The sequence below is a fragment of the Diabrotica virgifera genome, chromosome 1 (genome assembly GCF_917563875.1).
Source record: "Diabrotica virgifera virgifera chromosome 1, PGI_DIABVI_V3a".
Lineage (NCBI taxonomy): Eukaryota > Metazoa > Arthropoda > Insecta > Coleoptera > Chrysomelidae > Diabrotica > Diabrotica virgifera.
The window spans coordinates 227,726,987-228,158,188 of record NC_065443.1 but is presented as its reverse complement, the minus strand read 5'-3'; the positions used below and the strand labels follow the sequence as shown (position 1 = coordinate 228,158,188).

Genomic DNA, 431,202 nt, shown 5'->3' with positions numbered 1-431,202 from the left:
GGCTTCAAACTTTTTGGATGTGTACTCTTTCCAAGCTATTTCGTTTGTTGTGTTTTCCATCGTCATCTTTATCATCCTGACAATTTTACTTGGTATCCCCAATTCTTTCATCAGTTCGTACATCTGCTGTCTATTTACTGTGTCGTAAGCCTGCTTAAAGTCTATGAACAAAGCATATAGTACTGTTTTATGTTCGTAACAGGTAGTCTGTATTTCTTTTAAGGCAAATATTTGGTCAGTCGTTGATCTGTTGTTTCTAAAACCTGCCTGGTATTCTCCCAGTATTTTTTCCGAATATTCACTTAGCCTTTTTCTTATACTTTGTGCCAAGATTTTGTAAACTATTTCTAATAGTGCGATGCCTCTGTAGTTTTCGCATAGCATGCTATCACCTTTTTTATGTATAGGGCATATCCTTGCTATGGTCCACTCTTCTGGCATTTTTTCTACTTCCCATATTCTTTTTATCAGGTCATATATCTCTATCTGTAATCTTTTCCCTCCTGATTTTATCATTTCGGCCGATATTTCTGTTATTCTTGGGCTTTTGTTATTTTTCAAGCTCTTTATTTCGTTCTTTATTTCTTGTTCTGTGGGTATTTCTATTGCTATATGAGCATCTTCAATTTCATGGTTTGTTTCCTTTTGTACTTCGCTCTTATTTAGCAGTTCTGTGAAATAGTTTTGCCAGTTTTCCATTATTTTTTCCGGCTCATTTAGCAACAGCCCTTTATCATCTCTCATATATGGGTTGTTTTTTTGATATCCTCTTTCCATTTTTTTTGCTTCCTGGTAGAATGATCTTATTCCTTTTTTTTGAAATTTTTCTTCTATTTCTTTCAGTTTGTTCTTGTTGTATTTTCTCTTTTTGCTTCTACATTTTCTTTTCATGATTTTTCTCAATTCTCGGTATTCTTCTCTAGTGCTTTCTTCGTCATTTGTGAGATTTTTGAGTCTTACCTTTCTTATTGCTTCTGCTACTTCTTGACATTCTTCATCATACCAATCTTTTGTTTTGTGTCTTCTTTTGGGTTTCGCTAGGATTGCTTTACTTGTGTTCAAGATTGCTTCTTTGATATTTTCCCATTGCTTGTCTGTGTTTGACGTTTCTTGTTCCCTGATTAGTCTGTTGGTTATTCCCTTTTCATACTTCTTCTATGTGGGTTTCTTATCTTTAGTTTTTTATATTTTCCTCCATCACTTTTCGTCATCATAAACGTTTTATTTTGATCTGAAGCTATTTTCTTGTGACATCTTAATGCAATTCACTATTTTTGTTGGGAATAAGTCACGATAATAATAATTGTACTTTAAAATTAAGTTTATTTGAGGTTCAAATAAACAAATTCTGTTTTTGTTACTCGGTAAAAAATTCTTTACCAAATAATTTACCAAAGACAAAATTTAATTTTGTCTGACGGTTCAGATAAATATATAGTATACATTTTAAAGTATGTACTTTAAAATAATATTACCAATATTTTATGACTGTGTTACTCTCTCTTCTAACGGTCTTAATATACTTTCCTGTCTTTTTAGTTTAGCTCTAGGTTTTGTTGGAATTTCCTTGTTCTTGTGAGCCAAAGTTTTTATTTTGTCTTTTTTGGATTGCAAAATACGTTCAGGTTTTTTAAAAGCATCTTTCGTATGGCCAGGACCATTTTGTGCTCTCCTAGGGTTACCATACGTCCGGATTTCGTCCGGGCAGTCCGGATTTAAAAGACATGTCCGGATTGGCGTCCGTATATGAGAAATGTCCGGATTTTTTTCTTTACTAAAAAATGGTAAAAACTAGGCCCAAAGGTGGGAAATTTCATTCTGCGATAAATCAAATTGTTAAGGCTACAAGGTAATCCTACCTGGAAAGAGATGGAAGAGAGCGCTTTAACTATAGTCAGCGTTGTACCGAATTCTGTCAATGTGGATGAATTATTTGATGAGCGTTTGTCACTTCTCCAAGATATAAAAAAGCTGAAACATAAATGGATTTTACTACCTAAAGAAGAAACCCTAAACACTTATGACAAATGGCAAGAAATATTTAAAGCATTTTCTAAAAGTAACGTTTCCTTTACGAATATTTTTAAAATAGTAGAATTCATCTTTTGTGTGCTTGGTACTTCGGCTCCTACTGAACGTATCTTTTCGATGATGAATTTTATGTGGACGGCTGAAAGAGGAAGATTATCTCTGCCTGTTGTAAAGGAGCTTCTCAATATTAAAGCAAATTCTGTAATGTCATGTTCCGAATTCCATGACAAAATAAAAAATGACAAGCCACTTTTGAGAAAAATTATGTCTTCTGAAAAGTATGAAAGAAGAACAGATGAAGAACATCCTATCCCTAGGCCCAGTACAGACTAAGTATTTCGCATATATGTACAATGTAGAGGTAGCAACACAGTCAAATTCACATTTTACATTTTCTACAACCCCTTGGACTACCCCTGTCCGGATTTGGCCTTAATAAATTATGGTAACCCTTATAGCTTTCCTGTAATGTATTACCGAGATCACCAAGTGCTGCTCTTGTCAGTGGTTCTAATGGTGGATTTACGTTTGTTGAAACCAAAATAAGACCGGGATTAACATTTTCTTGGTCTGCTTGGTTTACGGTCTGCCTGGCTTTTCCCGGCCCGGCCATGATTCAAACTGTCTTTAGATAGGCTCTCGATGAAATAGTTATTAAACTTTTTTTTCAATCTATTGAATATTTCTCCTTAGGACTACCAATTATTCTTTCGTGCGACCTATTAATCTTTGGTCTCAGATCTTGTAGTGTATTTTTATATTCTGTCTCTTTTTAAGTATTAACAACTTTTTTTTATAATGTGAATACAATCCCCTTCCTGAATTTTTGCTACATATACGTATATTATTTCAACCGTCTGTCCATGTATTTATTTCTTTTAGTTTTGTTGGTGTTGTTTTCTTTTTTAATTTTTTTTATATATAATTTAAAAAGATATAATTTTTTATTTTTGTATCTATAGACTACATAATTTTAATTATTTTAGAAAATATATTGTTATGTGAGTTCTAGTCGTAGTAATGTCAGGTTTACAAAAATTTAACTTTTTCTATTCAGAGGACCAAATATTTTATTTTAAAAGTGTAGTTGTAGAGTCAGTTCAATTTGTCAACCCTTTTGCCGCAGCATTATTTTTTTTCTTCTAAGGATCATTAAAAATAAATAACAAGTAAGTCAGAAAAATAGGATAAATAGTAATAAAAAACATACGACATTATGTTAATCTTCTTTTCATGAGCATTTTTCAGTGCGTCACAAATGATAGAAAAAATGGTAAGTCCGTGATAATATACATTTTAGTGACATGACATTTTTGTTAAATCTGACAGTGGCATACAAACAAATCGATTGTGTTTATTGCATTTATGAAATGGTATTTTCTTTGATTTGTATAGTCTTATAAATTGTACAGATTATATTCGTAGATATATTATATAATTCGTAAATATTTCGTTTTTTTTTCGATTATAGCGCCATCTATTGACAACTAGAATAAATGTTATAAATGTCACCGATGAAATGTAATCACTGACGTGCGTTTTTTCTGTCACATATAATTTAATGCGTTAGAATGAAATCGAAAAACTGTGACGCACTGAAAGATGCTCATGAGAAAAAGCATAGAATTAACATTCCACAATATTTTGTTGTTCTTCCATGACCTCCAGTATTTTTGTGTTTGCATTAATATTACTGTTATGTTCAAATTACTTGTAACACATTGCTAGTTAAAAAACAATAATTTTATCCCTTCCACAACAATTTACAATATGTATGGTTTATACAGTATAAATACCGTTGCACGTCATTATCTACGTCAGAGATCTAAATTGAGACATTGGTACCAAATTACAAAAAAGTTCCTAATTCATGTTAAATCAAATATATTACCTAATAATTATCGCAGAAGCGGATTATACAACATAATAAATTAATATTCAATGTAAATAAATAAAAACATTAGAAATAGAAAACAAGAATTAAGTAATAATGGTACGTTACAGTAAATAATAAAAACAATAAATACATATAATAAAACAAAATACTTAGAGTAAGTAATAAAAACAAATCTGAATGGTGAACATCGCAACTGTCAAATAAGTGTTACCAGTTAAAGTGTGATCCGGACAAGTGTGCTTCATAAAAACGCTTTATAACCCATTTATACAAATTAACACTAGAAAGCCGGAGGGGCCAATTTGGACCCTGTTGCGAATTGAAGTTATTGTAGTTTTCCTATTTGAGGCAATAATAATTTCATATTTTATGACTTTTATTATTTTGATACAAAGCCTTGTTTAACACAAAAAAAATTGTTTACTGAATTTATTAAATGGCTTTTCTAACAAGTCTACTGTAGAAGTCTGAAGGGGCCAAATTGGCCCTATATAAGTTATTAGCATTTTTTCGGAAATTCGACAAGTCTTCTGTCAAATTCCTGTCGGATAGGTAACATTATATTTATGTGTGTTTGTTGTTTGTTTATTGTAATTGATTACCTTTATACTGGTACTGATAATCTACGAAATAAAGAATGTACAATTGTTGGTGAACAAGTTGTTTTGCGGATAATGGAAAATCAACTGGGGAAAGGGCAAAAATGTTACGACAGATAACTACTTCACTTCGTTGAAATTGGCCAAGGCATTATAAAAGAAATCAGCAAGTCTTGTTGTGGGTACTTTGAATCGCAACAGAAAGGAAGATTTTCTAAGCGTAAAGTGTGAAAATAGAAAAGTGTCTACCCTTATATTCCAGAGCGAAGAAGAAATAACACTTACTGAATACTCAGGAAAGAGTGGCAAAACCATGATTTTGTTGAGCATGTTACATCAATCAGTGGATGTTGCTGTCTATGGAAAAAAACTTCCTGAAACAGTACATTTTTATAAACAAACCAAATACAGGATTGGTATAGAGGACCAAATGGCGTGTCTTTATACTATAAAAGTTGCTTCAAGACGATGGCCTATGTACGTGTTTTATGCTCTTGACTTAGGAGCAATAAATTCATGGATTATTTATAAAGAAGTAGCTGGAAGTCGACTCAGTCTTCATAATTTTATTCGTCAGCTCTGTGAAGAATTATGGGCTACATGCCCATAGCCTCCTGAAATCTGGTACTACACCCAGCTACACAGGTTCTAACAACAACTATCAACCAACGTTACTATCCAAAAACGAAAAAAAAATTCAGTTGAAAATATTTTGTAAAGGAAATCATACTTCCAATTAGTGCCATGGCTGTAACAAGGCAATGTGTGGTAAATGTCAAAAACTTCAAACTATATGGTGTTCTAAGTGTTTTTGATAGGCAGCGAATGTGTTACACAATGAAACTAAAAAATAAAATCAGAGTCTATCGTCTATAATTGATAAAATTTCTTTAATGAGTTTTTATTGATTTAAGAACTGGGGGCCAAAATGATCCCTTCGGACTTTCTAGGTAGGTATGCTAAGCCAGACTTTCTAGTGTTAAATGAAACAAGTTATGGTTTATTTCTTTAAGTTTACATTAATATTAATCTTAAAATATTACTTCTACGCGCGTTTAATAAAATATGTCAAATGGCTGTAATTCCAGTGTACTTGGCTGAATGGTTCTAAAAAGGAAGAGACCTACGACGTAAATTTTTTGTGTTGGTGTCATGGGACGTCACTTGCTATGACGCGGATGACGTGTAATGGTATTTATACTGTACTAACCATAGTTGCTTTGTACGATATTATGCCTTCCGTTACATTCAACAGCCCTCTTTATAACCACAACTTTATGCGATATGTTTTTGTTTTACTTTTAGTGTTCATTTTTTCATGATTTTTCTATCTCATGCAGCGAAAGGGTTGAAAATAGATGGAATTCGAACAAAACTAGTTTCAGACTTTCCCAAAACTGACAATAATTACTGGAGTTCGGGCAGTTACTTGTTGGAATATTCTTAAAGGAGAATCTCGTCTATGAGATCTAAATTGATGTTATATGTTTGGCAAAAAAAGTTATAAATGTTTCTCAGACAATTCTCGTCTAAAAACAATTTAGTTTTGGTTTGTATCTTACCAGATCCTTATAAAATATCACCAAATGCAGGATATCCCAAACAATTAATTAATATATCATAAAATGTGGTAAACTTGGTGAAAGTAATGAACATCATGGTCAAAGAGATTTAACACACGTGCACACGGTACCTACTCAGTGATGAAGCAATCTGTAAAAACGGGATGTAGCACTCAAAGAGTGACCAAGGATCGGAAGCATAACTTTCTTATCGTCTTTGCACGAAGCGATGGTTTTTAATTTAATTTATTTTATTAAGAAGTACGCATAGGCCTGCGTTTATAATCCACGTAGTGTGTGGTCGCGCGATCTTTCGTAACATTATGTTTAATTCCGTTTCTTTTGTTTTTATATTTTCACATCTCTACGCGACCCATTGCACCGATCAGTGCATAGAGAAACATGCTGTGGTCGGTCAAGCGATACGTAGAACAGGGGTTACTGAGAGGGTATCAAAGTTGCTTTCCTACGAAGGTAATTAAATCCATTTACTAAGGCTGAAAATCAGTACACACATTCTAAATTAAATATAAATAAAAGTTATTATAGTCGGTCAGCTGTATGACGGGACAGAGCCGGTCGGTCGGCCCCAGTGAATGTACAGGGTTATTCACTATATTTTGACCCCCTTGTAAACTGCTTTATTTACAGAATTAAAAAATAATGTAAAATACAAAAGTTATTCGATTTTTTAATTATGATTTTTGACATATATATCGTACTAGTGACGTCATCCGTTTGGGCGTGATGACGTAATCGACTATTTATTTAAATGAGAATAGGGGTCGTGTGCTAGCTCATTTGAAAGGTTATTCAATTCTCTATGCAGTACTATAAACATTAAGATCATTATTTATACAGGGTGTCCAAAAAACATTTTTGAATTATTAATTAAACAATTTAATTTAAAAAAATGTTGGATTAATTAATTAATATTAACGTATAATTAATCATGTTAATGTTTATATTACTGAATAGGGAATTGAATAACCTTTCAAATGAGCTAGAACTCGACCCCTATTCCCATTTAAAAAAATAGTCGATTACGTCATCACGCCCAAATGGATGACGTCACTAGTACGATGTATATGTCAGAAAATCATAATTAAAAAATCTAATAACTTTTGTATTTTACATTTTTTCTAATTCTGTAAATAAAGCAGTTTACAAGGAGGTCAAAATATAGTGAATAACTCTGTACATTCACTGGGGCCGACCGACCGGCTCTGTCCCGTCATACAGCTGACCGACTATAATAACTTTTATTTATATTTAACACTTTAACTGCCATGTGTACCATATATGGACACAGGCAATTTTAGTTCTCTGCCATGTGTACATATATTGGACACAGGTTTTATCATCGTTTCAGCCATGTGTCCGTGGTGGTATACATTTACCGTGTATTTAAATGGGAATATTATTGAGTCTGGCGTAGAACTATAACGTTTAAAAATATCCCGGGATTTTTTAATTTTTAAAGGTATAAGGGATAATAAAATGAAAATTAACTATACACTAACTTTTTTTTTATTTTTATGACAGTACAGCATACTATAATAAAAAGTAAATAATGTAGTATTCTTTTACCAGAAAATTAGATACTGAGAGTCAATTTTATTGTACCTACATGTTTTAGTTATTTTTTTGTGAAAACATGGTTGGCAAAGAAACATTCTAAGCACATAAAAGGGCTGTCTTCACATCCATTGCATACCCGTGTTATTCATTTTGTGTTTTTTATAGCATAATTTCGACCATGGAGTTCAGAGTTTTTTTTGTAACAAATCGTGCATCTGCCTCTTTTGTTCAAAGCATTTTGAGTAAGTTCATGTTTGGCTTGAACCTGTACAGGGAGAAGTAGATTACTACTTTAAAGAAGTTGCATTCACACATTTCCTTTGAATTTTGTAACTGACATTTTGCTTTGGTTGATGTTATTGAAAATAATTAGAGTATTCACCAGTGAAGTACCAGTAATTATTTCAAATGGCACTTTTCTGTACCATTTGACAGACTTTCGTAAGCAGTTTGAGTAAGCTGTCTTTTGATCTGACGTGTTCACAAATGCTTTTGCGTTATTGTACTCGACAATGGATGCAGATTTTCTTTTAGGACCTTCCCTAAGATAACGGACTAATTGACCTTAAGTGTCCATCTATGGTACTCATGGCCTGCAACTAGACATTAGGAACAATTTCACAATCGCAGGCCGCGTGCACCAAATGAGGACACAGCAATTTCTACGAAAATACCCAAAAAACAAATCTGATTTTATGATTTTTGCTAAAAACAAACACAAATAGAGTAATTAACATGAAAAAAATATTTTGGCCCAGAAGACCCGGTACAAAATTTACTCTGAATTTACCTGGCAGTTAAAGTGTTAATTTAGAATGTGTGTACTGATTTTAAGCCTTACTAAATGGATTTAATTACCTTCGTAGAAAATCAACTTTGATACCCTCTCAGTAACCCCTGTTCTACGTTTCGCTTGACCGACCGCAGTATATTGCTTTACAAAATCACAGTAATCAACTGTGAAAAATCTAGCTTTAGTAAATTCAAAGAGATTTTTCAGCGCTGCCTCTTGGACTATTCCGTAGACGTAAAAACTGACAATGATTGGTAATAATTAAAGTTTAATTTCCATATAATATCGTAAAATTTCTCTCCTGAGGAGGTCGCTGCATAGAGAACCATGCCAAGTTAACGATATTCTTAATATGCTATACCGAATTTTTGAACGTAAGCAGCTCCTCTGCATATCTATGTTGTGCATATTAAGTGTTAACAAATATACGGAATCTACAGTTTAACGTCGATTTTGAACGACTTAGTATAGAAACGCTGTAGTAGACAGATTACTATAGATTAGTTTGTTGGGCCTTCTAAGCGACGACAGCAATACTCTTATGTTTGGCAAAAAGGGCTTAAGTCAAAATTGCACATCGATAATGTTTTGATGATCTCTGGACCAGAAAAAATGTATGTACCAATAAAAAGAGCCGATTTTTCTGGTCCAGAGATCATCAAAACATTATCGATGAGCAATTCTGACTTAAGCCCTTTTTGCCAAACATCAGAGTAAATACTTTTTGATATTGTATTGAGAATCTAACCCACATCGTTCAGAGACGGATACACTCATCTTCATTTTTGAGCTACATAGGCTGCTAAGTGACGATGTTCTGTGGAAAATAAAAAAGAGTATTTTTTTTATGTTTTGTCATATAATTGAAAAACAGTAACTTAAAATTAAAACATTAATGCTGATCAACGAGGTTACACCATGAATGAAACTCTCAAAAATACCACTTAGTACCTTACAATAACTTAGGTGTAAATATATCGGTTAGATGAGTAAAATGGATAAGATCGATAAATTCGTAATATAGAGTAAAGAAACGTCTAATAGACTAACCACCAAAAATGAACAAACATTCCTAATCGGATAAAATCGTCATTAAAGGAGAGGAACAAGATATGGTGTTTATAAAAGTATAAGCAAAGATAAAAAAGTATTAATAATCATAACAATTGTATACCGTTCCAAAGTTGTTTAAACGTAACTAGCTCCTAAAACTATATTATTATATAGTAACATAATTATCGATGAAAATTAAATAATACCAAATCTGGATAACAAGTCGGACCGAGAGCCTGGTTTTTCAAGGTGCAGTGTGCTTACCTTTATTTGGGAAATCCTGTATCTATCATCGCTAACCCTAATTTCTTCCTCGTTTGCTTCCAGCTATTAATCATCAAAAGCTTATGAATGTTTTAAATGTATCTGCAAAGTTCATACATATACAGAGTGAGTTTTATGTATGGAAACCCTCAATTATCTCAAAAACGGCTTGCACGATTTTTATAGTTTTTGGTGGGTAAGGGTTTTCTAATGCGGCCGATATTTTTCGCGATGAAAAACAAAGAAATTTATTCCACCTCTGGTGGAATAAATTTAAACTACTATAAGTGGTATAAACAAACCAGAAAATTGTTGATTTGAATGGAATTTGGTCACTATTAAGAGATTTTTAGTAAATTTCAGCATTATGAGTACATTAAAATATTTTAAATCAAATCGGTATTGTTCTATTCCTCAATTGAATGTTTGTTTATACTGCCCTCTATATTCCGTTTCAATCGCGAATAGTGGTAATTACATTATTGTCAGATCTTGCGTTTTTCTGGAAATCTAATGAACTTTCTTATTTCAAATAGAACACCCTTGATTTTTTTTGCGTTTTGAAGTCCTTAAGAAACACTGATTATTTTTATGTCATATTCCCTATACCTAAATGCCATAATTTCGGAGTTTTTGCTTCTTCTTAACGTGCCCTATCAAGTCCCCTTGACGTTGGCGATTAACATGGCGAAAATATCTCTGTCTCGAGCTATTCTAAATAGGTGTTCTGCTTTCTTTATTCCTGTCCACTCCCGGATATTCTTCAACCAAGAGGCCTGCTTTCTACCAATTCCTCTGCGTCCTTCGATTTTACCCATCATAATAAGTTGAAGAATATTATACCGGTCTCCCCTTACTACGTGTCCAAAATAGGCCATCTTTCTATATTTGATGTTATCAAGTAGCTCGCGGGTAGCATTTGCTCTCTTAAGGACTGCCACATTTGTCAGCATAGCCGTCCATGGTATTTTTAGAATACGTCTGTGCAGCCACATTTCAAAGGCCTCCAAACGGTTAATGGTGGATATTTTTAATGTCCCTGCTTCGACACCATACAAGAGGACTGACCAAATGTAGCATTTAATCATGCGCTTTCGAAGTTGAAGTTGCAAGGTATCATTACAGAAGAATGACCTCATTTTTAAAAATGTCGTGCGGGCTATCTCGATTCTACATTTTATCTCTTTATCTGGATCTAGTTGTTCAGTAATATGGCAACCAAGATATTTAAAACTGGGTACTCTTTGAATTATATGACCATCAACATATAACCGTGAATCTTGATGGGCCAAACGGCTAAATACCATGTATTTTGTTTTTGAACAGTTTATATTTAGGCCAAACTCTCTTCCCACTCTGTCAATGGCATTTAAAAGGTGTTGTAATCCATTCATATCATCACTTAAAATAACTGTATCGTCTGCATATATGGAGTTATTGCTACATTTATTTAAAAAAAAATTTAAACAAATTATAAAAATCGATCTCTTTGGCCCGTGTTGAAAATATTTTAGATTCTTTGAATCTTAAGAAGAAAAAATTATTGTGTAATTTTTCTCTAAAGTTTATCATTTTCGTATTATAAACAATTTAAAACTGAAACAAATGAAAAATGACGATTTTCAAGGTTCAAAAACACAAGTAAAAAATATAATTTTTTAAATTAAGAAGTATTAAATTCAAGGTCAAACCTTCTTCTATCAGCTCCCCGTAGGAATGTTTGACGCGTTTTATTCTAAAACATTGTCTTTTAATTTGTTAATGAAGCGCATATTATGAGAGGACGGGCCATCATTAACAACTAAAAAACAATGTTTTAAAATGAAACAAGCCCAAATTACTTATCAATAACTGCTAAAATAAGGTTTGAACTTGAATTTAGGCACTTAGTAGTTTCAAAAATAATATTTTTTACTTGTGTTTTTGAAACTTGAAAATCGTCATTTTTCGTTTTTTTTTTTTGTTTCAAATTATTGTTTATAACTCGAAAACTATTAACTTTAGAGAAAAATTACAAAAGACCTTTTTTATTCCAAATGATCCAAAGAACCTAAGATAATGTCTGCCGGGCCGAAAAAACTGATTTTTATAATTTGTTTAAAAATTTTCAATGAAAACTTTTCGTTTATAAATTTGCAAAAGTCTGTGTGTTATTGCGTTGCCGCTCCTGCAATACTTAGAGCAGATGTATCGATGGATTCTTATGTAGTTTTGTCTTCTGAATCCAAATCTGAAAACGGCATTTCGATATCTCTAACCGTCTTCGAGATAATCGACCTCAAAATCTAAAATGTGACGTCACAATCCGGTTATTTCCTACCACGCACTAAACGTCAGCTGAAACCTTTGATTAGGAAGTAGGCTACTTTTTTAATCTGAATTTGTTAAGCAAAGCAAATGTTATTATTTACATTTGAGTTTGACACTTCGTGAATGTCAAACTAAATTTTAAATTATTTAGCTATTAATAAAATATAAATGACATTTTATAGTGAATTTAATTATTATATAAAATAATATGTGTAATAAATGTATAAAAATACAATTTGAGTATATTTTGAAAGCAATAATACATATTATACTATATTAATAATGAATCAGTAGAAACGATTATATTTAAATTTGGTAAATTATAACTCCACTCGACCAGCGCATGACCACACAACTCGAAACACAAGTACGCAAATACGGTTGCGTGAAGCGTGGCGCAAAGCCGTGGAATTTACGAGACTCGCTCGGTCTGTAGATCCAAGTAAAGTTCATCAGTAAAAAGTATCTTTATCATGTATGTATTATTTATTTTACAATATTGGAAAATTGTTATTTAAAATGTGGTTTGGAATAAAAAAGTATGTTCTGATATATGAAATTACATCCTTCTAATGGAAAAAAATATTTGACGAATTTTCTCAAATTATGGATACCAACATCATTTTCATTTATAACTCTTGTATTTTTGATTTGACGAAGAAAAGTTATTCTTCATAAAAATCTCTTCTTGGTCTAAGATTTATGATGAATTAAATTTTATTAATTTTATACGAGGTATGTAAAAAAATATGAATTTCGAGTAAAGTATATTTATAGTTCACAACATTTAAATTAGAATGATATACTTGCACATTAAACATAATTTTTAATACTTGCACATTAAAACATAATTTTTAATTCTAAACAGCTTTTCGTAATAGCAATTTTCTATATTATGAATTTAAATACGTATATAAACAAAGTTTTCGTTATGATAATGCTCGCATTTTCAGCTTGTTTAAATAAATTTAGCAATAACTCCGAAATGATGGCATTTAGGGATAGGGAATATAACATAAAAAATAATCAGTATTTCTTAAGGACTTCAAAACGCAAAAAATATATAGGGTGTTCCATTTGAAATAAGAAAGTTCATTAGTTTTCCAGAAAAACGGAAAATCTGACAACAATGTAATTACCAGTATCATGTCGGCCGCAATAGAAAACCCTTGCTCACCAAAATCTATAAAAATCGTACAAGCCGTTTCCGAGATGATTGAGAGTTTTCACACATAAAACTCACTCTGTATACCGGGTGGTGAATTGGAAAACGGGCAATAGGAAACTCAATTTAAAATTCTAAACTGTTGAATTCCTGCTTCCCTAATTATTTTACATCAAAAGACATGAGAAACTATTTGTAGAGGATTGAAATCTGTATTGAAAACAACTGTTAAAATTGTTCTACGAATTAAACATATTCCAAAATTTTATAAAAATATATTTCATTTTTCAGAGTATCACGCCAAAGTTAGGCCACACACAGTGCAATAATGTGGGTAACGGTTGCGTTCGGTCATAATGAAGTTATTATACAGTATTTCTCATGATCATCTTTCAGTGCGTCACAGTTTTTCGATTTCTTTCTAACGCATTAAATTGTATGTGACAGAAGAAAAGGCACGTCGGTGATTACATTTCGTCGGTGACATTTTTATAACATTTATTCTAGTTATTCTAGTTGTCGATAGATGGCGCCATAATAAAAAATATTTTTTTTTAATTAGATAATAATATTACAAATATAATCTGTATAATTTATAAGACTATACAAATCAAAGAAAATACCATTTTATAAATGCAAGAATCACATTTGATTTGTTTTTATTACAAATTGAAAATAAAATGTGACAACTGTCAGATTTAACTAAAATGTCATGTTAGAATAAATGTCATAAATGTGTATTATCACGGACTTACCCTTTTTCATATCATTTGTTACGCACTGAAAAATGATCATGAAAAGGACAATATTAGCCGTATTTTTAAACTGTCATTATTTTTATTTGATCATTTATTGTTTAAAACAATAAAGTGAAAAGATATCCTCAGTTGAGGTTTGAGGAGAAAGTATTAACTTTGGTATTAATGATAAAGACGTTTTATTCAGCCAATAGTGTGCGCACGGTAGTTAAATAGTAACATATTGTCTAAGTTTTATTGATTTTATACACATACCAACTGTGGCAAACGTATTATATTTTTCAAAATTTTGGAATGTGTTTAAATCGTAGAACAATAATTTTAACTTTTGTTTTTTGTACAGATTGCAATCCTCTACAAATAATATTTTCTCATGACTTTTGATGTAAAATAATTTGGGAAGCAGGAATTCAACAGTTTGGAATTTTACATTGAGTTTCCTATTTTGAGTTTTACGATTTCACCACCCGGTATGCCAAATGTTATTGGGAAGTTGGTATGACGTTATAAATGGTTGTTTTAAATGGTGATATATAAAGTATTCTCGAAAATAAGGTGTAGAACTGTGTGACTTATTGATTAGACAATTTTTTAACGATGCTATTCAATTTTGTATCCGGTTTTATTTTAGACACTTACTAAATACAAATTCCGTTAAGAACCTTGTATATCACATGTGTGTTTCATCAATGGTCAAAGCCATAAAAACTAAGTTTAGTTAGAATATACAGGGTGTTCCAAAACTAACGCCCGTACCTTCCAAATATGAAACGACGGACGTAAACTTTATTAAAAGATGAATACTTGCTATGAAACAAGAAATTAATTAATAAAAAGGGTGTTCAAACAAATCGGCTCTAACCAGTATAAAAAATCTAAAGAATTTAGATCTGCAGATCTAGGGGGCCATAATACGGGTCCAACTCTTACAATCCAAAAGTCAGGGAATTTTTAATTTATTAGATTTCTCATAGATTTTCTAGTTCTCGCAAGTAAGGCACTGTAACAGGTTCCAAGACATTATGAACGTCATCATGGGTGTGCATGGATCTTTCCAGAAATACTCATGTATTTTTCCATACTTCCATATATTGTAGCACTCACCATAATCCCCTTCCAGTTCATTATCATAAATTTGTAAGGATATATTCATATGTACTGAGTATTTCATTTTCAATGTCAGATAGTATATTTTGCACTAATCAGCCTTAACCAGTTAGGATCTTCATAGGAAAGCTATACTTTCGAATCCGCTTATTAGAGTACCGGTTATAGTAATATCCAGGTTTATGGAATATAAATTCGAGGTCCCGAAACGTTTCCATTTACCCTTTAATAAATGTATCCGTTTACTGGAATATGGTTCAGTAACCTAATACCGCTTCTTAGAATAATTTTTTCAGGTCAACAAATAAATTTTTACGTACAATTTCCTAAAAATTTTAAATTTGCCTGATATAATGGTTTGTCGGTAAGAGCTTCGAAAGCCTGCTGTTTTGTATATTATTACGGTTTGTCAGGTACCTAATAAACACTTTATTACTGTGTTATGAGTAAACGCTCCTTTCCCACAGAAAATTCAATCGTATGCCGACAAGGTCATAAAATAATTTCATTTGTCTACAAATTTCTATAGGTACATTGCCGCACACTTGGCTGTTTTTAAAAACAGCATTTTTCTATAAGATTATTTATTACCAATAGTTAATCGTTTGTTCGGAAGCCTTTTCTAAAACCCAATTCCAATTTATTTTCTAATCGTTTCGTAATTATTTTTGTAAATACATAGATTATAAATTTTTATTGACATAAAAAGACCTAAAACCATATGCATATACATACTGACATAGTATGTACTATTATAACGTATATTCGGTACACTTATTTCAGCTAGCCACCGATGATCGGTTATTAGAATATACCGCTTATAAGAATATTTTTGCTTGGCACGAAGACTATTCCAATAAGCGGGTTCGACTGTATTCTTGTATTGCTGCTATCGTGTCACGCCTCGATCAGCAATCTGTATATCGTTTGTAAATGTTTCTATTTTCCAATTTTACATATGATATGTTACTTTTCATTTCTTGAAATAATTCACACAGTACTGTATAATGTATAATAAATGTGATAAATACTATTATCTGAAAAAAATCAGTATTCAAAACAAGCAATTAGAACGAACAAAGAAAAAAACTTTGAAAAAAATTGTATGTTTTTTATATTATTGTGTTATTTATAATACCAAAAATAAATCATTGTTGGCATGTACTACTGTACACAGGTACAGTACAAAAAAATTCTTTATTTTTTTATTCCAACTTCCAATAACACCAAATCTCATTCTACAGTACTTAGAAATAGTTTGCACTCTCATAAAAAATATGATTGCTGGATGACTTTTACGTCAACAAAGTAGTTTTATTTGTTTAAAGATGAAGAGGTGTGTAACAAGTAGCATTTTATAAACTAAGATCCATACTACTGTGATGATGAGATAATGATTTACAAATAAGCTTTAAAAGATCACAACGAGCAATGGATGATTAAGAACAGACGAAAGACAGGAGAACAAGATGTCGTCAGAACCATGAGATTGAAGTAGAACTTGACAGGCTACTTAGCGAGTGTCTAAGCTTGTTGGTGACCTAGGAAAACTGTGTAAAGACTCTCTACAAAAGAAACTACAGAAGTCAATCGACCTAATAAACCGATGACTTAATAAGAATGAGATTACAAGCAGCCTAGAGTACAGAAACTTGAAAGCAATGAAAACATTGAAAGAGGCTAGATGAAATTAAAATATAAATATATAAAATATGCAAATTAGTTGTTCATAATTCGGGTTTCTAGGTTGCGAAGAGAAATATAGTTAATCCGCAGAATGTAAATGTAATGTAATCAGGAGAACGTAAGTGAAAAGAATGTAAATTCTGTGAAGATATTCCTGTTATTATTACCAATGTTTATATATTATTACCAATAATATTATAAAGGGTAATACGAAAATGGCCAAACGATAGTTCGAATTGTTCAATATCAATATTAGGATAAAATTGATTCATATTGGATGGATGAAAGGCAACCCTGATTGGGGTACAAGACTATGATGAGCCCTCTGTCTGTGTGATATACAGAAGAACACCATTTATTAGCTTTTGCGAATCTGCAAATGAATAGAATATACCTTAAAGTGTAAAATTCTTTCTATGGCAATCATATCATCTTCACTGTTAACTGTGATACATTTTTGCTAAAATTGGTAATGCTTTTTATTATTGTAAAAGGTATTATCAAAATATACCATGTGTCTGATAGAATTTCGTCATTTTAATGACGGGAAAATCTTTTAAATAATACAATCTGTTATTGAATAATAATAGTAATAAATAGGAACAATGGTTTTCAGGTAACAAAAGTCTAATGGTTTTCAGGTAACAAAAGGACTTAAGCAAGGTTGTTGTTTATCTCCCATACTGTTCAACATATATATCGATGAAGCACTCAGGCACTGGAAGAAGAAGTGTAAAGGGATGGGGCTATCTATTGGGGATGAAACGTTATATACGTTGCACTATGCAGATGACCAGGTAGTTATTGCCCAAGACAAAGAAGACCTGGAGTATATGGCTAGAAAACTAATGGAAGAGTACAAAAAATGGGGCCTCGAAGTAAATGTCCAAAAAACACAATATCTTTGCGTAGGAGGAGAAAATAATCCAGATGACCTCGACTTAGAAGATGAAACTATTAAGAAATGTGACCAATGTACATATTTGGGGGTAAAACTGACAAAGACAGGACGAAGTGATGAAGCCATAAAAGACAGAATAACCAAAGGAAAACAAGTTATAGGTGCGTTGAATTCAGTATTATGGCAAAAAAATATAAGACCGGAAACGAAAAAACGAATATATAATACCATATTAAAACCAGTAATCGTCTATGGCTCAGAAGTGTGGCAGTTATCACAAAAACTTAAAGGTAACCTATTGGCAGTTGAAATGGATTTTTGGAGGAGAGCAGCGGGAAAGTCTAGATTAGAACATGTGAAAAATGAGGACATCAGGAGACAAATGAAAGTACAAAGATCAATTATAGAAGACATCGAAAAACAACAACTAATATGGTACGGACATGTTAGACGTATGGGGGAAGAAAGACTACCCAAAAAGATATTAGAATGGGTACCACCAGAGAAAAGAAAACGAGGACGACCACCAACAACATGGATCCAAGGAATCTCAAAAGCAATGTCAGCAAGAAATCTATCTGAAGAAGACTGGCAGAATAGACAGGCTTGGCGAACGGGAACCCAAAGGCGTATTACGCTGTGAACGGGATTTATATATATATAAATAGGAACAATATAATATATTTTTAATATATTATTTAACGGCCCATTATATTGTGAGTTTATTGGCCGTTGTTAACATTTTTAATTTCAAAGCCTTGCCTAATATCTTTCAATGATGGCTTTAAATTAAAAACATGTGACAGCTGTAACCATTAGCACGAGTTACACTTCAATATGTACATATTATACATATAATTAGCAGAGAAATAAAAGAAAAAAAGCTTAAATTAATAGTATTATAAACACACACCTTAGAAATGGGACATGTTTGATGTCTCAAATTTCCTAAACCTGTTGTCCGATTTGAGTGAATTCTTTTAGTATGTTATAGCCTTATTATTTAAGAATATTGGTGTATTAATATTGTTGCTAGACAGATAAATGTCAATTTATACCGGGTGTAACAATCATACTGTGTTTTTTTCTTAAAGTTCGGAACACCCTGTGGAATATTCCAGCATATATAAAGTATTGAAATTAAAACTCAATTATAGCCTCAGGCTTTCTTAACATTTTCTTTTTTGATTCATTTGCTTATTTTGGAAAATAAAAAAGTTATGTGCTTTAACAACTAGCCATGTTTTTCATCAATAAATCCTCATAGTAGGGGAGGAAAGTATGCTAAATTTGCAGTTAGTCAAGCGTTATGGGGACCTATTGGATTGTGAAGAGTGGGTGCTAAAACCAAAAAAAGTTTAGTTAAGTTTTCCATAAAATGTGGGACTCTCCATTTTTAATTTAATTTTCCATTTCTACCAATCGTTTTTTCCGATTATGGCGCCATCTATCCATAATTGGAAAAAACGTTGCGAATAAAAGTTGCTTATTTTTACGTCAAGAATCAATATCTGCAATAAAAATTGGGGGCTATTTAAGATTTTTAGTAAATTTTGCAGTTTTACGATCTGATGTTCATTTCGCGAAATATCGCAGGGTTCGTATTTAAAAATTTTAATTCACCCACCCTTCTCCGTGGGGTGTCGTGTTTAGTATTATTCGATAGATTTTTGAAAAATATTGAACACGTATTTTTTAGTTTTTCCATCTGACGTTTATTTCGCGAAATATTCGCTTTATTTTTGTGAAACTTTGTGACTCACCCATTTTCTTACGCCCCGCTCAAATCGTCAGATTTTTGAAATTTACACTGTTTTGCATGTACTTAACTTACCTTATCTTAAGCTGACGATTTCGAGTTTTTCTAAGAACAGATTTTTTTTTCGGCCCCTCCTTAATGAATTCCCCGGTGTTAAGAACCTTATTCTTCTTAAAGTGGCGTCTCCTCAATGGAGGTTGGCTACTACAATTGCAAACTCTTCTCTGTCTTCAGCTGTTTTATTAGCTGTTAAAAATTTAGCCCTGTCCGTTGTCGGATGCTTCTGAGCCACGATAGTCTTTTTCTTCCTAGTCCTCTCCTTTCCTCGATCTTTCCTTTCACTATAAGTTGAGCATATTGGTACTTATTATTTCTCAGTATGTGGCCTAGGTATATAGTCTGGGCTGATTATCGGAGAATAATTTTTGGGAAAAGTTAGTTACCAGCAACTTTATTGCTGGAATCGAAGCTTATGATTATATATATTCATAATATAGGTATGCAAAGTCCGCAGATAGTGTGCTACTTTTTTTATAAACAAAATGCCGCCCGAAAATCGTGTTTTTTTCAATTATTGCTCTATAACTCCGACGATTTTAACTTTACAACAAAAATACTCAAACAAAAATTCACCGCAATTAAATTCTGCATAGAGATGTTTTTCCGATCTCCTCCGACGAAAATTTTCCTCGGAAAATCCAGGTTTTCCCAACAAAATCTTTAATTTTCAAATAAAGTTTTAGATAAGTAATTATCTACCAATAATTAAATAATTTGGTGACTTAAAAGCCTTCTTGGTTTGGATTATAGTTCCAGAAGCTGGTGAAAATTGAACGAATATTTTAGCAACAATTCAATTGTTAATTAATAATTTACGGTCGCAATAATAACCAAAATAATTATGATACACTGATCAAACTTTGAAATCTTATAAAGATGAGATGCCTATTTAACATTTTGTCGACAAAATATAAATTTTTTATTTTTTTGCATAAACTTTAAATGTTTAAAAAATAGTTATAAACAAATTAACGTTTATCAGAAAGTTTTTATTATATTCTAATTTAAAAAAATAGTTAAAATGCGTATTTCAAATATTTTGAAAATGAATGTTTTAAAACTTTTTTACAACCATTTGCAAAAAAGTTATGAAACAGCGAAGTAAACATACGATTACTGCGTTGTTTATAATTTTTTTTAATTCTTTCAAAGCGTAAAAGTGAGTTTAAAGTACAAGCTAATTACTTACAAAAAATATCGATTAGTAGTTTAATGGTTATATTTTAATTAAAGATTATAAATATTTTTCTTGTAATTTACACGCGTGAAAGTAGAATAATACAGTACCGTAGCTATGTATTATGTATTATACCCGTCCACAAGGGGATCCGTTGTCATCACTGCTATTTAATGTAGTATTGGAAATGATAATAAAAGAGGCTAATATTAACAGATCAGGACATATATATCATAAAAAACATCAATGTTTGGCATTCGCGGATGATGTAGTAATTCTATCCAGAAGCAAGGAACAATTAAAAGAGGTAGTAGCACGACTAGAAAAGGCAGCTCGAGAAAAAGGACTTTATATAAATGAAACAAAAACTAAGTACATGGAATGGACCGACAAAAAATTTGAACAAGGGCAATATTTAATGATAACAACGAATGAAGGAACAATGTATAAATTTGAAAAGGTAGAGAGATTTGAATATTTAGGGACCTTATTTTCTAGTAAACCAAATATCCGGGATGAAATACACAAAAGACTAATGTCAGGGAATCGTTGCATGTATGCACTCAATAGAATACTCAGAAGCAAAAATATATCCAAAGCAGCTAAATTAAGAACGTATAAAACTGTGATACGACCAATTTACGTATGCCTCAGAAACCTGGACTATGACAAAAACCGAGCAATCAATGTTACAAGTATGGGAAAGAAAAATACTTAAAAGGATATTTGGGGGAAAAATAATCAACAATCAGTGGACACGAAGAACAAACAAGGAGTTAGAAGAATTGTATAAGGAGCCTAATATAATTGCAATTGTAAGATCACAAAGACTTAGATGGTGAGGACATGTCCAAAGAATGGCCTAAGTTAGAATGCCTAAAATCATGTTAAGCGCTACAATAGGTGGTAAAAAGAGAAAAGGAAGACCTAGGACCAGATGGAGCCATGAAGTTAATGATGACCTGAGGTATCTCAATGCAACCAATTGGAAAGAAAAAGCGAAGAACAAGCAAGAATGGAGGAAGATTGTAAACCAAGCCATGAGCCTGCTTGGCTCTAAGTGCTAATGTATATATATATATATATATATATATATATATATATATATATATATATATATAACAGGTATATAATCTTTGCTGAACAGTTAGGAAACAAGGTTGAAATATTGGGGTAGCAGCAAATTGCTGCTACCCCAATATTTCAACCTTGTTTTATATATATATATATATATATATATATATATATATATATACAGAACTGGATTCGAAATCCGATGTATTTATCGACCGTGCAAGTATATTCTATAACACTATAAAACAGTGTTGAAATTATCGGGAAATGCGGTCTGTGGCTTAGATTGAAACTACATTTAATTCTGTTGAATTCGATATTTCGATGAGTATTTATTAATTTTTCATCTTCATCAGGAACAAACTACAAAATTAACTAACAGTTAGGTACAAACATAATATTACAATGATATAACTTACGAATTGTTGTAGGTATGTTATATAAAGCAATTTAACTTAAAGCTATGCATGTCGTTTCACGAGAACGTCGAGGGCGGCACTGAATCAGGTATCTTTTCTCACATGTGTTAAGGGCCAAAAGTTCCAAATCGAGCCATCTGTTTAATATTCTGCTATTTTTAGAATTTTAAAACATTGCAGTAAATTTCGCTTAATCTACTTGTGTCTGATTTGTAATTAATTGAACGTTTATTACTGTTTATGTGGTACATCTCGAGGAACAATCTTTTCTTATAATTGCTTTCTGAATCTAGGATCTTGATATCTGACAAATTAAATTGGTGTCCTGTTGTTATGGAATGGTGTGCTGCTGCACAAGTATTTTTGTGTGTTTTGCAATCACTTTTGTGCTGCGTTATTCTTTGTTTCAACCATTGCGATGTTTGTCCTATATACTGCCCATCACATTCGAGACAAGAAAGTTGATAGATGATATGACTCTGATTTAGAAGCGGTGTCTGGTCTTTAAGCTTCGAGAATAAGCTATAGTTGGATATGCTATTGTATTTCGCAATTTTGATTTTCGGAATTCCGTTCAGCAGCTTGATTATATTGTTGGTTAAGCCATTTATGAAGGGCAACTTTTTGTAAATCACGGGATCTGATGGTCTGTTGTCACGTTGCCCGTCGTATAAGTCTGAGTTATATATCAGTTGCTTAAGAATTTTACTTGGATAGCCGTTGTTCAAGAATATGTTATAGAGTATTTTTAAATTCTTTTGTGTGAACAGGTCATTGCTGATGTGTAAAATTCTGTTTTTCATTGCCACAACAGTGTTGTGTTTTTGGCTTTTAGAGTGCTGAGAGAAATAATTTATATATCTTCCAGAGTCAGTTGGTTTCTGATACCAATCCAAAATTATCTTGTTCTCTGTGGTTCTTATCACCTTAGTGTCTAAAAAGGGCACACTTTGTTCTTTCTCCTCCTCAACGGTAAATTGTAGGTGTTTGTTAAATCCATTGAAGAGGTCCAGTGTAGTTTGAATAGAGTCTAATGTTTGTACCTAACTGTTAGTTAATTTTGTAGTTTGTTCCTGATGAAGATGAAAAATTAATAAATACTCATCGAAATATCGAATTCAACAGAATTAAATGTAGTTTCAATCTAAGCCACAGACCGCATTTCCCGATAATTTCAACACTGTTTTATAGTGTTATAGAATATACTTGCACGGTCGATAAATACATCGGATTTCGAATCCAGTTCTGTATAAATGATGGGTTTCTATCAACAAATATCAAACACCTATGGCTATACAACAACAAAATTAATGAAGCAATGGTCAAGCATCAACATCAAGCTAGCAAGTGTCACCAACAGAAGAATTTTCTTATTGAGGTGTAGAACATCAAACACGTTTCCACGACACGTTCAAGATGGCACCAAAAATCTACATTACTTATTGACAACAGGTAACAATTTTAGCATGACTAATAGGATTAACAGTTTTATGTCGAGCACTAACAAAAAAACATTATCATTAGAAATAAAAATTACTTGCAATAACATCTCGAGATATAATCGACTTATATGTAACATCAAATCTGAACTTTCTGAGATTCTTCCAACTGATATGATACGTGAATACGAAAATCGTCTGAAAAGAAAATTTAGATCTGAATTTGAGAAAATAAAACTTACGAATATCAACAAATTTGAACGACTATACAGCAATAACGAAAAACACAACCGTGTATTTAAAGACAACAGCAAATGGTTTAAAAATATCTCTAGCATAACCATACCGGAAGAAGTCGCAAATTTCTTATCATTGGGACCTAAATTTAGTGTGCCCTGTGTTGGTAAAGATGTCAGACTAGATAGGTTTGTTGCAGACTTAGAAAATATAGTGGATGATATTCCAGATGAATCAAAGGATGTCGTACGAGCTAGAGCAACCAATATCATAACTAATTATGTGAACCACACTACAACAAACAAACCAAACCACTTCAACAGGATGTTTGAAAAAACACGCAAGTTTTTGAAATCAAATCCAGATCTATACATTTTGCAATCAGACAAAGGTGGGTGTACGGTTGCCATGGATAAATCAGAATATATGGATAAAACTGAGATAATGCTACAGGATTCTTCCACGTACACCAAATTAAACACTGATCCAACGGTGAAAATACAAACCAAATACAACAATATTTAGTTCAGAGAAATAAGGAAAAAAAATATCGTGTTGGTGACACATCCCCCTCCAGGCTGAAACTAAATTTTTCGAGTAATATGGTCATCTACAATAATAACCTATATGTTTCCTGCAGCCGATTTTGATGATATACATAGTTATAAACAAATGAAGATCAAAAAACGGTAAATTTTCGCTTTTTTCGTCTCTTACTAAAAAATTGGGCATTTTAAACAAATTTGAGAGTAATAAACTCATAAACCGTATAAAAAACTTCAATAAGGCGTTCACTGAATATGTCTATCCTTATTGGTTACTTAGAAAATTGCCAAATAAATCATAAATTTTGAGTTTTTATAAATATTCATAACTTATGTAAAAATTAACTTAGAACCTTCTTATTACATGGAATGCTGAGACTTATGGTGCTTAAATTACACCCTAAATTCCAAAGCAATTGGTCAAATAGTTTAAAAGTTATTTAATTTGTTTTTCCAAAATTAATTTTTTTTGCAACACTGTAAGTCAGAAAATGATGAAGTTACAGTAATATTTTGGATAGTTTATGAAAGAAGAAAATTTACAGTATTAATTTAATTTAAAAAAAAATGACAAAAAATAATTATAGATATTGCAAAATAATTTTGCAAAAACATGTTAATTGAAAAAATGGGGGGGCTAACTTTGTCCCTAAATGTCCTAGAACAGTTGTTTTTCTTTCTAAATGTGTATAAAAATTCAGTCTTTCTAAATATGAAAAAATAATTTTTCTACGGGTAACGGTTAAAAAGTTATTCTAATTGTTTATAAGTAAGCAAAAAATGGACATGTTTTTGCAAAATAATTTTACACTGTTTAAAATTATTTTTTGTCATTCATTTTTAATTAAGGTAATAGTATAAATGTTCTTCTTTCATAAACTGTCCGAAGTATTATTGTAACCTCATAATTTTCTGACTTATAGTGTTGCAAAAAAATGAATTTGGGAAAAATAAATTAAATAACTTTTAAACTATTTGACCAATTGCTTTGAAATTTAAAATATAATTTAAGTACAAGAAGTCTCGGCATTCCGCGTAATAAGAAGATTCTAAGTTAATTTTTACCTAAGTTACGAATATTTATAAAAACTCAATATTTATGATTTATTTTGCAATTTTCTAAGCAACCAATAAGGTTGGACATATTCAGCGAATGCCATATTGAAGTTTTTTATACGATTTATGAGTTTCTTACTCTCAAATTTGTTTAAAGTGCTTAACTTTTTGGTAATAGACGAAAAAAGCGATAATTTACCGTTTTTCGATCTTCATTTGTTTATAACTATGTATATCATCAAAATCGGCTGCAGGAAACATATAGGTTAATAATATAGATGTACATACTACTCAAAAAATTTGGTTTCGGCCTGGAGGGGGATGTGTCACGAGAAAAACCTTATTTCTCTGGACTAATTATTAAGAACCTGAAATCCATAGGTGAGATAGACGCTAATGCTGCAAAACAACTAATGATCTACAACTCGATGTTTCCAAAGTTATACTGTCTACCAAAAATTCACAAAAGCAATGTTCCTCTTCGCCCTATCATCAGCTCAATCAACTCCACCACATACAACATCTCGAAATACTTGGCAAACATTCTAACTGCCACTTTTGAATATCAAACTAATTATAATGTGAAAGATACATTTACGTTTGTAGAACTAATTAAGAATGTTACAATTCCTCAAACCTATGTACTTATATCCTTAGATGCGGTATCGCTTTTCACGAATATTCCTCTCAACTTGATCATTGAAATTTTAGAGCAAAATTGGCACTTAATTGAACCCAACACCACACTAAGTAAGAATAACTTCTTCAAACTAATCGATTTTATTTTTTCTAATGTTTACTTTTCTTTCGGGGGAACTTTTTACTCACAGATTTTTGGCACTCCCATGGGCTCTCCTATCAGCCCCATTCTAGCCACCATAGTTTTAGATCATCTATTTGATAGAGTAATTCCACGACTACCGTTCAAGTTACCGTTCATATACAAATATGTGGATGATGTGATAAGTGCGATCCCCGAGGACTCTATTCAAACTACACTGGACCTCTTCAATGGATTTAACAAACACCTACAATTTACCGTTGAGGAGGAGAAAGAACAAAGTGTGCCCTTTTTAGACACTAAGGTGATAAGAACCACAGAGAACAAGATAATTTTGGATTGGTATCAGAAACCAACTGACTCTGGAAGATATATAAATTATTTCTCTCAGCACTCTAAAAGCCAAAAACACAACACTGTTGTGGCAATGAAAAACAGAATTTTACACATCAGCAATGACCTGTTCACACAAAAGAATTTAAAAATACTCTATAACATATTCTTGAACAACGGCTATCCAAGTAAAATTCTTAAGCAACTGATATATAACTCAGACTTATACGACGGGCAACGTGACAACAGACCATCAGATCCCGTGATTTACAAAAAGTTGCCCTTCATAAATGGCTTAACCAACAATATAATCAAGCTGCTGAACGGAATTCCGAAAATCAAAATTGCGAAATACAATAGCATATCCAACTATAGCTTATTCTCGAAGCTTAAAGACCAGACACCGCTTCTAAATCAGAGTCATATCATCTATCAACTTTCTTGTCTCGAATGTGATGGGCAGTATATAGGACAAACATCGCAATGGTTGAAACAAAGAATAACGCAGCACAAAAGTGATTGCAAAACACACAAAAATACTTGTGCAGCAGCACACCATTCCATAACAACAGGACACCAATTTAATTTGTCAGATATCAAGATCCTAGATTCAGAAAGCAATTATAAGAAAAGATTGTTCCTCGAGATGTACCACATAAACAGTAATAAACGTTCAATTAATTACAAATCAGACACAAGTAGATTAAGCGAAATTTACTGCAATGTTTTAAAATTCTAAAAATAGCAGAATATTAAACAGATGGCTCGATATTGGAACTTTTGGCCCTTAACACATGTGAGAAAAGATACCTGATTCAGTGCCGCCCTCGACGTTCTCGTGAAACGACATGCATAGCTTTAAGTTAAATTGCTTTATATAACATACCTACAACAATTCGTAAGTTATATCATTGTAATATTATGTTTGTACCTAACTGTTAGTTAATTTTGTAGTTTGTTCCTGATGAAGATGAAAAATTAATAAATACTCATCGAAATATCGAATTCAACAGAATTAAATGTAGTTTCAATCTAAGCCACAGACCGCATTTCCCGATAATTTCAACACTGTTTTATAGTGTTATAGAATATATATATATATATATATATATATATATATATATATATATATATATATATATATATATATATATATATATATATATATATATATTATACCCGTCCACATACACAACTCGCGCGAGTTTAAAGCGTGTCAGTCGCTTCGAGTGAACATCTCCGGCTCTGTATCAAGCCTACTTTCGCGCTAAAAATTACAAAAAAAAGTATTTTTAATCTTTGATTAAAATATAACCATTGAACTAATATTTGATATTCTGTGTGAGTAATTAGATTGTACCACAGACTCACTTTTAAGCTTTGAAACAACTAAAACAAATTATAATCAACGGTGCTATCGTATATTTACTTTGCTGTTTCATAACTTATTTACAAATTGTTGGAAATAGCTATTTGTATAACAAGGGAGGAAAGTGCTACTTTTCCTCCCGAGAATGAAGTTTACTGCCCGACGCGTAGCGGAGGGCAGTAATCATTCAAGGGAGGAAAAGACACTTTACTCCCATGTTATACATATGGTTTTTCCACCTTCCTCAAATAACAAATCATTTTTTCATCTTTACTTAATTTATTTATGTAACTAACCAACAAAATTTATTAAAACTAAAACTAACAAGTAGGTACCATATAACTGTCAACTGTCAAATATAAGTCAAATTGTTAATGTAAACATTGTTAAATCAAAATAACAATTTACTGTTTTTTACCATTCTGCAAAATACAGGGTGTTTTATAAATAAACCTTAAAATGTATAGATACTTACGTAATAGAAAATAGATATTGTACAGGGCGTCAATAAGTTATATTTCATGAATGAAATAACATGACGTCACTTTTTACTTTTCCTCCCTAGGGAGGAAAAATATTTTCCTCCCTAGGGAGGAAAACTACAACTTTGCTCCCTACAATCAGGTCCGGAAAAGTATACTTTCGGTAGAGGTAGGTGGAAAAAAATTTTAAAGCATTCATTTTTAAGACCTTTGAAATACGCATTTTAAGTATTTTTTAAAATTAGAATATAATAAACAATTTCTGAGAAATGTTAATTTGTTTATAACTATTTTTTTTAACATTTAAAGATTATGTAAAAAAATGAAAAATTTTCTATGCAGAATTTAATTGCGGTGAATTTTTATTTGGGTGTTTTTGTTGTAATGTTAAAATCTTTGGAGTTATAGAGCAATAATTGAAAAAAAATACGATTTGTCGGCGCCATTTTGTTTATAAAAAAAGTAGCACACTATCTGCGGACTTTGCATACCTATATTATTAATATCTTATAATTCGATTCCAGCAATAAAATTGCTGGTAAATAACTTTTCCATGAATTTTGCTAATTAGCCCAGAGTAATAATGTTTTTCTAACTTTCACTGTGTTGAAAAGTTCTCTTGCTTTGTCTATTCTATGCAGCACTTCTTCGTTTAAGGTATGCGATGTACACGAAATTTTGAGAATTCTCCGGTAGATCCACATTTCAAAGGCCTCCAACTTATTTATGGTTGATGTTTTAAGGGTCCATGCCTCAACTGCATAGAGAAAAGTCGACCAATTAAGATTGTTAAGAACCAATATATGGTATAGGTACAGTTACAGGGTACAAGGTTTCTCCCCATATGTCAACGGCGTAACCAGGATGATCCTAAGGGGGGGTTACAACTTCAAAATGGCTTGATTTGCCAACAACACATAATGGTGTTAAGCGTATAGAGCTCAAAGTAGACCCCAATTGGGGGTGGTTATAACCTCCCAAACCCCCCTCTGGTTACGCCTATGCCCCATGTTATAATCTGACGCTCGAGTAACTGCCAAAATACCCGCTTGGGTTCCCCTACCATCATTATCTGTTTAGTTTAATAAACAAGCCTAAAGTAATTCAATAGATGTATTAAATAAATAAAATACTATGCGATGTCACAATGACGATCTCACGTGAATTTCAGCTGAACTAGCTTCGAGGGGGGTTTTAACGTCAAACGCTGAGCAATTAAAAATTTTAAATACGAACCCTGCGATATTTCGCGAAATGAACATCAGATCGAAAAACTGCAAAATACACGTATTCAATATTTTTGAAAAATCTATCGAATGGTACCAAACACGAGACTCCACGGAGGTGGGGTGGGGGATTTCATTTAAAATCTTAAATAGGAGCCCCCAATGTTTATTGCAGATTTGGATTGTTTACGTAAAAATAAGCAAATTTTATTCGACACATTTTTTCGAATTATGGATAGATAGCGCTATAATCGAAAAAAAAACCGATTGTTTCAAATGGAAAATTAAGTTAAAAAATGAAAAATCCCCCCACTTTATGAAAAACTTAACCTTTTTCTGGTTTTAGCACATACTCTTCACAATCCAATAGGTCCCCATAACGCTCGAGTAACTGCAAATTTCCTCCCCTACTATGAGGATTTATTGATGAAAAACATGGATAGTTGTTAACGCAAATAACTTTTTTATTATCCGGCATAAGTAAATGAATCAAAAAGGAAAATGTTAAGAACGCCTAAGTCTACAATCGAGTTGTAATTTCAATATTTTATATACGCTAGAATATTCCACAGGGTGTTCCAAACTTTAAGAAAAAAACACAGTATTGGTACACCCGGTATAAAATTATATTTACCTGTCTAGCAACAATATCATTATGATATTCTTAAATAATAAGGCTAGAACATACTAAATGAATCACTCAAATCGGACCACGGGTTTAGGAAATTGGAGACATCAAACATGTCCCATTTTTAAGGTGTTCGGCTAATTTTTCCGGTGTGTATATTTATAAGTATTTGGTACTGAACTATTAGGTACAAGATCTAAATCATAACAAAATAACGGAATATCTTGTTCAAAAAAGTTTGGGGTTTTTTTCTAGAAAATTAATCACAGTCCTGATTTGATCTGTGCTGTTTAGAAGTTGTTGATGGTACTAATGTCGAGCTATTGGTGCATCTTAGCCTAAAATGGTTATTTGGGTTACATTACTGGATGGAGAGTTTACATTGAGAGATAGAGTGAGAAACAGATGGAGGCGCAGACACAACTACACCATAATTTTCGATTCTTACCTTACTATCAATTATATCTATTATTATATTATAATACGCTTATTATATTATATTAATTCTTATCTTATTCTCGTCTTAAGCTTAAGATCTGTTGGTGCAACCAGGCATAAGTCTTTCTTAGGAAACCAAAATGTAGTAAGATATAAAGGCCAATAGACTAAGATGGGCAGGACAACTAATACGCAGTATATAGTGGCAAGTCAAGAATAGAAGAAAATAGTAAACGCGGAAAAGACTCATAAAGAGTTTTAACTGCATTGATGATGATGATGAGTTACATTACTGGTAATTCGATTGTGCAGATGATATTATCAGATAGCCATGTGTTAGACGGGTACGGTTAGATAGACGAATCGGTTAAGCTTTTTCAATTTAGGTTTTACATAATTGCAGATTTGTATATTAATAATGGTGTTCATTACCCACGAAGCCCCTTAAATTCATTTTTCAATCACTAGAGGAATACCCCAGTACCTCCTGCACGATTACATATACAGGCAAGATAGTACAAACAAAAATAGCAAACACACACAACAACTTAAACAAATATATTAAGAACAACACGAGCTAAAAGAAAAAGGAGTTACACAGTGGTATATACAAATTTACATGTCGTGACTACTCAATAACTTTCATTGGTCAAACTGGTAAACTTTAACAAGCGTAAAATAGAACACAAAAGGGTTTTCAGTAATAGAAAAACAGATTCCAGTTACGCACTTCACCTTGTATATCATAATTATTCTTTTAGTGACCAATTTAAAATTCTCCATATTCAAACCAAAGACCTTCAGCTATCTTTATTAGAATCTATGGAAATTAGGCTGGAGCAAATTTTAACAAAAATTTGCTCGACTTTGTTTTATGGAATGGAAGCTTGGACCTTGAATGCCGCATCAATGAAAAAACTGGAATCATTCGAGCTGTGGGTGTACAGAATCCTGAGAAAGTCGTGGACAAAATACGTCACAAGAGGTTCTGAGAAAGATGAATAAAGAAATGGAAATCTAAAACATCATCAAACCAAGAAAATTTGAACATCTCGGACATATTACACGTGGAGAGATATACTTCTTCCTCTTCAGGTTCCTTCCCCTATCGGAGGTTGGAAATCATCATCGCTATTTTAATTTTATTGGCCGCACTTCTGAATAATTCTAATGAGCTGCAACCGAACCACTCTCTCAAATTTCTTAGCCAGGATATTTTGCGTCGTCCTGGGTTTCTCTTCCCTTGCATAATTAACCTAAGTAATACGTACTTCTCGCCCCTCATATATGACCCAGATATTGAATCTTTCTAATTTTAACAGTTTTTATGACTTCACATTCTTTCTTCATTCTTTGTAACACCTCTATATTAGTTACTTTTTCAGTCCACGATATTTTGTGGATTCTCCTGTAGCACCACATCTCAAAGGAGTTTAATTTTTTGATTTCAGACTGTTTTATTGTCCACGCTTTCATGCCGTATAGTAAAGCAGAAAAAACGTAACAACGTAGCATTCTTGTGCGGATCTCTAGATTAAGGTTACGGTTGCAAAGTAAGTTCTTCAATTTTATGAACGTGTTTCTTGCCATTTCTATTCTAGATCTGATTTCTTTTGTTTTATCTCCATCTTTGGTTAGCCACGTTCCTAAATATTTATATGTTGTTACTCTTTCGATCGTTGTATTATTGATGATCAGGTTATCTACATTTTGTGGTTTTTTTGAGAATATCATTGATTTCGTTTTCTTGAGATGCATTTGCAGTCCGTACCTTTCACATGCATGGTATACATGTTGTATTATGTACTGTAAATCTTCCATGTCACTTGCAAATATCACCGTATCGTCCGCATATGTAATATTATTAATGCTATTTCCGTTGACCAAAATACCTTCCACAATATCCAATAAAGCTTCTTGAAATATCACTTCACTGTAGACGTTGAATAAGAGTGGTGAAAAGTATGCACCCTTGTCGAACTCCTCTAAGTATACTTACTTCCTCTGTCAGTTATCCTTCGACTCTTACTCTTGCTTTCTATTTTTGATACAGATTCGATATAATTTGTAGATCTCTACTATCTATGTTTTTGGTCTTAAGAATACTTAAAAGCTTTTCATGTTGAACTCTGTCAAAAGCTTTTTTAAAATCTATAAAGCAAGCATATAAGTCCTGATCCATATCCAGACATCGTTGTGTCAAAACATTGACTCCGAATAATGCTTCTCTAGTTCCTAGACCCTTTCTAAAACCCATCTGTGAATAACTTATTTCTTGTTCTAATTTCACATGGATTCTGTTATGTATGATTTTAAGGAAGGTTTTCAATGTGTGGCTCATTAATGCAATTGTCCGATAGTCATTGCAATCTTTAGCATTTGTGATTTTTGGAATCGTTACAAAAGTTGAGAGAAGCCATTCTTTGGGTATGTGTCCCATCTTGTATATGGAGTTAAAAAGGTCTACCAAGACATCAATATTATCTTCATCAATTATCTTCAATAGTTCAATTGGTATTTCATCGGGTCCTGGAGCTTTTCTATCTTTTGTGTGTTTTATAGCATAAATAACTTCCTCTTTCATTATTTCTGGTCCCGTGGTTTCTCCGTCAACTTCTAATTGTTCTACTATTTGGCCATAAAATAGGTGTTCAATGTATTCTTTCCATCTACGTAATTTGTCTTGCGTTTCAGTTATAGTGGTACCATCTGCATTTGTTAATATCCCGATTGGTTTGTTACGATTTCCGGAAATCATTTCAGGTTTTCGATTGGAGAGAGATACAACTTGATCCAATTGATTATGCAGGGAAGGATTTAAGGAACAAGAACCATAGGGAGACGTAGAATATCGTGGCTGCGCAACCTGAGAGAATGGTATGGATGTACAGTCGCGGCCATTGAATCGTTTACACCCTTACGTAGTGGCCGATTTTTAAAAGTATTACCTCGTTTAATCGCACCTTTTACGTCAAAGTGACGTTACCAGTGGCGGACCCCGAATAAGTTGATTAAAATTAAAAAAAAAAAAAAATAATAGTCTCCCGTTTTATACCGCTAACGCGGCGTTGGGATTATAGCAAGGAAGGTAGTCTCTAGGGCCTACTGCCTACGGTATACAAGGAAGGTAACAGGGCCAGTACTACGCTTCATCCGCCTATTAAATTAAAAAATCAAAATAAAATAAATCTATTTTACAAAAGGTAAACTATAGAAAGAAGTTTTTTGAATAAAACAATTAAAATTATCGAGTTTGGTAATTGCTCTTGTTTTTTGAGCGTTATTGAAATAATGTATTCTATGTAGGCATTTTGGACGCGTTGAATACTTTTTGTTTTGTTTTTCAACACGCGTAAAATTTTTGACATTTAGTACATCCGTAAGACACTGCGATTTTACAGTATGTATTTCAATATCAAAATGAAGGTGTAAACTATTCAGTGGCCGCGACTGTACATGTACATCACATAAACTCTTCAGAGCAGCCGTCTCTAAAATCCGAATAGCTATGACGATTGCCTAAAGAAGAAATAAAGAAGAAGATGGAAATTAATAAATTAAAAAATACAGATATAGTTTTGGATTACCAACCTTGAGACCTTGAGGAAGTCCCAACTGGAAGGAGACCCGCGGACGCCCTCGACTCCGGTGGCGAGATAATAGGGAGTTTTTGTGCACACAAATACGTAAACGTAACGCATCTTTTTGACATATACGCTTGCGCATTAATGGTTGAACTCCCGTATCGCGATACGTATTACCTAAGGTTACGGGCTGGTACGTTAGGTTCATACGCATCCCTATCGAGCCGAAAGTCACCGAATGCACACGAGGATCTTGCCCGATTACCTACCAAATGAACATTTCATCAGCGTACTACCGGTTTATAAACATTTTAAGGTTATATTGGTTATTGGTTTTGTCTATTTGAGTAAAACCATTTTGTGTTTGTAATTGGAAATTGGAACTTCATAATAGATTTAAAATTTTATTGTTTTTAAGTTGTCTATTAATAAAGCAAAACAAACAAATCTTGTATTAATTTAAGAAATACAGTGATCACCACAATTAATAACTAGATTAACAAATGACCTAGTTTCAGTAAAATTTTCAAATAAATATTACCACACTATTTACATTATACCTACTGGAATTCTGATGTAGGTATACAATAATTTACAACTAAAAAGTAGGTATAAACAAAAATAAAAAAATTTTAACCTAAGGAAAAATAATATTTTTATATTTAAATAGAAGCAATTAAAACCATACAATTTCATCATTCATTTATCTTTTTTTACATTTGTATATTAATTGTATATTGTGTGAACATTGTTTTATTTTTTTAAATGTCAACGGAATTTAAAAATGACTTTACGATTTGCTTTACGTTACGTTAAGGCAGTTACAAAAACTACCTATTTTAACATTCATCCTCTACGACACGTTAGTTGCTTTACGTATACGGAGATTAACTCCCTAACAGTGGAGGCATGTTGTCGAGTCGGCTAAAATCCACGAAGGGTTGTAACGCCACGGAGTAAGTAACCTTGAGACAAACAGCTCTCCCCTCCTTAACTTACTCAGTTAAAGACAGTAAAGTGTAGAACATAGTAAATAAAAATACATCACTTCTTTGCCAAAATAGCTGTAATGATAATAAACTGTACCTAATACATTTTGTGGAAGTGTAGAACACTGTAGTTTTCAGTGGTGTTTTTCATATATTGCTAGATAGGTTTTAATTATTTATTTATAGTCCGTCCTTTAACGGTAAAATATTGCAAAACCTCTAAATTTTAAAGAACCGCTTGGATTGACATGAAATTTGGCATACACATAGCTAACAAGTCAAAGAAAAAAAGTGATATTGTGCCGATATGTGCTTTTGCCTTGGGGGTGGTTTTCACCCCCTCTTGGTGGTGAAAAAATATTCGTCTAAAGTAAGTCCGGACATGGATAAGCTGACTAATTTTAAGTAACTTGTTCTATAGAGTTTTTTCACTAAGTCAATATTTTTCTAGTTATTTGTAAGTGAATATGTTAATTTTTTCAACAAAATAACCACGCTTTTAGACGGTTTTTCGCAAATAACTCAAATATTGAGTATTTTGTCGAAAAAACATTCTATCAAAAATATAGCCTGTAAAATTTTTAAAAAAATGGTGTATATATCACGTCTCTATACCTAGTAGAAGCAGAGTTATAGCTAATTAAAAATAGCTTCATATTCGTCAAATTCCAAATGGAATACTTTAACGTGAAATAACCAAAAATGAAGCACATTTCGAGGAAAACTCATTACGATTTATTTAAAGTATTTAAAAAAAGCTTCACTTTTGTTTTATAAAAAAAATTTCTAGCATCAAAAGTAAACAAGTTACGCTCAAAATAAAGTTAGTCCCTTTTTTTTTGGTAAAAAAATCGGGAAAATCACCCCCTAATTAGTATCTTACATGAAGTTAATCGTTACGACTTCACAAGTTTCTTGACTTGTGTATGTATTTGTTTATATGATATATTTATTTTTGAAAGGGCTGTAGTTAAAATGGGTTGAACGAGTCACTGATCACGAATGTATGCAAAGGACATCGCACACATCTTATGGAAAATATAATGTCACTCAAATTCAATAAAATTTATACGATTAGATTCGTTTTAAATTAACGATCAATTCTTATCATTGCGCCAACTCTTAATTATGATTAATTACGGCGCAAACTGCAATTAAAGTTTATCGAAATCACATTTTTGGAGTCCATAAAATGTTAGTTACAATCATTATTGCTCTGAGTGCTATTCATAACAGCTTAAATCCCGCTGAGTACCGAAAATCTGGGTATTTTAAAATATTTTTTCTCTCTCTAACTTATGTACCTACCCATTTGATTTCAGATTTATTTATATCAATTTCTGCTCTTATTTTTGAAAATAGAGAGTTGGCGCAATGATAAGATTTGATCGTTAATTTAAAACGAATCTATTGGTATAAATTTTATTGAATTTGAGTGACATCATATTTTCCATAAGATGTGTGCGATGTCCTTTAGAAACACCAAATCTTAATAAATTTTTGTCTAACAGAAAAACAAAAAAATACATGATATTCAGAAAAGCAATGCTGACTTTTTTTGTTTTTGGAGATTTTTGGTATCTCTAACAATTTTTAAGTTATTTTGAAAAAAAGAACATATTTTTCAAAATTAAAATTTAAAAAATTTTTACTTTAAACCAAATTTTTCAAAAATAAGCACTTTGAATCGATGAAACTTACAGATCATATAAGCACAACGTAAGTAAAATAATTTGTGGAGCGGTAACGATTAATTTCATTTAAGTTTCTAATTAGGGGATGGTCTTCCCGATTTTTTTTTACCAAAACAAAAGGGGCCAACTTTATTTTGAGCGTAACTTGCTTAAATTTAATGCTAGAATCTTTTTATAAAAACAGAGATAAAGCTTTTTTTAAACACTTAAAAGTTATAATGGGTTTTCCCCAAAAAGTGCTTAATTTTTTGGATATTTCACTTCGAAATATTCTATTTGAAATTTGGTGAATATGAATCTATTTTTCATTGACTATAACTCTGGTTCTACGAGGTCCAGAGACCTAACGCGTACACCATTTTTTTACTTTTTACAGGCTATATTTTTGCTAAGAACGTTTTTTTCGACAAAATACTTACTTTTTGAGTTATTTGCGAAAAACCGTCTAAAAATGTAATTATTTTGTTGAAAAATGAACATATTCACTCGCAAATAACTCGAAAAGTGTTGAATTGGCGAAAAAGATCTATAGAACAAAAGTTCCCTAAAATTGGTCAGTTTATCCATTTCCTGACTTATTTTGGACATATATTTTTTCACCCCCAAAAGGGGGTGAAAGTCACCTCCAGGGCAAAAGCACACATCGGCACAATATCACTTTTTCTCTTTGTCATGTAAGCTATGCGTATGCCAAATTTCATGTCAATTTAAGCGGTTCTTTAAAATTTAGAGCAAAAACCGTGAAAGAATGTACTATTACTCAACTACTATAGGTATATAGATCAAAAACTTCTGTATCATTTTTCGTTTCTTTTATTCTTCAAAACTAAATTCTGAATTTTTCTAAACTAAAAATTTCACGAACAAAAATAACCTCTTAAAATGAAGAAAAAGATCAGACACCAGGTACCTTAAATTTCGTGTTTACGCAAAGCATATGCTTTTAAAGATACTATTTTTTAAAAGTAATTACGAAATATAATCATTTCATTCAATTATTTGTATATCTGTTTGTGTAAGAATATGCGCCGTTACCTTCGATGTATACAGATATTGTTATTAACATATAAATGTTTTGAAATTAAAATTACAGAAATCCTTGTTAATTTATTTCCCATTCATATTTAGTCGCATTTTTAATACTTTTCAGATTGTAATCAAAGAGTTTCAACCTTAAGGCCCGTTTTCACGGTACATTTTGGATGATCATCCCGGATGAATCATCCAAAGTGATTACGACGATGAAAGTAATTATCGTTTACACGGATCACCAAGACTGAACTAGTCTGTGTACTTACAAATGGCGCCGACTGAAGTTGTACGTGCTGGAATTGGCATAATAAGTGAATATCTTTTAAATGAACTTAGACATGTACTTAAAAAACAGAAGATTAGAAAAAAACGACGTTGGTGGGTAAGGCCGTGGATAATTCGACGCTACAAAATGGGGGGCGTCAATGTGTTTATTAAAGGAATGGTCTACAAAAGATCAAGCCATGTTAAAAAACCATCTAAGAACAAAACACAACGTACAAACACAACAATTACCCACTGTAAATGCGACAATAAACAACCACGTGGACCTGTTTCCGCCGTTCACTAGTCACTGCCGATGAATCACAGCAACAAATGCATGTTTACATGGTTCACTTTGGATGATTCATCCGCGATGTATCCCCTAAAGTGAACAAAAGTAGAACACGGTTCAACTTCGTTCAATATTCATTTTGGATAATCATTTTCGATGATTAATAGTTTACACGATTCATTTATGTTTCACTTTGGATGATTCATCCGGGATGATCATCCAAAGTGTACCGTGAAAACGCGCCTTTAAAAAGAAAACAGCCCAGGATATAAGTATATACAGTGTGTCTGCGTAACTTGGAACCATATGGGAAACTTTTTTAAAATCAATTTTACGAAAAAACTCTCAGTGCTCTGCATAGTCTAAAACCTAACGTGCAATCATCAGATATCAAATTTTATCAATAATATACGAGGTATGTCCAAAAATATAAATCTCGCTCAAGAGTCACGTGCCTTTATATTTCACAATATCAAAATTGTTATTAAATTGTTGTCTGTAATTAAAAATTATGTTATAATATGCATTTACACTCTTCTAATTGAATTTTTTTTTAAATTTCCTCAAATTACGGGTTTCTAACATCAATTTTATTGAAGATAACTCCCTTATTATTAATTTTGCGAAAAAAATTATTCTTTATAAAAATGTCCGAATAGTCAAAAAACTAAGATGCAATAATAAGATATCATTTTTTTTCAATTTTAGACGAGGTATGTCAAAAAATATGAATTCCGCTCAAGAGTAAAATACCTTTATAGTTCACAGTATTTCAACTAGAAGGATGCAATTGCACATTGAAACATAGTTTTTAATTCTGAACAACTTTTTATAATAATAAATTTCAATATTATGAAAAATAAAGGTACTTTACTCTTCAGCGAAATTCATATTTTTTGAAATACCTCGTATAAATTTGACAAAATTGAATATCTTATACATAATTGTATCTTGGTTGTTATACTATGTAGAACTTTTTATAAAGAATAACTTTATTTCGTCAAATTAATAATAACGGAGCTATCATAATTAAAAATGAGGTTGGGTGTCCGTGTTTTGAGAAACATTTTCAAAAAAAAATTTTCAATTAGAAGAGTTTAAATGCAGATTATAACATAATTTTTAATTACAAACAATTTTTCTCAATAACAATTTTCAATATTGTGAAATATAAAGGCACTTCACTCTTGAGCGAAATTCATATTTGTTGACATACCTCGTATACTGTTGATAAAATTTGATATCTGATGATTGCGTCTGAGGTTTTAGACTATGCACAGCACTTTATAAAGAATGACTTTTTTTCGTAAAATTGATATTAAAAAAGTTTCCCATATGGTTCTGAGTTACGCAGACACACTGTACAACACGATGCCCCAAATACAGATGCATTGTTTAAAAAAAATGTTAAAATTAGAAAGTGCCAGAAAAAATTTGAGGGAGTCAGAAAAAAATAGTCAGAAAAAATTGAGGAAATCAGAAAAAACTGAAGGGTGTTAGAAGAAATTGAAGGGTGACAGAAAAATAGGAAGGACCCAGCAAAAAATAGGATGGGTCAGAAAAAATTGGAGGTTGATACGATAAAATAAGACGAGGTAAAAAAATAGTTCAGTGACTGCATTTAGGGGGCAATTGATTGTATCCCCCGTCGCATCGCATGGCGATGGGTAAAATCACTAGTCTATTATGAAACGAATAATATAAAATGAATTATAAGACTTAGAATCACTCTTATATCACTCTATAGTGATACTGTCTTTTCACCAACTAAAGTGGCAAATACCCTAATTTAATGCATCGATCATGTTTTTTCCTTCTTGGATTAGAGATCTTGGTAATTGCTGTCATCTATCCTGACAGTGCCCCATCTATGTATCTATAGTCCAGCCAATTCCAAGCGAGGTACTCATTTTTAATATCGTGATTTACTCTAATTTGGTTTCTACTGCGTGCGCAGTGCTCTTGTCCAGGTTAGTGTTTTTATCTTTTGTATGTTTATTTCGGTTCAAGTAGTACTGATTTGTTTGTTACAAGATTTGATGTTTTGACATTCCTGAATATGTCATAAGATGAAAAGATGAACGTTGGGAGTAAATGAAATGTAGACCCTATAAACATTGTATTTTATTTTTAAAAAATCTAAAGACAGCAATATAAAAAGTACAATATAATATACAGTCTCACCAATAACAATCTTCTCGCCACATATCATTTCTCTCCAGAGATATATGATTTTCCAGTAATCTTCACTTTTGAATATCAACAGGACCAGTCACTAAAGTTACGATAAAACTATTGGATGTTGCAGTCTATGTGCTTTGAGACAGTCTATCGAACAGAATAGATTCTGTAAGTATTCAAAAGGTACTTTTCCAGCTATATCTGCGCCACATAAAAAGCATCTTTTGGTGACCACGCCCTTTTGGTTGAGTATCCGCCTTTCGGCCGCTAGCGCCCTCTACAAAAGGTAAACAATATTCTTTACTCATTAGTTCTAAATATGATTATACTTAAAAATATATATTTTCAAGACACATTTGTTAAGAAACAATAAAAAATAGATCTTAAATTTAAAAGTGGTGAGATTTAATAAGATTTTTTAATAATTTCTTACAGCATTCCTTACAACTTATGTCACATTAAATTAAGTAACCAACACTCGTCTGACTTCAAAAATCGTTACTTAAATCATCAACATATTTCGCTCCAACCATCGATGTGCGGAAAAGTATATTCCCCATAACTCTTGGCCTAATTAAGCTTACCAATGACCACGTTCTTTGTAACGTCATCGATTAAATAACCTTATCGGGGACCTGATGATGGGCAGAAACTTTTTGTGCTCGAAACCGGTCGTCTACGTTACCAATAAACTGATAGTATTTTCTTTTCTTTCTATTCGTCACGTTAGTTATCACAAATTAAGAGATAGTTTTATTAAGACAAATAAACCACATAGTTGTTAAGAGCTATTAGCGGGGCACATATAGATCGTCCCAAACCATTTTTTCAGTGCGTCACAGATTACAGTTGGAAGTGACAGAAAAAAACGTATGTGTTTATTACACCACCTCTGTGATTATTACACGTTGAACTTAGAAAATTATGTATTCCTTGACGTATATGGAATTATGTATTCCATTAAAACGAACTTATATTTATAGATGTATAATCAAATCAATGATGTGAATAAAGATAATTTGACACAAAAGTAATCGATTCTGACAATATTTTCACAAAATCATATGGTGAAATGACAATTGTAATTTCTAGGTTAGTATTTTTCAGCGTATTATTATTATGTCATTGGTATATTCGGACATTGTATAGTGAAATTGGATTTTGTATTTATTTATTTTTATATTAAAATATTTTAAATATTAATATTCTGGCAAATATTTGTATAAATATTAATATTTGTATAAATATTAATGTTTACATAAATATAAATATTCTGACAACTGTCAGATTTGACTAAAATGCCATGTAATGATTTGTGACATTCTTAAAATCCTATATTACGTCAAAATTAATGACGCACTGAAAAAATGGTTTGGGATCCACTATATCAAGACAATAATGCACAATTTTACAACATGAATCGAACTGTAAGAATATAACAACTACTGATTAATATGAGAAGTTAGAACATTTTTTTAATTGTCACAAAGGAAGCTTATTATTCTCTGTCTGTGCTATAATGAAGAATAGATAATGTTTTTCATTGATAATTGTATATTGCGGTATTAACATACGTGCAATTTGTTTGAATGTATATTTATGTGTAAATAAAGTGTGTCCAATTCGACTATTCGGAGAAAGTTTAAGACACCTTGATTCCTTTGGTTAGGTATTTTACTTTTTCTTATCCCTATCCAAACGTTTAAGTTTCTTCGCCCAGTAACAAGCAATGGCATTGTTACTAGTCTTGGATGGTGCATCTACCAGGGTATCGTCTCACTTTAGTAGGTGTTACATGTTCTTAACTTCATGACATTCGCATAGTGAGTTCTGTGCTTCGATCCTACCCCACCTGATTTTATTTCTCTTGAGAGGGGCAACACCTGTTTTGTTTAGTGACTTCTCCAGTCTATTAGACGTGTGCCGCCAGGATTATCTTGGTGTCAGCCAGATTCCGTATACGGTACCGTACTGGTGGAACGAGGAGGTACAAGCAACTAGAATTAACTGTTTCAGACTAAGACGCATCGCACAGAGGGACAGAACCCTGCAATCCAGGGACACATACAAACGAGCCAAAAAGGACCTCACCAAGGTCATCAGGAGGTCCAAACGTATGTGCTGGATGAACCTGTGCGATGCGCTCGAGGACGACATATGGGGCGAGGCCTACAGGATTGCCACTAAGGCCCTGAGTGTCGAAGCCCCATATAGACTCACCGAGAGTAGAACGAGAGGCATTGCGGACATCCTCTTTCCCAGGAAGCCTGATTTGTTCTTCGTGCCCGCCACATGTGAGCGCCCTAAAGCGGTCACTTCCATAGAACTCACCAGCAGCGCAGCCTGAGTTGGTCAGATCGGTACTGACCCAGCTCCTCACGGCTCAAATTTTCCCTGACGTTTTGAAGAGGGCACGCCTCACCCTAATTCCGAAGCCCGGTAAAAATCCGGAGGAGGCCAGCTCCTACCGACCGATCTGTCTCCTTGATAGACTAGGCAAACTCTACGAAAACGTAGTTAAGAACCGCCTACAAGCGGAATTGGATGCTATAAACGCCATCTCTGATAGGCAATTCGGATTCAGGAAAGCCAGATCGGCGGTAGATGCTGACTCATTGGTTCATTACAGACCGCGTTAAAGCCACGGCGAGGAGGTGGGCAGTAGTGATCATGTTCGATGTTAAAAATGCATTTAACTCGGCAAATTGGGGACATATAGTCCGCAGGATGGAGGCCCTCAACGTGTCGAGTTATCTGACAAACGTGATCAAAAGCTACCTAACTAATAGGCACGTGTCTACAGGTAACGACGATATTAAACTTACGGCAGTTGTTCCACAAGGGTCCGTCTTAGGCCCGACGCTGTGGAACATCCCCTACGACGACGTTTTAAATATACGATACGGTCGGGACTGCATCGCGGTTGCATACGCTGACGACCTGACCATTCTCGTAACCAGCGATCTATATTGGGAGGTGGTTAGTACGGCCGAGATGTGTTTCAGACGGGTGAATGCCTGGATGAACGAGAACGACCTTGAACTCGCAGGCGGTAAGACAGAGGTGGTTATCCTAAAGGGACCTAGGGAGAGACCGGAACTGTTGTTCCATTTTGGAAACAGCGAGGTCAAGTCGAGCCTCTGTGCCAAATATCCTGGACCTCGACAAAGGGCTGGGATTCACCAAACACCTCGCAAGGGTGGTGAGGAAGGCCGAGGCACAAACTGCAGCTCTCCGAAAAAAAACACCAAATATCGGAGTGCCAAGTAGTGCCCGGAGAAGACTGTACCTACACATCGTACAGTCTACCCTTCTCTACGGGGTCCCGGTCTGGGTTGAGGTTCTACGTCACAAGAAATACAGAGATATAATAAACAAGGCACAGAGAAAGCCTCTGTTGAATGTAGTAAGCTCATACAAGACTGCATCAACGGTGGCTCTACAGGTGATCGCGGGCGCCCCTCCCATACATCTGCTAGCTAAGGAACGCTAGTTCCTATATGAGCACCGCTACGGCCACTTACCCGAGGTAAGATCGGCCGCACGACAACAACTCCTGGCGGACTGGCAGCTGGAATGAGCGGCGGAATCTACCAAAGCCCAGTGGACCAAAAGGCTGATCCCGAACGTAGAGTCGTGGTACGCCTACAAGTTCAAGAGAGTAAATTTTTACTTTACGCAATTTTTGACCGGTCATGGATCATTCAGGGCATTCACCCACAGAATCGGGAAGTAGGACGACGACCTATGCCGGACCTGTCGCGTGAGGGAAGACGCAGAACAATGCGTTTTCCGGTGCAGCGTCTTTGCTCACGAGCAGGTCAGGCTTCGTAGTAGGTTTGACGACATCGGTCCTAACAATATTATTAATTTTGCGATCGGAAACAAGACAGATTTCGAGGCAATAATTGACATTATAACCGGTATAATTAAGAGAAAATCCGAGTTAGAACGACTGGAGCAGAATGGGTGAGGCGGGTCTACACAATAGTTATAAAATAAAAAAAATATATAAAAAATAAAAAAAGCAAAATAAGAAATAATAAAAAAAATTAAATAAAAAAAATCCGCGTCAGAGAAATATGACCCTAATTCTTCTAGCGCTCATTCTATCCGCCACACTACAGAACAGTCACCCAAGCCCTGCCGTTTTCAGGCGCCCACCTTCCTCCGTGTAGGAATCAGACTTTTCTCTATTTAGTCCTACCGTCTTTAGGCTGGAAAATAGACCCTTAAATGACCCAATGCTTCTGGTTACTTTCTTTCAGACAGCTCGGGATATCCCCATGCATCGCTCCCTAAGGAGCACGTCCAGGAATATTCCGGGTCGGAAGAGGGGGTGGTTTTAATTGGTAGAGGGCTGGTCATGGAGGGCATGCAGGACGCATGGGCCATACTGTGGTTGGTGCGCCCTAGCGTGTTCTCCTTTCCTGTCCGAGTCCAACAGTACTAGGGACTCCTTCCCTAGTCTGCTAAGAGCGTTCCACCTCAGTCCAAAAAAAAAAGGATTATCTTGGCGTAGTGGGTAGTAGTCAGGTGACTGATTTTAGTCTAAACTGTTCGTGTAGTAGTGCTTGTATAGTGGGTATGTATTGTGCTGTTGTATTGAGAACGTTAGTGGTTGCGCTCAACGATTACCGGCAAGTTTTCTAAGATATTTTGGACTGAAATATGTGTTCCAGCGTCATTTTCTTCCACGATACTTTCAGCTGCTGATTTGCTTCCTTATTTCTGAGGCGAAAAGCGCAAATCTGAGTTTTATTTGAGTTGGCTTTTAGTGAATTCTTGTCATAGAATTCGGATATAAGGACAGTACTGCTTCTAGCTTAGCCTCTACTTCACAGAAGGTCTCTTATCACTTATTAATTCAAATAGACCGTGAATAGAATACTATGATTGTCCTATGTTCCCATAAGTTTCCGTGGTGACTTTCGAGGATGTATTGATTGATCTATCAATAGTACGTTAGAAAGCAGAATCAAATATTGGGTCATTTAAGTAAGAAAGATATCACAAGGATATCTTAAAGGTGTTCTTTGAAGACGTATGCCTTCTGATTTAAGGATATGGTTGTTTAACAGAAGGCGATAGACGAGAATAGAAACAAGCTTATCAAACAAAAATGATACCCAACCGCCGATGTCCTGACTCAAAAACAACTCCAACTCCAACATACCAAAAAGAGGCAAGCACAATACTTTTATCAACAGAGACACTAAAACAAATAGATATAAATGGACTAGCCAACAAAATAAAAGTACCCGTAACAACATCGGTTAAGAAAATATGTCCAAATACGAAAACAATCACGTAAAAACTCAACAACCAACTCTAAATTTCAACGTTATACAATTAAACTACACCAAAAAATGCGAGAAAGAACAGATGGAACTTCGGACAGCTTCCAAAGTTTAAACAAGACCGAAAAAAGAAATTGGGAACGATCATACAAGCTATACCTACTAACAATCTTATAATAAAGAATATTAATACAAGATAACTGCAATATGAAAGCACTGAATGCAAAAAACTTGCTTTGGCCGTATTCATAGTATTATATTTTTTAAATGAGAATTTATTTAAATGAGAGTGTTTAAATAGGGTACTGTCAATCTTTGTATCTTTTAGTAGGTCCATTACTTTTATGGTTTCGCAATACCTTACTGACAATTCTGATTTTTGAAACTTCTGCCGACAAGTTCACTACTTGACGTCTACTTCACTTTTTTATTTTACATTTATTAAATATATAACTACTAACCTTTTCCCTGTCACTTAATTTCAAAAACCTTTCCTTCTGTTCTTCTTCCTTTCTTTTGATGTCGTTCTCCTTTTTCTTTTCTTTTTCTTTCTCCCTCTTCACTTTACGCATGGCCTTTTTCTTATCTGCCAATTCCTCATTAGTTAGGGCGTTAACAGGAATCTGTGCCTAAAACATTGCAGATATGAAAGAATTATTCTATCCTCGGATAATTTATCGAAAAAAACAGGAAAATAGATGTAATCTAGAAAAAAAAATGGTTTGGTTGTCAATAACACGGTTATAGAAAGGGTATCCTCCTATAAATACCTTGGAGCTTGCCTGGATCATACAGGCGATCAAACAAAAGAAATAAGAGCAAGAATAGAAATAGCTAGATCAGCATTTAACAAGATAAAAATATTTCTCTGTAGTCGTGACATAAATCTTGATCTGAGAGTGCGTATGCTGCGGTGTTATATCTTCTCCACTTTATTATACGGAGTTGAGTCATGGACCATCAAGATGGGCAGCGTTAAAAACATTGAAGCTTTTGAGATGTGGTGTTACCGTAGAATGCTACGTGTATCTTGGGTGGACCACGTGACGAATGCCGAAATTTTACGTCGGATCGGAAAAGGATGTGAAGTTGTACTTACTGTTAAAAGAAGAAAGCTTGAATACTTTGGCCATGTTATGAGAGGTGACAAATACTCGCTGCTGAGACTGATCATTCAGGGTAAAATCAGGGGTAAGAGAAGTATCGGTAGGCGCAGAATATCTTGGTTAAGAAATCTGAGGGAATGGTTCGGCTGCAGTTCCATCGACCTATTTAGGGCAGCCGCCAGTAAAATAAGAATAGCTGTGATGATTTCCAACCTCCGATAGGAGACGGACTTGAAGAAGAAGAAGAAGAGAAAAAAAATCAAGACCATGAAGTACTGCGAAAATAATAGGTCAGTTCATTTATTTACTAGTGTAGCACTTTCGAGTGTAGTTGAATGTAGGCTAACTGGCTAGTGGCAAACGGAAATCATGGGTGTACCACTAAACAAAGGAACGTTCTAGTGTAGTTAACCTTTGAGTTAAGATTATAACAAGTCAGGTTATTTGGTTAGGCTAGAAACAACAAAATAAAAAATTAAATCAAATTAAGTTTCTAGATTTAAATTAAACTAAAAAGAAAAAGATATTTTGTTGTAAACAAACACATCTGACAGCTAAACAGTTGTCAAACTCTCAAACTCCAGTTGGATGATACTGCGCCAGATGAGCGTAGCGAGTGTAGTTAGTCACCCTTCACCCTGTCAGAAGTAGGTGTACATTTACATCAGTGTTACACTTTTTTTGCTACACTTTTCAAAGGAACTACTTAGTGTACCGCTGTACCTAACAAAGAAACGACTTAGTGTAGCACTTCTACACTTTTTCACAACTAGTGTTACCCCTAAAAACAAAGGAACAGACCTATTATAGTGTTTTCCAGGTTTATAGTCGGTGCTCTGGAATTGTTTTTCCCTGATGATGTCTGTAAGTGAGGATATTATCAAAGGCGATGTTTTAACAGTAGCAACTCTCTATTAGATTTAATAGAGCTTCTCAAATATTGCCCTATTTCTGACCTTCAGGCTCTGCTTGAATGTGACGTTCTTCTCGGATCGAAATCGGTATTGTAACTTTCGGTACATCTGGAGAGAGGTTTCGTAGTCGTGAGATCCACGTCCTGAGATCTATTTAGATACACATCCCCCTTCTTTGCTATTAAGGTACGATTCCGACAACGACTGCAGACGGCAGTTACAGTTGTTATCATGACATACGTATTTACTTTGCACTATTAATTTGTATAATTATTAGCAACCGACGTTCTGCCGGACAGCCATTGCAGTAAGATGTCGGAATCAGTCTCATACAAATTAATAGTGCAAAGTAGTGACGTCTGTCACGGCGACAACTGCCGTCTGCAGTTGCCGTCTGCCGCCTGCAGTCGATGTCGGAATCGTACCTTTACATTTAACCCTTAATCGGTAATTATGTGTAAAAAAATATTACACAATCAGTAAGGTACAGTCTGGCAGACTACCATATGAGTCATAAAATCCAAATTATTCAAGAAAGTTTTTATATCATATACTAGCTGTGTAGTAACAATACCGTTGTCATCGTATCGTATGACAAATTCAGCACACATATGCATTTCGGCATGCAGTGTGTTGAATTATGGGATAAAAACACAAATCAGAGATCATAAATCACTTTACTTATATACAGGGTGAGTCACCTCTAACGGGACGGAAGATTACAGGGAAATGGTAAAAGATTTGAAATTTTTTTTAAATTAGTAGTGTGTAAGTTGATAAAATCTACATTTTAAAATTATTTTGAAATATACAGGGTGTCTTAATAAATGACGGCGTATCAAAGTTTTATTTTTTCTTATGGAACACCCTATATTTTATTGCATTTTTTAATTGTCCGCAAAAAATAAGGTATAGTTTCATGAGGCTTCCCTATACCTATGTACAGAGTGTTCTGAGTTATGGTGACTTTTCTTAAAATGTAAAGTTTTAAAAGAAGGCTTATTCTCAAGTTATTTAAGAAGTTATGAAAAAAATACTTTTACATCTATATAGTTGGATATTGGTTGAATGTATTCCATAATTAATTAATACACAATTATTTACAGGGTGTTCAAAATTTACAGTTTCATTATTGGATTATTCAATGTGTCATATGATGCTTATTTTAAATGGAACACCATGTATGTTAATACACCATTATACTAAACGGAGTCACCTCTTTCGAATGGTATATGGATGTCCTATACCTAGGTCTAATAGTTTTTGCGTAATTTACAATTATTTAAATTCTTAATCTGTAAATTGAGTTTAAAACAAAAGATGTATCTCATTGTATGACATCGTCATTTTATGACAGTACGGTCTGGTAATTATCAAAAATATAAACATCCGTGTATGAAATTCAAATTTAATTGTTCCTAAAAATGAATAATCTACGAAAAAGTAGACATGGTACTTACTTTGCATTGGGGAGTGTTTGCAAAATTGTATCTTACCTTCTTAAGTTTACGCTCAAAAGTATCCTGATAGAAGAAACCCAAAAAGGACGTTTTTGAGAGATTTCAATGGATTCCGTGCTACTGGTAATGTTGCATACGGAAAGTTAAATAAAAATAAACCAGTTATTTGTGATGACGTCAAGGAGCTTGATGTCCTGCTTTATGTTACGGAAAACCCAAATACTAGTAAAGAAAAAATTTCGGGTGAATTGTAAATCAGTCAAACGACTGTTAGAATACTTAAGAGAAACCATTATTATCCGTATAAAACTCAACTACACCGGTATTAGACCAAACAGGATTATGATAAATATTTAACTTATCGTTTATGGACTTTAGACTTTATAGAAGATCCTGATTTTTTTAATGTATTGTATACAGACCAATATACCTACTTTTCATAATAATGGTCTAGTAAATAGACCTAATTTTCATTTCATTATGATACAGTAAACAAACATTTATTTCGTACTGTTTAAAAATCGAGAGTGACTATTAATATTATTTTTAAAATCAATTTACCGTTTAAGAAAATTGTAAATTACGCAAAAACTATGACTCCTAGTTACAGAATATCCCTATACCATTCGAAAGAGGAACCTGTGCTTAGTACAATAATTTATTAATATACATGGTGTTTTATTTAAAATAAGCATCATGACACATTAAATAATCCAATAATGAAACTGTAAATTTTGAACACCCTGTAAATAAATGTGTAATAATCAATCACGGAATACATTAATTATAAAATAAAAACCAGACCATACTGTCATAAATACTGTTTTGTTTTAAAATCGATTTACAGATTAAGAATTTAAATAATTGTAAATTACGCAAAAACTATGACACCTAGGTATAGGACATCCATATACCATTCGAAAGAGGTAAAATTGTTTAGTATATTTATTTATTAATATACATGGTGTTCCATTTAAAATAAGAATCATATGACACATTGAATAATCTAATAATGAAACTGTAAATTTTGAACACCCTGTAAATAAATGTGTAATAATTAATCATGAAATACATTCAACCAATATCCAAATACTTGAATATAAAAGTAATTTTTTTATAATTTCTTAAATAACTTGAGAATAAGCCTTCTTTTAAAACTTTACATTTTAAGAAAAGTCAACAGAACTCAGAACACTCCGTACATAGGTATAGGGAAGCCTTATGAAACTATACCTTATTTTTTGCGGACAATTAAAAAATGCAATAAAATATAGGGTGTTCCATAAGAAAAAATATAACTTTGATACGCCGCCATTTATTGGGACACCCTGTATATTTCAAAATAATTTTAAAATGTAGATTTTATCAAATTACAAACGACTAATTTAAAAATGTTTTCAAATCTTTTACCATTTCGCTGTAATCTTCCGTCCCGTTAGTGGTGACTCACCCTGTATAGTAAGAAAGCTTTGTCCTTTGTTTTAAGTTAATCGGTATTGACTTTGACTCTTTTTGGATGTATAGATTGTTTCAATTTCAATTCTTCTTCTAGTGCCGACTCCACTAATTAAGGTTGGCTAAAACCATTGCTACCCAATGCATTGTTGGTGCTACGTTTTCTCGACTCTGTTTTACGGAATGGAAGCTTGGACTTTGAATGTGGCATCAATGAAAAAACTGGAATCATTCGAGTTGTGGGTATATAGAAGAATTCTGAAAATATCATGGACACAACACGCCACAAACAAAGAGGTTCTGAGAAAGAGGAATAAAGAAATGGAAGCCTTAAATTCAATCAAAACCAGAAAATTGGAATATCTCGGATATATGACACGTGGAGAGAGATACAACTTGCTTTAACTCATTATGCAGGGAAAGATTCAAGGAAAAAGGAGCATAGGGAGACGCAGAATATCGTGGCTGCGCAACCTGAGAGAATGGTACGGATGTACAGCTGGTTCCTAAAAAAACTGATACGACTCTTAGTAAGATTTGATTATTTTGAGCAGTGTATGATTAATCTGACATTATATTATATTTATTATGACAGACAAATAATAAAATAAACAAACAAACAGCCATTTTTTGAGGTTGAAGTTATCTGACAGATTTTAAGATTTGGCAGTGACAGTGACAGTATGTAAATAATAAGTATTTATCCATCAAGATATAATAAATTAAATATAATTAAACTCTTATTCATTATATCACACCTCATCAAAAGCTTTTTACAAGAACATAGTCAGCGATTTTGATATGGCTTAGAGCCAGACTACATCAAGATCGTCTATAAATCGTGCTGGTAATTGCCTTGCAGCGAGACCAAAAACAAAAAGAAGAAAGTACACTGCTCAATTTTCTACAAAATACGCTTTAAGAGTCGTATCAGTTTTTTTAGGAACCAGCTGTACATCAAACGAACTTTTCGTCTCCAAAGTTCGAATAGCTATGATGATTGACGACCTCTGTCACGGAGATGGCACTTGAAGAAGAAGATAACCATTGCAAATTCGTCTCTATCTTCTGAAAAGCGTCTGTGTGTTTAAACCGGCCTAGTCGCGAATGTTTTTCAGCAAGGATATTTGTTGTCTACCAGGACACCTTTTTCCTTCGATTTTATCCTTCATAATCAGCTGTAATAACTCGTACCTATTTATTATTTCTAATTATGTGGCCCAAATATGCTGTTTTTCTCTTTTTAATGGTGATTAAAAGTTCGCTGTCTCTTCCTATTCTGTGCAACACCATTTCGTTCATAATATGATCGGTCAACGGTATTTTCAAAATTCTCCTAAAAAGCGACATCTCAAAAGCTTCCAGCTTTTTCATTAAGTCAACATTAATAGTCCAAGCTTCGATACCATATAACATTTTACCAGCGACCTCGGATTTGCAGATGTCCAGTTCCACCAACACATAAACGATTGATTTCTTGATTTGGATTGACCGTTTATTTTAAAATATAATAATTGTCAAAAAACTGTCAATTAAAAACAGAAATTTTAATGATTCTTCCGCGAAATATTAAATTTTTTACCATCAAATATAATAACACTAAGAGGACACTTTTCTTTTCTTTCCAAAGAGGTTAAAATTTAATATTTTTTGGGAGAATCGTTAAAATTTCTGTTTTTAACTTTACAGTTTTTTGACAATTATATTTTAAAATAAACGGGTAATCCAAATAAATCGTTTATTTGTTGGTGCAACTGGACATGAGTCTTTTACTCAGAAATTTCCTCATCTTCAAAGAGGCTCTGCACTTGATTGCTCTATTCTTGATCGAATTTCTGATTTCGGATTTAGATCTTCTGTAATCCAGACTCCTAAGTATTTCATTTTGTCCACTTGTTCGATATCTTCATTTTTTATCTGGACCCTTGTTACGACTTTACCCTCTTACTTATCACCATGGTTTTTGTTTTCTTTTTGTTTATTGTTAAACCAAACTGTTCCCCAGTATCACAAATTGTGTTTGGTAGCGTCTGCAAGTCTTTCTCACTTTCATCGATGATGACTGTATCGTCGGCATAACGGATGTTGTTTATATTTTTACCATTTATCTCGATAGGTACCCAAATCCTTTGATAATTCAAACGAAACGTCATAAAGGAATAGTTCCAGACCACAACATATCAACCAGTAAACTAATGTATCATTACAAAACACCTATAGTCTGTCCCACCTTGACTTTACAGTGCACGAACATACGGCAATACAATCCTTATGGGAGTTTTTAGCGCGGCGATGCCGATTTTCTTCAAAAGAATTTTCAATCGGACATTACCAAGGTCCTAAAAATGTAGGTCTCTAAAAATGTCAAATTAAAACTAACCCGTTACAGTCAAATAAAACAATATTTTTCATTGTTTTTTTTTTTGTGAGTGATAGTCATTTTCGAAAAGTAATCAGCAATTTTATAATCGATATGCGTAATAACTTTTTTTGGTTAAGAATTTTAGAATATTCAACATTAAAAGTGGATGTTGTTCTATGGTTGTTAATTTATGTATTGACAGTATAGACAGTTCTGAAGTAATGTCAAGAAAAATATAAAATATATTGTCAGTCAAGTTTAAGTAAAGTTTTATATTGTCCTACCAGGTCCTACAGTTGAGAATAAATAAAGTATAATTGTTGATGGTCAGTTCACCTAAATTAAATTATAACAAAGGGTATTAAATAAGCCTAAAATTATTACTGATAACATTGTATTGAGTAGGTAACTCAATTTATTGTTATTCTTAATGACTGATTTCCAAGATGAAATTAATGTCATTTTAATGTGCTTACAGCCTACGACAGTGGCAGTGAAAGTGAGGAAGACGGGATTATAGAAAGAAGCTAAAATATATAGTTTAAATGTATTTTAATTCTTTCTGTAGGTACATACGTATTTATTAAGGTTTAACATATGTATGCGCTTAAATACATTGTTGTATAAATGTTTTATACAAAATTATTTTTATTTTGTTCACATAAAGGTATTTTCCGAAAAAAAAAATGTTTTAGAACCCCGACGGCTACAAAATGTCAATAATCTTAATCCCTAAGTTATTAACAGTTATCCTATAGAAAAAAGTATGTTTGCTTAAGTCCTGTTTCTGATAAAATTTGGCATCACTGTTGGTCATAAGAACCTGTACTGTAAAGTCAAGGTGGGGCGCACAATAGGTACCATGAAAGCCTACAATCCTTGATATTTTAAAGATTACTGATAACTTAAATAAAATACTTCTATGACTAATGACTATAAACTTACTTTATTGTAGTTGTATTTATCAGGGTTGTCTCTTGAAAACTGCCTCAAACATTCCCTCACTTCTTTGCTCTGAGTGCAAGTATAAGCCGTAAGTTGAGCTTTGTTTTTCAAACAAGGATTTGCGTCATTATTTAACAAGAAATTCACCATATCTATTTGTTCCTTTTGAGCAGCCACATGTAATAAAGTATTTTGACTTTCGTCCACTACTTTGTTGATAAAATCTTGACTATTTTTTTCAACTTCAGGTTCTTCTGATATTTGCAAATAATTATCTAACAAGATTTTTAATTTTTCTACTTGTCCATTGGATATAACACTAATCAGTTCCTTCTTATTACTGTCTTCCAGCTCTTTCAACTTTTTACTTTTACTTTTCTTCGGTTTTTTCTTCTTTGCAAGCTTTTTTCTTTGTTCGGGTGTTAGCGAATCCTCAAATTCTTTCAAACTATGGAAAGATATTTCTTGATCATTGGTAGATAAATAAATTTGATCGGTTTCTGATTCACTGTCACTGGAAAGGTGCTCAGTGGGTAGAGGTCTTTCTACGGTCTCTCTAGACTTGGCTCTATTGATACAGGAAGTCCGAACTTTGTTTCTTTTAGCATCAACATCGGGAGCTACTTGTTTGGAAAAATTTTTAGTTGCAGTTTCCAGAGAATCTACAAAAAAAGTTAAAAACCTTAGATTTCCTCACATCATTAAGCCAATTTTCAATACAAGCCCTTTTATACATCGATTGTTTTAAGTGACTATTTCTTTTTGGTAGGTATACCTGTAGGTTTTTGTACGAGCCCGAATCAGAAAACAGAAACGGAAAGGTTTATCGAATTTTGTCAAAACAATAATTTTGTTATAGCGAATACTTTGTTTAAACTGCCAAAGAGAAAACTATACACATGGAAGTCACCAGCAGATCAAGAAAAGCGCATTGTAAGAAAACAAATAGAGTATGCGTTAGTTAGACAAAGATACAGGAATCCAATTATATCGGCAAAAACATATTCGAGTGCCGACATAGGATCAGATCACAACCCAGTACTGACCAAAATTAGGCTCAAAATGAAAATAATAAAACGAAGAACAACAGATACACAAATCGATACAAGAAAATTAAGGAACTCTATCATAAGATAACGCCTACGAGATCAAACCAATGATCGATTAATCTTAAAAAATACATTATGTAAAATACTCAAACGTATACAAAATCGTTATTAATAAAGACAAATATAAATATAATAAAGACAAAAATAAATTCTGACAAACCAGATACAAAAAGAAACGATGGATGATGGAGGAAATTTTAAATTTAATAGAAGAAAGACGTCAACATAAAAGTAACGATACGATATGTCAAAGTATGTCAAGTAACGATATGTCAAAAATGTGGATAAAAAGATGAAATACAACAAAAGAAGAATCGTTAAAAAAACAACGTGCAGATATAGAAGAACACCAGAACACACAGGATAGTTTTAACACACAAAAACAATAATGAATTGACTCACAACAATAGAAAAAGAATGAAAAATTATAATGAGAAGGACAGAATACATCAATGAGTGTTTGGAAGACAATAGAACAAAACAGATAGAAATAGAAGATGGTGTGGTAATGAAGATATTAAAAGATAAAATTAAAAGGGTATTAAAAATAGCAAAAATGGCAAAGCATTAGGTCCAGACCAAATGCCAGTAGAAAGCTTAAATGTATAATTGATGAAAACTTGACATTTAGGCAAAAAAGTGACAACCAGTGCCATCAAGTGACAACCTTTAAATAATATGTAAGTTTACAAAAAAATCTTATGATACGATTATTTGTTATAGTTTTTGTTTTTAAATTGGTTTACTCATAGACTAATTATTACTTGTTTAGCCAAACATCAGTGACACTGAAAACGGGAATTACAGAAGTAATTACTTTTTGTTCTAAATTCTATAAAATCGATGTACCAAGTAGTTTGGATAAAAAATTTAAGAAGAGTATAAACAATATGCCGAATAGATCACAATTCCTTTTTTCTGGATAAATTAATAAACTGATCACACTTACCGTAAACATTTACTGTCGTTAATAACTGATGCACCCTTTTCAGTTCCGTAAAAGTGGCTCTTCTGGTCGAAAATGGAATGGTTCTTAATTTAGGATTGGTTCTATCTAGCAAAGGTGTACTTCCCCCAAATAAAACACCTCTGTTATAGGGTCCAGCGGCTCGATACATAATTAAAGAGCTGTTTTCTATTTCTGTTTTCCACGTCTCCACGATAGATTTGACATGCTAAAACATAATACATATAGTTATTGCCCCATTCTATTGTAAGTCGATACACAACAGATGCGAATAATTAGTGAAATATATCTATACAACTTTCGTTAGTGAATATCCTAATCATATACCATTTTGACTTAAACAGAAGCATTTAATATTCTAACACACTTCAGAAGCTTCAATATCGTAGAATCAGTTTTTCAATGCCAGTGTTATAGTGTTTTACCGCTTAACGTCTGAGCCAGGATACCATTGCATCTTTGAGCCCTTCGTCGTTTCCAAACTCCTTTCCACACAAGCATTTCTTCAGTTTCGTGAACATATGACAATTTGAAGGCGCAATGTCTGGACTGAAGGGACGGAGGGTGCTCAAAATTTTTCCATCGTAGACGTTGAAGTTCTTGCTGAGTTCTTGCCGATGCATGGGGCAGGGCATTTTTGTGAATTGGAAACACCTTCCTCGACAACATGCCATGTCATTTATTGTTTCACCCCTAGGCTTTCTGCCTACGTAGATTTTTCCCTTACGCTCCCAAACAACAGTTGCCATCAGTTTTCTTATGTTCAGATTCGTTTTTAGTATTCGATTGACTGTCGGAAGAGAAGCACGTGAATGTGACTCTGTTCTGTAGTGAAACGAAATCAGTATAAAAGCGGTAAGCCGTTCTTTTATTTGAATATAATTTATTAGTATCTGCAATTAGTATACAATAGAAAAACAATAACAACAAAAGTTGAGAGCAGGTCTTGTCTCCGCAAAGTGGGACTGGACAGGCCTGCTATCGCTATGTATGTTTTTATCGTTTTTATCGCATGTGTTATAAATAAAAATAAAATAGGCCAGTCCTTCAAACAATAATTATTAAATTAGTCAAATTGTTTATTTATATGAATTATTGTAAATATGGCTTACAACCAGCAGCCTGTGCTTGACACACAGGAACCAATGGCAGAAGCCAACCAAAATATGATTATGCAAGTGAACCAGGCGCTTTTTGAAGAAAATTATAAAAGGTCGCAAAACGAACAGACTCTATTTAATGCTTGGAAAGCTGCCGAGAGCCACAAAACCAAATTGTGTGATACAGTAAGCATACTTGAAAGAGAACTAGCACAGTTAAAATCTCAATATACAGAGTTGGCAACAAAAGTTAATTTAACTGAAAAAGAAAATGAAATAGAATATTTAACAGATGAAGAAGAGCTCGCTAAGGAGACAGAGTGGATTAGGGTTCAATCAAGAGCCAGTAAGAAACGTAAGATGGATACTTCACCATACATCTCACCACAAAAACATAGCTCCAAAGAAACTGCAGTTAGGAAAGCCAAAATGCCTCCACCTGTGGTAGTGGAAGGCTTCAAAGAATATGAAGTCCTATATAACTTCCTTAAATCGAAGATAACAAACTTTACTACTAAACTGGTGAATAGTGAAGTGATAAAAGTTAATGTACAAGACGGTGAAGAGTACAGAAAATTAATAAAAGCTTTAAGAGAGGAAAATATCCAATATCACTCATACGAAAACAAACAAGAAAGGCCGATAAAAGTTATAGTAAAGAGATTACATCACACTTGCTCGTCCCAAAAAATTGTTGAAGATCTGCAAAAAAGAGGCTATAAAGCCATAGACGCAGTTAAAAAGCTAAAGTGGCAAACCAAACAGCCATTAGACATGTTTATGTTAACCTTCAAACCAGACGAAGATATCAACAAAATATATGGGATAACGGACATCCTAGGAACAAAAGTTGAAATTCAGCCTTTTAAAAATTCCAAACTAATACCGCAATGCAAACGATGTCAAGCATATGGTCACACATGGAAGTTCTGTGCTAGAGGGCCAAGGTGTGTTAAATGCACAAAGAAACATCTTACTAAAGATTGCGACAAACCTGAAAATGTTAAACCAAAATGTGTCCATTGTGGCGAAAACCATCCTGCCAACTACCGAGGATGTATCGTCGCAAAGGAAATGCAGAAAATAAAAAACAGAGGTCTGAAAAAGACGAATTTGCCACACCCTCCAGACAGAAGGTCAACTGAAACCAAGTCAAATGCTGGTGAAAGAAAACAAGCACAGAAAGTTACTAGTAATAAGACATATAGTGCGGTAACAAAAGGTCACAATGAAAATTATCAGAATGATAAATACCAAAAAACAACAGAGATTGAAAAAGAAATAGAACAAACCCTACAAATGATATTACAGGAGTTGAAAAAATTAAATGAAAGGGTCACTTCCCTGGAATATAGAGCTCAAGGTGCTATTCCAAAGGTAAGAAATGGCTAATGATCTTAGAATTGTCGCATGGAATGCCAACGGGTTGCTTAATCATCAACAAGAACTACAAGCAATCCTTGACATCGAAAAAATTGATTTGTTTCTTGTCTCTGAAACGCATTTCACAAATCAATCCTACATCAAATTTAAAGGATATAAGGTATATCATACAATACACCCTGACAATGCGGCCAAAGGAGGCAGTGCAATCATCATAAAGGATAATATATGTCATCATGAAGAGTTGGAATATAAAACTGAACATATTCAAGCCACTACAGTACACATAAAAACTAAAACTTTTAAAATAAATATAAGTTCAATATACTGCCCACCTAAACATTCCATTAAAAAAGAGCAGTATAATGAATTCTTGAAAAGCTTAGGGGAAAGGTTCATTATTGGAGGTGACTTCAATGCAAAGAACACAAACTGGGGCTCTAGAATCACTACTACTAAGGGAAAGGAGCTTTTGTTAGCCATTAAATAACAGAGGTGTCAAGCACTATCAACTGGTAGACCAACCTACTGGCCTACGGATAGAAACAAGACCCCTGATTTAATAGACTTCTTTATTATTAAGAATATTTCAACTAATTTCATAGACATTGATGACTGTTGGGACTTAAATTCTGATCATTCCCCTATAGTACTAACCATGAGTGACAGGATTATTAAAAAACAAAGTAACGCCACATTAACAAATAAATGGACGGATTGGGATAGTTTTAAGCTAAGCCTTGAAGAGAGAATAAATCTAAGTGTACCAATACAAAACGCAGAGCAATTAGATAAAGAAGCAGAATTGTTGGTGAACAATATCCAGCAAGCAGCATGGGAAAACACTCCTACGCTGAAACCTAGGCTAAAAGGAAATAATTATCCAAAGGAAATAAGGAACATGATAATTGAAAAAAGAAAACTGAGAAGAATCTGGCAACAAACAAGGTCTCCTCAAGATAAGACTAAACTAAATCGTGCAAGTCAACAACTCAAAAGAACTATCCTACAATTAAAGAATGACTCGATTAATTCTTACTTACAGGAGCTAACAGATGACGGTAGTACAGATTATTCCTTATGGAAAGCTACTAAAAGACAGAAAAGACCTATTATGCACTCTCCTCCTATTAAACTAGAAAATGGTAACTGGGCCAGAAGTAGTGCACAAAAAGCAGAGCTATTTGCCATACATCTTGAAAATACATTCAAACCAAATGAACCTCAAGGGGATGAAGAAAGATGGGAGGAACCTGTTCAATTAGAGGAAGAAATTAGGGTAACTACACCAAAAGAAGTACTTGAAGAAATAAGGGAAAATATTAATCCGAAGAAAGCTCCGGGCTATGATCTAATTACGGGTGAGCTGTTGAAAAATCTTCCCCGAAGAGCTATCGTAAAATTAACAAACCTCTTTAACGGTGCATTCAGATTAAAATATGTACCAACGATATGGAAGATGGCGGAAGTCATTATGATTCCTAAACCAGGAAAACCAGCACATGAGGTTTCGTCATACAGACCGATATCTATGCTTCCTGTAATATCGAAGCTGTTTGAGAAACTGCTCCTTAAGCGAATAAAACCAATTATTGAAGCAAGGAATTTGATACCGACACATCAATTCGGATTTAGAAATAAGCATTCAACAATTGACCAGGTGCACAGAATCACAAATGTTATCGAAAGATCCCTAGAAGAAAAGAAAGTCTGTTCAACTGTATTTCTTGATGCTGCACAGGCTTTTGATAAAGTCTGGCATGAAGGTTTAACATACAAACTAAAATGTTTTTTACCTATACAGTACTCAAAACTTTTACAGTCATACATAAAAGGACGACATTTTAGAATTAAGCAAGAAGACTGTTTTTCAGACTTAAAAGAAATTAGAGCAGGTGTTCCACAAGGCAGTGTGTTGGGTCCGGTCCTATACCTACTATACACGTGTGATATACCTGTAATGGAAAACAACACAGTTGCCACCTTTGCTGATGATACAGCTATTCAAGCAGTAGGGACGACAAGTGAAGAGGCGACCAACAAGGTCCAAATAGCAGTTAACCAAATCTATAAGTGGACACAAAAATGGAGAATCAGGCTAAATGAAGCTAAATCTGTCCATGTTAATTTCACCAACAAAAAAATACAATATATACCAGTTATAATCAGCAATATCCAAGTACCATATGCAGATACTGCTAAGTATTTGGGTATAACATTAGATGCAAAACTACGCTGGAAGGTGCACGTTAAGAAAAAAAGGGAAGAACTAAATATAAGATATAAAAAAATGTATTGGCTAATTGGAAGAAACTCCACACTGTCGATGCATAATAAGTTACTAATTTACAAACAAATATTGAGACCTGTATGGACTTATGGATGCCCACTATGGGGGTGTACTAGACCAAGTAATATAACAGTAATACAAAGATTCCAGAACAAAATACTAAGAAATATTGTAGATGCTCCTTGGTATGTTACAAACAGTGATCTCCATAAGGACCTAGGAATGGAAACTGTGGAAATAATCATCAAGAAGATGGCAGGAAGTCACGAGCAACGACTTCACATGCACGAGAATATTGAGGCAATCCAGCTCCTCGATACTACTGGGCAAGTTAGAAGACTGAAGAGGACAAAACCTTATGAACTAGTTTAAGTGATAGGTGATAGTGAAAAGCAGAGCATAGTGCTTGTGCGCGTTAGTGTGTATGCTAGAATAGTGCACTATTTTGTTAGGTTAGATAAGAGACGCTATGGGGCAAGCTCTTAATTTTAAGGAACAGTAATAATTTAGGTTAGATTAAAATTGCTCATTGGTCAAGTATGACCAGATTGTAATTGTAATAATCATCATCGTAGTGATGATTATGGAAAAAAAAAAAAAAAGATTCGTTTTTCTGTCTTTTTTGGATTTTTCTTTTCTAGGTTTTGAGGGAGAGTTTGCATGATACCACTCAACGGATATGGAAACCCAAGTTTCTTCTCCCGTTACAATGTGGTCGAGAAATTTGTCACTATCGCTAACAGATCGGACCAAGAAATCAAGGGTTGCTCTCATTCGTTTTGTCTTATGGACTTCTGTCAGGACCTTTGCCCAGTCTAGGGTGCTTAAGGTGCTCAGTCTATTACAAGAGGGATCGAGAATTTTGTGGAAGAGACATGCAATGTGGTTAGAGTAAATCACCGGTTTTTCTGAATTTCGTCATTACCTTTTGCCTTAAACTCCTCCATCACAAGAGATGGCGTTCCACTCCGTTCTTCATCGTGCATCCTTGTTCTTTCTTGGTTTAACAAAAACGCGTAATCACAACGAGATTTGGTTCACACGGATGCGACAGACAGAGGACAGAGGTATAGTACGCTCTGAAATCGGCTAGAAAATTTAAACCGAATATACCTAACAAAATTCAGATTGGCAACATTGTGTGAAGTTCCCTAACTTCACTTACTGCATAACACTTGTGCGTAACTGTGTGTAACACTTACTGTCTGGTTTTGATAAAGATGTGGTATAATCTTTAGATCTTTACTGCCTGTTATTTTTCTTAAGAATACTTACAGTTTACCATGCTGTATCCTTTCAAACGAAAAGCACTATCTTACACAGTGCTTCCGTTTCTAAAACCCGTCTCTTAATCACTTATGTCTACTTTCAGTGTAAGTTTTCAGTGTAAGTAGGTGTATGTTCAGTGTATGTAAGTTTTGTAATCTTTGGAATTTGTCGTTTTGGAAACCGTTAAGAAAGTTAAGAGAAGCCTGTCTTGGGCGCATGCCCTATCTTTAGCGCCGGACTCCACTTGCGATTTTCTCGTCGCGCGATTGTTTTGTCGCGAAGATTGAATACATTGTGTCAAATACAAGTCAATCCACGATTATTTAGTCGCAAATGGATTGACTTGTATTTGAAACAATGTGTTCAATCTTCGCGACAAAACAATCGCGCGACTACAAATCGCAAGTGGAGTCCGGCGCTTAGGGGTGTAGTGGAGCCGAGACACCCCGGAACGCCGTTCCGATACTGATTTTTTGCGTTTTTTTAAATTGTGGCTAAATGATTACTAAAATCTAAAATGTTACTGAAACCGCATTGAAACAAAATTCCTCAAACCAAATTACAGCAGATTACAAACAGTGCAGTACAAACGTTTTTGACTGTTTCCGTTAGCTCTCCCAGTCTCAGTCGAAGTTCCGTCACCTCTTTTCCTACGTCCACTGCCCCTTCCCTGTCCATAGATAAATCTTTTATATATTTATAATAATAGTCTCCCGTTTTATACCGCTCACGTGGCTTTGGGAGTATAGCAGGGTAGTCTGCTATATCTAGGGCCTACGGTATACAAGGAAGGTAGCAGGGCCAGTGCTACGCTTCAACCGCCCATTATTACCCCTGGTTTTACCCAAGGTACTCATTTTATTCAGGCTGAGTCGACCTGGGGCCTATAAACATTTTAAAAATGTCTAGTTGTTCTTGCCGGCGGTAGGATTTGAACTCCAGACCACCGGCACGCTAGCCTAGCACACTACCACTCGGCTACGCCGGCCCAGTTTTATATATTTAAAAACAAAAAAAAAGAAACGTTTCAATTAAAATTTAAAAAGTGTGCTGATTTTCATATTTCTCACTCTTGATGTTCCCCATTCTTTATCCCCACCACTTCAGAGATTCTAGGGAACTGACCCGCGGAAAATTGACCACTGCACTGACAAGTAATATCACAAAGTCATACCGTCATAGGGACTCCTTAATTTGCGACTACACCCCTGCCTATCTTATATATGGTGTTATCAACAAATCTACTAAAGCATCTTTTTTAAATCGTTTTATAGGACAGTCAATGAGGGTATGTGGCTCCGAATTCCATCCTACTATATCGATTTACGTGATATTTTCACAGTAAGTAGGGAATAGCCCAAGAAACAAAGTCTACCCTATGCCGATGTGTGCTTTTGTCTTGGGGGCGGTTCCCATCCCTTCTCAGGGGTGGAAAATTTTTTGCTTAAATAACTACAGAACTTGCTAGAGAACGTAATACTAAGCAAAAACTGTTCATATTTTTTTTTTTTCGAAAACTCATACTTTTTGAGTTATTCCTGGTTGAAAATTGGCCATTTTCATTGAAACATACCACCTTTCCAAACGGTTTTTTGCGAATACCTTAAAAACTATACATCTAACTAAAAAAACGATATAGAACATTTTTGTAGCTTATAAAATAACAAAGAGATTATTTCCTTTATCAATCTTCTAGTTATAACACAAAAAGAGATATGGTAAGTGAAAAAAACTTGTTTTCTTAGTGCATGCTCAAATCAGTGTATTTAACTTGAAATAACAGAGAAACGGTCGATTTTAGGTGTATAATGCTACCAATAACTTTTGTTGTGCTTGAAAAGACCTTTAAAATAAGCAATATTAAATGTCGATTACATTCAAACTATGCGAGACAAACTGTAAAAAATTTGATGACTAACGTATTTTAAGAAAAAAAATGAGAAGTATATTTAATCCCTCATCCACAAGAATTTAAATGCATCGTTTTCCTTCTACAATACATTTTACTATTATGTTCAAAAAGTTAAGCGGGTTTAAAATGAATGGTTTTTGAAAAAAATAAGATCAAATTATTGAGCGCATTTTTAAATTTTCTTAAAAATCTTCCTATTTCTCCATGTAACTCGAAAATGATAAGAGATGCCAAAAAAAAGATGCCACACAAAAATGTAGGTTTCTTCTAGATAAACATTTTGATTTCATTTTTTATAAGAGTATCTCTTATCATTTTTAAGTTACATAGAGAAAAAGGAAGATTTTTAAGAAAATTCCACACCTGTAATTTTGAACCAATCAAAATACGTTATTTTGACAGATCACCATGGCAACGGGGTATTTTATCGGAAATTTTTTGCTCGTGGGGTACCCAACAGCGAATTATAGTGGAAATTTTTTGACGTTTACAATAACAGAACATTTTTGACAGACTGGTTTTTATTTGTTTACATAATTTAGTTTTGATTCATTTTAGTTACAAAGCTAAGATGTTTTCTATATTCTTCGGACACCTCCTCTCTTCTTAATGGCGAAAATGCAGGACTTTGAATGTTTTCAATTAAGTTTCTATGTCTAATAAAATATATATAATATTTAGACACTAATTTATTTACCTTTTTCCCATTCAGTACTTTCAATTTTGCGTAGTTTAGACAAATACGCCAAAAAATAATGTTCTATCACTTGTAGTTACTCAAAACTTATGTAAAATTGAAGAATATACTATTTTCTATCTTGAAATGGTATTCCCATGCAACTACAATGAGTAGAAATTACGAATTTGAAAGCCTAAATAATTGCTGACAAAGCTATGGCGCGCTATTAATCTGTTCATGCAGCTTTGGATTTTCAAATGCAAATTTGGTGTGGAATTTTCTTACCGAATACCACGCGAAGTCAAATTAATATCCGGAAATTTTTTTTTGATCATGAATATTTTTAGAAAATTTCCCTCGTCTGCGACTCGGGAAATTTTCAAAATATTCATGATCTCAAAAAAGTTTCCGGAAATAATTTGACCTCTAGTGGTATTACTAGTGAAAATTTAAATATGCGCTCTATAACTTGATCTTATTTTTTTTTTCAAAAACCATTCATTTTAAACCCGCTCAACTTTTTGAACATAAAAATAACACTGTAGTAAAATGTATTGTAGAAGGAAAACGATGCATTTAAATTCTTGTCGATGAGAGGTTAAATATACTTCTCAATTTTTTTCTTAAAATTCGTTAGTCATCAATTTTTTGCAGCATATCTCGCTTAATTTGAATGTAATGGACATTTAATATTGCTTATTTGAAAGGACTTTTCAAGCACAATAAAAGGTATTGGTAGTATTATACACCTAAAATCGACCGTTTCTCTGTTATTTCAAGTTGAATACACTGATTTGTGCATGCACAAAAAAAAACAAACTCTTTTTACCTACCATATCTCTTTTAGTGTTATAACTAGAAGATTGAAGAAGGAACGAATCTTTTATGAGCTACAAAAATGTTTTATATAATTTTTTTAGTTAGATGTATTGTTTTTAAGGTATTCGCAAAAAACCGTTTGAAAAGGTTATATTTTAATGAAAATGGCCAATTTTCAACCACGAATAACTCAAAAAGTATTGAGTTTTCGAAAAAAAAATTATAGAACAGTTTTTGCTTAGAATTAGGTTCTCTAGCAACTTCCGTAGTTGTTTAACCAAAAAATTTTCCACCCCCCGAGAAGGGGTGGGAACCGCCCCCAAGACAAAAGCACACATCGGCATAGGGTAGACTTTGAATAAGGAGATATTTTCAGGCTATTCCTAAAATTTCATTAAAATCCATGCAGTAGGATAGATTTCGGAGGTAATAACCTGTTCTTGCTCTCATTGACTGCCCTATTAACAGTTTTATTGGTATTTTATTCCACAGACTTTGAATAAGGAGATATTTTCAGGCTATTTCTAAAATTTCATTAAAATCCATGCAGTAGGATAGATTTCGGAGGTAATAACCTGTTCTTGCTCTCATTGACTGCCCTATTAAGAGTTTTATTGGTATTTTATTCCACCTATATGTTTTGTGGCAAATCACTTACATAATATTATCTTACTATTTCTCACTAAACTCTAAGTGCAAGGACACTAATGCCTTTACACTTACTACCTCATCCATCCGTAGCCCTTAGCCAGTAAGTCACGGATTACTTATACTGACAATGACTTGGTGTCTGGATTCTGGATTTATTTACCTATATAAATATGATACAGTCAATAGATTTTACCTCAGTTAAACCGTCCCTCGGGTTTAAGAAAAAGAAGTATAATATTAAATGTACGTAGTTTATGTACCTATACATCGAAGTCTGTCAAGTAATATTTGAGTAACAGTTTGAGTTTAGTGCTTGTTTAAGTATAGTGAAATCATGAGTTGACAAAAGCAAAAAAGAACAGATGGTAACTATTAAAATCTATTACATTTAGATAGACAAAACAATTAAAAAGTAAAAAGAAAAAACGGAAAATTGGTTTTATTTGAACAAGACTTAGTTAAATGAAAGTCATACTGTATCAAATGTATGAGCTCTTGTGGGACACTCATCTCATGATTATTTTTAGTCATTTAATCAGGATATCGAATGATTATAACTAAGACGCAAAATTATTAGAAGTGAAAGCGATTCTGTCTATGGTGGATTAATAAATTTTCACAAAAAGGAATTCTTACCAATTGTTCATTCACATTCAAATAATTGTTAATACCTGCACTAGAGCTGTTTCGTTATATCTTCTCAAAGATGCACCAGCGCTCTTAGGTTGAGATCCACCCGACTTGTTATCCCTAGCACCCTGTGAACCACCCTGGCCGGCTCTGACGGTGTAACAATGAAACGTCTTGTGTAAAATGGGTTCGTTACCTTTGAAGACAGCCCCAGCAAAGTGTCCCCCTCCAAGCATGAGTATGGTCCATTGCTGGTTGGTTACACAGTTTTTCAAACGGTTTAAGATGACACTTTCTGAGATTTCTTCCTGAAAAAGTAACCAAAACTACTCAAAAAAAGGATATGGCGAAATGTAAGTAGTTAAATCAATTTTTTTTATTTAGCTTAAGGCCTCGACAACTTATGGCCATTGGCATGGTACAGTGGATTTATGCAATCGGGTACCTAGTGTAATGTGTAGTGTGTGTGTTGAGTAAATGGCTTGTTACTTAGCAAAGTCGACGTCATTATCTTTGCAAAGAGACGCTAATTGTATCCAAACGTCTGCGGTCCCTCCGGTGAGTACCGATCCCACAAGGATAGAAACTATTTTCATTTATTAATTTTTAATAAATGCAAAATTCTCCACCCAGGTGAGATGCGAACTCACGACCTTTAGGTCCAAAGGTAGGCGCTCTTACCATAAATCAAATTGATGAGTTAGATAGGCATTCATTAGAATAAATCATAAAATGTTAATTTATCATTGGAGGATATCTTCAAAAGTTTTATTGGGAGGTATGAAAATAAATTCTTCTTTAAGTGTCGTCTCCCGTTCGGAGGTTGGATTTCATAATCCCTGTCTTTACTCTATCTACCGATGCTCTATTGAACAGTTCTACTGAACTGCATTTAAACCAGTTCCTTAAATTCTTCAACCATGCCACTCTCCTTCTTCCTACACTCCTTCCACCTCTTATCTTTCCCTATATTATCAGTCTTAACATTTTATATCGTTGTCCCCTCATTACGTGTCCCAGATATTGTAACTTTTTTATTGTGTTTATTATTTCGTGTTATTTGCTTATGTCTCGCAATACTTCCGTGTTCGTTTTCTTCTATGTCCATGCTACTCTAAGCATCCTTCTGTAACACCACATTTCAAGTGACTGTAGCTTATTTATGTGTTCTTGCTTCAATGTCCACCTTTTAAGTTCATACTATAGTATCAAAAACACGTAGCATTTCAGAGCTCTAACTATTTGTTATAATCTAAGGTCTTTGTTACAGGGAATTGTTCTTATTTTCACAAACGCATTTCTTACTGTTTATATCCTCCAGCGGGACTCTGTGCATTATAGTAAACTGCTGTAGAAAAGTTTCTATCGCTTTGGCCTTTGGCGTGATTCGGCACTCCGTACATCAAAATTGTCGCATGAATGCGATCATTTCGTTTCTATCGAATTCTCAAGGGCAAGTTGAGTTGGCAGCAAATTTATTTATTTTAGTTTTGGATATTTAAAATTTTTAAGGTTTAATTAAGGTTATATCATGTCGTTTGTGTACATTCTAATAACAGTTTTTGGTTTTTACGTAGGAGTGTAGTAAATTTTATTTTTCTGAGATTGTGGAAATACTGTAGGCATGTCACCTATTAATATAATAAACATGATAGCAGAATTCAGTGATAAATTTATTATAATTGTCTCCACAACTGTTTCAAAAGTTGCACGTTGCACACAGCTACAATTTTTAGAAACTAAAATTTCGACTTTATTTTGTTTGTAGCAATAAGAATAATGATAAAAGATTAACTGTAGTTTAAATTTAAAAATGTTAATTTGTTGATAATACAACTAAATTAACAAATTTTCACATAGTGGCGAAAATAACAAAATATAACTTTGTATTTTGAAATATAATATATAAATATGGGAAAAGTCTCTATATTTACAGGGAAAATTAAGGACAACTTAAGTGGGAATTTTAAAATCAATCTTTAATAACATCACATTTTATTTACGTATATGTATTACCATTGATAGGTGTACTAACAACAAACTATTATTTACTCAATACGCATTTTTTTAAATCTCGACCATTATGTTTAAAAGACGAAGCTCTTCAAATAACAGCATGCAACGCATAAACCGAATTTTTTTTGTCTATATGGCATGGCATAACATAATAAACAAGACAATAAAGAATAATTTATTCTGAATAAACAAACTAAAATCCGCAAGGTGCGACTGTGAAACTATCAACCCAAACAATTAAAAACTCTAGAACAGTTCTTTCTTTCTTTAAAATGTGTTACAAACATAGATAACACACAACAAATACGATATTTGGGTATAGGTAAACCAAGATCGGAACATACCGAATCAAAACGATATACGCACGGTGTGCCGATTTTCGTTACTATCGCCTTTGCCGATAAAATACGATAATAGAATACTACAATAGAATACTATATTGCACAGAGTCCCGATGCAGGCCCTTATTTCTGTTGTTTGATCATTATTGTCTGAAATAAGTTACATATTTTGAATTCTAAAATTTTTGTTTTTTTTTTCTATCGCACAATTAAATCAGCAAGTCTCGTATGGACAAACAACTAAATTAGGAGCATAACAATACTTTGTAAGAAAGTTGCACCTTCTGTTGGTGTTCTGGGAAGAATACCAAAATACTTAATTGCCTTTCATAGGAAAAGTATGTAAATCATTTCAAATACCTAACAATGATGGACTGTAAGATTTCAATACGTTTAACCACGATTTTATTCCTTCGGCCTCTTTTTGTGCGTTGAAAACGTCATATGAAATAACCAAGAAAAGTAAATTTAGAGTTGAACCATGATGCGTTTTCCTCAAAAATCGAATTATTCTTATTTTCAGCAACTTTTCCAAGGTAAAATTTTTAGTTTTCACAACCTGCAGGTACTTGCCTTTTGTGCAGGTTCCTTATCGTGAAAACTAACAAACTTTCAAATAGCATAAAGGAGAAAATCACGGACACTGATCTATTAACATTACGTATTAATTAACATCCTTAGGGCAGCAGTAGCTTTTATGCCCTTTTTAATTATATGATAAATTTTTAAAAATTGAATCAATACTCCTCTATCGATCAGTAAAATAGCATAAGGGAGAAAATCGTCGTAGCACATCCGATTTTCTTTAAAAAAGAGAATTTAATTTTCATAGGGTAATTCCTTAGGAAACCCCACAGTTTTCACATATTTTACTCCCCTTGATTTCATCTTTCAGTACTCTCAAAGGCATAAGAATCGTGGTTGAACTTTGTCGGAAATCCGACGACCTATGATATGAGCTCAGACAATACCGATGAAACAAAAAAAAACTTTTTTAGAATCGGGCGATAAAAAATATGTAAATGCCTTTTACTCTTCTTTTACTGAGAACTTATATGTGCCTGATAACATTTGAGTGCAATCAAATATTCGATTCGCAAAAATTTCAGTGGAGGTTTATCCAGATAAACTTCTCGATAACTGGTGAAACGGGTCTAAGAAGAAAATCTAATGTTTTATACAAAAATTAAAACAACTCAGATATTCAAATCATTTTAATAGGAAATTGTAACAATCTTTTTCTCTTTCATGTGTATAAGTTATGACTTATGAGTTATGATCAAGTTAATATACACTTAACGCAATACGCAACGACTATAACATCAAAATTAACGCAACACTTTAAAATGGGACATTTTTGATGTCTCGTATTTCCTAAACCTGTTGTCCGATTTTAGTGATTTTTAATATGTTATAGCTTTATTCTTCAAGAATATCGGTGTAATAATATTGTTGCTAAACAGGTAAGTGTCATTGGATACCGGGTGTAACACTGATAGTGTGTTTTTTCCTCAAAGTTTGGAACAACCTGTGGAATATTCTAGCGAATATAAAATATTGAAATTAAAACTTAACTGTAGCCTTCGTCTTTCTTAACATTTTGCTTTATGATTCATTCGCTTATGTTGGATGATAAAAAAGTTAGGTACTTTAACAACTAGCAACGTTCTTCATCAATACATGGTGCTTCTAAAATAAGTGCGACAAACTTTAAGGGGTAATTCTGCATGAAAAAATAATGTCCGTTTGCTTTATAAACATATGTCCGCAAATGCTCCATTTCCGAGATACGGGATGTTGAATTTTTTCTTACAAACTGACGATGTATTTATTGCTCTAAAACCGGTTATATATATGAAATATACAGTATGTCCCTGTAAGTTGTATCCATATGGAAAACTTTTTTATTATTAATTTTACGAAAAAAAGTTATTCTTTATAAAAAGCTCTGCATGGTCCAAAACCTAAGGTTTAACCATTAAATATCAAATTTTTTGAATATTATACGAGGTATGTCAAAAAGTTTGAATTTCACTCAAGAGTAAAGTAGCTTTATTTTTCACAATATTGAAAAATGCTATTATAAAAAGTTGTTTGGAATTAAAAACTGTATTCTAGTATGCAATTACATCCTTCTAATTGAAATTTTTTTTTGAAAAATTATGGATAACTTAACATTATTTTCAGTTATTTTAATTCAGATAACTCTTTTATTATTAATTTTACGAAAAAAAGTGATTCTTAATAAAAAGTTTTGCATGGTCTAAAATCTAAAATACAACCATCTTTTGTCAAATTTTATCAATTTTATACGAGGTATGTCAAAAAATATGAATTTCGCTCAAGAGTAAAATACGTTTATTTTTCACAATATCGAAAATTGTTATTATGAAAAGTTATTTAGAACTAAAAACTATGTTTCAGTATGTAATTACATCCTTCTAATTGAAATATTCTGAACTATAAAGGTACTTTAGTTTTGATCTAAATTTATCTTTTTTGACATACCTCGTATAAAATTGATAAAATTTGATATAAGATGGTTGTATTTTAAGTTTTAGACCATCCAGAACTTTTTATTAAGAATCACTTTTTTTTCGTAAAATTAATAATAAAAGAGTGATCAGAATTGAAATAACTGAAAAAATAATGATAGTTATCCATAATTTCTCAAAAAATTTTTTTTTTCAATTAGAACGGTGTAATTGCATATTAGAATACAGTTTTTAATTCCAAACAACTTTTCATAATAGCAGTTTCCAATATTACGAAAAATAAAGCTACTTTACTCTTGAGTGAAATTCAAACTTTTTCACATACCTCGTATAATATTCAAAAAATTTGATATTTGATGGTTAAATCTTAAGTTTTGGAAAATGCAGAGCTTTTTATAAAGAATAATTTTTTTTCGTAAAATTAATAATAAAAAAGTTTTCCATATGGATACAACTTACAGGGACATACTGTATATGCAAATATATATTTGCATATATAATATGCATATGCCGGAGATATATACAAATGAAATTTAGTAGGTTTTAAGAGGTAGTTATTGCGCACTTTTTGACATACAATTAAGTATTTTATGAAAGATGAATTTATTCTATATAATATATGATGATTTATTTTATTTTTAAGAATTTTATATTCACCATTGGCGTGCATACGGGTAATATGACCCGTATGCACGCCAATGGTGAATATAAAATTCTTAATTGTATGTCAAAAAATGGGCAATAACTACCTCTTAAAACCTACTAAATTTCATTTGCATATATCTTAACCGGTTTTAGAGCAATAAATAAATCGTCAGTTTGTAAGAAAAAATTCAATATCCCGTATCTCAGAAACGAAGCAATTGCGGACATATGTTTATAAAGCAAACGGTCATTAGTTTTTCATGCAGAATTATCCCTTAAAGTTTGTCGCACTTATTTAGAAACACCCTGCATTGATGAAGAACATGTCTAGTTGTTAAAGTACTTACTTAACTTTTTTATTATCCAACTTAAGCGAATGAATCAAAAAACAGAACGTTAGGAAAACCTGGGGCTATAGTTGGGTTTTAATTTCAGTATTTTATAAATGCTAGAATATTCCACAGGGTAATGCGAACTTTGAGAAAACAAACATATTATCATTGTTACACCCGGTATACAATGACTATCATAACTTTTTTATTATTGAAGGTTTTAAGCAAGGTTCATGTAGCTCACAGTTTAGGTCTGTAATATTGTGTTTTAAACGAACATAATGTACATTATCAAAGAATATCCCTAATTTTGAAGAAAGAAAAAGAAAATCTGTTGAAAATGTCTTACCTTTCTGTCTAACATTAAGCATTTGTACAATGAGATAACTTGGTTGCTTTTGTTTTTCAAAAATATTTTTCCTTGGGCAGTGGCGTATGTGTCGAGCGTGTCTTCTTTTTCAGAGTCTGATCCTGATATACTGGATAAATCATCTGTAACAACACAGTATTTAAAGCAACGTTTTTCTTCCCATCTTCAAACATCAACACTTTATCCAATTTCTTTGGTTGTGGTTGTTTAACGATAAAATTAGATAAATGTTTAACGTATGTATAATATACTCTGGGTAAATTAGGAAAAAACAAGTAAAAGTTATTTACCAGCTATACGCTCTGAGCTTTGCTGGTGGCGCTCCTAGCGGATTACTAATTCAACTTTCACCGGTAATTTTTAAATTTATTATTTAATTGTTATCGCTTAATATTTACAACGCAAAAAAGTAATTAAATTGTAATCAATTTTTTTAAAATTTTGCTAATCATTTTGACGTTCTATTGATAAAATATGAATTTCTTACTTCGGATACTTTCACAATTATCGTGTAGATGGCGCTAAGATTAATTTATAATTACATATTACGGAACATTAAAAAAACTTAAATTCAGTATTTAAAACGTAAGTATATTTAAGGTAAAAATATATACCACAGCTTTGACCAACTACATGGCAATAATGAAAAGTCACATTCTAATGTTTTGACATTTCTATTACGTCAAAAATTTTGACCTACGTAATATCGCTTTTGTAGTAAAAATACTATATTATATTGTTGGAATCAAATCTTAAGATTCCGTACTAGGTATGCAAAGTCCGCAGAAAGTGTGCTATTTTATTTATAAACAAATTAGCGCTTCAAAATCTCCTTTTTTCCTTTTTCAGTTATTGCTTTGTAACTCCGAAGATTTTAACTTTAAACCAAAAACTTTCAAATAAAATTGACCGTAATTCAATTCTACAAAGAGATATTTTTTTTCGATTTCCTTCGACGAAAATTTTCCTCGGAAAATCCGGGTTTTCAACAAAATCTTTAATTCTCAACTAAAATTTTAGGGAAGTAATTATCATCAATAATTAAATAGCTTGGGGACATGAAAGCTTTTTGTAGTAGATTATATTTCCGGAAGTCGTCGACAATCTAACAAATAGTTTAGCAACAATTTAATTACAAATTTACGGTCGCAATAATAACCAGAATTATTATGTGATTCACCAGAATAACTATGACTTTCGTATAAAAAGGCACTATACATATTATCTAAAGTACTTTACAGAATTCAAATTAGACTATTTGAGCGGCCTTACGAATGTTTTAAAGTTATAAACAATTTATTGGCTTATAGACAGATACAGTCCGTCTAATTTACTTACCGTTGCACGTCATTATTTACGTTAGAGATCTAAGTTGACATTGTTGCCCAATTACAAAAAACTGAATTCATTTTAAATCAAATACATCACACAGTTTTTCGGAAGTGGATTATACAGCAAAACAAATTAATATTCAATGTAAATAAATAAAAACTTTAGAAATAGAAAACAAGAATTAATTTATAATCTTACGTTAAAGTACATAATAAAAACATTAAATATAATGAAACAAATACTTATAGTAAAGAATATAAACAAATATGAAGTGTCATCACCGCAACTGTCAAATAAATGTTACCAATTTATGGCAAAATATCACCTTCGTTCGATTATAGTTACAGTGTATTCCGAACAAATGTGCTTCATAAAAACGCTTTATAATCCATTTATACAAATTAAATGAAACATATTATTGTTTATTTCTTTAAGTTAACATTAATAGAAATCTTTAAATATTATTTCTACGCGTAGGTATATAATAAAATATGCGTAGTGGATGTAACGCCAGTGTACTGGGCAAAGTGATTCTAAAAAAGAACACAAATACCGCCTAAATATTTCGTGTTGGTATCATGTGACGTCTCGGGCTATGACGCGGATGACGTGCAACGGTAAGTAAATTAGATGGAGTATAGAGTATCTCGGCACCTATTGGATTAAATTTAATTAAGAAAGGGGGTTTGAAAAGAACGCAGCAGGACGCTTATTTTAAAAGAAAAAAAGTTGAATTGTGAGGAGTGATTCCTGACAGGGCCGGCGATAACGGGCCTGCAAGGGATGCACTGCAGGCGGGCGCCCCTGTTTGGGGGGCGCCAAAATGAGCTTTTTTTCGGCTGGTGTTATGCAAAATACTAAGATAAAAAAAATCATTTTTAAATGTGGTTTAAATTCGTCATTATACCCTAATCTGTGTTTGTAAATTGTGCATATCACTATCACACATGTAAAATATACAAAAATATGCAATGCCGCATAGAAATAGTCTTTCCATGTAGTAGGTAATATAATTTATTGGTCAAAGACATCATATTTCAACCAAACAACTTTGCTCTTAATGGGAATGCTTTGTTTATTTTCTCCAAATTTCTTGCAAGTTGTTAGTTTTGTATCAGCAGTTATGAGAGGAAATGAATGATTTCTAGTAAAACAAACAAGATTGTGATACTGCGTTCTTGCGGTTTGTCTAATTTAATATTATGTATTTTACCTATTAATTTAGGTATCAAGTTAAGGATTAATTCCATAAAAAAATATTTAACATAAACATTTTAGTATTATTTCATGTGAATATAATACAGAATAGTTTGGCAGTTGTATACTCTGCATCTGCAGTTAAAGAATCCAGTGTTGCATTCAATTAATATAAAATTATATTTGTTAAGTACTCATTACTATTATTAAATTACAGTTTCACATTACTTTTTTCATAATCTTAAGGTTTTAAAGTTATTATTTTTATGTAGGTAAATAAAAATGGATTCAAAAAAAATTATCAAAAAGCCGAAAAAGAAGAAATGACAAAAAAAACATCTTAGTTCTCTTAGCCAATTTCTTAAAAGAGTTAAAGTGATGTTGTTTTGTCAGATGATGGGTCCAATAAAACTGTACCGAACTTTATTTACCGGGGACATTTGCGGATAGCGGGACACCGACTTAGTCGGTGCCCGGAACACACATTTTTAGGACACAATTCTAAAATCAAGCATTAATAAGGCGAAAAGCTCTTCCAGCTACCTACCCCTAAAATCAGGTGGTTTAACCATATAAAGTAAACCGAGGTAAACAGAGGCCCAGGGCATCCAAGGTAATGTTTAGTACAAAGCCTCCGCATTCGTTATATACTGCGACCGCGACGGGAGGGGGATGGTTGTATAGCTTGGGGGTCAGATAGATATCACTCCAGGTTATGGGCCGTCAGATAGGTACAACTCCAGGTTACGCAGTGTGACCGGTTTGATCTTCGGACATGTGGGTCTCACTGTTCCATTAGAACCCACATACCCACATAATGTCCCCGAGGCTGGGGCTGTACGAGTATCTGTGTGTATGTGGGGGGGGGGGGGCGCCTTTGCTAGTTTTGCAGGCGGGCACCTTATACCCTAGCGCCGGCACTGATTCCTGAGATACAACCGGTCAAAGTTGACCGGCATTTGCGATGAAGTTATAAACAATAGTATGGTAATCTTCGAACCATTATATTTTTATTTCGGTCGATTCGGTCCTCTTTCTGCATACAACTGAAGAGACTTATAACTTATAGTAATAAAAACGATCGGTATTACGCGTGAAAAATACCAAAAATAAGAAAAGCCCAATCAAACAAAACAAAACTAATGCCAAAAATGCCAAAGATGCTTAGTTTTGTTATAATAAATTTATTTATTTATAACACAATAACACTACATAATTTTTCCTGTTGTAGACTTTTTTTAGAAAAACTTACCAGACGTGTACCTTTTAACGTTCAAATACAAATATTCTCATTTGAAAGCTTTTTTTTGTAAGCATTTATTAACAATCAGAATTACATATTCTATAAGCTAATTTGATAACAAGTACAATAACATATATCAATGTATTATTGTACACTAAAATGGCGTTATGAGGTACATCACCCAGCGGTTTCACCTCAGACATTTGAAAGCTGTATAATTATTTAAACAATATTTATTTAAACAAATTAAAAATGTTTGTCATAATAAATTATATAAGCAAAACAGCACACTTTCTGAGGACTTTGCAAGCCAATATGTGTTACTAATATATGCAATTCTATTCTATTATTCTATTACAATTATTCCATTCTATATAATATTATTCTATATCTATTACAATTCTATTCTATACAATCTTAAGATTCGATTCCAGCAATAAAATAGCTGGTAAATAACTTTTCCCGAAAAAGGCCATTTTTCGATAATCTGACCAGACTAATAACAATCTACAACGAATTAGGAAAAACTTTTCTTTTCTTGCGTTGTCGTTTGAGAATAATAGTATATTGTACAACAAGTGAAAAAAAAGACATATTTCTCACGAGCGCAGAAGTTTGTTGGCACGCGCCGAGGCACGAGGCGAGGGTCGCAAATCAAGCGAGGGAGAAATATGTCATTTTCTCATGTGTTGTACACTGTACTTTTTCTATGGATGCGGTTTTGTCAAGAGTTCAAATTTCAAAATTAAATAATTTAAGTGCTAACTTAGCACTATATTATATTATATGCATAAATTGAAATAAAATACATATACATGTAGGTATTTAACATTCTTAAAATGTACATACCTTAGTTTTTAAAAATCTAATTAACAGTTATTTTTGAATTGTTTTGATAGGTTTTTGCTGGTAAGTTTTGCTTTAACACATTTATTTGACAACATTAATTGTGTTTGTATTGTGCATGTTACCATGGAAACGGCGATCATAGTATGGAAGACAGTAGGAGAACCCGTGAGAAAATAATTTCCCACTGCAATGGCCGACTTTTCTCAATGCATGAGGAATTGTTCGTTTTGAATGTATGTAAGTAGTGAGAGAAGTTGCATATTGTATAGCATCCATAGAAAAACCTACAATATATTGTTATATTCCTATTTGATAGGAGAATTAAAATTTATAATTATAAGCAAAATTCAAATTAATATAAAAGATTTTCAATTTTCTCAGCCACGGGCATGTAAATTTAGAACAACCTGTATACAACAAATTATTATATTTAGTTTTTAAGAAAGTGATTCGAAGAAGCGGACGAAACTCGGTAACAATGCGCCAAGACAAACAAGTTTGAGTGACGCGGACCATTATAGTGTTCTCGGAAGATTCGATCATTAGCCTACGCTAAATAAGACTCAGTGAAATAGATAATAGGTCATTAAGTTTTGTAAAAAGTAGAAAGTAAGTTTAAATTGGGAAATGATTATTTTTTCTTGAAATCCATTAAACATATTTAGAAAGATTAAAAGTTGGTATTGAGGAATACGGCGAATTATAATTTGTGGTGGAATGTTGATTTTTGAATCTGGAAGGGATATTTAGAAAGTAGGGAAAGAATGAGGATGAGAGAGCAGAATGTTTTGAGCGGTCGAGAGGTGAAGTCCAGTGGTAGACGGTAGTGTACGAAGAGTGAAAAAGCCGGTATAATTCCGTGAGTGTTGAGTACCCATCGGAACGAGAGGTAGGCCGAGTCGAGAGAAAAGAATCTCCTTGAGCAAAGAGTGTCCCGGTAGCTGATTGAAGTGGTTCGAAAAAGGTAGAACACGGCATCACGAAAAAAGCAGGAACGAGAGCGATACGAGGTAGTTTTCAAAGGAGAACATTACTGGAGGCCAGGACGAGTTTTTCATCGCAACCAAGGGTAGGAGGAAACGGGTCTTGTGTGAGGACATTCGCAGTTCACCAGATAAAGGTCAGTCTCATTTGTCAGGACATGAATGTATGGTTTTTTGTATTAAATACCACATTAAAAATTGAAGAACATAATCGCTAGTATCAGAAGATTTTCATCAAACTTGAATCAATTTGTTGCTAATAAATCCTAATAGTTCATTATTAATAAAAATTTCAAATTGGAAACCAAAAGGAAATAAGATTCCCATTTTTAAATGTTTGTATTAAATAAATATAAGATCTAACAAATATTAAGCAGTAATTGCCATTTATATAAAATAAACAAAATTTTGATTTATAATTGTAATCCATATGTGTGTATTATTTAATTTTTTTATCCCGATTAGGAACCACTGAGAAATACTTAGAAGTCACGAAAATAAGTAAGTAATTTTATAATTCGCCCTGAGATTTAAAACATATTGATATGTGATCTGAATGATTAATTAGATTATCACTAATGCATTAATTAAATTAAATTACATATAAGAATATCATCACATATAAATAAATAAGAGTTCAACAATATGTATAAAAATCAATTATGAGGCTACTCACCATTTCCAGTTTTGACACTAAAATCTTCTTCCGTGATTGGTGGTCTGGAAAACAGGGACTGTTTCAAATTGTACCGATGCCAGTCTAGTTTGTAATGTTCTCTTTGAAGCTGGCTATCGGGAAATTCAATGCGACAATAAGAACATGACTTTTTGTCGTTTGATGAAGACCATTCGTCAGCTGGAGATGAATCTAAAAAAAAAGAAAGAAACAAATTTATTTGTGAAACATAGATGGAAAAAATAATTTTTATACTTTGTAGAAAACTAAGAAAGGAGAAGCATGTATAATAACGAAAATATTATGAGAAACTGGAATGTTATTATGAATTAAGTAGGGAAATATTACGTAAGAAAGCCTTTTTAGAACACAGAACACAACAGACATACAACGACTATAATTAAATCAGAAAAGAAACGAATACTTTATTCAGACAAATAAAAAGGGAACACTGGCAGAGCTTCTCAAAACAGATAAAACACTACTTCTATGGGACAGAAAAAGAGATGAACGAATTAATAAAAACGAAACTCCTACTGAAGGAAACGTGGGCAGACTACTTTCGATCTCTATTTTTATATCAAACATCCTTATATCTCTCTTCAAAAAGGGATGCAAATCCGACCCGAAGAATTAATTTATTAAACATACCATTAAAATTTACAAAGTGACAACAAACAAACTGAATGAAATTATAACATTAGCAGAACAACAAGGTTTTAGGTCGGGAAGATGACGCATCAACGCTATATTTATAATGAGGTAAGTTCAAGAGAAATCACTAGAATACAATAGACCGACATATTTATGTTTCATGGACCTTAAGAAGGCATTTGACAGTTCTGAGTTGGCCAAATCTATGTGTATAAGATCTTTGATGCCAATACGGCTATTTTCTGCAATTTATATTTACCGCTGTCATGAATCGTTGTCAATAGGGCTTTTCATTTAGTCATTTGTTTCGAGCTTCTGTCATGTGTGGTCTAATATTAATATATCTACGTTATACGTTATTGGTATTTCAAATGATACAAGCCAAAGACGTACGACGTAGATATATTAATATTATGTGACACATGACCGAAGCTCGAAACAAATGACAATCGATAAAAAGCCCTATTATATTTATTTTATAAGTGCATTGACAAATCTCCAGAATAACTTTAACCAATAAACTTTTTGAACTATCCTGTATATAAATATTTAAAGTGTCATCTTATGTAACATAAAACAACTTTATTAAAACAACAATTTCAATTTTTTTCATTATTTCTAAATTTCTGAATCACCCTATATATTATATTCCTAGAAAATTATTTAGCATCACCTTGTGCAATAAAATTAAAGTAAAATTAAATTTTTAAAAACACTCACCTCTTTTAATTTCCTTCTCGTTTCCTTCTAACTGTACTGTCGTAACAACATCACCAATAATATTTTTAAAAGCCTCCGAAAACACACTGGTAGTCTCCATGTTCAAAATATTTGGTAGACCCTGAAACAGACGGTAATGTTTAACTACCGCGAGTACGAAATTCTGTTCGCAACTGAATTAATTTAATACAACAGAAAAACGTAGCACGTGTATGTGGGGGAAACGGTAAAACCGTGAAATATTGCACAATTGATCGAAACAAAGTTATTGAAATTTTGTTTTCGTGTTTTGAGTAGCTAAATACAGTATTTTGGTAAATAAAATTATTGTAAGTATTAAACTGTGGCCTAAAAATTATGTTTTACCATAATGTATTTTATTAAAAAGGGTAAAAAAATTTATGACGGTAATTGATTTTTCTGTTTATAATGTTTATCAATGCATATTATTAAACATTATCTATTATCTATACTTAAACGTGACATAAATCATTTTGGTCCAAGAGCTGTGAGACATTTTTGAGTAGGTATTTTAGGCAACCTGAAAATTTTTCAGGTGACTCTTCCATGATAGCCTAATACAAAAATGCCGGTCTGGCTGGAGGGTAGCGGTTATTTTCCCCAAAAATCCCCCCCAAAGTTAAAAAAAGGGATAAAAATTGTTATTACAAAAAATATCATTGACGTGACTTTAAAGTAAATTTAAATATTCAAATATAAAGAAAATAAACAGGCCAGGCGATTTGAGGGCGATTTTAACTCTGCAAGATACTTGCATGGGCGCCCCAGGATTATTTTCAGGGGATGCATCTGAACTTCAGAAGATTTCATCTGAATCTGTACATACTATTAACGAGTATAAAATATGCAACTTTACATGCAAATCTATGTACATTCCTTCCGGACAGGGAAGTACAATTATTATTTTAACAGGGTATTTTTTAATATTAAAAATAAATATTCTAAAAAAGACAGGTTTTTTTTTGGTGAAATTTTCCAACTGCCATGTGATCGAACAAATTACGCGTACATATAAATGAAAAGCGCTATAGGTAAGCAGCAGTGTGAGAAAGAGCTTATACCGATAGCTGTTTGCGTCCTCTGTTGTACCTGAGCGAGTCCGTTCGCTCGAGAAAAATCACGTGACCTGGCGATCCCATGTTGTTGTGCCTCGAAACTTTAGAGTAATTATTATATATTATAGTTTTTTAAGTAACTTTTTCTTAATCAAAGGAAAATAATACGTACTATACAATAGATTTTGCAAATATGATAGAAAAAGACAGATTTATTATTATAAATATATAGGTAGAAAAGTATAAAAGTATAAACTAAATTAATTCTGTGTCCGAATCTTGTACTTCATCTTCAAACTCCTCATCTGAGCTTAAATATTCACTGTCTTCTTCTTCGTCAGACTCCCCTCGAGACTCAGATTCCTCTTCTACATGATCTGTAAATAGTTGTAATATGTATTTATAATTAATTAAAAATTAATTAACGACAATTTAATTAAATTACTACGTATTCTCTGTCCTTTTATACGGAGTCGAAGCCTGGACAATCACGGGCGCATCTGAAGAAAGACTTGCCATTGTTAAGATGTGCTGTTATTGAATAATGTAAAAAATATCATGAACACAACACGTAACAAACACGGAAACATTAAGAAAGATGAAAAAGGCAAAAGAAATACTCAACACTATAAAGGAAAGAAAAATGAGCCAAAATAAATATTCATTCTCTTCTTCTTCGTTCGTCTCCCCTCGAGACTCAGATTCCTCTTCTACCTGATCTGTAAATAGTTGTAAATATGTATTTAGAATTAATTAAAAATTAATTAGTGATTAATTAATTGAGTTGCTACGTATTCTTACTTATATAACTAATACTTAATACTTTTCCTTATATTATAAAGTAGCTCATTTTTCTTTCTTTCATAGTGTTGAGTGTTTGTTTTGCCTTTTTTTATCTTTCTTAATGTTTCCGTGTTTGTTACGTGTTGCGTCCATGATATTTTTTTACATTATTCGATAACACCACATCTCAACAATGGCAAGTCTATCTTCAGATGCGCCCGTGATTGTCCAGGCTTCGACTTCGTATAAAAGGACAGAGAATACGTAGCAACTCAATTAATTAATCAGTAATTAATTTTTAATTAATTATAAATACATATTACAACTATTTACAGATCATGTAGAAGAGGAATCTGAGTTTCGAGGGGAGTTTGACGAAGAAGAAGACAGTGAATATTTAAGCTCAGATGAGGAGTTTGAAGAAGAAGTACAAGATTCGCACACAGAATTAATTTAGTTTATACTTTTATACTTTTCTACCTATATCTTTATAATAATATATCTGTCTTTTTCTATCATATTTGCAAAATCTATTGTATAGTACCTATTATTTTCCTTTAATTAAGAAAAAGTTACTTAAAAAACTATAATATATAATAGTTACTCTGACGTTTCGAGGCACAACAACATGGGATCGCCAGGTCACGTGATTTTTCTCGAGTGAACGGACTCGCTCAGGTACAACAGAGGACGCAAACAGCTATCGGTATACGCTCTTTCTCACACTCCTGCTTACCTATAGCGCTTTTCATTTATATGCACGCGTAATTTGTTCGATCACATGGCAGTTGGAAAATTTCACCAAAAAAATCTGTCTTTTTAGAATAATTATTTTTAATATTAAAAAATACCCTGTCAAAATAATAATTGTACTTCCCTGTCCGGAAGCAATGTACATAGCTTTTCATGTATAGTTGTATATTTTATACTCGTTAATAGTATGTACAGATTCAGATGAAATCTTCTGAAGTTCAGATGCATCCCCTGAAAATAATCCTGGGGCGCCCATGCAAGTATCTTGCAGAGTTAAAAATCGCCCTCAAATCGCCTGGCCTGTTTATTTTCTTTATATTTGAATATTTAAATTTACTTTAAAGTCACGTCAATGACATTTTTTGTAATAACAATTTTTACCCTTTTTTTAACTTTGGGGGGATTTTTGGGGAAAATAACCGCTACCCTCCAGCCAGACCGGCATTTTTGTATTAGGCTATCATGGAAGAGTCACCTAAAAAATTTTCAGGTTGCCTAAAATACCTACTCAAAAATGTCTCACAGCTCTTATACTATTTGTAAAGAGTACCTAAATAGTAGATTAAATTTATTTTTATTACTTGACTTATTTTCTAATATAGGGCAGTCAATGAGAGTATTTGGCTCCGAATTCCATCCTACTACATCGATTTACTTGATATTTTCACAGTAAGCCCGACCGCACATCAAAGAAACATGAAACGTAAATTACGTTTCATGGAAATAAACCACTGCTAAACAAATATACGTCCGGCCATTTATGAAACTCTCCGAAAATAAAAATGTGTCATGAGCATGAATCACACTCGTTTCATTGGTAGGCGGTCTTTCAGATTTGTTTAGCATTATTTTAGTTTCATGAAACATGTTTTTCGTTTCATGTTTCATGTTTTTCGTTTCATGTTTCTTTGGTGTGCGGCTTGGCTAAGTAGGGAATAGCTCAAGAAACAAAGTCTACCCTATGCCGAGGTGCGCTTTTATCTTGGGGTGGTTCCCACCCCTTCTCGGGGGTGAAAAATGTTTTGGTTAAAATAGCCACGGAAGAGGCTATAGAACCTAATTTTAAGCAAAAACTGTTCTATAATTATTTTTTGAAAACTCAATACTTTTTGAGTTATTCGTGGTTGAAAATTGGCTATTTTCATTGAAAAATCACACCTTTTCGGACGGATTTTTGGGAATACCTTAAAAATTATGCATCTAACAAAAAAACTATATAAAATATTTCTGTAGGTTATTAAAAAACCAAGAGATTCGTTCCTTCATAAATCTTCTAGTTAAAATACAAAGAGGGATATGGTAGGTAAGAAAAGTTTGTTTTTTTTTGCTGCATGCTCAAATCGGTGTATTCAACTTGAAATAACAGATAAAAACTGTCGATATTAGGTGTATAATGATACTAATAACTTTTGTACTGCTTGAAAAGACCTTTAAAATGAGCAATACTAAATGTCGATTACATTCAAAGTAAGCGAGATATTCTGCAAAAAAGTTGATGACTAATGTATTTTAAGAAGAAATGAGAAGTATATTTAACCCCTCATCCATCAGAATTTAAATACATCGTTTTCCTTCTACAATATTTTTTATTATAGTGTTTTTGAAAAAATAAGATCAAATTATAGAGCGCATTTTTAAATTTTCTTAAAAATCTTCCTTTTCCTCCATGTAACTCGAAAAAGATAAGAGATACGAAAAAAGATACCACACAAAAATGTAGGGCATTTTCAGATAAAAATGTCCTTTTTATTTTTCATTACTGTATCTTTAATCATTTTCAAGTTTCATGGAGAAAAAGGAAGATTTTTAAGAAAATTAGAAACGCTCTCTATAATTTGATCTTTTTTTTTTTCAAAAACCATTCATTTTAAACCCGTCCAACTTTTTGAACACAGAAATAACACTATAATAAAAGGTATTGTGGAAGGAAAACGACGCATTTACATTTTGGTGGACGGGGGTTAAAATTACTTCTCGTTTTTTCTTAAAATACATTAGTTATCAATTTTGTTTACAGCATATCTCGCTTAGTTTTAATGTAATGGACCTTTAATATAGCTCATTTTAAAGGTCTTTTCAAGCACTACAAAAGGTATTAGTAGCATTATACACCTAAAATCTACCGTTTCTCTGTTATTTCAGTTGAATACGCCAATTGAGAATGTACCAAAAAAAACAAACTATTTTCACCTACCATATCTCTTTTTGTATTATAACTAGAAGCAGGGCCGCGCCAAGGCTTTCAAGCGTCCCGGGGCAAGTAATTTTAGGCGCCCCTTTCCTCCTCCCCTTGTAAGTAGTTTTTTGCAACTTAGTGAATAAGTCCATTTACTCACGGTTTTTGCTCCGGATTTTAAAGCACCGCTTGTATTGAAAAGAAATTTGGTATAAGCGTAGCTAACATGTCAAAGAAAAAAACTGATATTGTGCCGATGTGTGCTTTTGCTCTGAGGGTGAGTTTTACCCCTTCTCGGGGGTGAAAAATTATACGTTGAAAATAAGTACGGAAATGGATAAACTGACTAATTCTAAGCCACTTTTGTTCTATAGAGTTTTTGCACTAAGTCAATACTTTTCGATTATTTGCGAGTGAATATGTCCATTTTTCAACAAAAAAAACACGTTTTTCTTTCGCAAATCACTCAAAAAGTATTTTATCGAAAAAACATTCTTAGCAAAAATATAGTTTATAAAAAAGTGAAAAAAAATGGTGTATGCATGAAATCAGTAGAGCCAGATGAAGCAGAATTGTAGCTAATGAAAACTAGGTTCTTATTCGTCAAATTCCAAATCAAATACCTATTTCAACGAGAAATAAACAAAAAAAGAAGCACTTTTCGGGGTAAACTCATTACAACTAAGCTTCATCGGTTCAAAGTGCTTTTAAAAAAAAAGTGGTTTTAAAGTATTTTTTTTTTTAATTTTGAAAAAATTACATTTTTTTCAAAAAAACTTGAAAATCATTAGTGATACCAAAAATCTCAAAGAGTAAAAAAATGTACGTTTTGTTTTTTTGAATATTTTGGATTTTTTGTTTTTCTGTAAGACAAAAATTGGTTAATCAGCGTTAAAAAAATGTAAAACCGTGGAATTTTGAGAATCAACACCGATTTTAATGAAAATTTGGATTTAAGCTCGGTTGATCCTCTTCTTCAAAATCTACCCTATGCCGAACCGGGCTTCTGCCCTGGGGGTGAAAACAACCCCATCTAGGGAATGAAAATGTTTCAATCAAAATAACTATGGAAGTCGTTAGATTGACCAATTCTGAGTAAATTTTGTTCTATAAATTATTTTTGCAAATTTGATATTTTCCAAGTTATTAGCGATTGAAACTATGCATTTTTCATTGAAAAAACTCACGTTTTATGACCGTTTTTCATTAATAACTTATATTTTTTTAATGATCTATGAAAGATGTCTCTTGTTTTCCCAAAAAAATTTCACCACATTCGAGATATTTGAGATTGAAGGTTCTCATAATTCGGTTCTAATAACTTTCAAAGTATCAACTTTCCAAAAAAATTTTATAGAATAAAATTTACTCAGAATTGATCAATATATCGACTTCCATACTTATTTTGATTAAAAATATTTTCAACCCCTCGACGGGGTTGTTTTCACCCCCAGGGCAAAAGCCCGCTTTGGCGTAGGGTAGATTTTGACAGGTTAAAATCTACCCTACCCTGAAATCGACCTTGATTCTCAAAATTCCACGAGAAAATTTTGATTGGACAGATTGGACTATAAGATATGGCTGTTCAAAATTTGCATACTCTCGTGATTAGAGACTCGTTCAAGCCATTTCAACTACAGACAGCACTTTCAAAAATAAGCACTTTGAACGGACGAAACTTACAGATAATAGAAATAATACATAAGTAAAGTAACTTGTGAATCGGTAACGGTTAATTTCATTTAGGATGCTAGTTAGGGGGTGATTTTCACGATTTTTTTTACCAAAAAAAGGGACCAACTTTATTTTGAGTGTAACTTGCTTACTTTTAATGGTAGAAACTTTTTTAAAAAACAAAAATAAACAAGTTATGATGAGTTTTCCCCGAAAAGTGCTTTTCGTGGGTTTCTAAACGTATTTTTGTTTGTTGAAAAATGGACATAATATGCACTCGCAAGTAACTCGAAAAGTATTGACTTAGTGAAAAAACTCTATACAACAAAAGTTGCTTAGAATTTGTCAATTTATTAATTTCCGGAATTGTTTTAAACGTATACTTTTTCACACCCGAGAAGGGGTGAAACTCACCCCTAGGGCAAAAGCACATATCAGCATATCACCTTTTTATTTGGCAGGTTAGCTATGTGTATGCCAAACTTGATGTCAAGCGAAGCGGTTCTTTAAAATTCGAAAGTTTTGCAATATTTTATTGTGAGTGAATGGAATAGAATCGGTATTCGGTATTCGATCCGTGCGTGACCATGGTGGGGGTACCTAGAAACGATGTCAGCGTGAGTAGTGGAGAGAAAATGACATTTTTTGAGCTATCTTTGTAATGTCATTGGCATTGTTGGTATAACAAATTTTATAAAAAATGGTAAGTAAATGTTATTTATTTATCATATGCTTAACGTCAATTTGTGAGACCCTAAAAAGGTCAGGACCTCGATTTTTGACCCTTCGCTTCGTTATTTGCTTCGTATTAGAAAATAATTTGCTTCCTATCTGCTTAGTGTACAGATAGCGAATGATCGATAACGAAGCGAAGGGTCAAAAATCGAGGTCCTGGTGAAGCTAGGTGTTGCGTTAGTCATGCACGGAGCGAATACCTACAAACTATTTGTTATGTGTTTAGGAAAGTAATATACATACCGATAAATTATTATGAATAGTATAAATATTTACAAAAAAACAACGATTACACCATCAGAGAACAAGTATGGTTCAGTTTAATAAGAGAAATAAGGGTTCGTACAATTATGGGATCAAAGTAATACTTACTGCCATTTTTATACCTACCTACGATTAATAAATTTTAAATTTTACAAGATAATAAAATATTACTAATATTTCTGGTAATTTCGGTATTGTAAAAATTTTTTTTCGGCTCCTACTGGCGCCTTTTGAATACGGCGCCGGGGGGCTCCGCCCCCCTTCGCCCTTATGGACGGCACGGGCCTGACTAGAAGATTTATGAAGGCAAGTGTCTCTTTGTTTTTTTATAACCTACAAAAATGTTTAATATAGTTTTTTTAGTTAGATGCATAGTTTTTAAGGTATTCGCAAAAAACCGTTCGAAAAGGTATTATGTTTCAATGAAAATGGCCAATTTTCAACCACAAATATCTCAAAAAGTATTGAGTTTTCAAAAAAAAATTATAGAACAGTTTTTGTTTAGAATTAGGTTCTCTAGCGAATTCCGTGGTAATTTTAACCAAAAAATGTTCGATCCCTAAGAAGGGGTGGGAACCAACCCAAGATAAAAGCACACATCGGCACAGGGTAGACTTTGAATTAGGAGATAAGTAGAGGCTAGGTCCAAAATTTCAATAAACCCATGCGGTAGGATATAATTCGGAGGTAATATCCTATTCTTGCTCCCATTGACTGGCGTAATAATAATGTACCTATGCTTCTTTTCATGAGCATTTTTCAGTGCGTCACAAATGATAGAAAAAAAGGTAAGTCCTTGATAATATCCAGTATGTCCCTGTAAGTTGTATCCATATGGAAAACTTTTTTATTATTAATTTTACGAAAAAAAGTTATTCTTCATAAAAAGCTCTGCTTGGTCCAAAACCTAAAATTTAACCATCAAATATCAAATTTTTTGAATAATATACGAGGTATGTCAAAAAGTTTGAATTTCACTCAAGAGTAAAGTAGCTTTATTTTCACAATATTGAAAATTGCTATTATGAAAAGATGTTTGGAATTAAAAACTGTATTCTAGTATGCAATTATATCCTTCTAATTGATTTTTTTTTATTTGGATACCTAACATTATTTTCAGTTATTTCAATTCAGATAACTCTTTTATTATTAATTATACGAAAAAAAGTGATTCTTAATAAAAAGTTCTGTCTGGTCTAAAACCTAAAATACAACCATATTATGTCAAATTTTATCAATTTTATACGAGGTATGTCAAAAAATATGAATTTCGCTCAAGAGTAAAATACGTTTTCTTAATGTTGTTCTGAAGCTATTTCCTTGTGGCATTTTTTATGATTAATTATTTATATGGGAAATAAGCCACAATTAAAATGAAAAAAAAAAATGAAAAAAAAATGAAAAAAAAAAAATAATTTTATTAACGTTTCGACGCCCAAATCGGGTGCCGTTGTCAAAATACAAAATATTACTAAAATAAACTAAAGTGTTGTTGCTAAGCAAAAAAATTCTTCTAATAATTTATTTAATCTCACTCATTTATATTGGCAATTCAGACATATATTATACATTTTAAAGTAGAAGACTTTAAAATGATATTGCCAATATTTATGAGTTGCGTTCCTGGGACGACTTATTGAAAGATAGTTCATTCGATTACATGAAATTAACCCCAACTCAAGAATATCCGTCATAAAAAATTATAGCATGTGATATGTCTTTAAAAAGACAACCAAATGCAACGACAGTAAAATTCTCGCGTTAGAGACTTCATAGTAAATCACAAGGGAAAACCAGGAAAAACCCTGTGATACTATCCCGACATCGTAAGTATTTGGTCTTACATTAATTTACTCTCAAAAAATAATACCAAATTCTGACTTGTAACATGTTTAAATTATAAATAATATTAATAATACTAGATATATAAGTAATACTAAAATATAAAATATGTACTAGCTCGATATTATTGACTTACTAATCTTGGTATTTTCTTTCTATTGACTTCCTCTTTCAGTATGGGTAACCACATCCTACTGCATTCTACCGAGGAATTTGCGACACAATTGGTTTCATTTAGCATAATTAGAGCCGCTTCTTTGATTTTTCTCTTTTTACTATCTGATTCTTTCAGGACTATACTTGAATCTCTCCACTGAACTCTATGTTCATTATCCCATGCGTGTTGACATATTTGAGATCTCTCAAATTCTCTATTTTTAATATAAGATTGATGTTCACTTATTCTAACGTCTAATGGTCTTGATGTCTCACCTAAATAAAATTGTTCGCATTCACAAGGTATTTTATAAATGCAATTCTTTGTTCTTTCTTGATCATTGTTAGGTTTAGTTTTAGATAGAATAGATCTCAATGTGTTTGTTGTTTTGAATGTTGTTGAAATGTTGAATTTATTTCCTATTGTTTTAAGTTTCTCGGATAGTCCTTTTATATATGGTATTGATATTTTCCTCGTATTATTTCTGGTGAATGTTGTAGGATCCCGTTCTAAGTTGTTCTGTTCCATTCGATCCAATCTTGACAATTCCTTATTTATAAACGATAAAGGATAATCATTTTTTAATAAAACAGATGTTAACAATTGTTTTTCTGCTAAAAAATCTATCCGAGAAACTTAAAACAATAGGAAATAAATTCAACATTTCAACAACATTCAAAACAACAAACACATTGAGATCTATTCTATCTAAAACTAAACCTAACAATGATCAAGAAAGAACAAAGAATTGCATTTATAAAATACCTTGTGAATGCGAACAATTTTATTTAGGTGAGACATCAAGACCATTAGACGTTAGAATAAGTGAACATCAATCTTATATTAAAAATAGAGAATTTGAGAGATCTCAAATATGTCAACACGCATGGGATAATGAACATAGAGTTCAGTGGAGAGATTCAAGTATAGTCCTGAAAGAATCAGATAGTAAAAAGAGAAAAATCAAAGAAGCGGCTCTAATTATGCTAAATGAAACCAATTGTGTCGCAAATTCCTCGGTAGAATGCAGTAGGATGTGGTTACCCATACTGAAAGAGGAAGTCAATAGAAAGAAAATACCAAGATTAGTAAGTCAATAATATCGAGCTAGTACATATTTTATATTTTAGTATTACTTATATATCTAGTATTATTAATATTATTTATAATTTAAACATGTTACAAGTCAGAATTTGGTATTATTTTTTGAGAGTAAATTAATGTAAGACCAAATACTTACGATGTCGGGATAGTATCACAGGGTTTTTCCTGGTTTTCCCTTGTGATTTACTATGAAGTCTCTAACGCGAGAATTTTACTGTCGTTGCATTTGGTTGTCTTTTTAAAGACATATCACATGCTATAATTTTTTATGACGGATATTCTTGAGTTGGGGTAATTTCATGTAATCGAATGAACTATCTTTCAATAAGTCGTCCCAGGAACGCAACTCATAAATATTGGCAATATCATTTTAAAGTCTTCTACTTTAAAATGTATAATATATGTCTGAATTGCCAATATAAATGAGTGAGATTAAATAAATTATTAGAAGAATTTTTTTGCTTAGCAACAACACTTTAGTTTATTTTAGTAATATTTTGTATTTTGACAACGGCACCCGATTTGGGCGTCGAAACGTTAATAAAATGATTTTTTTCATTTTAATTGTGGCTTATTTCCCATATAAATAATTAATCATAAAATACGTTTATTTTTCACAATATCGAAAATTGTTATTATGAAAAGTTATTTAGAATTAAAAACTATGTTTCAGTATGTAATTACATCCTTTTAATTGAAATATTCTAAACTATTTATAAAGGTACTTTACTTTTAATCTAAATTTATCTTTTTTGACATACCTCGTATAAAATTTATAAGATTTGATATAAGATAGTTGTATTTTAGGTTTTAGATCATCCAGAACTTTTTATTAAGAATCACTTTTTTTCGTAAAATTAATAATAAAAGAGTTATCAGAATTGAAATAACTGATAATAATGTTAGTTATCCATAATTTTTCAAAAAAAAAATTTTTAATTAGAAGGATGTAATTGCACATTAGAACATAGTTTTTAATTCCAAACAACTTTTCATAATAGCAATTTTCAATATTGTGAAAAATAAAACCACTTTACTCTTGAGTGAAATTCAAACTTTTTGACATACCTCGTATATTTAAAAAAAATTGATATTTTATGATTAAATCTTAGGTTTTGGACCATGCAGAGCTTTTTATGAAGAATAACTTTTTTCCGTAAAATTAATAATAAAAAAGTTTTCCATATGGATACAACTTACAGGGACATACTGTATATTTTAGTGACATGACATTTTAGTTAAATCTGACAGTTGTCAAATTTTATTTGCAATTTGGCATAAAAACAAATCAATTTTGTTTATTGCATTTATAAAATGGTATTTTCTTTGATTTGTATAGTCTTTTAAATTATTCAGATTATATTCGTAGATATATTATATAATTCGCAAATTATTTTATTTTCGACTATAGCGACATCTATTGACACTAGAATAAATGTTATAAATGTCACCGACGAAATGTAATCACCGACGTGCGTTTTTTTCTGTCACATACAATTTAATGCGTTAGAAAGAAATCGAAAAACTGTGACGCACTGAAAGATCCTCATGAGAAAAAGCATACCTACACTGTAGATGCAAATTATGACGCAGTAATTCCCTCTTGCGAGTCTTGTGCTATGTGCACCTTCAATGAAGTCTTGATTTTTTAATACCTAGTTGCGTTTTTGTTTTTACCCAATTTTGAAAAAACGTGAAAACGTTGAATTATCCATGTCCTTCTTCTTCTTAGGGTGCCTGTCCGTTCCGAACGTTGGCGATCATTCTGGCTATGATAATTTTGTTGGTTGCTATACGGAATAGTTGTGCATGTTAAGGTTTTTCTATACCATGCTCTCAGGTTAACAAGCCAGGATATTCTTCTTCGTTCTGGGGACCTTTTATTACCCATGTCCGTCTGCCCGTAAACATAACTCATCCATCATTATACTAGGTAGAATGACAAATGAGGTGTCGAATGAAAGCTGATCACGTGATAACCCAAGGATGGTACTAAAGGTGAGAAATTTGATCTCAGACTTTCGGTTTTACAGTTGTAACCGGAAGTATTGTTTTAAAGTCGCCGAAATATTACAAGCGATATATTATTCGACGCGTCTTAGCAAGACAAGAACAAATATATACTTCCAGTTTCATGCCTGTCTGTCCGTCCGTCAGTAAACACAACTCCTCCGTCATTTTACCAGATGTAATGACAAATGAGGGGTCGAATAAAAGCTTATAACCCAAGGATGATGTTAATGATGAGAAATTTGACCTCGGACTTCCGATTTTAGAGTTGTAACCGGAAGTACTGTTAGTCGCCGAAATAGTACAAGCGATATATTATTTGACACGGCTTAGCAAAACGAGAACAAATATTTACTTCCGGTTTCATGCCTCTCTGTTCGCCCGTCTGTAAACACAACTCCTCCGTCATTATACCAGATGTAATGACAAATGAGGGGTCGAACGAAAGCTTATAACCCATGGCTTATATTAAAGATGAGAAATATGACCTCGGACTTCCGGTATAGAGTTGTAACCGGAAGTAGTTTTTTAAAGTCGTCAAAATAGTACAAGCGATATATTATTTGACGCGCCTTGGCAAAACGAGAACAAATATATACTTCTGGTTGCATGCCTGTCTGTCCTCTTTCCGCGAATATAACTCCTCCGTTCTTAAAACAGATAGAATGACAAATGAGGGATCGAATGAAAACTTTTACCCAGGGATGGTATTAAAGATGATAAATTTGACCTGGGACTTCCGGTTTTAGAGTTGCGACCGGAAGTACTATTTTAAAGTCACCGAAATGGTACGAGCGATATATTACTCGATGCGCCTTAACAAGACGAGAAAAAATATAGTTTGGACGTCTTTGCTGAACATCTTACAAGTGTATTTCAAACCGAGTCACCAGACTCTGATGAAGAAGTGGAAGAACTAATTAGCGCAGCATGTCAAATGTCCCTTCCAATCAAAAGTTTTACTCCTATAGAAGTCAAGAAAGAAATAACCAAACTCAACTCACGAAAGACTCCAGGTTATGACTTAATCTCGGCACAGGTACTAAAACAACTTCCTCGTAGGGCCATTATTATGCTCACAGTAAAATTTAATCGCATGCTAAGTTTATCATACTTTCCAAAAATATGGAAATTTGCCGAAATCATAATGATCCTTAACCCAGGCAAAGCGCCCAATGAAGTGTCACGGTCCCAGGCCGGCTCTGTCCACAACAGAAGCTGTCGCGACGAACTGTCTGCGGGTGAGAGAAGCGTGTCTACCTAATTTGATTTATGATGTTCCATCCTTTTCTGGTATATTCCATTTCAACATAACAATTGCTTTCCAACTAATGTTTACCTTTTTTTGATGTTTCTGGAACTCAGTAGAAATTGTATGTAACTATATAAACAGACATTTTTAGAATTAGGAGTCAGTTAATATATTCGACGCGATATATTGTTTTATTGTTTGATCGGGTTGCTGAAATGTATGTATTTTTAAAGTAGATAAGTCGTATTTGTAAATAAATTAAATGTTAGAAAGTGTAAAATAAATTAGATATTGTTGTTAAATAAGTGTTAATTGTAAGTGTTATAAATAAACAATTTCAAGTAAGTCTTTTATTTATTTAATAATAATTAAAAGTCAATTCGCGTAATATTTCCTAAAAACGTAACAAAATGGTGCAGAAGTGGGATACTTCAAATACATAAATTTAACGTAAATTTTCGGTTTAAATAGAGTGTGGAACTTTTAAAAATAAATAAAATATAAATCGTAATAAATAAAGTGTGTGACAATGTCTTCACAACATAAGAAAATCACTGAATTGATCGTTAAGGAGCTCCGCAACCAGTTAGAAGAGAGAGACATGGACACTACTGGGAAAAAGGCTGATCTAGTCGAACGTCTAAAGAACGCTCTTCAAGAAGAGGGTCAAGATCCAGAAACCTATTTGTTTGAAGACAAGCATGCTGCTGTGATCTCGTCGATTTCGAAGGTTTCGACAGACATTACATCGTTAGAGAACAAAGTATTGACAGACATTACATCGCTAGAGAACAAAGTCTCGACAGACATTACATCGTTAGAACATAGAGTTTCTAGTGATATTCTGAAAGTTTCGGGTGATATTTCATCCCTTGAAAGCAAGATGACTGACAAGATCTCTAAAGTCACTTCGGATTTTGACGACAAGATATCGTCCATAAAATCTACTTTTGAAGAAAAGATCAAGGAAATAGAAAAGAAAATGGAGGAAACGGAAAAAGTAGACAAAGGTATGGAACCCATCTTAACAGACATTAAAAATGATGAAACCAAATACAAATTGGAGCCACGGTCGATAGTTGAAGGGAGTGTAGGTCATGCTCGTGTTAAAGTGCCAAATTTCGACGGAAAGTCATCATGGAACAACTACATGAAACAGTTCGAATCGGCGGCCAGAGCGAACGGATGGTCCGAAAAAGAAAAAGCTGTAAACCTCACTATTGCTCTTCGAGGCGACGCTTTGGATGTCCTCCAGACCATAGCCGTAGAGGAGACAGATGACTTCGAGCAGCTAAAAAAGAGACTGAATATGCGATACGGGCACGAACATTTAGAGCATGTCTATCAGTCGCAGTTTAAAAATCGAAGACAAAAGAAAGATGAAGCTCTTCAAGAATACGAGGTCGATATTGCCAGGTTGGTACGATATGCATATCCAACAGCTCCCGAAGACATGATGGAAAAGTTGGCTGTTCAAACATTCATTGATGGCCTTCGTGATCATGAAATGCAAAGAACACTGCGATTAGCTCGTCACAAGACGCTGGTCGATGTCTTGTCTGCCGCCCTCGAATACGAATCAGCTACCCAGGCCTCTGGCGGGTACAGTAAAGTTAGGACTGTGAAAGAGGAAGAGGATGAAGACAAATTGGACCAGATTGTCAATATGATAAAGGGCATTTCATACAAGAAAACAAAGACCATAAGGTGCTGGAATTGTGGGGAAATGGGACACGTACGGAGTTCATGTAAGTACCCTAGGTACAATAACAGTCAAGAGACTCACCAGCAGGAAAACTAGAACGGGTCGGCCTTAGGGGGGCAGCTTCGACCCGCAACTTTTCCAAAGACCCTCTCATACTAATAGCTTCTTTGAAATGTCGTGAAGATAGTGTATATGTGGATGGAGAAATAAATGGTAAAAAGTATACATTGTTGGTGGATACCGGAGCGACCAGGACCATTATACGACCGTCAGTTTTAAACAGCCGTAAGAAACTCTTACCAACGAGGTTGCGACTGCGGACTGCCACAGGTGAAAACGCCAACACCCATGGAGAAATCCAGATACAATTAGGGATTGGAGCAGAAAAGTTCGTCCATACTGTCATAGTTGCAGACATCGAAGAAGATGTTATATTAGGAATGGACGTAATGAATTTGCATGGATTTCAATTGGATTTTAAGAATAGGGTAATCAAAGTTGGCAACGAGGAGGTATTTCTTCATCCACATGATGACAGCACTATGCTAGCAGCTATTAGAGAAGATACAGTTGTGAAAGACAGGAAGAACGACAGTTGTCAAACATAAAATTGACACTGGTACCGCTAGGCCAATTCGTCAAACAGCTCGACGATTACCACAGGCGAAGAGAGAGGAAGCTGAAAGGATTGTTCAAGAAATGAAGAAAGACGGGGTGATAGAAACTTCTACGAGCCCATGGGTCTCTCCGGTGGTCCTGGTCAAGAAGAAAGATGGAACTACGAGGTTCTGTGTGGACTACCGTTTGTTGAACAATGTTACCAAGAAAGATAGTTATCCTCTGCCTCGGATCGACGACACGTTGGACACATTGGCTGGAAGTAAATTGTTTTCTACGTTGGACTTGAAGTCTGGATATTGGCAGGTAGAAATGGATCCAGTGGACAAAGAGAAGACGGCCTTTACGACAGGATCTGGATTATGGGAATTCAACGTTATGCCGTTTGGACTCTGTAACGCTCCTGCGACATTTGAGAGGCTTATGGAAAATGTGTTGAGAGGGTTATCTTGGAAAACGTGCCTGGTGTATTTAGACGACATAATCGTTTTGGGAGAGACGTTTGAAGACCACCTGAAGAATTTAGAAGACGTCTTTAATCGACTTAAAGCTGCCCAGTTAATGTTAAATCCCAAGAAATGCCAGTTATTTCAAAGAAAAGTCAATTATTTAGGTCATATAGTCAGCAAAGGAGTGGCCGTGGATAAAGGAAAAATCGATTCCATTAAGGAATGGCCTGAACCAACTGATAAACATCAAGTGAGAAGTTTTCTGGGACTATGTACTTACTACCGGAGGTTCATTAAGAAGTTTGCAGATATCGCTAAGCCATTAACGCGACTTACAGAGGAAGCAAGAGATTATTGCTGGGATGGAGACTGCCAAACGGCCTTTGAAACTTTGAAGAGGCATTTAATTACAGCGCCAATATTAGGGTATCCACTACCAGAAGGAGAGTTCATCTTAGATACGGATGCAAGTAATGTGGGAATTGGAGGAGTGCTGTCTCAGATCCAAGGAGGACAGGAACGAGTCCTTGGATATTTTAGTAAAGTGCTTTCAAAACCTGAACGAAATTATTGCGTCACGAGAAGAGAACTTCTAGCAGTAGTAAAATCAGTGGAACACTTCTATCAATACCTCTACGGAAGGAAGTTTCTAATCCGAACCGACCATGCCGCCCTTAAATGGTTAATGCAGTTTAAGAATCCAGAGGGTCAGATAGCCAGATGGATTGAACGACTTCAAGAATATGATTTCAAGATCGAGCATCGGGCCGGAGTTAGCCACAGAAACGCTGATTCTCTATCTAGAAGACCGTGTCCAGCAGAATGTTCCCATTGCAACAAAACAGAGTCAAAGGAAGCAGCAGTACTAAGAACAACAGTGGTCAACGACGAGTGGACGCCTACCAAGATCAAGGAAGAACAAGAAAAAGATCCAGTTTTACAGAAGATTCGAAAATGGAAAGAAGAAAATCGTCGACCATCTTGGCAAGAAATATCAAGCCTAGGCTCAGCAGTTAAGACGTATTGGGCCCAGTGGGACTCATTTATCTTGGAAGACAGCTTGCTTAAACGAGTAATAGAAAATGATGATGGTTCGGTGAGGAGAACACAGTTGGTGATTCCAAAGAGCAGAGTAGCCGAAGTACTTCGTCAGTTACACGACAGCCCATCAGGAGGGCATTTTGGTGTAAAGAAGACCCTTCAGAGAATTCGGGAACGATTTTATTGGATGAAGAGTTCCGACGATGTGAAGGACTGGTGTAAGAAATGTACTACCTGTGCTACAAGTAACGGGCCCTACCGGAAAAGAAAGGCTCCTATGAGACAGTACAATGTTGGAAGTCCGTTTGAAAGAATAGCTTTGGATATTGCCGGGCCATTTCCAGAAAGTGACAATGGATGCAAATACATGTTGGTGGTAATGGATTACTTCACGAAGTGGGTGGAGATCTTCGCAATTCCAGACCAGAAGGCCGCCACTATTGCAGATGTGTTAATCAAAGACTGCATCAGCCGATTTGGAGTACCTCTGGAGATCCATAGTGACCAAGGAAGGAACTTTGAGAGCGATCTATTTCAAGGAATCTGTGATAAACTAGGCATGAAGAAGACAAGAACCACGGCCTATCACCCGCAATCGGATGGAATGGTGGAGCGTATGAATAGGACAGTTGGCAAGTATTTGACAAAGATGGTGTCCAATCATCAACGAGACTGGGACCAGTACCTTCCGTTCTTCGCAATGGCCTATAGATCTGCTGTTAATGAATCAACTGGCCAAACACCAGCAAAAGTCCTATTTGGACGTGAGATGCGTCTACCCTGTGATCTAGAGTTTGGATGTCGACCTGGAGAAGATGTTGCTGGTGAGGATTACGTGAATGAATTGCGAAGAAGAATGGACGATATACATGAGTTGGTCAGTTCTAATCTTCAGATCGCTAGCGACCGAATGAAGAAACGATACGATACCCAAGCCGAGAGGGGATGTTTCAAGGAGAACGACAAAGTCTGGCTTTATAATCCAAAGAAGCGAACAGGTTGCTCTCCCAAGTTGCAGCAGTTCTGGGAAGGTCCGTACCTCATTGTCAAGAAAATCAATGACGTTATCTACCGAATAAGCAAAATTCCTAGGGGAAACCCGATGATAGTCCACCATAACCGGTTGGCGCCGTACGAGGGAGACCACGACGTAGATGAAGAAGTGGAAGTCAACCAAGTTCGAGGAATACCTGACCTTACCTTTGAAGAGTTCATGGGTGCCTACGGAGGTACCGGTAAAGCAAGACATGGTGTTACCAATGAAGAAAAGCGAGATCTACTCGCACTTCCCGATTACTATTCACTGGCCCATACCATCCCGGCCAGTATCAAAGACGCACGAGGGTTGGCATTCGCCTTCCGAAGGAAGTTTGGTCGAGTTGCAGAACTTCAATGCCAACTGCCAGCTCCTGGCAAAGCATTGAAACTCCAAGATGCATCACGTTACCTATTCTATCTGGTAACAAAAGACACTGTCCATGACCAACCTACCTACCAAGATGTATGGGATGCATTAATTCAATTGAGAGAGCACGTGTTGGAGTCCGACGTGCAAAAGTTAGCCATGCCAAAGTTAGAATGCCGCCAATTAGACTGGAGAGTTATCCGAAATATGGTAGAAGAAATTTTTAAAGACACCGAGGTCCGGGTGTTAGTCTGTTGCAATCCGCATAGTTACTGGTGCGGAGCGAAGACCGTCCCCTGTCACTTTTATACAACTGGGAGTTGTAAAAGAGGGTCCAGTTGCAGATACCAGCATCCAGTTCCAGTCCCGACAAGGTTCCAGGAGGAACCATCTTTTGAGGAGGGGGCAATGTCACGGTCCCAGGCCGGCTCTGTCCACAACAGAAGCTGTCGCGACGAACTGTCTGCGGGTGAGAGAAGCGTGTCTACCTAATTTGATTTATGATGTTCCATCCTTTTCTGGTATATTCCATTTCAACATAACAATTGCTTTCCAATTAATGTTTACCTTTTTTTGATGTTTCTGGAACTCAGTAGAAATTGTATGTAACTATATAAACAGACATTTTTAGAATTAGGAGTCAGTTAATATATTCGACGCGATATATTGTTTTATTGTTTGATCGGGTTGCTGAAATGTATGTATTTTTAAAGTAGATAAGTCGTATTTGTAAATAAATTAAATGTTAGAAAGTGTAAAATAAATTAGATATTGTTGTTAAATAAGTGTTAATTGTAAGTGTTATAAATAAACAATTTCAAGTAAGTCTTTTATTTATTTAATAATAATTAAAAGTCAATTCGCGTAATATTTCCTAAAAACGTAACAGAAGTAACATCTTATCGACCCATCAGCCTACTCCCAATCGTTATCAAAGTTTTTGAAAGATTGCTGCTACAAAGAATATACGCAGATCATGAATTCCTAACATTACTACCAGAACATCAGTTTGGTTTTCGGGAAAATCACTCTACTACACAACAAGTCCACGAATAGTAAATGAAATATCAAAAACTCTCGAAGAAAAGAAATACTGAAACGCTGTATTCCTAGATATCTCACAAGCGTCTGAAAAGTTTGACACAGAGGTCTGCTTTACAAAGTAAAATTAGCACTATCTAGTAACTATTTCCTCCTAATCAAATCCTACTTATCAAATAGATATTTCTCAGTAAAATTCAAAGACCAACAATCCAGCCTCTGTCCTATTAACTCCGGAGTTCCACAAGGTAGTGTTCTAGGGCCGCTGCTGTTCTCACTCTACACAGCCGATATACCAGAGTCTCATAATACTAGGATCGCTTCCTTTGCTGATGACGTAGCAATACTAGCTGTAAATGAAGATCACATACAAGCCTCACAAGACCTGCAACACCATCTGGACATACTTAGTGAGTGGTACACAAAATGGCGAACAAAAGTAAATAAAACAAAATCATGTCAAATAACGTTTACCAACCGCCACAACACATGCCCACCTGTAAGAATAGAAAATGTACGAATACCAACAGTAACAGACGCTAAATACCTTGACCTCCATCTTGACCAACGTCTTACTTAGAAAAAACATATTCAGACCAAATGAAGACAACTAGACTTGAAATTCCGGCAAATGTATTGGCTCCTTGGACGCAGATCAAAACTCAACATCCAAAACAAAATTCTTGTGTACAAAGCAATACTCAAACCTATTTGGTATTACGGACTACACCTCTGGGGCGGTGCAAAGTCAACATCACTGAATATCATCCAACGATTTCAGTCTAAAGTTCTAAGATCAATAGTGGATGCACCATGGTACGTAACTAATCAATAAAGCTCGGATTATAGGCAAAATGCCTTTTTTTGCCTATTAAATTCCGCCTATTTGTGCCTTTTTTTAAATTTCATGGTACTACCCATGATATTATTCTATTACTAAACCATTCTATAATAAAATTTTGGGTCAATAATAAAATATCAATGGTTTGTTTATACAGTGCTAGTCAAAAGTCCGTACCCCCCTCGTATCTTTTGAACGGTTATACCTATAATAGTGAAATTTGGAGGAAGGAAATAAACGGACGTAAGCTTCTTAACTAGTTATGACAGATGACGTAATAGTGACAGATGACGTTACAGAGCCACTGTGACCGATAATTTTAAATAGGACCTTATGGTAAGTGATACCTCGTTTGAAAGGTATTTAGAATACCTATTCAGTCATACTAATTTTTTTGAGTTTAGGTTGATTTTGATTTTGGTGAATAAATTAAATAAATATAAAATTTTAGTTTCGAATTTAATTAATAAAAATTCAAATATGTCCGCCTATGAATTTTTTGGCAAAAAAGTTGACGTTTTTTAATTCTCTAGTAGTTTTTACGTCGACGTCAACCTGTTTGACAAGTAATCATAGGCGAAATTTTGAATTTTTGTTAATTAAATGCGAAATTACAATCTTAAATTTATTTTATTTGTTCATCAAAATTAGCTTAAACTCAAACAAAATTAGTATGACTGAATAGGTATTTTCAATACCTTTCAAAAGAGGTATCACTTGCCATAAGGTCCCATTTAAAATTATCGGTCACAGTGGCTCTGTAACGTCATCTGTCACTATTACGTCACCTGTCATGACTAGTTAAGAAGCTTACGTCCGTTTATTTTCTTCCTCCAAATTTCACTATTATAGGTATAACCGTTCAAAAGATACGAGGGGGGGTACGGACTTTTGACTAGCACTGTATAACAGATTTCTAGGAAAATGTACCTGATCGAGACTTGAGGGTTAACTATTTGGAAATCTCTAAGCTTTATTAGTTTATTATCAGTTGTACAGTCGGTTACTGTATCAGAGTTTAGTCACAAATTGCTATATCCTAGTTTAGTTTTGTTGCATATACCGAAAAGCAAAGAACACGTTTTAAAACGTTTTGGACATTTGTGTGAAAAGATGACATCTAAATTAAGGCTATGGATCGCACCTTATTCGGAACTTTCTCTAGAAGGAGATGGAGCATTTTGTAAACTATGCGGCAAATCGGTAAGTTTTATTTTTCTATTTTTTTCTTGTCCCACAACATAACTAAATTCTAAAGCGGTTTTAGAATTCTAATTATTTTTTTTAAACTCTCAGATTTCAAGTAAAAAAAAGTACTTTATTGACCAGCATTGTGGAACCCCACTTCATAAACGTAATTTGGAAAAATTAAATTCCTCTAAGTTAGCCCAAATATCTCTGCGGGATAGTTTAAGCAGTTCAAAAAAAAAAAGGAGGAAGACGCATTTAAATTTGATTTATGCCAGATGATGATTGCATCCAACATTCCTCTATATAAAGTTAATAACCCTAGTTTTAAATGCTTTTTCGAAAAATATCTTAATAAATCCTTACCGTTTTTATTGTATTATTTTATTTTTATTGTATTATATTATTATTATTTTATTTTATTATTTTTATTATTTGTTTTTATTGTATTATTATTGTATTGTATTATTTATTGTGTTACTATATTGTTTCTGTTTATTTTGTATTAGGATTAGGATTGTATTTTGTTTATTGCAACTGGCTGAATGACTAATGTCTATGCCATAAAATAAAAAAAAAATCCTTACCGGACGAGAGTACATTGAGAAAACATACTGTGGAAAAATGTTATGTGGAATGTATTTCAAAAATTAAGCGGGAGTTAGAGGGCAATTTTTTGTATATATTCGTGGATGAAACGACAGATGTATGCGGCAGGTATATAGCTAATTTAATGATTGGAATTTTGAACGAAAACTTTGCGAGAAAACCTTATTTAGTTGCCGTTAAAGAATTGGAAATAACAAACAATTTAACAATAAGTCGATTTATACAAGATAGTTTAACAAACCTCTTTTTACCCAACCCTATACCAGTGAATAAAATAGTTTTAATGCTTTCAGATGCTGCGGCATATATGTTAAAAACTGCTGTTAATTTAAAGATTTTTTATCCTCATTTAATTCATTGGACTTGTGTAGCCCACGGGGTAAATAGAATTGCTGAAGAAATAAGAAATCTGTTTCCGTTGGTAAATAATTTTATAAATTTTATGAAAAAAGTTTTTGTAAAGGGTCCGTTGAGGGTGCAAATATATAAAGAAAGACTTTCCGGTGTCCCTTTGCCACCTAAACCAGTAATTACAAGGTGGGGAACCTGGCTCGAAGCAGTTTTTTTACTTTGAACACTGCAATGAAATAGAATTAGTTATGTCAGAATTTGATGATGATATTTCCGAAGCCATTCGAGAAGCAAAAAAAATATTAAAAAATCCCAAATTGAAACAGGAACTCGCTTATATCAATGACAATTATAAATTAATAGTTACCACAATTACCTTATTAGAAAAACAAGAGATAAATTTATGTGAGTCAGTAAAATTAATAGATAATTTAAAGACGAAAATTAAATCGGCACATGGAAGTAACGGTCAATTAATTTAAAAAAAAAATTAAATATGTTTTCGACAAGAATGAAGGTTTTTCGTTTTTATCTAATGTTGCTAAAGTTTTGAATGGGACATTTTCCGAGGAATTACAAATTATGCCAGATTTATTATCCGCTCTGAAATATGCTCCAATTACATCTGTCAATGTCGAACGTTCGTTTTCAATGTACAGCTGGTTCCTAAAAAAACTGATACGACTCTTAGTAAGATTTGATCATTTTGAGCAGTGTATGATTAATCTGACATTATATTATATTTATTATGACAGACAAATAATAAAATAAACAAACAAACAGTCATTTTTTGAGGTTGAAGTTATCTGACACATTTTAAGATTTGGCAGTGACAGTAACATTATGTAAATAATAAGTATTTATCCCTCAAAATATAATAAATTAAATATAATTAAACTCATATTGATTATATCACACCTCATCAAAAGCTTTTTACAAGAACATAGTCAGCGATTTTGATATGGCTTAGAGCCAGACTACATCAAGATCGCCTATAAACCGTGCTGGTAATTGCCTTGCAGCGAGACCAAAAACAAAAAGAAGAAGAAGAAGAAAGTACACTGCTCAATTTTCTACAAAATACGCTTAAGAGTCGTATCAGTTTTTATTGGAACCAGCTGTACAAATTAATTTTAAGTGATCGAAGACATAGTTTTAAGACCGAAAATATTGAAAAACATTTAGTTGTTTCTATTAATGATAAAATTTTAAGTGGTTACAATGTTTAATTATTAATTAACAGTTATTTAGTTACTAGTTTATTTATACTAATGTTATGATTATGATGTGTAAATATACCTGCCTTAAAACCCGTTTTCTGCTAGCGTAACCGTATGGTCACACTAAATGGCCCCTTTTAAATATACAATATTTAACACATACAGCGATATATGCAACTAGCTATACGACCACGCTGACTAGTGATATCTATTTAACGAATGACATGCCCGGTACCTGGTCTATTCGCTGGCAAAGCCATGTTATAGTTATTATTTGATGGTGTTACAACTAGAAAGCATCAAAATGGACGTTCGCTTTGAGTAAGTAATATTTTCAACGAGAACTTTTCGTTTATAAATTTGCAAAAGTCTGTGTGTTATTGCGTTGCCGCTCCTGCAATAGTTAGAGCATATGTATCGATGGATTCTTATGTAGTTTTGTCTTCTGAATCCAAATCTCAAAACGGCATTTCGATATCTCTAACCGTCTTCGAGATAATCGACCTCAAAATCTAAAATGTGACGTCACAATCCGGTTATTTCCTACCAGGCACTAAACGTCAGCTGAAATCTTTGATTAGGAAGTAGGCTACTTTTTTAATCTGAATTTGTCAAGCAAAGCAAATGTTATTATTTACATTTGAGTTTGACACTTCGTGAATGTCAAATTAAATTTTAAATTATTTAGCTATTAATAAAATATAAATGACATTTTATAGTGAATTTAATTATTATATAAAATAATATGTGTAATAAATGTATAAAAATACAATTTGAGTATATTTTGAAAGCAATAATACATATTATACTATTTTAATAATGAAACAGTGAAACACGCTGAAAGTCCTCCGTCTAAATATTTGAAATTCCGACACAGTAATACTTTCGCTACGCCCTGTATATCGATCTTCCGCTTAGGCAGAGTATGGCGTTTTTTAATTCTCACGGGATTTGGATGTTTATTTCGGTTTTTGCGATTCTTTGAAATTTGGTGTACAAAGGTGCCCCAAATTGTTTATATCCTACGCATTTAAGAAACGGAATATTTTTCAATAAACCCTTGAATAATTGTTGTAGTTTACAAGGTAAAAAGGTTTTTATGATATTTACAGTTTTGGTTTGTCGGTTATATGTTCGTCGGTATATCCAAATAGCTACAGGAAGAACCCCTGCTATGCTGTTAGGCTGTTGCAGTCTAGAAGATGAAAGATTTTTATGACTTTCTCAGACACAAATTTATTGAGGGTTGTATTAGAGCAGGAAGGATTAGTCGATTGCTTTTTCAGCTCTTAAATATTGGTTCTAAAAACTAACTGTAATTGTATGAGTGATTCATCGCATTTCGTGTAAACTCGAGAGATTTTGTTATTGCGAAGTTTAAGTACTTGTAATTTGAAGGTAGGACCATCTTGGCGTTCGAGGGATGTCTTGAGAGTTTTTTTGACCATTTGATTGGTAGGGAAATATCTGGTATGATTCCTATTGGTCTAAGTAGGAAGTCACTTTTTTTGGGAGAGGAACCCAAGTTTTAGAAGGATCGAGTTAGCGGTCCTAGAAATCAGTTCCGTATAAGCTATCATCATGTTCAGTTGGGTTCCGTAGAAGTCACCATCAAGTGAAGTTGAGTGATGAGTTCTCCCAGGGCCATCATCGAGTTAAGTTGAGTTTTGGTTCCCTTAGGGCCATCGTCATGGAGTTGAGTTCCATTAAGTGTTTCGGAATGTAGTTTTCCAGTTTCCCAGCCGGCTAGGTTAATTCCAGCCCGGCGAATGTGATGGTGTATCGTGAACTCCGGCGATTTTCCCACTGTTTCTAAGCAAATCGTCGTTATCATTTTATACCAATTTTGGTATCCACTAATTTCTTTTAAGCAGTCAGAACCAGAAGTAGGAGAGAAGAGTTTCAATTTTCTCATTGCTATGTTTAACAGTGCAGTTAAAACATGTAGTATGCTCACATACTTTATTTTGGTCAAAGTTAATGAACTTTCAATAATCACGTTCGAGTCTAACTAAATAATTTTATTCGAGTAAAAGTAAAATTTTGATTCAGTTTAACGAACTTTTAAACTATTTATCTTCAAGTGAAAGCTGAATTTTTCTATAATAATGTTTGTTTATAAACAATGTACTGTTTGCTGTTTGCTGTAATTAACGACAGTGAAGTAAGTGTTTCGCGAGTGCAATAGCGCCTTGGACTTTCGAATCAAGCTACGAGGAAGAAGCCAGGACACTAATTGTTAAGGTATAATTTTTATATTTGTAAAACTGTTCGTTTCATCTTTGATTAATTGGTAATCTGGTCTCTAATTATAACAGAGAGATCAGAGATTAATTTTTTTGTTTTTAATAAATAATGTTTGATTTTCAACATATAATTTATTTTCTTCCCTTCTCTCTTGAATCGTAAGAACGATAAAACATTGACTGAGTATAGAATTCTGAATAAATGAAGTAAGTTACATTATAACATTTTGTATATTATGTATATCATTTAATTTGACTATGTTTCTTTGTTTTATTTTAATTTATCTTTCTTTGTTTTATTTCTATTTTTTTTTGTATAAAGTTTGGTTTCCCTTAGGTAACCAATGGCGCCCAATATTTTATTTTTTGTATTTTTCTTTATTTTTTATTTCACATCCTTATTTCGATTTTTCTATCTTTCTAATTTTTCTAAGCTAATAAGAATATATCATAACATCTATTAAAGAATCCACTCCCTAAAATCTCTGAGACAGTAGCAACCGAGGTACTTAATAACTTATGTAGCACGAATTTTGTCCAATTCTTAATTAGTCATGTTTCATAAAACAACAGGGACTATCTTTTGTCTTACATTAAAATGGCCCCATATGACTTCCATTCTTTGTCGTGTTTCATCAAATGGCTTCCATGCGTGGGGCTGTTTCATAAAATTAATCGTGCTTCAACAGTAGACACGATTATATTTAAATAACTCCACTCGACCAGCGCACGACCACACAACTCACAACACAAGTACGCAAATACGGTTGCGTGCAGCGTGGCGCAAAGCCGTGGAATTTACGAATTTACGAGACTCGCTCGGTCTGTAGATCCAAGTAAGTTCATCAGTAAAAAGTATCTTTATCATGTAAATGTATTATTTATTTTACAATATTGGAAAATTGTTATTTAAAATGTGGTTTGGAATAAAAAAGTATGTTCTGATATATGAAATTACATCCTTCTAATGGAAAAAATATTAGACGAATTTTCTCAAATTATGGATACCAACATCATTTTCATTTATAACTCTTGTATTTTTAATTTGACGAAGAAAAGTTATTCTTCATAAAAATCTCTTCTTGGTCTAAGATTTATGATGCAACGATCACGAATCAAATTGTATTAATTTTATACGAGGTATGTAAAAAAATATGAATTTCGAGTAAAGTATCTTTATAGTTCACAACATTTAAATTATAATGATATACTTGAACATAAAAACATAATTTTTTCATACATAAATACGTATATAAACAAAGTTTTCGTTATGATAATGCTCGCATTTTCAGCTTGTTTAATCTTATTTTTAAAGAAACCAAAAATATTTTTGAACAAATAGGATCTAGAGACATGTGTTTAAAGTTTAAGACATATTTATATAATTTATCACAAAAGTATTGCATGAAATGCGGTAGAGCTTCTAATATTTGTTTGTGACCATAACGTCACACAGGGATAATATGTGATAATTGATAGGTTTTCTGTTTTTTCTTTTTAGACGTGGTTTTACATTAGAAGAAGCATTGACCATGACGATGAAAATATAGAAAATGATGAAACATCGGTGTTTATTTGTCCTCCAGATGTTCATGAGGACACGGATGAAGATTCCGGCGACGAAGACAGTGCTGGTTTAGTTGACAATTTGTCTCATACAGTTATTAGCGTCAGTTGAAGTTCGAACAAATCGTAATGAAAATATGGAACAAGGAGAGGAAGACTCTGGATGAAATAAAGACAACAGAACCTGATGAACAAGTGAGTCAAATAAATAAGGGAAAAATAAAAAATGTAGAATTTCTAAAAAAAACTGAGATCAAGCAATGGATGGAGGGAGATTTGATATATAATAAAAAATTTAAAAACGAGAATAGATCTGAAAGTTATGAATTTTATGACATGAGTCCATTACAACTATTCGAACTATTTGTGACAACGATATGTTTGAACATATTTTACAAGAAACAAAAAAATATGCTGCGTTCAAGAATTTTCCAGATCCAAATCCTTCCATTGACGAGTTAAAATGTTTTTTCGGAATTTTAATTTTATCCGGCTACCATCCCTTACCGGGCAAAATATATTTTTGGACAACGTATTGCCCTTTGCCGGACAACAAAGTAATGGCTACTAAAACTAGAGGTTCTGTTGATTATGTTATATCTAAAAATGACGGAATTATCTTGGTCTATATCTTGGAAATAATTGGATAATGCTGTAGTTACGGCTGCATCAACTTGCTACGGCATCAATCCTCAAAGTTACGTTAAGAGATACTCTAAACAACAGAAGAAAATTATTCAAATACAAGGGCATTTGCTTATTGCAAAATATAATACATTCATGGGTGGCACGGATAGAATGGATGAAGATGTGGCACTATACAGAATTGGCATCAAAAGTAAAAAGTGGTATTGGCCTCTTTTTACTTGGCTTGTAGACGTACGCCTACATAACGCGTGGGTGCTTTATAAGAAGTCCTCAAAGGAAAGAAAAAAAACACCTAATATAGTTTTCCGCCGGGAAATTGCACAGATGTATATGCGGAAATATGGAGTTCCGCCTAGTCGTCCTGGTAAGCCCTCAGTCAGCAGGAATAGTCTGTCCATGAATAGAGTGTCCGACAATCTACGATATAACAAAATTTACCATCTTGTTGTTAAAGTTTCTAACGGCAAAAGACGTAGGTGTGCTGGAGAAGGATGTTCTTCTGTGATACGTACACAGTGTAAAAAATGTAATTTAGGACTTTGCATTGAATGTTTTGACATTTTTCATACACAGTAGGAAATACATAATGTATATATAGGTAATCTCCCTGTGTGACCATATGGTCACAGCGTTTTTTCTTATGTTTATAAAAAAAATTAATAAAAACATATTTTTACGTTTATTTAGTTCCATTCCATTGTCATCTGCAGCTATATTTATGAAAAAATATATTTATTGATATTCTGGTAGAAAATTGGTTAAGTTAATATTACGTTAATTCACTTTGTACAATAAATAATAAGTTATATTCCTTTATTGCCTATATTTTGCCTAAATGTTAATATTCCTGCCTTTTTTAATAAAAATCTTTGCCTATATAGGCGCCTTTTTCTTCAATTTTTGTTGCCTATAAATCCGAGCTTTACTAATCTAACACTTCACGAAGACTTAAATATACCTTTCATCAGAGAAGAAATCCAGCGAGCCACGGAGTCACAAAATGAGCGTACCATTCACCATGACAATGAGTTAGTAAGGGAATTATTCCATAATGGCCCTGCCACAAGGAGACTAGATAGAACCTGGCCTCAGGACCTATTTTAAATCTTAAACATAAATAGAATAAGATGAGACATCACTGGAAGTCTCTTCTTCATGCCCAAAAACATGGAACAAATTTACTTAATACTCTTTTAATGATGTAGATTGTAAATAAACATAATTACATAAAAAAAATGACTCAAAATGAGTGAAACCGTTTATCAATGCAAAATTACACCAAGAGTTCAAATATCGACTTCTAGTTCTACTTCCGATCACGTCGGGTGAAAACCTAGGACCTACAAAGTCCAATCTCTTGTTTGTTAAACAATTGCATACATTCAGTGGTGGCGCTTGGTGTAAAGCATTGAGGTAGTACCTAGACCAGAGAAATTAGCAAAATAAAAGCCTTTTTTGTGACACTCTGTGATAATATTAAATAATAAACAAAATATGAAAAATATTAAACATAACTTTTTATTTATAAACATAGTCCATTAAAATGTTACATTTAGGTTGCATTTCTTAGAAGAGTCAATTTTATTTTTTTTAATGTGTAGGGGGGTTCAGTAGAAGGTTAAGTTCAAGTTTTTGGGGTCGCCACCCTTGTCCCCCGGCCGCCATATTGGAAAAAGGGGAGCAAAGGGTTTTCGCGCTGTATCTTCTAAACTAGCAATCCTACAGAAAATTTAATTACACACAATATGTAGCAAAATAAATTTTCTACAATTTTATATCTATTACTTTTTATCGTCAAGTGACCAACAAAAAAGTTATAAATAAAAATATGAGAAAATGTTGTAAGAAGTTTCCTTTTGGAGGTTATAAATTTTTTTCCGTTCATTTCACAATAAAATAACATCATGGCGATTATGTAGAGGATTTTTCAATGAACAATTTTCGCTATAAAGTTGTTTAATTTTATTTATTATCTAGGTTTTACAGCGCTCCAATCTTGACCAGATTCTCGAATTCTCATAGGAATACAATAAAAAAAATACTTTTCTATCTATATATTAGTCGAGCGGCAGCAATCTTTATGCCGACCACGAAAATCAAATTTAAGGTGAATGACCAAGTTTGGTCTATTTTTATGTTTTCGAGGTCGCTGAATCCGAATATGAAGTTTATTTTTATCTAGATTTGGTGGAACATGTTCAAAAATCAAATTTTATACAAAAATGCCGAAAATCAATTTTGATGATTTTTCAAATTTAAATCGCTGTATCTTTGGTCGCTGTAAATATTTCCTTTTGAAAATTTTACTGTTTAATCTTGTAACAAAAATACTACTTTGCAGTAGTATTTGTTGAACTAAAATGATAAGATGAAATGAATGAAGGAGGGGTGATGAACTGATAATGGAAGTCTGGAGAGACAGAGGCAAACTGAATAGAGTTGGCTAGCTATAGATGCAAGAGAGCAACTTGACACTCAAGGATGGATACGGCTCGTTTGCATGCCTGTCGAAGAACAGTAGCTCAACCTAAAGAGAGATGATGACTAGAAAAAGGGAAATCTTTTAAGATAAAAATATATGTTCAGAAAATAAATTAGATAAATATAATAATATAATAAAAATAGAAGAATATAGGATATAAATAAAATAGACTGAATTATGGGCGCCAGAAGTTGGAATGGACCAAACTTCCAGGTATCTTACACTGCTGTTAAATAGTAAATATATTAAATTCAAAAATGGGAAAAAAATAATTGATATACAAAACAAATAAATATTTATTAAATATAACTACTTAGATTTTTGACAACCTCTGAGTTAGAAAAATACAAACTATGTAACTCTAAAATGACAATGGGAAATAATTACCTATAGTAATATAAATATAATCTATAGTTACATTAGTAATGGAGTAGCTCTTATATGGAGCATACCCCCAACTTACATATACTAGGTTAAATAACAACCTTCACCAAATAATTGTACGATTGCAATACGTACAGCAACGTTAAACCCTATAGAACTAATGAACCAGAATATAATTAAGGGAGGATTATTCACAATGAATAATTTCCGTAACTCTCAAAGAGTTAAATAGGCACTAGCCTCATTAAGGTGAACCTACGGTCTACTTGATATATAAAAATCAGTTGCTTCGACACGTAGTCACTAAAAAATATAACAAGTAAAATGGATAGCTATTCAAAGGGAATAGCGTCCAAAGATATAATTAAAAATTGATTAAATGAATTTAAGTAAAGTTAAGCAAATAAGTTAAATAATTATGATTGACTAAAGAAAGATAAAAGTTATATGAATAAGTTAATAAATTAAGCAAATTACGAGGAAAAAGTATATAAATTTAAATTGATAAGTGGAGACAAGCAAGGTTAGTACTAAAAATATAAAGTTAATTAAGTAAATAAATGGTACAAGTAAATTTCAGGTAATATATAAAGGTAAAGAGAATCTCATATGGGGAAAAGATGATCTGAGCTCAAACCTCTTTGACCAGAGAGTTTACTGGTTTGGGGAACACTATCAACTATTATAGATATATAAAAACAATATGCAACTTAAATATTGAAACAAAATATGTGCGATAAACTATAAAACTTAATCATCAAAATAAATGTCCCGAGTCTTATACAAAAAATGAATGTGGTGTAATAGTGGAAGTGACAATCACTAGCAGATACTAAGTGTCCCAAAACAAACCCTAAATGGTCCCCGAGAGTGTCCTTGCTACGGATTCCAAAATCCCTGGTAGGCGAATTAGCACAGGGATGGTGCTAGCTTGTACCAATTAATATACCGATGCCCTTCTGGGGTGCAGAGGGCAGGATACAAAGTAGGTATGTGGGAGGTTCTCCAGGCTGGTCTCCAAATGACCTGGCTTGGCGTAGAACGGTTGCTCCCAGTTGTGAGGGGAGCTGACGGACTGGTTACAGTTTAAGATTTCCCCCAAGTGGCTAAAAACAAACATGTCCCGTTTTAGTTTCAATGTCAGAATCTAAGGAAAGGTCAAAGAGCCAAAGGAAAAGAAATGAGATATCTTTTTTTCAGAATGAACAACAAAAAGATCATTAGCAAAAACAATGATGGATTTGACCTTGATTCACATTACACACATTAATTTGGGATTTAACTTTAAATTCAATATTTAATACAGAATATGATTTTTATCTGAAAAATATGTCTATAAAGGGTATTTTTTTATTATTAAAAATGGTATGGGATAATGTAATGTGTTGTAAATTTTAAGAAAAATACTGGCTTTTGGAACGAATTTAAGGTGGCTAGAATACACACAATCTAATAGAATAGAGAATAATGAATGTAATCTGTAAAATTTGAATTCAATATTATGAGGTTGACATAACCACACAAATCAAATGATATAATTTACAGGATATGTGACAAGATAATCTTCATCTGAGTGTATATTTTCGAACTATGGATATAATTAAAGATACTAAATTCAAAGAACAACTCCGATTCATACATTTACAGAAATAAATTCAATAGGAATTTAATATGACATGATAGCGGCCATATTCGTTCCTTTTTCTCAACCTTTTTAAGAGTAAAAAAAAATTTACCGGATGACATGACTTCCAATTCCTCCGGGATCTCCCAAAACTTAGTCTCCTAGCTTCTCCAAAACACCACCAATAATTTGCCACTAAATATCACTTATAAAAGCTTGAAACTATTGTATTAAAATTTCCGTCCTTTTCAATCAGTCATCCGCCACTTTTCCGTTCTAGCGTACCAAGCGAAGTGTCAATTATTTCCCGTCGTTAGACGAGGAGCCTCACAGAACGAAACTCACATGACAGCGAATGGTGTCTAATACCAACTGAAGTACTTGTGCCAACTAATAGTTAAGTATGACGTCAGTCAAAGATTTATTTTAGTTAGATCTTATTATTTTTAAGTATAATTTAATGACAAACCGTTATTAAAATTTAAATAAAATAACTATAAAGATAATTAAAGTTAACGGACTGTTATATTCCCCTTCTACTCGGAGAAAAAAATTTTAAGCAAAAAAATTTTTTTTTTTAATTCAAAATATTAATAACCAAGTGGTAATAATCTATCATTCTACGTTGACCCGCAAGATTACAAGTAACCACAAATTAAGGATCAGGGAAAGAAGGATGATCACTACACCAAAACTATGAATCGGAAAAGATGACTCGAAGTCATATTAAAATGTCATCGACATTTTGTCTGCAAACCAAAACATAAGCTAAATAATGTACTAAAGTTCATAATGACAAATAAATGTCGAATTGGCACTAAATGCAAAATTGAACAATCCATGGACATCAAATTTATAAAGAGTATATCCAAGGACGAACAACCAGGCAAAGGTATGAGCCAATTCGCACCATAACACAAGTAAATATACTAAAGTAAGACAAAAGAAATCAACAACTGAAATAAGTGAAGAATGGAACACTTCATCCAAAATTGAACTACCAATGGACACCAGATTCGTAATAGCATATCCAGAGAAGAACAATCAGGAATATTTATGGAACAATTCTCACCAGTGCCAAATAATACAAATAGTAAGCATATCAAAGTTATCCAAAAACTCATTAATCAAAATAAATGTGGAATCGGACACTTAATCCAAAGTCGGACTATCAATGGACACCAGATTCATAAAGCATATCCACAGAAGGACGACCAGGAAGATTTATGGACCAATTCACACCAATACTAAATCACATAAATTAATTAGGCCTATGTACAACCACAACCGGTAATACGAGCCTATACAACCAAATAAACAAAATAAGTGAGGACTCGGACGCTTTATCCAAAATCGGACTATCAATGGACACCAGATTTATAGGAGCATATCCAAAGAAGAACGATCAGGAAGATTTGTGTACCAATTCTCACTAATACTAAATAAACTAAATTAGGTCCATCGACTCAAGTAAGTCGTTGACTAACTAAAATTGGTCCGTGCTGTTGTTCACTAGCTATAGCTATAGCTGATAACGTACCAATTGTAATAAAAAAAAATCTAAAAGGTGAACTGACAAGGTCTATGACACCATGATAAATGATAGAAAAAAAATATGACAAGAACGAGCAACCAATTTGGAATAAAACTGTAGATTCATACGTTCTCGCATACATAGAATTATCCAGGAAATATTCCTGAATCTCAACAACAAACTAATGCCTCAGGAAAGAAGAGGAAATCTACTAAAATAAGCAATTCATTTGTCCAAACACCTCAAATACTAAAAGGAACCTACTACCTATGAAGTACGGGACATAATGTAAACTAAATATTCCCTATCAAATGCTAAAAAATGTAACTGGAATGATTGGAATAATTACACAAGGATGGTCAGGACATGTGGCCAACATTTCCTGACCAGAAATATTTTGATGAATAAACATCTGCGTACTCTGCTATGAAAACATAGGTTACGAAATCGGATAGCAGTGATCAGTTGCTGAATTTCGAACCCACGCATTCACTAGGTTACCTAGGAACCCAAATTACAGAGCATTGGCAGACTAGTTCTTAAGAAGAAATCCATACATACATCAGAATTCCAAACTAATTCCAGAATCATACTGTGTAGGGCATAAGGATATAAATTATTATAAAGTATTTAGGATATCTGTGACAAATGTTGATAAAGTAAACCAATATAAAATTAAGAACCACCCCATCTTTCCAATATGGCAAATCTAATAACAAGATAATAAAAGATACATATAAAAAAAATAGTATGTAGTCAAATATCAAAAATACAACACACAACCTGAGATAAGTAGTGTATAATATTCTTAGTTCCATAGTTCCATACCAAATATCAATATTAAACCAACGTACTTGCATGAGCTTACATATTCCAATATATAAATATACAATAATCAACAACCCTTCTATGCTAAGGGGTAGGTGCACAATCTAAAAATTACAAGTTGGTTCTTATTAACTGGGTAATCCTACTAACAGTATTAATAATTAATAATGTTGATGCATAATAATTAAAGTGCAACATTAATAATGAAAAAAAATGATAAGCTCATACCTAAGCGTACTAAAAAAAATAATTAACCTAATGATTCATAAATTGGAAGTCATCTAACAACCATGCCAAAAGATAAAAATGGAGATATGTACCTGCTCTATCTGGTGAATAAAATATTAAACCAAAATACTGAATCTTAATAAGGATCGAGCTAAAGACAAATAGAGGAAGAAGTTAGCTCAAACAACCCTATAAAGTTAATCTTCTTCCGAAGATGATGAATCAACCTCATCCATGGTGTTATCAGGCAGTAAATCCTTTATGTGAAATTGTCCAATTCGTTTGTTAGTCGAATTGTCCTTCAATTCATACACTAAAGGAGATATTACCTTCACAACCGTACAGGGAATATATTTCTGGCAAAATTTTGCCGAAATAGCATCACCCTTATTAGACTTTACAAAGTTTCGCTTCAACACTCTATCTCCAACGAAGAATTGCAGATCTCTTTTCCTCAAGTTATACTGCTGCTGGTTCCTTAGATAGGAAGTTTTTAACTTCTTCCGAATGTCAGAAAAAATTTGAGGTAGAGTCTGGAGATCTTCTAAGCGATGAAGGTTATCGGATATCTGAGGGAGATTTGTGGAAGTGTCGGAAATTGTACCAAAATAGTCACCAGATAAAGCAACATTTCTACCAAAATTGAGATATGCAGGAGAACATTGGGTAACCTCATGGACAGAGGTCCTTATGGCTTGAGCTATGGAATGGATATATTGATCCCAAGCTCTGTGATCTGGGAATGTATAGGACCTTAGGGCGGTGACGATACTGCGATTCACTCTCTCAGTATGATTGGCTTGAGGATGGTAGGCAGCATTATAAAAGGTCTTCTGGACCTTATATTTAGCTAAAAGATCTTTAAAAGCCTTCGACACAAACTGAGGACCATTGTCACATGACACAATTTGGGGAACACCAAACAACAAAAAGACTTGTTCCTCTAAATATTTCAGAATGGCTGGAGTTGTGGCCTGACGAAGAGGACAAACTACAGGAAATTTGGTGAAATAATCCACAACTACCAAGCAGTAAGTATTACCCTTATAACTACGAGGATAGGGTCCAATGAGATCCAACGAGATCATCTGCCAAGGAAAATTAATGTTCCTAAAGGAACCCATGAGTCCAGCTTGTGGTAAATTACTGGGTTTACAAGTCGCACAAACTAAACACTTAGAAATATACTTTTTGATAGACTTGCGCATGCCAGGCCAATAATATAATTCGGCAATACGATGAAAAGTTTTATAAAAACCAAAATGTCCAGCAGTAACTTCATCATGAAACATACGTAATATGTTCTCCCTATTTGGCGTAGGTACAACTATTTTCCAATCTGACATATTGGATAAGGCCTCTATAGGACTTAAGATATGTTTGTACAGTATATTGTTCTCTACCTTAAAATCAGGATAATTTTGTGGGTCTTGAGTAACCCTATCAATCATATTCTGATACCACTCGTCAGGAGTTAAGGTGGACAAATCTAAGACATTAAGATCATGGACACGGGAAAGAGCATCAGCAACCACTACACCGTTGGCCTTTCGATGAACAATCTTATATGAATAGGCAGCCAGTTTGCATATCCATCGGGAAAGTCTCTGAGATGGGTTTTTCATACTATGAAGCCATACCAAGGAACTGTGGTCCGTAATTATGGTGAAATTACGGCCCTCTAAATAATAACGAAATGCTTCCAACCCATGTATGATAGCTAAGAGTTCTTTCTCAGTGGTGGAATAGTTTTTCTGGGCCTTATTCAATTTCTTACTCGTGTAAGCTATGGGATGTTCCGAGCCATCTTTCAACTGGAACAATACGCCACCAGAAGCAGTATTAGAGCAATCAGTCATCAAATAAAAATGCTCATTAAAATTAGGTGACATCATGACTGGTGCGCTAGTTAAAGCCTCTTTAACGCGCCTAAAAGCTTCATCAGCCTCAGGAGTCCAGGTAATGGTCTGCCCCTTTTTCCTGTTCTTCAAAAGATCCGTAAGAGGTGACAACAAGGTAGAGTATGAAGGTACAAACCGGCGATAATATCCACACATTCCCAATATCCTACGGACTTGGGTGGTGGTCTTAGGTATAGGAAAATTCTTAATAGCAACTATTTTCTCAGGATCAGTCCTTAGACCCTGATTATCAACAACATAACCCAAAAACTTAAGACTAGGACGACAAAACTGACACTTATCCAGATTAATTGTTAGATTAGCTTCCTTAAGACGTAAAAACAATTTATCTAAAATTTCCATATGAAGGGAAAAATCAGGGGTGACTACTAAAATATCGTCCAAATAATAGAAAACATAGGGCTCTAACTGTGGACCAATGACTAAATCCATCAGACGACACATTGTCTGAGGAGCAGAAACAAGACCGAAAGGCATGGTGACAAACTGGAATAATCCTTTACCACTGACAGCAAAAGCAGTATATTTCTTGCTCTCTTCACTCAGTGGGATCTGTAAAAAGGCCTTAGACAAATCAATCGAAGAGATGTATTTGGCATTCTGAAGTTTGCTCAAAATCACGTCGATTCGGGGAATTGGATAAGCATCCCTGTTAGTGGTGATACTGTTTAGTTTTCGACCATCAAAGCAGATCCTGAAGGATCCATCCTTCTTCTTTGTTAACCAGAGTGGGGAACAATAGGACGACGTTGAATGTTCTATGATATTTAAAGCAAGCATCGAATCTACTTCTTTTTCTAAATCTGCCTGCCAGGCTTGAGGTATGGGATACTGATATAATCTGAAAGGAGTAGGATTTCCCACCTCAATAGTGTGAGATATTAATGAAGTACGACCTAGTTTGTCATTTGAAGAAATAGTAGTAAACTGAGAGATCATATTCTCCAATTGCCTTTGTTCAGAACTAGATAAACTGGAAAAATCATGAATAGCACTAAGGGTAGACAGATTAAATTCAGATATGGAAAAAGAAAAATCAGAACAACTTAAGGTGCTATTAAAAGCATTGAAGAAGTCCATACCTAAAATTATAGAATTCTGTACGGAAGGAATAACATAAAATGTAATTTTCCTACATAAATTTGCCACCGTGATTTCAATTTGGAGTTTGCCTGTAATAGATTGGACTGTACCATCTGCAGTAGATACTTGCAAAGATGAAATGGGCATAATGGGAATATTAGCATTTTTCAATAAATTTAATGAATGTCTCCTATCAATGAAATATTAGAGCCACTATCTAATAAAGCTAAACACGATTGTCCTAAAATTTGAATAGGTAGATATGGCCTATTATCATTTTGTTTCCTAACTAATAAAGAGTTAATATCTAAATCTAAAATATTTGGTTGGATACAACCATTATATGGAACTACTTCACCATCAAAATTATTATTATACTTAACACTACCAATTAAAGAATTTGTGGCTTTGCAACCCTGTGAAACATGTGCGTTCAACGTATCATGACTAAAACTTAATTTCTGGGCTGATTTTGATTTGTGGTGTGTGCTTGTTTCCTGAACGATGCCTTCTTCCCTTTCCGATTGGAAGATGGGTTTGAGTTGCTTGGTGTGCTTGGGCCAGCTGTCTCGTTTTCTGATGGGGTTTGATTCCCTGATTGGGTGTTGGACGGAGAAACGCTCAGGGGACGGACCTCCGACATTTCGTTTCCCGAACACTTGACACAATTTCTTTTGAGGGTATTTTCCCTACCACAACCGTGGCAGAAAATACGAGTTTGTGGGATACCACAATTATTGAACTTATGATTAGACTGATGACAATTCCAGCAAACAACGGAACTAAAAACAGAAACATTACGTTCAGGGCCCTTATTTTGCCAAGAACGTTGTCTAAAGGAAGTTGGCTGAGAAGAAGAATTAGAAGAGGGTCGAGATGTGGATGGAGGCTGAGAAGACCAGGATAACGTTTCCTCCAAACGTTTGCACTTTACAGTGAGGTCATCAATACTCTGGATGTCCATAAGAGCTAACTGCTGATGATAAAAGGGCAGTAAACATTTTAAGATGATTTTTATTTTGGACAAATCAGATAACGGAGTATCTAAACGGCTACACATGCCTAATATAGTATTAATGAACATAGTGACAGACTCTCCTGGTTTCTGCTTACGGTTTTTGATTTCATCCAAGAGATCATCCTGGTATGAGTAAGGAAGAAAATCTGACTTCAACTTGCGAACCAGATCAGACCAACAAGATAAATTACCTCTATTATTCATGAACCAGGTAAAAGCAGGACCGGTAAACAATTCAGCTGAAGCAGCAAACAAATTTTCTTCAGAGACACCTCTAGATACTCGAAGACATTCGACCTTTTCTAAAAATGTAATCACATCATTGTGCTGTTTTTCACCGGAAAATGAAACACCCCATTTGTGTACTTGCACAGGTTTGGAGTATGTGAAACTAGGAACAACACTGACTGGAGCATTAGGAGTAGATGTGGCTATGGGGTTAACCTTAGAATCAAGCTCACCCTCCAAGGTAAGGATTTTAAGAGAAACAGACTTTTTAAAAGGTTCCTGCTCTTCTGTAGTACACTGTAACAAGTGTACTCGGCCAGAAATATGAGCTAGACGAGATATTAATCTAACATATTCACTGTCCTGTACAGTTCCCCTAAACTTCTCTATTTTCTTCGACAAGCTATCCAACGTTTCGGATATTCCTTTCCGTTGGTCCTCAAAAGGGATATGTACAGCCGAAAGTTGGGTGAAACTCCTATTGCCTTCTTCTTGCTTCAAAGCACCCCGCAGAAGATTGCGTTTCCTATCGACAGTTGCCGACTCCTCTGGTACTACGTCCCTAATTTTCAACTCATAGTCCAATTCGTCCACCAGAAGATGTTCAACTTTAAAAGCACACATGATGAAAGCAAAAATTATTGACAAGCAATCCAAAGGTCAGAAATATGAAATATACTTAAGTTTGTACGCAAAATATATAAGTACGGAGAAAATATTAGCAACACACCAACAAAATCAAAAATGGCCAGCAAAATATATGTATCAAATAAATAAAGTAAATAAGGTATAATCAAGTAAATATAGTACCTAAATATTGGAAAAAAAAATTAATTATTATACTTGTACTAGAAAAAAAAAATATGTAAGTATTAACGATTACTGTACGTACAAATACAACACTGGCTGAAAGAGTAAAATAATATAATCTAATATATGCTAGTTACTTATACTTCGTTTCAAATTCAACCCAGAATGTAAGCTGTATGACAAAACTATAACCGAGGTTTCAAAATCTCAACTAATTAATAGATACAGCAGTGACAGTGTACCTGTTTAGTATTAGTAAATAGTTAAAGACAAAATAAATCAGAACAGAATGTATAAAACGATATCAGAAGGGAATAATATAAATAAAAGAAAAAAAAATGAACTAAAAGAACTACTGTCTTAGAACCTATAAAAGGTTGGCACCAAGTTGGGCTGCCGATGTAACAAAAATACTACTTTGCAGTAGTATTTGTTGAACTAAAATGATAAGATGAAATGAATGAAGGAGGGGTGATGAACTGATAATGGAAGTCTGGAGAGACAGAGGCAAACTGAATAGAGTTGGCTAGCTATAGATGCAAGAGAGCAACTTGACACTCAAGGATGGATACGGCTCGTTTGCATGCCTGTCGAAGAACAGTAGCTCAACCTAAAGAGAGATGATGACTAGAAAAAGGGAAATCTTTTAAGATAAAAATATATGTTCAGAAAATAAATTAGATAAATATAATAATATAATAAAAATAGAAGAATATAGGATATAAATAAAATAGACTGAATTATGGGCGCCAGAAGTTGGAATGGACCAAACTTCCAGGTATCTTACACTGCTGTTAAATAGTAAATATATTAAATTCAAAAATGGGAAAAAAATAATTGATATACAAAACAAATAAATATTTATTAAATATAACTACTTAGATTTTTGACAACCTCTGAGTTAGAAAAATACAAACTATGTAACTCTAAAATGACAATGGGAAATAATTACCTATAGTAATATAAATATAATCTATAGTTACATTAGTAATGGAGTAGCTCTTATATGGAGCATACCCCCAACTTACATATACTAGGTTAAATAACAACCTTCACCAAATAATTGTACGATTGCAATACGTACAGCAACGTTAAACCCTATAGAACTAATGAACCAGAATATAATTAAGGGAGGATTATTCACAATGAATAATTTCCGTAACTCTCAAAGAGTTAAATAGGCACTAGCCTCATTAAGGTGAACCTACGGTCTACTTGATATATAAAAATCAGTTGCTTCGACACGTAGTCACTAAAAAATATAACAAGTAAAATGGATAGCTATTCAAAGGGAATAGCGTCCAAAGATATAATTAAAAATTGATTAAATGAATTTAAGTAAAGTTAAGCAAATAAGTTAAATAATTATGATTGACTAAAGAAAGATAAAAGTTATATGAATAAGTTAATAAATTAAGCAAATTACGAGGAAAAAGTATATAAATTTAAATTGATAAGTGGAGACAAGCAAGGTTAGTACTAAAAATATAAAGTTAATTAAGTAAATAAATGGTACAAGTAAATTTCAGGTAATATATAAAGGTAAAGAGAATCTCATATGGGGAAAAGATGATCTGAGCTCAAACCTCTTTGACCAGAGAGTTTACTGGTTTGGGGAACACTATCAACTATTATAGATATATAAAAACAATATGCAACTTAAATATTGAAACAAAATATGTGCGATAAACTATAAAACTTAATCATCAAAATAAATGTCCCGAGTCTTATACAAAAAATGAATGTGGTGTAATAGTGGAAGTGACAATCACTAGCAGATACTAAGTGTCCCAAAACAAACCCTAAATGGTCCCCGAGAGTGTCCTTGCTACGGATTCCAAAATCCCTGGTAGGCGAATTAGCACAGGGATGGTGCTAGCTTGTACCAATTAATATACCGATGCCCTTCTGGGGTGCAGAGGGCAGGATACAAAGTAGGTATGTGGGAGGTTCTCCAGGCTGGTCTCCAAATGACCTGGCTTGGCGTAGAACGGTTGCTCCCAGTTGTGAGGGGAGCTGACGGACTGGTTACAGTTTAAGATTTCCCCCAAGTGGCTAAAAACAAACATGTCCCGTTTTAGTTTCAATGTCAGAATCTAAGGAAAGGTCAAAGAGCCAAAGGAAAAGAAATGAGATATCTTTTTTTCAGAATGAACAACAAAAAGATCATTAGCAAAAACAATGATGGATTTGACCTTGATTCACATTACACACATTAATTTGGGATTTAACTTTAAATTCAATATTTAATACAGAATATGATTTTTATCTGAAAAATATGTCTATAAAGGGTATTTTTTTATTATTAAAAATGGTATGGGATAATGTAATGTGTTGTAAATTTTAAGAAAAATACTGGCTTTTGGAACGAATTTAAGGTGGCTAGAATACACACAATCTAATAGAATAGAGAATAATGAATGTAATCTGTAAAATTTGAATTCAATATTATGAGGTTGACATAACCACACAAATCAAATGATATAATTTACAGGATATGTGACAAGATAATCTTCATCTGAGTGTATATTTTCGAACTATGGATATAATTAAAGATACTAAATTCAAAGAACAACTCCGATTCATACATTTACAGAAATAAATTCAATAGGAATTTAATATGACATGATAGCGGCCATATTCGTTCCTTTTTCTCAACCTTTTTAAGAGTAAAAAAAAATTTACCGGATGACATGACTTCCAATTCCTCCGGGATCTCCCAAAACTTAGTCTCCTAGCTTCTCCAAAACACCACCAATAATTTGCCACTAAATATCACTTATAAAAGCTTGAAACTATTGTATTAAAATTTCCGTCCTTTTCAATCAGTCATCCGCCACTTTTCCGTTCTAGCGTACCAAGCGAAGTGTCAATTATTTCCCGTCGTTAGACGAGGAGCCTCACAGAACGAAACTCACATGACAGCGAATGGTGTCTAATACCAACTGAAGTACTTGTGCCAACTAATAGTTAAGTATGACGTCAGTCAAAGATTTATTTTAGTTAGATCTTATTATTTTTAAGTATAATTTAATGACAAACCGTTATTAAAATTTAAATAAAATAACTATAAAGATAATTAAAGTTAACGGACTGTTATAATCTCATGAAGTATGTAGATAACAATGGGATTTGTCCTAAATATTTAAACACATTAAAAAAGGAGTTGTTAGTTTTTAAACATTTTTTATCATATTTCGTTAGTTTCATGTTTACTTAAAAAAGTTGAATGACAAACTTTTTAGTTTATAATTTTAACCAACACAACAATAAAATATAGTTCATGAAGAAGTATTTTGGAAAATTTTAAGTCAAAATATACATAGGAAAAAAGTTATGTTACTTCATAAACAAGCGGCACTTCCCAAAAAACGCTTATATCTCGAGATCCTGACCACGGTGTGGTGAATGGCTAATTTTGATCATACTTTATGATTTTGATAACAAAAATTCGTTTTTTGCTCTTCTTAAGAATTTTGCAATATGCGGTTGCGTCATTCTTCTTCTGAACCGGCGAATTTGTCCTCAAACAACTTCTTGGGCCGTTTCTATATATGCTTCGGGTTATAAGTGTTATAGTGGGGAGAAAGGTCAAAAACAGATTAATAATAGCATAGGAATGTTAAAATCATAATAAATTGTATGAATAAAAAATATATATGGATAGAAAAGTAAGCCTAACTTTTGTTTTTATTATATCCCTATGAGCATTCGAGAATCTGGTCAAGTTTGGAGCGCTGTAACACCTATATAAATAAATAGAATTAAACAAATTTATAGCGGAAATTGTTCGCTGAAAAACCCTCTACAAAATTGCTATAATGTTATTTTATTTTAAAATGAACTGAAAAAAAGTTATATCCTCCAAAAGGAATCTTTTTAAAAATTTTTTACATATTTTTGTTTATATCTTTTTTGTTGGTCACTTGACGAAAAAAAGTAATAGAAATAAAATTGTAGAAAATTTAATTTGCTACATTTTATGTTGAATTAGATTTTCCGTAGGGTTGGTAATTTACGAGACATAGCGCGAAACCCCTTTGCACACCATTTCCAAGATGGCGGCCGGGAGACAAGGGTGGCGACCCCAAAAACTTGAACTTAAGCTTCTACTGATCCCCCTACACATTAAAGAAATAAAATTGACTCCTCTAACAAATGCAAGGTACGGCTTAAAAAATGTAACATTTTAATGGAGTAACAGTGTAAGATCGCTATTTGATTTTAAATACCGGTGATGACCGGTATATTAAAGGAAAAGTGAGATTACTGAAAAAGTATAGAATATCCTTAAAAATGAAAGCCTGTAAAGTTATTTTTGGTAATTAGTTGGTTAGTTATAATAAAAATAGCTTCAAAAGTCGATTTCTTGAAAATTATTCTGTTGAATACAGTCTGCTCGTGGTCTTCACACTGTAATTTTTTGGGTCCACCGCCCATGCCCATTCCTGTCACATGGCCAGCCCCTACTATGCGCTCTATGCCATCTGTGACACCTGCCCTTCTTATTTCCTCGTTTCTAATCATAAACATAATAAAGGGTAGACCAGGCAAGGTATGGACCGTTCTGTGCATCGAGGTGTAACGCCAGTGGCGGCTCGTGGTAATTTAAAATGGGTGTTCAATTAAGGAATGTAATTATAGAAACGGTGAATAAAAGCCGCGGGCAATTGCGGCACAGGCGAACAATTTTCGGAGCCTCGCCCTTTTTTGTCTAAAGGACACCGCACACATCTTATGGAATATATAATGTTACTCAAATTCAATAAAACTTACATGAATAGATTCGTCTCAATTTAACGGAAATTTCGTATCATTGCGTCAACTCTTAGTTATGATTAATTACGGCGAAAATTGCAATTAAAGTTTATCAAAATCATATTTTCGAATTTCATAAAAATGTCATTTACAATCACTATTACTCTGGGTGCTATTCAAAACTATAAGACGGGATAAAATGTAGGTAACGATTTTTTTAACTTGGTCGTTAAAGTCTTTTATTGATTTCCTATACCCAGAATCTAATAATTGGCGAACATCAATATTGCCAATATCTGAGAGTTGCAATTCATTTTTTAAATGAATTTGGGAAGATCCGTGTTTATTAATTTTTGTCGATAAATGAGATAAATCCCGAACGCCCGTTTTTGTTCACTCTGAAGAAATAGTTTCATTTTTCGAAAATACTAAACATGGAAAACAAAACAAAGAATGTAGTTTATCACACCCGCAACGAACCACGAACCCGTTAACCACGAAGTTTTTTTATATTGTTCAACTTTAAAGCAACGTTTAAACTTTTTGTTTTTTTATAGCACATTCTTGTACCGAGTTTATCTCCGGCCGAGGTGGACCATTTTTTTTATAAGATGTCGATTTTCAAAACTATTTGCATTTTCTTTTATAAAATCCACTGCATAAAGCTCCATCATAAAACTATTAATATTGTATTTAAGATTTAACCGTATTTAACTAAAACCCACAACAGAAAATTCCAAACTGTGAACCGAAACGCTGCACTGGTCTCTGGGTGTACTGCACAAATCCTCACTGTTTTAGATAGGCGAAATGCTTTGTCACCGATTTTAAGATTTCTCTTTATAACCTACAGGGGTAGGTTACCACTGGCTGGTTCAATTTGAATTCTGCACCAAAGCATAAGTATCTGCACTTGCTACGTGCATCCAGCGGCGTAGAGCAAATAAATATGATTAATAAATAAATATGATTAATAAATAAAATTATATTTTAATGATTCTATGAGATTAAAAAAAATATTTTAATGATATTTTAATATCTATGAGATTTAAAAAACTGTATTTTAATGAACTTTTATTGAGTGTTCACTGCACAAGTGAACCAATGGAGAAACCGCCCCTGTGTAACGCTAATATCAATGGACAATATTCACTTTGAGTGCTCTAGCCACCTTTGTCTGTCACATACGCGGGATCGCTTTGTAAAAAGAGATAGACAGGCCACCGATCGACTGTCCGCGTGTTACGCTATTTTGCTCAGTATGCCTTGTCAACCCTTAATATGTCTATGTTTCTAACCCTGTCTCTGGGAGTCATTCCAAGTAACGACCGTTCCATTCTCCTTTGGGCCACTCTCAGTTTGGTTGCTGTGGCCTGGATTAAGGAGAGTATTGCGGCGCTATCAGTCATGACTGAATGCTTTTCGAAATTCTACGAAAGCTGGGATCAAGTCGGTTGCATTTGATGGATTGTTCTAATATCCCTTTTATGCAGTGAAGTTGGTCTTTAGTACCAAAGCTTTTCCTAAAACTTGCCTGTTCCCTAGGTTGGTAAAAATCTATTTTTTTTGTTACTATTCTTCTGAATAACTTCTAGGGGTGGTTTCACAGGCTTATAGGTCGGCAATTCTCGAGATCTGTTGGATCACCCTTTTTTTGACAGTGAGGGTAGTATCCGAGATTCTGATTTCCGTCCTCTCAGTTACTGTATCTCATTGACCAGTGAATTTTAGACGTATTGACAAATAAGTTATTCCATCAAGATCAGCTCTCCTATTAGAACTACTGCAAGCAATCCATTAACATAGTACTCTGCTGAGACTACTGTAAAAATTCCATTGCAAAAATGTCCTGGCAAAACTACTACAGAAGAAGTTCTTCTTAAGGTACCGTGCATTTCTGCGTAGGCGTCCACCGTACATTGTCTTGTCATGGGAGATGTTAGATAGTCAGGAATAAATAATTCTGTTTTAGCAGCATTGCTTAGCATTTCATAGCTCTGAATTCCTGTCCATTGGTGAATATTACGCAGCCATGACATCTTTTTACGTCCCAGACCCCTCTTACCCTCTATCTTTCCTTCGAGTATCAGTTGCTGAAAAGTGTATCGTTCTCCTCGTAATATGTGCCCCAAGTATGCAGTCTTTTTACTTTTAACATACATAATTAAAAAGTTCCCTATCCTGTAAGCCCGCTCTCCTTAGTACTTCCTCATTTGTGACTCTGTCCGTCCATGGTATTCTAAGCATTCGACACAGGCACCACATTTCAAACACTTCAAGTTTGTTAATGGAGCTGGCCTTTAACGTCCATGCTTCCATTCCGTACAAGAGCACAGACCAAAAGTAACACTTTAACATCTTGTATCGGAGGTTGAAATCCAACTTGCGATCAGTCAGAAATTTACGAAGACTCAAAAAAGCATTTCTGGCTTGCTCTACAATGTCTGCTCTTTATTTCATTCTCAGGGTCCCAACCCTCGTTCAGCAGACAGCTCAAGTATTTAAATGGCCTGACTTGTTCGATTTCTTCTACATAGACATATACATTTGGTTCGGGGTAATTATTTCTACTTATAATCATTGTTGTTTTTGTCTTCTTGATATTTATTTTCAAACCCCGAGTTTCACTTGCAAGAGTTAGATCATTTAAAAGGCATTGAAGATCTTCGACGTTATCTGCTACTATCGCTATGTCTTCCGCATACCTGATGTTGTTAATAAATAATGCCGTTAACTTTAATACCCTTATTGTCTGCCACTGCTTCTGTGAAGGCTTTTTAGAACTACACTATGTACAGTTATTCCAACCCAATTGCCGTTAGAACCAGTAGCAAAACGACCTCGATGACCCTTTTCGAATCCAAATTCTGATGGATTTACTGCTGCAGGTTTGTATTGCAATGAACATACCATTTTGTGCAGTAAGTATTGTTTTTCTTTCTTTTTCAGAATTGCCTACAAGGCATTGACATCAAGTCCCCTGAATTCAAAAACATAACACGGTGAAAACAGAAGGAATTCAACTGCACGTAAATGAAATGTTTTCCGTGGTGACAGCTCTTTGCCTAGAACATTGTAAGATCTGAAAACAGCAATCCAATGTTCGAAAAGATATTAGCATACTGTTAGATATGTCTTTGTACAGGTATCCACGTTTAGAAAGCTATTATTGGAGCTTAAGTAAAAAAGTATTTGTGTTTTGCTGTTTTCATTCTTCCGTACACAAAGTATTTATGTGCATGAGCAAATTTGTGCAACAAAACTTCCACACCATTTACGCCAATACAGACTTAATTAAACCCATAAATGGGGCATAAATCTATGCGATATGCGATTCATACGCTCCTACAGATTTTAAATTTCCAGTGGAGCTGGTGATATTTTCATCCAACCAGGAAATGCTTATCTTCGTGCAGCCTCAAATATAGTTGTTTGATTGTCTCAGAATATTTGGGTCTTCAAAAACTGTAATTTCTACTTCGATAATTACTACACTTCGTTTTCACTGCTATATAGTTTGCTTCGTGTAGGTAGGTATTGCCCTACGGGTAATTATTCATTGGGAACTATTGAAGCTAATAGAATTAGTAGGTAAACTGTAAATTACCAACGGATTAAGGTACATACCTAACTGGCCAAATACGAAAAGTGATATACTGTGAAAAATATGGGGATGAAATATCGCATTGAACTAAGTACTGTATTTTGGAAATAAAAATGTACTTGCAGGGTGGCTTTTAGGAGGGCATATCTGGATTCATTTTGTATGTGGCCGAAGTTTTGTAGCTTTCGAGATTTGATGGTGGTTAATACCTCTCGGTTCTTAAGTAAGTATCTGTTCTATCTATCAATATTTTTCCATTCAAGGTCCATGATTTAACAACATAAAAAAGGACAGAGAATACGTAGCATCGCAGCATTTTTACTTTTATACTAAGAAACGGGTTGTGACTCTTGAAGAATCTATCTTTTCCTATGCGCGCTCTTATGTCCTGGTTGTTGGTTCATTCTTCATTTATTATTTTGCCGAGGTATTTTTAGTGCGCCACACTTTCCACTAGGGTTTGATTACGCTTCTGTTATCTTTTTCTGGCTAATTATCATCAGCTTTGTCTCCTTTACGTTTATAATGAGTCCATATTGTTGACTAATACGTGATTTTAGAGACAAAATACAGCCTTGCCTCACTCCACGCATGATTTTCACATATCCAGTGTGTCCTTCAATTCTGAGATTTGAGGTCTGATTCCAGTAAAGGTTTCTAATTATTTGCAGATCTTGGTTGTTATAGTCCAAGAGGCAGCGCTGAAATTTTTTTCTGAATTTACTAAAGCTAGTTATTTCACAGTTAATTACTGTGATTGTGTAGAGAAACATACTGCGGTCGGTCAAGCGAAACGTAGAACAGGTGGTACTGACAGCTTGTCAAAGTTGCTTACCTGCGGAGGTAATTAAATCCATTTACTAAGGCTGAAAATCAGTACACACATTCTAAATTGAATATAAATAAAAGTTATTATAGTCGGTCAGCTGTATGACGGGACAGAGCCGGTCGGTCGGCCCCAATCAATGTACAGGGTTATTCACTATATTTTGACCCCCTCTACACTGCTTTATTTACAGAATTAGAAAAAAATGTAAAATACAAAACTTGTTCAATTTTTAAATTATGATTTTTGACATATAGGGCAGAGGCACCACTTATGGCCACTACCCCGCCTATGGCCATATCGCTGTGATTTGTAAGATAATAAGCATGGCGTCCATCAACCAATAACCTTGAAGCTGCTAAAACGTCAAATAATTCTATAGGAAGTGGGAACAGTGACAAAAACCTACCTAACTGATCAGTTTATTTTATTGTTGATGTTTGAGTGGTAGTGTGTTGCACGTGCCAAGCTAACTAACGAATTTTCATAAGAAACATATCTGAAATCATCCTTTTCAATACAATACTATATGATATTTTTTCTGCACTGGAAGTGCTAGATAAGGTAAATAGACCATTTTTATTTGATATTATTTATTTTTCATTATAATTAATAGTATGAAATTTGAAAAAATGGCGGAGGCCATAAGTGGAAACCGAAAAATCACTATTTACCTACTTATGGCCAACCTGCTGGCCACAAGTAGGTAAACGAAATCCACTTATGGCCAGTTTACTTTTCTACTAATGTAGCATGTTTACATAGGTATACCTACTTTATTTCTTTTAGTGAAAATGCCAAACGCACTGAAGAATAATAAGAGCAGAGTAGAAAAGGTAAAAATACCTAAATTACAGTACTCACCTTCAAAAGTAAATTTAGCATTAAATGGCATATCCGAAGGAATGCCTGTGACCACAGTCAGTCGTGAATTTAAAGTTCCGAGAACTACTTTGCGTAATAAAATATCCAGAAAGTCTTCAAGAGATTCAGTGCACTGTGAATTCGACTCTCACTTGGGAAAAGAGACTGAAGACCTCCTAGTTGAATGGACATTAACTTCTGCGAAGATGGGGTTTCCAATTGATAAAGATTGGTTATTGCGTTTAGTACAAAAACTTGTTCGAGAGGCAAATATTAAAACTCCTTTTGCCAATGATCGACCAGGAAGAAAATGGTATTATTTCTTAACAGGCACAAGCAACTTTCCCTGAAGAAAGCAGAATACATTCACGGTGGTAGAGGTGCAGTAACTGAAGAGAAAATAGGTAAATGGTTCGACGAGGTTCGTATGAATTTAAGTGATATGAGTGCTACCAGTATATTAGATTATCCAAAAAGGATTTATAATATGGATGGAACATATTTCTGTTTAGCCCCAAAAAGTGGTACTGTAATTGGACCGCGAGGAAAACACATCTACGATGAACGAACTTCGTCAGATAAGGAAAATGTAACTACGCTTTTCACAGTTAATGCAGAAGGAAAATTCGCTCCACCTTTAACAATTTTTAATTATGACCGGATCCCGTCTGCTATGTGTAAAGCAGCTCCTAAAGGTTGGGGTTTAGGAAAAAGTCAAAGAGGCTGGATGACAGCAGAATGTTTTTTTGAGTATTTTTCGAACATTTTTGTACCCTACTTAAAGGAGTCTCTAAAGATCTATATTCAGACTCTTCTTCGGAAGAACATGAAGACTGGGAGGAAACTGGTAGCAGTGAAGACGATGTTGACTTCGTGGAACCAGAACAAGAAAATATTGAAATGCTCGATACCGATGATCTCAAATTGGGAGACTTTGTGCTTGCAAGATTTAAGCAATTGGGTAAAAGATCGACGACAACATATAAATATGTTGCCCAAAAGTATAGAAGATGTCCTTTCATCAGAAGAGTATGAGATACAATGTTTCAAAAGTGCTAATGAAGAGAAAACTGTGTTTTGTCCTATAGAAAATAATGTTTGCAGTATAGATAAAAACGATATTTTAGGAAAACTACCCGATCCCATTGTCCAGGAACAAGGAAGAAAATTTAGGACTATTTTTCCAGGAAAACTAAACATTTATGAACAAATATAAAATCATAAACACTATTTACAACATTTTCCAATACTTTTTAACTATTTGTATTACCAGAAATTTATTTTGTTTTACCTATTTTTGTAGTTCAATAAATATTTAAACATATAAATATCAACTTATCTTTATTTGTACCTATTTTTTGGGTGGCCAAAAGTGGGGAAACTGTATGGCCAAATGTAGAAACACATGGCCAAAAGTGGGGATTTTTGTTGTTCAAAATATAAAACGATATAATATTTTCATTTTAAATTGAATCCTTATGATCATTTGATTTCCTAGTAGAGCTAATTCGAAAGTAAAAATAGCATTGAGCGGAAAGATTTTATTCGAATCCTTCATGTTTCTCAAGAGAAAAATAATAAAGAAAGTTCTTAAAGTGGCCATAAGTGGTGCCTCTGCCCTATATCGTACTAGTGACGTCAGACATCTGGGCGTGATGACGTAATCGACTATTTTTTAAATGAGAATAGGTGTTGTGTGCTAGCTCATTTGAAAGGTTATTCAATTCCCTGTTCAGTAATATAAACATTAACATGATTGTTTATACAGGGTGTCCAAAAAAATGTTTTTTAATAAATTGTTTAATTAACATTAAAAAAAAATTTTGGACACCCTGTATAAATAATGATTTTCATGTTTATATTACTGCATAGAGAATTCAATAACCTTTCAAATGAGCTAGCACACGACCCCTATTCTCATTTAAAAAAAATAGTCGATTACATCATCACGCCCAGATGGATGACGTCACTAGTACGATATACAGGGTGTCCAGAAACTCTACCGACAAACGAAGACAGAGGATTCCTCTGATAATTTTAAGAAAATTTAACCCAATTCATCTAGTCCGAAAATGCTTCCTAAGGGAGCTAGAGCTCTTTGAAGATGGCGCCATGTAATTAGTTTTTCTTAAATACCTCCAGAACGCTTCTATTTAGAATAACGAAAATTTGTATACATATTAACTTTTCAGAAATGAATCGATTCCATCCATTGCGCTTTTCTAGTACCGGTCATAGGCGTCCGTTTTGGGTAGGGCAACGGTTATTTTATCGCATAACTTTTGTGTCTTCAACTTTCAAGCATTTTTGATACTGGATTATTAAATTGTGAGGTATTCTAATACTAAAAGTTACTCTTACTTTAAGTCGGTAGGACACACCGTTTTCTAGAAAAATCGATTTGAAAGTTTTTAGTTTTGGGAATTTGAAAAAAAAATTGAAAAATATTTAAAAAAAAACGATGTATTTTACAAACTTAAAGCTAGAGTAACTTTTAGTACTCGAATTTCCCATAATTGAATAATCTTAATGTCAAAAATACTTAAAAATTAAAGACAATAAAGTTATGCTATAAAATAACTGTTGACCAACCCAAAACGGACGTCTATGACCGGTATTAGAAATTCGCCATTAATGAAATCGATTAATCTCTGGAATATAAATAAATGTACCAGTTTTCATCTTTCTAAATAGTTTTTTTTTAATCTTTTTTTTGAAATTCAAAGAACGAAAAAATTTCAAATCGATTTTTCTAGAAAACGGTGTATCCTATCGACTTAAAGTAAGAGTAACTTTTAGTACTAGAATACCTCACAACTTAATAATTCAGAGTCAAAAATGCTTAAAAATTAAAGACAAAAAAGTTAGGCGATAAAATAACCGTTGCCATACCCAAAACGGACGCCTATGACCGGTGCTAGAAATTCGCAATGGATGGAATCGATTCATTTCTGGAAAGTGAATACGCATACCAATTTTCGTTTTTCTAAATAACAGCGTTCTGGAGGTATTTAAGAAAAACTAGTTCAAAGACGCCATCTTCAAAGAGCTCTAGCTCCCTTAGGAAGCATCTTCGGACTAGGTGAATTGGGTTAAATTGTCTTAGAATTATCTGAGGAATCTCCTGTCTTCGTTTGTCGGTAGAGTTTCTGGACACCCTGTATATGTCAAAAAATCATAATTAAAACATCGAATAACTTTTGTATTTTAAAATGATGAAAGGGTTGCCAATGCGAGTCCATTATACAATTGGATATGGTAATTGAGTCAATACTCGCAATCTTTAGTTTGTATTTTTATTAGTTGTTACATAATCGTGGGGCAACCGGTTTCGAGTCTTACAATATATGACTCATCATCAGGCCCAGTACAAAAAAGTCTTCTTAATACAAACTACAAGATAACAGCCATTGAAACTGTTCCACAGCTAAAGATGTACATGCAGTCACCAGCTCCCACAAGGATAGTTGAAGAAGACTTTTTTGTACTGGGCCTGATGATGAGTCATATATTGTAAGACTCGAAACCGGTTGCCCCACGATTATGTAACAACTAATAAAAATACAAACTAAAGATTGCGAGTATTGACTCAATTACCATATCCAATTGTTTTGTATTTTACATTTTTTTCCAATTCTGTAAATAAAGCAGTTTACAAGGGGGTCAAAATATAGTGAATAACCCTGTACATTCATTGGGGCCGACCGACCGGCTCTGTCCTGTCATACAGCTGACCGACTATAATAACTTTTATTTATATTCAATTTAGAATGTGTGTGCTGATTTTCAGCCTTAGTAAATGGATTTAATTACCTCCGCAGGTAAGCAACTTTGACAAGCTGTCAGTACCACCTGTTCTACGTTTCGCTTGACCGACCGCAGTATGTTTCTCTACACAATCACGGTAATTAACTGTGAAAAAACTAGCTTTAGTAAATTCAGAGAGATTTTTCGGCGCTGCCTCTCCGTCTATTAATTACTGATTATTTTAGATTATTTAGCAAAATTGGTTGCTAAATAAATAATAAAGCATCAATAAAGTTTTATTTTTTATTGTACAAAGTTAAATACAATCCATTCCTTTAAAAAATAAAAATAAATATATAAAAATAAATAAGCATTTCAATAACAAACTCTTCTGATAAAAATATACACTATCTACTAATTATTTTGATTAGGAAACACATTTCACTTTAAACTTCCCTGAAAAAGTGTTTTATTCTATAAAAATATAAAATTTTGACACTCAAGTAAATTAAAATTTCGTACATTCCAAAAAAGAAACATTTTTCTTGAAAGTAAAAAGTGTCTTTCCATTTTTTTACAGCTGCTCCTAAATGTTTCGGGTATAGACATTATAATGTTTCATCCGTTTTATCATTTTTACTCAATACAAAAAAAATGTGATTAATATCCCAATTTAATTTTTTCCGAATATAGATAAATACACCCTGGTAAAGAGATTACTGTTGGATTATTTATGAATTCACAATAAACTCAGGATTACACAATTGTATTAATACACTGAAAAATGGAATTCTAATAAGTTTATGACTTATTATCTACAGCATATGACTACATTATCTACATTTTACCATTTCTATTACTCTTTTATTCTTTGCATTTTGGTCACATCCATCTATTGTATATTAAATATTGTTCTGAGAGTACTTTGAAAATATTTTTTTAAATTCTCGTTCATATCAGTTATGAATCGTAGATTTCTGTTGAATGTATTTATTGTTACATAGATTATTAATTTGGGTGTTCTGTAACTAAGATGATAGAATATTTGACTTCAGAACAGACCAGGCTTCAATTTTCATGAAAGGAAAAAACAAAGTCCTTTTTAATAAGAAAGTTGGGTAAATTCAGTGGTAAAATAGACATTTGAAATATTTCATTGGCTTTGAAGGAAATACCTATATAGCAGTTTATGTTGATGGGAAACCTAAACTACAAAAATGTTGTGTTAAAAAAATAAATAAATGAATCCCTAAAAAATAACCACAACATCAATACATAAACCTAAACATTTAAATACTGACCCCAAATTTGTCAAATTAGTAAAAACTGGATTATTACATTGCATATGAACCTTCTTACCTTTTTACCATATTCTAACTTTATATGACTCACTATTACTAATGAGAGCTATAAACCAAGAACAAAATAGTTGTCAATGACGTCATATATAATTTTTGAGTGTAAAAGGTTTCTTAGATGACGAGCGGGCATTTCTAATGACCTGTAAATTTATGCCAACACAAAATACATATTTTCTGACGCAATATACATATTAAGATAACAGTTTATTAGATATTGTAATAAATAATATTACGAGTAAATTCGAGCAAACTCTAGATGACAACATGTAGTCATCTATACCAAATTATAAAATGATTTTTGATAATATGCATGAACCTTTGAGATATATATATATATATATATATATATATATATATATATATATATATATATATATATATATAACAGGTATATAATCTTTGCTGAATAGTTAGGAAACAAGGTTGAAATATTGGGGTAGCAGCAATCTCAAAGAAAACTCTTTATAATAATTCCAAGCTTTCGATAATGTTTATTATCATCTTCAGGGAAACTACAAATATAAATATACAGTATTTAACAATTAGTCTAACTAAAATCAATAAAAATTGTTATCTTTGTGCTATCAAAAATCCAAAACACCATAGTTTTCTCTCACTAAATCAGGTGTCTAGGATCCCCAGAAACACAAAAATAACAAAATATTGCTCTGAGAAATGCAGAGCTAATACTCTCACTACAAACACCGCATATCATAGAACAACCTTACTAAAAAATTATTATTTATATGTTTTGGTACTTACATTATTTGAGGATGTAGAGCCTAGTTGTTAAATACTGACATAACAATGAAATTTTGTCTTGGTAAATAGTAAATAATATAAATTAAAGTAAAAACTATATAAAAACTTATAAAAATCTGAGTATAAAGCGATAAAAGCTAAAATATTTTTTTAAAAATTATGTATGTCTAATTGGTATTATATATATATATATAATAATGTAAGTACCAAAACATATAAATAATAATTTTTTAGTAAGGTTGTTCTGTGATATGCGGTGTTTCTAGTGAGAGTATTAGCTCTGCATTTCTCAGAGCAATATTTTGTTATTTTTGTGTTTCTGGGGATCCTAGACACTTGATTTAGTGAGAGAAAACTATGGTGTTTTGGATTTTTGATAGCACAAAGATAACAATTTTTATTGATTTTAGTTAGACTAATTGTTAAATACTGTATATTTATATTTGTAGTTTCCCTGAAGATGATAATAAACATTATCGAAAGCTTGGAATTATTATAAAGAGTTTTCTTTAAGATTGCTGCTACCCCAATATTTCAACCTTGTTATATATATATATATATATATATATATATATATATATATATATATATATATATATATATATATATATATATATTTTCAAAAATCCTGAGATAAAAATAGAAATTATTATAAATTTTAACACATTTGCTGCACATGTCGCTCACCAGCAACATTCAGTTTCCCTCTCTAGTCCGGTTGTCGCCACTGAACGACATGTGTTTACTTACATTCCAACGGTTAGTGTGAGAAGTACTCACACTAGCTCAATTCAGCCTCTGGGTGAAAAACTCAACAAAATATATGCAGTGAACGTGTTAATAGAAATAATATAGTTTCAAAAAATTTGAATACAGCAACATTCAATATCATAACATATATTCCATTTAAGGACAATTTCTCTTAAAATGCCCTTCACTTTGGTATCTTAAAAAAAATGTAATTCATTGAGTTCATTTGTAACCAAACGACAACACTGAATGTTTTTAGACAGTTACAGAGAAATTGGCAATCCACAGTTTGTGCTGATTGGACTATCTCATATAGACAACAAAACTACATTATATACCTTAAGAAAATTTTAGGACACTCCTAAAAAATTGTTTTTAAAATTCAAGTGACATCAATGACAAATATTTCACACTTTCAAGTATAAATAGTAGGTTTTTGCACATAAAAAAGTTATCTTAAGTGTCAATGCAATAAATCATCCAGACTAAAACATTAATAAAAATATATAAGTATTTTATTTAGCTCCACTGCCAATAATATAAACAATTTTTTTTTAAATAAAATCGTTTATATTTTGTACCTAATAACTTGTTTATTTAAAGATACATGAAAAATGATATAATAACTAATGCTGCCAACCAATGTAAAAAATAATTAGTTTCATCATTCAAAAGCTTAGTAATAATAATAAAAAAAATTATCATTCCTTCTTACCAACATCCCTTAATGTGCAAACTAAAGTACAAAATACTTGGTTGTCATAATATAAATTTTTATATATAAATTATTTTATACTTAATATGATGTAAAACTTTATTTTTATTTCAAATCCTATCTACAAAATAGTAGGCTGATTACTAGAGATTTAACATAATCTGTACAGTTGTTTTAGCAGATCTTTGCACATGCATGAAATTATTCACGAATTACTTTTTATTGGGACCGTGCAAGTTCGGAAAAGCGACGCGACACGCGACACCTGGTTTCATAGCTCAGCAACATTTTTCGCACTTTTAATTATATTGGCCAATAGGGAACTTGCACATTTTTTTTATTAGATAATAATGTACAGTTTTGTTTAAAAATGAGATTTCCAAAATTTCACTCTTCAAAAACTCGTAATAACTTAGAAATACATATTTAAAATCTTCTACGGTATAAAATAGTTCAAACGGCCCGTGACGTCACATAGTTTTGCATTAGTTTTGATTATGGTTATATTTCGCTGTGTCTAGGTACACGCTAACGTGTACGCAAATAAAAAAGTTAGGTAGACGCGATTAAACTTCATCAAGCCAGTGACGTCATTATTTAGCTTGCGCAGTGACTATACATTTTAGTACATGCTATTTTGATATGTTTAGTGTTTGTTTGATAGAAAAATATTTGTTAACGGAAGGGAAGCAGAACTATTCAAATGTTTCAAACTTAATTGTAATAAATCAATGTGTATATATAAAAGTATATATTTAGGTTAGCAAAATAATTATATGTATTTAGTTGACATGACATGTAGGTACAAAATATTGTTAAAATAATTTCTATATGTAAGTGAATTATTATAATCAACTATTCTAAATGCAAAATAAGCCACAATTTAACTAAAAAAATTATTTTATTAACGTTTCGACGTCCAAACGGATGTCATTGTCAAAATACAAAAATTAGTCAGATTAAATAAATTATTAGAAAAAATTTTTTACTAAGCAATTTTTGTTTAATTTAATAATATTTTGTATTTTGACAACGACATCCGGTTTAGACGTCGAAACGTTAATAAAATCAATTTTTTAGTTAAATTGTGGCTTAGTTCTCATTTAGAATAGTTGATTACAAAAATTCCACAAGGATAATAGCTTCAGAACAAGTTAATTATTTTTGTGAAAGCTTTAGGGCCGGTTGTTCGAATGCTAATCAACAATGATCACTATCAAATATTTAATTACTGTCACAACTGTCAATGTCAACTTTGGTTGGGTTGCTGAAAACATAATTGATTATAATTATGAGATTAGTTAATCAATTAACATAACAATTATTAACATAATTGATTAACTAATTTCATAATTGTAATCAATAATTATGTTTTCAGCAACCCAATAAAAGTTGACATTGACAGTTGGTGACAGTAATTAAATATTTGATAGTGATCATTGTTGATTAGCGTTCGAACAACCGGCCCTTAGGCCTTCCTTTTATTTTAATCTTGGACGGTAATACTATTTCATTTATAACTAAAAAAATATATATTAATTTATCGTCTCTTATCTTTTTTGTACTGTTTTAAAATGTTCTTAAACTCGTTAAAAGAACTAAATAACTGTCCACACTCCATAGTTAATTTAAAAACAAACACTAAACAAATAAAAAATAAGAAATCAGACACTCTAACTTTTTTATTTGCGTACACGTTAACGTATACCTAGACACAACCTTATATTTAGGTATATTCTTCTTCCCCTTCTTTAGTTTATTGGCCTCCACCTACTTGGGTATTTGGCCAGCTCATCGTCGTGGAATAAGTCAAAAATATTTATAAGGGAAAATGAAAAATATTTATATTCTAATGACATTTATCGTATGTCATTGTAATAATATATACCAGTTTGTTAAAATTAGAGTTTTATACTGTTTTTGAAGGAAAGGAACGAAGGTTTACTATTGAAAATAAAACCATTTTGTAAAAGAAAAATTTTCTATGAATAGTTCAAACGATCAAAAACACTTGTAACGTCACATAAATGTATTTTCTACTGACGTTTATAACGTCTAATTTAAAATTCTGTTTACTTTATTGGAAAAATGTAAATGTACAACCCAGTGACGTCACGACGCGTTTTGGACCACCTGTTTTAATTTGAATTTTTAATCGTCTTTAGGGCAAACGAAAGACAAACAAAACTTTTTTATCTTTGATACATGTTTTAAATTATGTTCTGTTGTGATTTATAACATTTTTTTCGAATTTAAAAATTTATGCAAGTTCCCTATTATATTAGTCCTGGTTGCTGGATAATTGTCAAGGCCATAGCCCAAAAAAATTATAAGAAGAAAAAGTAAGATTTAGGTTATGTTATTAAAAGGTAAACAATTGTATGTAGTAATGTTGTTCTGAAGCTATTTCCTTGTGGCATTTTTATAATTACGTATTTTTTATGGGAAATAAGCCACAATTTTACTAAAAAATGAATTTATTAACGTTTCGAAGCCCAAATCGGGTTTCGTTGTCAAAATACAAAATACTATTTTGTATTTTGACAACGAAACCCGATTTGGGCTTCGAAACGTTAATAAATTCATTTTTTAGTAAAATTGTGGCTTATTTCCCATAAAAAATACGTAATTGTATGTAGTAAATAAAATTAATTATTAAAATGCAGTACTGCAAGCAAAATGCAATTAATTAAATTTACTTTTATAAAATAATTGCTGATCATAATATTGTAGGATTTTATCTTCTGTTTGTCTAGAGTCTAGAGTTTGATTAATTTTCCACAGGTCGATATGAGGATAGAAGGATAGAACACTTTATTGTTGAACTCGTAAATTACAAGTATAATATAACTTATTTAAACGGTAATTAACACTTGACATCTGAACAGGGTTTGATAGCAAGAATATGAATATATGAATACGTCTTTCATCATTAATGATATGAAATGCCGTCTGCATTCACATCGTCGTCTTTACTCACACTCTACTCAAATGTGACTGACTGACTGTCGCTTGACAATGACATGCTCAACCTATCCATAGCGTTTTTTGATTATTCTGCAAATGTCAGAATAATTTAAGAATTCGTAACGAAAGTATTTGCTAATGAATGCAATCCTACAATATCAATATTGTGGAGCAACATATCATTTTTCTACTTCAATGACAGTAGGTATGAAATATACGTCAATTTGACAATTTCAATTGACAATATGATTTATTTAGGAGAGTTGCAAGATTTCTCCGCTATTCGCGCATGATGGTTTCTCGTATCCCTTCCAAGTACTTGCACACTTAAAGTTAAACTGACGAATTTTCTTTGTTATATATATATTTAAACTGAGATTAACCTATCAATTTATTCGAAGAGTAAATAATTATTCGATAAATAAATAAAAATAAAATGTTGTTTGACGTTAGTAAAACGTAACGGTGTCAGTTTATTGGCCGAATAACTTTATTCATTGAATAAACTAATACTATTTGTCATTGGGGAAACCGGCCATTAATATTTTGATTTAACTTGTTTGCAAATGAATTATTACGTTTGTGCAAATATCCAACAGAACAACTGTATGTGGTAGGTAACATGCTGCTTAACGTTTGTCATATTTTTGAAGCACTGCAGTAATTTGTTTTTTCAAAAACTATTTATGTTGAAATGAACATATATTTATTATACAATTATACCCCAATTTGCCATAAATTAAATATTTGTTAAAAGTGTATTAAACTTAATTAATAGCTTTCAATTTTTTTAGAATTGTGATGATATATAAGAGTTTTGTGTAAACATTTTTCATGAATCCTAAATATATTATAAGCACTTCAATATACTATACAAACTCCTCTCATAAACATATATCCACTGACTAGAAATCCAATAATTATGGCAAAAACATAGTTCAGATGAAAAGTGTGTCCAGACTGTTCCCTAAAAATAAACATTCATTAAAAAAATAAGATCAACACAGAACTTAAATAGATATCACTGTTAGGCAGGCCTTCTTAAACTAGTCGTCGCGACCCCAGGGTCTCATAGCAAAATTCTGGGGTCACGAAAGATTTTATGCATCTTTTTTATATCTACATTATACTGTGCGCTGGAATAAGTGTTACCCCCCCTTATTAACTTATTTATTTTTAGCCCATAAGCAAAACGCTCGGACAGGTCGATTTTTAAAATAATCATAGTATATTATAGCATCAATGTTTCGAACTTTACGCGATTCAGCTTCAGGTGGCCGGCATAACTTTGATTTTTTTTAATGGGAAAGTACATCATGTGCCACCTCATTTAAAAGCTTTTGAAATACTGATTACAAAAATGTATAATACTTTAATCCCATTGGAGAGCGTAGGCGAAAAATTTCGGTCGAATTATTTTTAAATTTTTTTCAAATCCTGAGAAAACTAATAAGTATTTTTGAAAAATTTAAACGCAGAATGAAATATTGCAGTATTATCGAGGGCCGAGAGTCCCTAAGAACTTCTATAATGTTTATTTTAATAAGTCACAGAGGTGAAAAAAAGAGAAAATTTAGTCTGATTTTTAATTTCAAATTAATCATTCAAAAGAAACTTTTTGTTTAGGCTAAGGGACTTTCAGCCCTCCGTAATAATGTAATCTTTCATTCTGCGTTTAAATTTTTCAAAAATATTTATTAGTTTTCTCAGAAGTCGAAAAAAATGAATGCATTTAAAAATAATTCGACCGACATTTTGCGCCTACGCTCTCAAATAGGAGTAAAGTATTATACATGTTTCTTTGTAGAAAGATTGCAATGGGCCGGACATGTGATAAGAATGGGAGAGGATAGGCTACCAAAAAGAGCACTGAATGCTAGAATGCAGGGAAAGAGACCAGTTGGAAAGCCAAGAAAGCGCTGGGAAGACACAGTAAACCGCGACGCACAAGCCCTTTTAGGAGTCTGTGTATGGAGAAGAGCAGCCACAGACAGGCAAGGGTGGAGGCAAAAAATAAAGGAGGCCAAGGAAATCAGCATTTCAAAAGCTTTTAAATGAGATGTCACATGATGTACTTTCCTATTTAAAAAAAGAATGTGTGTGTACTTTGTACGCACGTAAGAAGTTATACTTCTATTATATGATTTCAACGAAATAAATATACTTTCAACAGGTTATTTATATTTAAAGATTAAACTAATTTTTACTTACTACTTTCCAAAAATTTTTATTAAATAATACTAAAAATAAAAAAAAGTTAGATAACACACGGAATTGAACCAGGGACCTCTCGATCTCCGGTCGAACGCGCTACCGCTGAGCCAAACTCCCTTTGCTTTGACAGCTTACAAGATTTCACATACATACTGACAAATTCAATAGACCAAGTGAAAAAATACTTTAAAATTTAAAGTAAATATACTTACTATTATTATAAAATATTTTATTCCCGCGGAAGACAAATCCAAAGACACAAAAATTATAATAAATAATACATTTACTAAAAACACTAATATAAATATATTCTTTTAATGACTTATTTGCGCTGATACATACATAATTTGAAAGATTAGCAACGAACTACATACTGTCTGTCTGCGCATGCGCCAGGCAAGTATAAAATTTCATCCTCAATCGTAAAGATGTAGTCAACTTTAAATTTTCGGCTAATGTTAGAGGCCTTTCATGGTTTCGGCATACCAGCCACAAGCCCTTTGACTGACTTCTTGATGGACAGCTGACAGATGAAGTTAGGTTAGATTAGGAAGAGGTTAGAGGATGAGATTATGAGGTTAGGGAAGAACACATTTTATGATTATTTATGAAAGTTAAATCAAGAAATATATTAAGTTATAGAGTGCCATCCGAGTTTTATTTTTGAAAGAAGCCCAACAACTCAGAAGTGGGATATGGAACAAAACAATATGCAGGCAGAGGACGAAGCCAGTATACCGGCAGGCCCCCCGGCCGGCGAAACCAACGCTACAGTGCCATTGCAGGAACAGTTTACGGTAGAAGATATGATCCAGTCGACAGTAAGAGCCCTATTAGTATATCAGGACAAGTCAAAAACAATAACAAGTACAGAGCCACGAGAAAAAGAGCCGTCCTTTAGTAACAAAGAAATAGGTAACCTGTTACCGGAGTTTTCTGGTCAAAACACAGACATTACGCTATGGTTAGAAAGACTTAATGCGGTACAAAGTGTATATAATGTGCCTGACAATATTATGCAAATTATAGCAATGGGAAAATTGACTGGCCATGCAAAAAGCTGGTTCAATTCCAAAGTTGAATACGTTATGATGGATTGGGAAACACTAAAGGCTGAAATGAGAAAGATGTTCTCTAATAAGGCAGATATCGTGGCGCTGCGCAGGAACTTTGAAAAGCGAAGGTGGAAAGCAGGTGAGAAGTTCACTAAGTACTACCAAGAGAAAATTACCTTAGGAAATAGTGCAGGAGTACCAGAAGGTGAGCTAATCCAGTATATTATTGAGGGTTTTGACAATCCAACACTTCAGAGTCAAGCTAGAATGATGTTGCATGAAATTAAAACCGTTGAGGATCTATTTAGCCGAATGTCCAATGTGGTAAACGAGACTGCCCCACAGCTTAATCATAATAGATTTCCGAAGAGTACAGCTAGCACTTCACGCCAAAGAAGTTCCATACCAGCAGCACAACGTCCTGGAATCCGTTGTTTCAATTGTAATGAAGAGGGACACAAAGTAGGTGACTGTACCAGGCCACGCAGGGAACGAGGTTCATGCTTCAAATGTGGAAAGATGGATCACAGACTTAGAGACTGTCCAGAGCGAGTTCAGCCAGATAGTACAACGAATGTTGTGCAAGAAGCAGGAGTGCAACCCTATATGGTAAACATAGAATACTCTGTGAAGGTAGGAACTAATCTTTCTAATTATAACATTAGTGCATTAATAGACAGTGGTTCACCTATTAGTATTATCAAACTTAAATATGTTCCACACAATTTAATTGTACCTACAGGGGAAAACAATAAATTTACAGGGATTAATGGGACTCCTTTGGAAATAGTAGGTACATTTCAGAAAGATGTATGTATTAATAAAATTATGGTAAATTTAAAGTTTTATGTTGTACCAAACAATACAATGTCATATGCTGCTATAGTAGGTAGAGATTTTATTGCACAACCAGGTATACAAGTAACTTAAGTAACTTTTTCAAAGTCAGTTGAGATTCAGACTGAGAAAGAAGTTACTGATACATATGAATTTCCTTTTTCTGATGTTTTATTTATTGAAAATAAGGAAGATGATTGCCTTAATTTAGATCCAGCTTTAACATATGCTGAATCAAACATAATTAAAGATTCTTTTACTAAAAATTATCTACATGTGAAAAGACCAGATAAACCTAAAGTTAATTTTGATATGAATTTAATTTTAAATAAATCGGAACCTTTTGCGTTTCGTCCAAGACGTATGTCATTTGTAGAAAAACAAGCTTTAAATAAAATAATTACAGAGCTTTTAGAACAAAATATTATTCAGGAAAGTAGTTCACCTTATTGTTCACCAATTTTACTTGTAAAGAAAAAGTCTGGAGATTATCGTTTATGTGTTGATTTTCGAACTTTAAATAAAAACTTGGTAAGAGATCAGTTTCCCTTGCCATTGGTGGAAGATCAATTGGATCAATTAAAAGGCAAAAAATATTTCACAAGACTAGACTTAAAAAATGCTTTTTATCATGTTAATTTACATACCGACTCAAGAAAATATACTTCTTTTATTACTCCTAATGGGCAATATGAATTTTGAAGGATGCCATTTGGTTTGTCATCCAGTCCGTCTGTTTTTGCACGTTTTATTAATAAGGTATTTAGTGAATTGGTTAAACAGGAAAAAATTCTAATCTATTTTGATGATATACTTATTGCTACTGAATTATTTTCTGAAAATATTGAAATATTAGAGACTGTTTTGCAAATTCTAGTTGACAATTTATTAGAACTTAGACTTGACAAATGTCAATTCTTGCACAAGAAAATTGAATTTTTAGGATATCTTGTTACTGAAAAGGGTATTAGTCCAAACCCTAACAATGTTAGTGCCATAAAAAATTACCCAGTACCAACTGATGTTAAACAGGTACACCGGTTTGTGGGTATGGCAAGTTATTTTCGAAAGTTTATTAATAGTTTTTCAATTATAGCTAAACCTCTTTATGATCTACTGAGGAAAAATTCAAAATTTGAGATTAAACAAGAACATATTATAGCTATTGAAACAATTAAGGATAAATTGATATCTCAGCCTATTTTAGCTATATATAGTCCAAATGCAGAAACTGAACTGCATTGTGATGCTAGTTCACAGGGTTACGGTTCAATATTATTACAGAAACAAGCAGATGGGAAATTTCATCCTATATTCTTTTTCAGTAAAAGAACTACTGATTATGAAACAAAATATCACAGCTTTGAGTAAGAATGTCTTGCAATAATTTATTCTCTAAAAAGATTTCATGTGTATTTACAGGGAATTCCTTTCAAGATTTTAACTGATTGTGATAGTTTTAAATTAGCTATGTCCAAAAAAGATATAAACCCTAGAATCATGAGATGGTGTCTTACTCTACAGGATTATAACTACACCATTGAACATAGGCCAGGTGAGCGAATGAAGCATGTTGACGCTTTAAGTAGAATAAATAGTGTACTAATCTTAGAAGGAAATACATTAGAGCAGACTTTAGCTGTCAGACAGACCACAGATGAAAATATAGTCCGTATAAGAAAGCAATTAGAAGAAGCTGAGCACACATTTTTTGAATTAAGGAATGGACTAGTTTATAGAAAGATCAAAGGAAGAATTTTATTCTATGTGCCAAAAGATATGGAAAGTCATATTTTACACACATATCATAACAATATGGGTCATTTTAGTGTTGACAAGACTTATGAATTAATTACAAGAACGTATTGGTTTCCCCAAATTAAAACGAAAATTAAGGAGTATATAAAAAATTGTTTGAAATGTATTGAATATAACCCTAAATCAGGTAAACAGGAGGGCTATTTACATAATATACCTAAAGGGAATCTACCCTTTGAAGTCATTCACATAGATCACTATGGACCACTACCAGCAGTAGGAAAACAAAAGTATATATTTGAAATTATTGATGCATTTACCAAGTATGTCAAATTTTATGCTTGTACAAGTACAGATGCAAGTGAAGTAATTAGACATTTAACTGATTATTTTTGTTATTATTCGGTTCCCAAACAGATAATCTCTGATCGAGGATCCTGTTTTACATCAAGAGAGTTTTCTGAATTTATTGATGAATATGAAATCAAGCATACACTTATTGCTACTGGTTGTCCCCGAGCAAATGGACAAATTGAGAGAATAAATCGTTTATCAACTCCCATGTTAGGTAAACTGTCAAATGAGAATCAGACAAATTGGAAAAAACACTAAGTGAGGTAGAGTTCAGCATTAATAATAGTTTAAACAGATCTACACAAGAAACACCCGCTAAACTCCTATTTGGTAGGGACCAAAGAGGTAAAGTTAGGGATAATGTTAGAGAGACATTACAGTTGTTAGATGAAGAAGAAAGATGCTTAAACGACATTAGGGCAAATGCAGAAGAAAGAATAGAGATTTCTCAGGAACAATCTAAGAAGATGTATGATAAAAGTCATAAACCGTCTCAGGTTTATCGACCTGGACAATATGTTATGATTGGGAATTATGATACCACACCAAATGTAAATAAAAAACTTATACCCAAGTATAAAGGACCTTATGTTGTGGATAAAGTTTTACCGAATGATCGATATGTAGTTAGGGATATTATAGGATTTCAAAATACTCAAATTCCTTATGATGGAGTAGTAGATAGTTCACGTATGAAGCCTTATGATGGAGGTAATTAATTATGCAAGTGCAATCTATAGTTAGTATGTACTTATTTTCTTAGAGTCAATGTTTATGATTTTTATATTTTCCTTAAGTTTCATTATGATTATGAAGGCAAAGTGTTTAGTTTTTATGTAACCTGTTTTAAGGTAATCTTTATGGTCATGAGTGAGATATTATGCCAGTATTATACATTATTGTTGAAACTCTTATGTTGCTGACACGTTTATGATGATATTAGGTTGACATTATGATTTGTTGACTAATTTTATTGGTGTAAACACATTATGTTATGTTATACATTATGTTACTTATGTCAAATATTAAGATGTATCATTAGGTACATATTTTGAACAGAAGTTTCTATTGTAGGAACCTTCTATCTGATGTGATTAATTTGTATTATGTATTGGGTTATGTATTTATATTCTTATGTGATTTATGCAATAATTATGTTATTTATGCCACTTATGTTCTTATGTCATTTATGCCACTTATGTTTTTATGTTACTTATGTTATAATATTGTATTGTTTTAGCGAGAGTTGATCGAGGTCGATCAAAGGGTCAGGTATGGCCGAGTTGTAGTCAACTTTAAATTTTCGGCTAATGTTAGAGGCCTTTCATGGTTTCGGCATACCAGCCACAAGCCCTTTGACTGACTTGATGGACAGCTGACAGATGAAGTTAGGTTAGACACCGAACAACGTTGTTCGGTGGGTTAGATTAGGAAGAGGTTAGAGGATGAGATTATGAGGTTAGGGAAGAACACATTTTATGATTATTTATGAAAGTTAAATCAAGAAATATATTAAGTTATAGAATGCCATCCGAGTTTTATTTTTGAAAGAAGCCCAACAAAGAAGTATAACTTCAAAAAGTTGAAGTTATGCCTGTCACCTGAAGAGGGATCGCGTAAAGTTCGAAACATTGATGCTATAATATACTATGATTATTTTAAAAATCGACCTGTCCGAGCGTTTTGCTTATGTGCTAAAAATAAATAAGTTAATAAGGGGGGGTAACACTTATTCCAGCACACTGTATTTATATGGGGTCGCCAGGAAACTCACAATCATAAATGGGGGTTGTTGATGAAAAAAATTTAAGAAGCCCTGCTCTCAGGTATACTTCGTATTATACATTATACTCCATTATAAACAAAAGGCTTGTGGGACATCTTTTACGAAATTACAAGTATTATGTTTTGTAATTTACAAGTATTATTTTTGTTTCATCATGTGAAATTTTTTTAAATTTCTTTTGTTTACCAACGTCACTATTTTATATTCTATTAGGTATATCTTCGCAATATCAATCCCAATTCAGAATACTAAAAGGCTTTTGAAAATAGAATTTACACAATTTAATAATATTTGGACTCTACATCAGCAGGAAATAAATAAGCTATTGGTGTTAAAAAGGAAGGTTCTTAGAATATTTGGCCCTCACAGAGATAAATTGACAGGAGAGTGGAGATGAATATGGTACTGAAAACATTGTCAGACATATAAAAGCTAACAGGATAAGATAGGCAGGTCATGTGTTAAGATCAGAGGAAGACAGAGTGTTCAAGACAGTGTTTTTGAGAGACCAGACGGTAGATCAGTAAGCTGTCCCAGAAGAATATTGAAGGATGGTGTTAAAACCCATTTATCTAGTATTGGGGCATGACTCTCATGGGGATTTCCCTAAAGGGGGAGAGGGAGGTAAAATATCTCGGAGTCATAATATACTCAAGGCATACCTGGAATCAATACCTGCATCAAATGCAAGTCCCCTCTCTTGCAAGCCGGAGAAAACAAAGGAACCTTTTACTATTATTCAAGATCTTAAATGGTATATGTAGTTGTTCTCAAGTACTTAATAATATTGCACTGTTTGTACCACCTCGCACCACTAGACAAGTGCGAACATTTGATGTACCATTCCATAGGTATAATTATTCACTTTTTTGTTCGTAGCCAGAGTCTTGAATTTAGCAAACTCCCTTTACAATTTACAACTGTTCGACAACTCCATCAGTCGTTTTAAAAGAAATTTACATGGGATCAATGTTTGAGTGAAACGTCTGTAATTTGTTAACTTGTTTTTATGATATTATTTCCTATTGCATATTTACTTCTATATTATATTTATATTTCTGTATGTCTGTTTTTTATATTATATTAAGTTATTGTTATTTTTATAGAAATGGGCTTGCCCATAAAATAAAAAAAAAACACCTGGAACCAATAACCAAAAGAGCGATGGCCACTTTAATAGTGACCAGACGCACACATGGCAGAACATGGGGACTTAAACCGGACATGATGTATTGGATATACAACATGATGGTAAAGCCCACAATAACGTATGCAGCATTGGTCTGGTGGCCAAAGGTGCAGCAGAGAAATGCTATAGAGAAGTTAGGCAATATACAAAGGCTTGTCTGTCTCAGCATAACAGGAGCAATGAGAGGCACACCACTGCAGCAATGGAAGCCTTACTAGACCTTCCCCCCTTACACATCACAGTGAAGGGTGAGGCAAGGATGGGGTTACATAGACTGCAGGGAAATCAAAGCAAAATTGCAGTGGGCAAAGGACACTGCAGCATCAAAGATATATGCGGGGATCCGATATGGGAAATGATAACAGACCATTCTATCCCCAAATATAAAATGGAAATACGTTTCTGGTGAAAATACACTCCAGAGAGGTATGGGAAGATCCTGGCAGACATCTGAAGTATGAGGTATATGCAATCCTGCACTGTGCATGGATAAACAGATTGAGGACTTATACTAATAAGAGAATCAATATCTGTTCAGACAGCCAAGCGGCCTTGAGGGCTTTAAAGAACCCAAGGATAACCTCAAGGCTTGTATGGGAATGCCGCGAAGAACTTGACACCCTGGCGGAACATAATGAGGTAAAACTCATTTGGGTGCCTGGACATCAAGGGATCGCTGGTAATGAAAAAGCTGACGAACTTGCTAGATGAGGATCAGCAACAAGATACTTCGGTCCAGAACCGGCACTGGGAGTGCCCAAAAGCACAATCAGAGACAGATTAAGAGGCTAGATACGAAGACAGCACAAAGAATACTGGAAAGAAATTCCCACGCAAAAGCATGCGAAGAGATTTATACCTCAGATATGCGCAAAAAGAGCTGAAGAACTGTTCAGGATGAACAGGAATCAGCTCAAAATCACTACAGGTTTCTTAACTGGACACTTTCCAGTAAAAGGACACCTACACACGATAGGACTATATAACGGAGATCTCAGCTGCAGACTATGCAATAGAGAGACCGAGGCAGTCAGACATTTATTGTGCGATTGCGAGGCACTGGATCGTAAGGGACAAGCAATATATGGAGACTGAACACCAAGTCTGACAGTGTATGGCACTAACCCAATGGACCTTTACAGGCTAGTGAAGGGCACTGCTATATTGGATTGGGTGTCATGAGAACAAATGGAAGAAAGCACAATAAGCTGAACAGCTGCAGTGCCACCAGGGTGCATGCACGGACGGCTTCCAGCAAAAAAAAATTTGGGGTATGACAATGGGAAATCTAAGCTCAAGATTGTTGAAGGTGAAGGGCTATAGTTGATGCGGCGAAGACTTACTCCGAGTTGTAAATCCAGTTAAGGGGAAGAAGAAATCTTTATTGTTAATAGTACTAAAGCTATAATAAATACATACTTGTACTTTTTGGGCGAGAATGGACTAGGTGGTTGTACGCCAGGCTCATTCGAATCCAAATAAACCATCATCCAAGTGAAATAGGAGCTCAGAACACCACATACGATTGGCAACCAGATATTACTGTATTTGGCAGCATGTTTCCATGTTGTTGTAAACATCTCTTGTCCATCTTCAGACCAAACTTTGTAATACACCAGTTTGTCTTCAATGAATGTTTTTTCTAACTGGTTTCCTAAAAAGGTATAAGCAATCATAGAATGTTATGAAATTGCAACATTACGAATTATAATTATATTTTTGGCTTGGCTAAAAATATACATGTAATCATTAATTTTTCTATATTTACAGTGACCTACTAATAATAACCTTAACCTAATTTTGGTGTTTTCGGGAACTTCAAAGCGGTAAAACATGAAAAACTTACCGTAATTGGTGAAAAATTTCACAACTATAATTAATAATGATATCACTAATCCATAAACAGCTACTTTCCATTCTGTCCATACCGTTTGCTCTTCTTTGGAGTTAACTTTATCCGGACTTATCGAGAAACGCACATTGTACCGTGGCCGCGACATGTTTTGTTAAAAATTCTTATATTTACCAGCTCGGTTTTTAAAAAGCTCAAAAATTTTATAGAAAGTGAAAATCCTCTTATTAAATTCACTTACCTTATTTATGTATGACGTAAGCCGCTGCAGGAGTTGGTCGGTGACATATGACACTGACATTGCAACATGCTTGTAATCTTAGTTACGACAAACGTTACGTTTAGTCTGGTAGAATATACTGAACCGATAGGGCGTGCTTTTAGTAATCCTTTGATAGTCGCTGTATGTTTTTATAGTTATTTATGATTGTATAAGTGTTAAAAGTACACGTTTAAGGCACGCATGTGAAAGTTTGCAGAATGAGCGAAGCGAATTCTGCAATTCACATGAGTGCCTTAAAAGTGTACTTTTTAACACGTATATCATACCATATTTTTTCTACAAACGTCTTATATATATCAACAATTATAATTAACTCATTCTCAATTACAGGCAATATCTACAAAACTTTTACTTGGACTCGACTGACATTCCGTTTTTATATTTTTCTTGACATTACATCAAAACTGCCTATACTGTCAATACGTAAATCATAACAACTATAGAATAACATCTTACTTTTATTGTTGTATATTCTAACAAATTTTAATAGTTTTTTTCTACAAACGTGTTAAAAATGCAATAATACAGTTTAAATTAAATTTTAAAAAACCTTTTAAACCACCTTTTTCAAATTGCGCCAAGTTGTACTATTAATATTAATAATAATAATTGGATAATCATAATTTATGTTTAGGGCCGCTGCCTGGGGATCGCCAGGGCACGTCTGGAGCCGGCGCTGGACGTGACAGCATGCGGGACGTCGGTGGCAGGGTGTTGAGGAGGCGGGTCCCTGTTATACAATCAGCTACAGCCCAACAACAACAACCACAAGTGAGCCAAACAACAGCAAGAGCTCCACCCGCTGAAGGTGCTGCGCTGGAATATCAGCCGGCGCTCACTCAAGCGGGACGACCGAGGCAGCGCATGACATGGACTGTGTCCATTAATGAAAACATTTTGCGCTTCTACTACAAGGTGACAAACCTCGGTCAAGAAACGATCGGCTACCGACAACAGCTGTATGCCGAATTTTGTAGAGAGTATGTACCCAGATATTCAAGTATCGGAGCAACGAGTATCAGATCAATAGCGGGTAATCATAAGAAATAATCTTATCCCAGAGACTAGACGCGATACCATCAAAAGCGAAGTCGAACGGGAGATTAACAACCAAGGGCTAGTTTTAGATCAAGTCCCTAATGAAATCCCTGATAAGCAGATCACTGAGCTTCCCATACCAGTAACTCAACCTGATAATACACCGCAGGAAAACAACGAGTTGCGTGATAGCCTAGTAAACGAAATGGCTCACGCCGTACAAGAGTTTAATGGAACAAACCCACTTAGCAGACCACCGCTACCAAGAATAAACTCTTGTAAGAAACTAGGTGCGCTGTTAAAAATTGTGAACACTGAAGTCCTACCCAATTACGTCGTAGAAGCTTACACATTAGAATATTTGCATATGCTCATCTACTGTGCAGCAACAGCAATTCTATATTAATTTTAGAGATCGAGTGCAATTTGTTGCAATTATTTCATGAATAAAACTGTGCAAAACCAAAATTTTATTGTAATTTATTTACGTAAAGTACAAATTAGTACAATTAAACACACAGTTGTTATCAATATTTGACGGTTGAAAGGAATCACTTTTATAATTTTTAAAACATTAATTGTCATTAATGTCACTGAATGTATTTTTTCATAGCAACGAAGGGCATCTGACGTAATTTACTTGACGACGGGAAATTATCAAAAATTATCGGGTATAATATCACAAGAGAGTGAGAATAAATTGAAAATAATGCGACAGTTTTTCGAAAATTTGTTGTCTGGCAATAGACAGGAGAGCCCGCAGGGCTCGAGTGGCTATTGCCCAATGACAACAAATTTGAGTAAAAATGAAGATTATTTTCTTATTTATTCTTACTGTCGTGTGATATTCGTAGGATTATTTTTTAATTACGTATATTATGGATATTTTCCTTAATGTGACAGTTGTCAAAACTAGGAAACTGGTTGCCATTAAACAGAAACAATCTACTTAAAAAAATTCTATCGGTAATTTTCTACAGTAGATAATTCTCAGTATAATTTTAATCTGATTGAACAGAATTAAATACGTGATCAAATATCTTACTATACGATTGGAAGTTAAAATCATCAAAACATAATCAGCTTAATTTTTATTTCTGTAGCTTTTTATTGGTAAGAATCTCCTATAAATGAAATAATCTACAAAATACGCTTTAAAGAGTCGTAAATATCAGTTTTTTTTAGTAACCGGCTGTACATTTGTGCCCTGTAATTCGGCACTTGATTGGTCGAAATTTTATTTGCCACCCTGTGTCACGTTACATTTTGGTACCGTAGTACTGCGTCTACAGCTGATTTTAAGGATTTTATAAAATTTATATTTTAAAAACTTATAAATTTAACATTTAATGTTAACCAGAATTTTTACGTTGACTGTTTGATAAGGCTGATTATTTGTGTTTTTTATTTTTTTTGATAGTTGTGCTAAAATATTTGCATTAGAATTATCTTCACTTTGCTCCAAATTAGGAACTATTGTATTCTCCTCCGTTAAAAAATTATTCAACACAATGAAAGCAAAAGTTATAGTTTGAACTTTATTAGGAGCTTAGTAGAAAAGTAGTCCATATATTAAGTATCAATAAAATTTTTATAAATAATAGCTACAAAAACACAAATAAATTCATCAAGACATAAATCATAAGATCCCATTTTCAGCCGCCATTATGACATTTAAATGTTTTACCAGCGGGTTTTACGTTTTATGCTCTTTGCGCACAAATTGGCGCAGTTCTTGTACAAGAAACTGTATGACACAAATTCTTGTATCGTTTCTGATATAAGAACTTGTACCGTGTATGACACTATGCATTTTTTTGACATATTAGAAACGATATTAGAAATGATACAATAAAATGCATAGTGTCATACGGCCTTTTTACTTTTGATGTTAAAATTTTTGTAAAAAATAAAAATTTTTTAATACTTTTAAAAAGCTGTAATGAGTTTTCCACGAAAAATTCTGTTTTTTGGTTATTTCACGTTGAAATATTCGATATTTATTAAATAATAATCTACTTTTCATTAACTACAACTCTGCTTCTAATGGGCCTACAGACTTTATACATACACAGTAGAGTATTTTTCAATAAAATACTTATATAGTGCAGTCACTGAAGGTTTTCACCTCCGATTTCGTTGAACCTCCATCGATTTTCATGAAAATTAATGAGTAATTAGAGGATACCTTAAGGAACAAAGATGACATGATGCCAACTTGCGCTTTTACCCTGGGGGTGGATGCCACCCCTTCTCGGGGGTGAAAATTATTTTATTAAAAATAATACCATAAGTCGATAGAGGGACAAATTATAAGCAAAATTTGTTATATAAAGTTATTAAAATAAATCAACACTTTTTGAGTTATTAAAGACCAAAGATTTTATTTTTTCGTAAAAAAATGCATGTTTTAAATCGGTTTTTCACGTATAAGTCAAAAACTATAAGCTTTTACAAAAAAGTTATTAATATTGAAATTGAAGATAATAAAACATTGAATACATTCCTCATCTAAAGAACTAAACTAATGTTAGCTAAAAGTGACTTATTGGCAATCGAATGTGTATTTTTTTCGACGAGTATTCAAATCTAAGTATTCAACCTTAAATAACGGAAAAACTATGCAGTGTATAAAATATTCCTGCTAAACATTTGTCAAATTACTTTGGAATACCTATCAAATTAGCTTCAGAACAAGGTAATAGCGTCAAAATTAAGCAAGTTATAATGAAAATAAAAGAACCGTTTCGAATTTTTTAGGAAAAAGTGAAAAAAAAAACATACGCCATTTCCACAAAAATTAAAATTTATAGTAATCCTTGCAAGAACTTCTTTATATTAGCATAATTAATGTTTTCGATAATTTTGACCGGTTTAGAATGCATATTTTTGAAAAAAAAGATATAATTTAAAAAATCATAATTTTTAAAATTATTGTAATTCTCATATTCTTTTGATAATAACTCCAAAAATACTTCATATACGTAAAAAATTATATTTAATTAAATTTTAGTTTTTTCTGTGCCAAATATTTTACCTGTTTTACTATTTCTATAGGGTAAAAAATAACCGAGATAGAAACTTTTAAATCTTAAATTTTGCTGTGGGAACCATGCAACCGGGGTCATTTAACCTTTTATTTTTAAAAAGTAAGTAGTTTAAAATATTATTTTTAACACGTTTAGATAGCACTTAGAATTAACTTTCAAACAGTTTTCAGATGAACCTGATATCGTAAACACGAACGAAGTTATTAAAAAAAAACCATAACATTTTTGGAAAAATTTTTAAAAGATAAATTTTGAAAAAATTTTTGAGCATAAATTTTAACGCTATCAACATGTCCGGGGACTCATGTAATAGATATTTTTAAGTACTTTGACAAATATTTAATAAGTTTATGTTATAAAATGCATCAATTTCCCGTTATTTCAGCTTGAATACTTAGAGTTTTTTACTCGCCGAAAAAAATATACATTCAATTACCTATAACTCACTTTTAGTTAACATTAAAAGGTTTTTCTAGTAAGGAGTTTATTTCATTTTTTATTAGTTTTAATTTTGATAATAATAACTTTTTTGTGAAAACTTACACTTTTTGAGTTATTGATGAAAAATTGGTTAAAAACATGCATTTTTCTTAAGAAAAATTAAAATTTTTGATCTTTAATAACTCAAAAAGTTCTGATTTATTTTAATAACTTTATATAACAAATTTTGCTTGAAATTTGTCCCTCTATCGAATTATAGGGTTAATTTTATTAAGATAATTTTCACCCCCGAAGAGGGGTGGCATCCACCCCCAGCGTAAAAGCGCAAGTTGGCACCATGTCACCTTTGTTCCTTGATATATCCTCTAACCACTCACCAATTTTCATGCAAATCGATGGAGGTTCAACGAAATCGGAGGTAATAGCTTATATCCACTTTCAGTGACTCCACTATTACTTTTTGAGTTATTTTCGAAACACCGTCCAAAAACATGCTAACCTTCCGTTAAGCGTTGCATGAATAACTACCAAAAACACCGTAAAACGTATGTCGATGCTCAATTCGTATTCCTTTTCACGGTTATCCAGCTGAATTCGTTTATTTTCATTTTCAATTCAAATCAGTCCGTGTGGTGATTTCTGAGATACTAGAGCGTTCAGCGATTACGAAAAGCTTATAAATAAATCGCGTTGACTCACCAAATCAAATCGAATTAAATGAAGTGCAGTGTTGGTGATTAAAAACAATCTACAGCAGAAAAAATCAACTTTATACCATGGCTATGCAACGAGAAGTTGGCGTAGGCGATTTTGTCCTCATGGACAAAATTGACCTGGACAATTTTATGAAGAATATTGAACTCAGGTGAGTACCTACGCTTTTTGTATTAATGAACCGTTGGCTGTTAATGAGGACGTTCCTACCTGCGACAGGTGAATACATTATTAAAGAACAATGCGTGTACTTAGGTGTAATAATTCACATTCACTTGAAAATTGCTGAATTATTATATTTAGCTACCTTACCCATGAAAAAAATGGAACAAGACCATTGGGAATCGGAATATTCGAAATAGCCGGTGGGTTGGGTGATTTTAAATGGATTAAACTTTTTTTATATATAAGTACAGGAAAACAAAAATATAAACAAATAATACCAATGCCGGTGTTTTCGTTTTTACTCACAAAATCAAACACAAAACTCCACAGAAAATTGAATTTTAGACATCAAAAACAAAAGTTCTGCCTAATAAAGTTTTTTTTTAAGTTTACGCTTTAGTTTAAGTCTAAAAGTTTTACTTAATGCTTCCAATAACATTTTGAATTTCCATAATCTGAATCCTAGTGTAGGAAACACAGGTTGAACCTCGCAAAATGGACACAAGTCCGGTTTTATTTTTTTTCTGGTATATCGATCAAGGGGTGCTTATTATGAGACTAACTTTTTCTTAAAAAAATTCGCCCCGGAACCCCCCTTTTTATCCCTTTAAATAGGGTAATTTGTGGTTTTTGCGAAACGTAGCCCTTCCTGTACATTTTGCAAAAAATTTATTTAATAGTAAAATGAAGAGGACTATATTTCCTACTATTTATTTCCCGACAGCATATGTCTATCACCCACCGTTTAGCGGAGGTGGCGCCACAAAGTTGACAAATTTTTAAAAAAAGAATGTGTGTGTACTTTGTAAGCACGTAAGAATTTATACTTCTAAATATGATTTCAATGAAATAAATATACTTTTGGACAGTTTATTTGTATTTTATTTAAAGATTAAATTAATTTTTACTTACTACTTTCCAAACATTTTTATTAAAACAATACCAAAAATTAAAAAAGATCAGAAAACACCAGGATTCGAACCGGGGTCCTCTTGATCTCCAGTCCAACGCTCTACCACTGAGCTATACCCTTTTGATTATCCGGGCTACAAGATTTCTCAGACATAGTGACAAACAGACGAAGTGAATTATAAAATACTTTAAGTATTACTTATTATCTTATTCCCGAGGTAGACAAATCCAAATACACAAAAATTAAAAAAATAGTTATTTATGATATAAATGTTAAAAGTACAATTTTAAGGCACGTATGTGAAAGTTTCGTGTGAAAGATTCGCTTCGCTCAATTCACATGGAGTGCCTTAAAAATGTACTTTTCAACACGTACCTATATCATACAATATTTTTTCTACAAACTTCTTATATATCAACAATTATAATTTATTTATTCTCAATTACAGGACAATACCTACAAAAACTTTTACTTGAACTTGACTGACATTCCATTTTTATATTTTTCTTGACATATTACATCAAAACTGCCTATACTGTCAATACGTAAATTAGAATAACATCTACTTTTATTTTTGTATATTCTAACAAATTTTAATAGTTTTTTTCTACAAACGTGTTAAAAATGCAATACAGTTTAAATTAAATTTTAAAAAACCTTTTAAACCACCTTTTTCAAATTGCGCAAGTTGTATTATTAATATCTATTAATGTTAATAAATGAAATATAAATATTTTGAAGTTTCACAATTTGACAATTCACTTTAAACTGCAGTGCCTTAAAATTTTTAAAGCACCAGTGCTTTAAAGTAGCGTTTTAACGCTCCTATGGAGTGCTATAAATTGCATTTTTAACACGTTTGTAGAAAAATATATTTAAAAACACTAATATATTCTTTCCACACCTTTTCTGGACTGATAAATACATAAATTAAAACATTTAGTAACGAACTCCATACTGCCTGTGTGCACATGCGCGCAGATTAATAAAATTTCACCCTCAATGAAATCGCGCCTAAAGATGTGTAACTTCAAAAAGATGTTTAAAAAAATTATTTTTCCCTAATTGTAATGAAAATTAAGAAGAAACCCTGCAGCAATTAATCACAAATAAGTGGCTGATTTTTTGGTATAGGTTTCATTTAAGGGCAATTGCAAATTTTTTAATTACAGAGTGTTACATTTTAAAAAACCCCTTTTTTATACCATCTGAACCGCCTATGCTAGAGTAAAAAAACTTTCAGCGATTATCCATGTACTGGTGTTATTTACAAATTTGTATAATGTACCCCCATATTTTCCCCGGGACCACCTAAAAAAAGGAGAATTAATAAAGAAAATAATCAAAAATTGATTTTGGGCCACCACTGTGGCTTTAGGGTGCAAAGAAAATAAAATATGCATGGGTCATAATGTGTAGCAGACAGTATGTTCTTTTATTTTCCATAAGTACGTTATCAATAAAATGAATAGGTGTCGAAAACAAAACAAAAACTGGAGCCCACCAAAGCATCTCTGAGGTTTACAGTGCCACTGTGCCGTAACAGTTGCTTATACGAAAAAAATGCATAGGATATTATTTGTAGAGAAAATAGTGGTCCTTAATTCTGTATAAGTTTTGTTTTTAAAAAAATGCATAGGTAATGAGAAAATCGTAAAAACATGATCTCCAAGGGATAGGGGTAGTTTATGCAGTTTAATTTCAAGGATAGGGGTAGTTTCCGCAGTGATGTTGCAATAATCATATATATTTATGAAAAACCCAATTGATGGAGCATAGGTCAATATGCGCACAAAATGATATATGAAGAATTTTAATAAAGGGCGCATGTGAAGGATTTCAAGAAAATCACTTTCTTTATTAATTCCTCCTTTTTTGGGGTGGTTCCAAAAAAAAGGGGGGTGCATTATAGAAATTTGTAAATGACACCAGTATGTGCATAATCGCTGAAAGTTTTTTTACTCTAGCATAGGTGGTTCAGATGGTATAAAAAAGGGTTTTTTAAAATGTAACACCCTGTAATTAAAAAATTTGCAATTGCCTTTAAATGAACCTTATACCAAAAAATCAGCCACTTATTTGTGATTAATTTCCGCAGGGTTTGTTTTTAATTTTCATTACAGTTAGGGAAAAATATTTTTTTTTCAAAACATCTTTTTTAAAAAATTGTCAACTTTGGGGCGCCACCCACTAAACGGTGAGTGATAGACATCTGTCGGAAATAAATAGTAGAAAATATAGTCCTCTTCATTTTACTATTAAATAATTTTTTGCAAAACGTATAGGAAGGGCTACCTTTTGCAAAAACCACAAGTTACCCCTTTTAAAGGGATTGATTTTGGGCCACCACTGTGGCTTTAGGGTGCAAAGAAAATAAAATATGCATGGGTCATAATGTGTAGCAGACAGTATGTTCTTTTATTTTCCATAAGTACGTTATCAATAAAATGAATAGGTGTCGAAAATAGGTTGTTCCGGGGCAAATTTTTTTAAGAAAAAGTTAGTCTCATAATAAGCATCCCTTGATATACTTACCAGAAAAAAAATAAAACCGGACTTATGTCCATTTTGCGAGGTTCAACCTCTGTTTTCTACACTATCCCTATAAGTATGTAGAAACAACACATGTCCATAAAACACTGTACGGTTTCTCAACAGAAACCGCACATGTCCAGGACTTGTGTGGTTTTTGCTGATTATCAAATAAACATCCCATTGGCAACTAAGTATATAACTTAATAATGGAAAGTGTTATTTTGCCCACTGAGATGTAATTACTCATATTCTGCCAAAAGCTGGGTGTAGGGAAAAATGGACAAGGGTTGTTTCTGCATATATAGCGATTCAATTATTAAAAATACTTTTTAAATCAATAAAAACAATTTAAACAGAATAATAAAAAATTTAAAAAAAGTATAGAATATGTAATATTAACAAAAAAAATGTGACAAATTTACTACTCAATGACATGCCCTTTATTTTTAAATACATCCAATTCTCCATGACACAGTTTTTATCAAGTTCTGACAAAATTCTAGTGTAAATGAATCCAATATTTCTAGCAATTTTTTCTTTTATTCCTTGACAGACCTAGCAAAATGTCCCCTCAATGTTTTTTTCATTTCACCTCACAAAGTTTTTATCTGGGACAAGTCGTGACTATTAACACGTTAAGCCCCATGTGTACCACACTGGCACACACTCTAGTTTTATCTGGGACCGTGTGTACCTATCAGGCCACAGCGAAGTGTCGTGTTCCTAATGCCGTGGCTCGTCGAGGATCGCATTTGCCGTGCTTTCTTATGTATAAATGTGTGTAAACGGTCTGTGGTAAACAAAATCAGAGGTTGGTCCGTTAAACCACGTGTTCACAAACAGGTTAGGTTATAATTTCTAACATGCTTCAGTCAGTATCGGTTCGAACGTCTAACGAGGCTAACACTATTTTCTCTTCAGTTTTTTGTTAAAAAGTGGAACTAAAAAATAAGATAATGTTCCGTAAAGGACTATCGGAAGACGAACTTCGCAGACTTGCTGAGGAGAGTGACTTTAGTGATAGTAGTATGTCTGAAAGTACGTTTTATGATTCTGATGCCGATCCAGTGTACAATGAAAATGTTACTGATGGTTCTTCAGACTCATACAGTAGTGAATATGAGTCTCGTAGAAAAAAAGCTAAAATTTGCAAACAAACACAAAATTGCAAAGAATTTACTGCAGGTTCTAGTTCTAACCAAAAGGAGGCTGATACAAGAAGGATAGGTAAATTATTTAAGAATGCACAAATTCGGTTTGTACTTTACTTTTTTTTTGCTTTGTAGAAAAAGCTGAATCTGCAAACGTTAGCCTGGAAGCTGTTATTGACGATGTATCAAGAAATAAAATAACTGCAGGTCCTAGTTGTATCCAAAAGGAGGCTGATACAAGAAGGATAGGTAAGTTATTTAGGAATGCACAAATTCTGTTTGTAGTTTACTTTTTTTTTGCTTTGTAGAAAAAGCTGAATCTGCAAACGTTAGCCTGGAAGCTGTTATTGACGATGTTGTATCAAGAAATAAAATAACATGGAGCGATGTGCCAAATCCAGATGATCTCAATAAGTTCGAACTATCATTTACTTCAGGAATAAATCAGGAAGAACTCGCAAAACTTACAGACCACAAACCAATAGATTTCTACCTACTGTTTATCGACCATCAAGTGCAAGATTTGTTGGTTACTGAAACTAATAAATACGCCGAACAAACCATAATCGCTGGTATTGTAAATAAGTCAATAACGAAACATTCGCTTATGAGTAACTGGAGACCAATTGACAGAAAAGAATTGCTTCGATTTTTGGCTCTCATTATTTGGATGGGGTTAGACAGAAAACCGAAACTCAGAAATTATTGGAGTAACAATTTACTTTACAAAAATGAAGTTTCTAAAATGTGTGAAATAAGTAGAAGTCGATTTGAAATATTATTACACTTCTTTCACATTTCAGATAACGAGAGCTGCCCACCTGGAAACAGACTCTACAAAATTTCTCCTCTTGTACAAATACTAAATGAAAAGTTTCAGAAAATGTGTACTCCTAGAGAATCGTTATGTATTGACGAAACTATGGTGCCATTTCGTGGTAGACTTAGTTTTTTGCAATACATTCCTGGAAAAAGACACAAATATGGAGTCAAATTGTTTAAACTTTGCGTCGCAGATGGATATACGTACGCCGTTAAAGTGTACGGTGGAAAAGAGATGCAACCATCTGAAAAGTCGTTAGCATCCAGAGTGGTGATGGAACTTATGCAACCGCTTCTAGATACAGGCAGAAGTTTATATACTGATAATTTTTATACGAGTGTTGACTTGGCTCATGATTTAAATAATAGGAAAACCCATTTAGTCGGAACATTACGTTCCAATAGGAAACATAATCCCAAAGCGGTAGTCAATGCAAAATTAAAAAGAGGTGACATGAAGTATCTACAGAGTAATACAAAAGTTGTTATCGGAAAATGGAAAGATAAACGGGACGTTTTGTTTTTAACGACCAAGGATATTCCTTTGATGATAGATGTTCAAACAAAACGTGGGCCTGTTCCCAAACCATCGACCATTGTTGACTATAATTCTGCAAAATCTTTTATCGATGTGTCGGATCAAAAGGCTGCATATAATTCCCCTGTTCGACGAAGTATGAAGTGGTATCGTAAATTGGCTGTGGAATTACTAACAAATACCGCACTTGTGAACTCTTTAGTTCTCTACAAATCTGTTACTGGCAAACATCTCTCAATTACTGAGTTCCGTGAACAGATTGTTCAAAGTCTTTTAATGCCTCAAACAACTTCTGAAAACTCTTTAACAACTCTGCATACGTTGGACGAGAAAGAGAAAAGGGGAAGGTGTTCAGCATGTTACAAGAACTTTTCGAACCGTGAAGGAAGAGCATCAGCGATGAAGAATGCCAAAAGGGTATACACTTTTTGTCCGGCATGTGCCGTTAATACCGCATATATGTGTGTTAAGTGTTTTGTGAATATTCATACATGTTCTTTGAAAAAATAAATTGTTTTTGTATTTTTAAACTTAAAATATCTTAGGGAGAAGGTATTTGATTATCTTCCTGGTGCGAGCCAATATGGCACACATGGTCCACATTAAAACAAATTACAAAAATAATTATAAATAGACCGTGTGTACCCTGTTGGTACATGCTGTTTTTTTACTTAAAAAATGTATTTTGTTTTTATTTTAGAATAGAAATAAATAGTTATACACATTCTTATTTCAAAATTATTAAAAAAATGTTCCGGTCTGACAGAAAAATTATGTCATGATGGTCCGGGGCTTAACGTGTTAAAAACCCATTTCAGAAGTGGTATACCATGGTCTTAAATCCATTTTAAACTGTGTTTTGAGATATGGAAACCTGCGCTGTCCTGTTGGAAGATAAAATCCTCCACAGATGTTAAACTTCGTTCCATGATCCTAAAAGAGATTCTTCTAAATTCTTCAAATATTTTTCGGTATTTACAATCTCATCTATAATATGCAACTTTCTCACACCTTTAGAAGAACATGCTGTCCCAGATCATGACAGATGCAGGGCATTTGAATTTTCCCTTTAGACAATCTTAATGAGGATGTTCTGACCTGCGACAGGTGAATACATTATTAAAGAACAATGCGTGTACTTAGGTGTAATAATTCACTTAAAAATTGCTGAATTATACTTAGCTATCTTAACCATGAAAAAAACGGAACAAGACCATTGGGAATTCAATCAAAATAGCTGGTTTATTGGATGGTTTTAACACTAGAAAGTCGGAGGGGCCAATTTGGCCCCTGTTGCGATTTGAAGTTATTGTAGTTTTTTATTTGAGGCAATAATAATTTCATATTTTATGACTTTTAATATTTTGATACAAAGACTTATTTAGCACAAAAAAATATTGTTTACTAAATTTATTAAATGGTGTTTCTAACAAATCTACCATAGAAGTCTAAAGGGGCCAAATTGACCCTATGTAAGTTATTATTGTTTTCTGGGAAATTCGACGAGCCTTTCTTTCAAATTCCTGTCGGATGGGTAAAATTATATTTAAGTATGTATGTTTATTGTAAATGGTTACCCTTATACTGGTACTGATCATCTACGTAATAAAGGTAAAATTGTCGGTGAACACAAGTGAATGCAAAGATACAATTGTGGGTGTAGAGGACCAAATGACGCGTCTTTATACTACAAAAGTAACTTCAAGACGATGGCCTATGTACGCGTTTTATAATACTCTTGACTTGGAAGCAATAAATGCATGGATTATTTATAAAGAAATAACTGGTAGTAGACTCAGTCTTTGTAAGTTTATTCTTCGGCTGCGTGAAGAATTATGGGCCCCATACCTTGCCTCCCGAAATCTGGAACTACGCCTAGCAACACCAGGTCTACCAACAACTATCACCTGTTACTATCCAAAAACGACAAAAATATCAGTTGAAAATATTTTGTAAAGGAAATCATACTTCCAATCATTGCCGCGGCTGTAACAAGGCAATGTGTGGCAAATATCAAAAACTGCAAACTGTATGGTGTTCCGACTGTTTTTGATAGGCAGCGAATGTGTTAAACAATGAAAGTAAAAATTAAAATCAGGTTCTATCGTCTAGAGTAGATTCAATTTCTTTAAACTGAGTTTTAATTGATTAAAGAACATGGGGCCAAAATGATCCCTTCCGGCTCTCTAGGTAGGTAAGCTAAGCCCGACTTTCTAGTGTTAAAGGAAGCAAACTTTTTTTTCTTTGATGTAAGTACTGGGGAAACAAATACATAATATGCTTTTTTTCATGAGCATTTTTCAGTGCGTCACAGTTTTTCGATTTCTTTCTAACGCATTAAATTGTATATGACAGAAAAAAAGGCACGTCGGTGATTACTTTGGTAATTATTCTAGATCATTGACTATTCTAGTTGTCAATAGATGGCGCTATAATAGAAACAAATTTATTTACTAATTATATAATATATCTACGAATACAATCTGTACAATTTATAAGACTATACAAATCAAAGGAAATACCATTTTATAAATGCAATAAAGACAATTGATTTGTTTTTATGCCCAATTGCAAATAAAATTTGACAACTGTCAGATTTAACTAAAATGTCATGTCACTAAAATGTATATTATCACGGACTTACCTTTTTTTCTATCATTTGTGACGCACTGAAAAATCCTCATGAAAAGAACCATACCAGTGTTTTTATTTTCACGCACAAAATCAATCAACCACAAAACTTCCCTTATGAATCTGACACCATTGTCTTGTAGCATTATTTAACTGGCTACTTTATTTTATGGGAATAAACCATAATTCATAATTAGGAATATTTTTTATTTGCTGTTTCAGGTTAGATTGAATGTTAGGACAGTTTTTAATTTTTGCTAAAAAAACCTCATCAAACCTAATTTAATTTGAAAACAGTTGTTAGTTCTTGTTAATTTTTTATTTATCGTTGATAAGAAGTCGAGGTCCGCTGGGATGAACAGCCTCGGCTTCTTTTCGCAGTGAATATCTGTTGTGAATTTTGTTGTGTTTGACATTTGATTTTTTGGAAGAAAACTTAAAATAGACAAATCTGTGATTATCGTTCGAGGTGAACGGACGACTTTTGAAACTAATCCAAAGGGTAAGGGCCAAAACTATCTATATTTTCCGGTTAATTTCTAATTTGCATCGACTGGCATAGATTTTAAATTCGTCAATCTGCCGCATAAGATGGAGGAAGAAGTTCCTCCCGATCCTCCTCCACCACCTGACCCTCCTAATAAAATCAACCAACATGAATGTCAATCTCAACCTCCAATTATTCAGAAAAGTCTTAAAGGAAAAAAACAAATACTATATTCGGAGACCGACATAGGTCCTTATGAAGTATTTGTCCAGGGTCAGGATAAAAATATTGGAGATTACCACGTGTTAAGTATAGCTAAATCTATTTCCGTTTTAAAAATTAAAGACATCACGAAAATCAGTAGAAAAGGTAAAAACAGGATAGGGGTATTATTTGCCACTAGAAAAGCAGCCAACGATTTCGTTGTGAGGAAAGATTGGGAAGCCCTAGGGTATGACGTGTTCATTCCATTTCATCAAATTTCTTGTAGGGGTATAGTAAGGGGAGTTAATAAAAGATTCACAGAGGAAGAAATAAAGGTGGCATCAGAAACCAACTTGGCTTTATGTAAGATATTAAGTGTTAAGCGAATGAACCGAAGAGTACAAGTGGATTCAAAGGTTGAATTTGTCTCCACGGGAACTATTAGCATAACTTTTTCAGGAAAAACTATTCCTAAAGAAATTTCCATATATCAACTACCAATGAGGGTCACACCATTCATCAGCCCTGTTCTTCAATGTGGGAATTGCTTACTTTATGGCCATTCTACGAACCAATGTAGAGGAAAAAAGAAATGTGCTAGATGCGGAACTTCTCATGAGGATTCTTCATCTAATACGACGTGTACAAAATATTGCATTTTCTGCAAATCTTCTGACCATGAATCAAGTAGTCGTAATTGTAGAGAGAGAGTCAGACAAAAAGATATTAAGGATCTAATGTCCTTTTCTAATCTATCTTTCTATGAGGCAAGTCAGCAGGTTCCTAGGATCCATAATATTTCATCTTTAAACATAAACGATTTCCCCCCTTACATAGCGATCAGAATAATTCTAATGGCATCTTACCACACGAGAGGAGGTCTGCAGCCTCAGCTCAATATTCAAAACCTTTTAGTCAAGTCACTCAATCTCCACCAAAAAGAAGAAGACCTTCAATACAAGAAAATACAGGTTATGATAAAATCTCCCACCAAAGACTACTTATTAATCCATCAGGTAGAAGAATAAATTAGCCCTCGACTTCAAAATTCAATCCTGCTCACTCTGATTCTCGAATCACTAACTCACAATCTTTATCCCAACTTCATTTGGATTTCAATCAGGCCATGTCTATGCTGAACCAATCTCACAGGGAGCTCGTCATGACCTTCATTGGGGACTTAATAAACTCAAAATCATACTCCATTCCTTACAATATGGCAAATCTAAAGACTAGCATAAACAAAAGTGTATCACCTTTCAATACAAATGTAAACCAGGGTCGGAGGGGAATAGAGGATCTCGAGCCTGAGGATTCGAGATCTTTTGACTCCTTGGTCTAGCAAACATACTCTATATAATGAATCCTAACACTCCGATAACTATTATTCAGTGGAATATACGTTCATATAACACTAATTCTGACAATCTAAAAATCCTTATAAAAAACCTTAACCCAGATATAATCCTTATTAGCGAATCTTGGCTCTCAAACCAACATGTTATAAGATGTAGAGGGTATCAAATAATCAGAAAAGATCGAGAGGATGGCTATGGCGGATTAATTACTCTTATCAAAAACAATATTGATTATAGGGAAATTAAATTGCCAATCCAGGCTTCAGTCATGATGTCCAATTCCAACTCACATTTCTCCCTAACTTTAATTTGAATATTCTTAATATATACTGTCCACAAGACAACTCTATCTCCAAATCCAACTGGTTTTCCCTTGTTAAATCACTTAATAAGCCATTTTTAATCATGGGTGATCTAAATTGTAATCATAAGGCATGGGGTAGTTCTATAGACAGTCACAATGGTAGGATTATTTTTGATTCTTTGGAGGAACTTGAGCTAGTATTTCTCAATGATGGGTCCCCAACTAGACTGGTGGCCCCAGGAGGCAGTAAGTCGGTAGTAGATCTAACAATGGCATCAGTCGATGTGGCAGCCAGTGTGGGCAAGTGGTCCACTATTTCAGATACTGGAACTAGTGACCACTTCCCCATAATATGTCAGATAGGTGTATGTCCTCAATCTCCCCCGCATTCATGTAAAAGAAGAAATCTAAAGAAAGCTGATTGGTCTACTTATCATAACAATTTAAACAGCATTTTCTCAGCTTCTCCCAGGGAAGATTACGAATTTTTTACTAACTCCATATCATCGGTAGCTGATGAAGCAATACCTTGGCTTCACCTTCCTAATAATTCCAAATACCACATTCCATGGTGGGATGACTCATGTGCTGAAGTCGTCTCTGCGAGAGTGTCTGCCTTAAAAAAATTTAAAAATATCCCCTCAATGGAAAACTATATCGAGGCTAAAAAGAATATAGCCAAATCAAGAAAATTCCCAAAATCAAAACGTAAAAATAGTTTCAGGCTATTTTGCAGTAAATTAAATAGAAACACTCCTCTAAAAGTTGTGTGGGAGAAAATTAATAAGGTATCGGCTTCGAAACCTTCAATATATACACAATTGCCCTCTACTCCTATATCCCACGAAATTCTATGTTGCTTAACCCCCCTTTCCGCTGTCAATAAAGTATTGGTTAGATCTCCTCAAGCCCTAGAACCGCCATTTGCTCTCGACGAGTATCAGAACTCCCTCTCAATTAAATCTGACTCGTCTCCTGGTTTGGATCAGATTTCCTACTCAATGTTAAAAAATCTTCCCGTTGTTGGATCTTTGTTATTAATTCAACTTTTCAATGAAAGTCTTAGAACGGGTATAGTGCCTGTTCAGTGGAAACAATCAGTAATTTTACCTATAATCAAAAAAGATAAAGATTGTAATAATCCGTTAAACTTTAGACCAATAGCTCTTTCTTCATGTGTAGGCAAAATGCTCGAAACTCTTATAAAGAATAGAATAGAGTTGACTGTGGAACATAATAAGATTTTTAATCCACTACAACTAAGATTTAGAAGGGGTAGAGGTTGTACGGAATGCCTTACATACCTCACCTCAACAATTCAAATAGGCTTCGCTCAAAACCAATACACTATTGGCATCTTTCTAGATATCTCTTCTGCTTATGATAATGTCAATATATCACTCCTGTATTCCAAATTATTAAAGTATAACATTCCAACCCAACTGGCTAATTTGATTTTCTGCCTTCTAAATGATAGAGAGCTATTTGTCAAAGACAAACTGGGACAAACCCATGGCCCAAGAAAATCAAGTCTGGGACTACCCCAAGGTTCCCCATTAAGCCCTATCCTCTTCAACCTATATTGTCTTTCCCTGTATAATTTAATCCCCTCTTCATGCAAACTAATTCAGTATGCAGACGATTTGGTTCTTCTGATTAGAGGGAGTGATTAATGAATTGGTAATTAATGTAAATAAATTCTTGATTCAGATGGAATCATGGTTGCTAGACCACAATTTAAATCTATCTAAGAACAAATCTTCTGCAATATTATTTACAAAAGGAAACACGAAAATCTCTCCCCCTAACGTAATATTTTGTAACCAGAATATTGGTTGGGTGGATTCAGTCAAATACCTGGGGGTAAATATTCAAAAAAACTTAAAGTGGAATTCATATGTAAACTCCATAGAACTAAAAGTAAATCGTGGCCTGAATGTGATGAGAGCTCTTTGTGGGACTTATTGGGGAAGTGATCCAAAAACCTTACAAATTGTACACAATGGTCTGATTCAGAGCCATCTGGACTATGGCTGCCAGGTAATTTTCGATTGTCCAACTTCCTTAATTAAAAGATTGGAGAAACTAAAATACAAAAGTATCCGAATTATAACTGGATGCATGAAATCTACCCCAATTCATGCTCTCTTAAGTGAAAGTGGTCAGATCTCGCTTAAATCTAGATGGGAATGGCTTAGCTCTAAACTTATATTAAAAAATTTAATGTTAATTGGCAACCCAATTATTTCCGCTCTCGACCTGTTAGACTTGGCAATTCAAAGGAACCAAAATAATTGGAAAAACAGAAATATTCCATTTCTAGTGCTTTTAAAAAACAAATTTAAAAGTACTTATCCCAACTTATATTTAAGTGACTTATACCCATGCCATAACTTTGAACTAGACCATCAATTATCAACAGTTCCAATCATAAATATCCAATCTAATCGTTCAGATGAACTTGCCTCAGTTCAACTCCAAAAAATAATTCTAAATAAACCTAGTCACACCAAATTCTTCACGGACGGCTCGGTTGATGATGAAGGATCAGCAGGCTTTGGTATCTTTAGCCGAGAGATCAACTATTCTTATACCAGTAAACTACCTAAGTATACCCAAATATGTACGGCTGAGATTGTCGCAATTAATCATGCCCTCCAAATTATTCTGAAAAATGGGATTAAACAAGCAATCATCTGCTCGGTCTCTAAAAGTGCCTTACAGAAAATAGGCAGATCAACCTATTCTATGGAAACAGAACATTCATCGTTCATGACCAAGAGAGGCATCATTGAAGCGAAAGAAAATAACGTTAATATTAGTCTGGCATGGATTCCAGGACACTCGAATATTAAAGGGAACATGGTGGCTGATAAACTAGCTAATATAGGTAGAACCTTAAATGTAGCTGCTGGTATCATTCCTCACTATTCCAACTTTCTACCAAACATCAAGCATTCCATCTGGAATCGGTAGAAGCAAGAATGGCAGGGGAAAAATCGAAATAATTAATTTTACTCTAAAATTGTAGGTCAGATAGATAAACTCCCCTGGTACCACAATTTTGCATACCATGACAGAAGACATATAACCACCATTATTAGAATGAGGACAGGTCATTGTGCTACTCCAGTTCACCTATTCAGGATAGGAGTAAAAGACGACCCATATTGTGACTGTGGCCGAGTTGTGTCCTTAAATCATCTGATTTTTGAGTGCCCTATAAATATGTCGCCCAATTTTGACCTATATAAAGAATTAGCCAAAACAAATATCCCTACTCCCATTGAAATTTGCCTACTTATGTCCAACCTTAATCCACGTAGGATTAACCTGATCCTTAAATTTCTTAACTTAGCCAAACTTAATTTATAAATTAATCAATTCCCAAATTTGAATTAAAAAAGTTAAGAAGATAAAGATATAAAAAGATAAAAAAGGGTTCAAGGCAGGTTTTGTTTATATTCGATTTAGAGTTAAACCACCATCTCCATATAGTAACTATTTCAGCATCCTTATGCATCATCAGTGAAGATTATGCAGTCACAACTCTGAAGGGAATACAAACATTCTGCCTCTTTTAAAGCAAACCATCGCGATGCGATGAACCCGCCTTTTGAGACGCAAAACAGCGACATCTCTCGTATTACGAGGAAAACGAAAAGCCCTAGATACAAAGTTTACTACTTTTTAAACAATTAGAATAATTGAAATAAAAATATAATAAACAATATTTTAAATCCAAGACTTTTCGTTAATAAACTGCTTTCTGGCTGCATCCCATATCTCCGGATTTTACAATATATAATCACATAGAGACGACGAAATAGGAGAAAGCAAATAGAGGACACTTAGGCCACGCATTTACCTTCTCTTCGTCTAGGAAAAGGACCGAAAGACAGTTTCTAAATACTCACAAATTGAGTAAAAATGAAAAAGATAAAAAAGGGTTCAAGGCAGGTTTTGTTTATATTCGATTCAGAGTTGGACCACCATCTCCATATAGTAACTATTTCAGCATCCTTATGCATCATCAGTGAAAATTATGCAGTCACAACTCTGAAGGGAATACAAACATTCTGCCTCTTTTAAAGCAAACCATCGCGATGCGATGAACCCGCCTTTTGAGACGCAAAACAGCGACATCTCTCGTATTACGAGGAAAACGAAAAGCCCTAGATACAAAGTTTACTACTTTTTAAACAATTAGAATAATTGAAATAAAAATATAATAAACAATATTTTAAATCCAAGACTTTTCGTTAATAAACTGCTTTCTGGCTGCATCCCATATCTCCGGATTTTACAATATATAATCACATAGAGACGACGAAATAGGAGAAAGCAAATAGAGGACACTTAGGCCACGCATTTACCTTCTCTTCGTCTAGGAAAAGGACCGAAAGACAGTTTCTAAATACTCACAAATTGAGTAAAAATGAAAAAGATAAAAAAGGGTTCAAGGCAGGTTTTGTTTATATTCGATTCAGAGTTGGACCACCATCTCCATATAGTAACTATTTCAGCATCCTTATGCATCATCAGTGAAGATTATGCAGTCACAACTCTGAAGGGAATACAAACATTCTGCCTCTTTTAAAGCAAACCATCGCGATGCGATGAACCCGCCTTTTGAGACGCAAAACAGCGACATCTCTCGTATTACGAGGAAAACGAAAAGCCCTAGATACAAAGTTTACTACTTTTTAAACAATTAGAATAATTGAAATAAAAATATAATAAACAATATTTTAAATCCAAGACTTTTCGTTAATATATTAACTTTTTATTTCAATTATTAATTGTTTATTATATTTTTATTTCAATTATTCTAATTGTTTAAAAAGTAGTAAACTTTGTATCTAGGGCTTTTCGTTTTCCTCGTAATACGAGAGATGTCGCTGTTTTGCGTCTCAAAAGGCGGGTTCATCGCATCGCGATGGTTTGCTTTAAAAGAGGCAGAATGTTTGTATTTCCTTCAGAGTTGTGACTGCATAATCTTCACTGATGATGCATAAGGATGCTGAAATAGTTACTATATGGAGATGGTGGTCCAACTCTGAATCGAATATAAACAAAACCTGCCTTGAACCCTTTTTTATTTTTTTCATTTTTACTCAATTTGTGAGTATTTAGAAACTGTCTTTCGGTCCTTTTCCTAGACGAAGAGAAGGTAAATGCGTGGCCTAAGTGTCCTCTATTTGCTTTCTCCTATTTCGTCGTCTCTATGTGATTATATATTGTAAAATCCGGAGATATGGGATGCAGCCAGAAAGCAGTTTATTAACGAAAAGTCTTGGATTTAAAATATTGTTTATTATATTTTTATTTCAATTATTCTAATTGTTTAAAAAGTAGTAAACTTTGTATCTAGGGCTTTTCGTTTTCCTCGTAATACGAGAGATGTCGCTGTTTTGCGTCTCAAAAGGCGGGTTCATCGCATCGCGATGGTTTGCTTTAAAAGAGGCAGAATGTTTGTATTCCCTTCAGAGTTGTGACTGCATAATCTTCACTGATGATGCATAAGGATGCTGAAATAGTTACTATATGGAGATGGTGGTCCAACTCTGAATCGAATATAAACAAAACCTGCCTTGAACCCTTTTTTATCTTTTTCATTTTTACTCAATTTGTGAGTATTTAGAAACTGTCTTTCGGTCCTTTTCCTAGACGAAGAGAAGGTAAATGCGTGGCCTAAGTGTCCTCTATTTGCTTTCTCCTATTTCGTCGTCTCTATGTGATTATATATTGTAAAATCCGGAGATATGGGATGCAGCCAGAAAGCAGTTTATTAACGAAAAGTCTTGGATTTAAAATATTGTTTATTATATTTTTATTTCAATTATTCTAATTATATAAAAAGATATTAGACCTCCAAATGATAAAAGGCTTAACCCTTATGTTATAATATTGCCTTTCCTGTATGGACTGTCTGGCCCTATAAGAAGATGTTCCTGCTAATATATATTTAAAAAAATTGAGACTTTAACATATATATTTGGAAATATTCGATTGCCCAGAGCAAGACAAGAGTATTTCCCTGGTGTAAGCTGGGCGAATTATCCCGAGGGATATAACCCAATAAAGGAAGAAGAAGAAGAAGAAGATTTAAGGTTAGATTGAAAAGAAAATTAAATTTCAGAGAACAAAAACAAAAATCCAGTTGTAAAAAATGAAAATATTTTTTAAATAATAAAAGATTTAAACATAACAAATTAAAAACTTACAGAATATGTAATATTAACAAAAAACAATTTAACAAATTTACCACTGAGTGACATCCCCTTTATTTTTAATTACAACCAAAATTCTTCATCCCATAGTTTTTATCAAGTTCTGACCAAATTTCACACCACAAAGCTTCTATCAGAGACAAGTTGGGACTGTTAAAAACCCATTCCAGAAATGGTATACCATGGTCTTCAAACCATTTTCAACTCTTTTTTGAGGTATGACAACCTGCGCCGCCCAAATGGAAGACAAAATCTTCCACTTACACTTTATTCCTTAATCATTAAAACAGATTCTACAAAGTTTTCAAATATATTTCTGTATTTACAATCCCATCCAAAAAATGCAACTTCCTATCCAATATAGGTATATGCTCTTTTGACCATTTTAATCCATTTTTCTTTTGTTGTAATGTTAAAAGTGTCTTTTCCTTAGCCTGAAACAAAATGAAATTTTTCAAAACCAATTCATGCTAATTAATAATCAAAGCTTTCGTTTTCGTTGATTTTGAGTCGCAAAACGTTCTCGCAAGAGTGTGGACAATATTTTTGGACTCAAGTTAACTGCAAGAGAACGGAAGTAAGTTTATATTTAACCTTTATAAGTACTACATATTATAAAGTACCTACATATTCATTTTTAAGAAATTTTAAATGTCAAAGTCCTATTAATTCTAAATTGTTCAATTTACTGGATTTATTCTGTATAATAAACATGTTTTTAAGTCTTTGTCTTTGAATTTTTTATTTTTTTTAACTTGCTGTTGGTTCGGATTAGCGGGGTTCAGATTTGCGGGGTTCTACTGTATATAAATTACTTTGTAAGTACCCAATACTAATTTCTGGGCCTCTTGGTGACATGTTGCTGTATACATGTGTCAAGCAATAACGTCAGTCCACACAGTTTCACTGCCATTTGCCAATCTGCTTCAGTTATTTTACTCTTTCCTACCTTTTTAGGTTTTTTGGCGACACGGTGACCAAACATGTAGTTATATATCTTCTAATTATATTTTGTACACTATACTGTGACAATTGCAACATATTCGCAATTTCGGAATTGGATTTTCCACAATTAAAAAATCTAATGCTGACTGAACAAATTTTTTTGTCGATAAATTTACCTCAATACATTTTAAAACTCACAAACGACAATAAGCTTTACAATAAGGATAACAAAATGCATTTGACATTAATTGACAATTTTTTGATGTAATTTTTCCATGACTACCTCTGGTTTTAAGGTAATTATAAAAAAATCAGCCTATGTTAATGTAATAAGTGAATGAATAGCCACATTTTAGCAAAATTTTTGTTCTTATTGTTGAAAATAAATAAAAAACCACAAGGGTAGGTTTTAATGAATATTAATAAAAATGCCATATTATTTAATATTTATGAGAACTTATAAAAGCATGTAGAGTATGACTTATGGTAATCAACCAAAACTGCATATTCCAGTGGGCCTGATATGAAAAGGGGCTCCTATACCTATTCAAAAAACATACAAAATCATTTTTGGATTCATAGTCCAAAACAGATTTTTTACTCAAATTTTTACCCATATCTTTCATTTTTCAATATTATATTAATTTGAATTCTTCAATACATTTTTATTTTTATTTTCTATTGTTCATTTTAATAACATGGAAAACATTTGTTACGAATTTAATAAGTACCTAAGTAACTAAACGATTCATTTAAAAATAACACAATAACCACCTAAGAAGTCTGGGGAATAAAATCTATAAATATAAACAGAAAATTATCAACAAATAAAAAAGGCTATTAATCACAGTGGATTGTGAACAATAGAGATTTTTTAAATGATTAGAAATTGTTTTTGTAATGTTTAGAAGACATAAAATAACAAATAATAAAACATGATAGAAAATAATGAACATGACAGAAATAATACTAGAAAATAAATCAGTGAGAGAAAAATACACTAATCAACAAATATAAGTGAATAGGAATAGAAAAGAATATACTAATATAGTTGGAAAATATGGCCAACAAGATATAAAGGGACGAAAGCTGATCATTAAAGAGGTAATTTCCTTTTACAGTTACAGTAGAACATCAATAATCCGGATTAATGTGGACCGGACCACATCCGGATTATCAAATTATCCGGATTATCGAAATTACCTCAAAAAAGGCCAGTCTACACATTAAAGTACAACAAACGTTTTAAAATTGTATGTTTTCTCTTGTACAGTAAAGTGTCTAGAGGTGAAATGAATCAAAACATTTTTTTATGTTTATTGTAATTAATTTATAATAGCAGCATGTGTATAGTAAAACATCAGACACTATTTGGGCTTTTAAAAAAATATGTAAAATATTTTTGAACTGCGGTAGAGGTTCGTTTATCGCAGTTAAGTTTTTAATTTATTTTAAAAGAATCAGATATTTTTGCTGGATACAAATCCGAATTATTGACGGTCCGGATTTTTGACGTCCGGATTATCGACGTTCTACTGTATATAACGAAAAGGAAGTATTTGAACTTTTGATTATCCCATTAGATACCTAATAATTACTACAATATAGGTACTATACAGAACTCTTTCAGAACTGCATCATAATTATTATTAAAACCTAATTTTTATGCTCATCTACATCTTTCCAGAAACATAATACATATTTAATTAATAGTCATGGAATAATTCCTACACTTAAAAAATATTTTGTTCTAGCTAATAAATCAATAATATTCTATTAACATACAATACATATAATTATTAAATTACTTTAATGATATAACTGACAAGATTTTTTTAAACTACCTACTCAATAAAGACAATATTGCATTGCTAATTAATAAAAACATTATCTTTTTCATAATATTTTTAACTGCATAAATATTTCTAAAATACTTAGTCAGTATGACAAAATGATTCATTTTCAAAACACTAAATGAGAAATCAACATGGTTAGGTGTGTTGGGTGAGATCATTGTTATGTTTTTAGCTTGTTTATGACAGGTAAAATTCAAATAGACTGTTAAGTTAATACAGAAAAAATGAATATAATTTCTATGAGAAACAGACAAATAATAAATGGTACATTATTTTGGAATTTTTTGGAATTGTTTTTTCTTGGCCTGAATTACAAAAAATTGGTTGCAAAGTTCTACACTACCACGATAACGAGATGTAGAATACGAGTAAACATGCTATACTTGCATATATACAATTATTGCTTACAAGCTAGATTTTTATTGAGATTGAAAAACTGTTAGATGATAAAGTAGAAAAACAACCTGAAATAAACAATTACAGTCAAGAAATAAGTATGAAGAGGTTCAAATGTCCATTAAAGGGATTAAAGATGGGAAATCTCCAGGACCCTGATCATGTACATGGGGAAATTTGGAACTATTAGACATCTATTTTTTCACAATTTTCTTCATTGGCTTTTTCACAGTGACAATTAGAGCTTCACGATACGATACAATATCGATACTTTTTAAGTATTGAGTATTGTATTGGTTATGTCAATGAAGTATCGCATCGAGTATCGATATCGGCAATGCTTTCTTAAAAAAATATCGTATTGATATTGATTTCGATACGCTATCGATAAAATACTCGCGACATAAAAAGGATTATTAAATATAATAATCCTTGACATAATTAAAAGGATATTAAATTAATAAAACAAAATGGACACTAAAAATGGATTGTAAAAATATTACGAATATTTCCTGTAACTTATGAATAGATTCTTATAAAAATTAAATATGGCTGAATGCTTCTTTGAAAGTCGACTAATACTTACTAATTATGTATTGTTTAAAAACTACTTTTGAAAAGAGAGGGAAATAGTATTTGTTGAAAATTATTTTTGCGTCATCATCACTCACGTCCATAATATTGCCACACGGTATAAACAGTGTAATCATAACAGTCATTTACTCACTCTCAAGAGTTTCAAGTTCAGGCCCTCAAGTGTAAAATATAACAGCTGATGCTTGGTTGCATATCACATATACTTTTATGTAAATAATTATGATCTAAATACCTATTCCACAAAATATAATCAAACAACTGTAGCTCTTCATTCTTTTTTTCTGGATATCGATATTTTCAATAATATCGAGGCAAGCGTATCAACAATACAAGATGTTGTATTGATTTCAGATAATAAGTATCGTATCTACATTAATATTGCTAAGGTATGTATTGTATCGGTATCGTATTGGTTTTCGATACGATATCAATACAATATCGATATTTTTATCGAATATCGTGAAGCTCTAGTGACAATTTGGTAAAATCTCAGATTTCACAACAAAAATCGTTTCAGAGCAATAGTGTGGGAAATTCATAGAACCTAACAAAGTGTCATAGACATAAATAGCCAACATAAGAATACAACAACGAAATATATAGGCAACATTGAAGATTGGAGAAATGGGAGAAATGACCAACTCGTGTAACTTGTCGTTTTATCATAACAAAGTTAAGAAAAAGAAAGAAGAAAATGGTTAACAAAGAATTTACTATGTTTACCGTCAATAAGTCACAATAGTTTTACTTTAAAATAAGTTTATTTTATCATTTCGATTTCTACTTCGGAAATCATTCTTAAAATACCCTTTCTTGCATAGTCTTAATAGTCGAGCGGTTTACCCCTGAAAAGACAAAAGATTGTCTTATAAACTGAATATATCGACTATTTTTTTGCATCTCTACCGCACCAAACCTTTTTCATTCAATTCCATATATTTTCAAAGTTTAAATGTGTTCTTTAAAATTTTTTCCAAGTTGGCTGGAAAAAATTTTTTCCCAGTGGACTGGAAATAAAAAATAAATTTAAATTTAAAAAAAGTTCACTACGCGCCGCGTGCCTATATCGCCGCACCCGCTGTACACACTGACTGGGTTTCCTCGAAAGCGGCACCGACAAACAGCGACCGTAACACTGCGATGAATTACGTCAGATTACGGTGAAAAATTCAAGGTTCTTCACTGCGGCAATGGAATGTGCAAGCTCAGCAAGCGGTGGCTTCCAACGCATCCTTGGAAACCAACGCTATTATTTTGCATGGTACAGTTTTTTATGATGTCATTCATCGCAGTGTTACGATCGCAGGTTGTCGGCACCGCTTTCGAGGAAACCAGCGCTTTACAGCGCAATGTACAACCGCATTTTCGGATTATTTGAGTCCATGTTTTAAGCGAGATAGAAACAACATCCTTGTTAAATATTCTTACTTGTACTTAAAGATTTAAAAATTATAAAGCTTTTTTTCTATTCTCATACTCTAATAATATAGCTATTTTAATTTCAATACCTGAATCATAATGCGTTTCATTATGATACATATTTTCACTAATACGATACAGATTATTGAAAAATAGAATCGCGAAATGACGTTCTGTCTTGAATGGGACACATGCGCAATCAGCAATCAGCAATGTCAAGTCAAATGCATAGGGATATTGAAAATTTAACATCAAATTCATTTTAATAATTGTCATATTAAAAATATAAATGTCTCAACAAAATAATTAATTTAATCATATATAAGTAACTACTTCATTTGTTATAAAATAAATAAATTTGAATACCTATATTTTTTTGTGGATGATCATAGAAAAAAATCATGTAACTTATATTTAATTATCATTATAGTGCTCGTATTCTATACGAAATTTGCCGCTTCGCGGCTCGTTTCGTATCCTTCATAGTCGCATTGTAATGAATCATTAAATGATCGATGCATAATACACTATTGTAGAATTACAATTCATTTCGTCGTTTTATAGAAAAAAAATCCAAGAATCAGTAATTAAGACATTTTTTGTTCGACAAAAAGTTGCAAATAAGTTACATATTTGTTATAATAAAAATTTCCGGCCCACTTGGAAAATCTTTTAAAAATTTCATTTGAAATACAAAAAAATTAGTCGGTTTGTTTTTTGCTCTTCTTATAGGTCTGGATCCCGCGTATGAAAAAAAAGTTGATTAATAGCAAGCTGAAAATTTGTTAATAGCTTAAGGGTGTCTAGTCGGATAAACTTTAATATATGGGAACACTGGAACAGGGGCAGTTTTAATTGTGGAACAGGTTAAAAATTTGGAACGGTCAGACCACGAAAACGGCACATTTATTTTGTCCGACAGAACAGACTTAAACTCTCCGAACAGAGATTAAACTCTCATGCAAAAATCAGACTGCTATTTATCACCTGTCATAATTCCTGTCATTTCACATATTCTACTTGTTCCACTCATTAAAACGGCCATTTGGTGATAAATAGCAGTCTGATTTTTGCATGAGAGTTTAATCTCTGTTCGGAGAGTTTAAGTCTGTTCTGTCGGACAAAATACATGTGCCGTTTTCGTGGTCTGACCGTTCCAAAATTTTAACCTGTTCCACAATTAAAACTTCCCCTGTTCCAGTGTTCCCATATATCAAAGTTTGTCCGACTAGACACCCTTAAGCTATTAACAAATTTTCAGCTTGCTATTAATCAACTTTTTTTTCATACGCGGGATCCAGACCTATTATAGTAGCCCAATAAATGACCGTTTTGGAGTGTAATTTTCAGGGGCAACTCCAAATTGCATGAAAATTTGGATTTAGGTTCTACTTACCCTCCACTTTAAAGTTGAATTTGTGCCGTTGGTTGCTTTTACTTGGGGGGTGACAGTCACCCCCTCTCGGTGGGTGAAAAACGCGTGTTTAAAATAAGCCGGAAATGGATAAATTGACAGATTATAAGCAACTTTTGTTCTATAAAGCTTTTTATGTAAGTCAATACTTTTTGAGTTATTCGCGATTGAAAATGTTGATTTTTAAGACAAAAAAACTGCGTTTTCAGACCGCTTTTCGCAAATAACTCAAAAAGTAAATATTTTATCGAAAAAAATATTCTTAGCAAAAGTGTAGATTATAAAAAAGCAAAAAGACTGGTGTCTCGATAAAGTCTATAAATTGAGTAAAAGCAAAGTTGTAGCTCATGAAAAATACGTTCTTATTCGTCTAATTCCAAATCGAATAATTCAACGCGAAATCACCGAAAAATTAAGCACTTTTTGGGAAAAGCTTATCAACATTTTTAAAGCATCTAAAAAAGCTTTATAATTGTTTTTTTACAAAAGTTTCTAGCATCAAAAATGAACGAGTTACACTGAAAAAAAATGTTGGCGTCCTTTTTTGTTAAAAAAAATCGTGAAACCCTCCCACTATTTAGCACCCTAAATAAAATTAATCGTTACCGCTTTACCATTTATTTTAACTGTATGTGTATTTTTTATATGATCTGTAAGTTTGATTGGTTTGAAGTGCTTATTTTTAAAAAATTTGGTTTTATAGTAAAAAAATTTTTTCTAAAAATTTTTGAAAAATTTCCTTATTTCAAAATAACTTAAAAAGTATTAGTGATAAGAAAAATCTTAAAGAGTAAAAAAATGTAGGTTTTGCTATTATGTATAAATATGCTAGTTTCATTTTGTGTTTCCGTAAGAACATTGGTTAAGATATGGCTGTTCTTTGCATACACTCGTGATTAGTGACCCGTTCTAGCTTTTTCAACTATAACCTTTTCAAAAATAAGCATTTTAAACAGATGAGACTGACAGATCATATAAAAAATAGATAAGTAAGTAAATTGGTTGTAAAGCGGCAGCGAATAATTTCATTTGGGGAGCTAAACACGGGGAGATTTTCATGATTTTTACCAAAAAAAAAGAGGGCCAACTTTATTTTTAGCGTAACTCGCTTATTTTTAATGCTAGAAACTTTTATAAACAATTAAAATAAAGCTTTTTATAAACACTTTAAGAAAGTTTGAATGGGTTTTTCCCGAAAAGCGCTTAATTTTTCAGTGATTTCACCTTGAAATATTTGATTTGGAATTAGACGAATAAGAACGTATTTTTCATGTGCTACAACTTTATTTTTACTCGATTGATAGAGTTTACTGATACACCATTTTTTTCGGTTTTTTATAAGCTACACTTTTGCTAAGGATATTTTTTCGATCACATATTTACTTTTTGAGTTATTTGCGAAAAACCGTCTAAAAACGTAGTTTTTTTGTCGAAAAATAAACATTTTCAATCGCAAATAACTCGAAAAGTTATTGTACTTACTTACTTAAAATACTCTATAGAACAAAAGTTGCTTAAAATCAGTCAATTGATCCATTTCCGGTCTTATCTTGAACATATGTTTTTTCACCCCCGAGAAGGGGTGACTGTCACCCCCCAAGTAAAAGCAACCAGCGGCACAATTTCAGCTTTGAAGTGGAGGGTAAGTAGAACCTAAATCCGAATTTTCATGCAATTCGGAGTTGCCCCTGAAAATTACACGGTATCGCCGTATTTCCCTTACATTTACTGGGCTATAGGAGTAAGCCGCTCGCCTATAATACAATTTACTACTTAAAATTTAGTATTTTGAGAACAATTTCGGAAGTGGAAAGAGAAACGTTAAAATAAGCTTATTTTAAAGTAAAATTGTGGCTTATTGCTTATTCCCAGTAAAAATTCAGCTTATTAGTAAAATATTGCTTATTCCCAAAAAAAGTTTATTAACAGCAAGCTGAAAATTTGTTAATAGTTTAAAGGTGTCTAACCGGACAAACTTTGATGTATGGGAACACTGGAACAGGGGAAGTTTTAATTGTGGAACGTGTCATCCTGACAAGTTTATGATTGTAAAAACTAGCTTGTTATTATTAAGTTTATTCAATAGCAAACTTTATATAAAATATAAAAAAATGTTTGTCCGACAAATATGTTAGGCATTATAATAAGTCCGACACGTAGAACATGTCGTATGACAAGAATTATGTTGGTGGTAAATAGCAGTCTGATTTTTGCATGAGAGTTTATTGAAAGGGTAACAAATCAATTGGAAGTTCTGTCCGACAAAATACATGGGACGTTTTGGTAGTCTGACCAGAGGCGGCTCAAGTCCATATAGCGCCTGTGTAGAGTCGATGCCCTGGCGCCCTTTTGTAGACGCGCAGTCAAAATGGAATAGTCGAATAGGTACATACCTAGCATGGGCGCCCATATAAAAATGTTTAGGGTGGGGGCAGACGTGAAGATGTTGCACATTGCATTTTCTATACATTGGATGACTATAGTTTAAAGCACCCGAAAAGCCAGGGGGGCCACGGCTCCCCTGCCCATAGGAATGGGCGCCCGGAATCAAAAGAAAAGCCGCTTTATTTTATATTTATATGTTAACTTAAATATAATACTTAATCCATTCCGTCAAAGCTTATTTCGCAAAATTACCCCGCGACACGTGTACAAACGCCATTGAAAATGCCTCGAAGGCAATTCGACCTTTACAGGTTCCACAACCGATTTCCGAATCATTGTCGGTATGTTTTTAAACGAATCAAAAGATTGCCGCCCGTCCGTTGGACGGACAGCCGGGCGGGCGGCAATCTATAAATCGCGCTTAAGTGCTAATGTAATTTTTCATTAATCATTTTATGGTGAAACAAAGTAAAGGACCCGCTCTTCGGCGCTCGGCGCCTCCAACATCCCGGCGCCCGTGTGCACCGCACACAATTAAAACTTCCCCTGTAACCTGTTCCACAATTAAAACTTCCCCTGTTCCAGTGTCCCCGTACATCAAAGTTTGTCCGACTAGACACCGTTAAGCTATTAACAAAATTTCAGCTTGCTATTAACAAACTTTTTTTTGGTACGCGGGATTCAGGGTTATAAATGTATTACGTTAACAAAGAAATCGTGATTAGGAAATTATCAGTAAAAACTAAGAAGTTTTAACTTATATAATCAAAAAACAAAGGCGATAACTTTAATGATCTTTGGAGCCTTTATCAAGAAATAAAATACCACCCATAGCGTGATCTCCCTGTTTCCCTTGTTTCTCATTCTTTTGTTCTTAACAATAATGTTATCGTAGCTAATGTGTTATGTCGTGAACATTTTTCTATAATTTGTTACGAGTAGTTCGCCAATTACGCCACTTTCACTCAACTACGCTATCTTTTCCGCAAACAGACAGAAACACGGAAAACAACGTGCGATACCCTTTTAAGTTGAAACTTTCATTCGTTTGTGTGTAGTGAAAAAACATTGATTGTTGCGTGAGTTGATAATAAATCACTCTTGTCGACTATACGCAAAAGCAGAGAATATTCTTCAAAATCTATTATTATGAATTTCCTTTTATACATATTTTTAAATTAAGATTTAAGAAGGATGAAATGTGATGGTAGCTACACTAGAAATTACCATGTTACTCTGGGCTAATTAGCAAAATACAAGGAAAAGTTATTTACCAGCAATTTTATTGCTGGAATCGAATCTTATTATTGTATGTATTAATAATATAGGTATGCAAAGTCCGCAGATAGTGTGCTACTTTTTTTATAAACAAAATGGCGCCCGAAAATCGTGTTTTTTTCAATTTTTGCTCAATAACTCCAAAGATTTTAACTTTACACCAAAAACACCCAAATAAAAATTGACCGCAATTAAATTCTGCACAGAGACGTGTTTTTCCCGATTCAGTTCGACGAAAACTTTCCCCGGAAAAAGCGGATTTTTCCAACAAAATCTTTAATTTTCAACTAAAATTTTAGATAAGTAATTGTTAATCAATATTTAAATAACTTGGTAATGTAAAAGCACTATTCGTATAGATTATAATTCCAGAAGCCCATGGAAATTGAATGAACAGTTTAGCAACAACTGAATTGGTAATTAAAAATTTACGGTCGCTATAATACCGACAATAATTAAGATGCATAAGAATAACTATGATTTTTTCTAAAAAAGACACTATACCCATCTAATGTACTTTACAGAATTGAAATTGGACTATTTAAGCGGCCTCAGGAATATTTTAAAATTATAAACAATTTTTTGGCTTATAAACAAATAGAATATCTCGGAAAATATTAAACTAAATTAAATTGTGAAAACGGTATTCGAAAGACAGTGGCAGGACGCTTCTTTTAAAAGAAAAAACATTTAATTATGACTAGTGGTTCCTGAGATACAATCGGTCAAATTTGACCGGAATTTACGGCAAGGATATAAACAATAGGATCATAATTTTCAAACCATCACCTTTTTATTTTTGTCCTCTTTCTCCACACCAATTTTCATATCTTTAAAATACTCATAACATATATTATTATAATAAAAACTATCGATAATACGTGTGAAAATTGCCAAAAATAGCAAAATTCCAATCAAGAAAATGTTGGAGAAAATGTAACCCTCAAAGTTCAAAATCGGTATACGTTAAAAAAATGCATTTGCTCGGCTTCCCATGGAGCAATTTCCTTCATTCTTTTTTTGTTCCCTAATAACTCGAGTAGAGCCATCGAACTAACGCATTATTAAATGTCAAACTTGCTTTTGTTTTGTTATAATAGATTAATGTATTTATAAGAACAGAAAACTACATATTTTTTCCAGTTGTAGGCTTTTTTTAGATAAACTTACTACAAGTGTACCTTTTAAAGTTAAAAACATAAATATTCTCATTTGAAAGCTGTATAATTAGTTAAACAATTTTTATTTAAGCAAATTAAAATTTTGTGTTATAATAAATAAATAAATTTATTATAACAAAACAAAAGCAAGTTTGACATTTAATAATGCGTTAGTTCGATGGCTCTACTCGAATTACTTGGGAACAAAAAAATAATGAAGGAAATTGCTCCATGAGAAGCCGAGAAAATGCATTTTTTTAACGTATACCGATTTTGAACTTTTAGGGCCGGTTGTTCGAACGCTAATCAACAATGATCATTATCAAATAATTAATTACTGTCAATGTCAATTGTTAAAACATAATTAATTACAATTCTGAGACTATAATCAATTAATATAACAATAATTATTAACATAATTAATAATAAATCTCATAATTGTAATTAATTATGTTTTCAGCAACCCAAACAAAGTTGACATTGACAGTTTTGGTGACAGTAATTAAATATTTAATAATGATCATTGTTGATTAGCGTTCGAACAACCGGCCCTAAGGGTTACATTTTCTCCAACCTAATTTTTGATTGAAATTTTGCTATTTTTGGCAATTTTCACACGTATTATCGATAGTTTTTATTATAATAATATATGTTATGAGTATTTTAAGAATATGAAAATTGGTGTGGAGAAAGACGACAAAAATAAAAAGGTGATGGTTTGAAAATTATGATCCTATTGTTTATATCTTTTCCGTAAATTCCGGTCAACTTTGACCGGTTGTATCTCAGGAACTACTCATCATAATTAAACGTTTTTACTTTTAAAAGAAGCGTCCTGCTACTATTTTTCGAATACCGTTTTTATAATTTAATTTAGTTTATTATTTCCCGAGATATTCTATTTGTTTATAAGCCAAAAAATTCTTTATAATTTTAAAATATTCCTGAGGCCGCTTAAATAGTCCAATTTCAATTCCGTAAAGTACATTCGATAGGTATAGTGTCTTTTTATGAAAAAATCATAGTTATTCTTATGCATCACAATTATTGTCGTTATTATAGCGACCGTAAATTTTTAATTAACAATTCAATTGTTGCTAAACTGTTCGTTCAATTTCCATCGGCTTCTGGAATTATAATCTATACGAAAAGGGCTTTTACATTACCACGTTATTTAATTATTGAATAAAAATTACTTATCTAAAAGTTTAGTTGAAAATTAAAGATTTTGTTGAAAAAACCCGCTTTTTCCGGGGAAAGTTTTCATCGAAGTAAATCGGAAAAAACACGTCTCTATGCAGAATTTAATTGCGGTCAATTTTTATTTGGGTGTTTTTGGTGTAAAGTTAAAATCTTTGGAGTTATAGAGCAAAAATTGAAAAAAACACGATTTTCGGGCACCATTTTGTTTATAAAAAAGTAGCACACTATCTGTGGACTTTGCATACCTATATTATTAATATATACAATCATAAAATTCGATTCCAGCAATAAAATTGCTGGTAAATAACTTTTCCCAAAAATGGCCTATTCTCCGATAATCAGCCCAGACTATGTGTGTTTACTATAATTTACTTATCATTACAGTGGCGGATCTAGATATTTACCTTGGGAAGGGAAATTTGCCCTAGGGGGAACTTCCAGTGAAACACCAACCAAAAGACATAAAAAAGATAAACCCCAACTACATAACAGACCTAAATGATAACTTATATGCATTAAGTTCCTTTAATTTTCCCGACTAGTGTGTTTGTTGGGTTGAATTTGTCTGTCTGCGGTTTAAGTTTCATGTCAGCTAATATATTCTTACGTGACCCGTCAAAATAGCCCGGTCAAAACAGCCCCGTCAAAAAAGCCCCGTCAAAATAGCCCGAAACAAAATAGCCCCGGATAAAACAGCCTCTTACAAACAATTACATATTTATTTATACAAGATGTCCAAAAACTTTTTTTTAATTGAAATTATTTGACAAAAAGGAAGAATGTATTTAATTTATTTAATTTAAAATGCATTTAACTGTTGCCCGAAAACAGAAAAAAATGTTTATATCATAAATAAACATTGATTTTCGCTTAACTTAAATGTTCAAACTTCCAAGAGGCAGGGAAGACAGGACTCGAGTTCTCTGAAAAGACCATTTTTATTTAATGTAGTTAAGATAAACATCTGAATAGAGGATAATTACCATTTCCGAAAAAATGTATTTTTAAGGAATTATTTCATGATGAATTCTGAAGGGAGCTTTTTTGTCGGGGCTATTTTGTCGGGGCTATTTTGTCGGGGCTATTTTATCGGGGCTATTTTGTCGGCGGGCTATTATTCCGCGGCTATTTTGTCTGCAGGCTATTTTGTCTGCAGGCTATTTTGTCGGAACTATTTTGTGTGCGGGATATTATGTCGAGGCTATTTTGTCGGAGCTTTTTTGACGGGGCTATTTTGACGGGGTACCATATTTTTTATGTTTCAACACATTTTTTCTGTGATTTTTACCTTGTTACGGGGGTAAATTTCCCCTTTTCCCTCCCCGTAGATCCGCCACTGTATCATTATAACCCAAGATGAAAAATCTTATCTTTTTACAACAAGCAGAACAAGAACGGAGAGAGGAGTTAGACAGGGAGACACGATCTTTCCAAAATTATTTACTCTTGCATTAGAAGATGTGTGAAGAAGTTACTTAAATTGGGAACAACCCGGAATTAAAATTGATCGCAATACATGCTAAGGGAGCTTAAACAAGAATATGTGAAAATCGATTTAAAAATGAATTTGAATAAAACAAAACTGAAAGATTGAACTGATTGAAAGTGTTGAAAAGTATATACCTAGTTTACTATTCTAATTGGGAAATAAGCCACAATTTAACTTGAAAAATGATTTTATTGGCCTTTCGACTTCCACTTCGGAGGTCGTTATCTAAATACAAAATATTAATAAATTAAACAAATTTTGTTGCTTAGTAAAAGAATTCTTCTAATAATTTAATTTAATCTGACTCATTCATATCGGCAATTTAGACATATTTTATACATTTTAAAGTAGAAGACTTTAAAATTTTAAAAGTGCAAGTCGAAACGTCAATAAAATAATTTTTCAAGTTAAATTGTGGCTTATTTCCCCATTAGAATAGTAAATTACATAAATGCCACAAAGAAATAGCTTCAGAACAATATATACCTAGGTCACACGATCAAACTAGGGAAAAAATAATCAACGGCATACAGAGATAACTATAGAAGAATTCTAATTAATGACTTGGACAGGAGTGGGAATACCCAGTCTTGTGTTGAAAAACAAAAAGAAGATGCCAATAAATCTAAAGAAAAGGGTACACAACTGTTGTGTTTTACCAGTTATGATCTATGGAATGGAGACCGTAACACTTACAGTTATTATCCAATAGATTAAAAACAAAACAAGGGTCATCAAACGAGCTATCTTAATAGTTTCTCTGCGAGTACATGGTGGACGATGTAATTTGAAGAATTGCGTAAATGAAATGGAACTGGGTAGGGCACATGGCACGACAAAACAACGAAAAGTGGACGACAAACGTTGTACATTGGAGACCACGCGAGCACAGTCGTAGTATAGGAAGACCACAAAAACGATGGCTAGGCTACATCAAAGCAAAAGTGGGGAGAAACTGGCATTAATTAGCACAAAACAGAGAAGAGTGAAGAACTCATGTCGAGGCCTTTGTCCAGGACTGGATGCAAACAGGCTCAAGATGAAGAAGATCTTTCTTTCAAAAGTCGATAGAGAGCATTCGTTTGGGTCCATGACTCTGATCCATAGGTGAGAACCCGGATTATCATTGTACTATTATACCTATGTATGGTCTTATTCGTGTTTTTAAGACATAATTATGTTTGTTAGCTCAGTACATATTTTAATAGACCATAATTCGTAGTTATGATCTGTTTTTTTATTTCCCTTGATGTATTACCTACTGCTGGAGTCAACCTATGATTCCCAGATACACAGAACACACAATTACATAATATATTTTGTTAACAAAGATAATAAACGAACCTGTCTCATTGTCGAAGACCTTGCGCGAGATTGGATTCCGATCGTTACAGATGAATAAATACAAAATCACTTTACAAATTACCTACACATTATTTCCTTACAATTGGTTCCAAAGTTCCGCTTTTAGTTCAAATCCGTACTTCATTTTATGTTGTCGTAGTCTTAACATGACAACAAAGCTTCCGTTTCGCCGAAGACACAGACGAATAACTGATCGTTTTACAAAATTTGTCTCGGGGAAAAAGTTACCGATACATCAATACGAGTATACCTAATTATAATAAAAATTGTAGAAAATAGAATATTTGATTATAAAAGATGAATGACAATATTAAAAGTGGATCAAGATTGATGTACAGAAACCAATTTACCTCTGCTTTACAGATTTTGAGAAGGCGTTTGATAGGGTTCAACATGATAGGCTGTTTGAATATCTGATAGGCTGTTTGAATAGGTGAGAACCCGGATTATCATTGTACTATTATACCTATGTATGGTCTTATTCGTGTTTTTAAGACATAATTATGTTTGTTAGCTCAGTACATATTTTAATAGACCATAATTCGTAGTTATGATCTGTTTTTTTATTTCCCTTGATGTATTACCTACTGCTGGAGTCAACCTATGATTCCCAGATACACAGAACACACAATTACATAATATATTTTGTTAACAAAGATAATAAACGAACCTGTCTCATTGTCGAAGACCTTGCGCGAGATTGGATTCCGATCGTTACAGATGAATAAATACAAAATCACTTTACAAATTACCTACACATTATTTCCTTACAATTGGTTCCAAAGTTCCGCTTTTAGTTCAAATCCGTACTTCATTTTATGTTGTCGTAGTCTTAACATGACAACAAAGCTTCCGTTTCGCCGAAGACACAGACGAATAACTGATCGTTTTACAAAATTTGTCTCGGGGAAAAAGTTACCGATACATCAATACGAGTATACCTAATTATAATAAAAATTGTAGAAAATAGAATATTTGATTATAAAAGATGAATGACAATATTAAAAGTGGATCAAGATTGATGTACAGAAACCAATTTACCTCTGCTTTACAGATTTTGAGAAGGCGTTTGATAGGGTTCAACATGATAGGCTGTTTGAATATCTAGAAATGATTGGGATAGATGATAAAGATTATTGGGATAGAGAGACTTTTACAACATCTATATTGGAATCAAGAAGCTTCTATTCTTGTAGATGTTACCCTCAGGGTTGTATGTTATCCCCAACTTTGTTTAACGTATACTCAGAAATAATTTTTAACGAAGCCTTGGAAGGGCAATGTGAAGTTCGAATCGGGGGAGAAACTATTAACAACATCAGATATGCAGACGACACCGCGATCATGGCTGAAAGTATCGAAGATCTTCAATTCCTTATAGATCGAGTCACTAGAGAATGCTCCAATAACGGACTTCGCATAAATACAACAAAGACAAAGTTATCTACTTGTAGTTAGCAAACAAGACGTCGGCCCTATGCAACTAATTGTCAGTAATGAACCGATAACAAAAGTTAACCATTTTAAATACCTAGGATGTTGGATAAAGGAGACACTAAATCCGGATGAAGAAATTAAAACTCGTATAGAAATTGCAAGAGGAGCATTTATGAAACTTAGATCTATTCTGAGCAACTCGCAGCTGAATTTACAAGTAAGAATCAAGTTCCTAAAATGTTATGTGTATACTGTATTACTGTATGGATGTGAAACCTGGATCATGAAGGTTAACATGATGAACGAATTAGAAGCCTTCGAGATGTGGTCATATCGTAGAATGCTCACAATATCTTGGATTAAACGCATTTCGAACAAAGAAGCTTTAAACAGAGTAGGTCAAGGCGAAGGTGACTTAATCAAGCTGATAAATAAGAGAAAACTTAAATATCTCGAGCATATAATGAGAGGTAGCAGATACAGGATACTGCAGTTAATACTCAAAGGAAAAATCGACGGAAAAAGTGGAATTGGTAGGAAGAAATATTCATGGCTCCGAAACCTTCGTCAATGGACTGGATTATCAGCAGATCAACTATTACATACCGCACAAGATCGAGAACGATATCGGCAAATTGTCATGGAAGCTACCCACGCCTAAAATTTGGGTACGGTACTTAAAGAAGAAGAAGATTGATGGCCTTTATGAATTTAAAATTTCTTCCTAATAAAGGGGCTTTGTACGTATATAAACGGCGCGGCGCGCTACTGTAAAAGGTGTAGCGTGTAGTTTTCTAGTTTTTATTTTATTTTTCTAGTTTTCGCCTGTCGCTATTTTACTCCATTCATTACTGTCTATAATTTTTTTTCTACGTTCCGTATAAAGTCGTAGGCTTAATAAACGCTATCGGTAAAGTAAAAACAATAGACAGCATTCTCCATTCTCCACCTGAAAAGTGAGTTGGAGCACCTGCCAAAGTTTCTCATTCTGTTCAGTGTGGCCCAGATTCGTCTTGGTTGGTCGAAACCTTCTACCATTCTTCTTGACAACGCAACGGTTGGTTATCTTGAAGATCCTGCCAATTAGAATTATTACAGAGTCTAGACTAGAGGGTTGTTTCTTGACTGTTTTTTGACGGTTGTTTCTTATACCTTTTACTTATGCCTCTACCGGTAATACGAACGTGGTAGCAGAACACAGGCTCCACGTAAATTTTTCTATACTCCCTGAAAAGTGACGAGGGCATGTTTTGGACGGGCGTGTGAGGGGGCTATCTGGACAATGCTGTGAGTGTGAGTCAGAACGTTGGCGTGGCCTTGATTGTACTTGCTATAATATGCAAAGTTTGGTTTAGTTGGTCCGGTTGGTCGTTAACACTTCTGGTCTACGGGCTGTTGAGATGAGCTACACCGGTGCACAGTATTCCCCAACGAGAGATACGAGTCCTAGTGCTGTCGACCGAATTGTAGTCGCTGAGGAACCCCATGGGGTACCGCCTAACTTTTGCAGATTTAGAGAATGAAACATGTGCTATTATCATTACATGCTGAAAGTTCAGCCTTTGGACACTTAGTTACTAGGTTTAAGGTACTTTGCATGCGATCCGCAGTAATACTGTCATGTTTCTCTCTAACCACTGTAACTATATCGTCGTCATAGTCCAGAGCACGAAATCCTTTCTTTTATGAAGAGTAGTTTAATATAGCAGACGCTCAATATGGCCATTTCTGCAAAAAAACCAAAATGCACGGCGTGTCAAGAACACCAATGTCACGTAAGTTAATGGTAGACGAACACATATTACAAGAAATGACGTGCAGATCCTAAGATATTGAAATCTCCAGTTGTGCCGATATTAAAGAGGAAAAGGAGGTAAGACAACAAGCCACAAAAGTCCGAATAGTACGACTACAAAGTATTAGAGGAATTAATGATATACTCGTATGAGTATAAAAAACGACTGAAGAAATGGAAGAAATGCAGGCAATACTGGCCATTATAAAAAAGAAGAAGAATAAATGAAACTATCAGTATCAATATCTCCATTCATCATCATCAATCTGTACGCGTCCACATTTGGACATAATATGTCTATATCCCGATTAAATTGTATCAAATGCTTGGCTAAGATACGCGAAACTGCACTCAGGTTATCGATCCACTTAAAAATTTAGTCATTTTTGATGTCTCGAATTTCCTAAACCTGTTGTCCGATTTAAGTGATTTTTTACCATGTTATAGCCTTATTTATTAACAATATCGCTGTAATAATATTGTTGCTAGAAAGGTAAACTGTCATTGTATACCGGGTGTACGAATCAAACTGTTTTTTTCTCAAAATTCACATCACCCTCAGAGGCGGCTCTAGCCCATGTAGCGCCCGTGTGCAGTCGATGCCCTGGCGCCCTTTGGTAGAAGCGCAGTCAAAGTGGAATAGTCGAATAGGTACCTACCTAGTACTTGTACATAGGGTATTAGGTATTCTTATAATGTAAACAAAAATCCAGATGCCAATATTAAATGATGTCGGGAGCCAATAGATATTCACGGCGTCAGAACAACCTACCTAAATCTGTTAAAAATATTTAATTAAAAATGAACTTTTTATCTATGAGGTAAGTTTGAAAATTGGTTGAGGTTGATAAAATGATGAACTACGTACTACGTATTTTCAGTATTACTTAAAAAACCAACAACAAATTGTTAATATGGATAATTTTTGAGGAGCTCTGACTCCGCTGAAAGTCGCAATAATTGTGGTAGTCTTCTTCTTAGGGTGCCTGTCCGTTCAGGACGTTGGCGATCATTCTGGCTATGATGACTTTGTTGGTTGCTATACGGAATAGTAAGTTGAGGTCTTTCTATACCATGCTCTCAGGTTAGCAAGCCAGGATATTCTTCTTCGTCCTGGGACCCTTTTTCCTTAAATTTTACCTTGTAAAATGCATTAAAGTAGCTGGTATCTGCCTCGATTTCTGATTATATGTCCCAAGTGCTGCAGCTTACGGGCCTTCACGATGTTGACTAAATCTGCGGTTGAGTTCATCCTCCGTAGTACTTCTTCATTGGTGACTTTTTCTGTCCATGGTATCTTCAGAATCCTTCTGTACAACCATAGCTTGCAAGCCTGAAGTTTCGATAGAGTTTCTGCCATTAATGTCCACGTTTCTACTCCGTATAGACCCACTGAGTACACGTAACATTTAAGGAGCCTTATTTTTGTTTTTAGGGTGAGGTCATATCTCTTGAACACAGAGCTCATAGTCAAGAATGTACTTTTTGCCTTTCCGATGCAACATCTAATCTCTTGAGTATTGTCCCATGACTCATTGATGATAATTCCCAAGTAGTTGTATTGTGAGACACGTTCAATTCTCATTTGATTTACATACAAATTTGCTCCAGTTATGTTTTTCTTGCTGATGATCATTAGCTTGGATTTGCTGGTGTTTATATCTAGTCCATATGTTCTACTTGTTTCCGTTATTTTGTTCATTAAGTTTTGCAGCCCTTCTATGGTATTGGAAAACACTATTGGATCATCTGCATACCGCAAGTTACTGAGGTTGATTCCATTTTTATTGAGATGCCTTCATCAATATCTTTTAGAGTTTAGAGCCTCTTTAAAAATGTGCTTTGAGTACAGATTGAACATCAGCGGTGAAATTATGCATCCCTGTCTCACTCCCCTTAAGATTTTGACCTGATCTGTATATTCTCCATCTATTCGGAGCACTGCTGATTGATTCCAATACAGGTTAGCTATTATTTTCAGGTCTCTTCCGTCGATCCCTGTCCTCTTCAGCACTTTCATCATTTGCTCATGCCTGATTCTATCGAAAGCCTTCTTGTAGTCAATCAGGCATGCAAAAACATCGCAGCTGACATCTCTACATTTCTGAAACAACAACTGCACGCTAAATAAAGCCTCCCTCGTACCAATAGCGTTCACAATTTGTTCTTCGCATTTTCGGTAAATTGTGGTGGTAATAAAAGAAAATCTTTCTTTTAAATAATTTTAATCAAATAAAAAGCCGCTTTACTTTATATTTACATGTTAACTTATATATAATAAATGAAGTAAAGAAACACATGAAACACTTAATCCATTCCGTCAAAGCTTATTTCGCAAAATTATCCCGCGACACCTGTACAAAAGCCTTTAAGAATGCCCAACAAGTCCCAAGCAATTTGACCTTTATAGGTTCCACAACAGATTTCGGAACCATTGTCGGTATGTCTTCAAACGAATCAAAAGATCGCCGTTCGTCCGTTGGACGGACAGCCGGACAAGTGCCAATGTAATTTTTCATTAATCGTTTTAAAGCATATTTTATGTTGAAACAAAGTAAAGTACACGCTCTTTGGCGATTGGCGCCCCCAACATCTCGGCGCCCGTGTGCACCGCACACCCTGCACAATAGGTAAAGCCGCCTCTCTAGCATTTATAAAATACTGAAATTAAAACCCAACTATAGCCTCAGGTTTTCTTAACATTCTGTTTTTAGATTCATTCGCTTATGTTAGATAATAAAAAAATTAGGTACTTTAACAGCTGGCCATGTTCATCATCAGTATATGGTGTTTCTAAATAAGTGCGTCAAACTTAAAGGGGTAATTCTGCATGCAAAAATAAGACCGGTTGCTTTATAAACATATGTCCGCAAATGCTTCGTTTCCGAGATACGGGATGTTAATTCTTTTTTACAAACTGACGATTTATTTATTGCTTTAAAGCCAGTTGGGGTATGGAAATCAAATTTGATGGGTTTTAAGACGTAGTTATTGCACATACGGGTAATATGATCGGTCATAATACCCGTTTGCGCATGCACCAATGGTGAATATTAAATTCTTAATTGTATGCCAAAAAAAGTGCAATAACTATGTCTTAAAACCCACCAAATTTGATATTTGCATATCCCAACTGGCTTTAAAGCAATACATTGATACAATCAGCCTTCCAGGAAAAGAGCTATTGCAATGCCATTTTCCTGGATGTAAGTCAAGCATTTGACAAGGTCTGGCATCCAGGATTGTTATTTAAACTGAAGAAAGAAATCTCACAGCCGCTATATACAATACTAAAATCATATCTCGAAGAAAGGCTATTTTACACAAGATACGAAGAAAGTGTGTCTGAAATTCACAACATAAATGCTGGGGTCCCGCAAGGCAGCGTCTTGGGACCAATTCTCTACACAATCTTTACAGCTGATTTCCCAACTGGAGAAGAATCTACAATCGCAACATTCGCAAATGACACTGCAATTTTGGTAAAAAAACCCAGATCCCATACAGGCAGCTGAAATATTGCAACAAAACATACATCTAATTTAAATATGGGGTAAGAAATGGAAGATAAAAATCAATGAAGCAAAATCAGTTAACGTAGTATTCACTAAATGTCACAAAGATACACCGAATATCCTAATGCATAACAAGAATATTCCTAAAAATGATACTGTAAAATATCTCGGATTACACCTTGACAAGGGGCTAACATGGAGAACACACATCTGGACGAAGAGGAAGCAATTAGGAATAAAATACAAAAAACACTACTGGTTACTCGGCCGAAAATCCACCTTATCTCTATCTAACAAAATATTAGTGTATAAAGCAATCATCCGGCCCATCGGGACATACGGGATTGAATTGTGGGGAACTGCAGCAGAAAGCAACCTAGCAATACTGGATCGGTTTCAATCCAAGGTTCTTCGTGCTATCACAAATGCACCGTGGTTCATTCCAAATGCAGACATTTACAGGGACTTGAAGATCGAGACAGTGAAGCAGATGATCATCAAATGCAGTGATAAATATTTCAAACGACTGAAAAAACACCCCAACGAATTAGCAGTGAATTTATTGGACAACTCTACACAACTGAATAGACTGAAAATTAGAACTCCTATTGACTTGCCATTTAGAACATGTGTTTTAAAGTGTTTTAAGGTTTTTAAGTAAAAATAAGTGACTTAGTATAGTTATTAGTAACAAACCTACTAGGAGTTGATAGTCATTGGACTAAAACTCCTCTCACATTTGTTCGTTCAACAAAAATGCTTAGTGTTACTTTTTTTTTGTGGTGTAACAGATTGTATTTAAAAACAAATAAAAAAAAAGCAATAAATAAATCGTCAGTTTGTAAAAAAACATTTAACATCCCGTATCTCGGAAACGAAGCGTTTGCGGACATATTATGATTATAAAGCAAACTGTCATTATTTTCTCATGTAAATTTACCCCTAAAAGTTTATCGCACTTATTTAGAAACACCCTATACTGATGACAAACATGGCCAGTTGTTAAAGTACCTAACTTTTTTATTATCCAACATAAGCGAATGAAACCAAAAAGAGAATGTTAAGAAAACCTGAGGCTATAGTTGGGTTTTAACTTCAGTATTTTATAAATTCTAGAATAGTCCACAGGATGATACGAACTTTGAGAAAAACACAGTTTGATTCGTACACCCAGTATACAATAACAGTTTACACTCAAAAAAATTTAGTTCGTGATATTGATTAACAGTGATTACTGAATAGTATTTCGTTGTCACAACAATTTAATTTGTTGTTTCAACGAACTTTTAGACATTGACGAATGTATTTGGTTATTGTCACAATGATTGAATAATAATTGTGAGAATAACTAGAGTACATTAATCAATAACACTCAATTTATTCAGCCAATAACTTAGTTTCGTATATTTAATAAATACTGTTCATTCTGGCAGCAACTCATGTTCTTGATTTCGTAGATGACAAGCAATTACCTTGGTTTATCGTGACAACGTACAGATTTCATTAAAACAATGTACATACAAATGTTGTTAATATAGAGTAATATATGATTATTGAATAGATGTAAATTGATTGTTGTAACAACGAATGCATTAATCAATCTACTACTGCATTTAATACCCACAATCAATGCGTCATTGTGACAATAATCGTAGTTGTTGAGACAATAAATGTTTTGCTTGACCATTTGAAAGTTGACGGCTTTTCCTTATCGTGATACCCCTAGCTTCTCTGTGTTACCGAAGTGTCGAATAATAATTCCATTTCGTTTTCAAGTATAGTCCGTAGTAGAAGGAAGTTTTTGTGTGTCTATTATCGTGAAATTTCGGTCAAATTCTTTTTAAATGTATTCATTTTTTTCGAATCCTGAGAAAACTAATTATTATTTTTGCAAATTTAAATGCAAAATAAAATATTACAGTATTATCGAGGGTCTGAAGTCCCTGAGAACCTCTAGAATGATTATTTTAATAAGTCACAGGGGTGAAAAAGAGAACATTTAGTATGATTTTTAATTTCAAATAGGCATACCATTCAACAGAAACTTTTTGTTTATTCTAAGGGACTTTCTGCCATCGGTAATAATGAATGTAATATTTTATTCTGCGTTTAAATTTTTCAAAAATACTTATTAGTTTTCTCAGAATTCCAAAAAAAGTCCAAAATGCGTTTAAAAAGAATTCGATCGAAATTTTGCACCTGCGCTCTCTAAAAGGATTAAAGTTTTATACATTTTTGGACTCACTATTTCAAATGCTTTTAAATAAGCTGTCACATGACGTACTTTCCCATTAAAAAAAATCAAAGTTACGCCGCGCCTGTCACCTGAAGAGGGATCGTGTAAAGTTCGAAACATTGATGTAATAATATACTTTGATTATTTTAAAAATCGACCTGTCCGAGCGTTTTGCTTATGTGCTAAAAATAAATTAGTTAATAAGGGGGTGGGGGGAGTGTAACACTTATTACAGTACTCTGTATAAGTGAAATCATATGAAAAATCACACAGTGTAAAGGACAAAAAGGGTCCTTTAGGTTAAGGACAAAAAATGGGGATTAAAAAATTATTATTAATCAATTAATATCATACATTGGGCTATTGCATTCAGTAATTATTAATATAAAATACGTTCATAGTAGGAATGAACGAAACTGAGTGTAAGAATGAATATAATTGCTTGTAAGAAACGGTATTATTTATTGTGGGAATGAACGGAATTAATTGTAACAATAAACGGAAATAATTGTAGAAATAAACGAAATACGTTAGAAGAAATAACACTGTTATTGACACAACGAATAGTCTTCGTCGGTCAATTAACGACGTTGTTGTTTAAATAAATAGTGTTCGTTGGCTCAGTGAACAGAGTTCGTAATATGTACCAATAAAGTGATATTATGGTATAGGTACATAATGAATGTTCATCCATTCAATAAACGTAATACATTGGCTCAACGAACGAAAATAATGAATTGATGAACATCGTTTTGTTGTCCCAATAAAACCAAGAATTGGACAAATTTTAAGTATTGCGTTTGTTGTCTGAATTAACATTTTTATTGATATTACGTACCTTTTTCGTTGAGTGTACCTGTCTAGCAATAATATTATTATAGCGATATTGTTAATGAATAAGGATGAATAATGAATAATGAAAATGATGAATCAAAAATGACCAATTTTTTCAGTGGATCGATTTTTTTGCACTTGAGTGTATTTGAAAATAAAATATTTAAAATTTATTTGTTTAATTAGTTACTGAACTTTTTCAATAAGTTTTACTAACAACCATAAAAATCCTATTTAAATATTTACAATTTCCTGTATAAAACCTCAAACAGCAATTACTAACTGACGTTATTTAAACAACGAGTTATTTGTAAGTACTTTCTCACATAACTCGACACTTTTAATGTATGCTATTTACTTATTTCTGCAAATATTACATTATGTGTGATTGTATTTTTAATGGCATGAATCATTGGCAAACAAAACGCGCAAATTGTGTGAGTCATTACAGGGAATTCCGTTGATTTCGTGGAGTTTGAAGTTTAGGGAAGAGGGTGTGATGGGTTTGCCCTTATACGATGATTCAAATATAGTACAGAATAATTAGGTATTTTCTTAAATTATAGAAATATTTAAATAGAAAATGTTGTGATGGTTAGGGGATTTTGAAACGTGCATCTTTCTCAGTACGACTAAATTATTAAATACAATAAATCATGCATGTCTCGTAGATGGTGAATTATTGAATAAACTTACGACAACCTGAAAGTCAGCATTTAGAATTGCATATCTCTGTCATATTCTAAATCGGCAAGTCGCAAGTCTATACAGTCTTCCATATATGATTATAAAAGGAACTACATACTTACTTATGTAAATATTTATAAAAACGGCGACAAACTAAGAAACTTTTTCCATAGTTTTAACCAATCTTTATTGATGGAGACTTAAACATGAATTCTATTCTTCAAACTGATGAATTTTTTTAAATTCATAAACACCGTTGTGGATTATATTTACTTTAATTTAGTAATAGAAAATGGAACATCTCTTTTGCAGCTGCAGAGCTTCTTATCTGGTTCAGTAGATCACTTGATATTGCTTTTAGTTATTGTTTACACTAAGCAAGTTGTTTCAAAACTTCACCCTACCACACAGGTCCATTAACCTGAATCAAGACATTTATATTTCGTACACTTTTTAAAGGTCCTTGATAAAGTTGACCATAAAAAGTTTGTACTCCTATTAAAACGCACATAAAAGCATAAAAAGCGCATATTTATACAGTCGTTATATAAAAATTATTTCTCATATGTTGGAATCAAACTGCTAAGGTAAGAACTGACAGTCAGGACACCTAAGTTACCCCGTTGCTCTGTAATATAATTTACAGTAAGTTTAATTTTTGCAGGAATTGTAAATAATTTACTATATTTTTAATAATTTTAATACTGAAGGATGCAGCTTACACTGAAGGGAAATGTAGGAAGATGAGTAATATGCTGGCTTAGGTGTCTGGGGGAACCGAACGGTTTAACTGCAGTAGGGAAACCTGTTTAGAACGGCGATTAACATATTCCGTATAGATAAGTATGATAGTTTCCCACCGTTTTAGAACGGCGATTAACATATTCCGTATAGATAGGTATGATAGTTTCCCAACTGTGGAAAAAGTTCCTATTAAAAAATGTTTATATTAACATTTAGTTGCAAGTAGTATGGCTTTCAGGTATAAATAATACGCAGACGCTATGATTTGTGTATATTAGTTTTGGTGTACCATGGCGGCAGATGTTACGTAACCAGTCTCTTAAGTACAGTTTTCTGTCGATAACTCGTATTAGCGAGTTCTATCGTCGGGGCATTCAGAACCGCCCTCGTTATCATGCCACCACCTCTCCTGCTTCATTGTTTTATTTGGGTCGACCTGATAAAATTAGATTTCGACGTGGGTCTGAAGGGTCGACCTGATAAAATTAGACTTCGACCTGGGTCTGAAGGGTCGTACCTACTTTTTTTGTGAGAGAAGGTAGAGATCAGTGACTTGAAATTTCGAGAGTAATGTGTGAAAGGACATTTCACGATAGATTTTTTCCTAGGCCTTAGGAGCAAAAAGCTCCCGATAGTTGAGTTCTTCGCATTGTTCTTGTGTTACGACCGGCTTATTATCGCTTAAAATCACTTTTTGGCTGTAAAGATATCACAAACACTATAATCAAGCTTTAATATAAAATCCGTTACGTCTCAAAAACCTGGTTACCGACGATGGCAGGTACTTATAATAGTCCAGGGTAATAAGGTTTTTTCCATGACACTTGAACAGCCAGGGTACTGAAGCATTTTTTCGACAGGTAATACCTATAAGAGCAAATTGTAACTATTTCCTGCGTAGGATCTGGCGGCCCTTTTATTTATAAACAATTAAGTGTCAAAAAATGGCATTGTTCACTTTTTTTTTCAAATCAATGGAAAGCAGAGAAACTTATGGTTTTTTTAGTACAAATATCTTCGAGATCATGGAAAAAGCTTTAAAATGACGTATTACAAAGTTTGATATACTCATTTATTGTTAATATAATTGCGAAAAAAGGTCGGAGTTGCAAAAAAATTATTTTCGCAATAACTGTTGTAAAAATTAGTGTACAGCTTTGAAATTTTTGTCAAATAAGAGTTCTTCGGTGCGTAATTTGTCATAAAAATTTCAAAGCGATTCATTCAATTGTTTAAATTTTATTCAAATTGTTTATCCCAGAGAGTATTTTTTTTGCAATAGCATAAGTCAGAAAAAAATGACGTTAGAACCATTCCACAGGTCCAATGAAAGAGAATGAGCTATATTTTCAACTTGGTTTAAAAAAAGTGAATAAAAAATGCATTTATTAGTAATAAATAATTATGCAAAAGTATCGTAAATCTTTCCTTATAAACTTTTTATTTTGTTATATAAGAAATTATATATATTTATTACAATTTTTTATCAATTATGATATAAATAACATTACTTGGTAGTTGTGCACTTAAAACACTGTAAAAAAGTTAATTTTTTGGAAAAACTTATTCAAAAAGTTCATAAAGAAAAATTGACGATACTTCTGCATAATTATTTATTACTAATAAATGCATTTTTTATTCACTTTTTTAAACAATGTTGAAAATGTAGCTCATGCTCTTTCATTTGACACCTGTGGAATGGTTCTAACGTCATTTTTTTCTGACTTATGTTATTGCAAAAAATGCTCTCTGGGATAAACAATTTGAATAAAATTCAAACAATTGAATGAATCGCTTTGAAATGTTTATCACATATTAAGCACCAATAGAACCCTCATTTGACAAAAATTTCAAAGCTGTACACTAATTTTTACAACAGTTATTGCAAAAATAATTTTTTTGAAATTCCAACCTTTTTTCGCAATTATATTAACAATAAATGAGTATATCAAACTTTGTAATACGTCATTTTAAAGCTTTTTCCATAATCTCGAAGATATTTGTACTAAAAAAATCATAAGTTTCACTGTTTTCCGTTGATTTGAAAAAAAAAGGGAAAATGCCATTTTTGACAGTTAATTGTTTATAAATAAAAATGGCCGCTACCTGTCGAAAAAACGCTTCAGTACCCTGGCTGCTGAAGTGTCACGAACAGGGTATATTTTTGTCTTATTACCCTGGCCTTGGCCTATAAGTTATAAGTTCGCATTCACTGACGCGACGCACTTTTCTTGCACTTATAATTTATTGACAGGGCTTTGGCCTCTGCTATAGATATGTTTTAAAGTATGTACCTCTATCTTCCAGTAACAAATTTCTCTAATTCTTTTTATAGATAACGTTATATTATAACACAATATTTAAGAGAAATTCTAGTCATGTTCTTTATTACAGCGCTTGTCATTGGTACTGACCTGAAATAACAATGAAAACAATAAAACATAATAAATATTGTGTTGTTCTTTAACATGACCTGGTTAAGTAAAGTCGTCGCATCGCGGCATACGGAAAGGAACCTCGACCACAACCTTGTAGAAATTGCCTACGAATTACGTCATTCCTGTTTTATTTCATCGAAACTTGAATCATATTCAATGTAATACATACAACATACATATAATTTTTATTCTTCGACTTTTGACACTATTATACTTCGGATGAATCATAAATAAAGGGAGAGCGTAGGAAAACCGAGCATCGTTTTCAAGACATTTTTAAAGAAAAACTGTGACACAAAATAAATCTCGTTAGTTCCATTTCCATCTTGTTAAGGAGTTAATACAGAAATGTAATTTTCATTACACCGACAATTGAGGCTCAATCCCATATAAACATAATACCTACTAACTATCACTTCTTCTTCTTGTAGTTCCTTCTCCTATCGGAGGTTGACTATCATCACAGATGGCTCAATGCTCAATCCCATATAAACATAATACTAAAGTTCTATCCTATCACTTCTTCTCGTAGTTCCTTCTCCTATCGGAGTTGGCTATAATCACAGCTATCCGTACCTTATTGGCGGCTGCTCTGAAAAGATCTACTGAGCTACTACTATATCACTTAGGTTTCTCAGTCAGGAAATTCTTTGTCTTCCTATGGATCTTTTGCCCTTAATTTTACCTTGCATTATGAGCCTTAATATCTCATATTTCGCACCTCTGGTAATGTGGCCTAAATATTCCAGCTTTCTTGTTTTGATGTTCTTGATGATCTCGCAATCCTTTTGTAACTTTCTTGCATTTTAATTCTCATTAAAAATATTAAAAATTTAAACACTTTGTGACATATTTTAATATACAACGTTAAATTTTTTTATTGTCTATATTATTTCTATATTAATAATTAGCATTATTGTGCTGCTTTGTTGAATCGGTAAAACTTCGTTTTGAACTCGTTTAGCCATTTTCTATGTTGTGGTTTTGATTCTGCTTACTTATGTACATATATAAAATTTTATTTACTACGTTTCAAAAGTTCGTGGACTTGGATGGATGTCTTACTTCTTGGAGTGACGTTGTTATTGGGCCTGGTACTAAAGTTTAAGTGACAATTTGTTCCGTGATTATTGATCTTGTATCGTCTATCCGCTATCCCTATCGCGTTTATATATTATGTTACAGTTCAAGTTGATTATCCAGTTGGAGTTGACTTTTCCTAGTTCGAGTCGACTCAAACGGCTGGTTTTAGTAAAAGTTGATTTAAATTTTTCAAATCAACTTTTACTGCTCGTTTCAGTTGGAGTTGACTCAAACTAGGAAAAGTCAACTCTAACTGAGAATCAACTTGAACTGTAACATATGTATATATTTTATATAATTTGTCTATTGTATTGTGATTATTTGGATATTTTAGTATAAATTATTGTAGTAGACCCGGGCCCTGATTCTAATTCATTTCGACAGTCGCAATTTCATTTCGACACCGCCATGACAGCCGCAGAATATAGCGATTCTTATTCATTTCGATATTAGTTACAACTGGGGATATTAATCTTATCATGTTGAGACTGCTCAGAATTTGGGTTGGCGCTCCCGTTTATTGGAACTTGTTGATAGTCTGGGAAAATTATCGAAAAAATGCCATTGTTGGGAAAAATTATTTACCAGCTATTTTATTGCTAAAATCGAATCTTAAGATTGCATATACAGTGCGTCCATAAAGTAACGCATAAATTCATTATTTCGTAAACCAGCGACATTAATGAAAAATCCTGAAACGGGTCGATTTTTATTTTTAGATTCAGATTTTTTGGCATATATATCATACTAGTGACGTCATCCATCTGGGCGCGATGACGTAATCGATGATTTTTTTAAATGAGAATGGTCATGTGATAGCTCATTTGAAAGGGTATTCAATTCTCTATTCACTAATATAAACATTTACCTAATTATTTATACAAGGTGTTCAAAAAACATTTTTTTAATTAAAATAATTGAAACAAAAAGAAGAATGTACGTAATTTATTTAATTCAAAATACGTTTTACTGTTGTCAGAAAACAGGAAAAAAATGTTTATTTGAGAAATAAATATTGTTTTTTGCTTAAATTCAATGTTAAAGCTGCCACCCACCTGTCGCTTGGCAGTTTGAACATTTCGTTTAAGCGAAAATCAATGTTTATTTGTCAAATAAAATTTTTTTCTGTTTACTGACAGTAGTAAAATGTATTTTGAATTAAATAATTACATTATATTCTTCTTTTTGTCTCACTTATTTTAATTAAAAAATGTTTTTTGAACACACTGTATAAATAATTATGTTAATGTTTATATTCTTGGATAGAGAATTGGATACCCTTTTAAATGAGTTATCATATGACCCCTATTCTCATTTAAAAAAATCATCGATTAAGTCATCACGCCCAGATGGATGACTTCACTAGTATGATATATATGCCAAAAAACCGTAATTTAAAAATAAAAATCGACGTGTTTCGGGAATTTTCCTTAAAGTAACCACTTTACGAAATAACGAATTTATGCGTTACTTTATTAGTAATATGGGGTATGACAAGTCCGCAGAAAGTGTGTTATTTTATTTATAAACAAATTAGCCCTTCTAAATCTTCTTTATTTTTCAATTAGTGGTCTGTAACTCCTAAAATTTTTCCTTTGAGCCAAAAACACTCAAATAAAAATTCACCGTAATTTAGTTCTGCACAAAGTTATTTTTTTTCCGATTTCCTTCAACAAAAATTTTACTCAGAAAATCCGAGTTTTCCCAAAAAATCTGCAATTTTCAATTAAAATTTTAGGGAAGTACCTAATTATTTATCAATAATTAAATAATTGATGACATGAAAGATTTATTATAGTAGATTATACAGAGGGGCTAAATTATGGAATAAATTCATTTCTTTAAAACGGACGATTTTGGAGCAAAATCCCGAAAGAGGTCGATTTTTATTTTTAAATTACAATTTTTTGGCATATATTTCTTACTAGTGACGTCATCCATCTGAGCGTGATGACGTAATCGATAATTTTGTTAATGGGAATAGGGGTCGTGTGGTAGGTCATTTGAAAGGGCGTTCAATTCTCTATTCAGTAATATAAACATTATTATCATTAGGTATTTATACAGGGTTGCCAAAAAAAAATTTTGAATTAAATTAATTGGCGCAAAAAGAATGTATGTAATTTATTTAACTCAAAATACATTGTACTGCTGTCAGAAAATAGAAGAAAAGGTTTATTTCACAAATAAGCATTTCTTTTCGCTTAAATTAAATCACAAACAGCCTCCCTCCTACCTATTGGCAGTTTGAACATTTAATTTAAGCTAAAAGCAATGTTTATTTGCAAAATAAACATTTTTTTCTATTTTCTGACAGCAATAGAATGTATTTTGAGTTAAATAAATTACATGCATTCTTCTTCTTGCGTCAATTAATTTAATTCAAAAATTTTTTTGGCCTCCCTGTATAAATAATGATATTAATGTTTATAATACTGAATAGATAATTGAACGCCTTTGTAAATGAGCTACAACACGAACCCCTATTCCTATTTAAAAAAAATAATCGATTACGTCATCACGCTCGGATGGATGACGTCACTAGTTTGAAATATATGCCAAGAAATTTAATTTAAAAATAAAAATCGACCTGTTTCGGGATTTTTCTCTAAAATCGTCCATTTTAGAGAAAATGAATTTATTCCATAATTTAGCCCCTCTCTGTATATCAGGAGACCGGCGACAATCTAACCAATAGTTTAGCAATAATTAAAATGTTAATTAAAAAATTTCGGTCGAAATAATAACCAGAAAGATTATGATACACCAGAATAACTATGATTTTCGTATAAAAAAGCACTATACCTATTCAACGTTCCTTACAGGATTGAAATTGGACCATTTGAGCGGTCTCAGGAATGTTATAAAGAAACAATTTTTTGGCTTATAAACAAATAGAACCCCTCAGAAAATATTAGATTTAATTAAATTAAGTTAACGCTGTTGAAAAGGGCACGGCTTCTGTGTCCTTTACGAAGAAAAACAAATTGAATTGCGAGGAGTGATTCCAGGTATAACCGGTCAAATTTGACCGGCATTTGCGACAGAGTTATAAACAACAGGATTTTAATCTTTGAACCATTAGATACCTTTTAATTCCGGTCCTCTTTGTACATACAAATTTTCATATCTTCAAGACACTTATAACAAAAAAGATTTATGACACTGTCACCAAATTATTTAATTATTGATAAATAATTACTTCCCTCAAATTTTAGTTGAAAATTAAAGATTTTGTTTGGAAAACCCGAATTTTCCGAGGAAAATTTCCGTCGAAGGAAATTGGAATAAATTATCAATGTGCAGAATTACTGTCAATTTTTATGTGAGTGTTTTGGTTTAAAGTTAAAATTTTCGGAGTTATAGAGCAATAATAAAAAAAGATTTCGGAGCACTAATTTGTTTATAAACAAAATAGCACACTTTCTGTGGACTTTGCACAGCTATATTACTAATAAAGGAAGTCTTAAGATTTGATTTCAGCATGTCCAGCAATAAAATAGCTGGTAATTAATTTTTCTTGTTTTTTACTAATTTTCCCAGATTATTACCTTACATCTTTCATTGAGTTGATGATTCATGTTGTGGACATTCTCAATTATTATATTTCTAATTTAATACTATTCTATCTAATTCCTCAAAACAAGCAAATTTCAATTAAACCCAGCTATATTATAATACCTTTTGCTTTAGTTTTCCTTGCAAGAAATAAACAAAACACATCTAAACTAAACCTAACCTCGCTTTTGGCCAATCATTCATCTCCGTGTCAAATAATTTCGACTGTCGAAATTATAATATCAACACCCTTTTTAAAGTCGCTATTAATTTCGATAGTCGCTATTTCATGACGTCACTTCGTTAGTTCAACTAAAATCCACAAGGCTCGCACAATCGCATTTCAACCGTCGCCATATTGAAAGCGACTTGTTTAGTGTCGAAATTTGATTTAGAATCAGGGCCCTGACCCCTGGGCCCTGATTCTAATTCATTTCGACAGTCGCAATTTCATTTCGACACCGCCATGACAGCCGCAGAAAATAGCGATTCTTATTCATTTCGATATTAGTTACAACTGGGGATATTAATCTTATCATGTTGAGACTGCTCAGAATTTGGGTTGGCGCTCCCGTTTATTGGAACTTGTTGATAGTCTGGGAAAATTATCGAAAAAATGCCATTTTTGGGAAAAATTATTTACCAGCTATTTTATTGCTAAAATCGAATCTTAAGATTGCATATACAGTGCGTCCATAAAGTAACGCATAAATTCATTATTTCGTAAACCAGCGACATTAATGAAAAATCCTGAAACGGGTCGATTTTTATTTTTAGATTCAGATTTTTTGGCATATATATTATACTAGTGACGTCATCCATCTGGGCGCGATGACGTAATCGATGATTTTTTTAAATGAGAATGGTCATGTGATAGGTCATTTGAAAGGGTATTAAATTCTCTATTCACTAATATAAACATTTACCTAATTATTTATACAAGGTGTTCAAAAAACATTTTTTTAATTAAAATAATTGAAACAAAAAGAAGAATGTACGTAATTTATTTAATTCAAAATACGTTTTACTGTTGTCAGAAAACAGGAAAAAAATGTTTATTTGAGAAATAAATATTGTTTTTTGCTTAAATTCAATGTTAAAGCTGCCACCCACCTGTCGCTTGGCAGTTTGAACATTTCGTTTAAGCGAAAATCAATGTTTATTTGTCAAATAAAAATTTTTTCTGTTTACTGACAGTAGTAAAATGTATTTTGAATTAAATAATTACATTCTATTATTCTTTTTGTCTCACTTATTTTAATTAAAAAATGTTTTTTGAACACACTGTATAAATAATTATGTTAATGTTTATATTCTTGGATAGAGAATTGAATACCCTTTTAAATGAGCTATCATATGACCCCTATTCTCATTTAAAAAAATCATCGATTACGTCATCACGCCCAGAATGACTTCACTAGTATGATATATATGCCAAAAAACCGTAATTTAAAAATAAAAATCGACGTGTTTCGGGAATTTTCCTAAAGTAACCAGTTTACGAAATAACGGATTTATGCGTTACTTTATTAGTAATATGGGGTATGACAAGTCCGCAGAAAGTGTGTTATTTTATTTATAAACAAATTAGCCCTTCTAAATCTTCTTTATTTTTCAATTAGTGGTCTGTAACTCCTAAAATTTTTCCTTTGAGCCAAAAACACTCAAATAAAAATTCACCGTAATTTAGTTCTGCACAAAGTTATTTTTTTTTTCCGATTTCCTTCAACAAAAATTTTACTCAGAACGAGTTTTCCCAAAAAATCTGCAATTTTCAATTAAAATTTTAGGGAAGTACCTAATTATTTATCAATAATTAAATAATTGATGACATGAAAGATTTATTATAATAGATTATACAGAGGGGCTAAATTATGGAATAAATTCATTTCTTTAAAACGGGCGATTTTGGAGCAAAATCCCGAAAGAGGTCGATTTTTATTTTTAAATTAGAATTTTTTGGCATATATTTCTTACTAGTGACGTCATCCATCTGAGCGTGATGACGTAATCGATAATTTTGTTAATGGGAATAGGGGTCGTGTGGTAGGTCATTTGAAAGGGCGTTCAATTCTCTATTCAGTAATATAAACATTATTCTCATTAGGTATTTATACAGGGTTGCCAAAAAAAATTTTTGAATTAAATTAATTGGCGCAAAAAGAAGAATGTATGTAATTTATTTAACTCAAAATACATTGTACTGCTGTCAGAAAATAGAAGAAAAGGTTTATTTCACAAATAAGCATTTCTTTTCGCTTAAATTAAATCACAAACAGCCTCCCTCCTACGTACTTATTAATCAATGCTCCTACCTATTGGCAGTTTGAACATTTAATTTAAGCTAAAAGCAATGTTTATTTGCAAAATAAACATTTTTTTCTATTTTCTGACAGCAATAGAATATATTTTGAGTTAAATAAATTACATGCATTCTTCTTCTTGCGTCAATTAATTTAATTTAAAAATTTTTTTGGCCTCCCTGTATAAATAATGATATTAATGTTTATAATACTGAATAGAGAATTGAACGCCTTTGTAAATGAGCTACAACACGAACCCCTATTCCTATTTAAAAAAATAATCGATTACGTCATCACGCTCGGATGGATGACGTCACAGTTTGAAATATATGCCAAGAAATTTAATTTAAAAATAAAAATCGACCTGTTTCGGGATTTTTCTCTAAAATCGTCCATTTTAGAGAAAATGAATTTATTCCATAATTTAGCCCCTCTCTGTATATCAGGAAACAGGCGACAATCTAACCAATAGTTTAGCAATAATTAAAATGTTAATTAAAAAATTTCGGTCGAAATAATAACCAGAAAGATTATGATACACCAGAATAACTATGATTTTCGTATAAAAAAGCACTATCTATTCAACGTACCTTACAGGATTGAAATTGGACCATTTGAGCGGTCTTAGGAATGTTATAAAGAAACAATTTTTTGGCTTATAAACAAATAGAACCCCTCAGAAAATATTAGATTTAATTAAATTAAGTTAACGCTGTTGAAAAGGGCACGGCTTCTGTGTCCTTTTCGAAGAAAAACAAATTGAATTGCGAGGAGTGATTCCAGGTATAACCGGTCAAATTTGACCGGCATTTGCGACAGAGTTATAAACAACAGGATTTTAATCTTTGAACCATTAGATACCTTTTAATTCCGGTCTTCTTTGTACATACAAATTTTCATATCTTCAAGACACTTATAACAAAAAAGATGTATGTCACTGTTACCAAATTATTTAATTATTGATAAATAATTACTTCCCTCAAATTTTAGTTGAAAATTAAAGATTTTGTTTGGAAAACCCGAATTTTCCGAGGAAAATTTCCGTCGAAGGAAATTGGAATAAATTATCAATGTGCAGAATTAAATTACTGTCAATTTTTATGTGAGTGTTTTGGTTTAAAGTTAAAATTTTCGGAGTTATAGAGCAATAATAAAAAAAAGATTTCGGAGCGCTAATTTGTTTATAAACAAAATAGCACACTTTCTGTGGACTTTGCACAGCTATATTACTAATATAGGAAATCTTAAGATTTGATTTCAGCATGTCCAGCAATAAAATAGCTGGTAATTAATTTTTCTTGTTTTTTACTAATTTTCCCAGATTATTACCTTACATCTTTCATTGAGTTGATGATTCATGTTGTGGACATTCTCAATTATTATATTTCTAATTTAATACTATTCTATCTAATTCCTCAAAACAAGCAAATTTCAATTCAACCCAGCTATATTATAATACCTTTTGCTTTAGTTTTCCTTGCAAGAAATAAACAAAACACATCTAAACTAAACCTAACCTCGCTTTTGGCCATTCATTCATCTCCGTGTCAAATAATTTCGACAGTCGAAATTATAATATCAACACCCTTTTTAAAGTCGCTATTAATTTCGATAGTCGCTATTTCATGACGTCACTTCGTTAGTTCAACTAAAATCCACAAGGCTCGCACAATCGCATTTCAACCGTCGCCATATTGAAAGCGACTTGTTTAGTGTCGAAATTTGATTTAGAATCAGGGCCCCGGGCATTTAGGAAAAAATCAATCGATGTTTAAATACAGCACCTATCGACTTACAACTTTTTGCATTGTGTTCTGGATGACGTCTGGGAAAATGTCTGCAATAGAAAAATGGGTGGAAATTCATAATTGCATAAAATGCATCCAAAAGTGCATAAAGATGTCAAAATCATTATATTGAGGGTCAGATTTTTGTTACTCGGGTGTTTTGGAGTCGCTGAACACGAATACATGACTCTCGGAGCACCTGATGCCCTGAGTCACTACTAAGGTACGTCATCTGGAGTTTCGAAAGTTTTCGCATCTAAATTGATGCAAACAGATTATTCGGGGGATTTTTGGGGTCGCTGAATAAGAATATGCCGTTAGAACCGACCTCCGGTGCACTTGGTGCACCAGAACCCTCGAAACTTCAGATGACGTGCCTTAGCAGTGACCATAGGCACCAGGTGGTCCGAGGGTCAGTTCTGATGGCGTATTCGAGTTCAGCGACCCCAAAAATTCCCTAGTAATCTATTTGCATCATTTTACGGATTTATCAAATTCCATCTACCGAAACCCCTCGAAACTCTAGAAGATGACGTGTCTTAGCATTGACACGGGCACCAGGTGCTCCAGGGGTCGGTCCTGGAGGTGTATTCGTATTAAGTGACCCCAAAACCCCCCAAATAACAAAATATTGCGGTTAATATACTCATTTTCACATGTTTATGCACTTTTGGCTATAAAATGCAATTATGCATTTCAATCCATTTTTTTTTTGTTGACTTTTTTCCTGGCGCTATCCTGAACACAATGCAAAAAGTTGATGTGGATAGGACGATAGGTGCTGTATTTAAAAATTTATTTATTTACAATTATGTACCTACTTTTTGGTATTGTATATACTTGTCTATTTTATATATTTTTCACTTACAAAATGACTAAATGATACCACATGTTCACTTCCAGGGTTCCATGTGGTTTCCCGAACATCTGCCAGTCTACTAGTCAAAGCTGTAGCAGTAACTATCCTCTCTCGAAGCACTTGCCGTTTAAGAAACCGATCTTTCACGGCATCTGTTGCTCTTGGTCTTCTTAAGAGGGGGGGGGGGTGCAGATTTATTTTAAATAAAAGTGCATAATTTCAAGAATACTTTAAAAATTTCAGATTGATCGGAGTAAAATTAAACGTTCAACAACTGTTCGCCTTCTCTTTTGTAGATTGCTCCGCGATTTAAAAACATATTCCGATGTGCATCACTTGACGCTTTGACAGACAAATAAGAAGATGAAGATACAGTTGCCAAAACTTCAAACGCGTTTTTCTTAAAACTGCTTTTTCAAATGCGGTGGACATTGTAACTAAAATACATACTACTCGACCGATCCACCTGAAATTTTGCATAGATTTTCTTTAGACATTTCGTGAGGTAACTCTGTCGAGATATATTTGTTTTTATGCTTATTTTTTGTTTAGAAATAATAAATACAGGGTGATTGATTAGTGGGGTAAAGCTCAATAGATCCTCTATAGTAATAGATAGCGATAAAAGTTAATAACAAAAATTTTAGCCATCTTTGAGCTTCACATTACAAAATTAGTTAGAAATGTTACAGGGTGTTCGATAACACAGTGGCAGACCAAACTTATGTTTTTTTAAATGGCACACTCTATATTTTATTTTATATTCGAAATCCTTTTAACTTCTACATCACAAAAATATAAAGGTTTGTTAACTTTGTTTTATTAAAGGTTTATTTGTTTAAAGGTATTTAAAGGTTTGTTTGTTTGGTAAAATCGTAACAAGTTCAACTCCCTGTATAAATAAAAATAAGCACAACAGCAATGGTTTATTCATGCCATATTTTTTATTTATTGTCAAAATTTTCAAGAATTATTGACACTGCTAATTTTCTTTATATCAAATACAGGGTGAGTCAAAACGCAAGTAGGTACATTATTTTCTCAATAATGTTAAATGGAACACCCTGTATTTTATATCATTATTTAAAAGTAACATTACCGTACTTTAATTTTTATATCACATTCCTTATGTCCAAATTTATTAGTTTTTGAGATATTTTTATTTTTCAGCGCAAATTATTTTAGGTGTCTAAATTTATCTAAATTTTAAGTAAGCCTTGACTGAATTGACAATTGACGATTACTGATTATCAATCCGGTAATCAATGTAACAATGTAGCAAATAAAGAAATAAAAATAATTTATTAGTAATACATTTTACAAAAAAAAAACACAACCACAACATGCAACATTTTGGGAAACGATTAAAAACTACTTTTTTATGTAAATGCAAAAAATAAAGAAAGAAAATTAGTAATAAATTTTACAAAAAAACACACAAACACAAAATACAATATTTTGTGAAGATAATTAAACACTACTTTTGTATGTAAATGTAACAATGTAACAAATAAAGAACGAAAAATATTTTATCAGTAATACATTTTGCAAAAAAAAAGGTTTGAAAAAATTAGAAGCTACTTTTAATAAAATATTTTTAATATTTAATTACATAAGGTGTTCAAAATTACCTCCTAACACATTTATGCACGCCTAAAAACGATCATTGAATGAGCTACTTACTCTACGAAGCATTTGTAAATTAACACATCGAAATACACTTTGTATTCTATTTTTCATCTCATCCCTTGTTGTTGGAGGTATTTTATAAACTTCAATATTAACGTAACCCCAAAAAAATCAGTCCAGTTTATTAAATTCTGGTGATTTGGGTGGCCGCGCTACTGTCCATTGAAAAATGAAAATATCTCGAAAACTAATATTTTTAGACATAGGGAATGTTATCTAAAAATTAAAGGACGGTAATGTTACTTTTCAATAGTGATATAAAATATAGGGTGTTCCATTTAAAATTACTGAGAAAATAATGTACTTGCGTTTTGACTCACCCTGTATTTGATATAAAGAAAATTAGCAATATCAATAATTCTTGAAAATTTTGACAATACGTAAAAAATATGGCATTAATAAACTATAGCTGTTTTGCTTATTTTTATTTATACAGGGAGTTGAACTTGTTACGATTTTACCAAACAAACAAACCTTTAAATACCTTTAAACAAATAAACCTTTAATAAAACAAAGTTAACAAACCTTTATATTTTTGTGATGTAGAAGTTAACAGGATTTCGAATTTAAAATAAAATATAGGGTGTTTCTTAAAAAAAAAACATAAGTTTGGTCTGCCACTGTGTTATCGAACACCCTGTAACATTCTAACTAATTTTGTACCGTGAAGCTCAAAGGTGGCTAAAATTTTTGTTATTAACTTTTATTGCTATCTATTACTATAGCGGATCTATTAAGCTTTACCCCACTAATCAATCACCCTGTATGTTTATTTTCACCATTTTGTTACAAAGAATTTCGTTTTTTTGACTTCCGAGTGCTCAAAAATCGTTAAAAATAAAAAAACTCGAAAGTCACCTCGAAAAATTCATAAGCTAATAAAATCTTTTTGAATTTTTTGTTTCACATAATCCAGTGACGAGTTCTGATGTCCACCGCAAATTGCATTTTTTTTTGAGGTGTCTGTAAAAATTTGCTACTGTTGGCTTATTTTTCAATATATTTTGGATATTCTGTGAATTGTACTTAATATGCTCAGTAAAAAAAATAAAATAAGTGTACCATAGTTTAAAAAAAATCACAAAAATGTGCTTGAAATGCTGATTTCAAACCATACCCTCCCCTTAAGTACAACTAATTTTTCGAATTCTTTCTAAAGCATCGGATATTGTACTTCGCGTAAGGCCAAACATTTTTTTTTCTATATATATGCACATACCTAATAGAACCTTTCATACCTAATACATACATACCTAATAGAACCTAATAGAACCCTTCATTATACAGAGCAACAGACAACAGCTTGCGCTACTTGATCTGGCTTCATTGTAGATTATTTTTTGTTAATAAAAATACTTTTCGTTCCCAAAAAAGCAGTAACAAATACATCAAAAAAGAATACAATTAACTTAACAAGCATTATTTTATAAGTAAATATTCGACTTATGAAGAGCACCTTAAAAAGTTTCTTTTCAGCAATGCTGATTTCAAACCATACCCTCCCCTTAAGTACAACTAATTTTTCGAATTCTTTGTAAAGCATCGGATATTGTACTTCGCGTAAGGCCAAACATTTTTTTTTCTATATATATGCACATACCTAATAGAACCTTTCATACCTAATACATACATACCTAATAGAACCTAATAGAACCCTTCATTATACAGAGCAACAGGCAACAGCTTGCGCTACTTGATCTGGCTTCATTGTAGATTATTTTTTGTTAATAAAAATACTTTTCATTCCCAAAAAAGCAGTAACAAATACATCAAAAAAGAATACAATTAACTCAACAAGCATTATTTTATAAGTAAATATTCGACTTATGAAGAGCACCTTAAAAAGTTTCTTTTCAGCCCCAAAAAATGAAAAACTAAAAAAAAAAGAATGTATACAAGCAACTCATATTTTGATAGGTAAATATATTTAATTATTATATAACGCAATTTAACAAAACTAAAAGGAGAACAGTTTGCAATTGTAATTGTTAGTTAATTTTGCGGGGCAGTGTATTTAGAGCAGCAATGGATAAATTAAAAATAGCGAAATGAAACGGATAATATCTAGTATCCATTAGGAGATGGTGCCTAAAGAAGAAAAAGTTCTAACACCAACGACAGTCCATTTCGTCTATTCTCTTTTAGGGGATTTGTCTTTTCTAAAAGATCTATATTAATAATTAGAACCTTATAATTCTAATAATTCGCTATTCTGTGAGATAAGGCGTAACTGAAGAGATAAATAATAGACATTCCCACACTTTAAGGTAACTGTATTGTTTAAGATGAGGTCAAATTCAATTGTGGAGCTATTCACGCGATCCCCAAGAATAGTGGTGGATAATAAAATCGAATTCTGTGATTTTGGAACAGTGATTTTTTTTGTCACGGTGTCGAACAATCAGTTCCTTTAAAACGTGATCTATGTTTTCGGGCTTGTTCAATTGAAACGTATCCTTGATCCAGAAAAAAATTATCGGTAAACATATCTACAAGTAAAATTAAATACTATATTTAAGGCACATATTCCATTGTTTAACCAACCGATGCATACCCTGTTTAAAGAATTTTTGTGGCTGTAAAACTTGTAAACCTTGTTCCGAAAACTCCATGAGCAACGGTGCTTCAGGTTAAAAAAAAACATGTTAAGATCAAGTGAAGAGCAAAAAGAGCCGCAGGTTGCCTAAAAGAAAATATGGAGAAATAAAAATATCGGAAAAGAAATGAAAGGCAGAATTTACATAACAGTCATCAGACCAATAGTGACAATATGCATCAGAAACACCACTTGACACTTGAGAAAAAGAATGCTAGAAACAGCGGAGATGAAAACCCATCGAAAAATCGATGATAAGACACTATGGCACAGAGCTAGAAAGGTGTACGACGGAGATCTTCTTCTTCAAGTGCCGTCTCCTAATCGGAGGTTGGATATCATCATAACTATCTTTACTCTATCCACCGCAGCTCTAAAGAGTTCTATAGAACTGCATCTAAACCAGTCCCTTAAATTCTTTAACCATGACACTCTCCTTCTTCCTATACTCCTTCCGCCTCTTATCTTTTCCTGTATTATCAGTCTTAGCATTTCATATCGCGGTCCCCTCATTACGTGTCCCAGATATTGTAACTTTCTAATTTTTAATGTTGTTCTGAAGCTATTTTCTTGTGGCATTTTTATAATCAAGTATATTCAAATGGGAAATAAGCCACAATTTTACCTAAATATGATTTTATTAACGTTTCGACGCCCAAGTCGGGTGTCGTTGTCAAAATACAAAATAATACTAAATAAACAAAAATGTTGTTGCTTAGTAAAAAATTCTTCTAATAATTTATTTAATCGACTTGGGCGTCGAAACGTTAATAAAATCATTTTTAGGTAAAATTGTGGCTTATTTCCCATTTGAATATACTTGATTTCTAATTTTTATTGTGTTTATTATTTCTCATTCTTTACCCATTTCTCGCAATACTTCCGTGTTCGTTTTCCTCTCTGTCCATGCTATTCTAAGCATCCTTCTGTAACACCACATTTCAAATGACTGTAGCTTATTTATGTGTTCTTGCTTTAATGTCCAGCTTTCAAGTCCATATTGTAGTATCGAGAACAAGTAGCATCTCAAAGCTCTTACTCTCAGTTCTAAGCTAAGGTCTTTGTTACAGAGAACTGTTTTCATTTTTACAAACGCATTTCTTGCTATTTCTATCCTGGTCCTTATTTCTGTTGTTTGATCATTTTTCTCTGAAATCCAGGTTCCTAGGTATTTGTATTTATCAACCCTTTCTATCGGTACATTTCCCAAATGTATGCTTGTTTGTATGTTTGTTTTCTTAGTTATTATCATGTATTTTGCCTTTTTTATATTCATTTTTAGTCCATATTCTTCACAGAAATTATTTGTTTTGTTTAGTAGTAGTTGGAGTTGTTCAGCAGAGCTTGCCATAATCACGGTGTCATCTGCATATCTTATGTTGTTAATAGATATTCCGTTAATTATTATTCTTTCACTTTGAGATAGCAATGCTTCTTCAAAAATGGCTTTATTATATGCATTAAAGAGTAATGGAGACATAATACATCCCTGCCGAACTCCTCTCCTGATTTCAATTTCTGGACTGGGTTCGTTATCTATTACAATTTCTGCTCTTTGATTCCAGTAAAGGTTTGTTATTATTCGTAAGTCCCTTTTGTCTATGTTTTTTGTCTTTAGAATTTGGACTAATTTTTCATGTCTTACTCTGTCAAAAGCTTTCTCAAAATCAACGTAACAAACATGCACATCCACATTCATGTCCATGCATCTTTGAGCTAACACATTAAAAGCAAATAACGCCTCTCTGGTTCCTAGTCCGTTTCTGAACCCAAACTGACTATCATCTATTCCTTCTTCTAGTTTTTTATTTATACGACCATGTATTATTTTCAAGAATAATTTGAGAATGCGACTTATTAATGATATTGTTCTGTATTCACTGCAATCTTTAGCGTTTGTATTTTTAGGGATAGCAAAAAAGGTTGAGAGTAACCATTGTTTTGGTATGTTTCCTGTTTTGTACACTGTGTTAAACAAGTCTACGATAATGTCTAAGGTTTCATCATCTATGCATTTTAAGCTTTCTACTGGGATTTGATCTAGACCTACTGCTTTACCATTTTTGCTGTTTTTTAATGCCGATTTAATTTCTTCTTTTAATATCTTCAAAACCGTATCATCTTCTACTTCGACTTCCATCTGCTCTGTTCTATTGTCTTTGAACAATTACGACGGAGATGCAAGGTGATTAACATTAATAACTGGGTAAGAAACAGAAGAGTAGAATGGAAAGACAAACAAACTGAAAGACAATAAATAGAGAAGTAAGGATGGCGAGAGACGGTTCGCCAATAGGAAGACGATCAGTGGGAAGACCACGGAAACGATGGAACGACAACTTACTAGAGACACATTGAAAACACAGACAGAGTCTAGAGTCATGTCTACACAAAAAGAAGAAGCCTAGTCTAGAAGAAGTCTACAATAACTTAGCTTAGCTAATGAGTAAATTTATATTTTAAAATAAAGTACATATAAAATCAGAGTTTTCTGTTAATATTGATAGTAAACTAAATGTAATACCAAATCCTTGCCATGTCTGGATAGTATAATGAGGCTTTTTCCTCATGATTTACTATGGGATTACTAATAGGGGAATTTTTCTGTCATCATTACATGTGGTTGTATTGTTAACGACAAATCATAAAATGTGCTGTGATTTTTCTGAAGGGTATTCTAAGTTAATCATGTAATCGAATGAACTATCTTCCATTAGTAGGAGAGGAAAGTATGCTAAATTTGCAGTCATTCGAGCGATATGGGGATCTATTGGGTTGTGATTATTAGGTCCTAAAACCAAAAAAAGTTAAGTTAAGTTTTCTATAAAGTGGGGGACTTTCCATTTTTTAATTTAATTTTCCATTTCCAACAATCGGTTTTTTTTTCGATTATAGCGCCATCTATCCATAATTCGAAAAAATGTTTCGAATAAAAGTTGTTTATTTTTACGTAAAGGATACAAATCTGCAATAAAAATTCGGGGCTCCTATTTAAGATTTTAAAGTAATCCCCCACCTAGAGATTGCAATTGCTGGATCCAGCATCCAGCAATCCAGATGGATCCAGCGCTTTTTTTTACATGCTGGATCAGGGTTGTTTTGTTTTAAACATTTTGTTTTAATCAACTGTTTTAAACATGTTTTAAACGTTTGCTTATGTTTAAAACAGATTTTGTTTAAAACACTTAAATTAAACATGTGCTTTTTTTTTCATTTTCTTTATTAATATAACATCAAAAAAATTCTCAAATACATTGTCATTATATAAACTTTTTAACATAATATATTATTTATTTACTAATAATCTGAACACAAAAAAAATTGGAAAACTGAAAATATTTTGCAAAGAAGAGTTAATCAATTTCTCAAAACTGTTTCAGACTCATAGTAATCTTGTAATTTAAATCAGTCACGTCATAACTGATGGAATTAAGCTCTTTAAAAATTGAAACCAACTTAGCAGCTTTGACATTGCCTAGCCGATTACGTAGTTTGGAATGGTAAACCTTATGATGAGAAGAGTCTTTCTATGTTGGCTGACAATGCAACAGCTGTGTGAAGCTGTTGAGCAAGTTTCAATGCTGTAGTATACCTATTTATATTTTTCTTAGAACGCCACCATGCCAATGGTTTTACATTCTCAATATAGGTGTTTAGAGAACATATGGTGTAAAGTGTACACACTTTTCCTGGTAATAATAATAATCTAAAATGCTTCTGGATGATAATTTATAATGGATGGAGGATAAGTTTATTTTCAATAAAGCGATGATCAAGCAAATTTGCCAAAAAATGAGCTGGGGTCACCAAATCATTTGCATGTTTAAAAAAAAAACACTAAGCACCACCAGAAACAGCACAAAATAACTGACAATAGACGTTATTGCAATAGCCAACTTGTAATGCGGATTTATAAATAGTAAATAGTCTGGGGTTCCCCAGGCAATAGCTCCTAATTTTGCAATTGGTTTTCTTATCTATTATTTAGTAGAATAATAATAATAGATCAAACACTTTCAATTAATATTATGTTTAGGAAAATATGATTTAAACAATGTTTTCTTCTAAGTTTTATTTGTTTAAAATATAAAATTTAAAAACAAAAACATTTTTAAAGCAAAAAAACGTTTAAAACAAAAAACATGTGTTTTAAACAAGTTTTATTTGTTTAAAACATATAATTTAAAAACAAAAAAAACATGTTTAAAACAAAAAAAAACGTTTAAAACAAAAAAAAACGTTTGTTTTGTTTAAAATTAAAAAAACATGTTTTTTTGCAACCCTGTGCTGGATCCAGCAAACCGTGCTGAATCCAGCAGCGTGGATCCAGCAGCGCGAATGCGCAAACGTGTAAAATTCTAAATAAGTTACTTAATGTCTTCATTAGCCTCTTTATTCAAAGCCGTGAGTCGGCAACTTGCTATTCTATCGCTCTGGCAGTAGCTCAATATGCTGGAAAGTTTCTATAGCTTAAAAGTTTGCATCGATAAACTGTTGATATACATTGATTCTGCAATAAAATTATCTGCTGGCGAATGGTCAATAATCAATGAGTTAATCGCCACTTTTAACCGGCTGTAGAAGCTCTTTGCAGAATAGAGTCCACTTTGATAACGGCCGACACAACCATGAAATTTGTCTTAGACAAACTAAATAGCCAGAACTCTAGCCTTAATGACGATCTATCGGAAGCACTACGCAACAGAATCAGGGAACGGCGCTCTATGAGATTACAGGTACATTAGTGTATTTGCAAAATCAAAAAAAGTATGACAAAGGACTAAACAATCCTGGTTACTTTACTTCCCCATGCCGAAAAAGAATGCAAAGCGATAAGAGATAAAAAATTTGTTTATTCGTATAAATAAACAAGTAACTGTGGAACCAGTGCAACAAATAATGGAAGAAGATTGGCTAACTAATCCGGAGCCCGTGAATTTTACTTTGGAACAAGAACTTAAATTAATTAGAGATTAAATTGAAACGAGAATAACAAAACATTTAGGTATAGCCAAAAAAACTGGTCCTCTAAAAGACTACGAAGAGATTTTGGAAAAGAAAATGGCAGTTTATGAGACCGAAGGAGTGAAAGTTAGCCGAAAGTCGTTTGTCAATGGTCTATGACTATTTGATGACCTTAAAACCGACCAGTACAGAGGCCGGAAGGGCTTTCTCCGCAACCGGCTATATGTGCAGTTCTGTGCGAAGTAGGTAAGACCTATGTTTTTAAGGTATCACTTTCAAAAAACTAAATAATTAATGTTTCTGTTGTTTAGAAATTTAGCATACAGACAAAAAAAAAACCATTAAAATCGTGTTTTTATTTTGATTTCACATTTTGCTGGATCCGCGCTGGATCCAGCTGGATTCAGGCCAATCTTGCAAAAATCCAGATGGATTGAAAATGCTGCTGGATTGCAATCCCTACCCCCACCCCACCTCCGTGGGTGGTCGTGTTTAGCACCATTCGATAGCTTTTTTAAAATTGAATAAGTGTATTTTGCAGTTTTCCGATCTGACGTGTATTTTGCAAAATATCGCGGGATTTGTAATTAAAATTTTTAAATTTACCCCCCACCCCCTCCGTGTGGGGTCATGTTTGGTAACTTTCGATAGATTTTTGAAAAATATTGGACACGTAGTTTTCAGTTTTTCGATCTGGCGTTCATTTCGCGAAATACTCGCATTTTTTTTGTGAAACTTTTTGACTTGCCCATTTCCTTACGCTCCGCTCAAATCGTCAGATATTTGAAATACCTATACACTCTTTTGCATGTACTTAACTTACCTTATCTTAATCTGACAATTTCGAATATTTTTAAGGATAGATTTTTTTTTCGGGCCCCCCTTAACGAACTCCCCTGTGTTAAGAGCCAATATATGGTAGAGGTACATCTGTAGGGTACCAGGTTTCTCCCCATATGATAATCTGATGCGCTCGAGTAACTGCAAAAATCCTCTCTTGGGCTCCCCTACCACAATAAACCCGCACCAGGAAATCAAATCAATAATATTAACAATATCATCTAGTCATGTACTTTAAAATGTATAAATGTATAATAGACCAGGGCGCATCTGTAAAAATATTAGTACATTGGACGTTGAGAGGTGACTCAAATTTTTTTGCAGAAATTACTTGACAATAACTCAAATAATAATATTTGAGTTATCCTCTCTCTCAAAAAGGTCCGGAACATTGTTTAAATAATCAAAATGTCAAAAAATGAAGGAAAAATTCGATTTTTTACTTCGTTTTTTGATTATAACTTTAAAAGTATTCATTTCCGAGAAAAGTTGTACTGACATAAAAGTTGCGTAATTAAATTTCCTACAATATAGAACTGGTTAAGAATTTAAAAAATAGTCACCCTTGTTACAAAATAGCAATAATTGCGAAAAATCCATACAAAAACCATTTATGCTACACTTGGGAACTTCATGTCTTACCAAGAAAAACTCTATGATATTATAAAACAATACTTACTGTAAATTTCATTAAGATCGGTTCAACAGATTTTGCAAAATAAATTTTGCAATCCAGCTTTCGCAAAAAAAAATTCATTTTTTCAAAATGTTACAGGACTGAAAATAAAGCAGATAGCAAGTTGACATTTTTTTGCTTATAGAAGTATACTGTACCTTTCATTTGCAATTTGCAAAACTAAAATCGATTAACTACCACGGCGTCAGGAATTTTTTTTAATAAACATTAATTATTGGTGCTACGCGCAGGACAGCGGATAGTATGCTCTGATTGGGCATTCCAATGACCTTTGATAATGATTGATACATTTTAATTTTTATTACATTTCGATATAAATAAATAAATTTGTTTATTGCAAAGTAAAAACACATACTCTATCCTTTGAAATAACACTTTTTTAGCAAAAACTTTCTTTGTTCATATATTTTGACTTAGAGAATAAAAGTTTGTTATTTTTAAACATATGCAATTGTTTAAACAATATTTCACAAACAATAATAAAACTAGTTTGATTTTTGTGGAATTAAAATATTAAAATATAACAAAATATAGAGTAAGAAAATAATATATTAGATAAAGATTGGAAGAAATTTTGGTGGAAATCAACTTGTGTAAATCGAACACCGCTGTCCTGCGCGTAGCACCAAAAATTAATGTTTATTTAAAAAATTTCCTGACGCCGCGCCGTGGTAATTAATCGATTTTAATTTTGCAAATTGCAAATGAAAGGTACAGTACACTTCTATAAGCAAAAAAAATTCAACTTGATATCTGCTTTATTTTCAGTCCTGCAGTAGCAATCTGATTCTCGAAGCGTGAACATGTACCGTCATTAAAAGCGCTAGAGAACTTCCTTATCGTAAAACTACCTAATTAACTAGTAATTATCTTATCAGCATCAAAAAATTGTTAAAGTGAAAAGTAACAAAAACCAAGTGATTAGTGAAACAAACAAAAGAAATATGTTCCCTTCGGGGAACTTATTAGGATTTGATAATAATGGCCAACCAATTTATCAACAAATGAATACTATACAGGATGTCCCAACAATAAATAACCAGAACCAGTCAAACCAAACAGCAGTAAAACCGCAAGTACCATTTTTGTATTTTAATCAAACACCATCTAACCAGATAACAAATCAAATGTCATGCTCAAACCAAATACCTATTCCAACCCAAATAGCTATACCAAACCAAGTACAATTTCCTAGTCAATCAACTGCACAAAATATTCAAAACACTCAAAACCCTATTCAGTCACAATACACAACATTATCCACAAACCCTCAATGCTCACTCTCATCAACACAAAACACCAATAACTACACAGATAGCGATAGCGACATAGAACTTAACGAAACAGAAAACCAAAATAAACATCCTTGGCAAGAAGTTGCCAATAAGAGAAAAAGGATGAAAAGACAAACAACTTCAGAAAAGTCCAACCAAATCCAAACACAAAACAGATTTGATTCCCTCTCAAAAGAAAATCTAGATGAACAAACAGACAATTTATCAAATACACAAAACACAAATATCACCAAAAAAGATCCCTCACCGCCACCAATCTATATTTATGGAGTTACTGACTATAGTGCTATGATAGCAAACCTTTCAACTGCAACTGCGGCAGAAACCTATTACACCAAAACCATTTCAAATAATACAGTAAAAATTAACCCTACAAACTCAGACACCTACAGGACACTCATACAGCACCTTAGAAAAGAAAACATTGTACATCACACTTACCAACCGAAACAAGAGAGGGCCTATAGAGTTGTCATAAGAGGATTACACCATTCAATACCCACAGCAGATATCTCGCATGAATTAAATAATAAGGGTTTTAAAGTTCGCAACATAATTAATGTTAGACATAGAGTTACCAAAGAACCATTGCCCTTATTCTTTGTCGATATAGAGCCAAACGAAAACAACAAAAACATATTTAACCTACAAGTCCTACGAAACTGCATAATAACAATAGAACCACCTAGAATAAAAAATACAATAGTTCAATGCACAAGGTGTCAAAAATACGGGCATTCAAAAAGTTACTGCCTAAGGCCATTCGCCTGTGTTAAATGCGGAGGATCACATGACACAAAAACCTGCAAAAAAGCACGCGACACACCAGCAACATGTGCCTTATGTAATGGCAATCATCCAGCAAACTATAAAGGATGTGCTATATATAAAGACCTAGTCAATTCGAAAAACAAAAATATAACAAGCAGCATTCCTATACCTAGAGTTGCAAGCCTAAATAATAATAACACTAATGCTCACCACATACACCAATCACATGTAACATATGCTCAAGTTGCAGCAACTAATACTTCTTCACAAGACAACAACAATAATTCAGACCTTTCAAATAAACTTACAGAGTTCCTCAACGAATTTAAAAATATGTTTGCACAATTGATAAACCAAAACAGCATGATACTAAGCATGCTTACAACAGTGATAAATAGAACGTCGTAATGGCTAACTCACTTAGAATAGCAGAGTGGAACGCAAATGGTCTAACAAACCATGTGCAAGAAATTATACTATTTCTAAAATTAAACAAAATAGACATCCTACTTATATCCGAGAGTCACACAACTGAGAGGTCTTTTATAAAAATTCCACACTACTCTGTCTATTACGCAAACCATCCAGATGGAACAGCCCATGCTGGTTCAGTTGTAATAATTCGTACAGCTATAAAACACTACGAACTTGCTCCATATATCACCAACAAAATTCAGAGTACTATCATAAAAGTACATGCGCTCACCTTTCCACTAACAATAGCTTCTATCTACAGCCCACCACGCCACACCATCAACCTGGAGGAATACAGAGAGTTTTTTGAACAACTTGGCTCACATTTCCTAGTGGCAGGGGACTCGAATGCAAAACATACAACCTGGGGAGCAAGACTGATATCTCCAAAAGGCAGAAATCTATTAAAGATCATACAAGATAATAACCTGAAATACCTAACAACTGGTACCCCCACATACTGGCCCACTGATAACAACAAAATTCCTGATCTGTTAGACTTTGCTATAACTAAGGGAATACCTGAAATACACAGCGACATCACCCCCAGTTTTGATCTCCATTCGGACCACAGTCCCATCTTGAGTACCTTAAGTACCAATATAATTTGGAAAACTCCTGCACCAAGGCTATGTTCCAGTAACACGAATTGGGTTCAATTCAAAGAAGAAATAAATGATAAAATATCTCTTGACATTCGACTCAAGCACAAAAACGATATTGAAGAAGCTGTAAAATATTTAACGGAACAAATACAACAGGCCGCTTGGAAAGCTACTCCTGTAAAGGAAAAAACCATCGATGAAAGGTATAGTATACCCCTCCATATTAGAACACTAGTAGAAGAGAGAAGAAGAGCCCGTCACAAATGGCAAAGAACAAGAAACGCGATAGATAAAACAAATCTTAACAGACTCACACACAGACTTCATTCCGCTATCCAAACAGCCAAAAACGAATCCTTTGAAAGATATGTCACAAACCTTTCTCTTGACGACAACTCTCTTTGGAAAGCCACAAAGAAATTCAAAAAGCCGGTAGTAATGAAATCACCAATTAGAAAAAATGATGGAGCCTGGGCTCGATCAGATATAGAAAAATCCAACAGATTTGCAGAACATCTATCAACCGTCTTCTCCACCCCAGAGGCCAACGATATTAACGACGAGAAAATTAGAGACTTCCTCAATGCACCCTGTCAGCTATCATTACCACTAAAATACTTCTCACCAAATGAAGTCCGTAACGAAATCAACCTGCTTAACCCTCATAAAGCTCCAGGATTTGACCTCATAACTGGCGAAATCTTAAAAAAACTCCCAAGAAAAGGTGTCGTCTTAATAACCATTATTTTTAATAGCCTCCTGAGACTATGTTATTTTCCAGTGCAATGGAAGTATGCACAAATTATAATGATACCTAAACCTGGTAAACCTCTAACTGAAGCCAGTTCGTACAGACCAATAAGTCTCCATCCGACTTTATCAAAAGTATTCGAAAGGTTAATCCTTAACAGAATAGAAACAATAATACCTATAGAAAACCTTATCCCAGATCATCAGTTTGGTTTTCGCTCAAATCACTCAACCATACAACAGTGCCATAGATTAGTCAACAAAATAAAAGAGAGCCTAGAAGGGAAACAAATATGTCTATCAGCATTTCTCGATATACAGCAAGCATTTGATAGAGTGTGGCACGAGGGTCTTCTCTTTAAAATAAAAACTCAGCTAACTGACCAAATCTACCTCCTCCTTAAATCATACTTGTCCGACAGATACTTCCAAGTTAAATACGAAGGTACTCTATCCAACTACCACCAAATAAAATCCGGAGTACCTCAAGGCAGTGTACTTGGCCCATTCCTTTACCAAATCTTCACTGCTGATATTCCTATTAGCGAAAATACACTAATGGCAACATTTGCGGATGACACTGGTATACTAGCATCAGACATCAACGAAATATTATCATTTAACAAATTGCAAAATCATCTCAATGAACTAGAAGACTGGCTTAAATGCTGGAAAATAAACGTCAACACAAACAAGTCTTGTCAAGTAAATTTCACAAATCGAAGAATTAGATGTCCACAACTACACCTAAATAATTCACCTATACCAATAAAAACAGAAGTAAAGTACCTGGGCCTTCATCTAGACGAAAAACTTACTTGGAAATCACATATTGCAGCCAAACGACGACACCTCGACCTAAAAGTTAAAAATATGAGCTGGCTAATCAACAGAAGATCGCAACTTTCATTAGAAAACAAACTGACCATCTATAAAACAATACTCAAACCAGTGTGGACATACGGAATCGAGCTGTGGGGCTGTAGCAAACCATCCAACACCAAAATACTACAGACATTCCAGTCAAAAACTATTCGTATGTTAGCTAAAGCCCCATGGTATGTGTCAAACCAAACCCTTCATGCAGACCTCAACATCCCCTTCATCAATGATGTGATTGCTGACCACTCCAGAAGGTACATGAATCGCAGCGCAGACCATCCAAACCATCTCATAGATGAATTATTCAACCCCCCACTGGTTGACAGACGTCTGAAAAGACTTTGGCCAGAAGACCTAGCTGCTAGGTAAATTCCAGAGAGTCGTCAATGGACGACACCTGCCACAAGCCAACAACATACATTATATTTACTTATTACTGTATTGAAGTAGATTGTAAATAAGCAATAAATAAATAAATAAATAAAAAAAATTTTCAGTCCTGCAGCTTTTTTTAAAAATATTTTTTTTTTGCGAAAGCTGGATTGCAAAATTTATTTTGCAAAATCTATTAAACCGATCTTAATGAAATTTACAGTGTTGTTTTACTATATCATAAAGTTTTTCTGGGTAAAATATGAAGGTCGTAAGTGTAGCATAAATGGTTGAAAAACGTAAAATGCGAATACTTGTTTTTGTATGGTTTTTTTCGCAATTATTGCTATTTTGCAACAAGGGTGACTTTTTTTAAATTTTTAACCAATTCTATATTGTAGGAAATTTAATTACGCAACTTTTATGTCAGTACAACTTTTCTCTCAAAAATGAATAGTTTTAACCAAATGAATAGTTTTTAGTCAAAAAACCAATAAAAAAATCGAATTTTTCCTTTATATTTTGACATTTTGATTATTTAAACAATGTTCCGGGCCATTTTGAGTGGGAGGATAACTCAAATAATATTATTTGAGTTATTTTCAAGCAATTTCTGCAAAAAAATTTGAGTCACCTCTCAACGTTCATCTCAAAACAGATGCGCCCTGGACTATAAAAGTAACAAAAACAAAATTTGTTTAATTTATTAATTTCTTGCGTTTTGGGAACGATTTCCGAAGTGGATATCAAAACGCCAAAATAAACTTATTGTTAAGTGAATTTTTTTATTATTCTCTATAAAAAATAGTCAATTATATATGATCTAAAACAATATTTTCAATATTTATGCGAGTTTTCTGATTTTTAGATTGATGAATGAAGTTTTTAAAAATATATCAAAAATACTAAAAATACAAAAATAACATAATCTGACTTTCCTATATTGTATGTCCATCTCTACTCGGATGATGTACTTCTTCTAGATTTCTGCTTCTAACTCTTAGTTTTAAGAGTTCCCATGACCTCGAAATAGTTTGAACCTTCTACGTTTTGTAATCATCCCAAGAGAAGATATTTATGCACCGACTATGCCGTAGGTGTTTGCAGATTTGCAGTGGAACTTAATTTTTTAAGAATTTTTACAGCTTTACTAGGAAGAAAGACAACATATTTTGAATAATTCTGTTTGTTATTTAACAATTTGCTGGTTTTATAAATATAAATAAATATAAATAAATAAATAAATTTTATAAATATAAATATAAATAAACGTTTTATAGTCATAGGCTTCATGATTACGGACGTAATTATCTCTCTTTATTTGCCTGTCATTCTACATGTTGCTTTTTGTTTTGCTTTTAGTTACAGGTTATATATTTCACTAGTGATTTTTAGTCTCCTCCCATTTATCTTCTTATTTTACTTGAACTCTACTCACTATGCCAACGTAGTCTTTCTGCTATTCCTCCAGGTCAATTGTTGTATAGGTGTCTACAGGCACAGTCTCCAATAAAATCAAAAGTAGCAGAAGAACTAACTGACCCAGTTGAAGCTCGCAATGGGATAAGACAGGGGAATTTTCTGAGTCCTCTATTGTTCAACCTGATAATAGATGTAATAATAAAAAAGTAAGAACTACAAGAGAACACCAAATGAAAAAAAAAAACAATTTAAAATGCTATGCAGAAGTGGAAGCTCGAAACAGAAGTGGAAGATTAAGTGAATAGAGCAAAAAGAGCCGCAGGTCGCCTGAATGAAACAATTTGGAGGTAATATAAAATATCGGGAAAGATATGAAAGGCAGAATTTACAAAACAGTCAACAGACCACTAATGACATATGCGGCAAAAACACGATATGACACAGGGAGAACAAAAAGATTACTAGGAAGCGCAGATATAAAGACCCTTAGAAAAGTCGATGGTAAGGCACTATGGGACAGACCTATAAGCACAGATATACGACGGAGAATCAAGGACTGGGTAAGAAATAGAAGAGTAGAATGGAACGACCACATTTACCGAATGACAACAAATAAAGCAGTAAAGACGACGAAAGACTGTTTCCCAATAGGAAGACAATCAGTGGGAAGACCATGAAAACGATGGAACCACAACTTACTGGAGGCACATTACCATGTCTACACACAAAGAAGAAGTGTCTACAGGCCTCTATAAAAAATTTTTGAGACTGTTAATAATTGGTTCAGTTGCACAGTATAATTTGTGTATACGGTGTTTCTAAAATTTTGTGTATTTTTAATGTTTTTCCAAAATTTTTACTAATCATTTAATAATTATTAGGCAGCATGAGCTTTTTTTAATTGTTTATAAAATATCGTGTTTTCATAGGGAAATATGACTCAAATATGACATATTATAGACTCAAAAGTTTTGTGAAGCAATTGTAATAATAAAAAATAATGAAGAATCTCTATCTAACCATTTCAAAAACTATATCGTACAATATTATATACTGTTTGTAAAATAAATTGTTCACACCGTTACATATATTTCCTCTTCCTTTCAAAACGATAAGTTAGGTATTTCAATGATTTGATATCAAGTGACATCACCACTATCAGCTATCTACTTATATAATCCTTTAAACTTTGTTACTAACCACAAAATAATTTTTTTGGAACACAGTTATTGGTTAAACTAGGTATCTTTTATCGATTTACGTCTGTACATGTCGCCGCTTCGCAAGAACGTAGGCTTAAGTCAAAATTTGACGAAATTGACTTATTAATGCAGATCTACTACAAATAAAAGTATCTAAAATATCGCGTGAATAGACCTATGACGTTAATAATAATAGTCGCTAAGAGATGGCACCAAGTGTCTATATTTGTTTAGCGCGAAATTAGTTAAATGCTTAACTAGAGTTGCACAAGTTTGACTTGAATGTTTGAACTTGACTTGAGTTTGACTTAATTTCAAGTCAAACTCAAGTCAATCCTTCTGACAAATAATTCAAGTCAAGTCAAACTGGTCAATCGCACAGGTTTGAAAATTCAAACTGTTTGTCAAACTAGTTTGAAACAGTTTGAAAAATAATTTATTTCGTAGATATATTTTTTTAACAATCCACGAGGAAAATAAAATTCCTGTAGATGGCTGTATACCATAAATCACAAAAAATACAGGATCCCTTGTAAAAGGTATATTTAAAAGACCCTAATAAGGGTTACATCACAAAACAAAACGTTTTGGGATTAACAAGTAATCCATCGTCAGTGTTAAGCCAATAACATGCATGCGTGAGCCACCAAAAAGTTATGGGTAAAAACCCTTTAAAAGGTATAAGATCTTATATTATACTACATATTATGTTTAAAATAGTTGGATATTGCAAATATTCCTGAATATTACCCAGGGCAACAGAGGACTCTAACCCACGTGGATGTGATATGAGAGGTATGAACCTCACATATTAAAAGGTATAGTGTCTAAACTATACCTTTTAAAGGGTTTTTACCCATAACTTTTTGGTGGCTCACGCATGCATGTTATTGGCTTAACACTGATGATGGATTACTTGGTAATCCGAAAACGTTTTGTTTTGTTATGTAACATGGATACACCATGGTTTAAAAAGTTTCCATATATTGATAAAAGACACTTAACGAACATAATAAGAATGAGAACAGGACATGGTATATTTGGAACTCATTTACATCGAATCAACATTAAAACACATCCATACTGTGAGTGTGGAGAGGAAGAAGATCTAGACCACATTTTTCTTCATTGTCCAATTAATAAAGTAATTATTATTAGGGTCTTTTAAATATACCTTTTACAAAGGTATATTTAAAAGGGTATTTACCTCTATTTTATTATTTTTTTATATATTTTTTTGTTGAGATATACATGTCAGTTGCCAACTAAGATAAGAAATTTAATAATACATTGAGTGCCATATAAATCATCCTTTAGTTCCAATAATTTTAGTATTTGTTTCCCTCTACTCATTTTTAAAAATCATGTACAATAGAACACTGACACTTTCACAGTAAATTATTTTAAGCACGCACAACAAAATTAAATAAAAAAAATACTAAATGAACAGTTTTTGGTTAAAATGGGATCTAGCTACATATTTTTATAATTTTCTGCTTTTATAACCCATAACAATAAACACCGCACCGGCACCGTCTTCAACGACAGGACGAAAGTCATAAAAAAAGGTTTAGGAAAGTTAAAAAGCAAGAAAACAAAGAACCTCAAAAATCTGTTTTCGTACCAACCCCTTTTTAAGCATGTTAATTCCTTGAAATTTTATGGTCAAATTTGGATTATCTACATTTTTTCAATACTAACGCCCCAGAATCTAACAGAGAATCGTAACATGTGGTGTGTACTAAAGTCAAGCTGCGTAAAGTGAAAGCAGTAGGTACTAACAGTATAAGTTGACCTGCACCTACAAAGCAGACTTTTGAAATTAAAAGTTGTACTGTTGGAATAAAATCAATATTTATACATGAAAAACAGGCTATTGATTTATACTCTTAGTACAGAAATGATTAATAAACATTCAAAATTCAAAATATAGAAGAATCCCGAAAGGTCCATTTTATGACTTATATGTACTATATTCTTAGTACATAGCACGTTAGACATAATATAAAGATTTTATATAGATTATTTGTATTTTTCAATTTAATTATAAATAAACACAACATTTTCACTTTAAAAAAATTCCATCATTTTTTGACGGAAACTTCAAAATTAATGTACATTAATAGGGACAAAACTGTTATTCTGGCCAAACGCTTAGTTTAGCATAAACAGACCAAAGTGGGCGCTTATATTAGTCTACAATTGCGAAACTGTTATGAATGGCAGTTATGGATATGGCAGTTATGAATGGCAGTTAAGAATGGCAGTTATGAATATAGTCTTGTTATGCAAAACTAAAATCCCTTAATATACAGAATGTCGCTTGGTTTATTTTTGTTTTTCTTAGTAACCGTTAACGTGACAATAACAGGGATTTTTCCAAGATAGTTTTAGCTATGTGTCACCAGAATCCGCTGTTATCTCGATTTTAAAGAAATGGCGCTTGATCGAGTTATGCATAACGTTGTCCTTTTAAATAATTAGTTCACTGTTTGTGATTTTATAACGCTGTTCTTTATTTTTATTTAATAGAAGTATGTATGCACTTTTCAATTTTCATTGCTTTGAAATCACCTGCCACAACATCAAATAAATCAGTATATTTATTTTTCTTAATTAATACTGCTTCGACTATAGATTGTTTCTCTTAATTTTTGCAGTGGAAATACTTTCAATATCAGACTCAATTTGTCTTCTTCTTTTTCTTCTTCTTCTTCTTCTTCTTTTTCTTCTTCTTCTTCTTCTTTAATTTGTTCTGGTACTTATTCTGAACCGAAAAATATCCAAATTCAGATATTATCTTCCAAAGCCACACACTTCAAAACGAACGTAATAAACAAGCCAAATATGGACGTCTAAAAAATATGAACTACAAACTAATTTGCGGAGTAGCAGAATACAGATTCAGACCTATCCAAATAAGTCACAACAAAATCCGTACGCTCTCAATTAGAATTGGAAATAATTACGTTGCCAATATGATATTCAAACTTCAAACTGTTTGAAGAAGTTTGATTTCAAGTCAAACCTAAAGATATCGAAATCAAGTCAAGTCAAACTTTTTTACAAAAAAAGTTTGATTTTCAAGTCAAGTCAAGTTTGTTGAATAAAATCAAACTAGTTTGACTTGATGCATCTCTATGCTTAACAGTTTCGTATGGAAATACCAGAGGTGTAACCAGGATGATCCTAGGGGGGGGGGGGTTACATCTACTTGAAGGTCTCTGGGGGGTATGGAATAATAATGGTGTTAAGGGTATAGAGCTCTACGTACATCCAAAAGGGGGGAGTTATAACCCCCAAAACCACCCCCTGGTTACGCCTATGATGAATACAGACTTAAGTTAGTTACGCCGCAGAATAGCGCAGAATGTGAAGCAATTTGTGTGTTTACTTCTTGTCACGGACGACCGATCTTATACTTACGATTAGTTTTTGTGAAAATTCTCTCTAAAATAAGGACCCTTTTTTTAGTTAGGTCAGCGTTTTAACAAAGTTGAAGTAAATGTTTCTGAGGAAAAAATAATAATTCTGCTGACAATGAGAACATTGATCATCATTCTCTTTGCCTTATCCCTATGCGGGGTCGGCTTCCCTAATTGCATTTCTCCACACAATTCTCTCTTATGTCATATCAATGTTAATCCCCTTTACCAACATGTCCTGCCTTATCGTCTCCCCCCAGGTCTTCTTTGGGCTTCCTCTCCTACTCCTTCCAGGAATCTGCACTTCAGCTAGTCTTCGTATTGGGTGATTAACGTCTCGACGTTGAACATGACCAAACCATCTTAACATATGCTCTCTCATTTTGGCATCAATTGGTGCCACACCTTCTTCTTCTTCTACGGCACTACAGCCCAAATTGAGCCTTGGCCTCCTTTATTTTTTGCCTCCACCCTTGCCTGTCTGTGGCTGCTCTTCTCCATACACGGACTCCTAAAAGGGCTTGTGCGTCGCTGTTTACTGTGTCTTCCCAGCGCTTTCGTGGCTTCCCAACCGGTCTCTTTCCTTGCATTCTAGCATTCAGTGCTCGTTTTGGTAGCCTATCCTCTCCCATTCTTATCACATGTCCGGCCCATTGCAATCTTTGTAATCTAATGAAGTCTGACAGGGGCGTTTCCTTATAAAGTTGATAAAGCTCGTTGTTGTATCGACTTCTGAAGATTCCGTTTTCCCTCACAGGTCCTAGTATTCTCCTAAGTACTTTCCTTTCGAATGTGTCGAGTTTGTTTTTGGATGTTTCTTTCAGCACCCAGACTTCACTGCCATAGCATGTTATTGGTCGAATTAAGGTTTTATAGATTCTCATCTTTGTATTTCGGTGGACACTTTTTGACCGAAATATATGGGAGAGGGCAAAATAAGCTCTGTTTGCCTGCGTTATTCTCTTCCTTATTTCTCCATCTTCTGATCCGTCGGCATATATTTCTACTCCCAGGTATGTAAACTTTTCAACCGTTTCAATGTCATCTTCATGTATAATGTTTTCTGGGACTATATTTCTTCTCGTCTGAGTCATTATTTTTGTTTTTTCTGTGTTAATTTCCAGACCTAGCATTTTTGTTTGTGTTTTTAACTCTGCATATGTTTCCTGTGCTCCTGTTGATGTTCTACTCATAATATTAATATCATCAGCATAAGCGGCCAGTTGAACCGTTCGGTTGATCAGTAGATTTCCTCGTCCAGTTTGCATTTGCCTAACCGCATACTCCAGTGCCAGGTTAAACAATGTTGGGGCCAGCCCATCTCCCTGTTTTAGTCCCTGCGAAATGTTAAAAAAGTCTGTCCGGTGGTTTTGTATTCGTACACATGCCTGAGTTTCATCCATTGTGGCTTTAATGAGTCTTATTAACTTGTGTGGTATTGCCAATTCAGCCAATATATAGTATAGTTTGTTCCTTTTGACTGAGTCGTATGCCTGTTTGAAGTCTACAAACACGTTGTGAACATCAATATCGTGTTCCCATGCTTTGCTCAAGATCTGTTTTACTGTGAATATTTGATCCAGTGTCGATCTTCCCCGTCGGAAGCCCGTCTGATACTCTCCAATAATATTTTCTGCTAGTGGTTGGAGCCGCTGGTTTATAATATACGTGAGGACTTTATATGCTGTACATAGTAGAGAGATTCCACGGTAGTTTTTGCACTGGAGTTTGTCTCCTTTTTTATAGATCGGGCATACTATACTTTTCTTCCAGTCGTCGGGTATTTTCTCTTCTTGCCATACGTCTCTGATGAGCGCGTGGATGTGACTTGCTAGGTGGTCGCCACCTACCTTATATAGTTCTGCTGGTATTTCATCAACTCCCGGAGCTTTATTGTTTTTCTGGGCCTTAATGGCTTCGAAAACTTCCTCTATGGTTGGAGCTTCTACTCCATTCTCTTCTACGTAGATCATACCCATTTCATCTTCCATGTCTACTTGAGTTCCAAGTAGTGTCTGAAAATAATGCTTCCAGGTTTCTGTGACTTTCTGTTGGTCACTGATTATTTGCCCACTTTCATCTTTACATAGACTTGTTTGAGGTTTATACCCACTTTTTATCTTTTTTAGGTATTCGTAAGCCCCTCTAATTTCGTTATTTTTGAAATGTTCTTCCATTTTTCTATTTGTCCATTTTCATAGGCTCTCTTTTTATTTCTACATGTCTTGTCTGCTTTCCTTCTTGCGACTTCAAATAATGTTCGTCTTTCCCGTGTTCTTCTTGTTATGTACATTTTGTGTGCTTCATTTCTTTCCTCGATTGCTTGTCTGCACTCGTCATCAAACCATGCTGCTCTTCTCTCCTTTTTCTTGTTTCCCAGGGTGGACGCTGCTGCTGTCAGTACTGCTGTTTTGATATTAGTCCATTTGCCCTCTATGGAGTGCAGTTCTAGCGTCCTTAACTCATTTGCGACTTCTTGTTCGAACTTCTCTTTACATTCCTGAATCTTCAGTTTTTCCAGGTCCAGTTTGTTTGTTCTTTGTTGTCTTTCGTTTCTTTTGCTGTTAACTCTGCATCTAAATTTGGTTTGTACTAAAAGATGGTCTGATCCACAGCATGCTCCTCGTCGTGTTCTCACATCGGAGATACTACTGGCTGCCCTCTTGTCTATCAGCACATGGTCAATTTGATTGGTTGTGGTTCCATCTGGTGAAATCCATGTCATTTTGTGTATGCCTTTATGTGGGAAGCATGTGGAACTTATAACCATGTTTTTACTGGTGGCAAAATTTATCAAAAACTCCCCATTCTCGCTTGTTTCATTGTGCAGAGAGTGTTTTCCTATTGTGCCATAGAACTGCGGTTCCTTGCCTAGACTCCCCTAATATACTCATTTCTGATTTTATCCTTCTTTGTCACTCCACTCATCCATCTAAGCATTCTCATTTCCGCCACATGCATTCGTTGTTCCTCTTTCTTTTTCACTGCCCAACATTCAGTTCCGTACATCATAGCCGGTCTTATGGCTGTTTTATAGAATTTATCTGTCTATATAGTCTATATATGTCTTATATTATATAGAACTGTCTATCAATCCTTTTGATACCGTAGGTATCTGGGATTATATAGTGTATTTTATCCTTAGAGTAAGTGTGAGTCGTATGACTAAATCTGTAAAATATAACATTTGAATTGAAGTAAGAATTTCTAGATCCGCGCCTGTATACGACTGTCAGATAGAAAGAGGAAGGGTAAAATCAAAAACAAAAGTCGAGTATATAACAACACACTGCTAGACAAACAGACCAACGTTGGAACGCCATTATACTACCAAGAGGAAGACAACAGATGAGATGGGTAGATCACATCAAAAAAATAGCCGGAAGAAATTGGAAATATATTGCTCAGGATAGAGACGGTGGCAGAAGTTGAGGGAGGTATGTGTCGAACTAACGATATAATGCTAAGAAGAAGAAGTGTTGTAGGAGAGTATGATGAATAATAAATACTCTCAAATTCTGTTTGCTTCTATAGTGAGATAAGATTTTTTCAATACTTCTTCATAATTATTTCACTTTTTATTATTATTAAACGCTTTTCTTTACTTCAATAGTTTGCATCAAATCTTTAGACGTTAATTTGACTTGTTTGGTTCTATAGTGAGATAAGATTTTTTCAATACTTCTTCATAATTATTTCACTTTTTATTATTATTAAACGCTTTTCTTTACTTCAATAGTTTGCATCAAATCTTTAGACGTTAATTTGACTTTTCTTCAATGGAAATGAATGAAAATTTGCAGACATATGCATTCGCGGGAACAATACACGAATAGTCAATAAAATTTTTTTTATGTTCATGAATTGTTTAAATAAAAAAAAAACGATTTCAATGGAAAATGCTTAAATTCTCTTGTTTTTTACAATGTAGAAACTTGAAACTTTTACGGATTCTAGCTAATGATATGAACTATACATAAACTTTAAAATTTTGAACGCTCATAATTTGTTTATACATATATAAATCGACGTTTATTCGTGTCAAATTTCAATGCGTACGAAACAAAAATTCGTGTTTTTATCGTAATCTTAGAAAACCACCGGTAGAGACGTTTTGTGCTACAATTAACATTAGAATTCGTTTTGTCATATTAATTAATTAAACGCTTTTCTTTAGTTCAATCGTTTGGGTCAAATCTTTGGACGTTAATTTGACTGCCTTTTCTTCAATGCAAATGACTAAAAATTTGCAGACATATGCATTCACGGGAACAATACACGAATAGTCAATAAAAAAAATTTTGTTTATTAATTGTTTAAATAAAAAAACGATTTTAACGGAAAACGCTTAAATTCTCGTTTTTTACAATGAAGAAACTTGAAACTTTTACAGATTGTAGCTAATTATATGAACTATACATAATTTCACTTTTTACGTTAATTGTTTACGTTATGCTTCATAAATAAACAATAAAGTTTCAAATTTTTTGCCGATTCCGACTGCTTTTCATGTTTGTACATCATATGTTTTATACATATTTTAATAAACATGACGATATATTTTAATGTTTGAGAAGTATAAGACTAAAAAGTAAAAAATAAAAAAGTATGAAAAAAATATTTTAAAAATTAAACATATAAAAAAATCAATCAAAAATAAAAAAAAAAACTGAAAAATCTAACACATTCGTTAAAGAAAAGCGTGGTGCTAAAACCGTTTATTCGATGAAGACGCGCCACGCTTTTCTTTGACGAATGTGTTAGATTTAGATTTTTTTTTAAATTTTTTTATTTTCTGCTTTTTTTGTTGATTTTTTTATAATATGTTTAATTTTAGTCACTCGTAACTAAAGAAAAGCGTTTCTTAAAAATATTTTTTTCATATTTTTTTATTTGAAGTAACATTTTCTGTGCAACTTATTGGAATAAACTAAAGAATCCTATATTTCTAGTTAACACCATTAAAATAAGCTTCAAAGAAATTAGTAAGTGTTTTCTCCCTTTATGTATACTCGTTAATGTGTTCTCGCTTATTTTAACGATTTAATTTTCTGCCGGCATAAATTTCCAAGTTATTGCTTAACTTAGTTTCCCATGTCGTTTTCGACCATTGTTCTGCAGAGAAAATCATAAGGCGGCATTGAAAAATGTTTATTAGCCAATAAACGTCTGTACATAATGCGTAAAATAAAATTGAGTGTCTTGAGTGTCGCTATAAAAGCTCTTGTCTCACAGGGCGATATGAAATTATTGTGGCAATCAATTATTGTGGCTTAATCCCATATAATCATAATATTTCACTTAGACATGCCACAACAAAACAGTGTCAGAACCTTATGAAATTATTGTCTTCTAGATGTATGTTTTGTTCGTAGTTTATAAACATTCGAACTTTTTTTAATATCACAAAAATTATATTTGTATTGCAATATTTATCTTCTTCAGATGCCATCTTTCTTCTTAAGGTTGAAATTTAAACTGCATACAATTATAAATGATCAGTTCTGTACATTCTTACTCAAAATTATAGGAAGTCTAATAAAAGAAAATATAATATATTTTCTACGTGGTAAAAAAGCTGATCTAAGGGCTGTTTCACATTATAAGAATTTTGAACGTGCGATGGTTTTCTCGTGCGGTAGTTTTGACGCACCTATCCTTTTCACACAGTAAGAATTGAGTCGCACGAAGATATTTTGCTGTGTTGTTTGGTATATTATTTTTATTTACACTTTGTGGCTGAGGTAGGTATGTACATGATACGATGTCTGATATGTATCATTACGATGTATCATTACAAATGGGTATTTTTTGTCCATACTTTTGTCCTAGTGTACTGTAATGCGTATTTAATTCATTTACAATTTCTATTTTGTCATTATTTCTTATGTTTTTAATTAAAAGTCTTAATTTGTTTTTATAATCGTTGTTCTACTAAGTTATTTGTGGGATCTTGGATTAGCTCATCTAATTGGCTCATACAATCTATGTAATAAACTATTCTAAATGGGAAATAGACCACAATTGATTAAAAAAAAAAAATGATTTTATTAACGTTTCGACATCCGATTTGGGCGTCGCGTCGAAACGTTAATAAAATTATTTTTTAAGTTAAATTGTGGCTTACTTCCCCTCGTTTTAAATGTTGTTTTTAGATAATTTCACACAAGACGTGACTGCCGCCCTACTCCAGTCTTCACCGAGTCGTTTACCCTATAAAACTAAATATAATTTCGTAGAATAAAAGGTATAGTTATATTATATGGAGCGAAATCAAATTATAGCGTTGTGGTTACTTTATCGTCGAAGAAAGAGAAATAAGAGGAACCGAATTCATTGGGTCCATCCTATTAACGCAAAAAGATACGATTTATATATTTTTATATTCACTGTAAGGTGCACGGCATACACCATTCCAAGCATTTCTCGTCAAGTTTCTATTTTTATATATTTCTATTGTTTTGTCCCAAAGAACAGGTCTCGCTTCAATTAATGTTATTAATATTTCACTATCAATCTGAGACATCATAATATAAAATACATGCACCTACTTCAAACAGTCACAAAGTGTAAATGAAAATAATGTACCAAACAACCCAGGAAATTACCTTCGCGCGACTGAACGACAGTATCATATGAAAGGATGCATTAAGTACGCTATATTACTGGTTGCGTAAGGACGGCACGGCTGCCGTCTGTTGTTGTAAGCGAGGGACGGCATAAACACGGCGACTTCACCGAACGTTCGAATCACCGTCTAGTGAGAAAGGCTCCATATGATTACATGAGCCACCATTGGAATGTCGTCGTGCATTCTAACCCTCGCACGTTTAAATTCTTATAATGTGAAACAGCGCTAAGGCTGTGGTCTCCAATAGACGCTGTAGGCTGCGTACAGCGTCACGCCGTTGTAAAATTGTTTATTTTCGTTACTTTTAATAAACTTTGAAGGACAAAAACCATCTTACAATCGAAAATAGTTAAAAAATAGTAATTCTAAAACAAATTCAAATTACGGGGTGAATTGAAGTAACCACCGAATTAGCCGGTTGTCTCCAATAGACGCCGTAGGATGCGTACAGCGTGTATTGGAGACCACCGCCTAAGCTGAAAAACTAAAAGAGCATTTCGAGCTGTTAGTTGCATGTGATGCACAAAGCAAAGTGTATACATAGCAGCAGTGGTTTTCCATAATATACAAATGGTCCATTCCTCTTATGCTAATAGTAGTTTAGCAGGAGAGTTTAACAATAAATAGTATTCGACTAAGTGGCTAAGATGACTGAAAAAGTCAGAATGCAGATTATACAGTGATGAGTGCGCTAATAACCGGCAAAATAACACAATTGACGGAAAACATCACACGTTCTGAAATAAAAAGTGATAAAACTAATAGAAGTGCGAAATATAAATTTTCATTATTTTGATAGTTTCCCACGCTATTTCAGGTTGCGTTGAATCTATTTCACGGTGCGTTGAAGATGGCAAATCGAAAATTTTTCATTTTTATGGTACCTACAGTACTTCTATTGTTCTCTTACCAACCAAACAGCTTTGGGGTTATAGCTAAGAGACAGATAATTTCGGCATTTTAGACAAATTTTTTCCAAAACTTCTATATTACACACTCTGCCAATATAAAAAAATAAAGATTTTAGCTTTATAGACTAATTTTTTTTTTCACTACGATAGGAACTAAACCCGATTCAACCTCTCGGAGATTTAGAACCTCTTAGTGATCTTTTTTAAATCTTTTTTTTGAATAATTTTTGTTTTAATTATTTTATTTTTTTTTTATTTTTTTAATCTTTTTTTATTATTATTTTTTAATCTTTTTTTATAATTTTTTTTTCGAACATAGGTTACAAAATAATAAAATTAATAACAGGAAATATCTCATTCATACATAATACAAAGGGAATACCTATCCATTCAAACGATTAGTTTTACATTCACACCTTTAATTTAATTTTTTGCAGAAACATCATAATTAGTTTAAAAATTTTTATTGCTTAGTAGTACATTTAAGTTTAGGGGAGTATTTAAACCTGCTTTCAGCAATTCTTGTAGCAGCCACATACTTGTATTGAGATGTAAGGGATATTTAAAAAATATGTGATTTAGATCAGCTATGCTAGTTCCACAGTCACATCTGCCTGTTGGGATTTATTTTTTATTATTCTTTATTTTTAAGTGAATACTGGACAATTTTGTATGAACGAATAATAATTTGTATGTAATTACGTGGCTAAAACGACTAAAAATTTTGAAAATATTGTATAAAACTTGACTTTTTTAGCTTTATAGAAAAAAGGGCGGGACATTGAATTTCATTAGTCTAAGTTCTAAGTAGAGACTAAAAAGTCTATTCTCTATGAAACTACGGCATATCAAGGATAATTTGTTACAGTTGAAATGATATTACATATGTTTTGCGAAAGAATAGCCCTTTTAAAAGCCATACAAGTTTTGTTATTTCAATTTTTTTTCGAAAAATGTATCAAGTACTGGTATTCCTGGATCACCCACTGTATCTACTTCCTAAATTAGTAAAAAGTATCTAAACATTTGGGGTACTCACTTACCTTAAGCAAACAATCAAAGAGACCATAAATCAAACAAAAACAAATGATGTCTGGGTATACACTCACGTTCACGTTAATGCACTTGACAAACAAAACATAAATTACGGCCCTATTGTCACAATGACTATATCATTAAAACAAACATAAAACTACTGGCCTAGTAATTGAAATAGATTTTGTCGCTGGATTGTGATATTTGTTCGGGGAGGACAGGTAGCAACTCCCAAAATAGTTAAAATGGAGTAAATGGCTTATGTTTGTTTTAAAAATACGAAGAACTAACCAAAAAATGTGTATATTTATGTTAAAAATAAAGACAAATAGGTATTGAAAAATATCCAGAGCTCTTCATTGTATCAATTAGTCTGTTTAAGGGCAGAGGCGCAAAATGTCGCCTGTCAAAATTTTCAATGTGTTGTAAATGTATTAATTTTTTTCGAATCCTCAGAAAACTAAGTATTTTTGAAAAATTTAAACGCAGAATGAAAGATTACGTTATTACCAAGGGTAGAAAGTCCATGTAAACTTCGATAATGTTTATCAGGCGTAAAAAAAAAGATACAGGCGTAAAAAAGAAGAGAAAGATTAGTGTGATTTTTAATTTCAAATATCTCATTGGAAAAAGTTTTTGTTTATTCTAAGAATCTTTCTACCCTCGGTAATAACGTAAAGCTTTATTCTGCGTTTAAATTTTTCAAACATATTTATTAGTTTTTATTTCAGGATTCGAAAAAAATGAACACATTGAACATTTTGACAGGCGACATTTTGCGCCTATGCCCTTAAGAATTCAATTTAAAATTATATAGTTTTATCATGAAGTTTTACAATGAAAAATAAAGCTCAGTTATTTTTTTGTCCACAATATTACTGTAAGGTGTGAATTATTTTTTAAAATATTAGTATTCTAGAAAAGTTTATGAGATAAAAATATCTCTCATTTTATTTTTTTTTTGTCTTAAGATGTTTCTACTTCGTTTTCGGTGCTGCAATCTGAATATGGTATAATATCTAGTTTATTTAGTCTATATGTGAAAAACAATCGATTTCACGTAAAAATCATATACATGTTTTTTAAACAACCAAAAATATGGGAAAATAACTCTGTGTCTACTATACATTTTACTATAGTAAATTTTAGAGAAAAATTATTCAAATAAAAGTTGTACAAAGTTCTTTAATTTGCAAGTTTATTAATTATAATACATAAACTATTGACGGAGATAATTGCAAAAAATCCTTATGATAGGGGAGCCCAAGCAGGGACTTTTCCAGTTACTCGAGCGCGTCAGATTAATACATGGGAAGAAACCTTGTACCCTGAAAATGTACCTCTACCATATATTGGCTCTTAATGCAGCGGAGTTCATTAAGGGGGGGCCGAAAAAAAATCTATCCTTAGAAAAACTCGAAATCGTCAGATTAAGATAAAGTAAGTTAAGTACATGGCAAACAGTGTATATTTAAAAAATCTGACGATTTGAGCGGTGCGCGTAAGGAAATGAGTGAGTCCCAAAGTTTTGCAAGAAAAAGGCGAATATATCGCGAAATGAATGACAGATCGAAAAACTAAAAAATACGTACTCAATATTTTTCAAAAATCTATCGAATGATACCAAACACGACTTCCCATGGAGAGGGGTGGGGGGTAAATTTAATATTTTAAATACGAATCCCGCGATATTTCGCGAAATGAACATCAGATCGAAAAACTGAAAAATACTTTTATTCAATATTTTTGAAAAATCTATGGAATGGCACCAAATACGACACCCCACGGAGGTGGGGTGGGGGGTTACTTTAAAATCTTAAATGAGAGCCCCCATTTTTTATTGCAGATTTGGATTCCTTACGTAAAAATGAGTAACTTTTATTCGAGACTTTTTTCGAATTATGGATAGATGGCGCTATAATCTAAAAAAACGATTGCTGGAGATGGAAAATTAAATTAAAAATGGACAAGTCCCCACTAAAATGGAAAACTTTACTTAACTTTTTTTGGTTGTAGGACCTACTCATCACAACCCAATAGGTCCCCAAAGCGCTCGAGTGACTGCACATTTAGCATACTTTGCTCCCCTACCATTAATTTTGCAGTAATTTTTAAATGTTAATAACTTTGTTTTGAAAATTGTTACAATTAACTAAATCTATTTCTCTTTATTCTGTCACTGAATTCTGAAAGAGAAAATTTTTGACTGTTTAGTATCTTTCTTGTCGGATAGTAAAATATTATTGTAATTAGTTATACATATTTGTAAAATATGTTTAAAAAAATATTAAAAAAAATAATAAAAAAATGAAACAAAAAATATTAAAAAAAATGATTATTAAAAAAATACAAAAAATAATATAATATAAATATAAAAAAAAATTAAAAAAAAAATTAATAAGCTTTAAACCTCCGAGGTGTTGAACAGGGTTGATATCTTATCGTAGTGACAAAACAAAAAAAAATACAAAAATAATGCAATTATTTTAATTATTAACATTTTTATTTGTAAAATGTATACACTATGTGTTCTTGATAAACATTAAGTATAATATATTTATAGTATTTATTAACATAGTATGTACATTAGCTGTAATGATTAGGTAAAATAAGAAGTAACAAATTGTAATATTATTATAATAACCATGTTTCACTAATTGGCAATATCTTTAACACATTTACTTTTGGTTGAGACTGGCTGAATGACTATAGTCCAAGCCAAAAAAACTAAATCTATAACTAAAGCTATAAAATAAATCATGAAATTTAGATCTTCGTTTATAATATGTTTAAGGTTCTGCTCTTAGTGTTAATAAACATTGGAAATATGATTTTAAGAAAAAAAAATTGCCATCTTAGTTCCTATTAGTCATAGAAGCTTCTTTTTTAAAATATTTTGTTTTTTCACCATATTTTCTGTGAACCTACTTATAAGGGTCTGACCTAAAAAATATCAAAGCTATTGTTTATGAGCTAAAAGTCAGCCTTTTTTCAAATGTTTTTTTAATACGAATTTTGATATAATATTGAAATTTTAATTTATTTTAAAATTGAAGCCTTAAAGAATCGATTTCGATCTGCTAAATACCGAAATAGAGTCGCTGTTTGGGCAAGTCCACTTGTTTAAAAAAGGGCTATCCAGGATAAAAAAAAATGATTAACTTACAAAGAATTTGTTCGATCTAGGTGAGATTTAGCACACTTCAATAACTCATTGATAGGACTTTTCAACGCTTCTCATTTGTTTAGAGCTTCTGTCATATGCCGTAAATTAATATTATACGCGGATTACACGACATATGACAGAAGCTCGAAACAAATGAGAAGCGTTGATAAGCCCTATTGCTATAATTTTAAGTAGATAGTTATAAATATCATTACGCAAAAAACCAAGTTCTTAACATTTATAAATTACCTACTTAAATTACTGCAAAAATAAGGGTTTTTTCATTGTTCTCCAGTATTTTAATTTAGAAACTCTCAAATTAAATAACTTTTTAAGATCTACAACTTTTATTTTTGTAAGTGAAAACTTATTTTTTCACTTTTTATAATTGTTTAAAAACAAAGCAGTCAGCTATACGTCTTCACTAACAGTATGCGGCAAAATAAACAGTACTGAAATGCATATTATGCCTCAAATTTGTAAGTGTCATGCTCCGAAACGTACTGTGTGGTTTCCGAACGTGATTATAACGTATGTAGTGTTAATATTGGGTGCTTCAGGATGGTTCTCAGTTTCGCAGAACTTTTTTTTATCGTGGAGTACTATTTTCAATCATACGGAAAAGGTCGCGAAAACGGTCCAAGGTTAAAATCGACAATGGTTTCAGCAGGACGGGGCAACCTGTCACACGGTCAGTCCCTTCGAATACTACGCGAACATTTTGAGAGATCGCCACTCACCAGACTTAACGCCACCAGATGCGTACATGGGGAATTCTAAAGGAGGCAGACCGATCCACCGTCTGACATTCCGGAGTTGCGGACTAAAATTAAAGATTTTTTCGTGCTAACATTTGTTTTTATCGGGAACATCGTCGTGAATAATGTTTGAAAGGCTATATAATGTACCTATACTACATAAATATAATAATATAATTAATCACAAACATATTCATTTCAGTACTGTTTATTTTGCCTTGTACTGTATTTATCATAAGCCTAGCCCTCATGGTAGGGGAGCAAAGTATGCTAAATGTGCAGTCACTCGAGCGCTTTGGAGACCTATTGGGTTGTGAAGAGTAGGTCCTAAAACCAAAAAAAGTTAAGTAACATTTTCCATTTTAGTGGGCGCTTGCCATTTTTTAATTTAATTTTCCATTTCCAACAATCGTTTTTTCCGATTATAACGCCATCTATGCATAATTCGAAAAAATGTTTCGAATAAAAGTTACTTATTTTTTTATAAGGAATCCAAATCTGCAATAAAAAATGGGGGCTCCTATTTAAGATTTTAAAGTAACCCCCACCCCACCTCCGTGGGGGGTCGTGTTTAGTGCCATTCGATAAATTTTTTAAAAATATTAAATAAGTGTATTTACAGTTTTTCGATCTGATGTTCATTTCGCGAAATATCGCGGGATTCGTATTTAAAATATTAAATTTACCCCCACCCCTCTCCGTGGGAAGTCGTGTTTAGTATCATTCGATAGATTTTTAAAAAATATTGAGCACATATTTTTTAGTTTTTCGATCTGTCACTCATTTCGCGAAATATTCGCTTTTTTCTTGTGAAACTTTGGGACTCACCCATTTCCTGACGCCCGGCTCAAATCGTCAGATTTTTGAAATATACACTCTTTTGCATGTACTTAACTTACCTTATCTTAATCTGACAATTTCGAGTTTTTTTAAGGATAGATTTTTTTTTTCGGGCCCCCCTTAACGAACTCCCCTGTGTTAAGAGCCAATATATGGTAGAGGTACATCTGCAGGGTACCAGGTTTCTCCCCATATGATAATCTGACGCGCTCGAGTAAATGCAAAAATCCCCGCTTGGGCTCCCCTACCATCATAAACCTTTTAGAACTTTGAAATAGTTGTAGAAAATTTTTTCAGCTTCTTTTTTCGTTACTGGCCTAATCTCACTAATGACGCATTTGTAATTTTTGTTTTAATTTTCTTTATTTTTAATACAGTAATATTAAATAATAGGATCACTTACTTCTATTTATTTATACTTATTTCTCTGAATTTCAACGTTAATATTGTTCATATTATGAAACTGTAGCGTGCGTAGTTCAACAAGCGCCACGGGAAGAAGAAAAAAGTTAACAGTGGCATGTGGTGGAGCTTTTAATTTTTTGTGTAGGTACTTGAAATTGATATAAGTTCTGACGAAAATAATTAGTCATCCGGGAGAGACGTATGTAAGGAATGGAATTTCCGTTGTTGATTTATAATAACGCACTTATTATGTGAGCCCTCTTGATATACGAGTTTATGAAAATATTATAAAATACACTAATACACATATATAGTATTTTTACTACAAAAACGTTATTACGTAGGTCAAAATTTTTGACGTAAGAGAACTGTCAAAACATTAGAATGTGACTTTTCATTATTGCCGTGTTTATAATAAACATAGCAATAATGAAAAGTCACATTCTAATGTTTTGACAGTTCTCTTACGTCAAAAATTTTGACCTACGTAATAACGTTTTTGTAGTAAAAATACTATAGACCAGGGCGCATCTGTAAAAATATTAGTACTTACATTTGGACGTTGAGAGGTGACTCAAATTTTTTTTTCAGAAATTGCTTGAAAATAACTCAAATAATAATATTTGAGTTATCCTCCCTCTCAAAAAGTCCGGAATATTGTTTAAATAATCAAAATGTCAAAAAATGAAGGAAAAATTCGATTTTTTTCTTCGTTTTTTGATTATATGTAACTTTAAAAGTATTCATTTCCGAGAAAAGTTGTACTGACATAAAAGTTGCGTAATTAAATTTCCTACAATATAGAATTATTTAAAAATTTAAAAAATAGCCACTCTTGTTGCAAAATAGCAATAATTGCGAAAAAAACATACAAAAACAAGTATTCGCATTTTACGTTTTTCAACCATTTATGCTACACTTAGGACCTTCATATTTCACCCAGAAAAACTTTATGATATAGTAAAACAGTACTGTAAACTTCATTAAGATCGGTTCAATAGATTTTGCAATCCAAAAAAATTCATTTTTTCAAAATGTTACAGGACTGAAAATAAAGCAGATAGCAAGTTGAAATTTTTTTTGCATATGGAAGTGTACTGTACCTTTCATCTGCAATTTTCAAAATTAAAATCGATTAACTACCACGGCGTCCGGAATTTTTTTAAATAAACATTAATTATTGGTGCTACGCGCAGGACAGCGGATAGTTTGCTCTGATTGGGCATTCCAATGACCTTTGATAATGATTGATACATTTTAATTTGTATTACATTTCGATATAAATAAATAAATTTGTTTATTGCAAAATAAAAATACATACTCTATCTTTTGAAATGACACTTTTTTTAGCAAAAACTTTCTTTGTTCATATATTTTAACTTAGAGAATAAAAGTTTATTATTTTTAAACATATGCAATTGTTTAAACAATATTTCACAAACAATAATATAATTAGTTTGATTTTTGTGGAATTAAAATATTAAAATACAACAAAATATAGAGTAAGAAAATGATATATTAGATAAAGATTGGAAGAAATTTTGGTGAAAATCAACTTGTGTGAATCGAACACCGCTGTCCTGTGCGTAGCACCAAAAATTAATGTTAATTTAAAAAATTTCCTGACGCCGTGGTAATTAATCGATTTTAATTTTGCAATTTGCAAATGAAAGGTACAGTACACTTCCATAAGCAAAAAAAATCAACTTGCTATCTGCTTTATTTTCAGTCCTGTAACATTTTGAAAAAATGATTTTTTTTGCGAAAGCTGGATTGCAAAATTTATTTTGCAAAATCTATTAAACCGATCGTAATGAAATTTACAGTGTTGTTTTACTATATCAAAGTTTTTCTGGGTAAAATATGAAGGTCATAAGTGTAGCGTAAATGGTTGAAAAACGTAAAATGCAAATACTTGTTTTTGTATGGTTTTTTTCGCAATTATTGCTATTCTGCAACAAGAGTGACTATTTTTTAAATTTTTAACCCATTCTGTATTGTAGGAAATTTAATTACGCAACTTTTATGTCAGTACAACTTTTCTCAGAAATTAATAGTTTTAAAGTTATAATCAAAAAACCAATAAAAAAATCGAATTTTTAGTCTGGACTAATAGTCGAAGCAATAAAACACTGAACCTCCGAAAAAAAAAAGACAAGACGGATCTTAATAATTCTTTTTGCATTCGATTCGTGAATGCACTAGGAAACCTTGTGACCCCGAGCCATGATATAATTTGCATACAAAAAATGCATTCTTAAAGTGCATCTCAAACAGAAAATAAAAAAAATTCAGAACTCGTCAATTATCGGCGGAAATAAGTTCAATTTTGTTACTCTGGGGTTTTTGGGGTCGCTGACAACGAATATGACGTAAGTAATCTTCCGGAGTACCTGGTGCCCAGGGTACCTACTGTTTTCCTCGTCATTAAAATTCATTAAAAAATTAGTCAAAAATCATTACTTGGGTGTTTTTAGGGCCACTAACGACGAATATGACATCGGAAGTGATCTACGGAGCGTCTGGTGCCCAGGGTACCTACTGTTTACCTCGTCTTGTGGAGTCGGCAAAAAATTTATTAAAAAATTAGTCAAAAATCATTACTTGGCGAGTTTTGGGGTCGCTAACAACGAATATGACATCGGAAGTGACCTCAGGAATACCTGGTGCCCAGGGTACCTACTGTTTACCTCGTCCTTGGGAGTTTTCGGCAAATTCATTAAAAAATTAGTCATAAATCATTACTCAGGAGGTTTTTGGGGTCGCTGACGACGAATATGACATCGGAAGTGATCACCGGAGTACCTGGTGCCCAGGGTACCTACTGTTTATCTCGTGACTAATGATTTTTGATTAATTTTTTAATGAATTTGCCTAAACAGTAGGTACCCTGGGTACCAGGTATTCCGTAGATCACTTCCGATGTCATATTCGTCGTCAGTGACCCAAAAACCCCGAGTAATGATTTTTGACTAATGTTTTAATGAATTTGCCGAAAACTCCCGAAGACGAGGTAAACAGTAGGCACCCTGGGCACCAGATATTCCGGAGATCACTTCCGATGTCATATTCGTCGTTAGAGACCCCAAAAACCCCCCAAGTAATGATTTTTGACTAATTTTTTGCCGAAACTCCACAAAACGAGCTAAAAAGTAGGTACCCTGGGCACCAGGCAATCCGTAGATCATTTCCGATGTCATATTCGTCGTTAGTGACTCTTAAAAACCCCCCAAGTAATGATTTGTGATTTATGACTAAGTTTTTAATGAATTTTAATGACGAGGTAAACACTTTGGGCACCAGGTACTCCGGAGATCACTTACGACGTCATATTCGTTTTTAGCTACCCCAAAAACCCCAGAGTAACAAAATTGAACTCATTTCCGCCGATAATTGACGAGTTCTGAACTTTTTTTTTATTGTCTGTTTGAGACTCACTTCAAGAATGCATTTTTTTTATGTAGTTTTTCAATATTATATCATGGCTCGGGGTCACAAAATTTCCTGGCGCATTCACGAATCGAATGCAAAAATAGTTATTAAGATCTGTCTAGTCGTTTTTTTTTTCGGAGGTAAGGCCGATTTTAGTGCTTTATTGCTTCGTCTATTTAACAAGTGTTATACAGTTTTACTGTTTGATTTATAACCTCGTGGAGAAGTATCATGTGGAGAAGTAAGAAACACAAAAATTCGTGCTTTAAAGTTTTTAATTATTTTATTTATTTTTATTTTCACTTGAAAATCCTCTTTATTTATAAAATCAAACCATTCTATTCTAAGGATTATACTCTTTTGTTTTCATTATTCTATTTTTCAGCTTTTTTTCCATGTGTTTAAAATTATATAAAAATATATTGTTATTTGTGCCTCATCGAACCTTTTGTGTGCCTCTTATTCTTTTATCAGGTGATTTCCGTTTCGTTGTCTGTCTGAATTTGTCTTCAGTTCGCTTCTCAATAAACATGTCCATATCACATATTATCGATTATTGGCTGTGCATTTTTCATCCATTATCGTATCCATTTAAAATAATGTTGACAAAGTGTTAACTTATTATTATATAATTCGATTTAAGTCGCGGGCCAGTTTTGCGGTGATCGTTTTCTTGTAGTTCTCTATCCTCTTTTTTATGGTAGATCTTAATTTTGATTAAACACGTTGTTGTACATACGTTTACCGATTTTAAAAAAAACATAAATAATTACTTCTCCCTGATAATATAATACGGGTAACTAGTGCAAACATATACTTATTTTCCAGTACCTACTATAATTGAAAAACCGTTGACACCGATACAACTCACTAATGTTTAATAATAATAATAATAAAAAAGAGTGCTTGCGGACTGCCGACAAAAGTAAATAGATCCGATTCGATTTATTTTATTTAATTTTATGTAATTTTATTTAATTTATTCAATTTTATTTTATTTAATTTATTCAATTTTATTTTATTTAACTTTTTTTCAATATTAGGTATTTAATTTTTAATTTTTTTTAATATTATTTAATTTGATTTAGTTTTATTTAATTTTATGTAATTTTATTTTAATTTTTACATTATATAATTATTTGTAATTTTATTTAATTTTAATTTAATAGAATTTTATTTAATCAACCCCCGTAGGGTTCAAACCACCCCGAACCGCGTCAATAATAGAAAATTCTGAATTTACATCTAATTTTATTATAGAAAAATGTGTCGCACTCTATTTTTTGGCAAAACTGAACAAACCAACCCCTACAGGGTTAAACCCACCCCGAAGCTAGTCAATAATTGAAAATTGGGAATCTATAATTTAATTTTAGTGTAAAAACATATGTGCCACCCTATTTTTTTTCGGAAAACTGAACAAAACAACCCTCACATGGTTAAAACCACCCCGATCCCAGTCAATAATATCAAATTCGGGATCCATACTTAGTTTCACCATAAAATCATGTGTCGCACTATTTTCCACCCCCGAAGCCATCTAATAATTTAAAATTTTTTATTTATACTTGAAATCACTCTGAAAGCAGTCAAACAATAGATAATTCGGGATCTGTACAGTAGGAAAAATGAAAGAATACCCATGAACGAACATATAAAACGCGCTGTATTTTCCTGTCACCGTGTCACACAAAACATTGGCCAGCGCAAGTACATGTAATAATTATTGTTACATGTTTTGCACTGGACAATTTTCTTTGTGACACGGTGACAGAGGAAAATACAGCGTGTTTTATATGTTCGTTCATGGGTATTCTTTAATTTTTCCGACTGCTTAGTTTACTTAATAAGTCTATATATTGTATATTAAGGTATACCATACCGCAAGGTTACCACTCGCGTCACGATTTTTGAATGACGCCAAATACGATTTTAGTCCCGTCAAAATTCCATACCAAGCAATAAGAAGTCTTCACTACAAAAAATTTCGAAAATTTGTAAAGCCCTACTGCCCTAGTACTTGTATTTAATATACATATATATATATTATTTATATTTTATTTACAATACTATTTGTATTTCTCACTTCTCAACACCGTCAGTGAGAATACTGTTATTATATGGTGAGGTCGTGGGTTCGACTTTGCCGAAAGATAGTTCATTTTGCTACACTGAGTAGTATATAGCTGATGTCTCCAATATATTATTGGTTATATTTAATTTTTACTATTGCCATCTCACCATCTAATTAGAAAATAATATACAGAAGAAAAATAATATTTCTGTTTCATTTCAATCTCTTTTAATTTATTTATTTTGGATGTTTTGACCTCTTCCGGGCCCCTTGTTTTGATCTAACGGTCTTCAAAACTATTCAAATAGTGTCACGCTCAAGGCGTGGCAAAAAAATTTCAGTACCTACTTATTGTTTGTTAAGTTAATTTTTTTAGAGTAATTTTCTTGTGGATACGGTTCATGGCCAGCAAGTGTCTGGATGGTTTTATATTTTAATAGTAGGTGTTTACTCTACTGTACTTCATCTTAATCGCAATTTGGAGTGTGGGGGAGATCAGGATATTTATTGTGACTAGATATATAAATTTTTTTTGTCTGTTCGGTCATCAAACTTTGGACCGTATTTTCAAGGGACGTTCTATAGCTTTTCTTCCTTTCGATTCGTAAGTTAGTATGTGTGAGTTAGTCGATTGTTATCCATTTTGTTTTCTATTCTTTTATTTTCTCATTCTTCAGTTTCATTTCTCTCCTTATCAAATCTTATAATGCCTGAAGTCTTATAAGAAATTTCATTTTGGTAGCTTGACTTCTAGAGTTTTCTTTTTGCGTTTTTACCCAACTTTTACATCCATATAAGACTTGTTCTTGTTCTTCATTGCCCTGTGATTGTTCTGCATTTATTCTAAAACCTACAAATTATTTTATCAATACCGCAGACTTTCTCAAAATAACCCCAGCACTTTATGTAAAAGTGGTTTTTGTTAGTGTGGCTGAATTTGAATTTCTTATTTTCTCACATGTGTTATAATTCGATTCCCCAGGGACCCCAGGTCTACAATTTAGAAAGGTATGGAATAAGCTAAGGATAAGGAATAAGAAAACCCAAAATGCAAAGAGCTTTAAGGCGATTGAGGGGGCCAATGTTCTGTACCTCTCGTATCTATCCAATGATTTGGATATCATGTATCTAAGTGAGATACAGTATAATACGACGTACAGTAATACTAAAATTGGGTGGTGCATCATTTTGCATGAACTATTAGTGTTGTCTCAGCTGTAGAGGAATTTCTTCAAAAAGAATAAGTAACTTCCTATAAGAAACGAAGGTAAGATTCGCTTATTATTGGTCGTGGAAAGGAATATGGAGCAACTGAGAGGTCATTAATTATCCCAAGCCATGCATTTATTGAAAAATAATGTTGAAATGAGTTTCAAAGAGTGCATGTGGATTTTTCTCAGTCCTTATGATTATGGAAATTTCGTATACAATGTCGCGTCGTCTCAAAACAGCTTCATCAGTAAACAAAACGCCATTTAAAAAAATTGGAACTTGGATACAGTTAATGTTCTGTAAGAATTGTAAATACAGTGCAGTTGCTTACATGTGTTCGCAATTTTTCGACTACTTGCTTCATGTGAATCCGCAGTTAACTCGAGAATTGCCTCTTCTAGTTGCACAGGTTAATCTTCTCGAGGCACCCACCGTCATCCGTTTGTTGCATTTTGGCGCAAACGTTGATGAAGACTAGCAATATTGTGTAATGGGATATACTCTACGTTCTGCTTACAACTCAGCATACAATCATCGTCAATTTCGATTACTTCGACCATAGACAAAATACATGTCTGACAATTCGAATTTGTAAAATTTTCCATTCGAAGAAATTTTTTGTCACAAATTAAACGACGAATTCAAAAATAATTTTTAATTTGAAATATCTTAGTGGGGTGCAATTTTTTCTTTAAAAAATTGAGACCATTACCCGTATGTACGCCAATGATGAATGTAAAATTCTTAATGGTATGCCAAAGAATGCGTAATAACTATGTGTATGCTGTCTCTGTAACTCAGAAACAATTGATTTCTGGTTCTTGGGAAAATGTGAACTTTTGATCAGCTTGGCCACATCTATATACCTCTGCAAATTTTCAGCTAATTTAACAGAAACCACTTTTACATAAGAAAAAGTTCAGCGGGGTTCTTTGAATAACATCTTAAGTAATAATTAAAACTACTCACTTGTTCTAGTGGTTGGTCGGTAATTACCATTTTTGTTCTTATGGGATATTTATCTTCAAACGCCATAATTTTCTTCATTTCTTCCTCGTCTTACGTATTCCATATCATGCCAGTGTCGTCATTCTGTAGACAATATTCCGGGATCTATTATATATTTTAATTAAGTGATGGATTAATGGATTCGACCGTTACTTGATCTAAAAATAAAACACTGTAAAACTTTTGTTTTTAATACTTCAACAAAATTTATTATAATTTAATGACTGTCATTTCAGCTGTTTCGCCAGACTGCCTTTCTCAAGTGATGCATTTTATTGTGTGTCTGCACTCTAAAGTCTAAACTGAATAGTTTGAGGTGTGAGCACTGTTTCCATAGATTGTAATAAAGATAGCTTACAGCCTTTATTTTGAATATGAACAATTTGATACGGTTCATCAAAACAAGATCTAGAAGGTGAAATGCGTACGTCGAATCTGTTTTTCTATTAAAGAAACCCCTTTTATATTCCGTCAGTTTGACCGATGTAAGTTTTTGGACAGTTATCACATGCCAATTTGTATATGTTATAGTCAAAGCTCGAATTTCAGGCATTCCTAGGTTTGACGAGGCAATCCTCAGGTCTGACTGACGATCTTAGTCAAAGCCCGAAATAAAGTTACAGTTTCGGCCTTTGACTAGTCAAACCTAGGAGAGACTAAGTTGGTCAGTTGGTCAGTAAAACTAGTCAAACCCCGATCAGCTATTAAAATGTCGTAATTTGTTAGATTAGGTTTAATAAATCGTCATTTTTTAATTTTAGTGTTTATTATCTTTATATTGTCGTAATTAAAATTACCATTAACCTTGGATCTTTTGATCACTGAGTGTGTTTCAAAGATCTACATCTTTTGTTTTTAAAAAATTAGTGTTTATTCTCACATGTTGAGGCATTATGGCATTTAAAGTTGCACAATACATTAGACTGTTACACTTTTGAAGAGCATTTCTTATTGCAGTAGCATTTTATAAAGCCTTGTTCTCCAAATTTACAATCTTTTGTACTCATTTCTCTTAGAGACAGCTTAACGTCTGGAACATCTTCGAAATTAAGAAAATTCTCTTTGAATTCTCTTATTTGATTTCGTGAAACAAGTTTGTTTATTGTTCCGTATCTCATACCAACTCTATATAAACCGTCAATTGTTTTATCTTGTGTGATACTCAAAATATTTCGAGCATCACCTTTGGCTCTATCAAGGCTGGGGATAGGTATTGTTACAGTTATTCCGATCGAAATTGGAGTAAATTTTTTTCACTTAATTGCTTCATAGTATTAGCCTGGGGCATGAAGACCTTCAATCGCCTTTCCTATATTTATTTTAATCTTTTCTGTCTGTGTAACAATACCTATCCCCAGCTTTGATATAGCCAAAGGAGATGCTCGAAATATTTTGGGTATCATAAAAGCTAAAACAATTGACGGTTTATATACAGTTGGTATGAAATACGGAACAATAAACATTATTTTTTCAAGAAATCAAATAAAAGAGAATTTTATTAATTTCGAAGATGTTCCAGACGTTAAGATGTCTCTAAGAGAAATTAGTACAAAAGATTCAAAATTTGGAGGCCAAGGCTAATAAAATAAACACTGTTTATTTTATTTTAATTACGAAAATATAAAAATAATAAGCATTAAAAAAAATGACGATTTATTAAACCTAATCTAACAAATTACGGCATTTTAATAGCTGATCGGGGTTTGACCAGTCAAACCCCGATTTCATAAAATTAAATTTAGACCTTTGCCTGATCAACTTAGTCTCTCCTAGGTTTGACTAGTCAAAGGCCCAAACTGTAATTTATTTCGGGCTTTGACTAAGACCTGAGGATTGCCTAGTCAAACCTAGGAGTGCCTGAAGTTCGGGCTTTGACTATAACATATAACACTACACTGTAATTTGTTTGTGTTTCGGCTCTTATTGTTCTTAATGTATTGGCTTAAGTTGTTTGTCTGAAAGAGGGTGTTATTTGCGGAATGGGACGTTTCATCGCCGCCGGTTCATCGCCGCCGGTTCATCGCCGCCGTTTCGATGCCGCCGGTTCATCGCCAGTCCATTTCATCGCCGTCCGTTTCATCGCCAGTTAGTCAGTTAATTTTGTATTATGGGAGATGACACGACACGACGTTAAATTCAGTTCAAAAGTTATGACAAATAAACAGATAAAAAATATTATTATTATATTAACTCACTGTTCTATTTTTACTTCCCCTAAATTTGATACTAAATAATATTAAATTTGTAGTGTTAAATTAAATTTTATATTATAAAAGTTTAAAAGTCTATTAAAATATTAAGTATGGCAACGGGAATGGTCATATCTCGCATTTCCTAGAATTCCTAATTAATACTAAAAATTAATAATAAATGTAACTGTCGAAAATTGGTAGAAAATTCGGAAATATATTAGTTAACGATTAACTGACTGGCGATGAACCGGCCGGCGATGAATCGGCCGGCGATGAACTGGCGGCGATGAATCGGCGGCGATGAAACGTCCTAGACCCGTTATTTCTTTCTTTCTTATGTGTTTGTCTATTGTTGTTGATAAATACCATACTTGTATATTATGTAATAGAGCAGAAGGTACTGTGAATTTCAGGGCTTTCTTATTATTTAGTTATTCCCATGTCAAAAAATAACTTCGAGATAGAATTGAATATAATTAATCAAATAGAATTATTAAACAATAGGTACAACGAACAAACAATAAACAAAATGTTTAATCAAAAATTGCATAAGAAATCTCTGAAATTAGTCTTCTCACCATCAGAGAATAAGTCCAGTGTCTTCTGCTCTATTACATATTATACAGGCAAGATATCAACAACAATAATAGACAAACACGTAAGAAAGAAAATAATTACATCAGCGTTCAGAACAAACAACTTAAGCATATACCTATATTAAGAACAATAAGAGACAAAACAAAAAGCAATTACAGAGTGGTGTATGTGTATATGTTACTGTGAAAGTCCGAAATTCGGTGAATGTTGAGATACACCAGTGAATGTCAACATTCACCAAGTCGCTTGGCGTATGTCCGAATTATTGGTTAAATATCATATTTTCTAACATTCACCGGTGAATGTCGACATTCATCATACATTTTTGGTGTATGTTAAAAATGTATATATTTTATCAAGTAAAAATAAAAAATTAGTTGGGTATGTTTTTTATTTGGGATAGTTGTTTTAATGGACATAAGAATTAAAAATAAAAAAAAACCTTATTTTGTAAAAGGTATATTTAAAATTCCTAAAAAGGGCTATATCACATCAAAACGTTTTTGGAATCAATATTCCATCATCAGTGTTATCACAGGTTTGCATGCTTTAAGCCACCAAAATGTACAGGTAAACATCCTTAAATTGATACTAAACAGTTGGGGTTACATTATATTATCTGATTTTAAAGGATGCTAAAAATATTTCCAGATTAACACCTGGCATCACATGACATTAACCATATCGGTTGGGAAATTGTAGGTAGAGAACCTTACATGGCAGAGTTTAGGTGACAACTGTTGTAAGTTCTCACCTAAACTCTGCCATGTAAGGTTCTATCTACAATTTCCCAACCAATATCGTTGATGTCATGTGATGCCAGGGGTTAATCTGGAAATATTTTTAGCATCGTTTAAAATCAGATAATATAATGTAACCCCAACTGTTTAATATCAATTTAAGGGTTTTTACCCGTACATTTTGGTGGCTTAAAGCATGTAAACCTGTGATAACACTGATGATGGAATATTGATTCCGAAAACGTTTTGGTGTGATACAGCTCTTTTTAGAGATTTTAAATATACTTTTTACAAGATAAGGTATTTATTTTTTGTGATTTATGGTATACAGCCAGTACAGGAATTTTTTCCTTGTGATGTTTTTAGACATAAGAATATTATTTTATAATATTATTGTGCTAAAAACAGCACAAATAGCGATTGTTAACTAAAATATTATCAACATAGTAGAGAATTTTTTAAATTTTAATCTAATATGAAAAAAAAAACAAAAAAAGGAAATGTATATAAGTATAATATTATTTATTGCAACAACTTAAACTACCATGACACTTCGAATTGCACAAAAGCTCTTTGCCTTTACAACTACATTTAGCCGTGGAACACTTTGTTTTGCAGTTACATCGTGTATAGCCTTGTCCTCCACTTTTAGAATTAACACAAGCTGCTTCTCTTAGCGACATTTCATCAGATGTAATCTCATTCATGAAAAGTAATTTTTCTTTACAAATTGCGAACTGACTACGTGAGACAAGCTGTTTGAAGGAACCATTTTTATTTGCTAATCTATTTAATAATCCTTTATTTCAACAACCGCTAACACATTTCGTGGGTCAGTATGACCACGGTCAACATCAGGCACTTTAATTCTGACAGTATCACCTATGTAGGCCAGAGGAAACTTTTTTCTGAAATTCGCAACATTTTTTTGCTTGAAGTAAAAGTTTATCTTTTGCAGCTGCTCCCTTTCAAAAAATTTGGTAGTGCTGTAAAAGTGCTACACTGCGATTCAGTCTACATGTTTTAGGTATAGGCGGGCTAGTTTGCGGATCTGTTCCAGTCGAATTTTCTTGAAAAGTATTAAAATGGGCCTCTAGCTATTCCTCAGTTTCAATATTTACAAATTTTTAAAACAATATTTAAAACTAATTACAACCGCTTATTTCCGACATTCGCCGAAACTCTTTTGCGGTTGTCGACATACACCGGTGATAGTCCGAAACTATATCAAAATTTATAAATATTCGGTCTTTCACCAAGTCATTTGGTGTGTGTCGACATTCACCGGTGAATGTTGACATACACCAATTTCGGACTTTCACAGTAACATATACTAATTAGAATGCTGTGACTGCCCAAAACCTTACGTCGGTCAAACTGACAGAACTTTTAACAAACGTACAGCAGAACACGAAAGGGCTTTCGATAATAGAAAAACAGATTTGATGTACGCTTCTATATCATAATCATTCTTTTAATGACCAGTTTCAAATTCTCCATATTCAAAATAAAGGCTTTAAGCTATTTTTGTTAGAATCTATGGAAATTAAAAAATAAAGATATTCTAAATGACCAACTAGGGGCAAACAGTTCCCACTCCTCAAACTATCTAGTTTAGACTTTAGAGTGCAAAGACACAGTAAAATGTATCACTTGAGAAAGGCACTCTGCCGAAAAAGTTGTAGTAATATCAAATAAATGTTGTGGGAAGTATTGAAAACGAAAGTTTTTCAGAGTTTTATTGTTAGATATTTTGATATTAACAATCTCCCCTACTAGATCTAATTTCCTCTACTTGTTAGTCAGTGACCAAAACTTTTTTCTTGGCTTTCCTCGGGTAACCGTTGGTGTATTATTTTGTCGAATGTAATAGGAAAAAAACCCAATTACACCGACATGATATAAGTAACAACGTAATTAGGTACATTACGTTAACGGTTCACGCGAAACATACTGGTTCTTTGGCGGTTAATTTAAGTTAAAGAAATTATACAAGTAAAATTTAATGAAATTCGTACTTAAACTTTTTGTAATATTTTATGGTGATCATACCGTATCATTAGGAAAAAGATAAAATTTACTTAATGTGTATGGACAACAAAGATTTGATATTTGATCTCTCACGATATTAACACGTTGATTGTCGGTCTACTTGATCTAGGTTTTCACCGAGGTCGTTTACTTTTCTTTGTATATAAACGTTTATTTTATCAGAAAAATCTCAGAGAATGGTTTGGATGTAGCTCAATTGAACTCTTTCAGGCTGTAGTGTCAAAAGTTAGAATAGCAATGATGATTGCCAACCTTGATTCTCTTTGCCTTTAACCCTATGCAGGGTCGGCTTCCCTAATTTTTCTGTAAGTTTCTATCTTGAGTCATATCAGTAGCAATCCCCTTTACCGACATGACCTGCCTAAGCGTCTCCCCAGGCCTTCTTTGTTCTCCTTTACTATTCCTTCCAGGAACCCGCAGATCAGCCATTCTTCGTATTGGGTCATTAACGTCTTGACGTTGAACATGAACAAACCATCTTAACCTATGCTCTCTTATCTTGACATCAATTGGTGCCACACCTAGACTTCCCCCTTATACTGATTTTTAATTTTATCCTTTTTTGTAACTTCACTCATCCATCTGAGCAATCTCATTTTCGCCAATATCTGTTTCTTTTTAAATGTTTATCATTCAGTTCCGTGCATCATATCCAGTCTTGTGGCTGTTTTATAGACTTTTCCCTTCAGCTTCATTGGAATTTTTCCGTCACACAACACACCATTCGCTTCCTTCCACTTCATTCATCCAACCCTAACTCTACTGCAACTCTATTTCTCCATTACTCTATCATACCGATCCTAGGTACTTATACTTAACTATACTTTTCACAATCATTTCACCATCCAAAAACATAGTAATTCCATCTTTAAATGAACATGGCAAATGTTTTTCCCCTACTATTTTTTTGTGCTGCTATTCTTAGCCCCCTCCTCCTCCCCCCCCCCCCCAATGTCATAGGAATTTGATTTCTTTTCCGAATGCAATCTTTTCCGAATGCAATGTTTTATAGGGTCATATAAATGCTCTAACTCTATACTATCAGATTTAAATGGATATTGACTATATTATGGTAGCCATATAATTTTTAAATTGAACCTCATCAAGGTAGTACATACTTACTAGAGATGCATCAAGTCCAAACTAGTTTGATTTTGTTAAAAAAACTTTAATTGACTTGAAAACCAAACTTTTTTTGTAAAAAAGTTTGACTTGACTTGATTTCGATATCTTTAGGTTTGACTTGAAATTGAAATCAAACTTCTTCAAACAGTTTGAAGTTTGAATATCATATTGCGCAACGTGTTTATTTCCAATTCTAATTGAGAGCGTACCGACTTTTGTTTTGACTTATTTGGATAGGTCTGAATCTGTACTCTGCTATTCCGCAAATTAGTTTGTAGTTCGTATTAAAAAGTCTATGCTTGCCCTTGTTTATTATAATACGTATACGTTCGTTTTGAAGTGTGTGATTTTTGGAATAATATCTGAACCTGCATATTTTTCGGATCAGAATAAGTACCAGAACAAATTGAGTCTGATTTTGAAGGTATTCCCACTGCCAAAAATTAAGAGAAAAAAATCTGTAGTCGAAGCAGAATTAATTAAGAAAAATAAATATACTGATTTATTTGATGTTCCGGTAGGTAATTTCAAAACAATGAAAATTGCAAAGTGCATACTTGTATTATGTAAAAATAAAGAACAGCGTTATAAAATGAAATAGTAAACTAATTCTTTTAAGAAGACATTGCAAAGTCGCAAAAATTTTTGTTAAAGTAGATTAAATTACACTTGGTATGATCAAAAACTATCCAACGAATTCTTTATTTTAATCTAGTAACACTGAAATAAAAATATAAATAAGAGGTATGGATAAAACTAAACTTGCCGGCAAGCAATTCTAAGCATACAGGAATCATTTTCAACAAATTTACGACCCTATTTTGATTTAAATATCTGGTGGCTTTCTGTATCAAGTTCAAGTTACTTTTATATGGCACTCATTGTATTATTAATTTTCTTATCTTAATTGGCAACTAACATGTCTATCTCGACAAAAGTATATCTGTTACAGTTCAAGTTGATTCTCAGTTAGAGTTGAATCCAACTAGTTGGAGTCAACTCCAACTGAAACGAGCAGTAAAAGTTGATTTTAAAAATTTAAATCAACTTTTACTAGTTGGAGTTGACTCTTCCTGGATCGATTCATTAAATGTTGATTATACGAGAATCTCAAGTGCATTTTTGATGAGTGTGCGTTTCTTTGTTTTGACCGTTTCAACTACTTATTAGTATAGCCTGTAACGTCGCCTTCGTTAGGTAAATTATTCTGATTCCATATTTTGCACAAACTTACTCAAAGAAATACATCCGTAGATCCGTATAACAATCCTTATAACAAATACACAGGGTGTCATGCGGTAACGCGGTCGAAAAATTGTTTAACCAATTTTTGTTAACCAAATTCACAAAAATAATTTTTATCTACTCTATCTCATATTATGTAAAGCTGCGGTTCTCAATCTGTGGTACATGTACCACTGGTGGTACATATCATTATTTGCGGTCCTGCCAAAGACAAACCATTTTCATTTCCAATAATGACACGAGCCGTCTCACCGTACCTCGGAGAGCACGTTAAGCCGTCGGTCCCCCTGGGCTAGTGTACATCGACACTAGTTACTTGAAACAGGGTTAAAGATGTAATTGGCGCCGGAACTGTCCGAAAGGCAAAAATGCCATACGATATTATATATTATGAAAGTCAGAAACTAAAAAAAATCAAAAATTAAAGCTACCTCTATAAGATACTGAAGAAATTTTTGTCATTATTTCATTAATAAGATATTATTTTTAATTATCAACAATGAGCGCTAAGCGTGTATTGAGGCGGCCGTCAATGTGAGTGCGAGTGAGATTCACTATTGGACGGCCGGAATGGTGCATCTCTTTAGCACTCACCATTGACGGCCGCCTAATACGCACTTAGCGCTCATTGTTAATAATTAAAGATAAAGCTTAGTAATAAAATATGTAGTGACAAAAATTTCTACTGTATATTGTAGAGGGGGCTATAAACTTTGATTTGGTCACTTTCTGACTTTCATAATAATGGATTTTAACCGAGTTATTAAGCCTTGAAAATGGCTATTTTCGCATTTTTCAAATTTTAAATCGCGTATAACTCGACAACAATCAATTTTAGAGAAAAATCATAAAATACCTTTTTTTGCTCAGACTAACCCAAATGATCTAAAAAAAATTGTTCGAAGTGAAAAAATTATTTTTGTGAATTTGTCTAAAAAAATTGTTTAAACAATTTATCGATCAAGGTACTGCCGGGCACCTAGTAGATTTGTTAAAAGGACCTATTTTTGAGTAAGTTTGTGCAAAAAATTCGAATCGGAGTAATTTACCTAACGGGGGCGACGATACACCCTAGACTAATTTGAACATATTCAGTAACATTAATTTAATTTCTAGAATCGGCTGTTTGTGTGAATCAGAATCAACTTTTACTAAATGGCATTGGGAAGAGTATACTTTTCCTAGTTGGAGTCTACTTTTGCTAGTAAATGTTGAATATAAATCTTCATTTTATATTTATAATCAACTTTTACTGAAACCAGCCGTTAGAGTCGACTCCAACTAGTTGTAGTCAACTCCAACTGGATAATCAACTTGAACTGTAACATATCTACTAAATAATTTATTTTTCAAACTAGTTTGACAAACAGTTTGAATTTTCAAACCTGTACGATTGACCAGTTTGATTTGACTTGAATTATTTATCAGAAAGATTGACTTGAGTTTGACTTGAAATTAAGTCAAACTCAAGTCAAGTTCAAACATTCAAGTCAAACTTGTGCAACTCTAATATTACTTACTATTCTATGCGACGTGAAGACGGGCATTATCGTGCATTAGAACGCAATATGGCTGGCAAATGTCTAAACATGATTCTATAATGTTTTTAATGTACATGTCAGCTGTCATTTACTCAATCAACTCCACAAATTCAGTATGTCCTTTTACAACTGCCATACATTTAACCATATGGAAGCGAGATTGACAAATCTTCCTCTACAGAAGAGTTGGCGAACAGTGTGTCAGTTGTAACCTCGTACAGAGCGTTAGTTTTGGTGGAGTCGGCATAGTGCTATGGAGTGGTATTTCTTGGAAAGAACATACCGAACTTGTGGAGGTGATGGGGTGAATGACAGTTGACATTTACATTAAAAACAGTATAGAAGATCATGTTTAGCCATTAGCCAGCCATGGATATGATATTATGTAGATTCGTCCTAATGCACGTTTTCATGTCGCTAGAATAGTGAGTACCTACTTACCTTGATAAGATTCAATTTCAAAATTATGTGGCTACCATAAAGTCCATATCAGATTTAAATCCGATAGAGTAGTTATATGACACTATAAAACATCATTTTCGGAAAATAAATCCTACTCTTATGACACTGGGTGACTAAGGATTTCAGCACAAAAAATTTCACTTCACTGTAATATGCAATATTTTTGTCCGTGAGTGTCTATACCAATATTTTTCAATACTTATATTGTTAGGATCAAGTTCATTATTTAGTTTTAATTAATATTTTCTTACATTATTTTTTTGATCCAAGTAAGTGTCTTGGTTACATTGAATATTTTTCCCCTTTTGGTGGACATAAAATATTTTTTCCCGTTTATTCTGGCCATTGCAATTTTTTAAATTATATCTTATAAGCGATGTAAAGTAAAAACAAAAAACATTAATACGTTAACAATAAATATATTTTTCATCAAAAAATGTTTTCTTTTTTTGCCTTTAATAATTATTTATGATATAAGTGTTAAAAGTCCACGTTTAAGGCACGCATGTGAAAGTTCACATGTGCAATTCACATGAGTGCCTTAAAAATGTACTTTTTAACACGCATATCATACAATATTTTTTCTACAAACGTAATTACAGGACAATATCTACAAAAACTTTTACTTGAACTTGACTGACATTCCATTTTTATATTTTTTTGACACATCAAAATTGCCTATACGGTCAATACGAATTGCAGTGCCATAAAATCTTAAAGCACTAGTGCCTTAAAGTAGCATTTTTAACGCTCGTATAGAGTGCTAAAACTTGCTTTTTTAACACGGTTGTAGAAAAATTGTATTATTTTCTTAAAAATTTACCTTTAAATTATCAATATCTCAGTTTGATCATTATGTGAAAAGGCTGTTATTCCCATGACCCGTCAATATGCGAAAAGAAATATTTTATTTGACGTTTCGACTTTCAGATCGGAAATCGCTTTCAAAATAAAAATTTAGGAGATAATTTAAGAGACATTTAAATTTTAAATATATATTTTCTGATAATTTCCTGTGAAAATTCACTTGGCTTCGATCCATTCACTTCCACAAATACATATTTAACATAATTATCGATAACTGAAAAATATAATATTTATAGCTTTGACGTAACTATTTAATTTATTTATAATTACTTAAATATGAATTTTTACCACAATTGTATAACGTTGATATAATTTTTCTTTCCCACTTAATTAGTAATTTTTTCTGACCCCGTTTTATAAATATATTTGGGTCATTGATACGATATGTCCGAAGTGCAGAGAATAAACAAACAATTTGTTACTTACTGTCGTTTATAGATTAGATTTTTTAGGTATAATATACCTTGGTATAATATTTAGAGAATTGTGGCAACTGCGCTAACCTGTGTTAGTTGAAGTTGAAGCTTCTGTTCGAGTACGAGTTTTTGGTGTAATAGAGCCGTTAGAATGAATAGAATGAGTGAGTTTTGAAGCAAGGCTGTCCATAAATAAATCAAAAACAAAGTTTATGAATAATGAGTTAATAATTTTACTTTAATTTGTTAAATATTTTTTATTTAAAAATTAATTTAAGAACTAAACAGTTTTCCTATTCCTTTAGGCCAAAAATATTTAGCTACTACATTGTCATATTTTGACGTTTATTTGTGTCAGTCGAAATAAGTTGTCAATTTTGAGGTTAATGCCCCTTTAACCATATTGTCATCGCGAGAGCTTAGTTGCCACAATTGTCTCAATATAATACAATGTATGTATTTATGTATCTAAATATATACATGTTCCCTATGTCCAGTTGAACGATTTACGTACTGTATAATATTTCTTCGAACCATATTTCTTTCCCTTTGTTGTCTTCTTATTGATGTGCATATTCATGACGATAAATAGCGATCACCATGGCAATCTTTATCTTATCTGATATATTTATCCTTGCAGGATTGCTTCTATTGCTTGTAGAAGGGTATGTCTGGATTCATTTCGTATAATGTGTCCGAAGTATTGTAACTTTCGAGATTTGATTGTGGTCAGTACCTCTCTTCTCGGTTTTTTTTTCATTTTTCTGAGGAGCTCCTCATTTGTGACCAGGTCAGTCCACGGGATTTTAAGTACTCTCCGATATAGCCACATTTCAAAGGTTTCCAATTTTCTGCACATATCTTCGTTCAAGGTCCATGATTTAACACCATAAAAAAGGACAGGGAAGAAGCAGCATCGCAGCATTACTTTTATACCAAGAGAGAGATTGAAGGTGGATCTAGCTTTTCCGATGCGCGCTCTTATGCTTAGTTGTTGGTCTATTCTTCATCTATTATGGTGCTGAGGTAGTCTATTATAGTGCAGCTATAGTGCGTGACTCTTTCTACGGGGATTTGGCTGACGTAGAGTTGACCTTCTGTTATCTTTTTCTTACTGATGACCATAAGCTTTGGCCTTTGGCTTCTTTACGTTTATAAGGACTTGTAGGTCTTCTAGGTTGTCCGCAAATACTACAGTGTCATCTGCATACCTGATGTTGTTAAGCCGGTACCCGTTTAATAGAATATATTTTTCAGTTTCGTGCTTCGATAAATATTCTTTCAGAATATAGAATACAGGATTGCTTTACTCCACGCATGATTTTCACACATTGGGTGTGTTCACCTTCACCTTCAACTTCAGCCCTGCTGTTACCCTTAATATATTTTTGTGCTTCTCCATACTTTTTAGAAGAAAAGAGGTTAGATTTGTTTCTATGCACGATGTGTGCCATCTTTAGGAATAAAGCAGACCCGTAATCAGTGTTTTGGTATATAGGGTGAGACAGATAAAGGGCCTATTAGAAATATCTCGAGAACTAAAATAAAGAAACTTATGAAAATTGGAATATAGGGGTTTTGAGGTGTGAACTATTTAATGAAAATATTTTGGTCTCTTTGCTACTTCCGGTTATACCGGAATTCTATTGTAACTTCGTGTTTTTTAAATGGGACCCCCTATATATTTTTACGTTTTTGGATTCTCCTCGATTTCTTATTTCTTAAAATATAAGGTTTTGTAATATTATACAGGGTAGATTAAAAGATAATTACGTTTTTTTTATTAATTTCGTAGCAAAATTCACACCCTGTAGAATTGTAGTAGTTTTACATCAAAATCCCTTTATATGTTCAAATGATTTTTAATATGGTCTACTATTGTTACCAATTATTAGTATAGCTAAATTTTGCATTTTAGTATACAGGGTGGGTCGAAACTCGGAATGTGTACTTTCTGAGTTTTCTTAAATGGAACGCACTATATTTTAGTATTGTAATGAAATGGTATTTTTTGGTACTTTTTAATTTCTTAAGCATTCCCTATACCCAACTGCTTTAATTTGTGCTTAATTGTTAATCGCACCAACAATCTTAACTACGTAGATATTTTGATAGCTCAACCATTATTGGCAATTTTAAGTATCAGTCTCGATTAGTATGTATTTATTTCCGAAAAATTATTTGTGATTGAATATTTTTACGGCCAACCTAATAAAATTTCAGGTATTTTGTGTTGCAATTAATGTTGGGCTTGAATCACCAATAACTCACAAATTGAAGCAGTTAGGTATAGGGATTGCTTAAGAAATTAAAAAGTATCCTAAAATAACATTTCATTACAATACTAAAATTTAAGAAAACTCAGAAAATACTCATTCTGAGTTTCGACCAACCCTGTATACAAAAAAGGAAAAATTTAACTATACCAATAATTCTGAACATAGTAGACTATATTAAAAATCATTTGAACATAAACAGAGTTTATTATGTCAAACTACTACAATTCTACAGGGTGTGAATTTTGCTACGAAATTAATAAATAAACGTAATTATCTTTTAACCTACCCTGTATAATATTACAAAAACTTATATTTAAGAAAGAAGAAATCAAGGAGAATCCAAAAATGGAAAAATATACAGGGTGTCCCATTTAAAAAAAAACGAAGTTACAACCTACTTCCGGTATAACCGGAAGTAGCAAAGAGACCAAAATATTTTCGTTAAATAGTTCACAACTCAAAACCACTGTATTCCGATTTTCATAATTTTCTTACCTTGAGTTCTCGAGATATTTCTAATAGGCCCTTTATCTGCCTCACCCTGTATAGCTTGAGATGAAACTCATTTTGCATACTTTTGCTAGGTGAGGTATTAGAGGGTATGGATGACAAGTTGTAATAGTGCTAAGTAGATACCATCCTCCGCAGAAAATTTTGCGTGACTTAAAGCTATTGATAATGCATTAAATTATATTTTGTGTAAAGATGTTCCCCATTGGACACTTTTGAAGTTTCTGATATTCAAGAAATTGTACTGGGAAATTGAGCATTTGAAAATCTTGCCTAAAACCTAAAGGCACATATCCAATATGTTCGCAACATTTTGTTGTTTGCACGCCTCTTGCCCTCCGCTCTCCCTGCAACTTCTCCAATCGATACGGCATGCTCTCCTCTACATACAAACCGCCACCAATTGGAGCGACGAGGTATCCATTATGTGGAGCAGTTGCAGAAGCGCGGAGCACAAGAAGAGCGGTAACATAGTGGATACGTGCCTTTAGATTCTTCTTACGTGCCAACTATCTCTTAAATACAGCTTCAGATGCTTTGTACAAAGCGAATTGCTCAGTTGGTTAAAATTTTTATGTGCTTTTTTTATGCTCACTCTTATTTGGAGTATATGCAATCATTTCTGTGATTAATTGTGGTGCCAAGATAGTTGTAGTTCTCCACTTGTTCATGAGTTTTCCCGTTAACTGTTAACCAGTCATTACTTTATAATGGTTTGGAAATTTCATAAATTTTCCTTTCTTGAGATTTATGTAAAGGCAATAATTCTTTTGTATTATCAACAACTATCTTGTTTATCAGTCTCTACAAATCTTGCAAGATTTTCTGCCAAAATAACAGTAATTATCCGCATACCCAATGTTAATTGGTGTTTCATTGACCTTTATTCCAGGAGTTTCCCTCAAGAGTCCTTCTCAAAAATTTTTCAGAGTATGCATTGGAGAGAAGTGGTGACAGCACACAGCCCTGTCTCACCTCTCTTTTAATTTCGATTCCTTCTGATTGTTTTCATTAATGCGTCTGATCCAGGAATTGGTACGGTCTCGCCTTAATTGTTTTTTTTTTGTTTACGATGTATCATGTTTCGCAACCATGTTGTAGAATTGTTTTTACTATTGTACTATACTACATTCAAAATCAAGATGCAGTAAAAGTAAACAAACCGAGACACGTTAACTGTTACAAAGAGCACTCCTGAATTATGATTTACGGTGTACATATATAAATTGTAAATCACAAATGATGATTTACAAATTGTATGCATTTTAAATTATGATTCAAGAGTGCTCCTTGTAACAGTTAACGTGTCTCGGTTTGTTTACTTCTACTGCATCTTGATTGTGATTTTAGTATATATATTTGTTCTTTCAACTTTCAAACTTTCATAATAAATTTTTGGTAATTAATTCACTGCAAGCATCTTGCACACCTGTTGTTTTATTAATTATAGATCGATTTCAGCAGATGTTTTGCTATATTTTTCATTAATACCTCTGTATCTTAATTATTATAACAATCCTTCTAGCAATTGTCTCAGTTTTTTTACTTGTTAAGAAGTACTGATATAAATAGATCAGCTGATTATTTAGTGAGAAGACATTGTCAATAACCAGAAATGGACGTTAAAATGCCCAGTACTTGTTGCTGTTATTCTTGCTATCATATACCTATGTAAAAACACAAACTTATTTTATTTTCTAAAAAATACTATTACGGCCTTGCTTTAAAGTTAACAACCATGTTGTTTACTGATTAGCAATATTACTATAAGTTCCACAATTTTTTACTTATCTCCAGTAGTTAATTGATATGCGCTTACCCGCAACACACTCAATTATCAGTCCTTCTAGAAGTTACTTATCTACACTTATCATTTTTAAAGGTCGCTTATTTACGTAAAACTTAAAAAAACCACAAACTTGAATTTGGTGGGAAATAAACAGTCGTATTCGTTTAAAATTGCGATTAAACCTGCCAGTGCATTATCTTCATGCCTTTAGGTGATTTTGTATTTTGTTGCCTATATTTTTTTATAATTAACTCAGAATTATGGATTAAAACAAAATTTTAAATATGAAAGTCTCCAGTTTTCTCTTTCGACTCCCTTAGAACAATACATCCCAGCAGAAATTCAAAAAGGTCTGTTGGGTAAATTAAACCTAATTTTACATTGCGATTAAAAAATGTAGTGGTACTTTATAATAATACCACCATATGCCTAAGTCACAGTCCATCATTCGTTTAACCTATATTATATATATATGCGCGGCGCACTTATTTCCGACTGGATAATATTTCCTTCCGACCACCTTATTAATAATAAATATTTAACTCAAGCGCGCCAAAATCAAAAAACCTTTTGCGAACCCGTTCAAACACGTATTACGAACCATCAAAGCGTTCGTTGAAAAACCGACAAAAGTTAGATCCTGGTATGCCGTGTGCGTTCCGTTTGTGAGCCACTTGAAAGCACGTACGAATGAATGAAGACTCGCTGTTGTATCCCCGTACTAATCTAACAAACATGCTGCTCGCGAGCGGCGCGCATATGTATACGTACCTTTAGAGTAGGGAATCTTACTAGTCAGGTAAAATTTGACGAGTAAAATTCCTTACTCTAAAGCCAGGCACAAACGACTCGTGTACTTGGCGAATAATCGTTACTTGCCATGTCGTTCGAGACGGTTACTATTATATTTGTCAATTAGTAGAAGTATTAATCAGATTTAGCCATACGGCTCACACTCCCTCCAAGGGGAAAATTGACTCATCCTAGATACCTACGGTATCAAAAGGATTGAGCTCTGGTGGAACTCTTTCCGTGTTATCGAGCCCTAGGTGACTTGGTATGCAGGTGTATCTCCCAAAAATTTTCGTACACATCTGGCCGTTGCGAGTAGTACAGCTTTCTGTATGGTCTTGTAAAGATGTTCATTTAGACCCAGCCTTTTTATGCTTTCGAGGAGGTTCTTCGGAATGACTCCAGTAGTAGACATAATAATAGGTATCGTCTGGGTACTTTGCATTCTCCATTGTCTTCGTATTTGAATTTCCAGATCTCTGTACTTGGCGATCTTTTCAGTAAATTTACTACGTAGATTTTTGTTGTTAGGTATCGCCACATCAATTAGTGTTGTTTGTCTTGGTAATTTATTAACTAGTACGAGATCTGGTCTATTATGTGCCACTGTTTGGTCTGTGAGCACAGTGCGGTCCCAGTATAGCTTGTAGTTGCCATCCTCAAGCATACTCTCAGGGACGTATTGATAATATGGGAGATGGTCCATTTGGAGAAGTCCCAGCTTGATAGCTATCTCTTGATGAAGGATTTTTCCCACTGCGTCATGCCGTCCCTTGTATTCAGTTTCAGTAAATGCCTGGCAGCCCCCTGTAAGATGTTGGATGGTTTCTTGGGTTTGACATCCATATCGGCAATTGTCGTTTTGGACCTGAGGGTATTTGATGATATATTTCAGGTAATTTTTGGTTGGTTTAACCTGATCCTGAATGGCCAGTAATGAACCCTCCGTTTCAGGGAACATCTTTCCTGATGTCAACCAATAGTTCGACGCTGTATTGTCGACATAGTCTTGGCTGACCTCATTGGGATGTCGCCCGTGCAGAGGTTTACCCTTCCAGGTGCGCGTTTTTTCGTCTTTAGTGAGGTGGTTTATGCGCATTTCTGGTTACCTCAGTTTGATCGGTGTTGTGTCATCTACTGCGCAAATAGCGCGATGTAGAGTAGATGTCTCAGCTTGCATCTGAAAATAAGCTCTTAAATTAGCAATTTGTTTATCTAATTGCTCACCTATATCGATAAGTCCTCTTCCTCCTAGATTCCGTGGTAATTTTGTTCTTTCTACTGCATTTTAGGATGGTGTTTTTGTGTCTTTGTGAGGCGTGTTCTTACTTTTCGTTGAAGATTCTCTTTGTCCGTTTTTGTTCACTTAACAATGCCAAATGAATAGCTAAGCGCGGAACATACGTAGGTGTTTAGTGCCTTAAACAAATTTCTACTGTTAACGTGTGAACGAAGCAGCTGTTTTACCCTTCGTATAAACTCAGTAGTTATCTCAGTTTTCATTTGCTTATGGTCAATTTTCCGCGCTTGCTTTATTCCAAGATATTTATACATATCGTTTTTACCCATGGCCTCGATGTTCTGGCCATTTTGAATATCGAATCCTCTGGGCTGTACTTTTCCTCTGACAATATTTAAAACACGGCACTTGTCTAGTCCGAAGTGTATACTAATATCATTTGAAAAGGATTCTACAGTTCTTAGCATCTCATCTAGTTGGTTTCGAGTGGAAGCCATTAATTTTAAATCATCCATATACAACAGATGATTAAGCTTCGCCACCACATTGTTGCTATTTTTGATGCTCAAACCTGCGTCAGTGGAGTTAAATAGCCGAGATAGTGGATTCATAGCTAGACTGAACCACAGGGGACTTAACGAGTCTCCTTGGAACAAGCCCCGACTGATTGCGATATTTTCAGTTTCGATGTTATTTTCACCAGGTATTTGAAGGTGAATTCTAGTCTTCCACTCCGTCATTATATGCTGTAAAAAGGTTAAAAAAAAAAGGTATTAAAGGTATTAAAAAAGGTAAAAAGGTATTATCATCGACTTTATATATTCTCAATATATCTATAAGCCATTCATGCGGCACTGAATCGAAGGCCTTCTTGTAATCAATGAAGGCAATAAATAGGTTCCTCTTTTTGGAATATTATGCTTGATTAGAAATAACTGAGTCGATGATAAGTTGTTCTTTGCAACTCAACGGAGGGACCGTAGACGTTCGGATACAATTAGCGTCTCTTTACAAAGACAATGACGTCGACTTTGCAAAGTAACAAGACACTTACTCAACATACACACTACACATGACACTAATACTCATGTTGTGACTGGCTGAATGACATAAAGTCCATGCCATTAAAAAAAATTAATAACCCATGGAACCCTTAGCGCATCCTTTCTGTTGAGGTTCTATGATATATTGTTCAGTGCACAGTGTTGGTAGATACGCCGGGCTACACAGGATGTGACCAATTTATACAAAGTTTGAAGATACTGTAATTGGGCGGTATTTGGCTGGATCTTGGGTGTTATTTTGATCCTTCGGTATTAAATAAGTGGTTCCCTGAGTTAGAAATAATGGTGTTTCCTGCGGATTAGAAATAACATTATTAATTAGTGTTGATAAGCAATCATGAACACTCCAAAACTTCTTAAGCCAGAAGTTTTGAACTCCGTCTGGTCCAGGAGATTTCCAGTTATGAAGCTCTTTGATGATATTTGAGACTTCTTCAGTGGTAAAGGGTTCGTAGAGAGTAGTAGTGTAGTGTTGGCAGTTGTGTGTCGTATCGACTATCCATCCAGCATTGTTGTTAAGAGCAGCTGGTGTGGAAAGTTGATTTCCCCAAAACTCATGAATTTCTTCTTGGCTTGGGTAAGACTTATCGATATTTTCTACGGTGGAATTGAGTTTTCGATAGAAGGCCTTCTCAGCAGTCTCAAAAAGGGCATTGTCGGATTTTCGGTTGTTACTCACTCTGTACCTTCTTAGTCGTCCTGAATAAACGGAGAGTTTTTGTTTTAATGTATACAGGCACTGTTGGGCTGTGTTGATTTCTGGATCATATCGTGAGTATCTTGCAGTACTCAGTATTATTTCTTCAGCTCTCCTGATGACTTTTCTACTTCTTACACCTCGTATATATTCTGTGACTTGACCAATATCCCTACGCAGTAATTCAATCTTTCCGAGCGGTCTTTTTCCCAGGGTGCACGGTCTTTTTCCTAGGGTGCAATTCTGTTACCAGTCCTTCCATTGTTAGTGCCCCATTGTATTCTGATCTTAATGGCCAATACATAAGCAATTGCTGTTGCTGCACAGCAGATTAGCATGTGCAAATATTCTAATGTGTGGGCTTCTACGACATAATTGGGTAGCACTTCAGTGTTCACAATTTGTAACAGCGCCCCTAGATTCTTACAAGAGTTTATTCGTGGTAGCGGTGGTCTGCTAAGTGGGTTTGTTCCATTAAACTCCTGTACCGCACGTGCCATTTCGCTTTCTAGGTTATCACGTAACTCGTTGTTTTCCTGCTCTGTATTGTCAGGTTGAGTTTCTTGTATGGCAAGCTCAATAATCTGCTCATGAACTTCAACAGGGACTTGATCTTCAATTACTACATCGTTATGAAACTCCCGTTCGGCTTCGCTTCTGATGGTATTGCGTCTAGTCTCTGGGATAAGGTTGTTTCTTATAATTACCCGGCATTGGTCTGATACTCGTTGCTCCGATACTTGAATATCTGGGTACGTCCTACAAAATTCGGCATACAGCTGTTGTCGGTAGCCGATTGTTTCTTGACCGAGGTTTGTCACCTTGTACTAGAAGCGCAAAATGTTTTCATTAATAGACACAGTCCATTTCATGCGCTGCCTCGGTCTTCCCGCTTGAGTGAGCGCCGGCTGATGTTCCAGCGCAGCACCTTCAGCGGGTGGAGCTCTTGTTGTTGTTTGGCTCGCTTGTAGTTGTGGTTGGGCTGTAACTGATTGTATGTCAGGGGCCCGCCTCCTCAACACCCTGCCACCGACGTCCCGCATGCTGTCACGTCCAGCGCCGGCTCCAGACGTGCCCTGGCGATCACCAGGCAGCGATCCTAAACATAAATTATTAAACTCCATTCTCATGGGTGTGCATTTTATACCTACTGCCAGGTGTCAGTTTTTGTTCCACGGCAAGTATCCCTGCTACTCTCTGGACATTGGCGCTATGAATACCCAGAAAGCATCCCCCATTCGCAGGAGGCTGCGCCTGATAGAAGAACTGACAAAAAACTCCCACAGGGAAGTATTAATATTATTATTGTTATTAGTATTTGACAATTTGTACAATAATTGTACTAGTAACCCACTCAAGGAAGTACAGTCAGGGCACTCAAGTACAGTCGGAAAAATGAAAGAATACCCATGAACGATCACATCTATCACTTATTTTTGTATTTGCTATCTTTTTCTATAACACACGTTTGATATTTACAGAAAAAGACAGCAAATACAAAATAAGTGATTGATGTGATCGTTCATGGGTATTCTTTCATTTTTCCGACTGTAGGTATACGCAAGTAACGATTATTCACTAAGTACACGAGTCGTTTGAGTCCTCCTTAAGGATAAAACAAGGGCGTGTCTATTCAGTTTAAAAGTATTTGTGTGATATCAAACATATTTACTGCTACCAGTGAGTTAATGCTGCAGAATATTATTGTATTTGCAGAATAACTGAAATGTGGTTGTACAAAAAAATGGAAATTTTAGTATTCCAGCTGTTGTTTTGGGTGGGACTAACCATCCCAATACAAGTGCAAGACACTAAGAAAGTATTCTTATGGAGTAATTGCCACACAGATATTTTAACCACTGTAAAACCTAAAGAACTTCATGGTTCGAAAGCAGATGTGGATCTGTAATGCTTTTTACAACTGCTGAATCGGTGGAGTTGATTTGGGTGACCAAATGTCTGGACTTGGATAGAATGTCGTCCAAATGGTGGAAAAAAGTCTTCTTTAGACACAATAGTAGGTGGTGTTTATAGTTGTATTATTTACAACCAACTTAACTGCAATAAAAGTGTGTGCAATTATTTTTACTGACAGTAAGTGAATATTTAGTGACTAAAGGAAGAAGCTCTGTCAAAATGTACTTATGCTCGAAAAAAACTTATATACACAAAAAATCTTTCAGATCACAAAGCAGAAAAATCTACGGGATCAATATAAAGATCCCCTTGAAATTTACATCTACAATATTCGTCTAAATTTTTTATATAAATCCTACATAAACATAACTGGCAGAATTCAATACTTAAACAAAAGCTGCATCGAGTTCTATTATTTGTTAATCTATAACTCATTAGCAGTATCAATTAAAAAATATGAGGAAATGCACCGTATAGTCGGTGATTCTCTGTAAAAGTATGTAAAACATTTTATTACGCTTTCCTAACAATGAAACAAAGGCGCAACTATTTTACTTTTTAAGGGATAGGCTTGTTAATTATAATTATTCAGGAAATAAAATTTGTTGACTTTTTAAACAATAATAAATGTACGCCTGTTCAGAATTATCGCACTACTTATATTTTCATTATTTAAGACCTAATTGGCATAGAATACGTTTAGTTTTTGATTAGGTATAGGCGACTGAAGGAAGCCCTAAAATCGGCAACATTGCTTATGAGAATGAGTTGTATTGGCACTGTAGAATGACTCATGACTGAATGAATCGCCGCGAATCAAGTGCATTAGGTGGGCAGTAGGGAAGCAGTGCTGCCATGTATAGGCCTTACATCTAATTTAAAACTAAACAGTCTGTAAATGGGTAAAGGTTGACATACGATCTCAATCATGTCGGCAGTATGAAGTGCCGACATTCATGCTGTAACAAACCTGAGAGAAATGTCCTCTGTGTTCTGACAAAAGGTCAGAGACTTTGGTAATCGAGTGTTTGACTTTTTCACTTATCTGTTTCACCATATATCAGCTCCTACATAGTAAAACAGATGTACCTATCTTATTGTTACTTCTTATTCGCCTTGTCGTCTTATTCCACTAATAATACAGTGATGAGCGCGCTAATAACCGGTAAAATAACGCAAAAGTGGAAAACATAATACATTGTGAAGTAAAAAGAGATGAAAATATTAGAGGTGGAAATTATCTATAAAAACGTATAAATTAACATTACATCGCGCTGCGAGCCTGTATTGCCGAAACCGCTGTACACACTTTCATTTAACGCGGTAAACTGCTCGAAAGTTATATTCGAAATATTTGTGTCCATGTTTTCAGAAAGATAGAAACTATTTGAGGGGGTTAGATGCTAAGGGGTCATCATCATTCTCTTTGCCTTATCCCTATGCGGGGTCGGCTTCCCTAATTGCATTTCTCCACACAATTCTATCTTGGGTCATATCAATGTTAATCCCCTTTACCAACATGTCCTGCCTTATCGTCTCCCCCAGGTCTTCTTTGGTCTTCCTCTCCTACTCCTTCCAGGAATGTGCACTTCAGCTATTCTTCGTATTGGGTGATTAACGTCTCGACGTTGAACATGACCAAACCATCTTAACCTATGCTCTCCCATTTTGGCATCAATTGGTGCCACACCTATACTTCCCCTAATATACTCATTTCTAATTTTATCCTTCTTTGTCACTCCACTCATCCATCTAAGCATTCTCATTTCCGCCACATGCATTCGTTGTTCCTCTTTCTTTTTCACTGCCCAACATTCAGTTCCGTACATCATAGCCGGTCTTATGGCTGTTTTATAGAATTTTCCCTTCAGCTTCATTAATTAGATGCTAAGGGGTACAAGTGATAAAATGCTTTAATTGAGAAAAACGAAATCAAAGTTAAATTTACATAGTAAATTCTACAGCGAATTAATCACTTATGGACTTATTTTCAATTAATTTTATACATTTTATTTATCTAATTGTAAATGCTTTTGTAAAGTTAGTATTTATTTTCATTCATAATATTTGAAATTTTGAAAAAACGTTCGCACTTGTACCCCTTTGCTTCAAATTTTGCACTTATTTCTCTTTGCCACTTAATACTTTGTCACTTTTTAATATCCAATACCATGTAGGCAAAGGGATACAACTGTAGTTATACCTGTTTGCCGCAAACTCTTTTTAAATATTTCGTAAGTAGTCAAACTAGAACCTGCGATATGTCGCCACCCGTAGTTTAATTCACCTGTATCTCTTTACCACTAAATTTTTAGTATTATCTAGTATTATTTTGTGCACTTAACTCAATTTACAATATTTTGTCACTTTTACCCATTAGCATCTGATCCTTTCATTTATCATGGTTAAAATATTCTTACGTGTATTAAAAATACTTAAAGGGTTAAAAATGATAATGATTTTTGTAGAATTGGAATTTATTTAGTAGTTTTTTAGAAAAATAGTCCCAAAAATCACTAATTAAGGCATCTTTTCAACAAAAAATTGCAATATCTCAAAAAAGAAGCATTTTTCAAAAAATTACCAAGAGAGAAAAAGTAGATATTTATTTCAATGAAATACATCTAAAAAAAATTGTATTCGAAACTATTCGGTGAATTGATTTTTTAAAGTTATTTGTTAATAATTTCCGGCCCACTTGGAAAAATTAAATAAAGTAGAAAAACGTAGGTATATGTATACAGAAAAATATAAATATACGGTGCTTCTCTGATAACCACTAATTTTTAGAAAAAGCGCAAAAACACGTTAAATAATATTTGAAGGGGGACACATTATGCCATATTTAAGTTTGTCGGGAACGACACCCTCTCACCCCCGTATCATCCTTTTTTTTTTAATTACTTCCACCTTTTTTTATTTTATATTTGGATTCTCCTTTTTGTACTAATTTCAAAAATGTATAACACATGATGCTTAAAGTGATTAGTTTATGAGAAAAATAAATACAAAAGCAAAAAAGCTGGATTAAAAAAATATTTTTTTAACAATTTTATTACAAACATTTACAATGAACATTTCACTACCAACAATTTTAACAATTCAAAAGGATTTGAAATTTTGAATAAATATTGTTACAATTTTGAATAATCGTTGTTAAAAATTTTTGGTACTGAAATGTTCATTCTAAATGTTTGTAATAAAATTGTTAAAATAATATTTTTTTCAATCCAGTTTTCTTGCTTTTGTATTTATTTTTTTCATACACTAATCACTTTAAGCATCTTATACATTTTTGAAATCAGTACAAAGGGGAGAATCCCAATATAAAATAAAAAAAGGTGAAAGTAATTAAAACAAAAGGGGATGGTACGGGGGTGAGAGGATACCTTTCCCGGCATGCTTAAATATGGCATAATGTGTCCCTCTTCAAACATTATTTGACGCCTTTAGGGTTGTTACTCAAATAAGAGGTTTCCGAACTGCAGGAAATTGAGCGCAATTTTCTATATTGCAATTTTTTTCCAGCCAAATAGGCCAATAGCCTACGACGCTGGTTGGTGGAAGGATGTTTGTTGCTAAGACAAGATAGTGCTGGGATTTGGACCTCATTTCGTTAGGGTATAGATGGAGTGACTATATAGAATGGAGTCGAAGAAAAAACCCAGGAGCTGGGTAGGCAGTGGCGCTAAAGATGAGTACTACCGCTACCGTTTGAAATTGCTAAGAAAAACTGCCTAAATTGCACACTAAAGGTTCAATTTAAGCAGTTTTTGTTAAGTTTTTGTATGTAACTGAATACCTATAAATCCTTTTGTCCCTCCTTATATGACGGCCATGTCCGGTCATTTGACTTGGTGAATGTTTTCACGCTTCGGTGCCGGTCTTTAGAGAAGTCTGGCTCGGAATTGAAAAAACGTAATTTGTAATTTACCGGTTTAATGGTTTACGCACACTCCACGGTTATGTGTTCAACCGGCTAGTCATGTTAATTTAATTAATAACTGTCTGGAGATTATCATCGATAGCGATGAACAAGTGGTATATGGGAATTCTAAGCTAAGACATCCATCTACTTAATCTCGAATTTAATGGATATTGGTAGGTCCAGTTAAATATAGATACGTTGTCGTTGTAGATTTATAAAAATAGCTTAAAAATATTTCACTCAAAATAATTCACAAAATACAATCACAATAATTGCGAAAAAAGGATGCCTCTATAATTTCTGATTCTCTAATTTTTTAATTAGTTTTGATTCTCTTTTTTTTTCCAAATCTGGCCAACACTACACATATTTTAATAATTCTATAATATACCCTTAAGCTAGACATTGAACTTTGCGTAGGATATTCAATATTTTATGTGTATGCCCCCTTGCTTTTTTAAAGGCAAATATCAGTGAAAGTGTTAAAAAAGTTGAATACGTTATGGATTTTTTCGTCCATTATTTGACCAGATATTATAGACCCAAAATAACAATTCTTGGGATACATGTTAATGCTATCAAAAAATATTAATGGCGCCTCTCTCAGGTGCGAGTACCAAGAAAATAGAATACCCGAGGTGTACCAAAACCAGCAGAGTCAACTGGCAGCAGGATTTTCTCTTAGTAAAGCGGCGGATGAGCTAATATTTTATATGGCCAAAGACGGTGTACACAGCTCCAGTTATATATTCTGAGGGAGCAGATACTGCCCTGCCCTACTACTAGTCGTAGAGAACACGACTGTGAACTAATAATAATTATCGGATTATATTCAGAAAGACATGTTTATGTCAGGGATTTTAACAACAATATTAGGCCCTAGATATGTTTTTAAAGGAATTCCACAAGGAGCTGTCTTAAGTCCTTTTCTTTTCAATTTATACACGGCTGGCCTACATAAATTAAAGTTGAAAAAATATCCTTTTAAGGTTATCCAATATCCAGATGACTTCAGCATATACTGTGAAACAAAGAAGAGATATGAAGCTTTTGGATTTTTAATGGATATTTACACCGTTGTAGAAATATGGTTGGAAGAAAACCACCTTCAACCGTCTACCACAAAATCAGCAATGACCATTTTCAGTAGACATAATATTCCCAATATAGAAACATTTATAGTAATACAGCGAGAAATTTCTTTAAAAAAGGTAATTAAATATTTGGGCATTATACTGGATGACAAACTCACATGGAAATTTCAAATAGAATATAATATGTTAAATAGATGTGAAAAAGGCTTAAACTTTCTGAAAATGACAACTAAAACTTGGTGGGGAACAGATGTACAGACTTCCTTACTTTTTTATAGAACGTACATTCGCTCTATCGTATATGGATGTTGGTTATGTGGATCTGCCAGCAAGAACTTACTAAACAAATTATACATATTTATAAACCATTGTCTGCGAATCTGTATTGGTGCCATGAAGACAACTCCTATTGAGCCCCTTTATGTTGAAGCACTTGAGCCTCCAATTGCTCTTGGAAGACATTTCCTGGCCGAAAAATTTTTACTGAAAATTAAACACCAGAACACTTTCCTTTTTATCGAATTAATAAATTTAAACAATTATGATTTAACGAATAAACATTGGATCAAGAAAAATTGTCCAACCCTATGTGATGCTCTTAGAGAAAACACAGTTTCTGCTGATGAAGCTATTAATTTAAAATCACATACATACATACATATAAATGATTTTGAAACATTTTTTTCTAGCGTTAAATTTACCACATTATGAAAACACTGGAAGAGCAAATAACAACATTATAACAAGCATCTTATCCAATTGGGATTACTACAGTGCACAGTACTACCTACACGGATGCTTCCAAATCAGAAGATGGTACAGGATGTGCCTTTTACATCCCCATGGAGAAGTTAGAAAAAATGTTTAAATTAAAAGCAAATATTTCCATATTTGCCAATGAAGCAATTGCCATTTATCAAGCCGTAGTTTTTGTTTCTAACAGAAAATCCTCCGTTATTGTTGTTTCAGATTCCATGTCAGTTCTCACATCCATTAACCAACCCATTTTTCCAACCGCATACTCCAATCCCTACACAATATTAATTAAAGAATTAGTGAAACATTTTAAAGAAAATAAAAAAAATGTGATATTTGTATGGGCCAAAGCACACAGTGGAATTAAACATAATGAACATGTGGACCAATTAGTCAAAATTAAGTATTAATTCAGTTGATACCACAGAATATCTAACCCAGTATGTCTGATTTGGTTGCTACATGCAAGACAGTCTTGAAATAGAAATGGAGTGATCTATGGTCTGAGTTTTGTTTTACCAACCCAAATAGATACACTTCTTTACACATAACTGTCCCTGTTTCACATTGGCATAGAACTTTAATGTCCCTAGGCGTTATATATCAACTATATCTAGGTTAAAATTTGGACATGCTTGCTTTCCTGCTCATCTTGCAAGAATTCATGTTATTGAGAGTAAATGAAGTATACGACTTTAGGCTTGAAACGGAAAAGGAAAATTGGATTTTGATAATTAAGAACATTAAGGAAAGCTTGTAGATATTATTAAAAAACGGAAAACATGGTAATGGATTCTTTGTTATATCTAGGAAGCGTAACAACGGATGTAGGGGCCCTAGATGGTATTAAAATTCGCATTAGAAAGCTGGGTTTGTTTATCTACTACATATGTATACATTTTCCAAAATACATACTAAGTTTAGCATCTTTAACACCAAAATTAAGTATGTTCAGATAAAATCCTATCTCCAAGTGTTCCAAGACTTGAGGAGTAAGATAGACAGACCAGTGTTGCAACACAGCAGGAGCGTCATTTGAAATTTTGATTGGGGGGGGGCAAGCATTATATATACAATACATTATACAATGTTATAGTAATAAAGTTGATGTATTTTTTGTAAATTTCAGTCATTTTCAGGGTGGGGGGGGGGGGCAAATGCTTCCTGACCCTGTCAAGTGACGCCCCTGCAACACAGATAAGAAAACCGAAGTGGAGGAGGCTGGCAACACTCTTAAAAATCCAGATATTGTTCTTGAAAAGGAAACTTTTCCATGTGGAATCCTTAATAACCGAAAGGGCGAGGTAGACTCCGAGGTACCTGGCGGAGGACCATTGACAAGGAAGCACGAAGTAGTGGAACGAACTAAGAAACCTGGCTGGGAATACAGACGGATAGCGGATTCTCCTTGACGCCCTCTGCTCCTCACGGTGAAGGAAATACCTAAGTCAAGAAATAAACTCACAGTTTGTTTCCACTATTTATTTACTATTTGGACAATCGTTATTACATCCTATAAAATACAGCTTGTCACAAAACTACGGTGCATTTGATATTTGATTTTACAGTGAACGCATACAAAACATACGAGAAATTTACAGCAATGTATAAAATGATGTTGGTTGTCGGTGAGTCATCAAAGATTGCAGAAGGTATACACCTGTCCCAATTTGCATAACAGGCCCGGCGTTACAATATAAAAGTGTTTCATATGAAATAGTTTCAAATTCATTTTCAAGTGATAACACGTAAAAGTAATACGAAAGAATTTGATGTTTACTGGTATTGCTGTGGAAATGGAAAAATTAATAAAATCCTAGTCACATGAAAACATTTCATGTTCCAATTTATGCGCCAGCAAACAATGTTTGTATTTTATTTAAACATTGTTTTTTGAATAAGATTTTGATTCGTGAGTAGAATATCCGGCTAAAATATTTTTCTATAATGTAACAAACATAATGATTAATTTGTGCACTGAAAACCACCATTTGTGCACCATACTTAAACTCTACCGAATCTTTTTTAATGGCGTTTGTATTAAATTTATCGTTTTGTTTCAGATTCAAAAATGGATTCATTTACACATACATCGGAGAAGTATGTGTTTCTGTCAATCCCTACAGAACAAAAAACATTTATGGAATGGAACAAGTCAATCAGTATAAAGGTAAGCATATTTTTATCATGAGAATATTAACCTTTGAATTTTTATTTCCAATTACAGTAGAGCGTTGATTATCCGAACGTCGATCAACCGAACGACCGATTATCCGAACTCTCGACTCCCGCGCCCCGCACTCGAGTACCGAGCAAGCGTTAGTAATTAACGCTTAAAATATCTTCAGTTTTCTTCAATATTGTATCCAAAAATATGTTGCAAAGACTGCACTTTTTTGTGTAATTGCTATTTGTCATTGCTGTCAAGATATAAATAAATATGTAGGTATATAAATATGGCTTTTATTCACTTGTGGATAAAAATGTATGACTATATCAATCTAGTTCGATTATCCGAACAAATCGGTTTTCCGAACACCCATGTCCCCCAATTAGTTCGGATAATCGACGCTCTACTGTATGTTTTTCAGCAGTCGTTTGGTTTTTCATGTTTCTTATTGATTTTGTTTAACGAGAGAAGCCCTCTTAAGTTTACTAGTTCTGGCCCAAAAATGCTACAACCAACAGAAATATATAAGTATTTACAGACTTTGAAAAACCGTTTGATAGAGTAAGACAGGACCTACTATTAGAACGTTTGCAAGAAGTCGGTTTAGATGGAAAAGGCATCAAATTACTAAAAAACTTGTACTGGAACCAAAGTGCCAGAGTTAGGATCGAAGGTTGCACATCCGTAAAAGTAGAAATTAGGAGGGGAGTTAGACAAGGATGTGTTCTGTCACCCTTGCTGTTAAATCCTTACTACGAGTTTCTATTTAAAGAGGCACCGGAGGATTCCAAGAATGGAGTCAACTAAATGGCGTAAATATCAACAGCATCCGATACGCCGATTATACGATGTTGATTGCAGATTACGACTTTGGTCTACAACGACTCATCGACAAGACCAACTCGACCTGTGAGCAATTTGGTATCAAATTAAACATTAAAAAAACCAAAGTGATGTCAATTCCGTAAAAACCAAAATGTACCTCAACCTTGCACAATAAACGGGCACATTTTAGAACAGGTTAATAGATTTAAGTACGGGATCGAGGACGATTTTAGTGTGGGATGTTGGATCGAGGGCAGCCTAAATCCTGATCTAGAAATAAGATCTAGAATAGAACAGGCCAGAAAATCTTTCCAAAAAATAAAAAAAACTGCTGTGTGATTCTCGAATAATACTCGAAATTCTACTACGTTTATCAAAATGGACTCTTCTCTATGCAGTTGAGACACGGACCCTTAAAACATAAACCGTAAATAAATTGAGAAGACCTTTGACATGTGGATCTACCGGAGAATCGTCAAGATTTTATGGATATCGCATAGGTACCTCAGACGAAAAAGTTCTGCATAGAATAGGCAGGGAAAGAGAACTTTTCAACACAGTGAAAGTTAGAAAAACGTCATACCTAGGCAACATACTGAGAAATAATAAGTACAAAGATGCCCAACTAATAGTGAAAGGAAAGATCGAGGAAATGAGAGGACTAGGAAGGAAAATACTATCGTGGCTAAGAAATATGCGACACTGGACAGGGCTAAATTTTGAACAGCTAAGAAGAACAGCTGAAGACAGAGAATAGTTTGAAATAATTGTAGTAGCCAACCTCCATTGAGGATAGGGCACTTTAGGAAGATGAAGAATTGATTTCGTTGATTTGTAGGTTTTTGATTTGGTATCAATGCTATTGTTTTTGTTTTGATTATTGTATCGTTCAGATATCCTGTCACTGTTGATGCTTTTATTGGTTATTCCTGTTCTTCCTGTTCTTCCGCCTCTATCGCTAAAACTAGATGTTCTGTATATTTTCTGAATAAATTTTGGGTACTGCATTTAGGCCTTTCCTTATATTTTTATGTTGGTTTCTTTAGCGTTTCTTGATAGTTGTTTTTAAACGATTTTATGATTCATATAGCGACGAGCAGGATATCTCTTAAGCCGATGCCGCACTGCAGGATGCTAGATGGTGGCTTGGAGGGTGGATTTTAAAGGTGGATGGTGGAGGGTCGCTGCATCCTGGACGCAGTGAAAGAGTGAAATGAAGTCAGAAGTCAGTATCCAACTGAGTGCTGAGGAATCGTTTGTTTCATTTGTTACGTTACATTTGGTTTGTTTTTTAGCATATCGTCATATTAGAGGTAAAAGTCACTCACTAAACTTTTCAGAAAGTGGAGAAAAATCGACTTTGCTCGAAGGCAAAAATTGTTTTTTAAATTCACCTGACTTGAATATTGGATTTTTTTTAATGCAACTGCAAAGAATAAATAAAACAGATATTTTAAGCCATGTTTCGTCACATAGTAGGTCTGCTGGGTCCCAAATTGCCCTTCTTTTATACACAGCACTTATTACGCTTTCATCCATAGCGAGACTACCCGGATGGATTATCAAACACGACACACGACTGATATGGGTGGATAGACGCCTGGCGGACCACCGGGTGGGTAGATGGTAGTGGGAGGCCACTGCGGCTACCGTCGTTGTATTATTCGTGGTATAAGTAGCTGGATGGTCGCCAGGCGGGTATCTACCATCCACCATCCTAGCAAACTTCCTGCACTGCGGCATCGGCCTTAGGGCCTCCATATACGGACTGCAAAGTGCGATCACTGCAAGCAGCATCATGCGGTCGCCGTTGGGCGATCTGCAGTATCAATCAAAAAATTATCATTTCACAATACACGGACCGCACATGCGGACCAACTGCAAAAATGCAGTTGACTTGCGGTCAAGATTCGCCGTGCTGCCGGCAGCAAAATGCGGTTGGACACGTCTCGCACGAACCGCATGAAGCAGTCTGCAGTCACACTGCAAACCGCCTCTTTTTTCTCGAGCATTCCGATTAGATCATTCATCGTTGTACCACGATATACAGTATACTATTATTGTGCTTGCTCACAAGAAAAATGCAAAATATAGCTCGATTTGGATGATGATTTATTTATAAATGAAATTAAATCACATGAATTTACATGGAAGCTCTATCTAGGGCAGTCAATGAGGGTATGTGGCTCCGAAATCCATCCTAATATATCGATTTACGTGATATTTTCACAGTAAGTAGGGAATAGCCCAAGAAACAAAGTCTACCCTATGCCGATGTGTGCTTTTGTCTTGGGGGCGGTTCCCACCCCTTCTCGGGGGTGGAAAAATTTTTGCTGAAATAACTACGGAAGTTGCTAGAGAACCTAATACTAAGCAAAAACTGTTCTATAATTTTTTTTTGAAAACTCAATACTTTTGAGTTATTCCTGGTTGAAAATTGGCCATTTTCATTGAAACATAACACCTTTTCAAACGTTTTTTTGCGAATACCTTAAAAACCATGCATCTAACTAAAAAAACCATATAAAACATTTTTGTAGCTAATAAAATAACAAAGAAATCCTTTGCGAATCTTCTAGTTATAACACAAAAAGAGATATGGTAAGTGAACTTGAAATAACAGAGAAACGGTCGATTTTAGGTGTATAATGCTACCAATAACTTTTGTTGTGCTTGAAAAGACCTTTAAAATAAGCAATATTAAGTGTCGATTACATTTAAACTATGCGAGATACACTGTAAAAAATTTGAGAACTAACGTATTTTAAGAAAAAAATGAGAAGTATATTTAACCCCTCATCCACAAGAATTTAAATGCATCGTTTTCCTTCTACAATACATTTTACTATAGTGTTCTTTTTATGTTCAAAAAGTTGGGCGGGTTTAAAATGAATGGTTTTTGATTAAAATAAGATCAAATTATTGAGCGCATATTTAAATTTTCTTAAAAATCGTCCTATTTCTCCATGTAACTCGAAAATGATAAGAGATTCTTCTAGATAAACATTTTGACTTTATTTTTTATAACAGTATCTCTTATCATTTTCAAGTTACATGGAGAAAAAGGAAGATTTTTAAGAAAATTTAAATATGCGCTCTATAATTTGATCTTATTTTTTTCAAAAACCATTTATTTTAAAACCGCTCAACTTTTTGAACATAAAAATAACACTGTAGTAAAATGTATTGTAGAAGGAAAACGATGCATCTAAATTCTTGTGGATGAGGGGTTAAATATACTTCTCAATTTTTTTCTTAAAATTCGTTAGTCATCAAGTTTTTGCAGCATATCTCGCTTAGTTTGAAAGGACTTATTATTACTTATTTGAAAGGACTTTTCAAGCACAATAAAAGGTATTGGTAGCATTATACACGTAAAATCGACCGTTTCTCTGTTATTTCAAGTTGAATACACTGATTTGAGCATGCACCAAAAAAAAACAAACTCTTTTTACCAACCATATCTCTTTTTGTGTTATAACAAGAAGATTGAAGAAGGAACAAATCTCTTTGTTTTTTTATGAGCTACAAAAATGTTTTATATAATTTTTTTAGTTAGATGCATTGTTTTTAAGGAATTCGCAAAAAACCGTTTGAAAAGGTGTTATATTTCAATGAAAATGGCCAATTTTCAACCAGGAATAACTCAAAAAGTATCAAGTTTTCGAAAAAAAATTATTTACCATTTTTTGCTTAGAATTAGGTTCTCTAGCAACTTCCGTAGTTGTTTAACCAAAAATTTTTCCACCGCCGAGAAGGGGTGGGAACCGCCCCCAAGACAAAAGCACACATCGGCATAGGGTAGACTTTGAATAAGGAGATATTTTCATACTATTCCTAAAATTTCATTAAAATCCATGCAGTAGGATAGAATTCGGAGGTAATAACCTGTTCTTGCTCTCATTGACTGCCCTAATCGTCTAACTAAGCTGAGGATACGAAGTATGAAATATTCCATTCTGCTCTCTAGATTACAATATAGCGTACACCCACGTTCTACGACGTTTTCTACGCATTCGTTTACGTAAATAACAAATTAGACTCTCTTCATCCGAATCCATATTATTGCAACTGATTGAATAGGTGCGGCCGTATAGGGCTTTTCATCTATTGTCATTTATTTCGAGCTTCTGTCATGTGTCACATAATATTAATATACCTACGGCATACGTCTTTGGTTTGTATCACTGGCAATACCAATAACGTATGACGTAGATATATTAATATTAGACGACACATGACAGAAGCTCGAAACAAATGACTGTGAATGAAAAGCCCTATTGCAGTCGCACACGGCTTCAATGCAGTCGGGTTGCAGTCGAGTCCAACCGCAATACGACCGCACTAGTGCAGTTGGGTCACGACTGCACTTTGCAGTCCGTATATGGAGGCTCTTAGTCCGTTTTTTTCGCTTGGGTTGCTATTGACAAATTCATCTTATTCTAAGACAGGTTTCTGCTACTACTTATGAGTCTGTCTTATTTTTTATTTTGGGTAGGGTGTATGGTGGCCGCTAACATGATTCTTGAGCTACTCAATATATCAAATGATTATACAGGCGAAGATTTATAGTGCAGTCACTGAAGGTGGATATGAGCTATTACCTCCGATTTCGTTGAACCTCCATAGATTTGCATCAAAATTGGTGACTGGTTAGAGGATATCTCAAGGAACAAAGGTGACATGGTGCCAACTTGCGCTTTTACCCTGGGGGTGGATGCCACCCCTTCTCGGGGGTGAAAATTATTTTATTCAAAATAACCCCATCATTCGATAGAGGGACAAATTCTAAGAAAAATTTGTTATATAAAGTTATTAAAATAAATCAAAACTTTGAGTTATCGAAGATCAAAGATTTTAATTTTTCTTGAGAAAAATGCATGTTTTTAACCGATTTTTCATCAATAACTCAAAAACTATAAGTTTTCACAAAAAAGTTATAATTACCAAAATTGAAGCTAATAAAAAACTAAATAAACCCTTTACTAGTAAAACCTTTTAATGGTAACTAAAAGTGAGTTATAGGTTATAGGTAATTGAATATATATTTTTTTCGGCGAGTAAATACACCTAAGTATTCAAGCTGAAATAACGGGAAAATGATGCATTTTATAGCATAAACTTACTAAACATTTGTCAAAGTACTTAAAAATATCTAGCAAACGAGCCCCCGAACATGTTGATAGCATTAAAATTTATGCACCAAAATTTTTTCAAAATTTATTTTTTAAAAATGTTTCCAAAAATGTTATTGTTTTTTTTTTAATAACTCCATCTATTTTTAAGATATCAGGTTTATCTAAAAACCGTTTGAAAGTTAATTCTAAGGGCTATTTAACCACGTTGAATTTAATCTTTTAGACCCCTTATTTTTTTTTTAAATAAAAGGTTAAATGGCCCCGTTTGCATGGTTTTCACAGCAAAATTTAAGATTTAAACGTTTCTATCTCGGTTATTTTTTACCCTATGGAAATAGTAAAGCAGGTAAAATATTTGACACAGAAAAAACTAAAATTTGGGTATATATCATTTTTTACGTATATTGAGTATTTTTGGAGTTATTATCAAAAGAATATGAAAATTACAATAATTTTAAAAATTATGTTTTTTTTTAATTATATCTTTTTTCAAAAATATGCATTCTAAACTGGTCAAAATTATTGAAATCATTACTTATGCTAATATAAAGAAGTTCTTGTAAGGATTACTATAAATTTTAATTTTTGTGGAAATGGCGTATGTTTTATTTTTCACTTTTTCCTAAAAAATTCGAAAGGGTTCTTTTATTTTCATCATAACTTGCTTAATTTTGACGCCATTAACTTCTTCTGAAGCTCATTTAATAGCTATTCTGAAGTACGTTGACATGCATTTTTTTACTAAAAAATAAAATCTTTTGTCTTTGATAACTCAAAAACTGTTGATTTATATTAATAACTTGATATAACAAATTTTGCTTATAATTTCTCTCTCTATCGACTTATGGTATTATTTTTAATACAATAATTTTCACCCCCGAGAAGGGGTGGCATCCACCCCCAGGATAAAAGCGCAAGTTGGCATCATGTCACCTTTGTTCCTTGAGGTATCCTCTAATTACTAACCAATTTTCATGAAAATCGATGGAGGCTCAACGAAATCGGAGGTGAAAACCTTCAGTGACTCCACTATTAGGGCGAACTTAAAAAATCTTATTCAGGAATTTATTTTCGATAATCTCTAAATTTATATTATCTTTAGCTGATTGACTGCGTCAAAAGTGTACAATAATATCTAAGTGTACATAAATATGTAGTACTACTTTCTAAAGCATTTTTAGTGTCTTTGCGTTGTTCTGAGATATTGTTCATATCATATCGAATCTAATGTATTTATAAGAATTTTATGTTAATTAATTGTTGAATTTTACATTTTAAGCTTAATTAAAAGAATAGCGGAAAATAACACCGTTCAAAACAATGATTAAGAATTTGTTTTATGACTTGTAACTATGTGAAATAGACGGTAAGGCGTAAGGCTAACAAAGTTGTTTTGTTTCTTTGCTTCGATGATCTTTTGGGATCAAATATTCCCATAATTTCGTTCAATGTATTTCAAGAGAATTTACTAAATTTAGGAAATATACTACCTATATTATTATAGGTACCTAATATTAAAATATTTTTTTTGCATTATTAAATTTTAAAGGTTTCGGTTTCGGTAAAAAATTCGAACCCAGGTCTTCTCGAATGTCAAAAAGTATTCAACTATTTTCAATGGGAAATAAGCCACAATTTTACCAAAAAAATGATTTTATTAACGTTTCGAAGCCCAAATCGGGTTTCGTTGTCAAAATACAAAATACTACTAAAATAAACAAAAATGTTGTTGCTAAGTAAAAAAATTCTTCTAATAATTTGTTTAATCTGACTCATTTATATTGGCAATTCAGACGTATATTATACATTTTAAAGTAGAAGACTTTGAAATGATATCGCCAATATTTATGAGTTGCGTTCCTGGGACGACTTTACTAAAAGATAGTTCATTCGATTACATGAAATCAATCCCAACCCAAGAATATCCGCCACAAAAAATCATAGCATGTGATCTGTCTTTAAAAAGACAACCAAATGCAACGATGACAGTAAAATTCTCGCGTTAGAGATTCCATAGTAAATCACGAGGGAAAACCAGGAAAAAACCTCGTGATACTATCCCGACATCCATCGTAAGTATTTGGTCTTACATTTAATTTACTTTCAAAAAACTAATACCAAATTTTGACTTTAATATGTTTAAATTATAAATAATATTAACAATACATAGATAAACATTAAGTAATACTAAAATATAAAATTTGTACTAACTCGATATGTTATTGACTTACCAATCGTGGTATTTTCTTTCTATTGACTTCCTCTTTCAGTATGGGTAACCACATCCTACTGCATTCTACCGAGGAATTTGCGACACAATTGGTTTCATTTAGCATTATTAGAGCCGCTTCTTTGATTTTTCTCTTTTTACTATCTGATTCTTTCAGGACTATACTTGAATCTCTCCACTGAACTCTATGTTTATTATCCCATGCGTGTTGACATATTTGAGATCTATCAAATTCTCTATTTTTAATATAAGACTGATGTTCACTTATTCTAACGTTTAATGGTCTTGATGTTTCACCTAAATAAAATTGTTCGCATTCACAAGGTATTTTATAAATGCAATTATTTGTTCTTTTTTGTTCATTGTTAGGTTTAGTTTTAGATAGAATAGATCTCAATGTATTTGTTGTTTTGAATGTTGTTGAAATGTTGAATTTATTTCCTATTGTTTTAAGTTTCTCGGATAGTCCTTTTTTATATAGGGTACCCGATTTGGGCTTCGAAACGTTAATAAAATTATTTTTTTTGGTAAAATTGTGGCTTATTTCCCATTGAAAATAGTTGATTACAGAAATGCCACAAGGAAATAGCTTCAGAACAACGTCAAAAAGTATTATAATCTATAAGGCGTACCTTAAGCTTAAATATAAATGTAAATCCTTATGCTGGGTCCACACTGGCTTCTAATGCCGTTAATAATTATCGCATTATTTGACATATTTCTAATGCAAATAATGCGATAATTAACTGTATTAGACGCTAGTGTGGCCCCAGCATTAAAATATAAGCTAAGCTTAGCTAAGCTGGAGCTTAAGGGCCGGTATTTCCAACCTCACTTAAGCCAAAGCTTACTTTAAGCCTTTGCTTAAGCTTAGATGCCTGTATTTCCACTTCAATTTGAGGCTTAAGCCTATGCTTAAACCAAATAATTTTAAGATCGCACGGGAGTTGGTTTAAGCCTTTGCTTAAAATTTGTTTTCTGTTTTTTGAGGTTATTTCTATAGATTATCAAGTATAGAGTTATTTTGAAAACCAACTTTTGAGTAGTAACCTAATAATATATTAATTTATTAATCGTAATAACGATTAATAGAATTCTTACTACTTTTGGAAGGTGTAGGCACATAAAAATTATTTATTTCTACCATGCTTGGTAGGTATATTTATTTTACAAAAATAAACTTACATTCCAATTTGACATTTCCTATATTCCTATAGGCTTTGAGCTTCGCGGGTGTCGCTCCTAGCGGTTACTAATTCAACTTTCACCGGTAATTTTTAAATTTATTATTTAATTGTTATCGCTTAATATTTACAACGCAAAAAAGTAATTAAAGTGTAATCGATTTTTTTAAGATTTTGCTAATCATTTTGACGTTCTATTGATAAAATATGAATTTCTTACTTTGTAAGCTTTTATATATTTACTTTTATATCGTGTAGATGGCGCTAAGATTGATAGATTGATTTATAATTACATATTACGGAACATTAAAAAAACTTAAATTCAGTATTTAAAACGTAAGTATATTTTAGTTAAAGATATATACCACAGCTTTGACCAACTAATATTTTTTATAATTAATGTTTTTAATTTTAATTTTAAATTAATCACTTTGACATTTATGTCAAATTTCCGGTAAAGGTTTACAGACTTGTCACTACTGGCGCTCGCGAATTTGTAAATATCCCCTCTACGTACGAGCTCACAGCGTATATATGCAATAAACAAAATTACAAAGACGGATCTATTGCTTATGCAACATAACAATAAAAATATAACCAGAGAAAATATAGACAATAAACTAACAACACATGTACCATGCACACAAAATTAAGTGAAGTAAATGACATTGATACAGATGACAAGATAAAATTAAATGTCAACAGTAGTGGTTTTTACCTCAGAACAGTTAGTTCTGGCATTTTGACGTATTCAGAGGTACCAAACCAATTAACTTTACAGTTGATCATCAGTTTAGTTAAGGCAGTGATGGAAATACGACACCCAGCTTAAGCTTCTCCTTAACTTTTGACATAGGCTTAGCTAAGCAAAAGCTTAACTAGCTATTGAAATACCGGCCCTTAGATCTGTTGATGCAAAAAGGTATTAATCGACTTAAACTTTTTGCTCGCTAGTGTCTGTGTTGAATACATATATATCTTTATTATTACTTTGTTGAAATACTGTATTATCCTTTATTTACCTGGGATCTCTTACTTTGTTTCGCCATAAATTCTTATGGTTATAATCGCAATTAAATATTACGCAAAAACAAACCACTTGATACTTTTCCTGCGATTCTATGTTAAAAACATGTAGAAAAAAATCGATAGCACTCCATATCTAATCTAATCTTTAGGGATTTCAGTCTCGTTTGGATTTTATTGGATCATAGAAAGGAATAATAAGATAATTGATATAACGTTTGAGTATTTATAATGATGATTTTTATTTGGTGAATGATTAATATGTAAATGAGATTAAGTAATTGCTAAATGTCGTGTTGTAGGAATTAGTTACATATCCAAATTTAGATTATTACGTTTAGAAATTGTATCTTTGTTAAGTTCAGAACAGTAATTTAATGCTGAAAACTGCAGAGGCAACAGAAATGAGATAACAGTTCTGCATCCTTTCTATGCTAAAATGGCTAAAACCTTGGATGCATTTGAAGAATCAGTATATCTTTGTGAAATATCTCGTCCTTTGTGTGAAATTGTCTCCTTTATCCGTTGTTAACATACACACTTCCCTTTTGCCTTTTTCTATCTTTGTCTTTTCCAGTTTTTTAATGGAAGATCTACAAAGTTTAATACATATACACTTATTTTTTGGTAGAATCTTGTTTAGGCGCAATCTGGCTCTTCAGGGCAGGGATTTTTAAAGTTGGAGTAGATGTTGGCATTGGTCTGGTTACTTGGACGTCGATGTACTCCTCTAGAAGTTTGTTTCTGGATGAAATATTGTTTTATTTTCTGACGAGTAAGGGGCTGTCCATTAATCACGTGAGGCTCAAGGGGGAGAGGGGTCCATAAAAAAATCACGAAATGTCACCATACACGTGATATAGGTGGTCGTAAACCTCACCATGTATCACCAAGGGGGAGGGGGTTAAAAAATGTTAAAAAAAACATCACGTGATTAATGGACGACCCCTAATATTCCATTGCCAATAATACCATACAACAAACAAACATTTACAAATATCTGGGACACGACATAAAAATAGGAAGAGGCAATCAGACATATTATGAAATACTAAACCGAATGGGCAACATTTGGTAAACTAAGCCGTATTCTAAGAGGTTCAACTCCCATGTGTCTCAAGTGAAAGGTTTATTTATAATCAATGTGTTTTGCCCGTATAAAATAGACACTTTAATGTCCAGCGCTCACAACGCAACTGTTTTAAAATAGTGGTTGAAAATTAGTTTCATCTGCAATCGGTTTACAATCAGTTTACAACCTAAATAAATCCTTTCACCGTCCAAGGAGTTAAGATCAAGGTTATAATACAGTTTTAATGTGGCAAATAAGTTGGTATCAGAAAGATCAATTTCAAAGATTAGCTTTTAAGAGTTATTTTAAATTTTTCTGAAAAAAAAGAGTGCTTTTGTTCAGAAATATATTTCGCGGCTACCAATTGACATATTTTATTCGTTATTCTTAAAAACAAATAGATTTACGTTCTTGGAAACAGCCGCTTTATTTTTACTTATATCCAACTGACAGTTGTAATGACTCCATTAAATTAAAATAAAATTTTAAAATAGAAATATCCGTATTTTTTGTCAAATATTCAGTTATTCAGCATTTCAGCAAATATTCACCAATATTACTAATATTAAATTTTTATTATTGAAATACTCTAAACAAGATTGTCCTTTAATTTAAGTCTTTTTTCCGTAAACTTTGACTAATTTTAAAGTATTTATTTGTATCCTAAAATATTTTCCAAATGTTCAGGTAATAACATGCTACAACGAATTGCAACGCAACTGCGACCACGGGAGGAAGGTCGAACAAAAAAGTTTTAGACTGATTAGAAACCAGTTTCAGCCGGATAGTCTAGTCGCAACATAGGGAGTCTCGTGGACACTTTTAGTTCGACGCGATTTGATGGTGGTATTATAGGTTTTTTGGGTCGCTAAATCAATGGAAGTGCTGTGGAAGCAAAATGTGGTGCGTTTAATTGTTATTAACAGATTATTTTAAAATTAGGTGTTTTTCAGGAATTATTAGAAGCCCTGTAAATAAATTGATAGTGTTAAGGTTTTCTCTGGTGTATTTTTGGTCGCTGAATCGAATACGACTAGTCGCGATTACTCAAAATATGTTCTTATTTTGTTAATAAACAAAATAATAGTTTATTCGCCGAAAAGCTCTAAATGCGCTTTCTACAGCAAGTTTGTAGTCTTTTTCATAGTATTTTTATACGATAAATCGATTGCCGCTAGTCGTGATAGCTTAACGACGTTCTACACCTTCGTTGCGGGGTATGCCTCTCAGAGGAAAGGGGGGAAACTTATATGCAAGCGAAAGTTGGTAACAATGCATTTATAGCAGAATACTTAAATCATATGTTTCAGTATTGAATACTTTATAAAAATAAATTCTAATAACTTACGGAATTAGTTATAATAAATAAATTAAAAATAAATGGTACGGTAAACAATAATCATTTTTTAATATGTTATTCCTTACAAAAAAACCTTTAATTTAAGCACAAATAATTAAAAATCGTAAATTTGGGTCAAAAGTTATTAACTTTTTAAGAATTCCCATAAGAGCCCATGTTAAAACTTAACTTTGACCCTTAATAGTAATTAAACGGCACGGTAAAACAATTTTTAAAAAATCAAGTCTTAGTTTTTTGAAGTAAACTATAACATACTAAAATTTCATGCAAATCCTTAATTCTTTGCCGAAGGTGTAGAACGTCGTTAAGCCACGTTTCGACTTTGTTATTAATAAATTATTGCAAAAATAACGGTTTATAGTACGTTCACTCACGGTTTTTGCTCTAATTAAAAAAAAAGACCTTGATTGACATGAAATTTGGCATACACGTAGCTCACATCTCAAACAAAACAAGTGATATTGTGCCGATGTCTGCTATTACCCTGGGGGCGAGTTTCACCCCTTTTCGGGGGTGAAAAAAGAAACCTTTAAAATAAGTCCGGAAGTGGATAAACTGATTAATTCTAAGCAACTTTTGTTCCATACAGTTTTTTCACTAAGTCAATACTTTTCGTGTTATTTGGTTGTTTTGTTGAAAAATGAACATATTCACTCACAAATAACTCGAAAAGTATGGAGTGAAAAAACTGTATATAGGGGAGTGCAATTAGAACGAAAAGATACAATGTTTCGGAAAAAATCAAACAAGGTTATATTTTTCTAAAACTTTTTTTGTTAGTTTATAAATATGTTAAAGTAAAAAGTTCTACTCACAAATTTCGCCGCTAATTGTTTATTAATTGTTTAAACAATAACAATTGTTTTGTATAAATAATGTTAAGAATATGGGTGAATTCAATATTTTATTTTGATAAAAAATGTTTTTATTGTAGTTTTGATTATGCTGAACCCGAATCTGACATTACAATTTGCAAATTCAAAATGGCGGATTCAAAATGGCGGCTTTTTTCCTAAAAATCCTTAAAAAGTAGTTGTAAAATCCGATTTTTTTTATAAAACGAGTTTGTTTACATATATGTGGATATTTTTGAGAGGTTGCTGAACCTGAATCAAATCTGGATAATTTAAATTATAAAATGGCAGATCCAAAATGGCGGATAACTTAAAAAATAGTTGTAAAATCATAATTTCTTTACAAAATGTATTTATTTCTACATATATTTATTTTTGAGAGCTTTGATAAGCCTAACTTAAATGTTAACATTATAATGGCGGATCCAAGATGCGGATTTAAAAAAAAAAACATAAGAAAGAACATTTTTCTAAAACATTTATTGTCTTTATTTTTAACAGGTTGTTGAATCTGAATTAAAGATTAAAAATTTAAATTTCAAAATGGGGGATCTAAAATGGCGGATATTTAAATGAAAAACAAGTAGAATCCAATCAAACAAATATGGAATTTCATTCTTAAAAAAAAAGATGAACAAAAAATTTTCACAATGATATTAAAAATTAAAATGTATTAGAAAGAATATTAAAAAAAAACAAATTTTCGATTAGAAGGATATAATTACATATTGAAACATAGTTTTTATTTCCAAATAACTTTTCTTTATAAACATTTTCGATATTGTGAAATATAAAGGTACTTTACTCCTGAGTGAAATTCATATTTTTTGACATACCTCGTACAAAATTAACAAAATTCGATATTTGATGGTTGCATCTTATGCTATATTTGATGCAGAGTATTTTATAAAGAATAACTTTTTTTCGTAAAACTGATATTAAAAAAGTTATCAATAGGTTCCAAGTTACGCAGACATACTGTATAAGAGCTAAAAAAAATTTTTTTGTTGAACATTTATTATTGTTGAAGCTTATTATTAAATGTATTTTAGGTAATTTTTACAGAAAAAAGTTTTGATCACTCTGTATATACATTTTTTCAGCTGGTAATTTTCGGTTTTTGTATTACATTTTTGTTATCTTTCTTAGTTTTCTCAAAAAGAAATTGTTTATTTCATTTTTAAATTAAAATAATTCAGTGTTTTTTAAAGATTACATCCCAAGCTTTAAAAAAATAACAAAAAAATGTTATTATATTTATTCAAACTTGACTAATACCGTCTTAAAATGGTGGGAATTCTGTAAAACTACGAAGTTTTCAAAAATTTCATTTTTTGAGACATCGTATTATTTGAATTAAATTTTTGAAATTTTTTTTGAATGAAACATCGTTTAGTCAGATGATTGAGAGGTAAGTTGTGCAAATTTGAGAGTTTTATAAGTAAAATTGTATTAGTTACACATTTTTAAATCATTTTTAAACAAAATTCATGTAAGGCTCACTTTCCGCCCACACCGTACTTACGTCCATACATTTTATTTCTTTTTATTACAACCATAAGATAGCTTATTTCATCTTCTTTCATGTCCAATTTGTAATATTTCTTTTGATCCATTAGTTAAAGAATTACATTAAAAAAACTCAACCGTGCACTTCTTCCAACGCTAGTTTACAGTGCGCCAGCGCCAATGTGTGTGAGAAGGGTGACTTTAGCGTTATAAATAAAAAATTACAGAAGCTAGAGATTTAACTTTAGAAAAATCTTTATATAAGGTTTTTTTTGTAAAATTTTCTGAATTTTTCAGTGGTCAAGTCAGTTTTTTTCTAAAAATTATATTTTCGGAGTTATTTAAAAAAACATCTAACTTCGCTGTTCATTTGTTTAATAAAAAATGAAGCACCCACTTCTCGAGTAGAACTTTTTGATATGTTGTTTATTAAACATATCTTAATGAAATTACAAAAAGTTTTATCTTGTTTGATTTTTTCCGAAGTGAAAATCTAAATGCACTCCCCTAATAGGACAAACGTTGCTTAGAATTGATCAGTTTATCCAATTCCGGACTTATTTTAAAGGTTTCTTCTTTCGCCCCCGAAACGGGGTGAAACTCACCCCCAGGGTAAAAGCACACATCGGCACAATATCACTTGTTTTGTTTGTTTGTTTGACATGGTAGCTACGTGTATGTCAAATTTCATGTCATTCAAAGTGGTTTTTTAAATTTAGAGCAAAAACTGTGAGTAAACGTACTATAAACCGTTATTTTTGCAATAATTTATTAATAACAAAGTCGGAACGTGGTTTAAGCTGTCACGACTAGTGACAATCGATTTAGCGTATAAAAATACTATGAAAAAGACTACAAACTTGCTGTACATAACGCATTTCGAGCTTTTCAGCGAATAAACAATTATTTTGTTACTAACAAAATAAGAACACATTTTGAGTAATCGCGACCAGTCGCATTCGATTCAGCGACCAAAAATACACCAGAGAAGACCTTAACACTATCAATTTATTTATAGGGCTTCTAATAATTCCTGAAAAACACCTAAATTTACCATAATTTGTTAATAACAATTAAACGCACCACGTTTGGGCTTCCAGACCACTTCAGTTGGATTCAGCGACTCAAAAAACCTATAATACCACCATCAAATCGCGGCGAACTAAAACTGTCCACGGGACCCACTAGGCTGCGACTAGACTAGACTGGGATCGCCTCGTAGGCGAATCCCCGTGCCGAGATAATAAAGCAGTTGCGAGTGCAATGGGTTTCAGACCGTAGTTTTAAAACAGTTGCGCCGTGGGTGCTGGCCCTAACACTGACGCAAATATTCGCAAATAAACTCACGAGTTGCAGCCTTCGTTACAGCAGAGTGAGCCTTCGAGGCCACAAAACGAACCAACAGATCAGACAAAGATCAGCCGTTGATTACGTCATCGAAAGAATCACGACTCTAAAGTATTTAAAACTGGAATAGAGACAAAGAGACAACAAAAGAAGCAGAGTAGGATCACCGGCTAGATGGACCGGCGACGTGAAATGAGTAGCGGGAACCTGGCTACAAGCGGTCCAATCTAGGGAAAACTGGAGGAGGGTGAAAGAGGCCTATGTCCAGCAGTGGACGCGATTAGCTGAATGATGATGAATATCTTAGTAATGAACAAGTGTTTTCAGAATATTTTCAGCTGTGCTGTTATAGCTAAGAACAGTTCTCAAAGTGTAGATTTTATTAAGATTCTTTTGCTAATTTTGGATGGCTGTTGTATATGGGCTGCTGTAATTGAGAGCTATGTTATGGATTTCTATAAGAATTCTTCTTTCAGTTTACCCCTACTTATCCTCTTTTGACCTCCGTACAAGTCATGTTCCACATGTCTAGCTAGAGTATTTCTCCCAGAACTGTCTTTTGATCGCTTGCATAATGCTTTCTCTACATAATGCTACTCTAATTCTCACAGTTTTATAATTTATCACAGGTTATTGTTTGACTGCTTAACTGATGGTAAGCTTTCCTTTTCTCTGTAGCTGTTATATTATTGCTAACTTCTTGTTTTCACTAATTATCGTCTTTAGTCTTCGTGGTATCGTCGCTGATGGACTCAATATTGAGTTGAGACTCAATGTCAACAGTAACGATACTAGGCCGTGATCAGTTCCTCTGCCTAGCTTAGAACCGTTATAATCTAATGTTTTTGAGGGGTGAATATTTCGATTTTTGATGATGTAATCTATGATTGACTTGTCCTCTGGTGTTCTTCCAGGTGTATTTATTAATATTATTATTTTATTTATTATTATATTATTAAGGTGATACAGTAGCGATCAACAGGTAGCCAAAACGCGTTCCAAGATTGCGGCTGTAATTTTGAATATTTTTTCGAGATATTTGGCACACGTATTCGTAATATAATAAAGAATGGCGGTACAGAGCCCAATTTGAAAAATATATTAATATGTGGAAATTACTCTGTAATTAAATACAATATTGAAAAAACGAGCCTGTACCGCCATTAAGAAGAACAAAAAAATACACTTTCTTCAAATAAACTTTTTTATCCGATGCCTAGATTTTGTGTCATTTTGGAACTACTAATGAAATAAAAAATTTTAGTAGTTCCAAAATGACACAAAATCTAGGCATCGGATAAAAAAGTTTATTTGAAGAAAGTGTATTTTTTTGTTCTTCTTAATGGCGGTACAGGCTCGTTTTTTTAATATTGTATTTAATTACAGAGTAATTTCCACATATTAATATATTTTTCAAATTGGGCTCTGTACCGCCATTCTTTATTATATTACGAACACGTGTGCCAAATATCTCGAAAAAATATTCAAAACTACAGCCGCAATCTTGGAACGCGTTTTGAGTACCTGTTGATCGCTACTGTTTCCTCTTAATTGGCAGCTCATTATATGCGAAGAATTGGAAAAGTGTTTGGGTTCAGAAACGGACTAGGACCCAGAGAGGCGTTATTTGCTTTTAACGGGTTAGCTCAAAGATACATGGACATGAATGTGGATGTGCATATCTGTTTGTTACGTTGATTTTGACAAAGTAAGACATGAAAAATTAGTCCAAATTCTAAAGGCAAAAAACATAGACAAAAGGGACTTACGAATATTAACAAACTTTTACTGGAATCAAGGAGCACAAATTGTAATAGATAACGAACCCAGTCTAGAAATTGAAATCAGGAGAGGAGTTCGGCAGGGATATATTATGTCTCCATTACTCTTTAATGCATATAGTGAAGCAATTTTTGAAGAAGCATTGCTATCTCAAAGTGAAGGAATAATAATTAACGGAAGATCTATTAACAACATAAGATATGCAGATGACACCGTGATTATGGCAAGCTCTGCTGAACAACTCCAACTACTACTAAACAAAACAAACAACCATAAAATAAGCATACATTTGGGAAATGTACCGATAGAAAGGGTTGATAAATACAAATACCTGGGAACCTCGATTTCAGAGAAAAATGATCAAACAGCAGAAATAAGGACCAGGATAGAAATAGCAAGAAATGCGTTTGTAAAAATGAAAACAGTTCTCTGCAACAAAGACCTTAGCTTAGAACTGAGAGTAAGAGCTTTGAGATGCCACGTGTTCTCGATACTACAATATAGACTTGAAAGCTGGACATTAAATCAAGAACACATAAATAATAAATACAGTCATTTGAAATGTGGTGTTACAGAAGGATGCTTAGAATAGCGTGGACACAGAAGAAAACGAACACGGAAGTATTGCTAGAAATGGGTAAAGAATGCGAAATAATAAACACAGTAAAAATAAGACAGTTATAATATCTGGGACACGTAATGAGGGGACCGCGATATGAAATGCTAAGACTGATAATACAGGGAAAGATAAGAGGCGGAAGGAGTATAGGAAGAAGGAGAGTGCCATGGTTAAAGAATTTAAGGGACTGGTTTAGATGCAGTTTTATAGACCTCTTTAGAGCAGCGGTGGATAGAGTAAAGATAGTGATGATGATATCCAACCTCCGATTAGGAGACGGCACTTGAAGAAGAAGAAGGAAAAGTGTTCTCCATTTTACATGTATATGTATTACATAATATACCTACTATATATAGCGACGAGTTGTCGTTCTGTCGCCGAGCTGTCGTTGTGAGTTTAATCGTGGTTACCAGCAGTCTATCCCTAACATAACTGATGTCTTTTATTCTGTGAGCGTTGTTGATTAGATCTTCACGATACGATACAATATCGATACTTTTTAAGTATTGAGTATTGTATTGGTTATGCCAATAAAGTATCGTGTATCAATATCGACAATACTTTCTTATAAAAATATCGTATTGATATTGATTTCGATAAGATATCGATACAATACTCGATAAAATATCGACATAAAAAGGATTAAATTAATAAAAAAAAAGAGTATTTATTCATTTATCATTATTACTATTACAGATATCTTTATTACAGAAAATCTCTTAAAATATACAAGAAATATGATAAATTACATTGTAACCTCACAAATATTATCCTTGAAAGAGTTCTTCATCCATATGTTCACACAAATGAGTTCTTTGATACTTTTATCTTTTAAATAGCATTTTTTTATTAGTTAGTACCAGCGCTGCTTCAGAAAAAGGCCGCTCGACTGGTACGGACGTCGTTTGGACACACAAAATATCTCTAACCAACCGAGATACAACGGGGAAAACACTACTATATGATTTCCACCATAATAAAATATTTGTGTCTTGTCCAGGACTTATTGGGTTCATTGTCCTTTTCTCTCGCACTAATGGAGAGCATACGCGCTTGTGCGTCTTATACCTCTTATAATATTTTAACTGTATGTATGGCCTTATGCAGCACTCATGTGGCGTTTTATTATTATTTCTCGATATCGATATTCTCAATAATATCGAGGCAAGCGTATCGACAATACAAGAGTATTGTATTGATTTCAGATAATGAGTATCGTATCGACATTAATATTGCTAAGGTATTTATTGTATCGGTATCGTATTGATTTTCGATACGATATGGTTGAAGTATATACGTATTGTGAAGCGTTATTGTTGATGCTTTTACTGCAGGCAAATTGCTGGCCTAACTTGGGAACCCCCTTTTCGAAGGATCATTTCAGCCTTCCTCGTCGGCCCTGACGCTACCTTTGACTCTTAGGGTCGATTTCTCATACCTGCGTTAATCTATGGTTCAGTTGAACCGGGTTCACGGGTGATCTCCGGTTCTGTTTGGAATGCATTTCTCATTGCGCGTTCATGTCAGTGCTCGTTCTACAGCTTTCGAGAAATGCCAATAGATGGCAAAAGGTAAAAACTGTCACCATTTTGAACTACCTTTTTTATGCTGTTTTTGAATAAAGTTAAATTTAAGTATTTATAGTCAAATAGTCATTTTAATAATTATAAATAAATATTATAAAAACACAAATAATGTTATCGTTTATCGTTAGGCTTAATATAATAAAATAGGATATATTTATATTATGACAGCGTTTCGTGTTAATACAACGCATGCGTAGTCCATGAAATCATCTGAACTGAGTTCTGAAATCTTTGAACGGCCGAATTCCACCGTTCAAGCATCGTTCAAGTTTAAACTGCCATCGGTTGAACGGGAATTGAGAAAGACGATTTTGACTTTAAACTGACGTTTACTAGTTCAGGTTAAACTGGAGTTGAACTCGATATGAGAAATTGGCCCTTAGTTGGTTATCCAATCTCCGGTAGGCTTACCACTGAGTAGGAGAAGCAAGATGTGTTATCTGGAAGCAACACCTTCTAATGCGCATCACTCTCAAATTGAATCCCATTTTATATACCGCGTTTAAATTTAAGGGGCTGTGGAATTTTAATGGAAGACGGTGGGCCAATGATATGTCTGTTTCGTTAAAATTGATGACTGTTTCAGAATTTTTACAAAACATAATGAATATTGCCATATAGCTGGATTTATACACTTCTGGTATAGGTATACGTATGTCAAACATCCATTCATCCATACATCATTTCCCTTGTCATACCTTAAAAGTTCTTTTACTTTAAGGGTATCCTTGGTACCTTGTTAGGTATTCTTAACCCACTCGCTGCCGATCACGCGCCAGCGCTTAATATGGTTACTAGGCATGATACAATAATAAAGTTTTATGTTTCCTTATATCATGGTTACTAGATTACTGCAGTCAGATTATACCGTTCACGCGCCAGCGAGTGATATCTTTACTTCAGTCATAGGCCTGGATCCCGCGTATGAAAAAAAAGTTGATTAATAGCAAGCTGAAAATTTGTTAATAGCTTAAGGGTGTCTAGTCGGATAAACTTTGATGTATGGGAACAATGTAACAGGGGCAGTTTTAATTGTGGAACAGGTTAAAAATTTGGAACGGTCAGACCACGAAAACGGCACATTTATTTTGTCCGACAGAACAGACTTAAACTCTCCGAACAGAGATTAAACTCTCATGCAAAAATCAGACTGCTATTTATCACCTGTCATAATTCCTGTCATTTGACATATTCTACATGTTCCACTCATTAAAACGCCCATTTGGTGATAAATAGCAGTCTGATTTTTGCATGAGAGTTTAATCTCTGTTCGGAGAGTTTAAGTCTGTTCTGTCGGACAAAATACATAAGCCGTTTTCGTGGTCTGACCGTTCCAAATTTTTAACGTGTTCCACAATTAAAACTTCCCCTGTTCCAGTGTTCCCATATATCAAAGTTTGTCCGACTAGACACCCTTAAGCTAATAACAAATTTTCAGCTTGCTATTAATCAACTTTTTTTTCATACGCGGGATCCAGACCTATCAGGTGCCCGTTCAACAAAATGGCTCCTAACCGAGTTCCACCCTCTTCGATAGGCTGCGAATGTGTTAAGTGATTTATCCTTCTTGTATTATTCAAAAGTTGTTTCGAAATCGTATTTTAAATTTTTGTTACTTTTGTCAATAGTGTAGGTACTTTCTTCTTTCTTTCCTTATTGCTAAACCGACAATATGTTTCTTAAACATAAAAAGATAAAAGTTTATTACATACGCTTTCATAATAACTACGGGCTGGTTAAAAGCCATTTTAAGAGCATCCTAAACACCAATAATTGCTTGTGATACAACGTTTTATTCTTCAATAAACTTGTAAGCCAATAAACACTTGAATGTCAAAAGGGGCGTTTATTGTAAATGCCGTTTACGCTTGACATGGCGCCTTTGAACCTTACAGCGGGAGTTTTTTTATGCCTTGAAAGGTAATAAACGTTAAGAGCTAATTGATTTAAATACATACATACAAAAGACGTATTTAAAATTTAAAAAATCAGTTAAACATTTGGTTATGTAGTTTGTACTCACAGTCACAAGTTCTTCAAACATTATTATTTGATGGCAGATTTTATGTAAACGTTTTTAAACAGGGTTTCGCCTATCTAGATAGAGTCTACTCTACTCTGATATTTGACAATACTCATTGAATTTTGTGAAAATTTAAAACAAGTCAATTTTTATTTCAAGTGGGATATTTTTTAACGTTGTAGATACTATCGCCGGTCCGAAAGAAGTGACGTAACTGCAAATTTTGTCAATTCCTGTTATTGTGTAACGCCTTCTAAAATACTCTGTACATATTATACAACAACGACAGAACTGTAACTATGTGCTGAGCCACTACAAGGTAGTTGCGTCGTTATTAGGACCGTGCAAGTTCGGAAGAGCGACACCTGGTTTCATAGCTCAGCAACATTTGTAGCACTTTTAATTATTATATTGGCCAATTATATTAGTCCTGGTTACTGGATAATTGGGCCATAGCCCAAAAATAAATAAGAAGATATCGTAAAATGTTATTAAAAGGTAAACATTGTATGGAAATCCACTTTTCTCTTTGTATTAATTTGTGATTAGAAGTTGGAAACGAATAGAACTTAAATTGACAATTTTTTTTGTATTTTTACAATTTATAACAGAGCATTTGCGAAATCCCATTTTCTTCAATGTGACGTTAGGTATGAAATATGTCAATATGACAATTTCAATTGAAAATATGAATTAAAGAAAGTTACAAGATTTCTCCGCCACTCGCGCACGATCGTTTCTCGTATCTCCTTCAAAGTGCTTGCACACAGCGAATTGAAATACGCGCCAATTTAGACCTTCAGATGCATAATGACGCAACTGTAAATAGGGTTGAAAATGGGGGGATTACATTAAGATAATGAAATTCGGACCAATAGGGATGAAAACAGAAGCCATCGTTGTATTTTTTATGGCATAGACTTGGGTGTCACTTAGCCAGTCACAACTTTTTTTCTATTCATACATAAAGAAGGCAATGAGGTCCTTAGAGTTCCATAGCAAACTCTTCCACGGCTCTGTACTCAGTTCAAAAGCTGCAGCTGGCCGCTATGGACTATCCAAGTTGCTAACCACATTTTTCCATTTTACATCTTCTTCTTCTTCTCTTTTCCTCTATGTACATATATATCAAATTATCAGGATTAATAAGTTTAGACGTTAATTTTAGTTTCACAGATAAATTTCATTAAACAATCATATATATTTTTGCTGTTCAGAGACAATAGATAGGATATATTGAAAGGTGGAAAAACATTACATTTTATTAAAGCTTCGATTAAATTAGCGGTGTATGGAATGTATTTTGTGCACTCAAAGAAAGTGTGATTCAAATCACCCACCTTCTGACATTCAGTACAAAGATTTGAATCAAAAACTTTAATTCTTGCCAGATGTAGAGGGAAAACATGCATGTCCAAACTTCATTCTGATTAATGTTGTTATATATCTTCGAGGTACTACATAATTTTTAAACCAATATATATTTGGAACAGAAGGTTGAATCATTGAATACTGAGAGTTGGATTGTTTACAAAGATCTCGCCATGATTGACTCCACTGATTTTTAACTCGATGCTTAATAGTGTTAACTAAATCAGATATGCAAAACTTACGATTATTTGAAGTACCATACTCAATAGCTTTTTTAGCCAAACTATCAACATATTCATTATGCGTTAGACCTATATGAGCTTTAACCCATAAAAAGTTCACTCTTCTTTTATTTTTATGAATTTCAAAAAGGATTTTCTTAATTAGTAGGATATAAATATTTGAATTCTTATTGGAAAAATCTATAGTTTGAATAGCAAGAGGAACAGAGAGTGAATCGGAATAATTGTTGCAGATATATCTTCTGAGTCTTTAAAATATTGCAGGGCCTCATAAATTGCTATGGCTTCAGCACTGAAGATAGAAAAATCATGGCCTAACTTAAACATTTTTTCTGTTTTAGTAGCAGGTATGTAAAAGGCACATCCAGTGACGACTAACGTCTTAGATGCATCTGTATATATATTTACAGAGTCTGGCCAATTCTCTAAGAATGTTAAGATGTTAGAGCTAATATCACTGTTTTCATGGTAACTTGGTTTTACTAATGTAACTGTATGTTAAAAAGAATGAAAATCTGAAAATCTTGAAAAGAATGAAAAAAGAATGAAAGTCTAAAGCTATCAGTCACGTTATAATCACAGTCAAAATTTGACAGATCTCGAAAAGCCTCGCAAAGTGGGGGCGAGCTCTTTAGCTTCCAGTATTTATTAGTTAAATCCGCTACATTCAGCTTGTTAACATTTTGGTAAAGACCGATATTTAGGTAACGAATTTTTATTAAAAATTTCTGGCTGAGATATTTCCTTCTATAATTGAGTGGAATTTCTAAAGCTTCTACATGTAAAGCTTTATTTGGAGTTGATTTCATAGCTCCCAAACAGATACGGAGTCCTAAGTTCTGTACAACGTCTACTTTGTTCATAATATGTTTAGAAGCTGAGCCATATAGAATACATCCATAATCAATTATAGATCTAGGGCCGGTTGTTCGAACGCTAATCAACAATGATCACTATCAAATATTTAATTACTGTCACCAAAACTGTCAATGTCAACTTTTATTGGGTTGCTGAAAACATAATTGATTAAAATTATGAGATTAGTTAATCAATTAACATAACAATTAATAATAATAATAAGAATAATAATAGAGTTTATTTGTTGCAACTAATACATAAAAAATAAACCCGATTTCTCATTGAAGTTGTTAGTCAAATAGACTACAACTTGTGCGTGAGGGTTAAATTTTGATTAAGCATATTTAATAACATTAATTTATCTTATAGGTTAACAAAAAGGAATCAAATATAGTCTTTTTTGATCATCTGACTTCAATTTTGGGCTCCTCATCTCACCTAATTCAGTTACTGTAAAATTTTGTTTATGGGACCTCCGAAAATCTCTCATAATGTTCAAGAAAGTATCGCAAACAATTTCCGATGGGATTCTTCTGACGAGCTTCGTTTTCTATGAGAATTATAATTACTTTTTAAAGGTGTTTTATCCATTTTTACCATAATTTTCACAATTTAAACATTTTTAAGTGACATTTGTAATAAATAATTTTTGACATTTTTGAATGTTATTATTAACATAATTGATTAAGTAATTTCATATTATGTTTTCAGCAACCCAAAGTTGACATTGACAGTTGGTGACAGTAATTAAATATTTGATAATGATCATTGTTGATTAGCTTTCGAACAACCGGCCCCTATATATGATCGATAGAAAAGCAAGGAAGTTTCAACATCAGCTCCCCACCAAGTCCTTGAAATTGCTTTAAGAAAATTTAGACCCTTATTACATCGATTTTTCATAAAGTCAATATGTAATTTCCAAGTCAATTTACGATCCAAAATCATTCCCAAATATTTAACGGAAGAAGAAAATGCGTAGTCGTAGCCGTTAAGTTTTAAATTCTCTATTTTTGGGATATTATGTCGAGTGAACATACAGACAGTAGATTTATTTTGAGCTATTTCGAATCCGTTTTGATTGAACCATGAATTAACAAAACATTGAATTCGTCCTAAGGTTTGAACTGAGTTATCATAAGTTTTGGCCTGTGAATACAGAAGAAAATCATCAGCATATTGTATTATTTGAAATTTAAAAATGTCAGTAGGGACTTTATACTTTATGCAAATCCGCAGTATACATATTAAACAAAAGAGGACTCAATACTGATCCCTGTGGTAGTCCTAAATTATTCTATCTACGACCTATCAGTTTGTTATTATTAGTTCTCAGATATATTTTTCTGCAGGAATAAAAATTATAAAGAGCTTCAGCCAACTGAGGCGATATATGAAAATGTTTTATCAGTTTTTCCCTTAAAATGTCAAGACTGACATTGTCATATGCACTTTCAATGTCTAAGCATATTGTAGGTAAATAAGTGTTGTTGGAAAATGTGTTTTGAATATCTGTTACTAGTGTAGAAAGTGCGTCTAAAGTACCACATCCTTTTATATAACCAAACTGAAAATCTGGAAGAAGTTTATTTTTTTTCTACCCACCATTCCAACCTGTGTTTTATCATTCGTTCTAGAGTTTTCAACATGCAGGACATAAGAGAAATTGGTCTATATGACTGAGCCAAATTTGAGTTTTTACCTGGCTTTAATATTGGTATAGTTACTTTCCTAACAAGTGCAGAAAGTCATACTTTTCCGCACGCGACTGCAGTTTGCCGAACGACGCGATGCGGGAGTTCGGCAAGCAGTCGAGTGCGGAAAAGAGACTTCCTGCAAGCGTTAGGAACAATATTTTTTCTACGAGTCTTTAAAAAATGAACAAATCTTAATCAATTAATTTAATTAATACGAAAATACATACACAAATTAATTCTTTGACAAGGTTGTCAAAACCAAAGTTTCAGCATAATTGGTTAGCATGACGACGATCTTGGTTTCCATGACGACGATTCAAAACCACTGTTATTGTCTACTGATTTGACTTTCGAATATTATGTCAAAATTATTTTATTTCATCGAATTCTCGCGATAATTTCATAAAACATGAACACAATAAGATATATTTGAAATAAATTAGTAAATAATATCTAAATATTAGTTTATTGCATGTATTATAATTACTTTAAGGCCATATTAACATATCTAAATTAACACGCGTGCGGAAAAGTAAAACGCGCGCGGAAAAGTAAAACGCGTGCGGAAAAGTAACACGCGTGCGGAAAAGTAAAACTTTCTAAACTAAAATCCGTGCGCGAAAGTAGACACTGGTAGAAAAAAACAATTACATCGTGAAATTGATCAATAACTGATTTATTGTTGATTACACGATTAAAAATATCCAACATTAGAAGTTTGGAAATTTTAGGGAGATGTTGAATCATTGGATATTTAATATTATCAAATCCTGGACTCGTGTTATTTCGATTTTTTAGAACATATTCTAGTTCTGTAAGATTAAAAGGTTCTAGTAAAAAATGGCTTTGCTTTTCTGGAATATAATTATGAGTATTAGGTGGTTTAACAGATGGCGAAGCAATTTTATCAAAGATTTCATCCTCTAAGGTGTTATCCAAATTGTATGTATTTGGAATTGATTTTCTATTTAGTTTTCTGGCTTGCTTCCACAACGTTGTAATTGGAGTATTGTTGTTTATAGAAGACACAAAATCTTTCCAACTCTTTTTAGCTATCAATTTTAGGTTCTTATTAGTTTTAGCCATGCTAGCTTGACACTTTACATAATTTTCAAAATTAGCATTTTTTTTATATACTGTCCCAGTGCTTCTTGCCTTTCTTTAATAATTGTATCACATTCTGTATTCCACCAAGGTGGGGAACAACGAATTTTATTAATAAAAGTTTTGTATTGCGGGATTGAATGTGCGCAGCATGATTCATACTATCTATTAGAAAGCTATATTTATCAGACGTACTGTCCATTTCGTAAACGCTATTAAAAAAATTTTCAACTGAGGTTGTGTAATAAGTCCAATTGGCTTTTCTAATGTTCCACTTACTTCTGGGTATAAACTCTTCAGTTGTAGTACTATCTAATATTTCCATATTGATAATAAAATGATTAGAGCCTAGTGTGTCAGAATGTATGTACCAGTGGATTTTATTAGCTATGTCAGGAGTAACAAAGGTTACATCAATTGCTGAACTGTTTTGATCTGGTCGAGTTAGAACAGTAGGCTCACCGTTATTTATTACGATAAGGTTGAGATCATCTGCAGTAAACATAGAAACTGTTTGCTTAATTCGTAAACATCTACATGTCTTTCCACCAAGGCCTAATCATGACTACTTCACGAGAAATTCTACCTTTGACGTCTATTTACCGACCCCGTCATCTGAGTTAGTAAAGAAATCTATATTATATTCCGCAAAGAAACTTTACAACCATCTCCCTCTACAACTTAAATCTGCAGCATCTTTCCCCAAATTCCGTAAACTGACAAAAGCCTACCTGTCCGAAAGACCATATTATGCAGTAGAAGATTTTCTTAATCAATAACTAAGAAATTACAGTACCCTTTGCACAAGTAGTATTTTTATTATTATTTTTCATCTGTATTTGGGTGTCATATGCAGCAGCTTAACTTTTAAACTTAATTACTAGGTAGACTAAGCAATTTGCAATTTATTTAAATTTTTAAATTTTGCAATTGATTAACTGTTTAACTTCATTATTATTATTATTATTTAATTTATACTGCCGATTTATGTAATTTTAGTAAATTGGATTGTTATTGTTTTATTTTCTTGACTTTTTGTAAGCTTTGTCGATAAAATTGTACAATTTTTCATGACAATAAAGCATATTTCTATTCTATTCTATTCTATAGTATTAATAAGTTGTGTTCCAACTGTGTCATTGTAACTAGATCCCCAAGTAGGTGAGCATTATAATCTCCTCCTATAATTGCTGAATTATTAACTTGCGAGAAGATGTTTGTCCAGTCATTTACTGAACTGTTACTTTTAGGTGGTCTATATATAGATAAAATATTCAGATCATTTGTTTTATATTTAATTGTTACACCACAAACTTCTATTTCTGTATTAAAATTTGAGTTTTTAATTTAATTCACTGAACGTAATTGAATTGTGGGTGAGAATAGCTATACCACCGAAGCCATCATTTCTGTCTTTTCTAACCAAATTATAATTGTTAAAATGATAGCTAGTATCTTTTTTGAACCATGTTTCACTAATTAGGAGGATGTTTATACTTTTATTATTTAAATAATGCATTATGTTTGATATAGCAGATCTGGAATTCCACTGACTTATTTTTAAATTATGTTGTATTGCCATTATGAATTATTTATGAACTGTTCTACTTCTTTAATAATTATTTTGTTGTCTAAGGTTTTTATGTCTTCTACTGTATGAATATTTTTTAAAAGGTTTATTATAAATGTTGCTAGAGATTTAGCTAGTTCAGTTTTATTTTCGATATTAGTATTCGGTGTAATAGAATTAGTTGGCAAAGGTTGAGACGGTCCAAAAGTGAAGGGGAACATCGGTTTATGAGATGTTGATTCTAAAATAGGTGAATTTGCTTTTCTTTTCTTTCCTGAGTGTTCATTTGAATTATTTATATAGAGTTTGATTGAGTCAAAAATTGAGATATTTTTATTTCTACAGTTGGACGAGTCGGGCCAAGATTTCTATTATTATTAATATTTGGTAGGGATGGAAATTATTTTTCATTGTTAGTTAAACTAGAGAAAGAGTTGGGACTGATGAGTGCCGAAAAGGAGTTTTCACATAATAATCTAGCTTCCACAAAAGTAGTTTTTTGTTCTATCATAATACTTTTAATTTTCTTTTGTTTTTCGTAAAATGGACATTTTTTTGATATTGTCACATGTTCGTTATTTTTGCGATGTATACAAAACATACTTTTTTCACAATGATGATCTTTACTTTTAATTTCACCACACTGTATACATACTTCCTGTGTACTTCGGCATTGTTTTGAAACATGTCCAAATTTTAAACACTTATAACATTGTACAACTCGGCCAAATAACTGTTTAACAGGAAAATATACTCTGTTAAAGGCAACATAATTCGGTAAAATATTGCCTTCAAAAGTTATAATTATAGTTTTTTTGTCCACATATTCAATTTTGTCTTCTTTTTGTACCCTACGTTTAGTCCTATATATACTTAAAACATTAGATGGAGTTTCGATATTATCCATGAGATATTTCACATCACATCTAGTGTCAACGTCTTTCACCACACCTTTTATTTCTAATAAATGAGTAGGAATATATGCTTTCAAATTTTGTTCTTAAAGTGAGCTGTTATTGACGAGGTTATTTACCTCTAACCGAGAAGTGAGCAAAACTTTTACACGGTTCCTACCTATACTTTTAATTTCTCGAACATTCGTAAGTCTTAATTTTTTAAAAATAAGGTGACCAATAGTCATTGCATGTAATTTTCCCAAATTAAGATTATCACCAATCCTTTCAATATAAACCCAAATATTATCAAGATTATACTTATCTGAAAGCAAATTGAATTGTTTAATGTTTGATCTCGCGTTTTGCCCATCATCTTGCATATTCCATTTCACTAATAATATCACATTTCACTAATAATCCGCAGTCACTCGCGTCAAAAGAGACGTTCCTGACTCACTTTTATCCCCCATTTAGGGGGAAATAAATTTTAAACCACTATAATATACTGAAATGTTTTTGTTTATAAACACCAAATTTATTATTAACCACTACTTTATCCTCCAAAAAACACCAAAACTTTTATCTTTTACAGGAGCAGATCAAAATATTATCAACTTTGACAGTTATTTTAGCCATCTTTGTAAGAATAAACGGCACACTAAATGTTTAAAAATCGTTTTTCTGTACAGAAAAATGTTAAGATGAAGAATGACACAACTGTAGATATGGTTGAAAATGGGGGGATAAAATTAAGATAATGAAATTCGAACCAATAGGCATGAAACTAAAAGCCATAATTATAAGAATAAACGCCATACAATGCTCATGGACGATTACTCCTCATTTAATCCCTATTTTAAATATTTGAAAATTTTAAATATTTGAAAATTTTAAATATTTGAAAATTTTAAATATTTGAAAATTTTAAATATTTGAAATTTGATAGGACGTAAAGGTTACGCCCAATAGTGTTAAGCAGGAATCCTGTTCATCTATTTACCTTTTGTACTTAATCTTTTACTTCTTTTTAATAACAGATAGCAGGTCTAAGTGTGCTAACATACCATTGTCGGAATTTATACTTTTAAATTATCTTGTTATATTATCTACTAGTTAACCATTGTTCATGTATTTTTTTTTTATTTTTTAGATCGAGAACTATTCGAAAACCCCCCACACATATTCGCCATTGCCGATGCTTCACATAAAGTGATGAAACAGCAAGGAAAAGATACTTGTATTGTCATCAGCGGAGAATCCGGATCTGGAAAGACAGAAGCTTCTAAAATCATAATGAAGTACATTGCTGCAGTGACAAATCAAGGTAAGAGAAAAATTTTTATGTGAAATCCACAAGAAAATTAAATTACTGTAGCTGGCTGTATACCATAAATCACAAAAAATTACTAAAATCCTTTATATAAGGTATATTTTATTAACATCCCTAAAAAGGGCTACACCAGAGAACGTTTCGGAATAAGAATTCCATCATCAATGCTTTTTCAGGTTAAAAGACATGCTTGAGTCACAAAGATACATACCTAAGTGGCTGAAAACCCTTTAATAGTCCAGTCGGGTTAGACGAATAACAGGCCTAACCTTGCATTAGAAGCTGCCCCAAATTTTATTTTTTTAATCTTTAGGGGGGTCAATAGTAGTGTAAATTTAAAATCTCGACTGAATTCCACCATTGCGTTAGCCGCCATCTTGATTTTAAACGAGAACCGTTTTTGCTCAATATCTCCGCCATTTTGAACTTTTCGACAAAAAGTATGACAACCAAAATTGTTGAAAATGTAATTTTCTATCATTTCCATTTTTACAATTTTTTCGTGCCATCGATATTTTCCGAGTTATAGAGGAAAATATTGACAGTTATATATAAATAGAGCATAATTATTGAATTATCTCGTTTATTGTTAGTTTTACGACAAAAATGTTCCTATACAAGAATAGAGAGAATTGAATTCTACACAATTTTAGTTTCTTTCATTTTTTGCTAAAGTTAATATTTAAGGTAGTATGTATGCGATAGTGGCGCAAGCGTAAGACCTGATTGATTTTGTAGCAATTGTTTTTGTTCAATATCTACGCCATTTTCAACTTAAATTGTTCCAAATATGATTTCCTACAATGTCTTTTTAACAATTTTTTTCATGCGGTTGATATTTTCCGAGTTAAGTGGGAAAATATTAAAAAGTGGTGGGGGAGCATAATTACTAAATTGAATCTTTTTTCCGAGCTGCCCCAAATTTTATAATTTTATCCTTTAGGGGAGATCAATAGTAGTGTAAATTTAAAATCTCGACTGAATTCCGCAGTTGCATTAGCCGCCCTATTGATTTTAAAGGAGAACCGTTGTTGCTTAATATCTCCGCCATTTTCAACTTTTCGACAAAAACGGTAGGAACTAAAATTGTTGGAAACGCAATTTCCTACCATTTCTTTTCCACAATCTTTTTATGCGATCAATATTCTCCGAGTTAAGGAGGAAAATAGTGGAAGCGGAGGGGAAGCATAATTATTTAATTGTCTCATTTATTATTAACTTTACGACATAATTGTACATAAACAAAAATAAAGAGAATTATATTTTATACAATTTTTCAAACTTCCAATGAAACACCAACCAAACTAAGTACATAAAAGACATAAATAATAACTTATATGCATTAAGTTCACTTAATTTTATTAACTAGCGGGTTTTATTGGTTGAATTTGTCTGTCGATAATTAAGTTTCATGTCAGCTAACAATTTTAATATTTCAACAATTTTTTTTTAATTTTGGAACCCGTTGGGGAGAATTTTCCCATTCCCCCTCCCCTCTTAGACCCGCCACTGGTTCTCTCGAAAAATTGTAGTAAATCGTAATTGCAACAATTTCAGTCCTTACACTTTTTGTCGAAAAGTTGAAAATGGGGAAGATATTGAACAAAAACAATTGCTTTAAAATCAATCGGGTCTTACGCTCGCGCCTTTACCGCATACGTACTACCTTAAATATTGATTTTATCAAAAAAATGAAAGAGATCAAAATTGTACAAAATTTAATTCTCTTCATTTTTGTATAAATTAAGATTTATGTAAATTTATTAAGATCATGTAAAAGTAATAATAAACGAGATAATTCAATAAATCAATAATTATGCTTTAACTGTCATTGTTTTTTCCCCATAACTAGGAAAATATGGACCGCACGAAAAAAATTATAATAAACGAAATTATAGAAAATCGCATTTTCAACAATTTCAGTTTTCATATTTTTTGTCGAAAAGTTGAAAATGGCGGAGATATTGAGCAAAAACTGTTCTCGTTTAAAATCAAGATGGCGGCTAGCGCAACGGTCAAATTCAGTCGAGATTTTAAATTTATACTACTATTGACTCCCTCTAAAGAGTAGAAAAATAAAATTTGGGGCAGCTCCTAATGCAAGGTCAAATGGTATCCCGACTGGGCTATAAATATTACATAGTTTTAAAATGTTTACATTATTGTATTAAAATTAGTGTAATGTTTAAAATATTCCTGGATTTAACATCAGGCACCACAGGACTCTCCCCACGTGGGTTGCTTTGCCCAGAAGGTCGATCCTCACATCACGGACATTAACTAGCAACTGAATTGAAGTGAATGTTCGTGATGTGAGGATCCATCCTCTGGACAGGGGGAGAGTCCTGTGGTGCCTGATGTTAAATCCAGAAATATTTTAAACATCACGCTAATTTTAATACAATAATGTAAACATTTTATAACTACATAATATCTATAGGGTTTTCACCCACGTATCTTGGTAGCTCAAGCATGTCCATTAACCTGTAGAAAGCACTGATGATGGAATTGTTATTCCGAAAACATTCTGTGATGTAGCCCTTTTTAGGGGCATTAATAAAATATACTTTTTATAAAGGATTTTAGTACTTTTTAAAAATATTTGTGTGATATGACTAAAATTATTTAAGTACCTATTTATGTATTTATATAACAGTAAAATGTTATTTTGTGTATTTCAGAAAGATTAAGCAGCCCCAGTAAGTATTTAAGCTGCACTATATTGTGTTTGTGGAAATGTTTTTCGTGTTGACTAACTTTTGAAATGTATCTAAGGTGTTGAAGTTATGTAAATATTGAATAAATTTTTCTTTATACCTGTAACTGTTTCAATAAAAATGTTATTAAACACCTGTTTGGTGATAGATGTTATTTTACTAACTATTCTTATCTGGTTTTTCCTGCAACTTATTTACATACTGTTCTAGATAGTAAGGTATTTCAATCCTTTTATTTGTACCATCTCTATTCTCTAACTTCCTCTATGAGCGTTCAGTTTCTTTAAACGTCCCTATCGGTTGTATTTATTCACTTATTACACTTTTACAAATCTTTCTGTTTGTTTCTGATCATTTTTGTCGTATTCTTCTACCACAGGTTGTTTGATTTTACCTGCTGTGTAAATATATGCCTTTCTTTTTACTAATTCTCAACTTGTATTTCATATTAATCTATAATATTTCGTGATCTGTATTTCTGTCTTTTTCTTGGTCTCGTATTTGTTTGTTCATCAATAAGCTAGTGGTTTCCATTTCTCTATATCTTTCATTCTCTACAAATTTTCCCTATTCTGTGCTGTTCCAGACACCTGAAAATTGGGCCTCAAGTATATGGCGTAATTTGATTAATGCTACCAGGCTCAAATATATTCATCCTTAAACATAAGCTTCATATTCGTCTCTATTTTTAAACCTAAGCCATGGTCAAAATTTCAAATTTGTTTTGTGATTACAATATATAGATAACAATAACTATCCAAACACCTCAATATAAAAACGAAGCTTTGATGTTTCAAGCTTAGCAAACTAACAGATGTCTGGACTAGATAGAAGCTCATTTTTTTTAACCCTAGGATGCATACGCAAATTTTTCTACGTTATGGCATAACATGAGTCTCGCAGACTCGCTTTGTAAATAAAGTACTAAAATAGATATTTTCTTTAATTGTTGTCAAATATTTATTTAATATTTCTTTATTTATAATAATATAAGCATAAACAAATAACAAATACCTGGTAACGAACTACTCAATACAATTCTTGCATATTAAAACACTGTGTTCTTTGCAAATTGGACACTTACACTTCTGACAAATTTGTGTGCTCATTCTTGTAATTTGTGAAGGGCAATCGGAACATCTCCTTTTCTTTCTATGAGCCAAATCTATCCCTAAATTTTCTTGAGGAAACTCGATAAAATTACCCATATGTCTTCGGATTGTGTTTGTAAGTTTAGGGTTTCTAGCCCTTCTTTTCATAAATGGTAAAACTAACTCATTTACTAAATCTTTGAGAAAGTATCATCTTTTATTTGTTTTTCCTGCAGCAAAATTTTTATTTTGATTTGTATAAAGGAGAAACGGGTTAAGAGCTGCTACATCCACAATATTGTACCAAACGACAAGGCCAACGTCTAGTTTGACGCTTTAAGTCAAGCGTCCACAGACCCGCATCGTACGCATCGTACGCAACGGATTTTAGTTTGACAATCGATAATGCGATCCGTACGATGCGGATCAGTGGACGCGGTTACATAAGTTTCTGTACAAGGCAAACTAAAATCCGTTGCGTACGATGCGTCCGATGCGTACGATGCGGGTCTGTGGACGCTTGCCTTTACCGTGTAGTTACCGATCATCTGGTCTATTATATCAACCCCACCTTTTGTTTGGTTGTAAAATTTGATAATATCGGGCTTCTTTGCTTGACTCTCAATATCTACAGATTGATCATGGTGCGTTGAATTAAGAAGAAAATGACAGCTTTATTTTTCTTTGGCACGTAACTTACCAAAGTCAAATTATCATTGAATCCAAAAATAGAGGAAAAAACGCATCTTTCTTTTGAAGCTTGAAATTCGTAGGGGATCTCTTTCTTATTTTTTCGTAATGTCCCAACACAAGTTATTCCTATAGACAGTAAATGCTGTGCTAAAGGGAGCTAGTAAAAAAGTTGTCAATTGTCAAGTTGCGACCAGAATTTTTTATGGAAGCGGTCAGGAACCTTACAACATTTTCCCCTACATTTTGTTGAATATTTTCACCAGGTTGACGACCTAAGTATATCTGCCCATCAACTGCATATCCTGTTTCACTTTCACAAAGCCAAAAAAATTTAATGCCGTATTTTGCAGGTTTCGATGGCATGTATTGAATAAAATTACAACGACCTCTAAATGCAAGTAACTTTTCGTCAATGGTTACATCCAATTCTGGTACCATAATTGTTCGGCACTGTTTCACAAACAACTCCCATACATACCGGACATAAGTAAATTTGTCAGTTTCCAACCTAGTTGAACGTGTTCGTTGGTCGTCAAATCGTCTTATATTTTCAAAACGATGGATTTGATGACTTATCTAAGAACAACTCTCTGACAGGCGTATCCCAGTTCTTCTCGACACCAGCCAGTAGCAGCAGGCCAAAAAATGCGTTCATTTCGTCTTTTTCAATGTTTGGCCATACCTTTCCCTTGGCCTCCAATATTCGGTTGGCTTCTCTATTGGTAAATACATATTATTATTTCTTCAACCATTTCAGCAGTCACAAATTTATCCCAAGCATTTTTCGGAGACAACATTTCGTTTCTTACTTTCGGTCCCGCCGTGAAACGATATAGATTGTAAATTTTTGTTCTTCCTTGCAAAGGAGGCGTGGATCTCCATTCAAAATTGTTTCTGCTAATAAATGATGTACCTGCTGTTTCAATTGTTGAATTATTTTGATTCAAGTTCATATCATCACTGCTCGAAGAATTTTCGGAATACTCGTCTGAATTATCTTTGTATACTGCAGGCTGCTCGTATTCTTGATCAACTTCCGATACTTCACTTTCACTAGTTATGGAATCGTTGTCATCCTCCTCATACCACGTACGTAAGATTTCCTCGTAACTATTATCGTTGGGGTGAACGAATATTTTTCTACTCGAGGATGCCATAATGCTGGCCTGAAAATATAGAGTATTTTACTTGAAAGCCAACTTTTTGCATTTGACAATACAATTTTTGGTATACCTACTACTTCTGTTTTGATAATCTGTAAAAACAAAAAAACACAGAAGTCTGTCGCGAAAGAGCACTCGTTATATAACATGATTTTCCTTTTTTGATGAAATGTGTGAATAAATTTTTGTATACTACTTCTGTTTTGATATCTGTAAAAACAAAAACACAGGAGTCTATCGCAAAAGAGCACTCGTTATATAAAATGATTTTTCTAAGAAGTGAGCCCAAAATATATTTATCAATATTTATCATCAATTTTCTACTACCTCACTTATAAAAATAAATTTTACTTTTTTATAAAAATAAAATTGTGGATGAAACTATTGACTAAGTAATAAACTGATCCAAAATTAGTGCACTTACTTGAATAATGATGCAAATAACATAAATATAAACTATGAAAGCAGACAACGTACTAACGCTAATCCCTTGACACTTCAAAACGTGACTAAATTCCTTTTTCTTAGCTTTTAGGCAATAGATAAATACGCGTAATGGAATAGTACCGAAGGATCGCGGTGATTCACGACAAACCTTTGACCACTAATTCGATAAGAGTCTCCCGGACTCATGGTATGCATTATGGGGGTATGAATGGAAATTATTTTTTTTTAGTTTTTTTGTGCATACTATTTAAATTTTTATACACTAACAAACAGTCATACATGTCAAAAACGAATTCCTAAATCGGCAATGATTGGTATGGATTTAATCACATTTTACGAAGATGTAAATGTACGCTCGAGTCTCTTAGACTCATGTTATGCATCCTAGGGTTAAAGCGTAACCTAAGAAACTAATTTGTGATTGTTGATCAACTCTCCATAAATAAACAAAAACCAGTAGATCACTTAAACAACTCACTATCATTCTAGGTGTTGTGTCGTCTGCTGAAAACGTCTTCTTCGTGTGTTTTTTAACAAAAAAAACAGATAATACCATAACCAAATGTATAGTGCAATCTTTCGATCTTGTAATAATACTTTGACATTTTAGGAGGACAAAAAGAAATCGAAAGAGTCAAAGATGTTCTCATCCAGTCTAACTCCATCCTAGAAGCTTTCGGGAACGCCAAAACGAACAGGAACGACAACTCATCCAGATTTGGCAAATATATGGATATCCATTTCGACTTCAAAGGCGACCCGATTGGTGGCCATATTAATAAATATCTGCTAGAAAAATCTCGTGTCATTGCTCAGCAGCAGGGTGAGAGAAATTTCCATTGTTTTTATCAGGTGGGTTTTTGTTGGTTAACTTTTTTTAATTATATTCTCTTAATGTGTAAGAGTTGCAGTCAGGATTGAATTCTTTCACAATTACTGTTTAATCTTGATTCAGGAGAATCATTTAAGAACACAGTAGATGAGACTCAATACAACAGCATACAGGGTGATTGATTAGTAGGGTAAAGCTCAATAGCTCCGCTATAGTAATAGATAGCAATAAAAGTTAATAACAAAAATTTTAGCCACCTTTGAGCTTCACATTACAAAATTAGTTAGAATGTTACAGGGTGTTCGATAACACAGTGGCAGACCTAACTTATGTTTTTTTTTAATGGAACACCCTATATTTTATTTTAAATTCGAAATCCTGTTAACTTCTCCATCACAAAAATATAAAGGTTTGTAATGTTATACAGGGTATTTACAAAGTTGTAACCAATTTTGTGTGAAAATCGTAATAAGTTCAACTCCCTGTATAAATAAAAATAAGCACAACAGCAATGGTTTATTAATTCCATATTTTTTATTTATTGTCAAAATTTTTAAGAATTATTGAAATTGCTAATTTTCTTTATATCAAATACAGGGTGAGTCAAAACGCAAGTACATTATTTTCTCAGTAATGTTAAATGGAACACCCTGTATTTTATATCATTATTGAAAAGTAACATTAACGTACTTTTATTTTTATATAACATTCCCTATGCCCAAATTTATTAGTTTTCGAGATATTTTCATTTTTCAGAGCAAATTATTTTAGGTGTTTAAATTTATCTAAATTTTAAGTAAGCCATGACTGAATTGACAATTGAAGATTACCGATTATCAATCCGGTAATCAATGTAACACTGTAGCAAATAAAGAAATAAAAATAATTTATTAGTAATACATTTTACAAACAAAAACACAACCACTACATGCAACATTTTTGAAACAATTAAAAACTATCTTTTTATGTAAATGCAACAAATAAACAAAGAAAATTAGTAATAATTTTTACAAAAAAACACACAAACTCAAAATACAATATTTTGTGAAGACAATTAAACACTACTTTTGTATGTAAATGTAATAATGTAACAAATAAAGAACGAAACATAATTTATCAGTAATACATTTTGCAAAAAAACATGTTTGAAAAAATTAGAAGCTACTTTTAATAAAATATTTTTAATATTTAATTACATAAGGTATTCAAAATTATCTCCTAACACATTTATGTACGCCTAAAAACGATCATTGAATGAGCTACTTACTCTACGGAGCATTTGTAAATTAACACATCGATATACACTTTGTATTCTATTTTTCGTCTCATCCCTTGTTGTTGGAGGTATTTTATAAACTTCATTATTAACGTAACCCCAAAAAAATCAGTCCAGTTTATTAAATTCTGGTGATTTGGGTGCTACTGGTCGATTGAAAAATGAAAATATCTCGAAAACTAATAAATTTAGACATAGGGAATGTTATCTAAAAATTAAAGTACGGTAATGGTATTTTTCAATAGTGATATAAAATACAGGGTGTTCCATTTAAAATTACGGAGAAAATAATGTACTTGCGTTTTGACTCACCCTGTATTTGATATAAAGAAAATTACCAATATCGACCATTCTTGAAAATTTTGACAATACGTTAAAAAATATGGCATTAATAAACCATTGTTGTTTTGCTTATTTTTATTTATACAGGGAGTTGAACTTGTTACGATTTTCATATAAAATTGGTTATAACTTTGTAAATACCCTGTATAACATAACAAACCTTTATATTTTTGTGATGGAGAAGTTACAGGATTTCGTATTTAAAATAAAATATAGGGTGTTCCATTTAAAAAAAACATAAGTTTGGTCTGCCACTGTGTTATCGAACACCCTGTAACATTCTAACTAATTTTGTAATGTGAAGCTCAAAGGTGGCTAAAATTTTTGTTATTAACTTTTATTGCTATCTATTACTATAGCGGAACTATTGAGCTTTACCCTACTAATCAATCACCCTGTATAGCGTAATAGAACTTAGTAATAAAAGAAAACTTGTTGATATAAGCGAGTCATGTGCGACGACTTAACTTTATTAATAGGAATATGGTCCTTTTCATAGGCATTTTTCAGTGCGTCACAAATGATAGAAAAAAGGTAAGTCCGTGATAATACACATTTATAACATTTATTCTAACATGACATTTTAGTTAAATCTGACAGTTGTCAAATTTTATTTGCAATTTGGCATAAAAACAAATCAATTGTGTTTATTGCATTTATAAAATGGTATTTTCTTTGATTTGTATAATCTTATAAATGGTACAGATTATATTCGTAGATATATTATATAATTCGTAAATAATTTTTTTTCGATTATAGCGCCATCTATCGACAATTAGAATAAATGTTATAAATGTCTGTAATCACGGACGTGACATTTTTTATGTCACATACCATTTAATGCGTTAGAAAGAAATCTAAAAACTGTGACGCACTGAAAGATGCATATGAGAAAAAGAATACACGTATTCTTACAAGGCAGGTAGAAAGGTAACAATATAATGGAGAGATAGGACGTAAAGGTTGGCCTGGTAGAAGAAGGACCTCATGGCTAAAGAATTTTTGGTTTCTATCTACCTCTTTTTATCGTGTATAGTGATCCACTTTTTGATTTTTATAAAATATTTGTGTTGTAATTTCAATTCGGACTTTTTTCTTTATTGTCTTGATTGTTGTTTTCAATCCAGGTTTCCAGATATTTGTAACAATTATCCTTATTTTGGTTTACTCTTCCATTAGAGTTTCGTCTGCATTTTGTGTTTTTAAAGCGAATCATAAATTTAGTTATAAATGTAGAAAATAAAATATATTATTGTAGTAATCATTTTTTGATCTATTAACAATTTCTTGTAACGATTAAGGAGTGTCTTGATAGGGATATGTATAGTGATATAATTCGATATTTTTTGCGATCCTTCCATTTATAGATATTCCTTTCATTAACTCTGATCTGATATCGCTTCCTGAAATATATATTTACAGTACAGGGTGTCCAGAAACTCTCCCAACAAACGAAGGCCGGATATTTTATTTTAAGACAATTTAACCCAATTCACCTAGTCCGAAATGCTTCCTGGGAGATAGAGCTCTTTGAAGATGGCGTCTTGGAATTAGTTTTTCTTAAATATCTCTAGAACACTGTTATTTAGAAAAACGAAAACTGGTACGCTTATTTATCTTCCACAGAGAAATCGATTCCATCAATTACGAATTTCTAGTACCGGTCATAGGCGCTCGTTTTGGGTAGGGCAACGGTTATTTTATCGCATAACTTTTTGTCTTTAACTTTTAAGCATTTTTGACACTGGATTATTAAATTGTGAGGTATTCTAGTACTAAAAGGTACTCTTGCTTTAAGGTGGTAGGATGCACTGCTTTCTAAAAATAATCGATGTGAAAATTTTTCGTTTATTGAATTTGAAAAAAAAATAAAATTTTTTTCAAAAAAAAGAGGGTGTATTTTACCGACTTTAAGCAAGAATAACTTTTAGTACTAGAATAACTCATAATTTAATCATCAAGTGTCAAAAATGCTTAAAAATTAAAAACAAAAAAGTTATGGGATAAAATAACGGTTTACCTACCCAAAACGGACGCATATGACCAGTACTAGAATTTCGCAACTAAGGACATCGATTTATCTCTGGAAGATAAATAAACGTACCAGTTTTCATTGTTCTAAATAGTTTTTTTTTTATTTTTTTTTAATTCAACAAACGAAAAATTTTTAAACGATTTTTCTAGAAAACGGTGCATTCTACCGACTTAAAACAAGAGTACCTTTTAGTACTAGAATACCTTACAATTTAATAATCCAGTATAAAAAATGCTTAGAAGTTAAAGATAAAAAAGTTATACGATAAAATAACTGTTGCCCTACCCAGAACGGGCGCCTATGACCGGTACTAGAAATTCGTAATTGATTTATCTCTGGAAGATAAATAAGTGTACCAGTTTTTGTTTTTCTAAATAGAAGCGTTCTGGAGATATTCAAGAAAAACTAATTCCAATACGCCATCTCCCTTAGGAAGCATTTTCGGACTAGGTGATTTGGGTTAAATTGTCTTAAACTATCTGAAGAATCTCCAGTCTTCGTTTGTCGGGAGAGTTTCTGGACACCCTGTATATATTTAATAGTAAGAACATGTAAGTGACAAAACACAGCCTTCTCTATACCCTCTCTTTATATGGATGTTGTCTAACTTCTGATTTTCCACCTTTATATTGGCATTATAATTTGAATACATCTTTGCTCTGTTTTTAAACCAGGAGGAGTAATTCAAATTTACCGTGCCGTAATGCGTGTTTGTAATTGATTCAACCTCATGCAAGTTTACTCCACTTTTATGAAATTTTGACACTATTGGCATTTCATAGGTTAATTAATTTATATCGGTTATTTTTTGTGTTTTTTTGCGTTATTTCATTAATGTTTAAATTTTTAATCTGCTTCTATATAAAAAGCAATTGTTTTTAGAACTCTTTAGCGACGTATTAGGATAATATAATATTTATGGATTACTGTCGAAGGCCGACATGATCAACCAAAAAAAAAGAATGTGTGTGTACTTTGTACGCACGTAAGAAGTTATACTTCTATTATAATATAATCTAACTTTATATTATGATTTCAACGAAATCAATATACCTATCTACTTTAAACAGTTTTTTTGTATAGTATTTAAATATTAAACTAATTTTAGAACGAACAAAAAGAATACCAAAAATTTTAAAAAAATGTCAGGATTCGAACAGGGGACCTCTAGATCCCTAGGCGAATGCTCTACCGATCAGCTACCACCGCTTTTGTATTCAGTCGATCATTTCTCGGACATAATTACAATCACGGTGACAGATACATTAATTGAAAATAAACATTTTCAATAATACTTATAAGGAAGAAGACAAATCCACAGACATAAAAATTATAATAAATATACTTACTAAAAACACTAATAATATTATATTCTTTTCACGCACACCTTATTTGCGCTACATAACTTAAAATATGTAGCGACTAATACCATACTGTCTGTGTGCACATGCGCCAGGGAATGTAAAAATTCACCCTGGTGCCTAAAGAAGTATAACTTCAAAAAGATGTATGCATTTGGTGATTTTTCTAGTGACTTTCTTGGGTGTAAATCTGTCTTTTTAGTTTACTCCTCCTGGTTTAGAAACAAAGCATAGACAATAATTAGTAGATCTCGACTGTGTATTTTTTTGCTGTTTAGTATTTCCATTATGTTCCATTAGTTTTCCATAGAGTACTCGATCGAATACCTTATTTAAATAAATTAAACACAACTATCCTGGTTCATATCTAAGCCACTCTGAAAAAGCACGTTAATAGAAAAAAATGCTTTTCTATACTGCACTTTGCAGTTACTTTGCAGTACAGACAAACAGTGTTGCCGCGGAATAATACTGTTGTGAAAACAACAGTTATTTACATTAATTTGCTTTTATAAAAATATCTCTCTGTAAATCTGTTGGGACAATCTGTATTGTGTTTAAAATATTTAATTCTCTGAAAAACTTGAGTGTAGCGTTGTGTGTTTCATAAAATATACATCTGCATTTTTTATAGTTTCGGGGTAAAAGCAGGTAATTTTGCCAAAGAAGTGTAACATGTGTTTGGCCCTTTTCAGGGCGAATGGTGTAAACTAAACTATCAAAGATAATAGTGCAGAGATTTGAATAGAATTTCAGCAGTCTCTTTCTGCTCTCCGAGTTGAACACTTTGTTCGCTTGTGCGTCTCTCTTCGCCGTAAAAATACTCTCTCCGCAATAATTAATAGATTAAAAAGACTCTTACTCTCTCTCGTTCGCTATTAAGAATATCATTTATCGTTAAGCCGCTTATTTGTTAAATTCGTTGTTTTTTTTGTTAATAAATGTTTTGTTCGCCGGATACCCTTATTTATCGCTAATACACAACCCTTTCTATCGTATTAATTAGCACCTTTAAAACCAGACCAAATCAAATTATTCGAACCAGTTCTCCTAAAAGTTCACTATTTTGTTTATATCGAAGGACGGGACATACGGGTGTGGTCCTAAAATATTCACCTATGTCCAATTAGGCAAAAGGTAATAATTAAACCATTTTTGCCACGGTGGGGTGAGATTGAATAAAAACTCACACCATTTGATGGTCTACATCGACCCGGATTTTGGTTTGGTTTTTCGCGTTTGTGCCGCTTTTTCGGACATTTTTGTGTGTAATACCTCTACAAGACTTGTTAGTTCGCGTCGCGATAAACTCTAAGTAAAAGGAAGTGAAGTTATTGTGTGTGGTTAGTAGCTGCCGCCTGTTGCTTTATCAATTGGACTAATTTGGTGAGCTCTTTCCATTTTTTAATTGTTGATCTTTTATTGCTGATCCAAGGTAAACTCTGCTCAAAGACATTTTACGGTCAAAAACACTTTTGTAGACATTTAACGTAGACGCTGTATCTCTCTGTGAAACTTAGACTCTTATTCTCTCGCCGCGCTTGTTAATTGACAAAAAACTCTCCAGTGTAATTTAGATTTTGCCGCGTATCGATAGACTCTCTCTCGCCGTGTGTTCAATCGAATTCGGGATAGAAATGGAAGACCTCAAGAAAAAAAGGACGCCTTTGAAGGCTAAAATTACAAGGATCGAAAACTGGCTCTCACAAAAGGCTAGTACGGAAAAGGATGCGCTACAATTTCAATTTCGGCAAACAGAATTAAAAACCTGTTTTTTAAAATATGAAGAAATAATGGATCAGATAGACGAGATTGATGAAGCCGGTACTGAAGCAGAAGACAGGGTAACAACTGAGCAAAAATATTTCTCTATTCTCGCGGGCCTACAGCGTAAGATGGACGAGTTATTGTTGGGCCCCCCTCCTCTCAGATCAAATAGCACTCAGTCAACTGTGGCCACTGCTAAGGTTAGGCTTCCGGAGATCACCATGCAAACGTTCTGCGGGTCATTCTCTGAGTTCAACTCGTTCTACCAGCTCTTCGAGACGCTAATAGTGAACAATGAAGAACTCAATAATGTGCAACGATTTATTTACCTTAAATCGTTCCTGCGAAATGAACCCCTCCAGTTGATCGACAACATCGAAGTTATCGACGAAAATTTCGATATAGCTGTAAAAACTCTCAAAGATCGTTACGAAAACAAATCGCGAGTGATTAGCTTACACATTCAAAAATTGTTAAAGGCTCCATCTCTAGTTAAAAGTAATTCAAAGGCGTTACGCGAATTTTTAACTCTAGCTCAGCAGACGCTGCTCGCTTTGAAAAATATGTCCGTACCAATTGAGCATTGGGATTTACTATTAATTGAAATATTTTTACAAAAATTAGATTTTTCTACACATAGGGCCTTTGAATATGATATTGGGACAAAGACCTTACCTACCCTTTCACAGTTTTTTAAATTTCTCGAGAAAAAGTGTGATATTCAGGAAAAATTAAATGTTTCAGATCATGATAAAAAGGTTAATAACAGGTCTCAATCAAAAACATCTTTCTTCTCATCAGTTGACCAACCATCACACTCTTTCTCTGATAATAATTGTACTTTTTGTAGAAGTAATGCTCATAAGGTTTATCAGTGTAATGATTTTAAATGCCTCTCTTTACAGGAAAAATTTAATTTTGTAAAAGGTAAGAAACTGTGTTTTAATTGTTTGGGTAGTAAACATTTCTCTCAAGATTGCGGCTCTACTCGATCATGTACTTTGTGTGGGGGTCATCATCACTCATCCCTCCATGGAACCTATGAAAATGTCTCTTCCTCTAGGAACATCAATAGGCAATCTCTCTCTCGTGAACGCAATGCTCAAACTCCTCAAAATTCTCAAGGTGCTTCTCGTGTTGTCGCTCCCATATCTACTCAGCATTCTTTTAATAATCGCAGCCAAAATGAAGCTTCTACTAGCTCATCCAGACCTCCTTTAGATATGCAAAAGTCTCCAGATTCTCAGGCAGCCACATCTCTCTCCGCTTTATCAGTTAAAACTGATGTATTGTTGGCTACCGCTTTAGTAACCGTTTATTCGAAAGACGGCAGACCCATGCATGCCAGAGCGCTCCTAGATAATGGGAGCCAACATTCGTTTATCTCTCGTGATTTGGTTGAGAAGTTAAAACTCATCCCTTATTTTAAACAGCTACAGATATCAACCATATCCGAAAACACCTCACTCTCAAACGAAATGTTAAACTTAGAATTTTTCCCCTATAATGTAAAGGACAGAAGTTTTAAAACTTCTTTCGCTGTACTCGATAGTATAACTTGTAGGCTTCCTAGAGCTACTATAGATAGAAGTAAAATAAAAGTCCCACAGGATCTCACTCTCGCAGATCCCTCGTATTCTGTTCCGGGTAAAATTGATTTGCTTCTAGCTGGTGATATCTATAGTGAATTATTGACGGATGGATTTATACGGTTAGGAAAAAATCTTCCCATTCTTCAGAATACTCACTTAGGCTATGTTATTTTTGGTACAATTAATCCTCAGGTTTTTCACCGTAATTCACATTTGGCTATCTCTCAGTCAAATGTTTCTCTCTTTGTTCAATCCGAACCCGAAGAACATAAGTTGGATAAGTTGCTTCAACAATTTTTCGAAATTGAAGAAGTTCCCCTCGTTAGTAAATTAACTCCCGATGAAGAATTAGCGGAACAAATATTTAGCAAAACTACTCTTGTATTACCTTCAGGCCGCTTTCAAGTAAATCTTCCATTTGTCTCTGAAAACGCTAATAAAATGTTAGGTGAATCCTTTAAAATGGCCTTTAAAAGATTTATGAAATTAGAACATAGGCTCTTAAAAAACGAAAGTACATACGCTCAATATAAATCTTTCATTAATGAATATCTTCTTCTCGAACATGCGAAAATAGTGCCTCTCTCTCTAACCAACGAAAAGTTAGAAAGTAAATATTTTCTACCGCATCACTGTGTGTTTAAGGAAGAATCTTTAACAACAAAGCTTAGGGTTGTTTTTGATGGTTCGATGAAAAGCTCTAGTGGTTATTCGCTCAATGATATTTTACTCAAAGGTCCTACTCTTCAACCGGAACTTTTTGACATTTTGCTACGGTTTAGATTGTATTCCTTCGTTTTTACAACGGATATACAAAAAATGTATAGACAAGTTAGAATAAATCCTGCTCAAACCTCTCTTTTAAATATTCTGTGGCGTGACTCCCCTGAAAAAGACATTGCGTGTCTTGAATTGCAAACCGTCACGTATGGAACTAAAAGCGCTAGCTTTCAGAGTACTCGCTGTTTAATGGAACTGGCACAAACTCATCAGATTGAGTATCCTCTGGCCAGTGATGCTCTTCAAAATAGTTGTTACATTGATGACATTCTCTATGGCGCTAATGATGTACAGACTCTCCTTAAAGCTCATAAGGAAATAACTAGTTTGCTTGGAACCGCTTGTATCTCTCTCCATAAATGGTGTTCTAACTCAGACTTGTTTTTAAAAAATATCTCTTCTCTCTCTTCGAACACTACTTATGTAATAGCTCCAGATAATGGCTCCAATAAGGTTTTAGGTTTATGTTGGAATCCTATTCTTGACACCTTCTCAATCTCTCTCCCAAATTTTACCTTAAAGGACTCGTACACCAAGAGAGAAGTACTGTCAATGATTGCCCAAATATTTGATCCTCAAGGCCTAATTAACCCAGTTACAGTTGTCGCTAAATTAATCATGCAACAAATTTGGATTTCCAAAATTAATTGGAACGATATCATAGATGCAGATACGTTGCATGAGTGGCTAAATTTTGTTCGCAGTCTCTCTAATTTTAAGGATTTAAATATACCTCGGTGTCTCTTTTTAAGTCAAGAAATCACTAGTGTTGAGATTCACGCATTCTCGGATGCAAGTTTAAAGGCTTATGGAGCTTGCATCTACCTACGTGTGATTTATAGATCAGAACAAGTATCTTGTTCACTTTTAGCATCTAAGAGTCGTGTCGCTCCGCTAAAACCCTTGACTCTCCCAAGATTGGAACTCATGGGTGCGCTATTGTGTAGTAAGCTCACAGCAAGGATTGCTAATATTATTGAAGAAAAACTCTCTCGCTTAGACTCTATAAATATGTGGTCGGATTCAGAAATTGTTCTCGCTTGGCTTCGTTCGCATCCCTCTCGTTGGACTCAATTTGTAGCAAATAGGGTTGCACAAATTTTAGATAATTCTCCTAACGCTCATTGGAGGCACGTACGATCAAAAGAGAATCCTGCCGACATACTCTCCCGAGGAATGCTACCCGCTGAAATACTTAAATCTTCTTTGTGGTTTCATGGTCCTCAATTTTTGAATCAATCTCGGTTGGATTTGTTGAAATACAATCCAAAAGTTTATACCTCCAAGTTACCCGAAGAAAGGAAAGTAACTCTTCACATTCGAAATGATCAAATAGATTTTTTCACCTCTCTTTCTGATAGGTTCTCTAATTTTTCAAGGTTTGTAAGAACTTTAGCATTTATATTCAGGTTTGCCAATAATGCCAAATCGCCTTCTCATAAGTTATCAAATTCTCTTGAAGTAAGCGAACTTCAAAACGCTGAACTGAAGATTGTTAAGATGCTTCAGTATTCTTCTTTCTCGCTTGAGATTTCTGAGATTAAAAAAGGTAAAACTCTATCCAATAAGTCTATTTTACGCTTAAACCCCTTTTTGGATGAAAATGAAATGCTGCGTGTAGGAGGTCGCCTTGGTAACTCAGACGTCACATTTGATCAAAAATATCCTCTTCTCCTTCCCTCAAAAAATCGTGTAGTACGTCTCATTCTTCAGAGAGAACATATCAGACTTTGTCACTCTGGTCCTCAAAATACTTTATCTCAAATTCGACTTAAATATTGGCCTTTAAATGGACTACGTGAAGTTAAAAAGGTCATACACCAATGTATGGTTTGTTTTAGGTTTAATGCCAAACCCGCTATTCAGATTATGGCAGATTTACCAAAGGAACGTTTGCAATCCTCTCGAGTATTCGCTCATGTAGGATTAGATTTTGGTGGCCCCTTTCAGATTAAAGCTTCCAAACTCCGCAAAGCTCCCTTGATAAAATCTTATATTGCTCTTTTCGTTTGTCTATCGACTCGAGCTGTTCACATCGAAGTCGTGTCCGGCCTTTCTACAGAGACGTTTCTTCTCGCTCTAAAACGTTTTATTAGCCGTAGAGGCCTCCCTCAGACTATATTCAGTGACAACGCCACGAACTTTTTGGGAGCTCGTAATCAGTTGTTTGAACTTTATAAGTTTTTAAAAGAAAAAGAAAACTCTCGCTCTATTAATGATTTTTTGGCATCATCGCATATTCGCTGGAAAACCATAGTTCCTCGAGCCCCTCATCATGGTGGCATCTGGGAAAGCGCTATAAAGAGCGCAAAGCATCATATCCGTAGACTCATGGGTGATATTAAGCTCACTTTTGAAGAATTTACCACTGTTCTCACTCAAATTGAAGCTGTGCTCAACTCTCGACCGCTTTGCTCCCTCTCAAATGATCCCTCTGATCTAACCTATCTGACCCCTGGACATTTCTTGATTGGACAATCTCTTACGTCATTTCCTGAAAGGGATGTAATCCACATTCCCGAAAATAGATTAAGTTTATGGCAACATCTCTCTAAACTCCAGCAAATGTTTTGGAAAAAATGGTCAATTGACTACTTGAACAGACTCCAAAATCGCCCTAAATGGTTTCTTCCTCATAAGAACCTAGAGCCCAACGATCTCGTCTTGTTGATTGAAGATAACACTCCTCCTCTTTACTGGGCTCTAGCAAGAGTGATTGATGTCTTTCCCGGAAAGGATGGCCGAGTAAGAGTTGCATCGGTCAAAACTAAAGATGGAGTCTTCAAGCGCTCTATTAATAAATTGTGTCCTCTACCAAATGACTGTTAAAATTAAGTTAAGTTTAGTGTTTTCGCTTAAGAACATTGTAAGTTGATTTATGTTAGGTTAGGTTTATGTTAAAGCCAGTGCTTCAACGCGGGGGAGTATGTTGTGAAAACAACAGTTATTTACATTAATTTGCTTTTATAAAAATATCTCTCTGTAAATCTGTTGGGACAATCTGTATTGTGTTTAAAATATTTAATTCTCTGAAAAACTTGAGTGTAGCGTTGTGTGTTTCATAAAATATACATCTGCATTTTTTATAGTTTCGGGGTAAAAGCAGGTAATTTTGCCAAAGAAGTGTAACATGTGTTTGGCCCTTTTCAGGGCGAATGGTGTAAACTAAACTATCAAAGATAATAGTGCAGAGATTTGAATAGAATTTCAGCAGTCTCTTTCTGCTCTCCGAGTTGAACACTTTGTTCGCTTGTGCGTCTCTCTTCGCCGTAAAAATACTCTCTCCGCAATAATTAATAGATTAAAAAGACTCTTACTCTCTCTCGTTCGCTATTAAGAATATCATTTATCGTTAAGCCGCTTATTTGTTAAATTCGTTGTTTTTTTTGTTAATAAATGTTTTGTTCGCCGGATACCCTTATTTATCGCTAATACACAACCCTTTCTATCGTATTAATTAGCACCTTTAAAACCAGACCAAATCAAATTATTCGAACCAGTTCTCCTAAAAGTTCACTATTTTGTTTATATCGAAGGACGGGACATACGGGTGTGGTCCTAAAATATTCACCTATGTCCAATTAGGCAAAAGGTAATAATTAAACCATTTTTGCCACGGTGGGGTGAGATTGAATAAAAACTCACACCAAATACCTTACCCACATTTAGCTTATCGGCAGTACTCGAACATTTTAAACATCCGTATAATTTAAGTTTAAAATAGATTCAATAGTAAATTCTTAGAATGTAAAGTTAGCTTAAGAACAATAAAAAATTGATACCAGTGCTCATGAAAAATAATTCATTGTGGGCTCAGTTGTAGAAAATAAGGTAGAGTTGTTTCCGTACTTAAACCGGCAACACTGAGCTCTGCGAGGTTCCATAAGGTTTACATAGCCCTATGCGAAGCGTGCTATAGTTCTGCCCTTTACGAAACCCAAATTGTGTGCCATTGTTTCTGAAACTGTGTGTGGCATGTTTAAGTTAAATATTATTTTACATGGAATTAAACCACAATTGACTTCTTCTCTCCTATTCTGATCGTTTCATTCGGATATTATTTTAAAATCATGCGGGATTGACAGAGAAATCGCGAAATAAGAAAAACAGGGATTGGATTAGCTTAGCGGCATTTGTCAATAACAAGTAGATTATACTTATACTTCGTTTGAAAATTTTAGGACGCATTTCCAATGTTTATTAAAACCTTTATAAACTTTTATGATATTCAAAGTGGACAAAAAAATATGCTACAATCTTAGTGTTTTTTGTTGTGTATGGCGTTCCTTATGTAAAATAGCGGTTTTACCAATCTGTATAATTTGTAAAATTTTCTGTTCACAGCTTGCACTGTTGTTGACGGTGCTACCTAAATAAATGAAACGAATTTTTCGAAAATACTAAATATCTATAGAACTTATTTATGGACGAAAGGATTATTTTTTACTTATAATGTCCTATTTCAGCTTCTATCTGGAGCAAATGATGATTTGTTAAAAAGACTGAACATATCCCGTGATACCCACCAGTATTATTACATCAAGCAAGGAAATGCTGCCGTAGTTAACACCATCAACGACAAAAGTGACTACCGTGAAGTCATGTCATCATTGAACACACTTCAATTCAGCCAACAAGACCAAGATACCCTCTGGAGGGTAGTGGCGGCCATACTACATTTAGGTAACGTCGATTTCGAGAATGACGATGATGAAAAGTTGAGACTGAAAAAATCCAAAGGAGTGGATTATGCTGCAGACTTACTTCAGGTAATTTATACAACAACTGTTGTTGCTTTCTTTTAAGTTGACGTATTACTAACAATATCAGTGGCCTGCGTTTCAAAACTTTTTTTGTGAGATCAAGAGTTTTATAGGTGATTTTATGTACTCGGTGCATGCTGACTTCAAAAATATTACCCATTTTGCTCACTCAGGTCAGATTTTTTTGCTATCTCAAATTTAAAAAAGTACATTATTGAAATAAAGATCATATAGCTATTATTTCCCATAATACTAATTTTATTATAAAGGAACTATAATATTCGTGTGAAATGTACAGTTGATCCAATGCATAATACAGTGAAATACTTACTTCAGTGAATAAACGACTTTTGATTTTATGGTTTCATATAAATTTCATTCCTAGAAAATGAACTACCAGTCTATGTACCTCCAATCACAGGTCATTAGTAGCAATAGTAGATGAGGAAAAATATGGCAACTGTGTAGAGGGTGATGGTAGGTGGTGAGGAATGCTTGTCACACTGAGTTACAGGTTGTTTAAACTCAGTACTTGAGTCTCTTACAAAATGAATCAAAAGCACAAGAATTATCCCGATCGGTTTTGCTAGGTTGGTGGTAAAGTTACAAATATCAGATCGAATATCAAACATGTCAATCATATTGGGTCTACAGGGTGGTTACACCGGATCTAGGACAATTGCCCGAAAACAGTTTCCCGAAAGACAAATCCCCGAAAGCAATTCCCCGAATGGACAATTCCCCAAATGTACAATTCCCCGAAACACGAATGGACCGAATGGACAATTGCCCGAATAGATAATTGACAGAAAACAATTGCCCGAAAAGAGAATTGACCGAAAAATATATTTAAATAGTTATTGCTTTACATGTATTTCCTATATACTAATGCGGTAACTTACGTGCTATTTAAATAGTTATTACTGCTTAGATTGTGTTTGACCTAGCTATCTCGTTAATTAATGTATTATTATAATATACACACACCGGCAAAATTAAATGAACGCCTTAAAAATGGGACATGTTTGATGTTTTGAATCTCCTAAACCAGTTGTCCGATTTGAGTGATTTTTTTGGTATGTTGTAGCCTTATTATTTAAGAATATCAGTGTAATAATATTGTTGCTAGACAGGTAAATGTGATTTTATAACGGGTGTAACAATCATACTGTGTTTTTTCGTTAAAGTTCGGAACACCCTGTGGAATATTCTAGCAAATATAAAATATTGAAATTAAAACTCGATTGTAGCCTTAAACTTTTTTTTTATTCATTTGCTTATGTTGGATAATAAAAAAGTTAGGTACTTTAACAACCAGCCATGTTCTTCATCAATACAGGGTGTTTCTAAATAAGTGCGATAAACTTTAAGGGGTAATTCTACATGAAAAAATAATGACAGTTTACTTTATAAATATATGTCCGCAAATGCTTCCTTTTTGGAGATACGGGACGTTGAATTTTTTCTTGCAAACTGATGATTTATTTATTGCTCTAAAACCGGTTGAGATATGCAAATGAAATTTGGTAGGTTTTAAGAGGTAATTAATGCGAATTTTTTGACATACAATTAAGAATTTTATATTCACCATTGGCGTGCATGCGGGATGTATCTAAATGTTTATACCCGTATGCACGCCAATAGTGAATATAAAATTCGTATTTGTATGTCAAAAAATGCACAATAACTACCTCTTAAAACCTACCAAATTTCATTTGCATATCTCAACCGGTTTTAGAGCAAATTAATCGTCAGTTTGTAAGAAAAAATTCAACATCCCGTATCTCGGAAACGAAGCATTTGCAGACATATGTTTATAAAGTAAACAGTCATTATTTTTTCATGCAGAATTACCCCTTAAAGTTTGTCGCACTTATTTAGAAACACCCTGTATTGATGAAGAACATAGCTAGTTGTTAAAACCTAACTTTTTTATTATCCAACATAGGCAAATGAATAAAAAAAAAGTTAAGAAAGCCTAAGGCTACAATGGAGTTTTAATTTTAATATTTTATATAGGCTAGAATATTCCACAGGGTGTTCCGAACTTTAAGAAAAAAACACAGTCTGATTGTTACACCCTGTATAAAATGACATTTACCTGTCTAGCAACAACATTATCACACCTATATTCTTAAATAATAAGGCTACAACATACTAAAAAAATGACTCAAATCAGACAACTGGTTAAGGAGATTCGAGACATCAAACATGCCCCATTTTTAAAATGTTCCTTTAATTTTGCCGGTGTGTGTATATTTGATTTTTATAATATGTATTTCCTATATACTAATATGATAAATTATGTACTATTCCCCGCAGGAATTGAGGGCAATAAACCCTTTGCTAATTGCACTTTAATGTTTTCTTTAACAAAGTGATTAAACTAAAAAATATTATAATAATAAATTAATTAACGAGATCTAGGTCGAACACAATCTAAGCAGTAATAACTATTTAAATAGCACGTAAGTTACCGAATTAGTATATAGGAAATACATTATAAAGCAATAACTATTTAAATATATTTTTCGGTCAATTCTGCTTTCGGGCAATTATTTATCTGCCAATTGTCCATTTGGTGAATTGTCCATTCGGGGAATTGTCCATTCGGGGAATTGTCCATTCGGGGAATTGTCTTTCGGGAAACTGTTTTCGGGCAATTGTCCGTGACCCGGTTACAACAAGTATCCTTGCTAACTGTGTCTGTAGGACAGTAGAGCAGACGAACAGCATTACGTGAAACGCACCTGGAAGGTAAGACCTAAGCTTAAACCTGGTTCACACAACGTTCTCTCAAGAGCTCTCTGGTGGAGTGGGCTCTTAGCTACTTCCGCCTCTCTATATAAAACTTGCACTCGTGAAAAATATTGTCAAAGCAATTCAGTTTTCATGCAATCCAAGCACTCAAAGTGGAGCTTTTGGATTTTTCAGAGAAAAATTACCATCTATTAGGGAAGCCAAGCTAAAGGCGGGCATTTTTGATAGCCCGAGATTAGGGAATTCATGGCAAAACTATAAGTTGGATGAAAGTATGCAAAAAAAAGAGAGAAATGCTTGGCTTTCATTGAAGTCTATTATTAAAAACCTTTTAGGCAATTATAGGAGCCAGGACTAAGAGCCTACTGTAGAGGAACTCGTTCAGAACTTCAATATTCTTGGCGCACATACCTCTATAAAGACGCACTTTCTCAGCTCACATTTGGACTACTTCCCTGAAAACTGCGGGGGTTACAGTAAAGAGTAATAGTCCAGAGTAATAAGGATTTTCTCGGGACACTCAAAGATCCAGGTAGCTGACTATTTTTTAGTTATTGTAGACCTATAGGAAGAAAACCTGCCTGTTTCCTGCCTAGAGTTCGCGTCCGTTTTTTAATTATTAACAATTTAGTGCAAAAATCGCGATTTTTTCGATTTTTTACGCTCCATTCAAAAGCTAAATAGTTGACATAAAATTACAAAATTCAGTTTTTTAGAACATTGAAAAACCTTCAAAATGCCGATTTTTGAAAGTTAAAAAGTTAATTTGTTGCTACGCAAACTGCAAAATAAGTGAAAATCGTTATTGGTTAATAACTTTTACTAAAACTACCTTAGAACTTTAGTGTTTCACCCAAAGTTGGGTATTGGCGTACTTAAGAAACCTTCAACATTTGAAGGTCCATGTCACCAGCCCTCCCTTTTTCGATTTGAGGTTCGAAAAAAGCTCATTCGTTTGTATTGCGTTAGTACTGGATTGTATCACCGTTCATTCGTTTGTACTGCCCCCACCCTTTTAAATCTGCCTGGAGGGGCTGGTGACATGCTATCCCCCCTTTTTCGATCCGGGGGTCCCGGATGGGTATGTTCGTTTGTACTGCATTAGTTTCGGATTGTACCGCCCTTATTTTGTTTGTACTGCCCCCACACTTTTAAATCTGTCTGGAGGGGCTGGTGACATGCTATCCCCCCCTTTTTGGATCTGGGGTTCCGGGATGGTATGTTCGTTTGTACTGCGTTAGTATCGGATTGTATCGCCATTATTTTGTTTGTACCGCCCCCACCCGTCTAGATTGGCCTGGGGGGGCCAGTGACATGCTACCCCTATACTCTGCACTTTTTGCCATCTGACGTCGAAAATAGGCAATTTCGTTTGTACTGCGTTAGTACTGGATTGTGTCACCCTTCATTCATTTGTACTGCCCCCACCCTTTTAAATCTGCCTGGAGGGGTTGGTGACATGCTATCTCCGTCTTTTTCGATCTCGGGGTCCAGGATGGGTATGTTCGTTTGTACTGCGTTAGTATCGGATTGTACCGCCCTTATTTTGTTTGTACTGCCCCCAACCTTTTAAATCTGTCTGGAGGGGCTGGTGACATGCTATCCCCCCCTTTTTCGATCTGGGGGTCCGGGATAGGTATGTTTGTTTGTACGGCGTTAGTATCGGATTGTATCGCCCTTATTTTGTTTGTACCGCCCCCATCCGCCTAGATTGGCCTGGAGGGGCCAGTGACATGCTACCCTCTACTCTGCACTCTTTGCCATCTGAACGTCGAAAATAAGCTATTTCGTTTGTACTGCGTTAGTACTGGATTGTATAATCACCCTTCATTCGTTTGTACTGCCCCCACCCTTTTAAATTTGCCTGGAGGGGCTGGTGACATGCTATCCCCCCTTTTTCTATCTCGGGGTCCGAGATAGAAATGGACCCTGTAAATTCTCTGATTACAGGGTAGTTTTTACCCCCAATGCTAAATACTTCAGTAGTATTTTGTATTTTGATAACGACACCCAATTTGGGCGTCGAAACATTATAAATTTTTTTTTTTCAATTTAATTGTGGCTTATGTCCCATCTAAATAGTTAATTATAAAAGTGCCACAAGGAAATAGCTTCAGAACAACACGAAGTTGAAAAGTGCATTTCGGGATCTGATTTCTGATGGAAAATTGTGTTCAACAAATACATGTACCATTTTTAAATTGGCAGCGTAAAACCATCGTTTAAGAAATGCTATTGTCTAGTTATACAATGGTAAAACTACTCAGAGATTCATCTGAGTAGTTTTAGTAGCAGAGACTCATCTGAGTAGTCCTGCAAAGCAGGACCGAGGTGGACGATGTAATTGGAAGAATTTCGCAAATGTAATGGAACTGGGTAGGACACATGGCACGGCAAAACAACGACAGCTGGACGAGAAACATTGTACATTGGACACCACGAGAATACAGTCGTAGTAGAGGATGACCACAAAAACGATGACTAGACGACGTCAAAGCCAAAGTGGAAAGAAACTGGCACCAAATAGCACAAAACAGAGAAGAGTGTTGAGCTCATGGGGAGGCCTTTGTCCAGGAGTAGATTACAGCAAATTACAGCAAAAATTATACTCACCCATTTGTCTACTCGAAAATTATCGCTTGATTACAGCGATTATTTCATTCATAGGAGATTCTGACCAATAGAAAGCTACAGAAATAAAAATTAAAGTGATTATTTCATTCATAGGAGATTCTGACCAATAGAAAGCTACAGAAATCTAAATTAAATTGATAATTTTTGATAATTTCCCGTCGTCAAGTATATTACGTCAGATGCCCTTCGTTGCTACGAAAAAATACATTCAGTGACATTAAGGACAATTAATGTTTTAAAAATTATAAAAGTGATGACTTTCAACCGTAAAATATTTATAACAACTGTGTGTATAATTGTACTAATTTGTACTTACATAAATAAATTACAATAAAATTTTGGTCTTGAATAGTTTTATTCATGAAATAATCGCAACAAATTGCACTCGATCTCTAAAATTAATATAGAATTTTAGAGCTCTTGTGCAATTACTACTGATAATTCTTGATAATATCCCGTCGTCAAGTATATTACGTCAGATGCCCTTCGTTGCTACGAAAAAATACATTCAGTGACATTAATGACAATTAATGTTTTAAAAATTATAAAAGTGATGATTTTCAACCGTCAAATATTTATAACAACTGTGTGTTTAACTGTAGTAATGTGTACGTACATAAATAAATTACAAAAAAATTTGGTTTTAAACAGATTTATTCATGAAATAATCACAGCAAATTGCACGCGATCTCTAAAATTATTGTTTCTCTAAAATTGTTTCCCTCGTGCCACTTTGACATAATGTCACTCCCCATCGGGTCGTGAAATTAAAACTGTAAAAATGTCACTCGGGAAAAATTCGATAATTTTAGAGCTCTTGTGCAATTACTACTGATAATTCCATAGTAGAAAATTGTACTGTCATTTAGTCCAAATAATGAATAATGAATAGGACAAAACCTCGCAATTTTTACGGAATGGATTGATTTGCTTGAAAATTTGAAAATAAGTATGTAGTGGATAGTCCAAGGATCAAAATCGATATGATGGTGAAAGGCGCTTTTGCCATGGGGGTGGTTGCCACCCCATCTCGGGGGTGAAATTTTTTTATTATATTTTGACCGCAAAAGTTGGTAAAACCATTCATTATAAGCAAAATATATAGTGATGTTGAAAAAGTAACTATTCGTTACAAAGTACTCGTTACTTACGAATACCGAAAGTAACGATTACTATACAGATAGGCAAATCGTTACTTTGATTACTCTGATTACTTCGTACCAATCGTATCAGAGCGACTAACGACTATTACATATATGTACTTTGATTACTCTGATTACTTCGTGAAGGTCGTTATTATATCGGAGTACCTATACAAAATACCTACCTACTGAGAAATACGATTCTCGATATGATTACCGGTATTCAAATACAAAAGTAATAATAGTAATCAAAGTAACGAATACTGTAAATGATTACTTTATACAAAATACCTACCTACTGAGAAATACGATTCTTGATATGATTACTGGTACTGAAATACAAAAGTAACAAAAGTAATCATTGTAATCAAAGTAACGAATACTGTAAATGATTACTTTATACAAAAGTAACGATTTGTAACGAATACTCGAAAGTAACTATAATCAACATCACTAAAAATATATATGTTCTATACATTTTTTCAATAGTTTTCGATTTATTTGCTATCGAAAGTGTTAGTTTTATATCGCAAAAATCAATGTTTTCAATAAATTTTCTGCTAATAACTCCAAAATTTTCGTTTTATCAAAACAACTTTATTTAACAAAAATGTACCTTTTAAAAAAATAAACAAAACCGTTTTTTTTTATTTTCTTTAAGATCAATATTAATCGGGCAATACTTAATTATATGTTAGCTCTTCTTCGACAAATGCTAAATATTGCAGTTTCAAAGTCAAAAGACGAGAAAACTATGCATTTTCGAGGATAACTTGTTCAAACTAATTTAAAGTATTTAAAAATTTCTATCTCCAGAAATAAAAAAAAGTCTAGGTCAAAAAATAAGTGACATAATGAAAAGAATGTCAGTCCCTATTTTTTTCAGCGAAAAAGTGATCGGAAGCAACCTCCTAATCACCACCCTAATTAAAATTAGTCATTGACCTTATTTGGTCTTCTTTATTTATGTATTATTAATTGGTTCTAGAAGTTTAACCGACTTAGAATGAACAATTTAAAAAAATGGAGTTAAAAGCGAATAACTAATTTTTGTAGTTTGGAAAACTACAGCCTTTCCTTCAGAATAGAAATATTATCATCAGAAATACGAAAAAATGTTTTAATATGAAATTGCAGCTTATTTAACTCTCAAGAACCTGGTTTGCAAAAATTTTTTATACGGCAAGAATTGAGTGAGCTATTGACAATAAACTTATAATACCATGCAAAAACCACCTTTACCAACCCTTTCAAAGTCACCTCTTTTTGCGACAAAGTTTAAAAATATTTAATATTAATAGGCATATAGATCTTGTCAAAACCTACAAAATTCTTTTTTACCAAACCGTCTAGGATAAAAAATAAAAAAGTTACGGTTAAAAATCAATATATTTTTTTGAAAAAAAAGGAGAAATCCAATTGGAAGCATAATAATGTAAGTTAGCGGTGTTTTTAGTCATTGGCCTTATTCAGTCTGTGTAATATATATCTCCTTGCATGGAACATGTGTCACTATAATATTGTCTATGTCTAAGTTTTCATTGTCTCATGTCATGTGTCACTAATGTTAATGTCAAAATGTCCTGAAATAAAATATATAAATGTATAAAAATAAGTGTCTATCATTATTGTTTCAATATACAACAAATATAAATTATTATAAAACACAGTCTTCTTTATTTATGTATTAATAATAGATTCTAGAAGTTTGACTGGATTAGAATAATTAGTTTTGAAAAACTAGAGTTAAAAGCGAATAACGAATTTTTGTAGTTTGGTAAAAATGCCATTTTCTTCAGTATAGAAAGATTAGCATCAGACATACGAAAAAATGTTTAAATATGAAATTGGTTATTCAATTCCCAAGAACTTGGTTTGAAAAATTTTTCTGCGACAAAAATTAAGTGAATCGTAAATGAGTATTATCTAAAAACATTGATTTTTTCGATATAAAACTAACACCTTCGATAGCGAATAAATCGAAAACTATTAATTTTATCAACAAAATGTATAGAACATTTTTAGCTTAGAATGAATGTTTTTATCAACTTTTGCGGTCAAAATATAATAAAAAGTTTCCAATCCCGAGACGGGGTGGCAACCACCCTCTTGGCAAAAGCGCCTTTCTGCATCAGATAGATTTTGATCCTTGGACTATCCTTATTCTCACATTTCCAAGCAAATCGATCCATTCTGTAAAAATTGCGAGGCGAAAAGCTTCGGTTCCTGGACTAATTATTGTTTACAATACAAACCGTTCTAGAAAACAAATTACCATAACATAGCAGCTGCAATTATTGTTATCTGGTCTCTGGCATTAGATGGTAAGAAAGATATTTACTGTGGGAATTTTTCATTTAATGTTCCAAATACTTTTAATAATTTTCGATTCCAAGGAATTCTGCCATATTTATGTTTCAGTTATTTTCAATCGTAATTACCTCTTTCTTAAAAAAAGTGGAAAGAGGATCCCCCCAGATCGAAAAAGGGGGGTGGCATGTCACCAGCCCCTCCAGGCAGATTTAAAAGGGTGGGGGCAGTACAAACGAATGAAGGGTGATACAATCCAGTACTAACGCAATACAAACGAATGAGCTTTTTTTCGACTCTCAAATCGAAAAAGGGGAGGCTGGTGACATGGACCTAACATTTGAGACCGATTAGTTTAAGAGTTATTCTATTTGTTTATCCCAGAGACCTTTATTTTGCAATAAGATAGGACAGAAAATGATGAATATAGGGCAATTCTGAGTATGCCAAATGAAAGTAGAAAAGTGATAGTATCAAAATGTATTAAAAAAAGATAAAAAAAATAATTAATATAGTCAAAAATCCCAATGCCAAATTTTTGAAATATTGTAATTTATAAACATTTAGAATAACTTTAAAAATGTTGTCCGTAGAAACAATATTTTTATATATTCGACAAGTTAGTATTTTAATACAAATTTTCAAATAAAAAAATTTAGCCTGGGTTCATTTGGGACAAAGTTAGCCATATATGTTTTTTTTAATTCACAGCTAATTTGTTTATAATAGTTAAGGAATCTCATTAATGCCATTTTAAAGAATGGGATTTGCATTTTTTCTTAAAAAATTTGCACAAACATTGTAGCTTCACAGCACCCTCTACGATTTTTCAAAAATGTAGTTCAAACGATTACTAGAGGGAACCTACAAATCCACCGAGTTAAAATACCAAAAAAGCAATTTCAAACGAATATAATTTTCTGTATCTCCGGATCAACTAAATGGGTTTTGATCTTTCTTTTTTTAATTTGTATGTAATTTCTACGTACATTACAATTATGCAATTTGTTTATAAATTTATTAATTAATAAACAGTCTAATTTGTTTAAATAATTCTTGAAAAAATATTTTTTTACAAAAATCTATTTTTTTAATCATGGTATCATTAATGATCATAGAAAAAGTTAAACTACACTTTAATAAATAAATGATTTTGATTAGATAATTATTTATTGAAGGTAATTTATTTATTAAAGTATACCTTAACTTTTTCTATGATTAATAACGATAGTATGATTAAAATCATGGATTTTTGGGAAAAAATTATTTTTTCAAAAATTGTTTACAACAAATTAGAATGTTTATTAATTAATAAATGTCTAGACAAATTGCATATTTGTAATGTACAGAAAAAATACATACAAGTTAAAAAAAGAACGATCAAAATATATTCAGTAGATCCGAGATATAAATGATAGTAGTTTTAAGTTGCCTTTTTTAGTTTTTGAACTCGTGCATTTGTCGGCTCCCAGCTCCCCCTTCACTTACCACGACAAGTCACCCATTGAACTACATTTTTAAAAATTCGTGTAAAATTTTCTAATATGTAAATTGATTTTTTTCTACGGACAATATTTTTAAAGTTATTGTAAATGTTTATAAACTACAAAATTTCACAAATTTGGCATTAGGATTTTTGAATATATTAGATAATTTTTTATCTTTTTTTAGTACATTTTGATAGCATCAGTTTTCTACTTTCATTTGGCATACGCAGAATTGCCCTACCTTCATTATTTTCTGTCTTATGTTATTGTAAAATAAAGGTCTCTGGGATAAACAATTAGAATAACTCTTAAACTAATTAATGGATCGGTCTCAAATATTTGAGGGTTTGTTAAGTACCCCAATACCCAACTTTGGGTGAAACACCAAAGTTCTAAGGTAGTTTTAGTAAAAGTTATTAATAAATAACGATTTTCACTTATTTTGCAGTTTGCGTAGCAACAAATTAACTTTTTAACTTTCAAAAATCGGCATTTTAAAGGTTTTTTAATGTTCTAAAAAATTAAATTTTGTAATTTTATGTCAACTATTTAGCTTTTGAATGGGGTGCAAAAAATCGAAAAAATCGCGATTTTTGCACTAAATTGTTAATAATTAAAAAACGGACGCGAACTCTAGGCAGGAAACAGGTAGGTTTTCTTCCTATAGGTCTACAATAACTAAAAAAGTAGTCAACTGCCTGGATCTTTGAGTGTCCCGAACATGGTCTATTTCCAGCTTATTACCCTGGAGTATAAGGGGAATGCTTTCATCAGGAAAACTATAATTTATTAACAGTGCTGGCAACAATCTTAACATTGCCAAATAAATCACTAAATTCGAAGAAAAATTGCATAAGTCCTGTCTGAGCTTGTTTAGCTTTTGAGGGGAGAGAGGATAGCGTACTTGCGACGGCAACTGTCTCTAGTTTACTGACCGATTAGTTTCTTGTGTCTTTAGTTTATTCTGCGCGTTTGTACTGTACAGTTGGTTTTGTGCGAGTAGTCAACGTTAAACTTCTTTAAAAATTGAAGTAAAAAATATGGATCGAATATCGAAAGAAACTCACAAATGAAGACAGTTCGTGCTTTAACGTTACTTGAAAAAGGGGAATCTGTAATTACCGTAGCACGTGGTATTGTTATTTCAAGAGGGGCAATTTATCAATTGAAACGGTCGGCTACGTCGTTGCTTTCACTGCTTTCAGGGACTGTCCCGGAAAGAAAACCTGGTTCTGGAGCCCATAAAAAACACCATCTAAGACTAACACCATCATCAGGCGTGTAGTAATGTTGAACCCTTTCATAACTGCCGCAGAACTAAAAAATAAATATCCTTATAAAGTATTAATTTGTAAAATTAAAATAATAATAATTATCCTGACTTATGCATTATATTCACTTTGTGAAATTTTTTTGCCGGCACTTTATATTATTTTAGAATGTACATTAGTGATGTAGAAAAAGTAACGATTACTATACAGAGAGGTAAATCGTTACTTTGATTACTCCGATTACTTCGTTACAAAGTACCAATCATATCAGAGCGAGTACCTATTTTGATTTTAAGTATTGTATCTACTCGGTTGATATCGGAGTCGGACCGGTATTCCACGAGTGTTCGGTATCAAGTACATTTAACTAAAATTTTATGTATGAAGGGCGAAGGCTATGAAGAGTTTTACAGGATTACAGGGCGCTGAGAAGTAGCTGAAACAGAGGGAGGTATATCATTTAACAAAGCATGCGCCCAGAAACAGATGTCAATACGATTTGTCGAGGTAGATAATTCACAGATGTTAGTTCTTTTGAAAATAAAAATGCAACACATTAGATTTTAATAATAAATACACATTATTCTTATCAGGCCTAGAAAAAAATAGCTTAGATTGACCGGAAAATATAGAAATGATAATATTTCTAGACTATGATCATCAACTTTAATTTTACATGTAGGTATGTCATTGTTTTTATTAGATCAGGGCATTTAACACTAAAAACACATTAATAAATCTATTTTTAAATATAATAGGTACATAGAGACTTGCAACTTTTTGCATTGTATTTAGGATTAGGATGACGTCTGGAAAAAAGTCTACAATAAAAATAGGTGGAAATGCATTATTACATTTTAAAGTGTATAAAACGCATCGAAAAATGCATAAACATGTTAAAATCAGTATATTAAGGGCCAGATTTTCTTATTTCGGGGTATTTGGGGTCACTGAACACGAATTTGTAATCAGAACCGACCTCCGAAGCACCTGGGTGCCCAGGGTTACTGCTAAGGTACGTCATCTAGAGCTTCGAGGGTTTGTTTTTGGCACTTAATTGATGCAAACAGATTACTCGAGATTACTGATATTGTGGAGCAGCAGTGACAGAACAATTACATATCATTGAATTTCTATCCATTAAATAGATCGGTGAAGGTCGTTATATCGGATCTTATACTTATACACGAGATACTGAGAAATGCGATTCCCGATATGATTACCGTCACATTCATATTAATCAAAATATCCTACTAATACTAATACAAAATATGTACTGAGAAATGCGATTCTCGATATGATCAGGGCCGGATTTACGATTTTGCCGCCTACGGGCTATCTTGATTTTGCCGCCTTTTTAACGTAAACATAGAAAACGCTAAATAATGCAAAATTATACTCTCTCCATCCCGGAGGAATTGGACTTCCAGGAAGTCCTCATTCATGATTTTCTAGCATTAATACGTAGCGCAATATCAGCTTTATAATCCTGGGGTACATCTAAAAGTATCAATATTGAATCTACCTATTTATTTTGATTCATAATGTAATGTAGGGTATGATATACTTAATAAAAAATACGTTATTTTGCTAATTCATAATTTAATTAAAGTAACAACTTTAGGTATATGAGCATGTACAACAGAAACACGTAGGCGATTCGTTGGGGATTCATCTTCTACGTTGGATGTGCTAGTAGAAGTGGTAGTACTTAAAGCACAATTTGGATTAGGCTTTTTAAAAAACGATGAAATTTTGTGAGTCTGCTCTATGACCTTTTGTTCTCTTTTAGCTTTCAAATCCGCCAACCTTTTGTACTCAGCTCCACTCAGCCGTTTTCTTCCATCGCTCATTTTTCTAAAATTAAAAAAAAGAATGTGTGTGTCCTTTGTACGCACGTAAGAAGATATTCTATTATTATATAATAGGTAATTTAAACGAAGTAAATATACTTAAAAGGTTATTTGTACTTATTTTATTTAAAAATCAAACTAACTTTCTTATCTACCACTTTCAAAAAAGAAGAATATCTTCAAAAATTATATAATAATATTGTAACAATAACGAGCGTTCGGGTATTTATTTACGACTTTATTATTTATTTATACAAGTTTACTTTACAAACTTTAGCTTAAGACTAAACTGTATTTACAAATATGCCCGTATTTATACCCAGTTGTTGCCGCGGTGCGACTTTGTTATTTCGAACAAAGCTAGATCAAAATGCAAACTATACACTTCGTACAGTTCATAATCATACTAGCGTGTTATTTTGTTTGCTAATTCAGATCAAAATACGAGACAGATACCTAAACAAAGTCAGGTAAGACAGTGAAAAAGTAAATAAATTTTGGACTTACCTTCTTACTTTTGAACGTTCTAATCTAATAAAATATATTCTGAACCTTTACTTTTCACAAGGGTACACTGCACTGGTACAGAACACAACAACAGTAAAAACAAAAACACACAATACCTCCTGTGAGTGTGAAGTGGGACTGTTCAGGTTTAGGTTCAGTTTAGTTTTGATTTGCCTGGCAGTGACAGAAGCGCTAGTGGCAACACCCATACGCGATACGCATTGCATAGACATTTATGATTCATCTTTTAAACTCGAATTTTGCCGCGGACGGGACAGACGATGTACCCATTAAAGGAGGGAAATAAATGTTAGTAAATCTTTAAAACTCGCAATTTTTTGAGATCGCCGTCGCCGCCAAAAATTTCGTGCTAAAAATTGCCGCCTTTTAAAATCTGCCGCTTCGGGCTATAGCCCCTCAAGCCCCCCTGTAAATACGGCCCTGGATATGATTACCGGTACTCAAATACAAAAGTAATTAAAGTAATCAAAGTAACGAATACTTTAAATAATTACTTCATACAAAAGTAACGATTTGTAACGAATACTCGAAAGTAACTATAATCAACATCACTAATGTAAATCTGTTTTTAAACAATAACCATAATGTTAATTCCTTGGTCTATCATTTATTTCGATAATTTAATTTTCCGAAAATTTGAAACAGTAAATAAACCTGATCTGATTGAGAGAAATTAATTGCATTTTTGTATTGCGCATGCCTAAAATATAAAAGATCACCTATCAAAGTACCAATCTCAAAACTGACGCAGGCCAGTGTATTTAGTCTGAATCATTTACAAAACACTTTATGCATTATGTGTAATTTTTAGATAAAAAAGAGTGACTTAGAAACCGCCCTTTGTGAAAGAGTGATAGCAGCACGAGGTGACATAATGAGAAAAGAGCACACCGAAACAGAAGCTTCCTTTGGCAAAGACGCTTTTGCCAAGGCTGTATACGATAGGCTATTCACTTGGATAGTCGATAAAATCAATGCCGCCATAGCTGTAGACAAAACCAACTTAACTAAGACGTACAAAAGTTCTTTGATCGGCGTACTCGATATCTACGGTTTCGAGATCTTCGACAACAATAGTTTTGAACAATTTTGTATCAATTATTGTAACGAAAAGTTGCAACAGCTGTTTATTGGTAAGTTTCTGAGGTTTGTTTATTTTCTTCTTTCTGCTTTCTCTCTTTTCCATTCTGCACTTGGTAGATAGGTATAGTTAATGAGGTGGCTTTTGGCCTGTTTACGCCAGGGAAATAAGCCAAACATATGTCATGTTCGGGACACTTGAGCAGCCAGGTTGCAAATGGGTATTTTGGGTACTATATACCTAATACATTATAAATACAAAAATGCCCGTCACAGTTCGGACGAGAATTTTAGTTATTAACAAATAAGGGTCAAAAATGGCAGTTTTTTCGTTTAAATCGCTGCTGGTAAAAATAGGGTAATTACATATCTTATTTATAGTATCCCTCTTTTAGCAGATGAGCAAAGGTTTACAATGGCAGTTTTTGAATTTTGGTCCGATCATTTGTTGCTTAGGAAATTGCAAAATAAAACTAAAATTTCGAAAATAAAACAATTACTATAACTTTTGTGAAAATGACCTTAAGACTTTCATATTGTATGAAGGGCTGAGTCAAACAGTCCATACAATTCACAAAAATTTTTAAGACGATTCGTCAATTAGTTTAAATTTTATTCAATTTGTTTATCCCAAACATCTTTTTTTGCAATGTCATTGTTCAGAAAATAATAACGATATAGCAATTCCGTGGAAACTACATGAAAGAAGAATAGTTATATTTTCAAAGTATTTAAAAAAATCATCAAAAAGTCAGTTTTATCATTCCGAAAGCATTTTAGTAAAGTAGTCATTTTTAGCTCATAAACAATTTGAATAGCTTTGTTAATATTTACTGTAGACTAAAACTACTTTGGGATTTGAAAAGCTGGTATTTTTACACGAATTTTCAAAAGAAATTTTTCACCTAGGTTAATTACGGTCAAGGTTAGCCACTTTTTTTATTTAATTCGCAGCTACTTTGTTTATAACAATTAAGCAATCCAATTTGCGTCATTTTGAATTTCAAGGTATATAGTTTATGTGTAAAAGTTTGAGTAAACTTTGAACTTCAACAGAGTGGTTAATAAAGCTTCAAAAATGACGTCTTAACGAAATCGATTCGTAGTCGGTGGAGGGGAAATATTAAAATCCGTGCACTCAAAAAATGAAATTGATTCTTCAAACATATGCTGCGATTAATATCTCCGGAGGTTGTTGATGGATTTTGATCATATTTTTTTTTAATTTTCTTGTACTCGTAGTCTTGTAAAGTACATTATGTATACATATTCCTACCAAACATTACAAAATGTTAGGAGGAACCCCTTTATCACTCAGGGATATGAAAAGCAGATTACGACCGATTCTAAGACCTACCGAATATACATATATAATTTCATAAACATTGGTCAAGCTGTTTCGGAGGAGTATGGGAACTAACACTGTGACAGGATAATTTTATAGAGGTAAAGATATAGATGGCTATTAAAAAATAGTGGTCGGGGATAGAAGAGTGAAAATTAAGGGTTGTATGTATTTTTTAATGCTACATAATATAAAATTAAGATAGACAATTTTGTCCAATAAAATTTAAAAAAAAAATGTCAGGGGGCAACCCTCCTTACAACTTATGGGTATGAAAAATAGGTCAAAACTTATTTTCACTCCTACAGGACATATGTGTCAAATTTTTTAAAAATCGGTCAATGTTACAGGAGAATTGTATGTATACAAAAGTAACTGTGAATTAAATAATAAAAGTGGCTAACTTTGACCATAATTAATTAACCTAAGCAAAAAGTATTTTTTTGAAAATTCGTGTAGGTTTCGACATCCCAAAGTAGATTTACTCTACAGTTAATATTAACAAAGCTATTCAAATTGTTTAAAAAGACAAAAATGACTCTACTTTGGTAAAATGTTTTTGGAATAATAAAAATGGCTTTTTATTTATTTTTTTAAACATTTTGAAAGTATAAGTATTCTTCTTTTATGTGGTTTCCACAGAATTGCTGTATCATTATTATCTTCTGAGCAATAACATTACAAAAAAAGAATGTGTGTGTACTTTGTACGCACGTAAGAAGATATTCTTCTATTATATAGGTAATTTCAACGAAGTAAATATACTTAACAGGTTATTTGTATTTTATTTAAAAATTAAACAAACTTTCTTATCTACCACTTTCAAAAAATTTTTATTAAAACAACCAAAAATAAAAAAAATATATGAATCGCCCAGGATTCGAACCCGCGTCATTCCAATCTCGGAGCTAACGCCCTAGCAACTACACCAGCGAGGTCCTTCTAATTGACATGTAAGTTTCGGATATAATTACACAACACGGCGACAAATAGTGTAAATATTTTATTATTTTACTACAGAGAAACACAAATCCAAAAACACAAGAATTATAATAAATAATACATTTACTAAAAACACTAATATATTCTTTTAATGACTTATTTGCACGGATACAGATACATAAACACCTATCTTGAAAGATTAGCAAGGAACTACATACTGTCTGTGTGCGCAGGCGCGCAGATTTATGTACAATTTTACCCTCGATCGAATCGCGCCTAAAAAAGAATATCTTCAAAAAAGCTCTATGGGATAAACAAATTGAGTAAAATTTAAACTAATTGTCGAATAATCTTTAAATTTTTTGGGCATTATATGTACTGGTTGACTCAACTTTTCGGGCAATATCAAAGTCTTAAGTTCATTTTCGCAAAAGTTATAGCAACTTTTTTATTTTCGAAATTTTAGTTTTTTTTTGCAATTAGCGAAGCAACAAATGATCGGACCAAAATTCAAAAACTGCCATTTTATACTTTTGCTCATCTACTAAAAGACAAATACTCTAAATAAAATATTTAATAACCCTACTTTTACCTATAGCGATTTAAACGAAAAAACTGCCATTTTTGAACCTTATTTGTTAATAACTAAAATTCTCGTCCGAAATGTAACGGGCATTTTTGTATTTATAATGTATTAGGTATATAGTACCCAAAAAACCCATTTGCAACCTGGCTGCTCAAGTGTCCCGACAAAAACCTTATTTCTCTGGACTAGTTCCACTGCGACCTTTTCAGATCTCTTGTGGTCATTTTATACTAGATTATACTATCTAGCCTGAAGCTTTTTAAAAGGTCTAATAATGTCGAGACTGATCTTTCCATGTAGCTCTTTGCCCATGGCTTTTTTCGCCTAATGCAAAAAACCGCACATTTGCCAGGCTGTCACACTGACATAAAATGTGCTATGCTGTTTCTTGTGACAAAATCTGCATAGGTCATCATCTGCCAATTCCATCAGTTTCAACAGCCTATTCAGATTACAGTGTCCTATTAGCAGACATACTATGGTTTCGACTGTTTTCCTATTAGACTGGGAGATATTATACAGAAGTTCAGCCACGATTTTCTGAGTCCTGCCTTTTGCAATAGTGGAAGGGTAGACGAGGTACTTACAATTTTTGGAAATATCCACAAATTTCCTGTGACATTTTCCTGTAAAAATTAGATTTTCCCAAAAAATAAAAATAGGGTTTTGCGATGAATTTCTGAGTCCTGCCATATCCGTAGAATGTCAGGATACTATGGATTTTATGAAGAAAATTTTTTGGGCAGGAGGGTTGCAAACGGGCTAACGGAGTATATATGTATACAAATATGTAGGGAAAATAATGAAATTTTCATGATTTTCTGGGTCCTGCCAACTAAATAAACTAAACATATTTATTTCAAAATGATCAAAAAAAATGTTGGCATGGCGTCTTCTACTGTTTAAGTATACTTGGAAAATTCTGCGGAAAATTTTCACCTTGATTCCGTGATTTTCTGTGTCCTGCCTTTTAAAGTTATAATACTCAAATGCAATCAATACTTTTTCGGTACTCGGCAGGAAGGTTAAACGGTTCTTGTAAGATGGCAGGAGTCTTAATTTGTAAGAAAATTCGTGAAAAATTCCACGATGTTCTGAGTCATGCCATTTTGCATATGTTTCAAGAATCTTAATATAAGCCTATTTATAAAGAGGCAGGATGGTTTTATAGTTATCTCGTATACAGGGTGGGGCATTAGTGTGACAAAGTCCAATGTACTCGTTTGTCGTAAGAGATACGAAAAAAAGTTAAAACGTGGGGCAAAGATAGGATCATAATTTACAAATATTTTCTAATATACAGGGCTACCCGTATTGACAAGGTGACACAAACTTATGTTTTTTTTTAAATGGAACACCCTGTATATAATTTTAAGATTCCTAAGATAATTTTAAGACAATTTAACACAATTCACCTAATCCAAAAATATTTCCTAAGGGAGCTAGAGCTCTTTGAAGATGGCGCCTTGTAATTAGTTTTTTTATATCTCCAGAACGCTTCCATTTCGATAGACAAAAACTGGTCCGCCTTTTTATCTTCCAGAGATAAATCGATTTCATCAAGTGCGAATCTCTAGTACCGGTCATAGGAGTCCGTTTTGAGTAAGGCAACGGTTATTTTATCGCATATCTTTTTTGTCTTTAACTTTTAAGGATTTTTGACACTAGATCTTTTTTGTCTTTAACTTTTAAGGATTTTTGACACTAGATTATTAAATTGTGAGGTATTCTAGTACTAAAAGGTACTCTTACTTTAAGTCGGTAGGATGCACCGTTTTCGTTAAAATTTTTCCTATTTTGAATTTAAGAAAAATTTGAAAAAAAAAATAAAAAAAAACGGTGTATTTACCGACTTAAAATAAGAGTACCCTTAAAATAAGAGATACTGTCAAAAATGCTTAAAAATTAAAACAAGTTATGAGATTTCGTTGATCTACCCAAGACGGATGCCTGTGACCGATACTAGAAATTCACAATTGATCAAATCGATTCATCTCTGGAAGAGAAATAAACGTACCAGTTTTCGTTTTTCTAAATAGTTTTTTTTTATTTTTTTTTTTTTCAAATTCAAAATCCGAAAAATTTTTCAAATCGATTTTTCCAGAACACGGCGTGTCCTACCGACTTAAATCAAGAGTACCTGTTAGTACAAGAATACTCCATAGTTTAATATTCTAGTGTCAAAAATGCTTAAAAGTTAAACACAGAAAAGCTATGCGACAAAATATCCGTTTCCCTACCCTAAACGGACGCCTATGACCGCTATTAAAAATTGACAATTGATGGAATCGATTTATTTCTGGTAGGTAAATAGGTGTACCAGTTTTCGTTTTTGTAAATAAAAGTGTTCTGGAGCTATTTAAAAAAAAAATAATTACAATACGCCATCTTTAAAGAGCTCCAGCTTCCTTAGGAAGCATTTGAATTGAGTTAAATTTTCTTAAAATTATCTGAGGAATCTCCGGGCTTCGTTTGTTTGAAGAGTTTCTGGACACCCTGTATAATAGGTACAATCTCTACTATAACCAATTAATTGTAAAATTAATGATTTTCTTCCTATTACTTTTATTACGTTTGCTTAGATACAAATATGATCTAATCACTTAAAATAAAGATGTTATAGTTTGGTATTAGATTTGAAAGGAGTGTAAAAAATCCGAAACATTACTCAGGAAAATAATATTTAATACCGTACGATTGTTTTAACGTTATAAAAATTAATTTTGATGTATTAAATATCTTTGCGGTTATAACGCCACGTTGTAAACGGTTTTAGATTAGTGTTTTTTAAGCATACTTGACATGGCATGACTCAGAAAATTGTGGTGATATGAATGTTTGTATAACAACCTGCAATAATTTTACAGACTTTTATTTTTATATACGAAATAACTACACAACCATCCTGCTTCTTTGTAAATAGCTTTATATTAACATTCTTGAGATATGTGCAAAATGGCATGACTACGAAAATCGTGTAACTTTCCACGAATTTTCTTACAGATTTTTTAACTATGTATAGTAAAAAACGTGTAACTAAACATCCTGCCATTTTGAATAATGTCTACTTAAATTATTTATTTTATAATAAAATTTATTTTATGACTCAGAAAATCACGGAACCAGGGTAAAAATTTTCCACAGAATTTTCCAAGGGAAAACAGTAGGAGACGTCATGCTAACATTTTTTCGATCATATTCAAATAATTATGTTTAATTTATTAAGTTGGCAGGACTCAGAAAATTATGAAAATTTAATTATTTTCATTACATGTTTGTATATCTATATACTCTCTTAGTCCTTTTGCAACCCTCCTGCCCAAAAAATGTTCTTCATAAAATTGATGGTATCCTGTCATTCTATGGATATGGCAGGACTCAGAAATTCATCGCAACTCTCCATTTTTTCCTCATGGAAAATCTAATTTTCACAGGAAAATGTCACAGGAAACCCGTGGATTTTTCCATAAATTGTAAGTACCTTTTCTAACCTTCCGGTATTGCAAAGGGCAGAACTTAGAAAATCGTGCTTGAAGTTCTGTTAATATATATCGGTTTATATCTATCAGCTTTCACTTTCGCAGTTGTACGTTCAATTTCACCGGTTATGTAAATTTTTACATTCTTCTTATTCTTCTTCTATTGAAGGTTGGCGATCACTTCTTTAAACACTTCCTTACCTTTTGCAACGTGAAATGTCTGTTCAACACTGAGATTAGCCCAATCGCTGATATTCCTCAGCCAAGATTTCTTCTTTCTTCCTAAGCCTTGTTCTTCCCGCTAGTCTTCCTTGCATGATGATGTGTACCAGCTAGTATTTATCGTATCGAAGTATGTGGCCCAGATACGATGTTTTGCTCAATTTAATTGTGTTAATCAGCTTTCTGCATGTAAAATTCGCCTTAACACTTCTTCGTTCGAGACTTTTGCAGTCCAAGGAATTTTCAGTCTTTTTTTACGGATTGGGTTTTCATAGTCCAAGCTTCTACCCATATATTTAGTAGTTGCGACTAGTGATGTGCCGTGGGTATTTACCCGATGGGTAAATATATAAATACCGGGTATTTATCGGGTAAATACCCAAAAATATATTTACCCACCCAAATTTGGGTTTTTCCTCTTTTTAATCTTAACTTTGTTTTTAAGATTTTAAAAGCTTGCAAGCAAGCAACCTGCATTTCGTCACACGGTTTGCGCTGGCTCTAGGCCTGCCGGAGTTGACAAAGCATGCAAGAAGAATAAAATCAAACCTAACCTCATTTTTTTCGCGTTTTTTTATATTCATTTCGAAGTACGAAATTAGAACTGTTAAAAGTTTATTTTATTACCACAATCCCCACTTACAAAAGCCGAAGAGAATACTATTCTACAAAAAATTGAAGAGAGGAAGCATATGGCTCTAGGGCCAATTCATTTGGCTGCAGCACTATTAGATCCCTCGAGTCAGGGTTGCCATTTAACGACATTCGAGCATGTGGACGCAATGGAATTCATTCACAAAGTTGCTGACAAAATAAATATTGCCACTTCGGCTTCCAGTGACTTGACCAATTATATTGCAAAGGATGGGCTATGGGGAAAAGAATTTGTGTGGATTTCTGCAGCATCAGTATCGCCATTGGTATGGTGGAAATGGGTCTGCAAAGGTAGTCGTCTTTCGGAAGTTGCTGTTCCATCATATTATCAGCTCCAGTTAGCTCTGCAGCAACTGAAAGATCGTTCAGTACGTTCAGTTGGATCCACAATAAAAAACGTAATCGTTTGACAAACAATAGGGCTGGGAAAATTACATATTTGGCTCACAACTGGAAATTACTACACGAAAATGAAAAATGGAAACATGAAATTAATGAATTGACAACAGGCCAAGCTAAAGAGACACCAAATCCAAATAATGACTATATTGACCTCAGCGATGATACTATCGATGATGAGGGTAAAAATGAGAGTGAGATCAGTGAGATGGATATCCCGTATAGAGATGATAGCTCAACAGCTAGTGAGAATGAGAATCTCAGTGATTTAGATTTTAGTATGTAATATGTGTTAATGATTTAATTTCTTGAAAAAAATGTTTTTATGAGCAACTAATTTTTTAATAAAAAAACCCATATAAATACCCAAATCGGGTAAAAACCCTGGGTATTTACCCAAAATATATTTACCGGGTATTTACCCATCACTAGTTGCGACCAACCATAACACTCGACGAACTTCAATCTGATAGCCATACTCAATTTCTTATTTGTAAACATTGACTATATTTTATAAATCGTTTTCGACTTTTCTATTCTGACTTTTATCTCCTCATCTTGATCTGTAAGTTTATAATTATTGTTCCGAAGTACTAATACTTGTCGACCTTCTCTAACGGTTTACCCTCCAATACCAACAGGATTTTTCGAAATCACCATGTATTTGGTTTTATCTACAGGATGTCCCCAAAATAGTGCGTTCCTTTAAGGTATGGACATAATACACAATTTAGAACAAAAAAGTCTTAAAACATTTTTTTCTAAAGTTAACCGTTTCCAAGAAAAAAATTACAGTGTTCTCCATATAAGTGAATTTTTATTTTCATAAATTTGAATGACATGGTAACGTAGCCTAGAACTTGCTCTGACTGTGAAAATTTAACCTAATATCCCCTTGTTTATTTACTTTGAGGTGTGATTTTTGGGGTTGTTGACGTCGTAGGTACCTATAGTTTAAGTAACCAATACAGTGAAACGGGTCAGATTTTTGTAAGTACTGTTAGTTCCCCTTTAATATAGTTCGGAGGCTGGTTGTTTTTTCTGGTGATTAAATATGTAATTAAAAATATTTATTTTTACTTAGATATACCGTTAAAGCAGGACATATCGTATGTGCTAAAATTAATTATTAATTAATTAATTAATCTTAAATTAAACAACATTTTACACTCCATTATCGAGCTTTAAATCACACACCTATACTCCAGTAAGACATACTACTGAACTAAAAGTTTTGTAAAACTTGTAAATGTCTGAGGGGACCGATTATGTGGGTGTGAAAAACAGATGTCATCAAACGAACCGCCTCTTAAAACATCTTTGACAAAGAATACCAAATTTTGCCGACCTTAAAGCTGTTTCACAATATAAATTTCTCGAACTCATCATCATTCTCTTTGCCTTATCCCTATGCGGGGTCGGCTTCCCTAATTGCATTTCTCCACACAATTCTGTCTTGGGTCATATCAATGTTAATCCCCTTTACCAACATGTCCTGCCTTATCGCCTCCCCCCAGGTCTTCTTTGGTCTTCCTCTCCTACTCCTTCCAGGAATCTGCACTTCAGCTATTCTTCGTATTGGGTGATTAACGTCTCGACGTTGAACATGACCGAACCATCTTAACCTATGCTCTCTCATTTTGGCATCAATTGGTGCCACACCTAGACTTCCCCTAATATACTCATTTCTAATTTTATCCTTCTTTGTCACTCCACTCATCCATCTAAGCATTCTCATTTCCGACACATGCATTCGTTGTTCCTCTTTCTTTTTCACTGCCCAACATTCAGTTCCGTACATCATAGCCGGTCTTATGGCTGTTTTATAGAATTTTCCCTTCAGCTTCATTGGAATTTTTCTGTCACACAACACACCACTCGCTTCTTTCCACTTCATCCATCCAGCCCTAATTCTACTGCATGTATCTCCATCTATTTCTCCATTACTCTGTAATACCGATCCTAGGTACGTAAAACTATTGCTTTTCACAATCATTTCACCATCCAAAGATACCATTTTATTTGTAGTAGCTCCATCTTTAAATGAACATTCCAAATACTCTGTTTTTGTCCTACTAAGTTTTAAACCTTTTTCCTCCAGAGCTTGTCTCCACTGTTCCAGTTTTTGTTCTAAGTCTCTTTCACTATTTCCTACTAACACGACATCATCAGCATACATTAAGCACCATGGAATGTTACCCTGTAGTTTCGCTGTTATCTGGTCCAAAACTAATGAGAATAAATACGGACTAAGCACAGAGCCTTGGTGCAATCCTACTTTCACATGAAATTTATCAGTCTCTCCCACACCTGTCCTAACACTAGTCGTTACTCCTTCATACATATCCCTCACAATCTTTACATATTCACCAGGGACTCCTTTCTTATTGAGTGCCCACCACAGAATCTCTCGAGGAACTCTATCATATGCTTTCTCAAGATCAATGAATACCATATGAGCGTTTGTTTCTTTACTCCTGTATTTTTCCATCAACTGCCTTATAATGAAAATTGCATCTGTTGTTGATCTACCCTGCATAAAGCCAAATTGATTCTCGGATATTTCGGTCTCTTCACGTATCCGTCTGTCAATTACTCTTTCCCATATTTTCATGGTGTGGCTAAGCAGCTTTATAGCCCTGTAGTTTGTACATTGTTGTATATCTCCCTTGTTTTTGTAAACAGGTACCAGTATACTGCTTCTCCATTCGTCTGGCATTTGTCCGACTTCCATAATTCTATTAAATAGACCTGCTAGCCACCTTGTTCCTGTCTCCCCCAATGCTCTCCATACTTCCCCAGGAATATCATCTGGTCCTACCGCTTTTCCTTTCTTTATTTTTTGAAGCGCTTGAGCCACTTCCTCGTTGGTTATTTTGGTGACCATTGCTGCTACTGTCTCCGTTGACTCTACAGGCTGTCTGTCAAATTCTTCATTTAATAAGCTGTCAAAGTACTTTCTCCATCTCTTTTTGACTTCCCTTTCGTGAACTAGTATTTTATTATTTTCATCTCGGATACATCTAATCTGATTAAAATCTTTTGCTTTCCTTGCTCTCTGTTTGGCTATTTTATATATCTTCGTTTCGCCTTCCCTGGTATCAAGTTGATCATATAGGTTTGAATACGCTTCTGCTTTGGCTTTTGCTACTGCTACTTTCGCTTCCTTTTTCGCCACCATATAGTTTTGAAGATCTGTGTCGGATCTGGTTTCTTGCCACTTTTTATATAATTTTCTCTTCTCTTTTATTTTTCCTTGTACTTCGTTTGACCACCACCAAGTCTCTTTATCCTCAAACTTTTTTCCTGACGTTTTCCCAAGTATTTCAATAGCAGTCTCTCTAATACTACTGGCCATTTTTCTCCAAATTGTATTAGGGCTTCCTTTCATGTTCCAACATATTTTTTCTACTATTCTTCTCCTGAATAGACCTTCTTTCTCATCTTTCAGCAGCCACCATTTGATTTTTTGTGGTCCTCTCCGATATTTTTGTTTAGTTTCGCTTTTTACTTCGATGTCCAGAACAAGCAGCTTATGTTGTTGGCTTACTGTCTCACTCACTATTACCTTGCAGTCCTTGCATTCACGTATGTCTTCTTTCCTTATCATGAAGTAGTCTATTTGGGATTGATGTTGTCCACTTTTGTAGGTAATAAGTTGAGTTTCTCTCTTTTTAAAGAATGTGTTAACAATCGCCATATCCAATGCTGTTGCTAATTCAAGCATGTCATCTCCAGCTTCATTTCTAGTTCCAAAGCCTAATCCCCCATGTATTGTTTCATATCCTGTCTTGGTTTGGCCCACATGTGCATTGAAATCACCTCCTATTATAACTTTCTCCTCTGCTGGAATATCACTCAGTACGTCTCCTAATTGATCATAGAAAGCTCTTCTTTCATTCTCACCCAGACCTGTTTGGGGAGCATACACACAAACAACATTCAATAAATTTCTCGAACTATACCTGCAAAATAATGGATATGGGTTTGGTTGATAATTACATTATTTTACCTACCAGATGCAACTGACCTACAAACCTACTTTTTTAATCTTTAGATTTTTGAGTTGCGCGTTGTTGCCAGACTTCAATTTGCATATCAAAATGTATTTTCGTTTTTCGGTCAAACGGATCAATTTAGAAAAAAATGTTATAAGACTTTTTTGCTCTACATTGTGCCTTCTACCTATACCTTTAAGGAACGCATTATTTTCGGGACACCCTGTATATTCATTGTTAGTCCCATCTTTTTGCTTTCTCTGTTAATGATTTCTAGGAGAATTTGTAAATCATCTATATTATCTGCCTTGATTGGGGTATCGTCTGCAAATCTTATGTTATTAATAATGCTCACTTCGATCGTTACACTTTCAGTTCTTTCCCTATAGTCTTGACGCCAGAGGGGTTACCGTGTTTTTTTCAATTCTGATGGACAAACTCAACGGTTTCTTATGGATTTTTGGTTGCTGATTACGAATTTCGAGGGTAGATTTCCATCCGAGTGGTCAAAAAATTGTTATAAACAATTTAATTGTTCATAAGGCTCTGGCTCATAAACTAAAAGAGATAAAAAAATGTTTCAAACAAAATTTGTTCCTTAATAAAAAACGAAGAAAAAAACGTTTACTAAACTTAAATCCAACAATTAGAACTCACGATATTGTAAAATTAGTGAACAATGCAAATTGCAAAATAAGTATTTTTCGAAGCTTTATCGATCGTAACTCGGCTTCTACGCATGTCAATGAGCCTTAGAAGGTCTCATTTTAAAGCTTAATTAATAGGCTTCCAAACAAAGTTCGTTAAATTACTTTATCTTCATTTCTTTTAAAGTTATACCCGTTTGAAGTTATAATTTTCTTTAAAAAATTGTACATTAATTTGTTTATAAGGGTTTCAAGCAAATTTGAGCTATAAACATTTATACTTTAATTAACAATAATGATAGAAAAACTCAAAAGGAACAATTTGAGCTTATGAAAATGTTCGTAAGTTTATTTTTGGCCAAGATATCGATATTTTAATGGGGCGCAAGATCGGCTCACAGTCAAGTAAGTGACGAAATTCGTAGCCAAAATATCGATATCTTGGCCAAAAATAAACTTACGAACATTTTCATAAGCTCAAATCGTTCCTTTGGAGTTCTTCTATCATTATTGTTAATTAAAGTATAAATGTTTATAGCTCAAATTTGCTTGAAACCCTTATAAACAAATTAATGTATAATTTTTTTAAGAAAATTATAACTTAAAAGGGGTATAGCTTTAAAACAAATGAAGATAAAGTAATTTACCAATCTTTATTTGGAAGCCTATTAATTAATCTTTAAAATAAGACCTACTATGGCTCATTTGCATGAGTAGAAGCCGAGTTACGATCGATAAAGTTTCTAAAAATACTTATTTTGCAATTTGCATTGTGCACTAATTTTACAATTTCTTGAGTTCTAATTGTTGGATGTAAGTTTAGTAAAAGTTTTTTTCTTCGTTTTTTTTATTAAGAAACAAATTTTATTTGAAACATTTTTTTTATCTCTTTTACTTTATGAGCCAGAGCCTTATAAATAATTAAATTGTTTATAACAATTTTTGACCACTCTGATCGAAATCCACCCTCGAAATTCGTAATCAGCAGCCAAAAATACATAAGAAACCGTTGAGTTTGTCCATCAGAATTGAAAAGGACACGGTGACCTCTATTTGGCGCCTAGACTAATAGTGCCTCCTGCAATATTAGTTGGGAGTACATGTTCTTCTATCTTAATTATCGTCCCTTGTACAGTTTGATTTATACTCGATCTGTCATATTTGTTGTTCTCCATATTTTAGTCCGCTTACGTCCGATCGATACCTTATGGCCTTGGAATCAACGCAAGTTCATTTTACAACTGTCACACGTAGTGTATATTACAGACTTTTCAAGAACTGAATAAATGCTTCGCTATTATTGATAATAATTAATTTTTATTGGCTCGGTACCTTTGTAGAATTGGTGCTGAAACAGGAGCAAGAAGAATACAATCGGGAAGGTATCGCGTGGACCAATATAGAATACTTCAACAATCAGATCATTTGTGATTTGGTAGAAGCACCACACAAGGGGATCATTTCAATTTTGGATGATGCTTGCAAAATGACTGCCGAAAAAGTAACCGATGAGATGCTGCTGGAAGCTATGGACAAGAATCTTAAAGGTTAGTAGTTTCTGCGTTAAGCTTATATTGAAAATTATGTATTTTACACCAACAATAGATAGTAAAGAACAATAATTGCAATAAATGTACCCAATCAACAGTCAATAGTATTTCTAGAGTACATAACTCGGGATTGTTAAAATCTTAAAACGTTTGGAAACGACTCTAAAAAATGTTTCGAATAAATGTTACTTATTCTTTTATGAGGAATCCAAAACTGCAATAAAAAACGGGTGGAGGGGAGGGGGAAGATTTTAGAGTTACGCCCACCCCACCTCCAGGGTGTGGAGTGGGGGCCCCTATCATTCGATAGGTACCTATTTGAAAAATATCAAACACATGTTTTTTGGGTTTTTATTTGGAAGTGTATTTCTCGATATATGAGACCGTTTCTATAATTTACCTATGGTATCACGATAAATAGTTTTTTCCGATTATAGCGCCATCTATCCACAATTCGAAAAAATGTCTCGAATAAGAGTTGCTTACTTTTACGTATAGTCCAGAAAGCCAATGCGCATCCGCTAGGAAAAATATTCCGATTCGGATTTTTTGCACAATCTTACTCAAAAAGGACCCCTTTTAACAAATTTGCATGTTGCCATGACCAAAAGTGGGTCAAAAATTTTTTAAACGTTTTTTTTTGTTTTTTTTTTTAAATTATTTTTTTTGTATGGAACAAAACCTGTATAAATAATTATATAAATGTTTATATTACTGAATAGAGAATTGAAGAACCTTTCAAATGAGCTAGCACACGACCCCTATTCTCATTTAAAAAAATCATCGATTACGTCATCACGCCCAGATGGATGACGTCACTAGTATACCATATATGCCACAATATCATAACTTAAAAATAAAAATCGACCTGTTTCGGGATTTTTCCTTAAAGTCGCCGGTTTACGAAATAACGAATTTATTCCTTTCATTTGCACCATACTGTCGGTGGAAAATAGTGTCGCGCACGCTTGATTAGCAATTAAAAAACAAAGGAGTTTTGAATATTGTATTGCAAAAAACTCTTCGGGATTTCATCAATCGATGTTTAAAGAATATCTACCTACCTTGGTAATATTCAAATTTTCAGTTTTTCACAGAGCTTCTGAGGGTTAAAAATGGCCAATTTCACAATTTTTCAATTTTTATTCGCTTATATGTACAAAACTATCAACTTTAGAGAAATGTCACTAAAGACCTTTTCTGTTTGGAATGATCCAAAAAACCTAGAAAAATTTTGTTCCATGCAAAAAAAATAATTTTAGGAAAAAAACAAAAAAAAATCGTTTAAAAAATTTTTGACCCACTTTTGGTCCTGGCAACATGTAAATTTGTTAAAAGGGGTCCTTTTTGAGTAAGATTGTGCAAAAAATCCGAATCGGAATATTTTTCCTAGCGGATGCGCAGTGGCTTTCTGAACTAGTAAGGAATACAAATCTACAATAAAAACTGGGGGTTTACATTTAAGATTTTAAAGTTACTCCCCACCCCACCTCCAGAGGGTGGAGTGGGGGGTCGTGTTTTGTGTCATTCGATCGAATTTTGAAAATTATTGAACACGCATTTTTTAGTTTTCCGATCCGATGTTCATTTCGCGAAATATTCGACCGTTCTTCTTCTTTTGGGACACCCTATATAACGGGGAATATTAAAATGTGATACACAATAAAGATTGTTTCCACAAGCAAAAATTTATCATTTTGTTGTAGTATTCAAAATTCCGAAAAACATTAAATACAATTATTTATATATGGTAGGGGAGCCCAAGCGGGGATTTTTGCAGTTACTCGAGCGCGTCAGATTATCATATGGGGAGAAACCTGGTACCCTGCAGATGTACCTCTACCATATATTGACTCTTAACACATCGGAGTTCGTTAAGGGGGGCCCGAAAAAAAATATATCCTTAAAAAAACTCGAAATTGTCAGATTAAAATAAGGTAAGTTAAGTACATGCAAAAGAGTGTATATTTCAAAAATCTGACTATTTGAGCCGGGCGGAAGGATGTGGTCGAGTCCCAAAGTTTCACAAGGAAAAAGCAAATATTTCGCGAAAGGAATGACAGATCGAAAAACTAAAAAATACGTGGTCAATTTTTTTTAAAAATCCATCGAATGATACCAAACACGACTTCCCACAGAGAGGGGTGGGGGTAAATTTTAATATTTTAAATACAACTCCCGCGATATTTCGCAAAATAAACATTAGATCGAAAAACTGCAACATACAATTAATCAATATTTTTGAAAAATATATCCAATGGTAACAAACACAACACCCCACGGAGGTGGGTGGGGGGTAACTTTAAAATTTTAAATATGAGCCCCAAATTTTTATTCCAGATTTGGATTCTTTACGTAAAAATAAACAACTTTTTTCGGAAACATGTTTTCAAAATATGGATAGATGGCGCTATAATCGGAAAAAACGATTGTTGGAAATGGAAAATTAAATTAAAAATGGAAAGTCCCCACTAAAATGGAAAACTTTACTTAACTTTTTTTCTAACAATAAAACACTGAAAACGTTTGATTCTATACTTCCACAAAATTTATTATAACTATGCGACTACAGCTGTTTCGGCAGAGTGCCTTTCTCAAGTGATTTAGTTTACGACTAAATAACACCAGCTAGTAAAGAAAGGAATAACACCAGCTTTCAGAACTAACAACTTAAGCAAATATATTAAGAACAATATGAGCCGAAAGAGAAATCAACTACAGAGTGGTGTCTACAAACTAACTTGTGGTGACTGTCTGAAAACTAACATCGGTCAAACTGGCAGAACCTTTGATAAACGGATAGCAGAACACAAAAGGGCTTTCAACAATAAAAAACAGACACTTCTACATACGCACTTCACCTTCTAGATCATAATCATTCTTTTAATGAAGAGTTTCAAATTCTGCATATTCAAAATAAAGGCCTTAAACTATCTTTATTAGAATCTATGGAAATTAATAAATTAAAAAATACAGATATAGTTCTGAATGACCAACTCGAGACAAAGAGCTCCCCACTCCTCAACCTCTTCAGTTAAAGACTTTAAAAAGGCAAACACATAGTAAACTAAATCACTTGAGAAAGGCACTCTGCCGAAACAGCTGTAGTCACATAGTTATAATAAATTTTGTGGAAATGTAGAAAACGAACGTTTTCAGTGTTTTATTGTTAGATAAAATGAACTTTTATCAAGTAACGGTCAAATCAATCAATTATTTAACTTTTTTGGTTTTAGGACCTACTCTTCACAACCCAATAGGTCCCCAAAGCGCTCGAGTGACTGCACATTTAGCATACTTCGCTCCCCTACTAATACTAGACCAGGGCATTTAGAACAGAAAACACCGGGATAATTAGATTTTTAAATACAGCACCTAGTGACTTATAACTTTTTGCATTGTGTTCAGGATAATGTCAGAAAAATAGGCTACAACGGAAAAATAGGTGGAAATGCATAATTGCATTTTAAAGTGCATAAAATTCATTCAAAAGTGCACAAAAATATCTAAAAATCAGTATGTTAAGGGCCAGAATTTGTTATTCGGGGAGTTTTTGGGATCACTGAACACGAATATGCCATCAGAACCGACCTCAGGAGCACCAGCTGCCCAGGGTCACTGCTTGGACACGTCATCTGGAGTTTCGAGGGTTTTCGTCAATAACTTTATGCAAACAGATCACTTGAAGGGTTTTTGGGGTTGCTGATGACGCATCCGCCATCATAACCGACACCCGGAATACCTGGTGTCCAGTGTCACTGCTAAGACACGTTATCTTCTGGAGTTTTGAGGGTTTTCGGCACTCATCATGCAACCTCTTCTGTCCACTGCTGGACATAGGTATCTCCCATTCTTCGCCACTCTTCACGGTTCTGTGCTTCTTGTTGCCATTTCTTGGATATTCGGTTAATGTCGTCCATCCAGCGTGTTGGTGGTCGTCATCTGCTGCGTTTGTCTTTTCTTGGGCGCCAGTTAATTAGTTTTCTGGTCCATCTTGAGTCTTTCAGTCGCGCTATGTGACCTTCCCAATTCCATTTCAGCTTGGCTATACGTTCAACGACATCAGTGATACCTGTCCTTTTCCTTAAGTCTTGGTTCCTTATTTTGTCTTTTTTTGTCAAGCCGAGAATCGATCTTTCCATGCGCCTTTGTACCACTCGCATTTTTAGTGCTGTTGTTTTTGTGAGCGTGAGAGTTTCTGCTCCGTATGCCATAATAGGAAGAACGCATTGGTCAAATGTCTTCCGTTTTATAGCTGTCGGGATATTGCTCTTAAAGATGTCTCTTAGTAAACCATACGCCGCCCAAGCAAGTGTTATTCGTCGTTGAAATTCGCAAGTCTGATTATCCTTGCCTATTCTGATTTCATGACCGAGATCCTATACTTTTCTGTCAATTCTACCACTTGATTTTGGATGGTTATGTGTTCGCTGGGAACTAAATTTGTCATTTTGTGTCAGCACTAAATTGATGCAATTGATGCGTATATTAACAGGGGTTTTTTGGAGTCTCAGGGTCAGTGCTAAGGGACGTCATCTACTGAAATTTCGAAAGTTTTTGGGCACATGATACGCCGGAGGTCGGTTCTGATATCGTATTCTTGTTCAGCGACTTCAAAAATCCTCCGAGTAATCTGTTTGCATCAATTTATTGCCGAAAACCAAATTTATTGCTTCAAAATTTTTTGCCCTTAATATAGTTTTTTTTTAATAAAACTCCAACAGGAATCTTATGATTATTGCTATCTGATCATGCAAGTTAGTTGATTGAGCAAGAAGCTCTATGATCAATAAGCAAGTTAGTTCTATATACAAAATATTATAAAAAACTTATCTAAGGTCATATTCAACAATATTCCTTAGGCTCTAATACATTACAGTACTACTAGCTAACGTGTACACTTTAGCCGCACTTTGCTCTGATTTTTCACTTTCACGCACTTGATCTTATTGCACTAACTCGAACGGCTTCGTTCTCTTAAGTCTTCTTATCTGGTTGGCGTTGTCTAGGAGATTGATGGCCTCGACATTCACATGGTTGGAGAGCCTTTGTTCATGACTCTCGACAAACTTACTTATTGTCTGGATAACCGTATCCATCTGGAGGTCTCGATGAAGATCACAGTTTCTGAAGTACCATGGAGCTTTTACGATGTTCCTTAATACTTTATTCTGATATCGTTATATAATTTGGATGTTACTTTCTTTTGTACAGCCCCATAGCTGTATCCCATATGTCCATATCGGTTTAAGGACTTGCTTATACAATAACAAATTGTTATAAGTAGACAGAGTGGATTTTTTTCACATCAACCAGTACATCTTTCTGAACTTAATTTCTAATTCTTCATTTTTTTTCTTAATATGCGCTTTCCAACGTAGCTTGGAATCTAATGTCATACCCAAATATTTTGCGGTATTTGCATAAGGTATTTGGTTTCTATTTATACTAACTGGGATATGTTGTTCTCTTTTGTTAGTAAAATTGACATGAACAGATTTTGTTTCATTTAATTTGATACGCCATCGCCTGGTCCAGATGTTAATTTGTTCAACAGAATTCTGTAGCATGGCTGCTGCTTCCTCGTGGTTTTGTTCGACTGTTAGAGTGCATGTGTCGTCTGCAAATGTCGCAATTGTGTTAGGTTCTAATGATGGAATATCACTGGTATAGAGCAGGTATAGCACTGGCCCCAGGACACTTCCTTGTGGAACTCCAGCTTTAATTTCTCTTAACTCTGAACATTTTATGATATAATCCGTCATGCCACACTTTGTCAAAAGCCTGCGCTACATCGAGGAAAATTGCAGAACAGACTTTTCCTTTTTCTAGAGATTTTTCTACTATATCTGTTATTCTATGCACCTGATCTATCGTTGAGTGGCTTTCTCTAAACCCAAACTGATGATTAGGAATTAGATTTTTTTCCTCTATAATCGGTTTTAGTCTCGTTCAAGAGTAGCTTTTCATATAATTTAGACATGACAGGTAACAGTGAAATAGGCCTATATGAAGAAGCTTCTTGTGGAGGTTTTCCTGGTTTTAGTGTCATTATAATTTCTGCCACCTTCCATATCTTTGGTACGTACCTCAGCCTAAAGGAAGCATTTATAAGATGTGTTAATTTTATTATAGCTTTCCTTGGAAGTTGCTTTAACACTTCCCCAGTAATCAGATCAAATCCAGGAGCTTTCTTTGGATTAGCCCTTAATATAGTGATTGTAGACTTTTTTTGTGATTTCTATCCGAATATATTGCAAAAAGTTGTAAGTCTTTAGGTGTTGCTTTTTTCCTAAATGCCCTGGTCTAGACTGTAATTGGTTGTTTATTCTGTTTTAATAGTTATTACAAATATCTGTAGTCTATTAAGCAATAACAAGTTTTATTCTGTTATTAACTTTATTTCTGTTCTTAGGCCACAAACATTATGTCTCAAGACAAACAAAAACAACCGAGAAAAACCTTAAACATAAGGTAGATTTCCGTATTACTCACTACGCTGGCGATGTGACGTACTGCATCATCGGTTTTCTGGACAAAAACAAAGATACGCTCTTCCAAGACTTCAAACGTTTGTTATACAATTCCAAGGATCCAAATATAAAGGAAATGTGGCCCGAAGGGGCACAGCATATCACACAAGTAAGTAAATATTGGAAAGTAAACTTTCAACAGTAATATAAATACTAAATAGATAGTCTGATAAGTAACCTCATCTGAAATGAAAAACATGTTTTTCCTTTATAGGTCTGGATCCCGCGTACCAAAAAAAAGTTGATTAATAGCAAGCTGAAAATTTGTTAACAGCTTAACGGTGTCTAGTCGGACAAACTTTGATGTACGGCAACACTGGAACAGGAGAAGTTTTAATTGTGGAACAGGTTAAAAATTTGGAACGTCAGACTACGAAAACGTCCGACAGAACTTCCAATTGATTTGTTACCCTCTCATTAAACTCTCATGCAAAAATCGGACTGCTATTACTAACCAACATGATTCCTGTCATTTGACATGTTCTTCGTGTTCCACTCATTAAAATGCTCAGTTGGTGATAAACACCAGTCTGATTTTTGCATGAGAGTTTAATGAAAGGGCAACAACTCAATTAGAAGTTCTGTCCGACAAAATACATCTGACGTTTTCGTAGTCTGACGTTCCAAATTTTTAACCTCTTTCACCATTAAAACTTACCCTGTTCCAGTGTTCCCACATATCAAAGTTTGTCCGACTAGACACCGTTAAGCTATTAACAAATTTTCAGCTTGCTATTCTTTTTTTTTTTCTTATGCGGGATCCAGACCTATAATGCTTTTTCTAATTTCACAAGAGTGTGCTTACTCTAATTCTCACAGTTTTATAATTATCATAGGTTATTGTTTGACTGCTTAGCTGATGACAAGCTTTTCTTTTCTCTGCAGCTGTTTTTATTATATTATTGCTAACTTCTTGTTTTTACTAATTATCGTCTTTAGTCTTCATGGTATCGTCGCTGATGGACTCAATATTGAGTTGAGACCCAATGTCAACAGTTACGAGCTTGTCCTTTATTCTTTTTTACACAACTCCATATTTTAGCTAATACATACTAGGCCGTGATCGGTTCCTCTGTTTGCCTAGCTTAGAACCGTTATAAACTAATGTTTTCGAGGGGTGAATATTTCGATTTGTGATAATGTAATCTATTATTGACTTGTCCTCTAGTGTTCTTCCAGGTGTATTTATTATTATTATTTTATTATCCAGATTTAGCCATACTGCTCACACTCCCTCTAAGGGGAAAATTGACTCATCCCAGATACCTGCGGTATCAAAAGGATTGAGCTCCGGTGGGACTCTTTCCGTGTTATCGAGCCCTAGGTGACTTGGTATGCAGGTGTATCTCCCAAAAATTTTCGTACACATCTGGCCGTTGCGAGTAGTACTGCTTTCTCCATGGTCTTATAAAGATGTTCATTAAGACCCAGCTTTTTTATACTTTCGAGGAGGGTCTTCGGAATGACTCCAGTAGTAGACATAATAATCGGTATCGTCTGGGTACTTTGCATTCTCCATTGTCTCCGTATTTGAATTTCCAGATCTCTGTACTTGGCGATCTTTTCAGTAAATTTAGTACGTAGATTATTGTTGTTAGGAATCGCCACATCAATGAGGGTTGTTTGTCTCGTTAATTTATTGACTAATACGAGATCTGGTCTATTATGCGCCACTGTTTGGTCTGTGAGCACAGTGCGGTCCCAGTATAGCTTGTAGTTGCCATCCTCAAGCATACTCTCAGGGACGTATTGATAATATGGGAGATGGTCGGTTTGGAGAAGTCCCAGCTTGATAGCTATCTCCTGATGAAGGATTTTTCCCACTGCGTCATGCCGTTCCTTGTACTCAGTTGCAGCAAATGCCTGGCAGCCCCCTGTAAGATGTTGGATGGTTTCTTGGGCTTGACATCCATATCGGCATCTGTCGTTTTGAACATGAGGGTCTTTGATGATATATTTCAGGTAATTTCTGGTTGGTATAACCTGATCCCGAATGGCCAGTAATGAACCCTCCGTTTCGGGGAACATCTTTCCTGATGTCAACCAGTAGTTCGACGCTATATTGTCGACATAATCTTGGCTGACCTCATTGGGATCTCGCCCGTGCAGAGGTTTACCCATCCAGGCGCGCACTTTTTCGTCCTTAGTAAGGTGGTTTATGCGAAGTTCTGCTTCCCTCAGTTTTATCGGTGTTGTGTCATCTACTGCGCAGATAGCGCGATGTAGAGTAGATGTTTCAGCCAGCATCTGAAAATTAGATCTTAAATTAGCAATTTGTTTGTCTAATTGCTCACCTATATCCATAAGTCCTCTTCCTCCTAAATTCCGTGGTAATGTCGTTCTTTCTACTGCACTTTTTGGATGGTGTTTTTGTGCCTTTGTGAGGTGCGTTCTTACTTTTCGCTGAAGATTTTCTATGTCCGTTTTTGTCCACTTAACAATGCCAAATGAATAGCTAAGCGCGGAACATGCGTAGGTGTTTAGTGCCTTAAACAAATTTCTACTATTAAGGTGTGAGCGAAGCAGCTGTTTTACCCTTCGTATAAACTCAGTAGTTATCTCTGTTTTCATTTGTTTATGGTCAATTCTCCGCGCTTGCTTTACTCCAAGATATTTATACATATCGTTTTCACCCATGGCCTCGATGTTCTGGCCATTTTGCATATCGAATCCTCCGGGCTGTACTTTTCCTCTGACTGTATTTAAAATACGGCACTTGTCTAGTCCGAAGTGCATGCTAATATCATTAGAAAAAGTTTCTACAGTTTTTAGCATCTCATCGAGTTGGTTTCGAGTGGAAGCCATTAATTTCAAATCATCCATATACAATAAATGATTAAGCTTCGCCACCACATTGTTGTTATTTTTGATGCTAAAACCTGCGTCTGTGGAGTTCAATAGCTGAGATAATGGGTTCATAGCTAGACAGAACCACAGTGGACTCAACGAATCTCCTTGAAACAGGCCCCGGCTGATTGCGATATTTTCAGTTTCGATGTTATTTTCACCAGGTATTTGAAGGTGAATTCTAGTCTTCCACTCCGTAATTATATGCTCTAAAAAGGTCACTATATTATCATCGACTTTATATATTCTCAATATATCTATAAGCCATTCATGCGGCACTGAATCAAAGGCCTTCTTGTAATCAATGAAGGCAGTAAAAAGATTCCTCTTTTTGGAATATGCCTGGTTAGAAATGACTGAGTCGATGATGAGTTGTTCTTTGCAACCCATGGAACCCTTAGCGCATCCTTTCTATCGAGGCTCTATGATATTCTTCAGAGCACAGTGTTGGTAGATACGCCGGGCTACACAGGATGTGACCAATTTGTACAAAGTTGGAAGACAAGTAATTTGGCGGTATTTGGCTGGATCTTGGGTGTTATTTTGATCCTTCGGAATTAAATAAGTGGTTCCCTGAGTTAGGAATGATGGTATATCCTGCGGATTAGAAATAACATGATTAATTAGTGTTGATAAGCATTCATGAACACTCCAAAACTTCTTGAGCCAAAAGTTTTGAACTCCGTCTGGTCCAGGAGATTTCCAGTTGTGAAGCTCTTTGATGGTATTTGAGACTTCGTCTCAAATGTGATGGGTTCGTAAAGGCTTCGATGGGTTCGTAAAGGGTGGTAATGTAGTGTTGGCAGTTTTGTGTCGTTTCTTCTATCCATCCAACATTGTTGTTAAGAGCAGCTGGCGTGGAAAGTTGATTTCCCCAAAACTCATGAATTTCTTCTTGGCTTGGGTAAGTCTTATCGACACGTTCTACAGTGGAATTGAGTTTTCGATAGAACGCCTTTTCAGAACTTTCAAAAAGAGCATTGTCGCTTTTGCGGTTGTTACTAACTTTGTACCTCCTTAGTCGTCCTGAATAAACGGAGAGCTTTTGTTTTAATGTGTCCAGACACTGATGGGCTGTGTTGTTTTCTGGATCATATCTTGAGTGTCTTGCGGTAGTCAGCATTATATCTTCAGCTCTTCTGATGACTTTTCTACTTGTTACACCTCGTATGTATTCTGTGACTATAATAATATCCCTACGTAATAATTCGATCTTTCCGAGCAGTCTTTTTTCCCAGGGTGCAATTCTGTTACCAGTTCTTTCGTTATTAGTAACCCGTCGTGTTCTGATCTTAACGCCCATTACATTAGCAATTGCTGTTGCTGCACAGTAGATTAGCATATGCAAATATTCCAACGTGTGAGCTTCTACGACATAGTTGGGTAGGACTTCAGTGTTCACAATTTGTAACAGCGCACCTAGTTTCTTACAAGAGTTTATTCGTGGTAGCGGTGGTCTGCTAAGTGGGTTTGTTCCATTAAACTCTTGTACGGCACGAGCCATTTCGTTTGCTAGACTATCGCGCAACTCGTTGTTTTCCTGCTGTGTATTATCAGGTTGAGTTTCTGGCATGGGAATCTCAGGAGTCTGTTCATCGAGAATTTCATTAGGGACTTGATCTAAAACTTGTTCTTGGTTATTAATCTCCCGTTCGACTTCGCTTTTGATCGAATTGCGTCTAGTCTCTGGGATAAGGTTGTTCCTTATGATTACCCGGTATTGATCTGATAGTCTTTGCTCCGATACTTGAATATCTGGGTACGTCCTGCAAAATTCGGCATACAGCTGTTGTCGGTAGCCGATTGTTTCTTGACCGAGGTTTGTCACCTTGTAATAAAAGCGCAAAATGTTTTCATTAATGGACACAGTCCATTTCATGCGCTGCCTCGGTCGTCCCGCTTGAGTGAGCGCCGGCTGATGATCCAGCGCAGCACCTTCGGCGGGTGCAGCTCTTGTTGTTGTTTGGCTCGCTTGTGGTTGTGGTTGTGGTTGGGCTGTAGCTGATTGTATGACAGGGGCCCGCCTCCTCAACACCCTGCCACCGACGTCCCGCATGCTGTCACGTCCAGCGCCGGCTCCAGACGTGCCCTGGCGATCCCCAGGCAGCGATCCTAAACATAAATTATTTGTCTCCATTCTCATGGGTGTGCATTTTATACCTACTGCCAGGTGTCAGTTTTTGTTCCACGGCAAGTATCCCTGCTACTCTCTGGGTATTGGCGCTACGAATACCCAGAAAGCATCCCCCTTTCGCAGGGGGCCGCGCCTGATAGAAGAACTGACAAAAAACTCCCACAGGTTATTTTATTTATTATTATATTATTAATTGGCAGCTCATTATATGCGCAGAATTGGAAAAGTGTTCTCCACTTTACATGTATATGTATTACATAATATACCTACACTATACAATATGGTGCAATTGAAAGGAATAAATTCATCATTTCGTAAGCCTGCGGTTTTAAGGAAATTTGGAACGTCAGATTACGAAAACGTCCCATGTATTTTGTCGGACAGAACATCCAATTGATTTGTTACCCTTTCATTAAACTCTCATGCAAAAATCAGACTGCTATTACTAACCAACATGATTCCTGTCATTTGACATGTTCTTCGTGTCCCAATCATTAAAATGCCCAGTTGGTGATAAATACCAGTCTGATTTTTGCATGAGAGTTTAATGAAATTGTAACAAATCAATTGGAAGTTCTGTCCGAGAAAATACATGCAAAGTTTTCGTAGTCTGACGTTCCAAATTTTTAACCTGTTCCACAATTAAAACTTCTGTTCCAGTGTTCCCATACATCAAAGTTTGTCCGACTAGACACCGTTAAGATATTAGCAAATTTTCAGCTTGTTATTAATCAACTTTTTTTTGGTAGGCGGGATCCAGGTCTATTAAGTTCTTTTATTTTATTTGATATAATCTCCTTTCAGCTCAATACAATGATTCCCACGATTTTTCAACTTTTTTATGTCGCGTGGATAATACGATTCTGGAAGCTCTGCAACTAGAGATTGCAGTCTAGTAGCATTTTCAATCCAGCTGGATTGTTGCAAGATTGGCCTGCATCCAGCTGGATCCTACGCGGATCCAGCAAAATGTGGACGATTTTGATGTTTCTTTGTTTATATTCTAAATTTCTAACCAACACTAACTAAGTGAGACCTTAAAAAAACGTAGGCGTAACTTACTTCGCACAGAACGGCACATATACCTGATTTCGGAGAAAGGCATTTCGGCCTCTATGCTGGTTAGTCCAGAAAGCCACTGCGCATCCGCTAGGAAAATTATTCCGATTCGGATTTTTTGCACAATCTTACTCAAAAAGGACCTCTTTTAACAAATTTGCATGTTGCCAGGACCAAAAATGGGTCAAAAATTTTTTAAACGTGTTTTTTTTTGTTTCTTTCTTAAAATTATTTTTTTTGCATGGAACAAAGTTCTTTTGGGTTTTTTGGATCATTCCAAACAGAAAAGGTCTTTAGTGACTTTTCTCTAAAGTTGATAGTTTTTGACATATTATAAGCGATTAAAAATTGAAAAATTGCGAAATCGGCCATTTTTAACATTCAAAAACTATGTGAAAAACTTAAAATTTGAAAGTTGCCAAGGTAGGTAGATATTCTTTAAACATCGATTGATGAAATCCTGAAGAGTTTTTTGCAATACAGTATTCAAAACTCCTTTGTTTTTTAATTTCTAATCACGCGTGCGCGACACTATTTTCCACCGTTGCATGTGTATACAGTATGGTGCAAATGAAAGGAATAAATTCGTTATTTCGTAAACCGGCGACTTTAAGGAAAAAACCCGAAACAGGTCGACTGTTATTTTTTAGTTATGATGTTGTGGCATATATGGTATACTAGTGACGTCATCCGTTAGAGCGTGATGACGTAATCGATGATTTTTTTAAATGGGAGTAGGGGTCGTGTGGTAGCTCATTTGAAAGGCTCTTCAATTCTATATTCAGTAATGTAAACATTTACATAATTATTTATACAGGGTGTCAAAAAATTTTTTATTAAATTTTTTTTCAAAAAAGAAGTAGAAGGACACCCTGTATAAATAATTATATAAATTTTTATATTACTGAATAGAGAATTAAAGAACCTTTCGAATGAGCTAGCACACGACCCCTATTCTTATTTAAAAAATCATCGATAACGTCATCACGCCCAGATGGATGACGTCACTAGTATACCATATATGCCACAATATCATAACTTAAAAATAAAAATCGACCTGTTTCGGGATTTTTCCTTAAAGTCGCCGGTTTACGAAATAACGAATTTATTCCTTTCATTTGCACCATACTATCGGTGGAAAATAGTGTCGCGCACGCGTGATTAACAATTAAAAAACAAATGAGTTTTGAATATTGTATTGCAAAAAACTCTTCGGGATTTCATCAATCGATGTTTAAAGAATATCTACCTACCTTGGCAACATACAAATTTTCAGTTTTTCACATAGTTTTTGAAGGTTAAACATGGCCGATTTCGCAATTTTTCAATTTTTAATCGCTTATATCTCAAAAACTATCAACTTTAGAGAAATGTCACTAAAGACCTTTTCTGTTTGGAATGATCCAAAAAACCTAAAAAAAACGTTCAAAAAATTTTTGACCCACTTTTGGTCCTGGCAACATGCCAATTTGTTAAAAGGGGTCCTTTTTGAGTAAGATTGTGCAAAAAATCCGAATCGGAATAATTTTCCTAGCGGATGCGCAGTGGCTTTCTGGACTAGGTCGGTTTTAAGGTCATCAAATAGTCATAAACCATGGACTCCTTGGGTTTCATAAACGGCCATTTCCTTTTCCAAAATCCTTTCCAGTTTTTTTGGTTATAAAAGTTTTCTCTTTCTCGTTTCAATTCAATCTTAAGTTTTTTTTCCCAAAGTAAAAATTACAAAAATCTCGTTTTTTTGAATAAAGAGGCTAATGAAGACATTAAGTAACTTATTTCGAATTTGACACGTTTGCGGATCGGCGCTGCTAGATCCAGCACAGTTTGCTGGATCCAGCATGTAAAAGAAGCGCTGGATCCACCTGGATTGCTGGATGCTGGATCCAGCAATTGCAATCTCTATCTGCAACATAGCTATTTGTTTCTTCAATTATCTCTTCGTTCGAGCTGAATTTTTTATTTACGAGCCATATTTTAGATTTGAGAACACATAATAATCTGAGGGGGCCAAATCAGGAGAATAAGCTGGATGAGAAATCAATTAAAAGCTCAACTCATTAATTTTTAAACGCTTTTTTAAACGCTCTTGTGAGTCGGTGCATTGTCTTGGAGAAACAAAACTTTTTTCTTCTGCATATGAGGCCGTTTTTCACTGAGTTCCTGGTTCAGTTTGTCCAATAATGCTCAATAATACTGACTGTCGATAGTTTTACTTTCTTCTTCTTCTTCTTCTTCTTCTTCTTCTTCTTCTTTTATATAGGCAGTACTGTCTGTTTTTCTTCAACGGTGCCTTTCATTCTGCCCCTAAGTTGTCATTCCGTCTTTTCCTTGGGCGTCCTATACTTCTCCTGCCTAACGGTGACTTGTACCTGTCTATTCTTACTATCCTTGATTCAGACATCCTGCTTATGTGCTCATTCCACTCTTCTTTTCTGTTCTTTACCCAGGTATTTATATTGTCTAACCCACATATGCGTCTGATTTCCTCACTTCTTACCCTATCCTGTAGTTCTTTTCCAGCAATCCTTCTTAACATCCTCATATCGTTGGTCTTCAGATGCCTTCGTGTTTTGCTTGTATCTGGTCTTGTTTCGGCCGTGTAAGTCATAACTGGCCTAATAACTGACTTATATACAGACATTTTTCAAGATAGTCAATTAAAATTATGCCTCTGAAATCCCAAAATACAGGAGCCATGACCTTTCCGACCAATTGATCGACTCTTAGCTCCTTCTTTTCACTTTTGCCGACTTCATTCCACAGTCGTGCGTTCATTCTGTTCTCTAGTGTGTAGTAGTGGATCCAAGTTTCATCAACGGTTACCAATCGACGCCAAAAGTCCGATGGATTGCGCTTCATAAGGTCCAAACACTCTTGAATAGTGGTCACACGGTTATGTTTTTGATCAATGGTCAGCAAACGCTTCACCTATCGGCAGGATATTTTTTTCATATTCAAATAGTACATTTTCATGGTTTTTGCTATAACTTTTAAAGAACCGCTTGGATTGACATGAAATGTGGCATAGCTAACATGTCAAAGAACAAAAGTGATATGGTGCCGATGTGTGCTTTTGACCTGAGGGTGACTTTCACCCCATCTCGGGAGTGAAAAAATATTCGTCCAAGATAAGTCCCGAAATGGATAAACTGACTAATTTTAAGCAACTTTTGTTCTATCGAATTTTTTCACAAATCGATACTTTTCGAGTTATTTGCAAGTGAATATGTTCATTTTTCAACAAAATAGTCACGTTTTTAGACGATTTTTCGCAAATAACTCAAAACGTAAACATTTTGTCGAAAAAAATATTCTTAGCAAAACTATAGCCTATAAAAATGTGAAGAAAATGGTGTATATATTAGGTCTCTATACCTAGCAAAAGCAGAGTTATAGATAATGAAAAATAGGTTCATATTCGAAAAATTCCAAATAGAATAATTCAATGTGAAATATCCAAATAATGAAGCATTCTTGGGGAAAACACATTACAACTTTCTTAAAGTGTTTAAAAAAAGCTTTATTTCTGTTTTTATAAAAAGAATTTCTAGCAACAAATGTAAGCAAGTCACGCTTAAAATAAAGTTGGTCCCTTTTGTTTTGACAAAAAAAAATCAGGAAGATCACCCCTCCAATTAGTAATTTAAATGAAATATCGTTACCGCTTCACACGTTACTTTACTTATGTTGTTTTTATATGATCTGTAAGTTTCATCGATTCAAAGTGCTTATTTTTGAAACAATGTGGTTTTAAAGTAAAATTTTAAAAAATATTAATTTTGAAAAAAATTATTTTTTTCAAGATAACTTAAAAATTGTTAGAGATACCAAAAATCTTAAATAATAAAAAAAGTCGGCTTTACTTTTCTGAATATTTTCTATTTTTTTGTTTTTCTGTAAGACAAAAATTGGATAAGATTCGGTTACAGCATAGAAAACGCAACAGCGGTGACACACTAGAAGTGTGTTCTGCGCAGATCGTCGACCATTTTTCGCGTAGTACCAGACAGTGTAGAAAATCGACAGTGTTGCCGATTTATACATAATTATCAGATTTACTTAACTTTTATGACATTTTGATAATAAATATTTTTTAACATAATTTTATACGTATGCCTGTGGGAATTATGTCAATAAATGGGACATAACACAAAATATTGACGATGAATGGCGATTGTATTGTTAATCTTAATCAAAAAGAATCTCTTACGGGTAATAAAGTTACTGTGCAATAACTGATACTGCAACAATGCAGAAAAAAAATCACGTTTTCTTAGATATCGTTGTCTGTCGACTTTTAAATGCGATCTGTGAGCAAATATTAAATTATTATGCTGTGATTCGGTGTTTCTAAATTTTCATACGCTAGTGATAAGTGGCTCGTTCAAGCCCTCTTAACTACAGCTCTTTCAAAAATAAGGACTTTGAACCGATGAAACTTACAGATCATATGATCAATACATACGCGAGTAAAAAACTTTTGAGTGAGTGGTAACAATTAAGTTCATTTGAAATGCTAATTAGAGGGTGATTTTCCCGATTTCTTACCAAAAAAGGGACCAACTTTATTTTGAGCGTAACTTGCTTACTTTTAGCAAATTTCATGTCAATCCAAGCGGTTCTTTAAAATTTAGAGGTTTTGCAATATTTTACCTTTAAAGAACGTACTAAAAACTTCGTTCAAAATATGACTTGTGCGATTTTTACTAATTCTTATGGACTCTGCGCCAATTCATGCACCTTTATGCACATTTTTCGCTGTAACTGCATCGGTGGGCCGTCGAGTACGTGGTTCATCCAATGTAGATATACGGCCATTACGAAATTCACGGAACCAAATTAAACAGGATAGTCTGATCATTAGTCCTATAATATTTATCCAGTTTTTCTTTTGTTTCCTTCGCCGTTTTATTTCTCAAATAATAATTAATGAGAGATCGAAAATTGTTTTTCTCCATACGCGTCATTTTTCCAAACATGTCAACTTTATGCAGCTATCAAAAATTTACTAATGGTCGCATCGCGCTAAAATTTAACATGTATACGACTCCCGGGAGCGAACCATGGCCGGTGAGAGAAATTCTGGCTGTGTAGAGACTGTAGAGTTTAGGTGGGCGTATACCGTCGACAGCGTTTCTCATTGGCCATGGTTCATTCCATAGTTCATTACCTAAAAAGGTCAGAATTTCTAGAAGTAATGTTCTTTGTGATCGCAGCGCCCCAATCGGCAAAGGAGGTTACTTATCAGATCACCAGATAATTGAAGGCACAAGTGCATGAAGGGTCTGTGACAATTTTTTCAAAATATGTTTTTTGTGTTAAAAGTAAGTTGTTTGAACCTAGAAATCTTTCAAACAAGTCAAACACGTTTTAAAATTAATATTTTCTAAGTTACTAGAGTGTAAAGGATATATGTACACAGTAAATTTTAAAATGTAAGTGCATAAAGGATCTATGTCATACACTTTTTATATATGAAACATATACACTCTGGGCCAAAATTAACCGGCCACCTTAAAAATCGGTCATTTTTGATGTCTTATATCTCCTAAACCTGTTGTCCGATTTAAGTGATTTTTTTAATATGTTATAGCCTTATTCCTTGACAATGTCGTCATAGTAATATTGTTGCTAAACACGTAAATTTTCATTGTATACCGGGTGTACGAATCAAACTGTGATTTTTTCTTAAAGTTTGCATCACCCTGTGGAATATTCTAGCAATTGTAGAATATTGAAATTAAAACCTAACTATAGCCTCATGATTTCTCAACATTTTGTTATTTGATTGATTCGCTTATGTTGGATAATAAAAAAGTTATGTGCTTTAACAACTAGACATGCTTTTTATCAATACAGAGTGTTTTTAAAAAAAATTGGCAAAGTTTAAGGGGTAATTCTGCATGAAAAATAATGACAGTTTGCTTTCAAAACTTTTGTTCGCAAATGCTTTATTTCCGAGATAGGGGGTGTTGAAATTTTTGTGACAAACTGACGATTTATTTATTACTTTAAAACCGGTTGAGACATGCACATAAAATTTGGTGGGTTTTAATACGTAGTTATTGCACATTTTTTTGAATACAATTAAGCATTTAATATTCACCATTGGCGCGCATACGGGTAATATGATGGCTCATATTACCCGTATGCGCGCCAATGGTGAATATTAAATTCTTAATTGTATGTCAAAAAATATGAAATAACTACGTCATAAGACCCACCAAATTGCATTTGCATATCTCAACCGGTTTTAAAGCAATAAATAAATCGTCAGTTTATCAGACAAATTTCAACACCCCCTATCTCATAAACGAAGCATTTGCGGACATAAGTTAATAAATCAAACTGTCATTATTTTTCATGCAGAATTGCCCCTTAAACTTGGCCAAAATTTTTTTAAAACACCCTCTATTGATAAAAAACATGTCTAATTGTTAAAGCACCTAACTTTGTTATTATTCAACATAAGCGACTTAATCAAACAACAAAATGTTGAGAAAGCATGAGGCTATAGTTAGGTTTTAATTTCAGCATTCTACAATTGCTAGAATATTCCACAGGGTGATGCAAACTTTAAGAAAAAAACACAGTTTGATTAGTACACACGGTATACAATGAAAATGTACCTGTTTAGCAACAATATTATTCTGCCTTGCTTAGTAAAAACGTCCGATCTACAATTTTCATTTTTTCGTGATAAGGTTAATAAGACGTTTATTCTAAGGACAACGGCTATTAGTTGCAGAAAGAACAAACAAATTTACCTTTTTGTACTATTTGAGATGGCAGAAAAGGACTTTCTGACTAAGCAATAAGATGCTAAATGTGTAATAGTAGTGTATTTATAACCTTATCACGAAAAAATGAAAATTGTAGATCGGACGTTTTTACTAAGCAGGGCAGTATTATAACGATATTGTCAAGGAATGAGGCTATAACGTATTAAAAAATAACTTAAATCGGACAACAGGTTTAGGAGATAAAAGACATCAAAAATGACCCATTTTTAAGGTGGCCGGTTAATTTTGGCCCAGAGTGTATAATAAATATTTTTTTAATAGTGTTAATAAATATATTAGTTTTAGGACTACCCATCCTATAAATTTAGTCTATTTAGATCTTATAGTAAAAAAGTTCAAGTATAAAAACTTTAACTTCATTTTTCTCAATAACTTGTAAATGTTACATAAACCCTTAACGCACTTGTGTATTCAATTATGCGATACGGTGTCTCGCCAAGTCACGATACAAATGTAATTGTTTTAGATAACCAAGAGACCTCCCACAGCTGGATCCCTTTTCAAAGCCTCCATGCAAGCTTTAGTCCAAAACCTCCAAAGCAAAGAACCACACTATGTCAGATGCATTAAACCGAACGAAATCAAATCGTCTTCAGCCTTCGATGAAGAAAGAGTAAGACATCAAGTTAGTTACTTAGGTCTCGTGGAAAACGTTCGGGTGAGAAGAGCCGGTTTCGCATACAGACAACGATATGACAGATTCCTTAAGAGATACAAAATGATCTCGCAGTTCACCTGGCCCAATTTCAGATCCGGTTCCGATAAAGAGGCCTGTAAAGTCATCATGGACGAGAACAAGTACACTGACGATGTCAAATACGGTAAAACGAAAATCTTCATCCGCACACCACAAACGTTGTTTGCTTTGGAGATGTCCAGGAACAACCTCATCCCCGGCATCGTTACTCTTATCCAGAAAACTTGGAGAGGTTGGATGGCACGGCAGCAGTACAAGATATTGAAGGCTGCGATGACGATATTGAAGGCATATCGCAAGATGAAGTTGAGGGATTACATATGTACTTTGCAGAGTAAATTTAAGAACGCCAAAAAGATGAAAGATTATGGTAAAAGCATCATGTGGCCTGCTCCGCCGCTGTCTTTGAGAGACACTACGAAAATTTTAAGAGGTATTTACAATAAGTAAGTATATGTACAATAATTCCAAAGATTTACTACATATCTATACTGCGTTCCACGGTCACCTTTCAGTACAGACTCTTATGAAGAACAGTGTTGCCAAGAGATATTAATATTTATATTAAATAAATTTTAAAGTATTTTTATACCTCACTTGGTCTATTAAATTTGTCAGTATGTATGAGAAATCTTGTAAGCTGTCAAAACAAAGGGAGTTTAGCTCGGTGGTAGCGCGTTCCACCGGAGATCGAGAGGTTCGCGGTTCAAATCCGTGTGTTATCTAACTTTTTTTATGTTTAGTATTGTTTTAATAAAAAATTTTGGAAAGTAGTAAGTAAAAATTAGTTTAATCTTTAAATACAAATAACCTGTTGAAAGTATATTTATTTCGTTGAAATCATATAATAGAAGTATAACTTCTTATGTGCGTACAAAGTACACGTGTTAAAAAGTACATTTTTAAGGCACTCATGTGAATTGCAGAATTCGCTTCGCTTATTCTGCAAACTTTCACATGCGTGCCTTAAAATTGTACTTTTAACACTTATATCATAAATAACTATTAAATATAATACCTATTAATCACAGGCTAATTATAATTAATATTCAAATGATATATCTTTAATATAGTATAAAAATATCGTTTATAGTACCTATCTATGAATTATTTAAAAATAATAAAACCCACAGATTTTCAAATCAAGATGTTTGGGACTTCTGGAATATTCTATTTAGACGGACTTTAAGTTCGTCTGTTTAAAACCGGCATCACTGAGCTGCAAGGTTCCATAAGTTTTATATTGGGATATGCTGCCCACACTGCAAAGTGACTGCGGAATGCACAATATAATATATCATAGACATGTAAATATCATAATGTATCAAATAAATCTAGAATGTCTTCTTCTTCTTTTTGTATAGACATGACTCTGTCTGTTTTTTCAATGTGCCTCTAGTAAGTTGTCGTTCCATCCAATCGTTTTCGTGGTCTTCCCACTGATCGTCTTCCTATTGGGGAACAGTCTCTCGCTGTCCTGACTACCCTATTTGTTGTCATTCTGCTTATGTAGTCATTCCATTCTATTCTTCTGTTTCTTAGCCAGTTATTAATGTTATCCATCTTGCATCTCCGTCGTATATCTGTACTTCTAGCTGGTTTTCGTGGTCTTCCCACTGATCGTCTTCCTATTGGGGAACCGTTTCTCGCTGTCCTGACTACCCTATTTGTTGTCATTCGGCTTATGTGGTCATTCCATTCTATTCTTCTGTTTCTTACCCAGTTATTAATGTTATCCACCTTGCATCTCCGTCGTATATCTGTACTTCTAGCTCTGTCCCATAGAGTATTACCATCGATTATTCGAAGGGTTTTCATCTCGGCTGTTTCGAGCAATCTTTTTGTCCTCTCTGTGTCGGGTCGTGTTTCTTCCGCGTATGTCATTATTGGCCTGATGACTGTTTTGTAAATTCTGCCTTTCATTTCTTTTCCGATATTCTTATTTCTCCATATTGTGTCATTCAGGCAACCTGCGGCTCTGTTTGCTCTATTCACTTGATCTTCCACTTCTGTTTCGAGCCTTCCGTAGCTAGATAGTGTGATGCCTAGATATTTAAACTCCATCACTTGTTCTATTATCTGACCTTCCAGCTCCAATTTACATCTTATTGGATCTGCTGTTATAACCATGCATTTTGTCTTTTTTGAGGAAATTAACATGTTAAATTTTCTGGCGATTATGTTGAATTGGTGCAGCATACGTTGTTAATCATCTTCACTTTGAGAGATTGGTATTGCATCGTCCGCATAGCAGATTATTTTAAGTTGTTTTTCTCCCATTTGGTATCCTTTTTTAGTTCTTACTTTTTTTATTATTTCGTCCATGATCAGGTTGAACAATAAAGGACTCAAGGAATCCCCTGTCTTATCCCATTGCCGGCTTCAATTGGGTCAGTTAGTTCATCTTCCACTTTTACCTTTATTGTGTTGTTCTGGTAGATGTTTTCTATCGTTTTAATTATTCCCAGAGGTACCTCTCTCGAGTATAATAAGTGGATAACGTCCTTTAATGTGACCCTGTCAAATGCTTTCTTAAGGTCCACGAAACATAAATATGTCGGTTTGTTGTATTCCAACGATTTCTCTTTATTTTGCCTCATTATAAATATAGCGTCAGCGTATGACCTTCCCGACCTAAAACCTTGTTGTTCTTCTACTAATGTTATAATTTCATTCAATTTGTTTGTTATCACTTTTGTTGTTAATTTTAATGTTGTGTTTAATAAGTTAATCCCTCTGTAATTCTCCGGGTCTGATTTGTTTCCTTTTTTGAAGAGAGGTATTAGGATGCTTGATCTCCATTCTTGTGGTATTCTGTTTTGTTCTATTATTTTTTGTATTAGTTTTAATAGTTGTTTAGTTAGATCTTGTCCTCCGTACTTTAGGAGTTCGTTCGATATTCTGTCCTCTCCTGGAGATTTTCTATTTTTTAATTTTCTTAATGCTTCCTTTACCTCTCCCTCCTCGATGTTTATTTCTTCGTTTGTCGTAACTTCAGGTGTTGGTGGTTCATTATCGTCGCCTTTAGCAAATAGAGATCGGAAGTAGTCTGACCATGTTTCCTTCTGAATGTGTTTCGCTTTTATTAATTCGTTCATCTCCTTTCTTTGCCCTCTGATCATTCTCCATACTTCTTTTTGTGTTCCGTTGAAGTCGTGTTCCATCTGTTTTGAAAAACTCTGCCAGTGCTCCCTTTTTATTTGCCTCACTAAAGTATTCGTTTCGTTTCTGATTAGTTTGTAGTGGTTGTATGCCTGTTGTGTTTGTTTTGTTCTGTATTGTAAAAGGCTTTCTTCTTTTCTTCGCATTTTATCTTAACTTCCTCTCTAAACCACGGGGTTTTCTTCTTTAATATGTGAGTATTCGTTACTTTTCTCTCTCCAAGTGATTCTGTTGCAGCGTCGATTATGTTATTTTGGAGTTTTTGCCAGCTTTCATCGATGTTATCGTTTTCTAATATTCCATTCTCAGCAATCTTCTCCGATATTCTTTTTCTGTATAAGTATTCCGTGGATTCCGGATGCAGTCCTTCGACTTTGATTTTTGTTTGTGTTGATGCTGCCCTCTTAGGTGTGAAATATTTCATAATGATTCCTATTTTACATAATACTAGGCTATGGTCGCTACCTACATCTGCTGAGTTGAGGCATCTTACGTCAATTATTTTTGATGGATGTATATCTCTGTTGGTTACAACATAATCTATCATAGATCTTTGTCCACGGGTGTTATTGAATGTATATTTGTGTTGGTCTTTGTGGTCAAAAAATGTAGAATGTGATATGGCTAAATCTTTATGGTTTATAAATCGTTCTTCGGATATTAAGGCAGAGGCTGACTCTTATCTTATAGATGATAATAAAGTATAATTTGGTCAGTTATACAAAAGTATATAGTTCTTCTAATCGGTTTAGCTCACGCTGGGTTAAGCTGTTTCAATAGCCACTACACTAATAGTATTTATGAATGACATTTTTATGGAGTTAATGTGATTTCGATAAACTTTAATGACAATTTACGCCGTTATTAATCGAAATTCACAGTTTGCGCAATGATATGAAATTATTGTAATTTCGAGACGAATCTATTGATGTAAATGTTATTGCATTTGAGGGACATTATATGACATCTCTGCCTCTCTGAATTTGAATTTGCACAGCGAGAAGAATCTTGCGCGTACCTAAAGCAGCGCGGAATTCAAATTGTGTCCATAACACTTGTTCATCACATTTTTTTATTGAAGTTATTCTTCTTTAGGCGCGATTGAGAGTAAAATTTCACAAATCTGCGCGCATGCGCACACAGACAGTAATAGTTCGTTGCTAATCTTTCAAGATAGGTATGTATGTATCTGTATCAGCGCAAATAAGTCATTAAAAGAATATATTAGTGTTTTTAGTAAATGTATTATTTATTATAATTTTTGGATTTGTCTTTCTCTGTAGTAAGAAGTAAGTAGAGTGTAAGTGTAGTAAGATAATAAAATATTATGTATGTAGGTATAACATTTTTATATGTCTATTTGTCACCGTGTTGTGTAATTATATCCGAAACGTACGTGTCACTTAAAGAAGCTCGGTGGCGTAGTTGATAGAGCGTTGGCCCAATCATTGGAAGGTTGCGGGTTCCAATCCTGGACAATTAATATATTTTTTAAATTTTCGGTTGTTTTAATAAAAATTTTTTGAAAATGGTAGATAAGACAGTTAGTTTAATATTTAAATAAAATACAAATAACCTGTTAAGTATATTTACTTCGGTGAAATTATATAATAGAAGAATAACTTCTTACGTGCGTACAAAGTACACACACATTCTTTTTTTTCTGATGTGTATCACTTTTAAAACGGTCTTAACTAGATGTATCGTTAGGCTAATTAATCGGTAGTTTTGAACGTTTTTGTATTTGGTTTTTTCAGTATAAGCATTTAAGTTTTAAGTTTAGAGATTTAGTTTAGATTTTTAAGTTTTTTCAGTATTTTAATATATACTTGTGTTTTAGATGGAGGTGCCGCATGATTTTGAACCGTATCCCCAAAAACGAATGGCCGCAGATGAGGCTGAAAGTAATCGCCGCCAGTAATCTGATCAACAAACGACCCCACTACGGTGTAAATCGCAAATGGGAAGGCAACTACCTCACATCTCATTTGGAAAACAACCAATACACAGTATACAATGAAGCAGTGAACAACCTAAGGAACACTAAACACTTCAATAACGTTCTCTTCTCCTCTTTCGTTACCAAATTCAACAAATTTAACAAAGTTGCCGAGAGAGTCATGCTAGTTACCGATCAATATGTTTTCAAGTTAGATACCCAAAAGTTTAGAAACATGAAAGAGGGCGTGGCGATCGGTGAATTGACCGGTATCAGTGTCAGTCCAGGACAGGACCAATTGATAGTTCTTCACTGCCCAGGGGGTAACGATTTGGTGGTGTCGTTGCACTGTGATAGACAAGAGGACAGAATAGGTGAATGTATCGGTGTGATATGTAACAGATATTACCAGTAAGTGTCTTTATTCGATCTAGCACTAAATACATACTTTATAAATTGTGGAATATGTGGCCCAACTCTCACTTATTGTTTTCTGTATTTTGCTCTAGCGTGCAAGATAAACTTTTCAGAAAAGTTTTCTGCAACGTCGAAATATAGGGGTAGTTTATGGCTTAAAGATATAATGGGTGTGAATTTAATCGTATCTACGCGTGTCTGATGAGAGACAAGTACCTTGAAATTGCAGCTATATACTGGTGTAAAAAAATCAAATGCAAATTGCATTCAATATTTCTTATTAAAGGTCCTTATTTAGGCGTTTCTTATCTTTGAATTTAAGTAAAATAAATAATAAATAAATAAATTTTTATCCGTTTGAATAGCCTCTCGATGTCATTATGTATCGAACATAACATCATAACATCCGAACTGAAATTACTCTTATAAGGGGATTCCACAAAAACCAAAGTTTAAAAATGTTGATCTTCCCTGCTGTTTTCTGGCGATGCATATAAATTTTAAATTACAACCCAAAATGTTAACCCTAACCCATGTCCCTAGCCCCTCCCAAATTTTTTTTGCCCTTTTCAAAGATTTTTAATTATTTTTAATCCATAACTTTTTGTAAGTAAACAAACAAGTAAACTCAGTTTTAACTTTTATTTTAAATATGTTCAGAAAACAAATGACAGGTCATGATAACAAGTTTAATATGGGCATTAAAATGTCATAAATATTACTCATTTTCCACGTTTATTGGTCTTTCTCAATATATCTTGAGTACCTGAGTATAAAAATTAGTCTAGCTATAAAAATAACACATTTTTTTAACTGATTATACATTTGAATATAAGCGAATACACAAAGCTGTTACAAATTGATTTAAATGGAAAATAGTAGGTTGAAAACCCAAGTACAAATATGGGAGGGGAACGAAGACTATCTCAAAGCAATGAACATTTTAAAAACATTGGAGTTGAAGGATGTTGCTGAGAGGGATATAAAATTGATGCAAGATATTTCATTACCCCTCACAAAAAGATGAAAACAGCAAGCAAAGTGGGTTACCACAGAAAGTGTTTTACCGATTTCATAAAGGCAACTTTGTTTAATTTTTAAACAAACTTTTTGTGTTGTAATTGTATAAATTTCCCATAAATTTCTACAGTGAACAAATATTTTCAATATTTTAACATATTACAAATTTTTACCTGTCCCTTTAAAACTAGTTTTTTATCCATATACTCGCCAAACAACGAAACTATAAGTTGCCCAACTACGAGTCTGTTTTCAACCATCGTCGAATGCACATCGCATTTAAGAAGCTCCAGATAATGTAGTTTTTGTCTATTTTCACCTAAAGTATAACAAGATACTTAGTGCCTGAGGCCTTATCAACTAGGCAGTAAGTGATAGTGCCAAACAATAAAATAATATCAGCTGTATCAACTGTAAGTACGATAATCCTACATATGTACATCTTATTCATTTACCTCTCGCCAAGTTCGCGGTGTTGCCATTACGTGGAAACGGTTTGCTGTTCTATCAAAAAGTCTAAGCGGGATAACTGTCTCACAAACTCCTGATTTAAAGTTATAATATGAATCTGCTACCTCTCATTTATTCTTCGATTAATTTAACTCTTCAATATACCTATTTTTTTGTTATTTTATAAACATTGTGTTTTAATTAGCTATCATCCTCTCCTTATCCCTCGCAAAGATTACTCCTTGCAGGTGCTGAATTCAGCTGGTCCTTCGACAAATAAAAAGAAGAAGAAGTTCCCAAAATCTGTAGCAAGCTCCTTAATCGCACTGTAGTTACTGTTTTTCATTTAAATCATATTTTAACAGTTTTGCGTATTCCTTTATATCATTGATGTGTAAATGTATAACTAGTTAGAAAAATGTGTTGTTTTTTAACGAGAATAATTTTCCTAGTTAGTTACTCAAGATATCTGGAGAAAGACCAATAAACGTGGAAAATGAGTAATATTTATATTTTAATTCCCATATTAAACTTATTATCCAGGTCTACGATTTTTTTCTCAACTTATCGTCGTCGTAAGAGCCAAACCTCGAATGTACTATTAAATATGTATGTACATACGAGGTTTGGCTGTAAAATAAAAGTTAAAACTGAGTTTATTTGTGTATTTAATTACAAAATATTATAGATTAAAAATAATTACAAATCTTTGAAAAAACAAACAAATTTTTTTTGGGATTAGGACAAGGGTAAGGTTAAAAGTTTGGCCTGAATTTGAAATTGAGGATTTTATGGGCTACCTATCACCAGAAAACTGCCGGGGAGATCGACATTTTTAAAATTTGGTTTTGTCGGAACACCCTAACTATTATAAGATATCTTATATTTATTATATTATTTTTGAATGTTAATAATTCACACATCCAATACAGCTATATATACGGGTACATTAATATTTTTGTGACAATTTTTTTCTTTTTGTTGCTTTTTCCTCTATAAATGTTTTTTCTCTATTTTTATATCTTTTTTTTTATAATTATTTTTTTATTTTTTCTTTTATTTATTTTTAACTAAGGATTATTAACTGGATACACAAATGCTCACCTGTCTTTCAGAGCAAAAAATCAAAAACGATTAGTTACTGAACAAATTAAGTCATAAGACATTTCACAACACTCGATATTAGGTCTGTTCTAGCATCAGTTTCAAACAGTTTGAAACCATCAGCGAATAGTGGACCAGCGCGAGTAGAGAGGATAGCACTGGTGACTGTATTATGTTCTCTCACTGACCAACTGTTTGCTGACGGTTTCTGACTAGTTTGACTGTTTGCTAGAACAAACCTAATATGTACTTTACACTTATTTCTGTTTTTAGGATTAAACAGGCTGACCTGCCTGTGAAAGTATCAAAGACTATATCCTGCAGCTTGGGCAACAAACAACGACTAATCAACATTCAAGTATCAGCAGCTGAGCAGCAGGCGACATTTAAAAAGGATGGTCACAACATCTTATACCTTCTGCCTTCCACGTTTTCAATTCTTGAAAACGGCAATAACCATATTAAGCAATAGACTGAGGTCTTACGCCGAAGAGTGATATCAATTTTTTAGATTTAGGTTTATTCTACTTAATATTTTTTAGTAGAGTTGAGTTTCTACCGATTTGGGGCTAATGGGGCAGAAATAAAAGTTTCAAACCGAAAAGGGGTGCAATTGGTATGACCAGTGAATTTATTTAGCATGCCAGAAACATTGAAAGTTAGTCCATTAAAGTTAACAGGAAAGAAAATGAGTGAAATGAAAAATAAGTCAATGAAGGAAAGTAAGGCTTAAAGGAAAAAACGTAGTACATCAGAATTGATGCAAATCTAATATTTTTTACTTGAAAATTGTTTTGCACTCCTTGTTCAGTACGTTTGGGGATTACTTATTAACGCATTGGCTGCCACTGCCGCCAATAGGCATGTTAGGCTACTTGAGTCAGGTGCCAGTGAATGCCTTTTGGCGTTCATAACCTGTGAAATTAAATAGGTTCTTATCGTATTGGCTCCATACGAAAGTGACTGAATATAAGTGGCAGCTAACGTGTTAAGAATGTTGTTACAGGTCGGTAGAAACTTTTGTAAAAACTGTGTCATAGTAAGTTTTTCGTTTTTAACACTTTTATTATTGATTGTTGCTTTTCTGTTATGTCTCTATGTTGGGATTAGGGACAAAAAATTTATTTTATTTTCTTTCAAGTATTAAAATCAGTATCTGGAAAGCTCACGCATGTAAAATATAAATCAACGAATACAAGAAACGCAATTTAACACGTTGGCTGCCATAATGTTAAAAAAAAACAAAATGGATCCCAAGACCACGAGGCTCACGTTTCTATGCTATTGAGACAACTACGGTGTGTCACGCGGCTGTTCTCGAAAACAACATGAAACACATTTGTTTCTCACGGCAGCCAACGCGTTAAACATCTAAAATTCAAACACACTAATAGTTTCAGCTGGCAGATTCTGAACTGCAGATGGTGTTGACCGGACAATAAGAATGTTTATAGGAATGTAAATTGTAAGTTTAGCGATTGAGAATGTTTTTTTGTCACATATTCTAAAATTACTTATTCAATTTTTTTGCTTACGTGATCTTTCCACACACTGACCTAAGTAAGTCTATTAATTTATTATCTATAGCAATAGATATCCTTAAAAAATAATGCTTTGCAATATTTTAAAAAAACGCCTCTTTTTGTTACTGTTGTATCTCTTATGTACTTATACATACATAAAAAATCAATAAGTGCCTTTTTAATGTTGAGAAAGTGGTTATAAAGTTTCCTATAAATGCACTTTTTAGAATTGAAATCTTCTGTGGGCATTTTGAGTTTACAATCGTGAAATTTGAAACAGTTTCATTATTTATTGGAACACGAGAACAGTTTATCAATGAAAACATATAATAATATTGCAAAAATATTGGTGGTAGGACCAAATGTGGAATTGATCAAGGACACCATTTAAATGAGTTGAAAAAGAGACTATAAAACTATTTTTGTAAAGGGAATTTTTGAAATCAAGTGTCTCTTTTACTTTACCTGTTTTAGGTATGAGATAGTGCCTAAGATGCTGAAATTAATGCTGGGAAATCCTGTTTTAGTTGTAATGTTCTTTAACATATGCCTCTCATCTTTCTGTAGAACCTTCCATACAAAGTCTTCTGGAAAGTGCGGATTTTTTGTTTTCGGAAACAATTGAAAACCTTGGGACCAGAAGGGGACATGCCACCAAACAATATTTTGGAGAAAACATCATTTTAAACTTATTTTCAAATCCTGAAATTCAATTTTTACCGTTTTCTCAGCAGTAAGGCCCCTAATCGTTTGGAAATATGTTATTAAATACACAAGAAAAGCAACACAAATGTTTGTTTAATTGTTTTGAGTTTTTGAACATTTTTTGAAAAATATGAGGCTTATCCCATTTTGTATAAAAAATTATATTCTAAAAAATGAACATAAAATGCAACAATAAAATAATTCAGTTGTCAATATTTTCAATATCTGAAAAGTCGTCCAAATGTTCAATGTCTTCCAGTGGTTCAGTATTCTCAGTATCTGGTAGAACCGCAAGGTGCATATAATTATTGTGGTTCTATTTTCTTCCCTTTCGTATTTATATATTCGTAACTTAGATTTCTTTTAGTCTTACGCTTAATTTTTTTATGTCGTTGGGTATCCTTGTGTCTCCATCTAGGAGGCGCATTCTGTTCTGGAGTTGGCAAAAGACCTCCAGAAGTCTGTGCGGTATAAACCCATTCATTTTCTTACAATAAAGTAGGTATTTTACTAAAAAGGGGTAAGCCACAAAAAACATTTACAACACCTAATATTTTTAGGTCCGAAAAAAAATATAACATAAGGGGACAAGCCACACATTTAATAAAATTACTCTTCCTGAGTTTATATTTTCCGAATCGCTACTACTTCCGGATACTGTATAGTCTTTGTCATTTAAAAATGGATCTTGGTCACTGTGTTCAGAATCAAACTCAGAAAAGTCTATTTTCCGTTTACATACACGGGAATGTTTCGCCGCCATGTTGATTACTACTGTGGCTTGTCTCCTTCTGTTGCAATATAAAGTAATGGTGACACAGCAGGACTTACTACAGCGGCGCCATCTATTAGAAAACAGCTGAAATTTTCTGTTTGGGACATTAATATGATCTTAAAGTGTGCGATTTCTACTTTAACTCATTTTTGACGGAATTGTGGCTTGTCCCCTTCTGGTCCCAAGGTCCTCAATTGATAATCTCACGGCGCTAGGTTAGATTAATATAGTGGATGGAGTAATACCTGGATTTAGTACTTCGCTAAAAGACATTTTTGGGTTTCAGGAATTAGGTGAAACATTGTATGGAGATTTGAAAATTCTATGAAATATGTGATATTTCCTCTTAACCATTTTTTATTGTCCCTTGCTATTTCCTGTTGTCTTGCTTTTTGCTACGTTTTCATATCTTTTCTCCCTTCTGTTTTTATTTCTTTTTAGTCCTTATCTTATGTTCTATTACCGACTCTTACTGTTATGCTACATCTTCGTACTGTTTCTTGTACATTTTACTTATCAACTCGTTCAGTGCCCATGACGACAGTGTGTCGTCACGATAGTTTCATCAAGGGTGCCTACAACTCACGAGTGTCGGCGTTAGTACTGCCACCGTACTGCGTTACTAAATGAACCATTTAAGTACGTGGTACACTTCGCGTCAAAAAAAACTGGTACACTTTTTTTTCCCAATGTAAACCTGTGTTCAGACTGGACACAATGGCTCGTGAATCACGGCGTTGTTGCCAGCACAGATAATGGAATTGCACTAAATCTAAATACAAAAAATAATGTTCAAAAATCATGGTGGTGAATCGTAAAACGGGCCATAGGTAACTCAATGTAAAATTCTAAACTGTTAAATTCCTGCTTCCCTAATCATTTTACAACAAAAATCATAAGAAGCTATTTGTATGGGATTAAAATCGGTATTAAAAACAAAAGCTAAAATTGTTCTAGGATTTAAACACATTCCAACATTTTGAAAAATACCTACATTTGCCACAGTAGGCATGTATGTAAAAGTTAGGCCCACGTATTATTTACCTTATTGTTCGCACACTATTGACTGAATAAAACATCTTTATTATTATTACTTTCTCCTCAACTGAGGCTATCTTATCAATTTTATTATTTTTTTAAACAAGAAATGATAAAATAAAAATTTTGACAGTTCAAATTGTCAATATTTATAATAACTTCACTGTGACGGAACGCAACCGATACACATTATGGTAATGTGTGTGGCCTAACTTTGGCGTATTTCTCTGAAAAATTCTTATTATATTTCTCATGATTCGAAAAAAAAATGAATACATTTAATAAAACACATTGAACATTTTGACAGGCGACATTTTTCACCTATGTGCTTAATATTTCAGCAGTTTCGAATTTTATTGTAATACATAATATTTAAATTTCACAATTGTTCACTGTAAAAGTTATTTATTTTGTATTAATTTCAAATTTTAATTTTTCCAGTGTGTTTTATTTATTAGTATCCCACAACTTTACGAGAAACCCTTCACATTTCTCGATTTTAAATTAAACATAATAATTTAATGTCATGTCTAGAGTTATTATCTGTCATTCATATCATATCTGTCATAAATTATAATAGAACACGAATTAATTTATGGGTACTTAATTGAGATGATGGAACATTACAAAATTAATAAGAGAATTTTTTAGGATGCATGTTTAAATAAATGTGACTGACTAATCGAGAATGCTCGATGTTGTTTTAATTTTTAGTAAACCTACTAAAAACTTGCTGTCTGCCGCACAGCCCTGCTTTTACCTGGTTTGATATAATATTTTAGTTGAACTGGCAACGTTGCCTAGAAATAAGAATGACATATGTGACAAGACCAATTTACACAACTAGAAAAACACGATTTTCGGTTATAAGACTTGTACCAGTTTTTTTTGACGCGAAGTGTACCAGCTATATGGCGTTTGTTCAAGATGGGCACCAAACGTCTAATTACAAGTTTTACAACTGCTAATGTTAATAATTTTAAACTGCAATTTTTTTTCTCTTATTCTCGCCTTGGTTTAGAACTAGAACCTTTAGCCACGTAATTGTATAACTTATCACTAACTCAGGTGTAATGTGTAGTGTGTGTGTTGAGTAAGTGTCTTGTTACTTTGCAAAGTCGACGTCATTGTCTTTGCAAAGAGACGCTAATTGTATCCGAACGTCTGCGGTTCCTCCGGTGAGTACCGATCCCACAAGGAGATAAACTATTTTCATTTATTAATTTATAATAAATGAAAAAATTTCTGACCCTGGTGAGATTCGAACTCACTACCATTCGGAACTTTCGATCCAAAGGTTAGGCGCTCTTACCACTGAGCCACAGAGGGGGTTTTAAACTGCAATTCTGCCAACCGAATGTCAACACCAATGCGCATCCAAGTCTCAAATACAAAGTGAATTTGGTCAGACTGTACATAATCGTACGAATTACGTAGAGCCAGAGCCCACGAAAAATTATACTAAATTTACAATCAAGATGAAGTAGAAATAAACAAAACAAGGCACGTTAAATGCTACTAGCAGCACTCCCGAATCAAAAATTACAATGTATATACATTGTAAATCCCAAATCATGATTTCCGAAGTTTATACATTGTAAATTATGATTCGGGAGTGCTCCCAGTAGCATTTAACGTATCTTGGTTTATTTATTTCTACTGCATCTTGATTGTAAATTTAGTATAGTAACTCATGTGGTACACGGCCTGTAGACATTGGCCAATATCATTCCAATAAAATTAAAATATTGTTTTTATTTCACTCAGCGTTTGGTGTTTAACTGAATTCCAAGAGGACTTTTGTTTCATTGTACTGGATGGAATAATACAAAAGTACGTCAAAATTAACGTTGGATTAATTAAAATTAATTAAAGACGGATACGAAATATATTCAAATACTATGAAGTCTATACTATTGTAATCACCGTGCCTATATAAAAATTAACGCACATATTTATCAGAACAGGCAATAATTGTGAAAACTGAAGGTTTGACACTGTATGATGATTATTACAGTCGAACCCGCTTATTGGAATAGCCTTCATGCCAAGCAAAAATATTCTTATAACCGGGATATTCTAATAACCGATCATTGGTGGCTAGCCGTAATAAGTGTACCGAATATACGTAATAATAGTACATACTAGTTATGTTAATATGTATATGTATATGGTTTTAATTCTTTTTATGTCAGTAATACAATAGCGTAACGTATTTATTAAAAAACCAAATTACATTATATTATGTGGATGCATACAGTAATTAATATGAAATGTATGCAATATATAGATTATGTAAATATTTTCTTATTAAAATACATAATATACTTAATAAGAAAATTATTTATTTAGTCTTGAAAAATATTCGGTAATTGTAGCTTGTTTTTTTTGTTACATAAAATACTAGTCACTTTTGTTGCTCTGAATTATAAAAATTAGAAAAATTTACAATAGTTTGGCCATCCCGAAAACGTTTTATAACTTTACAAGAGATTAGGATGGGCGAACTGTTTCTTAAAATTTTTATTACAGGCAACTGGGTGGCAATATGTATAGTTTGTAGACAAAGGAAATTATTTTACGACTAAATTTGTCGGTAAACGATTGAATTGGTACTCATAATAACGCAGTAAAATATTTATTACCTATCTGACAAACCCAAATAATATAAATAAAACAGCACTACAGGCCTTCGAAGCCCTTGGCGAGAAACCATAGTACAAGACATAATTTAAATTTTTAGGAAATTCGAAATTGTAGGTAAAAATTTATTCGTTGACCTTAAAAATATTCTAATAAGCGGTATTGACTTATTATTACGTATTCCAATAAACGGATAAATTTATTAAGGAGTAAATGGAAACGTTTCGGGACCTCGAATTTATATTCCATAGACCGGTACTCTAATAAGCGGGTTCGACTGTATTAATAAAAAATCCTAATATTGATGATATGCTGGATATTTTAAAGTAAACCTTCATATGAATATGTCTGTCGAAAATTATTACGAATGTTTCCCAAGTTATTCCAAAAAAATGAGGCTTTGTACAACTTTATACAACGAATACCGTGATGTATATATTTTTTATATTTTTGCATTTAGTAAGATTTCTTGAAATAATTCATTCTAGGAGAAGATGTAATTGTGATCATATTTTTATTAGTAGATAGTATACATACTAAAAAGGTAATTTAGCGTCCCAGAAATAGAAATGTGGCTAGATAGTTGATTCTAGAAGTATATATTTTACTACTATTCTTTTTTTTTCTATTTTTAAAGACTTTTATAGAGTGCGAGTTAACAGTTTTTATTTTTGGGACATTTTATATGTTTAGAAGGTCATATATAACCACAAAGTACTTAACAAATTATTTTGTACGAGTTCGTAATTTAGAAATTCCATATATCGTTTTGGATACAAATTTAATCTTCCCCTGTTTTATAAATTGTCTCTTATTTTTTTCTCCGAAACGAACCAATAATTTAATCGTTCCTTCTTTACCGAAACAGGTTAGGCATAGTTCAAACCAAACTATTCTTTCAATGCGTCATAGTTTATCGAATTATTTCTAACGCATTAAGTTGAAAGTGACAGAAAAAATGTATGTACGTCCGTGATTGTACACAGTTATTTATACAGGGTGTAACAAAATACAGGTCATAAATTAAATCACATATTCTGGGACCAAAAATAGTTCGAATGAACCTAACTTAGTACAAATATGCACATAAAAAAAGTTACAGCACTTTGAAGTTACAAAATGAAAATCGATTTTTTCGAGTATATCGAAAACTATTAGAGATTTTTTATTGAAAATGGACATGTGGCACTCTTACGGCAGGAGCATCTTAAAGAAAAATTATATTGAAATTTGTGCACCCCATAAAAATTTTATGGGGGTTTTGTTCCCTTAAACCCCCCTAAACTTTTGTGTACGTTTCAATTAAATTATTGTTGTTGTACCATTAGTTAAATTCAATATTTCTAAAACTTTTTTGCCTCTTAGTATTTTTTCGATAAGACAGTTTTTATCAAGTTGCGGCTTCTTTTTTAATATATTAACATAAAAATTTTATGGGGGTTTTGTACCTTTAAACCCCCCAAATTTTTGTGTACGTTCCAATTAAACTATTACTGCGGCACCATTAGCTAAACACAGTGTTTTTAAAACTTTTTTGTCTCTGTATTTTTTAGATAAAGCACCATTTATCGAAATGTGGCTTCTTTTTTAATATGGTTCAAAATATACCTAAAAATGTAAATCATAAATAAATTTACACGTTATTACCAAGTCTCCATAATCGTACTTAACCATATACAAAAATATGTGGTGGATTTGACAAATATTCAAAATATCTCGATAATAACTGATTTTTCGAAAAAGTACTAAGAGGCAAAAAAGTTTTTAAACCATTTTGTTTAACTAATGGTACTACAATAATAATTAAATTGGAACGTACACAAAAGTTTGGGGGGGTTTAACGGAACAAACCCCCCATAAAATTTTATGGGTTGTCCAAATTTCACTATAATTTTTTCTTAAAATACTATTGGCATAAGAATGCCACATGTCCATTTTCAATAAAAAATCTCTAATAGTTCTCGATATATTGGAAAAAATCGATTTTCATTTTGTAACTTCAAAGGGCTGTAACTTTTTTTGTGTGCACATTTGTACTAAGGTAAGTTAGATTCAATCGAACTATTTTTGGTCCCAGAACATGTGGTTAAACTTATGACCTGTATTTTTGTTACACCCTGTATAACATTATACTAGTTATTGCTAGATGGCGCTATAATCGGAAAAAATGATTTACCTGATGATCCATGACATAATTATCCATACGACAATAATCTATACAATATATGCGACTATACAAATCAAAGAACAGAACTTTTTATCATAAACACTATTGATTTGTTGTTATACCAAATTTCAATAAGTGTTATAATGCAATAACCTTTTTATATTTGGCTTATTACGATTCTGTCAACTGTCAGATTTAATTAAAAATGTCATGCACTGATTCGCGACATTCTTAAAATCATATATGACGTCAAAATTAATGACGTACTAAAAGAAGGGTTTGGTTTGAACTCTATTTATTTTCTATATTGGATTTTTCTAGTCTTTAACCAAAACATTTTTCTTGTACTCAAAATAGCCCTTCTCATTAGCATCCTACCTGTTTGCTATTTCACTATATTTTGCCTTGTACTTCCTTATATATTATGTTGTAGTGGTGATATGTTTAAAACAGAATCCATGAATAAAATTGAACGAGCAACTGTCCATCGATGCAAATTGTTATACTTATTTTAGTGTACTTATGCGTAGAGTTTTTTATGCATTTTCTATCCCATTCATTTTTTGTTTTTTTTTTGTTTACAAATTACTCCAGCGATTTAGAGGTAAACCTGGTAAACGTATATAAAAATTTGAAAAGTAAATCCAAAAATAAAAAATCTGTTATAAAAATTTTAGACATGTATTTTCTTTACATTACACCTAAATTTATAGTAAATTTTACTTCTATGTTTGTTTGTTTACCTCTAAATTTAAAGTATTTGTTGTATCTGTGCACTCCAGTCGAATGTTTTGACGTTGGTTGTAAAAGAAAACAAAGTTTTTATATTAATTCCTTGTGGCATTTTATAGATTTTTTTCTACATATAAGTCAAAAGTGCTTTCGATGTATTTTATATAAACGTTTTGAGAAGTTGTTTATATATAGTGCCATTATTTATATAAATTTGTATATTGATTGTACCTGTTAGGAGCATATATTATAAAATAGCTAACATGTGCCTTAATAAAAGTAATTATATTACATTTGTATTTTATTGTTACATATATTTTTTTAAATCCTATTTAGCTTTTTTTTTTAATTAAGTAGCATTCAGTTAAGACGATCATAAATGATGAGACCTTAGACATCATAGTAGAATTTTTTAACACAGTGTACAAAACGGGGCACATACCGAAATAATGCTTACTCTCCATCTGTACTCTCATCCAGTGCTATCCCTAAAAATACAAACGCTACAGATTGCAGTGAATACAGAACAAAATCATTAATAAGTCACATTCTCAAATTATTTTTGAAAATAATACATGGCCGTATAAATAAAACAACTAGAAAAAGGAATAGATGATAGTCAGATTGGATTCAGAAACGGACTTCGAACCAGAGAGGCGGTATTTGCTTTTAATGTATTAGCTCAAAGATGCATGGATGTGAGTGTGGATGTGTGCATGTTTGTTACGTTCATTTTGAAAAAGCATTTGACATAGTAAGACATGAAAAACTAGTCCAAATTTTAACGACAAAAAACATAGACAAAAGGGACTTACGACTAATAATAAACCTTTACTTGAATCAAAGAGCACAAATTTTAATAGATAACGAACTCAATCTAGAAATTGAAATCAGGAGAGGAGTTATGACAGTGATTATTATGTCTCTATTACAGTGGCGGCTTTTCTTTATGTGCTGCTGAGCTGCAGAACTACCAAACAACCATAGCAAATCTTAATTATTAAAGAATAATTAATATAGTTTTATTTCAAATCTGCCATATTATCATATTAAACATCAACTGTTAATAATAATTCACCAACAACGATGATTAATATTATTTTTTTTACGTATTTACTCCTCTAGTGAAACCGTATAATTTTTTTACGTATTTGGTGCTCCAGTGAAGCAATCTTTTTACGTATTTGCTGCTCCAGTGAAGCCGCGTCGATAACAACCGAAACACTGGCAGCGGTAAAATGCATTTATTAGGCAAACGGCGATCTTAGCCGATGTGCTTCGGCAATCGGCTGATTAACGGCCTCGGAAATGTGTTTGCGAGCTGCAATTCACGACAGTTATTCGTGACCGTTGCATCTGTGCCGTGTTTAGAAATTCTTAGGTTTTATTTTTTGGATAATTTGTTTTGTTCGAGCGTGTTTAAAACAATGGAGTTTCAATTTAAATTAGGTGTAAATAAATTTCAAAAACTTCACTATCAACAACAGTTGATTATAAAAGAACGTGGCCGTCCTATGCCTGATCTTAATATTGAAGTGTCCGGTAAAAGCCGTGGAAAAACATATACGCGTAAATTTAATAAAGACATGTATCTACGAAATCAGTGGATTTGTGGATGTTCCGAAAAAAATGCTTTTTTCTGTTTTCCGTGTGCATTATTCGGCGCAGATAAAGAGGAAAAATTGTGGCGCGAGACAGGAGTGCGGGATCTAGTGCATTTAAGTGAAAAAATAAAGAAGCATGAAAACACGCAAACTCATATGAACAATGAAATGCGATTTGCATTATTTGGGAAACTTAATATACAGGCCCAACTTGACTCTGCTTATTGGATAAATATACAAAAACACAATGAAGAGGTGACGAAAAACAGGTATGTTTTGTCAAAAATAATTGACTGTATAAAATTCTGTGGGGCTTTTGAGCTCGCCTTACGAGGACACGATGAATCTGAAACATCAGATAACCCTGGAATTTTTCGTGGTTTAGTGAATTTTTCTGCTGAACTTGATAAAACACTTAGTGAACACCTTACAAATGCGACAATTTTCAAAGGTACCTCAAAAACAATACAAAATGATATTTTGGATTGCATGCTAGAAGTATACGCTGAGGAGATTTTAAACGAAATCAATGAAGCCCCATTTTTAGCAGTGATAGCTGATGAGACAACGGATGTTTCTATGAAATTTCAAATGGTCATTGTTTTTCGTTATGTAAAAAACGGTGCTCCAGTTGAAAGGTTTTGGACTTTTTTGCTTCCAGAAAAACATGATGCTGAAACCTTAGCTAACACAATTTTGAATGTTTTAGACCCAATATTAAAGAATAACAAAAATAAGCTCATTGCACAAAGTTATGACGGAGCAGCTGTTATGAGTGGGATACATGGCGGAGTGCAAACAATAATTAAGAGAAAATATGAAACTGCTCATTTTGTGCACTGTTACGCCCATCAATTGAATCTAATAATGTCAAGAGCATGTTCTATTAATTCCCAAGTACGCGTATTTTTTGGAGATTTACATGATATACCTGGATTTTTTAGTCATTCACCTCAAAGAATAGCTGTCTTAAATCAAATAGTTGGAAAAAATATTCCTCGTTCAATCCCTACACGCTGGAATTTCAATATTCGTACAGTAAATGTCGTTTACGAATATAGAGACTTTATTATTGAGTGTATGGAGCAACTAGAAGAAGAGTCAAATGCTATTACTTCCAAGGAAGCAAGAGGACTTAGACGTATTCTGGAAGATCAAAATTTTACTTTCTGGCTGACTGTTTTTCATTATATTATGCCACATGTTGACGTTTTGTACAATAATCTTCAAAAAAAGAACATGGACCCAACCGAAGCACAGAAAGCTATACATGTTTTTGAGCAAAGTATTAACAATGTCCGAAATAAAATAGACCCTATCATACATCAAGCTTCAAATTTAAATGCGGCGCCTAGTGTCCAAAAAAGGAAACGCCCAAATAACAGCCAACAGGATCACCGTATTGCCTGTCTAGAAGTTTGTGATGTTATTATAAACAATGCAAAAGAACGGTTTGCATATACAAATCATCTAGTTGCCGCAACACTTTTATCTTCAGAACATTTCGAAAAATATAATAATAAGTTTCCTGAAAATGAATTGGATTTAACTTGTACAGCTTATAACTTCTTTGATAAAAACCGTTTGCGAACAGAACTGTCAGTTTTGTATTCCAATATCGAGTGTAGAACATTAAAAGGTGCAGTGCCTTTACTAAAATTTATAATTTCTAATAATTTAGAGGACACATTAACAGAAACCAAAAAGTTGATACAAATTCTGGTGACTACGCCAATGACCACAGCAGAAGCTGAACGTAGTTTTTCAACTTTAAAACGGATCAAAACATTTTTAAGAAATTCAATGCGCGAAGACAGATTAACAGCCCTTTCCACACTCTCGATAGAAAAAAAGTTCATCGCTTCAATACCGAACTTTAACGATAAAGTAATCGAAAAGTTTGCGACAAAAAAGGACCGGCGTATTAATTTCCAATTTAGAAAAATGCAATAAATGTAAGTTAATCAGATTTTTATAGCATGTCGTTATTAGTTACTATTAATTAGTATTAAAGCTAATTTTATTGTTTTTGTTTTCGTATGTTATTCTATTTCTATTATTTTATATTGGCCGTGGTTCATGCAGCACACCCTATAGCAGATGTCACGAGCCGCCACTGCTCTATTACCATTTAATGTATATAGTGAAGCCATTTTTGAAGAAGCATTACTATTTCAAAGTGAAGGAATAATAATAAATTAACGGGAGATCTATTAACAACATAACCTATTGTAAGCAGATGACACCGTGATTATGGCAAGCCCTGCTGAACAACTCCAATTACTGCTAAACAAAACAAACAGTTTCTGTGAAAAATATGGACTAGAAATGAATACAAAAAAAGAATGTGTGTGTACTTTGTACGCACGTAAGAAGTTATACTTCTATTATATGATTTCAACGAAATAAATATACTTAAAAGTTTATTTGTATTTTATTTAATTAATAAACTAATTTTGATATTACCACTTTCAAAATTTTTTTGAAGTTATACTTCTTTAGGAGCGATTGAGAGTAAAATTTCATAATACTGCGCGTGCGCACACAGACAGTATGGCGTTTAGTTGCTAAATCTTTCAAGTTATGTATAAATATATCAGTGCAAGAAAAGTTGTGAAAAGAATATATTAGTGTTTTTAGTAAATATATTTATTATAATTTTTGTGTCTTTGAATTTGTCTTCCTCAGGAGTAAGATGAGTATTATTAAAACATTTTATTGTATATTTATTATTCACCTTGTCTGTTTGTTACCGTGAATTGTCATTAGGTACGTCTGTAGGCGAATTCTATAATTTTCGTTATTACCGCGAAAGCTAAGCTAAACGATAGCGAAGTTGATTTATGTTCATATTCTATAAGGTTAGTTTTCGCTTTCGCTTCGTTATCATAGCGGCATACGATAATATACGAGTTTAAACGATCTATGAATAAATAATTACGGCAACATTGCAAATATATGTGCAGGAAGTAAAAAAAGAAGAAGTAAAGAAAGAAGAAGAGTAACTAGAGAGTTACATGACGTACCTATATAACCTTATAATCACAAGTTTGATTAAATTTTTATTATATTTTAATAAAAATGTTGCCGGTGCAATTTGTTCTATATGGAGAAGGAGAACTCGAGCGAAGAAACCATCTGCGATCTGCGGTTAACGCCAGAGGAAAGCAGGTTCCTTCGAGATAGAAGTTACCCATTTGGTTTAATAGATATAAGGTTTATTGATATTTTTCGCTTAAGCAAAGAACTAGTTTGATTCCTTTTTGATGAGCTACAGGAACTTACGGAAGATTGGGAAGGTGGTGTAAGAGCATCACTAATTCATAATTCATTATCAACAAAACAAAGAACACAGAATTCTTGTGAAATTAACACAACGAACAACCTGCTTAGCGCCTGCGCTTGTTTACCACGTGAAAATGATCGACCAATCACTATCGAAAGCGAAACGAAACGCAAGTCAAAAGTTATCGCTTTCGCTTTGTAATCGGCTTCGTGATCTGCTTCTCCGATTCTTCCCGAATGAGCTTACAGAATAGCAAACCGTCGGATAACGAACGTAATTGTTTCGCGTTGATCTTATAGAATCGGTCCACTGAACCGATACAGACACAGTCCTCGTAGCGTATTTGGTATAGCATTCGGCCAGAGATCGAGAGGTGTTGAGTTCGAATCCGGAACAATCCTATACTTTTTTTTTATTTTTTTGAAATCGGTAAGCACAAAATTAGTTTGGTGTTTAAGAAAAATTAAAACAAACTGTTTAAAGTATATTTATTTTTAAGAAATCATATAATTGAAGTATAACTTCTTACATGCGTACAAAGTACACACACATTCTTTTTTTTATTAAAACAACACCAAAAATTAAAAAAAAGGATAACAATCGTCCGTGTCAGGATTTGAACCTGGGACCTTCGCGTTATGTAGTCGAATGCTCTACCAATAACCCATCAGGGTTTTGTTTTTACGGCTTCTGGGACGTAATTACAAACGACGGTGACAAATAGATCTTACTTCCAATGAAGACAAATCCAAAGACAAAAATTATAATACATATATTTACTAAAAACACTAATATATTATTTTCAAACCTAGTTGCGCTGATACATACATAAATTTGATGATTTAGCAACTAACAACATACTGTCGGTGTGCGCATGCGCCAGGGAATGTAAAAATTCACCCTCGTGCCTAAAGAAGTAAACTTCAAAAAGACCAAATATATGATAATAACACACAAGAGAATAGTTATACAAGAGAATAGTTATATTCTACCAGTTATGACTTAGGGAAGGAGACCGTGACACTTACAGACTTGTCAGCCAATGGATTAAGAACAACACAGAGGGCCATCAAACGAGCTATGTTGAGAGTATCTCTGAGAAAACATATACGGAACGAGGACATGCGAAGCAGGACGAAGGTAGAAGATGTAATTGGAAGAATTGCGCAAATAAAATGGAACTGGGTAGGACACCTGGCACTGCAACACGACATGTGGACGAGAAAAATTGTACATTAAGAGGAAACAGTGGCTATCAACAGGTAGCGAAAACGCGTTCCAAGATTGCGGCTGCAATTTTGAATATTTTTTCGAGATATTTGGCACACGTATTCGTAATATAATAAAGAATGGCGGCACAGAGCCCAATTTGAAAAATATATTAATATGTGGAAATTACTCTGTAATTAAATACAATATTAAAAAAACGAGCCTGTACCGCCATTAAGAAGAACAAAAAAATACCTTTTCTTCAAATAAACTTTTTTATCCGATGCCTAGATTTTGTGTCATTTTGGAACTACTAAAATTTTTTATTTCATTAGTAGTTCCAAAATGACACAAAATCTAGGCATCGGATAAAAAAGTTTATTTGAAGAAAAGGTATTTTTTTGTTCTTCTTAATGGCGGTACAGGCTCGTTTTTTTAATATTGTATTTAATTACAGAGTAATTTCCACATATTAATATATTTTTCAAATTGGGCTCTGTACCGCCATTCTCTATTATATTACGCATACGTGTGCCAAATATCTCGAAAAAATATTCAAAATTACAGCCGCAATCTTGGAACGCGTTTTGGCTACCTGTTGATCGCTACTGTATCACCTTAAAGACCACGCGGACACAGTCGTAGTAGAGGAAGACTACAAAAACGATGGCTAGATGACATCAAAGCCAAAGTGGGGAGAAACCGTCACCACATAGCACAAAACAGAGAAGCGTGGAGAGCTGATGGGGACGTCATTGTCCAGGAGTGGATGCAAACAGGCTGAAGAAGAAGATACGACAATAACAAAGAAAACAAACATACATTTGGGAAATGTACCGATAGAAAGGGTTGATAAATACAAATACCTAGGAACCTGGATTTCAGATACAATGATCAATTTGTAATAATGATCAAACAACAGAAATAAGGACCAGGATAGAAATAGCAAGAAATGCGTTTGTAAAAATGAAAACAATTTTCTGCAACAAAGACCTTGGATTAGAACTGATATGCTACGTGTTTTCGCTACTACAATATGGACTTGATAGTCTAAGATCCGAATAGGAGGTCGAAATGTACCCATCTGCTTGCCGGATGAAACATTTTTTTTATTAAATTTCATACATACAGATAAATTCATATTTAAAGGGAACATACAATTTACATGTAATTCCGCTCCACGCAGTTACACAACATAAAGTTGTCAAAGAATTATATCATAAAAATCAAATACTCAAGCGGGCTACTGGATTCTGAACTATTTCAGCAGAATCGTCACTGAAAGTCGAATAATGTCGAATGGTACAATGTTGCCAAAATTATCGTTTTTTGTTGGAAATGATTTCTTCAACTAAAAATGCCAATCTATTTTGTATTATAGTAACAGAGATAATAGTGATCTATTATAAATAGTAATATTATCGTAATAATAATTAGTCCATGTGGTGAGACCGCTCCCGTCCGAAAAAATTTCTGATTCGGTTTCTTTGTGGATTCCTATTCAAAAATGTCCCCTTTAAACAAATCTGAAGGGTACCGGGCGGAATTTTTGGGCAGAAATTGTTTAAACAATTTTTTTAAACAAATACAAAAGATCACGTTTTTTTGCTCTGGAACATATATTTTTAGGTTTTCTGGGTCATTCTAAACAGGAAAAGTATCTTGCAATTTTTCTTAAAAATTGATAGTTTTCGAGTTATAAGTGATTTAAAATCTGAAAAATACGAAAATAGGCATTTTCGAGGCTTAAAAACTCATATTTAAATTAGTATTTTTGAGGTTAGCAGATACTTAAATTGAAGATTAAACATTCATCTTCCAGATTCTGAATTAATTTATATCGTTATTTTTTAATTTTAAATATACGTGTTTATCTGATTTATTGCCAGTGCGGCGAGCTCTATTTCAAAAATCTCCAATTTTCCTCCGAAAAATATTTTTTCTAGATTCTTTGGGACATTCTAAATAAACTAAGTTCCTTGACATTTTTCTCAAAAGATAATAGTTTTAAAGTAATAAGCGATTTAAAATCCGAAAAATGCCAAAACAACGCATTTTTGGATTTTAAATCGCTTATAACTTTAAAACTGTTAACTTTTGAGAAAAATGTCAAGAAACTTTATTTCAAAGAGAAAATGTCAAGAAATTTTATTTAGAATGTCCCAAAGAATCTAGAAAAAATATTTTTCGGAGGAAAATTGGAGATTTTTTAAATAGAGCGCGCCGCACCGGCAAAAAATCGGATGGACATGCATATTTAACAATTAAAAACAACGGTTTAAATTAGGGTTAGGCGCAATCACTCTTCGCGCTAGGGTTAGGCGCAAATTGAAATATGAGTTTTTAGCCCTCGAAAATGCGTATTTTCGCATTTTTCAGATTTTAACGCCTATAACTCGAAAACTATCAATTTTTGAGAAAATTTTCAAGATACCTTTCTTGTTTAGACTGACCCACAAAACTTAAAAATTTATGTTTCGGAGCAAAAAACGTGATCTTTTGTATTTGTTTAAAAAAATTGTTTAAACAATTTCTGCCCAAAAATTGCGCCCGGCACCCTTTAGATTTGTTTAAAGGGGACATTTTTGAATAGGAATCCACAAAGAAACCGAATCAGAAATTTTTCCAGACGGGAGCGGTCTCACCACATGGACTAAATTTATTTTCATAAAAAAATAAAAACAATACAAAATAATAAATAACCATCAACTTCTTTAAAAAATATGAAACATAATATTAAAACTTATTTAAGAAATAACAAATGGGTGCTATTGTAGTATGCGGTCTACCGTGGGATGCGGTGTATAAACCCCATATGTTACAATGCCGACAAAAAAATCTTTACAAAGTGAATAAAACGGATAAATCTAAGAATTATTATTTTAATTTTACAAATTAATACTTAATTTAAACCTGGATCATGAAGGTTAACATGATGAACAAATTAGAAGCCTTTGAGATGTGGTCGTATCGTAGAATGCTCAGAATATCTTGGGTTCAACGCATTTCAAACAGAGAAGTCTTAAACAGAGTAGGTCAAGGCCAAGGTGATTTAACCAAGATGATAAAAAAGACAAAACTTGAATATCTGGGGCATATAATGAGAGGTAGCAGATACAGGCTGCTGCAGTTAATACTCAATGGAAAGATCGACGGAAAAAGAGGAATTGGTCGGAAGAAATATTCATGACTCCGAAACCTTTGTCAATGGACTGGCTTATCAGCAGATTAATTATTAGATGCCGCACAAGATCGAGAACGATATCGGCAAATTGCTATGGAATAAGCTACCCACGCCTAAAATTTGGGCACGGTACTTAAAGAAGAAGAATACTTAATAATAATAATTTAATTTGTCGTATTAATTTGCTATTTTATTTCGGAAGAAGCCAAATTTGTGGCTAATTCGCAACTGAACTAGTAAATTGATATGACAAAATATTAATTTGTAAAATTAAAATATTAAGTCTTCTGACTTTTGCGTTTTATTCATTTTGTAAATATTGTTTTTGACGGTACTGTATACGTGTGCGGCTATTCACCATAATATTTTCTCAGAAAGGTTTACACCTTTGTAGGTAAAATGTTTATTGATAAGGTTTGAACAGTTTTATTCACGAAATAATCGCAGCAAATTGCACTCGATCTCTAAAATTATTATTGAATTTTTGCCCTCGTGACACTTTGACATAATTTCACTCCCCTTCGGATCGTGAAATTAAAACTGTCAAAGTGCCACTCGGGAAAAATTCGATAATTTTAGAGCTCTTGTGCAATTACTACTGAAAAGATTTATTAGGTACTACGTATAGCAATAAACATTTTGCCTTTATATTGCCTTTCGTTATTGTGTGCAAACTTTTCTGAGAAAATATTAAGGGGTTTTTTAACCGCCCAGGTAGACCGCAAGCTATAACATAATGGCGACGGTAGACCGCATAGTCTAGCGGCACCAACAAATGAATAATGATAAAAGACAAATATGGAACAGGGCATACTTTTATTTATTTTCAAAATGAATGGTTTTGGTTTACAATAGTCCTTTTCAAATCCTGAAAAAACTTGAAAAATTTAAACGCAGAATGAAAGATTACATTATTACCGACGGCCCAAAGTTCCTTAGAATAAACAAAAAGTCTCTTTTCTCTTTTTTTCTTCATTCCCGTAAATTATTAAAATAAACATTATAGAAGTTTTCAGGGACTTTTTGCTCTCTGTAACAATGTAATCTTTTATTCTGCGTTAAAATTTTTCAAAAATATTTATTAGTTTTTTTAAGGATTCGAAAAAAATATGCATTTAAACATTAACCCGAAATTTTATGCACAAGCTCTTTATTTTGAAAATGCAGAGACTTTAGAGAGACGTGACAACCCTGTTAAGCGATCAGTGTACGCTCTTCGGCTACTTTCGGGCCTTTCGGCCCGACTCGGGCGAAAAGGAGAGGGCTTCGCAAAAGAAGCATGTTGTTTGCTGCGTGTCAAATAATTTATCGTTGTTGTATTTATGGTGTCGTGTCGAACTTTTAACTGGTCCGCTGTTTTAAATGTAGGTTCACGGCCCTGTGTATGAGCTCCCTATGTTCCATTTAAATCTGAATCTATCTGTAGACAAACACGACCAGCATGGGTTGCGTATCAAAATCGTGTCATAGCTATCCTTAAGGAGGGCCCGTAGGGGTTGAAATCAACATTTCAAGCACATTTTTGTGAATTTTTTTTAAAGTATGATAAAATTATTTTATTTTTAAATTAAATGAGCGTATTCAGTATAATTTAAAGAATACTCGAAATAAATTGAAGGAAAAATATTGAAATATAAGCCAACGGTGGCAAATTTTTAAAGACACCTCGAAAAAAAAAATGGATTTTGCGGTGGACATCCGAACTTATTATTGGATCATGGTAAACAAAAAATTCAAAAAGATTTTATTAGCTTATATGCTTATCGAGATAACTCTGTCGAATTTTTTTATTTATAACGATTGTTGACTTTTTGGTATCACTCAGAAATCAAAACAACGAAATTTTTTGCACAAAAAATCAACATATTTATTATTGTTAAATAGAAAATAAGCATAAAACAAAAAATATATTGACAGCCGTACCTCAAGGAATGTCTAAAGAAAATATATACAACATTCCAGGTGGGTCGGTCGAGTAATTTTTGAGTTACAATGTCTACAGCCTTTGAAAAAAGCAATTTTGAGGAAAAAGCGTTTAAAGTATTGTAAACTTTTATTTTCAATTTCTTTTTTGTCCGTCAAATCGTAAGATCATGCACCCCGGAATATTCTTTTGAATCGCGGAGTAATTTACAAAAGAAAATGAGAACAACTGTTGACCGTTGTTCATTACGTTCAAGGGTACTGACGCCAACCTGCTGCAAAGCAAGTCTAAGATAGGGATCTTCAACACTATCTCCCTACCTTCGACTTGCTTTGCAGCATCTTCGCGCCAGCGCGCTTGAGCGTAGTGCTTGAGCGCACAAAAACATATTCCGGTGTGCATGACTTTACGATTTGACAGACAAAAAATTTGAAATAAAAGTTGACAATCCTTTAAAAACGTTTTTCTCAAAACTGCTTTTTTCAAAGCCTGTAGATATTGTAACTCAAAAACTACATGACCAACTCACCTGGAATTTTGTACATATTTTCTTTAGACATTCCTTGAGGTAACACTGTCGAGATATTTTTTGTTTTATGCTTATATTTTGTTTAACAATAATAAATATGTTGATTTTCACCATTTTCTGTGTAAAAAATTTCGTTGTTTTGACTTCTGAGTGATACTAAAAAGTCAAAGATCATTAAAACTAAAAGAAGCTTGACAGCCTTACCTCGAGAAACTCATATGCCAATAAAATATTTTTGAATTTTTTGTCTACTATGATCCAATGATAAATTCTGATGTCCACCGCAAAATTCATTGATTTTTTGAGGTGTCTTTAAAAAATTTGCCACCGTTGGCTTATTTTTAAATATTTTCTCTTGGATTTTTGAAGTGAAAACTTCTTTAGGGACGTTGTGCGATTTTTGGATAGGGGAAAAAGCATTGAATTCGCGACCGTCATCGCTTATGCTATATATTATTTGTATGTATATATGTAAATTGTATAGAAGTATTTAAATTTAAAATAAATGTAAATCCTATTTTAGGATGGGGCAAAAGGATTTATTTCGCGACTGTCATCGCGACCGTCATCTCTTTGGCGAAATAAATTTTGTACGTATCTATATTATGTGTATGTATACATAAATTGTATAGCAGTATTTAAATTTAAAATAAATGTAAAACCTATTTTTGGATGGGGAAAAAGGATTTATTTCGCGACCGTCATCTCTTCAAAAAAATAAATTTTGTACGTATATTTATTGAAGTGAAAACTTCTTTAGAGACGTTGTGGACTTTTTGGATGGGAAATGTATTAAATTGGTGACCGTCATCGCTTCGAAGAAATAAAATTTTGAAGTGAAAACTTCTTGAGGGACGTTGTGCACTTTTTAGATGGGGAAAAAGTATTGAATTGCGACTGTCATCGCCACCGACATCGCTTCGGCGAAATAAATTTTTGAAGTGAAAACTTCTTTTGGGGACGTTGTGCACTTTTTGGATGGAAACAACTATTAAATTAGCGACCGTCATCGCTTCGATGAAATAAATTTTTGAAGTAAACACTTCTTTAGGGACGTTGTGCACTTTTTGGAAGGAAAAAAGTATTAAATTAGCGACCGTCATCGCTTCGACGAAATAAATTTTCGAAAGGAAAATTTCTTTAGAGACATTGTGTTCTTTTTGGGTGGGGGAAAAGTATTGAATTAGGGACCAACGCTGCCGTCATTGCCTCGACGAAATAAATTTTTGAAGTGAAAACTTCGTCGTCGTGCACTTTTTGAATGGGAAAAATGTATTGAATTTGCGACCGTCATCACATCGCTGAAATAAATTTTTTACGTATATAAATTACGTGTATGTATACATAAATAGCATAGGGCATACGCATCTTGTATATGATATAGGTATAGCACTTCTCTTTGTATGGGGAAAAAGCATTGAGTTCGTAATTTATTTACTATAGGAAGTTTTCACTTTGTCGGCACTCCCACGAGTGCCTTCAATTTTTTTTGAATATTCTATTAATTAATACTTAATATGCTTATTTAATTTTAAAATAAAATTATTCTCTCATAGTTTAAAAAAAATTCACAAAAATGTGCTTAAAATGTTGATTTCAACCCCTACGGCCCCCCTTAATGATAGCTATGGCACGATTTTGATAGGCAACCCATGCTGGACGTGTTTGTCTCTGTATGAAATTCAATAAAAAAAATGTTCCATCCGGCAAGCAGATGGGTACATTTCGACCTCCTATTCGGATCCCGTACTATGAAAGCTATACATTGAACTAAGAACACATAAATAAGCTTTAGCCTTTGAAATGCGGTTTTACAGGTGTTTGCTTAAAATAGCATGGACACAGAAGAAAACTAACATAAGCGAGAAATGGGCAAAGACTACGAACTAATAAACACAATAAAAATAAGAAAGTTACAATATCTGGGACACGTAATGAGGGGACAGCGATGTGACCTGCTAAGACTGATAATACAGGGAAAGATAAGGAGTATAGGAAAAAAGAGAGCGTATTGGTTGAAGAATTTAAGGGTTCACATGACAATCGATTAACGCGCGATTACTACTACATACATTTTATTCAGGCCGTTCACATGCGTTTAACGTGCGTTATCATGAGACCTTCTCCCATCTGAAATTTACCAAAACACATTGTTTATAAGGTGATTGTCGTTACTACGTGTCATATGCCCTACCCACTTCCGAAGAGATACTCTAACTCGTTATTGTATCTACGTCTCCATTCGCCACGCTGTCTCTGCAAGGGCTATATTGGATATAATGATATATCATTCGAAGGATTTTACGTTTCCGCACCAGCAATTTATTTACTTCTCTTTTTGTTAGCGTCCATATTTCGCTTCCAGACGCGACTGCTGGTCGTATTATGGTCTTATATATCTGGGTTTTTGAACCTCGTGAGAGAAATTTTATATACTAAGAATCCCTATACCTAACGGAAAAAGACGTTGGGGCAATAAAAGAAGCCCTAATTAAACTTATCGATGAGGTTCCTTGCGCACCTCGTTACGAAGGTAATCGGCTCATGGATGGATACTATGGGTTGATATGTGCTGACGAGGAGTCCTTTAAGATCACAAAGGATTTCTTGGAAGAAAAGACGGAGTGGAAGGTCATTAAGGCTGAGGAACTCCCAAAATCGAAGCGTGTACTGATGTACCCTCCAGAGACTAAAAATGAGGATCTGAAAGTGCCACTGGCACGAATTGGAAAACAAAATCCTGAACTAAGAACCAGTCGTTGGGCAATTCTGAGTTCCAAACCAGCAGCTGACGGAGGACTGCATGTGAGTCTCCGAATTGATAAGGAGTCAGAGGCACAGCTCGAAAGGCTTCAATGGAAGCCTTATTACCTTCTACAGCGAGCAAGTATTATACCGTTGGAAGAGGGTAAAGCAAGACAGGCAGGGAACATTCATCATCATCATCGGTGACCGCTGACAGCCCATGGAGGGCCATGGTCGCCCGTTGGGGTTTCTAGGCTCTAAAGTTTTACATGGTGTGGAGGCCAGCCACACGCATAACTCCTCAAAAGTTCTAAACGATATTTATCTAAAATATTACTTTCTTGTTTCTTTTTTTGAGGAGGTCTTTTCGGCGTTATGTGTGCTTTGCTTGTTTGACTATAGCTGCCCATGTTTTTCTTTCCTTTGCTTGTTTTTCCCATTCTCGTATTCCTAGGTTTTTCAAATCCTGGTTAATACCATCAATCCATCTCTTTCTAGGCCTACCTCTCGGTCTTTTCCCATTTAGTTCTTTTCTAAGTACTTTTTTTATATTTCTCTTATCATCCATCCTTTCTACGTGTCCTAACCAACTCAGTCGTTTACTTCGTATTTCTTTTGTGATAGTAGGTCTGTTAAACACTCTGTTTATTTCGTGGTTCATTCTTATACGCCATTCTCCTGTATAGGTCCATATATTTTCCTTAAGATTTTTCTTTCCCATCTAAGAAGTTGTTCCTCTTGTTCACTAGTCAAGGCCCATGTTTCTGATGCATACATTACTACAGGTCTCATTATTGTTGTGTATATTTTTACTTTTGAATTAATCGATACTGATTTTGACTTTATGATATTTTGTAGGCTGTAGAAGCATTTGTTTCCAAGCGAAATTCTTACTGTTACCTCATCACTGTTTTTATTTCCGTCTGTTATTGTTGATCCTAAATATTTGAAACGGTCCACTCTTTCAAATATTTGCCCGCTCAGAGATATGTTGCCTTTCGTTTGTACTTTTTCCCGAGTTGTTATCATGTACTTTGTCTTTGAGACATTAACTTCTAGATCCATAGTCTGTGCCGCTTCTTTAAAATATGTATAAATTTTTTCTAGGTCTTTTAATGTCCAGCTGATTATGTCTATATCATCTGCGTAGGCAACGATCTGATTGAGCTTTGTAAATATTGTACCATCCCTATCTATAGGAGTTTTCCTGATTACTTGTTCCAACGCAAGATTAAAAAGTGTTGTTGACAGTGCATCCCCTTGTGTTAGACCTTCATTAATGTTAAATTCATCGGACAGTTGATTTTGGATCATTACTTTTGCTTTGGTGTTGGTTAGGCATAGTTTTACTAATCTGATTAGTTTTTTTGGTACATTTAACTCTTGCATTGCGCTATATAATTCCTTTCTAATTATTGAGTCATACGCTTGTTTGAAATCTACAAATAGATGATGTAGTTCGGTATTCCGCTCGTAGAATTTTTCCAGCGTTTGCCTTACTGTAAATATTTGGTCTATAGTTGACCTGCCTTTCCTGAAACCTCCTTGATAATCCCCTGTTGTTTGTTCCATTATATTATTTAGTCTTAATTCCAATATTTTGCTAAATATTTTGTATCCAACATTAAGTAGTGATATTCCTCGGTGATTATTGCAATCTAACTTATCTCCCTTCTTATGTATAGGGCATATCACTGCAATTTTCCATTGTTCCGGCATTATTTCTGTGGTCCATATTTCTAGTATTAACTTTGATATTTCACTCTGTATTCTATGTCCTCCATATTTTAACATTTCTACAGTTATTGTGTCGCATCCTGGGGCTTTGTTATTTTTCATTTTTTTTATTACCTCTTTTATTTCTGCTTGTGTTGGTGCATATTGGTCTACTTCAATCTCTCCTACTAATCTTAGCTCTTCTGTTTCGTAACGTTGATTTGGTTTATTCAACAGTTCATTAAAATGTTCTCTCCACCGTTTTAGCACTCCTTTTTCGTCTGCTATTAAGTCCCCATTTTTATCTTTGCATAATTTTGTTCTTGGTTGGAAACCTTTTTTTCAAGATTTATTTCCTTATAAAATAGTTTTATTTCACGTTTTTGTTCATATTCTTCTAGCCTTTCAATCTTATCTTTATTGTGTTTCCTCTTTTTAAAACTTAGATGTTTTTTAATTGTCGTCTTCTTGTAGTATATTCCTCTTTGGTTTCTTCCGTACTGTTGTTCAGCATTTTAAGCCTAGCTTGGTTTTTTTGTTCCATTAGTCTCTGGCAGTCTTTGTCATACCATCTTTTTTGGCTAGGTTCTTTGCTTTCCTCCACTACTTCTTTTGCAGCTGTTATCACTGCTTCTTTTAAGACCCTCCATTTATCTTCGATATTTCTGACCTGATTTTCATTTACTTGATCATACTGTTCAATTATGTTCTCTATTTTCGTTTCATATCTTGCTCTGTTTTCCTCATTAGAGGCCAATATATCTGAGGCGTATTTGATCTTTTTTTCACCTTCTTCTGTTTCTTTGGCGGTAATTTTTTGTTTATATTTAATTAGCACAAGGTGGTGATCGGAGCTGCTGTTTGCCCCTCTATGACTTCTCACATCTGAAATGTCTGAAGCATGTCTTGCTCCTATTAAGACGTGGTCGATCTGGTTTCTTGTTTTCATATCGGGAGAAACCCATGTTTCTTTGTGGATATTTTTATGTGGAAATTTTGTACTGCTTATCACCATTTTTTTGTCTGTTGCAAAATCTATGATTCTTTGCCCGTTGTCATTACTTATTTCGTGCAGGCTATGTGCAGCTATTGTTCCCTGATATAATTCCTCTCTTCCTATTTTTGCGTTTAAATCTCCTAAAAGTATTTTAACGCTATAATTGTTTATATTTGACACTTCTTGGTCTAATCTGGCATAGAAATTTTCTTTTTCTTCTGCTTCTTTGTCCTCTGTAGGTGCGTGCACATTAATGAAATTAATATCAAAGAACTTGCCTTTCATTTTCAGAATAGCTATCCTTTCGTTTATATTAGTAAAGCTTTTTACCGCATGTTTGTATCTTTCACTTATTATGAAGCCCATCCCACCTTGTCCACCTTTTGAATTACCATGACATATTAGATATTTTCCATATTCCCAGATATCTTCGTTCTTCCATCTCATTTCCTGCAACGCTAAAATATCTATTTTATAGATTTTTATTTGTTCAATAAGGTTTTGTAGTTCTCCTATTTCTCCTAATGTTCTTATATTCCAAGTTCCAATTAAAATTTTTCCACTTTTCTTATTTTTCTTTTTCCTGTTGTACTTATTCACCTTTTTGTTTGTTTTATCCTGTTTTCTAGTCTCTTCCGTACATTCAGTCTCTATGTCGCCATCGAGACCACTTTTTATTTCAGCATTACTTGTATTTTGATTTTTTGCGTTAATTTGACTAGAGCTGGGAAAATCCCCCGATGTGCCCCCAGCGGTCAACCTATGATGACGGTCCTTTCCAATACTCTTTGCTCTATTATTGCCCTGACTTTCCCTAACATTACAAGTATGAGGAGTTATGTCTTGGTTTATTATTGCAGTTTGCTCGTTTTTCTGGCCTACCTTTACAATTCTGTTATCTTTACCCCTATTCTTAAAATTAAAGTCTACGTCACTATTAAAAACAAAATCAAAATTATCAAATGTTCTCATAAAAAAATCATCATTTCTCTTATTGTACCTATAACTATTACTATTTTTACCCTCAATGCGGACGCCGTCGCCATAATAATAATTAATCACCTTAACATTACTGTTACTATTAAGTACGCTGCAGGCGTCCGCACCGACAGTGAGTATTTCTTTCTCTCTTCGGTTTTCGGTAGTGTCTTCTTCCATTGCTGTTTTCGTACTATTTTCTTTTTTCTTTGTCTCCGTCCAACTTGCATTAGTTACTTGTTTTTTGAGTACGCTGTTTTCGTTATTTTCGTTGATCTTTCTGTAGTAGAGCCCATTGATAACTCTTCCTCCGAGAGGGATCTATCACCATATTTTCTAGCTCTATTCGTCTTCTGGTCTTCTATTACTATAGCTTCATTTTCTTGTGATAAGGTTTGCAATTGACTCAAAGTGAATAATTCGCCATTTAGAAGCAATTTGTTATAACGGATACCTGCATTTTGACCTTTCTCTCTTGCTTCTTTTTGATATTTGCGAAGTTCATTTCTTTGAATTTGTATGTGTTTTGGATAGTCTTCATTTATGAATATGTCTGTACCTTTTAATTTCTTTGTTTCTTTAAGGACCTCGTTTTTTTACTCCAATTTTTGAATTCTATGAGGATCGGTCTTTTCTTATTAACAGTTTTGATACCAAGTCTTCGTATCTCTATAATATCCTGATCTGTATTTAGTTCTACTTGCAATTTTCTTGAAATTTCTGAAATCTTATGCTTGATTTGCGTTTCGTCTTCATTTTCGATCTCTTCTATTCCTTGGATGATCAGATTCTTTTTTCTTACTTCTCTTTCTAATACTTCTACCCTTCTTTCTTGAATTTGCAATATTGTTTGAAGTTCTTGATTCTTTTCTTTTAACTCTGTATTTTCTTCTGTTAGTTCTGCCAATTCTTTAGTGATTGTGTCGATTTTGTCTTCCATTCTCATGTTTTGTTTTTCCAGTAGGTCTAACTTTAGTAGTTTTTCAAGGATCGCATCAATTTTCTGTTCCATATTTTTTCTTCGGTAGATTTTAGTGTATGGTCACCTTTATTTTAGCAGACCGTAATTACTGTTTTGAACAAAAACGTTACTTAAAATGCAAAAAGTTAATGTATTAAAATTGGTTATACTAAAAACTTTACTTTAATTTTAAGGAATAATTTACTAATTTTGAACTTTTCCTTTTATTAGAAGAATAGAATGATATTTTTGAAATCTTTCTTCTCAAACTCTTCTTTGCATCTATTGGTATGTGGTTGACAGTTCTTCAGTTTAAATATAAAGTGTACATCAGGCAGGGAACATTGGGGAACCAAAACCTGCAACGACTACTTCCGAAGTGCAGGAGGCCGAAGGGGAATATATGCAGGTGGAAGAAATTACAAGAGGGCCTGTTAGAGACCCCAAAAATGAATAAACTGCAAAGTTAAGATCATACAGATCAATTTGCAGCACAAAAAATCAGCTTCGGTACTTTTGTGCCAGGAAGCCAGGAAGTAGCTGAGAAGAACATTGATATGGTGCTTATTCAAGAACCGTGGATAAATGAAGGTAAGATACGGGGATTAAACGTTAAGGGATGGGAACTGATTTTGGGAGTACCTGACAATAAAATCAGAACTTGTATCTTTTGTAGATCTGACCTTAACCTGGTACCAGTTATGGAGCTCTGTAGGGGAGACATGACAGCTGCCAGAATTAAACTGAATTGCAATGGGTTGGTTACAGAATTGATTGTTGCGTCTCTTTACCTTCCTATTGACACTAAAGAACAACTTCCAGGGACTAACCTAGAGAACCTTCTAGAATACAACAATAATTAGCATACAGAACTTATCATTGGAGTCGACTCCAACGCTCACCACATCATTTGGGGGAGCAGAGATACAAATAGAGGTAAGTTACTTTTTGAGTACCTTTGCACTACTGAACTTGATCTTCTGAACAGGGGTAATAAGTCCACCTTCAGGACATCAAGAGCAGAATCACTAATCGACCTAAGCCTATGCTCTATGGGGATTGGGAACATAACATCTGACTGGCATGTGTCGGATGCGTGATCCTTATCGGATCATGCATACATATGCTTTGAGGTAAACTCAGTCAAACCGGAACCAAGGTTCTATAGAGACCCTAAGGTGACCGATTGGGAATACTTAGGCCAAAAAACAACGTTGAGGTTGAGATGGCAGTAGCGTCTCATATGAGGAAAACTGCCCGTTAAAAGGAAGTCGCCCTCCCAGGCAAGTAACTTGGTGGAATAAGGAGCTGTCTGATCTCAAAAGAGAAACAAGACGGCTCTTCAATAGGGCGAAGAAATCAGGTGATTGGGAAGCATATAAGGCTAAACTGAAAACCTATAATAAGAAAATCCAATCCGCTAAGGAAAGATCCTGGAGAGAATTCTGTGAAAACATTGAAAGTGTACCTGAGAGCGCCAGGGTTAACAGAATCCTCAAAAGAGATAACGTTAACAAACCCAAGTCAATGAAATTGCCCATTTATTTATTTATTTAGCGTATGACTATATCACAGTTTTTGTATATAAATAAAGATAACAATACATTATAAAGAATAATTAATTTTTATAAACGAACATTTAGTTGAAATGTGTTTTCTGTGTGTTTCTTGCATTGCGACCAGATCAACATCGTCATCCTTTAATAGCTGTATAGAATTTGACATTTTGCTCTACTTATACCTTCTATTATTTAATTGGAAAACTCTTACATTGGGTCCAATTTCTTTTGTAATTTGTTCCTTGGAAAATCCATTCATTGACTGTGTCATCTTTAATTATTCTAAAAAAACTGCGATATACTTCTGCCAGGAGATCTTTGGAAATTGCCCAATGGGAAGTATACGGACACAGAGAAAGAGGCTGTAGACTGTAGAGCATCTTTTAAGTGTTCACTTTTCAGGGTCGACGCAATTGGCTGGTAATAACAATCATCAAGCAAACAATAGCCCAACCAAAAGGGACTGGCTGACCTCTGACGAGATCTTTGGTTCTCACAAGGTCAGATGGGCTATTGAAACTTTTGAACCTTATAAAACTGCGGGACCGGATGGTATATTTCCTAAGCTTCTCCAGGAGGGTCTGGAAATAATCATGGGTCCCCTGATCACAATATTTAGAGCTAGCCATGCTCTGGGATACATTCCCAAAGCTTGGAGAAGGGCAAGGGTGGCGTTTATTCCCAAACCAGGAAAAACAGATTACACCTTAGCAAAATCTTACAAGCCTATAAGTCTGACCTCATTCATGTTAAAAACCATGGAAAAAATCTTGAATGAACACATCAAGAAAAACAATTTAAATGAAAACCCACTGCACCAACGGCAATGGGCGTATCAGACAGGGAAATCAGGTGAAGCCGCCCTGCACAATCTAGTGTCGGAACTCGAAAGAAGTCTGCATCAGAAAGAAGTCGCCCTTGCTGCATTTTTAGATATAGAAGGTGCATTTGATAATAGCTCAATCGAGCCTATACAAAGCGCACTGGCGAGGAAGAAAATCAACAACACAACATGCAAGTTTATTATTCAGATGCTTCAGAGCAGAATAATATCTACAGATACGCATGAAGATATCATAAATCTGAGGGCAACCAAGGGATGCCCTCAAGGCGGTGTATTGTCACCGTCATTATGGAACATAGTTGTCGATGATCTGAATCATGGGCTAAGCGCCCAAGGAATCTGGGTCCAGGGTTTCGCAGATGATATCGTAATAGTAACTAGGGGAAAATTTCCCAGCACTGTTGCGTATCAGATGCGATATGCCCTTCACTACATAGAGAACTGGTGTCTGAAAGAGAGCCTCTCCCTCTCCGTAAACCCTTCTAAAACTAAACTGGTGGCCTTTACAAATAAGAGGAAGCTTACTGGACTGAGTGAGCTGAAATTATTTGGAGAGGTGCTGGAAAGAACCAATGATGTTAAGTATCTAGGGGTAACCCTGGATTCGAAACTCAATTTGAATACTCATATTACCAATATAACCAATAGGGCTAAGCGACTCTTCTGGAACTGCAGACGAGTTGTAGGTAAAACCTGGGGATTGAAACCAAAGGTGATATGTTGGTTGTACACATCAGTGATACGACCGACAGTCACTTATGGGTCAGTACTCTGGTGGAGAAAGACGGCTTTGCAATCTTGTGTGACCACTCTCACCACTCTACAAAGACAAGCGCTTCTAAATATAACAGGAGCCTTGAATAGTACAGTAACGGCTTCATTAGAGGCTATCACAGGTATCCCTCCGCTGGAATTATATATTTCGGCGGTAGCCTTTATGACCATCCTGAGACTCAAAGCAAACAATACTTGGAGGCCAAATTATGTATTGAATAGCCACACAAACATTACTGGGACTATACTTGAGGAATCCATCTTTATGATGAACTCAGATATGATGACACCATAACTAATCTTCACTGAGAAGATTAACACAATTATACCATCTTCTTCTTCTTGTAGTGCCTATCCGTTTCGGATGTTGGCGACCATCATGGCAATCTGCACTTTGCACACTGCTGCTCTGAAAAGATTTGTAGTGGTTGTGTTGAACCACGTTCGTAGATTTTTCAGCCAGGAAATCCTTCGCCTTCCTGGTCCTCGCTTTCCCTCTACTTTTCCCTGCAAGACCAGTTGCAGCAGTCCATATCTCTCACTGTTCCTCATGATGTGACCGAGGTATTCGATTTTGGCTGTTTTTATTTTGATTAACAGCTCTTTTTCTTTTTTCATTCTCAGCAAAACACCCTCATTAGTAATGTGGTCGGTATAAGATATCTTCAGGATTCGACGATAAAGCCACATCTCAAAAGCCTCAATTTTCTTGCAGGTGGCGTCTGTGAGAGTCCACGACTCAACTCCGTACAACAGTATAGGAAATATATAACATCGTAGTAATCTGACTTTTATGGGTATCGACAAATCATGACATTTGAACAACTTTGCCATTTTTTGACATGCAGATCTTGCTTTCTCTATCCTACATTTGATTTCTATAGAATGGTCCCAATTTTCATTGACGTTCGTACCAAGGTAGGTGTATGTTTTTACTCTTTCTATTTGTTGACCATTCACACTGATTCGTCCAAATTGCTGTTCATTCTTAGAGATCATCATACATTTGGTTTTCTTAGTGTTTAGTGAAAGTCCGTATCTCTGACTGACTTCTGCGATTCTGCTCATTAACTCCTGTAGGGCTTCAGAACTGTCAGCGAATACCACAGTGTCGTCTGCGTATCTTATGTTATTGATACATTCTCCGTTAATTCTAATTCCGGCTTCAACATCATCCACCCAGGCAACCAAGAGACGTCAATAACGTCGAGGAAACGTCAGTTTTTGGTTGAATATACACACGTGGTTGAACATTACGTCATACCGACGTCTTTTGTAGATGATTTTAAATGCGTAAAATTAATGACGTTTAAAATACGTTTAAAAGACGTTTTCATTTCAGACAGCCGAAGTCTGACGGCTGACGTCACGAAATTGGGAGAAGCTTAAAAGTTACAAAACAAAGGTTATAGGTTATGTATGTTTGTATCGTCCTTTCTCGTTTCATTTCATTGTTTGCCATCGTATTTTGCCTATTTAGGATTCATTTGGATTTTGTTGGCTGTTTTTTAAAACTTTTGTTTGTCATTTGTGAATTTTATAAATTTACCACAATGCAAAGTGATTATTTAAGGAAATTATTATTGGAAACTCAAAATGTTGGAGAAAAAGGTAGGCCAAACAATTTTTATTTACTGATCATTTTTCGCTGATATTTATCAATAATGATGAATTTTGCAAGCAATAACATTATTTCTTTTATTGTTTTAGATATTCATATTGAAGCTGAAAATAATTGTCGGTAAAAATTTACTCTAAGGGTAGACCTTGAAAATGCCAATTTTTTTATGGACTTAGCCTGAAAAGTGGAAAAAAGCAGACATTTTACTGTTTTCTTTGGGGGAAACTGGTAAAAGTGCCCAAAAATCAAGAAATATTTGAAAAAAATCAAAAAATGTAATAGTAGCCAAAAAAAATTTACGTGAAAAGGA

General features: G+C 33.4%; 4 protein-coding genes across 5 annotated transcripts; 2 read left to right on the top strand and 2 right to left on the bottom strand.

Annotated features, from left to right (window-relative positions):
* Positions 1-40,693: 40,693 nt before the first annotated feature.
* On the bottom strand, positions 40,694-153,662 carry LOC126879054 (ankyrin repeat and zinc finger domain-containing protein 1-like). The gene is made up of 9 exons (XM_050641947.1): positions 153,506-153,662; positions 80,971-81,091; positions 79,597-79,788; positions 73,296-73,438; positions 67,159-67,425; positions 56,367-56,592; positions 54,309-54,970; positions 46,528-46,695; positions 40,694-41,043 (listed from the first exon to the last, which is right to left on the bottom strand). Exons 1-9 carry the CDS (start codon positions 153,563-153,565, stop codon positions 40,867-40,869), a joined length of 2,016 nt encoding a protein of 671 aa, XP_050497904.1. The 5' UTR covers positions 153,566-153,662; the 3' UTR covers positions 40,694-40,866.
* On the bottom strand, positions 135,954-153,548 carry LOC126879055 (ADP-ribosylation factor-like protein 6-interacting protein 6). The gene is made up of 3 exons (XM_050641948.1): positions 153,259-153,548; positions 152,832-153,066; positions 135,954-143,186 (listed from the first exon to the last, which is right to left on the bottom strand). Exons 1-3 carry the CDS (start codon positions 153,410-153,412, stop codon positions 143,081-143,083), a joined length of 495 nt encoding a protein of 164 aa, XP_050497905.1. The 5' UTR covers positions 153,413-153,548; the 3' UTR covers positions 135,954-143,080.
* Positions 153,663-158,684: 5,022 nt separating the features above from the next.
* On the top strand, positions 158,685-401,864 carry LOC126879050 (unconventional myosin ID). 2 transcript variants are annotated; one of them, XM_050641935.1, is made up of 12 exons: positions 158,685-158,941; positions 287,738-287,844; positions 319,288-319,461; positions 322,149-322,166; positions 326,189-326,430; positions 340,030-340,332; positions 355,123-355,444; positions 369,004-369,210; positions 375,629-375,855; positions 389,056-389,732; positions 394,289-394,798; positions 397,652-401,864. In XM_050641935.1, the coding sequence occupies exons 1-12, from the start codon at positions 158,853-158,855 to the stop codon at positions 397,848-397,850; spliced, it is 3,075 nt and encodes a 1,024-aa protein (XP_050497892.1). In that variant the 5' UTR covers positions 158,685-158,852; the 3' UTR covers positions 397,851-401,864. The 2 variants fall into 2 exon arrangements, with proteins under 2 accessions (XP_050497892.1, XP_050497893.1); XM_050641936.1 differs by lacking the exon at positions 322,149-322,166.
* LOC126879051 (uncharacterized) lies at positions 163,036-163,996 on the top strand. Its single transcript, XM_050641937.1, has 2 exons — positions 163,036-163,630; positions 163,690-163,996. Exons 1-2 carry the CDS (start codon positions 163,360-163,362, stop codon positions 163,860-163,862), a joined length of 444 nt encoding a protein of 147 aa, XP_050497894.1. The 5' UTR covers positions 163,036-163,359; the 3' UTR covers positions 163,863-163,996.
* Positions 401,865-431,202: the final 29,338 nt, after the last annotated feature.

Bases quoted from the DNA above. Each gene is read 5' to 3' on its own strand.
- LOC126879050 (XM_050641935.1), top strand. From the start codon at position 158,853: ATGGCTATGCAACGAGAAGTTGGCGTAGGCGATTTTGTCCTCATGGAC. The intron at 287,845-319,287 runs GTAAGCATATTT...TTTATTTTTTAG, and splicing joins ACAAGTCAATCAGTATAAAG to ATCGAGAACTATTCGAAAAC. The intron at 355,445-369,003 runs GTAAGTTTCTGA...GTACCTTTGTAG, and splicing joins GTTGCAACAGCTGTTTATTG to AATTGGTGCTGAAACAGGAG.
- LOC126879051 (XM_050641937.1), top strand. From the start codon at position 163,360: ATGTTCCGTAAAGGACTATCGGAAGACGAACTTCGCAGACTTGCTGAG. The intron at 163,631-163,689 runs GTAAATTATTTA...TTTGCTTTGTAG, and splicing joins GGCTGATACAAGAAGGATAG to AAAAAGCTGAATCTGCAAAC.
- LOC126879055 (XM_050641948.1), bottom strand. From the start codon at position 153,412: ATGTCGCGGCCACGGTACAATGTGCGTTTCTCGATAAGTCCGGATAAA. The intron at 153,067-153,258 runs GTAAGTTTTTCA...ATACCTTTTTAG, and splicing joins GAAATTTTTCACCAATTACG to GAAACCAGTTAGAAAAAACA. The intron at 143,187-152,831 runs GTATGTATTTAT...GTTTATTTTTAG, and splicing joins TTCTCGCCCAAAAAGTACAA to GGAACAGTCTGGACACACTT.
- LOC126879054 (XM_050641947.1), bottom strand. From the start codon at position 153,565: ATGTCAGTGTCATATGTCACCGACCAACTCCTGCAGCGGCTTACGTCA. The intron at 67,426-73,295 runs GTAAGACATTTT...TTACTTTTTCAG, and splicing joins GCTTAATGTTAGACAGAAAG to GAAGAAATCTCAGAAAGTGT. The intron at 54,971-56,366 runs GTAAGTGTGATC...CTTTTTTTGTAG, and splicing joins AACGACAGTAAATGTTTACG to ATTCTCTGGAAACTGCAACT.